This window comes from Hippopotamus amphibius, chromosome 11 (assembly GCF_030028045.1).
Source record: "Hippopotamus amphibius kiboko isolate mHipAmp2 chromosome 11, mHipAmp2.hap2, whole genome shotgun sequence".
Classification (NCBI taxonomy): domain Eukaryota; kingdom Metazoa; phylum Chordata; class Mammalia; order Artiodactyla; family Hippopotamidae; genus Hippopotamus; species Hippopotamus amphibius.
The window spans coordinates 64,799,825-65,310,586 of NC_080196.1; the positions used below are offsets into that span (position 1 = coordinate 64,799,825).

The 510,762-nt window shown below is 36.2% G+C and overlaps 1 protein-coding gene across 6 annotated transcripts; it reads left to right on the forward strand.

Annotated features, from left to right (window-relative positions):
* The first annotated feature begins 17,683 nt into the window (after window positions 1–17,683).
* NOL4 (nucleolar protein 4) lies at window positions 17,684–418,334 on the forward strand. 6 transcript variants are annotated; one of them, XM_057699285.1, is made up of 14 exons: window positions 17,717–17,980; window positions 111,777–111,930; window positions 119,297–119,312; window positions 133,343–133,359; window positions 133,676–133,713; window positions 134,193–134,304; window positions 135,431–135,543; window positions 140,071–140,203; window positions 234,277–234,560; window positions 302,805–302,984; window positions 303,711–303,902; window positions 319,917–320,030; window positions 355,159–355,339; window positions 417,745–417,938. In XM_057699285.1, the coding sequence occupies exons 1-14, from the start codon at window positions 17,717–17,719 to the stop codon at window positions 417,936–417,938; spliced, it is 1,992 nt and encodes a 663-aa protein (XP_057555268.1). The 6 variants fall into 6 exon arrangements, with proteins under 6 accessions (XP_057555267.1, XP_057555270.1, XP_057555268.1 ...); XM_057699288.1 differs by lacking the exon at window positions 303,711–303,902; XM_057699284.1 differs by lacking the exons at window positions 119,297–119,312; window positions 133,343–133,359; window positions 133,676–133,713 and having other exon boundaries at window positions 17,684–17,980; window positions 111,777–111,926; window positions 417,745–418,334.
* Window positions 418,335–510,762: the final 92,428 nt, after the last annotated feature.

A 510,762-nucleotide genomic window follows, 5' to 3' on the forward strand; every position in this document is an offset into this window, starting at 1 on the left:
CGTGACTCCCTCCCACTCTCCCTCTAAGTCATCACCTATCATTGAATTTGTCTCCTTATGTTATGCAGGAACTTCCCATGAGCTACCTATTTTACATTTGGTGCTGTATATATGTCAAAGCTACTCTCTCACAAGAAACCCACTTTAAATATAAAGGCTCAGATAGATTAACAGTAAAGGAATGGAGAAATATACCATTCTAACACTAATCAAAAGAAAGCTAGAGTACCATTATTAATTGTAGACAAAGCACACAAAAATGCAAGAAAATTACCAGGGATAATTATCAGGGATAAAGAGGGGAGTCACATAATGATAATGGGGCAACTCCCCAAGAACACATAGCAATCACTAATGCAGTTCACAACAGAGTCTCCAAATACAGGAGACTAAACCTGAGAGAGTTGAAGAAAAAATAGACAAAAGTACCATTACTGTTTCATAGTTCAGCATCCCCCCCCTCAGTAATGGACAGATAGAGCAGGCATAAATCACTAAGGATACAGATGACCTGCACAGCACCACCAATCATCTGGAATTCTGTGACATTTTTAGAACACTCTATCCAACAGCAGCAGAATGCATGTTCTTCACAAGCTCATGTGGAGCATTTACCAACATGGACCATAAAACACATCTCACAAATTTAAAAATATAGAAATCATACAAAATACATCCTCAGACCACATGGAATTAAATTAGAAATCATGAAAGGAAGATAGCTAGAATGCAAAGATTCATTTTGAGTTAATTTCTGTATAAAGTGTAAGGTCTGTGTCTAGGTTCATATTTATGTATTTGGATATCCAATGACTCCAGCACCATGTCGTGAAAAGACCACCTTTTTCCACTGAATTGCCTTTGCACCTCTGCAAAAATCAGTTGATTATATTTTGTTTGGATCTATTTTCGGGCTCTTTGTTTTGTTTCATTGATCTATGTGTCTATTCTTTCACCAATGGCGTGCATGCTGGCTTGATTGTAGTTTTATAATGTCTTGAAATTAGATAATGTAAGTTCTCCAACTTTGTTCTTCAACATTATATTATTTACTGTAGTCCCCTTCGCACATAAATTTTAGAATCAGTTTGTTAATATCTATAAAACAGCTTGTGGAGATCTTGTTTGAAATTGTATAGAATCTATAGATCAAGTTGAAAATAATCGACATTCCACTATTAAGTCTTCCAATCCATGAACATGGGATATCATTCCATTTTTAAATATCTACTTTGATTACTTTCATCAGAGTTGTGTAGTTTTCCATGTATAGATCTTGTATATATATTGTTAGAGTTATACACCAGGTTTTTTTTTTTTTTTTTTGGTACTATATTTCTTTTTTTTTTAATTTCTGATTTAATACTTCTGCAATTTGTGTAGAAACAGCTCTAAATATCTCATGGATTGTGAGCCACCAAACTATTTAGAAGGCAGGGGACTCCCCCAAATCCAAACTGATGATTCTGTATATCAAGATCCAGAATATGTTCAATGGAGTAATGGTGCAGGACAAGAATGAAAGCAGCAGGGACTGACTGATGTACTACATTTGGATGTGTTTGTTATATGTATCTCTTAGACCATTTGAAAATAACTTTTTTACCTACCTATTCAGTTGGGGAAATTATGCATTAACAATCTCAGGGTACAGACACTGTGGCATATATTTAAAAAGTGCCTTCTGTTGTCATTGTTTTAATAAAATCTTCTTTTAGAGAAGTTTTTCTTTTCCTTTGGGGACTCAAAAATCTCTGCATTAAGTGATTGAGATATAGGCTTTGCCTCTCATTCTGCAAAAGCTTGAAGCAGACCTCAAGTTAAAATACCACATAGCAGCAAGGAGATGGGTATTTTCCAGTGAGAGTCTTAGAAAGGCAAGTTTGATTCTGACTCAGGCATTGACCTTGCATCATGGTGCCTTGGAATGACCTTCCTTTACTCAGAAGAGATCTGTTTTAGGATAGCTCATAGACATAAAAATATTGATTTTCATGTTTACTGTTGCTCAAACTTTCCAGCTTGGGACATCAGGAGCTCTGGCAATTAGCTCCTGTATCCATTTGAAATACCCCATCTTTTGTTGTTGTTGTTTGTTTGTTTATTTTGCACTTTCTGACACTACAAGATATTCAGGGATCATCTTTTTTATTTTCTGCCCTAGTCCAATAATCAGCCATTTCCCTAAGGAGCCCTAGTAACTTCTATTTGTAAAAGGGTATTAAAAACCAAGATGTTTTAGGTATGTTCACTGATACTGGGGTGTAGGCTCTCTCAGATAATGGAACAAAGAAATATATATGTGTATGTACTAACTTATGCATATACATGTCCATAAATGTTTCCATGTGCAAACATCTGTATCTATATTAACTCAAACAGGAGTTCATGCTGATGTTTCCAACCCTAATTCAACTAGTCTTAACTCTCAGTCATTCTAGCCTTCTCCCTTTCCTTCTGTGTAAACTCACACTCCAACAGTGATAGACCTGGCTCCAACCACCTGACATCCATTTGCTTAATTGTTCAGTTCAAGTATACATGTATAGAAGTATCAGAATTGTAAAGCCACACTTTCAGTATGTTTACCACCTGAACAACTTTTCTTTTGCCTTTAGTTTTCATAAGGTTCACTCATTTCCAAGTTTACTTAGGTCAGTAGTTCTTTTCCCTTTAGTGAGATTGTATTCATACATTTGTAACAGATCATTTTGTCATCTTCTGCATTCCATTCTGGGATCTTGTGACCTCCAAAATGATTTAAAATTTGCATATATTAAGTTTCATTCTTTGTATGGTAAATTTCTATGGGTTTCAACAAATGTAGTGTCTTGTATCCACTATTGGACTATCAACAGCGAATAGTTTCACCATTTTGAAAGGTTTTCTGTTCTTCACTTAATCAAACCATTCCCAACCCAAACACCAAGAAACCCCAAACACTCTGTAGTTTTGCCTGTTCTAGAATATCATACAATTGGGAAGAGACAGTGTGCAATCTTTCCAGGCTGACTTTCACTTAGCAATATGCTACATTTAAGTTCAATGTTTATCCGTCTTTTTATTTATTTCTTTTTATTTCAGAACAATATTCCATTGTATGGATGTACTGTGGTTTGTTTACCTGACCACCTATTGATATACTCTTGGTTACTTCCAGTTTTGGGGTGATAAAGCTTATTTAGACAGTCACAGGTAGTGTTTTGTGTGGACATAGGTTTGAAAATTAGTTGGTTATAAACTTAAGATCGCAACTGCTAGATTACACCGCAAGCCTATATTTTGCTGTATAAGAAACTGCCAAACTGTCTTTCAAAGTATTGTACCATTTTGCAACCCCACCAGCAAAGCATGAGAGTTCCTCTTGTTCCTCATCCTTGCTAGCATTTGGTGTTGTCAGGTTTTTGGTTGTTTTTTTGTTTTGTTTTGTTTTTTTCAGTCACTCTAATAGGTATGTAGTGAAATCTTATTGTTTCAGTTTACAATTCACTAATGGAAAATGATGTTGAGCATTTTTTCATATGTGTATTTGCCACATGTTTACCTTCTGGTGAGATATATGTTTAGATTTTTGGTCCATTTTGAAAATTGGATTTTTTTTTTTATTGTTGAGTTTTAAGAATTCTTTGTATACTTTGAATATAAGTCCTTCATCAGATGTATGTTTTGCCAATATTTTCTCCAAGTCTCTGGCTTGTCTTGTCATTCTCTTAACAGTGTTCTTCACAGAAGTTCTTATTTTTAATAAAGTCCAAATTATATATTTTTTCTTGGACTGTGCTTTTGGTGTTGTATTTAAAAATTCACTGCTGGACTTCCCTGCTGGTACAGTGGTTAAAAATCCACCTGCCGATGAAGGGGACATGGGTTTTAGCCCTGGTCCAGGATGATCCCACATGCCATGGAGCACCACGCCCATGCGCCACTGCAACTGAGTCTGTGCTCTACAGCCCATGAGCCACAACTACTGAGCCCATGAGCCACAACTACTGAGCCCATGTGCCACAACTACTGAAGCCCATGCACCTAGAACCCATGCTCTGCAATAAGAGAACCACCACGACAAGCCTGTGCACCACAAGGAGGAGTAGCCCCTGCTCGCCACAACTAGAGAAAAGCTCGTGCACAGCAACAAAGACCCAATGCAGCCAAGAAATTAAATAAATAAATAAGTAAATAAATAGATATTTTAAAAAATTATCATAAGGTCTATGCACCATGCCTTACATAAAAAGTGTACATACGTAAATGTTTAAAAAAAAACTCATTGCTAAACTGAAGGTCATATATATTTTCTCCTATTTTTTTTTCTAGAAGTTTTCTAGTTTTAGATATTACAGACTGTTCTATGATATTTTTTGAGTTAATTTTTATGTGACGTGTAAATTCTGTGGGTTATTTTTTTCTCACATATGAATGTCCAATTTTTCCAGTACCATTTGTTGAAAAGAATATCTTTTCTCTGTTAAATGGCCTTGCTCTATTGTCAGTATTTTTGCTTGGGTGCATTTCTGGGGGTGTCTATTATGCTCAGTTGATCTATATGTTCTGTTCTTTAGTCAATACCAGTGTCTTGATTACTGTAGCTTTATACTAAGTACTGAAATTGAGTCCTGTGTTTCCTACATTTTTGTTCTCCTTCATATACTGTTGGCTAATTAGGTCTTTTGCCTTTCTGTATACATTTTAAAATCAATTTGTTCACTTCTACAAAATAACTCAGAATTATGTCCTTTTCTGCATATTTATGCTGTATATATATTTTAGGCGTATACCTAAGTATTTCCTAGGGTTTTGGTGCTGTTATAAATGCATGTAAAATTTTTCAAATTAGAAGTGTTTATTGCTGCTTTATAGACACAATTGGCTTTTGTATATTGATGTTGATCTTGCTATAATTGATTATTTGTTCCAGGAGTTTTGGTTTACAGATTATTTATGGTTTTCTACAAAGACAATCATGCCATCTCTGAAAAAAAAAGTTGTTTTTTCCCTTCCAAATTTGTGTACCTTATACCTCCTTTTCTTTTTTTTAAAAAATCTTATTGCACTAGCTAGGACTTACAATACAATGTTGAATAGCAGTGCTGAGACGAGACATTCTCGCCAAGCCCTTAGGAGGCTTGTGGATGTTCTTTATCAGATGAGAAAGTTCCATTTATTCCAAGTTAGCTGAGAGTTTTTATAATGAATGGGTGTTGGATTTTTGTCAGATGTTTTATCTGTGTCAATCGATATGGTCATATGACTGTTCTTCAGTCTCTTGATGTGGTGGATAACTCTGATTGACTTTCAAATATCGACCAACCTTCTATATCTGGAGTAAATGCCACTTGGTCTGGGTGCATAATTATTTTATATATTGTATGTGATTTGCTAACATTTTGTTGAGAATATTTATATCCATGTTCATGAGAGATATTTGTCTATAGGTTTTCTTTCCTGAGATCTAGTTTAGGTATTAAGGTAATGATGGCCACATAGAATAAGTTTGGAACTGTTGTCTCTGCTTCTAGTTTTAGAAGAGATCGTAGAGTTGAGATTACTTCTTCTTTAAATGGTAGAATTCAGTAGAATTTACCAGTGAAGCTGTCTGGGCCTGATGCTTCTCTTTCGGAAGGTTGTTAATTATTGATTCAATGTCTTTACTAGGTCTTGTTAGATAATCCATTTTTCCTTGTGTGAGTTTTGGTAGTTTTTGTCTTTCAAGGAATTAGTCCATTTTAACTAAGTTATCAAATGTATGGACATAGGGTTGTTCACAGTATTTCCTTATTATCTTTTTAATGTCCATGTGATAAGTTGTAACGACCTCTCATTTCTGAATTAGGCAATTTGTATTTTTTCTCTATTTGTCTTGGTTAGTCTGTTAGAGGTGTACTGCTTTTATTGCATTGTCTAAAGAAGCATATTTTGATTTTGTTGATTTTTGTTCTATTTTTAATTTCATTGATTTCTACTCTATTTTATTATGTCATTTCTTCTTGTTTTGGCTTAATTGACTCTTCTTTCTTAGTTTTCTAAGGTAAAAGGTAGATGACTCCTTTTAGATTTTTCTTCTTTCCTAAAATATGTGTTTAATGCTGTTATTTCACTCTATGCATTACTTTTCCTGCATCCCACAAATTTTGATAAGATGTATTTTCATTTTCATTTAGTTGAAAATATACATATTTTTCTCCCAAGCATTTTTTCTTTAACTCATGTGTTATTTGTAAGTAATTTGTTTAATCTCCAAAATTTGGGGATTTTTCCAGCTATCTTTCTGTTATTGATTTCTAATTTAACTCCCTGTGGTCTGAGGACATACTTTGTATAATTTCTATGCTTATAAATTTGTAAGTTTTGTTTCTTGGCCCTGAATGTGGTATACTTTGATGTGAACTTCAGAAGAATGTGCATTCCACTGTTGTTGGATGGAATGGTCTATAAATGTCACTTAAGTCAAGGTGATTGATAATGCTGTTCAGGTCATCTGTATCTTCACTGACTTTATGGCTGCTTTATCTATCAATACTGGCAGTGAGATGTTGAAGTCTCAGCTGTAGTAGTGGATTTATTTCTCCTTTTGTCAATTCTATCAGTTTTGGCCTGACAAATTTTGATGTTAGGTGCATACACATTAAGAATTGTTATATGTGATTGGAGAACTGATCACTTTATCATAATATATGCATCTGTTTATCCCTAAAGTGACTCAGTTTATATACATATATAAGAATATATATATATATTCTATTTCAGATTCTTTTCCATTATGACAAGATATTGAATATAGTTCCCTTGCTATACAGTAGGTCCTTGTTGTTCATCTATATCTATATATCTACATATATTCTATTTCAGATTCTTTTCATTATAGGTTATTACAAGATATTGAATATAGTTCCCTGTGCTATACAGTAGGTCCTTGTTGCTTATTTTCTATATATATAGTAGTGTGTATATGTTAATCCCAAACTCCTAATTTATCTCCCCCTGCCCCCCTCTATCCTCTTTGGTAACCATAAGTTTCTTTTCTATGTCTGTATAAACTCAGTTTCTTGTAGACAACATAGAGTTGGGTCTTATTTTGTTATCCACTCTGAGAATCTTTGTCTTTTAATTGGCACATTTAGATCATTCACAAAGTGATTATATTGATATGGTTGAATTAATATCTATCATGTATCTTTTTTATTTGTTGTATTGGTTGTTTCTTTTTCCCCCCATTTCTCTCTCTTTTCTGGTTTTAAGTAAGCATTTTCTATGATTTCATTTTACTTCCTCTCTTAGCATATCAATTATATTTTTAAACATATTGTTAGTGATTGGTCTGAGTTTGCATGTTTATTGCTTTTTAAAAGTAAACTCGGGCTTCCTAGGTGGTGCAGTGGTTAAGAATCTGCCTGCCAATGCGGAGGTCATGGGTTTGATCCCAGCTCCAGGAAGATCCCACATGCCGTGGAGCAGCTAAGCTCGTGTGCCCAAAAAAAAAAAAAAAAAAAAAAAAGTAAACTCATTAATTGAAGATTAACATACACGGGGAAAAGTGTACTAGTAATAAGTATATAACTCAATGGATTTTCCCAAAGTGAACCACCTGTATAAGTAGCACATAGTTTAGGAAACTGTATGTTATTACTGTTTTAGACGACCTCTTAGTGTTGTCTACCAGTCACTACAATCAAAGTAACCACTAACCTGACTTCTACTACCATAGATTAGTTTTGTCTGTTTTTGAATAAAATCTTTGGGGATTTCTTTTGTTCTTGTTACTTATGGTGGTTTTTATAGAGGATAGTTGGTTTTCTCGTTTTCAGACATTTTAAGTTGTATACTTATGTTTGATTGATCTTAATCTAAGACAAATCTTATTACACAAATTGTGGATGTTTTCTTCTACAGAGAATTTGTATTTACTTTTACTGTGAGCCGGGTGTCAAGGCCAACTTCATAAGTATTTTATCACCCTTAAAGTGTCTCTGGCTTCATATAGGATTTTCAGGAACAGCTCCAACACTACGTTGCTGGTCTAATGTTCAGTCTTTCTACCATAATGTTGATATTTATGTTGCTTATAAGATCACCTAGCCCTTTGGGTGTGTTGACTGTTCAATGATCAGTTTTCAATGGACTTTTTTGTGGGAGGAGAGAGCAAGATACTTTCCTCACATCCTATGAGCTCAGTCATGCAATCAAAACTACTTATTATGCATCCTTGAGTTGTTTTCTTGAAAAAGGGCTCTTAGAGTCTCTAGTCAGCCATAGCACTAGAAGCGGAAATCCAAATTAATTTCATTCTTAAAATGTATAAATCAATAATATGCCTTTACCTTGATGGGTATTAGTAAAAATATAAGCTAATATCATCACTCTATATTTCTTAATTAACTGATTGATACTGAAAAATTACATAGTTTTCTGCTATTTTAGAAAGTAGTGGTCATATCAGTATTTGGAAACAATTTTAAAAAGTATAAGTCATGAAATCACTTCATTTTACTTGAGATTAGTAAATTTAATACTCTGAGAAAATGATATGCTCAGATGATTTTGAGTCAGAGAAATCTTGAGATTTCAAGGACTGTTGCTGTTTCCAAATTCAGGTATATTTGTTTTTCTACAAGAAGACATGTACACATCAATATACTCAGAAACATAGCTGTCTTTGTAAACCGTTCTCTACCACTGACCCTCAAGGAGCTGCTCCATCTTCCCCTTATATGGAGGGGTTTATTTCAATCATCACACCCAATAACAAATTAATGGCCAAAATGGCTCAAATGTTTGATTGGCTCACAGCTTCATTGTACCTAGCAAGGTTGTTCTTAATAAATTATGGTGTATGATAATGTTAGGCAGTTTCTATCATAGGCACACATGTAAAACTCTGCCTTAAAGATTATTTCAATCTAAAATTTGCAATCCAGGGACTTCTCTGGTGATCCAGTGGTAAAGAATTCCTCCTGCAATGCAGGGGACGTGGGTGTGATCCCTGGTCGAGTAACTAAGATCCCACATGCCACTGGGCAACTAAGCCTGCCCACCTACCCTGGAGCCCATGCACCACAACTAGAGAAGAGAAAACACGCATGCCGCAACTAGAGAGAAGCCCATGCACTGCAGCAAAGAGCCCACATGCCTCAAGGAAGATCCCGTGTGCTGCAACTAAGACCTGGAGCAGCCAAAGCTAATAAATAAATAAATAAATAAATAAATAAATATTTAAAAAATAAAACTTGCAATTCATTAAGATAAATGGACGTGTGTCACCCCCATAGTGGTGTTCTGCTTTTCCAAGCTATCAAGATCACCAAAGCAGACAGTTTAAAGTTAAATTGCCTAAGAGGTATTTTTGCGTATAAGAGGAGCACTTCATGTTTTAAAAGTTAACTCTCATTTTTAAAACTCAATATAAACTATAAAAAGAATGTAAATTTTTGGAGCTTCTAACTGGTTACTCTGCTTTTTGATCAAGAGGTTTAATTAAAGAGTTCTCTAAAGATTTGGAAGGTACTCATTTTAGAAGAAAAGAGACCAGAGAAATTTAAAACTGATTTTCTGCCTTGCTTTTCAATGCCTGTTAGAATAGTCCCAGGAAAACCAGGGGTAGTTTTCCCTTCAACTTCTCTTTTTTTCCAAAGGACAGTATTTTAGCATTGTTACAGCTGTTTTGCAGATTCTGACATTTGAACCCAGACGTCTTCCCTGTGAAAACTATTTTGAGTCTGTGGTTTCAGCCAAGAAATATCTGTGTCTGTTCTAGTTACTTTTAACCTTCAAGTTAAACAAATGTCCTACAATTATTAAAAAGTATTATAAATAAGATATGAGGGTTAGATGATGATGATGATATTAATTGGTTCATTCAACAGAAATCAGAGTGAAAACTGGAAATGCAGAAAAGTATAAATGGGAGTTGGGCAGAGGTGCACTGCTCCCTCTTTCCTAAAGAGTTGTTATTTTCCATGACAAAATAACTGTTCTAAAAATAATGTAGAAATTCTATAATCATGCTGTCCACTGAGTTGAAGATGATATGTGGATTACTGTTTTAAGACATACATTTTGGAAGAAAAGATAAGCCATATGGCTACTGGAAATAAAGCAATATTTGGGGCCAGAAAAAAATGTATTTTCTTCTCTGTTACAAGGGACACGAACACCAGACTGTCAGCGTTGGACTTTATCATAGTTCTGACAGCTAGATGAAAATGTCAGGTGGGTGAATGTTGAATGAATCCATATGTGGCTGTTAAAATGCAGGGACTGGCTGTGCCTTGGACTTGTTCATACAGAGATGCTATAAAGTTGGGGATGAAAGGGAAATTCAGCAAATTTGCCAGACTTGTCAAATCTAGTTTGTTCTTAGCTAGCACACTTAAGTATATATGGAAATTAACTGCTGACCAATGTACCATATTTAAGGGTGATCACACTAAGCAAACATAAATATCAATCAATTTGGGACCAAGCAATAAAGATTAAATTTCTAATCTTTTTTTCTTTTGGTTAGAAAATGGAATAAAGATATGGATATTATAGCTTACAAATTAAACAAACAAGCAAACAAAAAGCCACTTTTTTGGTGTCTTAGTAATGACAGCCCTAAAGATCAGGACAATATTTAGACTCTCTTAAAAGCATTTCTTTTCTGAACCAAAGGATAGCTATAGCATACTAAAGATAGCTCTTTTCAGAATTATTTGGAAAAGTCAATAGAATGGAAGTCAACTAATAAAATCAGAGTCGTGACATTTTTTATGTAGTCTCAAATTTCCTTATTGGCACACATTGTACATTTCTGCTTTAACTTTATGATGTTTCATTTTGAAAAGTTACCATGCTGTATGGTAATCAAGTTGCTGGTTGAGTTGGCCATTTGCTTCCTTTGCAAATTCCTTTTCCTTGGAAGAGTTATTAATAGATGGTTACACATCTGAATGCATAATGATGTTTAGAATTTCCAGGTTTCAAAGTAGCAAGGACCATCTATCACCCCCTCTGGTTCTGCTAAAGGGCTCAGATTCTCTTACTGACTTAACTCAGTAGACAAAGGCTCTATTCAATCCCTTCAATGACAGATTTGCTTGCAGACCATCTTCAAAATGTAGATTTCTATTTTAGCATGCCTCCAGGTCCTGATCTAATCTAGACTAGGTCTAACCAAAGTTTTCAGTCTTTCTCTTCAAAGTTTATTTATATATTTATTTTGAAGTCAAATTTTATTTTCGCCGTTTTGACTATTTTTTGATTTAATTCACTTTAATTTTTCATTGAATGAAAGATACTTTAAATTCTATAGTGCTGTAAAATTTTCAAGTTTCACACACATGCTTTCATATAGTCCCATAATAACCTTCCCCCCAATCCTATCTTGCCTCACCCCCTTCCCTCTCCCCACTAGTACCCACTAATTAGTTCTCTGTATCTGTGAATCTGCTTCATTTTTTGTTTTATTCTTTAGTTTGTTGTATTTTTTGGATTCCCCATATAAGTGATATCATAGAGTATTTGTCTTTCCTTTTTGAAATTTAAATGATTGGGAATTCCCTGGAGGTCCCGTGGTTAGGACTCTGCACTTCCACTGCAGGGGGCCCGGGTTAGATCCCTGGTTGGGGAACTAAGATCTCACATGCCATGCAGCACTGCCAGAAAATAAAAAATTAAGTAAAAAATAAAAAATTTAGATGATTTTAAGGCTATGTAAATTTTGGAACTCACTAACAGTTTAGGTTCAGCCAAGGACTGATTCAAATGGCTTTGCTATTCTTCTCGGGCTTTCCCACCATCAGGGTTACACCAATGGGAGCTAACTTCTGCTGTTCAGTCAGTAGAGGACATTTCATTTCAGTCCTAGGTTATCAGTTTACACAAAATCAATATTAAAAGATATAGGCTTTCCCTTTGGGGGGATGGAGATATGTGGATAGAGGTGATGTCATTCATTCCCATGGCTTTAAGTTTCCTGTATTTATATCTCCAGCCCAGACTTTTCTCTGTCGTTCAAGCTTCTATATTCAAATTCCTACATGAACAACTCTTTCCATATTTCAAATTTAACTTTTCTGAAATTAAATTTTTCTTCCTGCCTTTCCATCCCAACCTACTTCTGCTCCTACCTCAGCCTCCAACTCCCAATCTGTTCCTCTCTGAAACCCCACCCCTCTAAGTCAATGTCCCCACTAGCCATAACTACTAAAGCCAGAAGCCATCTGGTCATCTTTGACTCAATCTTTTCTCTCACCTGCCACATGCAATCTATCAGCAAGCCTTCTGCTATCTTTAAAACATATCTTTAACCCTTCACTTCTCTCCCTGTACCTCAACCATTTCCTTTCTAGTCCATTACTATAATATTTCACCTAAACCAGTGGTCCCCAACCTTTCTGGCACCAGGGACTGGTTTCATGGAAGACAATTTTTCCATGGATGGGGTTAGTGGGGGATGGTTCAGGTGGTAATGCAAGCAATGGTGGGGATGCTGGGGATGGTTCAGGCGATGGTTCAGGCAGTAATGTGAGCAATGGGGAGCAGCAGATGAAGCTTTGCTCGCTTGCCTGCTCACCTCCTGCTGTGCTGCCCAGTTCCTAACAGGCCACTGACCTGTATCAGTCTGCGGCCCTGAGGGGTTGGGGACCCCAAGACCTAAACTACTACAACTACCACAAATTTCCTGATTGGCCATGCTTGCCTCCCTCTAATCCTTTCTTTTCAAAGTGGCCAGTGAAACTTCTAAAAATGCATCTCATATCACATTAATTCTCTTGTCTTAAATACTTGATTTTTCCACTGGACCAATAATACAATGCAAATTCCTTATCATGGTGAGCAGTGCCCTATAGGATATAGCAGCAAGAGACAACTCAGACCTCATAGCTTACCTCTTTCTTTGAAGCTCAGTGAGCTGCAGTTACACTGGTCTTTTCTAGTCCTCAAACATGTCACAAACTCTTACCTCTGTGCTGTGCCTGTAGTTCCCCTTCCTGGCTCTTCATTATGGTTGACTTCTTTGTGTCCTTCAGGTCTCATGAAAAATGTTATCTAACCAGATAGATCTTCTCTGAGTCGCCAAGTTCCTATAACTCTGCCATTGTTTTCTGTTATAGCACCATTTTTTCCCTTCCTGGTACTTATCTCACATACTGATTATTTATTTCCTTGCTTGTTATCTGTCTTCCTTAGAAAAGTTTAAGTTCCATTAGATGAGGACCATATATATACATCTGTCTTGTTGACTACTTTAATTCTGGAGCCTATCAGAGAAATTGGCACTCAGTAAATAATTGTTGAATAAAAATGTAATTATATGGATGGATGAATGAAGTCTTGTTTATTCTTTGAACCCTTATTTTATGATTACAGATTATATGCTGTTTGCACCGTAACATTTTGCTGATGAATATGTAGTGTTGCCTATTTGTGATGGATGTTAAAATACAAGATTTTCCAGATTTTTTAAAACGTCATATACAAACTGACCATGAGGTTTGAAGAAATTTTACTTTCATAATAAAATCATGTTGATTGTGTTTCAAAATTTGGATTATCCTTCATTAAAATATAACTTTCTGATGTAACAATTTCTGACTTCCTCTCCCTGTAAATGGCATGCAGAATCCTAGGCCAGGGCTTAGGGATTGGTGTTCATATATGGGGATGAAGAGTCACTTTTTGGAGAGAAATGCTCTGTAGAGAAGCAATTCTGAAGAAAGTGTTTTGGAGGAAATGCCAATTAAATTCCAGGCAGCTTGTTCAATGAATAATTTAGCTGAAGGAAAGGCTTAGTATGACCCTTAGGTGGAGCTGGGAAGAACTTCTAGAGGAGTTAAAAGTAAAGGAGGGAAATGAATCCAGAGTGGGTTGCTGAAGCAGAGTTTAGATTTTTCAAGTGCTTATGTTCTTAGGTAGAAAAGATACCGTAAAAGATGTTGACTGAGCCTGCCAATTAATAATAAGTACAGAACAGACCACACTGGAGACCAGAGAATCCACAGGCTCTGAGAAGCTTAGCCCTCAAAAGCCTAGGACTCACTATTCCTTTAGTCCAATGTGAATACTCTTTCAATAGTTAATTTGTTTACCACGTCCTTCGACAAAGAATGTGTCTTATGTGATCGCTTTCAATTTTGTAGGGTTTTTTTTTTTTGCTTATATACCAAATGTAGTTAATATAACTAGGGTTGATGACATATTTTTATTCTGTGAATTCTTTATGTCTCAAGGGTTCTAATTTCCATACATTGGCTGGCATGTCAAGTATAACCATAAATAGAATTAACAGGTATATGTGGTTAGGCCCTGGTATTTCCTTAAGTGGGACCCAACTTTATCCAAATAACACCTAGCAAAAGGTAACAGGAATGGCCAAGGATCATGCCTGCCTGCTTCTATCTTCCTTCCTTTCCTCTCTTTTTCTTTCCTTTATTAATGAACTCAGTATGTATTTATTAAGCACTTACTATGTGCATTGTTCACTGTGCTGGAGTTACTTGGAAAACAAGAAAATGCAAACTCTTAAGAGTCTTCCAATCAAGATTCTATTTGGAAAGTGAAACATACTTGTACGAAAATATAAATATAGTACAAGGAGCAGTACAGTTCTTATGATCTAAAACAATATTTTCCAAACTATAGTTGTCAGTCATCCTTTGCTGGATCATAAAATAAATTTTTGAGTTAGGACAATACTTTACAAAAAAAAAAAAAAGTAGGAGAAAAATGGCAAATAGTGTGTTACATGTAATGAAAAGTGCTTATTTCATAAAATTTTTGGAGGACAGATGTACGTATGCATTCTATGCCAAAGTAAAATGTATGACTTACCATGAGACAAGGTTAAAAATGTTTGAAAGACACTATCCAGAGGAGTTTAGACAGACAGATTATTTTAACTTGAGTAGGTCAAGGAAGGCAGGCTTTCTGGTTCTGAAGGTACTTGAACCAGGCTTAGAGGAGATGGGATGACTTTTCAAATGAAAGAGCTACCAAAAAGAATTGTGAAATTGTGAATTAAGGTATAACCATAAGAGAAAGTAAACTCTATAGAGCCAGCTTAATCTTGAATAAATGACCACCCTATGACCAACTATATTTCCAGAATCTCCTAGGAAACCTGTGACCAACATACCAGAAAATCTAGATCTCCCGACTTGGAATCATCCTCCGTCTCTGATACCACCAGGGAAACTTTCTAAGAGAGTTGTTCCTGTGAGGTACACCACATTGAGAAGGGTGGTTGAAAATATTCTTCTGTCCAACTTCTTGTTCCAAATATTTATGTATTAAGGATACTGAATTTTTTTCTAATGTGAAAAGTCTAAAGATAAATATTCAATTCAATAAACTAAAAGTGAGCCTCCCCTTATACTATATTAGATACACTTGTGACTTCCATCGGCCTGTGGATTCTCCGAGCTCTACTGGTTTGATATTTATTGGGCAAAAAAATTCGAGGACTCAGGACAACTGATTTATTTCTACCTTTTTTTTTTTTTTTGGATACAAAAGAAGGGAATAAAAAGTATAAAAGCAGTCAGGGTAGCCTCTAGAGAAGGGGAGCCGTTGTTGCAGGAATCTTGCAAGTTAATGAGAATTCACCCGGGACTCTAGAGCCACCCAGAGAGGGGAGAGAGGAGGAGATGCGGAGGGGTGGTGGTGGATAAAAACTCTTCCTTTGCAGCTGGCCCTCTCCCTCATTTGTTGCTCCAATAAGCAGTAATTAGGTCCTGAGCTAATGGTGTCAGCTGATCTGCTGTTTTTAGGCTAGACCCAGAGGAATCTCCATGGAAACCCTGCTGGAGTCGTCCCCCCACCTGGATGCTGAGTGCTCCTTTCCGCCACCTGGCTGCCGCCGGGCCCGCTGCTACCTCCTCCAGCCTCTAACCTGCAGCCTGCAGCATGCGCACTGCCCCCGGGATCCCTAAATGGGACAATTCTGCCCGTGACGTCAGCGCCCAGCCGTCTCCACAGAAACTTTTGTCCCATTGGCCAATCAGAGAGCTTGGAAGGGGCCGGGGAAGGGGGGGCGGGAGGAGAGGGGAGTGGGAGGGGTGGGGGTGAGGGGAGAGGCGAGAGGTTTAGTGTGTGGAGCTGCTCGCGCTCCGCCCGGGCTGTCAGTCCCGGCTCCAGCCGCAGCGTAGACCTTCCCGGAGACGCGCGCACACACAGCGCACCCCCTGCACGCCGCACACCCTCGCTCCCTGGCTCACACACACGCACACACTCAGCCTGGCCGAGCAGAAGCCACTGACCATTTTGCAAGTGCCGGGACCAGCTGCGGCGCAGTGGGTACAAACACTTCGCTTTCCCATTCGGGGCTTTCGTCTCGGAGACCACGACGAGGGGCAAAGGTGGGCTAGGACGCACTGGTCGGGCCGCCTTGCTGGCAGAGCCGCCTCCCGGGACGGGCGCGGGCCTCCGCAGAGAGTAGAATAAAGAGGAGCGGCCGCAATCGCAGCGCGAGGAGGATGGGAACTCCCCTATTTCCAGCTCTGTAACAAACGGATGGAAATCCTGAATGGAGGCACCGCTGATTTCATTTGCTTGAGAAATCGTCCAGAGGAACTCATATTTGGCTACTCTGAGCAGTGGAGGGGGTGTCCATGACGTGGCAGGGGGAAAATAGACATCCGAAACCTCCCGTGTGAACTGCAAACTGTAACCAAGCAAGAGGAAAATGATACCTCGCTATATTCTAATTTCATGCCAAGGGTTTTAAGCATCTGTACCATAAACTTACTTCTATGCCTTGTGCCCAGTTCAGCAGAGACCAGAGGAGTCCTGTCTGGGGACCCCATCATTATCCAGGAGACCCACCGCCAGCGGCCTGCCTTCGTTTACCCACATCCCCCTGGAACGGATATCTGTTTGGGGTACCACAGGCTATCCTATAGAACTATGGCCAAATCTCCGTGAATGCTTTCCTAATTCTGGGACTTAACTCTTGGAGCCTACCTACGGGACTGGAATTTAGCCTAAATGCATCTGAAGAAATGACATTTTAAGCCGCTTTAAAAATACCTTAAACATTTTCCTGTGTAGCAGGATTTGATAGGTTTAACAACATGACAGGTAAGAACTTTCTCTCTTTCTAGTCCCTGAACGCCCCACGCAGGGAAGGCCGAAGCGGAACAGGACCCTGGAGGAAGGAGAGCCCCGGGGACCCGGGTGCCCTTCGGGCTCTCAGGCGCTCGGCTGGGCAGCTGCTTTGGAGAGAGGCACAGCCCTCGCTCCTGGACCGTGGGGCCGGAGGCTGGGGAAGCTTCTGGGGCGCGCGCGGGGAGGCGGCGCTGCGCTCCACCTGCCTGCCCCGGACGCAGCCCAGGGCGAGGCGTCGAGGGACCACCCCAAGTCAATAGTGGGATTTTTAACAAACCAAGGAATGGGATTTTAATTATTCAAAACCCAGCTCCTCCGGGCCAGATGCTGTTAGGATGGTCCTTCTCCCACAATATTAAAGAGACCCATCACTAAGAGGACGAGAAAAGCGTCCGAGACATCCGTCGCAATTACGAATGAACTAGAGACTTGGTAGCACAGGGCATTGATCGCTGGTGCCCAACCGGACCCTCCTCCCCTCTCCCCAGTCCTCCGTCCCACCCGAGGCAGGCTCTGGCGGCGGCCGGGACCTCGCGTCCCTACATCGTGGCGGGGGCTGCATTTTTCATGAGCCCGGGGTGAACAGGTGCGAAGTGCGCTGCGAGCATCCGGCCGGCGGCCGGGAGCGGGGAACATGGAGAGCGAGCGCGACATGTACCGCCAGTTCCAGGACTGGTGTCTCAGGACTTACGGGGACTCAGGCAAGACCAAGACGGTGACCCGTAAAAAATACGAGCGGATCGTCCAGCTCCTCAACGGCTGCGAGTCGAGCTCCACGGACAACGCCAAATTTAAATTCTGGGTCAAATCGAAGGGTTTCCAGCTGGGCCAGCCGGACGAGGTCCGCGGGGGTGGCGGCGGCGCCAAGCAAGTGCTCTACGTGCCGGTCAAGACCACGGTGAGTGATTCGCCTTCCTCTGTTATTTGTCTGCCCGAGCAGCCCGGCGGGGAGGGGAGAGAGAGGGGGGAGAAAGGGGGAGCCGTGAGCCACCGTTGGCTCGTTTGCCCCCACCCTTCTCTACCCCCTCCCCAAGTCGTCCCCACTCGCGTGAACCAGGCGCGTTTCCCCCAACGTGGAGTCTTTGTGGTCCTTTATTTTAAAGCGGCAGCGCATCTTCAGAGCGCGCAGCCCTGCTGGCCTCCGGGCTCCCTGACGCGCCGCTGGAGCTTCCATCCCCGGGTCGGGCGGCGTCCCGCGTCCTCGGGCTGGGCCATTGTCCCACGTCCTTCGCTGGGTGCTTGGCGCGTGTCCCGCCTTCGCCACTGCGCATAAAGGCCACGCTGGACCCCCAGCCGCACGTTCTGATAATAGACGATTCTGATCGATAGTCTACAGTGTCTCCTTATTGGCACAAAGCCCGAACGTGGCGTTGGTCGTGGATGTGGGGTTTTCCCCCGGACTCTATCAGCTTTTATTGTTCGACTGCCGCTATTGGGAGACACCGGGCTGTCAGGTCGCCTTGATCACTCCCCGAGATATTGCCATGACTATTTCGATTGTAGATAAGGTCCTGGAGATTCCTCCTCCTGGTCCCCCCATTGCCTTCCTCACGTCCCCTTTTCACAAATAAAGCCGCAGCTACATGATGAACAACAAAGAGAGATGGGTTTGGGAGAATCAAGTGGTATACGTATTTGTTCCTCATTCTGGGATGGCTCTAGTCTCATGGCCACAGAGCCCTAAGCCTAGGCGCTGGCATTGAGAGCTCAGTGTATCTCAGCCTCACTAGGCAGAAGCCCGTGAGGTTGGGGAGCAGCGGCAGCGTCAATTTCCTTTTTAAGGAGATGGGCACTGTAGGCTACAAGTAGGATTGCCTATCAGCTCCATAAGACCTCTTTCTTCATCATGCTAGGTGGGTACTCGTCTGGAGTAGGGATGGGGGAGGGTATCTGGCATCCTGTACATTTTTGCCTCGCTTTCGGGTTTCTTGAGCATTTGCTCCTTTTCCTCCCTCCCTTACTGGCAACTGTTTCTCGTGCAGTATTCCTGGAGGATGCTAGAAACGAGATGCCTTGAAAGCTATTCTTCTATCTCAAACTGAGGTATATTAAATTGGAAATATGTGCATGAAAGGTTTTTCAAAGGGTTATTTGGAGGACTTTTTTATGTTTGTAAAGCAGTTTATGGTTTCTTGATTAATTGGAGGTAGTTGTTTGAAAGAAGTATATTTCTTTTGAAATTTATATGGAAAATGGGACATGGAAATAAAGGCGAAATGAAAACACATAAAAGTTCAGCTGTTTTTTTAAAAAAATGTACTGTTGTTGGAAGGTTTCTAGAAGGTTGATCTATAAATGCAGCCTTCTGCTTTAACATGTGGCATTGCTAAAGACAATGGTGAGATTGCTTTACTAAGTAATGAGCACTAGATGGGCATGGATGAACTGAGGTTTATTTACATCTGGATGAGCCAGAAGTCTGTCATAGAGAATGAAGTGCTTTCATTCATTTGTATTGGGAGTAACATGAAGAACCTGATTTTAAAAAATAACTTACTGTTAGACAAAATAAATTAGAATTCACAGCATGTGAATATATTTTCCTTTTGGGCAATACTGGGCTAATTGATGAATAAAATAATCATTTAAAATATATTCACCTGAATATTATTTAATAAGATTGTGTATGCTTTTTCTTTTCAAATTTCTAGCTTGGGAATTTTTCTTTCTTTCTTTTTTAATATTACACTTAGGCACTTCTGTTCACATGTCAGATAGCTTCACTTGTGTATTGCTCCAGTGAGTTTATACTTGCATGGATTTGGTTACAGCCACTGTAAGTATAAACAGGTGTGCCTCTTTAAAACATTAATTAAAAATTCTGACATAAATTCTGTAATGGTTGTAGAGGCACTAAGATAAACATGGATGCCAGTAATTCAAACCAGCATTCACATGCTCAGATACCATATTTTCAATGAAAAATTAATGCAGAGTTGTTAAAGAATTGCTGCTAAGACATCTAACAGAGTAACAACTCCAGGGTTAATAATAAAGTAACACGTGTTTCTCTTTTCAGTAAAGATTCCATATAGTTAGGGGAGAAAATGTAATCCTTCAGGTGATGTTCTTAGGTAATGGTTTCCCGTGTAGTATTTAAGAGCTCTGATCTTCATTCACGCCTGTTTTGAAATGTTGAAGAGGTTTTTAATTCATGAACTCTTCTATTGCTTTTTATGAAATTTTTATGCTGCTCCTGACATAGAATTATAGGCTCCTCCTTCTCTGAGAGACAGCCAATCGTCATTTCAATGAGTTAAAAAATAAAAGATCCCCCACCTCTTATCGTGTATTTCTCCACATCTCAAAATGTTTTTTCCTTGAAGATATGTTGATTTGTCTTTATGACAGCAGGAGTGCAGACCCAAATGTGTTTTTCTTTTCATTCAAAGGCGTATATTGGTTGAAAGAAAGTACTGTATTTGAATGGTATTTTCAAGTAGCCTAAGAATCATGGTAGCTTTTTGAGGCTTGGAGGTTCACGGCTGGCTTTGCTGTCATTGAGAGAGATTTGCGCCTGGTGTTGCAGTAACCCACTGCTGCTGGTAATTAGACATCATTACTACTGCAAAAAGGGAAAAAGAGAAGCGGAGAGGACAGGCTGGGGCTAATTAACTCCTTGTGTTTAATGAAAGAAAGGGAGACTGATAGCAACTGGGAGGTCAGACTAGAACAGAACAGACACACCACACAGACTTAATTGAAACAGGACTGTTTTTCAGTCTAAACGAAGCTTGGTTCTACCTCTTGTTTTTTCAAAAGAACATATGTAGCTTTGCAGATACTTTCCCTCTTAAGCCTAAATGTAGCTGATGGTAAAATCAAGCAAGTGACAACTGACTTAAAAATGTAGAATATTGGAGAAAATAAACATGCCCTTTAACATTTGTCCTGGCCATGCCTAAAACTGAGGGGACATATCTGTCACTGTTTAGATTACTGTGTGGCTGAGGAGATACTGTTTGGTCACCAAGCAACAACATCCTGCAACTCAGCCATTTTAGGTCTGGGGTGGGACTGTGTGTGCGCACGTGCGCACATGTACACACACATATGTGGTTTGTTGAGCATCACATCGAAGTTCTTTTCCACACTGCCACTATTATCTTTATGTTCTTTCTGAAAAAGATATAGCAAATGCCTGACATTGATTAGGATGAAACTGTTTAATCATTGACCATTTAAATTTAGCATTACTTTGGTTACTCTATTTTACATCTTTGGTAGTTCTAGTTTAGTTTGGTTTTAGAAGCTTTGCATCCTGATTGACATTTAGTTTTCTGGCAACGAGTTGAAACATCACACTTAAAATGTAAACCACCAAAGCACATTCTACCACTTCATATTAGGAAAGGTAAGCTTAGAAAAGAACCAGAAATTTCATTACAACTTTTCGTTAGTAATAATATTGTGTTATCATGTATTTTTTAAAAGTCCACTGTATTGTATAAAACATTAGGAAATTCGGTAAACTCACATTTCTATTTATTTTTTAGTCTTAAGCAAACAAGGTAATGAATATCCAAACTGTAACATCAAATAATGTGAGCAATGTTTTCCTGACCTGTATTTGTAGGAACAGAAATTTTGGCCTGATTTTTTTTTTTTTTAATCATTCACGTGTATTTTTTTCCCTTTATTTATTCCACTAGGAAACCTAAAATGAATTTTTCACCCAGAAAAGAAAATGCATTATCTCTAGTTATGTCATTTAAAAATGATAACTTATTCAGTTCTGCAATCTACAGCCTCAGATTTCATATTTTCTTGCTCTGTATACTACTAATTGATTATTGTACAGTGATTAGAATGAATATTCATGGATTGGTTCATGAAACAGTTACTGTTTTTTTAGTTCTGTATGGTTTTTGGTTATTCTACCCCAGTGAAGGAAATAATATGTAAGGAGTCTCTACACATTTCCACTTGGCCTAATAACCCCCTGGCCTGAGGCACACATATATATTGGGCCTGGATCTGGAATTTGCTATAGAAATTCTAGAAAACAAAGCTGAGGGACATGCCCGCTATACATGATGATACCTGGTAACTCTGACACAGAGTCAAATCATAATAGTAGTCACTGAGATATAAGCAAATTTTTGTTTATCTCTTAATACTTCCATAGTGGGACTTACTATTGATGACCAATGCTTTTTTTGCTTCATTTACGTATTTTGGGACACTATACCATAGGTCTTGGTGGGTGGGGGGTAGTTAAAGAGATCCCAAGTATGATTCTTAGCATTGTGGTTTATATAAGCTGGCTTTAGCAGTTCCTTGTGTGTTGTTGGGAGGAGTCAGTCATCTGTAAGTCCCGCCTCCTTAAGGCTCCCAGGGAATGAGGGTACCTTTACTAGAGCCCAGTTGGCCATGACGATTAAGGGGCAAAGGGCTCGTAGAGATAATCCTCCTGAGTGTTAGGAGGAATTCAGACCCTCTTCATGTATGAGGACTGTCCCACACTTACTTCCTAAGACACCAGTCCTGGACTTTTCCATTGGTTCCTCCTTGTCTTGCTGGTAACTGTAGTGGAGGTGAGGGGTGAGACTTGGCACTCACACGTATTCCCTCTGGAAACCTCCTGAGCCAGCGGAGGTTCTGCCTGTCAAGATTTTAACTCTAGACTTTCTGCGTAGGATGAAGGAAGGGTGAGGAAGGGGGTACAAGCATGTGGCAGCAGAACTTCCAAAAGTTTCCATCTCCATGTCAAGATCACAAAGACCTTTTACTAATAGCTGTTGTATCTGCCAAGACTTTTTGCATCTAGCTGGGAAAGATTAAAGTGGACCTACTGTGTTTTAGGTTATGTTCATTTTCATAACCCTGGAATAACAAGATAAACTTCATGGACAGCATGGATGGCAGGAACTTGGTAGAGTGGGCAGGATATAGATTTTTCAGCAAGGTTTAAATCCTGGATTTGACATTTACTGAACCTGTGAATTAGGACAAGTTTCTTAACCGAAGACACAGTTTCTTCTTTGTAAATGTACATAATATTACTTTCCTAACTAGCTTCGGCTAATAAGTGATGATCATAATTCATACTTCCTAAGCATATCGTATATGTAGCATATGCCCGGCACATAGTAAATACTAAAAAAATAGAAGCTGTTCTAAGTATTGACAATGATGTAATTATAATTGTGTTATGAACCAAAAATCACATGGTAACAAGGAGTTCAAATACAAGATACATATATATGCATGTGTTAATGCATTATTCACATATTCTGCCTTCTCCATTTTTAGAAAATAAAAATGACTTTGTCTTCTTAAAGTGATAATTCTCATTATTTCACAAATCTAAGGAAAAGGGAAAAAATGCTAAAGATTCATGCTCAATCTCCTGCCCAGATATAACCACCATTAGCTAATTCTGAGCACCACTACAGATTGCCTCTAAACATATATGTGGAAAGAAAATTACACATGATGATTGATAGTGATACTGTATATGGACCAGTAGAAGTAATTTTCTGAAACTGGGATGGTAATTATATGCTAATTTGGGTAAGAAGAATAAAATGTAACATTACCAAAATGTAACAAAAGAAAAAGAAATACACAAAATTCAAAAAATTGCTAATAAAGTCTTCTTCACAGAGGTATTTATTCCAGAAATTAATAGAAAAGATTAAGAAAAACACAGAGTGAATTACATTTATTTTTCAACTACAAACTTCAATTTTATACCATATAATTGACTTTCTCTGGTGGTAGCTAAGGAAGAAATATATTTTCACTTCTTACCTCCTTGTTACTTATCTCCATATTTATAATCAATTACATTTATTATATTAGAATTATGTGTTTGTTATATCAATTATATCATATTACCTAATTGCTTTTACTGTCAAGATTTTTTATATTTCTGTTATAGTATGTAATTTGCTTATTATAATTATTGATATTTTTCCTTTGCTATATCGAAATGCTTATCATCCATTCTTTTACCTGGATTTCTTTACTTCTAGATTCTTTGATTTGATTCATCAAAATTGATTAGCTGTAATTTCTGATCATCTTTTTTTTTTTCCCCTAAAGAAGGGTTCCTATGTTCTATTCTTTGAGGTTTATATGCAATTGAAAATATTTGTCCTTTGCCTTTGTACGTAAAGGGCAACTTAGCTAGTTGTAATTTCTTCATTTCACTCTTTCCACCAGATATTGTAAATATTGTGTTAGCTCTGTTAAAATCTAAGGCAAACCTGTTTTTCTAAATTTCATGGATTGTTTACTTAGGTATCCTTGAAATTAAGTAATTTCACTATGATACATTTTGAATTCCTTTTCTCACTCTTTCTTTCCCCTGAGTAATGGTACTCATGTCCATGGCTTCAGCTGTGTCTCTTTTCTGGGGACTTAATGTACATCTTCTGGGGTTCAGGTCTGTGTTTTGGGTTTTCTGTTAGATGTTTCCATCAAGATATCCCTAAGCACCTAAAATTAAACAAGTTCAAAAATGAATTTTTCTTCCCTCCATATCCCCTTCCTAGGTCCTCCAAGCTGACCTCTTTTATTTTTAAGATCTTTATTGGAATATAATTGCTTTACACTATTGTGCCAGTTTCTTCTGTACAACATAGTGAATCAGCTGTATTTATACACATATCCCCACCCTCCCGTGACTCCCTCCCACTCTCCCTATCCCCTCTAAGCCATCACCCATCGTAAAGTTGATCTCCCTGTGTTATGCAGCAGCTTCCCACTAGCTGTCTATTTTACGTTGGTAGTGTATAGGTGTCAATGCTACTCTCTCACTTTGTCCCAGCTTCCCCTACGCTCCGCCTCGTGTCCTCAGGTCAGTTCTTTCTTTTTTAAAAAAAATTCTTTAAAATTTTTCCTTCTCCATGGATGGCAACACAATTTGCTCACCTATCCAAGCCCCAGTCTGTGTGATATGCTGGATTTCTCCCTTTTCTTCCCTTCTTATAGTTGGTACTTGACAGTTCTGTTGATTACACCAATTTAATATCTCTTGAATTGACCAACAATATTCTTACCATACCATACCATGCAGTATGTCCATTGCTTGGTACTTTGGTAATTTTTCCAAAACGTGTTTTGAAGGAGGGGAGTGCATAGTGTGTAATACATCATTGGTACTCAGTATTAATGTAATAAATGAAAATTACTTCCCAGTACGATACCACAGAAGGGACCTTCTTATTTACCACTACACAACAACTAGTTTCATAGCCATATTGGGGACTCTTTTAAAAAACAGTTCCATTTATTGATTTAAATTGTGTTAAAAAACAAAACGTAACATGTACTTTCCTATCTTAAACATGTATAAGTGTATGCTGCAATAGTATTAAGTATACGTACATTGTTGTGCAACAGATCTCCAGAACTTTTGCATCTTGCAAAACTGAAACTCTATACCCAACAATTCTTTTCCCCTCCCCTCTAGCCCTTGGTAACTGCCATTCTACTTTCTGTGAATCTGACTACTTTTGATACCTCATGTAAGTGGAATCACACAGTGTTTGCCTTTTTGTGACTGATTATCTCACTTAGCATAATGTCATCATGATTCATCCATGCTATAGCGTGTGGCATGATTTCCTTCCTTTTAAAGGCTGAATAATGTGCCATTGTATATATTTGCCACATTTTCTTTATTCATCTGTTGATGGACATGTGGGTTGCTTCCACCTTTGGCTATTGTGAAAAGTGCTGCTATAAACATGGATGTGTGAAGGGTGTCCCTTCAAGACCCTGCTTTCAGTGATTTGGATGTATACCCACAAGTGGGATTGCTGGATCACATAGTAGTTCTGTTTTTTAATTTTTTGAAGAACCACCATACTGTTTTCCTTGGCACTTATACCATCTTATACTGCACAAGGGTAGGCTCTTTTTACAGCTGAAAAACTGGTGACTTTGCTTGTCATCTGGAACTCTTTAATGAGCATTTTTTTTAGCAAGTATTGAATGTAACACAATAATAATAATAATGTCTAACATTTATCAAGTTCTTAATATATTTTGATTAAAGATTGGGCTAATAACTTCAGACAAAATGTCCCCTTTAATGTTCACGGTAGTCCTATGGTATAAACATTTTTTATTACATAAGAAAACATTGGTTTAAGTTAACACAGCTTTCTAAAGTCACACAGCTTCTGAGTGTTAGAGTTGGGATGAGAAACCATTTCAGTTGTATGCCAAAGTCCTGACTTTGGTCTCCAGACTTTTTAAATAGTGCACTCCAACGATTCAAAAAAATTGAATATTCCCCCATTATGTGTATTTTTATAAATTATATAGATATAATATGTGTCAATGCATAACACATAAGCAAAAATATAAATATATAGAATTGATATTAAATATATATAAACATAAATTTTAGTATTTTTTCTTCATCTTAGTAGGTCATCTCATGCATTCCCTGGGGTGTGCATATACCAATTTGGAAATAATTTCTCTAACCCATAGTACAATATTGCCTCACAGTAAATCACTGTGGTTAAGATCTTACACTTCAGCTAAAATACACCCCTCTCTTACAGGGGGGTGCCTCTGTACATAATCAACACAACATTAAAATAATTTCTTAGCCATACAAATCCATGACACCCACAAAACAATTATACACTTTTGGTGTTGGTACAGGGTGAGAGTTTATTTCATTAAAGACAAGTTGAGGAGATGGTACACAGTCAAGAATAGCTTAAGTGTAGGGCACAGTGGAAGATGAAGTTGGAAAGTAGGCTGGGGCAAAATTATGGGATGCCTCTACTGCCATGTTAAAAAGTTTGCCCTTCGTTCTGCTGGGAATGGCAGCTACCAAAAGTGATTGAGCAGGGATGTTACAATATAGGTCTCATAGGTAGGGAATTGAGGTCTCTCCTTGGTTTATGCTACAGAATATAAATCAGATGAATAAAGAATAAAAGTTAAATAGTTTCTTTGGCTCGATATATTGTTTGAAATTTTATAGTTATAAATAAGTATTATACAGGTATTGAAATCAAATTACCAAGCAGTAAATCAATATAATACAATAGCTTGATATTGTTGTGTAATTGAATCATGCTGTGCAAATTTCAGACTTTATTAATTTCAATAAAATGTTAAAAGTAGGATTTTGTGAAACATAAGAAAGAATAGCTTTAAAGGCATTTGAAAGGAATATGGATCAAATCATAATAAACTGTTTTGTTTTGTCTTTAGAGTTGAGGAGAAATAATTTTTGACCGCTTAGTTGTTACTACCTCTACAACTACAAAGATTATCCAGAGAAATCCTTCTAAAAACCCAGAGGAGATCTATACAGAATACTTATTTAAGCACGGACCTTTTCAAAGTAAAGTTGCTGTTTCAAATATTGCTTAGAACTTGGAGTTTATACTTTAAGGCAGTATTCTAAATCTTATTCCAAGTTGTTTCTTGCTCAGGCTCTTTTGATTTTAAATCCACAGGCCAGTTTCTGCCACTAAGCGTCTTCCCTGTGATTCTTCAGTGTTTGTATACTGTGGTAGGCAGGAGTCTAAGATAACTCCCAAGTGATCCTCACACTAACTTAGTTCCCTTCCCTTTGAGTGTGGGTGGAAGCTGTGGCTATGATGAGCTATCACTCGCATGGTTATGTTATGTGCCACAGTTGACTTGAAGAAAGGGGGCTCTTTCAGGTTGGTCTGACTTAATCACGTTAACCTTTTAAAAGCAGAGAGTTTTTTCCCTGGCTTATAGCAGAAGTAGAGAGTTGCAAAGCCTGAGATGTTTTCAATGTAAGGGAGGTTCTCTGTTCTGAGATGGAGGGGTCCATGTGGTTAAGAGCTGAGAGGAACCTCTAGGAGCTGAGATCATGCTTTGCCAACAGCTAGCAAAACAATGGGACCTAAATCCTACAAGCACAAGGAATGAATTCTGGCAACACTCAAGGAAGTTTGGAAGTGGGTCTTTCCCTAGTTGGGCTTCCAAGTAAGAATGCATCTGTCTGACACTTGATTTCAGCTCCAAGAGGACCTGAGCAGAAGACCCAGTTAAAATGTGCTGCACTTTGGACCCACAGAAACTGTGAGATAATAAGTTTGTGAGGTTTTAAACCAACTAATTTGTAGTTACACAGCAAAAGAAAAGTAATACGTAGTTTTTTGGCCTATATTTTCCAAAAAGCATTTGCTCAGTTAAAACAACTTTTTAAAAAGCGTATTTGACTAAAATTATTTGTGGTTTAAGATACGACTAGGAATAATTTAAATGTTACTTGGGCCTGATGCTTAATGTGTTGCCATTTTAATAGTTTTTGATTAGATGGTTCATAATTTAGTGAAATATATAATTTCTAATAGATCATTTGAAACTTTTAATGATTGATCACATTAGGAATATATATTCCTAATAATATATATGTATACATATTACACATATATACATATGTATTATTTTGATTTTTCTCAATGTTTTTACTTAAAATTTTTTTATTTCATTATCTCCCATCATATATTCCATTATATTCCTGTCTCCTAAATAGAATAAGAGGTGGCTTACTGTTTTAGGTTTCTCATAGGAGGATGGAGATAGAGGAGTGCACATATAAAAAGAGATTATTATTCACAGAATTATATTAACGTATGTTTAAGTATTTTTGAATACATAGAGAAAAATAACAAAATATAGTATCCATTATCATTTATTAGAAATAACCTATTGTGAGATTGGGATTGCCATATATACATTACTAATAAAAAAAATCAAATTGTACACCTTCAATATATGCAGTTTATTGTATGTCAGTTATATCTCAATAAAAGTTCTTAAAAAGCATTAAAGAAATAATTATTCTATAATTTTATCTTTAAATTATTATTTTATTATAATATTATACATTATAAAGAAGACCTGCCTAATATTTGGGGAATAGAATATAGAAAATAACATTAATATGTACATCTGTTAAGATATTAGCTGGAACTGAAAGTCATTTTCCCCTGCCTATGTTGAAAAGAGAAAATCTTTATTTTGATTTTTTTTTTCCTTTCTCTGTATCTGAGATTTATTCAATAGGCTCTTATGTTCCACTCTTCCTAATTTTAATCAAGTATTCGTTTGTGCTAGTTATTCTCACAGTTACAGATTTTTCAAGTGTTTGGAGCTGTTAGAAAACTGGAAGGTTGAGAAGCAGATTCAAAATATAAGTTCAGGAAGTTGGAAGCTTCATTTTGGTAATAAGAAGGAATAACTTGTCTTACAGGCAGAGAGTGGGTGTTTTTGTTGTTAGTAGTTATTTTTCTTCCTTTGTAAAAGTTACAATGTGTTTTCAGAAAATATTACTTGAATATTTGGGTCTCATCATTATGTATAAAGATAGTAGTCATTGAGATAAGGTTGGCCAATATTTTTGAAATTATTCTCTTTCTTCTCGTGGGATGCCAGGGTGAGGGGGTACAGAGAAGATACTTATAGGTGGACATGACTGCGGTTGCCAGATGGCTAGAGGGCTTTGGGGGTTTAATCTAGGAACACGGGGCAAAGCTAAGTGGCATATATGAAGATGTATGTCTAGCATGGTCATAATAACACCATGCTCTAACCAACAGACCTAATTAGCTGGGATTTTCAAATCAAGACTAGATGGTATTTTGCTTGAAAATAAAATAAAAGACCTCTTAATAGAGCGTCACTAATTAGTGAATTAACCAAAACTCTCTCTTCCCAGGGTGTGGACAGATTCATTCATAGTAGTCTACACTGTAGTTACTTGTACCTTGTGCACATAAAATTGAGTTGTGTGCATATTACCGGTTATGTTTTTCCCACATCCTTTTTTGTGAATTTTAATTATTCCCATAATTATGTGACTTAAATATTTCATAAATTGATGATTTGCATGCATAAACTTAAAAATTCCATGCTTTAGAAAGTCTCAAAATAAATGTTAATTGCTAAAAAAGAAACAATTAGGAAAAATAGAGAAAACAAGAAGAAAACTTAGGTTTCTGCACAGCCAAGATTACTTTACAAGTAATAACTAACTTCTCATTCTACTTTAAAGTAACTGAAACTAGAAGTCATAGACAATGCATTATCAAGCGCTTGTACACTTGGAATGTCAATCAGTAGACCCATACTTAAAAAAAAGATCTTTGTCTTATCACAAGTGTAGCAAATAATTATATATTAGCATGTATTAAATGAAAATTTGATATCAGAGTGTGTATATATCATCTTCTCTGCCTTCCAACTTTAACTTTTTTTATGCTAAGTGAACAGCTACACAAAGGATAACAAGAGCTTTATGCACCGATATAGACAATTAGAATAAGTGGCATTTGGTCAGCTATGGAAATATGCGTTAAAGACACACATACTGGCAATGCTAATAAAATAATACACTGTCATGATGACGAAGAACTCAGTGCTTCCTGCAGGTACATCCCTGTTATGCAAGAAAATGTTTCCATCCAGATGAGGTATGTGCCATAACTTAATCACATGGGATTATTATGCCCTCTTTAAACCCATATTTAACAAGCCACCATTTATTTGGATTCCCACAACTTGACTAAAGAAAGCTTCCTTCTAGGCAATCATTCAGTCTTATTTCCAGTTCCTTTGATATTCTGGTTACTCTCTTTAATTAAACTGTTTTCTAAAATATGGTACTTAGCATACTTTATAGAGTTATAATAATAGTTTAATAAATCTTTGAATTGTGCTTTTTTCATTTAAAATTATTGTTAAGATTTTCCCAACAGTTTTGATAATTATTTTTTTGGTTTCACAAATACCTAATCAAGTATCTATGCCATAACTATCTTTTAAAAAATTTAATTCATTAATTAGCCCATTTTTATTTTATCTTTTATTGAAGTATAGTTAATTTACAATGCTGTGTTAGTTTCTGGTGTACAGCAAAGTGATTCACTTATATCTATATATGTTATTTTTCAGATTTTTTTCCATTATAGGTTATTATGAGATAGTAGGTCTTTGTTGTTACCATAATTTTCTACCATAATTTTCTTTACCATTTCCATATATTTTTTTCTGTTTTAAGTTCCCTTTCCTACTTAATTATGATAATTATCTTTTCATTTAAAAATGTGTGTGTGTGTCTTAGAATTGATTCTTCTGGACCTCATTGAAGAACTTTACATGAATCTCCTTAGGTTCCAAGAGCTTTGAAAATCTTATTCCTATCTTCTGGCTCAAGACAGCTCATATTTTAATGTGTTACCTGTTACCTGAGGATCTTGTTAAAAAAGAGATTCTGGGTAAGGGCAGGGCTCATGATTCTTTGTTTCTAAAAATGATAACCATATGGGCTTCCAGTGCTGGCCAATTATAGACTATCTCTTCCACTAAAAACTTTGGAGAGAATACAAAACGCAACTACCTGAGAAATATGAAAAACAGTAAAGGGCAGAATGGGGATGGGAATCAACTACAAGCATAACAATCCAAGGGTTGAGTTTTCTGTCCCCTCCCCCCCACCCCCCCATCTCCTATGTTTAACTGAAGTGTGGTCTCAGTCATGAAGATGCACTGCTGCCGGTAGGTGGCAGTGCTGGCAGAGAAGGACCTAAAACTAAGTGGAGACCTATCTCATTAGCCGGAGGAAAAGGGCCCCTGTGGTCCAATCAGTGTGTGTGAAATCCCATTACTACTTTCTTGCTCTCATTTTACTGATACATTTTCCAAAAGATGGCCCCAGTCTCATGAAATTTGGCAAAGTGCAGAAGGCTAAAACTAAGAGGAAATGAGATTTTCAGGCTAGAGGAATCAGAAAAAAAGGGGATGTTGGAAACAATAGAGTGTGAGGGAAATACCAGGGAGGAGATCCCCTAAATCTTTGTGTGAACTGAATTCATTGTCAAGCTATGAATGTGAAGAACATATACAAAGTACCACAGCCAAGAACTATTGCACAAGGCCCAGATTAACCCCTGATCTGCTTATATGCAGGGTAGACACAAAGAAGCATAGCAGAATTTGAAAACTTAGCTCATAATGGAATCACTGGTGAGAAGGCAACCAGAGTTCATGGTCTGAATCTAATAGGATTTACTGCATACTATAAATATAATACACTTTCCAGAAGATTTTAATAGGACTCAGAGTCTGACAACATAATCAAAATATTCAGGATTATACAACCTGAAATTGTTTTGCATATAGCAATGAAAACTGGATACATTTTAAGAGGAAAGAAATCAACAGATGCCAACTCTCAGTTGAGTCAGATGTTGAAATTATGAAGAGCTTTAAAGCAGCTACTACAACCAGTGCTCTTTGTAAAAAAAATGTATATACTTTTGAAATGAGTGGAAAAATAGATATTCTCAGCAGAGGAAGAAGAACTATAGTTCTTTTGAAAAGAATAAAATGTGAAGATTTGTACTGAAAAATATAATAAGTGATAAAAATATACTGGGTAGGCTCAAGGGTAGAATGGAGATGGCAGATGAAAGAGTCAGTGAGTTTAAAGATAGATCAATAGGAATTATCCTATCTGAAAAACAGTGGGAAAAAATTAAAAAAAAAACAGCCTCAGGGATATGTTGGACAATGTAAAAAAAGCTGACATTTTGGCCACTGAAATCATAGAAGAAGGGAAAAAAAGGAATTGGTATAGAAAAAAATAGTTGGAAGAAAAATAACTAAAAGTTTCCAAAATTTGGTGACAGACCAACTCAAGATGCTTGGTGAAACCCAAACAAAATAAACTCAAAAATGTTATAAAACACCTAATAATGAACCTGCTGAAACAAAACAATCTTGAAAGCAGCCAGAGATAAACGACACATTATATGTAGGTAAATGATAATTTAAATGACAACAGACTTCTCTCCAGAAACAATGGAAGGCACTAACAATGGTACATTTTTTTTTTTAATGTCCAAAGAATTGTATATCCATTGAAAATATCCTTTCAGGAAAGAAGGTGATGTAAAGATATTCTCAGATGAAGAAAAACTATGAATTATTTTCCAGCAGACCTGCTCTAAAATAAATGCTAAAGGAAAGTCTTCAGGATGAAGAGGAATGATACTAAAAGAAAATTTAGAACTTCGATTAAAAGGAAGAGCAACAGAAAGTATAAATAGGTTATTATTTTTCATCAATATATAGGACCCATAAAAGCAAAAATAATAGCATTGTCTTATGGGGTTTTAAAATCTATGTAGATGTGATACATATAAATATATGCAATATACAAAGGATATTCTTTGACCCAAAGGATTTAAACTATAAATCAATAAGAGAAAATTATGTGGTAATTCCTCAGTTATTTAAAGATTAGACAACACACTTTTAAGTAATCTGTGGGTGAAAGAGGAAATCCCAAAGGAAATTTGTATTTTGAACAGGATGAAAATGGTAGTGTAGCATATCAAAATTTACAGGATGAACCTAAAGCAAGGCTTTGAGGAAAATTTATGGTGGTAAATGCGTATATTACAAAAGACAAAATGTCTCAAATCAATAATCTAAGCTTCCAACAAGGAACTAGTTAAAGAAGAGCAAAGGAAACTCAATGAAAGCAGGAACTTAATTTTAGCTAATTCCTGATGATTTCAGGAAGTCTCAAGTACTGCTTTGCCTAGGGTTCTAAGGGATGAGGATGGTTCATATAGTTTCATGCCTGAGAGTGGGAGGTAGCAGGGCCTTAGTTATCTGATGATGGTACTGGTATCTGCTGAGATGTACATTTCCCCATTCAGTTTGCTCCTATCATGTAGATTGATAATGTGGTTCACCTTACTTCTGAATATAGGGAATAATGCAAATATGGGACTTCCTTAGGTCTTTTTTTGTTTTTAATAGCATAGGGTGAGTTTGCCTACTCTCCTGTGGGAGCCTGTGAGGCAGTCTCACACTAATATGCTCGGGCATTCAGCTGTCTCTATTCTGTTGCTCACAAACTGTCAGATGCAGAAAAAATTAAAAAACAAGCCACCCACCTATTATATTTGGGATTGCAGGAATTGCCAAAGCTTTCTGGGTTAAGCGTCTCAGAGCTCTTAGAGTTAGACTTTAGAGAGGCATGGGCAGCAGGGAACTTCTCAGGAACTCATGAATATGCAGGTTACATTTTCTTCTGTGTCTGTCTTCATCCACTGAGAGAATTGTTATCTCACAGGAAGTGTGAAAACTGTTTATTACTTCCTCAGCATTATTCAGGTTTATTTCTTATGGCATACACATGATGTGATGGGTCTCCAAGCTTTTGGTTTCTAAAGCTCCAAATATCAGGCTCTTGCAAGTCCAAGTAAACTTTGGAAACTTAAAATCCAAGACTTGAACGTTTTTAAATAATGTGTGTCATCATCACAACCTTTCCCAAGGGCAGTGACTGTGGATAGCCCAGTTTGGGGAAAGGAACAGGATACACATAGAAAAAAAAATGAAAGAAATCAGTTAACACTTCAAAAGTTCTCCTAACATATGTGAAGTGAGGAGAGTAAATGATGGGTATTTCACACGGTTATTGTGATGATTAAATGAGGCAATACGTATGATTAATGTGTCAGTTTCTGACAACTGAGAATTTAAATATTAATTTTCCCCCTTTTTGTCATTGTCATCTCCTCCTTTACCCAATAAATACAGTGCTGAAGTATCGTCTGTGTCTAGGGAGAATATAAAGATGTCTTAGAGTTTATTAACATATGAAACAATTCAGGAAAATAACATGCTTGAAGAGAAGCTCATGGCTCTAGAATAGAACACGAATGGCCAAGGGACTGAGTTTTTCCTTCATGCATTCTTTTTCTTGCCTATTATCCAGGATAGATTTTGACCACAATACATTTTAAAAGTCTCCTCATATAAACCAAGTGATTACTTTGAAATATGGAGCATATATTTAAGATTATAAAAATCCAAGCATTTGGGAACCACAGAAAATGGAAATGAAAAGTAATTGTATAAGACAAATATTATAAAGAATGTTATTATAAAGATTGCCGTAGGGACCAGTGGACTAAAAATGCTTATTGCAGACCATAGAAACTAATCACTGGCTGAGATTATTTTCGATAAAGGGTCTAGAACTCACTCTCAGAGGGTATAGATTCTCCTCTTGTTGCTTAGATCCTGGGAGAGAGATCATGTATGGGATTGTGGAGCAATAGGGTGTTATAGACATGTATTACATGTGCACAGATTTAGGTTTTGTTGAGCTATTTTAGTTCTCAACAAATAGCATTTTTATTGAGTCAGAACTCTGCAGGGTAGATGAGGCAGGATGTAAGGAGAAGAGGTATATCCTGTCTGTGCTGTCTTATTAGCACTTGTCACATTATGTGCATTTTTCAAACAAGCAGAAGTTTATGTTTCTCTCATTCAAAAAAAAGAAAAAAAGACTAAAGGGATAGTCAAGGGATGATGTGGCAAAGTCCTAGCGTCATAAGGATCAAGGCTCCTATATTCCTATTTGCCATCTGTAGTATAGCTTTCATCCTCACTTGTTGGAGCAGCTCTAGTTTTGGTAGACATGCTGCTTTCCAGGCAGAAAATTGTGTGTGTGTGTTGGGGGCGGGGGAGAGACAGAGACAGAGAAAGGATACAGAGGCTCCTCCAGCACTCTAATCCCCCGTTTTTTGAATTCAAATTTTTATCAGATAATTGTAAATTTACCTGTACTCACTTCTCACTAATGGTTAACATTTTGCAAAACTGCAGTGTAATGTCACAGCCAAGATAATTATATTGATACAATCTACCAATCTTATTTAGATTTCCTCAGTTTCACTTGCACTTGTGTGTGTGTGTGTGTGTGTGTGTGTGTGTTAAATTCCATACAATTCTGCTATGTGTCTGGGTTTGTGTATCCCCTGTCACACTCAAGATACTGAATAGTTGCAACAACACAAGCTTACTTCAATCTACCCTTTTATAAACATACTCATCTCTCTCCTGTCCCCTTTATCCCCCTGCGACTCCTAACCCTAACCTTTGGCAATCATCAATCTATACTAAATTTCTAAAATTTATAATTTCAGAATGAAACCATACATAAAACATACCTTTGGAGATTGGCTTTTTTCCACTCAGTATAATTCCCTGGAAACTTACAAATTATTGATACATATAAGAATTTGGGTATCTTTTTATTGCTGAGTAGTACTCTATGGTATGGATGTACCACTCTTTCTTTAATCATTAATCTGTTGAAGGATATCTGGTCTTATTTCAGTTTGGTGCTGTTACACATAAAGCTGCTATAAATATTTGTGTATAGGTTTTGTGTGAACATAAGTTTTCATTTCTCTGGGATAAATGCCCAAGTGTGCAACTGATGTGTTGCAGAGTAAGTGCATGTTTGGTTTGCTAAACTGCCAGACTTGTTTCCCAGAATGTCTGTACCATTTTACTTTCCTACCAGCTATGTATACATGACACAGTTTCCTATCCTATCCATTTTTTAATGTAATAGCAAAAAATAACTTATACCAATAACAACATAAAGTCATATTTTCCCTCAAGCAGTTATCCACTTTGTAGTTTATGTTTGAAGGTAACTCTCACGACTGCAAATAAGACCATAAAGAGGTATCATTGTAATATTTTCTCAATATTTTGTGAAAGTCATGGATATTTACTGAGATTATTCATCTCCCGCATTAATATCTATTGCCTAGAAGGTTGGATTTCACTTCCTCTGAAAAGTTTCCTAGTAGTGTTTGCCTATATTGTCAAGATTAGAAAAATCGACATGTGTAACCAGCTAGCAACTATCTTCATAAAATGGGAGCTATAGAAACAAATATGTTAATGTTTGTAGGCAATGAAAGCAAGGATTCAATTTTAACTCTTGGATAAACATACTGAAATGAATAATCTAGTTTACAGTAAATTTTGTAGACCTGTAGATTGTTAACTGCTTCTAGTCTGATGGACTAAATGGACATGCCAAACTTTATCTCTGAGTGGCAGCAACACTTACATTCATCTCAGCATCTCTAGAACTCTGTGTGGTGTCTAACTCAGTAAGTGCTTGATACATATTTAATTAAAATGTAATTGTAAGAAAAGCGGGATTTTTACCTTTTTTTAGGCCAATACAAATTGAAATAAACTTTGTCAGTCCTAAATCTGTTGGTTACTAGACTCAGGAAAATAGAAATTAATAAAATGTTTACTTTAACTTTTTAATGCTCTAAAAAGGTAAAATAACCAGAAAACTTTGTTGATAAGAAAAATATATTTACACAAATCTAGGTAATGAGCAAACTTTCCATGTGGATTAAATGTGGATCTAGATAAGAGGAGAGGTAGTTTATTTCTTGACTAGAACATCAGTGTAGAATTTTGGTATTTTCATAGCACTGAATATAAAATTTGCATTTATGATACAAATATATAGATTTAAATAGAAAGTTTACAAGTATTTTAAAAAATGTAATTAAGGCCTTAAAAGAATTTTGAAAAATTACAAGAGACTATTGGTGAACTGAGAACCCCAGACGAAAGTTTTTGAACTCAGAAATTTATTGGATGTAGCCCAAAGTTCACTTCGGTGGGCTAACAGAGCTGTGAAAGAAACTGTGAGAGTCACAATATTTTATGTCTAATGGAGAAATGATGCTTTGGAAAAGTATCAAATAATTAGGATTAATTTGTCATACTTTATATTATAACCTCTATATAGTCCTTAGATGTGATTATTTTGGTTTTCTGATTCTTGAGATATACAGTGCCTACTATTAATTCATGGTGGCAGCAGTGGTAGTGGTTAAGAACGTGAACTCTAAAGGCAGACAACTGCCTGGGTTTGATTTTCACCTCTATCACATATTGGCTGTGTGACATTTGGCCAATTACTTAACATCTCTGTGCCTTACTTTGTTCATCTATAAACTGAAAATAGTTCTTACCTCATGGGGTTTTTTTTAATGACTTAAATGAGTTAATATTTGTAATACGCTAGAGCAATGCCTAGTGCATAGTGCGTCATAGAAGTAAAATTGCCATGTAAATTTGGGTGTTTGGAAATAATGCAAAAAGCCAATAGAATATCATTTTCTTCTCTCTGTGTGTATGTGTTGTCTGTGTGTCTATATTTTTCTTCTGTGTCTCTATTTCTCTTAATATCTCTCTATCTATAACACAAAGCACCAACCCTATAAATAGGTTGAAACTTAAAAGAAAAATACGTTATGAAGGTTAATTTTTTCAAGACAAAAACGAGCCTTTGGTTTTGATCAGAAGCTGATCATCAGTTTTGAGATGTTCTCTAATCATAAGGAACTGTTCTGTTGCTTGGGACCACAGGACCATTCTGGAGAAAAACAAGAACAAAAAACAAAAAAACAACTAACTCCTTTCCTTAGGGAATTCCTCTTGCCATATAGAACTATTACATTTTTATTGAATTAGCCAATTTACTTATTCCAACAATGTTTTCTATTCCTTTCAACTGATAAGCTCCCTCCTGTTAGCAGCTGACTCTTGGTACCACCGTGGCGTGGCTTCGGTGTCTGACCTGAGTGGATTAGGGTCCTGTGTGCAATATATCAATATATTGCTTTCGTAGAGAGGTTCCTGGAGACTTTTTCATTTCTTGGATTAGTAAATTAAAAAAATTTTAAACGTGAGACCAAAACAAATTTGCAGAATTTTTGTTTTGCCGTATAAGGGGATGAGAACATTAAGACAAGACAAAACAAAAAATGTGTCACCTATTATACCAACATTTTGTAAAATAAAAACATTTTCACCTAACCACAACAAACACCGATAACAAAAGCTAGGAAGGACAATCTAAAGATGAAGAACAGCTCTTTAAATAGAATACATTGAACTTAAGGAAAAACTCAGTTTTTACTTTATTATTTCTCCTCAAATGGTAAGAACCACATCATGGATTGACACCAGAAATGGGACAACCACATCACTTTATAGGCACATATTTTGTTGGTTTGTTTCTGAAGATCTATTGGTTATAAAAGGAAAGGCAATGACATGCTATTAAATCAACATGGCTGGTGGTCCCGTTTATAAAATGGTGAAACCCATGACTGAAAATTGAAATTTCTAAAGCGCTGTTCCTCCCAGTAGTATTTTCTCCTCCTCTAATGAAAAGTAGCACAGTAATTTCCCTGTCAACTCTTATTTGGTTACTGCTGCTGTGATACTCAGTAGATGGTGCCAGGGGCTGAAAACCACCTTAACAGTTACTAGAATGAAAAGTGAAGAAAAAAGTAGAAATTATAAAGGAATGGTAAATATAAATGCTATTTTTTCCCTCAATTTAAGAGGGTGGTGCTTTTATTATTGGTATCTAATTATGTGAATAGGCTGGAAAGAGTTGACACCAGCCACCATTTTTACTGTGTATTTACAGGAATCCTCCCCCTCCCTCTCCAAACTGTACCCGCTTGATGTGAAACAATATTAGAAGATGCACAATTACATAAAAGTTTGGTATGTTTTGTAGGAAGACTTCTTCTCAACTGATATTTGATTTTTTTCTTTACCATATGCTATAATAAAGAAGCTTCCAGAATATTCAAACCCATAATTAATCTGTACCACTTATTTCTACACGTCATGATAACTAGAACTATAAATTTACAGACTTTTGAAGGTTTCATCTTCTGGTGTTATGTAAAAGTTTTATATGGTGTTTATGGTTTTGTCTGGTTGAGAATGTAGTAAAAACTACATTTAATGCTGGGGACACAGAGATAAATAAGTCTAGATTTTTTTTTCCCTCAAGGAGCTCATTTTTTGTGTGCATGCACAGGTCAACCTGAATAGGTCTCAAATCCTTTTTAGGTCGCTCTTGCTCTTCTTTTCGCTTGAAGCTACCATCCTATTTTAACCAGATTCATCTATGTAAAGTATTAATTGTACTGGAGTTTGGCACTTTAACAGCTGTCTGTGAGCCAGGAGATATGGCCCTGGGACCTTATAGGGTAGAAAATTGGAATTAAGACTCCTCACAAAGCTGAAACCATCAAAGAATTTCATTCTCAGTGAATTGTGGACTGAGACATAACAAGGAAACATCTCTACTCAGCCTTGGCTCTGGAAGGAAAGAAAACTTCTTAGGAGAATTTGTAACCATAGACTGCCCCATGGATGTTGATCAGGGGTTCAGATATACAACAGCAGTGTGGTCTTAGAAATCCCTAACTAAGACATTAACATAAGGGAATCAGTGTTGGCAGCAACTAAGGGTGACTGGCAGAAGCTGATGCACCCTTTCTTTAGAATGACCTACTTTAATCTCACGCCTCTCAGGATTCCAATAGATAAAGCTCAACTATTCTTGAATTTGCCAAAAGTATAAATTTTGAAACAAGCACCCGTAACCAAGAGTCAGCAGAAATTGCAAAGAGAAGAATTAGACCTCCAAGAATTCATGATACTAGAATTATTATGTACAGCATATATAGGGAATTTTATATGCCTTTCAAAATATACTCAAAATATAAGAAAGAAATGAGATATTCATCCCCTACAAAAAAAGACAGGAAGATTTTCAAAAGTACCAGATACTTCTAAAAATGAAAAAAATATCAAAATCTGTACTGGTTTTCTAGGGCTACCGTAAAAATATAACAAAAGCTGGGTGGCTTAAAACAACAGAAATGTATTGTCTCACAGCTCTAGAGGCCAGAAGTCCAAAATAAAAGTGTTAGCAGGGTGGATTCCTTCTGAGGGCTGGGAGGGAGAACCACTCTTCTAGCTCCTGCTGGTTTACTGACAGTCTTTGGTGTTTATTGGCTGTGACCGTCTTCATGTGGTTTTCTCTCAGTGTCAGTAGAGAAGTTAAACAGTAGATTACAGTTTTATATTGAATTTGTGAAATGAAAGATAAACCTGGGTAATTTCGTTAGATGTAACAGATGGCCGTGGAGATAGCAAATAAGAGGGATTAGGACATGTGGAAAATAAAATGAGAAGGTTAAAAATTTAATTACAATTCCATAGGTAGAAGACAAAAGATAAAGGAGATGAGCTTTTTGAATATATATGTTCTTAGAATTAGGATCTTTGAAAGAGATGAATCCACAAATTTAGGAAATATAGCAAATATCGAGCAGGACAAATAAAAAGAATATTCCCAACTAGACACATAGTAGTGGAATATCAGAAAACAAGGGACAAGGAGAAAAACGTTAAAAGCACAAAGAAAGAAAAAAATATTAAGAACAGTTAAGTAAACAGCTTACATCTGAAGAGCAATAATGGAAACCAAATGACTTCAAAATGCTGAGAAGAAATAAGGAGATGTAATGAGAGAGTTTACCATTAATAGACCCTCACCAAAGAAATTTTAGAAGATATGTTTTAGGAAGAAGGAATACAGAGATCTTAACAGGAACGATCAGAATGTCAGAATAAATGGTGAACATAAAAATCAGTACACATGAGGGCATACTAAATATTATTGTAAAATAATTATGTCAGTGTGTAATCCTGGGAAATAAAAAAGTGGTAGCAAAGTTCTGAACAAAAATAACGTTTTAAATGAGAGATGACTTATGGAACTTAAAGCAATTTAAGCTTGTACTGAATAAAGGGAGGGCTGAAGTATTGTTTAGGTTTGGACTTTACTAAATATGCATTTTAAAATTACAGATTTAATCATTCAAGAATAGAAAAAAAGTAATGTTCAACTTGTTAGAGAACAAAAGTGAAATATGAAAAATAACTTCAGTATATTTCAAAAGTTGTATAAATGGAGGAAAAAAGAAATGTATGTAATGGAGAAAGAGCACAAAATGAATTCATAGAATTCAATCTAAATATATCATTAAATACATTAAAATAAGAAACTTTTTGATTAAAAAGGACAAATTAGCATATTAGATAAAAATACAAATCCTGCTAATCTGGGCTTTACAAGTGATGTACCAAATTATAAAGTTGCAAGTTAAAATTAGAAGATTTCAGTGAATATTAACATAGGAAGTGAATGTATATTTATGGCAAACTAAATAGAATTTCATTATTAGTAACAATATTATTATGGATCAGAAGAGTCATTACATAAACATAAGAAAACATAATTATTAACTTGTATGCTACTAATAGTGTAAACTTTATTATATATAAAAAAATTGGCCAAATTACATGGGAAAATAGACAAAGCCACTATGATATTTTGAAGTATATCACGTATCTCCCTTTTAATTTTTGTCTGATTTGATTATTCTTTAGTAAAAAAAATAAGATTTAATCCAACAGTAAATACATTTGATCTAATAAATACATATATTTAGCTTGTATCTAGCAGTTACAGTATTCACATTACTATCAAGAATGCACAAATCATTTGTAAAAATTAGATATACATTAGACTATAAGAACAGGTGTTGATGAATTTCTAAGCCTCTGATTCATACATTCAATTTTGACACAAAAATTAAAAGTGAGTTTTTAAAAAATAGAATTGGCAGTTTTAAAAGCACACTTTTAAATAACTTATGCATTGCAGAAAAAATCAATGGAAATTAGAAAGTATTTTAAACTAGAGGGTAAAAATTATATCAGAAATTTGGTGATGCAGTCACATTGGTATTTATCACTTTTAGTGCTTCTGTTTATAGAGAATAAGGAGGACTGAAAATCAATGAGATATCTTATTAAATTTGAGAAGTTAAAGTAATCCAAAGAAAGTAAATAATAAAAGAGTAGAAGGTAATAAAACCTTTCAGAACTTTCAGATATTTTCCCACTCACTTCTGATTTGCATGCTTTCATGAGAAATCCACAATAATTTACTTTATTATTATTCTATATGCAATAATGGTTTTTACTTTTTTTTAAGAACTTTTATTGAGATACAGTTAACATACAATAAACTGCATATATTTAGAGTGTACAATTTGGTATCCCAATCTCTCAATTCATTCCCCCTCAACCCTCCCCGCTTTCCCCACTTGGGGTCCATATGTTTGTTCTCTACATCTGTGTCTCTATTTCTGCCTTGCAAATGGGTTGATTTGTACCATTTTTCTATATTCTGCATATATGTGTTAATATACAATATTTGTTTTCCTCTTTCTCACTCACTTCACTTTGTATGACAGTCTCTAGGTCCATCCATGTCTCTAGAAATGTCCCAGTTTCATTGCTTTTTACAGCTGAGTAATATTCCATTGTATATATGTACCACGTCTTTTGTATCCATTCATCTGTTGATGGACATTTAGGTTGCTTCCATGTCCTGGCTATTGTAAATAGTGCTACAATGAACGTTAGAGTGCATGTGTCTTTTTGAATGATGCTGTTCTCTGGGTATATGCTCAGCAGTGGGATTGCTGGGTCATATGGTAACTCTATATTTAGTTTTTCAAGGAACATCCATACTGTTCTCCATAGTGGCTGTATCAATTTACATTCCCACCAACAGTGCAAGAGGATTCTCTTTTCTCCACAACCTCTCCAGCATTTACTGTTTGTAGATTTTCTGATGATGCCCATTCTAACTGGTGTGAGGTGATACCTCATTGTAGTTTTCATTTGCAGTTCTCTAACAATTAGTGATGTTGAGCGGCTTTTCATGTGCCTCTTGGCCATCTGTATGTCTTCTTTGGAGAAATGCCTATTTAGGTCTTCTGCCCATTTTTGGATTGGGTTGTTTGTTTTTCTAATATTGAGCTGGATGAACTGTTTATATATTTTTGGAGATTAATCCTTTGTTGATTCGTTAGCAAATATTTTCTGCCATTCTGAGGGTTGTCTTTTCGTCTTGCTTCTAGTTTCCTTTGCTGTGCAGAAGCTTTGAAGTTTCATTAGGTCCCACTTATTTATTTTTGTTTTTATTTCCATTATTCTAGGGGGTGGATCCAAAAAGATCTTGCTGTTATTTACGTCGAAGAGTGTTTTTCCTATGTTTTCCCCTAGGAGTTTTATAGTGTCTGGCCTTACATGTAGGTCTCTAATCCATTTGGAGTTTATTTTTGTGTATGGTGTTAAGGAGTGTTCTAATTTCATTCTTTTGCATGTAGCTGTCCAGTTTTCCCAGCACCACTTATTGAAGAGGCTGCCTTTTCTCCATTGTATATCCTTGGCTCCTTTGTCATAGATTAGTTGGCCGTAGTTTATCTCTGGGCTTTCTATCCTGTTCCATTGATCTATATTTCTGTTTTTGTTCCAGTACCATACAATCTTGATCACTATAGCCTTGTAGTACAGCCTGAAGTCGGGAAGCCTGATTCCACCAACTCCATCTTTCCTTTTCAAGATTGCTTTGGCTATTCAGGGTCTTCTGCATTTCCATACAAATCGTAGAATTTCTCGTTCTAGTTCTGTGAGAAATGCCATTGGTAATTTGATAGGGATTGCTTCGAATCTGTAAATTGCTTTCAGTAATATAGTCATTTTCACAATGTTGATTCTTCCAGTCCAAGAACATGGTATGTCCTTCCCTCTGTTGGTATCTTCTTTGATTTTTTTCATTAGTATCTTATAGTTTTCTGAGTACAGCTCTTTTACTTCCTTGGTTAGGTTTATTCTTGGTGTTTTATTCTTTTTGTTGCAATGGTAAATGGGATTGTTTCCTTCATTTTTCTTTCTGATCTTTCATTGTTAGTGTATAGAAATGCAAGAGATTTCTGTGTGTTAATTTTGTATCCTGCAACTTTACCAATTTCATTGATCAGCTCAAGTAGTTTTCTGGTGGCATCTTTAGGATTTTCTATGTATAGTATCATGTCATCTGTGAATAGTGACAGTTTTACTTCTTCTTTTCCAATTTGGATTCATTTTATTTCTCTTTCTTCTCTGATTGCTGTGGCAGGGATTTACAAAACTGTGTTGAATAGTAGTGGTGAGAGTGGACATCTTTGTCTTGTTCCTGATCTTAGAGGGAATGCTTGCAGTTTTTCACCATTGAGAATGATGTTTGCTGTGGGTTTGTCATATATGGCCTTTAATATGTTGCGGTAGTTTCCCTCTGTGCCCACCTTCTGGAGAGTTTTTATCATAAATGGGTGTTGAATTTTGTCAAAAGCTTTTTCTGCATCAATGGAGATGATCATGTGGTTTTTATCCTTCAAGTTGTTAATATGACATTGATTTGCGTGTATTGAAGAATCCTTGCATTCCAGGGATAAATCCCACTTGATCATGGTGTGTGATCCTTTAATGTGTTGTTGGATTCTGTTGGCTAGTATTTTGTTGAGGATTTTTGCATCTAAATCCATCCATGATATTGGTCTGTAATTTTCTTTTTTTGTAGTATCTTTGTCTGCTTTTGGTATCAAGGTGATGGTGACCTCATAAAATGAGTTTGGGATTGTTCCTTCCTCTGCAATTTTTTGGAAGAGCTTGAGAAGGGTGGGTGTTAGCTCTTCTCTAAATGTTTGATAAAATTCACCTGTGAATCCATCTGGTCGTGGACTTTTGTTTGTTGGAAGATTTTTAATCACAGTTTCAATTTCATTACTTGTGATTGGTCTGTTCATATTTTCTGTGTCTTCCTGATTCAGTCTTTGAAGGTTATACTTTTCTAAGAATCTGTCCATTTCATCCAGTTTGTCCAGTTTTTTTGGCATATAGTTGCTTGTAATAGTCTCTTATGGTGCTTTTTATTTCTGCAGTGTCCATTGTAACTTCACCTGTTTCCTTTCTAATTTTATTGATTTGAGTCCTCTCCCTCTTTTTCCTGATAACTCTTGCTAGAGGTTTATCAATTTTATTTATCTTCTCAAAGAACCAGCTTTTAGTTTTATTGATTTTTGCTTCTGTTTTCTTTGTTTCTATTTCATTTATTTCTGCTCTGATCTTTATGATTTCTGTCTGTCTACTAACTTTGGGTTTTGTTTTTTCTTCTTTCTCTAGTTTCTTTAGGTGTAAGGTTAGATTGTTTATTTGAGATTTTTCTTGTTTCTTGAGGTAAGAATGTATTGCTATAAACTTCCCTCTTAGAACTGCCTTTGCTGTATCCGATAGGTTTTGGATCATTGTGTTTTCATTGTCATTTGTCTCTAGGTATTTTTGGATTTCCTCTTTGATTTCTTCAGTGATATGTTGGTTATTTAGTAGTGTATTGTTTAGCCTCCATGTGTTTGTGTTTTTTACAGTTTTTTTCCTGTAATTGATTTCTAATCTCATAGCATTGTGGTCAGAAAAGATGCTTGATACGATTTCAATTTTCTTAAATTTACTGAGGCTTGATTTATGACCCAAAATGTGATCTGTCCTGGAGAATGTTCCATGTGCACTTGAGAAGAACTTGTAATCTGTCTTTTTGGATGTGATGTCCTATAGATACCTATTAAATCAAGCTGATTTATTGTGTCATTTAAAGCTTGTATTTCCTTATTGATTTTCTGTGTATGTTCTGTCCATTGGTGTAAGTAGGGTGTTAAAGTCCCCCACTATTATTGTGTTCCTGTCGATTTCCTCTTTCATAGTTGTTAGCATTTGCCTTATGCATTGAGGTTCTCCTATATTGGGTGCATATATATTTGGAATTGTTATCTCTTCTTCTTGAATTGATCCCTTGATCTTTATTTAGTGTCCTTTCTTGTCTCTTGTAACCTTTTTTATTTTAAAGTCTATTTTATCTGATATGAGTATCACTACTCCAGCTTTCTTTTGATTTCCATTTGCATGGTATATCTTTTTCCATCCTCTTACTTTCAGTCTGTATGTGTCCCTAGGTCTGAAGTGGGTCTCTTTTAGAGAGCATAGATATGGGTCTTGTTTTTGTATCCATTCAGCCAGTCTGTGTCTTCTGGTTGGTGCATTTAGTCCATTTACATTCAAGGTAATTATCGATATGTATGTTCCTATTACCATTTTCTTAATTATTCTGTTTATGTTTTTGTAGGTCCTTTTCTTCTCTTATGTTTCCCACTTAGAGAAGTTCCTTTAGCATTTGTTGTAGGACTGGTTTGGTGGTGCTGAATTCTCTTAGCTGTTGCTTGTCTGTAAAGCTTTTGATTTCTCCATCGAATCTGAATGAGTTCCTTGCTGGGTAGAGTATTCTTGGTTGTAGGTTCTTCCCTTTCATCACTTGAAATATATCATGCCATTCCCTTCTGGCTTGCAGAGTTTCTGCTGAGAAATTAGGTGTTAAACTTATGGGAGTTCCCTTGCATGTTGTCATTTTTCCCTTGTTGCTTTTAATAAATTTTCTCTGCCTTTCATTTTTGTCAGTGTGACTACTCTATGTCTTGGCATGTTCCTCCTTGGATTTATCCTGCCTGGGCCTCTCTGTGCTTCCTGGACTTGGGTAGCTGTTTGCTTTCCCATGTTAGGGAAGTTTTCAACTAGAATCTCTTCCAATATTTTCTTGGTTCCTTTCTCTCTCTCTTCTCCTTCTCAGACCTCTATAATGTGAATGTTGTTGTGTTCAACATTGTCCCAGAGATCTCTTAGGCTGTCTTCAGTTCTTTTCATTCTTATTTCTTTATTCTTTTCTGCATCAGTGATTATCACCATTCTGTCTTCCAGGTCACTTATTCGCCCTTCTGCCTCAGTTAATCTGCTATTGGTTCCTTCTAGTGTCTTTTTCATTTCAGTTATTGCATTGCATATCTCTGTTTGTTCTTTAATTCTTCTAGGTCTTTGGTAAACTTTTCTTGCAACTTTTTGATCTTTGCATCCAGGTTTTTTCCAAAGTCCTGGATCATCTTCACCATTATGATTCTGAATTTTTTTTCTGGAAGGGTGCCTATCTCCTCTTCATTTAGTTGTTTTTCTGGGGTTTTATCTTGTCCCTTCATCTGGTACAAAGCCTTCTGCCTTTTCATTTTCTCTATGTTTCTGTGGCTGTGGTTTTCAGTTCCACAAGACAAAATACTGGTGATACTGTTTGATACTGCTATCTGCCCTCTTGTGGGGGAAGCTATCTAGGAGCCTTGTGGGTGCTTCCTGATGGGAGGGACTGATGGTGGGTTGGGCTGGGAGGGTGGAGGCCAGTAAACTTTAATCTGCTTGTCTGTCAATGGGTGGGGCTGTGTTCCCACCCTGTTGGCTGTTTGGCCTGAGGCTACCCAGCACCAGAGCTTGCAGGCCCTTTGGTGGAACTAATTGTGGACTCTGGAGGGGATCATGCCAATGAGCACTTCCCAGAACCCCTGCTGCCTGTGCCCCTGTCTCCTTGGTGAGCTACAGCTGCCCCCACCTCTTCAGGCAACCCTCCAACACCATCAGGTAGGTCTGATTCAGTCTCCTGTGGCGTCACTGCTCCTTCCCCCTGAGTCCTGGTGAGCACACTATTTTTTGTGTGCCTTCCAAGAGTGGAGGCTCTGTTTCCCCCAGTCATGTGGAGGTCCTCCAATCAAATCCCACTGGCTTTCAAAGTCTGGTTCTCTGGGGATTCCTCTTTCTGTTGCTGGACCCCCAGGTTGGAAAGCCTGATGTGGGGCTCAGAACTCTCACTTTAGTGGGTGGACTTCTGCTGTATAACTGTTCTCCAGCTTGTGAGTCACCCACCCAGCATTTATGGGATTTGATTTTAACAGGATTGTGCCCCTCCTACCATCTCATTGCAGCTTCTCCTTTGTCTCTGGATATCAGTTGTCTTTTTGGTGAGTTCCAGTGTCTTTCTGTCATTGATTACTCAGTGGTTAGTTTTAATTCTGGTGCTGTTGCAAGAGGGAGTGAGTGCATGTTCTCCTACTCTGCCATCTTGATTTGTGTTCTCCTTATTTGTTTTGAAGATGATCCTTTTATATTTGGTTTCAGCCATTTTACTATGATATGATTACCTGGGTTTTTTTTTTTTTGCATTCTCTTTGGAGTCTAATGAGCATATTGAGTCTTGTAAAATTTTGTGTAACTTTATGTCTTCACTAAGTTTGAGAAGTTTTTGCCCACTGTTCCTTCAAATATTTTCTTTGTCCCATTCTCTATCTCCCTGTCTTCTGGGACTTCAGTTATTATTAGGATAGAACATTTGATATTTTCCCATAAAGCTTTGAAGCTGTGTTCATTTTTTAAATCCATTTCCTCTCTCTCTTCAGATTAGGTGATTTCTGTATGTATTCATGTCCTTAAACTGATGATGCTCTTACCCCAACAAGGGCCTTTGCATATGTTGTTCCCTGTGTCTGGAAACCGAGCCACCCTCCCATAACCTCTTTCCACTAATTAACTGCTATACATTCTTCAGGTATCATCTCGGGCAATGTCTTTTTCACAACTAAGATAGGTTTCTGTCTCATTAACATTTCTTCTTAACACTTACCTCACTTTATGATAATGCATGTGCTAGTATGATTAAGTAATTAAAGCTTGTCATTTCCATGAGATAAGTTTCATGGAACAGGCAGAATCTTTCTCCACTATTGTGGGCAGAAAGGAATCATACAGTAAATGTTGAGTAAAAACATGTGGCTTTGCTCTTTTAGAGTATTATCAGCCCTCATGCATGTGTTTAATATAGACAAGTCAAATATTAGTTTGTCTCTCTCTTTTTTTTAAACCTCACCTCGCTGAACTATGAAATGAAGGGATTAGATTAGATTTTACCTGTGTGTCTGTTCAACTCTGAAATGCCATCTGTCATCTATCCTTCGTTTAAAAGAATGAACTTAGGAGAAAAAGGATAAAGATGATAGTATTCAGGTTTCTTTACATTTTCTTAATTATACAGGCATAATTAAATGAAATAACATTTTGACTATTACTGAGACTTGCTTAATTCTTGTATATGAGTTAATGCTGTTTTGTATTGTTTTCTCCTTCTGAGCCGTGGATCTGTGCAAATTATCATTCTCCTCCCAAGCTTCCACCAAAAAATCCCCCAGAACTTATATATCTGTTTAGCTATATCTACCATTTAAGTACTTTTGAGAGACTGTGAGGGTAGCAGAAATCCATCTCCAAAAGCTCTAAAAAATCTGTCTAGAATTTTAGCAAAACCTTCTCAAAAGTGCTATTGAAAATATCTAAAAAGTTATAAAATTGTGATTTTTTTACTATAAATAATTAAACAACTGTTCAATTTAGAGGAAATACTCGTTGCATATTATTTAGTTTCTTGAACTTTTCAGTGTGTCTTATCTACATGGAGAAAGGCAAAAGTTCATGGAAAATAAGTTAAACTGTTGCAAGGAATAACTCTCTTCTTGCTGGATTCTTTACATGCCAAATAATCTTTCCATTGTGTGGAAATTTGCTGCAGATTCATCTGTTTTGCAGTTAACAGAGTGTGAATAAACCTCCACAGAAAGCTTTGCTTGAGGGCCTCCCTGCTGTCAACATCTAATCAAAATTCATGTTCTACCAACAATATTCAGTAACATCAAGTTCACTTTTAGGACAGGACGTTTACTTTATTATTTGCTCAGTTATGGTGTCAGCTAAAATCACTTTGTGATCATGACTTTATACAGTTTAAAATGCTGTGAGTATATGTGGTTTCCAGTCTCAAATGGCTCTGATCAGCAATTTCCATATGATGTGAGATTTTGATACTTTGATTAAAACAAGAAGATATAGAGTCTTTGTAATCTAGTTGACTAAGGATTTCTATGAGGGAAAGTATGTGTGCATATTTAAGCAGCTATTTCCATGTAGCTTTAATAAGCAGCTATTTCCATGTCGCTTTAAGAGTTCCTGAACCCTATACAGTAGTACAAATATGTTGCTTTGTGTCCTCAGGGATATTGAGGGAAACAATGTCTTCAGCATAGACATCCTGGAAGGGAATCTGTTATTTGAAAGTTAATGCATTTTTCAAATATAAGACAAAAGAGAAAGCTCACTCACATAATGATCCTTTTCATTTTGTCAGAAAATGAGATTTTTTTACCTTTTGGGGATCTTTATGAATATATCTATTTCCTGCAGTTATCTAACTATTTTTAAGTGAGGAAGTTGGGTAGAGATTAGCTTGGGGAGTCGAAAAATAAATTCTTTATATTACTGGAAGGGATTGTTTTTTTAAGTGGGTGATTGATCCACTTTTGTACTTTCTTCCAATATTATGCTACTTCACCTTACTGAAGCAATGCTAGTAAAGAATTCCAGACAAGGTGACTCTTTTTACGGTCTCAGGTCTCAGTCATTTTGACCATTGCTAATGGAAAATAAAGTGCATTCAGCCACTTGTAAAACAGGCATAATTGGCCTCAATGCAATGGCGACATAAAAGCTATTTTGGCACACACAGGTACATATGAAGTTGAATAGCATTCTTTTTGGAAAAAAAAAAAAAGGAAACTAAAATTTCTTTTACAAACACTGAGACTTCAAATAAAGGAAAACATAGCAGTATGATTTTAAAAGGTCACTGTGTATCAATATACACATAAAATTTATAAAAACTAAGTTTGGCCTTTTCATTATTTTGCATTAATAGACTCCTCAAGATTTGCAACTTATTATTTTACTTAGTTCTTGGGTTTCTATGTTGAGAGATATTAATTTTGCTATTTGTGACACATCCTTGGGTTTTCCTTTTTATTAATTTTATCTTTGAGAATACACTTAGAAAGAGTATATACAGGTGATACCAATTGTCAGTAATAAAATCATAAAATGTAGATTTGAGAAAAATGATGCAGTCGTGCTTTAGTGTTTCATGAAAACTATCTTAATTTCTGATGTGTCATTTTCAATTTTATTTATAAATGGTTTAACAAAAGGCTGTTATTACAAGATTTGGTAAATCATTTGAAAATCCCTTTTCACTGTGCACTTTCCATTACTTTGGATCAATCACATTCGAGTCAGTTAAACATCTGTATGTTATATATTAGCTCTTTAAAAGATATTTGCATTTAGGTGAGTAGTTTATTAATTTCATGCAAAAATGCTAAAGATGAGAGAGCTGACACAGTAGCTCTTGGAAAATGAATAAGGTGAAGCAAAATATGTAATATCTTTTAATATTTGAATTTGGATAAAGGCATTTAGCAATGCTGGGAATGGTACATTTTTCTCCAACTGTTGCAACACAGCTAACTTATGAGAGAAATACGTGAGTCCAACACACATTTTTATTGCTTTTCTTTTCCTCTTCCTTTTTTTTTTTTTTTTTTTAAAGAGCTACAAACCTGTGACAACTCTTTGTTTTTACAGATGCCAAGAAAGGCTTCTGAATCCTTGCAGGTGAAAATCCAGCCAAGATTTAATTACACAGCTAATACTCTCAGGAGAATAGTGCACACATGGGTGCATGTATGTGTGTGTATGTGTGTCTCTGTGAGGTGGGGAGAGGGAGAAAAAGAGAAAAAAAAACGGGGGATATGTAGGAAGATAGACGACGTTTGAACAATGTTGGGTAAATTAGACAAATCTAGAGATGTGGTAGACTTACAGATAATTCTCCCAACCCCTATTCCTCTCTTGGTCCTTCTCTGCTGGAAGAACCTGCTTCCCCTTGTATGCTTAGATACTTGCTTTCCCAGCTTCCCTTGCAGCTAGGGCATTGGAATATAAACTTGATCTGGCCAATGGAAATGGAAAGGGAAAGTCTTTTGTAAGGTGTCAGGAAAGTTAATTCTCCATAAATAAAAAGAGATGAAAAGTGTAAAACACTCTGCTTTGCTGGATGTGGCAGTGAGTACACATGAAGCCTGGGGTTTCTGAAGCCTTCTTGCAGTCATGAGAGTGATAGAGCTGATGTGTGGAGAATAACAGAGGAGACCAATGAAAGAATTTGCTTGGGTCATGGTAAGACCTTCTTGACTTAGAACCAAAACGGAAGCAACACTGCATCTGGAAATTTTTGTGTACAAAATATTAGATGGATAAGTAATTTTAAGGTGATTATTCTGTTAATTGCAGCAAAATCATCTTAACTGACACAAGTAATCAATTCTCAACATATATATGCATGCATATAAATGTGTGTAGGTATAAAAATGTGCACAGAAGTATGCGTGTATATATATATATACCTACAGACTTTTATGTAGGTATGTATATATGCATATGTGTATATATGTGTATATGTATATATGTGTGTGGGTATGTATATGTGTGTGTGTATATGTGTGTATGCTTTTTCCTTCAGTATTATGTAACTCTTTTTTCCAAACATTTAGGCAAATCAGAATGAAGAGACTGCAACTTAACTACTATTTTTCAATTGACAATGCATTCTAAAATGATTAAGTAATTACAATTGAGTGGCGATACACTCACGTATTATGGCATTTTCCTACTTTGTTATATATGTCCAGGACCTTCTGAAACCGTGTGCCATCTTTACACAGCCATATCTTTAGCAAAACACAGCTAAAGTTGGGTTCTTGTTTCTGTGCTATGTTTCTGTGCTGTGATTTCAAGCTAAAGTATATTAGCTTATTTGAGGATTTTAAATAACATGGGATATTTATGACTCAAGGGCCCCAAAGGACTTCTTTGGTTTTGTTAACATATTTGTGTGATTGTATGTGAAACAGTTTTGCATTGTGTATCAGACCTATGTATAATATACCATTTACACTTGTTTTAAAACCCAAAGTAATTCCTATAATGTCCTAATCTGAATATATCATAGTACTTCTTTAGAGTAGAAAATAATCATACAACTGTAATAAAATGCAAAATGACTTTAAGATCATTGTCAGAGCATAGTTATATGTGTATTCAAATGAAAATGTTATTTAAATTTTAAACTATCAAGACCTAAAATTCCATTATATATTTTTGTCTATTAATATTATCTATGAACTCTTTCCTTGACCCATTCTACCCAGTTTATGAGTATATACCATAAAGAGGACTAAAAGACTGTGACTCACTATAGACTGATAAATCCTACCAACAATTCTCATTTTACTCATAGGGACTGGATAATTTTACTTTTATATATAAAGGACAGCACATTCATTCATACAAATCTTAAATATATATGTGTAATAGAATTTTACTGAATTTATAATTATTTGGCAATTATTTATAGATGAGCACTACATCACTTTCCAGTTACATTGTATTTTAAGAGATTATTTTAATTTACATTCCAAGCTTTTATTTGCATGTGATCTGTTACAGATGGCCTCCAGCCATCCTTGTCAAGAGAGAAGCATTCTCAGCTCTTGTAAATTATGGTGAATGAATATCAATCAATCTGTTTTGCCACTTTATATAGAGTGTAATTCCAGATGGAAGCCTGCTGTTTATAAATCTGAATTTCTGCCAAAACAGAGATGTTGAAATTCGTTTGGATACTGTCTGTATGCAGTGGAGTGTGTGTGTGCATATATATAATTTCTTTTACCTTAAAGAAAAATCCAGCGTATAATTTGGAAGGGAAACCTGATGAGGTCATAGCAAAAAGCAAAAAGATGGTTAAAAATGCATCTTCAAGTCAAAATGTCAAAAATGAGTCTTCCAGCTTCAAATATCTCACAGCCATATGGGAATTAAAAATATATATTTATTTTGCAAATGAAGAATAGAAATCAATATTTTGAACTTGATTTAAAGGGTTTTAGCCTTATTGTTTTCAGATTGATTTATTTCTAAACTAAAATAACATTAACCTAAAATATACTGAATGGCATATGATCTTGAAATATTTTATTAGATATAAGGGGAAAAGCTGAAATGTATACCTTTACATTTACATTATCATTAACTTTATCATTAATAGAAACTGGTTTTGCTCACAACATGTTACTTGTTCTAGAATAGTGCACAATATATATAAATAATAAATCTTTGCTGTATGAATTAATTTTGAACATTAGATTGCTATTACTCAAGGTTTTGGGAGGTCCTGGATAGGAGTTAACATATTGGAAGTATAGCTCATTTCCCCTTTAATCTCTCTCAGTCTATGCAGACAAATTACCACTAGTGGTACATTAAGGCCATGTGTCTTGGACCTACAAATCTGTTTCATTACAAGAAAGAATATCATCTGTGGACAAATAATATACACATGAATATTTGCAAATAAACAAAATTACTACAATTGCAGCAATGACTAACTCTGGCCTTATATCTTAGACACCTGGGCGACGGCATTCATCCTTCTAATCAACTGAGACAATCCTTTAAAATTTTTTTTATTCTTCACCACAATTCTAGCATTTTTTCATTAATTATTTCAAGGCATTATGTTACATTCAGTGGATGACAAAAAGATAAATAACTTTGGCTACGCTTAAGAAGTCATAATTAAAATGGAGATATAATGTGTACAAAAATAGTTACAATACTCAACATCATCTGTTATTAAGGAATTGCAAATGAGAACAATAATGAGATACTACTACATAGTCCTAGAATGGACTAAATCCAAAATGCTGACAATACCAAATACTGACAAGTGTGTGGAGCAACAGAAACTCTCGTTCATTGCTGGTGGGAATGTGAAACGCTATGGCCACTTTGGAAGACAGTTCAGCAGTTTCTTATAAAACTAAACATTCTCTTACCCTACAACCCAGCAATTGTAAACTTTGGTATTTACCTAAATTAGTTGAAAATCTACGTCCAGAAAAAAACCTGCACATGGATGTTTACAGCAGTTTATACATAATTTCCAAACTTGGAAGCCATCAAGCTGTACTTCAGTAGATGAATGGTAAATAAACTGTTGTACGCCCTGACGATGGAATATTACTCATCACTGTAAAGAAATGAGCTGTCAAGCTATGAAATGACCTGGAGGAACCTTAAATACACAATCCTAAGTGAAAGAAGCCAAACTGAAAAAACTAAATAAAGTATGATTCCAAGAATATAGCATTCGGAAAATGCAAAACTATGGAGACAGTAAATGATGAGTGGTTTCTAGGGGTTATAGAGGAGGGAGGGATGAATAGGTGGAGCACAGAAGATTTTTAGGACATTGAAATTATTTTGCATTATACTGTAACGATAAATACATGTCACTATACATTTGTCTAAACCCGTAGAGTGTACAGCATCAAGAGTGAACCCTGATGTAAACCATGAACTTTGAGCAACATAGTTTCATGGACTGTAGGAAATGTCTGACTCTGGTGGGGGATGTGGATAGTGGGTGAAGCTGTGCACGTGTGTGGGCAGGGATTATATGGGAAATCTCTGTATCTTCCACACATTTTACTGTGAACCTAAAACTGTTCTAAAGTATAAGGCATTTTAAAAAGTCTATATTACAAAGTTTGCAGTGTTAAAAACAAAATTCATGTGCTTTGGGGATTTATAGAAGATAGTTGTTCTGGTTAAGGAAAAATTTTCTGAAAAATGTTACCATGTTGTATAGATAATATTTTATTAAGGGTAAGAGTTCAGTATTGCTTGCAGAGAGGAATGGCAAGGGCAAAAACTTTGGCAGTTGTAGTTCTAGCAGATGGCATGTGTAGTTGACCCTCAAACAATGCAGGGACTTGGGGCACTTGACCCCATGCAGTTGAAAATCTTTTACTCCTCTGAAACTTAGCTACTAATTGCCTACTGTTGACTGGAGGTCTTACTGATAACATATACAGTTGATCAAGGCATATTTTGTGTGTTATATGTATTATATACTGTATTCTTAGAAGAAAGTAAGCTAGAGAAAAGAAAATGTTAAGAAAATCATAAGAGAAAATACACTTACAGTACTCTATCATATTTATCAGTAACCTAGGTTTATGTCCTCTGTTTACAAGATGAATCATCTTTCAGTACCTACATCAGTATTATGCACGATACAAAACACTAGATGTTATACATAATGCTAACAGTAGACATCAAAAATTAAAGGATAATGTGGAAAAGAAATTGATATTCATTTCTATGTATAACGATTCATGCCTTGTAATGAAGGAGCAGCAATATGACTGGTTTATGGTAGCCTAGTGTAATCAATATGATTGTTTCACAGTAGCCTCGCCTGTACACTAATGAATGAACCATTATCAACGTTTATGGCATATAGTATCCCAGTCATATTCATAATACAGTATTAGAAACATCGTTACATTAAAAAAATCCCTTACCTGTGATGATAGGCTGATATGAAGTTTCTCCAATTACAAGAGAGAGAAGCATACCATATGGTAATGTAATTCTTTGAAAGCAAAGTTATAAAATGGAAAACTAACATATTATTAACTTTATATCAACTGTCACCTTATGTTTATGTAAGGATAGGCTATCTGCTTCAATAAAATTCTTGCACACTGTTGTACATGTACATTTTTGCACATTTATTGAACAAAATCCACCTACAAGTGGACCCACACAGTTCAAACCTGTGTTGCTCAAGGGTCAATTGTAGTTTCATAGGACTGAAAAGTAGAGAACACCTAGTGGAATAATGAAAAGATTTGATAGATAGACTTGTATAATTTTATAATTAGCTAGAATGTTTGATTTACTCATTTCTCATTCTATAGAGAAAGAAGGAGGCTTAGAGGCAGGATAACACAATTAGTAGTGGAGAAGTTTGTTCACCTAATTCCTAGTCCAAATTTTTGTTATTTTATGCCTTGGCAACTATAGAAGATCCTTGAATGTTGAAATAAGGAGTTTAGACTTTATTCAACTGGCTGTTTTATTGTTGTTTTGTTTCTTTATGTTGGAGCGTGGCAAAACAGAACATGATCTTAAGATGAATATGGTGGATGTGAGCAGAATGGATTATGGACGAAGTGGAGAGACTCAAACATGACAAAATTGTCATTTTGATAGGGCGGATGTGAGCTTCGGTAGTTGCAGTAGAACTGGAAAGAGACTTGGCATGAATTTGGGTGTCAGTTGGGTATCAGTAGTCATTGTGCCACACCAGTCTTGAAACCCTGATTGTGTAGAAGGAGCAGGACGTGGAAATGGGGTTGAACAATCAACTATTTTATTATGCAGCTTTGGATCATATTAGCTCTTCAAATCAGTCCATATCACAGTTGTGATTTAAACATAACTATAAATAAATGTGTTTTAAAAGGATAGTAAGGCTTTAATATTGACAGTAGATGTGGGAGAAAGAGGAACTAAAAGGCTGAGAAGGTAAGCCTGGATCACTCATGCAATAATGTGACAAGTGGCAGGGGAAATGTGAGGCATTTCTTATGTTAGGTAGTACATAGTGATGAGTTTGTTTTGGAAATATTAAACTTGATGATTTTTACCACGTAAGTGAAAATTTTCTAGCAGGGAAGTAGCAGTAAGGGTTAGAAGTTCAGACAGGCCAAACTGGATTGAAAAGTCATGCTTACAAAAGTTGTCTCCTTGGAGTCAAAAGGATGTTAAGGCAAAGGAAAGGAAAGGACAAAATGTGAAATATACACATTTAAGGACTGTGAACTTTTATTGGGCGTATATAAGTTCTTGTCTGGTCTAGGTGTGTGATAGTGAAAGGAATGGGTGAAAATCTTTGCCTTCAGGTAGCGAATAGACGAGTTAGTGTTTCTCAAAGCAACATCTTTGACCTACTTTTTCACCTGGCTGAGTATCAAATGGTCCACAGGCAGTTTAGCTGTGCCGGAGGAGAAAAAGGATGAAACATTGGTTGAAATACCTTTAATAAGTATGAAATGCAGGATTAATTATGATATCATTATCAGATTACATTCTCAATACCTTCTCAATTACATTTTCCGTAATGTTTCATGACTGTTATATCCTTGGTTTCTCAGGTACTATGAGGGAAATATTGCTTACTTGGTCTTGGTAAACATTCAGTTAGCAAGGAGAAGGTCAGGTGCTTTCATGCTATTGTTTATATTTGTGAAATTTGCATGTATGTTATTGAATTATATCCTGAATTCACCGAAGTGGACCAGGGAAATAAAATGATTTGTCAAAGGATGAGATTAATGTAATTCACAATAAAGTAAACAGAATAGAGAAGACAGGTGTATATATATGTCAGGATAAATGGATTTGCAAATGTAGTATTTCTGCCAAGCAGCCCAAAAAGGAGAATTACGTAGAAAATATGATGCTGAACATCTGAAAATTGGATTTTGACTGTGTATCTACTTATCCTCTTTCCCTGGCACATTGGCAATAATGAAACTATCAACAGTGCTTGACATTATGCAAATTTTTGCTTACATTTCCAAAAAAGAAAGCATAGTGATCTCTTTGTAAAGCAGTCAAAACTGTCTTTCAGGGAAAGAGTAAAATAATACTTTTCATAATAAAAAGGATCATTTTTTGTCATGAAAGGCCAAAAAGATTCTAAAAGTAAAGTGACATTTTTCAGAGCTGAAGATATCTTTGCCAAAACAAGCATGCTTGTTTCTGATAATGTTTGTAAAGCTAGTTATAAGCCTAATAACTAACATAAAGTAAGGGAAAAATATTTCCCTTCATCAGAGGACTTCTGGTTGTCACATCATATTGGGCATACAGTGTAAAGTAAACTTTTCTATCACGTGTATGTTCTAGATAGATGGATGATATTATAGGTCTTTTGACGTAAAATAAGAGGAGCTCATGACAATTGCTTTTAGTGAAGAAGGAGATTGGACCATGATTTGAGTGGCTTGATGATGTTATTAGGAAGGGAAATTGTATTTAAGGGTTATTCAAGAATTGATTGGTGCAGACTATAAACCTACATGAAAAAGTGAAAGAAAATGTAAAACCACTTGCGGATACTGTAGGGAACTTCATGGGAAACAAGAAATTCTCATGGAACACAGTTGAAGAGAATAGAGTTGAGCCTCACTGGAGCAAGAAAGCTTGTTTTTCTTCCCCTTTGTGGGATTGCATGGTGGCTTGGAAGTGCGTCCCTCTGCATGACTGTTCCATTTTGCTCTCTAAAGATACCTTTTTTTCAAAAAAAAAGTAAGGCTTTGCTAGTTATCTTCTGTGTCTTCAGTTTACACATGGCACTGTCTTGCCAAGGCACCAATTCTTGGCTGCCTCAGTCTTGTCTCAAGGTCAGTTTCTTTGGTTAGGGGCAGTTATGTGGCAAGTGTTTAGAGGACATCCTTTGCAGATTATCAGTGCTTCTCTGTGAATTGGAGGTGAACAATCAGATATATCTAATATAGAGAAAAGATGAAAATAGTAAAGGTGTCTGTGAGGACCACCTGAAATTATTTTGCATAAAGGTTGCTGTAAGGTGTGATTTAATAATTTTCTAGAGTAATTATAAGACCCCAAAACCAAGAGAGAAAATTTGGGGAGTGTTGGAAGGTTGCTAGCATTTCTGCATGTCTTGTGAGCATAGGCAACAACTGCCTTTGTTGGGAACTGTGTTCAAAGGATATTTGTAGAGTGAACAGTCTTGGCCAAAAGATATAATGTCCCCCCATGGGGCAAAGGGTGGGTTTGCACACTGTTTGGTATAATAAAGATGGTATCTCCCTCCAGGGCAAGGTCTAGGCAGGATTACTACCCATTATAAAAGATTCCGGTACCCTGAGCTCGGGATTTCTTTCCTGTAATACATCCCACTACATGTGCAGGTGACAGCTGGCCTTTTTCTTGTTGCTCTGTGAGTATTACAACTTGGGGGAATGGATACAATTGGTGATACTCTGACTACTACTATTCCTATAATGGCCAATGTCCCTTTGTCACTAATGCAGATGTCTTGTATCTTCTGCCACCATCCATGAAACTGTGGCAGGCTGAATTAGCTTGCAAGTAGGGAAAAATCTCAGATCCTTGACAGTTCTTGACAGAATTATCCAGATTTTAAGATAGACATTGTGTTTTAATGGTTGCCTATGGGGACCCGGGGTAAGGAAGCAAGTGAAACTGATAATTGGAAAGATAGGAGGGTTTGAGGTAACCGAAAGTCTTAACTAGGTACAAAACAGAGAGTGAGTGTAGTGAGAGAGTGGATGACAAAGAGAGTAAGAAAAATTTGAACCCCTAATCTGGGGAAACGTTTAGCCTTCACAAAAGTTTCTACTTACGACCTTTGAATTCTAACTTCTAGTTTCTCCAATTTCAGTTTCGCCAATTTACTGCTTATATGTCTTCTTCACTTCTTGCTTTATACAAATACTTGGTTTCTAGCAGTTTATTTTTGTAAATTATTTGTCAGTGAACAATTTGATGGCTCCCAAATATCCAGTATGTAACCCATATATAAGCTAGAGATTCCCTTCTCCTAAGAGATTGGTTTGAACCTCCATTCCAAAATTTGAAAAGTCAAATGCTCTCCCCCAAATTTCTGTGAATTAATGAGGGGATTTTTATTTCCATGTCACCTTTGGATCTGAATCTCTGTCTCCTCAGAATTCTTGCTGTTTACTCTGTCCGTAGTGGCTCTTCCTGTATCATCAGACTAATATCACTCAATCGTGGAACTCGGTCCCTTCCTTGAGTTCCTTACTGGCACCTGCCCCACTCCACGTGCTCTGTCTTTGTTGTAGAATTTACTATTATTTTGGGGAAATGTCATAGTAATTCAAGCAATTCATAAGTGTCAGTTATCCTCTTATAAATGCTCTTCGATTCCTCTTTCAGTTACGTGCCCACCTTCCATCTTTTTTATTGACATCTTTCTCAGAGACATAACTATAATGTTCTATTATATAATGTTTATGTATATACTGTATATGCTTAATATATGATTTGTATGTTATAACATTGTTATGGTAACAATAATAGTAATGATATAAATCATTTTCTTATTCCTAACAATTCAGCACTTATTCAAATTAGCTCTGAATTTCTCTTTGCAGTTACAGAAACTCAGTTGAAGCTTTAAATTACTTGGCAGGGCAAATATGTTCAATATTTAGACAAAAACCACTCTTCTCTCCAGGCCTAGGATGTATATATGTTTATGTTCTCGTATATGAATTGGGATTCCTTTGCGTGATTACAATTATTTAATACTTTTCATCTCTTACCAATTGCTTATTTTTTTTCTTCTAAAATATTATTTATTCATTTTTATTTGTAAATTTTACTTACATAGAGTAACATTCTCTTTATGTCATGCCATTCTTTGGGTTTTGACAAATGCATAGAGTCATGTAACCACCACCACAACAGTAAGATAGAATTGTTCCATTATACCTGAAATTCCCTCATTCTTTCCCTTTTTAGACAACTACTTTCCCCACCCCCTACACCTGGCAACCATTGGCCCATTCTCTGTCCCTACAGTTTTGCCTTTTACAGGATATCATATGAGTGGCATCACAGGACATATAGACTTTTGGCTCTGGTTCTTTCATTTAGCAAAATGAAATTGAGACTTATCTTTGGTATGTGAATCAATACCTTGTTCCTTTAAATCTCTGAGTACTATTCCTTTGAGTGAATATGCCATAATTTATCCATTTACTTTATTGAAGGACATCTGAGTGGCTTCCACTTTGGGAGATTATGAAGTGTTGCTATAAATGTTTGCATGTAGGTTTTAGTGTGAATATGTTTTTATTTCTTGGATAAGTATCTAGGAATGGGAATGCAATGTTATATGATAGATATGTGTTTAATTTTATAAGAAATTACCAAACTGTTTTCCAAAGTTACAGTATCATTTGCATTCCTGCCAGCAAAGTATAGAGTTCCAGTTGCTCTACTCTTCACTAATACTTGACATTTTCAGGATCTTTTTTCCATTCTAATAGCTATGTAGTAGTATCTCATAGTAGTTTTAGTTTCCTTTTTCCTAATGAGTAGTGATATTGAGCCTCTTTCCCTATGTTTCCTTGCATTCACATATATTCTTTGATGAAGTGTTTGTTTAGATCATTACTCATTTATTAATTTGGGATATTTGTTTGCTTATTGAGTTTTGAGAGTTGGTTGTATATCCTAGATATAAATATTTTGTCAAAAATGTGGTTTGCAAATATTTTCTCCTGGTCAGTGTCTTGTCTTTATACATTTTTAAACAGTGTCTTTTACAGAGCAGGTATTTTCTATGTTGGTATATCTCATTTATCAGTTTTCCTTCCATGGATTATATTTTGGTGTCATACTGAAGGACTCTGCTTAAACCAAGGTTAAACAGATATTCTCTTTTTTAAGACTTATTCTCTTCCTCAATATATGCATAGCCTCCCACATTATCATTATCACTCACCAGTTTGGTACTTAAAACATATTTACCAAGGATGAACCTACATTGACACCTCATAATCACCCAAGATCCATGATATACCTTAGGAGTTGTACAATCTGTGGGTTTGGACCAATGTATAAAGACAAATATCCATCATTATAATATCATGCAGAGTATTTACACTGCTCTATTCATCTCTCGCCCCCAACCCTTGACATCCACTGATCTTTTTATTGTTTACATAGTTTTGCCTTTTCCAGAAAGTCATATAGGTGGAATCATATAGTATGTAGCCTTTTCAGATTGGCTTCATTCACTTAGTAATATGTATTTAAGCCCCCCTAACCCCTGCTGATGTCTTTCCATGGCTTGATAACTCATTTATTTTTATTGCTGAATATATTCCATTATCTGGTATACTACAGTCTATTGATTCATTCACCTACTGACGGACAGCTTGCTTGCTTCCAAGTCTTGGCAATTATGGACAAATCTACCATTAACATCCATGCACAGTGTTTTTGTGTGGGCCTAAGTTTTCAATCTGTTGGATCAACATCAAGGAGTGCTACTGCTGGATCATATAGTAAGAGTACGTTTTAGTTTTGTGAGAAAGAGCCAAACTGTCTTCCAAGATGGCTGTACCATTTTGCATTCCTATAGGCAATGAGTGAGGGTTTCTGTTATTCCATATCCTTGCCAGCATTTGGTGTTGTCGGTGTTCTGCTCTTGGCCATTCTAATAGGTGTATAGTTGTATCTCATTGTTTCAGTTTGCATTTCTCTGATAACATACGATACACAGCATCTTTTTATATGCTTATTTGGCATCAGTATATCTTCTTAGGTGAGGTGTCTGTTAAGGTATCGGCTCATGATTTAATTGAATTGTTGGTTTTCTTATTGTTGAGTTTTAAGAGTTCTTTGTGTATTTTGGATAACAGTCCTGTATCAGATGTGTCTTTTGCAAATCTTTTCTCTCAGTCTGTGGCTTGTCTTATAATTCTCTTGATACTTTCTTTTGCAGAGCAGAAGTTTTAAATCTTAATCTGCCCAGTTTATAAAGTATTTTCTTCATGGATTGTGCTGATGGTGTTGTACCTAAAATGGCATCATCATACCAAAGGCAATCTAGGTTTTCTCCTATGTTTTTCTTCTAGGAGTTTGACAGTTTTTCATTTTACATTTAGGTCTATGATCCATTTTGAGTTAATTTTTGTAAAGAGTGTATGATCTGTGTCTAGATTCATCATGTGAATGTCCAGTTTTTCCAGCACCATTTGTTAAAAAGACCGTCTATTCTCCATTGTAGTGCTTTTGCCCTTTTGCCAAAGATCACTTAGGTATATTTATGGGGATGTATTTCTGGGATCTATATTATGTTCCATTGTTCTGTTCGTCTATTCTTTCACCAGTAGCACAATGTTTTGATTACTTCAGCTTTATAATAAGTCTTGAAATCATGTAGTGTCATTCCTCTAACTTTGTTTTTCTCCTTCAACATTATGTTGGCTATTCTTGGTGTTTTGCCCCTTCTGACAACAGTTTATCACTATCCATAAAATAATTTGCTGGGATTTTGCCTGGGTTTGCCTTGAATCCATAGATCAAGTTGGGAAGAACTGACATCTTGACAATATTGAGTCTTCCTTTCTGGGAACATAGAATGTCTCTCCATTTATACAGTTCTTTTTTGATTTTATTCACCAGAGTATTGTAGTTTTCCTCAGATCTTGTACATATTGTGTTAGATTTATATCTAAGTATTTTATTTTTTGGTGCTACTGTAAATGATATTTTTTTCATTTCAGATCGGCTTGTTGATTTCCAGTATATGGAAAATCAGTTGACTTTTGCATATTTAGCCTTTTATCCTGCATCCTTGTTATAATTGCTTAAAAGTCCCAGGAGTTGTTTGTTGTTGTTGTTGTTGTTGTTGACTCTTTTAGATTTTCTACATAGATGATCATGTCATCTGTGAGCAAAGACAGTTTTATGTCTGCCTTCCCAATTTGTATATCATTGCCTTATAACGTTAGCAAGGGATTCCGGTACAGTGTTTAAAGGATTGGTGGGGGGAGAAAATCCTTGCCTTGTACTTGTTCTTAGTGGGAAAGTCTTGGGTTTCTCACCATTAAATATGACACTGGCTGTAGTTTTTTTGTAAATAGGCTTTGTCAGGTTGAGAGAAGTCCTCTCTATTCCTAGTTTGCTGAGAGATTTTACCATTAATTAATGTGTATTGGTTTTTGTCAGAAGCCTTTTCTGCAGCTATTGATATAATCATGTGATTTTTTTTCTTTTATAGTTTGTTGACATGATGGATTACATTAGTTGATTAACCAACCTTGCATACCTGGGTCAAATCCTGCCTAGTCACAGTGGGATTCTCCTATGTTTTCTAGTAAAATATTTCATAGTTTTACATTTTATATTTATTGTATGATCCATTTTGAGTTAATAAAATATGAGGAGTGGGTCATATTTTATGTGCTTTTCAGCAAATGGATGTCTATTCTTTTCTATCAGATTCATTTTATTATGATTACAAATTGAATTATTTAAAAATTTGAGGAGGAAGTTAATTGAAAAAAAAAAGAAAACCCTTAATCCCACCACCTCAAAATTGTCAGTGTTCAACATTTTGGTGTGTTGCTTTGCACAGTTTATTCTTTCTGCACTTAGTTTACTATAAATTGGTGAAGATATGAAACCATTCACAAATGTATTTTTGTATTGCTATTTTACTGATATAATTTATATACCATAAAATTCACCCTTTTAACATGAACAATTTAGTGGTTTTAAGTATAGTCACCAGGCTGGGCAACCATCACCACTACTTAATTGCAGCATATAGTCATCATCCCGAAAAGAAGTGCTCACATCCATTAGCATCACTCTTCATTTCTCCCTCCTCCTAGCCCCTGAAAACTAATCAACTTAATTATCTCAATGGATTTGCCTATTCTGGAAATTTTATATAAATGGACTGATACAATATGTGCCCTTTATGTCAGGCTTCTTTCACTTAGCATAATGTTTTCAAAGTTCACCCATGTTGTAGCATGCCTTCATACATCATTTCTTTTTATATATGAGTAACATTCCATTGTATGGATATGCCAGATTTTGTTTATACATTCATTAGTTGATCAACACTTTGAGTAGTTTCTACTTTTGGCTATCATGAATAATGCTGCTGTGAACATTTGTGTACAAATTTTTGTGTGGACATATTATTCAGTTCTCTTGGTTTTATACCCAGGAGGGGAATTGCTGGGTCTTATGGTAACTCTATTTTAGGAACCGCCAAGCTGTTTTCAAAATAGCTTTACCATTTAAATTCACACAGCAATGGATGAGGTTTCCAGATTCTCCACATGTTTACCATTACTTGCTATTTACCATTTTTTTAAATTATAGCTATCCTAGTGGACATGGAATAGTATCATTTTGTGGTTTGCTTTTCCCTTAATGACTTATCATGTTGAGCATCATTTCATGTGCTTATTGACCATTTGTACAATATATCTTGTTTAGGGAAATATCTATTTGGGTTCTTTGCCCATTTTAAAAATTGGGTTTGTCTGTTTATTGTAGAGCTATAAGACTTCTTTATGTATTCTGAAACTATATTCTTGTCCAATATACCATGAGCAAATATTTTCTTCCACTCTGTGCTTTGGATTTTCACTTATTTGATAGTGTTCTTTACCATGTAAAATTTTTAGTTTTGATACGGTCTAAATTATCTCTTTTTTCTTTGGTTGATTGTGCTATAGGTGTCATATTAATACAGTGTCACCTAAAGTAGGGTGATGAAGATTTGCACCTATGTTTTCTTATAAGAATATTATAACCTTAGCTCTAACATTTAGGTTATTGATCCATTTTGTGTTACTTTTGGATATGGTATGAGCGAGGCATCCAGTTCATTCTTTTGCATGTGCATATCCAGCTGTCCTAGCACTATTTGTCAAAAACTATTCTTTACTGAATTGTCTTGGCACCCTTGTCTAAAATCATGTGACTATGGATGTATGATTTACTTAGGAGTGCTCAGTTCTACTCCATTGATCTATATGTCTGTTTTTATGCTAGTACCATGCTGTCTTGATAATTGCACTTTTGTAGTATGTTTTAACATCAAGAAGAGTGACTTCTTTAACTTTCTATATGTAGATTGGTTTAGTTTTTCTGAGTCTTGCATTTCCAATGAATTTTAGAATCAACTTGCCAATTTCTTTTTTTTTTTACTTTTATTTTTTTGTTGAAGTATAGTTAATGTTCAATACTATATAAGTTACAGGTGTACAATATAGTGATTAACAATTTTTAAAGGTTTTAATCCACTTATAGTTATTATGGAGTCAGCTATATTCCCCGTGTTGTACAATATATCCTTGTAGCATATTTTATACATAATAGTTTATACCTCTTAAAAAAAGCAGTTGGAATTTTGATATAGATTGTGTTGAATCTGTAGATTAATTTGGGGAGTATTGCAACCTTAACAGTGTTAAATCTTCTATCATACAGAGTGAAGTAAGTCAGAAAGAGAAAAACAGATATCGTATAGTAATGCATATATGTGGAATCTAGAAAAATAGTACAGATCAACCAGTTTGCAAGACAGAAATTGAGACACCGTTGTAGAGAACAAACATATGGACATCAAGGGGGGAAAATGGGGGAGGTTGGGGTGGGATGAATTGGGAGGTTGGGGTTGCCATATATACATTACTGATAAGAAAAAAATATCAAATTGTACACTTTAAATATATGCAGTTTATTGTATGTCAATTATATCTGAATAAAAGTTCTTAAAAACAAACAAACAAACAAACAATATTAAGTCTTCTAATCTAGGAACTTGTGATGTCTTTCTATTTATTTGTATTTTTAAAAATCAGCCTTATGAGGTAAATAGACATATAAAATTGTAAGATGTTTAGAGTGTGCATTGTGGTGATTTGATATACATGGTGAGAGGATTCCTCCCATCTTGATAATTAACACATACATCAGCTTTTTTTTTTTTTTTTTGGTGAAAAAATATGTCCTGTTTTCTTAGCGAATTTCAATGATATGATACAGTGTTATCAACTATAGTCACCATGTTTGGAATTAGATCTTCAGATCTTATTCATATTATAGCTGAAAGTTTGTAGGCTTTAAGCAGCCTCCCTGGCAACCACTTTTCTACTCTGTTTCTTTGATTTTTGACTTTCTCAAGATTCCACATATGATACCATGCAGTTTTTATCTTTTTCTGCATGACTTATTTCACTTAGTCTAATGCCCTCAAGGTCCATCCATGCTGTTGCAAATTGTAGTATTTCTTCCTTTCTCATGGCTGAATAGTATTGCTTTATGTGTGTGTGTGTGTGTGTGTGTGTGTGTACCACGTCTTCTTTATCTGTTTATATGTTGATGGACACAGGTTGTTTGCATATCTTGGCTATTGTGAATAATACAGTGAACATGGGAGTACAGATATTACTTCAATGCTGTGTTTTCATTTCCCTTGGATATATATCTAGGAAAGGTATTGCTGGATCATATGGTAATTCTAGTTTTAATTTTTTCAAAAATACCACATTGTTTTCCATAGTGGTTGCACCCATTTATGTTTCTTTTTTCTTCATGTCCATGTCAGGTTATCTCCTGTCTTTTTTTTTTAAATTAATTAATTAATTTTATTGGCTGTGTTGGGTCTTTTTTGCTGTGTGCAGGCCTTCTTTTTAGTTGCGATGAGCGGGGGCTACTCTTTGTTGTGGTGTGCAGGCTCCTCATTGCCGTGGCTTCTCTTGTTGCAGAGCACAGGCTCTAGGTGCGTGGGCTTCAGTAGTTGCAGCACATGGGCTCAATAGTTGTGGCTCACGGGCTCTAAAGCGCAGGCTCAGTAGTTGTGGTGCAAGGGCTTAGTTGTTCCGCGGCATGTGGGATCTTCCTGGAGCAGGGATCAAACCCGTGTCCCCTGCATTGGCAGGCGGATTCTCAACCACTGCACCACCTAGGAAGCCCTCTCTTGTCTTTTTGATGATAGCCATTCTTATAGGTGTGAGGCAATTATCTCATTGTGGTTCTCACTTGCATTTCCCTGATGATTAGTGATGTTGAGCACCTTTACATGTACTTGTTCGCCATTTGGATGTTTTCTTTGGAAAAATGTCTATTCAGATCCTCTGCTCATTTTTTTTTAATTAATTATTTTTATTTATTGGCTGTGTTGGGTCTTCATTGCTGCATGTGGGCTTTCTGTAGTTGTGGAGAGCAGGGGCTGCTCTTCATTGTGGTGCGTGGGCTTCTTATCATGGTGGCTTCTCTTGTTGTGGAGCACAGGCTCTAGGCACACGAGCTTCAGTAGTTGCAGTATGTGGGCTCAGTAGTGAAGGCTCGTGGACTCTAGAGTACAAGCTCAGCAGTAGTGGCATGTGGATTTAGTTGCTCTGGGGCATGTGGGATCTTCCTGGATCAGGGCTCAAACCCATGTCCCCTGCATTGGCAGGTGGATTCTAAACCACTGTGCTACCAGGGAAGCCCTGCTCATTTTTTAATTGAATTTTTTTCCTGCTAAGTTTGTAAGTTCTTTGTTTTGTATATTAACCCCTTATCGGATGTATGGTTTGCAAATATTTTTTACTATTCCAGTAGGTTGCCCTTTCATTTCATTGGTGGTTTTCTTTGCGGTGCAAAAGCTTTTTATTTGATATAGTCCTGGTTGTTTACTTTTGCTTTTGTTGCCTTTGTTTTTGGTGTCAAATCCAAAATATCATTACAAAAACCATTGTCAAGGAGCTTATCTCCTATGGTTTCTTTTAGGAGCCTTTATGGTTTCAGGTCTTACATTCAGGTTTTTAATCCATTTAGAGTTGATTTTGGGGTATCATGTAAAATAGGGGTGTAAATTGCCTTTATTTCAACAACATTTGACATTTTCATTGTACAAGTGATTTCTTCTGGTAAATTTGTTCCTAAGTATTTTTTATGGTGTTGTAAAGGGAATTGTTTTATTAATTTCATTTTCAGATTTTTCATTGCTAGTGTGTAAAACACAACTTTTATATATTGATCATATATCCTTCAGCCTTGCTAAATAAACTCATTTACTAATCCCATCAGTTTTTCAGTGTTAGGATATTCTCTATACATTAATTTTTATAGATGGAATCAGCTTTATATACATAAATATAAATATATATATTTATGTATATAAGTTTTTATATGCTGCTGAAATTAGCTTGCTGTTGTTTTGCTGGAGATTTTTGTATCTGTATTTGTAAGGGATACTGATCTGTAATTTTGTTTTCTTGTGATGTCATTGCATGGTTTTGGTATCAGGGTGATACCTTAGAGAAACAGTTGGGAAGTATTTCCTCTTCTGTCTTTTTTTGGAGGAGTATATATGAAGTGATGGTATTAATTCTTCTTTAAACATTTGGTGGAATTCATCAGGGAGGCCATAGGGTCCTGGGATCATATTTGTTGTAATTTTTTTAAAATTGATATTCAATCTCTTTTTTTATGTGTTTATTCAAATTTTCTTTTTCTTGAATCAGTTTTCATAGTTTCTGTTTTTCTAGTAATTTGTCCACTATCATCTATATTATCTATTTTTTTGTAAACAGCTGTTCATAGTATCCCCTTGTAATCCTTTTTATGTAGATTGGTAGCAATGTTCCCTTTTTAATTCCTTATTTTAGTAATTTGAGTCTTCTCTTTTTTTGTAATTGGTTAGTCCAGCTGAAGATTTATCAGTGTTTTTGATATTTTCCATGCATCAATTTTTGGTTTCATTGATTTGCTCTCTTGCTTTTCTATGCTCTATTTTATTTCTGCTTATCTTGCATTTAACTTTCTTTTGTTTTTCTGATTTCTTATGATGGAAGATTAGGTTATTTGAGATCTTTGTTTTTTAAAATGTAGGCATTTACCACTATAAATTTTCCTCAAAGCACTTCTTTTGCTGTATCACATACATTTTGATATGGTTTTGTTTTCGTTGATCTCAAAGTATTTACTCATTGGTTATTGAAGAGTGTGTTGTTCCATTTCCAACATATTTGTGAGTTTTCCAAATTTCTTTGTTATTGATTTCTAATTGCTTTATATTGTGGTTGTAGAAACATATCTTGTATGATTTCAATCCTTTCGATTTATTGAGACATTTTTTGGCTTAGGATATGGCCTATAGTGGAGAATGTGGCATGTACACTTGAGAAGAATACGTATTTCTGCTGTTGTTGGGCAGAATGCTCTAAAGATGTCTGTTAGGTTTAGTTGGTGTATAATGCTGTTCAAATTGTCTATTTCTTTGCTGATCTTCTGTCTAGTTGTTTGATTCATTATTGAAAGTTGAATATTGAAGGCTCCAACTATTATTTTTGAACTGTTACACCCTCTAATTCTGTCAGTTTTTTCTTCTTGTATTTTGTGGCTCTGTTTTTCAACGTGTATATGTTAATGATTGATAGGTATTCTTGAAGAATTGTCAATTTTATCATTATAAAGTGTCATCCTATGCCTCCAGTAATAATTTTTATCTTAAAGTATATTTGGTCTAACATTGATATAGCCTCTCCACCTCTCTTTTGGTTTCTGTTTCATGGTATATCTTTTACCAGCCTTTCACCTTCAACATGTTTGTGTCGGAATACAAAGCATGTCTATTGCAGATGTATTTTTGAATGATTCTTTTAATCTATTCTGCTAATATCTGTCTTTTAATTTTTGTATTTAATCCATTTACATGTAATGTAATTATTGACAAGGAAGGACTTATTTCTTCAGTTTTGCTACTTGTTTTCTATATGTCATGTCTTTTTGTTTCTTAATTCCTTCTTTATTATCTTCATTTGTATTCAATACTTATTTACTTGTGTACCATTTTAATTTTCTTTTTGTTTCTTTTACTATACATTTTTGAGTTATTTTCTTAGTGGTTGCTGTGAGGATTACCATCAAGTAATTTCTTTTTTTTTTTTTTTTAATTTCTTAACATATAGCAGTCTAGTTAGGATTTTTATCAACATAATTTCAATGGCATACAAAATTTTGCTCCTAAATTCCTGGAACCAGCAGATCTCCCAGTATTTGCTAAGGGGCTGTGTGTATTAGGACACACCTTTGACACTCAGCTGGGTAGCCAACAGCTTTTTTACTATCCTAACTTCCTGTGTGTGCAGAGCCTCAAAGTCAGCTACAGGTGAGACCCTAGGTCTTTCTTAGACCTTCTCTGAGCAAGCAAACAATTCTATACATGTGTATATGTTCTTCAGGATTTCTAGGGAATATATTGGAGCCTTTCAAAAACTTAAGGACATCACATTCCATAGTTTTTATTTTTAAGCTTTTGTTTAGTCTGTTGTTTGACTCAAATGTTATTCACCATCTTAGGCAGGTATGAAAATAAAACATTTTCCACATATGCTCCTGAGCAGAGGGCTTTTCACATTAGGTGAATTCCAAGTCATTCAACTTCACACAGTCTGTTAAGTGGGGTCCCCCAGGGAACTACTAGACAAATAAAATAATGTGAATATTCTTTGGAACTAAAGCTTTGAAAAAGTTTCAATTCCATTCTCTTTCCTCTGGTGGCTGCAAGGTTGCACTAATAAGGTGGGCTGTTACTTATCAAAGCTTCTGTGAAGCAACATAGATGGAATTAGAGGAAGTTAAAATACTAAGTTTCCCTGTTCTTTCCAAGATTCAGCTCTTTTTCTTTAACAAATGCTTGCTGGGTTGTTGTTAAGCCTTTGCTGAGTTTCCAGTATTTTGGAAAAGTTGAATCTGAAAATTTATGGAAGATCTTTCATTGCTTTTGGGAAGAGCAGATTTTCAGAGGTATTTACTTTGCCATTTTTGCTGACATCACTTCCATACACTGAACTTGAATAGTACAGTTTAAGCTTTGTGCCAAAATTTTTGGGTGTTAGGCTAGAACTTTTGTTCACTCTGAAGGGGCCAGCGAACTGGTAGGACACTCACTGAATAATGAAAGACAATTTGCTGACCATTATCTGCTTTCCTAATTGTTACATGGTGTTGTACTGTTCAGCAGCTCTGATTTCACTCTATGAGACCGTAACTTTCCCAAGGGATTTTTTTAAACTTTAATTGAAGTAGTTAATAAAAAAAGATAAGTTGACATTAAAGGGAGGTTCCAAAATGAGGAAATAATGAACACATTATGATTGAGAGTAAAATAAATATTATCCTTCATATTGAAAAAGATGAAAATATCACCCATGTTGAGAGGATGCTTTTCCTCAGTAAAAGCACTTTCAGGCACCACATGGCACTGACAAGATTTGATTTTGGTACGTCTGTAACATCTGTGACTGTGGCAAAGATTTGCCAGTCAAGAATTCATATAATACTCTGGAGACAGATCAAGATTTGTGGATCCCCAGAGCAGGCTAATAATTTGGTGCCCCTTAAGCATATATTCTTTAAATGTTTCTTCAACATTTATTTGGTGGATACAGGGAGAAACTGATTTTTTGTTTACAAATGTTTAACTTTTTATTTTTATTTTTAATTTTTTAATTAATTAATTTATTGGCTGCATTGAGTCTTTGTTGCTGCACACGAGCTTTCTCTAGTTGCCGTGAGCAGGGGCTACACTTCATTGTGGTGCGTGGGCTCCTCATTGTGGTGGCTTCTGTTGTTGAGGAGCATGGGCTCTAGGTGCATGGGCTTCAGTAGTTGTGGCACATGGACTCAATAGTTGTGGCTCACAAGCTCTAAAGCACAGGCTCAACAGTTGTGGTGTGTGGGCTTAGTTGCTCCATGGCATGTGGGATTTTCCCAGAGCAGGGTTCAAACCTGTGTCCCCTGCATTGGCAGGCGGATTCTTAACCACTGAGCCACTTAGGAAGTCCTACCTTTTTATTTTTATTAAAAAAATGTTAAAATAACATTTTAACTGATTTGGAAGTATGACTGTTTTAATCAGCACATAAAACTGGATGATTCAAAATTATATTAGTCAATACATTAATATTAATTATTAATATGTTGATATTGATGTAATTATCCAAAAATATTTAGCTCATTTGCTATTGTAGTGCTGGGTGCTGACATAGAAGAGATATATTTTGGTAATTTCATATTTGTAACAGAAATTCACTTAGGCTGTCAAAAGCACACATTGTAATAATTTGCTGATTGTATATGTATATATGTGTGTATACATATACACACACATGTATATACACATACATGTAAAATCCTAGGTTAGAAATTATTGGAGTTTTAAATAAAATATTTATTTTCTGTCTCAAGGAGTACCGTATCCAGATTCAAAGAGAAAATATTTGCGTTTGAAGTAACATGGGAACAATAATACAGTAATATATTAATCAAAGAAATGATAGGTGATATTAAGATTGTATATTCTTACACTCATCATCAAACTGAGGCCTTTGATTCTGGAAGAAGTTAAGGGTTGAAGGTAACATGATAAAATGCAGTTTGGATGCTTAATAATGAGTATTTTCTATATTGTAAATGCTGTAAAGCTCCATTCTTTTTGTAAATCCTTTCTAAGTCACATTGATTGCATAATGCCTGACAGAGAAAACATATATGGTTTTGATATATGATATGTTTATGATACTTAATTTTCTCTCTGGCTTTGACATTTACCATCAATGGCTTAGTCAGTGCCTGAATTAGTAACTTGTTCAGAGGTTTCAAACTAATAAATAGGAGAGGACACTAGCTGGAAATGTAGCAAGAGTAATATCCATTTTAGTTGCCATAGAGATGGCAGGCTTTATCATCAGTGCTATTAACCGTGGGCTACCATATTAGGCTGTAGATTAACAATCTTGGAAATTTTCTTTTAATTCTTGTTTGGTACGTATACCATACATTTCCCGACAAATTTGTAATTGACAATGGTTAATTTTACTTCGATATTTTCCTAGTGAGATTATTTTATTTTTCTTATATAGAGTACTTCAAGATAGCTTGAAAAGTTAAACAATACAAAACCTAACTTCCTATATTCAGCAAAAAAATTTGAGCACAGTGGCAGATACAATAATGGTCTCCAAAAGATGTCCTTGTCCTAATTTCCAGACCCTGTGAATATGTTACCTTAGTGGCAAAATGTACTTTGAAGGTGTGGTTAAGTTTACAATCTTGAGATAGGAAGGTTATCCTAGAATGTCCGGGTGGGCCCAATGTAATCTCAGGGGTCCGTATAAGAGGGAGACAGAAAGGCTAGAAGGAGGTGTGAGGACAGAAGCAGAGGTTGGAGGTGGTGCACTTTGAAGCTGAAAGAAGAGGCCATGAGCCAAGGCATGCAGGTGGCCTATTGCAAGTGGAAAAGGCAAGGAAATGATTCTCAGAACCTCCAGAAGGATCTGTAGAGAGTTGGGGGTGGGGGTGAAGTGGAAGACACAGCATGTGAAAAGGCTATGAAGCAGGAGTGAAAATAGATTAAGAATTTAAAAAAGAATTGCGTAGCTGGAAAGTAGAATCAAACAGGGAGACTTGTGAGAGACAAGGTTAAAAAATTCACAGGGCCAAGCCATGAGTGGTTTGGCAGTTCATATTGAGGTGTATATATTTTACTGAGATGTATTTTTAAGTGTAAACTGTAGTAAATATTGAGAATGTTCCCTTCAATTCCTGCTTTCCTATGAGTTTTTAGCAGGAATAAATGTTCAGTTTTGTCAAATACCTTTTCTGTGTTATGGAACTGAGCATATTGTTTTTCATTACTGGTTTGTTAATATGGAGAATGACATTAATTTTTGAATGTTAAACTAACTTTGCATTCCAGTGATAACCCACCCCCGTCAGACAGTGTTGGCATGATATATATTTTTTTGTGACTTTAAATATACAATTGACCCTTGAGCAGCACGGGTTTGAACTTCACAGGTCCACTTATATTCAGATTTTTTTTCAATAAATACATACTACAGTACTACATGATCTGCAGTTGCAGAACCACAGATATGGAGCGCCAACTATGAAGTTATAGGTAGATTTTCGAATGTGCAGGGGTTAGTGCCCCTAACCCCTAAGTTGTTCAAGGATCCACTATAAAACACATTTCTTGTAAGTAGCTTATATTTGGGTCTTACTTTTTTAATACAATGTCTGCCTTTCTCTTGGGTGTTCACAAGAACATTTATATTTAATGTGGTTTGGGTTAAGTCCATCATCTTGCTGTTTGTTTTCTATATGTCCAGTCTGTTCTTTGCTCTTTTCCCCTTCTTTCTCTGAATTTTTTGAATTAAATATTAGTGGTTGCTAGAGTTTATAGTATACATCTTTAACTAATGAAAGTCTACCTTCAAGAATTATACAACTTGTATAGTTCAGGAAGCCTATAATAGTATACTTTCATTTCCCCCCCGTCTGCTATTATTAATATATGTTTTTCCTACAGATATGTGATAAATCCCATAATACATTATTTTGTTCAGATAGCAATGATCTTTAAATATATTTACATTACAAGAATAGTATTTGAATATATTTACCCTTGTGGTTACCATTCTAGTGCCTTTCATTCCTTTTCAGAGACCCATATTTCCATCTGGTATCATTTCCTTCTGCTTGAGAGACATTTCTGCATGAAGGATATTAGCATTTCTTATAGTATAGGTCTGTTAGTCATGAATTCTTTTGGCTTTGTATGTCTGACAATGTATCTTTTCCTCCTTTTTAAAAGATGTTGTGATTATTTATATGTCTGTGTATTTTAACATCTCATTGTTTTCTATTTACCTTGCTTTTCTTAATGTTCCCTTTTCCATTACCTTGACATTTTAAATTATTTTTTAATTCACATGTCCCATTTACTAATCTGGAATTTATGTACTAGCTTTGTCTTAATGATTGCCATTTACGTTTAGGACCATGCATATATTAAATTCTACATTTTAACCTTCCTGCTAATCATTTGACTCCTACCATATTTTCATGGATTGCAATTGTTTTGATTTAGTCTTTTTTCTTTTGAACTCCAGAATGTAGATAATATTATTGTTCTTTTACGTAATTATTTCTTCTAAATATGTATTATATGTAACATATAAATATTATTTCTCTTTATTTCATAAATCTAGTTGTTTTTAGGCTCATATCCAAATTCACTAGTTTATTTTCATATTTCTTTTTTTAGTCTGTTGGTCTTTTCCTCGGAAGGTATTTTTCCCTCTAAAATTAGTGCTTTAGAAGTTCCTTTAGTTAAAGTCAGTGGGTGTTGTTTCTTAATTTTCTAGCAGAAAATATTTTTATTTAGACCTATTATTTTAACTTTTAAACCCTTTTTAAAAAGGTCATTTTATTTTCTATATTCTATCATACCTCCTGTAGAGAAACATGCTGTCAGCCCTATTGTCCTCTCTGATTCTTTTTCTTGAAGGTCTTCACATTTTTTTTCTTTATCATTCTGTGGTGTTCTACAGATTCACTACAGTGTGTCTAGGTGGAGCTTTCAAAATAGTTATGCTTTTTGATATATATTTCTTAAAATTCTGAATTCATGACTTTTATCAGTTGTGGAGAATGATTATCTTTTTAAATTAAAGGGAAAGAAATTATGTAAAAATTAGCAGGAAGATTTAGAAAATAATAAAAGGGGAAAAAGACAAATTTAGAAAGTAGGAACTCAAAGGTTTCAATAGAAATTTAAATAACATTGGAAAGGGAACTGGTGAAGCGAAATCTGGATGTGCAGATATTTCCCCAAATGCAGTCATTTTTTTCATTCATTCCTTTCCCTCTGATTACTTGCACTTAGAAATCTGCTTCATTTTCCTTACTTTGCCAGAATCCAAGGTTTAGTCTTTTCTTCCCATTCCCTCCAATCCCCAGAAGCTCTAGCTTCAGGGTGTGGGCAGTTGCTCCCAGAGAAAATTAAGCTTTAGTTTTCTGTTATAGCTTACTCCTCTGGTTTCATTTTGCCATCTCTTTTAAATTTTAATTTTTGGGTCCTTGAAGATTTCCTGTACTTATGAGTGAGCTCAATAATACATTTAAAATGCTTGTGTTCTCTCTCTCTCTCCCCATCTATCTCAGTAGTCTCAGATTTTCATTTTAGAAAGATACTTTCAACTACTCTGAGAAGAATCAATTGTAAGAATCAGAAATAAAACAAGTAAAACAAGTAGTAAATTGAGTGCATAATCCAAGCTGGAGATACAGGCAAGTATCAGCAGATCCAAGAACAGTTTAATATGGATTATGTGGGAGTGTAAAAAGTCAAAGATGACTCTTTTAAAGCTTAACAGAACTTTGTATATCAGTTACTACATATCTTTTGGAGTAACAGCTTAATTGTTATAAACTTATAAGCTTTAGTTAATATTCTATTTCTTTAGTGGACATTACTGCGTTGGTAGATATTATCAGCTCAAGTTCAAATGTTCTCTCTCTGATAATGGAACTCTGGGGAAATGGATATAGACAAATGTTTGTGTAATCTCTTTTCTGTAAAAGACAAACATCTTTCCCTCCCTGCTCAACTATGACAGTATCTGTTTATTTACTTCAAATTCAGGTGGCATGCCCTGTTGAAGTGAGAATTGCAAGATGGCTTTTTTTATGTTGTGTCCTTTTATTGTTTTTATTAATGCCTATCAAACTTTATCTCCAACTTATAAATTAGTTGGTATCTACTGACTCAGATGAGCTATGATGTGATTATATTCTGATAGAGTTGTGGATAAAAACTGCCAGTTTTCCATTATATGATGCTTTGGGGGCTTGACAGTTTTATAATAATGTTAATGAACATTTTAAATGTAACAATTTCTTGTAACATTTTATTGTTTAGTGAGTAAGCTGGACATTTACATACAAGTTTCTCTTGTTCTGTATTTGATTTTAAGAACCTGGGAAATATTCCCAACTCTTGGAAAGACATATTTTATAAATTTTCATTCAGTTGGCTTTTTTTCTAGTACATAGTACAACCTAAAGTTTTTAAATATTGAAAAAAGGTAACACTGTTAGTCATAACTAATAAACATATGATATGCTTATGAAAGTACAGACATTTATCAATATTAAATATATATTATATTTATTATTATTAAATTATTATCTGCTTATTATAGGTTTCTTGAAAAGTAAAGAAAAACAAAATAAAAAACCCCTTTTGTTCTGCTACCTAGAGACATCTATTAACACAAATTACATATTGAGTATATATGTTTCTTTAAAATCATTTCTTAATATACTTTGCTTTTACCAGCCTCCTCAGTTCTAGTGCACGCTAATATTAAATGATCAGATAATTATTCATTTTGAAAGCTTCAGTTGGCAGCTCCGTGTCAAGTTTTGTATTTTAATGCCCCAGTATATATTGTACCTTGAGGAAATGGAACAGTACTTGAATATGCAAACATTGACACCTAACTGAAGGCATGCCAGACCTGCTGAGAGCTTCTAATACCCTGTGAAATAACAGTGGTGAGAAGCTAGATAGACTAACCTTTCCAAATGCCAAAAGAAGCAGTCTAGAAAGCTAAAACCTTTTTTTCTCACTTGTCATTCACCTAAACTTCACATTGTAACGTGGAGTGCTCTGATCCTGAGCCTTCTTCTCTGGGATCCTGATAACATAAACTGAGGTATTAAACCTCACTTTATATACATTCTATGACTTATAGACAGATCTGTATCCCAAGTGAAATATGAATTTGCTTTTAATCAATGTAGGCAAAAAAATTTTTTTTAAAGGAACAAGTCTGGCATTAACAGCATGGATAATATCCTTAGGGAGATAGTAGAAACATTTCTGCCAGTAATATTGAAATAGTTTGGCAGTTTGGAAGGTGATTAAAGAAAGATTGTCTTTATTAATTGTTAATTATTAAATCATCTTTCAAAATAAGTGCATATAAAGTTGAATATTTCAGTGCAAAAAACAGTAGGACATATTTAAGCTAACAATCAGATAATACTTCAGTTTGCATTTTAAGGCATATATCTAATCTCTTTAACTCAAAGATCCTTTATGTTTTGGTAGCCAAATTTATTTAATATTCAAATATATATGTATTTATTTATAACAAATTATATATATAACAAATCAATTTCAAATTTTGTAAGCAAACTGTTAAACTTAATTCTATTTGATAAATGCTTTTTGTTTTCCTTCATATTTTCTCCAAAGATAATCTTTGCTGTTAAGTGTTAGGTAACAAATAATTATTTAGCAATAAGCTGATTCATCAAGCATCTCCATAAATATTTGGAATAATCAATGATACAGTGTATTCTCAGAAACACAGGTATTGCTTATGAATTAATTTTCAAATTTTGTACATCTTATTAAAAAGATAATCAAAGCTTTATGAAAATGCTTGGTTTTAGCAATAAAATATTAATTACTGCTCAAGAAGAGGACAGATCCACATTGTAAACTATAGAAAAACAGTCCTCAAAATTTCAACTAGAGAATGCAATCTAGTTTGGCATTTTCTTTGTCTACATCTAAACAATAATGTTTATTTCTTTCAAAATCATGGTGTTTTCTGATTCATTAGAAAGCAGGGCAACAACGTCTGTTGACTTAGCTGCCAGAAGAGATGCCCTCCTCCACCTGTGCTTGTTTTGCTCCAGTAAATAAAAACACACTTCAGTTCTTTTAGGCTCTGAGCAAAATCACTTTCTGTTTCCAATACTGAACCATCCGTCAAGGGTGCCTCTCCTGGACACCTCTCCTGCTGACAACCCCCCTCCCGGGTCCCTCTCCCATGGGAGATTTGGGCAGAGCAGAGCCACTGACCCTGTGGGAAGCCTGGGGTCTTGCTGCCTTCTGCAGGGCTCCAAGGGCCTTTACCCTTCCCTCCCCAAAGGCCAGGGAAGAGCAGAAAAAAGGAAGAGGACTCGGTCTCACAGTCCTTGGAGATAAGCCTAAGTGGATGGACGGGACTGTCAGAGGGTATCGCTGAGCTTGCTGGGACTGGAGGGAATTCCTCTAAGAGAGCTGGTGGCCAGCAGGGACTCCTCCACTTCACTGGGAAGGCAGCCTCCTCTCTGCTTCCATGTGGGGAATGTGAGGACGAACTGGGGTGGGGCAAGCTTTTTTCTGGTCCTTGAACCTTTGGAAGGTGACATACACAACCCCAGCATGACTGTGCCTCTGTCTCCGAGGATTGAGGAGAGAGATGCCTTTCCAGGGCAAGGAGGTTGAGCCACTATCCTGGCTGCTGCCGAGTCGGAGCTGGGGTCTCCAGCCTGCGTCCCCTTGTCCTCTAAATACTGAGTGCCCTGCGTGGCTCATCCCCGCTAGGGAGGACTCAGATCTCCTCCGTGCCCTCACACTCTGGGCACGGGGGCGGGGAACGACAGAGGAGAAAGGGCCTTGGCCTTCTTCCCTCAACCGTTGCCAAGGCAACCGTGCAGTTGGCGATGGACGCCAGGGAGGCTGGAGCTCGGCTCCCCTTCGCGGAGCAGAGCTTGCGAGTGGTTGGAGGACCAGCCGAGAGCCAGCGCGAGGTCGGGGGAGGCAAGGTGGAGGTTTGCCGGCTGGAGGGCGCCTTTCTCACCTCCATCCTCCAGTGTTGCCATGGAGACTGTGAGGGCACCCTCACCTGTACCCGCTGCTACAGCCGCTGCTGCCTAAGTAAACAAAACAGAAACCAGACCCCTCTCTTGCCCAGAGTTTCTCTACCAGGAACTCTAACCCAGCAGCTGCCACGGCTTGCCTCCCACAAACAGGAAACAAGGGCAGACATCCAAAATTCACCCTGGGTTCCTCCACCATGTCTTTCTTTATTCAGCTTTCCACCCAGAATTTTATATCTCAGTGTCTTACACAATAACCCGTCTGGAAGGATGAAAAAGCAACTCCCTTGAAACTTACTGTGTCTGCCCCACACCTCTTCTTAACAGCTTATCTACTTCCACAGAACATTGTCCTGGACCAAATCTAATTATCAACAAAAAGGGACTTTAAATTGTTTTTATTTTAAATTACAGTGGAAATGTGAACATTCTAGTTTTCATTTATAGAATATGGGTAATATTTACAGGAATGTCCTTTTACTGAAATTAACCACTTTCAGACAAATGAGTGGAATAATTATGTGTTGGAATATCTGTCATAATAGAGAAAGAATGGACTGTTCAGAAGCCCCTTCCTTGTTTTTTTTCCAGTTCTTTATGCCAATCCAGTGCTAAAATCTCTCTTTCTGGGCTCTATTCCATCCACATTTGAGATCAATTTTTGGCTTTGCAATGGGAGTTATTTTAGTATGGGTCTGCCTTTAAAGTAGGGGGACGGAGGTAGATTAAATACCCTAGAATACTTATTATACTCTGCTCAGGTTTAAAATTTAGTGCATGGTTGCATCTCTGACTACCAGCATGAATGCACTTAGCAAGAAGGACTCTCCCTGATTAGAGCAAGTTGAGGCATATGTGATCTTGAATTGCCAGCCATACCCTGGCAGGCTCTGTGCATTATTGTTGGTCACAACCTCTTGCCTTTCAAATTTCTTTCCTGTTTAATGTGTATATCGTGCAGCTTTCATTCTCTGAAAGCACCCTAGTAGCTTTTGCCACTGATAATCATGAGTTTCCTTACATAGTTCTGCAGTTTTGAATAGACCAGCCTTTTCAACCGACTTTAATGGTACCTCTTTAGAAAATCCCAGCAATGCAGGGTAACTATTTCTTTCATAAAGCTGATAGGTGAGATACTTAATAATTTCATTTTGTCACACTTCCTGTGTCATAGGGTTTTCAAAGCCACTGGAAGAGATTTTAATAGAGTCCAAGCCCTACCTACAGCTGTGAATTGGAAACACTTTTGTCTTTGGTGTCCAAATCTGCATGGTTGCAACCTCTTTCAAAGGTCACCAGGGTTTCCTAAACCGTAAATCTGATTCTCACCTTTAATTTGTCATCCTACTTACCTTCTCCCAGGAATTTTACCATCTTGATCGAACCTCTCATTTTCCTTGAAAATCTCTCCTGTCTTCTCCTGGCACGTCTCTGACCTCTTAGAAGGCTCTTTCTTAATCTTTTCCTTTTTGCTTTCCTTTTTTTAATACCACTTGTTGGTTTTCTGCTTTATCCATCCTGTATATTTTCCTGGGCCTTCCTGTTCACGTCCATAGCTTCATCTTCCCTGTTATTCTCTTGTCTTCTAAATCTGTGTTGTCTTGTGCAGACTTTTCTCTGAACCCTAGGCCACTATTTCTAGCTACTTCATAGGCATTTCTACTTGTTTTCCCTGTGGGGATCTCAAACTCAACCTGTCTCTCACTGACTACATTCCTCTCCAAAACTTGCTTTTCCTACTGTATTTCATATCTCAGTGAGTGACCCTACTCTCCCCCCAGTTACCCGGGAAAAGAAGCATGAGAGCCACTTATATTGATTCTTACATTTATCTAATCGGATTTCTCATTGGTATCTAGCATGTGCCAGGCCAACACTGTTATAAAGCTTAATTCTAGTGGGAAAGACAGAGGGCTACACTTACAATTGGGTAACCAAATGACAGCTTTTGAGGTCTACTCCATAAGTAAGTGGAGGTGCTGTATGACAAAGAATAAGGTGGGAGGAGCACTTCAGATGGGATGATCAAAGCAAAATTCTGTGTATTAAGTTGCGATGGAGGATGAGAAGAAGCTGAACACTGACATTGCTGGAGAAAGTACAGACCAGGCAGAGAACAGAGCCTCACAACAATCTGGAGGTGGAGAAGTGCTTCTTGTGTTCAAGGAATTGGCATAAAAGCCAATGTGCGTGGTGGGAAGGGAAAAGTGGGGCATGTGAGAGTGGAAAGGGAGGCAGGGGACAGAATTTACAGGGCTTTGTGGGCCATGCCGAAGAGTTAGGATTTTATCTTAAGTGTAGTGGGAATCTGTTCAATGTTTTTAGGAAAAGTGGCCTGAACTGTTTTATAATTTCAAAAGATTATTCTGGCCATGGGGTGGAGAATGAATTGGAGGAGGTGACAGTTTGGAGGTGGAGAGGAAATTAAAGACTATGGATGTGATCCAGATTAGTGACAGTGAGAGTGCAGACATGGAAAGGGAGATAAGGGAACAAATATGAGGTATTTTCAGTGGTCTTTTTTATCACTCAGATTGGGTCTCAATCTCATTTCTGTCCTTAGAGTCTGCTGTGCCATGTGGGGCTTTCCCCACCCAGGTACTGGCTACTACTGCCTAAAAGAATAAGGCCTTATTCTTTGAAGGCCTTAACTGTCTAATGATCATTACATGATAGCTAACAGGGAGAATTTAGATAGTTAAGAAAGAAGGGTAATAGGTAAGAAAGCGGGTTCTAGAGTTAAGTGGCCCTGGCTCACGTCCAAGCTCCATGACTTACTAGCTGTGTCACTTTGGACAAATTGCTTAACCTTCCTGTTTCATCTTTTCCAGCTATATGATAGGAATCATAGTAGTAGTAGTTATTTACAAGATTTTAGAGAGCTCAAATAATACATATATATATATAATTTACATATATAAATAAAATACACAGTATGTAGTAAGTGCTCAATAAATGTTAGATGATGAAGTTGGTGCTGATGATAATGATAGATTACTTGAGATCTCACTCTGATGAGCATTTGAATGTAACCATTTGAGGGAAGTTCTACACCCTTTACTTTAAACTCACTAAGAACCAGAAGAGGAAGGGCAGTACAGGTAAACTTTCTGGGGGAAGGAAATGGGACATATTTTGACAGACAGGCGTCCTAGGGTTGCTGCCCCTCAAATATCTCTTCTTGGAAAAACTGACCTTGAGAAAAGAGTTTTCTCTTATGTTCTGATTTTTAAGCCTGTGTTTTGCTATTTTATCTTTTCTTATTTGGGTGATCTGCAAGAAAAGGAATATGGATTTTAACCATGGCAAGGATGATAGAATGTCTTTAAGCTGGGAAAAATTGGGCCTTGCTGCTATTTGGTGATTTTTTTTTTCTCTTGCTGATTCCATATTAAAGGCTCCTCAGTAATTCCAAACTTTGATTTTCCCAAGTTCTCATCTGCCAATATTGATTGCCTTGTTTTATGAAGTAATCACTCTTTCATGAATGACCTATATTCCATGATTTTCCAAATCAGTTATCAAGGCTTCTCACTATTGAATAAATAAGTGGATGAATTAATCCTTTATAGAGTATCTTTGTTGTCATTGTCCTTTCTTTTCTATTACTGCTGCCTGCTGTCTAAATTAGGCCCCCATTCCCTTTCTCCAGGAATATATACGTTATCTTTTTAAAATCTCTCTGCTTGACTTTTACATATTCATAGCAGATAAATTTTCTCAAAGTATGCAGCTATTCCTGTCACTCTTTCATTCAAAAAATTCAAAAACTGTTCACTGAGATGAAAATTACAAACTGGCAAAGGGTTCATATTCAGACTGTATATAGAACTATAAATTAAAAAGACAGACCACCCAATAAAAAATTGAGCAAGACACTGGGAGAGATGCCCAACAAAAGTGACTCTCCAATTGATTAATAAATGAAAGGAGGGTCTTTGGTCTCATTAGTCATGAGAGAATGAGAAAATCACTAGAAAGTCATTAGAGAAAATGAAAGTCATATGCACAGAATGATGCAATGAAAAAGAATAACCTTCCCAAAGTGTTGGTAAGATTGTAGAGCAAGAGGAATGCTCAGATACTCTAGAGGGACAATAAATTAATACAGCTGCTTGGCATAATCTACAGAAGTTGAACATATGAATATTCTATGACTAAATTCTACTCCTTGGGTATATACCAAAAAGAAATGAGTGATGGGTGAACCAAAAAAAAAAGTGAAGGAAACTGCTATACCAGTATTATTTTTTAATAGCAGAAAACTGGAAATGACACAAATGTTTATCTTGAGGACAATGGTTAAGTAAATTATGGCATATTTTATAATGGAATAAATACTGTGCAGCAGTAATAGAGAAAAAATACTGCTATGCACTACAACATGTATGAATCCCACAAACATAGTGGCATAACAAGATAGGCAGCCTTAATCTGTATTGAGAAGTTAAGGTAGTGGCTATCTTTGGGGAGGTGAGCAAAGCTAGTGATTGGGAAGAGGCATGAAGGAGCTTGTGGTTATGCCGCTACTCTTATATTTCTTAATCTGAGTGATCTTTACATGGGTGTGTTTAATTTGTGTAAATTCATCAGGATATATATTTATGTTTGGTGCATTTTTTGCCTTATATTTCAATTAAAATATTTATTTTCATTAACTGTTTTATTAGGTTTCCTCAATTTGGTGTTCAAGACTCCCCCAACTGGATTGTAACTTTCTTTTCCAGGCCATCCCTCTTACATCTCTGCACACAAGTCCTGTGTTTCCATTTGAACTGATTAGTAAATCAGGCAGAAATTTCCATCTGTCTTTCATATGTATCATTTTCTCCCTTTTAGAAATAGAACCCTCTGAATTTCAGCTGGACACCTAACTGCTTTTGACCAATCTCCTGACTACATTTTGTAGATTTCCTTGCCACTAGGTGTGGCCACGTGATTAATTTTGGACCAATGATATGTAAGCAGCCATGCTGAATGCAACTTATTTCCTATACTTTCTCTCTTATTTCTGGGTGGTAAATAGCGATGTCTGGAGAACCCTCAGAAGTCACATGCTTCTGATGGCAGAGCTACTAAGCTGGCCCTGACCCACTAGACTTTAGATGAGAGATGAATATGTTTCTATGCCACTTAAGCTATCGAGGTCTCTTTATTACAATATAGTCTCTGTACTTAACACAGTATTTCATAAACATTGTGAATCATTATGTGCCACTGCCCATTAAGTGAGGCTAATCCCTCTTTCCAGAGGTTTCCTAGGTTCCTACTGAAATGACTTCCAGGCTGTGCCACATTCATTATTTTATCTGCTGCAGTGCTTTCCATGTCCTGTATATGCGACCATGAGCATCAGCTTCCTTATCTGTGAAATGGGAATAACAAATAATTATTATCAAGATTAAAATATATAACACATGTAAAGTGTTAAGCACAGCCTGGGGTACATAGTAAGCTCCCAACAGATGTAAGCTTATTTGCACATAATAGTTTGAATTTACTTTCATGACATTATAGAATTAAGCAAAGACACACACAGAGGATCAGTGTGTGTTGGAGGGAGATATGTAAATTAAGGGGATTTAAAAGATTAGCTCATCTCATTTTGTGACTGTAGGCCTTCTAGAAATTTGTGATTGTTTCATAAATATTGAAAATAGTGCAATGCGTACATATACTCACGACAAAGCAACTCTGCTGTTAGTTATATATCCAAAAGAAGTAAGTGCGTGAGTATTCCAAAACTATGAACAGAAAATTCACAGCAGCATTCTTTTTAATAGACAAATGGAAACAACTCAGTTGTTTCCTAGCTATAGGAGCAAAACTAGCTCTTAATGTTAGCATATTCTTTTTAACTGTCCCATGCTTCTCTTTCCCATTAAATACAGGGGATAATAATTCCTGACTGTTGACTCCTTAAGAATGTGATTTATGTATTGAAAAGTGCTTTGAGGGACTTCCCTGGTGGCACAGTGGTTAAGAATCTGCCTGACAATGCAGGGGATACAGGTTCGATCCCTGGTCCGGGAAGATCCCACATGCCGCGGAGCAATTAAGCCCGTGTGCCACAACTACTGAAGCCCACTTGCCACAACTACTGAAGCCCACGCACTTAGAGCCAGTGCTCTGCAACAAGAGAAGCCACTGCACTGTGAAGCCCATGCAATGCAATGAAGAGTAGCCCCCCCAACCCCACCACAACTAGAGAAAGCCCACATGCAGCAACAAAGACCCAACGTAGCCAAATTAAATAAATAAAATTTTTTTAAAAAAGCACTTTGGGAAAAATCGCAAAAAACATGTTACAAATAAATTATACTTCTAACTTGAGTATTTCTTTCCTAGAATCATCTAGCAATTTTCTTGTATCTAAAGTACTTTAAGTTCTCTGAATAAGGGTAGTGAATGCTTTGGTTTATGTTTACCTGAAAATTCTTATTCTTGAGTGATAATTTACCTGATTATACAATTCTAAATTAATATGTATGTGCCCATAGAATCATGAAGCTATTATTCTACTGTCTACAGACTTTGTGACTATTGAGAAATTTGCAGTCAGATGCAGAGTTGGTCCTTGAGAGTGATCTCTCCTAGCTTTCTGGCTGCTTGTTGATATGGTCAGTCTGTTGTTATCTACAATTTTATTATGACGTATTTAAGAGTGGCTTTTTTAAAACAAAATTATCCTGTTTGGGATTCCCTGTATTTCTTAAATCTGAAGACTAATAGCTCTAACAATTTTCCCTCAATGTTTTCCCCTGGTTTTTCCCCCAACCAAGAGACAAATGCAAGCAAAACAAGTCACCTTGTCACATCTATTTACAGATGGTCAAATTTTTTTCAACCGCATCCTTTCACTGTATGTGTTGACGTTTTTTTGAGGGTCCTGTCTTTAGGTGGGTTTCTGTTCACATGACCCTAGAAATTTGCCTTACTTGGTGGAAAGTTTCTTTAAAAAAAATATATAATGGAAGTGAATGTTTTATATCCTTGGCAGATTTTTATTTTTCAATATGAATTGTTCTAAAAATATGAAGTATTTTTAGAAATATATGTAATTAAAAAGATATAATAGATTTTTATGTTACATTTTTAACTTTCTATGAATTTTCAATTGAGTTTTTTTTTCAATTGACCAAGGTTGCTTTACAAAAAATGTCTTGAACTGGTTTTTGGTCCCCTTGAATAACTTCCCACTGTGTCACATAGAAAAAGACAGCTTTCACTCTCAAAAGGAGTCTATGGTCTTTTACTTTTTTTCTTTTAAAATATATTTTTAAAATTATTTATAATTTTTTCTAAGTTTAAATTTTATATGCTTAATAAAATTTAAAATAATTAAAATTATTAAAAGCAATTATATTTTAAATTCTTTGAGATCAATTTTAGGTTCATGGCAATATTGAGCAAAAACTACTGTGATTTCCCATATACCCTCTGCCCTCTACATGTACAACCTCCCCCATTATCAACATTCCATACCACAGTGGTGCATTTGTTATAACTGACATTGACATTGAACCTACATTGACACATCGTTATTATCCAAAGTTTAAGTTTACATTAGGATTCGCTCTTGGTATGCATTCTATGGGTTTCAACAAATATATCCATTATTACAATGCTATAAAGAATGGTTTCTCTGCCCTAAAAATTCTCTTTGCGTATTTGTCCCTTCCTCCCTTCTATCCCCTGGTGACCACTGATCCTTCTCCTATCTCCATAGTTTTGCCTTTTCCAGGACGTTATGTAGTTTGAATAGTATAGTGTCTGGCCTTTTTAGATTGGCTTCTTTCATTAGTAGTATGCATTTAAGATTCCTTCATGTCTTTTCACAGTTTGCTAGCTCATTCATTTTAGCACTGGGTATACCACAATTTTTTATTATCCATCCACCTGCTGAAAATTATTGTTTGTTTCCAAGTTTTCGCAATTATGAGTAAAGCTTGTATAAGCATCCATGTGCAGGTTTTTATATGGACATAAAATTTCAACTCCTTTGAGTAAATACAAAGGAGCATAATTACTGGATCATAGGTAAGAGTTTGCTTAGTTTTGTAAGAAACTGCCAAAGTGTTTTCCAAAGTGGCTTACCATTTTGCATTCCCACCAGCAATAAATGAGAGCTCCTGTTGCTCCACAATCTGACCAGCACTTGGTGTTGTCAGTGTTCTGGATTTTGGCCATTCAAAGAAGTGTGTAGGGGTGTTTATTTATTTATTTATTATTTTTGGCTGTGTTTGGGTCTTCTTTGCTGTGTGCGGGCTTTTCTCTAGTTGTGGTGAGCAGGGGCTACTCTTCGTTGTGGTGCCTGGGCTTCTCAGTGCAGTGGCTTCTCTTACTGTGGAGCATAGGCTTTAGCCGCACGGGCTTGGGCTTCAGTAGTTGCAGCACACGGGCTCAGTAGTTGTGGCTCACGGGCTCTAGAGTGCAGGCTCAAGAGTTGTGGCACGTGGGCTTAGTTGCTCCATGGCATGTGGGATCTTCCCAGCCTAGGGATCAAAATTGTGTCCCCTGCATTGGCAGGTGGATTCTTAACTACTGCGCCACCAGGGAAGTCCTGGTATCCTATTGTTTTAATTTGCATTTTTCCTGATGGCATATAATGTTTACTTTTCATCTGTATGTCTTCTTCAGTGAGCTATCTGTTCACATCTGTTGCCCATTTTAAAATCAGGTTGTGAATTCGGAGATTGGGATTGTCATATATACATTACTAATAAAAAAAGGTCAAATTGTATACTTTAAAAAATCAGGTTGTATTGGTTTTCTTATTGTATTTTAAGAGTTCTTTGTATATTTTGGATTGCAATCTTTTATCAGGTATTTTTTGCAAATATTTTCTTCCCATCTATGACTTGTCTTCTCCATCTCTTGATAGTCTCTTGATAGTGTCTTTCACAGAGCAGAAGTTTTTGCTTTTAGTGAAGTCCAGCTTATCAATTATTCCTTATCCTTACTTAGTATTGTATCAAAAAACCATTGCCATGCCTAGGGTCATCTAGTTTTTTCCTATATTATCTTCTAGAAGTTTTAATAGTTTTGAGTTTTACACTTAGGTCTGTGGTTCATTTTGAATTAATTTTTGTGAAGAATATAAGGTCTGTGTCAAGATTTTTTCTTTTTTGGCATGTAGATGTCCAGTTATTCCAACACCATTAGTTGAAAACACTCTCTTTCTCCATTGTATTACCTTTGCCTCTTTGTGAAAGACTAGCTGACTATATGTGGGTTTATTTCTCTACTTTATATTCTGGTCCATTGTTTGATTTGTCTATCCTTTCAACAGTATGACACTGTCTTGATCACTGTTGCTTTATACCTGAAGTCAGGTAGTGTCAGTCCTCTAACTTTGTTCTTCTCCTTTAATACTGTATTGGCTCTTCTGGGTACCTTTTACTTTTCCCCATATTTTTTAGGGCACTATCCCTCAAACTGTCTATTTATGTAAAAGGCCTAGTGAGATATTTGAAGGATACATATTATCTATAATAAACAACTAACCTTTGTTGAGTGCTTATTAAATTCCATGTAAAATTCTACTAATTCTCAAATTAAGCCAAACATGTAAATGCTATGATTATCTTCATGTTTCCGATGAGGTAACCAAATCCCAGAGAAATAGAAGGGAATTTCCCAAGGAAACTGAGGAATCAAAGAAGCAAAACATGGTATCACTTCCCAATACCTACAGCATGAGCCAGCTGTTTGACAAAGAGATTCTACAGATTATGCAGGCTATAGAAATACAATTTATACTCTCATTGCACCTTTACTGATCAAGTACTATATGCCATGGACTACGCTAAGTATTAAAATTTCAAAATAATTATCACCAAGCATCTTCTCTGGATGAACTCATTGTGCAGATCAAGGACCTTACAGTGAAGAAACCATTTAAAATACAATATAGCAGCTTTTTTTTTTTTCATAATAGTGCCAAACTGGTATCAACCTAGATGCCATCAACTGGAAAATGGAAAAATTGTGACTTAGCCATGCAATGGAATACTATTCAGAAATAAAAATAACTATTCATGCACACAGAACATGAATAGATCTCTAAATCATTATGCTAAATGAAAGAAATAAGACACAAACAAGTACACAAGTACATACTGTATAATCCCACTTACACAAACATGCGGAATAGGCAAATACTAGCCTCTGGTGATTGAAATCATTAGTCATTGCTTTGAAGGAATTGACTAAGAAGGATTATGAAAGAACTCTCTAGGATGATTGAAATGTTTGTTGTTCCATGCCCTTTTCTTTCTTTCTTTTTTTTTTTTCCGTGCCTTTTTCTAAACTGGCTGAACAGTATACTTAAGATTTGAGCATCTCACTGTATATAAATTATAAGAAAAATTTAAAAACCCAAGTAGCATCCTAAATGCTAAAAACAGGAATGAACAAAGAGAGGTAGAAACAACAGGGGAATAAGTAACTTAACTTTAAGGAATCAGGGAAAGCTTCATGGAATGCTGGCCATGTGAGTTGGATTTTGAAGGGTGAACAGGAATTTGCCAGTTGAAGAGAGACATTGTAGGGAGAAAGCAGATAATGTTCATTTGCTAATTCCTTAATTTCTTCATATATCTGCTCAAAAATTGTAGTGCATTTATTCTCTGCTTGGTACAATTCTAGGTCTTGTGATAGAGCAGTAAAAATACAAAGTCAGTCTTTGCCAGCAGAGAGCTTAGATTCTAATGGGAAAGTCATGAGTCATGAATTTTATGGCATTTTCAGGGAAAGTTGAGAAGTTCATTGTGATTGAATGTGTTGGATGGTGACAGATAAGGTGGGATCATGGTGAGTAAATTGGAATTAAGAAGATTTAAATGTATAATAAAGTAAGGAGTTTGAATTTTATGGACATGAGTAGTAGAAATTTATAAATCATAAGTTAATGTGGTTATAGTTTTTTAAGGAAGACTTTTAGTAATTTGAGGACAGGATCGAGTAGAGAGAAATAAATGATGAAAATGCTGTTTCCACAGTCTAAGCCAGGATTGGCAGAAACTCAGTACACGTGCCATCTCATATTTTGGGGTACCTAGGAGACAGTGCTAACTCAGAAAAGTGCACTTCCTCGTCAAATCCAAGCTTTACATTCTAGATAGCCACCATCAAAAGTAGATTTGGCAATGTAATTAAACCTATCTGCAGTTCCTGGTCTAGACTCCAAAAGTCATTTCCTGGGCTAGTAAATCAGGAGCCCAGTAGAAAAGGGGGTAGAAGTGGATTGGAGAGCCAGTCCAGAGGTAGAATTATTTGATACCAGATAAAAGAAAGATTCAGAATTCTAGATTACCAATCTAGGTGTCAATACCATTAACTAAAATATAATAATAATAATAGTAGTAGTAATAATAAAAACACAGTGCATAGAATATATTGGGGAAGTGTGATAACAAAGTTTTGCTAGAGATCTCGCTTACACACCTCACCAGCTAAATCTTCACGTTTCCTTCCCAATGAAACTCTGTTGTAGCTCTTCTGATCAATCTAAAAGTGAAGATTTCTTCTTTGTAGGCTTTCTTTGCCTTGTAATGAAGTCAAAAATTCTTGTTTTGTGGCCATTTGTACCTAACTCACTTACTACTCAAGTTTTTCTAAAATAAAGCCTGTCTTTCCGCAACGCCCCCCCCCCACCCCGCCCTGGGATCCTGACTCAAAAGATAGGCTTCTTATCTCCAAAGGCTTTAAATGATTTTTTTTTCCGTTATGATTTTCTTCCAAATGTACTCATGCATTATAGGTTATTGGCCATGGGTACATCTTTTGATCTATTAATTTTTTATAGTTAAATTTGCTATGAGTTTCAATATCTCTAAAACTCATTTTTTTATTTACCTTGCTCTAGTTTCTAGTACCAAAATATAGAGGGAACTTTACCACTCTTCTAGGTAAGTTAAGGGAAAACACAGGAAGATGCATTTGAACTTGTCAAATCAGAGCCAAATACTGACATCCTCAGTGGTGACTAAAAGAGATAGCTCAGATGATTAAATCTCCAGATGAATGCTCAGTTTATATTAAACAAATCAGTTAAGGAGAAAAATTTAGTTTTTACCTTTTTGTGGGTTGCTACGTAGACTGTTTGATAGATGCTAATGCAGTGAAATAAGGAACAAAAGCAGGAAACATACAGCCTAAATGATAATTGGTTAAGTAGAACCTCAAAAATGAAAGTTATTTGTACTTCAAGGGCAGCAACAAAGTCTATCAGGGATGTGGTGAAAAGTCCCTCCTGTAAGCCAGTATCTGACAAGGACAGCTCCTTTCGCCACTGTCTGACCATATGGCAAAGCAATGTTTTTCCAGACTTCTTTGTGCTGGCAGGGGTTGGCCTCCTAGTAACGTGGACTTTTGTTTGTACTGCAGAGAAGATGAATATTCCACATAAATAATTATAATTATCTTCTCATTGAAGAAACATAAGCTTGGGATTCAGTGCTGTTTTCTTGGGTAAATCATCAGTTTTGGAAAGAAGTAGAATTAAATTTTCTCTGTTTTTTGCAAATAAATTGCTGCCACAACATTAATCCATTTTGTAGAGGTTTGCCTTTCATAAAAATATATTTGTTTAGGTTGAAGTACTTTAGGTTGAAATACTTTATTTTTTCTTTATGCTACTTTGCACTGTTTTTTCCCCAAAATATTATTTGTTTAGAATTCTACATGTTGTTATTTTCCTTTTTAAAACACAGTAACTCAAACCCTTTAGAAGGTGTTAGCTAAAGAATGCCATCGATTCAAAGCTTTTAATTTCGTTTATAAACACAGTAGTGTTACACAGATAAATAGGGTGAATTCCTTCAATAATCAATACATAAAATCAAAGATTTTTTTCTAACTGAGAGCTTCTTGTGAATTATTTTATCAGATGTTTTGTGGTTGTTTGTTTTTAAATATACGAGTGAACTGAAGCACTGCGGGCCAAGTGGCAGGGTGCAGATGACCTCTTTGAAAATGAGCACATTGTGCTTGAATAAGAGTGGAGATGGGTATTTTCATGTCACTTTCCTCTTCATAGGGGTAACTGCTTGAGCTCTGGAGCCCTGGCTTTGTGACCTAGCACTATCTAGTGATTTGAGAAAGTTACTTATATTCTGTGTGCCTGGTGTCCTGTCTGTAAACAGGGAATAGCGGCATTGTCAGACCCGAAGAGCAGCTACAAGGGTAAAGGACCACGTGGGCACCACACTAGCTCTTGTGCTGCTCGTTTCCTCTAACCTCAGCCCCGTGGCTTCTACTTCATCTACCAGCTGCTCCCTTTCATTCTACTCTTTACTTCACCCCCATCCCCAACCCCCACCTTTTTTGGGGGGGAGGGAGGGGTCTCATTCACTTCTCTGCCTCCTTTTTTTTTTAAGAACTTTTATTGAGATACAGTTAACAGACAATAAACTGCATATATTTAGAGTGTACAATCTGGTATCCCAATCTCCCAATTCATTCCCCCCCAACCCTCCCTGCTTTCCCCACTTGGTGTCCACATGTTTGTTCTCTACATCTGTGTCTCTATTTCTGCCTTACAAACAGGTTGATCTGTACCATTTTCCTATAGTCCACATATATGTGTTAATATACGATATTTGTTTTCCTCTTTCTGACTCACTTTACTCTGTATGACAATCTCCAGGTCCATCCATGTCTCTACAGATTTCCAGTTTCATTGCTTCTTACAGCTGAGTAATATTCCATTGTATATATGTACCACATCTTTTGTATCCATTCATCTGTTGATGGACACTTAGGTTGCTTCCATGTCCTGGCTATTGTAAATAGGGCTGCAATGAACGTTGGAGTGCATTTGTCTTTTTGAATGATGGTGTTCTCTGGGTATATGCCCAGCAGTGGGAATTCTGGGTCATATGGTAGTTCTATTTTTAGTTTTGCAAGGAGCCTCCATACTGTTCTCCATAGTGGCTGTATCAATTTACATTCCCACCGACAGTGCAGGAGTGTTCCCTTTTCTCCACACCCTCTCCAGCATTTACTGTTTGTAGATTTTCTGATGATGCCATTCTAACTGGTGTGAGGTGATACCTCATTGTGGTTTTGATTTGCATTTCTCTAAGAATTAGTGATGTTGAGAGGCTTTTCATATGCCTCTTGGCCATCCGTAGGTCTTCTTTGGAGAAATGCCTATTTAGGTCTTCTGCCCATTTTTGGATTGGGTTGTTTGTTTTTCTGATACTGAGCTGGATGAACCATTTATATATTTTGGAGATTAATTCTTTGTTGATTTATTTGCAAATATTTTCTCCCATTCTAAGCGGTGTCTTTTCATCTTGCTTCTAGTTTCTTTTGCTGTGCAGAAGCTTTGAAGTTTCATTAGGTCCCACTTATTTATTTTTGTTTTTATTTCCATTATTCTAGGGGGTGGATCCAAAAAGATCTTGCTGTTATTTATGTCGAAGAGTGTTTTTCCTATGTTTTCTTCTAGGAGTTTTATAGTGTCTGGCCTTACATTTAGGTCTTTAATCCATTCTGAGTTTGTTGTTGTGTATGGTGTTAAAGAGTCTTCTAATTTCATTCTTTTACATGTAGCTGACCAATTTTCCAAGCACCACTTATTGAAGATGGTGCCTTTTCTCCATTGTATATCCTTAGCTCCTTTGTTGTAGATTAGTTGACCATAGTTCATCTCTGGGCTTTCTATCCTGTTCCATTGATCTATATTCCTGCTTCTGTGCCAGTACCATACTGTCTTGATCACTATAGCCTTGTAGTATAGCCTGAAGTCAGGAAGCCTTATTCCACCAACTCCGTCTTTCCTTTCCAATATTGCTTTGGCTATTCGGGGTCTTTTGTGTTTCCATACAAATCGTAAAATTTCTTGTTCTAGTTCTGTGAAAAATGCCATTGGTAATTTGATAGGGATGGAATTGAATCTGTAAATTGCTTTGGGTAGTATAGTCATTTTCACAATGTTGATTCTTCCAATTCAAGAACATGGTATGTCCCTCCCTCTGTGTCATCTTTGATTTCTTTCCTTAGTGTCTTAGAGATTTCTGAGTACAGGTCTTTTACCTCCTTGGTTAGGTTTATTCCAAAGTATTTTATTCTTTTTGTAGCAATGGTAAATGGGATTGTTTCCTTAATTTCTCTTTCTGATCTTTCATCGTTAGTGTATAGAAGTGCAAGAGATTTCTGTGTGTTCATTTTGTATCCTGCAACTTTACCAAATTCATTGATGAGCTCAAGTAGTTTTCTGGTGGCATCTTGAGGATGTTCTATGTATAGTATCATGTCATCTACGAACAGTGACAGTTTTACTTCTTCTTTTCCAATTTAGTTTCATTTTATTTCTTTTTTTCTCTGATTGCTGTGGCAAGGACTTCCAAAACTATGTTGAATAGTAGTAGCAAGAGTGGACATCCTTGTCTTGTTCCTGATCTTGGAATGCTTCCAGTTTTTCACCATTGAGGATAATGTTTGCTGTGGGTTTGTCATATATGGCCTTTATTATGTGGAGGTAGGTTCCCTCTATGCCCACCTTCTGGAGAGTTTTTATCATCAGTGGGTGTTGAATTTTGTCAAAAGCTTTTTCTGCATCAATGGAGATGATCATGTGGTTTTTATCCTTCAAGTTGTTAATATGGTGTTCACATTGATTGATTTGTGTATATCGAAGAATCCTTGCATTCCAGGTATAAACCCCACTTGATCATGGTGTATGATCCTTTTAATGTGTTGTTGGATTCTGTTGGCTAGTATTTTGTTGAGGATTTTTACATCTAAATTCATCAGTGATATTGGCCTGTAATTTTCTTCTTCTGTAGTATCTTTGCCTGGTTTTGTTATCAGGGTGATGGTGGCCTCATAAAATGAGTTTGGGAGTGTTCCTTCCTCTACAATTTTTTGCAAGAGCTTGAGAAGGATGGGTGTTATCTCTTCTCTAAATGTTTGATAAAATTCACCTGTGAATCCATCTGGTCCTGGACTTTGTTGGGAGATTTTTAATCACAGTTTCAATTTCATTACTTGTGATTGATCTGTTCATATATTTTATTTCTTCCTGATTCAGTCTTGGAAGGTGATACCTTTCTAAGAATCTGTCCATTTCCTCCAGGTTGTCCATTTTATTGGCATATAGTTGCTTGTAATAGTCTCTTATGGTGCTTTTTATTTCTGTGGTGTGCATTGTAACTTCTCCTGTTTCATTTGTAATTTAATGATTTGAGTCCTCTCCCTCTTTTTCTTGCTGAGTCTTGCTAGAGTTTTATCAATTTTATTTATCTTCCCAAAGAATCACCTTTTAGTTTTATTGATTTTTGCTATTGTTTTCTTTGTTTCTATTTCATTTATTTCTGCTCTGATCTTTATGACTTCTCTCCTGCTACAAACTTTGGGTTTTGTTTTTTCTTCTTTCTCTAGTTTCTTTAGGTGTAAGCTTAGATTGTTTACTTGGGATTTTTCTTGTTTCCTGAGGTAGAATTGTATTGCTATAAACTTCCCTCTTAGAACTGCCTTTGCTGCATCCCATAGGTTTTGGATTGTTGTGTTTTCATTGTCATTTGTCTCTAGATATTTTTTGATTTCCTCTTTGATTTCTTCAGTGATCTCTTGGTTGTTTAGTAGTGTATTGTTTAGCCTCCATGTGTTTGTGTTTTTTACAGTTTTTTTCCTGTAATTGATTTCTAACCTCATAGCATTGTGGTCAGAAAAGATGCTTGATATGATTTCAATTTTCTTGAATTTACCGAGGCTTGATTTATGACCCAAAATGTGATCTGTCCTGGAGAATGTTCCATGTGCACTTGAGAAGAATGTATAATCTGCTGTTTTTGGGTGTGATGTCCTATAGATATCTGTGAAATCAAGCTGATTTATTGTGTCATTTAAAGCTTGTATTTCCTTATTGATTTTCTGTGTATGTTCTGTCCATTGGTGTAAGTAGGGTGTTAAAGTCCCCCACTATGATTATGTTCCTCTTGATTTCCTCTTTCATAGTTGTTAGCATTTGCCTTATGTATTGAGGTGCTCCTATATTGGGTGCATATATATTTATAATTGTTATTTCTTCTTCTTGGATTGATCCCTCAATCTTTATGTAGTGTCCTTTCTTGTCTCTGGTAACCTTTTTTATTTCAAAGTCTATGTTATCTCATATGAGTATTGCAACTCCAGCTTTCCTTTGATTTCCATTTGCATGGAATATCTTTTTCCATCCCCTCACTTGCAGTCTGTATGTGTCCCTAGGTCTGAAGTGGGTCTCTTGGAGACAGCATATATATACAGATCCTGTTTTTGTATACATTCAGCCAGTCTATGTCTTTTGATTGGTGCATTTAGTCCATTTACATTCAAGATAATTATTGATATGTATGTTCCTATTAGCATTTTCTTAATTGTTTTGTTTATGTTTTTGTAGGTCCTTTTCTTCTCTTAAGTTTCCTGCTTATAGAAGTTCCTTTAGCATTTGTTGTAGGGCTGGTTTGGTGGTGCTGAATTCTGTTAGCTGTTGCTTGTCTGTAAAGCTTGTGATTTCTCCATCAAACCTGAATGAGATCCTTGCTGGGTAGAGTATTCTTGGTTGTAGGTTCTTCCCATTCATCACTTTAAATATATCATGCCTCTTCCTTCTGGCTTGCAGAGTTTCTGCTGAGAAATCAGCTGTTAACCTGATGGGAGTTCCCTTGTATGTTATTTGTCATTTTTCCCTTGTTGCTTTTAATAACTTTTCTCTGCCTTTCATTTTTGTCAGTGTGACTACTATATGTCTTGGCGTGTTTCTCCTTGGGTTTATCCTGCCTGGGACTCTCTGCGCTTCCTGGACTTGGGTAGCTATTTCCTTTCCCATGTTAGGGAAGTTTTCAACTAGAATCTCTTCCAATATTTTCTCAGATCCTTTCTCTCTTCTTCTCCTTCTGGGACCCCTATAATGCGAATGTTGGTGCATTTAACATTGTCCCAGAGGTCTCTAAGGCTGTCTTCAGTTCTTTTCATTCTTTTTTCTTTATCCTTTTCTGCATCAGTGATGATCACCATTTTGTCTTCCAGGTCACTTATTCACCCTTCTGCCTCACTTAATGTGCTATTGGTTCCTTCTAGTGTATTTTTCATTTCAGTTATTGTGTTACATATCTCTGTTTGTTTGCTCTTTAATTCTTCTAGGTCTTTGGTAAACTTTTCTTGCAACTTTTTGATCTTTGCATGCAGTCTTTTTTCAAAGTCCTGGATCATCTTCGCCATCATGATTCTGAATTTTTTTTCTGGAAGGGTGCCTATCTCCTCTTCATTTAGTTGTTTTTCTGTCTTGTCCCTTCATCTGGCACAAAGTCCTCTGCCTTTTCATTTTCTCTTTCTGTGGCTATGGTTTTCAGTTCCACAAGATGAAATACTTCTGTTACTGCTTGATTCTGCTGTCTGCCCTCTTGTGGAGGAAGCTATCTAGGAGGCTCGTGGGTGGTTCTTGATGGGAGGGCCTGATGGTCAGTTGGGCTGGGTGGGCGGAGCTCAGTAAGACTTTAATCCAATTTGGTGGGTGGAGCTCAGTGACACTTTAATCTGCTTGTCTGCCAATGGGTGGGGCTGTGTTCCCATCCTGTTGGTTGTTTGGCCTGAAGCGACCCAGCTCTGGAGCTTACAGGCTCTTTGGTGGGGCTAATGGTGGACTCTGGGAGGGCTCATGCCAATGAGCACTTCCCAAAACCCCTTCCACCATTGCCCCTGTCTCCTCAGTAAGCCACAGCTGCTCCCACCTCTGCAGGCAACCCTTCAACACCAGCTGGTAGGCCTGGTTCAGTCTCCTCTGGGGTCACTGCTCCTTCCCCCTGGGTCCTGGTGAGCACACTTTTTTATGTGCCCTCCGAGAGTGGAGTCCCTGTTTCCCCCAGTCCTGTGGAGATCCTGCCATCAAATCCCACTGGCTTTCAAAGTCTGATTCTCTGGGGATTCCATTTCCTGTTGCTGGACCCCCAGGTTAGGAAGCCTGAAGTGGGACTCAGAACCCTCACTTTAGTGGATGGACTTCTGAGGTATAACTGTTCTCCAGCTTGTGAGTCACCCACCCAGCATTTATGGGATTTGATTTTAATGTATTTGCGCCCCTACTGCCGTCTCATTGTGGCTTCTCCTTTGTCTCTGGATGTGATTTTTTTTTGTGTGAGTTCCAGTGTCCTTCTGTCAATCATTGTTCAGCAGTTAGGTATAATTCCTGTGCTCTTGCAAGAGGAAGTGAGCCCACGTCCTCCTACTCTGCCATCTTGATTGTTGTTACCTAATATTTTTTATTTATTTACTTATTTATGGCTGCATTGAGTCTTGGTTGCTGCGCTCGGGTTCTAGGTGTGCTGGCATCAGTAGTCTTGGCTCCCAGGCTCAGTTGTTATAGCACACAGGCTCTAGAGCACAGGCTCAGTAGTTGTTGTGCACGTGCTTAGTTGCCCCATGGCATTTGGGACTTTCCCAGACCAAGGATCCAACCCTGTCCCCAATATCTAAAATTGTCTCTACCTGAGAGTACTTTTTTTTTAAACTTGTTTACTTAGCATCCATCTACTCCACTGGAATGAAAGCTCCAAGAGTTACAGGCACATCCCCAGTACCCTTTTGCTTTGCCTTGCCGCCCACCTCCAACCCAAAGCCCAAGCCGTCCATCAGGAAGCCAGCAGACCACCCCTGAGCCCTTCGGGTGCCTGGCCCCCAGCCTCTGCCTCCTTTTAAATCTATTCATTCACTCATTTCTTCAACTCACCCTTACATTTAAGCATTCACCAGCAAGGGCTGAATTTTACCTTCTCCAGTTTTCTCTCAACTTTCCCTTCCTTTTCCCTCTTGTCACTATCTCCCTTATTTAATCTGGTTATACTTTGCCTTTTACTATTACAGGAATTGCTTTAGGGCACTGATCTATTTTGGATTCTTGTGGTAAAACACTCTTGAATAGTTTCCCACTGCGTGTAAAGTAATAAATGACTACAGAGTCAGGATGTCCATGAGCTGAGCATTCTCTTCCATTCTTATCTCTCACTCACCCCTCTCTTGATTTCTCAATTTTGGCTGTACATCAGAATCACCCAGGGAGTTATTTAAAAAAAAACAAGCAAACCCATACCCAGGTGTACCACCTGACCTATTCAATCACCTTCTCTGTGAAGGGAATCTATGCATCTGTCTATTCTTTAAAGTTCACCAGGAGATTGCAGTGTGTAGCCAAGATTGGGAACCCATCTTTGAGCACATTGTCTTTACTAATTAAGGTCTCTTTTGGCATACCTTATCAAAATTTCTAGTAGTAGATCACAAGCACTTTCAGGAAGGGATATTTCTTACAAGTTGTTTTTTGTTGTTTTTGTTTCTGTTTAAATCAGCTAAAAAAATCAGCTAAAGATTTACTGTAGTGTCTTGCATATAGTAGAGGTAAATTCCTAAGCCTTGCCAATAACTGTATTCATACTGCCCCACTCCTGAGCTTCCTGATTGTATCTCTCCTGCAGAACTATATTTCACAGCATCTGGGTGTCCTTATGCAGTTGCAGTAAGTTATGTTTTGCATACTTTTCAGTCTTCACAGACTGAAACCTCCTCCTCTTTCATATTTTATTGCTGTATCTCAGCCTGGGACAACGCATTTGCCAGAAGAGAGTGAGCTTGTGGAGTCAACAGAATAGGATAAGAGCAAGGCTTACTCTCAGTTTAGATGGAGACTCAAAGGTATTGGTAAAAATTAGGTTAGATTATTTATAGATGTTCTCTGTGAATTCTTGAGTTTAGGACTCTTGAAAATTGAATGCTGGGGATATTTATTTCACTAAGTGTTCATTTTCCTTCATTATGTTGTTTTCTTTGTTGCTTATGATTTGGCAGCCCTTCATGCTGCTTTTATTTCTAGATATTTCACTAAAGTTGTTATCTATAACATCAATTAGTTTCTGGTAATGATTTTGCTATTTAGGGTATCTGTTTGATAAGAGTTGGACTGAGGGAGAGAAGGTGATAATCATTTTCATTTGTTGATTTCTAGGCAGTAATGTGCTTCATTGACCTTAGTTTGAATTCTCTATTATAATTTAACAGAAAATTATTTCCGTAGATGTATATTTGATGTATCAAAAATTGGACTTTTAATTATAATTTTTAATTGAATGAAAACTCTCATAAATGCTCTTGTTTTGATCTGAATAGTATGCCTGAGGGACATACTAGTGTCTGTGTGTATCCATGTCTTGCCATATTACCTCCCAAGCAGATACAGTCTCCTGTGAGAATGGGAGTCAGGAAGCATTGCAGGACAGAGATCTACCCCACAGTGGTTCTTTTTTCATCAGTCATTCTTCTCTGGCTTTATAATATAGTTGGAAATGAGGAATTTCAACAGAAGTTGAATTTTTTAAAAAATTTTATTTATTTTTGGCTGCGTTGGGTCTTCGTTGCTGCGTGCAGGCTTTCTCTAGTTGTGGCGAGCAGGGGCTACTCTTTGTTGTGGTGCATGGGCTTCTCAGTGTGGTGGCTTCTCTTGTCGCAGAGCATGGGCTCTAAGCACACGGGCTTCAGTAGTTGTGACACATGGGCTCAGTAGCTGTGGCTCTCGGGCTCTAGAGTGCAGACTCAGTATTTGTGGCTCAGGGACTTAATTTGCTCCATGGAATGTGGGATCTTCTGGACCAGGGCTGGAACCCGTGTTCCCTGCATTGGCAGGTGGATTCTTAACCACTGTGCTACCAGGGATGCCCTAGAAGTTGAATTTGTAATTCAGGAATATCTTTACAACACATCCTGTAAGGCCAAGAAGAGATATGTAGAGCTACATGGTAGTCTTTTAACATGAATGACATTTTGATTTCATCATAATAATGTTAGCATAATAATGTTAGCTTTGTGTCTCTCATTTATCAATTTCATATGATTGCCTTAAATTTTTATGTGTATGTGTATCATCTCACCAATTGGCAGGCAATAAGCTAGCAGAAAGTTAAGTGAGGGTGACTAATTTTTGAGCTTAACCATTGTTTTCCTTCAATATAATTTTAGTATGTTAATGTAATACGATAAGGGCATTAAAAAGCCAATCTTTTTTTGAGCACAGACTTGCCATCACAGACTCAACTTATAAACCTGATTAGTTTTGCTATTATGTTAGCTTAGATATAGTTTATCCAAAAGTAGCTGTATTTTTTATAACACCCTGAAGTGTCACATTAGATCAGTTAATTTTTTGTTTTTGTTATCAGAGTCTTTTTCAGTCAGTGGTTGACCACAGGAACTATACTATAAGTTATTCACTTAATTCATTAAATATGTCATTCACTCATTTTGAATGACATACAAGCAGTGGAATCCTGGAGCTAGGCTTAACTCATGAGAGCTAATTGTCTATATGGAGTTTACAATAAAAAGTATCATATATTTTATTATTTTTATAAATTACATGCTACGCAGCTTTTATATCATTAAAATTTACAATAACTGTATGTATTTATTTTTTATGAGACAGTTGTTAAACACTTACCAAAAACCACCATAAGCCCTGGTGATTGAACAGCTTTTATTTGCACTGGACAGTCGTATATTTGCAGACTGTTTAAATTTGTATTGTATGCACTCCTCTTCCTGTTTCTTTGCATCTTTAAACTCAAATCCAAAACTATTGGAGACCACATACTTTAACAGCTTTATTGAGATATAACTTACACACCACACAATCCAGGCATTTAAAGTGTACATTTCAGTGTTTTTAGCATATATACAGGGTATAAAAATATCACCATCACCTAATTTTAGAACATTTTTGTCCCTTCTGAAAGACACTTGCACCCATTAGCAGTCAATTCTCATTCTCTCCTCCTCCCAAGTCCTAAGCAACCAAAAATATACTTTATATCTATGTAAATTTTCCTCATCTGGATATTTCGTATGAAAGGAATCATATAATATGTGTTTTTTTTGTGTCTGGCAATTTTACTTATCTTGATATCTTCCAGGTTCTTCCATGGCATAGCATGAATCAATATTTCATCTCTTTTTATTTCTTTGTATAGTTATTTTATTGTATCAACACACTGTTTATATATATATATATATATATATATATATATATATTTATCAGTTCAGGGACATCTGAATTGTTTCCACTTTCTTGGCTGTTATGAATATGTTGCTTTGTTATGTATAATATATTTTATGTGTGTATGTTTTCAGTTCTCTTGAATATATACAAAGGTGTGGGCTTGATGAGTTGTTTGGTAAGTCTATATTTGATCTTCCAAGTTACTGCCAAACTTTCCAAAGCAATGGCATTATTTTGCATTCCTATCAGCAATGCATGAGGGTTCTAATTTCTCCATATCCTCACCAGTACTTATTATTTTCGATTATAACAATCTTAGTGAATCTGAAGTAGTATCTTACTGAGGTTTTGATTTACATTTCCCTAATTACTTATGATGTCGAGCATATTTTCTTGTGCTTTTTTGCCATTTAAACATCGCCTGTAGAGAAATGTCTGTTCACCTCTTTCACCAACTTTTAATTGGGTTATTTTTCTTTCTATCATTGAGTTGCAAGTGTTTTCATGTATTGCAGATGAAAGTCTCTTCTTAGATACATGATTTTCAAATATTTTCTCCCATTTTTATGGGCTGTCTTCACTTTTTTTGATTGTATCATATGCAGTATGATTAAGACATTTTTTGGTAGAGTTCAATTTATTAGTTTTTCTCCTGTTGCTTTTGCTGTCATAACTAAGACCATACCTTCAAAAATATTTACTCCTGTTTTCTTGTAAGTTTTAGCTCTTATGTTTAGATCTATGACCCATTGTGGTTTAATTTTCACGGTGTGATATAGGGATTCTACTTCATTATTTTGCACTGAGTATCCAATTGTCTTACCACCACTTGCTGAAAACACTATTCTTCCTCTGTTCCTTTATCTTGACATTCCTGTTGGAAATGAATTGAAAATAAGTGTAAGGGTTTATCTCTGGAATTTCAGTTCTATCCCATTGATCTATGTATCTGTTCTCATGCCAGTATCATGCTATGTTTACTACTTTAGACTTATAGTAAGTTTCAAAACCAAGAAGTGTGAGACCTCTGAACTTCTTTTAAAAGATTATTTTGGGGAAGCTGAGACAAAGCGAGAGAGTAGCACAGACATATATATAGTACCAACTGTTAAATAGATAGCCAGTGGGAAGTTGTATAACAAAGGGAGTCCAACTAGAGGATGGAAGATGCCTTAGAGGACTGGGACGGGGAGGGTGGGGGGGGAGTTGAGGGAGGGAGGGAATACAGGGATATGTGTATAAAAACAGATAATTGAACTTGGTGTACCCCCAAAAAAATAATAAATAAAAAATAAATTTAAAAAAAAGATTATTTTGGTTTTCTTAATACTTGGCAGTTACATGTAAATTGTAACTTGTCAATTTCTGCAAAACTAGTTAACATTTTAATAGCAATTGCGTTGAATCTGTAAATTATTTTTTGGGGTATTGCCATTTTAACAATCTTAATAGTATTAAACCTTCTGATCCATGAGCATAGAATGTCTTTACATTTATTTAGATAATTTTAAATTTCTTATAAACATTGTTTTGAAGCTGTCAGTGTAGAAGTTTTGCACTCTTTTGTTAACTTTAACTTTGTTAAATCTAAATTTATATCTAGTATTCAGTTCTTTTAGATGCTAGTATAAATAAAATTATTTTTCCTAATTTATTTTTGGGTTTTGTTCATTTTTAAATAAGCAGAAATACAATTGATTTTTGTACATTGATTTTAAAAACTTAACTTTACAAAATTTGTTTATTCTAACAGTTTTTTAGTGGATTCCTTAGGATATTTTTATATACAAGATTATGTCATCTGCAAATAGAGATTGTTTTTTTCCCTCTTTTCCAATCTGGGTGACTTTTCTTTCATTTTCTTACCTAATTGCCCTGACAAGAAGCTCCAATACAGTGTTAAATGGAAGTGTCTTGAGCAGACATTCTTGTCTTGCCCCTGTTCTTAGAAGGAAAATATTCAGTCTTTCACCATAAGATATTCATTGTGGGTTTTTTTTTTTTTAAGAACTTTTATTGAGATACAACTGACATACAACACATTGCATATATTTAGTGTACAATTTGATATTTTTTTTCTTATTAGTAATGTATGTATGGCAATCCCAGTCTCCCAATTCATCCCATTATGGGGTTTTTAAAGATGTCCCCAACCCCCATTGTGGGGTTTTTAAAGATGTCCTTTATCAGATTGAGGATTCCTTTCTATTTCTAGTTTACTGAGATTTTGCCAGAGAAATATGTTGCTTTTGTCAAATATTGTTCTGCATCTGTTGAGGTAATCATATGCTTTTTACCATCTGTTCTGTTAATATGGTATATTACATTAATTCGTTTTCTTCTGTTAAACTAACCTGGGATTATCCTATTTGGTTGTGGTACATCATGATTTATATATATGCTTGGATTTTATGTTTTAGTATTTTGTTGACGATTTTTACATCTATATTCACAAAATATACTGGTCTGTAGGTTTTTCCCTTGTGATATATTTAGTTTTGATATAAAGGTAATCCTGACCTCATGGAGTGATTTCAGAAGTATTTTTTCATCTATCTTTCTAGGAGAGTTTGTGATGAATTGGCCTAATTCATTGAATGTCTTGCCTCGTAAAACCTTCTGAACCTGGGCTTTTCTTTGCAAAAAGATTTTTCATTGTTAATTTTGTCTCGTTACGTGTGACCAACCTGTTCAAAATTTCTCTTTTTTTAGTCAATTTCAGTAATTTGTATCTTTCTAGGATTTGTTCACTTTGTGTGGTTATTTGATTTGTTAGCATAGAGTTGTTTATAATATTTTTAAATCCTTTATTAACAGGTCAGTCGGGATATTCCTTTTATTCATGATTTTAGTAATTTGAGTCTTCTCCCTCTTTATCTTGGTCAGTAAAGCTAAAGTTTTATTATTTAAAAAACTTTTTCAAGGACTACTCTTTGATTTTGCTGATCTTGTTCATTGTTTTCTATTCTCTTTAATTTGTTTCTCCTCTTTTTAAATATTTCCCCCTTCTGCTTGATTTTACTTTACTCTTTTTCTAGTTACTTAAGATGGAAATATAGATTTCTGATTTGAGATCTTTATTTTTTTGGTCATCCAGTTTTATTGAGATATAATTGAAATACAACACTATAAGTTTAAGGTGTGCAGCAAAATAATTTGACTTACATACATCATGAAATGATTGCCACAATAAGTTTACTGAGTATCAATCACCTCATATAGATACAAAGTAAAAGAAAGAGAAAAGCATTTTTTCCTTATGATGAAAACTCAACAACTTTCATGTATTACGTACAGCAGTGTTAATTATATTAATCATATTGTATGTTATATCCCTAGGACTTATCTTATAACTGGAAGTTTGTACCTTTTGACCACTTCAATCCAATTCCCCCTACTTCTATCCTTCTCCTCAAGTAACTACAAATCTGATTTCTTTGACTTTGCTTTTTGAAGTATAATTGACCTGTAACATTGTTAGTTCCTGGTGCATACCTAGTGATTCAGTGTTTCTATGCATTACAAAATGATTGCCACAATAAGACTAGTTAATATACAAAGATATTACATTGTTATTAACTGTATTTCCCATGCTGTGCATTTCATCCCTGTGACTCATTTATCTTGTAACTGTAAATTTATATCTGTTAATTTATCTCAGTTCTCTCATTCCCTATGCCCTGTCCCTCTGGCAATCATCTCTTTGTTCTCTGTGTCTGTGACTCTATTCTGTTTTCTTATGTTTGTTCCCTTGCTTTGCTTTTTAGATTCTACATGTAAGTGAAATCATACAGTATTTGTCTTTCTCTGAACCATTTCACTCAGCATAATTCCCTCTGGGTCCATCCATATTGTTGCAAATGGCAAGATCTCATTCTTTTTTATGACTGAGTAATATTCCATTATATATTTTTTCTGTTTTTCTGCCAATACCATGCTGTTTTAATCACTGTAGCTTTGTAGTATAGTGTGAAGTCAGGGAGCTTGATACCTCCAGATCTGTTTTTGTTTCTTGAGATTGTTTTGGCTATTCAGGGTCTTTTGTGTTTCCATACAAGTTTTAAAATTAATTTTTCTAGTTCTGTGGAAAATGCCATTGGTATTTTGATAAGGATTGTATTGAATCTGTAGATTGCCTTGGTGGTATGGTCATTTTAACAATATTAATTGCTCTAGTCCAAGAACATGGTATCTTTTTTCCTCTTTGTCATCTTCAGTTTCTTTCATCAGTATCTTACAGTTTTTAGAGTACAGGTCTTTTGTCTCTTTAGGTAAGTTTATTCCTAGGTATTTTATTCTTTTTGATGCAACAGTAAATGAGATTGTATATGGTGTTAAAAATGTTCTAATTTCATTCTTATACATGTAGCTGTCCAGTTTTCCCAGCACCACTTATTAAAGAGACTGTCTTTTCTCCATCATATATTTTTGCCTCCTTTGAGGTAGATTAATTGACCATAAGTTTGTGGGTATATTTTTGGGCTCTCTGTCCTGTTCCATTGATCTATGTGTCTGTTTTTGTACCAGTTCCATACTCTTTTGATTACCGTAGATTTGTAGTATAGTCTGAAATCAGGGTTTGTTGACTGTTAACCAGTAATTGTAAGCATTTCCAATATATGCTCCCATAGCACAACTTGTACCTTCTGTACTCTAACACATATTACCTGTAGTCAGTTGAATAATGCCCACCCAAAGATTTCAAGTCTCAACTCCAGGAATTTGTGAATGTTACTTTGTTTTAGAAAAGAGTCTTTGTAGATGCACTTAAGTTAAGGAACTTGATATGAGGGGATTACCTTGGATTATCTGGTTGGGTGCAACATTCCATCATATAAGATGGGTCCTTATAAGTGAGAGACACAGAGGTGAGACACATCAAAGAGAAGTCAGTGTGATATGGCCTAAAGCCGTGAATGCTGGCAACCTGCAGAACCTGGAATAGACAAAGAATGAATTCGCCTCTGGACCTTTTAAAGGAAGCACAGTTCTGTCAACATCTTGAGTTTGAGCTTCTGGCTTCCAGAATTATGGGAGAATAAATTTACTTTGTTTTCAGCTACCCATTTTATGGTAATTTGTTACAGAAGCCATAGGAAATTAATCTATAGCTCTAGCAATGATTTGTTCAATATTTATTTTGTCTACTAGACCGGAAACTCCACAAAGACCTAGATTTTCTATCTCATACACTTTGATAACTTCAGCACCTAGCAGAAGAGGATTTGGCAGTAGTCGGTACTTGCAGGATACTTGTTGGAGTGAATTTATAGGCTGTGATCCTTACATCACTCATAGTTTACTAACTGTACAAAATTACTCTATTTATAGTTATCTAGCAAGAGAACTGAGAGGAAACTCTACAGATTTTATTTCCAGGAGAAAAGAAGACAAAGTCTTGAGGGTGGTTTTGCTAGTCGGTCAACTTAGAATTTGAATTTCCAGCGTAGGAAGAGTGGATGTTCTCTGAGGAGTAGGGGTTAGGCCAGGAGAGCTGGTGGGCAGACATCTGAAATGGTGCTTCCCTGACATTAACCTCTAAGTCGCAACAAATTTCCAGGCTGGTTGCTGCTGTGTTTCATGCAGCTTCCCTGTCCTCTCACTGCAGACTGGTCTTGCATCACAAGGCAATGAAGGAGTATCCATGGAGCCCAGTACAGGAGAAGAGATACTGCAAGATGTTAAAGGAGAGAAGTCAGAAAGGTCTGAAACCTAGTGAAGAACCACATGCATCACAGATTATTTGAGAGGGAGAGCTTCAAATTTAACAAAGGTGGAACACCTGGTTGTTTGGCCTTATATAAAACTTCATATATATAGTTATTTGAATATCCTGCTTTAGGCACTGCTGCTTCTGAGACCTATTATAAACCAGAAGGAAAAAAACCAAACAAAATAAAAACCAAAGTAGCAGAAAGCATCAAGTGGTTTGCTTTCAGTTTTGCAGTAAGCTCAGTCTGCTGGCACTGCTGTTCAGAGAGACTTTTGCCATTTGATTCATTGACTGCATAATGATTTTGCTCAGGTTAATCACCTTCTTGTGTTGTGTGCCCCCATTTATGGAGATGTCATGTCACTTCAGGTTATGCCTCAAGGTCTGAATAAGAATATTAAGAGAGAGAGTGTTTGCAAGTAGGAAACCCTTTCATTTCAGAAATTAAAATGTGTCTACTATGTTATCAGTATTAGACTAAGGGAAAGATGGGTTAAAGGTTAAAAATGGGGGCCTAGAGAATATCTAGGTGGTAACTTTGGATCCTCCACTCGGAAGTAGTGAATTCATTCATGTGGCCACCATGTAAGATTAAATTTATTTCTTATCATTACAAACTTATTATTTATTCTTCTCAATCATGTATGGGAACCTTTGGCTCTGTCTTTCCCACTGCAATGGCTTATCCGCTGCTTCAGCTCCCACCCATGTGAAATTCTATTTCTTCCATGAAGCTGCTTCAGTAAGAGTTGACATCTTTATTCTCTGAACTCTCCTAGTACTTGACTTATATTTTTATCAGGGTCATCAAAATGGCAAAAGCCAACATTTACTGACTGTTCACTATATGCCAAACATTGGGCTATATCCTTTCCATACATTATTTCATTTAATGATTACAGTTCTGTGAAGTAAGCTCTACTATCCCTATTTTACAGGTGAGAAAAGAAATTTAGAGAGGTTTAAAAGATTTGCACAAAATACACAGCTTCTGAGTAGGTGATCCAAAGTTCACACCTAAATCATCTCCAGGGCTCACATTTTTAACCTTTAACCCATATTCTCCCTTAGTCTAATACGGATAGCAAAGCAGATGAACTTTCTTTCCAAGATTGTATGATATTAAGGGTAGCAGTTTCATATTATTTCTTTCATTTCTCTAATAATAATGTCCAGTACCCAGGGACACAATAGATATTGATTAGATAAGGAATCAATATCTAGAAGAAATTATTGCAATAAAAAATTGCTGGGCCTTAATAATATATTTTAGAGTAATTTAAGATAGTTATACTGATGGTTACAAGTAAGTCATTATAAAATTTAAAAGATGGCATTATTGGGTAAGCATGATTAACTGTGCCAAATATCTTTTTTCATGTTTCTTAAGGTTTTGTATGTAAATAATATATAAAATGATGAGATATTCAATTGTAATTTTTTGAACTTTACTATCTAGATAATTTGGTTCAGTTTATCAAAATGTTTTTGTCTAATGAACTTTATATGTCAATCTTCTATATTAAATACATATTTCCATGTTTCTTTATTAATATTTTGCTTTTTTAACGTTTTTTTTGTTTTTGGTCTTGTTTCCAGGATGGCGTAGGGGTAGATGAGAAGCTATCTTTGCGGCGGGTAGCCGTGGTTGAAGATTTCTTTGACATTATCTATTCAATGCATGTGGAAACAGGGCCAAATGGAGAACAAATTCGGAAACATGCTGGACAAAAGAGAACTTACAAAGCAGTAAGTTATGAAACAAAAAAAGAAAAGAAAAAGGCATGCATTTTGAAATTTGATATTATATGCTTATTAAAGATGGGTTAAATAGTTATGGATATTTTATCTTCAGCATAAATTAGACTGTATCCATGGTCACACCCAACATTTAAACTGTTATTATTACTGATTTTGTTTTGGTTGTATCTTCACTAAGTCTGTTGCATATAGTTTAGACCTGTTTCTAGCTTTATCATTTTCTTTTCTTTAAATATGCATAAAATGTGGTAGTCGCAGTCAAATGCCCACAAATGGGAACATTATTTGTGTTATATATTCAATATATATTATGAGTTCAAATCATAATATATAAATTATTTACTGGAACATATGAACTTTTGTACAACCACTATTGTCTTAATAGTCCTCCCCCCTTCAAATCATATTAATATGTTCAGGTATTTCTTATTTAATACTTCTAGTCAAATGGGTAAGGAAATTTTATGTGCTTTTCTTATGTTACCTTATATTAAATACATTTACCCTAAAGGGTATGCATTTCTTAATTTTCCAGTATAAATTATTTAAAAATGTGTTATTTTCATAGACCTAGTGCCCTTGAACATGTTAAGTGAAAATATATAATGTTTTATTGTAAATTATAGAGAGAACAGAGTTAATTAATTGTTGGCTAATGAAATATATATTGTCAAAATGGAGTTATATATTATTTCTAAAGTCTTTAATTATACCTACTGTTCGATCTAGACACTTTAATCTAGTTTTTTATTTAATTAAACATTTTATGAAATCATCTTACTATAGATAGTTCATCCTTTCCAGGAAAATTGAACAGTAAATTATTCTTTTCCAATATGAGCAAAGTGTACATCAGGAATACTTTATCAGCAATCAGAATAATATCCTTTTTTAGAATTCTTATTGAACTTTGCTTTTGGCTACCTTTATATTAACTGTTTTCAGCTATATTTATACACAATATCAGTCTGGATCCATTTTTTTTTCAGATACAGAAAAATGTGTGAAATGCTCAAAGTTTCAAATACAGGTACATATGTTTGAAAATTAGCTACTGAGCATAAGAAATAGCTTCTTTTCCATAACTATTTTTTGCTATATTTCCAGGGTCATATTGAATCTTTATAGTTGCATAATAACCCCTAATACATGTTGTATTTATCTCTCCTTCTCTATGGTTTTGTTTCTTGGCTGTTTCAAAATTGCATGGTTTGTGGGCAGGCACTATTGTAAGTTTCCTTACATAATTCTGCCACATAAACTTTCTTTTGACTTACATCTCCTAGGAGACATTTTTATCCTGACTAATGACAATGACCTAGCTTCTTAAGATATTTTTGTGTAGACTAATGTTACTGAACATACTCATTTTGCCTGTCTCCTAAGACAGGGTTTTATCTCTGGATACTAATAGGAGAAAAAACGTATATTGATCTACTAATATCACTAACTGTGTACTCTGATGATAATTTATTTTCACAAAATAGCTACCTGAACTTGATAGGACTTTGTAAGGTAGAAATACATAAGTTCAGTTGTATTAAATGAAAACAAACCAAGAAAAAACAAATGGCTTCATTGTAGTAATAATGTGGCAGCCAAATCTGTTTAGGTGCCAAAAGCAATTTAAAGTGATTTACTCTTTGAAGTCCACTTATTAGAGACCTTTAATTAAAATAGAATTATGACATAACCCCAAGTCTCTCACCCTGTGTTTTCCTAAATGAAATGTAGAGAATCTGATCCACTGCTGTAATGCATGCTAAACACTTCCAATAAACTGATAAACACATTTCCAACGTATATCATTTTGCATTAACATTTTGAAGATGTTTTCTGCATTTTTGGGTAGGGATGGATACCAACTTTGAACGTATAAATAGTATCTGAAACATCATCCAATCCCTCTTGAGAATATCCTATGTGAAGATTCTTTTCTTTCCCAAGTTTATTTTTTGTTTCTGCATCTAAAGTAGTCTCACCTTTTCCTAATATCATGAAGGTTTCTTCTGACCTCACATTTTGCCTTCTGGTATTTCTCAGTTGAATCCTAATTAGAATACATTTCCATTTTATAGAGTAACAATACACACAGGAAAAAAAAACAAACATTGCTGCATTGCTAGCACAACTGTACAGGCACGTGACTCCACAATGAATTTAAGTCTAATGTTAAAAATTAATATAAATGTTCAACTAATGGGGCATAAAACTAAGTGCAATTTGAAATGAAATCGTTTACTGCTATTAGGGCCCTAGACTGTTGGGTCAGAGCTTAGTTCTCAATACTAATGCTGAAATTGGCTAGTCATTGGTAGAGTTAGCGAGATACCTATCGCAATTATAATGGTGCCCATTAAGATTAAGATTTTTTTCCTACTTCTAACACATTAGCTCATAGAGCATGCGTGATTATGTTTATTGACTTTCTTTTTCTCCCTTATCCTACATGGCCAAGAAACCATACTTATACAACTAATCATTAAAACGTGTCATATTGTCTTAATAATATTACCAATAGATTTAGTGGTCATTTTATTTACTTTGCCTTTTTTGCAAATCTTTCTATGTTTTCACTCTGCAGGAAATGGTGGTCCTTTAATATTGGATTAACTTTTGAATGCTATTTGTTTTTACCTATCAGCAGTATATCATTCCTTGAAATATCTAGTCGTTTTACAACTTAAATTTTATTGCAGTCTGATCTGACTAGAGATAAAATTGGAGGGTGTATATTTTATTACTTATGAGCTCTTTTTAAAAATCCACATAAAATGACACATTTTAGGAATATGTAAAGGCTATCGTAGTTAATTTTTTTAGCCATTGTTGAATTCTAGTGTCTTTTAGGTCTTTTTTTCTCCCCCTTCATTTGTCCCTGTGTATATATTAACCTTTACTTTGCATTGAAGGTGTTTACCTCAATATTTTTGAATTGAATATCTACATTAACAGAGTGGAGAAGAAGTGTGAATCATTCAGATATCACTTATATTTGAACTTAAATATTATCTTTCTACTGAAAATTGAATGCAAGTGTGCTTAGCAGTTTGGGAAGTGACTTCAAAATTAATGTTGTAACATCATTAAAAAAAATCACAAATGCAGGAAGTTGTCTTCCAGTCCTTGACTTTTCTCAACTATTGTCTGAATTGCACCTTAATGGAACATAAGACTCTTCTCTAGCTGTCTTTTATCTCTTTCATTTCGTCAGGCTAAAGCACAGCTGCCTTTCCAGAAAGGTTTCTTCAGTTTTGGTCTGATTAAAGAATAAAGTTTCAAAACTCTATTTGGCTACATGTAAAATAAAAGTAACTGGTGAAAATCCAGAATCTAGCAGGGAAAGTCAGTGTTTTCAGTGGAGAGAACAGTCTGCATATATATGTGTATATGCACACAGACACACACGCACACACACACAGAGCACGGAACTTGTGGTGTGATACAGTAAGTTTACATGTATTACTCACATACATAGCTGCCAATAATTACACTCATTTAATTCCGAGTGGAGAGCATATGCTGTAGCTAAAAGAAAACAGGCTAGAAGCCAGACAAACTCAGTTTCAGATTTCAAATCTAGTACTTCCTATCTGTGTCACTTTTGGCCAATTATTTACCTTTTTTCTCCTCCTATTTAGAGGGAGATAATGATTTGCATGGTATGCGTGGTAAAATGAGTTAATATGCATAAAGTGCTCGCCTTATGGTCAACTTCTGAATAATATTATTTCTCCTTTGTCCAGTCACTAGTCATGTTCCAGGTAGAAGGACAAGCAGGGCAATCAACATAGCTCCATTGTTGCCCTGATTGTGATTATGGATGTAATTTCCTCCACTTGGCCCAATGCCTCTGCGTTGGGAGAGAGAGGAATAATAACAACTTAGGCATTCTTTTATGTACATCTTATAAATGTCACCATCTCTGGCAGTCCACAGTGTAACTGTTATCCAAGGTTTGACCAGGCAGAAAGGAAGCATGGAAGGAAATCAGGGTACCTGTGTCTAGGACCTCTCCTGCTAGATGAAGTATATGAGAATTTCAGTTATTTCATTTGCTTTTTCCCAAGTTTCAGTCTTAATGTTAATTTTAAATTACTTTTCTGAAAAATTTAAAAACTGGTTCCCTTTAAAGAATTTGTTTTCAGCATGAATAGAATATTCCTTTCCAGGGACATACTGTAGAAAAATAATATATTAGGCAGAATGTCTATATCCTTACTCTGAATGTTAAAAAGGAAAAGTCTTTATTCTATCAGGTCTACAACACTTAATGTTAAAACTTCAGTCAGCATCATTTCATTCTGTTCCTTTTTATTAATATCTATTGGTTCGATGTCTCTACTGCTAAATGGGATATTTTAACTTGCACCATTTATGCTAGTTTTTTATGTCAAAATTCCCAGAATTCTTGTCAACTTAGAATGAGATGAATGACCAAAATTTGCAGCGATTGTGGTATGAAAAAATAACACTAGATGAAAATTCGAGAGTTCCTAGCAATTAATTTACCCTTTTTTTGACTTAGGCCAAAGTTTTTGTACATATAAAATGAGGTGGGCTATATTTCTGGGTTTTTTTCCCAACTCTTAAGGAATTACAGCAGTTTTCATGGTGTGTGTGGAGCCATTGCTCTGCAAGAGGCACAAGGAAAATAGTAACCAAAGTGAGCAAACAGGTTGGCACAAGAAATGTTCAAACATAGGAAAATGCTTCCTGCTCTTGAAAAAGCAGGTTGGCTGATCAGCATAGCAGAGAGAAAGGAGATGTTGGCTTCATTACCATCTAGAGAGCTCTCCTATAAATAATAATAATTGTGGTAGTCATGAAAAGGATCTGTAGTCATTAGACTTCCTACTTCCAGGATTTTAAAATAGCGATCAAAGAAGAAAGGCCATAAAAATGACTCTCAAGTGTCAGCAGACTTTCACTGCTCTCCATTTTTGTTAAAAATTTTGCAGTAATCTGAACCATGTTGTCAACAGGTGGCTACTTAAGTTATAATGTGATTTTAAGCTGTAGTGCAACAGATGTGACCACACCTCAAATTTTGTTGTAAATATAAATGATCCTGTGAACCTCAGTGTTGCTTGCCTTATAGTCCTGTAGTCTAAGACACTGTTGAAATAGGGGGTTATATCTATTTCCATGATTAGTACCAGGAAGGGCTTACTCTCCGAATATATTCCCCTTCCCTATCACAATGCCTCAAGTTTTGCAATTAGAATTTAATTTCTTTGGATCAAAGCATTGGCCTATGTATCTTTACATGGACTTCAAATATCCTTGGGCAAGAGAAGATAGAGAATAAATTAGGCTGATGGCAGTCATTGACATTTAGTATGATCATTTTGTAAATATGTTTGTTTCTCATATCTAGCTGGGGTTTAACTCAAGAATAGATAGGAAAGAAATGTGTAACATGGCATACATAAACCTACTAATGTCCCACTTAAGTAGCATAAGATCGTCCTGATTTTTGTGTGAATCCTAGTGTGGCATCTTGAGTAATAGCTTTTGTCATGTATCTTAAAGCAGTTGAGAACTCATGTTATCAAGGTGAGGGTGAAAAGCTTCTACAAAGCTCATCTGTTTCTTTTTACAAAATATTTCTAAAAGATGAGAGCATTGTTTTGAAACAGAAAGTGTCAGATTAAAGACTATGAAAATTAGATTTCTCAGTAAAGGTACTATCTAGCTGTGATTCAGATAGAATATAAACATGCTGTGTTTTTGTGTCCGTCCTCACTTCCTTTTACTATTGTGAATGCTTCCTTTTCCTGTCACACATCCAAGTGCATGGGTAGGGTGTTTCTGAAGCAAAGAGTTGAAGAAAATATGGATCTTGGAATTAATTTTATGTCTGTAAACCATCTTTTTGGACCTAATGTTTTTTAAAGAAAGCAAAATAATATAGCAATTAAACAAATGTAAGTCCCTGTCTTTTTTATGCAGATAACTGTTTATTTTGCTTTATTATTACAAACTAGAGTGACTTAAACAGGTATTCTGGATATCAAATAGAGAAAAAAAGCTTAAAATTATTCCAATTTCAAATATTTTCCAGACATTCTTTAATATTGAACTCAGTCATACCGTTATACAGTAAGTCAGTGATCTGAAAGTATGTGTTATAACTAGCTCATCTTGCAGAATTTATGAGTACAAAACATTACTTAATTATAGCTATTTTATGATACTTTTGTGAAGCTCCTTTTGTCTGTTTTTTCCTATTTATTTATATATTAATGCAATTTTAAAAGTTACTTTCCATTTACAGTTATTAAAAAATATTGGCTAGATTCCCCAAATTGTACAATATATCCTTGAACCTATCTTACACCCAGTAGTTTGTATCTCCCACTCCCCCACTCCTATCTTGCCCCTCCCTCCCACTGGTAACCTCTAGTTCTCTATATCTGTGAATCTGCTTCTTTTTGTTGTATTCACTAGTTTGTCATATTTTTTAGACTCCACACATAAGTGATATCATACAGTATTTGTCTTTTTCTGTCCGACTTATTTCACTTAGCATAATGCCCTCCAAGTTCATCCCTGTTGCTGCAAATGGCAAAATTTCATTTTTTTTTCTTTATTTGTAGCTAGGGTCAAAGTTAAAAAAATCATGTAGTCCCTAATGGTGGGGGACCATGTCTGTTTCTCATATCGCTGTGTGATCACAGCTTAGTAAAAGAACTGTCTCGTGGTAGCGTATTCCATAAATACTTGTGGAAGGAAAAAATTCACCTTGTCTCTGTGAAGTCCTTGCTTTTTTGATACCAACTAAGTAGTATAAAGATGTTACTATAAATAGAGATAATGAAACAAGATCAGAGCTGTAGCCCATGGCTGTAAAGACCCTGCACTACACAACTCATGTTTACCTTGAACAGCACCCTGGATGTCTGCAATTTTGCCGGCTCTGAACAACGTAACAAAATTATTTAACACGTGTGTCCCCTTTGCTTTTCAGGGAAAACTTTGATGCTCCATTAAATCATGCACTCATCTTTGAGGCAGGATGTAAACACATCACTTATATTTCCACACACTGGTTTGTTTCTTATCAGATGCACACCCACATCCATGTATCCACCCCCCCACACACACACAGATATACGTTTTACAAAAGTGATTACTGCTAAATATTGAAAACAGCTATTAAATTTAAACACGGTACACATAATATTTTTTAAGCTCTTTATTGGAATATAATTGCTTTACACGCTTGTACCAGCTTTTGAGGTACACCAAAGTCAATCAGCTGTATTTATACACATATCCCCATATTCCCTCCCTCCTGCGACTCCCCCCCACCCTCCCCGTCCCAGCCCTCTAAGGCATCACCCATCATCGAGTTGATCTCCCTTTGTTGTACGGTACACATAATATGAAACCTGCATTTATGTAAGAACAGTCTCGTTTTTGATAACTAAAAATAATATTATTCAGATTAAGAAGTCAGATGTGTAAAACCGTCTCGGGAGAAAAAATAAATTAGTGGCATGACAGTGGTAGTAGAGACCATCAAAAGATATAAGAACTCACCCAAACCAGTTTATCATCAACTAATGTCACAAACCCTATCATTAATAATTTTTGCATTGTGAGTAGATATATTCCTTGAAAGGGAATTAACCTTTTGTTAACTTTGTGTTAACTCTTTATGTTCAGCCTGATAAATTGCTACTTCAGTGCACCCTTGTGGTCAAAATGTGCTAATGCAGCTTTTAAAACTACTGAGGACAATTAATACCTGCTAGTGGGTGATTCTTCTTCAGATCCAGAGGTTTAGGTATTCCTGAGTACTGTGATGATGTAATAAATAAAATCTCCTGAGTTTCTTACAGTATATGCACCTGTATAAATACCTATGTATGTATTTAATTGGGATAAAATATAGGAAAGAGGAACAGGACATGGGCTATTGATGTGAAGTAGTAGAAAGAAAATGGTGCCAGCTTTGATGTCAGCTACATTGAGGTTTAAATCCTGATTAGGTAAGTTCTATATGTGTGATTTGGGCATGTATTATTTTTAGGGTTGCTTTGAGGCTCATAAATAATAGATGTAAAGGTTTTAACCTAATAATTGCATCAAACATGGTATTATAGTGAGGTAAATAGAAATGTGATTCTTTAAAAAAATATGGGGTTGTTTGTGGGGCGACAGATGCTGTAAACAGATTTTTTCTATTAACTAGATATTGAGAGGTCTGTTTCTTTCTTGGAATCATCTGTGCTACCCAGTGGCCCATGGATGACATGCACCCATGTCTTCATTCATGACTTTTCCAGAATTGGCAGTATTATTCACGAACGTCATCTGCCGCGGTTTTAGTCAATTTGTGATGAGTAACAAGTGACCAGCCTTTACCTGTTTCTAATCTGTTTATCTGCTCTACTCATCCTCTCCTCCACCTTCATTTTTCTGGGAATGTCGTCTCCCACACCACAGCCGTATTTGAGTATTGCTCTGCTCCTTGACCCTAGCAATCAGAAAGGAGGTGAATCACGAAAGAAACAGATTCTGAGAATTCTGAATTTGGACCCAGAAATTTCTCTCTTGGTGTGTTTTAATTCTTCCGTGGGGAATATATGAATGTGATATCTTTTGTTATATGTATCCATTAGTTTGCATAGTTATTTGTGTAGTCTAAAGCGATATTTCTCCATAGGGCACTATAGACTTTGGGGGCAGACAGGTGGCATTGCCCAAGCTTTATCCTTAGCCTCTCGTGCTAATTTCCAGCAACACAAGTCCCAGTTATTCCCTGTTTTCAACAGTCACCTTGTTACTGAACACAAGTTCCTGTGCCCAACACATGATGAGGCCAAAAACACCAAAACGTGGAAGTTTAGAGCAGAGACAGGTTGATTGCAGGGCCATGCAAAAAGACAGGTGGCTCGTGCCCCTAAACCCACAAACTCCTGGAAGGGTTTAAGCAAAGCACTTTTAAAGGCAAGGTGAGGGAGGGGCATGGTTAGTTGTTGCAGACTTCTTGGTGTCAGATTCCTTTGTTCTTGTAGCTGTCCACTTAGGTCAGGTCACGATGTTCCTGTAAGCCTCCAACAAGACAAATGCTATTCTCTGTTCTGCAACTTTTTCTCTCTGTGTGAATGGACTCTTAAAGGTCAGAGCCTTGAGAACAGGCTATCCTGTATATTTCAGGCTATAGGCAACATTCTCTTACTAAAGGTGCAGGGCCAGCGTGACTAAGCACAGGCAAACAGAGCACAAAGGTTAACCTACAAGGAACAGATTTAATCTGGAGTTGGATTTGTTCTTCCCTATTACAACCTCTAGAGCACAGTAAACACAGCAGGTTGAGAGACCTTTTCTAAAGGAGACCATGTGGCCAGTTCTTTCCTTGGCATCTCAGAAAAATGTTTTCATTATTTGCCAGTTGTGGAGCTGTAAGAATCCAGACAACGAATTCTGCAGCCGTGTCTCATTATTACCATCTCACAGACTCTGCACTTTGCACAAACAAACGAGGGTTGTGCGACTCACTGCACTCCCTAGTAAAGTGAAGCCTAACCTTCTCCGTTCGTCTTCCGTTTCCCCTAAAATGGCTAAATCTTGCTTGCTTTGAGCGACTGTGGCAGCAGTATTCTTGGCTATCTGTTTTAAAAGAAGTGCTGCCTTCCCACTGCCTACCAGGGCTTAGTGAGGGTAAACTTTAACCAAGGAAGCAGCAACAGAAGCCCAGGAGAGCTTGACTGTGCCGTTGAATTCTAGACCAGAAAGCTTGGCTTCAACTTGCTCTCGCTTAAGCCCCAGCAAAAACACTAATATGTCACAGGATATACACCCTTCAAAACACATCAGGAGAGGAAGTCGATCTCCCCACTCGTCCATGTGTGTAATTGTATATTTTAATGTAGCTATTCATGCTGCAAGTAATTGTATAAACATTTGCTTTGCAGAGTCATTTTATTTACATGCAACTTTTAAAGTCTATTATTAGGAAACATGTATGAAGAAGAACTTTTTTTCAGTGCCCACATGCTCATTTTTTTCATCTAATGTAAGAATTCTCTGTTATGACAATCTGTTCCTTAACAGCCAGAAGAAACACATAAGAAGAAAAAGAAACACAATAACATAAGAAGAAACAGAAAAACATTACCCACAACTCTGGAGATACACCTGGACTGTCTCTCTTTTTGATATTGTCACATTTGCTCAGTTGATGACTATTATTGCAGAATACAGCTCCAAATTAAAGATGTTCATCATTATAGTAAAGATAAAACAATAGAAAATAAAGTAATTTTCTGCAAAGCAAAATAGCTAAATTTGAAGTGTTATCAGTGGAGCAAAAACGATTTCTAATCAAAATTAACTTAAATCACATTCTATTTCTTGTTTGCCTACACCTTGATCTACTGATGTATAGTGATGTTGTGCCCAATTCATCTGATGTTGCCCTGGAATGCTGTTACCTCCCTCTGTTTTCCTCCTCTAGTCTCTTTTCATCATATAGCAGATTTCTGTGCTTTGGCCCAAGTTCTCTGTCTTTGCTTCTTGCCTTGCACTTGTACCATTTCCCCGTCTCTGGAGGATTCAGACTGCACCTTGTTCACTTTTTATTCCTCTCACCCTTCATTTGTTGCATTTGCCTCAGATTTCCAACTTGCTTTTAGCTGTCGTAAATTTGACCTGAACTGTCTAAAAATAGTCCTGCCTGCTTTAGACCTCCTTTGAATTTGCAGCCTTCATTTTAAACTTGACCACATAACTACCATCTTTTCTCAGCACCACAGCAAATATCTTTGGGCTGACAGGCTGCATTCCTCTGCTTTAGACCAGTATTTTTCACATTATGTATCACAACGCATTAGTGAGTTCTCAAGCCAATTTAGTGGGTTGTGATAACTTTTAAAAAAATGAAATAGAAGAAAATAAAAAGGATCTGTTTTATTATAGAAATGTGTATATGTTGTGGCTTATGATGTAAATTATATTTCTACCTGTGCTGTTGGTCTGAAAAGTTGGAAAATATTGCTTTCAAGGGGCACTGTGATTTCAGATTGCTTGCAGACGCCCACTAACCAATTCCACCTACCCTGCTTCTCACTTCTGCTCTTGGTATATTCTTAGATCTTCCTGATATAACAATTTGTTCCAAATTTAAAATTATCTTTGGGCTCTAACCCATATTTTCATTCATCTTAGATAAATGTACCCTATAAGTTTGCCAGATTTAACAAATACAGGGTGCTCAGTTATATTTGAATTTCAGATAAACAATAATTTTTAATGTTATTCCCAATATCGCATTTTATCTGTACTTCACATTTAATTGTATGTGCTGTATTTTATCTAGGAACCTTAATTCTATTTAAAAATCAACCCAAGATATTCCTGACTTGGCTAGGTTACCCCCTCACCCCTTAACTAAATGAAAAAGACGAGAGGAGCTGATGAATGGGTGTGATGATTGAAAACAGAAAGTGCTCAGAGAAGAATGAAGGGAAAGAGTAGACAGTGATATTACTGAAAATAGCATGTTGGAGTAAGTGATAAGAGTACCAGAGTGTAGCAAAACAAGCAATACTGAGGGATTGATAGGAACCCATCCAAAACGTGGGAATCCGCCACCAGTGGGGTAGTGGTGAGTTTGGGGCTGAAGTGCAAACCTGACAGCATCCTAGTTTTGGTTTTGGAGATGTTAAGGTACAGAAATTCAGTTGGTTATTTAGCAGATGTTTAGAGGTCACACAGGTACAGTGCTAACAGGAAGTCTTTCTGAAATAGTAGTTAGGGTTTGGAAGCAAAAATTGTTGAGGGCCAGAGTAAATGCAAATTTGATTAGGCAAGCCAAATGTATGGCTTTTTGTTTAATTGATTATTGCTATTAATAAATTTTTTAACCTAGAAGTAGTTATGTTGAGTCCTGATCAAAGCATTTTTTGCAATCACTTTAAAATTAGCCAAGCAGAGATACCTTCCTCCACAAGAGAGCAGACAGCAGTTTCAAGCAGTATCAGCAGTATTTTGTCTTGTGGAACTGAAAACCACAGCCACAGAAAGATAGAGAAAATGAAAAAGCAGAGGACTTTGTACCAGATGAAGGGACAGGATAAAAACCCAGAAAAACAACTAAATGAAGAAAAGATAGGCACACTTCCAGAAAAAGAATTCAGAATAATGATGGTGAAGATGATCCAGGACTTTGAAAAAAAGACTGGATGCAAAGATCAAAAAGTTTACCAAAGACCTAGAAGAATTAAAGAACAAACAAACAGAGATATGCAACACAATAACAGAAATGAAAAATACGCTAGAAGGAACCAACAGCAGATTAACTGAGGCAGAAGGGCGAATAAGTGACCTGGAAGACAGGATGGTGATTATCACTGATGCGGAAAAGAGTAAGGAAAAAAGAATGAAAAGAACTGAAGACAGCCTAAGAGACCTCTGGGACAATGTTAAACATGCCAACATTGCATTATAGGGGTCCCAGAAGGAGAAGAGAGAAAGAAAGGACCTGAGAAAATATTGGAAGAGATTATAGTTGAAAACTTCCGTAACATGGGAAAGGAAATAGCTACCCAAGTCCAGGAAACACAGAGTCCCAGGCAGGATAAACCCAAGGAGAAACACTCCAAGACATATAGTAGTCAAACTGACAAAAACTAAAGACAGAGAAATGTTATTAAAAGCAACAAGGGAAAAACGACAAATGACATACAAGGGAACTCCCATCAGGTTAACAGCTGATTTCTCAGCAGAAACTCTGCAAGCCAGAAGGGAGTGGCATGATATACTTCAAGTGATGAAAGGGAAGAACCTACAACCAAGAATACTCTACCCAGCAAGGATCTCATTCAGATTCGGTGGAGAAATCAAAAGCTTTACAGACAAGCAATAGCTAAGAGAATTCAGCACCACCAAACCAGGCCTACAACAAATGCTAAAGGAACTTCTCTAAGCGGGAAACATAAGAGAAGAAAAGGACCTACAAAAACAAAACAATTAAGAAAATGCCAATAGGAACATACATATCGATAATTACCTTGAATGTAAATGGACTAAATGCACCAACCAAAAGACACAGACTGGCTGAATGGATACAAAAACAAGACCCATATATATGCTGTCTCCAAGAGACCCACTTCAGACCTAGGGACACATACAGACTGCAAATGAGGGGATGGAAAAAGATATTCCATGCAAATGAAAATCAAAAGAAAGCTGGAGTAGCAATAGTCACATCAGATAAAATAGACTTTAAAATAAAAAATGTTACAAGAGACAAGAAAGGACATTACATAAAGATCAAGGGATCCATCCAAGAAGAGGAGATAACAATTATAAATATATATGTACCCAATATAGGGGCAGCTCAATACATAAGGTAAATGCTAACAACTATGAAAGAGGACATGCAAGGCAGAAATAGACACACAGATGTAGAGAACAAACACATGGACACCAAGTGGGGAAAGTGGGGAGGGTCGGGGGGGATGATTTGGGAGATTGGGACACCAAATTTTACGCTCTAAATATATACTGTTTGTTGTCTGTTAACTGTATCTCAATAAAAGAAAGTTCTTAAAAAAAAAAAAAAAAGAAAAGCCAAGCAATTACCAACAGGTGATTCCAATAATTTGAAATAGCCAGGCATATTAGTGGTGTAGAACCATACCTAGCAGTATTCAGGGGTAATTACAGTGCCTATGCATTTAGTAGATATTTGTCCAGTAAGTAAAAGTTTAGGTGAAAAATCTCTTCATCTTTGTAAGGCTGTTTCCATATGCAACGCCACATGCAGGTTAATAAGTGCCTCTGTAGAGGTATAATGATGTTCACTGCTTACCTTTTCTCACACATGAAATGGGTAAAAGAGAACCCATATAAATATGAGAAAACCGTTGGCTGGACTTTTCAATTTTGTAACATATATAAAAATATCTGGGCCAAATGTTATAGTGTTTGTAAGCTTTATATGTATATGATGTGCATCTGTGAGTGTGTGTGTGTGTATTTCCCCTAATTTCCTCTCTTTAGATGTATAAAAAAATGTACAGTGTGTAAACCAGGTAAAGACAAAGTGGCCCTTGTTGAACTAGAGATAATGCCCATAGACAAGACTTCTCTTCCTCAGATAGGGGTCTCTGTGGACTGTGGTGTCTGTGAATCAGGACATGTGAGGTCTTTAATAGCATTCGGATTTATAGGTTCTGTTCAATTACATTTTAATTTTATTCGTTTTTAAAAGTAAATTTTCTACAGCTTCATTATCCAGTCATGTACATTGCAAGTGGTTTGTGATAGACTATCACAATATTGAATATTAAATATCACAATAGGGATAGAAGAAACAAATTTCCTTAGGAGACTATTTGTACATAATCTCAAGAGTTTCACAAGAGAAAATGTTAAAAATTTGGCCCCAAAGGCAAATTCTTCCATGAGTATACTGCATGATATTTGGCAAAAAAAAGTTTTAATGTTATTATTCCAGTGAAATAAAGGTGTTATTTCTATTCTCTAAATTCATTTTGTAAAGCAAAGGTGGAGAAGGTAATTTAAAAAATAATGTGATTAGACCAACTTTATTTTGCTTTGAAGCTCCGTGTCTGAAATGGAGCACGCTATATACAAAGGCATCAGGCAGTGGAGTAATGTTACTTATAATGAAATTCAGCACTTGCCTACTACTTTTCCAAATTACTAATATTTAGTAACATTAATTCTGATTTTTCCTTTTGCTAAGACCTTAGTGAACTTAGGACAAAATGGTGTGATTTTGGTTGATAAATCTTTTGATTTTAGCTTTTTTTGTTTTGCTAATGCTCATGATTTACCCATGTCATGTGATATCTCTATTTCAGCTCCTGCATTAGGTTCAGATCTTAAACCAACAATAACCCTCTACTGGTGAATTTCTTTGAACAATTGAGAATTCTTATTCCTTTACATATAGGCTACTTACACTCCTTCCTGTACAGTGTATTAAAAGTGGAAGTCCTCTGCATTTAGTTCCTGGCTGTTACAATATTATATCATTAGCACAAAGCCATTACTTTAGCCATCAGTTCTCCTGGAACTGAACAGATGGCCAGTTAATTTCCTCCAGGTGGAGCTCTGTATTGTTACTGCATAGTCTGATGTGTTTCTCCTGGAACTCTGTAACCTGAGACAAGGTACAGAGACCTTGACTGGCCTTCTTATTCAAAAGGATCACCTCAAACCAGTCAGAGCATTTTATATTTATAAAGAACGTCACACCAGGGAACATTATAAACGTTTTAGTATAAGAGACATTTTAGAAAGAGACCGTCTCTGGCTTTCATTTTTAATACTGATGACCAGGAGAGGCTATAAAATATGGTGATTAAAAGTGAATAAAAGATAGGCTCTGAAACCAGATTATTACATGAGTTCTGTCTCTTCTCCTTGCTTGACAAATTATGCAGCCTCTCTGAAGCTTAGTTTCCTCATCTGTTAAAACAGAGATGATAATGGTGGTGATACTAATCTATTCCTGGGACCTTTTGTGAGGATTAAATGATAAACTCCATATAAAATTCTTATGTAGCATAATTATTATTAAGCACTCAATTAATGGGAAACAAACACATATACACTGTCTTAGGAAGCATTTCCTGTTGTTAAAACAGCCAAAGCAGGTAATAGTTGTCATATAGTTAATGAGAATCCTACTTTAGAGAACTGCCAATTTTCTACCATTTCAGAAGCCAGAGACTTGCAGGTTTATGGACAAGCTGAGTCAATTTTGAGGGCCTTTCTATTGAAAACGCTCAGAAATTAAACACAGGTAAAATTAGAGACGAAGAAAGCTTGGGACTGAGGAAGCAGGACAGGACAAACAGTCCTGTTTTAAAATTTTTGTCTGTTATCAATTTTGCTCTTAATTTGTAAAACCTAATGGCTTGAGTTAATGAGATACACTTGCACCATGTAATTGTGACACAGTCTGAAAAAGCACAGCAAAGCAACAATTTGTTATTAAATTAATTTGATTAATTAATTTTTAAATATTTTTCTAGTTTTATATTACTTCATATGTTCAGATCCAATTAAGAAAAGAGACTTGGGAATGTAAGTTGGTACAGCCACTATGGAAAACAATTTGGAGGTTCCTTAAAAAACTACAAATAGAACTACCATATGATCCAGTAATCCCACTACTGGGCGTATACCCAAAGAAAACCATAATCCCAAAAGAAACTTGTACCATAAGGTTTATTGCAGCACTATTTACAATAGCCAGGACATGGAAGCAACCGAAATGCCCATCAACAAATGAATGGATAGAGAAGATATGGCATATATATACAATGGAATATGACTCAGCTATAAAAAGGGATGAGATGGAGCTATATGTAATGAGGTAGATAGAACTACAGTCTGTCATACAGAGTGAAGTAAGTCAGAAAAAGAAAGACAAATATTGTATGCTAACTCACATATACAGAATCTAAAAATGGTACTGATGAACTCAGTGACAAGAACAAGGATGCAGATACAGAGAATGGACTGGAGAACTCGAGGTTTGGGAGGGGGCGGGGGGTGAAGGGGAAGCTGAGACGAAGCGAGAGAGTAGCACAGACATATATATAGTAGCAACTGTAAAATAGATAGCCAGTGGGAAGTTGTTGTATAACAAAGGGAGTTCAACTCGAGGATGGAAGATGCCTTAGAGGACTGGGGCGGAGCGGGTGGGGGGGACTTGGGGGGGAGGAGTCAAGGAAGGGAGGGAATATGGGGATATGTGTATAAAAACAGTTGATTGAACTTGGTGTACCCCCCCAAAATAATAAATAAATAAAATTTAAAAAAAAGAGACTTATTTCTGAAGATAAAACTGTGCTATTCAAAAGTAAATGTAAGAAAACTTTAGCAATAATATGTGTTATCAAATTTATAAGATGAGACTTGCAAACGTAACTGAGATAGATTTTTTAAATTTCGGTTCTATTGGGTAAGTTACAGTTTTACCTTAACCGAGCTATTGACGGAAGGTGAGTGGCACTTGAGAACTGCCAGAATTTGGTTTTATAATTGTAGGATTTAAAAAGGTACTGTTTCTTCTTCCTTCAAAAAGACAGGGACATTGGCAAGGTAAAAATGTTTATCATTCTTTCAACTATAGTATTTGTCAGTAAAATTTTCATAAATGTGTTCCCAAGAGTTTTTTACATTTTTTATTTTAACCCACAAGTGCAAGGTCAATAGCAGTGCCCCTTATGGGACTTAATCATTAGACACTCTTCAGGTGGATGGGTTTATCATTAGATGGATAATATCATACTATCTTTGCTCTAGATGCTGATTTTGTTTAGTCCATCAAAAGATGCTGCAGTTCAGTTATTCTTATGTAGAAGTATTACCATATTTTTTTAATTGGAGAGGTGATTTCTACTTCTAATTTAGGATGATAATGCAATTTATTATTTTCTGCGTTACTGACAAATTCCAGGCTTAACGAACTTCGAATGTAATATTTTCATGGAAAACAATATCAACGTTGTCTACTACACAGATGGATTAAGGTCTTTAGAAGTCATAAGCAATGAAAAAATTGTGCTGTGCCACATTTCCACCGCTCAACTGTATTTAATTCAGAGTTAAAAAATAGCAACAACAACAACAAATCTGCAGCCACAACTCAAGTTTAAGGAATATTTGAAATAGATCACCAACAAGGGCCTACTGTAGAGCACAAGGAACTCTGCTCAATATTCTGTAATAACCTAAATGGGAAAACAATTTCAAAAAGAATAGAAAAATAAGTTAATTTAAAAACTTAATATATATATCATATAGAGCTTTGTAGATATAATAATACATATGATAATAAAAAATAGAGCAGTGATAGCAGAAAAAAAAAGTTTCCAAGTCCTGACTTTGGTAACACTTTGATACTTTTTTTTTTTTTAATAGCCTATTTATTTATTTATTTATTGGCTACAGTGGGCTTTGTTTCTGCCTGCAGGCTTTCTCTAGTTGTGGACAGTGGAGGCTACTCCTTGTTGTGGTGTGCGGGCTTCTCATTGTGGAGGATTCTCTTGTTGTGGAGCTCAGGCTCTAGGTGTGCGGGCTTCAGTAGTTGCAGCATGTGGGCTCAGTAGTTGCGTCTCGTGGGGTCTGGAGCACAGGCTCAGTAGTGTGGCTCATGGGCTCAGTTGCTCTGCAGCATGTGGGATCTTCCTGGACCAGGGGTCAAACCCGTGTCCCCTGCATTGGCAGGCAGACTCTTAACCACTGTACCAGCAGGGAAGTCCCTGGGGCTTTTTTTGAAATATCAAATTTTTAAAAATCTATTTTGATGTTCCTGCTTTCCTTGCATTTGTCTAATCTGTCTGTTAAATGAGCCCACCATGGTCCCTTCAATGTATAGAAATAGACCAGGATTTGAGAGATCCAGGTTCAAGTTTCAGCTCTTTGCTTTGCCCTCTATTTGTGTAACAATGGCAATTCATTTAACGTCTTTATACCGTGGATTCCCTTATTTGAAAATTTCTATAAAATCTATTTTAACCACCAGCTAAAATAGTGGATGCAAACCCCAATAAAAAGTATTGTATAAATCTAAGAAAACAAGTCTGGATTCATAGAAAATAACATTTCTAAGAAAGAGATGCCTCACAGTTATTTACAAGCTAAATAGTATGAGGTCATTAGTTTATAAGATTCAGTATGGCTATGTTCTACTTCTTCCTTTGGATGTTTATTTCTGTTACAGGCAATATATGTGGCTTGTCCCATGGCATTTGTTTTTTGTGTTTGCTTGTTTGTTTGCTTGGTTTTCTTATTTGTTTTTTCAGTGTTTAATTCAGAAAATACAAGGCTAATATCCATTCATGTGATGGTTTGCTTCTTATTACTAACAAGATGGAGTATTTCTGTGTTGATAAACCAATTCTAAGGGTATTCTATCTTTCCTAAATATAAAGATATTTCTAAGAATGCATTTTCAACTGACTACTATCCTCACTATTATCCTAGAAATGCTCCGTACTGTATATTCAAAGTCTGATTTCTGTCTTAGAAACAGAGACATGATTAGAGTTGAAAATTGGGTCAAAGAAATGAACATTTATGAATGACTAAAGCAGTTTATATTATTAATTATAGTGTTGGTAGAGTGGTATTTCAACTATCTGAGTCAAAATATTTTGCAATTTCTATCCCTTCTAGATTTTATTTGCACCTTCTTTTACATATTATATGAAGAATGTTAGGACTTTATTAAATAGACAGCCTAGAAGAACATGTCCCTGAGTTTTTCACCATTTATGAACATCTATTTAAAGCTGATAGAGCATTTCAAACATTCACAGAAACAGGTCCTTTCATTAGGGCAAGGGCCATTGGAGCATTTAGCTCAGGCCTCAAGTTCAAGAGTCTTCATGTAGGCTTTTCGTGTAATCGCTGAATGGGGTTTTGAAAGGAAATTGACAGGACCAACCACAGTATTTCATTATGGGCTTTAGTTGTGAAATGTAATTATTCAAATGCACCATAACCTTAGAACTTTTAAAGGACATCTCCTCATTGTTTAAAAATGTTCTGAGAACCTCAGCAGTTAAGGTTGCCTAGGACCCTTAATTTCAAAATCTGAAGAGGAAAGAGTCTAGATAAAGAAAAAGGAATCATTTTCCCTCCTCACCGCCATGGCAGGAGAAATATTGTTGCGGAAATGAGTGTGAGACTTGAAGAGCCTGTTCTGAGGGTCTGTTCTCCTTGTGCCTAAGAGGACTCTGAGATCCTTGAGCTCCAGTGAACACGAGGTGGGGTAGAAAAGATCTGAGGAGAGTGGGCTGTCTCAGCAGGTCTCCCTATAAAATGGGTTCTGAATACCAAGAGAAGTACCCCCAAATAAGTGATTCTGTCCACTTATATAACATATAGTGACATGCCCAGAATAACACCAGAGAGAGCAACGTGGTACAATACTTACTAAAAAATCTTTTCTAAGATACGAGGTGGGACTTCATATTATCTCTTTCACACATGTACACGTAACATATTTATCCAGTTATATAACATATTTGTGGTCATTACAGGTACTTGTTTTTCAGAGTAAAAGTATAAAAGAAATATGTTTAGAGATTCCAAGAAAAAATTGATTTGGAGCTAAGTAGTGCTAGGACAAATAATACAATTGAGTCAGGTCAATGATAAAGCTCTCTAGAAGGGATTTCTCCATAAGTGCTTTATGAGCACTGAGAAAAGGGCAGATTGTGAAGAGCATCAGGACCATCGAAGCAAATACAGCATCCCTTCAACTCCACCAGTTGGCTATTTTTTTCAATTGAAGGTTTCTCTTTTAAGGAGAGAAAAGCCTTATAGACATCCTCTATGAGAATCAACGGAGCATTCTTCTCAAATCCTGTTTGTTAACAAACTTACTAGTCAGTTCCACTCGTTCCCATGGATTATAACTCCATGTGAGTTAAATGATGAAGTATCAGACTAGGCATGCATCAGAGACTTAACTTCTGAATTATTGTAAAATAGGTTTTCAGAGATTCAGAAAAAATGATCTCCAGTCAGATAAGAAAATCAGGCTAAAGTGTTAGTTCCCTCTGTAGAAATCGATGAATAGGAATCAAATTTGTATGTGCGTGTGTGTGTGTATGTATGTGTGTGTGTGTGTGTGTGTGTGTATGTGTAGAGAGAGACAGTGAGTGAGAATGAACGAACATTTAAATTGCATATATGTACTTATTTATTCAATAACTAATATGAAATATTTTGATGAAATACTTTCACGTCGCTCTGCTTTTCTCCCACATTTCCTTGTAGAGTACAAGGAGGGTTTTTTTTTAATAAATTTATTTTTATTTATTTTTTAAACTGGACAGCATCTTGATTTACAAATGATAGTTATATTAAAAATCAGGGTTTCGTATTGGACTCCCGGTAGAGTTGAACGTGAATTACCTGTGTGTGGGTCATCTGTGGCAGAGTTTTACTTGTAGCGTTGTTCCTTCTCTTTGACATTCTTATGGCTTCTTTTTCCCAAGAGTCAAAGAGACAGGCTAAGTGATGTGAACTGATTTTCATATGCAACTCAGGGAAAAATATGCTTTACAATTTTGGATTTTAGTATGTGAGGTTTCCTCAATGCTGTGCTCCTTCTACAGCATGGATAAGCAAAAAGGTGACCCCATCACTATTAACTTAATGGAATTGGTGCAGATTTGTACTCAATCATATACAAGGTGCATATTTTCCTTCCTTTCTACACACTTAAAGTACACCAGTGTTCGTAACAGCTCTGCATGCGCCTGAGGAATCGTCTGTGGCAGTTCTGTCTAATTTACAACCCATTTATTCCCCTTGCTTATCTCGTGTCTCATGGACCAGTGTCAGTGCTAGTATGCTGGAAAACTAATGCCCTGCGTCACACTTCTTAGCAGCACTGTCAGCTTTTATTTAGAGATGTTTAACAATCTATCAGATTCACTTCAGAAATCTTTGCTTTGATGAGAGAAATACCTTGGTTTTTGAAAAGTTAATATTTAAAGAATCACTGACAAGAATATTGATTTCTAACTTGACTCTAGATCATGGTTCTGAAAAGAGAAACTCTGTATAGGGCACTGGGAGAGCTAGCTGTGACCATCACTGTTAACCATTGTGGACATAAATTATGAAAAACTGACATAGCAGATGAAATAGGTGGCCAGAATGCATTCCAGGTGTGTCATTTTCTGTGGAAGGGATGATTCACTGCAGTAAATAGATACATGAGTTCTGTTTGGATTACTTTTTATTTTTACTAAAAGTATTTTGAAAAGCAATAATGAAGAAATGCTTATTACTGCAAAATCCCAAGTTTATTGTTTCTCCTTGGGGCTAAATTTTTTAAAAATATATGTAAAATTGGATAAAATTTTAATGGTGCTAGCAATAAGTTTAATTGCCAAAACAATATGGGCAAATTTTCATAAGGAAAATTCACTAGAGTATCTGTACACTGTGATTATTTTTCCTAAAAGAAATGCAGAAATATAAACAGATCTCCATCCAGATGTGGTTGATTTTTTTTTCCTTCCACATCGCATTATTAGCAATTATTAAGAAACATGCAATCAAGCTGGATAGATATTTCTTGAAATGATGCATGGGATGCAGTGCATGCTTTCATTGTGCTTTCTGCCATTATGGAATAATGCGTCTTATTTGGAAATACAATGATCACTTCTGTTGAATCATGCCCAGTCAGCTTATATAATAACACCTCTATTTTGTGAATCATTTCAGATTTCAGAGAGCTATGCCTTCCTACCAAGAGAAGCGGTGACACGATTTCTAATGAGCTGCTCAGAGTGCCAGAAAAGAATGCATTTAAACCCAGATGGAACAGATCATAAAGGTAGCCACAGTGTCAAATAGTGAGATTTCAAGTAATTTTATTCACAATGGCAATTTATATCCACATTTTTATAAGAATGTGGTCGACTGAAACAGTTCAGCAAGTCAAATGGTCTCATTTATTCAAGCAGGAGGCAGGGAATGTTGAAGATTCACTGTGGAGCAACTCAGTGCCCTTTCTCAGAAGAAAGTTTTGACGGTGGCAAATAAGTTTTTTCCTATAATAATGTTTTAATTTTCATTTATTGTGTGTGTTTCATGGTGTTTTAGATATATTCAGCAAGGAAATTGATGTTCCATCTGTGTTCTTTTAAATCTGCCGATTTCTTATTTCTAAGAGTAGTGAAGAGTATGGGGTTCTTTCACTGAAAATTTTTACAGAGAAGTTACAGTTGGCTTTGGCTTTCATTAAAAATTATTTGGATTATTTTCCTAATATATGAGTCTATCTTAGAGATTTAGGCTAGCCTATTCCCATGTGTTGGAGGATGAGTAGAATAGCAAAAAATAAAAAGCAAATTTCCTTTTGTGCTCAAGTAGTCCATGTAGAAAGCAAGTGTGGGGACTTCCCTAGTAGTCCAGTGGCTAAGACTCCACACTCCCAGGGGGTGGGGGGGGGTGGGGATGAATTGGGAGATTGGAATTGACATATATATACTAATATGTATAAAATAGATAAGTGGAAAAAAAAAGAAAAACACTCCTAGCTTCCACTACAGGGGGCATGGGTTTGATCCCTCGTCAGGGAGCTAAGATCCCACATGCCATACGCATGGCAACCCCCCCCCCCCCAAAAAAAAGTAAGTGTGCAACAAAGCAGAAAAATACAAAAATGCCAATAATTTTGTTTAATGGCTATATTAGCTTCACTCATTGTTATGCAGGATATTAACAAGCTCCGCTTGTAGTTAGAAATAACCAATTTATCCATAGTGCTAATTTGTCCCAAAACACCTTTATTGAATCTTACCAGTTATTTTTTTTCCTGCGATCCATCTCTGATGCTACCAGTCTCCTAAACACTTGGTATCTAGACTCTTATTTCATTTTGAACAAGTTGGATCATTCTGAAATTACAGGTAGAATGCAGTATCACTTTCATTACCCATTAAAATGTTTTATTACAGATAATGGAAAACCTCCCACTTTGGTGACCAGCATGATTGACTACAACATGCCAATTACCATGGCCTATATGAAGCACATGAAACTGCAGCTGCTAAACTCACAGCAAGACGAGGTAAAATGGAAATTTCTACACTTACGTCATAAGCCAGAATGAAGTTTGTTAACCATGACTACCGTATTAAGCATGACGGCATTTTGAAGATGGTAATTTATTTTTTTTAAATGAAAGGAGTGTCACTAGGACGGCACAGATGGAGAAACAGGCAGAAGTTTCTAGTCCTCAGCAGAGAGACCCTGTGTTACCACATCTGCCTTAATGCTACGTGGGAATTTGCTCACTCCCCAGAAAGATTCATTTTCCTTACTAGCCCACCGTAGAGATAACCTTGGTAAGGTGCTAGAAAGTTCAGGGGAAAGTATTCCAAATAAGTGTGTATCCAGGGACGTTTTAGTGCTAAGACTATTTTACCTGGAAATCAGAAAGTTCAATTTCATAGGTATTTCAAATATAATCATTTCCCCACCATCCAAATCTTGTGTGTATTTTAAAGTTGTTTTTTCAGTTAACCGTTATCTTATGTTTTTGTCTGTCTGCTTCTCTGCATTTTCTACAATTTGTGGTGATTCTTCTTAACTAGAGATGTTTTGATGTTTCAAATTATTTTATTCAATTTGTACAGTAAGATTCTAGCAATGTGCTTGTTGGTGTATATTAGACACTAAATGTGTATTTATTAAATATTATTCTCTAGGATACTAATTAGCTCACCAGTTTGGTTAAAGTATTTCAAAGGCAGAGACTAAATTATATGCATACCCTGTGTATATTCCCCCAAATACTTACAACAAAATGGGCTTAGTAAATCCTTGTTAACTAGTCAGTAGCCATTAGTTAATATACACACTCAGAGTATCTATATAGGAAGATAGGAATAGTTTCTCAGGCTAATACATTGTCTCCTTTTTGAAATTTCTCTAGAACAGGAAATATGGTTAAATATTTATTTTTAAATGTAGCATTATTTAGTAAGGTATTATTAAATTATTTTACAATTACTTTATTAACTTAGTTTCATAAAACTCAAATTTGGTTTTCCTCTTTATGTGAGCAGGTTTAATCTCAAAACTATATTTGTAAAATTGTTTTATCTCAAAAGACTTTATGAAAAGTACAGTCTGTAAGAATATCTGTATTAGTGCAGTGGCTGTATCAGATTCTATATTATCAGATAGCTGTATATAAATGATTGGATAGCTAGTAATAAAATCATTCAAGAACAGGAAAGACAATTAAGAAAATATTACTGTTTATTCATCCCTGAGAATGAAAATATTGTTCCCATGATTCATTACATAATTGAAAATCTTTTTAAAAAACCCATAAACTAGTTAGAGCTGTCAAATTATTTGTAGGAAACTCATTTAGATATTGATATGTTTATTTCTAGGCCAAAGAGTAAGATCAACTTTGTGCCAACAGTAAGTCTGCATATGCTAAATCCTTTTGGCTTCTAAAAAATCATGTGTTTCACATAAGAGAAATAGATCTTTCTAAATGATAGTTGAATTAAGAAAATAACTCTTATCCTTACATTTCAAAAATGCTAAATTGGGTGTACACTGTCTTAAAACTATTCCGATAAACGATGAGTTAGATTGTTTACAAAATTTTGGAAATTGTGATTATTGAAAGATAGGAAGGTGGTTAAATAAGATAGGTCATGTTAAAATGGAAATCAAGTGAGATATTCCTTTGTGATAAATTATATTTAAATTTTAATGAATTTATTCAATTACTTCAGCCAATATTTATTGAGTACCTTCTCTGTAACTGTCACTCTTGTAGGTAATGCAGATAAACAGTGAATAAATTGCCACAATTCTTGCCTTTATTAAGCTTATCTTCTAGCGGTAGAGGAGGAACAGACAATAAAGGAAGAAATAATGAAAGTATGTATATAAGATGATACTAAATGCTATTCAGAGAATTAAAGAAGACCTGGAATGGGAATTCCTTTAAAATTACAAAATACTGTATCCAAAGGTTAATTGACCTTCTTATAAACTGTTGATGACAGTTTGAACCATAACAGACTTTCTGGGGAAGAATCTGGCAATAATTATTTTAAAACTTTAAAAAGTTATTCATATGCTTTGACTAGAAATTTATCCTAAGGAATTTGATGTGCAAAACAGTTTGTGTATTAGGATGTTTATTGCGTTGCTAATAGTGATGGTGGGAAGTATCCAGCAATGAGGAATTGTTGAATCTGCGCTGTCCAACATGGTAGCTGCTAGCCGTACAGGGGTATTTAAATTTAATAAAAATTAGTTGAAATTAACTCAAATTAAATTTTCAGTTCTCTAAGTTATACTAGCTATGTTGATTAGCCATTATGTACAGTTTATATAAACCATTCTGTGGAACAGACTGCAGCCTCACTCTTTCTGTCTAGCTTTTCTTTAAACATACACACACATAGCCTCACACAATACTTTTTCCACAGACACACGTGTATATACATGTATCTCAAATGGTTGTGTGTATGCATATATACACACATACATATACCATGGAAACAATATTTTACTAGATTACATCTAGTTAGCTCTTTGTATTGTATATAATAAATGCTTTTACAAAGACTATGTTCATATAGTATCCACAGCTACTTTATAAAGACATATTGATCATCTTTAGCATTATATTTAACTTTATTTTTTGTGTATGTCATATAATAAAGATGAATCTTCTATACTCTAGAATTTATTATATATTCTCTATAACAATATCAAAGTTTTGTGTTTATTATGTATCTGACATTGTTTTAACCACTTTAAATATATTATAGCCCCTCAATCATTATACAGCCCTATGAGATTGATACTATTATTATTCCTGTTTTATAGGCGAGGAAACTGAGGCACAGAATGTTAGGTAACTTGCTTAAGGTAACACATCTACTAGGTGGCAGAGCACAAATCAGAATCCAGGCAGTCTGGCTCCAGAGAATATGCTTTAAAATACTATAATATTACAAACACTATATATAGAGTGTATATAGTGGGTATCTGTCTATATCATCAAGCTTTGTGTGCGTATGTATATATGTACGTAAATGTGTGTGGTACACTTGATAACATGGATGTGTGCAATGAATTCTATTATTTTTTGTCTTTTGAACATATATATTTATTTCATATGCTTTGGATTTTCTTAGAATTTAGAATTGGAGAAAACATAACATATTTAGAGAGAGGGCGTGCGGCCGGGAGAAGTCTGTGTGGCTGATTGCCCAGAGGCCTCCCAGGGTGGCATTTCCTTGCTGAATTAGTGAAGAGCTAGTATTGCTCAGTAGACCTAGACATGATCACACCTTTGGTAAAGGAAGAACACCCAAATCACCTGGGCTGAAACTAGGGATCAGAATACCCATTACCCGTCTGCCAGAATGCTCCTGTCCCCTAACCATAGCAACTTCTTTGCTGCTACCAAGATGTCATTTATGAAGCCAAGGGAACTTTTCCTATTCAAAGAAGGTCTTTTTTTTAAGCCTGGGTGACATCATAATGAATCCCATGTGATAAATTACTTAACTGCTCTGTGCCTCAAGTTCTCAATCTGTAAAACTGGGTAAATGCTGGTACCTAACTCACAGGTTCTGATGAAGATGAAGTGAGTAAACAAACGTAAGTAACAGTGTCTGCAGTATAAGTAGCAGCACTGCTACTGCTGCTACTGGTGATCATTACATTAACATTAAATGTTCAGATCAAATATTTACAAATTGAAGTTAAGCCTGGTGGTTTCAATTAAACATTTATGATATTTTACACATGTTTCTGAGGACGTACTGCCTACATAAGCACAGCATTTGTCCAAAAATCAGTTCTCCAAAAGGAGTTTGCTTCAAGGAAATGACTATAGCAACATAGTATAGATTTGGTTTAAGTTAATACTTGACAGAGTTTGATAAAATGACCATTCGGCAAACTTGCCTTTTGATAGTTTAGCCATTTGCTGATCTGCTTTTGGTAAATGAATCTTGCACACTTTGACCTAGAACTTTTTGTGGTTGCAATGCCGTCAGTATGTTCTCTTGTAAGAAAAAAAAGGATGTGCTAAGATTAACTTGTTTTCCAACAAATATAGATTTTGAATCTAGCCACATATGTTTGTCTATTAGTAGCTTCCATTCTGTTTAGCAATGAAAAAATTTTATTTACAATTATTTTTATTGCAGTGTCAGGTTTTTGCTTGTAATATTTTATTGTCATTTATTTAAAAAATCAAAACGTATTTCTTTTTATGCTATGTTTTGTGATTGACTCTTTTAGGAAGTATTTTATAAATTTAAAAAATCCATCCTTTCACTATTCAGTAATAGTAATAATTCAACAACTATATCCTTCTTAAATACATTATTTTATGTTTTACATCTTTTACATAGACACATTGAATCTTCACTAGTCTTCACATTTCTTACTTATTTCAAGAATCTATTCATGTGTAACATTTTACGGAGTTCTGTAAAAGCTTACTTAGTGGCTAAACTTTAATTGACCCTATAGATAAAATGGTCATTATCTGAATGTATTATATTTTATGATACTTAATGATTTTTAAAACCATTTTCAGGATGAAAGTTCAATAGAAAGTGATGAATTTGATATGAGTGATTCAACACGGATGTCAGCTGTGAATTCTGACCTTAGCTCCAATCTCGAGGAAAGGATGCAAAGTCCCCAGGCTCTACATGGCCAGCAAGATGGTAAGCCTTTCAAATTGAGCAAACAAACAAATAAACAAAATAATAACAAGAACCCTGATCAGAATTTATTAAAACAACAACCATTTCTTGTGTTAATTTTTTATCTTTTTCTATGGAGACTTTTTTTTTCTGTGCACTCAGGTTATATTAACTACTTCATTATTTTTAAATTTAAGTACTTGGTTTAAAACTGCAAATACTAGTTATAAAATCCAAGCTTGCCCATATTTTCCTCTCTGAGCTTAAAATGAGTTCTGGCAATGGAGTTTGGGTTTCTGTGATGTTTTCTAGCTTTGATTTCTTCGGCCGTTATTCTCCTGACTGAATGAAGAGTTTAAAAATGGTCAAAAGATTAATTTGGAGGTTTTAATTTTACTGAAAGACAAAGTTGTAGCCAAAAAACAATTGCTATAAAAGGATAGTTTTAACATAGTGATTTTGCTGGGTAAGAAGATTTTTGCTGCGATTTTGAGCTATTTTATTCAGCTGTAAAGGAAAGAAAGATCATGATCTCTTATTCCTGGATCCATTGACGATTCCGGGGCCATCCCACTGTTCTTGATAGAACAGATAACGTCAAGAAAACTGTACATGTAGAGAAAGTAGACTTAGCAGTTAACACTTTAAGTCTAATATATTCAGAGATCTTTTAAAACTATCTTTGTAGATTTTTGTCTTTGTAAATATAAAATTATATATGGAAGTAAATTTACCTTACTTGGGTAATTGTGGATGAAAATTCAGGGTTACAAATAGAAGGAAATTGTCCAGTTCTCTTAGTTTATGATTCCTGTAATTAACAAGTTTACATGAGCTTTTTGACTGTGTATTTTTGTGCCTGCATCTGTTGATAGCGAAAAAAGATCTTTCCTTGCTTTCTCTGACACTTGCTGTTAAAAACTTGTTGCAAAAGATTGCTGCATTTCTAGCTGCTGTTAGTGTTCTTATATTGTCAAGTGAGAAATCCCTAGTTTTAAGCATACAGAAAGTCTTTAAAAAGGTGAGGGGGCTTTTGTTCCCACTTCAGATGAGTCTAAAAGATCTTGGTGTGCTTATTGGCATGAGTTATGAGGAAGAAGCAGTAAATTGATATCAGTGGTTTTAAAAATCATATATTACTCACTGCATAGTCAAATAGCTGTCGCAATAAAAATGATATTTATTTGGGAAATTTCTAAGAATGTACTTCTTCTGGTGTGGATATAAATTACTTTTTTTCTTCTAAAATATTAGTAGATCTGATTTTGATTTTTAATGGAAAATGTGTAGCAACAGGATGTTGGAATAACTATGTATACACATACATATAAATATAAAACTATATATATAATTATATATATAACTATACAACTGTAACTGTATAACTATATATAAGTATATAACTAGTAACTATATATATATATAGCACTCTATCAATATTTATCCATGTATTTTGCCTGTTTATACCATCATCTTTTTTAGTCCTTAATTTTGGGGACCATAAATAATGAGAGGATGTCTCTCATGATACAAATTCTTTGCTTTCTTGATTAAAGTTGTCTACTGTGACTCTTTGGCTAGAGGACAGCTGATGTGATATAAATTTATATCAATTTTAATAAAATGCAGTGGAATAATGTCAAATATTACTTCCTCCTTAGGAGAAGGCACTTTCTCATCATACACTGATGTATGTCTCAAGGATAACGACTTATACCTAGTTGTTCTTTCTCCAACCTAAGCCTAACCCTTCCCTTACATGTTCAGTGTCTCCTCACATTTCTCCTTGAGTTTTCTCTTGCAATTACCTTTTCTTTCTCCTGCATCATATGTTTTCCCCAGAATCAACAAGCGCATATGATGTAATAAATACCCTCTTTAGGAGGCCTCCACCGATCCCATTGTGCCCTTGCAGTCATTGCCCCATTACCCTGCCCCGTCCCCGCAATATGCTATACAGCAGAGCTCATTGAAAGACCTGTCTCATCATCCACTTCCTCACTCTACTCTTCCTGGCTCATCTCAGGTAGGCTTTCATCCTTACCACTCCACTCCACTTGCTCTTGTGGATCTCACCAGCAGTCTGCACAGTGCCTGATTCATTGGTGAGACCTTAGTCCTCATCTCCCTCATCACTAACATCCAAGGACAACACACTGTTTGCTTCCTGGCGGGCCTCCTTCTTGGTCATGTTTGTGTGTTCCTTTTCCATATCCTAGTCTATAGATGGTGGAGTGTGCTGGGGTGCAGCCCTTCGCTCTCTCCTCCTCTGTGCTCACTGTCTAGATGATCACATCAAGTCATGTGGCTTTCAATACCATCTGTACCCTGGTGAGTCCCATATTTACCTCTCCAAGCCCTGATATCTTTCCTGAGCTCAGGACTCAATCCTTGTCTCTATTACCTAAATTTTAACGTTCTTCAGAGGATTTATCTGTGTATGAAATGGTATTTTTCTTATTTTTCAGCTGTTTCTCTTCTATAATGTAAATACCATATTAATTAATGGATCTTCTTGTGCTTTTGATTTTCCTTTCAGTTACTCCATTTGACATAGTTCTTAAGTGCTGTATTATGTAAATGATTATGCTCTATTTTGTAAATCTAACTTTTCACCATAATCATAATTTGTCACATAAATTTTACATATTTTTTGTGCTAATTTCTCCTTCACCCTGACAGTGGCACTCTCATAGGTAACCCATATTGACAGACAATCCTTCCTTATTTTCCTCTGTACGCACACACACACACACACATATACACACACATATTCATACACAGATGTACACACTCAGATTTGGTAATCGTGGTTTTATAAAAATAGTTTTATATCATTTACACTGGTCTGTTTCTTCCTTTTCTCATCCAACATTACCTTCCTTTTAGACCTTCTTGAATACTGAGATGTATATACAATGTTCAGCAAAAAAAGACACGTCCCTATACCTTCAATTAACACACAATCTAAGGGAATAAAGGTATACATGACACCATTTATTTTTGGTTACAGTTCATCTAACCAATTTGGGAAAAGTCCTGCCTCTGTAAAAATAAGAATTCATACTAGTAAAACTTTTAGTTTGTGTCTTTCTCAGATCAGTGGGGACTCTGAGTACTAGGGACTACCTTGGGTCTGGGAGTATCTTGCTTTCCTGTGGATGATGTGCATTAATCTTTAGGAGTGGTCAGTAGGTAAAGACTTCAGATGCAACATATCCAGTTGTGGGTGGGCAGTCCGAACGCAGCTTCAATCGAGAGTAGTCTAGTCCAGGATTTTCAAGCTGGGCGCTACTGACACATCTTTCTTTGATGTTGAAGGGATCTCCTGTGCATGTTGGGGTGTTTAGCAGCATCACTGGCCTCCACCCACTACATGCTAGTATTACCTACCCCCCAACCATGACAACCAGAAATGTCTACAGACATTGCAAATATCCTGTAAGTCCCCAAGTTGAGAACAACTGGTATAGGCACAGAAGGACCATCTTGGTAAGAAGCCAGTAAGATGAAGATTGAAAGGCCAATGGAGAGAAGTTTAATGGAAATTGAAGGAAAGTCTAGGAAGCACTGCTCAGTGGGCTTTCTGAGATTGTGGAAATGTTCTATATTTGCACTGTCCAATACGATAGTCACTAATCATTGCAGCTGTTGAGTACTTGAAATCTGACTAGTGCATAGAGAGATTAATTTTAATTTTATTTGACTTAATTTTAATTAATGTTAATTTATATTTCAATAGCCATGTGTGCCTGGTGGCTACTTTATTGGACAGTGTAGTCTAGAGCATTATTTTATTTTGACTCGGCAGTTGAATTCCTTTCTCTGCAGCCTTCGATTAGATGTGTCTTTGGAGAAACTGTAAAAGAGATTCATATTTTAACAGCTGAAACTCCAGTTTAATATTCATAAAATATGAACAATGCAAACTTTTAAAGGTTAAAGTTGTGTTCTATTTTCTTTAACACTAAGCAGTTACTTTTAAGATATTGTAAACAAATTGAAATAGCTTATTGTGATTTTTTTAAGGAATCCTTCCCATTAATTATAACACAAGTAAGTGTAACAATGTGTTATTGGATACATAATTCTATAAAATAGAAAACAAAAACTTTTTCAGTTTCCATCTCACTGTGGTTATAAAAGATTTGCAATCTATTTAATACCAAGGGAAAGAAAGAAAGAATATAAAATATAGATCATTTTGGAAAAATAACTATATTATGCATACTGGAGAAAGGGAGGAAAAGAATGAAAATATCTTGCCACCAGGCTAGATAATTAGGTAAAGGTGAAGAAGACACAACCCAGAACGAGGAATTTGGTAGAGGAAAATTGCAAAGATTGATGTATAATATTCAGCTTCTTTTGCTTATTTTAAATTTATAATGCTCCCCTAACTCAATGAAAGTATAAAGATAAAAAATGAAGAGAAACTCTGAATCTTTTCATAAGAAACATTTTACCCTCATTTTAATAAATTGAGATATAACTTACATAAAACATCATATTAGTTTCAGATGTACAATATAACGGTTTGAAATTATCACCACAGTAAATCTATTTAACATCCATCACCACATATAGTTAGAATTTTTTTTTCTTGGAATGAGAACTTTTAAGAGATCTCTCAGCAACTTTCAAATATGCAATACAGTACTATTAACTCCATGCTGTACATTACAGTCCTAGGATTTATTTATTTTATAAATGAAAGTTTGTTCCTTTTGACCACCTTCACCATTTTTTGAGTAAAATATATTAAGCTATTTAAAATTTTTTGCAGTCTTAAAATAATGCCTTTAGTTTAAGTCATTTAAAGATTGTATAATCATTTGAGTTACTCATGAAAGTATGAGGTCCTTTAAGCTGCAGTGGAATATAAGGGGCTTACTGTGAAAGAGCTTCTGCTCTGCGGGGGCAGTGGTTGATGCAATTCCAAAAAGCATTCCTGGATCAAAAAGCTTAAAGGTGCTCTGTACTCAAATGTTCATCAATTTGTAAGTGTTCTTGTTCTACCATCCATATCAGTGGATTATAAGTAGAAATGTTGTCACTTAAGGCTTCTGTCTTCCAATCTCAAATCTTAGAAATTTTGGGGAACATGGATTAGCTCAAAATAGTAGTCTTTTTTCTTAATCAATTATTCTGAATATGTACATTCTAAAAACAGCTGATTTATTTTTTGCTGTTGTCATCTTACGTTTTTTATTAAAGGATGTCTGGCAAAAGTGTCAGATTTAGAAACAAACTTAAAGATTCAGTGCAAAATAAATATTCAACTTCTGATAGAGAAATACTTTTCTAAGAACCATTTTAATTGCTTTTCTGAGTTAATAGCATATGGTATACTATTGATATTTTTATAATGGAATATTTGTGCTTTTTTGGAACTGAAAAAATATTAGGTCATTACCAGCAAAGGATTTCTGTATTTTTAAGTCACAACAAATTGTTATTTTCCCTTTTGCCATTTTTTAAAGATTACAGGAATACAAAAGGAAATTGAAACCTTCAACTCTTTGCATATCAGCTAAATCAGCTTTAAAAGTAAGGGATTGCAGTAGAAAAAAAAAAGTATACATTTCTCTTTGGCTCTCATTTGGTTTTATTTTGGTGGTGACATTACAGAATATATTGCCCTTAGGAGAATGTGTTGAATTTGCCTTGTCTCTCGACTCAATGGAGTTATGTAGAGATATTTCTTAACATAATATTTTTTGCAATATTTGGTACTTTATTAATATAGCAAACAATGACATGTTTATACATTGAAAATTAACAATGTTCCATGTGTCAGAGTATTGTAATGTGTAGAAACAACAAAAGAGGGAGAAAGACTTGAGAGTTAAGAATTCTCTTAAAGCATTCATCGACATTTACTTCAACTTCTACCATGACGGGCTTGTAAATAATATATTCAAGGCAACTTTTTCATTCAAAGATGTATTTGATAATTATGATATCATTTAGAAATACATAGTTCATTTGCCAGACTTTGAAAATCTCCCTCTTTCTGTATAATATTTGTATTCTAGAAATGTTTTGATATGCTTCAATTGGCCAGGCTGTTTTTGATAAACAGGAAGCAAATTAATTGGAATTTAGTGGCTAATATGCATACAGATATTAGAATATTGTGTGTGTATATATATATGTCTTGCAATAATGCTTAATTATATAGACTTTGAAGAACTTTATGTCTTACTTCACTGCTAAGAGCAGGTAGATTTTCTTACATAAATATCAGTTTAGTGAAAATTAAGTAATGATTTATATAAGCTATTAATATATTATAGGTGATTAAATACAGCCACACTTCAGTTTATTGCTCTTCAGTTTATTGCACTTTGCAGATATTTTGTTCTTTACAAATTGAAGGTTTGTGGCAACCTGGTGTCGAGCAAGTCAAGTCTATCAGTGCCAGTTTTCCCAAGAATTTGCTCACTTTTGTCTCTGTGTCACATTTTGGTAATTCTTACATATTTCAGAGCTTTTTATTATTGTATTTTTATAGTGGTCTGCGATCAGTGATCTTTGATGCAAAAGCTCATTGATCAGTGATATTATTATTGCAAAAAGATTGACTAACTAAAGTCTCAGATGATAGTTAACATTTTTTAGTGATGAATTGTTTTTAAGTTAAGGTATGTACATTGTTTTTTTTATAAATTTATTATTTATTGATTTATTTTATTGGCTGTGTTGGGTCTTCATTGCTGCACACGGGCTTTCTCTAGTTGCGGCGAGTGGGGTCTACTCTTCCTTGTGGAGCACGGGCTTCTCATTGCGGTGGCCTCTCTTGTTGCAGACCATGGGCTCTAGGTGCATGCGCTTCAGTAGTTGCGGCACATAGGCTCAATAGTTGTGGCTCACAGGCTCTAGAGCGCAGGCTCAATAGTTGTGGCACATGGGCTTAGTTGCTCCACGGCATGTGGTATCTTCCTGGGGCAGGGATTGAACCTGTGTGCCCTGCATTGGCAGGCAGATTCTTACCCACTGCGCCACCCAGGAAGTCCTGTACATTGTTTTTTGAGATGTAATGCTATTGCACATTTAATTGACTACAGTATCGTGTAAATGTAAGTTTTATATGCACTGGGAAACCAAAAAGTTTATATGAGTTGCTTTATTACAGTATTCATTTTTATTGAATGAACCCACATTATCTCCAAGTAACAGGTAAATATTTTGCATTCTAATATCCAGACATGAACATGATCTATTAGGTTGAACCGTATGAACTTGCCATATTGACTCAACCTAATAGTTCAAGTTCTAGGATAACTTAAAATAAAATAGAACATCAAAATTATGAAAGCAAATATTTTTGAAATTGGCATATATTTCAAAATATATTGTTTCAGAACAATAATGCACACACATGTACAGCAGGCATGTGTATCTTGTACACTTATAAGATGACCATACTGTTGTTTTGAGTATAAACATGAAAGGGTGTAAATTTAAAAATAGCAGTTTAGTTGTGAGGTAAATAAGTGGGTAAAGCGATATTGTAGTGGCTGTTGTACTTTTTCTTCTGTCCTTATTTAGATTATATGCTGAGCTGACAGCATAGACTCCTACCTGGGGAACTTATTTTAAAAATACAAATTTAGGGGACCCACCTGAGATGGGATAACTAAGGCAGTTGTGTGGGAAAAAGGGTGGTGCTCGTGTTTCAGACTATACTTTTGAAGATGCACCTCACATTTCTAGCTGGCAGTTTTGAAATATGAAGATGGCAACAGAATTGAGTCACGCGGGTGTAGTTCATGCTCAGATGCTGTTTTTGGTCAGTAGTACCTTCTGGGTCACTTTCTAAGTGAGGATTGTACAAGTTTCTGTGGTTTTCAGTTAACATTGTTTTCTTCATTATGAAAATTACTGCATTCTTTATTACTCTTGGAAACACCCCCTCTCTTAGTCTATTATGTTTTATAGTCTGATCTATCTTAATATTGCACACATTGGGTTTAATTTAAGAAAACACACACAGTCCTTTTTTACTGCTCTGTGTACATGTGAATACAATTTTAGTAAAAATATGCTTGTGACTAAAATTGCATCTAATTTAACTGAATAGAATAGTTTCAGGTAAATTATTAAAGCATACAAACCAGCAGTAAAACAACTACTATTTGCCATTTAATTTAGTTGGAAAATCTAATAAAACCTGTTTTTAATAAAAATGATGTAAAACAGTACACTTAACAGGAAATTATATTTAGTTGTTAATTTTTAATGCTGGTGAATTTTAAGTAGAAAAGCTATTAAAATTTGTTTAGAATGAACACCAAATTCTCTACTGAGGTTGTGTTGTCTTGTGTAAGTCATTTTTTTGTTCTACAAATTTGTTTTCTTTTAACTGTTTCTAAGTGTTTAGGAAATTTGCATAAAACAAAATGGATACAGGAATGTTGATTTATTTTCCTTTTACATAAGTGTAATAAAGTTTTTTACTTCCAAAAGTGAATCTATTCTTAGCACTGTTATTGTTCTCAATTTTTAAGCTGAATACACTTATGGACTTAAAATACATGCAAATGATACAGTGCTGCTGTTCTTCCTTAGAACAAGTTGTTCTAATGCCTGATTAAAAAATAATTCTCATGGTAAATTTATTGAATTAATTATTCTGTGTTGAGGTGGTTAAGCTGGTGAAGCTTTTAGAGAGCTTTCTCTTCATTGTAGTTGCTCTATAAGTAATTATATTATAATTTGCAAGAACAAAGTATTATAAGCTATTTAAAGAAAATCAATAATTATAAGGAATGTTACTATGAATTAGAGGAAATTTTGATTACTAGATTTTTTTTGTAATATTATGTATGCTTGTGTGTGCATGTGTCTTCGTGTGTCTATATTTAATCATTTGAAATTACTTTTAAGTAGTAATTCTCTATTTCCAAAAGCAGAAGAAGAAATAGCAACTTGACACATATAAAACATAAGTATGGAAAATAGATGTTGAGTTATGCATTTATTTAATATGCTTTTATGGAGAATATTATTTTCTTCTTGCATTTAGCATCATATTATTTGAAAGTTTACTTTTCTCTTAAGTTAAAATTCTACTTGTTGATTCTTTATCTTACATAAGTAATTTTTCATATAAGTGAGTTCTTGATAGAAATTTAGCTTATTGATTTTCTGAAGTTTGCATACCCCAGAGACCAGTCCAATCTTAGCCAGGTCCTGAGCCTCTGGAAAGTCAGAGGAAATTGGCTTGGTTACAGGCTTGCTTTGAAGAGTCTAATCTGATCAGTAAAGGATGTCAAATTAATTTGGAATTTTACCTTTACTTATGGCTTAGTTCTTTGTTTTCAAGCATTTCTCTTGTGGTTTGTCATTTTCTTCATGGTAGTGATTGCTGGTTCATGAATGATTACATGTGTTGGCCTAAAACAAATAGACTGCCAGATATTTCTCCAGCAAACATGGGTTTTTTCCAGATTAGCAGAGAATAGCAGTTTGGGGTCTGCAGTCATGGTGAGACACACGCAAGTCCCCAAGTGGCAAGGGAGGAAGAATGTTTTCATAGAGGGGAAAAAGGAAGTTGGGAGGGTTATAATAAGCAAAGAGTCTATGGCTTTTCATTGGCTGAGTCCTTCCAAGGAAAGAAGTGAAGTATTTCTTCTTCCAGTTGGGCTCTGTTGTCATTGCAGGGCACGAAAGTTCCCCCTTCTGGTCTCCAAACTCTATTTAATTGAGGTTTCTATTTATTAATTTTTTTCATTTCCCCCTTTTGAGCAAGTTCTTTCTCTGAAAGCATCGCTGATCAAGAGCAAGGTTTTGTAGTTTCAGTGGCTTTTTGTCCCTCAATTTCAGGGTGGATCTTTCTTAGGAGTAATGTTTCATGTCAGAGGGAAAGTGCACAGATTAGAAGACTATTGAAGTCACATTTGAATAATGAAGAGTGGTAGTAGAGAGAACTCAGGCACATTTTATCTAAGGTCCATATGTTATCAAGATCATAGACATCAGATATCATCTGAAGTGTTAGGTCATCATCATAAGATTTGGTTTGGTCTGGATATCTTCCAACAGGCCTGGTCTAGATATCTTGAGAAAGTTATTTTATCAAATGTCACTTGCTTCAATTCCAGGAAATCTTTACTTTCATGTCTCCAGATGATGTGCAGGTCCGTTCAGGGTTTGGTGCTTACTGTAGGTGTGCCATTTGAATCGAAGAATCTATTTCTTGGCGTTTGGTGGGACAAGAGTTAGTTAGAAGTACCTGATGGGACATCTCTATTGAGTTTGAGAAGTTCTTCTGGAGGTGTTTTTTTCCAATAGATGAAATCTCCAGGCTACAAGGTGTGATGCATAAGGTCTTCATCTCCTGATAGCACATTGTGAAAAGGTTGCTACAGGAGTTTCCTGTAGGTCATCAAAAGGAGTCAGGAGGTGATTCATCAGTGCTAAGCAGTTGTGAGGAACTTTGTCAGTGATAGAGGGAGGCAAGTAGTAGGGTTAAGGTTGCTACAGTGTAAAAGAGTTACGTGAGAAGCAGTTAATAAAAGGACTTCATAGGAGGTGAGGTGGCTGAATAAGAAATGATGAGTGTGATGAGAATTCAGAAGCGGTGCACAAATGGTACAAAAATGCATGACATACAAAAATGGTTAAAAGAAATCCCACAACAATTTTCTCGGTGGTCTTAACCAGATGAACAGTGGTGGTAATGGCTCTAAGACAAGGGGAATAGCCCTATGCTGCAGGGTCCAGTTGCTGATTGTAATACCCTATGGGTGAGTGGTGGTCTCTATGTTTTTGGGTAAGTGCCCCAAGGGCATTTTCTTCCTTTTCATGTACAAAATGAAGAAAGGTGATGTGATAATTGGGATGCCCAAGGGCAGAGGGGTTCATCAAACTCTCAGTTATTCCAGTAGAATTGGATCAGGGTTGTTGTTCTTCAGTAAAACATGGAATTTGGCTGTAAGAGAGAAATTTGGAATCCAATTTCAGAAATAACTAGCCCGAAAAAGCCTTTCAGCTGGTACTTAGTTTGGGGTTTTGGTAAATTTAGGACAGTTTGAGGCCTGTCTGGACCAAGCTGTAGGACCTTGTTCTGATGTGAAATACTATAAACATTGAACCTAGGTTTGAACAAACTGCAGTTTTTTTTGCAACTTATGTCCCTTTAAGGCTAAAAGCCTTAGCACATGGAAGTGGTCTTCCTTTGAGGAAGCTTGAGAACTGGAGCAAAGAAGCAAATCGTACACATATTGCAACCAAATAGAACCTCTAGGGAACTTTATATCATCCAGATCAGCCTTCAGGATTTGCAAGAAATAAGAAGGACCCTCAGTAAAACCCTGAGGCATTACTGTACAGGTGAATTGTTTTTCTTTGCAAGTGAAGGCAAAAAAGTATTGACCAACTTCATCAACTGGAATACTAAAGAATGCACTGTATAAATCAATTACAGTAAAGAATTTACTTCCAGTAGGAATGGATACATATTAGTAACCTATGAGGGTTAGAAACAAGAGTGTAGAGGGATAACAGTGTTGTTTGTTGCTTAGAGGTCCTAGATACACCTCCACCCTCAGCCCTTAGGTTTTCTCACTAGTAAAATAGGAATGTTACAGGGACTACTACAAGGGGATAATGAGGCCTTCAGCCTTGTAATCGTCTGTTATGGGTTTTATGCCTTGCAGGACTGCTTTACTTATACGGTATTGATTGCTTCTAGGAAGAGGTTTTGAGGGATCTATTTGAATTTTGATGGGAGGTGTGCTGTGAATTTTGCCAATATCAGTTGGAGGTTTTGCCCGTAAGGGATATGGTAACTAATTCAATAGGAATAAAGAGTGTTTCCAGAATCAGCTGTAGTACCATCAGAGATGGAACAAATCAAAGATGCCAAAGGGTTATTTAATTCACGTGGTTGGTTACTTCAATGACTACCGTGAAATTCTAGAATGGTTTACTCCTTTTGGGAGAAAAAAATCCTAGCATGATACTTCTCTAAGAATTCCCAGCCTAATAAATGTATGGAGACTGAGGAACTAAAGAGGAAAAAAAGGGTGTGTATTTCTCAAAGGGCCTAAACAAAAGGGAGTTGGTTCAGAGACAGGTTCATTAGAGATGCCCCCTAGATGTGTTGTAGTACTCTGAGACAGGGGCTGCTTTATAGCAGTGTGTTTGAGCACCAAGCATGTGGCTCCAGTGTCAGTACTGGAAGAGATTCATCCTGAATCTGGAAAAATGTTTCTCCAAGCCAGTAAGAGGGAGGATTAGGAAGAACCCTATAGTTCTTTGGAGGCTTATCATTGAGAGTTGGGTGGACATTGGAAAGACTAGTTAGAAAGCACCTATGTGAAGTGTCTAAATTTGTAACAATCTCTTTTCTAATGTCCTGGCTCTTTGAAATAATAGCAGAAACTAAGAGGGTTTTGGTTTCATTTAGGAGTCTTCACTTGCCAGATGTGAAGAAGAAGAATTTTGATAATCTTCCTTTTTAGGTGACTCATCTAGAGTATGAGAGAGCTAGTTTTCCAGATTAACTAAATCTGGAGTGGATGTAGTTTCCTATTCCATCCTGTCCTTTTTACTAGAAGGGAAAAGTCCTGGTTCAGCCATTTAATAAGCATAGAGTTAAAATCTACCCGGGAGGAACCAACATCTGAAGGAAGACCAGAGTTTTCTTTAAAAATAATCTAAAGTCAGTTATAGAGTCATGAACAGGTTCGTTGGATTTTTTTGTTTGCAGACCTGAATCTCCTTCTAGTCAACAAGCTTTGGAAAAGCTCTGGGAATTGCCCAGTGAAGTTGCCTAGCAATTGCTCAAGCCTGATCATATATATGCAAGTTAGCAGGCTGGATCCCAATTTTAATTTCACAGACTTTTCAGAATTTTCCCAATTAGTGGTTTTCATCCAGTGCTGGGCCTGGTCTTTATCAGTTTGCTTATGAGCTACTGATATGAATCTGAGAAACTAGACTAAGTTTAAATGACTATATTAAATTCCTCAGCAGGTCCGTGAAGATCTTTGGTTACTTTAGGAAGTATTTTTGGCTATGCCTCACAGTTCAGCTTTAGTCCAAGGAATATAAGAAATAAAGAGTTTAACCTTTGGATCCTCAGAGGATTTAATTTTAAAGGGGCAGATCCCAGTAAGTTTAGAGACAAAGGGAGAGGGAAGAGCTTCAGAGAAAGGGGGAAGTTTGTAAAGAGAATTAGTATGGGGGAATGAGGGCATGGAGGAGGCATAGTTGTCCTAGGAGGGAAGGAGGAAGATAGTACTGGAGTCTGACCACGAGCAGCTGGAGGAGAGAGAGACAAGATGGCACCAGAGGCCAAATCTGAGACAAACAATTGAAGGAAGAAGAGCCTGAGGCTTTGGAAGCCATTTTTCTTTCTTTAATCATTTGTTTGCCTCAGTTAATCTTAAAATCTTAATTTGCAGAGAGGCAATTTTAGACTCCTCATAATGTTAAAAAGCCTGAAAATGCCAATCAAAATAAGTATTCCACTCCATTCTGGAAATTTTTGAGTTACGTATTCCAATTCCATTATCAGGAAATTAAGTTTGATAATTTCTGAAGTTCTCCATAGTGGCCTTTGGTACTATAAATTGCTTTTGATCAAGTTAGTTCATTTAGTTAGAAATGTACGTGAGGAAAGACCATGGTTTTTAAACATAAATTTGGCCAGAGTCTTGTGGGGGCACCCTCAACAGGTTTAGATAACTGGGATCCTATTTCTCAGAAGTTTTTCTCTAGAGTAAAAGCATAACTTTCAAAAACTTAACCTACAGCTTAAACAGCTCAATTCAGACAGCTTCCGACTCAAACAGCTTCCAAATTGAATAGCCTTTAAGGCCTGATACCAGCTAGTCTAAGGGAATAGCATGGTCCTGGAGGAGCCAGGCCAAAGGCTTTCCAGCCAGTTGCCAGAGAACAGCCTCTATTCCAAAAGAATGGGCCAGCGGCATGGCTGACCTTGCACCGTTTTAGTGAAGCAGCCCCTGTCGCCGAAGGTACGGACAGATGGCTTCTCAGCCAGCTTTGGTTGAAACACTCTGATCTCAGAATCAGACCATAGCACTGAGTGAGTACTCACATACAGAACAAGGCCCTAACCAGATAGACAAAACCTTAAAATAGATCCTAGATAAAGCCTGGAGAGCTTCAAACACAAAGAGGGTGTGAACACAGATCTAGGAGAAAGGTATACCTTGAGACCCCAGGGTTGGCAAGAAAGCAGTGAGCAACAGTTGTCTCAATTGTGGTATCACACTTGCTTGCCCACCAGCCCAGGAACCTTCAGGGGTCTTCTCTGCTCTCTGTATGGCCACCAAAATATTGACATAAAACAAATAGACTGCCAGATATTTCTCCAGGAAAGATGGGTTTATTCAGATCAGCAGAGGATTATAATTCAGGGTCTTTAACCATGAGGAGCCTCATACAAGTCCTGACATGCAAGAGAAGGAGCACTCTTTTATAGAGGGGACAAGGGAGTTTGGAGGACTATAGTAAACAAAGAGTCATGGGTTTTTGTTGGCTGAGTTCGTGCCAAGAAAGAAGCGGTGTCTTTCTCCTTCCTATTGAGCGCGGCTATCATTGCAGGGTACGAGAGCTCCCCTTTCTGGTCTCCCAACTCGGTTTAATCAAAGTTTCTGCTTATTACTTTTTCTTATACAGGGATCCAATGGTCAATGTTTCCGTGCCCCTGGGAGATGCCAAAATTCTACTGGAATCAAGTAGAAGATGCTAGAACCTTTAGTCCTTGAATACTGATTTTTGTCTGTCTGATAATGCATAAATGAGATCAAGAATTCACATGACAGTGGGAAGACCTTAGAAAGTACACATCCTTTGTGAATTCATTCCAATAAAATTTGAAGCTGTAAATCCATGAATCTTAGCCATATGATAGGATCAGAACTACTTGAACTTTCCCAATTTGAAAATCTTGAGCAACAAACTTTTTTTTTCTAATGTTTTTGGTTTCTTTTTACTGCCACTTGGCTAGCCTTTATAAAGTCTCACTGTAAAGCCAACATCATGCTGTGTTTCTTTACAAATTTCTTGTTGGTAATGCGGGTCAGCTAGCTATTATTTTTTTATAAAACAGTTTGAGGCTTTAGGCAAAAATAATCTCAATGTTCAGTGTTGAGTAGGGCTTTGAAGCTTCTGTTGCATGAGAGTTGTATAAAAAGATAAAGCAGTTACAAAATTGGGCTAAATTGACCATAAAATATCTTTATTTACTAATTTTACAAAGATCATAATTAGATGATGGGTTGATAAAAGGAAAGAACAGTTGGAGGGTATTAAAGAAAGCAGTTGAAAGGATATTTCATTATATTCATTTTGAATCTGTAGTATAATTGTTTTCTTACCAGTCTCACTTTATTTTATGGGGAGCGCCTTGGGGGCAGGAAACAGAGTGTATCTTGTGCATCCTTGAGTACTGCCTTTGCAGCCCAGCAGTGTTTGACCTATAGTAGAATGTAGTTTTTGAATTGAAATGATGTTTTGAAATTTCTTCATTTGCTTACTTCTGTAGTGAAAGTGTACTCAACTCTTAGACTCAGGCTTTGTTGAGAAATATTAGATAGGTAGTTGATTTCCTCGCCCATGAGTGAGTGGTTAGCTATCTTTTCTACATCTTGCTTTGGAGTTCCTGATGCCTGTGCTGTCTCCCTTGTCTACCTCCCAAATCCTGTCAGAAGCAATGGAAAAATAAAGTGACTTTGAGATCTTAAAGTGAATTCATTCACAAGGTAATGCAAAGCAACTCTTAATTTTAAATCTTGAGATCTGGTTTCTTGTCCCAGCTCTGCCTGTAACTAATTATGTGGCCTTATTTAAGAATTGTTAACGTATGTGGGCAACCATTTCTACATCTGAAAATGAGAAGCTTAGATAAACCCTCTGTAAGATTCATTCTAGCCCCAGAACACTCTGAGTGTTCACCCTTTTAGGATTCTCTCTTTCATTTGTAACATTTTCTGTGGTTGTATTCATCCTGACAAGACATTTTCCTTTAAAAAATAAACAGGACTCCATTATTTTCTATGTATCTCTAAACTGGTTTAAGTGTTTTCTCATACTAGAGAAAATGGATTAAAGAACGATGGAGACACCTGCATCCTTCTGCCGGCTGCCTTTCCCATCTTTAAAGAGCCTTCTTAATTCCAAAATACACATATGATGAGTACTTAGAAAACCAGGGTGATTTCTGAAGTAACAGCACTCTCCCAGTTTTTCCCTCTGGCCTGGACTGCAAGAGCCACCCAGAATCATTCTCTGTCTTCTTTTTACTGCCAATCTTCTGTGCCTTTGGTAAGAAACTGTATTCAACACAAAGACTCATGGGTAGTGCCAAAGTGTGAAATTAACATTCCCTTCTTTTTCCTATTCTTTATGAACATCATTCATAAGAACCCTTATTTCTGTTCCTTCCCAAATGTGTGTGTGTACATAAGCATGTGTGTTTATATGTATTGTGTACACAGAGAGGGAGGGAGGGGGAGAGAGAGAGAGAGAATGAGAGTTTTAGTGCTTTCAACAATAATGATTATTTTCCTTCAAGTGTTTTTCATAAAATTTATCCTGAGGTCCTGAGGTACTAGAGGGTCTTGGAATTTCCTTCAACAGTAACATCATTAAAGCTTTGAGAACTTCAGATGTCTATATACATTTCAGAAATTTTGTGTGTTTTGACAGTCAGATATCATCTATCGGCCTATCTATCTTTCAGCAGATTTATTTCACTGACATATCCACTAACATCTCATTATTCCTATGGTATAACAATGTCTTGGAGAATAGATTCTAACATCATAAAAGTAAAAAATACAACTCATCACTGCTTAACTCTGTCTTTATTCAAGTCTATGATAAGGCAATCAGAAAAAATCAGATTATCATTATTGGTACGGGGAATTTAGTGCACTGGACACTGAAACCAGTGTTCTAAATTGGTGTCAGTAAGGACATGCTTTTTCTCTTTTTTTCTTTTCTTTCTTTTCTTTCTTTCTTTCTTTTATTTATTTATTGGCTGCACTGGGTCTTCGTTGCTGCACACGGGCTTTCTCTAGTTGCGGCGAGTGGGGGCTGCTCTTCGTTGTGGTGTGCGGGCTCCTCATTGTAGTGGCTTCTCTTGTTGTGGAGCATGGGCTCTAGGCGTGTGGGCTTCAGTAGTTGTGGTGCATGGGCTCAGTAGTTGTGGCTCGCGGGCTCTAGAGTGCAGTTGTGGTACATGGGCTTTGTTGCCCTGCGGCACGTGGGATTTTCCTGGAGCAAGGATCAAACCTGTGTCCCCTGCATTGGCAGGTGGATTCTTAACCACTGTGCCACCTAGAAAGCCCCATGCTTACTCTCTTAATACATGTCCACAGCATCAGTGGTTTCTCTATCTAAAATGTCATATGCATAATTCTATTTTAGAGTTGATGAAAAACACCTGAACTCTCATCTGAATCCAACCATCTAAAAATCAGATTATTGTTTTACATATTTCCAAATGAAAGTGAAGATAGAGGATGAGGAGAAATAAAATGTCTTGACTGCTTAGTGTATGCCAGGCACTGTCCCAAGAATTAACTTTGTAGGTTTTCACAGCAGTCCTATGAAGTGGGGGTTTGTTATTTTCATAGCATAGATGAAGAAATGGAGGCTAAGTAACTATCATTACCTAATTGCTAAGGGGTAGAATCAGAATTGGAACACAGGCATTCTGGATCTGGAGCCAGAATGAAACTCATCTTTAAAAATGAGTGTCCAAGTTTCCCCAAGCCCAGGTCTGTAATCATTGCATTTATTATATTCTGTAACTATGCTTACTTACATGCATTATTTTATGCCATGCATGCTCAACCATCCCATCAAGTTCTTATTTCCTGGACGGAGTATTAATATTCTGACTAATATTTTACTATTGCCTGTGCTTTTTAATGTGTCTGTAATAGCTACTTGTAGATGTGTCCTCATACTTTCCTATTTTCATGCATGTATCTTTGTTTCTGCATTGTTATGAAGAAATTAAAATATTATTTCTACCCATTGAAATCCGTTGGTTTTGCTTAGCTTTCTAAAATAGAAGTAGCAAACAATTTCTCTTTATTTCAGTAATCTCTTGACGATAATTTCCCTGTGTTTAAAATTCATATTTCCTTTTATCTGTCCAATATGTAATTGACTTTTGACAATTTCTTTCATTTCCCCTATTCTTCCCTTGTATGGAAAGGACAATGAGAATTTGTGATTTACCTCTTCTACTGCATTCCTTATTTTGAATCTCCTCATTTTATTTTACTGTGCTTTATTCTAAATAAGAAGACTAAGGTTTGGAAGAAGGTGAGAAAAAAAAGACCCCACTTGTCATCCATGACCTTCCATCCACTCATGCCAATAATGATTTATTTTATCTTATAAGCTTTTTTGGGTAACATTTCAGCTTTGCTGTGTGTGGAATAATAAAGTGTACACCTTTTTGGATAAAGAGTACCATTTTCCTGCATAAAGCTTCCAGATGAATAGGCTATTTTGAAATATCAGTCAAACAAGTCATATGTCTTAAAATAGCATACTTTATATAACAATAATAGTCATGTTAATGTAATGAAAACATTAAAAGAGAATGTTAAAGGGTAGAGAAAGTGGAAATTATCCAAATTAAGTGAAGTAGACTTATGTGATAATGAGATATTAAGTCCTACCCAAATGTAAGCAAACTTTCAAAATAAAACAAAACATCAAACTTCAAAAGAAACCATTTAATATTATACATTAAAATTACTTGCATTTGCAAAAAGAACAAAAGTAGACCAGTAGAATTTATGAGATGATTGTAAGAGCTTGTGGTTTTGAGAACCTATATTTGGTAAATTGAGTGGTTAATAATAGAACCATTTACCACTTGGGCATATTTTTTGTCTAACAATTGTCAATATCCCTACATGTGTTGTAGGACTTGTCAGCCAGCCAATCTGTAAATAGGCCAGCTTCTGCATTTACATTTATAGATAAGGGCCTATTCCTGCTTTCTTTAAAAAGAAGACTACAAAATGTTATTCTGGGTATGAACAGTTTATAAATAAGTTGCAAATAGACAAGGTGTTTTCAATATCTTTCAAAAAAACGTTTCTTACCCTATCAAGGTGATATTATAATAATACTATCATGCTGTTTAGTAGTCAGAATAGTTTCTTGGGTTACATATTATTCTCATTGCAAAATTAAACCATGTCTTTTGTTTTCTTTCCGTTGCTGTTTAGTTTAGCTGCTGTTTGCTACTAAAAATAATATTTTACCTTGTTAAGCAAGCATTTGCTAAGAATTCTTTATATGCCTGATTCCAAACTATTATAAAAGATGACAGTGACAATGGACGAGGGTGTGGTATGATGGACAGCAGTGGACCAGGGTTCACAGGACCGAAGTTTAGATCCCAGTTGTATGACGTGACCTGTGTGTGTCCCAATACATGCCATTTTACATACAGTTATCCTAAGAGCCCTCCATTTTCAAGTACGGGTAATAACTTTCTTTACAGAATCACAGAATCTATGATAGGAACCAATAAGATAATACAGTCATTTACAGCAAAAAGTTATTGACCATCTACTATGTGTGAGAACTACTATATGAAGTGTTAGAAATTCGGCAGTGTGCAAAATGTACAAGGGGTTTACACTATTACAGTTGATGTAGAATCTAAGGCGGTGGTGATATGTGACTAAGTTTATTATTACAAATTATAACAACCACTGTGAGGGGAAAGAGTATATTCCGTCATGAGAGCATATGGCAGTGGCATGGATTTAACCTGACCATGGAGGAGCGGGAAGTACCACTCAGAAGTGATCTAGGTCCAGAAGATGAACAGCAGTTCACAGGCAAAAAAAGACACAAGATCAGGGGCTTCCTAGGTGGCGCAGTGGTTAAGAATCTGCCTGCCAATGCAGAGGACACGGGTTCGATCCCTGCTCTAGGAAGATCCCACATGCCACGAAGCAACTAAGCCTGTGTGCCAAAAAAAAAAAAAAGACACAAGAGCACTTCAGGCAGAAGCAATAGTATGTGCAAAGGCCATGTGCTTTGTAATCTGTTAAGGTGTGATGGGGCAATATTTTGATGTAAAATTGTGTGTGCTTGGTTTTTCAAATCCTTCTACTACTTCTAGCCACAAATGCTCTCAAGCAGAATCCAGGACTTTGCAAATGAGCTGCCCTCAGGCTAAGCGTGGCATGGAGAGAATAACAAATAAATTGCTCGATGGCACAGTGGTTAAGAATCCACCTGCCAATGCAGGGGACACGGATTCGATCCCTAGTCTGGGAGCATCCCACATGCTACGGAGCAACTAAGCGCGTGCACCACAACTACTGAGCCTGTGCTCTAGACCCCATGAGCCACAACTGTTGAGCCTGCATGCCACAACTACTGAAGCCTGCATGCCTAGAGCCTGTGCTCTGCAAGAAAGAGAAGCTACTACAGTGAGAAGCCCACACACTACATCAAAGAGTAGCCCCCTGATCGCCATGACTAGGAAAAGCCCACACAAAGCAACAAAGACCCAATAAATAAATAAATTTAAAAATAAATAAATTGCTTGGCTTTTGAGTACTTCAGCAAGCATTTTAAAATTAATAGCATAGATATATAGCTTTAAAGCCGTGGCTTTCACTGGCAAGATCCAAACACAGAATTCTGAGAAATTGGCTTAAAATAGGAGCAAAAGCTTAGGGGTCTGAATGAATAAATTACAGAATGAATGAGAATGCATAATTACCTAAGAACTTTTTTCCCCTCCCCAAAGAAGTTGATGGTCCAACTATATATGGAAAAGAGCAATTGAGAGGGATGAGATGCAAGGTTCTCTGGGAAAAGTCTAATGGCCATGGACAGGGTGGCAGGAATATGCTTGGAATATGCTTGAAGGATAAAAGAACAGAGTGAGTGTGGGTCTCATCACCCAGGGGTATTCAGAAAGACTGCAAATCTCACGGAGAGATGCTGGGGGTCCAACACACAGCATCGGAAGAGTGCATTAGCAGTAGCATGAGATACTAAGACGATAGATTAAAGGACAGTCTCACAGGCACATGCCAACCTGGGATGGATTGTCAGGAAGAAGCAACTGAGAGGTGTGATGAGCTGGAATAATCTTCGTAGTTGTGATAAAAAAAAGTCCCAAATTTCTCATTGGAAGCCCTGGCAGGGTCATGGTCATTATCAGCAGATCCAATAAGGATAGACACCTGCTGAGAATGCTACTGTTCCATGGGGAACAGTGAGGAGAGAATAAACTGGTCTCTTTCCTTCTCGTCTACCCTTCCCAAGCTTCATACAGCACTGTGTCACCGAGGCTGCAGGGATTAGGGGAAGAGGTGCTGGTGGAGGTTAGAATCCTGATTAGTTTGCCAGAGAGACTGAGTAGTTACACAAAAAAGACTGAGTTGTTACACAAAAAAGACTGAGTTTTCGCTAAAAATGACTGAACTAGCTTCATTTGGTGTAAATTTCCCTCCCTGACCAGAAATGGGGCAAATAAACTGAAAACAGTTAAAAAGGAAAATGTTCTTTTTTGTATACTTGAGCTGATGGCCCATGTCAGTAGTAACCGTCATTAAGTCTGGGACAAAGCCCAAGTTAACATCTCTAAGGGACCTTCACAGTTACCTTCAATTTATCGTCTTGATCAATTTCCCCCCTAAACATATACTTTGTAGGGAATTGGATGCCAGGTTCATTTTATACCTGTGTTCTTTTATAAGTGATACTAGGCATTTTGTTGATAGAAATCCTCCCCCAGATCAAAACAGGTGTTTTAAAACCATATATTTTGATCCCATATGAGTAATTATTGAATTACTGCTTTTCATTTTGGCTTGTCATCATGTACACATAATTATCTTGAATGTGGCTTATTAAATGTTTTGTCTTCTCCTCCACTTACCTTTTTAAAATGAATTATTTGATAATATGTAGCAAAGGAACACATTCTTACTTGTGGGAGGTAATTGGGTTGTTAAAGTGCGGCATTGTGACTGTGTGGCATTGTCTCCCAGGACTTATTCTGTCTCTAGAACATCTGGTGTCACCTGAAGGGTGCTGCTGCCTCAAAATATCTTTTGCATTTTGCCAATTGTCTGTATTAATAAAGGGCAAAAACCATCATTAATAACAATGACTTAAATTTAGAGGAAGGAAATTAACTTCACCTGAGGCGTTTTACCTTCAATTAGAATCCGATTTATGTCTACCTAATGTGAATTTCTGTGACCCGACCAATGCTGAGAGGTTCATCACCATCATCCTCCAAAAGTGACATGTATTTCATTCTAATATAAAGAGAAAATATGTTTGTCTCTCTTGCAAGTAGAATCATGCATTCATTGTTCACATATTTAACAGTAGACTAAAATATCTTCGCTTTAAGACAATGCTAGTGGATTTCAACTGAGGTGGAAATAAAACACAAATATACAGTAGATTCATCTTTTCATGGAAGTTATTTTGGGATGGGAAAGATAAGTATCTGGATTTTAAAGCCTATAAAGGCATTTTTCAAGTGTAGCAAGAATAGAATGTTTTTATTTGGTAGTTTGTAGCCAACCTACTTTGGAAGTTAGTTTTATTTTTTTATACTGTTTTTCCAAATACATGAATAGATATTTGCTACTATTTGCACTATTGCCATGGAAGATAATCTCCTGGAACACTTGAACACTTTTTGTTTTATGCTGAGAGAGGCAGTATGGAAAATAGTAAAATTTTCAGTTACTCTAATAACCACTAGAGGTCTACTGATATCAAATTTCTACCAACATTCCTCATTTCCATGAATATTTAAAATTAAGTATGTCATGAATTAAAGTGATTTTCCTCTTCTTTGTTACATATCTTTTATTCTGTGGACTTTAATGCCACTTAAAATTAAGGGTACTTGGCAGTTTTTTTGGTTTTTCTTTTTGTTTGAATTGTGTTTTGTTTTTCTCTTGTGTTTAAATAAAATATAATGACTATTAATGTTTAGGAAAGCTTAAAGTTTTAAGTGATTGATGGGTATTGGGTGCTTTAATTATGCACACACATATATGCATTTGTGTATATATATGTTATAACATTAGTTAAAGAGAAATATGTCTTGCTTTTTATTCAGTAGACTGTATGAATTCTATTTGATTCTAAAGCAAACACTTACTGTCTGGTATAACACAATTTCACCCTGACTTGGGAATACAGCTCCAGGGAATAAGCAATGTACATCCCAATCAAGCATATGTAGAGTTCACCATTCAAGGACTCATGTTGTAGTTAGTCACATTGCTAAAAATAGATGCTTTCTGTTTCGTTAGAAATAATAAATTGACTGGCCACCATTTGGTAGGAAATTTATGTCTGAGAACAGTGTAAGTATGAAATGTTACTGTCCTATTCAGTGGGATTTGCCATTTACATTATTTTATATGAAAGAAGGTAGCAATTCAAATCTGCATGAAAGAATTAAGGAGCCCCAATTTGAACTCTTGTGCTTAGGAGAAGCTCAGTTAATGCTGTTCAGGTGACTGTTCTTTCTTCCTGTAGTTGAGCACAGGGGAATATTTGAAATAAGAGCCTCTAGTTCGAGGGTCCCCTGCTCCTTCAGTACTTTGAAGAGTCCCAGCTAGCAAAGTTTAGTAGAAATGTCATTGTCATTATTCTCCCATTCGAGTCCAGCCACATACTCCCACAAAGGTGAAAAGTGAAATTAGAAATATGGTGTCGCCACTATGGAAAACAATTTGGAGGTTCCTTAAAAAACTACAAATAGAATTACCATATGATCCAGTAATCCCACTACTGGGCATATACCCAAAGAAAACCATAATCCCCAAAGAAACATGTACCATAATGTTTATTACAGCACTCTTTGCAATAGCCAGGACATGGAAGCAACCGAAATGCCCATCAACAAACGAATGGATAAAGAAGATGTGGCATATATATACAATGGAATATGACTCAGCTATAAAAAGGGATGAGATGGAGCTATATGTAATGAGGTGGATAGACCTAGAGTCTGTCATACAGAGTGAAGTAAGTCAGAAAGAGAAGGACAAATATTGTATGCTAACTCACATATACGGAATCTAAAAATGGTACTGATGAACTCAGTGACAAGAACAAGGATGCAGGTGCAGAGAATGGACTGGAGAACTCGAGGTTTGGGAGGGGGCGGGGGGTGAAGGGGAAGCTGAGACGAAGCGAGAGAATAGCACAGACATATATATAGTAGCAACTGTAAAATAGATAGCCAGTGGGAAGTTGTTGTATAACAAAGGGAGTTCAACTCGAGGATGGAAGATGCCTTAGAGGAGTGGGACGGGGAGGGTGGGGGGGACTGGAGAGAGGGTGGGGGGGGAGTCAAGGGAGGGAGGGAATACGGGGATATGTATATAAAAACAGATGATTGAACTTGGTGTACCCCCAAAAAAATAATAAATAAATAAATAAAATTAAAAAAAAAAGAAATATGGCGTCATCTTATTGGAAAAAGGAGGAGGGTAAAATGTGTAAGTTCTGCACCTCCTTTTCCCACTAGCCAAAATAATGACTACCATCTGCAATAAAGAGAAAACAATCTGAATTTAAGGACACACCACATCTACATTTTGGGGGCCACTTAGGGAACTGAACTTATTTTCAGACATCACTCCACCTAAGAGGCAGGGCAACATTATAAATGCAGCAAAAGGGTGACTTTCATTCAGTGCAGTTAGCTAGCACCAATTTATGTTTTACCACGTGTTACTGGATAATCGTATTTTGTACTATCCAGGAGGATCTTTTGATTAAGCAGAATATGCTACTGTTGATGTTAGGGATTTGGAGGATGCCAGACATGTCTCCCCTGGGCTGCTGTGTTTGGATATGAAGTGATGACCTTTGTGCAGTCTACAAAGGCTGCTGGCCACGGGGTAAGTGAAGGCTGATTCTAGGTCGTGTTCTGCTCTGCCAAGCCAAAAGTGCTCGTGCAGGGCTGCATCTGCCCAGATGAATGGGCATCTTTTTATAATTCACCTGTCAAGAGGAGGAAGCACCTTTTGCAAGTAGCAGCCTTTCTGTAGTTTGCTCAGGGCACCCCATGTACATGCCACTGTCTGCCTCTACTAAAGTATCATCCTCATTCACTTGTCATGGTGTATATAATTTTACCATTATACTTTTGGTGTCTGAAGCTTCTTATATTTTCGCCTTTATCAAAATTATACACCCTTCAAAATGAAACCTTTGCAAATATGAATGAATACCCAAATTTAAATTACCAACTTCTAACTGGGAATGCTCTATGGGAACTTAAAAGTTTTTTTGCATTTATGGAAAAAGTATGTAGGTCTGTGTATACATATATAATATATATAAACAAAATGCATAAAATATATACGAAAATTTCAAACTATGCAGATAGAGAAAATAGTACTGTGTGTATGTATTCGTATTAGGATGTACTCATCCCCTGGCTTCAAAAATTATTCATTTGTAAAGCATTTAATTTGGAGGAAGAAGAGTACTGAAAGAAATTATTCTTTTGACTTTTCAGAATTTTGCTTCACTTCAGCCATGCCTCTTGTGCCAAGATCATGGTGGAAACTACATAGAGATTAGTCCTTTCTCTCCTTTTGTTCAATTCTGAGCAACATGACTTAATGAATGAAAAAATTTTCTTCACTTACTACTTCTGGAAGCATTTAATAAATATGACTGAAAAGACTTACAGTTGTTAATAGAATGGCCTTAAAATAATTTACCTGTTCCTTAGCTTTTAAGCCGTTACTATGAACCAGGTACTTTTTACCACTAGGAACATAGCAATGAACAAGGCAGACAGCATACCTGTTATCTTGGAATTTATATTCTAACAAAAGAAAACCTAATTATATGATATAAAATAAAACACTAAATCCTATACATGAGAGGAAGTACAGACCATTAAAACTACTTTTTTAAAGAAAACCAGAAATACAAGTTTTTCTTTTAAGAAAGGAAAATGTTTTATTAAAATTGTTTAAAAACTAAGAGGAAAAGTCTGAAAACGTATCTATATGTTTGTTATGCTATGCTTTTTAAAATTAAAAAAATAATAATAATAATAATAAAAAAATTTTTGGTACCTGAGAAAAATCAATCTTTCCTGAGCTGTGAAACTTGTACTCCTCCATCCTCTATTATAAAATATACTTTAATGACTCTACATGCTTGAGTTACTTTCATAATTTATAAAATATTGCTTATAAAATTAGGTAAGCCATAAAGGGACAACTATTGTAAAAACATGGTAATTAAAAGTTTTATCAGCTGAGGTAAGTAAAACTATGTAAGAACTTGAATTTCTTAGGTTTCATCGAGTACATTCTTTTCAGAGCTCTAAAAAACACCATACACAGGACTGTAAGTAAGAACAACATGACTACTTGCTATTTTCTTGCTGCAGAAATTTAAAGATAAAATTATTTTGCCAGGCTTTTTCCTCTGAAAACTAAATACAAAACTTTATGTTTTGTTTCTTATTTTTAAAATATTTTTAGAGCGGTTTTGGGTTTACAGCAAACTTAAGAGGGAGGTACAGTGATTTGTTACACACCTTCTGCCCCCACACATACACAGCCTCTACATTATCAAAATCATTCACCAGAATGGTACTTTTTTTTAACCAAAGATGAGCCTACACTGACTCATCATAATTACCCAAAGTTTATAATTTACCTTAGGGTTCACTCTTGATGCTCTACATTTTACAGGTTGGGATAATGTATATCCACCATTATAAAATTAAGGTTTCTCCATGTCTTTTTATGGCTTGATAGCTCATTTATTTTTACACCGAATAATATTCCATTGTCTGAATATACCACAGTCTATTTATCCATCTACCCATTGAAGGGCATCTGGTTACTTCCAAATTTTGACAAATATGAACAAAGCTGCTATAAACACCTATATGTAGGTTTTTGTGTGGACAAAATCCTCATCTTCTTTGGATAAGTATTAGGTAGCAAGATTTCTGGATTGTGTGGTAAGATAGGTTCAGTTTTTAAGAAACAGTCAAACTGTTTTCTGAAATGCCTCTACCATTTTGCATTCCCACGAGGGATGAAGGAGAGCTCTTATTGCTGCATATCATTAGCATTTGATAAAGTTGGTGTTCTGGATTTTGGCCATTCTCATAGATATGTGATGGTATCTTGTTATTAATTTGTATTTCACTAATGACATAGATTTGCATCTTTTCATGTGCTTATTTGCCATTCGTGTATCTTCTTTGCTGAGGTCTCAGTTAATTTGGCCCATTTTTTAACTGAGTTGCTTTCTTAATTTTGAGAGTTCTTTGTATATTTTTTAAGAAATTTTATTGAGATATAATTGATATACAATAAACTGCATATATTTAAAGGGTACAATTTGATATTCTTTTTTTCTAATTAGTAATGTAGATATGGCAACCCCAATCTCCCAATTCATCCCACCCCAGCCCCCCCACTTTCCCCGCATGGTATCCATATGTTTGTTCTCTACATCTTTATATTTCTGCCTTGCAAACCAGTTGATCTGTAACATTTTTCTAGATTCTACATATATGCATTACTATACGATATTTGTTTTCCTCTAACTTGGTTCACTCTGTATGACAGTCTCTAGGTCCATCCATGTCTCTACAAATGTCCCAATTTTGTTCCTTTTTATGGCTCAGTAATATTCCATTGTATATATGTACTACATCTTCTGTATCCATTCATCTGTTGAAGGACATTTAGATTGCTTCCATGACCTGGCTATTGTAAATTGTGCTGCAATGAACATTGGAGTGCATGTGTCTTTTTGAATTATGGTTTTCTCTGGGTATATGCCCAGCAGTGGGATTGCTAGGTCACATGGTAATTCCATTTTTAGTTTTTTAAGGAACTTCCATACTGTTCTCCATAGTGGCTGTATCAATTTACATTCCCGCCAACAGTGCAAGAGCATTCCCTTTTCTCCACACCCTCTTCAGCAATTATCGTTTGTAGATTTTCTGATGATGCCCATTCTAAAAGGTATGAGGTGACCTCATTGTAGTTTTGATTTACATTTCTCTAATAATTAGTGATGTTGAGCAGCTTTTCATATACCTCTTGGATGCTTAGTTAGGTTTCTTCCTAGGTATTTTTTTCTTTTCGTTGCAATAGTGAATGGATTGTTTCCTTAGTTTCTCTTTCTGAACCTTCATTTTTAGGGATAAGAATGCAAGAGGTTTCTGTATGTTAGTTTTGTATCCTGCATCTTTACCAAATTCATTGATTAGCTCAAGTAGTTTTCTTGTGTTATCTTTAGGATTTTCTATGTATAGTATCATGTCATCTACAAATAGTGACAGTTTTAATTCTTCTTTTCCAATTTGGATTCTTTTTATTTTTCTTCTCTGATTGCTGTGGCAAGGATTTCCAAAACTGTGCTTAATAGTAGTGGGGAGAGAGGGCATCCTCGTCTTGTTCCTGATCTTAGAGTCAATGATTTCAGTTATTCCTCATTGTGAATGATGTTTGCTGTGGGTTTGTCATATATGGCCTTTATTATGTTGAGGTAGGTTCCCTCTATGCCCATCTTCTGGAGAGTTTTTACCATAAATGGGTGTTGAATTTTGTCAAAAGCTTTTACTGCATCTATTGAGATGATCATGTGGTTTTTATTCTTCAATTTGTTAATATGGTATATCACATTGATTGATTTGCATATATTGAAGAATCCTTGTATTCCTGGGATAAACCCTACTTGATCATGGTGTATGATCCTTTTAATGTGGTGTTGGATTCTGTTGGCTCATTTTTGGTTGAGGATTTTTGCATCTAAATCCATCCATGATATTGGTCTGTAATTTTCTTTTTTTGTAGTATCTTTGTCTGATTTTGGTATCAAGGTGATGGTGACCTCATAAAATGAGTTTGGGATTGTTCCTTCCTCTGCAATTTTTTGGAAGAGCTTGAGAAGGGTGGGTGTTAGCTCTTCTCTAAATGTTTGATAAAATTCACCTGTGAATCCATCTGGTCCTGGACTTTTGTTTGTTGGAAGATTTTTAATCACAGTTTCAATTTCATTACTTGTGATTGGTCTGTGCATATTTTCTATGTCCTCCTGATTCAGTCTTGGAAGGTTATACCTTTCTAAGAATCTGTCCATTTCCTCCAGGTTGTCCATTTTATTGGCATATAGTTGCTTGTAATAGTCTCTTATGGTGCTTTTTATTTCTGTGGTGTCCATTGTAACTTCTCATGTTTCATTTCTAATTTTACTGATTTGAGTCCTCTCCATCTTTTTCTTAATGGGTCTTGCTAGAGGTTTATCAATTTTATTTATCTTCCCAAAGAACCAGCTTTTAGTTTTATTGATCTTTGCTATCATTTCCTTTGTTTCTATTTCATTTATTTCTGCTCTGATCTTTATGATTTCTCTCCTTCAACTAACTTTGGGATGTTTTGCTCTTCCTTCTCTAGTTTGTTATGTGTAAGATTATTTAGGATTTTTATTGTTTTTTGAGGTAGAATTGTATTGCTATAACTTCCCTCTCAGAACTGCTTTTGCTGCATCCCATGGGTTTTGGATCATTGTGTTTTCATTGTCATTTGTCTCTAGGAATTTTTTATTTCCTGTTTGATTTCTTCAGTGATCTCTTGGTTATTTAGTAGCGTATTGCTTAGCCTCCATGTGTTTGTGTTTTTTACCATTTTTTTGCAGTAATTGATTTCTAATCTTATAGCATTGTGGTCGGAAAAGATGCTTGATACGATTTCAATTTTCTAAAGTTTACCAAGGCTTGATTTATGACCCAAAATGTGATCTATCCTGGAGAAGGTTCCTTGTGCACTTGAGAAGAAAGTAGTCTGCTGTTTTGGGATGGAATATCCTATAAATATAAGTTAAATCTATGTGGTCTATTGTGTCATTTATAGCTTGTGTTTTCTTATTAATTTTCTCTGTGGATGATCTGTCCATTGGTATAAGTGGAGTGTTATTATTGTGTTACTGTCGATCTCTATTATAATTGTTAGCATTTGCTTTATGTATTGAGTTCCTCCTATATTTGGTGCATATATATTTATAATTTTTATCTCCTCTTCTTGGATTGATCCCTTGATCATTATATAGTGTCCTTTCTTGTCTCTTGTAATATTTTTTATTTTAAAGTCTGTTTTATCTGATGTGAGTATCACTACTCCAGCTTTCTTTTGATTTCCCTGTGCATGGAATATCTTTTTCAGTCGCCTCACTTTGTCTGTACGTGTCCCTAGGTCTGAAGTAGGTCTCTTGTAGACAGCATATGTATGGGTCTTGTTTTTGTATTCATTCAGCCAGTCTGTGTCTTTTGGTTGGAGCATTTAGTCCACTTATATTCAAGATAATTATCAATATGTATGTTCCTATTACCATTTTCTTAATTGATTTGCTTTTGTTTTTGTAGGCCGTTTTCTTCTCTTATGTTTCCCGCTTAGCAAAGTTCTTTTAGCATTTGTTGTAGGGCTGGTTTCATGGTGCTGAATTCTCTTAGCTGTTGCTTGTCTGTAAAGCTTTTGATTTCTCCATTGAATCTGAATGAGATCCTTGCTGGGTAGAGTATTCTTGGTTGTAGATTCTTCCCTTTCATCACTTTAAATATATCATGCCACTCCCTTCTGGCTTGCAGAGTTTTTGCTGTTATCCTTGTGGGAGTTCCCTTGTATGTTGTTGTTTTTCCCTTGTTTCTAATAATTTTTCTTTGCTTTAATTTTTGTCAATGTGACTACTATGTGTCTTGGTGTGTTTCTCCTTGGGTTTATCCTGCCTGGGACTCTCTCCACTTCCTGGACTTGGGTGGCTATTTCCTTTCCCATGTTAGGGCAGTTTTCAACTATAATCTCTTCCAATATTTTCGCAGGTCCTTTCTCTCTCTCTCTTCTCCTTCTGGGACACCTACAATGTGATTATTGGTGTATTTAACATTGTACCAGAGGTCTCTTAGTCTGTCTTCATTTCTTTTCATTATTTTTTCTTTATTCTTTTCTGCATCAGTGATTGTCACCATTCTGTCTTCCAGGTTACTTATTCACCCTTCTGCCTCAGTTAATCTGCTCTTGGTTCCTTCTAGTTTATTTTTCATTTCAGTTATTGTGTTACATATCTCTGTTTGTTTGTTCTTTAATTCTTCTAGGTCTTTGGTAAACTTTTCTTGCACCTTTTTGATTTTTGCACCCAGTCTTTTTTCAAAGTCCTGGATCATCTTCACCATCATGATTCTGAATTTTTTTTCTGGAAGGGTGCCTATCTCCACTTCATTTAGTTGTTTTTCTGGGGTTTTATCTTGTCCCTTCATCTGGTACAAAGTCCTCTGCTTTTTCGTTTTCTCTATCTTTCTGTGGCTATGGTTTTCAGTTCCAGAGAACAAAATACTGCTAATACTGCTTGATACTGCTGTCTGCCCTCTTGTGGAGGAAGCTCTCTAAGAGGCTTGTGGGTGCTTCCTGATGGGAGGGCCTGATGGTTGGTTGGGCTGGGTGGGTGGAGCTCAGTAAAACTTTAATCCTCTTGTCTGCCAATGGGTGGTGCTGTGTTCCCACCCTGTTTGTTGTTTGGCCTGAAGCAACCGAGCACTGGAACTTACAAGCTGTTTGGCAGGGCTAATGGTGGACTCTGGGAGGGCTCATGCCAATGAGCACTTCCCAGAACCCCTGCCACCAGTGTCCCTGCCCCGTGGTGAGCCACAGCTGCCCCCCACCTCTATGGGCAACCCTCCAACACCAGCAGGTAGTTCTGGTTCAGTCTCCTGTGGGGTTACTGTTCCTTCCCACTGGGTCCTAGTGCACACACTACTTTTTGTGTGCCCTCTGAGAGTGGAGTCTCTGTTTCCCTCAGTCCTGAGGATGTCCTGGAATCAAATCCTGCTGGCTTTCAAAATCTGATTCTCTAGAGATTCCTCCTCCCATTGCTGGACCCCAGGTTGGGAAACCTGACTTGGGACTTTAGTTGGTGTACTTCTGTAGTATAACTGTTCTCCAGTTTGCGAGTCGCCCACCCAGCGGTTATGGGATTTGATTTTATCATGATTGCACTTCTCCTACTATCTCATTGCGGCTTCTCCTTTGTCTCTGGATGTGGGGTGTTTTTTCTGGTGAGTTCCAGTGTCTTTCTGTCAATGATTGTTCAGCAGTTAGTTGTAATTCAGGTGCTCTTGCAAAAGAGAGTGAGGACACGTCCTTCTACTCTGCCATCTTGATCTGTCTTCCAACTTTGGAATTTAGACCTGGCTTTGCACCAGGGATAAATTTCACTTGGTCATGATGTATAATTCTTTTTATAGTTTTTTGGATTTGATTTTTTAACATCTTGTGTCTGTCTACATGAGAGATATTGAACAGTAGTTTTCTTTTCATTTAATGCCTTTGTATGGTTTGGGTATGAGAATAATGCTGACCTCATAGAGTGAATTAAGAAATGTTAGCACTATTTCTATCATCTGAAAGAGATTATAAAGAATTGGTATAATTTCTTTTTTTCCAAAGACTTGTATTTTTTCTTTTCTTTTCTACCAGTTTTATTGAGATATGATTGAGATATAACAGTGTATAAGTTTAAGGTGTACAACATAATGATTTGACTTACCTACATCACAAAAGGATTATCACAATAAGTTTAGCGAACATCCATTATCTCATGTAAATACAAAATTAAAGCAATAGAGAAATAATTTCCTTGTGATTAGAACTCTTAGGATTTACTCTTTACAACTTCCATTTATAACATACCTAAGTGTTAATTATATTTACAATATTTTACATTACCTCCTTAGTACTTATTTATCTTATAACTGGAGGTTTGTACCTTTTGACTGCCTTCATCCAATTCCCCCTTCCCCCATACCCTATCTCAGGGAACCACAGATCTGATCTCTTTTTCTGTGAGTTTGTATCTTTGTTTATTTTGAAGTATAATTGACTTACAACACTATGTTAGTTACTGTTATACCACATAGTGATTGCATATATCTATGCATTTCAAAATGATCACCATGGTAAGTCTAGCTATGACATGTCCCCAAAGATATTATTACATGGTTATTGACTATGTTCTCCACACTATACATTTCATACCTGTGATTTGTTTCTTTTGCAACTGGAAGGTTGTATCTCTTTGTCTCTTCCACCTATTTCTTTCCTCCTTCCACCTCTCTCCCCTCTGGCCACCACCCATTTGCTCTTTGTGTCTCTAACTCTGTTTCTGTTTTGTTCTTTTTTTTTTTTTTTAAGATTCCACATGGAAATGAAATCATACAGTATTTGTCTTTCTGTGTCTGACTCGTTTCACTTAGCATAATACCCTGTAGGTCCATTAATGTTGTCACAAGTGGCAAGATTTTATTCACACACGCACACACAAACACACACCATATCTTCTTTATATATTCATCTATCAGCAGGCACTTAGGTTACTTCCATATCTTTCTTGGCTGTTGGAAACAATGCTGCAAAGAATGTAGGGGTGCATTTATTTTTTTGAATTAGTGTTTTCATTTTCTTTGGGTAAGTATGTGGGAATAGAATTGCTGGATCATATGATAGTTCTACTTTTAATTTTTTGAGGAATCACCTTACTGTTTTCCATAGTGTCTGCACCAGTTTACATTCCCAGCAACAGTGCACTAGGGTTGCCTTTTCTCCACATCCTCACCAACACTTGTCGGTTTTCTTTTTTATAATAACCATTCTGATTGGTAGTAAGGTGACATCTCATTGTGGTTTTCATTTGCATTTTCCTGATGATTAGTGATGTGAGGGTCTTTTCATATGCTTGTTGCCCATCTGTATGTCTTATTTGAAAAAATATCTATTCAGATCCGCTGGCCATTTTTAAATCTGGTTTTTTGTTTTTTTCATGTTCAGTTGCATGACTTCTTTGTGTATTTTGTATACTAATCCCTGATCAGCTGTATATTTTGCAAATGTCTTCTCCCATTCAGTTCATGGCCTTTTTGTTTTGCTGGTAGTTTCTTTTTCTGTGCAAAAGTTTTTTGGTTTGACGGAGTCCCATTTGTTTATTTTTGGGTTTTTTCCCTTGCCAAAAATTATTATTAAGACTGATGCCAAAAAGCTTATTGCCTATGTTTTCTTCTAGAAGTTTTATGGTTTCAGGTGTTACGTTTAAGTCTTTAATCCATTTTGAATTTACTTTTGTCCATGGTATGATAGAGTAGTCCAGTCTGATTCTTTTGCATCACATTGTTGTCCAGTTTTCCCAACACCATTACAATTTCTTCATTAAGTGTTTGGTAGAATTCACCATTAAACACATTTGGTCCTAGTGCTTTCTGTTTTAGAATGTTATTAATTATTGGTTAAATTTCATTAATCAATGCAAGCTATTTAGTCATTTTCTGCTTGTTGAGTTTTGGCAGTTTGTGTCTATCAAGGAATCACTCCATCTACATTGTCAAATTTGTGGGCATAAAGCTGTTCATAATATTCTTTTTTATCCTTTTAATGTCCATGGGACCTGTAGTGATACCCTATCTTCATTTCTGATGTTAGTAGACTATGCCTTTTTCTTTTTTCTTTTTTTCCTTAGCCTAGTTAGAGATTTATTTATTTACTAATCTTTACGAGGAATCATCTTTTGGTTTCATTTTTTATTGATTTATTTCCAAATTCATTGATTTCTGCTGTAGTTCTTATTTTTTCCTTTTCTTCCTTTAGATTTAATTTTCTCTTCTTTTTCTAGTTTCCTAAGGTGGAAACTTAGATTATTGACTTTAGATCTTTCTTCTTTCCCAATATATTCATTTAATACTATAAATTTCACTCTAAGCAGTCTTTTCATTGCATCCCCTAAATTTGGCTAAGTTGTGTCTTTACTTTCATTTAGTTCAGATTATTTTAAAATTTCTCTTGAGGTATCTACTTTGACCCACATGCTATTTAGAAGTACGTTGTTTAATCTCCACATGTTTAAGTATCTTCCTGTTATCTTTCTGCTATTGATTTCTAGTTTAATTCCATTGTGGTCTGAGAGCATACATTGTATAACTTATCTTCTTTGAAAAATCTCAAGGTGTGTTTTATGATCCAGAATGTGGTCTGTCTTGGTGTATCTTCCATGTGAGGTTGAGAAGAATGTATGTTCTACTGCTGTTGGATGAAATAATATCTAGATGTCAGTTATATATAATTAATTGAATGGTGTTGAGTTCAACAGTATCCTTACCAATGTTCTGGCTACTGGATCTGTCCATTTCTAAGAGAGGAACGTTGAAATCTTCAACTATAATAGAGTATTCATCTACTTCTCCTTGCATTTCTATCACTTTTTGCCTCACATAATTGGATACTCTTTTGTTAAGAGCACACATTTTAAGCCTTGTTATGTCTTACTGGAGAAGTGACTTCATCATTATGTAATGCCCTTCTTTATCCCTGATAACTTTCCTTACCTTGAAGTCTGTACTTCTTGAAATTAATATAGCTACTCTGATTAATTTTGATTCTTAGTAGCATGGTAATTTTCTCCACCTATTTACTTTTAATCTATATGTGTCTTTATATTTAAAGTAAATTTCTTATAGGAAATATACTGTTGAGTTCTGTGTTTTTTTTAATTAAAGTATAGTTGACTTGCAGTATTATGTTAGTTTCAGGTGACCTACATAGCGATTTTACATTTGCATAAGTAACAAAATGATTGCCAGGATAAATCTAATAATTATCTGTTTCAAACACAGTTATTACAATATTATGGACCATATTTCTTATGCTATATATCAAGGCTTATTTTATAACTGGAGCTTTGCACCTTTTATTTCCCTTCATCTATTTCACCCAACACCCCAATCTCCCCCCTGCCAGTAAACACAAATTTGTTTTTTGTATCTATGAGTCTGTTAACACTTCGTTTTGTTTGGTTCCTTTGTTTTAGACATTCCACATACAACTAAGATCTTATAGTATTTGCCTTTCTCTGTGTGACTTATTTCACTTAGCAAGATCCACCCTGTAGATACATCCATGTTGTTGTACTTCTCATTTCTGATATTGGTAATTCATGTATTTTTGTTATTTTCATTAACATTTATTCTAAGGGATTATGAATTTTATTAATATTGGCAAAGAACCAACTTCAGCTGTGTTGCTTAGACTCTATATTTTGTATGCTTTCCATTTAAATTATGACCCTTTTTAATTTTTAATGATTTACTTCATTCTGCTTAGTTTGCATTTGTTTTCCTTTTTCTAGCTTTTTTTTTTTAAGCTTTTTATTGGAATATAATTGCTTTACACTTTTGTGTCAGTTTTTGTTGTACAACAAATTGAATCAGCTATATTTATTCATATATCCCCATATCCCCTCCTTCCTGGGACTCCTTCCCACCCTCCCTATCCCAGCTTCATTGCTAATGTGAACATTGAAAACTATATATTTCCATCTAAGTGCAGCTTTAGCTTCTTCACATATGTTTTGGTATGTTTTGTTGCATATTAATTAAAATTTAAATACTTAAAAAATTTCCTTGTGATTTCTTATTTGACTCATGTTTTAGGTAGAAGTGAGTATTCAATTTCCTAATCTTTGAGGGTTTTTTTTTTAGAGTTTTAAAAGTGTTTTTATATGATGTTAATACTTTTGAATTTATTGAGACTTGTTCCACTGTTCAGTATATGATTTAATGTGATGAAAGGTTCACATGCACCTGGAAATAAGAGTATTCTGTAGTTGTTTTTGTGATTATCTGTATACATCAATTGTCATCTTAGTTAATAGTGTCATTCAAATCTAAATCCTAACTGATTTTTATCTACTTGTTTTCCTGTCATTTTCCTTTTTACCTCTCTTTTTCTTTATATTTAAAATACAGCTCTGTATGACACCATACTGTTGAATGTCCCCTGCTGCCTCTTTATCTATAGATAGATAAATAAATAGGTAGATAGATCCATCCATCCCTCCATCCATCCATCTAGGTATATATCTTCAGCCTGACAATATCTTTTAATTGGAGGATTTTTAGTTCTATTTTTAACTTTTTAAAATGTGGTTGTCTAGAAACTTCAATATGTATCTACCTTACTATAGCACAACTTGAATTCATACTATTCTGTTTTGTTTTCAATGTAAAGATTTTAAAATTATATATTTCCAATTATTCCCTTTCTTTGTGCTAGTGTTTTCATGTTTCACTTCATAATTTATAAACTCCATGTTTATATTACTATTTTTTTGCTTTTAATAACCTTTTATAGAAAGTAAGAAATATTAAAAAATAGTCATTTCTATTTCCGATATATTTATAACTTCTTTCACTTTTCTTTTAGGCTGAGTTTCCATCTGGAATTATTTACCTTCATACTGAAGGATTTACTGTGTTATTTGTGTTGTGTAAATGCTGCTAGTGACAAATTCTCTCAGCTGTTGTATGTTATATATATCTGCATTTTGCATTCATTTTTCAAGGACAGTTTTACTGATGGTAGAATTCTAGATTATGAGTATTTTTCCCTCCAATACTTTAAAGATTGTGTCTCTTGTGTTCTGCGTTGAATTGTCTATTACGTGTAGTCGGCAATCACTCCTGTCCTGTGCATTAGGTGGAAATAAATGAAGACCAACTAAACAAGAACAAGCAATGGCTATTTATTCAGAGCTTGTTATAGCAAGAGTCAGCCACCATCACTTATGTTTGACAGAGACTCAGAGGCAGACAGAGGAGTGGGAAAGCTTTCTAATAAAAAAAAAAGAAAGGCTTCAGATATGCCCTGTTTGGAAGCTATTGGCATGTGGAAACTGGAGGTGGGCTAACTAAAAGTGGAACGTCCTGTGAAAGTAGTTAGGAGTGAATAGGGATTTCTCTGGTTGGTCCTAATTTGGGCATGGGGACAAAATTTAGGGAAGCTGTCAGGAATTAATCAAGTTCTGGCCATTTTAAAGCAATTGTTACAGGGGTTATCCTCTGACATCTTAGACTGATTGCTAGAGATAGTTGTCTGACTTTCTCCAAGTCTGACTTATAGAAAGTAGGCTGACTTCCTGGTTTAGTTACCATAGAAAATAGGTTGGTTTGGCTGGTTGCTGCAGATGTGGGTCAGAGTTCTAGTTTTTGTATTTAGCCAGGCCATGGCCCATATAAATATTAATTCACTCAGTTATGTGTATTTTTTCTCTGTCTTCTCTTAAGACTTTCTTTTTGTTTTTCCTACATTAAAATATTTTTTATTGACGTATACTTGGCATACAGTGTTATATTGGTTTCAGGTGTACAACATAGTGATTCAACATTTGTGTGCATTGCAAAAAAATGATCATCACAATAAGTCACTATCATTGGTCACCATACAAAGTTAATTTTAAAAAAAGACAAAGTGAATACAATATTATTAATTGTATTATTCATGTTGTACATCCCTTGGCTTATTTATTTCATAACTGGAGGTTTGTACCTCTTGATCTCCTTCACCGATTTGTCCCCTCTTAACTCCCCTCTGCTCTAGCAGCCACCAATCTGTGTTCTGTATCTATGAGTCTGGATTATGTATTGCTTTCTTTATTGTGTTTTTTACATTACACGTATAAATGAAATAATTTGGTATTTGACTTTTTCCATCTGACTGTTCACCTAGCATGATACCCACGAGATTCATTCATGTTGCTGTAAATGGCAAGATTTCTTTCTTTTTTAATGGCTAAGTAGTATTTCTCTCTCTCTTTCTATCTCCTTCTCTCTGTTATATTTTCCTTCTTTTTTTTAAAGCTCTTTATTGAAATATAATTGCTTTACACTCTTGTGCCAGTTTTTGAGGTAGACCAAAGTGAATCAGCTGTATTTATACATATATATCCTCCCTCCCACAACTCCCTCCTACCCTCCCTATCCTGGCCCTCTAAGTCATCACCCATCATTGAGTTTATCTCCCTATGTTATGCAGCAACTTCCCTCTAGCTATCTATTTTACATTTGGTAGTGTATATATGTCAGTGCTACTCTCTCACTTCGTCCCAGCTTAACCTTCACCTCATGTACCACATATTCTCAAGTCTGTTCTCTATATCTGCATCTTTATTCTTGCCTTGTCACTGGGTTCATCAGTACTTTTTTTTTTTTTTAATTCCATATATATGAGTTAGCATACTGTATTTGTTTTTCTCTTTCTGGCTTACTTCGCTCTGTATGACAGACTGTAAGGTCCATCCAACACACCGCAGATAATTCAATTTCATTATGTCTTATGGCTGAGTAATATTTCATTGTATATATGTGCCACATCTTCTTTATCCATTCATCTGTTGATGGGCATTTAGGTTGCTTCCATGTCCTGGCTATTGTAAATAGTGCTGCAGTGAATATTGTGGTACATGTTTCTTTTTGTTTGTTTGGTTTTTTGTGTGTGTGTGATCTTTTTATTTATTTATTTATTTATTTATTTATTTTTTTAATTTTTTTTGGGGGGGTACACCAGGTTCAATCATCTGTTTTTATACACATATCCCCGTATTCCCTCCCTTCCTTGACTCCCCCCGCCTCGAGTCCCCCCCACCCTCCCCGCCCCAGTCCTCTAAGGCATCTTCCATCCTCGAGTTGGACTCCCTTTGTTATACAATAACTTCCCACTGACTATTTTACAGTTGGTAGTATATATATGTCTGTGCTACTCTCTCGCTTTCGTGGGTGTTTCCGTAGTGTAGTGGTTATCACGTTCGCCTCACACATGTTTCTTTTTGAATTATGGTTTTCTCTGGGTATATGCCCAGCAGTGTGATTGCTGGGTCATATGGTAGTTCTATTTCTAGTTTTTTAAGGAGCCTCCAAACTGGTTTCCATAGTGGCTGTACCAACTTAAATTCCCACCAACAGTGCACGAGGGTTCCCTTTTCCCCACACCTTCTCCAGCGTTTATTGTTTCTAAATTTGTTGATGATGGCCATTCTAACCAGCGAGAGGTGATATTGCATTGTGCCTTTGACTTACATTTCTCTAATGATTAGTAATGTTGAGCATCTTTTCATGTGTTTGTTAGCCATCTGCATGTCTTCTTTGGAGAAATGTCTATTTAGGTCTTCCGCCCATTTGTGGATTGGGTTTTTTGCTTTTTTGATATTGAGCTGCATGAGCTGCTTGTATATTTTGGCTTGTCAGTTGCTTCATTGGCAAATCTTTTCTCCCATTCTGAGGGTTGTCTTTGTCTTGTTCATGGCTTCTTTTGCTGTGAAAAAGCTTTGAAGTTTGATTAGGTCCCATTTGCTTGTATTTTATTTTATTCCCAGTCTAGCTGGTGGGTCAAAAAGGATCTTGCTTTGGTATATGTAATAGAGCATTCTGCCTATGTTTTCTTCTAAGAGTTTTATACTGTCTGGTCTTACAATTGGGTTTTAAATCCATTTTGAGTTTATTTTTGTGTATGGTGTTAGGAAGTGCTCTAATTTCATTTTTTACATGTAGCTGTCCAATTTTCCCAGCACCATTTATTAAAGAGGTTGTCTTTTTTCCATTCTATATTCTTGCCTCTTTTATGAAACATAAGGTGCCCATATGTGCGTGGGTTTATCTCTGGTCTCTCTATTGTGTTCCATTGATCTATATATATATTTTTGGGGGCCAGTACCATACTGTCTTGATCACTGTAGCCTTGTGGTATAGTTTGAAGTCAGGAAGCCTGATTCCACCAACTCCGTCTTTCCTTCTCAAGATTGCTTTGGCTATTCGGGGTCTTTTGCATTTCCATACAAATCGTGAGATTTCTTGTTCTAGTTCTGTGAAAAATGCCATTGGTAATTTAATAGGGATTGCAATGAATCTGTACATTGCATTTGGTAGTATAGTCATTTTCACAATGTTGATTCTTCCAATCCAAGAACACGATATGTTCCTCCATCTGTTTGTATAGTCTTTGATTTCTGCAATCAGTGTCTTATAGTTTTCTGTGTACAGGTCTTTTGCCTCCTTAGGCAGGTTTATTCCTAGGTATTTTATTCTTTTTGTTGCAATGGTAAATGGGAGTGTTTCCTTAATTTCTCTTTCTGCTCTTTCGTTGTTAGTGTATAGGAATGCAAGAGATTCCTGTGCATTAATTTTGTATCCTGCTACTTTACTAAATTCATCAATTAGTGCTAGCAGTTTTCTGGTAGCATCTTTAGGGTTTTCTATGTATAATATCATGTCATCTGCAAAGAGTGACAATTTTACTTCTTTTCCAATTTGGATTCCTTTTATTTCATTTTCTTCTCTGATTGCTGTGGCTAAAACTTCCAAAACTATGTTGAATAACAGTGGTGAGAGTGGGCACCCTTGTCTTGTTCCTGCTCTTGGAGGGAATGCTTTCAGTTTTTCACCATTTAGAATGATGTTGGCTGTTGATTTGTTATATATGGCTTTTATTATGTTGAGGAAACTTCCTTCTATGTCCACTTTCTGGAGAGTTTTTATCATAAATGCATGTCGAATTTTATCAAAAGCTTCTTCTGCATCTTATGGTTTTTATCTTTCAGTTTGTTAATTTGATGTATCACATTGATTGATTTGCGTATATTGAAGAATACTTGCATCCCAGGGAAAAACCCCACTTGATCATGATGTATGATCTTTTTATTTTTTATTTTATTTTATTTTATTTTTCATCATAGGAAGTAGTTTATTTTGCGTATCCATTTTTTAAGAACTTTTATTGAGATACAGTTAACTGACAATAAACTGCATATATTTAGAGTGTACAATTTGGTATCCCAATCTCCCAATTCATTGCCCTTCAACCCTCCCTGCTTTCCCCATTGGTGTCCATATATTTGTCCTGTACATCTGTGTCTCTATTTCTGCCTTGCAAATGGGTTGATTTGTACTGTTTTTCTATAGTCTGCATATATGTGTTAATATACAATATTTGTTTTTCTCTTTCTGACTCACTTCACTCTGTATGACAGTCTCTAGGTCCATCCATGTCTCTACAAATATCCCAGTTTCAGTGCTTTTTACAGCTGAGTAATATTCCATTGTATATATGTACCACATCTTTTTAATCCATTTATCTGTTGATGAACGTTTAGATTACTTCCATGACCTGGCTAATGTAAATAGTGCTGCAATGAATATTGGAGTGCATGTGTCTTTTTGAATTATGGTGTTCTCTGGGTAAATGCCCAGCAGTGGGATTGCTGGGTCATATGGTAACTCTATTTTTAGTTTTTCAAGGAACATCCATACTCTTCTCCATAGTGGCTGTATCAATTTACATTCCCACCAACAGTGCAAGAGTGGTCCCTTTTCTCCAGACCCTCTCCAGCATTCACTGTTTCTAGATTTTCTGATGATGCCCATTCTGACTGGTGTGAGGTGATTTGTGGTTTTGATTTGCATTTCTCTAATAATTAGTGATGTTGAGAAGCTTTTCGTGTGCCTCTTGGCCATCCGTATGTCTTCCTTGGAGAAATGCCTATTTAGGTCTTCTGCTCATTTCTTGATTGGGTTGTTTGTTTTTCTGATATTGAGCTGGATGAACTGTTTATATATTTTGGAGAATAATCCTTTGTCTGTTGATTCATTTGCAAATATTTTCTCCCATTCTGAGGGTTGTCTTTTCATCTTGCTTCTGGTTTCCTTTGCTGTGCAGAAGCTTTGAAGTTTCATTAGGTCCCACTTATATTTTTGTCTTTATTTCCATTACTCTAGGGGTTGGATCCAAAAAGATCTTGCTGTTATTTACGTCAAAGAGTGTTCTTCATATGTTTTCCTCTAGGAGTTTTACAGTGTCTGGCCTTACATTTGGGTCTTTAATCCATTTGGAGTTTATTTTTGGGTATGGTGTTAGGGAGTGTTCTAATTTCATTATTTTACATGTAGCTGACCAGTTTGCCCAGCACCACTTATTGAAGAGGCTGCCTTTTCTCCGTTGTATATCCTTGCCTCCTCTGTCATAGATGAGTTGACCATAGTTTATCTCTGGGCTTTCTGTTGTGTTCCATTGATCTATATTTCTGTTTTTGTGCCAGTACCATACTGTCTTGATCAATGTAACCTTGTAGTATAGCCTGAAGTCAGGAAGCCTGATTCCACCAACTCCGTCATTCCTTCTCAAGATTGCGTTGGCTATTCGGGGTCTTTTGCATTTCCATACAAATCGTAAAATTTCTTGTTCTAGTTCTGTGAAAAATGCCATTGGTAACTTGATAGGGATTACATTGAACCTGTAAGTTGCTTTCAGTAGTACAGTCATTTTCACAATGTTGATTCTTCCAATCCAAGAACATGGTATGTCCCTCCATGTGGTTGTGTTGTCTTTGATTTCTTTCATTAGTGTCTTATAGTTTTCTGAGTACAGGTCTTTTACCTCCTTGGTTAGGTTTATTCCTAGTTATTTTATTCTTTTTGTTGCAGTGGTGAATGGGATTGTTTCCTTAATTTCTCTTTCTGATCTTTCTTTGTTAGTGTATAGAAATGCAAGAGATTTCTGTGTGTTAATTGTGTATCCTGCAACTTTACTATATTCATTGATTAGCTCAAGTAGTTTTCTGGTGGCATCTTTAGGATTTTCTATGTATAATATCATGTCATCTGCTATCCTTTTAATGTGCTGTTGGATTCTGTTTGCTAGTATTTTGTTGACGATTTTTGCATCTGTATTCATCAGTGATATTTGCCTGTAATTTTCTTTCTTTGTGACATCTTTCTCTGGTTTTGGTATCATGGTGATGGTGGCCTCGTAGAATGAGTTTGGGAGTGTTCCTCCTACTGCTATATTTTGGATGAGTTTGAGAAGAACAGATATTAGCTCTTCTCTAAATGTTTGATAGAATTCGCCTGTGAAGCCATCTGGCCCTGGGCTTTTATTTGTTGTGAGATTTTTAATCACTGTCTCAATTTCTGTGCTTGTGATTGTTCTGTTCATATTTTCTGTTTCTTCTGGTTCAGCCTTGTTAGGTTGTACTTTTCTAAGAATTTATCAATTTCTTCCAGGTTATCCAGTTTATTGGCATATACTTACCTGTAGTCTCTCATGATCTTTTGTATTTCTGTGGTGTTGGTTGTTACTTCTCCTTTTTCATTTCTTATTCTGTTGACTTGCATCTTCTCCATTTTTTTCCTGATGCATCTGGCTATCGGTTTATCAATTTTGTTTATCTTCTTAAAGAACTGGCTTTTAGTTTTATTGATCTTTGGTATTGTTTCTTTCATGTCTTTTTCATTTTTTTCTGATCTGATCTTTATGATTTCTTTCCTTCTGCTCACTTTGGGGTTTTTTTATTCTTCTTTTTCTAATTGTTTTAGGTGTAAGGTTAGGTTGTTTATTCAAAACTTTTCTTGTTTCTCAAGGTAGGATTGTATTGCTGTAAACTTCTCTCTTAGAACTGCTTTTGCTGCATCCCATAGGTTTTGGGTCATTGTGTTTTCATTGTCATTTGTTTTTAGGTATTTTTTGATTTCCTCTTTGATTTCTGCAGTGACTTCTTGGTTATTTAATAGTGTATTGTTTAGCCTCCATGTGTTTGTATTTTTTTACAGTTTTTTTCCTGTAATTGATATCTAATCTCATGGCATTGTGGTCAGAGAAGATGCTTGATACAGTTTCAATTTTCTTGAATTTACCAAGGCTTGATTTGTGCCCCAAGATGTGATCTATCCTGGAGAATGTTCCATGTGCACTTGAGAAGAATGTGTGTTCTGTAGTTTTTGGATAGAATGCCTATAAATATCAATCAAGTCAAGATGGTGTAATGTCTCAATTAAAGCTTATGTTTCCTTATTTATTTTCTGTTTGTATGTTCTGTTCATTGGTGTTAGTGGGGTGTTAAAGTCTCCTACTATTATTGTTTTACTGTCAATTTCCCCTTTTATGGCTGTTAGCATTTGCCTTATGTATTGAGGTGCTCCTCTGTTGGGTGCATAGATATTTACAATTGTTATATCTTCTTCTTGGATTGATCCCCTGATCATTATGTAGTGTCCTTCCTTGTCTTTTGTCATAGTCTTTACTTTAAGGTCTAATTTGTCTGATGTGAGTATTGTTCTTCAAGCATTACTTTGACTTCCATTTTCATGGAATATCTTTTTCCATCCCTTTACTTTCAGTCTGTATGTGTCCCTAGGTCTGAAGTAGGTTTCTTATAGGCAGCATATATAAGGGTCTTGTTTTTGTATGAATTCAGCCAGTCTGTGTCTTTTGGTTGGAGCATTTAATTCATTTACATTTAAGGTGATTATTGACATGTATGTCCCTATTACCATTTTCTTATTTTGGAGGGCTTTGTTTTTGTAGGTCTTTTCCTTCTCTTGTGTTTTTATTGCCTAGAGGAGTTCCTTTAGCAGTTGTTGTAAGGCTGATTTGGTGGTTGTGAATTCTCTTAACTTTTGGTTGTCTGTAAAGCTTTTGATTTCTCTGTCAAATGGGATTCTTGCTGAATATAGTATTCTTGACTGTAGATTTTTCTCTTTGAATACTTATCTCTTGCCACTCCCTCCTGGCCTGCACAGTTTCTACAGAGTGATCTGCTGTCCTCCTTATGGGTTTTCCCTTATATGTTATTTGTTCCTTTTCTTTTGCTGCTTTTAATATTTTTTCTTTGTGTTTAATTTTCGTTAGTTTGATTAATGTGTGCCTCGGTGTGTTTCTCCTTGGGTTTATTCTGTATGGGACTGTCTGCACTTCTTGGACTTGGTTTACTATTTCCTTTCCCATGTGGAAAATGTTGTCTCCTCAAATATTTTCTCAGACCCTTTCTTTTTTCTTTTTCTGGGGTGCCTATGATTTGAATGTTGGTACACTTAATGTTGCCACTGAGGTCTCTGAGATTGACCTCCATTCTTTTTATTATTTTTTCTTTTTCCTGCTCTGTGGCAGTTATTTCCCCCATTCTATCTTCCAACTCACTTACTCATTCTTCTGCCTCATTTATTCTGCTCTTTATACCATCTTGAGTATTTTTAATTTCAGTTACTGTGTCATTCATTTCTATTTGTTTGCTCTTTAGTTCTTCTAGGTCCTTTTTAAATGTTTCTTGTATTTCCTCTATTATTTTTTTGGAGATTTTGGATCATCTTTACTATCATTACTCTGAATTCTTTTTCAGGCAATTTGCCAATTTCTTCTTCATTTATTTGGTCTTGTGGATTTTTATCTTGCTCCTTTGCCTGCATGGTGTTTCTTTGTTTTCTCATTTTGTCTAATATATAGTATTTGCTTTCTCCTTTCCCTATGCTGCCTAGTAGTAATTCCTCTTGTCTCTGTTCTGTTTGGCTTGAGGTGTCAAGCACTGGAGCTTGCTGGCCTTTGGTTGGATTTGGAGTTTGGTGTTGAGAATGAGAACTCTGGGGAAGCACTTGCTGATTAATATTCCACTGGGTCAGGAGTTCTCTTGTGGTCCAATGTCATGGACTCCACCCTGTTGTCTCAGAGGTCCAGGTTTGACCCCCTGCTGGGGCAGAAGAGCCTGGAAGCTGCACAGCTTGGAGGAAAAGGAGTTCGAAGGAGAGCAAAGAAAAAAAAGGGAGAAAAAAGGGAAGAAGGGGAAAGGACAGACAGATCCCCAGGACTGATGGTAAAAGCAACTCTAATCAGTCAAAATCACACAAAGAGATGTGCACGCTTGCACTTGGAAGAAGAGAAGAAGAAAAGAAACCAAGGAGAAGAGAAAAAGATCAAAGAAAAGAAAGAAGAGAGTACTCTTACCAATTATAAGCAAATCTGCATACAAATATATACAGTAAAGATTTAGCTAAAAAATACCTAAAACCAGAAACAAGACAAACACAACAAGAAGTCCTCCAATATTTCTAGGTAGAGCTTTGCACCCACTGTGGAGAGCTCAGATTGTGACCTGGTATTTGTCCTTTGTGTTTTTGTCCCCACAGTCCCCAGTTGCCCCCTATGTCTACAGTCTCTGTTGTACAAACACTCGTCTATTCAGGTGATTCACAGATATAGGGTCTATCAAGCCTATTGTGGGCATTAAGCCTGCTCCTGCTATGGCTGTTTCTCTTTCTCATCTTTGATCCTGCAATCCTTGGGGATCAGTTTTGGTTTTGGTCCCTACTTTGCATGTGGGTTGCTCTCAGAAGTCAGTTCCCCACCCAGGCAAGAGGGGGCAAAAGAGGGTGATTGAGGTTCATGTGCAACTTCAGGTCAGGGGGAGGGAGGGTATGTCAGTCTAACTGAAATCTGCGGGAGTGCTTGTAGCAGCAGAGGTCAGTGTGAGCCTGAGATGTGCAGTACATTTTCCCAGGGAAGTTGGTCCTGATCACGGGACCCTTGGTGTTGGTGGGCTTTACCTACTGCTGGGAAGCTGTGGCCATTGTCTTGCCTTACACGAAGGACTCCTGGTGGCTGCAGGTGGGTGGTCTGTGGGGCCTGGCAGCGTGGCACCGGGTCGGTGGGCAGGAGGGCGGGCGTTCACTGGGACCTCGCGGCTTGTGGGGCGTGTGGGGGCGGTGGGTGGGGTTTTGGATCCAGCAGTCACCAGTTGGGGGCGCAGTACAGCAGATGGGCTTTTTGATCCAGCCGCCTCAGGTTGTGCCGTTTCGCAGCCTGTGAGTTCTCAGAGAGGGAGGCTTCTTCCAAGCACTCCGAAACAAAGGTCCCATGCCTCTCCATCTGGCCCAGGATTTTCCCCAAACTCCCTCCAAGATTGCTGGCTCACCTGCCCCCCAGGCTGTTCTCATGCAGCCAGCCCCAGCTCTCTCCCTGGTGTCTGTTCTCTGAAGCCCAAGCCTCAATGCCCAGCCCCCACCTCTGCCCTGGGTGAGCAGATGAGCTTCTCTGGCTGGGGAGTGCTGCCTGAATCCTCCGAACAGGCATTTCTCTGCTCTACCCTCTACACACCTGCCGTTGCTGTCTCTTCTGGGGGCTCCAAGGCTCCCCCTATCCTTCCCCGCCAGTGAGGGGATTCCCCAGTGTGTGGGAGCCTTCCCCCCCTCACAGCTCCTTCCCAGAGGGACCGGTCTCCTCAGGATTCCTTTGTCTCTTTTTTTACCTTCTTTCCTTTGCGCTACCCAGTTACTTGGAAATTCTCCTGTCTTGTTGGAGGTCTGAGGTCTCCTGCCAGCATTTGGAAAGTGTTCTGCAGGAGCCACTCCACAAGTAGACGTATTTTGATGTATTTGTGGAGAGAAACATGATCTCCATGTCGTATTCCTCTGCCATCTTTTTCGAGGTCCCCCAGGATTTTCTTTTATATTTGGTTTTTGGCAGTTTGTCTATGATAATGCCCAGGAGTGTGTGTGTGTATGTGTGTGTGTGTGTGTAAGTTCTCATTAGGATTTGTTGAGCTTCTTAGATATGTGATTTTTCATCAATTTCTTCAATTTTTCATACTTCTGTTTTCGAAAAAAATTTTAGTCGCATTTTCTTTCTTTTCTCCTTTTGATATTCAGGTTGTAAAATTGCATGTTAAACTCATCCAAAGACACTGTATTCTCCAATTCCATAATTTACATTTGATGCTTTTTTAGAGTGTCCAATTTTGTACTGAAATATACTATCACTTTACCCAATATATCAATATTTTGCTGTAAATTTTTTAACATATTAATAATGATTATTTTAAACTCCAGATATGCTAATGTCAATAACTGAATTATCTGTGAATCTTCTGTTTATTTTGCTTTCCCTTTATTATGTATAAAATTTTCCTTCATATATCTTGTAAAGTTTTATTCTATTCTGGACATTGTTCTAAAGGAGTGGTTGAAATATACCATTTTTTTGTTTTATTTCCCAGGTAATTATGTCTCTTCTTCTGTCTGGTGGTTAGGGTAAGGGGCTAACCATTCCAAATTCCTCTTATGGCTAGGGCATAGTTTTAATTATATTGAGTTCATCTTTGATTTGTCCAACCCCTCACTTCTCAGGATTTTTTCATCTTGTCAGTGTTTGGACTGAGAGGAGAGTGTATTGTAGTCACAGGTATGTTTGTTTACTATTGGAGTCCAGTTGCAAATGGCTTTGGAATACAAATACTGCAAGAATGCTCAGGAATAAGCAGTTTCTCTTTGCATTGTTTCCCTTCCAAGACTGCTGCTCTTGGTAAAATTTGGGGAGAGGAGGAAGGAGAATTGACATATTAAGGTTTTGTTTTTTTTTAAATATATATTTGGGGCTGTTTTCAGATGACCAAACTGTCATCCTGTCTTGGCTGGTTTCTCCTCATCCCTGCCAACCCTCTCCATCTGCAGCAGGTTTGCTCCTCTACTGTCCGTCCACATTCATGTCCACTATCAGGTATGGATGCTGTGGCAGCTCTTTGCTCATCTTGTTTTCCTCCTTTCTCACTGGCATTTTATTCTCAGTTTGTTTCTTAATTTTTGCCAGTTCCCCTGTGTCTTAAATTTGCAATGCATTGTGGCTCAGTTTTCAAATATTATCTTTTCTATGTATGATCACTGCTATGGTGATATCATCTAGACGTGTATTATCTTGAAATAATTATTATTATTTCCATATTATCGATGCAGTGATGACTCAGAGTTAAATTTCCAAATCAGATTTCTCTCCTTAACCCCAGACTTCTATTCTGAATAGCCTATTTGACATTTCCGACTGGATACAAAATAAATGTCTCAATACATCCAAAATTGAACTTCTGTCCACAAAATAACAAACACATAAAACCCACTCCACTTGCAGTCTTTTCCACCTCAATGGTAATTCCATCCTCTAGGTTGCTCAGACCAAAATACTTAGAGTCATCTATGGCTTCCTTCTTTCTGTAATATTCAGCATACTGTCAATCAGAAAATTTGCTGGTTCTTCCTTTCATCTTTAGATCATATCCAGAATCTGAACACTTAACTCCACTCCTGAGTCTACCATCCTAGTCCAAATCATCAACATCATTTGCCTGGCTTATTAAAGTGACCTCAGACCTATTCACCCTGCCTGCATTCTTGTCTCCTTTCCTTTTCTACATTATGTCCTCAACCTGGGTGATCTTTTTGAAACTTGAGTCAGATCATATCACTCTTGCTCAAAACCTTTCAGAGGTTTCCCCATCTCTCAGAGTAAATTTTAAATTCCTTTGTATGGCCTATCTATATTGACCTCTCTGCTGTAGCTCAAACTTACCAGGTAGACAAGGGCCTCGGGGTTCTCTGTGATTGTTGTTAACTTTATCTGAGAATCTCTGATCTGCATTGCTTCCTGCATTGCCTCTTTTGAGGATTTGCTCAAATATCTTCCCAGTGAGGTCTTAAACAACCAGTTTATTTAAATTGAAAATCCTATACACCTCCTCCACTTTATTTTGCCCTATAGCACTATTTTCTTCAACTATCTGTGTAACTTAACTTTAGTATTTTATTTTCTTTCCTCCCCCATTGGGATATAAGTGGGGTAAAAGAGATTTTTTTTTCCTGTTTTGTTCATGCTGTATGCATAGAATAATGCCTGACACATAGAAGGTGTTTTAAAATGTATCTATGTATTGCTAGATTTTTTTTTCTAGCTTGGCTATTGATTCATATTGCCAGCCTGAGTCTTTACAATGTGACAATCTAAAGATGAAGAGGTTTCCTTTCTTTACAGTGACCCCTTGTCCCCTTCATATTATTCTGTTATATTAATTGTGCTAGAGTTTGGTTATTATTATTACATTTAGAATAGAAAAAGTAAACACAATTTTCTTGAACAAAGGTTAAGTGTTATCCTAGGAAAAGGAACATGTATTTGTATTCCATCATTCAAAAAACTGCTTTGTAAATGTTAAAGAACTTTTTTAAATATAAGTAATTAAAATATTTTGCATAGTAGACAGCTTTGGAATACTTTAGTACTGATTTGACATATCAGCTGTCTGCTGGCAACTGCACGCTGCTTTTAAATGCTGTGGGGCCTACAATGTAAGTTTGAACATTCAAATTCCATGTAAACGATTTAATAACAATGTTCCAAAATAATTTTCCCTTTATAGCAAATTCAAGGATGTTTAAATTCATCGTGATACCCATAACCATATTTTAAATCAGGTGCATAGACTCTTAAATAATTGGGGGAAAAGCAGAAATTGTACAACAACAACAAAAAGAGTATCATGTTTAAGAATAGCTGTAAAGAATTTTGCATTTTAATGTAATGAAATGATAAAAATCTCTTGATAGGTACTTTGATCATTCTCAAGAATGAATGAATCATTTAGAATAAAGAAATTTTAATTTTTTAGTAAATAAAAAGGTATATCCCAAATTTGCCTTCTTTTTTAGGGTAATTATTCATAGCCATTATTTTAAAAATTTACACTGGCATTACTTTGTTTTTATTTATTTATATATTTATTGGCTGCATTGGGTCTTCATTGCTGCACACGGGCTTTCTCTAGTTGCAGCGAGTGGGGGCTACTCTTCATTGTGGTGCACAGGTTTCTCATTGCAGTGGCTTCTCTTGTTGTGGAGCACGGGCTCTAGGTTCGTGGGCTTCAGTAGTTGTGGCACACGGGCTCAATAGTTGTGGCTCATGGGCTCTAGAGCGCAGGCTCAGTAGTTGTGGTGCATGGGCTTAGTTGCTCCACGGCATGTGAGATCTTCCTGAAGCAGGGATTGAACCTGTGTGCCCTGCATTGGCAGGCAGGTTCTTAACCTCTGTGCCACCTAGGCAGTCCCATACACTGGCATTACTTTGAATCTCTGTGTAAATATTCTAAAGTAGATTTCAAAATTGTTATTTTTATTATTAAAATATATAGTTGAAATCAATTCATCTGAAGAATCTGCTTCTATTTTTAGAGATTAACAATTCCCAAGTCAAACTCCTCTTAGAGTTGTATTTTGAAAATCTATATAGATATTTAAAACCTTTGAAAGTGTTATAACTATATATCATTTAGTGGCAAAAAAAAGGAAGTTTCTGCATGGAAATTTCCTCAAATATTCAAGCAAAGTCCTCCATTAAATCAAATAAGCAAATGTTCTGATAATTACTAAAAATTAATTACCTAGTGCTTCTTATAATCTCCTATCAGAAGTCCTTAGCCTCTATTTCCTATCATCAGATTTATGTAGGTAACAGGTTATTCAGAGTTTTAAAATAGTTATTGCAGTATATATTAGAGGAGATATAGATGTGTATGAACCTTCAAATTAAAAAATAGAACAAAGAATCATAGTTTCAGTGTGTTTCATGGTGTAGCAATACATCGTAGAATACTTTTTTGAGGGTGAACTCATTTGCATGCTGAAAGCTTTCTTAGTATTATAGATGATAAAAGTCATGCATTTTAGCCTTTTTTTTTAAAAAAAAAAGAAAAACTTAATTTCTTTTGATGAAACTTTTAGCATGTCTAATATTCAATTTTTTTGATCTCTGGATTTTAGAACACACTGTTATATCATTGTAACTTCAATGGGCATATAAGGAGAATGCACTGAAAGCATGATAGAAGGCAGTTTATGTGAGGATTAATAAACTGTTATTGGCTGTTAGTTACTTTAATGTTTTAACTTCCAAATGAAATTAATAAATATCAAGTGTCATAGATATACAATCAAATGAAATTATGAGCTGATTGGTGATATTAGAGACAATAAACTAAATTCTATGTGTGTATTCTCTTTCAAACATTTGATTTGCCTTCTGACACCTCTAAAAACTTCATTAAGCTAGAATTCTGTGCAAACTTACAGTAAGATTGTATTCCTTTCTCTTCTAAAGAATACAGTGATATGCCTATTTGAATAACTCTAAGTTAATTGCTTATTTTGTTGAGTTGGTTTAATAAAACCAAAGAACTAACTACCTAGATGGTGTTATCTACTATATAAGTAAATATTGTGTGCTCATAATATTTTTGGCATTAAAATAAGACATGTTACATATATGCTAAAACACCATGGGGAATAGAAGTCATGATTTTGGAAATTTTTATGTGTTAGAATGATCATAGTAAGATACTTCGGGTAGACAATCTGAAATATGCTTGGAACATTTGTAAGATGAATCAGTTTTTTCAATTTTGGAGAAATCAGTGATGCATAAAGACAAACTGCAGAAATTTATGTAACAATGGATTTATATCATAATTAATAATACTTGAATTATATGTCACAATTCACAAGTAAAGCATACATATTACATCTACTACTGTTAATAATATTTGTTTCACATTTTAAAATTTCAAAGGGCAACTTTCATAGCAGTAATGATCTAGGAGCATGAATTGGACATTTCATAATTTGGAATGCATGCAAATCTTCCAGGGTAAAATGTACTTTAACATGTGGCCCTCAAAAACAATTTCTCTTTATGAATGATTAGGTGTCAGACTCTGTATTTCCTGACACCACTTCAGAGGAACTTCTGAATGGAGGTTATATGTTACAAGGCTTTTATGACATCATAATATATGTGGAGGGAGACAAAAGACGTACCTTGAGTCTGTATATAGTCTATACAATACTATCCATTTAGTATAAACACAATAATATTATTTGCATAAGATGTTGATGATAATTCTGTGTTGTAGCCTTTATTTTTCTTTATTCTTTGACCTGCTTCATTAAAATTTCAACAAGTAATTGGTTGGCTAAGGAAAGACTGTTTAGTCCAGTGGTCTCTGCTTCACCTTCCTTGGACTCATTTGATCCTTCAGTAAGGCTCATATTGCACCAATAAAAGAGTAAATATATTTTGTGCTTCACAGACCAGTGTGCTGATTGTGTTCTATAGGTGATACTTGAAGTTATAATTGCTAATTCTTTCTAAACATAAGAACCATTCAATCATACCACTCAATATATGGCAAGAAAGAAAAAGTGTCAGTTTCCAATACATACATAGAATTAAATGTTTACCATGCATTATTGTAACCCTAATAAAAGCTCTTCTGTGCAGTTGCTAGAATGTATTGATTTTAAGTAGCAAGGCAATCTCAACTTAAGAGAAAATACTTGAGCTTTAGTGTGTTTCAGTGATACATTATTGATATGATTAGTTTATATATTTATTAACCATCATCATATAATAATAAAGCAGTACATAGTATCTGGAAGCAATGATGTTTGTTTATATTTTGTCGCACATAATGGTTTATAAAGTGCATTTATGGATATTATTTTCTTTGGGCAAAGTGTAGACAGAGAGCTGTGCCCCCTTAAGAGGTATGAAAACTCAGAGTTGAAGAGATGCCTTGTGTCCAATAATATACTAAAAGTGCAAGAGAAAAGGCCTAAATCTATTTCTTCAATTTAATATCCAATCTTTCTTCTTCTGAAGCATAGTTTCTATTGTCAGTTACAGATTGCCAAATTTTGATATAAATAATTCCACATATGATATCTTAAATATATATTCCAGGAGTGAAGTGGGGTGCCAGTGGTAGGAAAAGATATATAATAGTTAATGGGTAAAGTCTAGGACATTGAGTAACAGGATAAGAAAGACTGAAAGTGCCTCAGCTTATTTTGGAAAAGGAACTATTTGCCCATTGCTTACCCTGTAAGGGAATCATTGCCCTAAACCTTTGGCTGGTGGTTTTACATGCTGCTGCCAATGTCAAGGTTTTTCTATATTCCAGCTTTATTTCCCACAGTCTGGTCACTACTGTTGGGTCAAATTAAGATATGACTGTGATTTCCTTTCGCTATTCATTTCATTTGGGTTCAGTTGTTTGTCTTTTCTCTATGCCTTATCCAGGGATGCAAGTGATTGAGGAATGAGTGAGAAGGTAAACGTTATCTTCTGCACCTATTGAGGAGCAGAGATTTAGTACTGATAGAAAAGGCAGTATAGCGCCAGTAAGTAACTTCTATTTATAATTCAAGGATGTATAGGTGATTGAATGATGAATGGCATTTTACATGACAAATTTAATGATGACTACTAGCTAGTTCTGTAAACTGACAATCTCTTTGATTTGTGATTTGCATTTACTTCAAATATTCCAAACGTTTTATTCTGGATATAGTTTATTTTGTGAATATGCACTATTGCTTTGTACTTGCTAGTTTCAAAGTCCAATGACTTCTTTTTTTAATTAATTAATTAATCTATTGGCTGTGTTGGGTATTCACTGCTGCATATGGGATTTCTCTACTTGTGGCGAGCAGAGGCTACTCTTTTTTATTTTTTATTTTTTAATTTTATTTATTTATTTATTATTTTTTGGGGGGTACACCAAGTTAAATCATCTGTTTTTATACACATATCCCCGTATTCCCTCCCTCCCTTGACTCCCCCCCCACCCTCCCTCGAGTCGCCCCCACCCTCCCCGTCCCAGTCCTCTAAGGCATCTTCCATCCTTGCAGTGCGCAGGCTTCTCATTGCGGTGCCTTCTCTTGTTGCGGAGCACAGGCTCTAGGCACGTGGGCTTCAGTAGTTGTGGCACATGGGCTCAGTAGTTGTGGCACATGGGCTCAATATTTGTGGCTCATGGGCTCTAGAGCACAGGCTCAGTAGTTGTGGCACAGAGGCTTAGTTGCTCTGCGGCATGTGGGATCTTCTCAAACCAGGGCTTGAACCTGTGTCCCCTGCATTGGCAGGCAGATTCTTAACCACTGCACCACCAGAGAGGCCCCCAATGACTTCTTTCTATGATATAATATTGATATATTTCCATCCATTTTCCTATTTTAATTTTGGTATGTAAATATGTATATATATGTAAAATGGATATTTGAGTGAAATTGAATATATTATTACTATTTTTTAAAAATCAGATAGTCAGATGATCTTTCTTTTGACACATTCTACTTACAAACTAGATCAAAATTATCTCTGAGAAATTTTGAACACTTCAAATGAGAAATGGGATACAAATAGGAGGTATTACTATTCCAGAATATTACGTATTTATGAAGAGAGGGTCGTGCTGTATATCTTTAGCTAATTTATAATATTCTAGCAGAGGCTTCTTTAGGAAGGATTCACGCTTCTGAGGTTCTGCCACTGCCCCTCCTTGGCCCTCAGGTGAGGCTCATATATTTGAGATTTAAGGTCCGTCACCCAGTGCTGTATTTCTGTACTTCTCTGAAGTATTTAACTATTATTTTTCATTCTCTCTCTTCTTTGAGACTTCTACAGAGTTTTTCCTTCATTTGTTCCTTGGAAAGAATCTCTGTGTTACTCATTAATATTTCAGGTTTTGATAATTTGCTATTTCATATTTTAATTCCTCACTTTCTTCTTTTGCTCATTTCCCTTACCTCACCCAGTCTTGCCCTTATTTCACTTTTTTCCATGTCCCTGCTTTACTTTTTTCCTATCATAATAGACTTACTGTCTTTTATGGCATATATCATTCTAAATAATACACAGTTTCTTTAGTACTTGAAGCAAGAGTTAGTTCCTAATAACATATCTAGAAAGTATGTTAAACAGTGATAAACAATGGTAACTATTTACTTACTGTTCACTCTTTTTAATTGCTGTAGGATACAGCAGGTGTTTAAGATGTGGTTTCTTTACCTTAATGAATTTATAATATTGCTAGTTAAAAAATATTATATAGCAAATAAATAAAATAAACTTTGGATGTTATAATGAACTGTCTATACTTTCTTTCTCTTCTTTTCTTCACGTTTCTTATGAGTTATTATTCTACTAATGGAGAGTTGATGAAAACAAAAAATGTATTTTTCCCTAAGTCAAGTTTATAATCAACCCAAAAGTATAACTCCAGCAATGCTGGACATGTGTCTTGAAAGAATGTGTTTAGTGAGACTACTGGTCGACCTTCTTGTGGGAACATTTTAATTTAATGCCCTGCCCACCATCCTATAAGGTCATCTTATGCACATGGTATTTTTCCAAAGAGCTCTTGAGCTTTCTCCACTTAGAACTACTCATGTAAACAGTATAAGAGACTAATAGTGTTCTTCTCTCCCCATAAAGCTAGGGCTCTAGGATTAGAATGTTGGTAATAACACCTCATTCAGTTTTTCTTATTCACCATATCTTGGAGAACACTGTTAAGATAATGTTTAATAATATAATCTTAATAATAAATGCTATTATTAAACTTACTATATGTAAGATTATTTATGCAACACTAATTCAGCAAACATCTTCCAAATATCTGTTATGAAGTAGTGATTAAGCTGAATACATATATATACTCCTAGTCCTTAATTATATTCTCTTTGACGTTTTTATATCATATTATATATTTAAGTGCTTGCTACATGATAACATAAAGCTGTTTTTGTTTTATAAGACATCTTAGAGTTTCTTTCCGTGTGAAACTCAGGTGACTTAGGGCATGTCAGCCTTGTATATTACTCTAAGTTAATTTGAAGTTCTGTTTTCTGAAGAAAGAAAAATACTGAATATCTAGAAATAACTTTGCAACTTGAAATAAGTCACACAGCAAGACAATGTGATATCTTTCTGCATCTACATAGCACCTTTATTACAAGGAGGTCAGGGTGTTCTATATACATTTATCTCTTTTCCACCCAGATTTTCCTTATGCAGTAATTGTCAAAACACAGAGAAGTAAAATTTCTTGTCTCAGGTCATGAAGTCCTCCTCCTTAGATGCCAACTGTACACCTTCTCTAAGTCCTGGCTTTCTCTACAGGGTGGCTCACAAATATGTCCATTTCATCCTAAAACGATGAATTAATTCAACCAACAAGTATGTGCATCTGCTGATACAAGGCATTGTTGTAGGTACTTGGGATAAATCAGTTAAGCCACGCAGGATAAACTTGTTCCCCTGGTCCTCCTGACACTTATATTTTAATGAGAGAAAGCAGGTGGTATAGGGGAGACTGACAGTAAACACCATGAATTGGTAACACAGAATCTTTTGATGAGAGATAAATGCAAAGGAAAAATCAAGTAGTGAGGGATAAGTTAGGCCATCGGGTGGCGACGCAAATAGGTTAATCCATTTGGTACAGAAACCAAGTATATAAAGCAATATTACTAAAAACTGCTCAAAATGAAAATTTAAAACCAGAATTGTGTGGAGTGTTTTGCATATTCAAATTGAGGAGAAATGAATTTATTAATTCAACTTAATAAGCATGTGTTGTAAAGGATTCTGACTAAAGTGCTGTTCCAGTGATTGTGAGTACAAGGGTAGATACAGTACAGATTCTACTCTCAAGGTGCTCAAGTGACTGGGGGACAAGATATTCTGGTTATCTATATTTGCGTAAAAATACCACCTCAAAGCATAATTGTTTAAAACAATACCGTTTTATGATCTCACGATTCTGTGTGTTGACAGCTTAGCTGGTAGTGCTTCTGCTCTTCCTGATGTTGGCTAAGACTGCAGTGGTCTGAGAGCTTGGTTGGCCTGGACCGTCAGAAGTGGCTCACTCACATGCTTGATGCCTTGGAGGGGAAAGGCTCAATGCTCATATCAGCTGGGACATTGGGTCATTAGGACAGCTGGGCCTGCTTTACTCCATGTGTCAGGACCTCTTCTCTTTGTGGCCTCCATGTAGTTAGTTCTACCCTTGGTATTTCCTCGCGGTTCTTCTGACAGATAGTAAGACTTCTTACTTGATGGTCTAGGGGCTCACAAAGTCCAAAAATAGAAACAAAGACCTTCTTAAGAGATAGGTCTTGAATTTCCACAGGGTTACTTTCTCTACATTCTACTGGTTAAAGTGAGTCCCAGACCAGTCCAGATTCAGGGAGGGTATTTCATTTGGGGCCATTTTTGGAGAATAACAATTTCAAGAGACAGTGCTTACAGTATGCACAGGGTATTGTAGAAACACTGAAGAAGGGAATCTGGCAATCTGGAGGTATTGGGTTGGCCAAAAAGCTCATTTGGGTTTTTCCATAACATCTTACAGAGAAACCCAAACGAACTTTTTGGCCAACCCAATACTTGGGCAAGGCTTCCAAGAACAAGAAGATGCTGAGCTAGACCTTAAAGGAAAAATCAGAATTAGCCAGTGAAGGAGGAACAGAGTGTACACCAGGCAGAGAGAGAGAGCATTAGACATACACAAGACATGGTGTCAGAGGATTATGTAAAGTGTTCCAAGAACTTCCAACAATTACTTAATGTGAGATTAGAGTCTAGCCTCTTGCTAAATGATAAGAAAGAAGGCTGAAGAGGAAGACAGGACTTTGTTACAGGGGTATTTTATAAAATGAAAATAGGTCTATCTCAGAAAGTTGCTGTGAGGGTTAAATTACATCAAGTCTCTGGCATATGTATACACCACACACACACACACACACACACACACACACACAAACTAAGTGTCTATACTTGTATGTTGTAAATATACTAGGTGATTTCTAACACTAGTTTTACCATGATAAGGGGTTTGAATTTCTTTCAGATATTGATAGGAAGCCAAGTATTCTGAGAGAACCACTTTGCTATATGGAATTTATGATAGAAAATAATGTACATGTTATTTTTATTATTTATGAATTATGTTAGACATTTTTATATCTGTGAAATTTATAATATAAAGTATGCAGTACTTTTTTGGAGAACTTGTTAAACATTTTCCAGAACGTCAAAGATATTGTCATTTTCCTGTTTCCTATATGTCCTTAATTCTCTTTTCTCTACTTGTCATGCGCTAAACTCAATGTTTCAACCTAGATATTCTCTACTGATCTGTATTCCAATTCACTAATCCTCTCTACTTTTCTCTCGAACTATTATCAACTGTAAAGCCTATCCTAATAATAATAATAAGCTTCTTTCTGCTTCTGTGTTTCTTCCACTCATACGGTCTAACCTTCCAGAGGCGTGAACAGATAGCCTGGATTGTTTACAAAAGCCCTTCCTCCATTACAAGTCCTTGTCTTTTCAGCCCAGAACTGGGACTGCAGTAAACATTGCTCTGTTTTGTAGCAATTTTCTGCTTATCTTTTTTACCTTTTGCTCTGTGCAACTTAAGAATAGGCAAAAGTCTTAAGGGCAAAACCATGAGTTGTGGTCTCACTTAAATGCTACCACCCTCTCTATGTGATCTTAACTCCTCGAATCCTGGCTCCCTTTTTCAATATGAAATCCTTTTCTTTTTTGTATTATGAGATTTCTAAAAGTTCTACTCCTTTGTCTGCCTCTTAGCAATGTATACTCAGATTTCAGTCTCTTTTCACAAAAAAATCAGCATTTGCCCTAAGGGGAAAAGTTGTTTAGAGAATGTTGGTTCACAGTTCTCTGATTTCCTTTTCTCAGGGATCTTGGGCTCTCAAATCCTGGTTTTCTGCAAGCTGTTTAATGCCTTAAAACATATTTCAAGTATACATTTTTAAAAATTAACTTTCCTGGTTATTTTCAGTGGTAGCGTTGGCCTGTTCCAATCTATTCTATTATTGATGTGTCTACTGCCCCTTTGATGATTTCATAATTCTACCTCCTTGTACCAGGACAAAGTTCTCTCCTAGATCCTCTGATAGAATCCTAAGTATAATTTTATCATAAAAATGATCACTCTTAATGGTAAAGGCTTATGTACTCATCTTCTTCTACTGCTAGATCAAAAACTTGTAGAAGGCAGACAGTCTTATCTTTCTGAGTATTCCTAATACCTGGCACATGATTGCTGCTGAATAAATGTTTAACAAATCATCATGGGTGTGGGTATATATCTGTAGGTTTCTGGATCAAACATGATGTCGTTTATCTGACAGATATTTCAGAGTTTGTTTTCCTCTATGTTTATTGTTTTTAACATCAGTGTCTTCCCATACTTTTTTTTTAATTTTATTTATTTATTTATTATTTTTTGGGGGGTACACCAAGTTCAACCATAATGTTTATTGCAGCACTCTTTACAATAGCCAGGACATGGAAGCAACCTAAACGCCCATCAACAAATGAATGGATAAAGATGTGGCATATATATACAATGGAATATTACTCAGCTATAAAAAGGGATGAGATGGAGCTATATGTAATGAGGTGGATAGAACTACAGTCTGTCATACAGAGTGAAGTAAGTCAGAAAGTGAAAGACAAATATTGTATTCTAACTCACATATATGGAATCTTCCCATACTTCTACTTTATTGTTTTTAAAAATTTAAATCTTTGACCCATCTGGAATTTATTTTGTTGTACAAAGTAAAATAGATTTATAATTCTATTTCTTAAGTTATTTTTCATCTTAGGAAAATAAGACAATAGTTTTCAAAATAAGGGGAAGTTACTTTTATGGATCAAATATATATTATTTCACTTGCTAGAATAATGTATATTTTAATTGACAGCAATATTTTCGAACATTGTAAACCCATAATAATTAGTTAATGGAAAAATTTACATTTAGCTTCTGACATATTTTAGTATTTTTAGATACTCTTTAATTCCTTTTGTTGTATTGGGTATTAAAATCATATAGATGATGGGAAAAAATACTATTTGATACACAAACAAGAGCTTTCCTCTATTTGTTTTTAAATATCCTAGTGGAATTCAACCATTGCCTCTATGAAGCCTTCCCAGATTCTTTGGGGAAGAGTTAGTCCATCCCTTTCCTAGCCTCCATAGTCCTTTGTTTGTCTCTCTTTTACGGCCCTTATCAACTTGCATGATGCACATATGATTAAAATTAAAATATTGTCCCTGTCTCCACTGCACTTCCTATTTCCCAACCTGGCCTTATTTTCCTCTCCAGTAGTAGCACTGTACTTACATACCCACATTCCCTGCCCCCAACATATAGGTAGGCGCACGCACACGTGCGCGCACACGCAGAGCAAGGGTAGACATTTTGAGAGTAAGCACTTCTCTCTGTTTGAGTTGTTGTTCTATCTGCAGCACCTAGAACTGTGCCTGGCACATAGAGTATGTGTTGAATAAATGTCTGCTTCCTACATTGGATTGAACTCAGTGAAACAGGGCCAGTGATCTAAGTCTTAGTATCCAGGCCCCTAGCATCATATCTATTAAAGCATGCGCTGAGTATTATTTTTCTAAGTGAAAACTCACTATCTTGTAAAACCAAAAGAGATTATGTTGTTCATATTGAAAGGTGAATCCTACACATCGTAATCGGTAGCCATTGTTTAGCAAATAGTTCTTAAAATAGAATTAGTACCCAAGAGTGCTACATATTTAAAACTTCATTCCTTAGATACGTATGTTTTATTAAACTTTAAAAACTTATCATAATTAGTTATATAGAGAGATTTATATTTCTCTCCTGATCTATTTCAGAATCCCTAGTTATTATATAGTCACTTTGCTTTATTATATATTAAAGTCATGTAAATGATATGCAAAAATACTTTTGTACACTGATTGAGTACATATCCTATAGCAGATATTATGTTAGTAATGGGGGAACAAAGATGAATAATGTTTAGTGCCTGGCTTCTAAATCCTAAATAATACCTAACATTTAAGTACCATTTTCTCTATGCTGGTCATTATTATGAGAAATTTCCATACATTTACTCCTTGAATTTTTATAAGAATTCCATGAGACAAGTACTGTTGTGCTACTGTTTTCCCCATTTTGAAAGGAGAAAACTGAGGCACAAAGAGATTAGTCATATAGTTTGTCATTGAAATCTGTTCTCAGTGTCCAGCTAAAGTATAGGGTCTATATCTAAACCTTTCTACAAAAGGAGGTTGCTTAGAAGAAAATGGATTTTGACCCACTGTTTGCCCCCCTTGCCGTGGGCTCCAGTGTCTTAGCCTCTTTGCTCAGAACTGCCTTGGGGTCCATTTTCAAAATGAGTTTTCAGAAAAATGCTCTCTCCCATACTCTTCCTATTGGCTTCCCCTAAGAGATTGTTATAGTTTAACAGATATGCTGATTATTATGTGGAAAAACAGGGGCTCAAAAAATAATACAGTGGAGAAAATGATAAACAAATTTCTAACCATTGTGGTTGCTGGCATTCATGTAGCCTTGGTTGGTTATAACTCACTCACAAAATTCAAATCTAAGTTGGGGCACTTTCAGCATGACTTACTTTAAAAAAAAGCTTTTAAAAAATAAGTAATATTGTCTTTTGGGGGCAGGGGAGCTGAAAAATACATAGCGTGATTGATTTCCAGGTAGTTAGTCTTAAAGGAATAGTAGGTGGTAAACATTAGCTATTAGAGCAGGAAGTTATTTCTTCAACGTATTTTTTGAGCTAAGAGATTCTTTAGAAGTAAGCGATTCTGGTTGGTTGATTTTGAAAGTAAACCATATGTTGTTTACATGTTTTGGCATTTATCCAGTTTCCTTGAAGATGGGAGTGAAAATGAAAAAAAAAAATAGCCTCTTACTAATTAGAAAATAATGAACATAATGGAAACAGGTGCCACAAGGTTTTGGATTATGAGAATGTATCTTCTGAACAAGCTCTGGGAGTAGGATCCTGGTGGGGGGAAAGTTCTGCGTATACCTGTGAGGTGAGTATATATGTGTCCTGGAGATATATCCCAAGGCACACATTAAACAAAGTTAGCTGTTGTTTCTTACTATGATAGAAATTAAAAACACACATCAAAATGAGTTTTCAAATGGCCTGTGCATTTGATGTGAATTACTAAATGTAAATATGTGCATTATTTGCAATATTGATGTTCTTGTTAATATCTTATTCATAGGTATTTGGGTGATAAGCAAGAAATAATTAAAGACAGCCTGATGCTTTTCCTAGAAGGCCAATAGGACCTTGAATTCATCTAACCTACAGATTCCCTCACCTCTGAGTGGCAGCAGCATGCATAGGTCCTGTTGCGCGTCTTCACTGGAAAGAGTAGAGGTAGATGATGCAGATTCTGTTGCTTCAGCCATGAAGGGGAGTAATCACAGCTTCCTGTGGGGGAAGGGTGGTGCTTAGTAAAAGCTGCTCCTGACAGAAAGGACTGGGAAATAGAAAGGATAATGGGGAAATCAAGGAGTAAAAAGGACAGTGTGGACGACTCCTTGGGAGAAATCCTCTTTCCCGGTGGTAGTAAACTGAACCATGGCTGCAGAGAGGGGAAAACTTTTCTGACCCTGTGTCCTTTCCTTCCAAGGGAAGAAATGGACGTGCTTGAATGCACAGGAATGTTTCTGAAGAAAAATGAATATTCAAAATAGGACACAATTAGGGCAATTCAAATGCATTAACGACTATTTAAAATGTGTAATAATGTATATGTTAATTATTTTCCAAAAATAAAACTGCTGTATTTAAAAGTAATACATAAAATCTGCCCTCATCCAGTATGACCTGATCATAGATCTTTTCTACTGTTGCAAAGACACTTAAACTCCGCCGATGATTATTTTTCTAAATGATTAACGCTTATTGTGATTATTCTCTGACTGGTATATGTATGCAAAATGTGGCTGCGAGGATTTGCTTATGTTAGCATATCCCCTCCCCCACCCTGAAACCTCAAGGCTCCAGACAGTTATACTGGAGAGAGAAAATGGATGTGTGTGTGTGTGTGTGTGTGTGTGTGTGTGTGTATCTAACCTTCAAATTGATACAATGGTGATGATATACAAACAATAAAAAAAAGATAAAGCTTTCCCCTTGACAGTGCCGCTTGCAACATATTAATATCATTTTAGAAAAACTTAAAAGTAAGGAGAATGATTTAAATTTAAGAGAGGGTAGTGTTTTAAAAGAGCTATACAGAGCATTTAAAATTGGAAATTTAATATAACGGAGAAAGGCACTTTTATTAAAGAATGCTGTGATCTTCCAGCCATGTTCTTAACCAGTGATCTCCCTGTAGCAAAATGCATAGATAATCAACAACCCAGCCTGACAGTAAACTTGTTGGGGGATTAAATCCTAAAGGAAGGAGCCCATAGCCCTGGAGGAAAACTGAGTGCATGTTTCCCTGAGTCTTTGAAGGCTCATCTCGTAGTCCCACTGCTAGAATGTGCTCTGTTGTCATAGCAACACCATCTCCTGCTTCATACAGGAGAAAGATTAGCTCTTACTGTGCAGAGGAGAGAATTTAGGGGAAGTCAGACTAATCCCTGGGTGCACTTGGAGAGAAAGGTTGGACCTCGCCTGAGGGATGCTGTCTCTGCCATGATAGAATTGGCCTGCCACAGACACTGGTATTTAAGTTGAAGAGCAGAATTCACAGTAAGTGTCAGCTCCTCCAGAGTAGAATATTGATGAATGAGGTTTGTCTAAGTCTTGTTGAAGACTGTCCCATGCAGCAGTAGAATGGCAGCAGGATACTCTGATGAGACTGCCAATGTTTTCCTGGTTTAGGTGGTGTTTAAAGGGTTGGCCACATCAGGAACTTGAGGAAAAATTTTAGATACTTTTGAAACGTCCATCTAAAATCCTGAGAGCATGTCAAAATTAGCTAGGCAAAACAATATGTATTTTATGCTTTGGGCACCTAATTTATTTACCATAGGTTTTTGTGCATTTAAATTTAAAATTTCATAGAGAGAAAGAAAAAAAACTCATGAAAAAATCTGTATGTCTAAGCAGGTGTGTTTCTTCAACACTCAAAGTAATGAGAATTCATTTTAGGATTGTAAATGTTCTTTTTCTATCATGCATACATTTTTTGAAAATCTTTTTAGAAGCATACAAGTGGTAGACTTCTTTTAAGGGAGTTATAAAATTATAAAAAGGTATTCTTTGGGTAAGATTAATTTATTTAGCTCTTCAATTTGAGCTGCTACTTCAACTTCTCAGCATAAAGCATGTACAATGTGTAAATCTTTCAGGGTTTTCTGTTGCTCGCCTCAAATGGATTTTGTTCTGGGGGGCTGTCTATGTGGATTTATTTAGATTTTTTCCCCCTTGGTTTGTATTTGTACATTTTTTATGCAATTAGTAAGGATTGCATGTATTTTAGCTAAAATGCTGGGAAACCTTGTTATAGATTTGATATGTTTGATTTTGATAGCTATTGTGGAGATGTCTAGTCTTTCAAAAACTTAATCACTTCAAAGTACACTTTAATCCACATCTGAAAATTTAAAAATTTTTTTCAAAAATATATAGATTTTTACATATGATATTACTGAAATGTAAACTGAGTGGTTTTGACTATCAGTGTGTATTACCCTGAACGTATATAGTTTTTATGTAAAGTATTCATGGTAAAAATTGTATCATGCTGTGTTCATCATGTTTTTCAGTTGTTTTGATTGTGACCATATATGTATAGTGTGTATTTAGAAACTGAGTTTTGTTTCCCATGGACCAAATCTTAACCTACTAATGTACTAGCAGACTACAACTACCATCACAGTCTGTGCTAAATATAGCCATTATCATAAAAAATATTTAATTGCCATTTGATTTGTGCTGCTTTATCAAAATGAGAGAGATTTGGGTGTTGCTGGAAAAGCAGAGCACAGATCACACACTGACTGCTTTTCTCTTAAACTTAATGCTAGAATAGACCACACGTCTTAGATTTGAAGGAACAGTTATATTAAAAGGCTACGTAAAATTATTCTCTTCATATGTCAGGAAAAACACACAAAACAATAAAGGTGGTACTTGGCTTAATAGCATTCAACTTGTAACCATGCAGAAGCCTGGTGCTCTTAAGAAAATGGAGACAAAGCAGAAAATCAGGAGCCCCTTTCAGTAAATGATTGCAAATTATTCTAACAACCTCTTTTCTATGCTTTCTATCACTAGTTCAGGGTAGGACCCTTAGAAATCACAAAGAGGAAAAGCAAATCTGCTGTTCTCCACCCCCGCTCCATCCTCCACCTCCACCCCTGCAGAAAACAAACTAGAGTTCCTTATCTCTCTTCATAGACTCTGGGCAAAAGTGAGCAAACCAATGAATGACCTTATGCTAAAAAGGGAGAAACTTCGGGTCTACTCTGTGATGCTAAGCTCCGAATGAATAGAAAAGCACTGGGAAAAAAAGGACAGCTAATAAAAAATGGGCACTATTTACTGAGATAGAGTGAAATGTACAAATATAGAATAGAATAATAATTGAAAAGTAAGTCAAGGATTTAGTCCAGTCACTACCTTAACCAGTGTTTTCTGAAACGTATTCTTAACCAGCGTAAAGAAAAAAACAACAGAACTTGTTATATCACTTAGCACTTTCCATTTCCTTCTGTGGTTGTTATAATTATTCGTAATGTCATCATCACCATTATTTTAGAAATACGATAGTGATTGAACTGGAGCCAGATGCTGTAGGTGGAAGACTGGTGGGGATTTGTCACATTCCCGAGGCAGGATTTGGTTTGGGCTTCTAGTCTGTGGAGGTCTTGCTTGGAGAGGGAACAGGCACCCTCCAAAGCCTAATTAGTCCTTGAAAGGCATTGCTTCAGGAGTTTTTGAAAGAGCGAGTTGCTCATCCTTGAACAGGTTTCAGAGGTTTGAAATGTCACTTGGAAAGTCCACAAGTCAGTTTTAAGGATAAATATCCTCAGGACCTAAAGGTCTTCTGAAAGCTCTGGGGTTAGTAGGTGATCTGGAAACGGTCTGTGCTTTTGCATGGGAAACCAGAATACAGAAAAGAGAAAGAGGAAACAAGGGTGCAGGAAAAATCGCATCATAAACTTCTGCTGGAAAACTCAACCAAAAACAAACCCACATGGGAGGCATTAATACATGATTTCATAACGGTCAGTGACGATGTAAACTGAAGATAGGTTCCGAGACTACCCAGTATGCTTGATGATTGGCATGTGTATTGTAGTAAACATTAAAATAAAAATCTTCAGCACAAACGGTAATACTGTGATATGAACACTTTTTGCATTTGCTTTTAAAAGTCAAATTAAGGTTCAATTTGACTATGTAAGATTTGATTCTATGACATTGTTGGGTGAAAGACCACATGAGAACTGAAATAGAGCAACAATGCTTCTTTTTAAAATGTTGGGATTAACGCTCATGTAAAAACCTTCTCTTCATATTCTTTAAATTTTACTTTGTGTGTCTCAGGACAAATATGCAAGATGCTAAATTTATGTTTTCTTAGGGTTGCATGTAAGCAAATGGATGGCATGGTACATGGTGTACAGGAAAGATGGCTGGGGCAGTTGTTGAAATCAGGTTATAGAAAGACCACAGCGTCAGTCTGGGCTTTGTGCTTTTGATGATAGATATTTTTGAGGGCAGATGGGGGCCAGTGAGCGTTTGTGAATCAGAAGTGAAAAATAGGAGCAGTTCTCTGTGAAGATGTATCCTACCCACGTGGGGTAGGATGAATAGATGGTCTGAGCAGTAGTTAGGGAAATGAATAGGATGGAGAGCCTAAGCTAACATAGAAGCGCTGAGAATTCAACGTAGGGAAGAGATGAGAAAGAGATTATAGACGTGTAGTCTATGGAATTTCATGTGTTAATTTATACAACCAAGGTTTACCTGACCTCTGCCAAGTGACAGGCAACAGGACAGATGGTAAGAATTACAGAGCAAAATGCTAAAGTTCAGGCATTCATAAAAACAGTCTGGTGAGAATGACTGAAAGATACAAACTCAGAATATCTCGTGGTAAGCAGTGGGATGAGAACAAGCAGAGGATAGACTTGGCCAGGGATTGGATGGCCTTAAAGAGTCTTCAAACTCAAAACCCATGGGTGCCATTATTAGACATAAGGAAAGCCAATAGGAAGAAGAGGTTTGTGAGGAGAGTGGTGGTGGTAACGGAGGCAGCTGTGAGTTTGATTTTGGACATCTTGTTTGATAGATAAGCCTTAAAAACAAATACTACATTTAATTATACTAGCTCTCTTACTCATAATGTAGTTTATTTTAGAAGGTCACATTACTACATGAAATTTCATAGCACCTTGGCATTTATTTTACTACTCTCTGTATTTTGTTTTGTCTTTAATATCTGCGTATAGCAATTTAGAGTATGTGAGAACTTGACAAGTAATTTCCTTTTGAAGTACAACTTTTTAGTGTGATCAAAAAGAAGTTTAGCTTTCATTACTGGAGTATGACAATTCTAAAATTTAATAGTTTTTAACTAGGGAACTTTTGTACTCTGCTCTTGGCATTAATATATGATAAAAATAAATTCAGTATAAAGGAAGAAAGTATATATTCAGCTGAATTTTAGAGAAAACCACTATTGTAGCTTACCCAATTAGCTAGGGATGGAAGTACTTTATATTGCCCTTTTAATCTAGATAACTGGCAGGATTTTCTATTACTGTAGTCCTGAAATGATAATAATTGTAATAATTACAATAACAGCCTCAGCAATGAACATTTTTGGTACTTTAGGTTTATAATTGTTTTGGAAATAAAAACAATCCTGCCCCCTAAAAGACCCCTCTATATCTCTATAGAACCAAGAGAGGAAATATAATTTATTATAGAGTAAGGATGTAAGGTGCCATGAAAGCACCTACAGAGTCTGGACAGAATTTCACACATATTTATACAGTAAAGTAGAATAAAAAAACAATTCCAACTTCTTTATCTCGTTGAGAAATAAATAGATGCATCTGTGATTATCTCCTGTTTGTCTTGTGAAAGAAAGCCCTGAGCTAATTCTGGAGGCATGCATTTACAGTTTGAAAGGTCAGAAGTCTCAGTCTTACATTGAAAAGTCAAGAGGTGAGTCCTCTAATCACACCTGTATATTTTCAAGAAGATGCCCTAGGAGGGGATGGTGGGTGGCAGCCACCTCTCTCCTCAAAGAAAATGCATTCTTTTGTCCTTATACAGTGCACCTTTTTGCACACATTATCTCATTTAATTATCAAAATACTGCCAAACACATATAATTACTGTGATGTCCCAGTTTTATGAATGAGGAAAGTTAGGCTTAGAGAAGTCAAGACATGTTTTTAAAGTCGTATAACAACTAATAGCAGAGGATTATTCCGGTTCACTCTTTATCTCACATTTTATTTCTAAAATGAGGTATTGTAGAAACTTGTTTTTGGTTGCTCCATGGAGGGGTAATGATGAGGAAGCGATTATTTTTATTGTCTTGCCTTGGATTTCTATGTACACATAAGCCTTGTGTTGTAAGTAAGCAGGCTGTTGGATACAGTCTGGTCCAATTGTGTGTAATAACTATTTCATGGAATTGTTTGGGGATTTGAGGGAGATAACTAGTATAAAGACACCTGCACCATGCTGGTGTTTAATAAATGATAGTAGTCACTTAAGATTACAGAAACTTATTCTATTCCAGGAAAAGGTAAATGAGGAAGACCATGGAGGTGTTTTTGTGTGTGTGAAAATCATTTATTAAACAATTACATGAAGTAAGTTCTTAGTTAAACTAAATTGTCTAATATTTTGACAATTGGGGTTTTCATAGAAAGAACACCGGCATGAGATTCAGAAGGTTACTCATCCATCCATCCATTGATTCATTCATTCGACAAGCATTTAAAACCCTTACCCGGGCCGTCTTTCTGCCTGGGCGCACTGCAGGAAAATGAAGATAACCAGAGGCTGCCTCTCCCCTCAGAGAGGATACCAAGGCCTTCCTTGATGGAGATCAGAGGGGGGCTAGATGCTCTGCAAACATTAACTCGTTAAATCGTGTCAGTTGTCCTGTAATGTAAATACTACACCTGTCCGTGTTGTTCCTATGAGAACACTAAGGCTTGGAGAGATTATGTCCAAACCACCCAACTTGTAAGTGACAGACCTGCATTTGAATCTGTGTTTTTCTGACTGCAAAACCCAGTCTCTTCACCACAACATTATTCTGCCTGTTGCCCAAGTGTGAAAAGTGCTGTGATGAAGGTTAGTACAAGTGCTAACAGAAAGGAGTATGTGGTGATAAGGTGGGGGTGGTCATCTAGGAAAGCCTTAGCAGATACACTTTTTATTTAGCAGATAGAATTTTTCTCTGTAATCACTATTTCGAGGAATTGTTTGGGGAATTAAAGGAGATTAACTAATACAAAGAAACATGCACTGCATTAGGTGCTTAATATATGATAACAATCACTCACAACCCCTCATCTACCAATTTAAGTGTCAGTACTGCTCTGGATTTTCCTTCCTTTCCTTTTTCATTCTTACTTCTTTGATTGTTTCATAAACAGTATGTGAATATACATGCTACCTCTCCTTTCACTTTGCTTAAAACTTTGGGAGATTAAGATCCACAGACAGTTTTTCCAACATCTGATCTTCAGTGTGAAAGCACTGGGGTTTGTAACAATTGGGGTGGGAAATGGTGGAGCTATGCCTTTAAACTTTAGAAAACATGCTTTCTGGCAGTTTTCTTTTTAACACTTCCAGAGAGAAAGGGGCTTGGTGGGAGGGAGGTCTTGAGAGCTTTTCATTTTTAAAAGTGAGGGTATCATTTGTAGCTAGGGAATTTGCTTCTTTCTCTATACAGACTTCGTTCATAGGTTTCATTGAATGTGTTGTAGAGAAGAGTAAGAAAATGAGAGCCAGAGAAAGAAGAGGACACAGTTTACAATCAGGTCTTCAGTGGAGTCTGTGAGTCAATAGTTGAGTCAAAACCATCAAAATATACTAAAGATGTTCACACTTTGTGACCTGTAGAAAAAGGTTTTCACTTTCTGGTCTTCAGTGCATGCTTATGTATGATTTCATCCTGCAGCATGATTCTATTCTATACTCTTAAATCATATGCAAAACTTCATGCAACGAAGCCTCTTTGTTTCAAAGCTTCTTTGAAAACTATTACTTTATCTATGACAGAATCACTGATATCACATACCTTTTAGTAAAAGCTAACTATAGGATTATAAAGTCTAGCCCTGTATAATAAATATTAAGAACAGTAATCCACATTGTACTATAGCTAATATAATGACTTGTGGAACAAACCTAAGGTAGATTTTAAAAGGAAGATAAGAAATTAGCTTTGATTGATGCTGTGTCATCCAGCTTTGTCTAATAATGGTCACCCCTATTAAGAAAACAAGAAAAAGAATGAAAAATTACATATAATGCTTTTCTAATAGTTGGAAAGAAGTTTCAAAATTTAGGAAATCCCAGAAGCCATGATTTTATTAGAGAATGCTGCACATGTATATCCTCTCTCTAGAAATTGCTTTAAGCAAGTAGGAAATTTAAAGGTGATAACTGTTTTTTTCCGTAGCTAATAAGGTCCTAAGGGATGACTATTACCCATACCAGGAAGGAGACATGTGCTTCTCTTACCACCTGCAAAATAGAGAATATTAGGAATCTTCTTTGCCTCTAGTTCTTTCCTCTGCTTGCCATTCTTCACAATGGGGAGCTGAGGAAAAAAGTCTCAAAAATGTGATTTTTTTTTTTCTGTTTATTTTTTATGACAAATGCTCACGATATCATTCCCAAGTTCTTCTCTTAATGCTTCCTTAGAGCTTAGAATTTTAACCTGTTAATTTAGCATTATTTCTTCTTGACCCCAAGACTTAGTTTTCTTAGTGAACCATCCTCTCTTAAAATTTATATCGTAGTTTCCAGCTGGTCAAGAGAAATAGCAGTGATGGGACTAACATGATATTATTAGTAAAGCTCTTATTTTAAATATATTTTAAATATTTGAGTTTTAGGGAATTATCAGTTAGAAGCAAATTATGCGTTACTGGACCTGTGGTAGGAAATTAGATTTATAATCTGGCAAATATTTGCATTATGCTTTCTCCATCCTAGAATAGTTTTTGTTATCAGATGAAATTATCCACAGTGCAGTACATGAACCTTGCCAACTCAGCATGGTCTCTGCACCCATCTCTAACCTTTTAGAAACTAGATGCATCTCTTACTAATTTTACAATAATAGAGGAAAAATTCTGTGGAGTAGTTAAAATATAAAATATACTTCTGACCAAACTTATATGAATTCTGGTAGAGAATTCTGGGTTATGTCACTGTCGCTGGTGCAGGTCAGATATGTTTTTTGTGGTTGTTTATCCACTCCATGTTACCCAAGTTAGAAACAAAAGGAGATTCTGTTAAATGATACAATATACTCATTTTTTTATTGCCTGGCAGCACAGGGAAGTGGGAAACATACAGACTTTGGCTTTGCACAGATTTCCCTTCTCAGGTCTGTACCTTCACTGTAGTTTCCTCATCTGTCTACTGAAGGGCTAAGAACCTGCCTTGCGTGTTGTTTTATTTCAAAGTTCGGTGGATAGAGTAACAAAAGATGTTATTAAAATAGTACAATTTGTCTTAAAATGCATATTCATGAATAAAACATTTAGACTTTCTAGAATCGCTTGTATCACCAATATAATATTAAGAAAATATATATTCATTTAAATATATATTCATAAGAAAAATTTCCAAAAGTACAAAAATTATAAAGAAAAACAAAGGGTCCCACTATTTTCCACTCCCAACCCACTGTACTCCTAATAGATAATTTTTGTTAACAGTTATGTACTTTTCCAGCAAGATAGATAGATGAATGAGAGATCGATAGGTATATCTGTTTTTAAAAACTGGTTACTAAGATTTTGAATGTGTAGGTGTTTTTCATTTTTATCATTATGTTGAATCAATGGTTGGAAAGAACATTTTGCCAGTGATTTGCTGAAACTGTCATTGTTTTCATATTGTTTTTATATGAGTTGGGATGGGATTGCCCACACATATCTTTTGGGAATCATTGATTAATTGTGGCAAGGTCTCTGCTGGAATAACAATGAAATACACGTCTTAACAGTACAGATACCAAAAGGCAGGCTAAGCCAAATTAAAGACTAGCCCTTAAAATATTGGTCTGCAAATGTGTACAGAGCTGAAATGTGTAAATTAGAGAGTCACTACAGTCTGCTGGCCAAAAGTGAAAACGGAAGTACTTACAGCTCGCTAATTAATGCCACATGTCCAATTTCATGGCAGAAAAAAAGGTCCCACCTAGGCCTATGGGAGAAAGCAGTGACCTGGGAGTCAAGAGAACTGAGTCCCCTTCTGTTCTGCTGCTCAGTGTGGGACCATCAGTAAACGAGCCTGTCCTTTGTCATCAATGTAACCATTTAAAATGGGGGTCATGGTCACCACCCTGTTTTCTTCCCAGAATTGTGGTGGTGATAAAATGAGGAAAATAAATAGATCAAATTCCACAAAAAACATGATATAACTGTAATTTATTGCTAAACTGCTAATGTTCCGGTATCTATAATGTTTACATATCTTACTAAATTTTAATGAGTTTCTACCAGGTCAAGCTCTTCAAGGAGCTGTCAGTGGACCAGTGTTGGTCTGCAAACTATTACTGGTCCATCGCGAGTAATTGATTTGGAACAGAGCACTTTTATGTCTGTAGAATTTAATCACAAGTAAATGGGTTTGTATTTTGTAAGTTTCTAAGTTTTTTATTTTTACAAATTATTTGGAAATAAATGGACCCAATTCCTTATCACAGATAAAGAATTCTTTATCACAGAGAAGCATGACACTCGGGGCACAGAAGCTGTGGTAGACACAACAGAGAGTGAAAGTGACCTGCTCTCTCAGAGCTTGGGGTCCTGGGGAAGACCCACATATTAATCAGATAACCTGATCTAAGTGATTATGTTATTCATACTGAAATAAGTGTTTCTTCTCAACCACTCTGCTCTTCTCTCCTCCCCTCCCCTTTATCTCCCTGCTCTCCCCTCTGCTGTCTTTCCCTCCCTGCCCTCTCTACACTCATTCATCTCTCCTCTCCCCTGTCCCCACTCCTGCCATGACTTGCTCTCCCTACTGTCCCCATTCATCTTTCATTTGTTTTTCACCTTCTCTGAATCTTATATCTGAGAAACTTTACCCATCTAGTCAATAGAATCAATTAGTATCTTATTATCAATCATAGCAAAACCAGAACTATTCCAATATCCTGATTTTTGAAGAGTGTTACATTCTCTTTCTGATTGCCAAGGAACATGTGCCTACCTTCCTTTCTTTCCCCCTCCTTTCCTTCTTTCCTTTCATCCATCTGCGAGGATATTTATTTAAAACTTGTGGAGCCGCTGCTTTGTGGCAAGCACTGCGCCTTGCACCCCACTGTATTCCTACTTCCTATTCCCTCTTCCCACCCCTAAAAGGAAAAATTAGCAAAAGTAATAAGAGAATTGCAGTCCAGGACCCTGTGGATATTTAACTTGGGCATGCGCTGTCTTAGGATGTGTTGTTCTTGCATGTATCCTTTTAAAAAAGAGATAATATTAAGATGAAGCATGTAGAAGATGAAATTCAAATTTTTTTTATTAGGAATATAAATACAATTATCCTGATACATTTTTCTTAATTCCAGAAAATGTGAGCAAACTAGAATTTTACGTTACCCATTACTTTCTTTTGCCTTTAAGATAGTATTCTTGTTAGAAAAAAAGGAGAATACAATCTGTTTTTTGAGGCATGAAAACATTCACTAATAATACATTTTGCCCTACTTAATAACAGTTGTGAATAATAGCTGAAGTGATTTGCATGTTGAATAAATGTGAAGTGTTGTCCTAATTTTAATTCATTAATTTATTTTAGGTAGTTATGTCTTTATATTTGCTATTACAGATTGGTTATTATACTTTGATGCCTGTTAAGAAAAAGGCACATCTTTTTGGAAAAAAATATTCAAATAGAGTAAAATTAAAAAAATCTATGTCTTGATTTTGTTTAGTCCAAAAATAATGCTCAATTCATATCTACAAAGCACTCAAGCATTTTGTCAGAAAAATAGAGAGATAGGGGATAGTATCCTTTAAACAGAAAGTGTTTCTATGCCTTCAGAGACAGTCATGCCTAGCATGGTTTCTTTTTTAAAAATATTTATTTATTTATCTATTTATTTATTTATTTAGGCTGTGAAGGGTCCTAGTTGTGGCATGCAGGCTTCTTAGTTGCGGCTTTGAGACTCTTAGCTGCAGCATGCATGTGGGATCTAGTTCCCCGACCAGGAATCGAATCTGGGCCCCCTACATAGGGAACTCGGAGTCTTACCCACTGAACCACCAGGGAAGTGCCAGCATGCTTTCTTTTCATGGCTGGGGTTTGCAGCATCACCAGAAGAATTAGGTGACATGAGATCGTCTCCTGGAGAGGTATGGGGTGGAGAGAGAAGACAAGGGCCGTGGACCCAGCTGCCCTCAGTGTGAATCAGGCCTTGGCACTTATGAGACCTTGAGGAAGTCATTTAATCAAGATCCCAGAATATGCCCCAGTGCCTGCTTTGAGGAATAGATATGATGGAGTAAGTACCCAGCACATAATTTTTAATTATTTTTCATGGTACATAGCAGGCACTAATTAAACAGTAAATATATTTGCATCAGTTGCTTCAAATAATGAGGGCAAAAGGGAGATATCAATGTTTGTAAGAATGATGTGTCACAATAAGGGAGACAGTGATTTAAGGTCCAAGAACAGAAAGTGTGCAACAGCCAGGTTGTGAATTAACTTTGACCTTACTGAATTATATATAGAATTATCGTATAATCTGTTGCCCAAACAGGAACACATTTGAGAGTCAAATGGGGCACAGTTAATGATTATGCTGACACCATCTGAGGCCACCTTGCCACATGGTCCCTCTATTACGTACCTTTTCTCTGTGTCCCTCTGTCCTAACTTTCTGGCTTCTTATGCTGGCTTTGGCTTGAACATAAACGCAGGTAACCTCTTCAAAGTCCTTGTGACTTTGCTTCATCTGTGACTGCTAACCCAGTTAGGAGTTTGGCCTTCTGAGATTTTGTTATGCACATGGATAGACTGGGCATCTTGTTAAAATGTAGATTCTGAACCAGTAGGTTTGGGGTAAGACCTGAGATTCAGTGTTTCTGACAAGTTCACAGATAACTTTGATGCTACCCCTCACTAGCCCACACATTGAGGAGAGAGGCGTTAGTGCAAATTCTAAGAAATGGAACCTTCTTGACCTAAATCACCTTTATGGTTTGATCACATTGGTTGTGGTTTTGACCTTTTATGGTTTGATGGTTCCTTGGTCAGGTGCCTGCTTGGCAGTATTGACCTGGGAAGTCATGGGGCTACCAAGGCAGTAAGCTGTTGGCAGGTTTATTTGTTCTAGAAGGGAGTATGGAGAGGACATCCAAACACTAAAATGATATATTCATTGTAATTAATTGTCCTGTTAATTTCTTTGAATGGCGAGCCACTGAGAAAGGATCATGAAAAAGCACATCAGCAATGAACATCCCACTAAACTAGCCGTTCAGAGCTCAGTAAATGTTTCTGCTCTGGCTTAAGTGAAGAAACTAGGGCTTTCAAACCAGAATCCACTGCACTTTATCTAAAGGACAGTGTTATAGATGGCCATGGTTGTGTAATGTTGCTATAGTAGCATGGAGGTGGGGGGAGGGGAGTGTATTTTGAGCAGCTCTTGGCTAATTAGAAATAATTGCTTTGTAAAGAGCTCTTATTTTGATATAATTCAGAGAGTTTAAGTGGATACAATCAGCACAGAAACTTAAAGATATTATTTTTTAATGGTCAACCAAGACAGATTTTTAAAAATTTTTTATTTGAGGAGAATTCAATGATTTATCATGATAGAAACAGTATTAATAAAAATGAACATATATAAATGCTATAAAAAGAATATATATTACCTGAGAATCCTTTTAAATCTTAGTCATTTTTATTTTTCTCAAACTCACTCTGACATTACTTTTTGCCAATCCTTTTACTATAATAAATAAAACTTCAGCTAAACCCCAAATGTTTTCTCTTTTTCCATTGACTTTTAAAAAATATTATATTTCTGCTTGGTGACTTGCTATGTATACTACTTTATGCAAAGGAATATTAAAGCAAGGTCCACAAACATTTGGGGAAAAATGACTTACATGTGTGAAAAATTAGTGTATAATATAAAATTTTTGAACTAGGAAAAGCAAGAGTTGAGAAAGTAGAATCAATGTGGTTTGGAATCGGTGTAATTCTTGAGGCATTTGCTGAATGTCCACTCCACACAAGTCATAATGCTAGCCTCAGGGCACACAGCAAAGAAAAAAGCTTAGCCTTTCATCATTTGTGATTTAGTAGATTTGGGCATCAGAGCAAGAGGAAGAGGAAATGTTCTTGGAGGGTGTTTTCCAACTTCAGTACCCGCTACACAACACTAATAATGATTGCTTGATCACTTTATTTCACCAGATTTCTGACACCTCCCAGGTATTTCGTCCTAATCCCTTGGTCCCTGGCCTCATTGCCCTTCACCGCATACCTCTTCTCCTGCCTACTGGATGTCACCCTGTTTTAGAGCTTGTTCAAAGTTGCCTTCATCTTGTCTTCCTCCTCCTTCCCCTCCTTCTCCTCTTCCTCTTTAGTTTGCTTTCTTTATATTCTACTATCCCCATATTCAAACCCCTAAAGTCTGCCTTCCTTGAGAGCTAATGGAGCATAGCGGTTTCCAAGGGCTGGCTGTGACATCTGCCATTAACTGCCAGCTTTGTGATTCATTATCTGTGCTACCTTTAGAGAATCACAGGATCTTTTCAAGACTCAGCTATTTTACTTTGGTAAAATGGGGCAAACAATGCCTATGAATTTTATGTCACTGGGTCCCATAAAGTATAAATTAGGTCAGTTATGAAACGTACCTTTTTTTTCTGATCTGGACGACATCTTCCAAAATAAAGCAGTTGACCTCAGCAGAGAAAAAGAACATGACCCTGGCTGGTGGTTGGTTCCCCAAGAGTTTGGTCTGGAATGCTAGTTCCGGCTTTTGGTTTGAGAGATGAATCTGTTAGGCTCCACCCCAGACAGAGAGCATGACCTCTGTTTCTTTAAACCATGTCTTTAACCAGTTGACCTTGTTTCAAACATTGTTCCGTGGTTGCTGGGTGGGGTGGGCCTGGGAAAGCCTTGCTCTAGAGGAGGACTTAGGGCAGGATGGCTGCCCCCACACTGCCCAGGCTGCTCGATAGAGGCAGCCCCTCAGCCACCTACAACTTGGAAGAGTTCATTGGTTTCAAACTCAATGCGTTGAGGGCTTTCATGGTTCCCTTGAACCATGATCCTCCTTTTTCCCAAAATCGGTGCTAAGACTAACCTTTGGTTATTTAATCCAGGATTAACAAAATTAAAGGTTTAAATTGACTCAACTATACTGCGTTTGAGTGTAAAGTACAAATGTAAAATGTGGAAACAACTCTTCTGTCTTTACTGTTTGTTAAGTTGCTGCAGTTAATACAACCAAAGCAAGTACTATGTCTGTTGTTGAAAATGTCTCACCATTTTATCCTGGGTAGTGACAAATGTCTGAATGCTTTATGGGCTCAGGATGAACACTTTAAGATTCTGCTGTTATTAAAGGTGAACACTGTATTATTTATAAACATCCCTGACTTACAGTTTATTCTCTACATTGCAAGCACAATGTTGCTATTTTTGCAGAGAAGTCTATTTTAGAGTTGGGCAGGTAGGTCTTTCTCCCCCTCTTCCCATTTCTTTTATATTTATTCACAGTACTATTCAACCTGGCACTTGGTAGCGTATGCACACCTTATGTGCTTACTGAATACTCATTCATAGAAATAAAGCCATTCATTCATGGTCATCCAGGTTTCGTACTCTTTCCAATGAGTGTGACCATTGGCCCTTGTCTATCCTTCACCCAAACTCTGGTGATCTGGGGTGATGGGCGTGATGGTAGGAATATAAGTGGTACCAGAGCTTTACCCTGTTGAGGTGTCTGCAGGGCCTCTAGCTTCATGGTGTTTTGCGTAGCTCTTAACTGTGGTCTGAGTGTAATTCCTTTATTTTTTTTTAATTGAGATATAATTGACATACAACCTTATATTAGTTTTAGGTGTACAACATAATGATTTGATAGATGTATAGGTTGTGAAATGCTAACCACAGTAAATCTAGTTAATATCCATCACCACACATAGTTAGAAATTTCAGTTTTCTTATGATGAGATGAAAATCACTTTTTAAATAGAGAAGTAACAGATGTTACTGTTCTTCTTCAATAAGAGGACTTTAATTTTCTATACCCATTAAATAGTGATGTTAATGTCAGTTTTCTTTGATCTCATATAATTGTAAATTCTTTGATTTTTTTTCTACTTACTCAGAATTTTAGCAAGTTTTCTAAAATAATATCATTTGATATCATTCAGCTCTGAATGTCAAATAGAATTGTCTTTGGTTATAAATATCATGTCATTGGTCAGCCTGTACTCTTATAATCATGGTGATATTGAAAGTTCATCTGCATTTATAAAATCATCATGGCTGTTCAGTGTATGCTAATTACAAGAAGGGTAGGCAGAAGGCCTTTGTTAAGCTAGGGGAAGGTGGTAGCAGGCTATTCACTGTGATTCCTGATGTTATGAAGTACTGCAAAGTGGGTAACCTTAGATGACACCCACCTTTCGATCTGGTAGTGTCTCTAAGAGCCACCTAAATCGAAAGTTAACTTTTTTATTTCCCCCACACAGCAAACCATCTGTCTTTTTCAGGCACTTCTCCTCACAATACTTAAACATGTGTTTCCTGCTGAGGTGTAGCAGTACAATGTGGATAGAAATTTGGTCTGGAATTAGGAAATTAGTTTCTAATGCTGTTTGTCACTGTCAAGGTGACTTGAGCAAATACGTTCTTTATCTTTATCATTATTATTCTTTATCTTTATAGGAAAACTGATAGTCTTACACCCAGGTCTGTTTTGAATATTGTAAAGGAAATGACTACCAAAATGATTTGTGTAATTAAGATATTTAATGATTGAAAGCAATTGGCATTATTCAGATGAATCTATTTAAGTCAATGAGAATAATTTGTCTTTATTAGAAAGATACCAGTACTTTGACAAGTGTCTAAATAATAATGCTTTATAATTGCCACCAAAACTCTTAATGACCTTGATTCCTTCATGATGGCCAATAAGTTCAATAATACCACTGTTATGAATGGTGATGGATTTCAACCCCAGAAATAGTAAAGAAAGCTTTGTGAAGACTTCTTGGATATCAAATAATGAATTAACACTATGAAGGAAAAAAAGTCACAAAATATTGACTATGAGAACATCACAGGTGCTAGAAAACAGATGTCTTGAGGCCAAAGTAAAGCAAATTATATCAGTTGCAATCCAATCTGGAAAATGTTATCCATTCCATGTCATTCATTAGAAAAATTTAATACAAGGCACTCTTTGCAATGTGTAAAGCAGTGCAGGAGTTAATAACAGAAGGAAGCCTCTGCTAGAGCTAGTGGTGGAAAAACTGGGAAGGAGTTGGCATTACTAGAGTCCAAGAGCCAGAGCTACATGCTGGGGAACAGACACACAAAAGAAGCTTCCTGGCAGGGAGGTGCTTCCTGGCAGGAGCTGGGACGTGGAGAAGATGCTCCCTGAGTTGGAGACAGAGAGGTCTCCTGAATCAGAGTGTGTGTATGTGTGGGGTGGCGAGTGGGGATGCCCAGGCATTTTCTCTTTTCCCTTCCTGTCTCTGCCAGTGTGTCTCATTGTTTGAACCAAGTTGTAAGAGAATAGTCAAGGAAACCTGGGAAATGGTTTATAAAGAAAGGGAGAAGAATGGATCTGAGAACAAACCAGCAAATGACCAGTGTATAAGAGGAAGGAGTGCATGGGCAACCTTTCAGAATTCTTAGTGTAGGATTTGCTTATTAAGTCCAAGAAATGCTTGGTGGCTCAAATCTTTCAAAGTTTCAGGATGTTGACATGAGAGTTTCAGCTTCCTCACTGAGTGGTCCTGGCTCAGCCACTACAGGAGGGAAAGGGATTTTTCTGAGAGCAGAAGGATTAAGAGAAAACAGCAGAGATCATGCACTCTAATCATTTGCCTCTAAATTCCTCTGAAAATCTGGGAATGGATTCAATCTAGATGATGGCAGGATTTCTTCCTCTACACACACTCCCCAAACACAGTACACTTCTTCACCTGCTTGTTAATGGCTGAAAATACCAAGAGAAAAGCCTTTCATTCCACAATTAGAGATAAAAGGTTTAAATTACAAGTGCCTAGCTGAAGTAGCATTTTCCCGGGGTGGGGGTGGGGAGAGTAGGGATTTCAGTCAAGGGATGGTCAATTAGTCAGTCAATCTATTTCTCAGTAAAATGACTTACAGAGAGCCAGTGTGCACACAGATAGCTTGTGGAATTGCCATGAACACGGGAGAAAGAACATGAGGGACCCTGAGAACAAATTTGGAAGATTCTGACAATTTTTCTTAAAATGGTACTCTTTACCCTCTATGCAAGCAAAAACAGACAATGATTTCAGCATATGTGAACACATGGTTGGTACACAGTTCTGCTCTATGGGTAAAGATTCTTGGTTTTATAAACATACACTTCACCTCGGTTAAGACCTTCTTGCCTAGGAGTTTGTTAATCGAGGTAATCAAAGTGGTCCTTTTTCCCAAAATAACATCTTTAGTTCTTCAGTACATATTGAAATAAGCTCTTTGGGCAAAATCATATCCTTTTAGGAGTCTTAAAAAGTGGGCCCAGACTAGCTCTTGTTTATTAGTTTTGATCAAAGGAGAGAATATTTGACTGGCCTCTTTTTCTGAAAATTTCCTAGAGATTTGTTAAATGACATTAAAATATACTTAGAGTCTGTCTTACAGAGCTCAGATTTGAGGGCTGTCAGTCATATACAGTTCTCTTAGTATTGACAATTACCTCCCACAAATGCATATTCAACCAGTTAGTTGTTGGAGATGATCTACATTAATTTCTCACGTGTGGCCACAAAACCCTTGTAAGAGAATTGCTTCCAAATTTCCTGCTCTTGACCAAGATAAGTGAAACCAAGATTTCTGATTTTCATTGAGTCAGAAGTTTATAGCGCCCAAGTGAATCTGTATTGTTAACAATCTATCCAGCAAATTCTGAAGCAGTTAAAGTTTGAGAATCACCGATACACACAAATCATTGAAATATACTTGAATAATTTTGACTGGTATTACCTACCCTAATACACCATAAACATTCCTTTATGTTTGTCACTGTATTCATTTTTTATGGCTGTGTAATAAGTTACCACACACTTAACAGCTCTATAGGTCAAGAGTTGAGGCAAAGTCTACTAGGTTTTAAGCTCAGGGTATCACAAAGGCTAAAATTAAGGTGTCCGCCTGTCTAACCTCTTATCTGAAGACTCTGATAAAGAATCCACTTCAGAGCTTATTCACGTTGTAGTCAGAGGTTCGTTCCTTGTGGTTGTAGGACTGAGGTCCCTGTTTCCTCAAGAGTTGTCAGCCCTGCTCCTTAACACATCTTGCACTCTCTCTTACATGACCTCCTCCATCTTCAAACCATCAGTAGCACAGTGAAAAACCTTTTGTGCTTTGGATCTCTTTAACCTCCTCTTCTGCCACAAACTGGAGAGAACTCTGTGCTTTTCACTGTTCATGTGATTAGATCAGGCCCACTCAGGTAGTCTCCCTATTGAACATCCTCTGAACCATATGACATACCATAATCACAGGAGTAATATCTCATCATATTTATAGGTTCCAGGAATTAGGATGTGGAATCTTGTGGGGAGGGGCACTTTTAGATTCTTCCTACCAGTGTCTAATATAGTAACACAATATTTATTAATACAATAAATAGTTCACGAACATATAAAGAGAAGTAAAAAGACTCACAGTTTATTTCTTAAACAAACATTAAATAGATATGTGATTGTGATCTCCTGTGATTGTTCAGTTCAACAAATAGTTATTGAATAATTACCACGTGCTAATCACAGATTGATGAAGGAATAAGAACTAGAACTTGCCCTCCAATAGCTTACATTTCATAATTAAACACCTCTAGAGAGAAACTTATGTCATCTTTTGATAGTTTTGTCAGAATGACTTCTCATATACTTCACAAAAAAAGTGATCTGTATGATTTCTAGTCTTTAATCTTCTGACAGATAATAAAAACACTTTAAAATCTTCAAATATTGGATTAAATTATATCTCCCCCAACAGTCCTTGAAAGTGCTCTCTTTTCAAGTTTAGCATCCTGTAGTTCTATGACTATATTTTATTACATGACTTCAAGTCCTTTTAACACGTAGTTTGAAGTTTTAACTGAACCTAGTCGAGTCACTTAATATTTCTGTTCCTCAGTTTTTTCAGAAGTAAAACAAATATTATGCATTAAAGCTTTCTTTTTTCAAGTTAAAAATTGTCTTTGGCTAAATTAAGCAAAAACAATACAAAAAATGGAAATCTATGGAAGAGGCACTGGAATTTCTCACAAAACTTCATAAAGGAGTTGGTTGCCTAATAATCTGGAAAGGCAAGAACTAAAGGCAGCTCTGTTGTTTTGTTAAATGATGGGAACTCCCTCGACCATAATTTTCATACTTTCCTTCTAATGATTAACATAAAAAGACCTAGTTTCAATGATTCCCATTTTCTCTGTCTCAAAACTCCAAATTTTTCCAAGGTGGCAAGTGATCAAGCTTCCTGGAGCCTACACTCCTGTATTAGGAGGGGACTCTATGAACCAGGTTTCTATTCCTGTGGGTGCCTAGTACCTATCATTTCACTGCTGACACACGTGCACACACACATATCATACCGTCACACATCACGCAACTTTCTTATACAGACAAAGATAATTCTACTGAAAACTTACCACTTAGTTCACTTAAACCACAAACAACCTCATTTTCTCCAAATATAACTAATCTCAGTCCTGTCCAGCTATTGTGCCGAGAAGGAGTTGATGTTGAGAAGCCCCACTTTTCTGAGGCCAGGTCGCCAAATAATATTCTTACCTCTTTCAGTTCCATAATAATTGAATTATACCATTAATGGACTAATTACTATATTTGAATACCACAACTACCCCCTATATACAACCGTGGAAATAAAACTTAAGAAAATGAGGAATCTGTTTTTAATCCTCAAACACTTGATAGCAAACAAAGAAATCTAGGGAAATATTGCATTAGTTGCAAAATTTCTGTACCTGATTCCAAAGCCATAGCTAGTATTTATGATGAACCAGCTCCACTAATCCTTCCATATTTTTTCTTTCACTAGCAATTAAGTGACTCAGGGTGTTTGCCAGTTGGGATGTCATGTCAGGAAATTAGATTTGTCTCTGCCTACAAGGATTGCTTTGACAGTATTTTTCTTTCTGCCAAGTGGAATGAGAAATGCTTCAGGTGTTCCTGTGGGCCCTCATTCGAGCCCATTTTGGTTTTTGGACATCTTTTATTCCCTTGGTACTCAGAATCAATGATGGCAGGCAATACATAGCTCTTCTGTCTCTCTCTTTATGTAGTGGCCTGCGTAGTGAGAAATGGTCAGTTGTCTAGCTCATTTCTTGGAAGTATCCATCCTACAGGCCAACAGAATCTACAGCTGTAGAAAAGAATTGTGAGAAATGTCACTTCTATCTCTGGAAAGCCTGTTTTTCCAGACTGATATTGTGGCTAAGAGAGAGGTAGCCCCAAGTATCTGTAGCTGGTTTAGAACATAACCACATGCTGAAAGGCAGCCCCTTAGGCTCAGGTAATATCTCTCAGGGCACCACAGCTGCTTTTAAAAGTTTCTAATAGTTCATTCCATTATTTTATAAGGCTTGTAATTTGTTAGAGATGGAGTAGGTAAAAAGAGCAGTGACTCACAGGGAAATCTTCCAGTTGCTTCATTTCTTGTACTGTGATGTGACTTCATTGATTAAAGTGATGTGTGGAAGGGAAAAGGGTAGTATATAAAGCATTCCGAGGTTCATCTATGGTGGTGTTAGAGGAAGAATGGTAAGAAATACAGGACAAAGTCAAAAATAAGTGTCCATCTCCTGAGTGCAAGTAACTATCTCCTCTAATTAAAGACACCAAATACAAGTGCTCTGCCACAGAGAAGTTGGCAAGCAACTTTATTAAGATCTTAAGATTGGGTATTTTGTTGGCAAACTGGGTACTTAGATCAACATGGTGGCTTAAGCCCCCAGTTCCTGCTCATGTGTATCCTCTACCCCCACTTTAATTGCCACTCTATTCATAATCCCACTGAGAAAAGCTAGGTTTGGCAGGTAGGGTGATTGATCACTACCTGCCAAACCTGCCAAATCACTGTGTACACTTGATTATTAAGTTCAACTCCTATACTAGTGGGTTTTTGTTGGAAATTAACATGGATATGAACATTTTAAGCCCTTAGCCTATTGCGAAACATCTATCAAATATCATCCTTCCTCTAACTTCTCTTTAAAAATACTCCAAACTGTTCTTTTTCAAGTGTCTATATCTGTGCCATTTGGCTGCTGTCAAAGAAATGGTGTAAAAAATGACTGTAGACTATCTTTGCTCTAAGAAGAATATACAACTAGACTTACTGCTCAAAGTCTTGTCCATTTAGTGGATTTTCTTCTGAATTTGGGCCTTTCCATGAAAGCACTGTACCTTTGCAGTGTTTTACAGAATTCTGGAAACCAAGCTGACATTTTTCATTCTCAATCAGTTTTTATAAAGAATTTCTTTTAAGACAGTAGCAGAGATGAAAGAAGCAACTGTTGTGTGACAGTTTTCAGCAACCTGCTCGTACCACTGGGGCTGGACAGACTCATTCCTATGCACTGTACTTCCACTCTATGAGGAAGGACTACTGAGCATCCCTAAATACAAGGTTTGGTGTACTCAGTTCATGATGGCCAGCTGGAAAAGAATTAGGAGCTCTTATCAAAAGGCAGAGTTGCTCAAGGAAGAATACATTGCCTTACAGCAAAACCTTGGTTGTCCTGACAAAAATTCTCCTCTTAGGGATTGCCCCCCGGGCTCCATATACAATCCTGGTCTGCTATAGATACCTGATTCACTTTGTCTCCATGAAGGTCAAGTGGAAAATCCCCTTTCACTGTAATCTACACCAGATGAAACCTACTAGATGATGTGCCTTCTTCTTATTGGTAAAGAGGTCAAGTTTTAAGAACATATCCTTCAGTTTGGAGTGGGTGTGTAGTATATAGATATGCTCCAGGACACTAGACTCCCCCTCATCGAGAATGCAGTCCCTGATATTTTAGAGGTATCATCCATCCCTTATCATCATGTCTTACCAAGGCAGACATGATAATACCATTTATGCTCCCCAGAAATTTTAGTGTGGTTTCATCATATGTAGAACTGTGGTGGTTTTTAGTAGGATTTGGTTTGACAGGTAAAGTCCCCTGTGAACTAGATTGTGATACAGAACCAGAGAATTAATATGATCCTGGGACATGGCAGTGAGTGAAAGCAAATGGCTTGTTGTGACCTGGTGGACAGGAGCTCAGAAAAATGCATGGGCAGAATAATGGCTGATTTGTTCAAGTTAGTGAAGGAATAAGGATCCAAAGAGGTTAACAGATAAAATAGAAATATGATTGCTTGGTGTCTTATCTTGGCTGCTGGAAGAGCCAAGGGCACTTCCCAGAGAGGGGAGCTTCTGTGATGTGGAAAGACTCAACAGTGCTTGCTGTAAGGATAAATTTGCAGATAGCCGACGTCCTATCCAGCTCCATGACACTTGCTTCAAATAGTAAGCTTGTTATATAGTTGGTCATCATCTTTTTTTTTTTTTTCCCCATTGCTTTTCAGCTTTTCAGGATAAAGTATTTCCTGACTTCTTATTGGCAAGGCAAAAAAACAAAACAAAACAAAAAAACCCTTGAGTTGTTTGGGTAAATGCCAAATTAGGGAAACTCCTTTTGGATCACACTAATTTTAGCTTTAATTAGAATACTTTCTTTCAGAATCACTTACCCCAAATCTGTGACCTTTTTTTTTCATTTCACTTAGTTTTCAGTTTAAGATAATTCATGGTAAATCCCTGAGTCACTTCTTCCATACATTTTCAAATCACTTTCCAATAGAAGGGCTTTATTATAATACTACATGACCTTGTTTCTTGTTTCTGTTGCCCATTTAGTGTGTTTTCTTTCATTTCTCTCCACTGGTTAGTTGTCTGTTGTCATGGAAAACACAGAACTTCTGTATAATAATTGTCTTAGATTTACTTTAAATTTAATGAGATTTTATTATCATATATACTACTTGTTGTATGAGACTGAACATAAAAAACCTACAGTATTAATTGTTTTGGTTTTAAGTTGTAGTAGTAAATAAACTCTTGAGTGAGTTGCTAGGACTACATAAATGTCTTATTCAGCTGTGTTAGTACATTATGCTATCTAAGACATCATTTGTCTTATGATCAAATTAATTTATATGTGACATCAACTTTGTATAAAGCACTATATATACAAATGTATATAAGTATACATATATATCCATACATATGTAATTTTCACTTACCTCTAACTGAAATTTAACATTTTATTGTATTATGAATGTCATCAGTAAAACACAGTGTTCACAGTAACGGTGACTTCATCAGCAAAATAAATCAGAGTATTTTCAAATCACATTGTGATTATCAAAAATGTTAATGTCGGGGGGGAGTCAAGGAAGGGAGGGAATACGGGGATATGTATATAAAAACAGATGACTGAACCTGGTGTACCCCCAAAAAAATAAAAAAAAAAAGTTAATGTCTATCATTTTCTATAAAATGTCTAGTTCTTTGAAACCCTAAACAAGCTGAGTAAGCATGGAAATAGTAGTTTATACCTTATTTAGATAATTAAGAAACCACTGATAAGTTAGCACATTCACGGCCATTTCAAAAAATAGGTCCTCTTAGAATTGGGAGAATGTTTTGTTATTGTTCAGTTGACAATGGCTCTGAGCTAGGAACAGAGAGAGAGTTTTAACAGACTAGACTCACATAGTCAGTGAGTCTCCAAGCACCTACCCTGGGAGAACTGCCAGTGATTTTATGGGATCCAGAAAAAGGAATATACAGTAAAAGATTCACAACTTGCTGAAATATGCAGTTTCCTGTCTTAGTATGTAGAAATGTAGAATGTTTTCAATTCCCTGTCCTCTTCTGGCTCTTTCTGCCTGTGGTTCTTTTTCTTATATACTCTCTGCAGTAATGGATTGGCCCAAGAGTTCATTAGGGTTTTCTACAACCCGAACAAACTTTTTGGCCAACCCAATAGAATAAACTCCACTATCGCCATCATATATCTATACATATTTCACCTCCTTCAAATTGCACCTCTTGTAACCTGCCTTCTCTGATATCATCCTCATCCCTAGTGTTGTACAGATGACTTTTCTCTCTCTGAAGAAGCCTGTTTATTCATTGTGCCTTATATGAAACTCATGTGGGATAGATACTGTTTTCTGCCTTGCACTGTAATTGTTTTGCTATAGTCTTAAGTTAAAAACAAATTCCATATGGAGTCTCTATGGACTTACAGTCTCAAGAAGAGTGTCTAGCACACAATAGGTATTTGGTTAAAATTTGTAAACAACTAATATAAAGAATATACATTATTTTATTATTGGTAGCTCAGAATTAGTTTAATTTAATTATTGTGCTGAGCTTTAGTTATATGCTTTGGAACACATGCAGTGCCTTCACCATCCTGCTCCTTTAAGTGGAGCCCATTCTTCCAATGGCAAGGGCCGAATTAGGAGCTTCCAAACAAAGATAACATCCTTCCGTAGAATAAATTTACTGGAAAACTGCATCTCCTTGTTACTTTTTTACTCTCAATATCGGTTTGATCATTTTAAAATCAGTGTCCTTTAGCCTTTCAGCAGTAGTCATGCATGCATATGTAACACACATATGACCTTATCTGCATCAGTAAACTTCTCCTTAGTCTGAATGCTTTGACTTCAAAATGTCAAAGGACTAGCGATGGGAGACTGTTTTGCGTTTTGGGACAAACAATAAAAAGAGTTATGGACCCCTTAGACATCTGACCTGCATTTTAGGATTAAATTTCCAAGTATTAATCTTAAAATGAGGATGATATATATTTTTTCCTATTCATTTTGCCCAAGGCACTTGGCCTAAAGGCCATAATGAAGAGCTACTGAAAGTAAGAAAGTAGGTCAGGTGCTTTGGGAGATTTCAAATATATATATATATATATCATATTTATATAGAGAGAGATATACATATATATGTATACATATATAGAGAAAATAGATATGCATATATATGTGTATATATAAAGACAGACATATGTATATTAATATATATACTTAAATATACACACACACATACACCACACACTGTTACAGGTTAATTCTCTTTACATAGGGAGAACAAACTATTGACTCTGGTGCTGATGAAACAACTTCACACAAAATCCTGATGGGGATGTTAGAAATAATTTAAACCAAGGGTATTCCTGGGGTCTGTACCAGTTGGTTGAGGGAATGGGGAGTAGGGAAGGAGAAAGAAGAAAACAAATAGGCTGCCACTGATGGTTAGTGTTATAGACAAGAGCCAAGCTCACTTGGACAGCCCCCTTGGCAACACTAAATTCATCCCATCAAAACTAACCTCAGCACAAATGCAACCCAAATATCCAACTGATGTCCCTTGTGATGTCAGTAGATTCCACACTACCTGTCATCGTATTCCGGATTCTCCTCTGTTGCTAGGTACCCTGGCACTCTTCATTTCCAAAGCTCCAGGTGCTGTTTTTCCTTGGGACTCAAATACAGAGTTTTTGGTTCCAATGCTATGGTACCCAGGCTGAAACTTGAGAGAAGCACCATCGTTTAAGGCCTGTGAACCTAAAGGTCATATCTACAGATCTAAACACTACACTCTCTGTGTAGCAGCCAGGCACCCACACGCCAGCAGCCAGTCAGGATGGAGCAAAAGCAAACTCTGTTGGGTAAGGAAGCAGATTTCCTCTGTAAAGCAGTAAACTGATGTGAATTGTTATAATAAACAGGAGTCTGAGATTTGTGATCTATAATTCTGAAAAAGTATCTTTAAGGAAGAAAGAATAAAAACCATTAACGTGGCTTTACGAAACTAAGACAATAAAAAATGATTCATGTATCCTCAGTTTAATGTCTGCTCACCTGTTTATATTAAATTTTTCTAATATAGACATCAACAACTTTGTTTTAAATTTTGACTTATGAAACTGGCACAAGAGATTATCGGTTCTTTCACCATTTAGAAGCTAAAATACATGAATATGTATTTGATACAAATGAGTAAATAATTTGTTCTTCATGAAACATACTGATTTTCTCAGGAATGAAATATGTAAAGCTGTTGAATTTAGTTACCTTGGTAACATCTGGAGTGAACCACTCTGTCTAAAAATATTTTCTCCTTTACTGTTTATGCTTGATACCAAAATTATAAATGCATGACTTTTATTAAAGACTCTCCTGATAAATGATAATGTTTCTTTTACCTAAAAAATGAATGGATGGTATGCTATTTATTAATATGTATGATGATATCATATTAAAGAAACAGATCTAGTATGTTTAAGTTTTAACTGTAATTGACATTGGATTTGTTTTATGCTAACACAGATTTATTTTTTAAACGTATCTTTATGATGGTATTTTTTAACATATGGATAAAAATTTCTTACATGAAATTTTTATTATTTTTTAAAGGATTCTAGTACACAAATGTTAAATCACAGTTTTCTTCATGAATTAAATAATTGGACTTGAATATGTCCATTATACTCCTCTTTGGATTTTCTTGAAAAAATAACTTATTCAGAAATGACCTTTCATGCTTTAGCATAACCATGTGACTTAGCATAAAAGAACGTCCCTAAAATTCCAAATTACTCATATGTTATTCCCCTAATTTTGTTTTCCAAACCTTCGATATTTCATTGTTAAAAGAATGTTATCAATTTCTCAAATTAATAGCTGTGGAAACTGCTCTGTTTTATTACTTATGGCCAGTTTCCTAAATTCCCTTGTTTTCTCTCCAAATGAGGTCTTTTCTTGAATGGGTACATAAACAGAGTAATTTAAAAATAGAATCTTGCGCTATGAACACATTTTAATTTTCTCACAAAATAGGTTCAGAAAATTGTTTAAAAATACAAGTTTGCTGAAAATTTAACTGAATGCCCTTTGTTTTCATTTTTACTAGAGTAAGAAGCCTGGGCTTTGTCCTGGACCCTTGTCTATCCATTAGCAAATTCTGTTGTTTTTTTAAATTTTTATTGGCATGGAGTTGATTTCCAAGGTTGTGTTAGTTTCAGGAGTACAGCAGGGTGATTCAGTTATACATATGCATCTATTCATTTTTTTCAGATTCTTTTTCCCATTTAGGTTATTACAGAATATTGAATAGAGTTCCCTGTGTTCTACGCTAGCCAACTCTCCTTGTTGGTTATCTATTTTATACATAGCAGTGTGTGTATGTCAATCCCAACTCTTGATTTATCCTTCCTCCATGTTTCCCCTTTGGTAACCATGTTTGTTTTCAGAATCTTTTCTTCAGATATTTTAGTTGTCCCCTCTTATTCTGCACTGTTGCTGTTTTAGTTTGCGCTTTTTCAGCAGTGCTGACCTAGATGGCTTCTACACCTCCTAACTGGTCTCCCCAACTTCCATTTTGTTACCTTCATACTATTCTCCTCATCTAAGACAGAGTAATCTCTTCAAAAAAATTTTTTTTCACATCACTTCCCACAGTAAAATTAAAATTACTTCTATCTGCTCTCAAGGTAAAATCCAAGCTCTTTAATACACAAAACACTTCTCTTCCTCCCTTTTTAGATTTTCCTTTCTTCAATCTCTCTTTTGCACTCAGCTCTCTACTCTTATTCCTCATGTGCACTGCATATTCTTGCCTCTGTGACTTTGCACCTACCAATCTTTAGGTGGGGAATGCTTTTCCCCAGCTTCTTCACCTGGTTAACACTTTGGAATTCATCCCCTCTGCCACCTTCTTTAGAAAACCTTCTGTGATGTCTTTATCCCTCCCTTGTTCTGGATTCCTTGTTCTTTTTTTTTTTTTTTTTACTTTGTATTTTGGTTGCATGTTTATTTTTCTGTCTCTTTAAATTATCTGTGAATTCATTGAAACTGCCAGAGTCTCTATTGGCCAAATATTTAACCCCCTTTTGGCCAAAACTAGGCACTCAGTAAATGTTTGTTGAATAAAAGAATGAACAAGTGAGCTATACTACTACTTCAGAATGTAAACATTATTTCCATGAATTTATTAGAAGGCATCAAATATTTCCTTGCACCTTACATGAGGAAAGCATATTTGCAAATATCAGAAATCAAACCAAAAAATTCACAAAAAAATCAGAGTATTATTACTCTTGCTCACTGATATTTACATGGTTTCATCAATAGCCCTGCCCTAAAGGAAACAATTTAATACCTTTATCCATCATAATCCTTTAAAATTAATGGCAAATTCTTATCATAAATGTAAAGAGGAAATTAAGAGAAACAATTTTATTATGTAAGGAAACTTTATTTCTCATTCTCAGTACACTGTCGTTGATATATTTTCTTCTAAACAAGCTTATTATGTATTTTAAAGCCAGAAAAGTTTTCTCAATTCTGTTTCTTCTCCTTCTTCCCCTATTTCTGTATTCTGCAGTTATTCCATTTTTGTTATAGAAAAATTATATATCTTTAATTACATACTATAAATGATACATGTTATAATACAGTATAAATATACATAGAGTAGATAATAAAGAATATTAGAAAAGCCAGTGCTGCACTGTTAAGAGGACATCAGTATTAACGTTCTCCACTACAACTTTTCAGTCTTTTTGTTCTTGTGTTTATGTTTTCTTTTTACAAAATCAGGATCTTATTGCTCACACTCTTATGTAGCTAGCTTTTTCCATTTAGTGCCTCATGACTCACATTTTTCTGTATATTTAAAATGGAGTATTGACTAATTCCATGATATTCTAATGTTCCAACATATGTTAAGCTAAATTTCTATTTTTGATAATTTATATAATTTCGAAACCTTATGTTATAAACAGCACTGATTTAACTTTTTACCTGCACAAAGATGCATGCAGTGATTAAACTCCTTAGGCTTAATAGTCTTCGTAATGACTGGAGCAAAATTTGCAAGCACTTTCAATGCTTCAGATGCATATTAAACACCCATAAAGCTTATACCAATATATACCCCACTAGCAAGGTGGACGATGCTTTCATCAGAGGATTTTCACCAAATCTGGATATTTTCCCTGGAAAAACAAAAACTACTTGCAAAATAATTGGCAAATATCTTGTTCTCTCTTTTTTAAAAAAATTTCTCTTTGAGATTGCATTTGAGATTGAACTGTTTTCTTTATTTCATGTTATTATTATATCTTCTAATTATTTTACTTCACTTCTTGTATCTAAACGTGCCTACTAGATTAAAAATAACAATGGCCGCTTCAGAAGTTTATTACTAAGGATAAACTACACATTATATGTAAAATTAGCACAATGCCAAGCATGCAATTGGAGCGCAATAAATGCTAGTTGAAGTAGAAACTGATAAGCATATCAATTAAAATCAAAATATAAATTTTTCTTTCCAACAGATGATTCTGCTGCAGAGAGCTGTAATGGCAATGAGACTCTGGGGCACAGTTCAGTTGCTTCAGGGGGAACACACAGCAGGGAGATGGGTGACTCTAATGGTGATGGCAAAACTGGGCTGGAGCAGGACGAGCAGCCACTGAACCTGAGTGACAGTCCCCTCTCAGCACAGCTGACTTCGGAGTACAGAATAGATGACCACAGCAGTAATGGAAAAAACAAATATAAGAACCTGCTAATTTCGGACCTCAAGATGGAACAAGAGGCGAGAGAAAATGGAAGCAAGGTAAGCTCATGTTACGATTTTCAAAGAACTTTTAAGTTGGTCACAAAGGTCACAAAGAAATATTTATACAAGAGATGAAGATTATCGTCACTAAAAATATTTTAAACAAATCCCACCAATGGGTTACCAAGAAATTTATAATCATAGACACTGTGTTCACGTTATATAAACAAATTTCAGGAATAGCAGTGAGTGAAATGCATCCTTTCTCAGGCAAAGTGGTGGGTTTTTATACATGGAGTCACTTGACCTAATGTATCTCACATATAATCTTATGGAGCTGTGTTTGGGAGTTTGTTGAGCTCAGATGTGAAAGTTTAGCTCTCAGAACACAATTTTGGACTATAAAAGGGTCACTATCTAGTTTCTCTTAGATTGGATAGGCATATGCAGCAATAAAATTTCAATTAAATTCTGAAGTTTGCTTTAGAGACCTAGGGACTTTGGTCAGTAACTTACTTCATGTACATAGGAGAAATGTGTCAGTTTTCTGGATAAAACATACATATTAAATAATTTCTTGAAGAAACAATTTATCATAAACTGTATTATACAAAAGACAGAAATGCATTTCAGACATATTATCTAAATTTCTAGATTCTTTATATTAGAATAAATTATAATCTTCCCCATTCCCAGTGGATTAGTCTTAAGAAACTTAAGCTATATTTCTATCATTTTGAAATAATTCATGCTGATGACTTTGCTCTATAATTCTTGAAGGTATACTTTTAAACACATGAGGATTTTTATAGCATATACATTTTGACTCCCTCCCCTGCTCCCACTTCTAAGTTAGAGCTGTAGAATTGGTCTTTTGAAATAGATCCTGAAAGCAAAATGTCTTAATCTGGATTAATTTCTGAATTTGCTAAAGCACTATGCTTCCTGAATTGGCTCTATTTAAATCTTCTTGCTTGCCTGAGGGTGTGTTGTTTTATCCTCTTTTCAGCAAGTCACTAGACATTATCAGACACTTAAGCACTTTTGCCTGAGGGAGGCTGTTACAACTTTGGCGGTGGTAAATGCTCAGTACTTTTTTTGGTGGTTTAAAGCCAGATCATACAAACACAGATGATTTTATATTCACTAACATGATCTGAATGACCGTGTTATACTTTACAGAACAAAATAACCCTTAAGTTTCTCTGCCCTCCACATAACCCTATCTTTATAAAACTTAATCGTAAAATGTCTTTTTAATGCTATGTATCTGCTGAATTTTTTTTCTAAATTCATCCAGTGGTTTGCTCTTCTCCTGTTTCCCCCGTTGTTCAATATTGCTATAGGAGCTATGCTCATTAAAACACAGTCTTCCATACATTGGACAGAATGAAGTTACTTTCCTACCTCTATTTAAATGGGGTTATGAAAAGCACAGATTGATTGAGCTGCAAAGAGTAAGATGGGAAATGGACCTGGGGGAGAAGGAGACACCTCTGAGGAAGAAGGTTTAATGGTTTGGTAAAAGAATAGCTTCTGCAGCTGACTGAGAAATAGCCAGAGAGACAAGTAAAATCAGAAGGGCATAGTGTAGGGAAGCTAAGCAAAGTCCACCTTTCAAGGAGAGCCATCAGCTCTGACGGATACTGCTGAGAAATCAAATCAGATGAAATAGAAAATAACTGAATTTGTTAGAACAGTTGTGGCAGCATGTTGGGACCAGAATCCAGAGGGAATTTCTTCAAAAAGGATATATAAAATGCCTGTCACACTTGCAGCAATGGTAGATAGTAGAGACAACTCAAAGAGTGAAGAGTCTTTATTCTTATGGCTCTTGTTACAGTCATGGTAAAGAGAGTACACATGTTACCAAGTCTAAGCTCATCCTGCTCACCACACGACAGTCCAGTAAATTGAGGTGTTGGGGTAAGGAATAGCAACTTTATTCAAAAAGCTAGCAGACAGAGAAGATGGTGGACTAGTGTCCCAAAGAACCATCTTACCCAAGTTAGAATTCAGGCTTCTTTTATACTAAAAGGCGAGAGGGTGTAGTTGGTTAGTGCAGACTTCTTGGTGTGAGAATCCTTTGTTCTTGCAGCTCTCCAGGTAGGTCCAGTCACAAATGTTATTCTCTGTTCTGCAACTTTTTATCTCTATGTGAATGGAAAAGTGTTATACCTTTAAAGGTCAGAATCTTGAGAATGGGCTATCCTGTATATTTCAGGCTATAGGCAACATTTTTAACTTGTAGCAAAAGCAATAGAATACAAAGGTTAAAGTAAAATAAACAGATCCAGTATGGAGTCAGATTCTTTCTTCCCTATTACATGTATACATAGAAAAGTTTCTTCGTGAAAATAGAGGCAAATATCTATTCTTGTGTTAAAACATGGAGAGTTTATGAATAAGAATATAGTATTTCTATTGAAGTAATGAAGAAGGCTTCCTTCAGGAAGTGAGTCATACTTTGGAGGAAATGTAAGATTGCCATTTTTCAGAAGGAGTCTCTTTTTAGACACTGTGAAGGACCTGGAATGCAGACAGGGAGGCTAAGTTGGCGCCCTTGGCTAGGGAACCACTGTCCATTCCAAGCCAGATATGATTTCATAACGTGGTATTTGAGGAACAACCCAATATCATTATGCAAGATACACTGTTTGCTACCAATCAATTTATTCACCAAATATTTATTCAGGAACTCCTACATGCAAGGCACTGTTAGAGGAAGCAAAAATATGAAAATGAGAAAGGCAGGGTTCCTGTCTCTCAAAAGCTTACAGTCTAGCAGGAAGGAGATGCACACTTGGAATTACAGTCTGATTCCATAAGTAGTATGATGGGCATTTGGCAGGGTGACACGAGAGAGCAGAGGTGGGACACCCGTAGGACCGTGATGAATTTTAAGGAAGACTTTATAGAGATTGATGCCAGGGATGAATGTGAAGGGCAAGTGGGAGTGATTCAGATGGGGAGGATTATTGATGGTGGAGCATGTTTTGAGGCCTGGAGCCGTGAGAGAGGACTCCAGGCATGGAGGTTGGCAAGGAGCTCAGCATGGAGCCATGGAGGACGTGAAGAGGAGTGGAGGATAAAGAGGCTCTATCATGAAGGCTTTGTAAGGCAGTTTAAGGACTTCGGATTGTATCCTGTAGGTAGTGATTAGCATGATAAGGTTGTGGTCTGCTTGGAATTTTATTTTATTTTATTTTTGGCTTATAAATAATGGAAATTTATTTCTCACAGTTCTGGAGGCTAAAAGGCCCAAGATCAGGGTGCCAGAGTAGTCACGTGAGGGCCCTTGTCAGGGTTGCCCACTTCGCGTTGTGTCCTCACATGACAGAAGGGAGCTCTTTAGGGCCTCTTTTATAAGAAAACTAATCCTATTCCTTTTTTTTTTTTTTAAAGAACAGCTTGGAATTTTAGAAAGATTATTCTGGCAACTTTGTAGTGGATGAATAGAATAAGGACTAGGAAAAAAAGAAAGTGGTTAGAGAATTATTGTGGCAGTCCAGGAAAATAATAATGCAGAGACATAGTGAACAAAGAATTAATAATGAACATGATACTTTTGTTCTTTTTGACATTGTGTTTGCAGGACTACCATATACAGCTCCGTAGGTTGCATATTGCCAAACTCCTGAGAATGTCTTTCACATAGACTACCACATGAATGGCCTCTTTACCTCTATACATTCCATTAGGATGTAAATTCTATGAGTATAAGAATGATGCCTACCTTGCTTAGTGTGGTATATCTAGCACCTGGCTTAATATCTGGTTCATAGTAGTTTCTCAAATATTTTGAAGAAATAAAGTTTTACTGAATGTGGGAAGTGAAGCAGAGAACATTTTAGTATGACTCCAGGATTTAGGGCCTGGTTGCCTGAGTGATGGTGATTATATTTACTAAGATTCAAAATGAGAAACATTTGAAGGAAGCTGGTCTGACATATAAAGTTTATGGTACTTACGCGGAATCCATTAGAGATGTTTAATAGGTATTGGGGACATATGTTTCAGCTTAGAGGAAACATCCAGGTTGGAGAGAGACATTTGAAAGATTTCGGAGAAGTGCTGCTTGAAGCTTTGTGATTGATAAGATGCCATCAGAATTACATAGACTGAGGAGAGACGAGCTCAAAATACATCATTCTGCAGGATGTAAACCCGTCAGGAACAAGTGTCATAGAAGGAGTTTGTGGGGGAAAGAGAACCCCAAAAGAAAATGAAGGCAACCAGATAGGAAAAGGGGACATTTTATTTTATTTTTTAAACTTTAAAATTTTTTTTACATCTTTATTGAATTATAATTGCTTTACCATGTTGTGTTAGTTTCTGCTGTACAACAAAGTGAATTAGCTATATGTAAACATATATCGCCTCCCTCCAGAGCCTCCCTCCCACCCATTTTAGAAGCCAAAAGACAGGGCATTTCGAAATTGATGTAAATGGTTAAATGGAGTAATCCTTAGGTGAAGTGACATAGGTCTAAACTTGGAAGATGTTTAGGAGAGTTAAGGTTGGAGTAGGGTTCAAAACCATGGCAGAAGAAGAATTAGCAGAATTAGTGGGAAATTGGATTGATGTTCGTTGTAGAGGCTGGAAAGCTGAATCGTTTTAATTGTGAAGGAGACCGTGTCTGGAATTTTGCTTCAAGAATTCTTCTTGCAATTCAAATCCAAATGCAGAGGGCTGCAAGGCTGTCAGGTGACCTTCATATAAAGGTTTAACAGACTCTTCTGTTCAGTGCTACCTTTTCAAGTCCTTAGGAAAGTTCCATCAATTCTGTGCAAATTTACAAAGAGACACTATTACCAATTCCTTCTTCCAATATTTTTGAGGCTAGCCTCTGTTTTACCTTGGAGGAATATAAAAGCCTAATTATATAGTATCTCTGAGAACCTTAGATTCCACTGAGTTTGATATTGACCTATTTCACAATTTTATTATGAAAAACATCAAGCAAAAATGATTATAAAGCATTTTAAAAACTTAAGAATGAATAGAAATGCTTAAAAAGAATAGCTGAACTGGACTAGGCCATTTACAAGTTGCCTATTATTATGCAAATTCACTTACTGTACTAGTTGGGAATCGTATTAACCAATCTAAAGAAGAAATCTATTGCATGAAAAGGGTTTAGGAGTTATTTATTTTCTACTTGCAGATGGCCACATTTTAAAAGGACAACTGGTAACTTTAGAGCCCAGAAGAAAATAGAAATGTTGATTAAGAGCTTGGGAAAAAAGACTCAGGAGGAAGCATTAAGGGACTAGTTATATAAAAAAAGAAAGGCCAAGAAAACCCAAATCTAGGTATAGATATGTTCAAAATCATTAATAGATGAGAACAGAAACAAAACTAGAACTCTAATGGAGGAAAATACATATCGTTAAAAACACGTATCATTGATTTTTTTTCCTTTTCGTTTTCTCTTTTTCTCTTAGTATCTGTGACCCAGCTGCCTTTTACTTAATATGGTAAAATATTCTGAATCAATCCCCAAAAGAATAATGTTTCAAGTAATAACTGTGGTGGGAAGGTAATGATTGTTTGAGGGTTAATGTGTCACTGTAGTTTCTACATATTTAGTTTTTGGCTTAGTTCCCAGGACCCTTCAATCTTCACTTTGCTTAAAAGTATGTTTTTCCTCAATGTGGCCAATGTGACAGTATTTTCAATCTGTCCTTTAAATTTTTAGCAAAGTGAATATTACCATTAAAGTTTATAAAATATTTCTCACAATTACCATAGATAATTGCTATGTGATTTTACTTAGATATGATGAGTGGAAGCAGTTGATTTTTTTCAAAATATCTCTGAAATATTTAGGTGTAACAAGATTGCCTTTTGAAACATAGAAACGATGGATTAACTTTTGGAACAGTATTATTTTGGTCTTTGGCATGTGGCTGTTCCAGCTTATTATTGTTTTAATTTGAGAATTTTCAATTTCTGGCTTCTTGGTGTTATGTAGAGATTTTTGGCCCAGGTGTGGTTCAAAGTAGAAACACTATATACTTAACAAATGTACCTAATATGTGCTAGGCATAGGCCTGGGTGCCAGAAGGACAAAGGGAAAAAAAGGTCTCTGTCATTAAGAACTCACATTTTAGCCAGAAAGGTAGACACATAAAGAGGTGTATTATAACATGGAAATTAGTTTGTATGTGAGAGTGCCTTCTTATTAACCATGCCTTGGAAAGTTCCTAAGTTAATTCTTAACAGTTAAGTAGGAGATAGCCACCTGGTGAAGGGGAGAAGGGAATTCTTAATGACAAAGCATTGAGTTAGTGTCTAGAAATGTCAAGGGTGAAAGTGGTGAGAGATGAGTCCGGAGAAGTTCAGATTGAGATTAGGGTAGGCTATGAATGCCCTTTTAGCCCTTGAACTTCACTTTATAGTTGACAAAAAATCACTTTAGGATGTTGGATAGGAAAATAGCATGATCAGATTGTGTTTTGGGACCCATCACTGTAGCATCTCTATTACAAGTTGGCTTAAAAGAATGGCATAAAAAGGGAGGAGCCTATAAACAAAGGATGAGGTCCTGCCTTCGCGAGGTGGTAGTAGGGAAAGCAGAGATTTAAGAAATATTTAGAATGTTAAATGGACAGAATTGGGTGTGAAAAAACCTAACAGCCACAGGATAAAGGAATGATGTTGAGGTGCCATATCAAGTGTAATAATGATGAACACTTGTGTAATGCCTTCATATTCATAACCTAAACCAACTCATTTTATCTGATAAGGAGAGCACGTGTAATCACCAGTCTCACTGAAACATAAGGACATAAAATCTAGTGGATGTTAAACTATCTCACTGAAATTAAGTATATAGTTACTTAAGCCATAGAGCCTAGTATTGAACCCAGATCATCTGAAACCCATGTGCTTTTTACTGCACCTACACTGGCTGATGCTGAGTGAGACCAGTTCTGTTTATGGACCATTTGGTGACTATGATGGGCAAACAATTCAGAGAGGCAGAGACCTAGTACAGTTAGCAGGTAGTTACTTGATAAATGGCACATACTTGCAGTGACATTTCTTATACGAATATACTTTTTTTATTATTTTACAAATTATTTTACAAAATTATTTTACAAAATGAAAATAGTATGCCAGATGCCTCTGTTGAAAACCTAAGCAAGTCTGCAAAATACCCATTTATTGTTTTAGTGCATGAATGAAAAAACAAATGGGTAGCTGGGTTACAGTGGGTCTTTAAAAAGCCCCGAGGTAAATTTTAAGCTTATGTTTTATTAAGCTACCAATTTAAAATAGCATTCGTGTAATATTTATGTATATGTGCACATACATATATACATATATATTTACATATGTATTATATAGATAGAGAGTGTATATAAAACACACACATATAGTGTATTTTATTCTTACAAATTACATGGACTTCAGTTCTGTTCCTTATTGGACATATTTTTCCTTCTGTTCCTAATACATTTTTTAAATTAAAAGATGTACAAGAATGATAGTGTGATGTAACTGGTTTTATAGTATCTATCCTATTTGCAATCTAAATTTAAAAGTGTATAATGCTTTTATGAAAGAAATCCTTGCCTTGCTCAGGGACTATAAAATTAATTACACTATAGAAAAATATAATCTTTAAAATCAGAAACCACTTCATTTTGCATATGAAAAAATTGGGACAAAACCAACTGACTCCTACTACCCGAATCAGTGTCCTTTTGAATCCTTATGTTGTCATTTACCATTACATATGCTTGTATTCTTCATAAGTTATTATAGGAAGAGGGACAGTAGAACTACCATTTTTGAGCACCTGCTATGCATGTTCCAGTCCATGTTAGTTCATTTCATGTTTGTTATCTCAGGAGAATGGAGAGGGGCTTTTATAATTTACACCCTGAAATGTGGAAAGTGAAGTTGATTTTAATTCCCCATACAAAGCAAAATATCAATTTTGAGTTCCTTTTTAAACATTTTAGAGTTCAGTTGGGTCAATACAAAATCTCAACTGATCCTTCAGCCTTCAGTACCATACATTCATAAGTAATCTGGTTAGAATGAGAGGTTGTATCTTTGACCAAAATACAAAAAAAAAAGAAAATGGACCAATTGTTACCTTTGTGTTTATTTGGTGGTTCATCAATAGATCAAAAAGAAATAGGAGTTTTATTATGTATGTTTTTGTGTTCAGTGTTTTTTGAGGTTTCTGGAGGATATATGTTTTGTTTTATCAGAGTATGTGTGTTTGTTTTACTTATGTTCTATCATTTGGAATAATATCAAACGGTTAAAAATGTAATTTGGTCTGTAGGTGTGTTGAGAGAATGGCAGAGGAAGAGAAAGAAATGTAGTTGAAATACCCTGAAGTGATTTATACATGTCTCAAAATAATGGATATTAACAGCATTCCTTGAAACATTTGATGTTGACCCAAATTTGGGGAAAGAAGAAAAGAAGAAAAATTAATGCCAGAGACAGAGAGCAGTAGATTCTAATTTGTCTCAATATAATAGCTTATGATTTTCATTAATATTAAATATTTTATGGGGCTTAAAGTATACCCCTAAGAGCAACTATCTGTAGCCTTATTATTAGTATTTTTACAATATTTTTGAAATAGAGATCCTGGAGTTAGCTGGGGTCAAGAGGGTAACTCAGAGAACAGTTAAAAAGAACACAATTAAGTCATTAACTTGGTCCCAAAGAATAATAATGACAGGTAACATTCATTGAGTTCCCTCTATTTCCAGGCACTCATCTGAGAACTAACTCATGTGATCCTTATAACAACACAATGGAAGTAGGCTCTGTTGTTATTCCCATTTTTCACATATGGAAAAAATAAGACGCAAAGAATTGATATATATGGCTATACTAAGAATTTCTATAATTTGGATTTAAATCCCAAAACCATTTGGCTCACATTTCAACCACTACAGTGTAAGTTGAGATCATGGGATAAGGTCTGAAAATGAGCAAAAGCAAATCTGACTTAATGCTGAGACCCCTAGCTGCTATTTCATGGTTCACAGTTGTTCCCTGATCAGGAAGCAATACTGCAGCTCTGTGACTTTGAGCAAATCTATACTTTTTTAAGCCTGGAGACTTCATTAGTAAAATGGGGATAATAATACTTAACCTGTAGGCAGTTGTGAAGATTAAATAAGGCTGTGTGCATTTTTCACATAAATGCACAGTAAACAGAATTGCTGTGGTGGTTGTTTTTGACTCTAGAATTTGGGGCTTAGCTAAATCTTGCAAAAATGTTCTCAATTCATAAATATTTATTTGGGAAGTTGAATATCCATTTTTAATAGTCTACTAATTACTTAACTCAGATTGACAATTTGAAGTAGCATATTTATTTCAACACATGTATGCTACTTTCTTTTTCTTCCTCTTTTTGTCCTCTTTCCCTTCCTTATTTTGCTTTAGTTACACTTATTTTCCAGGAATCTAGAATATATAATACATTCCCAGAGGCACTTTATAGGTATTTATTCTAGGACCCATTTCTGTGAATTTATAACATGTACTCATAGAAATAGATCCTAGGATATCTTGCAATTTCTGCTTGTTAAAATCTTTCCTGTCCCTGTTGGAATCTGTCCAATTCAAATGTCACCTTCCTTCATAACACTTATCGTGATTACCTCAACCAGGAAAAAAAACTCTTCTTTTTTCAACTTTTAGAAGGAATGATCCATGAAGAATGAGGACGAGGTGGTGGGTGATGGATTGTGGATTATGTGGTCACACACTGAAGTGATTTACAGGCATGAGGCTTGCGCCCTACAAAATGTTTGTTGAAGGGAAAAGATGCAGTGATGTGGGAATATATTGTAAAAATCTTATCCTACCCATTTTCTCACAATAGCAGTTTCCCCACATTGTCTCTTGGCCTCCTTGAACTCCCCACTATGCAGCTGACTCTGGCCTTAATATGAATTTATGGAATATGAATATGTCCTATTCCAGGTAATATGTAGACCATCTTACCTCTCTGGGCCAGTGATTCTCATCTGAATATTTCACAATAAACTGTGACTCACATGGATGTGACACCAAAAGCACAAACAACAAAAGCAAAAATTAATAAATGGGACTACGTCAAACTTAAAAGCTTCTGCACAGCAAAAGAAACAATCAACAAAATGAAAAGGCATCCTACAGAATGGGAGAATAATTTTGCAAATCATGTATCAGAAAGGGTTGATATCCAAAATAAGTGAAGAGTTCATACAATTCAATAGCAAGAAAGGAAGGAAGGATTGCGGTTGCCATATATACATAACTAATAAGGAAAAAAAATGCCAAATTGTATACTCTAAATATATGCAGTTTATTGTCTGTTAACTGTATCTCAATAAAAGTTCTTAAAAAAAAAAAGAAAGGAAGGAGGGAAGGAGGGAGGGAGGAAGGAAACCAATTTGATTAAAAAATGGACAGAGGCACCAGATAGATATTTTTCCAATAAGTTATCCAAATGGCCAACAGGTATATGAAAAGACGTTCAACATCACTAATCATCAGCGAAATGCAAATCAAACAACAATGAAATATCTCACACCTAGTAGAATGCCCATCACCAAAAAGGCAGAAGATAACAAATGTTGGCAAGGATGTGGGGAAAAGGGGATCCTTATGTACTATTGGCAGAATGTAAATCAGTTCAGCCACTATGGAAAGCAATATGTAAATTTTTTTAAATCAAAAAATTAAAAAATAGACCTACTCTATAATCCAGCAATTCTACCTCTGGGTATATACCTGAAGGAAATTAAAACAGAATATCAAAGAGATATATGAACTCCCATGTTTATTTATAGTAGCCAAGATATGGAAGCAACCTAAGTGCCCATCAATGGATGAATGGATAAATAGGATGTGGGGATACACACACACACACACACACACACACACACACACACACACCTTCCCCATTATTGACATCCCCCACCAGAGTAGTACATTTGTTACAATTGATAATCCTATATTGATACATCATGATCACCTAAGTCCACAGTTTACCTCAGGCTTCACCCTTGGTGTTGTATATTCTTTGGATTTGGACAAACATATAATGGCAGGCATCCATCATTATGGTATCATGCAGAGTGTTTTCACTTTTCCTTAAAAATTCCCTGTGCTTTTTCCTTTTCTCCGCCACTCAAGACAGGCTTTTTTAAAAATTAATTAATTTATTGGTTGCATTGGGTCTTCATTGCTGCTCCTGGGCTTTCCCCGGATCAGGGCTCAAACCTGTGTCCCCTGCACTGGCAGGCGGATTCTTAACCACTGCACCACCAGGGAAGTCCCAAGATAGGCTTTTAAAAACTAAAATGAACCTGTGATATTTATTTCTACATTTTATTTTTTTTACATTTTAATTAAAATATTATTCCTGGTGTTAGCCTTCTCATCAGAGATGTCACTATAATGCTGAAATGATTCAACAAAACTATTATTATTCAGGGAAATTGTCTTTAGGTCAGAATTGTCTGAGTCATCAAATATTCCTCAGTTCCTGTATGGGCAGGCTACCCTACCAGGGACTGTGGGGGCTATAGGATTGGTTCTGAAGGAGCTGTTACATAAGTAAAAATAAAAGGTGAAGATAGAGGAATGTCAGTCCTTATGTCACAAAAACTATTCTGTGAAAACACAAAGTAGGAAATTGAAGAAGGTTTCATGGAGGAAAGCATTTGTATGAACCCAAAGAGTAAAGATGGTTATGATGAAAGGAGGTTAAGGAGGTGAATGGAAAGAAGAGAATAAAGTCACAAAAACAAGAATACACCAAAGCGATCTGGGAGCAAATAACCCTGAGTTCGGATGGACTAAGTAGTGCATGAAAGCTAGTCAGGGCAGGTATTTTCCAGGGCCAGTCCTGATGTGCTCCTTGGTTGGTGTCCTTGAGCTTGGGGAACCATGGAAGGATGCGAGCAGGGAGTGATGCAGTGACCATGAGCCTTGGGCAGGAGGATGGATGTGTCAGTCCTACAAGGAGTGGTTTGAGGATGCTGGAGACAGGAGTTGGAGGGAACCTTTCCAGGGGAGAGATGCAAGGGCCTTTACCGGGGGAGGAGCCATGCCAGCCTGTTCTGAGCTTAAGGAGTTTTAGGTTCTAGAGGGTCAGTTAGGCATGAGTGGCTGGCAGATGAGAATGTGAGGCCAACCTTGAGGGGAAGTACTGGAGAGGAAATTAGGGGTCATCCACTCAGTATCAGCAGATCAAACAGGAGATCAGCAGCCAGCACACCCGAGCCTTTCTCTATCGGGTGAAACAAGAGAGAACAGGGAGGAGGGGTAGAAATGAAGCTAAAAGAGAGCCAGAAAGCACAGAGAACCTGGCATGTCCAGTCCCAGGGACAAGAGAGGGAGGTCATGGATCATTTTCAAGATGGATGATTTAGGGAGTTGGAGAAGGGAAGGGGCCTTTGACTTGGATGTCCCTGGAGGCCTTCCAGAGGAGAGTTTCAGCTGAGTGGTGAGAACAAAGGCAGATCTCAGAGAACTGAGGTGTGAGTCAATATACGGTTTCCTTATAAAAAGAGTTCAGCGAATTTGTATGATTTTAAACTTGTATTTGGTTAAAGTAATAGTGTGATTATGAAAATGAAGTATAAGTTAATATTTTAACACACTGCCTTAACACTGACTTTTCAACTGAATTCAGCAAATTCAGGTTTGAGCACCAATTATGTACTAAGCACTAAGATTGCTGAAATGAAAAAGACATAGGTCCTCACTCCAGGAGCATCAAGAAAAGAGGGGAGACAAACACATTACTATATGATAAATACAGTATATTAGCTATATACTATTTAGTATATTTGCTAAATAGTCATTTAAGAAAATAAGTGGATAAGTCATTTATTGAAAATAAGTCACATGTGTAAGTGGATGATTCATTTTATTGAGAGGAGTGGTCTTGGGGTGGTCAGGAAAGATTTTCCTGGGCACATCCTATTTTGCCTGAGTTTTAAAAGGAAAAGAGTTTCCATCCAGAAAAGGAAAGAAAAGCGAATCAGATTTTTAGCAATTGACTAAACTGTGAGGCCTTGGACAAATTATTTAATCTTGTTTAATTCAATTTACAGACTCATAAAATGAGAGAATAATCCTTATTGCTTAGAATTCTTCATTTAGTCATACATATTTACTGTTTTCTATGGGCTAAACTTTGAGTTAAATGCTAAGGATATGGGAAATGTGATGAACACTAAATGAAAAAAAAATTGGAAAATGTTTAGTGCCAACTTAAGATAAAATAAAAAGGAACTATCGTTGTGTTATGACTGTAAATGAATAAAACCATGCAGTAGGTTAAGCAGATAAAGTAACAAGGATTTTTCAGCAAGGAAGAAAATGTGATCCCATTTGCATTTTAGAAAGCCAAATAAATAGTATGTTCTTCTGATTCACTGAGGAATTTTAAATGGTCAAAGTGCTAGTTTTGCAAAAGGGATGAAGTGAATAAACACTACTTTATCCATTAAACAAACATATCTTGAGGGTCTGCTATGAGTCAGGTATCACGCTGGACTCTGAAGGTGCAGAGATGAATAAAATGTGGCCTCTCTTCTGAAAAGCTTAGACCATGAATGAGACAGTTATATCAACAGATAATTACCTAGAAAAAAACACATGCAACAATATGGATATGCACTGGGCAGCATACTCGCATGAAGGAGTTTCAGAACACTGGGAAGCATCAAAAAGAGTCAAAAGACAATCATATACTTTAACACTTGTCCTTAAGAAGTTCCTCAAAAGAGTGGATTCAGAACTAAATTGTTGAGTAAATACCAAAGGCAAAATGTAAAGTTAAAATTATGTCTGTACCTCTTGCAAAGTTATTATTATGCAAAGATACAGAGAGTGAGCATGAATGAGTTTTCCTGGGGATATTTACTTCCAAAATATTTCATACAAGTACAATAAACACAATTAAATGATGTCTACGTTAGGAAGGAATGATCCCAGCTCAAGGTTTTACCTTAAGTACGCAGCATGATTATTTTAGATGTTAACTTTAGTAAATTAACAGTGACTTCTTCATGGAAATTTCATTAATCTACAGTGATCCCAAGTCATGTTGTGACTTTCCTTAATGAGTGAGAAAGTAAAGGGGGTCTTAATTTTTATGTGTTGTAAATTTTTATTTTACACTTATATTGGAGGCTTGTATTTAATAATGCATTTTTGGTTCTGTTTTACATTTTATCCATTATTTAACAAATATTTATTGAGCCCTTCCTGTGAGCCATGTATTGTGTTGGCAGTTAGAAATATAAGGGTGAAGAGGACAGAGGGGGTGCCACTTTCTCAGAAGCTGTTTGTTCATTAGAGAGGAGTTAGAGGCAGAATAGGAAGACATGGCATAGTGGAGAACTAGGAGATGCAGTAATTTGAATTTGAGGAGTAATTTGGACTTGAGGAGTAGGACCTCCTTTGCAGAGGAAATGTGTCTAAGTAGAAAACTTAAGAATAAGTAGGAGCTAAACAAGAGAGAAGCCTTGCAGTTTTTGCTAAAGAACTGGTTCTAGGCAGGGGCAAGATTTGGAGGCAAGACAGAGCATGGCATTTTTGAGGAATTAAAAGAACTTCAGTCTGGCAGGAGCTTGGCATATGGGGGACATACTGGCAGAGATGAGTCTGGAAAAGTAAACAAAGCCATGTTCCAAAAGTCTTAGTTTGTGAATTTGGATGTTGTCACTACAAGGGTCATTAATCAGAGTGGTGACATAACATGATTTTCATTTTTAGCCTATGTTAAACTGTTGGGTCTGGAACTGGATGAACCAAAGGTGGGATCAAGATCATCTTGAATACCTTTGAAATAATCCAAGCAAGGTATTTTGGTTATCTGGTTTGTAGCATGGGGACCTAGGTAGATGGTAGGACAGGTCCCTGAAGGAGGCCTCTGTGTAGACGTCACTGTGCCCACAAAGCTGTTCTGACACCCGGTTTGGGGAAATTTGCCTCTCCTAATTCATGCCTGCATAGCCCTCTGCTCCTCTTCCTCCATTACTTAAATATTGTGTTTGATTTCAACCTTAGCGCTTAGGATTCTCTATGATGAAACCTGAGTTCCAGCCTTTTAGAAATATCATCTTTGAATATCTTCTTTCTCTGCCTGGAATATTTGCTATGCCTGCTTTCTTCATCCTACCCCAGTCACCCACGCACACGTGCGCATGCACACACATACTCACCTTTGACCTGGTGTGCTTCTATCCATTTCTTACAACTTGGTTCAGAGCTGTGAAGTCTTCCACAATGCAATGAATGCTACCCCCTTCTCACCTCTAAGAACTGGCATGTAGTTGTATTATATCATTTGCAAGGTTGGGTTCTGAATATTCCTTTGTATGTTTTTCTCCTGTTTTGGAACAGAGAAGAAACACATTATCCATCTCTGAGGCATTAGCGTTTCTCACAGCTTCTAACAAGTGTACTGAATCAGCTAGACCAGCTGGAAGATGGTGAAGGGCATGTTGTTCTTAGCTAATGCTGTGGGTATATAAAGAAAAAAGGATGAGGGCAGTTAGGTACTTTGGGTTTACCTTGTGGAAAGAATCTACAGTCAGTTATTAGAGAATTTAGTTAGCATCGTTTGTAGTGTTAAAGATGTAGTACTCGGAGATGCTAATCTTCTCAGATTTATTGAGGAAGAATTCAATTAAAGAACAGTTGTATTGAATTATACCCTGCTATATAAAAATGAGCTGGAGTAGCAATACTCATATCAGATAAAATAGACTTAAAAATAAAAAATGTTATAAGAGACAAGAAAGGACATTACATAAAGATCAAGGGATCCATCCAAGAAGAGGAGATAACAATTATAAATATATATGCACCCAGTATAGGAGCACCTCAATACATAAGGCAAATGCTAACAACTATGAAAGAGGAAATGCAAGGCAGAAATAGAGACACAGGTGTAGAGAACAAACACATGGACACCAAGTGGGGAAAGCGGGGCGGGTTGTGGGGGAATGAATTGGGAGATTGGGATACCAAATTGTACACTCTAAATATATGCTGTTTATTGTCTGCTAACTGTATCTCAATAAAAGTTCTTAAAAAAAAAGATGTAGCACTCAGAGATGCTAATCTTCTCAGATTTATTGACGAAGAATTCAATTACCGAACAGTTGTATTGAATTATACCCTGCTATATAAAAAATGATTGTTTTCTGAACCATTTGGCTTATAGTTACTAGGAATAACTGAATTAAAATAATTTTTATTTGTGCTGAGATTCTTGGTGTATGCAAGATAATATTGTCCTGATTTATAAAACAGAGGAATATGTTTTTCCTTATGATTTAGATTATCATTTTTCTGTGAGGAACTCACATTTCAGATTTTAAACTTTGACATAGTATTTTAGCTATACTTTCTACATTCGGGTTTATAGTTCCTTACTTTTAGGAAATAAATTCAGTCAAATCACCCTCTCTCTCAAAGTCATTGTTGGATTTTAAGAACGTCTTTGTTATGACAGCATTGTCACTATTCCTAAGTAGAGAAAATAGAAATTAGCATTTGATGATGTCTACAGAGGAGTTTCCAGGCACTGAGAACAGATACAGACATTATCCTTCCCCTGAGAAAGAGCACACATTGTCAAGTGCTCACACTGTCTTGAGTTTTACCACCTTGGGATTCTTTGATTTAATTTGGATACCATCATCAGATCTCAAGAGTGTGCTGGGGACTTTGAGATCTTGATCTAATTATGGTGACACATCTCCCCCTATTTTATCTTATCAAGACTGAGACAGATATGTTCAACAAGAATTTTGCCAAAGTTTAATGGAAATTAAATTATTATGGGAAAAAAAGGACTAGTGAAAAACCTACATAGACTTAAATCCTTTTACTCCATGATAATTATAATGTAAATATCTAGAGCGCGAGAAGAATATTTTGTTCATATTTAAATTCTAAGTTCCCAAGAGTGTTGAGATCATGGTAAAACATTTTACACGACTGAAACAAATTCTGAATTAAACCAATCTACAGTAGTTACCAAAGAGCAAGTTGTGGTCTGTAGGCACTTTTGCCTGGCTTTTTGCCCTTTCAGCAGTTAACCCGGTCTTGAACAGGTCGACTATCAGGGCCACCTTTGTATTTTTGAAATTGCTTTGTTTGTGGACAGTCAGAATAAATACTAAGTGCCTGATCATGTCCCTAGATGATTTCTTATCTATCTAATCCTGATTTCTTGGCTTAGAGATATTCCAAGTTGATAACGGCAATTGAATAATCTTTATTCTAGGCCTGGCAAATAGGTTTCATCTTTTGTTTCAGTTTCAAATACTTGGTAGTGACTGCCTGGTCTTGAGATGTATCTTGCCCAGTCTTGGAAAGAAAAATGATCAATTGAGAGGTGTATCCTGAGCATGGGTTATGAGAATAGTGGCACCTTCACCAAACCTGAGATAACCCTCTTCAGCTCAGAATTATCAGCATCACTCGTCTCTGAAACATTTGGTCTCAATTCACACAGGCACATCACTCTTCCCACACCCCACTCAAGATAATTATCAATAATCATTTACCTGTAATAATAAGTCCATAATAACACTAGTCAATAAACATGTAAATTCAGAATTCCTTTAGACAATTCTTAGATATTATGTTGTTTTATAATATATTTCTTAGTGTGTCATATTCAAATTAAGGTGTAAAGATGCTTGTGATTTTATGGATATACTACAATTAGAAAAGAATTAGCATTTTCTGAATATGTTTCTAAAAATTGATGAGGAAATGTGTCCCTATTTGAATTCTCTGTATCTAAATAGACTAAAAACGATGGCATTGCACTAGGGGTTCTCTTTAACTCAAAAATCCAACTACACAGAATCCACTTTATGGTTTCTGAAGGAATATTAGCACACATTTCAAGAAAACTGTAATTGTCTTCTCCGTATTCTTTTACATTCCACTTAGGAACTATAAGTCTACTGTGATGAAAAATGTAAGTGAAGCACGTGGAAGGGGAAGAAAGGGTGAGGAGGAAAATAAATACTTGGCAAGGGCCAACTATGTGCTAGACATAGAACGGTGCGTTCTAGTAAACTCTGGAAGTTTTCTCTCTCAGACCCTCTGCACCGCATCTCCATCCATCCATTCATTCACTCATTCAATTGACAAGCAAGCAGACATTTCTTCAACTCGTATCATATGGAGGTACTGAGCCTCCTGCAATTTTAGATGATTCTCATCGATAAAACATGAGTTCTTTTGATGTATTTGAAAAGTGATGTACAAAATTATAGCATCCATATGCTCATTAGTTTTTTGCATAATATTTTTCTCTCTTCCATTTATCCAGGATTTTTTGATATAAAACTAGCTTTTTCCCTACAAATTACGAAATGGATGTCATAAATATAAAAAAAACATGAAATTTTTTCTTTCCCTACTGGTGTTATTCCTCTGTCTGATAAGCCACACTTGATCTTTCGTTACTCCTGACCTCAAAAGACATGTAATGCTGAGAAGGGTTCATGGGGGGGAAAACGCTTTCATACAGATTGGAAAAGGGTCAGCTAACTAACTATACTATTTTTTATGTTGTGAGGAGGATCAGCTCACCTATCCCATCAACACTTTCATTTTTAACTATTTTATTACTATATAGTTATAGAGCCTACAATTCACCAGTATAATATGCTCAACTCAATTGTTTTTATTTTTGAAATATAATTGACAACATTATATTAGTTTCTTATGTATACCGTAACATACAAGACAGTATTATTATCTATGGTCACCATGCTGTATATTACATCCCCAAAATGTATTTATTTTATAACTGGAAGCTCATACTTTTTGGCCACCTTCACCCCCATTTCACTTATCTCCTATCCCCCACCTCGGGAAATCACCAACCTATTCTTTGTATCTATGAGTTTGATGTTTATTATTATTGTTATTCCAGTGTAAGTGAAATAATATGGTATTTTTCTTGCCTGTTGTCTGTCTGACTTATATCATTTAATATAATGCCTTCAAGGTCTACCCATATTGTCCCAAATAGCAATAGTTCCTTCTTTTTCATAGCCAAATAATAATCCATTTAAAATATATACCACATTTTAAAAATTTATTCATCCATCGATAGACACCTAGGTTGCTTCCATGTCTTGGCTATGGTAAATTATGCTGCAGTGTACGTGAGGGCACATATATCTTTTTTTTTTAAGCTCTTTATTGGAATATAATTGCTTTACACTGTTGTGCCAATTTTTGCTGTACAACAAAGTGAATCAGCTATATTTTTACATATATCTCCGTATCCCCTCCCTCCCGTGACTCCCTCCCACCCTCCCTATCCCACCCCTCTAAGTCATCACCCATCATCCCATTGTTCTCCCTGTGTTATGCAGCAGCTTCCCACTAGCCATCTACTTTACATTTGGTAGTGTATATATGTCAATGCTACTCTCTTGCTTTGTCCTGGCTTCTCCTTCGCCCCCCACCGCCCCACCCCATGTCCTCAGTCCAGTCTCTACATCTGCATCTTTAAAAACAGTGCAGATGAACCCAGTGACAGCACATATATCTTTTTGAATTAATGTTTTAGTTTCCTTCAGGTAAATACCCAGAACTGGAATTGGTGGATCATCTGGTAGTTCTATTTTGAATTTTTTGAGGAAGCTACGTACTGTTTTCCATAGTAACTATACCAACTTACATTCCCACCAATAGAGCACAAGCGTTCTCTTTTCTCCATATCACCACCAGCATTTATCACTTGTCTTTTTAATAATTGCCATTTTAACAGGTATGAGTTTCATTGTGGTTTTGATTTGCATTTCCTGATAATTAGTGATGTTGAGCAGCTATAATGTACCTGGTGGCTATCTGTATGTCTTCTTTGGAAAAATGTCTATTCAGATCCTCTCCCCGATTTGTTAATCAAATTGCGTGTGTGTGTTGTTTGGTTTTGTTTTGTTTTTTTGATATTTAGTTGTATGAATTCTTTAAATGTTTGGTATTTAACTCCTTATCAGATATATGATTTGCAGATGAGATGATATGATGTTAGATACAGGAAATCCTAAGCACTCCACCAGAAAACAAACAAAAACCTGTTAAAACTAATCAATAAATCTAGTAAAAATGCAGGTACAAAATCAACATACCAACATCAGTTGTGCTTCCATGCACTAAGAATGAAATAGCTGAAAAAAGAAATAAAGAAAACAATCTCATTTACAATGACATCAGAAACAAGGAAATACTTAGGAATAAATTTAATCATGGAGGTGAAAGATCTTTACATTGAGAACTTTAAGACTTTGATGAAAGAAGCTGAAGAAAACAAATAAATGGAAAGATATCTTGTGATCATAGATTAGAAACATTAGTATTGTTAAAATGACCATAGTAACTAAAGCTATTTATAGATTCAGTGCCATTCCTATCAAAATTCCAATAGCTTTTTTTTTTAGGAAAAACAATTCTAAAATTGTATTTAACTGTGAAAGACCCTAAATAGCCAAGCAATGCTGACAAAGAACAAAGCTGGAGGCATCACACTTCCTGATTTCAAAGTATACTGCAAAGATGTAGTAATCAAATAGTATGGTACTGGCATAAAAATAGACACATAGATCAATGGAACAGAATCAAGAGCCCAGAAATAAATCCACACATACATTATCAAATAATATTTGACAAGGGAGCCAAGAGTACTCAAGGGGGAAAGGATAGTTTCATTAATAAATGATGCTAGGAAAACTTGATAATCACATTCAGAAGAATGAAATTGGACCATTATCTTAACACCACTTACAAAAATTAACTCCAACCAACCAAAGGCTTAAACATAAGACTCCAAAACCATGAAACTCCTAGAAGAAAAAATAGGGAATAATCTCCTAGACTTTGGTCTTGGCAATGATTTTTTTGGCTATGACAAAAGTATAAGTAATAAAAGCAAAAATCAATAAATTGGACTATACCAGACTAAAATGTTTCTTCACAGCAAAAGAAACAGCCAATAAAATGAAAAGGCAAACTATTTAATGGGAGAAATCATTTGCCAATCATATATCTGATAGGGAATTCATATCCAAAATATGTAACAAAAACATATAATTCAACAACCAAAAAATACCCAAACAATATGATTATTACATGGGCAGAGGAACCGAATAGACTTTTTTCCAAAAAGACATACAAATGGTCAATGGGTACATGAAATGATGTTCAGCTAATTGGGGAAATGCAATTCAAAACCACAGTGGAATCCCACCTCACACCTATTAGAATGCCTATTTTTATTTGATGGTAATCAAAAAGACAGGATAAATGATGTGGAGGGTGTGGAGGAAAGGGAACCCTTATGCAGTACTGGTGGGAATATAAATTGGGGCAGCCACTATGGAAAACAGTATGTAGATTTCACAAAAAATTAAAAATAGAACTACCGTATGATCCAACAATCCCACTTCTGGGCATATATGCAAAGGAAATGAAATCAGATCTTGAAGAGATATCTGCACTCATGTTCACTGCAGCTATTGCTATTCATAATAGCAAAGATATGGAAACGAACTAAGAACAGTCTAAGTATCCATCTATAGATGAATGGATAAAGATGTTTATTTATGGATATATAATTATAATACTATATGCAGTTATATAATGTCATGATTATATATTATATTATGAAATACTGTATATTAGTATATTATATACATACCAATAATATAAATAATACATACATATGAATATTATTCATCCATGAGAAAGAGGGGAATCCTGCAACTTGCAGCAATATGGATGGACTTTGAAGGCAGACAAAGACAAATACTGTATGATATCACTTGAATGTGGAATCTAAAAAACTGAACTCACAGAAATAGAGAATAGAATTTAGAATAGAGGCTGGAGGTGGACAGAAATGGAGAGATGCTGGTCAAAAGGAACAGACTTTCAGTTATGAGTAAGTTCTGGGGATCTAATGTATGGAATGGTGATTATAGTTAACCATCCTGTATTATATACTTGAAAGCTGTTAAGGAGTGAAGCTTAAATGGTCTCACGGCAGAAATGAATGGTAATTAATTGAGTTAATGGAAGTGTTAACTAATCCTACTGCATCGTTTCAATGTATATGTATCAAATCATCACATTACAAGCATAAACTTACACGGTGTTATATTTCAGTTGTATCTTAAAGCTGGAAAAAAAGAAACCGCATATTCCTCAGCCCTCAACCACCACTGAACTATTTTCTGACTCCTCTGAATTTTTTCTTCTGGACATTTCATATAAATGGAATCATATAATATGTGGTCTTTTGTGGTTGGCTTCTTTCACTTACAGTATTCATCCATGTTCTAGCATATATGAGTACTTCATTCTTTCTTATGACCAAATAATCTTCCATTGTAGGTACATACAGTACCACATTTTGCTTATCTATTCATCACCTGATGGACATTTGGGTTTTTTTCCTTTTGTCTATTATTTGTAATAGACAAATATTTGTGTGCAAATTTTTTTGTGGACATATGCTTTCATTTCTTTTGGGTATATACTTGGGAGTGGAATTGCCAGTTCATATGGTAACTCTATGATTAACAATTTGAGGTACTGCCAGGTTTTTCCTAAAGTACACAGCATTTTACATTTCCAGCATGTGTGTGTGAGGGTTCTGATTGCTCCACATGCTCGCAAACACTTGTTATCTGACTTTTTTATTCTAGCCATCTTGTTAGGTATAAAATGGTTTCGGTTTGCATTTCTCTGATGACTAATAACATCAAGCATCTTTTCATTGGCTATTTGTATCTTTTGTAGAGAAATGTCTATTCAGATCTTTTGCTCTATTTTTAATGGGGTTATCTTTGTGTTATTCAGCTGTGTAAATTCTTTGAATATTCTAGATACAAGTCCTTTATCATATATATGACTTGCAAATATTTTCTCCCATTCTGTAGGTGATCTTTCTTCTTTCTTGATCGTGTCCTTTGAATCACAACAGATTTAATTTTGATGAAATCCGATTTATCTACTTTTGTTGCTCATGCTTCTTATGCTATATCTATGAATCCATTGCCAAATTAAAGGTCACAAAAATTGAGTCTTATGTTTTCTTCTGAGTTTTATAGTTTTAAAACTTACCTCCAGTTGTCTCAGCACCATTTGTTGAAAAACTGTTCTTTTCTCACTGAATGGTTTTGGCATCTTTGTTGAAAATCAATTGACAGTAGACGGATTTATTTCAGGACTCTCAATTTTATTCCATTCATCTCTTTGTCTACCCTATGCCATTACTACTTTGTATTGATTACCACAGCTTTGTAGTAAGTTTTGAAACTGGGAAGCATGTATCGTCCTATTTTGTTCTTTTTATTCAAAGTTGGTTTGACTATTCTGGGTTCCTTGCAATTCCGTACAAATTTTAGAATTAGCTTGTTCATTTCTAACAAAAAAAAACAGAGAGAAGGAATGAAATAAGAAAAGTTAGCAGGGATTCTGATAATAATTTCCCTGAACCTGGAGATCGATACGTGTATTGCCATCTTAACAGTATTGTCTTCTGATCCATGAATAGGGTATATTTTTCCACTTACTTAGATCTTCAAAAATATCTCATAGATTTGAGTTTAAGTTTTGCACTCTTTTGTTTAAATGTATTCCCAAGTACTTTTTCATGCTATCATAAATGAAAAAGACTAAATTTCGTATTTGAAATGTTCATTGCAGCTGTACAAAAATAATATTGATTTTTTATATGGATCTTGTATTCTGCAAATTTGCTGAACTCATTATTTCTAGTAGAGTTTCAGAAGATTCCTTAGGAATTTCTACATACAGGATCATTTCAACTGTGAATAGAGATACTTCCACTTCTTCCTTTCTAATCTGAATGCCATTATTTCTTTTTCTTAAAAAATTGCTGTGGCTAGATCCTCCAGTACAATTTTGAATAGAAGTGGCAAGAATATACATCCTTCCTTGTGTCCTGACCTTTGGTGAAAGCATCCAGTCTTTTACCATTAAGTAAGGAGAGGGAGTCCTGTGGCTTTGGTTGCATCAATCTGGAATGGGATTTCTGTCTCACTGAGCTGGAAAAGGACAGTGTGGGACTGGTTGGTTTAAATTTACATATGCTCACTGTTTATACCAAATTTTAATAGACTTTTTTGATTAGATGTTTATTCATTTACTGTGTTCCCTTAAGACCATTTCCAGAGATTTTAATTTTTTTTTTTTGCTTTTGTTGTTTTGGTTTTTGTTTTATCATTGTCACCAATTTCCATCTATCTTGCTGGGGTGTGGGTTCGCAGAGCTCCCAACATTGTCAGGCCAGATGTTTCTCTGGCCTGTCAACTCTTGAGAAGTGAATTCAATTAATTTTGAAAGATTTCCTGGTGTAATAGAAGCAAGCCTAGTATGAGAAATATAAATGATCCCTCTTCTACTTTCATGGAAGCCAACCCACCTTTGAAAGTTTCATTACAGAAATAATAAAAAGGGATCTGAAATTTAGAAATAAGAGGTTGAAATGTGAAAAAAGGAACATGAGTTTAATTTTATTACTATTTTGTTGCATAAAATACTTTATAGCTAATATTGCATTTTTTTTAACTTCAACACCTCCTTTTCCTGAAAAAATTCACACAATATTGAGCTTATCTTTCCATTCTTCTCATTTTTTCTTTATAATTTTGTTTTCTATTCATTTTGAAATTAATTATTTTTTATTCCTGTGACCTCTCATCACGTAACTTAGGTTAAGTCTGTGTATGACAGGGATGCAATACAGATGGGATGGGAGAACTAGGTTAAAACTGAACTTCAGAGAAAAATATTTCTCCTCATCACCTATGTGGATCCCATTATGTAGTGAAAGATCATTGCTTTCTATTAGAAATACTTTGGGTAATCATTTGTAAGGAACAAAAACCAGAAAACTGACTAAATAAATGTTTAAATGGAATTAATAGTTTAAGTTGAATATATTTTGGGGGGAATATCTCAAGTTATCCTATACCACCCCAAATTTTGGAATACAAAACAAATAGATTTGGGGGTTAAGACATTAAAAAGGAGGTTTTATTTAATTTTGAATCAGAATTTAGAATTATGCAAATGCTAAGCACAATTTCAGGTAGATTTGAATGGAGAGAAAGTAGATTTACATAATACAGAAACTATTCTCATGTTGATCTTGGAGTATCTGTCATTAACATTCTCCTGTTAACACTTATGGAAGATTTATGCATGCACTGATGGGAGAATTAACCTCTGAATCTGTAATGTCAAGTGGTTTTCATTAAAAGCTTACAGAGATACCTGCTTGACAAATTTGGCTGTTTACAGCTGGAGATGACACCACTAATTTTACAAACATGATTTTATTAATTTCACTTGCAGATGTATCAATTATGCAAAAACCGATGACTTAATTTTGCCTCAGTTTATATCTCTATAGATACCCATCCATGTACAGTATAGAATTCAGTTGCTATAGCAACACTGTCCAGTAGCCATGAGAGAAATGTTCTGCACTGTCCACTATGGCAGCCACTGGCCACATGTGGCTTCTGAGCATAGGAAATATGGCTCGTCTGATGAACTAAATTTTTTTATCAAGAAGAACTAAATATTTGACTTAAAGTAAAATAGATATAGATACTGTTCAGCAGCTGTTGTTTTATTTTAGCACCACAGAGTTAAAATAATTTGTTAATGGAAATACTGCTCCATTCTTTCATTTATCCTGTCCCTACCCTCCTCACCTTCTTACTTCCACAAACGCACAGACACACTCACCATCACCTGTCAATGTAAAAAATAGACAAATGCTGTGCTATTATTTCAGCTTAAAAATAAGATAGGATTAATAGCTGTATCCCAGAGAAATCAAGTGCACTAGATAATTTAGTAACTGGCGAAAGAGTGGTTGTTAAAGAGTAGATATAAAACCACTTAGTGAGTACTTGTTATTTTCACCAGCATCTTTTGAAGCAAACCGCAATTTGAAATGGAAATATGCATTAATTTTTAAATAAGATTTTACTCAGATGGGCTTTTACATGAAGAGTCCAAGAAATGTGGACCAATATAAGATAGTAGGTCACCACACAGTTTATGTAAATAAACAGGTGAACCTTTTGCTCATGTAAAAATTATCACCGTTAGCTGTTAAATAAACACTGTGTTTCAAACTGCGGTAGGTCCTGTGGATGAAAAGATGAGACTGGCTTTGCTCATAAGGCACTCCACTGTAGAGGGGAGGCAGAGAATAGAGATCATTAAGAGAAAATGCATTAATGTTTGTGATATGGGAACATACAGGAGAAATGCCTAGTGAATTTGAGTAGGGCAGATGGGGATTGGTAAGGACTTCCTTGTGGAGAATTTTGCAAGATGAATCGGAGTTCACCAGTTGGCAAAGCTGAAGGAGTTGTTAGAGTGGATAAGGAAGAGAAGAGCAAGAGGACATGTAAGAACAGAATGCAACCATGTCAGTACAGCGGGACCACACGTCGCTTGGACTGGGGCAGGGGGAGGTGAGCATGAAGGCAAAACATGACACTTGACCGGAAGACAGTTGCATCCTTGTAGGAATATTGGACCTGATCCTGTGGGTAATTGAAGGATTCAAATCAGGGGAATCAGATTTGGGTTTTTGGTGTTTTTTGTTTTTTTTTTAATTTGGTTGTAGTCTTACAGTTGTATGGAAATTGGGTTCAAATTGGGCAAATCTAGGGTGATAAATCATTAAAGAGAGTTAAAGGTCTATAGGAAATCCTAAACTGCAATAAGAGGAGAATGGGTACAGAGGAAATAAGTTTTCTATGTATGTAGGGAACATGATGTTCACGGATTTTTAACTGTGAAGGATGGGGGAAATGAAAGTAGGTGGTAGGACTGGAGACTTGAAGAGGCTGGGACAGTTTTGACCCTGATGATAAGGAATTGGAACCAGTAGATGAGTAGGGATATGTACAGGCATGGCCGGGCAATGTGAGGCTTAGCTGACAACCACAATTTCGAGGGGACACCACACCTTACAACTGTGTAACTTTCTCAGGTTGTGTGGTAGGCTCCATGAGTGATGTGTTTTTTACATTGAATTCAGCTAACAATCAAGGGATAAGTTATTTGTGGATGTCGGTGAGAGAATGCTTAAAGTTATGATTAACTTTTTAGGTTGACAAGGTAATGGAAGTGGGCAGGGACTGGTAAATTGGGAGACAGTTTTGTTAAAGGATTGCCATACTTCATGAAGACAGGTAACATAGTAGATGTAAGAAAATGAAAATGCCGTCATCAGGGAATTGAAAATTGAGGTTTTATATTTCCAAAGAAGAATAATTTGTTTTGATAACAGGCTCAAGGATATGATGTTATATGTATGTGGCTGAAGTGGCAGAAAAACAAATGTCATTTGAATCCAGGAGTACATAGAATCATGAGGCTGGGGTGATGAATGTAAAATCTTCAAGGACATTGAAGCCACTTAGAGAAATGGGGCCATTTGGGGTGGAAAGGAAGACTAGGGGCCAGGTGGTAAATACATCTTCAAATACAGGGAAGTGAACAAGTAAAAGATAACAAATGAGGAGAGATCGGGGCCTGTATAATTGGATAAGATGGTCTTCAAAGTAAGTGTTGTTTTCACAAAAGAGTGGAAAAATAAATGGTTAGAAAAGGTACTGTGGATCTGGGAGTACAGCAGCCTGTTCTGTGTTTTTTAGGTAGCAGTCAGTCATACAAGGTCACCAGAAGAGGCTCAGGAAAACAAGTTCATTATAGTCACAGATCCTAGAAACCAGAGGTGTGGTGAACCAGGCAGGGCCACATGAGGAAGCACCAGCATCAGTCAAGGACAAAGAAGGGACAGGTGTGAGGGGAGAACCTAGGCAGCCACATCCTTTATTGGAGTTTCTGTGTGAATGGCAAGGCAGGGAAGAGTAAACAATTTAGGACTGGCTAATTTGAATAATTTCAGCAGACTCTATACTATAGTAATAGTTCTCAGTTGCCTGGTACCTGGCTCTGGGATGATTAGAGCAGAGGAAAATTGCCTCCTTGAGTACATGAGCCATAGAGGGTGTGTGACTGTGGGTTCGTTAGTCTGAAGGTCAAAGGCATGATCCAGGCTGAGCCAGATCTAAGGATTGGCTACTCCTGGGAGGGACAGTGTCTCCCCAGGCAGAAAGATTTTTTAGATATGAAAACATAATATATAGAAAATAAAATACATAAACCATGCATAGGGCAATGTCTGGAACTAGGTCAAATGCAGGGGTTGGACAAGTGTGAGGTGGAAATTGACAAACTCCACAAACAAGGCAGAGATCTCAGGGAGGGGTGTATTTAACATATGATGAGGAGAGGGGGGAGGCGTGTTCCCCTCTGCAAAGCTACAAGTGACACAGGGTATGCTTGCTGTGGAGAGATGGGGGAGTGTAAAGTATGTGAAAGATGCATAGCAGATGTTTGAGAGAATGGATGTTTACATTCTGGGTAGGGACCAAGACTGATTAGAAGTGAGATATGAAAAATTAGCTGACTTCTGTTTTACAAAAGGGATTATTTGATTAAATTATTTTGATATTATTGAACTGATAACTTCAACCTTCCATCAGTATTATGATAGCTTATTGGATTTTTTTCAAAATACATATCACTGTCTGAAGTTATCCTGTTAATTATCTCCTTGTTAGATTCCTTCTGTAGTAGAAAATAGTCTCCCATGAGAGCAGGGCCTTGTGTTTTACTTGGTTACTACATCTCCAGTCTTCAGAACAGTGCCTGGTATATAATAAGTACCCAATAAATATTTGGTAAACAAAATAATTAACTCACTACATTCTTCTATGTTATCGTAAGTGGGAGTAAAAAAGAAGCTAAAAAGATTATACCTGACTTATTGGACATTGTACATGGCATATTGTACATCAAAATCATGCCACAGCTATAGTGAGGTGTCATTAAAGAAGTACCTCTAACATAGCTACTGTACTTATTTGTGTTTTATCAAACACATAGTGCTTCTGTATGCCAGGAACTGTTCTAATAGCATCACTAATATTAACCTATTAATTATTAGTGATGAATTGTTATACTACCTTAGTATTGTAGTTCCCTAAGGAATTTGCTTTGGATTTTACAAAGATCTGGCTTCATTGAAATATGCTCAGTGTAAGAATGTTGTTTACCATCTATGTCTCTGCAAAAAATAAATATTATAATAAGATTAAGTGAATACCTGTAGTATTCTTTGTTAGGCCAGGCACTATTTGTGATGCCATACAATAATTATTTAAAACACTACTAATAGATGCTGTATTAGAAGTTATTTATCTATTGGTTTGGCTTCTGGCAAACTATCTTCATTATCTTGTTTAAAGATATTGTGTTATAAATTTCCAGTATTTTTTCTGATCCAGCTGGTTCATAATTATTAACAGATGCTATCATTCATCTCACTAAGATGCAATGGTGAATTGCTGCAAATCCTTTTAATACCACTAATCACGCTATATTTTCGGCTTTGATTCAGAATGACTTTTGCCATTGATTTTAAATATCTATCTTAAATCATTCTGATGGACTTTTCCAAATTGTAATTGATGTCATTGTCTGCAGAAAGCGATGATGCTATATATAGTATGGGGGTTTTCAAAGTAGTTTTTTTCTTTAGCCTTTTGACAGAATTCCAATATATAAAATATATGTACCATGTGTTGTAGGTGTCTTCTTTTCCTTTCCCGTAGGATGCATGTGTAGCTACCTTGGTTTGAGATAGTGTGTGAATCTGAGTCTTACCCACTCTGCAGCTAAGTCATCATCTGCGTCATCCACCCTGCTGATTCCTCATGGTCCCGAAGCCTGTAGCTATGCATGGGTGGGTGCCTCTTCTATTTCAGTAGTTCACAGTGTCTGATATCAGGGATCACGATGTCTATAAAAGAGAGATGTCCCATGTCAGTTCCCAATACCACCTATCTTGCCTTTTCTTAAGTGAGCAGGGCTTCACTGTCTGGGCCATTTTATGGGATGAGTTATCTTTCTCTAAAGAAATGATCAAGACTCAAGTACATTCTTATCCTTAAATATTTCATACTTCTGTCATCCTCTGAATCTCTGATGCTCTCCACCTCTATATGGTTTCTCGGATGCTCCAAGGAAGAAGAGCCCTCCAGAGGAGGAGAGAGGTGAGGTCTACTGGTATCCAGTGTGGGATAGGGAAGGTTGGAAGAATAATACTGACAATATCCATTTTACTTATGTGGATGCGGTTTTATTTTCCTCAAAAATCAGTCAGAACTTGCTCCACGACAGTTTTTTTTTTACAAAACCCATGTTAAGATCTGCATGAGAATCTTATATTTTATTAATAGCATTTGAACCTTATTTTCTGACCTGGAAACCCATCTTAAATGCTAGGTGAGCATTTCCACCACCCTGTGTTGCATGACCTCCTCAGGAAAGGGGCAAGAAAGTAAGCGTTTCTTCTTATTTCTTGAGGGAGAGCACTGGAACTGCACTCTGCTTCACTGAAAAAAGCAGACATCTGGTTTTAACATGCCTTGGGGCAGTGAGGTCACTCCGGTGCTGCCCACTCACTTTAATACCTTTCCCTCTAGGTGGCCCCTTGGTACATAGGTAGCTGGACAGAGGTCACTAATATGCTGGGTAAAGCACAGTATTTGGATTCAGAAAACCTGGGAATGAGTCTTGCTTTTGCTAGATGTGTCACTTTGGGTTAATTATTAAAAGTCTCTTAGCCTAATATGACTCATTTTACAAATGGGAATAATGATTCTTTCCTCCAGGTATTTCTGGGGTTTGGTGTTTTTTGCTTTTTTTTTTTTTTCTTTTTCTTTATTTTTGGTTTGTTTTTGTAGGAGGATCATGGAGATGATGTTAAAGCCAAACATACTTTATGCTTGGGATCATAGCTGCAAAGGATCATAATATGTAATAAATATGTTCTTTTCCAGCTGAAGCAAACAAAATCAGGTTATGCCTCCTTATTGCTCAAACCATAAGCACTCTGAGCTCCTATTTGGCCAGATTTACAAGGAATGCAGTTTTTTTCTTCTGCTGTTCTCCTTTCCAGAGAGTTTCTAGAAACTCTGAGGAATATTTTCCAGTCATCCTGGTTATCATTTGTCATTTTCCTGTGACATGCTTCTCGGAAACTTTCATGGTCACTTCCAACTATGGGATGGCTTACTTCTTTATGCTGAAATCATGGTCATGGTCATTTCAACTCCCCCAAAGCTAAAATGAGGCCCTAGTATTATTTTTCAGTCTTGTTTTATACTATATTTTACATAAAGTAAAATTCACCCTTCTTAGTGTAGAGTTCTGTGAGTTTTGACATATATACCTTTATAAGTATCGAAAAGATTCATTGACAAAAAAAATTCCCCCAGAGTTCCCTTTTTCCTCTTTGTAGTAAATGCCTACCCCACTGGCAATCACTAATCTGATTTTTGTCTCTGTGGTTCTGCCTTTTTCAGAATGTCCTATCAAGTGAGTCACACAGTGGATAGCCTTGAATCTGGCCTCTCTCACTCAGCAAAATGCATTTGTAGTTTATAATGTAGTTTCATGTCTTAAAGGTTATTCTTTTTTATTGCTCATTAATGTTGCATTGTAGAGATAAACGGTAATTTGTTTATGCACCAGGTGAAGGGCATTTGTGTTTTCCCTAGTTTTTGGCAATATGAATAAAGTCACTTATAAACATGACAGAACAGGGTTTTTACATAAATATGTTTTCATTGTGTGTGTGTGGGGTGGTGGTGGTGGTAAATGACTAGTATAATAAGCACGTTTACATTTCAAAGAAACTACCGAACTGATTACTAAAGTGGCTGTACCATTTTTCATTCTTTCCAATAAAGTATCAGTGTTCCAGTGGCTCTCTATCCTCACTAGTTCTCAGTCAGTTTTGTTTTTCTCATTCTAATATATGTGATTGTATCTTTTGTTGTTTATCCATAAAATAACTTTTTGGCATTTTAATTGGGATTGCATTAAATTTATAACTCTCAAGTTGGGAGAACTGATAGCTTAACAATATGGAATCTTCCTGTCTATGAACATGGAATGTCTCTCCACTTATTTAGTTCCTCCTTGATTTCATTCATTATAGATTTCTAGTTTTACTCACCTGGGTCTTATGCACATTTTGTTGGATTTTACCTACTTCATTTATTTAGGTGCTAATATAAACAATATTATGTTTTTAATTTGAAATTCCACATGTTCGTTGTTGATATATACTAAAGCAATTGACTTTTGTATATTAATCTTACAACTAGCAACCTTGTTATAATTGCTTATTAGTTTCAGGGCGGTTTTTTGTGTGTTTTTTTGTCAGTTCTTTCAGATTTTCTGCATAGATGATCAGGTCATTTGCAAACAGTGATAGTTTTATATCTTCCTTCCCAATGTGTATGCCTTTTGTTTGCTTTTCTTGACTTACTGGATTAGCAAGGACTTCCAGTATAATGTTGAAAAAGGGGTGGTGAGAGGTGCCATCTTTGCCTTATATCTGATCTTCCTGGGGAAGTTTCAAGTTTCTCACTATTTAGTAAGATGTCACCTGTAGGATTTTTGTGGATTGTTTTTTCAAGTTGAGAAAATTCCCTTCTATTCCTAGTTTACTGAGAATTTTTATTATGCATAGGTGTTAGATTTTCTCAAATGCTTTTTCTGCATCTATTGATATGATCACATGGCTTTCTTGTTTAGTCTGTTAACATGGTGGATTATGTTCATTGATTTCTGAATGTTGAGCCTGACTTGCAACCTGGGATAACTTTCACTTTGTCGTGGTGGATAATTCTGTTCAGACTTTTTTTTGGACTCTATTTATTCATATTTTAATGAAGGTTTTGTTCTCTTCATGAGAGATAGTGGTTTATAGTTTTATTTTTTTGTAATATCTTTGTCTGGTTTTCATATTAGGGTAATGGGAATCTCATAGAATGAGTTAGGAAGAGTTCTCTCTGCTCCTATCTCAAAAAGTTAGTATAAATAATTGGTATAAATTCTTCCTTAAATGTTTGGTAGAATTCACCATTGAACCTATCTGGGCATCATGCTTTATGTTTGGCAAGTTATTAATTATTGATTCAATTTATTTAACAGATACAGGTCTATTCAGATCACCTATTTATTCTTGTGTGAATTTGTCAAATTGTGTCTTTCAAGGAATTGGTCTGCTTCATCTAGGTTATCAAATTATTAGGCATAGAGTTATTTACAGTATTCCTTTATTATCCTTTTAACATGCATGAGATCTGTAATGGTGTCCTCTCTTTCATTTTTAGTAACTTCTGTCCTCTCTCTTTTTTACTTCATTATCCCAAAGAGAGGTTTATCACTTTTATTGATCTTTTAAAAGAACCAGCTTTTGGCCTTGTTGATTTTCTCTTTTGTTTTCCTGTGTCAACTTAATGGATTTCTGCTCTAATTTTTATTATTTCTTTTCTTCTAATTACCTTGGATTTAATATTCACTTTTATTTCTAGTTTCCTGAGGTTGGAAAATTATGTTGACTTTGAATTTTTTTTCTTTCTAGTATGTACATTGAATGCTGGAAATTTCCCTCTGAGCACTGCTTTTGCTGCATCTCACAAATTTTGACAAGTATATTTTCATTTTTTAAATATTTTTCAACTTTTCTTGAGATATCTTCTTTGACCATGTGTTATTTGGAAGGGTGTGGTTTAATATCCATGTATTCTGGAATTTTCTAGGTATCTTTGTGTTACTGATTTCCAGTTTAATTTCATTGTGGTCTGAGAGCAGACATTGTATGATTTCTGTTCTTTTAAGTGTGTTAAGGTGTGTTTTGTGGCCCAGAATGTGGTCTATATTGGTAAATATTCCATTTGAGCTTGAGAAAAATATATAGTCTGCTTTTGTTGCATGAGGTACTGTATAGGTGTCAATTATATCCAGTTAATTGAAAATGTTGTTGAGTTCAATTATGTCGTTACTGATTTTCTGACTTCTGGATCTGTCTTTTTCTGAGAGAGTGGTGTTGAAATCTTCAATTATGATAGTGAATTAATCTGTTTCTCCTGCAAGTCTATCAGTTGTTTCCTTATGTAGTTTGATGGTCTGCTGTTAGGTGCATACACGTTAGGAATTGTTATGTCTTCTTGGAGAATTGACCTCTTATCATTTGTAATGTCCTTTTTTTTTTTAAGCTCTTTATTGGAATATAATTGCTTTACAATCTTGTACCAGCTTTTGAGGTACACCAAAGTGAATCAGCTGTATTTATACATATATCCCCATATCCCCTCCTTCCCGTGACTCCCTCCCACTCTCCCTGTCCTGGCGCTCTAAGTCATCACCCATCATCTAGTTGATCTCCCTTTGTTACACAGCAACTTCCCACTAGCTATCTATTTTACAGTTGGTAGTGTATCTATGTCAATGCTACTCTCTCACTTCATCCCAGCTTCCCCTTAGCCCCCTGCCCCCCCCAACCCTGTGTCCTCCAGTCCATTCTCTGCATCTGCATCTTTATTCTTGCCCTGTCACTGGGTTCATCAGTACCATTTTTTTTCTTTAGATTCCATATATATATGAGTTAGTATACAGTATTTGTTTTTCTCTTTCTGGTTTACTTCACTCTGTATGACAGACTCTAGGTCTATCCACCTCATTACATATAGCTCCATTTCATTCCTTTTTATGGCTGAGTAATATTCCGTTGTATATATGTGCCACATCTTCTTTATCCATTCATCTGTTGATGGGCATTTAGGTTGCTTCCATGTCCTGGCTATTGTAAATAGTGCTGCAATGAACATTATGGTACATGTTTCTTTTTGGATTATGGTTTCCTCTGGGTATATGCCCAGTAGTGGGATTATTGGATCATATGGTAGTTCCATTTTTAGTTTTTTAAAGAACCTCCAAACTGTTTTCCATAGTGGCTGTACCAGCTTACATTCCCACAAATAGTGCAGGAGAGTTCCCTTTTCTCCACACCCTCTCCAACATTTATTGTTTCTAGATGTTTTGATGATGGTCATTCTGACCAGTGTCAGGTGATACCTCACTGTGGCTTTGACTTGCATTTCTCTAATGATTGGTGATGTTGAGCATCTTTTCATGTGTTTGTTGGCCATCTGTATGTCTCCTTTGGAGAAATGTCTATTTAGTTCTTCCACCCATTAGTGGATTGGGTTATTTGCTTTTTTGGTATTAAGCTGCATGAGCTGCTTGTATATTTTGATGTCCTTTTTTTTTTTTTTATGAACTTTTATTGAGATACAGTTAACAGAAAATAAACAGCATATATTTAGAGTGTACAATTTGGTATCCCAATCTCCCAATTCATTCCCCCACAACCCTCCCCGCTTTCCCCACTTGGTGTCCATGTGTTTGTTCTCTACACCTGTGTCTCTATTTCTGCCTTGCATGTCCTCTTTCATAGTTGTTAGCATTTGCCTTATGTATTGAGGTGCTCCTATATTGGGTGCATATATATTTATAATTGTTATCTCCTCTTCTTGGACGGATCCCTTGATCTTTATGTAATGTCCTTTCTTGTCTCTTGTAACATTTTTTATGTTAAAGTCTATTTTATCTGATATGAATATTGCTACTCCAGCTTTCTTTTGGTTTTCATTTGCATGGAATATCTTTTTCCATCCCCTCACTTGCAGTCTGTATGTGTCCCTAGGTCTGAAGTGGGTCTCTTGTAGACAGCATATATATGGGTCTTGTTTTTATATCCATTCAGCCAGTCTGTGTCTTCTGGTTGGTGCATTTAGTCCATTTACATTCAAGGTAATTATCGATATGTACGTTCCTATTACCATTTTCTTAATTGTTCTGTTTATGTTTTTGTAGGTCCTTTTCTTCTCTTATGTTTCCCACTTAGAGAAGTTCCTTTAGCATTTGTTGTAGGACTGGTTTGGTGGTGCTGAATTCTCTTAGCTGTTGCTTGTCTGGAAAGCTTTTGATTTCTCCATCGAATCTGAATGAGATCCTTGCTGGGTAGAGTATTCTTGGTTGTAGGTTCTTCCCTTTCATCACTTGAAATATATCATGCTAGTCCCTTCTGGCTTGCAGAGTTTCTGCTGAGAAATCAGCTGTTAACCTGATGGGAGTTCCCTTGTATGTTATTTGTTGTTTTTCCCTTGTTGCTTTTAATAACATTTCTCTGTCTTTAATTTTTGTCAGTTTGACTGCTATATGTCTTGGTGTGTTTCTCCTTGGATTTATCCTGCCTGGGACTCTCTGTGCTTCCTGGACTTGGGTAGCTATTTCCTTTCCCATGTTAGGGAAGTTTTCAACTAGAATCTCTTCCAATATTTTCTCAGGTCCTCTGTCTCTCTCGTCTCCTTCTGGGACCCCTATAAATCGAATGTTGGTGCTTTTAACATTGTCCCAGAGGTCTCTTAGGCTGTCTTCAGTTCTTTTCATTCTTTTTTCTTTATTCTTTTCTGCATCAGTGATTATCACCATTCTGTCTTCCAGGTCACTTATTTGCCCTTCTGCCTCAGTTAATCTGCTATTGGTTCCTTCTAGTGTATTTTTCATTTCAGTTATTGTGTTACATATCTCTGTTTGTTTGTTCTTTAATTCTTCTAGGTCTTTGGTAAACTTTTCGATCTTTGCATGCAGTCTTTTTTCAAAGTCCTGGATCATCTTCACTATCATTATTCGGAATTCTTTTTCTGTAAGGGTGCCTATCTCCTCTTCATTTAGTTGTTTCTCTGGGGCTTTATCCTGTCCCTTCATCTGGTACAAAGTCCTCTGCTTTTTCATTATCTTTCTGTGGCTGTGGTTTTCAGTTCCACGAGATGAAATACTGCTGATACTGCTTGATACTGCTGTCTGCCCTCTTGTGCTTGGTGTCCTTCTTTATTCCTGATTAGTTTCCTTACTTTGAACTCTGCTTGGTCTGAAGTTAATGTATCTACTTCTGCTTTCTTTTGATAATTACTAGCATGTTATATTTTTCACCATCCATTTCCTTTTTTTTTAATATTTATTTACTTGGCTGCACCAGGTGTTAGTTGCAGCATACAGGATCTTTAGTTGTGGCATGTGACATCTAGTTCCCTGACCAGGGATTGAACCCCAGCTCCCTGCATTGGGAGCATGGAGTCTTAACCTCTGGACCACCAGGGAAGTCCCTCCATTTAGTTTTTTTTTTTATAAATTTATTTATTTATTTTATTTATTTATTGGCTGCGTTGGGTCTTCATTGCTGCACACGGGCTTTCTCTAATTGCTGCGAGCGGGGGCTACTCTTCATTTTGGTGCGCAGGCTCCTCATTGTAGTGGCTTCTCTTGTTGTGGAGCACAGGCCCTAGATGCGTGGGCTTCAATAGTTGCGGCACATGGGCTCAGTAGTTGTGGCTTACAGGCTCTAGAGCACAGGCTCAATAGTTGTGGCGCACAGGCTTAGTTGCTCCGTGGCATGTGGAATCTTCCCAGGGCAGGGCTCGAACCTGTGTCCCCTGCATTGGCAGGCAGATTCTTTACCACTGCGCCACCTAGGAAGTCCCCTCCATTTACTTTTTTTTTTTTGGGGGGGGATTACACCAAGTTCAATCATCTGTCTTTATACACATATCTCCATATTCCCTCCCTCCCTCGACTCCCTCCCCACCCTCCCTTGAGTCCCCCCCATCCTCCCCATCCCAGTCCTCTAAGGCATCTTCCATCCTCGAGTTGAACTCCCTTTGTTATACAACAACTTCCCACTGGCTATCTATTTTACAGTTGGTAGTATATATATGTCTGTGCTACTCTCTCACTTCGTCCATTTACTTTTAATGTCTATTTGTTTTTATATTTAAAATGAATCTCTTGTAAACAAGACATTGTTGGGTTATGTTTTTTGATCCACTCTGACAGTCTCCATCTTTCAATTGGTATATTTAGACCATTGACGGTCAATATCATTACTGATATAGTTAGATTAATGTCTGCCATATTTGTTACTGTTTTCTATTTGTTGCCCTTGTTCTTTGTTTCTATTTCTGTCTTCCATCTTTTTTTGCCTTTTATGGGTTCTTTTGTTTTGTTTTTTTTGTTTTTGGCCATGTGGGGCATGTGGCACCTTAGTTCCCAATGAGGAATCAAACAGTCATCCCCTGCATTGGAAGCATGGAACCCTAACCACTGGACAACCATGGGAATCCCCTTGCCTTTAATGGTTTTAATTGAGCATTTTATGGTTCGTTTTTCTCTCCTTTCTTAGTATATAAATTATACTTTTAAATACTTTTTTTAGTGGTTACCCTAGAGTTTGCAATATACATTTACAGCTAATCCCAGGCCATTTTTAAATAATGCTATACCACTTCACAAATATTGTGTGTACCTAATAATAATATATCCTAATTCCTTCTTATATTATTGCTGTCATTCATTTCACCCACATATAAGCATACATAAACATATGTATATATATATGATATAAATATAAGCATACATAATTGAATACATTGTTGCTATTATTATTTTGAACAAGCTGGTATAGGTTACATCAAATTAGAATAAGAAAAAGAAAAGATTTTATTTTGCTTTCACTTATCCCTTCCTCAATGTTCTTACTTTACACAGATCCAAGTTTCTGACCTCAATCATTTTCCTTTTCTCTAAACAATTTCTTTTAACATTTATTGTGAAGCAATTTTACTGACAAGAAACTCCCTCAATTTTTGTTTGTCTGAGAAAATCTTTATTTTTTTCTTCACTTTTAAGGGATAATTTTGCAAGGTACAAAATTTAGGTTGGTGGGCTTTTTCTCTCAACACTTTAAATATTTCACTCTGTTCTCTTCTTGCTTCCATGGTTTCTGAGAAGTTTGATGTAATACTTACCTTTTTTCCTGTGTAGGTAAGTGTTTTTTTGCCTCTGACTTCTTTCAAAATTTTTTCTTTATCTTTGATTTTTCTGTAATTTGAAAATAATGTGCCTGCATGTATTTTTGGTGGGGAGAGGGCCTTTATCTTGCTTGTTGTTGTGTGAGTTTCCTGAATCTGTGGTTTGGTGCCTGATGTTTATTTGGGTAAATTATTGAGAAAATTAGTTTTTCAAATATTTCTTCTATTCCTTTGTCTCTGTTATTTTTATTATGTTTATGTTACACCTTTTGGCAGTTTTCTCGTGGTCTCTGGATATTCTGTTCTGTTTCTTTTAAGTTGTTGTTCCTTTTGCTTTTCTGTTTTTGAGGATTCTATAGATATATCCTTTAGCTCAGATATTTTTTTCCTCAGCTATGTCCAATCTATTCATAAGCCTATCAGGGACATTCTTTATTTCTGTTACAAATTTTTTATCTCTAGCATTTTTTTCCTTTAGGATTTCTGTCTCTCTGCTTCATTTCCCATGTCTTCTTGCATGCCATTGTCAAAAGTTCAGAAAAAGAAGAAGCAAAACCAATTAATCACCAAAGTACATAATTAGTGAAAGTTTATTGTGCACACGGCAAAAAGACAGGTCATGAACTGGGAGCATTCAAACCAACATGAAATGAGACTCAGGGGCATTTTGTCATAAAGCAGCTTATACAGTGAGAAGGCAGAGACTGTTCTTCACAGGGATTGGTTAAATTAGAATTTTCTTGAATGATAATAAGAAATTGGTTAGTGATTACTTCATTTCAATGGTGGGAAACAGTTTAAGTTTTTCTTATGATTTCCAGAGGCATAAGCAAGAAATGACCTAGGTCAAGTTAGCCTTGCAAAATAAACTAAATTAAGCTTTGTTTGTATGACTAAACTGGTTTTGTATGCGCAGGGAATTTTCAAAGCTTATCTCTACTTTTTATTCTAACACTGTTTGCTTTATCCCTTAGAGGGATTAATATGCCCTTAGCATATTAATCATATATGTTTAAAATTTTTCGGTCTATAATTCCAACGTATCTGCTATGTCTGATTCTGATGCTGTTCTGTCTCTTCAAATTGTGTTTTTGGCTTTTTGGTATGCCTTATAATTTTTTCTTAATAGGTGGACTCAATGTACTATGTATAAGGAACTTTTGTAAATAGGCCTTTGGTGATGTGGCTTTGAAGTCTGGGGGGTGGGGAAGCCTTCCAAAATCCTAAGGTTGGGTCTAGTCTTTTAGTGAGCCTGTGCCTTTGGATTGGGAGCTTCACAAGTGTTTCTCAGTTTTTTCCTCCCCCTAAGGAGGGACAAGGGAACAGGTTAGCTTGAGTGGACTAGAGTTGGGTATTTCCTTTCCCAGTTCAGTTAGGCTGTGATAAAACCCCAGCAGGTTAGGCTGTGGTTAATTAGTTTCTCCTGATGGGAGGCTATTTAAGAAGAACAGAGTGCTCTGGTTTATTTCAAAATGGTTCCTTTCCCCCTCCCTTTGCCAGAGCAAGAGGGGATTATTCTCTAGTATTTAGTGTAGGAATCTTGGTTGAGTTCCTGAAGGTAATTTTTACAATATGGGGGGGGCACAGGGAAAGTGGGCTATAACTGATTCCCTGTAGAATTTTTAACTTACAGAGTTATCAACACTGAGATTCCAGTAATTCATCAGTTATAGTTCAGGTTTTCTGGGCACTGATTCCCTTAGGGGTTTTTACTCGTGCTCCCCTAAGCTATGAGTCCCTGTATTCACCTGTCTTTCTCTCCAGTCTTGGGGGCAACATTTGCTGTGTGTCCTACCATCTCTTAAAGGATCAAGAAGAGTTGTTGAGATATAGATATGGATATGGATATAGATATGGATATAGATATGGCTATAGATATATCTCAAGTATATGGACTTACAGCTGAGACCATCATAATGATTTCCTAAAACATAAAGCATATTTACTTCATCCAAAAAACATCACATAATCCCACATTATGCTTTTTTGTTTGTTTTCCCTAGTCAAGAAACAAAAGTATTGGGTTGGTCAAAAAGTTTCTTTGATTTTTAAGTAAAAATAAAAGACACATTTTTCATTTTCACCAAGAACTTTGTTGAATGACATATTCACTGTTTTATGCCACTACCTTCTGCCATTTTTCAGGCAACTTCATAATTCCATCTTCCGAAAACTTTTTATCTTTTTGAGCAAAGAACTGTTCCAGGTGCCTTTTACAGTTTTTTAGGGAATTGAAGTTTTTTCCAGTAAGAGAATTGTGTAAAGATCAAAATAAATGGCAACGTGAAGGTGCAATTTCTGGTGAATTTAGCAGATGAATCAGAACTTCCCTGCCAAGCTGTAACAGTTTTTGCCTGGTCATCAAAGAAATGTGGTCTTGCATTATCCTAATGGAAGATTATGCATTTTCTGTTGACTGATTTGGGATGCTTTTCATCCAGTGCTGCTTTCAGTTGGCCTAATTGGGAGCAGTACTTGTTGGAATTAATCACTTGGTTTTCTGGAAGGAACTCATAATAGAGGACTCCCTTCCAATCCTACCGTATACCCAACACTACCATTTTTGGACAAAGACCGACCTTTGGTGGTGTTGTTGGTGGTGGTGATTCATTGCCTCATAATCTCTTCCATTCCACATTATTGTACAGTATCCACTTTTCATTGCTCGTCACAATTTATTTTAAAAACAAAACGTTTTCCTTATATTTAAATAGAGAATCGCATGTGGAAATATGGTCAAGAAGGTGTTTATTGCTTAACTTATGTGGAACCCAGACATCAAAGCAATTCACATAACCAAACTGGTGCAAATGATTTTCAGTTCTTGATTTAGATATTGTGAGTATGTCAGCTATCTCCCACATGGTATAACGTTGATTGTTCTCAGTGAATCTCTTGATTTGATCACTGTCAACTTCAGCTGGTCTCCCCACCTGTGGAGCGTCATCCAGTAAGAAATCTCCAGCATAAAACTTCGCAAACCAGTTTTTACACTTCGACCAGTCACAACAGCTTCTCCATACACTGCAGAAATCTTTTTTTGGCATTTCAGTTGCGTTTTTACCTTTCTTGAAATAATAAAGCATAATATGCCAAAAATGTTGCTTTTCTCCCCCATCTTCAGTATTAAAATCGTTACACAAAAATTTACCACTTTTGATTAGTTTTTTAAAAATGCACGCTGATATGACAGCTGTCACAATAGACTCTAACAAAGCTGTTTCAGATGAAGTTAGACAACTAAGCACTACTAGAGCCATCTTACGGAAAAAAACAAATGAACATTTTGGCCAACCCCCAAAAATTGTGCAATTATTTCTTACTTCTTTAAGACATTTAGTAGATTGGGTGTGAATACTATGCTAAAATCCTTTGAGTGGGCCAGAATGTTTTACAACATTTTATCTATAATATGACCAAGGATGGGGAATAATTTGAAGAGTTATACTAGGTTTTTATGACTTAGGGATTGACTACTCTGTAGAATGTTAAGTAACAGGCAACAAGTTATAGATATTGCAATTCTTATTAAGCTCATTGTACAACAGAATATTCCACATCAGCCTAAAAAACAGCTTAGCTTTTACTTTCTAAATAAAAATGCTGTGTCTTTTTACAAGTCATGAAACATAAAGTACTCTTATTTGTGGACTTGGAACTTTGGGGGAAAAACAATAACTATTTCAGACCAATAAGGTGTATTTTAATCACTAACTCCCACAAGACAATAATTATGCCAAGACTTTCCTTTTAAACTTCTTTCTTATAACAGGAAGAGTCAAAGAGGAGAAAATGGGTCCAGTGCTGGTTCTGTTGCAGGAAGATTATATCCTTATTTAAATCTATAAGGAATCTATGCAATGGAAATAATAGAAACTTGGTGGTCAATTCTGCATTTCAAACTCAGTTTTCCTTCAACTATTTTAGTTGTTCTCATAAAAAATTAAGTACATGATTTAGTTCTTTATTTAAGAGAATGCTGTTTGGACTGACCTGTTTCATGTAAATTGACAACACTATATTATACATTGGTTTACAGCTCCTGCCAGTTGTAAAATGAAATAATATTGTTTTGTCTTGTCCCAAAGTTATTAAAAGAGTAGTGATAGAGTTTAAAGCAATATTGATTAGCTAAAATTACTATTTTAACATACATACCTTTCAAACTGATAAACATAAGGGAATATAGCATAGTTTGTACTATAAAGTACTTGTAGCCCAACATAAGTAGAAAGATATTTCATATCAAGCACACTTGTTTTTCTTTTTTTTTTTATAAAGTTATTTATTTATTTATTGGCTGTGTTGGGTCTTCGTTGCTGCTCGCAGGTTTTCTGTAGTTGCAGTGAGCAGGGACTCCTCTTCATTGTGGTGTGTGGACTCCTCATTGCCGTGGCTTCTCTTGTTGTGGAGCATGGGCTGTAGGCACGTGGGCTTCAGTATTTGTGGTACATGGGCTCACTAGTTGTAGCGCATGGGTTTAATTGCTCCACTGCATATGGAATCTTCCTGGAGCACGGATCTAACCTATGTCCCCTGCATTGGCAGGCAGATTCTTAACTACTGCGCCACCTAGGAAGCTCCCACACTTATTTTTCTGTTTTATTTTATTTTATTTTGGCATAAGAATAAAGTAATGAAATGTGGTTGATCTGTTCAAAGACATAACCAATTCCAGTTATTATTTATTCATCAATACATCTATATTCCAATTTCTTTATCTGTAAAATAAATATGGGTAGTAACCATTGGCTGATTATCTGATCAAATCTATGATGATGTGGCAGTCAGTTTACAGAGATTAAGGGTGTCAGAACTTCATCTTCATTTGAAATATCTTTCTGTATATTTCATACCTCCCCCAGCACACACCAAAGATAGACAATGGTTAGAATTTGACCTAGAATTTATCAAACATACAATCTATACTGCAAAACTAAAATAGCTGATTGCATTTTATTTCCTCCAGTATTGTTTCCTTTAGTGTGTTTCTCTATAATAAAAATACTAAAGAATACTAGGACATGAAGGTTTTTAAATATTGGTCTAGATAAAAACAAATTAGAGTGCCTAAAATATTTTTGAGGATCAGGAATCACTGTGAGTAATAAACCATTGGTAAACTATAATGGTGGCCATGAAAGCTTTTTTCTCAATAAAAGACATAAAATAAATGTTATAACGTTTTAAAATACACAAAATACTAAAACTCAAGTAACCAAAGTGTTGAACGTTACAATATTTAGCCGCTCACAACTAAGTGCCTTGAGGGTTTTATTTTCCCCATCCATCAGGGGGTATATATTGCTTCAGTAAACATTTTAAGATGGATGAATTCCCCAACTGTTAAAAACATCAGTCTCAAAAATTATCTCATGTGAAGTTTTATAACAGGTGTAACCAGTTAGGGTTGATTCTTTTAAAATAATTTTAAATTAGTCTTTAAATATTTAATCATATTGTAGCCTATACTTTAGTTCACTAGTTTGATGCACTATAGAATTTCAAATTATTGAAATAATTTTCAATCCATTTTTGTTTTTAAACATCATCTCATTTATTCCTCATTGCAGTCCTGTGAGGTACTATTATTATCCTCAGTATTTAATGAGGAACCCGAGACTTAGAGTAAGGTCACACAGACAGCAAAAGCTGGGGGGAGAATTAAATTGCTTGAGTTCAAGATAGTTTTTGAATAAATTCTGTCTATTTGTAAAAACTTGAGGCCACATTACATTTCTGCAGAGTTGATAAAGAAATAGAAATTTGTAGGTTTTGTGTTGTCATTTTATTCTGTTTTTGCTTTTTAATGACAAAACTGAGTAGCATTGGGAACCTTCCAAATTCACGTCAACCCAGAAGAATATTTCTATATAAGTCTAATGTGTCTATCTGGAGGTATATTTCCCTGTATATTTGAGCCTAGGGTAGGGTAAGAGTGAAAATTGGCTTAAAATTAAACTTGTATTACGTTTCTTCAAAATTTCTCGCTTATTATGAATTTCCTGTGATTTAATTTGTTGGTTAAAAGATAATATACCCTTTGTTTCCTGTTGTCGAACAGATATGGCCCTATGGCAAGAAAAAAAAATTAATCCATCTCATATATAAGGTATGAGGACCCTTCATTAATGCCAGACTGAAATCATGTACAAGCAATAAAGAAATAATCTTCAATAAACTTTTTTTACAAGTTAGACACTAGCTTTTTACTATAGTTGATTTCCTTCTATTGTTAATTATTAATTTGAGCTAGTTGAAATTGCCAATATTTGACATTTTTTGATCATAAGAAATGGCAAGTTCATATGATTCACTTTAATTTAAATAGAATGGGTAACAAACAGCTCAGCTTAGCTGAGTGCTAAAGGGCATTGAAAGAAAGGAAGTGAAAAATAAAGCCAAGGATCTGGTGAGTAGTTTGAAAGCAACAATGGTTTTATATTTAAAAATAAAAAAAAGATCTTTTGGGGTTTTCATATGTGTTTTTAATATACTTTATTTTTAGAACAGCTTTAGGTTCACAGCAGAATTGAGTGAAAAGTACAGAAAATTCCCATATACTCCCCAACACTTCCTGTCTCCACACAGCTTACAACCTCCCCCATAATCAGTATTCCTCAGCAGAATGGTGCATTTGTTACAACTGATGGACCTACAGTGACACATCTTTATCACCCCCAAATCCATAGTTCACATTAGGGTTAAATCTTAGTGTTGTACATTCTATGGGTTTGGACGAATGTATGAGAAGCATCCACCATTATAGTATCATACAGAATAATTTTATTGTCCCAAAGTCCTCTGTGCTCTGCCTATTTGTCCCTCCCTCTCCTTGACCTCTGACAACCATTGTTCTTTTTTACTGTCTTTGTAGTTTGCCCTTTTCCAGAATGTTCTATAGTTGGAATCATACAATATAACTTTTTCATACTGTCTTCTTTCACTTTGTAATATGTGTTTAAGGTTCCTCCATGTCTTTTTGTGGCTTTTATTTAGCTCATTTGTTTTAGCGATAACTAATATTCCATTGTCTGGATGCACCATAATTTATCTGTTCACCTACTGAAGGACATGATGGTTGCTTCCAAGTTTTGACAATTATACATAACTCTGCTATAGTAATCGGTGTTCAGGTTTTTTTGTGGACATAAGTTTTTAACTCATTTGGGTAAATATCAAGGAGTGTGATTGCTGAATCAGATAGTAAGAGTATGTTTAGTTTTGTAAGAAACTGCAAACTGTTTTCTAAAGTGACTGTACCATTTTTTAAAATTTATTTTATTCAAGTATAGTTGATTTACAATATTGTGTTAATTTCTGCTGTGAAACAAAGTGATTCAGTTATATGTATGTGTGTGTGTGGGTGTGTGTATATATATATTCTTTTTTATATTCTTGTCCATTATGGTTTATCACAGGATATTGAAGATATTTCCATGTGCTTTACAGTAGGACCTTGATAAATGATAATTTGAACAGGCCAATCACTGGAAGTGAAATAGAATCTGTAAAAAAAAAAAAAAAACGCAACTCCCTGCAAACAAAAGTCCAAAACTACATGGCTTCACAAGCAAATTCTACCCAACATACAGAGAAGAACTCATTCCCACCAACAGTGAATAAGAGTTTCTCTTGCTCCATGTCCTTGCCAGCATTTGGTGTTATTAATGTTTTGGATTTTCACTGTCCTAATAGGTGTGTAGTGGTGTCTAATTTTTGTTTTAATTTGCACTTCTCTAATGACATACAATGTTGAACATCTTTTCATATGCTTATTTGCTCTTTGTATATCTTCTTATGTGAGATGCCTGTTCAGGTCTTTTGACCATTTTTTAGTTGGGTGGTTAGGTTGAGTTTTAAGAGATCTTTGTATGTTTCGGACAGCAGTCATTATCAGGTGTGTCTTTGCAAATATTTCTTCCCAGTCTGTGGTTTGTCTTACTTTCTTGGCAATGTCTTTCACAAAGCACACATTTTAAATTTTATTGAAGTCCTATTTTTTTCTGCATAGATTGTATCTTTGTTATTGTATGTAGAAAGTCATGGTCATGCACAAGGTCATCTAGATTTTTCTCCTGTGTTATTTTCTGGGAGTTTCTTAGTTTTGCATTTTATATTTAGATCTATGATCTATGCTGAGTTACATTTCTTGAAGTGTATAAGGTCTGTGTCTAAATTTTTTACATGTGGATGTCTAGTTTCAGCACCATTTATTGAAAAGACTGTCTTTTCTTCATTGTATTGTCTTTACTTCTTTGTCAAAAATCAGTTGACTATATTTATGTGAGTCGATTTCTGGACTCTCTATGTGTTCATTGATCTATTTATTCTTTTATCAGTACCACACTGTCCTGACTACTGTAGCCTTAGAGTAAATACTGAAGTCAGGAACTGTCAGTCCTCTGACTTAGTTCTTCTTCAGTACTGAATTGTCTTCACTGAGTCATTTGTCTTTCAATGTAAACTTTAGAGTAAGTTTGTTGATAATCAAAAAGTAACTTCTTAGGATTTTGATTGGGATTGCATTGAATCTCAAGATCAAGTTGAGGAGAATTGACTCTTTGACCATATTGAATCTTATCAATGAAGATGTAATATTTCTCAATTTTAATTAATTTTTCTTTAATTTCTTTCATTAGTAGTTTTCCTCAATAGGTTTTATGTATATTGTTACATTTGTAACTAAGTATTTCATTTATTTGGGTGCTAATGAAAATGATATTGTGTTTTTATTTTATTTCATTTTTTAAAGCACTTTTATTGAGATAAATTGACATACAATAAACTGCATATATTTAAAGTGTACAATTTCATATTTTTTTATTATACGTAATGTATATGTGGCAATCCCAATCTCCCAATTCACCCCACCCCAACTCCCCCCACTTTCTGTCCATATGTTTGTTTTGTACATCTGTGTCTCTATTTCTGCCTTGCAAACAGGTTGATTTGTACCATTTTTCTATAGTCCACATATATGTGTTAATATACGATATTTGTTTTACTCTTTCTAAATCACTTCACTCTGCATGAGTCTCTAGGTCCATCCATCTCTCTACAGATGTCCCAGTTTCATTCTATTTATGGCTGAATAATATTCCATTGTATATAGGTACCAAATCTTCTTTATCCATTCATCTGTTGATGAACATTTAGGTTGCTTCCATGGCCTGCCTATTGTAAATAGTGCTGCAGTGAACATTGGGGTGCATATGTCTTTTTGAATTATGGTGTTCTCTGGGTATGTGCCCAGCAGTGGTATTGCTGGGTCATATGGTAACTCTATTTTTAGTTTTGCAAGGAACCTCCATACTGTTCTCCATAGTGGCTGTATCAATTTACATTCCCACCAACAGTGCACGAGGGTTCCCTTCTCTCCACACCCTCTCCAGCATTTACTGTTTGTAGATTTTCTGATGATGCCCATTCTAACCAGTGTGAGGTGATATCACATTGTAGTTTTGATTTGCATTTCTCTAATAATTAGCGATGTTGAGCAGCTTTTCATGTGCCTCTTGGCCATCCATATGTCTTCCTTGGAGAAATGCCTATTTAGGTCTTCTGCCCATTTCTTGATTGGGTTGTTTGTTTTTTTGATATTGAGCTGGATGAACTGTTTATATATTTTGGAGATTAATCCTTTGTCTGTTGATTCATTTGCAAATATTTTCTCCCATTCTGAGTGTTGTCTTTTCGTCTTGCTTCTAGTTTCCTTTGCTGTGCAGAAGCTTTGAAGTTTCATTAGGTCCACTTATTTATTTTTGTTTTTATTTCCATTACTTTAGGAAGTGGGTCAAAAAAGATTTTGCTGTGATTTATGTCAAAGAGTGTTCTTCCTATGTTTTCCTCTAGGAGTTTTACAGTGCCTGGCCTTACATTTAGGTCTTTAATCCATTTTGAGTTTATGTTTGTGTATGGTGTTAGGGAGTGTTCTAATTTCATTCTTTTACATGTAGCTGTCCAGTTTTCCCAGCACCACTTATTGAAGAGGCTGCCTTTTCTCCATTGTAAATCCTTGCTTTCTTTGTCATAGATTAGTTGACCATAGGTTATCTCTGGGCTTTCTATCCTGTTCCATTGATTTATATTTCTGGTTTTGTGTGAGTACCATATTGTCTTGATTACTTTGTAGTATAGTCTGAAGTCACAGAATCTGATTCCTCCAGCTCCATTTTTTTTTCCCTCAAGATTGCTTTAGCTATTCAGGGTCTTTTGTGTCCCCATACAAATTTCAGGACTTTTTGTTCTGGTTCTGTAAAAATGCCATTCATAATTTGATAGGGATTGCATTGAATCTGTAGATTGCTTTGGGTAGTGAAGTCATTTTCACAATGTTGATTCTTCCAGTCCAAGAACATGGTATATCTCTCCACCTGCTTGTGCTGTCTTTGATTTCTTTCATCAGTGTCTTATACTTTTTTGAGTATAGGTCTTTTACCTCCTTAGTTGGGTTTATTCCTAGCTATTTTATTCTTTTTGTTGCAATGGTAAATGGGATTGTTTCATTAATTTCTCTTTCTGATCTTTCATTGTTAGTGTATAGACATGCAAGAGATTTCTGTGTATTCATTTTGTATCCTGCAACTTTACAAAATTCATTGATTAGTTCAAATAGTTTTCTGCTGGCATCTTTAGGATTTTCTATGTGTAGTATCATGTCATCTGCGAACAGTGACAGTTTTACTAATTCTTTTCCAATTTGGATTCCGCTTATTTCTTTTTTTTCTCTGATTGCTATGGCAAGGACTTCCAAAACTATGTTGAATAGTAGTGGCAAGAGTGGACATCCTTGTCTTGTTCCTGATCTTAGAGGGAATGATTTCAGTTATTCACCACTGAGAATGATGTTTGCTGTGGGTTTGTTGTATATGGCGTTTATTATGTTGAGGTAGGTTTCCTCCATGCCCACCTTCTGGAGAGTTTTTATCATAAATGGGTGTTGAATTTTGTCAAAAGCTTTTTCTGCATCTACTGAGATGATCATGTGGTTTTTATCCTTCAATTTGTTAATATGGTGTATCACATTGATTGATTGATTTGCGTGTATTGAAGAATCCTTGCATCCTGGGGATAAAGCCCACTTGATCATGGTGATGATCCTTTTAATGTGTTGTTGGATTCTGTTGGCTAGTATTTTGTTGAGGATTTTTGCATCTAAATTCATCAGTGATATTGGTCTGTAATTTTCTTTTTTTTGTAGTATCTGTGTCTGGTTTTGGTATCAGGGTGATGATAGCCTCATAGAATGAGTTTGGGAGGGTTCCATCCTCTGAAATTTCTTGGAAGAGTTTGAAAGGGATGGGTGTTAGCTGTTCCCTAAATGTTTGATAAAATTCACCTGTGAATCCATCTGGTCCTGGACTTTTGTTTCTTGAAAGAGTTTTAATCACAGTTTCAATTTCATTACTTATGATTGGTCTGTTCATATTTTCTATTTTTTTCCTGATTCAGTCTTGGAAGGTTATACCTTTCTAAGAATCTGTCCATTTCATCCAGGTTGTCCATGTCATTGGCATATAGTTGCTTATAGTAGTCTCTTATGGTCCTTTTTATTTCTTCAGTGTCTGTTGTAATGTCTCCTGTTTCATTTGTAATTTTATTGATTTGAGTCCTCCTCCTCTTTTTCTTGATGAGTCTTGCTAGAGTTTTGTCAATTTTATTTATCTTCTCAAGGAACCAGCTTTTAGTTTTATTGATTTTTGCTATTGTTTTCTTTGTTTTTATTTCATTTATTTCTGCTCTGATCTTTGTGATTTCTCTCCTACTAACTTTGGGTTTTGTTTGCTCTTCTTTCTCTAGTTTCCTTAGGTGTAAGCTTAGATTGTTTATTTGGGATTTTTATTCTTTCTTGAGGTAGGATTTTATTGCTATAAACTTCCCTCTTAGAACTGCTTTTGCTGCATCCCATAGGTTTTGGATCATTGTGTTTTCATTGTCATTTGTGTCTAGGAATTTTTTGGTTTCCTCTTTGATTTCTTCAGTGACCTCTTGGTTATTTAGTAGCGTATTGTTTAGCCTCCATGTGTTTATGTTTTCTACTGTTTTTTTCCTGTAATTGATTTCTAATCTCATAGCATTGTGGTCAGAAAAGATGCTTGATATGATTTCAATTTTCTTGAATTTACCAAGGCTTGATTTATGACCCAAAATGTGATCTATCCTGGAGAATGTTCCTTGTGCACTTGAGAAGATAGTGTAATCTACTGTATTTGGATGTAATGTCCTATAGATATCTATTAAATCTAGCTGGTTTATTGTGTCATTTATAGCTTGTGTGTCCTTATTAATTTTCTGTGTGGATGATCTGTCCATTGGTGTAAGTGGGGTGTTAAAGTCCCCCACTATTATTGTGTCACTGTTGATTTCCTCTCTTTTTTTTAATAAATTTATTTATTTTATTTATGTACTGGCTGCGTTGGGCCTTCATTGCTGCATAAGGGCTTTCTCTAGTTGCAAGAGCAGGGGCTACTCTTCATTGTGGTGCACAGGCTCCTCATTGTAGTGGCTTCTCTTGTTGTGGAGCACGGGCCCTAGGCACATGGGCTTCAATGGGCACATGGGCTCAGTAGTTGTGGCTCACGGGCTCTAGAGCACAGGTTCAATAGTTTTTGCACACGGGCTTGTGGAATCTTCCCACGGCAGGGCTCAAACCTGTGTCCCCTGCATTGTCAGGCAGATTCTTTACCACTGCGCCACCTAGGAAGTCCTGATTTCCTCTTTTATAGTTGTTAGCATTTGTCTTATGTATTGAGGTGCTCCTATATTGGGTGTATATATATTTATAATTGTTTCTTCTTGGATTGATCCCTTGATCATTATGTAGTGTCCTTTCTTGTCTCTTGTAATATTTTTTATTTTAAAGTCTATTTTATTTGATATGAGTTTTGCTACTCCAGCTTTCTTTTGATTTCCATTTGCATGGAATATCTTTTTCCATCCCCTCACTTTCAGTCTGTATATGTCCCTAGGTCTGAAGTGGGTCTCTTGTAGGCAGCATATATATGGGTCTTGTGTTTGTGTCCATTCAGCCAGTCTATGTCTTTTGGTTGGAGCATTTAGTGCATTTACAATCAAGGTGATTATCGATATGTATGTTCCTATTACCATTTTCTTAATTGTCTTGTTTTTGTTTTTATAAGTCCTCTTCTTCTCTTATGTTTCCCAATTAGCAAAGTTCCTTTAACTCTTGTAGGGCTGGTTTGGTGGTGCTGAATTCTCTTAGCTGTTGCTTGTCTGTAAAGCTTTTGATTTCCTCATTGAATCTGAATGACATCCTTGCTGGTTAGAGTAAACTTGGTTGTAGGTTCTACCCTTTCATCACTTTAAATATATTGTGCCACTCCTGGTTTCTGTTGAGAAATCAGCTGTGAACCTTATGGGAGTTCCCTTATATGTTATTTGTCATTTTTCCCTTGTTGCCTTTAATAATTTTTTTTTTTTTTTTTGCTTTAATTTTCCTGAATTTGACTACTGTGTGTCTTGGCGTGTTTCTCTGTGAGTTTATCCTGCCTGGGACTCTCTGTGCTTCCTGGATTTTGGTGCCTATTTCCTTTCCCATGTAAGGGAAGTTTTTGACTATAATCTCTTCCAATATTTTCTCAGGTCCTTTCTCTCTCTCTTCTCCTTCTGGGACCCCTATGATGCGAATGTAAATGCCTTTAATGTTGTCCCAGAGATCTCTTAGCCTGTCTTCATTTCTTTTCATTCTTTTTTCTTTATTCTTTTCCGCATCAGTGATTTTCACCATTCTGTCTTCCAGGTCACTTATTCGACCTTCTGCTCTTGGTTCCTTCTGGTGTATTTTTCATTTCAGTTATTGTATTGCTTATCTCTGTTTGTTCTTTAATTCTTCTAGGTCTTTGTGAAACTTTTCTTGCATCTTTTTGATCTTTGCATTCAGTCTTTTCTCAAAGTCCTGGATCATCTTCACTGTAATTTTTCTGAATTCTTTTCCTGGAAGGGTGCCTATCTCCACTTCATTTAGTTGTTTTTCTGGGGTTTTATCTTGTACCTTCACCTGGTATAGAGTTCTCTGCCTATTCATTTTCTCTATCTTTTTGTGGCTGTGGTTTTCAGTTCCAGGGAAGAAAATACTGCTGATACTGCTTGATACTGCTATCTGCCCTCTTGTGGAGGAAGCTCTCTAAGAGGCTTGTGGGTGCTTCCTGATGGGAGGGACTGGTGTTGGGTAGGGTTGGGTGTTGCTTTGGTGGGTGGAGCTCAGTAAACCTTTAATCCGCTTGTCTGCCAATGGGTGGTGCTGTGTTCCCACCCTGTTGGTTGTTTGGCCTGAGGCGACCCAGCACTGGAGCTTACAGGCTCTTTGGTGGGCCTAATGGCAGACTCTGGGAGGGCTCATGCCAATGAGTACTTCCCAGAACCCCTGCTGCTGGTGTCCCTGTCCCTGCAGTGGGCCATAGCTGCCCCCCACCTCTGCAGGGAACCCTCCAACACCAGCAGGTAGGTCTGATTCAGTCTCCTATGATGTCACTGCTCCTTCCCCCTGGGTCCTGGTGTGCACATTACTTTTTGTGTGCCCTCCAAGAGTGGAGTCTCTGTTTCCCCCAGTCCTGTGGAGGTCCTGAAATCAAATCCCACTGGCCTTCAAAGTCTGTTTCTCTGGGAATTCCTCCTCCTGTTGCTGGACTGCCAGGTTGGGAAGCCTGACAGGGGGCTCAGAACCTTCACTCCAGTGGGTGGACTTCTGTGGTATAACTCTTCTCCAGTTTGTGAGTCGCCCACCCAGCAGTTACGAGATTTGATTTTATCACAGTTGCGCCCCTCCTACCATTTCATTGTGGCTTCTCCTTTGTCTCTGGATGTGGGGTTTCTTTTTTGGTGAGTTCCAGTGTCTTTCTGTTGATGACTGTTCATCAGTTAGGTGTAATTCTGGTGCTCTTGCAAGAGAGAGTGAGCTCATGTCCTTCTACTCTGCCATCTTGAATCGTCTCTCCTGTGTTTTTAATTTTGAATTCCATTTGTTCATTGCTTGTATGTAGGAAATAATTGACTTTTATATGTTAATCTTGTATCCTTGCAACCTTACTATAATCTATTATTAGTGCCAGAAGGTTTTTTTCTTGTCAATTATTTTAGTTTTTCTACTAGACAACTGTGTCATCTGTGAACAAGGGTAGTTTTATAAGTGTGATATTGAAAAGGAGTGGTGGTAGAGAGTATCTTAGCCTTATTCCTGATCTTATCAGGAAAGTTTCTAGTTTCTCACTGTAAGTGTGATAATGTTAACTGTAGGTTTTTTGTAGATTTTTTTTTCATCCAATTGAGGAAGTTTTCCTCTACTGCTCGTTTGCTGAAAGTTTATATCAAAAATAGCTATTAGATATTGTCCTATGATTTTCTCCATCTATTTATATGATCATTTAATTTTTCTTTTCATGTAATTGATCTTTTCATGTGATGGATTACCTTAAATGATTTGCAAATGTTGAACCCACCTTGCATATCTAAGATAAATACAACTTGATCATGGTGTATAATTCCTTTTATACATTGTTGGATTCAATTTGCAATATTTTGTTGGGGATTTTAGCACCTAAGTTCATAAGAGACATTGGTTTGTAGTTTCCTCGTCATTTGTTTACCTAGTTTGGTGTTAGGGAAATGGTTTCATTGAATAAGTTAGGAAATACTTCCTCTGCTTCTGTCTTCTCAAAATGATTATAGAAAGTTGGTATTTCTTCCTTAAATGTTTGGTAGAATTCACCAGTGAACCCATCTGGGTATCATGGTTTCTGTTTTGGAAAGTTAATTGTTGATTCAATTTTTAATAGATATAAGCCATTTCCGATTGTCTATTTCTTCTCATGTCAGTTTTTGAAGATTGTGTCTTTCAAGGAATTAGTTCATTTCATCTAGGTTACCAAAACTGTGGGCATAGCGTTGTTCATAGTATTTCCTTATTATCTTTTTGATGTCTGTGGGATCTATAGGGATGTTCCCTGTCTTATTTGTGAAATTAATAATTTGTGCCTTTCTTTCTCCTATTTTCTTTATTAGCTTGACTAGACGCTTATAAATTTTACTGATCTTTTCAAGGAACCAGCTTTTAGTTTCATTGATTTTTTTCTGTATTATCTACCTGTTTTCAATTTCATTGATTTCTGCTCTAATTTTTAAATTTTTTTTCTTCTGGTTACTTTGGATATCATTTTCCTTGTATTTCAAGTTTCCTCAGATCGAAACTTAGATGATTTATTTTAGAACTTTTCTATTATATACATTCTATGCAACAAAATTCCCTCTAAACACTGCTTTAGCTGCATACCACAAATTTTGATAAGTTGTATTTTCATTTTCATTAAGTTCAACGTATTTTTAAATTTCTTCTGAAAATTGACTCACTTATTTGACTCATTTATTATTTAGTAGTATGTTGTTTAATCTCCAAGTATTTGGGTATTTTTCAGGTATCTCTGTTATCCATTTCTAGTTTAATTCCTTTGTGGTCTGAGTGCTAAGGTATTTTTATGGTCTAAAATGTAGTCTAATAGTTTTGTTTTTTATTCTTTCTTGGAAATCACCTCTCTGCTTAAGTTGTTAATCTCTTCTTGTATGTTATCTACTTTTTCCATTAGAGTCCTTAGCATATTAAGCATAGTTTTTTAAATTACTGGTCTGATAATGCCAACATCCCTGCCATATTTGGGTCTGATTTTCGAGGTATTTAAATAATTGTAATTTATTAAAACTGCTTTATAAACAGGCATCTTAGAAATAATATCTAATTTAAACACTTAAGATTTTACTGTATTACAAACCCACAGTTCCTTTTCCATAATTCAAAAACCAAACAGCTCTCAGAAATAAATTTTTTTAACATGAATTTGTGGCAAACTCATGTTTGGCAAAACCTGACCTGAATTGCCATGAAGCTGTTTATGGTCTTTATTTATCTGTTTTAGTGTACATAGTCATATGATTTTATAGAGAAAACTTAATATATTTTATAGAGTGCTTCTGAGATATTTCAAACTGTTTAGTTTATGCTCTGCATGCTCTATCTAAATCCAAAAAATTTCTAAGTTCCAAACATATCTAGGACCAAGGGTTTAAAATATTACAAACATAATAATATTTTTCATCTTATAATTCAAGACTTTTGTAATAGGTAGTATGTTACTGTATAATTAACCAGTCATGGAGTCAGATAATATGGTTAGGGCATTTAATAAATGGGTAAAATAGGTGTACAGATAATTTCATTTACAACTATAAAGGATAAGATTGTGTCAGGTATGTTATTTAAGCATGAATAAACCTGAAATGTTGATGAGATAACTGATAAATAGTACTCTCATTTACTAGTTATCATGGTCTTCTTACCCTCTTCTTCTAATGATTTTACATTCAAAAGGGAATGCAGCGTTGATTTTGTTTTTAATTTTCTCCCAGAGACCTAAGAACAAGCATGCTATGATGTCTATTCGAGTCTCACTTTTCAGATTTTACATTTATAATGTAAAAGTTTATGTGCATTACATGTTGTTGTTCTACAGTTGGCCATTTCCCAGACACCTCCCTTTAGAAGTAAATATCAAAGGAAAATGGTCTCATATTTCTGTAAGATCTGAAAATTATATATATAATTGAAATATATGTGTAATTAATATACATATATATATTTGGATTTGGATAATGTTCAGTGAAGTCTACTGCTGTGAACAGATCTAAAGCTGACATATAATTCCAAGAACTCAAATGAAATTTGTCCTTAATGCCAAGATTTCTGGGATGCTTTTACAGAATTATATCTTATTTAGAGCTTCTGCCCTAGACAAAGACTCACATTTCTCTTAATGTCAAGGTCATCAGTAAAGGTTTGTGCTATCTAATATAGCAGCTACTAACCCACACATAGTTATTATTATCATTGCTATTATTGATGATGATATTGCTGTTATTTACTACTAATACTCATTTTAAAAGTAAGACAAATGAAACAAGATTAAATATTTAATATGCAAGTTAAAAGGATTCTAAAATTGACATCAGGCTTGGCAATTTTGTCACATACCAATTGTTTTTCATTGTCTAAAGCCTAGGATGGTAGAATTATTACCAAATATTGTGAAAATATTTATATAACCCCACTGGCTTGTAAATAAAAATAGTAATAGTGCCTTCAAACCACTACAGTATTGTAACCATTTGAATTGTCAGTGATGGAATTAATGATTAGGAGTTCAGTTCACTTCCAAAGATCACTTTCAACTAAATTTGAATTCTGAGAAGAGAAAGAAAATTGTTTTTCTAAAAGCATATGGGATAGTATTAAAGTCAATTTAAGGTTTGGGGGAACATACATTAATAGTATGTATAACATTTTTCATTTTTTTAGAAGTACCTAGCAAAATCTAATTGTTATTTAAAGTAGATGTTCTGTGATCTGATACTTACATTTATCTTTTATTATTTTAATTGTAGGACTAAAGTGAGATATTGGAAGAGGAATTTTGCCCTTTGGGGATTTCTCCTTTAGGGTGATAGGTTAATAACTTAAATAGTTGTGTTTGAAACTTTGAAAGAAGAGTTAAACCAAGGATTCACATCTTTACTTATCAGATCAAAAGACTTCTATAATATCATTATATTCTCACCTTGTAATAAAACATAAAATCAGTATCCCTGACATCTATCTCTAGAAGCTTCAAGAACATACACTTTGTTGGATTCTTTCTCTCAAAAACGGTATAAGCATTTCAGCTTGGGGTTGAAAGAAACCTGAAATGTCATCCCTAGCACATATTTCTGTCATCATTTGTAAGTAATAATAAAACCTTAAGAAATTGGTTAAGAAACATATAAGATTCTCTCAGGAACAATTCCTCCACATAGAAGTATATAGTAACTTCAAATAAAATGTGCTGCTTTTGACTTATGGGTTCTATTTCTAAGTGGAATAAGCAGAATGATGGCACAATTATTTTCTTAGGTACAGAAACTTCAGTAACCATTGGCATCCTAGGCATGTGTTCCAGGAGAAAGTTATGAGAATCAATTGTTCCAAACCATTTTAGAATGATGGCTTATACTCTCCTTCCTATCCCCACTCCATCAGATTTTGTGCAGTCTGACCAATATTTCTTGTCTTTTTTGCTTGGAAATGTGTGTTAATATCTAAGATACTTTGTTATCTGTTTAGTGTTGAATCCCTCAGTATGATTTCATTTCATGTTTCTAAGACCCTCCATCCTCATAAAAACTGCTTCTTATAGATGACTGTCTATCACTACTAAGTTAAATTATATTCATCAGAATATTTTTTAGGTTTAAAATAGCAAGGGAGATATCTGTCTTTTCTACTTCTGACTCACCATTTAACAGTGGTACTTAGTAATTAAAATTTATAATCAATGTGTAAAATAAAACTACTAGTAATAATAAGGGTAGAAGAAAACAACTGTATATGAAAAGGAAGTAAAGAAGATAGAATGTGTTTTTTGGATAAGGAAAGATATGAAGGACAATTTTGGTTGGTTGGTTTTGGGTTTTGGTGGGGTTTCAGGGGTTTTGTTTGTTTGTTTTTTGGTAAGGGAGAAAAAGTAACTTTTTCCTAAATAAAATGATTGTCTCAGCATAAGAAAGAAGGAAGGAAGGGAGGGAGGAAGGAAGGAAGGGAGGTAGGAAGGAAGGAAGGAAGGAAACCCAGTGGAAACCAACCTTGAAAATTTCCTGAGCAGATAAAACCAGTTTACTCATATAAGCAAAGCTTTAATTTAGCTTATTTTGTGAGACTAACTTGACCTGGGTCATTTCTTGCTTATGTCTCTGAAAAATCATAAGCAAAATTTAAACTGTTCCCCCAAATTGAAATGAGGTAACAATTTACAGGTTCCCTATCATTATCATTTAAGAAAATTCTAGGGACTTCCTTGGTGATCCAGTGGTTAGGACTCTGCACTTCCACTGCAGGGGGCATGGGTTCAATCCCTGGTTGGGGAACTAAGATCCCACATGGCATGTGGCACAGCCCAAAAAAAAATTAAAAAAAAAGAAAATTCTAATATTATAACCAAATACCGTGAAGAATAAACTATCACCGCCTCCTCTCCTTGTAAGTTGCTTTATAACAATATATCCCTTATCCTCATTCCATGTTTTGGTTTGAGTGTTCCCAGTTCAGGAACTGTCTTTTTGGTGTGTGTACTATAAGCTTTTTACTGTTGGTAATCTTTACTTTCCAGTGAAAACTAGGTAGTAGCAATTGTGAACTATCATATATTAGCATTGCATTTTAGGTTAAAAATTTTATTAGTACATAATTATAAAAACTTACAGTTTTTATTTATTTTTTAAATTTTTTAAGCTCTTTATTGGAATATAATTGCTTTACAATCTTGTACCAGTTTTTGAGGTACACCTAAGTGACTCAGCTGTATTTATACATATATCCCCATATCCTCTCCCTCCCACGACTCCCTCCCACCCTCCCTGTCCTGGCCCTCTAAAGCATCACCCATCATTGAGTTGATCTCCCTTTGTTATACAGCAACTTCCCACTAGCTATCTATTTTACAGTTAGTAGTGTATCTATGTCAATGCTACTGTCTCACTTCATCCCAGCTTCCCTTTCGCCCCCCCACCCCAGCCCTGTGTCCTCAAGTCCATTCTCTACATCTGCATCTCCACTCTTGCCCTGTCACTGGGTTCATCAGTACCATTTCTTCAGATTCCATATATATGAGTTAGCATACAGTATTTGTTTTTCTCTTTCTGGTTTACTTCACTCTGTATGACAGACTCTAGGTCTATCCGCCTCAGTACATATAGCTCCATCTCATTCCTTTTTATGGCTGAGTAATATTCCATTGTATATATGTGCCACATCTTCTTTATCCATTCATCTGTTGATGGGCATTTAGGTTGCTTCCATGTCCTGGCTATTGTAAATAGTGCTGCAGTGAACATTATGGTACATGTTTCTTTTTGGATTATGGTTTTCTCTGGGTATATGCCCAGTAGTGGGATTACTGGATCATATGGTAGTTCTATTTTTAGTTTTTTAAGGAACCTCCAAACTGTTTTCCATAGTGGCTGTACCAGCTTACATTCCCACCAACAGTGCAGGAAAGCTCCCTTTTCTCCATACCTTCTCCAACATTTATTGTTTCTAGATGTTTTGATGATGGTCATTCTGACCAGTGTCAGGTGATACCTCACTGTGGCTTTGACTTGCATTTCTCTAATGATCGGTGATGTTGAGCATCTTTTCATGTGTTTGTTGGTCATTTGTATATCTTCTTTGGAGAAATGTCTATTTGGGTCTTCCACCCATTTGTGGATTGGGTTATTTGCTCTTTTGGTATTAAGCTGCATGAGCTGCTTATATATTTTGGAGAGTAATCCTTTGTCAGTTGCTTCATTGGCAAGTATTTTCTCCCATTCTGAGGGTTGTCTTCTTGTCTTGTTTATGGTTTCTTTCGCTGTGCAAAAGCTTTTAAGTTTCATGAGGTCCCATTTGTTCATTCTTGATTTTATTTCCGTGATTCTAGGAGGTGGGTCAGAAAGGATCTTGCTTTGATGTATGTCATAGTGTTCTGCCTATGTTTTCCTCTAGGAGTTTTATAGTGTCTGGCCTTACATTTAGGTCTTTAATCCATTTGGAGTTTATTTTTGTGTATGGTGTTAGGAAGTGTTCTCATTTCATTCTTTTACATGTTGCTGTCCAATTTTCCCAGCACCACTTATTGAAGAGGCTATCTTTTTTCCATTGTATATCCTTGCTGCCTTTGTCAAAGATAAGGTGCCCATATGTGTTTGGGTTTATCTCTGGGTTCTCTATTCTGTTTCATTGATCTTCCTTTCTATTTTTGTGTCAGTACCATACTGTCTTGATCACTGTGGCCTTGTAATATAGTTTGAAGTCAGGAAGCCTAATTCCACCAACTCTGTCTTTCTGTCTCAAGATTGCTTTGGCTATTTGGGGTCTTTTGCGGAAAAACTTATATTTTTTAGAAATATGTATTTGTAGTATAATTTTTAATGTGACAAAGCCATTTTGTTAATAAACCCAAGCATTTTTTGTCTCTCTGTAAAAATTTAAAAACCAAATGTAGGTAAACTTATTTTAAGCAGTTCATGTTTCAGTACGTTATCTTAATTGGAAACGATATAATGCATATCCATTATTTAGTTTAATAGTATAATCTTTGATCTTATTTACATTTATTTAAAAATTTTTAGCAGTTATGCTTGGATTAGACATTAAACAGTTAACCATCATCTTAAGTTATTTTTCTTGTTGACAAATTTTATAACCTTTGAACCAAGAAGCAGGTTCTCATCAGACATCATATCTGATGGCTGCTTGATCTTGGACTTCCCAGCCTCTGGAACTGTGAGAAATAAATGTTTTTGTATAAGCCATGCAATCTATAGTATTTTTGTTACAGCAGCTCAAATGGATGAAGACGAGCAGCATTTGCATCATCTGGCACTTGTTAGAAATCAAAATTCTTGGTCCCCACTCCAGACCTACTGAATGGGGTCCAGTGCTCTCTGTTTTAACAGATCCTTTCGGTGATTCTGATGCATGCCAAAATGAAAGCACCGCCATGCTAGCCAACTAATACCTTAAAGAACAAGCTTGAAAAAAACATTTAATATCATTTTGAAGTGCCAAAAAAGTAGCTCTGGTTTTTAAAATGAAGTGAGAGTGATTTCCTTTCAGTGGTTATGAAATGGAGTGATTTTCACATAACTAAAATTTCATGGGAATCTTCAAAGTAATTATTAATTTTTGCACAAACACTTGGCAAATGTCAAAATGAAGTGTCAAATGTGACATCATCCAAAACTGCTTATTAGAATTAATCTCAACCTTAGGACAGCATATACGCAATGGTAAATCAGTAAACAAAATAACAAATACCAATTCCTGGTTATTCAAATGTGTAATTGCAAATTCACATGCAATCGTAAGTAATAATACAGAGGTATCTTATGTACCCTTCATGCAGTTGAATATGACATTTCAGTTGCCGTTTGGAAAGATGTTTTAGACATTTTGAATAAAATAAGTGAGAGATTACAGACTCTTAATTTGAAATATAAAGGCTTTGTTTTTATATTTAGTTGGTAAATAATTGAGAGAAAACAGAGAAAATATTAATGGAATATAAAAAAATCGACAAAAATGAGAAGTGAAATTGATAGACATTTTGACACTGAGAAGTAAGTGACTTGTAATAAAAGCATTCAGGCCTTACTAAAGACAGCAGTTCCTTGGGAATAAGAAAAATAGTTAATGAAGAGAAATGAATTATATTAACACATTGGAAGAAGACTAATTTCACAATGGATTTGAAGAAAACATAAAACTCATAAATGTCACTTTAATGAAGACACCAGTCACTTATCAAGAAAACTTAAGATGCCCTAAATATGAAAGGAACTAGATTAAGGATTTCCTCACCTGAAAGCAGTGTAACAATTTGCATGATATTAGCGACATTTAATTTGAAGAGCAAAGGAAAGTTTCTAAACTATCAACAATAGAAGACACATTTACATCAGATATGCTAAAGTAAAGACTGAAATATTTTTCTCTTCTCGGTATTGAATATGATAGTACAAAATCACTGTCATGTGAAGAAGCAATCAAAGAGCATGCAGCCAAGAAATGTGGAAAGGAAACAGTAGCATAGAGATGGGCTTATTTAATTTTTAAAATATTATTTTTCTACATTTTGTGATGGTTGTAGCATTTATAAGCTATTTAGTATGTTGTAATTTATTGTGGTTTTTCTCATTTTAATTAAATACTTTTATATCTTTGTTTTCAAATGCACCCCCTCTCCAAACTTCATAACGTTCAGACCTCAAAAAATTTGGATCCATTCAATCCTATGAGCCTAGAACAGTGCTCTAGGTATTAAGTAATGCTTCTTTAAATTTTTTTGAATAAATGACTGTCATGTAAAAATATTCAGAATGGAGGAGATATAAAACTAATTACAAAATTTATACATTTAAAAATTCATTTTGAAAGTTTAAAATCATTTAAAAATAGAGAATATAATACATAGAACTACTGATACCCATCACCCAAATTCAACAGTGATTGACTTTCCACGTTTTCCTTTTTCACTTTTTTCCTTTTTTTTCTGCAGTATTTAAAAGCAAATCCCAGATATCCACATCATTTCATCCCTTCATTCCTCAATTTCTGCCTCAAATAAATGTGGACATTTTCGTATATAAATATTTACTTAACCAATTGTTAGGTCATTACATCTAATCTAATACATTAAAAAGTATTCAGTGTTATCATCTAATAACCTCTTCATAGTCAAATATTCCCAACTTTCTCAAAATTGCCTTTTGGCATTGAGTTTATTTGAATCATGATACAAAAAATTCAACACATTTCCTTTTATTAAACTTTTTAAATCTCTTTTCTTTTATTAATTAATTTATTTATTGGCTGCGTTGGGTCTTCATTGCTGCTCATGGCCGTTCTCTAGTTGCTGTGAGTGGGAACTGCTCTTCATTGTGATGCGAGGGCTTCTCAATGCGGTGGCTACTCTTGTTGCAGAGCACGGGCTCTAGGCATGCGGGCTTCAGTAGTTGTGGCACGTGGGCTCAATAGTTGTGGCTTGCGGGCTCTAGAGCACAGGCTCAATAGTTGTGGCACACGGGCTCAGTTGCTCCTCGGCATGTGGGATCTTCCCGGCCCAGGGCTTGAACCTGTGTCCCCTGCATTGGCAGGTGGATTCTTAACAACTGCACCACCAAGGAAGTCCCCAAATCTCTTCTAATATGTCACTTTTTTTCCTGTGTCACTTACATATTGCTGAACCAAAGTCAATTGTCCTGCACAATGTCTCATATTTTGGATTTGTCTGTCTACTTTCTCTTGTGTCTTTTACATATTATTTTATCTGCCTCATTTCCTATAAATGGAAGTTAGCTTCAGACTAGTGATTCTCAAACTTGAGCTGCATCAGAATCCCACTGGAAGGTATGTTAAAACACAGATTATGGGTCTGGCCCCAAAATGTCTGATTCGGGTGATCTGGGGTGGAGGTCAATAATTTCCACTTCTAATAAGTTCCCAGAGATGCAGTTACTGCTGATCTAACAGGGACACGTTGAGAACCACTATTTCTAGACTGAGGTTTGATTTGATTCAAATTCTTTTTTTTTTCATAAGCTTGCTTCCTAAGTTGTGCTGTATGCTTCATTTTGTATCACATTAGAAGGCACGCAGTGTCTGGTAATCACACTTTTAATGATGCCAAGAGTGCCCAGTAGATTCAGTAATGAATAACTGATATTTTAAAAATAACTTGCTGAATTCAGTGAAGTTTCAGGATACAAAATCATCATACAGACATCTCTTGCATTTCTGTGCATGAATAATGAACTATCAGAAAGAGAAATTAAGAAAACAATCCCATTTACAATTGCATCAAAAAGAATAAAATAATTATGAATAAATTTAACCAAAGAGGTGAAATTCTCTGACCACAGAGTAAGCAGACTTTCTTTAAATGTAAAGTTAAGCTTCCTCTCTGTGGGAATTTTTCTAGGTCCAGAGTTGACAGTTCTATTTGGGTGGGAAATGTGAAAAAAGAAAAGTGCAAATGTATTTTCTTTGCTGAGAATGGTCACATGTTATCTCAAGAGGAATGAATGGAATATATAACTAAGCAGAAATCTAATCTTGTCCCCATATACCAGCACCTGTGTTTTGAGGATAAGCAGGTATATATCTTCCACAGGGCATAAGTTATAATTCTTTATATCTTTGTGTTTTTTAAGGTCTAATTTGGATTTTTTGGATTTACACATGGAATATGAAAATAACTGTTCTTGAAATGCAGGCTTGTTGAGGGTATGATCATCCAAAGTTTTATTGACGTGACATAGGTTTATGAGGCAGTGACTGCCATATGTGGGTTACTAGGAGGCCACTAGTAACTTTTATTGCTTGATTATATATTATCACCCCAATACCCATAATTCCCCATTTGTTAAAGAGGACTATATTTAGAGCAGTTTTAGATTCACAGCAAAATTGAGAGAAAAGTACAGAGATTTCCCATATGCCCACCTCCCTCTACACATGCATAGTTTCTCTGTTATCAGCATTACTTACCAGAGTGGTACATGTGTTACAATTGATGAACCTACACTGATGAATTATAATTACCAAAAGTCCATAGTTTATATTAAGGTTCACTCCTGGTATTATACATTTATGGATTTGTACAAATGTATAATGACATATATCCACCACTGTAGTATCATACAGAGTAATTTCATCACCCTAAAAATCTTCTGTGCTCTATCTCTTCATCGCTCGCCACCCCCTAAACCCTGGCAACCACTGATCTTTTTACTGTTCCTAGTTTTGCCTTTTCTAGAATGTCATATAGTTGAAAATATGCAATATGGTCTTTTCCATTGGCTTCTTTCACTTAATAACGTGTATTTAAGGTTCTTCTATGTCTTTTCATGGCTTGATACCTCATTTCTTTTACTATTAAATATTATTCCATTAACTGGATCAACCACCGTTTATTTATCCATTACCTACTGAAGCATATCTTGGTTGTTTCCAGGTTTGGGCAATTATGAATAAAGCTGCTGGAAACATTAATGTGCTGGTTTTGTGTAGACATGATTTTTAACTCATTGTGTAAATACCAAGGAGCACAATTGCTGGATCATATGATAAATATGTTTAGTTTTGGAAGACAAGCAAAACTGTCTTCCAAAGTGGCAGTACCATTTTGCGTCCTACTAGCAATACGTGCATTTCTGTTGCTCCACATCCTCTCCAGCATTTAGTGTTGTCTGTGTTGTTCCAGATTTTGACCATTTTCATAGGCGTGTAGTGATATCTCATTGTTGCTTTAATTTGCATTTCCCCAATGACATATGATGTGGAGCAGCTTTTTCATATGCCTATTTGCCGTCTGTATATCTCCTTAGGTGAGGTGTCTCTTAAGGTCGCTGGCCACGTTTTAATCGGTTTGTTTGTTTTCTTACTGCGTTTCTAGTTTCTTTGCATATTTTTGGATAACTGTCCTTTTACAGATGTGTCTTTTGCAAATATTTTCTTTCAGTCTGTGGCTTAGCTTCACTCCCCCGTATTTAAAGACCAAAGACTTTTGTAGTAAAAGGAAAACTACAGTCTAAAGTGCCAGCTCTGTAGAGAGCCTTTCTTAGATGCTGTGAAGGAAAAGGTGGAAGGCTATATTTTGACTCCTATCTCAGTCTAACTTGCATATTAACAGTGAAAAGTATAGAGCAATGGTGGTGTTTAATTCTGTGTCAAATGCCATTGGATATTAATAGTTCACAGTGGAGGGAAAGATCGAAGTTGACTCAGGTAGAAGTGGGAATCTTTGTGGAAATTGAGCTTAATCTGATTGGCCTTGAAAGCTAGTTATTTCTTCAACAGTGAGACAGGTGAGAAATGACACTCCATCTGAGAAACAGAATTCATAGTTACAATAATTTCAGTTTATATCGTAGAAGAAAAAAACATTGATTTTGCTCTAAATTTAGATTCTGAAAATTCTCAGATCTATGATAGGTTTTCTTTACCCTGAGTGACTAGGGCTATAAATCCTTCATGGTTCCAAGTGGTGCTGTTAGTAGCAGACGGTTGGCTTCTATGTCTCACATTGTATCTAAAAAGAATAGATTAGCCCAGCATATTTCCCAAGGAAGGGAGGGAATACGGGGATATGTGTATAAAAACAGTTGACTGAACTTGGTGTACCCCTAAAAAAATAATAAATAAATAAATAAAATTTAAAAAAAAAAGAATAGATTAGCCCAGCATATTTGCGTTCAGATAAGTATATCACAATACTTTTTAAATATTGCACATTGTCATTTAAAAAGCATATATACTATATTTTTCAAACCCACAGAATATCTGCCTTATATTTGATTAGGTAATTCCATCTTGTTAATGATCTGAACTATAAAAATATGCTGGTTTTTCACTTTTAATGTCAGTGACCTATTCTAGTTTTGTTATTCCTCATCTGATTATGCAGTAATAATATGTTAGTGCAATCCTCAAAGCATCCAACACATATGTTATCATTGCACAGAGGCATTTTTGAATGCTGATGATTTAAAATTTCCCATTGTAAAGGTCTTTCAAAAGCAGTTGACTATGTTGATAGATTTGAGAATAGCTGCTATTGTTTACAGAAATGTTATTATCTATTTAGCTGGGGCCACCTAGGTATCTAAGTCATCATATGTGAAATCTGGGTCAGCAATTTGACCTTGTAATGATTGATTTCTGTACTAGTCCAAGCTCCATTGCAAATGGTCGAAACACAAAGATTTAAGCAAAAAATATAAAGGAGGGCGGGGACGAAGAGGATATAGTATCACACAGCTGAAAGGTCCATGGGTTAATTTAATTTCAGACAGTTGAATCTAGATACTCAAATGACGTGATCAGGACTGTTTCTATTCTGCTTAGCTCTGCTGGATTCAACTTGATTGTAGTTACAGGCACACTTTCTTCACTTAGAGGTGAAGTTGAAGCGCTCCTGCCTAGGGAGGGTGGTACCCATAGGATTGGCACTTTGACCTGGCAAAGCAGGGGCTGATTCTGAAAGGAACAGGTGCTGGGCTAACAAAGAAGTAAAAGATACCACAGCAGGACCCATGGTTGGTCTTGGACACCATTACCAACATTTGTGAAAATTGTCTTGGTTGGCATTTGGCTTTTGTACATTTAGCATTGGCTTTTGTACATTATGAAGCACTAAGCTTAAATGGTTAGGAGGAAACCTAGTTCTTTTTTTCTAAACCAAAATTAGATGCCATCTCTAGACTCACAGACAAATTATAAACTGATTTTCAAGCATCTTGTCCTAGCAATCCTAGTATCAATATTTTGTATAGTTCTTGCTGGGCAAATCAATTAAATATACCTACCCCTCAATTTTCCTTATCTGTTTCAAGAATACTAATGCAATTAGACTGACTAAGCTCTGAGGTCATTTCTATATCCAAGAATATGTGATTCAGTGATTCTTTTACAAAACTGATTACAGATTTGATTTTTTGGTTGTTTATTTTGTTTGGTTTGGTTTGGAATACGTATATTGAATGAAAACAGTAATTGCTCTCGAAAAGCTAAATTCAGTAAATCTTTCTGCAGTTATGAAAATGTTCTATATGGCTATTGAGCACTTGAAATGTGACTGGTGTGACTGAGGAAATGAATTTTTAATTTGATTTCATTTAACTTAATTTTGATTTAAATTAAAATAGCCATAGCTCTGGAATCATCAACTTATTTAAACTGGATTTTTGAGAAACGGTTGACATTAAAAGTAAAACAAAATTTATAAGTGTGTGCAAGGAATTTCAAAGCAGTAATTTCCCTTTTTCTTTTCAGTCCCCCGCACATAGCTATTCAAGCTATGACTCGGGCAAAAATGAGAGTGTAGACCGAGGTGCTGAGGACCTGTCCCTAAACAGGGGAGATGAGGATGAAGATGACCACGATGACCACGAAGATGCTGAGAAAGTTAACGAGACAGATGGTGTGGAGGCTGAGCGGCTGAAAGCTTTTAATGTGAGTCCTGCCACCCTCCCAGTGTGGCTGAATTTTTACCACTTCACTTTCATGTTGTTGCTTGTTGGTAAATGTGGATATTTTAGAGACATGTTTGTTTAATTTACAGAAGGATTTAAAAAGTACATGAAACACTCTTTGCCAACCAGACACCAGAATTGCTGTGTTTTGTTTAGAATTTTAAAGCCAAATGTGAGCTGAAAACTGCAGTTGTGTTGTGTGAGTATGCATGTTTACCTAGCGGATGAAGGGGGCCTCAGCTTATCCCTCGGAAGAGTCTGCCCATCATCCGTTATTTTTTTTGCTTTCCCAGCTTATCTAATTATGCATGACAAAAGAGTCAATTGTTTGTTTTCTGAGATTAGTATACTGTGCAGTGTAGCAATGTAACAGTCCTATTTATTATTGATAGAGAATTTTATGGGGTGCTTAATCGTCACAGTCTACTGTTATTTCTTGATTTTTTTCTACGCAATAGTCTATACTTTTCTGTCTGTCTGTCTGTCTGTCTGCCTTACTCTCTCTCTTTCTCTCTATATATTTTAATCCAACCATTTAGAAAGTCTTTAAAAGGTGTTTGCTTAAGATTTCTGGCTTTCCATTGCAAAGTTCTCCAGTGCATAAACCAGAAAAGAGTATTTTCCTATCAGTAATCAAGACAGGAAGCTAGGAACAGCAGAGAGCAGCCCTCCAAACCCTTCTCCTCTGTCTCCCTCTTGCCAACAGATGTTTGTCAGGCTGTTTGTAGATGAAAACTTGGACCGAATGGTCCCAATCTCTAAGCAGCCCAAAGAAAAGATCCAGGCTATCATTGACTCATGCAGGCGACAATTCCCTGAGTATCAAGAGCGTGCCCGAAAACGCATACGTACTTACCTCAAGTCCTGCAGGCGGATGAAAAGAAGTGGTTTTGAGATGGTGAGTTTTGAATTAAAACACAGCCCTAGATTCCATCCAAATCCCACATGTAAACCATGACACGATTTTTTTTTTCATCTTAGTGTCTTTTTAATTTTTTCCATAACGTCAGGTCCAAGGGGTTTTTGTTTGCTTGTTTGTTTTTTCTCCTTTCCATCTTCCTGAAGTATTTCTCCCCTTTGTTGATTCGATAAGGAATACCTTGTAAGACCAGTGCTCACAGGCCCACATGGTACCATGTCCTAGGAAATGAGGGTCATCTGAGTGAACACCAGTGAGAACCAGCATCTCATTCTTGTGTTTCTTTCTGTTACTGCGAAAGCAGATCTAAGCTTAATCAAGTCTTGAACGGAAGCACCAGCGGGTGCTTTAGGTGGCATGTGAGCACGGCTTTCTCTGGAACAAAAGGAAATGGATGGCTCCATCTAAGTAAAACCGTTTTCACAGCAACATTTAACAAATAGCAGGCCTTGAAAGCAAAGGTCAGGGAATGAAAATCCTTATGTGAAAAATACGGCTTTTGTGTACTCTGTATATTTGTGTGCTTGTCTTGTGGATGGTGAACGTGAGCTTTGCGATTCAGCTGGCTTTATAGATGGATGATATGATGCCAGTGTTAGATATTATGGGTGGAAATTCAATATCAGTGTTCTTTTGAACTTTATTCTGTCTCACCTTGATTGAGTTGTTATACCTCGAAGTAGTTTTTACAATGTAGTTTTCAAATTTCTTTGTATTTTTTGTGTGTTTGTATGGTCATGTATTAGAAATTTTCTGAAACTCTTTTGTTTGTACTTTTGAGAAGGCTCTGTACAGCCAAGACTTTTCGTGTTTGTGATCAGTGCCCCAGCGTACTAGGTGTGACGGAGCAGGAGCTGGTATAGTTGATATAGATATAGGAGAGGTTTCAGAGTATTTTGTATATGAGAAATCATTTTTCAGATATAAATGAAATGAATGACAAGTCATAAATCCCATATTATCTATTTTTATACAATGGCTTATAAAAATATCTTTGATTTTTTAAAAGAAAAACAGCTGTTTCTAATAGAGAGGCAGTCAGCCGAGATGGTCACTAACACAAGCCTCGGTCCCCAGAGAGCTGGTCTGGAGTTCTGGAACCATCACTTTGTAGCTGTGTGACCCAGGCAAGTTACTTCAGCTTCCTGAGCTCCGGTCCCTTCTCTGGAACTGAGAATAATCCCTAATTTATAGTGCAGACAGGATTATATAAATTGTCATGTAAAGCTCAACAAGTCATTTTTGGCACATAGTAGCCACTATGTATTGCGTAACCACTCAATAAATCTGAACTCGGAAAGTATAATCAACCAAATATTATTTAATCCATCATCTGATAAAAGCTGTCCAAAATATTTGTATTATAAAGTCACAGAACACTGCATTTAAGAATTTACTTCCCAGAATAATCATATTGAAGTTAGAGTTTGTTGTGCCTAAATTATTTTAACACAAAATAGCATAGCTGTGCCTGATCTAATTAAATTATGAGAGTCGAGGTGGTATGGTGTAAGAGAGGAGAAATTGCTTGAAGAAAATACAGCTATTTCCCCCATTATTGAATTATTTGAAAATTATTATCACCCAATAGGAGAAAGATGACAGATGAAAAGGATATCTAACCGGGTATAAAAGCCCAGAATCCTGGCTTTGACACCTGGTTCATCATCACATTGGCAATTGATATAAAATTCCAGTAGAAACCAAATATGTCTCATTCAGTGCACAAATGCACAATATATACTTTCCTCTTTCAGTAACAGTGAAGGTAATAATGTCACATGTCAAGATTTTATTTACCAGCATCTGGCACTACTATTTCTTCTTAATCTTTTAATGTTATTTAGAGATTTCTTTCTTTGGTAAAATTTATCTTATTTTCCATTTATTAATCATTCTTTAAGAGAAAAAAATAATTGTCATGTAGAACTAAGTTTCTCAGAGGTGTATTTGAGATAATCACAGGTTTTCTGTTAGTTGTATTTATTTGCCAAATATGAAAATCTGTTTGTTGTAAGCTTTGTGCTATGCATAGAGAAAGACAAAAAGTTCATATGAAATCAAGTAGGTTTACAAACTAACCTTGAAGGCAATAATGCTGTAAAGAAATGCTGTTGATAATAATTTTCACTTGTTCATTTTTTGTTCACTTATTCAACACATGTATAATGTGTATAACATCATACAAAATAATGAGAAATGCCAGAGATGCCCAACTTGTTAGTTAAAATTTAACATATTCCCTGATCATCATGATTCTTTGAAGTTACAAGTTGTGGGAAGTGAAATGCATAAGTGATAATATAAGGCCTAATATAAATAAATGTTAAGTGACAAACACAGATGAAAATTGGTATTGCAGTTTAGCTCACTTTTAAAAAATCCATTACTCAGTGAGGTACTACTGGCATAAAAATTAAATTTGGCATCTAGTTAACACTTGGAATTACGGTTTGCTTTGTGTATTGCTTCATTGTCATGGAGCGGGTCACCATTTTGAACACTCATCCTTACCTAGAACAAATATGAAAAGGCATGACTAGGGCAGATAGTAATTACAACTAAATATTGTACCTTAATATTTTTGCCTTCATAATTCTAAAGTTTAATATAAGATAATATCAACGGTTTTTAATAATTGAAAGAACATTAAAAATATGCTTTCTTTTATCGTTTTTGCTGTAGGTAGACATGAGGAAAACGTATCATTTTTAAGATAGGATTATTTCTACAAGCAAACTATTTTGTAGTACTTCAGAAGTCAAAAAAGCAACCTAAAGAAGTTTTTAATATATTTGTAAAATGGAACTCGAAAATGTAAGATTATTTGATAGGGGACTCCGTTATTATAAAATGAAAGTGGTATTCAGCAAGCTTAGCTGATCCAATTACTTAGGGTCTCTAAGCCAAAACTCTTTGAGAGAAGCACAAAATACTGAATTATATCTTTCCTACTGACTTTGATTAAGAAATTCAGAGATATTCCCATAGAAGTGGTTTATCACAATTTATGTTAGTACTATACTTGAGAATCTTGGCGTTCACTCTAATTTTTGCTATCATTAATACAAAATCTATTCATGTTTAATTAGTCTACACTATCCCTTAAGAATTTACAACACAAATACTTTTCATTGACTTCACTGAATGCATACAAATATTAGAGTATATATTCATGCATTCTTATTTCACTGAAATTATTAAGACCCCCAAAGGTCTTAGTCGCTTAAGTAGCCAAAATTTTTATGTCGCTGCTTCAACAGTCTCTATAATGCATGAAGTTAAATCACCATATTATGATGCTTTGCTACACATTTTCACTAATTCACTGTTTCCAATCATCTCAAATTGTAAATTAGTCAGTGTTGAATATAAAAGGATATGTCTTATGAAAAATAAATCCAATGTTTTATACAGAGTACTGTCTTAGTTTTCATTAGATTTTAAGAACCAGAGTTAAGCAGCCATTATATTAACCCTTAGACAAATATATCAAATCATTATGGATTCTATTATGCAGCTTTGACTGTCAAATTACTTCAGCTAATTTTCTGAAGAATATTTGTTGAATGTTCCAGAAAATAAATGTATTTCTCCAAGGTGTCCTGATCTTAAATTCAAGAGCATAACAGATAAAATCATAAAAGGAAAGCTTTAGGATCAAGGTGAGGTTGGCCCATACCTGAGTATTATTTGTGTTATGTGACATGATTTCTCTTTTTATTTTCTGAGTTTGCATTGTTTAGAGACTCTTTCACCATGCTGCATATGTTTAGATGTATTTTTATAAAACTCAAATGAAAATATTTGGGAGAGATAGTCTAAGAGACTTTCAGTCCATCCTTCCTCCTATGTCTTATATTTTGACACTGTACCAAGTTAGATCAAGTAGCCTAGATACTTGAATTCAGTAAACTCAGCCTCTTGAAAAATTATCTATTTACTTTTTAATATTATGTAGTTGACTATGTTTGAAGAATTAAGTCTCGTGCTATTTTTTGTAAAATTTTGCCAGGGACGTTGTCCACTAGGCTATTTAATATCCACTATAAATGTTATCATTTTGGAACTCTCTTTTAGCATGTAATGAAAAACAATGTGTTTCTGCTGCAGAAATAGAGTGCTGTTATGTTTTCTCATCATTAACTTATCTATGTTCACTTTTGTGCCTGTGAGGACGTTCAGAGGCAAAAATCTTTCTAAGGTCTCAATTATCTGTTTGTTGAATTTGTTTTAGCTTACATATTTCCTTGGTAGCTCTAATATCTATTTGGAGGAAAAAGAGATATAAATTTAAAAACAAATGTGTAAATAATCTAATTATGGAAACATCATACTTTCAGGCCATCTTCTAAGTTCTTTATTCATAGTATTTTTTTAAATTACCCTCAGTAATTTTGATATCTGACCTTCTGATTTCACAGTTCTTTCACTGGAAAATAAATATTTAATGTTTAGGAAATAGTACATTTTTGAGGGAACTGAACTAATTACATCCTTTGTCTCTACTTGTCTGATGCAGACTAAAGTAGAGAGATTAGAATTGTCTTCAATTCACAGCTTTCACAGATGTTATAGGCATTGCAAAAGCTACAGTGACACTATTCTTTAGCAAATAGAGCCATTATAAAAAATGAGTTAAAATTCTTCTTTATACTAAAAATTTGATCAGAAATATACTGAGCCCTTCATACAAGATCTTGATTAAAAACTTTATACCTGTGCAACCATTATTATTCACAATATTCTTCGTGCATCTTGAGCACAACTGTGCAGGTTTCTCTCTTTGTGACCAATTAACTTAATTGATGCTAATTAGCAAACACATTTTGTTTGAATTCCCCACCTGCTATTTGTACCAATTTTTGCCCTCTCTTTTATAGATGTCATCTACCATCCCCCAGGATACTTTCATACCATCCTCTAAGTTCTCTATTCATAGTATTTCTTTTTAATTACATCCTATAATGGCTTTGTTAATAATATTGATAGCTAATCTTCTACATTCACAGTTCTTTAGCTTTCTCAGTTTCAGTGATCTGTGTCATTTTAGCCATTATTAGTATGGATATACCTTACTTTCACTCAAAGAGCCTGCACAAGCTATATTAAAATTTTTCACAATCATCTAAAGGTTTTCAAGTATTCCCTGCTGTCTTTACAGAGGAAGTGTCCTGGTCTTGTTTGCTCTGGATAACGCTGCTGCTTCTGCTCCTGTCATTTGACCTCCTTCAGAACGTTGTCTTCAACCATCCCAGTGGTCGAATAGTTTCAGTTTTCCCTTTTCACTGAGTTTTCCCTTTTCTTCTCTTCTGCCTTAAAAAAAGGCCCCAGATTTCAAAAAAAAAAATATATATTGAATTTTATAACTTCTATAATCTTTCATTGAAGACTTAATGAGTCTTTCTTTGCCATGTTTCCTGAAATATTGTTTTATCCTCAGAGGTTATGCCTGTTACCACCAACTCCCTTGGTAGTCCCTTAAATTCAGTCTCTGATTCTCACCGCTATGTTGAATTAGTTCTTATGACGATCACATGACTACCTTTGCACCAAATACAAAAATTACATCCTCAACTATGTCACCCTATTTTCTTTTTCTTTTTTTTTAATTTAATTTTATTTACTTTATGGCTGTGTTGGGTCTTTGTTGTTGCATGCGAGCTTTCTCTAGTTGCAAAGAGCAGGGGCTACCCTTCATTGTGGTGCACAGACTTCTCAGGGACGTGGCTTCTCTTGTTGTGGAGCACAGCCTCTAGGCTTGCGGGTTTCAGTAGTTGCAGCACATGGGTTCAATAGTTGTGGCTCATGGGCTCTAGAGCGCAGGCTCAGTAGTTGTGGAGCACGGGCTTAGTTGCTCCTAGGCATGTGGGATCTTCCTGGACCAGGGATCGAACCCATATCCCCTGCATTGGCAGGCAGATTCTTAACCATTATGCCACCAGGGAAGTCCACTTCATTTTCTTAAGACTCTTTTTTTTTTTTTTTTCTATTTCTATTTCTATTAATGTACCTTTTTCTTGATTTGGGGCACTTAAGATTCTGTGCTTGGCCATGTACTGCATATTACCCTCTCCACAGCTGCAGAGATCTGCCCCTGTGTACAGTACTCTACTCTCAAAGTAGATCCCAGTCATATTTAAAGCCCTGGTATTTCATTCCACATATCAGTCAGATGTTAGACAAATTGTTATATCGTCACCAGCTTCTCTGTACTCTCTGGCACCCAATCTCTCCACTGATCTTCTACCTCATCTACCAGATCACCAGTAAATTCCTCTTGACTTATCTGTTTCCAGCAATCACACCACTATTGTCATTTACACCAGTGTTCATAAGCTTGGAATGAGATTTGACTCTCTTCATACTTATGACTTGCACCCTACCACTGGCTATATGCTGTTTATTTTTCCTTTGCTGTCTTTCCCAAATCAGTCCCATAAATTTGAATTTTATCAGCTATCATTTCAATTCTAACCTTTCATATCTCATACCTACACTCTTGCATAATCCTTCTAACTCAACTATCTACTTCCATCTTATACTCCCTCCCTATCCTCTAAATTCATAAGCAGAGACAAAACTAGGATTTGCACCTGAAAATTATGAAATTTGGGACCTTTTTTTGAAAGAAAAGTAATAGAAAATTATGAGCAAAAATTAGGTAGAGGGATAAATATTTATCTACAATTAGAGAAAAAGCACACACAAATTTTTTAAAAGAGAGAAATCTTGAAGATTCAAATCTCTTTCTTCAGACATATCTTTAGACAATTTTCAGACACACTTATATTAAATACTTCTTGGTTTTAACTTGGCTTCCCCTCCCTACCTAGAATATTTACAACATCCAGAAACTCCAGTAATCCCATCCAGTTGAAGAACCCTGGTGCCTGAACTTTATTGGCTTTATGATAAATCTGCCTTTGTTCCTGGAGTAATCTTCCTCAATTCTGGCTTCGATACTGTAATCCTTTTGTCATCTCAGGACAAATTCTGTTTCTTAGTATAGTATGTTAGAGTATGACCTTCTGAAACTGAGACACCTAGATTCAATTCCTGCACAATTTTATACGATGTTTCTGAGTCTCCATTTTTCTAAAGGAGAGGGCTCTTGATGTATTACATGTGATAATGTAAATAAAATATTTAGCATGTAATCTGGCCCTTTTCTACCCTTTCTTCTAATATACTCAATTATTTCCTTTAATGTCTAGGTTATCAGAGGGAACTGCTACTCTTTCTCTCAGTGTGTGTTCTCTTGTTTCACTGATTTTTCCAGACTCAGGGTTCATGGGTACTATTCTCTCTTTATTTACTGAATGTATTTTATTTACTAAAATTGAGGAGTAACTAAAGTGTAAAGAATACAGCTATCATAGCTTTCAGAGTTACTCAAAAATGGATCTTTTAGTTTAAGCAAAAAGTTGACTTGAGTCTCATGGAATACCCCCTCACACACCCCACTCACCTTCCCTCTGCAAATACATACAAATGCTGAGTAAAATATAACAATTTTTAAATACACATATAAGCTAAAAAGAAAGAAAAGGAAATTCTCAGGCCTTGAAATTAGTAGAAAACTCATAGCCAGTTTTGTAAGCCCTTAATTTGATAGGGTAACAGAGTAGGAAGATAGAAAAAGTGAATTTAAGCCCAAACAGATTAGGGCTGGGATTTGAATACCAACTCAAGTTCAGGAGATGTGGATTTTGGTTTGTGACTAGGCAGGAACCTGAACTGGGAACTATATAAAAAGCTGGGACCCTGGAAGGACTACTCTTCCATGAAAGGGAAAGTAGAAACATCAAATCACAACTTCAAAAAATGAAATGACAGGCTTTATAAACATTGACAGTTTAGTGTCAATGTTTAGGTTTTAACCTTACTAGATGGGTTAAATAGCACATAAAATGATTCAACCAAAGAGAAAATTGATATGCTAGAACTATGGAAATTACTCACAGAAAGAAAAAAGAGAAGGGGAATTTGAAACAGAAGTTAACTTGGGGACTAGAATGATACAGATTGAATAGACATTCCAAAGGAGAAATTAGAGAGAGCGAGGACAGCATTCAAGGAAAAAAGGAGGAAGAATTTTTCAGAGTTGACTAGACCATGAATACTAAGAACAGAGAAACAGACCATTTCTGAGCAGCAGAAAGTACATCAAGGCAAAACTGCAGCAGACCCAAGCAGTTCTTAAATGTCACCAGGAAGAAACAAGAAATCATCTAAGACAGGAAAGCAGACTAAACATCATACTCGTCTTCAAAATAGATGTCAGAAGACAGTCTTCAAAATACTAAGAAAAAAGTCTTTAAATTTTTTAGAGAAACTACTTTTAATCTACAAATCCATGCCCAGCTAAACTCTACTTTCAGAGTGAGGAAGAAAGATATTTTAGACAACTACTGAAATTACCACTCACAAGCTGTCTCTGGAAGAACTAAAATGTGCTCTAAGGAAAAAGGAAAGAACCCGGAAGAAGACACTGAAAAATTAGCCTCATTGGTGAGCGAATCTGAAGAAAACACTCTGATTTGAACCAGTGGATGTTGGTTCATAGCTATGTTTTATCAGCTGTTACTTGTGGATCTTGTACTGTATCTCTTGTAGTTCAGATTCCTCATGGGAAAGTGGAAACAAATAGCACTTATACATGAAAATGAACAACACTTGAAATAACAAATATAAAAAACTCCTGGATAACATAGTACCTGGTCTTTGAGGAACAGGATAAAAATGCAATCGAATCTGAAATTGTGTTCTACTGCTCCCTTTATTGGGAAGCCCTTGTTGTGTCAATCTGTTGAACTCCTTGGAGGACTAAATCCGATGTGCCTTTATCTATGTAATCCTCACTTCTAGGTCAGAACAGCCTTAAATCTCTCTTTCTTCCATGTGCAAGTTGTACTTTGTGGTACTTTTGTAGTTTTATTTTATCCTGTGTTATATTACTGTTATTTATATATGGGCCTTAGCTCCCTAATAAGAGCTTACGTTCTTTGACTACTCTGCTTCTTAGCTTGTTCATTTCTGTATCACGCACTATGTCTTATACAGTATAATTAGTTGCTCGTGAAAGCTGCTCAGTCCATGTTCAATTCAATGGAATTAAAATGGTTGAATTAAGGATGAATGAATGAGTGGACCTTCATACTGATGTGCTACTTTGTGGTAGAAATTACTTGGGAGGTAAGCTAGTGTTTATTGTGTGCTCTGTCTTTCACAGTATCCTGCAGTTGGCATTTCCATTTTAAAAGCGACTAATAACTGAAAATTGAGCCTAATGTATTTTAAATGTTTAGGGAGATTTTTTTTCCTAAAGAAGGCAGTCATATAACGTTGAATTTTAATTCTCTTGAAACACTATTTAAAAATTATTTTTCTCTATTTGGCAATTAGTATGAACATTAATTGTATGAATGGAATTTATATATAGTTTTAGGTTTCATAAGAAAACTATTAAAAGATGCCATGATCCAAAATAATCATAAGTAAATAGAATCACTTATTTTCAGAATGAAAAGATGTTTCCTAGTGGAGATTTGAATAAGCTGTCAGTTATAATGAAAACATGTCACTTTAGCTGAAAATTTAGTTTATCTCATCCTGATCAGATGTAAGTGTCAGGTGACATTAGCTAAATTGGGCTTTAGTATCAACTATAAAACTTAACAATTCCCCATGTACTTGTGAAAGATCATTATTAAAGGCCAGTAATGTTCTAAAATTAAGGCCAAAGCATAGACTGTTAATTCATAATGAAATACTTATAATCAAAGCCTAGATGAGGGTTAATTAGCATTTTTTAAAATACATTTTTTAACTCGTTTTAAATTAGTCAAGGAATTTTTCTCAAGAAACTGGGAAGTCCAAGGATTATCACATAGCTGGATCCAGAGGCTCAAATATCAGGGATTGGCCACTCTCCCAGTGCTTCTCTGTGTATTGTTTTACCTCTCGGACGGAGTCTTGCTACCTGTTGGGAAATGTTACCATCAGCAGCTCTAAACTTCTGTTCTTAAAACTGCCAATCGAAGAGCAGTCTTCCAGCCCTGGGTCCCCATTTCCATGAAATGAAGGAATGGGCTCCCATGATCGTCCCCCAGGACTAAGTCATGTGTCCAGAGTCAGGTCAGTAAGGGACTTTGCTTATCACATCCACCAGAACCATACAGGGTGAGGTCAGGCAGTTGATTTGCTATTTTAGTCCGCATCCACCACCCTTGTCTAAAATCTTGAATCATCAGTGGTCCAGAATTCAGAACTTGTCTGATCTGGGGACACGATAAAGTGCATATTCTGTGTATTACATGACACTCACATTGGGGTCTGGAAAAACAAATGTTAGTCTTGCTGCTGTAAAATATAGGAATATTCACAGAAAGATAACAGAGACAGTATTTATTTTGTTTATCTCCGTATCTCTGGACTTGGCACAGTTCCTGACATATAAAAAGTGCTCAGTAAGTATATGTGTTGAATAAACTAGTAAAGGTATCACAGACTTTATGTCACTACTTCATGGAATTCTAACAGCTGCCCCGATATAGAGATTATTTTTCCTATTCATAATTTACTGATTAAACTTCAGTCTTGCCATTCATAAAAATAGAATAATGATTCTTGGCCGAATGAGTGAGGCTCAGAGAGATTAAACAGCGAAAGGGGTCTGGCAGATTGCAAGGAGCTGATTACATAATAATATCCAGGTCTGCCTGACTTAGTTGCTAAACTTACTTTAGTCCACTGATACCTGCAAATGAAGCTACCTGGTCAAAAGAAGGGATTCCTTAGGAGCTACAGCTTTTTACCCTGTAACAGTTATGTGGTTAGGCACGGCTATGCCATTTTGGGGTGACAGGATATCATCCAAGCTGCAGAATTTTCAAATTATGTATTTTAGAAAGTAGCAAGATTAGGAGAAATCACCTTAATGTAAAACCCTACCTAAACTCGTTGATAGTTCAAATCGTTTGCTTTAATTATCTTAAAAAAAGCTCATTCTACTTACAATCTCAGATTGATGTCACAGTTGCTGCCAGTCTGCCTTGTCTAATACTTGATTAAGCTGTACTTAAACACCAAGTCGAGAGCATTGCCACAGTAACCCATGAACAGAAGCTTACAGTCTTGATTTCTTTGACTCTTTTATAATTGCAGAAACAAAAAGAAAACCTACATCATCCTAAGTGTACAGCAAAAGTTCAGAGGACTCTAATATTGCTTAGTTTTAAGACCAAAAAATGGAATAGTTTGTTGGTGTGGTGGTAAGTTTTACAAGCATATATAGGGAAAGACACATTTAGATTGTGCCAACAGCAATCACATCTTAAGCCCCAATTAAAATGTGACTTTTTAAACTCCAAAAGCCCCATGTGACTGTTCAGCCATCTGTTTAATGAAACAACCACCACTGAGTTGGGCATAGATAATTATTACAGTGAGAACAGTGCTGGGGAAAGATCAACTCATCCCAGTTGAGTATGACAGTTAATTATGAAGAGATAATTAGTGAGGGCTGGTTAGCACTATGTCATATCCAGGAAAGAAATAAGGTAACAAATCTCAATCTAGGTATAGATCATGTAGAATGTGTAGTTATGTACATTTTTGAATTATTATTTTTAATTCTTCTAAGATATATACTAAATAGTAGATTTACTCAGCTATATTCAGCCAGGAGAAGTGTTCTTTTCCATAAATTATCTATTGAACTCTTTGCATTTGATTTTTTTTGTTGAAATATCATTTGAAGTTATTACAATGGAAGCTTTTGTGTTTTAAGGCCACTCTTACTAGTGTAAGAAGGAATCTTTAGCATTTATCCCTGGTGGAACTCATGACTACAGCCCGTAACACACTGCCAGGAAAACACTAAAGAGATGATTTTAGAATAAGCTCTTCACTATTAAATGTAGCGAAGGAAAGGAGAGCCCCCTTGAAGATGGTTCTGAGAACTCATACTAAATAATAGTTTTAAATTTCTCTACGATAACACTGCTTTTATGAGGAGTATAACTGATTAGTTTCCTTCTTGCTATCTTGGTCTGAGTACTTTTGAGTTGTGAAATAGATAATGGCCGCATTATGGAGGAAAAATAAGCAAAAGACTTTCCTATGTAGTATCGTATAACCAGGCATAGCCTAATTGAGCTCTGTGTGTATTGACGAGCATTGGCATTTATTACTGGTTCATCAGTGTTAGAACCAAGGGGATTGTTACCAGGATTGCCTCACAGCAGAGAAAGAACTTCTCTGCCTGCCTCCTTGTTCTCATTTTGGGCATGAAACTAAGCTTTATTATGTTTCATGTACAGTATTTTCTTGGTGCTTCTGGTTGCTTCAGCATGAAACTCTTTTGAATTTAGATTGCATCAGTTTAGAACATGCGATGGTATTTAGATAAGTTCCATTTTATCATGCTATTAATGAAGAAGGGTTTTAAAGAGTTAGTAGGAAAATGTTTTAGGAGGATTTTGATAACTTTACAAGAAGAATTTTAGGAAGATCCTAATATATTCTTTGTTTCAATGCATGATAGAATTCGCTGTACGTGGATTCCTCTGTTGGAATGTGCAGTGTTTCAGAGCTCTAGCTTTCTTTCAACTCACTGAGGCCTTCTTTGTAAAATGAGAATAAACTTTACTAGGGATTATTATTCTCAGTTTACCATCAGACTTAAATATGAATTCAGGTGTTTCCACATCATAGCTGTGTGATCTTGGGAAAGTTATATAGGACTTTAATTTGGTTTTCTTTAAAATGGGTGATATAAGTACTTTTTCTCAAGGGTTGTTTGGAAGAAATTAGATAATGAATCTTAAGATTTTTGTATTAATGCCTCCACATCTAAGCAATCAAGATGAATTAGGCATTATTAATATTTATCTTAAAATTAACTTAGAATGAACAGTACTGGTTTTCTCCTTGGAGGTACATATTTTATCATGTATTTAGGATATTGTAAATTCCTTGAAAAACACATACATGTGTATTAAACTGTAATATGGACTTCATTCATTCATTCTGCCCTTCTCTCCAATGAGCTTGAATCAGTTATGATTGTAATACAAACATGTCTGCTTATTTTTAGTTGAGTCAACAGTTTATATGTAAAGATTTTTCCCTAAAATATTTTATTTTATAAATAATGAATTATGTAAAAGTACTAAGAATACAACAGAATTTAGGAGAGGGAAGAGTTGAGAATTGGGGGACATAAAACCTGGCTTCTGTTTCTAGCTCGGTTTGTCCTTAAGCAAAAATGTTTCTTCAAACTTTAAGGAAGAAACTTGTACTGAATGATTTCTATGGCCATTTACAGTTCTCAGATTATGATCCTACAGTAAACTCAGAACAACTCTATTTTCAAAATTATATTATTTGACTTCTGGCCGTGTCTAATCACGTATCTTTGCTTCTGTTCATTTTTTTCCCACGTAATAGGAAAGAGTACTTAATTGCTTTATCTTGAAGTTGATTTTTTTCCCCAAAATCTTGAAATAATTAGGTTATCCACTGACCTTAAAAAATATCTAGTTCCATTCATTCAGGACATTATTCTAGTTTCTGAGAAGACCAATTAATTATATCTGGGAAAAACCCAACTCTCTCTATCACTTTCTCCAAAAAAAATTGTATGAATTATTATGCACGGTAACTTATACTGTTCTAATAAAAGTCATTTCCCATTTTGTTTTTAAATATTAAAAAAAGAATTTGAAAGGAAATGCTACCAACTAATTTTAATTAAAAAGATAATTTACCTTGTATTCTCTCTGTTAACAAACTACCAGGTGTGTGAGGAATGTATGTGTTTATTACTACCATTTAATCAGCTTAATGAAGCTCCATGGCCTTATATATTCCTAATTTTGAATAGAGATACCAGGTAAAGAGAAAAAATAAAAGGAATGAAGAACAGAAATAGGTCTCTGAATTTTATGTGCCTATCAATAATTGGATCAGGAAAATAGAGACTACTGATATGTTATTTAGCTTCTGTTAATTCAGTCCCTAAAACCAAATGAAGTGTCAAAAAATGTAGTTTATAGAGGTATGAACTCTCACTTCTATCTGAATAATGCTAGCTACAATCAAATAAATGATTATTTTTATAAGGGAATGTTCTTATTCCTGTTTTTCCTGTAACACCGTTGCCTTTGAGGCAACAGAATTCAATTCAGAACAAGAACATTGTGTATCCAATTCCCACGGGGTTTAAAGTATAATTTTGAGCCATGCTATGGCCACCTTTTAATGAAACACTGATTTTTGTAGCTTAGTATATTTTCAATTCTGAGCTAGACTCTCTTCTCCATATTCAACAAAGTACAGAATGAAATGAAGCAATATGCATTTTGAAATGATATATACATCTTTATGACAATTTAAAATTTTTTAAATGTTTACATCATTTGACCCTCTCTGTTCCCAGCCCACAGTCCTGGCTTTGTAATTTTCTTCTCCAAACTATTCTTCCTGCTACCTCAGGGGGGCCTGTTTTCTTTCTTTTGCAAAAATCACATTCAAAATATCCTAATGCTTTATCGTCAAAGTTGTCTAGCCATCACTTCTGGCATCTCATAGGGTTAGCAGGTGGAGACTGCACCCTATACCTTTCCTACCTCTTGCCTACAGAGGCTACTTTGGAGGTGGAAACATGGGGGAGTCAGCTGAGGCAGCAGCAGAATTGCTTCCTAGTTCACGAAAGGTCAAAGCCTGGTCTCTTCTGCACTGAACAGATTCTACTGAGGAGTATCTAGTAAACCACTGTGGTCTGAATTTAGCTGTTCTAGAGTATTGTTTGAGATAGAGAGGTTGTGGTTCAGCTTGCTAAAGCACATCATACATGCCAGAGTTAGCAAAATGAATCAAGTGCAATAAAGGCATGTTCACATTCATTTACAAAACTTAATTAAAAGATCTCTATTAGTTGGGAGACCTCTAATAAATATGTATGGCATCCGTGCATATTTTGGACTTAGGCTTTGAAAAGTCTGAGATGGCATACCATTATATGTGTTAGATTGCTGAAAAACGCTTATTTTATAATTTCATATTTTGCTATCTCATCTGGTTTAATTTTTGTGTTACTTCTTATCTGTCATTCGCTTATCATAATTTTTTTAAAAACCTGTTTAGTATCATTAAGTACTTCATCTTTCAGTTAGATAATTTTGCATGTAATTATGGGGAAAAATGGAAACCTTTTCTGATTATCACAAATGATATGGAGAATCACAAACAATTTGTAGTTAATTAGGAGCTTAGTCGGGGGGTGAATGAATTTCTATGTGGGCTACATAGAATATGGATTTCTAACATGTACCTGTTAGATTAATAATAGTAACATATATTTTATAAATAAAACAAATCATGTAGGCACACACAGCACATCTCACATCCAGAACATCAAATTTTTATTATAACAAAATTGTTCTGACTGAATTTTTAGTTTGTTTTTAAGCTAAAGTAAAGTTTTTGGGTTTTTTTTAAGGATTGTAATCACATCAATTGTGTCACAACTTAGACTGTAAATAGTCATGATATTTCATATTAAGATTGTTTGATATGGTCTGAGTGTCTGTCAGTTTTTCCAGCTGTTTCAGCCCTGTCACTTGTTTTTGTTTTGTTTTGTCGTGCATTGTCATATAAGAGAATTAAAGGACTTGTTTTACTTGCAAAACCCAGTCAGCAATTGTACCACTGCCTGTTCAAATGCCAGCTTAATGTCTCAGTTTAAACACTTGTGACAAAGGAGCTGTGGGGATGAATGATGGATGTGTAGCGAGTCTAGCTTTAACCTCTAACTAGCTTTCATTATTCATCTTTGCAATTTCCATTTCCTCTTTCTATTGAAATCAGTTCAGTTGAAATACATGGAGACTCCTGCCTGTCCTATGAGATCTTCTGAGCATAGCATTGGTCTGTTAATGATACTGTTAATAATTTTTTCATGTTTTTCTCTCTCTTTTCTTTTAGTCTCGACCTATTCCTTCCCACCTTACTTCAGCAGTTGCAGAGAGTATCTTGGCTTCAGCCTGTGAGAGTGAGAGTAGAAATGCCGCCAAGAGGATGCGTCTGGATAGACCACAGGTACTGAAGAGTGTTGGGGTCTGGTGATCACCAGCTATAGCAAATACGGTTACGTTAATCTGATTTATGGAGAACAGAATCTCTGGAATGGATTTGAAGTCCACAGAGATATAATTTTTCTGTCTTTGTGATATGAATTTAAACTTGAAATGCATGTCCATGACATCAGTGGAGATGCAATGACAGAAATTTTCTGCGATGAAAAATGGACAACTGTAAAATTAATGTTATAATTCTATTTAGTAACCTATTTGAAGGCCACTGACTTCTTTAAATAAGAGGCTCTAACTGATCATTTACAATAGTTTTGTAAATTGACCTGATCGTTTATGATAGTGACCTGATTGTGTTCTTTTTGAATGAAAATGAACCTCTCTTTAATTTCCTCTGGTCCACTGCTAAATGTTAATACATTATGCTGGGTGTGGGGAAAACACAACATGATCTTGAAGACTAGAAAGCCATAAAATGGGGTATAAAATAATGAAAGTTTATGTCCTGGGCTTCCCTTCACATTAACAAATCATTTACTATATAAACATTAAGTATCACCTGTCTATGTCTCTTTTCTAAGGCTGTATATCCATGTGATGTAGATGTGTATATTTTTTGTGCATTGTTCACTGATGTTTCACTCAGTTTTTCCCTTGGTTTATCTGCTTCTATCTGTCTCTCCCCTTCTCATGTCTGGAATGTTTTTTCTCGGTTTCCTTTTTCTGTTAGCCCTCTTTCTTAATTACCCATGATAAATAACTAAATTGTAATATATAATTTTAAATATTATACATAAAGTATGCCATATTCTGATTTTTAAATTATTTTTACAACAAATGATCTGGGTGCTTCATATTTCTGATTGAAGCTGGGTTAAGGAGACTAAATTGTCCGCCCAATTTTGTTGTTCCTGTGAGCCAGTGAGTTTCAAAGAAAATGGAAAAAAAAGTCTTTCTATTCCAGGCTTAGAATATTTTAAAATGTTTTAGAATGGCATTATTTTTTAATTGCTATGTTTTTACTTGATATAACGTGCCAATAATTCTAAACAATGCAAAAGATGAAGCCTTGAATTAAATAAAAAATATGGTATTAGCCTCAGATAAAATATATACGAAAATGCTGATTTGGAATTTGCCAAACATATTTATTCACATACACATGTCCTCAGTTGAGACGTTTGTCATTATTATATCTCTAAAATATATCTTGCTTAAAATAAATTACAGGCTATTATACAGTACCCTATTTAGCATAATGATTAAGACTGCCCATTCTGGAGTTAAATACAACTGATTTTGATTATCAGCTCTACCCTTACTAAGTATGTGACCTTCAGCAAATTATTCCAGTTCTTTGTGCTTCAGTTTTCTCATATGTAAAATTACAATAATAATAGTACTAATCTTATAGGGGTGTGTGAGAACTCGAAATGATAGATTTATGTTAGGTACTTAGAAATTTGCCTGTCACATGGTAAGTATCAAAAAGTGCAGCCTAGAAGAGGTTATTTTAATTGATGTTCTAGCTTTTCTGTCATTGCATTGGTATCAGTAAGACTATAAAGGAGCATTAATAGTACTATCTCAGACATAGGAGTTTTGAATTCAGACTAAGTCCATTTGAGAAAAGATCATTATTCTAGAAATCGGTATGGTACAATTCTGGGATTGAAAGGACTCTCCTGGTTGTCAGTTCGCCACATACCTCACCCAGTCTACACCTAGACTATCCTTGAATCATAGTATCAATCATCTGCCACTGTTGTTATGAAAATTAAATGACTGATTCATGTTATGTACTGCCTACAATCTCCTTCTACAAGATCCCCAAAGCTTCTCATCCACCAATATCTGGTCCAATCACTTAACCTCTGTTGGCCTAATCTGTAAAGTGAAGGATACAAATATAAACTTATTTCTTCTTACTACGAATTCTATAGATTTCCCTTGGCATGCAGCACAAAGGTTTCTACCATGTGGATTTTGCATTTTCATCAAAGCATGGAGATGGGGGCGAGGAGAGCTCCCCTAATTGCATCTAAACACTCTGCCTGAGTAGAGACAACCAGGCTTCTTTTGGGTGTTGGCAATGACATCATCCTTTTCTAGGCACATTCTTAACTCAACTCATACTTCTTAGAATTTGCTAGTGACTCAAAGATTCTTCATTGTGTCCCTGCCTTTCTGTTGGTGCATGAAGGTTCAACAACGAGACAGTTAAAATCTAAATTCTGTTCAGCTGCACATATAACTGCCTGCTGCCCCTGGTCAGCCACACGTAGGGCTGCAATTATATGTGTCCTTCAGAATTTATGAGACTTGATAAATTAATTGGGCTTTATAAAGCTCTCTGAGCTATGAACATGAAAGGTACTATGGATGTGTTAAATACTTTATTTCATATGTCCACCTTGCCCCAGGATCCAGAGGAGGCAGCCTCAGCCCTAAAGCAAGCCAGTGGCAAGGGCAGGAACCTCCTGCCTCATCAGGAACCAGAGGACACCTGACTGAGGTCAATCCCCAGTGCATTATAGAATATATGCAGCATTTCCTTTCTTTTAACATGAAAATCTGGAATTTTTGTGTTACCTAGGAAATCCTTTCTCACTTTGACAATTCAAAAGATGCACAGAGCCAGACTTCACATTTATAATTCTATGACATAACTCAAATTGTCTTTATATTTGTTATCTAGCTATTATTTCACTACTATTTCCTTAAAAGCAAATCTGTCTCAGTGTTTGATTACAATTCATCTCATCAGAGAGACAGGCAGAAAGTGAGAGAGATTAGAACCATCCAATTGCTGGTCATTTATCTCCCATCGGTGTAAAGTTGCTGCTCTTTTGGAGGGATATATATTTTATTCCTAGGCTTGCTGAAATTTTTGATTAATGTGAGGGTTCCTTTGGTTTCTTTTCTCTATTTAGTTCTTTCAGTTAAATTAGCTTGTAGTTTTATGGAAGGAATCACGTGAAACCAATGGTCAAGGGCTTCTTCGGCAGATCCAGCCCTCATGAAGGAGACTGCAGAATGAGTGCTGGGTGACAGATTTTGTGGTGACTGGGACAGGTGGGAAATCAATGGTCAGCTGTAATGTGGCACCTTTGACTTTGTTGAAAAGAACACCGTAGGGGGAAAGGGGAAATGGCATGTTAGTTGCTTATGACATAATAAAAGGTGAGAAAGCAGGGGAAAAGATACTGAAAACTGATATATCACTACAATGAAAAAGCAAATCACTGTTAGTAAACCAGCAGGAAACCATTGGCCCAAGACCTAAAAATATTTAATAAGCCCATAGTTCCTGCTACGCTGTTTTCCACAGTACTGGTGAATTCTCTGCGACCTGTATCTTTTTATGATTTTTCCCTTGTTCTGTTAGGGTGCTAATGAGTGAGCATGTTATTAAAAGAAATGTAATTGTAGTTATTGAGGTTGAAAATACAGCCACATAAGCACAGTGTCATTTTAATGCAGACGTTTCATTTTGTCATGGATGTATTTGAAGACGATCTAAAATACCACTGTCAAGACAGCTTTTGAAACAGGCAGCTCTCCTTTCTTATTTCCTTCTGTATTTGCAAGTCGTTTTCACAGTGCATAATTGAAAGAAATATTTTTTCAATAGGATTTTATGCATAAATGTAAACATTGTGATAGTAACTGAGATAGGGTTTGAAACCTATTTCTGTGGCCTTTCAGCCTACACTCGCATACCCCTACCCTCAGTCATCCTCGGCTTTCATTCTACTTCTAGCATTTGTTTTTCTTATATACAATATTTTGGAGAAAGAAAACTGTATCTTTGAGTGTTCCAACGTGTGTTTCAGCGTGGCCCTTTCATCCAGAGGAGAAAATATACTATATAAGAGAAATAAAGTACCACCTAGAGTGGTTCCTTGAATATATTGTATTTCCTCTGAACATGCATAATTTTAAACAATTGAGATAGAATGTACTTCCCGAGTCATCTAACTGTAATAGGCCTTATTTTCCTCGTTAGTAATAATAATAACAGCAACAGCAGGAACATGCATGGATGCAGCACTGCGTGAGGGGCTTGGGGGTGGGGGGTTGCAAGCCTATTTGGGGTAACTGTCATGGCTTTTCAGGAAGTGGAGACGCTGAGGCTTAGAGCTCTTAGGTCAGAGCTGCTCAGAGCGGATCCCCACTTGGATCCAGTCCTTGTGCTTTGTAAAATCATGCTTATAGTAACATTTTTTAAAAAATCTTTTCAGACATGCAGGCTTATTTTTGATAATTTAGGAAATAGAGTAATGCATAGAGAAGAAATACAGTTGACTAGTAAAGCCACTATTCAGTTTTATAGTATAATTCTTTCTACTACTCATATTTCTATGCAAAACTTCCTGTTTTAAAAAGCAAAATAGCATCACATTGTATCCTTCCATTTAGCTTGATGGTGTGAATATTTATAGTATCGCTATGTAAGTTTATCATTTATTTTTAAAAGCCACTTAATAATCCATCATGTGTTTTCTAAATTATTAAATGCTGATTTTATTTTTTAGGATAAATTATGAGAACTGGGTCAAAAACCAGCAAGGATCTTAAAACTCTTAATATATATAAGGTCCATGCCCTTAATTTCTACCATATTCCTATAAAAATAAGCATTTTTGTTGGTTTTATAAAAGTATGCCCATTAAAAGCTTGATTTAACAAGCTTTAATTTCTGAGAATCCTTGATTTTTAACCAGTGGTTCCTAAACCTTTCAAACATCGCATGTCTTTTTTATAATAATCACCTTGAAATGGCCCACTTCTAGATTCTGAAATGCAATTTATAGTTAACACAGATTATCTCTGCTCACAATTTATGTAAGTATAATGTCTTGATTTCAATATAAATAATACATTATTTATTTAAAAAGTAATATATAATCAAATAACATGTATTTTGGTGTGGCAATGTTGGGATTCCACATCACTAGAAGATACAATGAAGTCATCAACTGCTTCTACCTGTCCCTCAAGTCAGTGAAGAAGCAGCAGCTACAACTGTTCTCTGATACATGTGTGTTTTGGCAACTCACAGCATTCGGTGACATGAACTTTGCAAATGGTGAAAAACTGTTGATACAGTTCCAAACTAAACATAGCACAATACTCTCTCAATTTACATGGTAGTATATTCCTGAGACAATACAACATATATTTTAAAGCATGCACAAAAAGTTTGTTCTTATACCTAAAATGAAATTAAACTTGAGGCTCATAAAATCCTATTCAGGCTTTCACCTAACAGAAATATCCAGCAGGACTTTTTAAAGTTCACATGGGAACAGGGACAATTCTTGGTTGAATTGGTACATCCTGGAGCATGTCTGAGCTTCCCCATAAGCTGGTCTTCCCACTTCATGCCTATTTCACCTGCTGTATATTTTCCAAACGTCCCCTAGGAGTGGTAATACTCTTTCTGAGAAGCACTGCTATGGACAGACTAGTTTAGGATTTGAATACAGGAATGAGAATAATAAATTGTCAGATCTATTCCTTGATAATGAACGCTTAACTCAGTTCCTCCCATTTTGAGGAGACTGGCCTTGAGGTTCAAAACCCACAATTTTCCATAAGATTTGCACTCATTACGTCAAATTAATTCTCCCTCCATCCTTTTTTCTATCTTCTATTTACTTTTTTCTTTTTAAATTTGCCAGAGCTTAAAAGTAAAAATTACATGCTGTAAGATAAAAATAACTTAACCAGGCCCTTTGGTTTAATTTTATTTCTTTGCAGGAAGGTGGTAAATGTCAGTGGCCATAACAATTATGCCCCCAGTCAAAAAAACTAAGCCACATATGATTACTAATTCCAGTTGTATTCTTAAAGTATAATTCCATTTTGTATTCATCATTCAACTATTTTCAATATCTCCTGAGATTATAGTTACATTCTTTTCTAATTTGGAAGTCACCATCAATTAAATTACCATGTTTAACATTTACAGTAGGGATGCCACAACATCCAGCAGTTTGCTACAAATATAATGCCACACAAGACAAGACTCAGTAATCTTCAAAAATGCATGCTTCCATCAGCTTCAATCATTCATAAATATGCTGTTTGCACACTCACTATTGGAGGGTGTGACTAGGTGTACACTGAACCTTCTATTCACTCACGTGGTCTCTGAAATACCTGGCAGGGTTTAGTAAGTAATCATATTCCAAAGGAAGATAGGTTTTCTCACATAGGAAATAGCTAACACAAGTAGGTAGTGAACCATGACTTTAAGTTCATGAGCACCAAGGGGTGAACAAATTAGTAAACTGATCCAGAGAGACTTAAATACATTCTCACTACTGCATACCAACCATCTTACCTCTATTGTACCAGAACAGACTCTCGGAACGGTTATAATCACATTTTTAAATAATAAAAGTAGGGAAATATTATACGTTCCATTATATTTTTGTAAACATAGCAATTTTATAAACATAAAAACTAAGGAAAAGTAAATATATGTACCAAATGAAAATGTTTTACAGATACATAAAATATCACTTATGGATAACAGCATTAAATATTTAATATTCTAATTTAAAATTTTTAGTTCATTGTGCATGTTATATAATAATTGAGAAACATGGTTAAATAGTTTTACTGGAATTTTTATTTGCTCTGTAGGGAAGAATATTTGACCTGTATTCTGTTGGTATTTTGTGAGCAAGATAATTGCTTTACGAATCTGTTTTCTTTCAGCATTAGCTTAATAATGTGGCTGGACTTCAAATAGGTATTATTTCCAACTTGAGTTCTTGCAGGATAAGTTTTTAATGACAAGAGTTTTAAATTCTTGTTTTCCCAAGGTTTTTGAACTGCTCTAGGTGGTTCCTTAAATATTTCATTGTATCTGTATCAGCAAGGAATAAATATGATTAAAGGAGAAAATTAGTTCTAAGTAGCCCTAAAGTAGTTTATTTAGCAAATATTCATTATATGGAAGACATTTTGCTTGGTACAGAGGCTACAAAACAAGGATGGGGTACCTTTACTGAGGATTTACCTGGTACTAGATTTACTTAATATCACTTGCTACTGAGCAGGTGTTTTTATTCTCTCTTTGCAGATGAATGAAACATAACACGTTTTTTCTAGAAACTCACATTCTATTAAAAACAAGCAAAATTAGTATGGTAAATGAAAGTATAAGGGTGTGATCAGATTGTTGTGAATGCCAGAGGAGTGTTCTTCTAATTCTGCCTGGAAAACCCAGGAGGGCTTCCCAGAGGAGACACTATTTGAGCTGGACCTTGAGAAATGAAGGCGATTATGAGAGACAAAAAAGCTAGCGGTTGATATTCCAGACACATGGAGCCTTTCCAAGCATGAAAATTTCTTGAGTATTAAAAACCATAATCTCTGTAAGTGAAACTTGAGATTCCTGGGAAGAAATAAAAGGAGAGGGGATTGAACATGAAGGTTTAAATTAGATTGTGGGCATTTTATATGCTCTGTTACGTTACTTGGACTTTAAGTACATGCCAGAGATGAGTGGGAAGGAGAGTGACATGTCCAGTTTTTAGGAAGCTTCAGAACACTAGGGACAACAAAATGTAGATATGTACTAGGGGCAAAGGTGAGGTCCCAATTCAGCAAGAATTCCTTTCTCTACTGCCTACATTTCAGATTTTCTATTTAAATGTGACAATATTTAAATTCGAGCTAATGCCAAAAAATAATTATGAAGATTAATCTGCTATAGGATATTTCGAAGTTACAAATGAGTGATTTGGGAATACCTGCTCTTCCATGCTGCAATGTTAGCTCAGCTAATGAGGAATCAAAGTTTAATATTCTCCTATAGTGTCTACTAATATATAACTGTATGCATAGATTGTTATTCTTTCTATCATAAATGTTTTTCATCTTTTTCTCTTTTTATGATGTCTCAAAAAACTGACATTATGGTTTTCCTCAAAAGTGACTTTTTATCTTTTTTTTTCCCTTAACTTGAGAGTAAGGTTACTTCTGTGTAATATTTCCTTAGTGTGTGTATTTTCACTATATAATGTATATCTAAGTAGTGATGTACGAGGTATGATTCTCTTGGTCTCTCAATAGTACTATGTAGCATGTAGATCAAATGGTTTCCCTTTTTTATGGATGAGGAATCTGAATCCGAGAAACTTTCTTTTGGATACATCTATGTAGTTTCGGGTGGGGGGAAACTGGGAACAGCCTCAATTTCTGATTTAATTTTTTGTCTTTCTGTTACTCATTTTGCTTTACTATTTGATTTTTTGGCTTCATTGAGAACGCTCCCATGTTTGTATAGAAATGATTCTTTTTTAATTTTAGGTGAATCTTTGGCTTAGGATGTTATTAATTTCAAGTGGATCAATGTCAGGATATGAGTGGGTGGTTTGAATTTCTCTCTTCAGAGAGAGAAATTCATCATAATATGTTGATTCACTTTTCGTTGCCAAAGTCAGGGGAACATATGGTTTACTGGGTTCTCTATGAAGACTGCATTTTTGTTAATATTATTTCTTTTAAAACCAGTTATTTTAGGCTTAGCAGACAAATGAAGAGTCTGACATATTTTGTTTGTGCCAAATATATTCATTTTTATAATTTATTTCTCATAATCTGTTCATTCCTTGTCGTCTTTTCTCTTTAATCTAGCCACTTTAAAATCCATTAGTTACTCTGAAACAATAATTTTATGTGTATTGGGGAAATTCAAGTTTATAATGAAATTAGATAATATAATAGCTTGACAAATTGGGCTGTGCTTCCTAATGAAATTTATGATGTTTAACATGACTCAGGTGGTAAATACCACGATCCCAGTGGCCTCGAGAAATACACATTGTTCTCTTAGTTACTCAGCATTTTGGGAAAGCACGGTTTCTGCAGAGCTAGGTATTCTACATAGCTGTGGCTTAGCCTTTATTACGAATGATTTTACTTTCATGTGTAGTGGAAATATTCCTAAAATCTCAACGCATCTTCCTTTCATGCCATAAGTCTTCCGATCATAACTTTTGAAGATGGATTTAGTTATTAATATTAATCTTTACTAAGGATTGTGTGGTGCTGACATCAGAGCTTTAGCTACAGACATAGGTACTGCAGAGCAGGTGATATAACAAGTGATCTTGTAAAGTCTGTCCTAGAGAAAGCTCCCTAAGGCAGGTCAACTCGCTTTATTGGTAATTTACCTCTTTCTCGTAATAGGTGAAGGGAGCCTGAGTTTCTGATAGGCTTGGCAGCAAAATTGATCTTCACCTATTAGCTTTGCTGAAATGGATCAATGTCTCATATAATCTCTCTTCCTCAGGAGGAAACCCCATCTTTCCTATGCTATCAGTGTTCTTTGCCTGTCAACAATATTAATTTTTTTTTGCTTCAACAATCCAGTGGCTTTTCAATGTCCAAGACAGTCTGTATTTGTACTTATTTATACCCTGTTAAAAGAATATAAGGAAAACTACCTCTCACTGTTTTAGGAGTTTATGCAAAGCTATTTTCTAAGAGCTCTTACTGCATTCACTCATCAAGGGGAAAGTGATGTTTATATAGGTCAAAAACCAAGTCACATTTATTTTTAAGCTCCCTTAATATTTTGCCTTGAATGCAAGTAAGATCAAGATAGCATTTTCAATGAAACAATTAAGTTGAAAGACCAGTGAGATTCCTACATTAAGATTAAACTTCTCATTAAATCATTTCTCTGGTAACATTCCATGTTCTTATTTTTCTTGGTTTTGGTGCTAGTTCTGTTTTTCAGAAAACAATAGTGTACTCTGGGCCTGATATTCAAGGACCCTGAAGGAACTTTCAGTGCCCGGCAGGAACCTTCGCTTTTTTCATCCCTGAGGTTTGAGACTAGCCACCTATTCCCAAATCATTTGTGAAAATCTCAGTGAGATTTAATCGAGGTCGGGGTTCTGAGTTCTAGAAAGAGGGCAGAAAGCAACAGTACAAAAAGAAGTCATACTTGTAACTGTAAATGTAAGTTATAAAATTGGTAGATGTAAGTGAAAAGTTTATCTGAATCCTGTAGGCATTATGATTTCCACCAATAAATGGCAATTAAAGTAAAGCTTTCTACTATATGCCAATGCCTTTCCTATACGTTATTTATTTTTGCTACATGATTGCTTTTGGGTGGGGAGACCTGACAAGTTTAGAGAAAGAACTTAGCCTTTGATTCAGGCCTTTGGAATATAGAGTCTGGAAACTCAGAAGCAGTGGGATGTTTTAACTATAATACATATGTGGGCATTTACTTGAAGTTGCTAACACATACATAACTTTTCAAAGAAGAGCCTCTTTTCCAAGTTTTTAAACTATCATTTTTATTATAGGACATACTGGACTCAAAAAACGTTAGAGCTTCCGAGAACCTCACAGACCACTTAGTTCAATAAGTTTATTTTATAAAAGAAACAGGTCTGGAAAGGTTTATTTTTAGTTTAGATTTTCCTCCCTTCCTCCCTCCCTCCTTTCCATTCTCTTTCCTTCTTTTTCTTTCTTCCTTTCTTTCTTTCTTTCTTTCTTTCTTTCTGTCTTTCTTTCTGTCTTTCTTTCTGTCTTTCTTTCTGTCTTTCTTTCTGTCTTTCTGTCTTTCTTTCTGTCTTTCTTTCTGTCTTTCTTTCTGTCTTTCTTTCTGTCTTTCTTTCTTTCTTTCTTTCTTTCTTTTTCTCTCTTTCTTTCTTTCTTTCTCTTTCTTTCTTTTTCTTTCTTTCTTTCTTCACTGATTTTTTTCATATTTCACTAGAAACAGAATTTCTCTTTAAAAAGAAGGAAAACAGACCAACACAGTACAAAGAATTTAGCTCCCTTTGATTTCAAAGTAATGTTCTGAGTAATGAAAATCAGAATGCTTCATAAATTTCAAATCTTAAGGCCATCATACATTCACAGCATGCAAGAATTTGAATACTCTTTTGAATGCAGAGCTCAGAAGGTCACATTAGTTTAATTCAATTGCATTTTTCTGTCATTTATTACTGCCTGTGAAGCAAGTTTGAGAAGTCCAATGAAGCTGTCAAGCTTTGTATGTCTCCATAAGTGTGAGGAAAATTTCCTTTCCAGGGAACTGCTCAGCTATCTGTGTATCTTCTTTAATTCTTTACATAAGATCCTACATTTGAGGACATTTTAAAAAATACAGAATCCTTTCTGCAGTTTTTTATTATTTTATTTTATTTTATTTATTTATTGGCTGCGTTGGGTCTTCGTTGCTGCACACAGGCTTTCTCTAGTTGCTGCGAGCGGGGGCTACTCTTCATTGTGGTGTGCGGGCTCCTCATTGTAGTGGCTTCTCTTGTTGTGGAGCATGGGCTCTAGGCACGTGGGCTTCAATAGTTGCGGCACATGGGCTCAATAGTTGTGGCACACAGGCTTAGTTGCTCCGTGGCATGTGGAATCTTCCCAGAGCAGGGCTCGAACCCGTGTCCCCTGCATTGGCAGGCAGATTCTTTACCACTGCGCCACCTAGGAAGTCCTCTGCAGTTTTTTATGTTAAATGAACTTCTTGAATTACCATGCATTTGATCATTCGTATTCTAAGAACAAAATTTGTTGAAACTGTTTCAGATACCAAGATTCAGGATTAAATGCCAAGCTCTTCATCATTCAAAGTATCATCTCTACTATATTGGAGAAATAAATCAGGTCATGTATGGGTAACATAACATACATAATTATACTAATGTTTGTGTGTTCTCTTACACCTTAATTTGAATGCACGTAATTTTTCTCATTTAATTTTTTCCCCAAAACTCGGTGATGTATACGTCATTATTATTCTTACTCATGACTAAAAATTACACAAAGAGGAAATGCAGTGCCTCGTTGTTGCTCCTGTTTTCTGTCTATAGAAAGGACATTTGGGGGCCTCAGAGATGTGCGATTGTGGAGCAGAATCTTTAATGCTCCAAGCATACCGTCTTTCCACAAGTACGTCTTTGCTCTGGCAGTCTGCCAGCTCCAGTTGCACTCCTGTATTTATTTGTACACCCATCTCAAAGTGCACCTGCTTTAAGAAGCATCTCCTGGACCAACTCTCAGCCCACAAAGCTAAGTCCCTTTTCTCCTTCTCTATGTAGCAACGACTATTGGCATAGCATATTTTAGGACTTGATTATATTCCCAGGTAACATTGTAATGGCCTCCAGGTGTCTTTTGGAATATTGCCTCTATAATTTTTTATCACTCTGTGGGATTAAAACAGCTTTGGCTTTCATCACTCTGAGCCCCAAAGATACCTAGTTATGTACTGGGATGAGGATAAGCACTAAATAAACATCCATGTTTGATGTTTACTGATGTAGCATGGCAAAAAGTTCAGTTTTAAGGAAGGAAAGAGCCTTTTAATGAGGTGCCTGCCAACACAATAGGAAATGTTCAAGCCTGAGAATGGTAATATGTAGCCAAATAGAGCAGGAATCATTGCAATTAATATTGCAATTTAAAATGTTGTCTGACAGCTTGGTAAACACAGTTTTAACACCAAATGGGGAAAATCACAAATACAATATGATAGGAAGGAAGGGTATAGGCTGGGGAGAGGATGTCTCACCATTTAGTTCTTTGAGCACTATTGCTTTCCACTGTTCAGTGAGAAAAAGAAGGCAGCTATTAGGTTCCTGACAAAGCAATTATAGCGAGACACAGACACTGGGAGCTGACCTGACATTTGCCCTTGGGTAGTTGTCATAGCAGCAGGCTGAATGGAGCAGTTTAGTACAATTGCTGCTGCAGGCTCCAGACGGAAGAAGTTCCGCCCTAAATGCAGCACATTTGAACATTAATATATAAGTATATGTATTAATTGTTCCTTAGTGGTGGCTGTCTCTCTTTCTCCTTTACTCGGCACTTATCTAATTTTAAGGATTCTTTTCATGAGAAGTCCATATTCAAAGGCAACGACAACTATGTGCCTTGGGAGGATTTGCAGTGATGTGTCCAGGGTATCAGTCCTTGGGGAGAAGTTATTTGAAACAGCGTTGCTAACAAAAGAAAGATTTAGATGCTGTAAACTGGATGTAGCTTTTTTTTTTTATATAGCTATGTATGTTGTGTCCATTCTTATCAAATAAATAATTTTTGTCCATGTTACTCTTTGCTTATTCCCAAATATATGCTTGCACCTCTAGAGCTGTGTATCATACACAAGAGATAGATGTTTAAAGTTATCTATAGAAAGATGAATATGTAGGTAAATACATTATGTCCACATAAAGGAGAGGGTATCTGTCAGTATGTTAAAAAAAAAAAGGCTTTGGGATCGTTACTGGGGTACTCATTTGAGTTTTTAAAATACTGCTTTTAGTTTAGTAGCCTAAATTTGGTGTTAATGTGGACATGTTCTCCAAAAACTGAAGTCTTAATAGCAACATTTAAGTTAAATATCATTATATAGTCATATTTTATAAATATTTATTAATGCATGCATAATCTCTAAACACTCAAACTGTTAACTGCATAATTTTTTAGCAAAAATATGATTTCTATTGCAGTGATAAATAAAATATATGATAATCTTCTGCCTAAAACAAACAAAAAGAATAAAAATCCTAATATTCTACATGATCAGCAGACCTGTATATTCTAAATCATGACCTTAAAAAATTTCTAATGGATACATGTATATGTATGGCTGGGTCACTGCTGTGTACCCGAAACTATTACAACGTTAATTGGCTATACCCCAATATAAAATAAAAAGTTAAAAAAATGTTTCTAAATATTTTCTAAATCATGATCTTATAGAATTATGGAGTAAGCATCAGGAAAGGATCATAAAAGATTAGTAGACTCACATCCAGGAGGATGTATTGGTTCTCTTCCACAATCAATATATATATTCCTAACTTTAGAGTAAACTGAAAAATGACATTTTTTCACTCAGTTTTTTTGAGCTGATGAATATATAAATAATGCTACTGACAAAGGAAAAACAGAAATATAATCTGAATAGTAATAATTTATTTTTGCTTAAAGCTTGAGGAAAATTAATATGATATATTAACTCTGTAGTAATTTCAAACAAGCATTTCAGAAATTACTAAAGGAAACATAGAATAATCTGAATACATAATAACCTAAATTTAAGATATCAAATTAAAATTGAATTTTGTCTCTGTTATGACTCAGGTTGGAAATTAGGGGACTTTTCCAAAAAGCCTGGAAGCACAATTTGTTTGGACATGAGAATATGCAAATGTTAAAATTTAGTGTATTGTTATGAACTTACTTTTAAGAATGTATTTAAAAATATAAAATATATTCACTTCAATCGCACAAAAATTGAAGGTATATCCCATCCAATCTAAATCCATATATTATATATGAAGAGAGATACTCACCTGTATTATTCCCCTGGTAAAACCTTAAGCAACATTTGTCTGCTGCCTCAGGCCATTGAGATACAGCTGACTAACCATCTCTATATTATCGCAGTCTACAGGAAAGTATTCAATGAATACACATTTAGAGATGAGGAAAACTGGCTTACTTTTCTCCTCAGAGATAACTTGAATTAGGAATTTTCAAGTCATTTCATTCATTAAGTAATCAGTGAAACACCATACCAAAATCTTTATTTTTTATGTTAAGTTTAGAAGTGACCCAGGAGAGTGTGATCTGACATTCAGTGACTATTGAAAACAACTGCAGGAGAACAGTGCCAAGAATTGGGATATCTAACACATAGAAACCTCTTACTTGAAAGTGTTAGAAAAGTTAGTAAAAAATGATTTAAACAAAAGGGAAATTATAAGCCCAGGTAACTAAAAATTCTATAAGTAGGCCAGCTTTATACGTATGTGGGTTGATTGTCTTATAGATAAATAGGATCTCTCTGAGAGGTCTCTTGGCTCTATACCATCTTTGTTGTTTCTATTCTCAGTTTCTCCCTCATGGTAACAATGTGGCTGCAGCAGCTCCAGTTTTTCATCTTCACAATTGACTATGATTGGGTTACACATTCAACCCTGAAGCAACTGATGAGGCCAGGAGAACAGAATAAGTTGCATGCTCAGTTTTGGATTCATGGATGTAGTCAACTATGCACAGCACATGGAATAAGTGGGAGAGGAAAATCAGATATAGTTACTAAGAGAGGGAGGGGAGGAGATGAATGCTGAAAGGTCAAAATAAAATAATGTTTGCTCTAGTGGGCTATTTTAGTTTCCTAGGGATCCCATGACAAAGTACCACTAACTCAGTGGCTTGAAACAACAGAAATTTATTATCTCACAATTCTGGAGTCTAGAAGTCCAAAATCAAAGCCCTAGAAGGGCCATGCTCCCTCCAAAGCTTCCATGGGAGGATCCTTCCTTGCCTCTTCCAGCTTTTCTCATACCCTTAGGCATCCCTTGGCTTGTAGCAGTCATCACTGCCTCCATCTTCACATGACCATCTTCCCTCTGTGTCTACATCTCTTCTATTCTTATAAGGATACCAGTCACATTGGATTAGGGCCCACCCTATTCAATGCGGTCTCATCTTAACTAGATCACATCTGCAAAGACCCAATTTCTAAATAAGGTCATATTTGTAGGTATTAGGGCTTAGGACTTCAGCATATTTTTTTTAAAAGTACTCATTAAATCTTTTTTTAAAGACTTATTTTATTATTTTTTTATTTATTTTTATTTATTGGCTGTGTTGGGTCTTCGTTGCTGCACACAGGCTTTCTGTCGTTGCGGAGAGCGGGGGCTGCTCTTCATTGCAGTGCATGGGTTTCTCATTGCGGTGGCCTCCCTTGTTGCAGAGCACAGGCTCCAGGCTCGTGGGCTTCAGTAGTTGCAGCATGTGGGCTCAGTAGTTGTGGCTCATGGGCTCCAGAGAGTAGGCTCAGTTGTGGCGCAACTCAGTTGTGGCGCAGCTGGGGCTTAGTTGCTCCGCGGCATGTGAGATCTTCCTGGACCAGAGTTCGAACCCATGTTCCCTGCATTGGCAGGCAGATTCTTAACCACTGCATCACCAGGGAAGCACAGAATATGTTTTTGATGACACAATTCAACCTGTAATGTCTACACTCTCCCATCCTTGCCAAATTCATGTCTTCCCCACTTGCAAAGTACATTCACCCACCCCAACTTCATCAGAATTCTTAACCCATTGCAGCATCAATTCTAAATCTCAAATCACACCTAAATATAATTAATGTAAAAAGTCTCAAATCTTATCTTCTAAGTCATCTAAATCCAGTATGGGTGAGACTCTGAGTATGGGCCATCCTGGGGCAAAATTCCTATCTACCTGTGGAACTATGAAACCTAGAAAACAAGGCATATGCTTCCAAAATACAATGATGGGAGGGGCATAGGATAGACATTTCCTTTCCAAAAGGGAGAAATGGGAAGGAAAAGAAGGGGTCACAGGTCCCAAGCAAATTCCATTAGATTTCAAGGCCTGAGAATAATTGTTGGTATCTCCATGCTCTGTCCTCCCAGCACAGCTGGGTGGTAGCCCCACCCTCCTGGCCCACTTGGACGGTGGTCCTACCCTCTCAGCCCAAGACATCTGGTTGGCTAGTCTTGGTCAGCTCTGCCCTCTCTGATCTCTGCACCTTCGACTTTGCCCTTGGAGCCATTCTTTGTTCATTCCATCCTACTTCTGTTCCTTTCAGTTAAGGCTTGCAGTTTTTCTGTAGGTATGAAATTCTCAAAACCTTTATCTGTCTTCTATGGATGTCAAGGTGATCCACACTGTTTGACACATCCTTCCTGGATGACTTCGTCTGTATCCCTAGCCTTTGCTGAGATTGTTGATTTGACCCATAAGTCACACACCTGATCTCTTTGGAACAGAGTTGCCCAGCCACACTGTTTCCAAAGCACGCTATCCGGAAAATTTTCGAAGTCACCGAGTTCTGGTTCCTTTGTGTTAGTAAGTTCAACCCATGACATAGGCTAATTCCGATTTTTACATTCCGTTTTTTAAAGGATGTAACACATAGCTCTATGCCCATGTGTCACACCTAATGAGAGTTTACCAACAGAAGGCATAGAATTTAAAGTGTGTCTATAAATGCAAAATATATAACTACTTCCAATGCTATTTAAATGGAAAAAAATTATAAACTGAGTTTTATTTATTTAAAGACTTCAGGTAGAGCTAATATATGTATTCATTTATTTGTTTTTAAAAATCACATGAGTTTTATCATCAGGTGTCAGGTATATGTAATCTTTCTCTTTCTCTCCTGTACATAGTGTAGATAAACTCTTTTACAAAATGAAATTTGATAGCAAAATGTGAAGAAATGCTAGTCATCTGAAATCAGTGATAGCTATGGAGAGTACAAGCACTGGAAACACAATTTTTAGAGAAGAAGGTAAATATTAGCCCTATTGCCTATTGACAAATGTAACAAATATATATACTCCATTATGTTGTTACTGTCAAAAATAGCAAGTACTTTACACACCTCCACACCCCCACCCCCACAAAATTTATTTTTTTAAACATCTTAATATTTTATTTTTCCCTAAATAAATATTACATATAAAATAGCAATATTACGTAGATTTTAAATGGCTTGTTTTCTGCCTTAGAGACAAAGCTCTTACAGAACCCAGTGATTCATGCACACAAACCCTGTATATATATCCCCTGATCAAGATCATCTTTAATTAGCAGGCTACTAATAAATGCTTCTTAATGATGAGGAGGAAACCAATTGTTAATTAGTTGCTTCTTAAAAGTACTGTCCATTCATTAGCTCTACACTGCTGACCGAGCTTTAAATGTGTATATTCTGTTCTAAAACCAAACTAAAATTAACTTCTCTCTATATATTGCTGTCTTTTGTTTCTTTGTTTACCTTATTGCTTTGCTCTGAATATGAAAGCACTGTAGAAAATTTGACAGTGATTTTTTAATCATGCAGACACACACTCAAGACAGGTTCTGAAAAATTGTGTGTATCTTAGCATGAAGGCAAGCACATTAAGGGCCCGGATGCACCCCTGTGCAAGGCTGAGGGGATGAAAGTCAGGGCTGCTTGGCTGCAAATTCCTGCCCTTAATCCCTTCCTGAGCAACCCAGTCAAGGGGAGGAAAGGGCATGCGTGTCTGTCTTTATAACATGACAGGGCCCCGTGTTCTTTGAACCTCAGATATGATGTCAATGTAGTAGATGCTTTTGTATCAAGTAACTCAGGAGCCCTTGTTCATGAGACACAGATGAGGAACCCTGGGCTGGGCCATATCTGTGGCCACAGGGTTCAATCATACCATTAGGCCTTACAAGTATTTCCAGGAATAATTCAGTTTCCATGCATTGTATTAGGTTGGCCAAAAAGTTTGTTCTGTTAATGAATACATTGTTCAATAAAGTTCTTGGTGAAAATGAAAAATCTATCTTTTGTTTTTACTTAAAACCAAATGAAACTTTTGGCCAACCCAATAACATGTGACTTGCCTCAACAGTCAGAAAAGCGCTGCTCCAGTATTTCGAAGATAAATAAATAAATAATGAATCATTAATTTCTCAGTACATTAAACCAATATGTTTCAAAAGTATATAGGAGGGGTGGCAGAAGGCAGACGTGTTTTATTTGGCCTGAACATTGCTGTAAAATGTTTACATTTGAAGGCTTTTCAATGTGGTCTTGAATTTTCCACTCTCCCCACATCGTCCCATAGTCCCTTAACCAGACCTCTTCACTCACACATGTACCTTGCCTGGTCCCTAGAGGCAGTTGAGTTTGATGCCTCGTAGTATATCAAGACTTTTGATTTACCTAGTGTTAGCTGAGTCTTTTATCATCCAAACCTATGTGCCAACATTTTTGCTTTAAAAATTAAAGCTTTACTAATCCTTTGAAAAAAATAATTAAGATGAGAAATGAGATAGTCTTTAGATGCTTTATCCACTCCAACTGATATGAATGCAAAGATACTATCTCCTCTACACATTTCTATGGCAGTATAGAAACTTATGTTTAAAGAATAGGAAATAGGAATAAGAAGCTATTTAAATTTGACTCTTCTCTATAGTTTAGCATGGATGAATATGTGCTTTTGCCCTTGAGAGGATACTTGCTATTTTAGAAGTAATACATGTATCAGTCAGATTTTATGAGAATATGAATATACATCAGTCAGAATATAGGAATATAAATCAAACTCAAGCTGAATTGCGAATTTGGTCCATAACCAACCACTGAATGAAGGTTTAGTTTCTTCTTAAAGTCCTAATTTTTTTTGCGTGACTTCCGTGAGCTACTTGAAACCAGCAACCTTCCTTGGCACAAAACATGAAAGGGAAACAATTGGGCAGATTTTTTTTTACCCCCTTGGCATGAGTCTATCAGTTTTGGTTTTAAACTGAGTTTTCTGTTACTTCCGGTAAGTTCGGAGGGAAGATAAGCCTCTGGGTCCCCAAATAGGTAAATATATTATTTATGTTTGGTCATAGCAAAGATGTTTAGTTTAAAAATGAGACCAGAGTCTCTAAGCTAGAATTAGAAGTCGTTTATAAAGCAAACAAAAAAATAAATTAAAAAGTCATTTAAAATGAAGGATGCCTGGCATTAAGCATCCTGAAAGCCCACAGCTCATAAAACACTTTAAAGGAGTGGAAGGAATGAGTGAGCCCAGTAAGGAAAATGCAGCCTCCTAAGCAATCCCGAAAAGGCATACGTCTTAGAATGAGGTCCTCATTTTTAAATTAGCCTCCTATAGAATTGAAGATAATCATATTGGCTTTTTTTGTTGGTGGTATTGCTAAGTACCCAACTTATACAGCATTTTACTGTATAGTACTCACAAAGCTTTACAAAGATTAATATAACCTTACTTAGATGGACTCTGCAGGGCGATAGAACGGTACCCCTTTGTCCACCTAAACACACCAGGACCGAAAGGGTGGAGGGCAGGACTTAGCATTTTACTGCAACTCTGGATGAGCTGCTGATGGTCACTGGAGTGTTCTTACATGCTGCTCACTGGTTTACACACAGGACTGTATCCCATCATTGCCTTTGCAAGGGCATGTGAAAGGTTGAGGAGGAAAGAAAGTTGCAGTTCATTTGCATAATTTAGGCTCCTGGAAATTAAAAACTATTCATCACCTTGTTGATTTTGTACTGAAATAAAAAAAAAAAACTGCTTATCAGCAAATCCAGCCTCCTGCACAGTGCCTGGGTTAAAACAAAAGGAGCAAATCCCATCAAAGAGAAGTTTTGAAGTGAAGATAAGGCCGAATTCATGGAGAAATATCCTGTGTGGTTCCATTATTTTTCACTTTGCGTAATTTTACTTTTAAAGACTATTTTAGAATAAAAACAATCCTTCCTTAATAACTGAATGATGTTTGTACTTGAAGGTATAGTTGAGGGCAGTTGGCAAATTTTAAATGATTAAAAAACAAGCTTGAATTTTCACCTATAAACATCTGAAAATATACCTAAAAATAGACATATTTAGTACTAGGCATGCCAAAAAAACTTAATATTTAGCATTCATTATAGTAAGTATTATTTATTAGGTAAACAGATAGAAAATAGAATATTTTTTGTTTGGAAAATTTCTCAATTCTGTTGTCACATTCTTTCCCATTAAAATAAATAAGCATTGGCTATTGAAATGATATAACTATCCATCTTTCTTTTCTGCCTTTTGTGTCTTAACTGCCTAATAAAATTAACTTGTACTCTGGAACACTGAGTGAGTAAGATCTGCTTTGGCTGCCAGTTTCCCTCTACCTGTTCTAGACATCTGTAAAAGAGTTCCCAGCAGTATTTGACAGAGTAAGCCTGATAATGATAATTCCCTGATAAACGAACAAATAAATATTACTTTTGGTCTTCTCTAGTTAAATACCGCCAGTTCTTTAACTTCATTATAAAGTGTTGAGATCTTCCAGCAACCTGATTTTTCCCACCTGAATGGTATTCGGCTTATGACGCCTGATGTGCCGGGCTTATGACTTGCTCAGCCCAGCACATCAGTTAAGCCTACAAACTACACAGAGTTCCCATGTTTTTGTTTTTGTTTTTTTAATTTTTGTTTTGTTTGTTTTTAATTTTATTTTATTTGGCTGCGTTGGGTCTTGGTTGTGCATGAAGGCTTTCTCTAGCTGCAGCGAGCGGGGGCTGCTCTTCCTTGCAGTACTCAGGCTTCTCATTGTGGTGGCTTCTCTTGTGGCAGAGCACAGGCTCTAGGCACACGGGCTTCAGTAGTTGCGGCATGTGGGCTCAGTAGTTGTGGCTTGCAGGCTCTAGAGCACAGGCTCAGTAGTTGTGGTGCATGGGCTTAGTTGATCCACGGCATGTGGGATCTTCCCGGACCAGGGATCGAACCTGTGACCCCTGAATTGTCAGGCAGATTCTTAACCACTGCACCACCAGGGAAGTCTGAGTTCCCACGTTCAGATCTCAGTTCCTGTACTTACCACTATATGACCTTGGATAAGTCCCTTGGCAACCTTTGTGCCTCTGTCTTTTCAATCTATAAAATGAGAGTTTAATAACTTCTCATTCATTGGGATGGTGGATCAAGATAATACAATGGCCAGTTAGCACACTTCCTGGCATATAGTAGATTCCCAATAGATATTACCTGGTAATATAATATTTCTCTCTTTATTTGAGCTAGCATCATTCTTTATTCAAGGAATAACTAATTGCTGGCAGCTCAGCATTCTGGGCATTATTTACTTTTATTAATGCAGCCTAAGATGGCATTATTTTTTTTTAATTTAAATTTTTTTTTCTTCGTATTGGAGCATAGTTGGTTAACAATGTTGTGTTAGTTTCAGGTGTACAGCAAAGTTATTCAGTTATACATATACATGTATCTATTCTTTATCAGATGGCATTGGATATTTTTGGTCTAATTCATCTGTACGTTAGGTCTCCTATTATGCTTTCCTAATATTAAACATTCTCTATTGTTAGACTTAAATCAATTATAATTAAATCTGAAGTATTACCTGTTTCCCATGCTAACTTATAAGTTCACTGGAAGCAAACATCCTGTCTGTATCATTCACTATAACTGCAGTGTCTTGCACATTGTATGTGCTCAATAAATATTTCAATAAATGTTTTACTTAATTATAACTGTACATTTTTACAGAGGTGCTACTGTTACATTTCTTCCTCACTTTGTGTGTATAGGTCATGTTTTAAATTTAAGGGTAAGGCTGTACTTTTAGCCCTGTTAAATTTGTCTTATAAAATATTAGCCCGTAATGAAGTTGTTCATATCCTCTTGCTGTTGACTTTGCCCGTTGTTTAGTGCACCCCCTCCTTCTTCACATCCTGTTTCTTGTTATCACCCAAATTGTTCAGTATCTCATCAATGTACTTACGTGTCTCAGTTTCAATATTGAATAGCGTAGGGCTAAGGGCAAGACCCTGTGGCATGCCTTCTAAAGACCTTTCTTCTAGTTGTACCAGTTTGTTCCTCAGTCTTTGGATGTGGTCATTCTATCAGATGTGAACCATCTTCATGGTGCTGTCTTTCAGCAACTCTGCTTTATTTTGCCATATGCCTTGTTTTATGTACAGAAAATCACAGTGATCTGCCTTTTTATTAAGAGTTCTTTCACAAAGAAAATGAAATAAGTTTAATATGCATTGTCTCTTACCACTATTAACAGAGTTTTAAAATATTTACTTTATAAACTTTAATGACTTAGACTGCCATTATAATAGAAACCGTGATTTTTCTGCTTACATATCTTAAATTTTCTTTTTCTATTGAAGAGAACTTCAGATGGAGTTTTCCATCTCATATATTAAAACCATTTTGAAGGACAAGAATCTGAAATAAAAAGATACACTTAATGTAACTCTCCAAATCCTAAACATATTGCATTGCTTCACAAACTTTTCCTACCAATCATCTAATGCATACATTAAAGTTTTAAAGTGTACATGTCTTTTGACATGGAAAATTGAATCTTTGCCTTTATCTCAGCCCCACTAAAACCCCACTAAAATGATTGTAAGTGAATATAAAAGTTAGATCTACATGGAGGTAGAGAATAAGGGCGGACTCAGGAAATGCTAAGAGATTCACCTCGTTTTTGGAAATGGAAATCTGACCTCCAGTGACTATAGGGAGATATTAAGAAACCATTCAATCCCTGTGGACCCTGGAATGTCTAAGAACTGAAGGCACCAGGTATTTCAGAAAGTGGAGTTACGTGAATATGAAAATAAAAGAATTGGTTCAGTGTATCCCAGAAGCTATTAGACCCCCTAGGTCCCCTCCTCATTTCTGTATTACCAGGAGACCTCTTTTTCTTCCCACCCATGTAGGAAATGAGAGGCTTATTCTGTGGAGAAAGAGAAGCAAAAAGCTCTAAACCCAGGGATACTGGTTATAGCAGCAAGAAAAATATACTGAAAATGGGCAAAATAAATTCTTCAACCTGAAGATTACATATCTTTGCTGCAGGTCTTTTTCACTTTTTAGCTCCAAAAATAGACAGCCTAGTTATTCCCCCCACTAAGGAGACTAGAATTCTCTCAAAAATTGCAGAGCCAGAAAGGGAAAGACCTATAGATCCTGGCACTCAAATACCAGAAGCACAGCAAAGAATAGAAGAAAATTCTGAAGCAACACAGTTCATATCCTCAGACAGATTTAAAAACAATACAAGGTATTTCCTTGAAATGAGAAATGATTGCATGAAAAAGAACAATAAACAAAATCAAACTCTTAGAATATAAAAAATATACATGATAGTAAAAACATGTTTTAAGAATTGGAAAGCCATTTGGAAAATTACCCAGAAACTTAAAAAAATAGACAAATAATGGAAAATGAAATCGAAAGGTTTTTTTTGAAACATCAATTTAGGAGAACCAACATCTGGATAATTAGAGTTATAGAGAAAATAGGAAGAAATTATCAAAAATATTTTTTTCTCAAAACTGAAATTACCAGGATGAAAAAGCCCATATAGTTATTAGGACACTAAATGCAAAAAAAGACCTATGTCAATCACATCATCATGAAAGTTCCAGAACACATGAGATAAAGAGAAAAATTTGAACACTCCAAGGAGGGGGGAAAAAGTCACTTATAAAGAATCATAAAGCCAAAGGGTGTTAACCAGCAAAACCATTCTCAACACTAAAAAATGTGGGAGCAAAACCCACAAAATTCTGAAGAAAATTTTATATCCAGCCAAATTATCAATCAAGCATGAGGGTAAAAATAATTTAATTTTCTACAGTATATCTTATGTATAGCCTTTCTCAGCAGGTTATTGGAAAATATTGTCCATTGGAACAAGAACAAAGCCCAAGGAGAAGTTATTGAATCCAAGAAGAGAAAATACAAAACGGGAGAGAGAGAGAAAGATAGAGGAATGACGCTATGTTACAGGCTTAAGAATCCTCTTTCCAGATGGGGATAAAAGGATGAAGAGTCCCAGGACAGGGGCAATACGGAACAAATGGAGCCTCTGAAGGATTTGATGATACAGAAAATATTCCAAGAGGTTTTATATTTATGTTAGAAAATTTGGAGAAAATTAGTAATAATATCTTAGAATACTAGCCAATTAGAAATGATGTTTTGGAATACATACACCACATAAAAAGAAATTTTAATACTGAGGGAATAAAATTTTAGATAAGAAAGTGTACTTGTTCACTGATTGGCTCAATAGTGAACAGAACTGTGTCATTCTGGGTTCCATCAGGTGAGAAATAACCTGTTCAAAAGAGTAATTGGAGACTTTAATAAAGGGACTATGGACATAGGTGTGAGATGGGCCAAGGAAATCAAGAGATGGTGAAGTACTCTAGGGCTAGCAAGTGAGAGAAGGCTGGAGGAGCAAGGAAAAGGAGCTATTAGCAGAACCAGATGGGAACCAAAGCCCTGGAAGAGCGACTGTCTGATAGGATCCAGGAGCACAGTTGCTCCCAGACCATGGCACAGCAGGAAAGGGTACTGGGGGATAAATTCCCCCACGCTCTCCTCTCTAAACAGGAAGCAGGGCTTCCTATTGATGAAACCCTAGCAGGCAGAAAGCAGGTGAGCCCAGCTGTTAAGTTCATGGTGATTATACACCCAGGAAGCAGTGTTAGAGAATGCATCTAGAGGGGAATATTGAGAATATTCAGTGTACCAGCAAAAACATGTGTTGTTACAATTTCTTGTTGTAAGGCAAATTCTAGTCTAAGCCATATGATGCTTACATGACCTAATTTAACCAAACCCCGGGGATCATAGTCAGAGATCTTTGAATATGAGGAATGTTTCATATCACGTGTAGAATGGATTTCAGTGCAATGTACACACACACACACACACACACACACTTCCCCTGTCTCATCACATGACTGCCTGTTCTTTATCATTCCATTTGTTGGCTGATTGGCTTATTTATTTTTCTCAGAAAGACCCTCCTGAACACCCACCTCCAATTATTCTTTTACATAACTTTCATTTTTAATGGTTACCACTATCTGAACTTAGTATTATACCTTATATTTTTTATTTCTTCTTCTTGTCTAGTCTGTCCCCTACCTCATACCTCTATAGGTCCCTTGAGGGCAGGGATCTCATGATCTATCTCCACTACCTTGCTGAATAGGTAGCCCAGTAAATAGAAGGGATTCAATAGAACATTGTTTAAATAACTCCCTAAGGAATAAAATGGCTGTATGAGATTTTGTCCTGGACTGTATATATGAGATAATAAAAAAGTGGCCTGTTGAATATGGCACAAGTCTCTAGCTCAGGAGACTAGAGAGATAGATGAAGGTGTCGTTCATCGAAGTCAAGAATTCAGGAGGCAGAGCGAATTATGGCTGGAGAATTAAGAGTGGGAGAAGATAAAGCACATAATTTTGACATCCACGCTCAGTGGGATGCACCTGTGGGGCATGCAGTTATTTATGTGCAGTAGGTAGTTGAAAATGTGGACCTGGGAAAAGATCTTAATTACAGATTTAGATTTAGAGGTCTTTGGTGTAAAGGGGTAGATGAAGTCATAAACAGGATGATATCTTGCAGGGAAATTATGCAGAGAAATTAGCAGACTCTAGGAGAATAAAAATGGAAGGGAAAAAGAAGCTGAGTTATACAGTTTCTACCAAAATTTATTATGGAGTGGGGCAAAGTAGTGTCTTAAGGAGGATATTACCACTACTCTTCAAATACAAGTATGTTCAAGAACACTAATGGGTTTACTTGTGTATATTTTTGAGAAGTTAGAGAACTCCTAAAAGTTACTGACTTGTTAAATAATTAGCTTTTCATTGTAGATGGAAATAAAATGATAAACTTTATATCTGATATTTGAAGCATATGTCAACAATGATATATCTCTTCTTACTACATGTCCTCCACCCACAGTCAGCATGGTAAATCAGAACACTACACGTAACTAAGTTATAAACAGAAGCAGTGTTAAGGAGAGGAAAGTTAACAAAAAACAGGTTTTACTTAAGTGTACATATAACACCAACAAGTAGTAAGACTTGAGTGATGTGGTTTAAATTTATCAGTAGATTATTTTTAGATCATTTCATGTTGTCTCGTACACATTCCCTTTAAAATTTAATTTCGCATTAATATAAAATCATCACTCAGTGATTCAGGCATCACCCATTTTGATGGCTTTCCTAATTACCCTCATTTGACTGTTTCATAATGAATATACTTGAAATATCAAAATGGATGGGTAGTTTTTACACCCAGTTTAAATTAAATTATAATAACCTGTAAGCTTTTATTCTAACTTGTGTACGAATTAAGATCTCAATTATATGGCTCCTTCAAGATATACAATTCAGATGGAATTATGTTTCCTCTCTGACTGAACATAATGTTTATCAAAAGTAGCTGTGAAGGAATCTATTATGTGGAGTAACGTTGGGAAGGGATTGTTCTTTGTTCTGCTCATTCAGCCATGCTGGCACACCTGCTTCTAATTTTGAAACCACCTATGATTACCTCCCAGCATCAGTGTTGAAACAGCATCGTTAGTCAAGTTTTTCTACTTACTCAAAAAGAAATATGAAAAGATGAAAATTGTCTGCCCTGGCTGAGTTTTTGTAAAAACTTTCATTGTAGTTTTCAAATCCCCCTTTCCCAGTTGAGTCTAATTTTCTTAAGCCAGGAGTAAAAACTCCCAGAACCATACTTAGAAGATTTTGGGTAACTAACATCTGGGATAAATAAGTCAAATATGAGAGGTCACTTTTAAAGTACTTGGCCTGAGTTTTGTTGGTCTATGTTTATGTAGCCATTTGTGACAATGTATTCAACCATAGTTTTAACGTAAAATTGTAGCCTAATCTTGGGAAAACTGATATTCACAGAAAAGAAAGTCAGTTTGTTTCTCTTAATTTATCTTTTAAAGTGGCATATATTATTTTTATTTGATCTAAAATGTTACAGTCAAAAACAACATTAAAACTTATGAGTTAATTTTAGCATTAAATAATAATATATACATACTATTATATGTGAACAAAATAAAATAAAAAATGTAGTCTTATTATCAGATTAAAATTAACTACCAGAAACTAATTAAATCCCTGTAAAAATCTGCTTTATATATCAAATTTGATCACATTGTTGATAAAATTATTCCCCTCTGTGGGCTGCCGAGCATCATACTCTGGTTAGCCTTTAGGCAGGTATTAGCCTTAATCTTCTGACATCTTATATAGTAGCTAATGGTTAACTTCTCTAAAAAAAATCTTATTGATCTCCATTGCGCTTCTCAAAGTTTAACTGCTAAAAATATTCTGAATTCATATTACAACTGTAATACTTCTTTGTTCTGAATTTTGATTTCATCTGTAATATTTTTATAGCTAAAGATTCTAACCTAGCTATGATGTTTCAAATCTTGCCTTGGAGAAACTTCTAATTGTTAGAACAACTGTGTTGGCATTTTTTTAGACCTCATCTTCAGTAGGATTTTTGGTTCAAGCTCTTTGATCTCTAGCAATCTGAGAACTAAAGAACTAATTTATGTATACAATTGAAGTCTTCTCTTTTTAGGACAACTTTTACTTTTTATTTGCTTTTCTTACATTTTTTCATAAAGATAATTGTATACAGTAGAGGCAATACAAGAATTTCAAGTAAATAGGTCCTACTTCTTTTGTTTGAGAGTGTCTGGGGGATAGATTCAAGATTTAGGGAGAAAAATACTTTGTTAATCTGGAATTTAGATTAGTAAGGAAAATTATCATCCTTTTTCCTCCTTACTTTTGATGAAAGGTATACATAAGTCTGTTTTACCTACAGAACACTTTTTGATATCACACACAAAGTTTTTTAAAAAGTACTTAAAAACTTTTAAGCAAATTAGATACATATGTGAAATTTTTAGAAAAAAGATTAAAAATTAGATGACAAACCATCATCAGAGGCTATAACACGTACAGTAATTATTGGTGAGAAACTTTCTACATGTCGGTGCACATATGGGGCAGTTTAGGTGACTCAGAATATGACACTGGTAAGATTTATTGTCTCAGTTTAAGCTATGACCAGAGCATAGAGTGCATGAGAGGAATCGACAGAAGATGTGGCTGGAAAGATTGTTCTCAAAACCCTGAAGGGCTTTGGGTGCCTGGAGCTTTGGGTTCTGTTCTCTAGGAAACAAGACATCTCAGGAGCTTTTGAAGAGAAATCAACATGATAAGTGATTTTTAAAAGCTACATTTGAGATGTGGACAAGATGCAAGGGGGCAAACACTGGTCAGAGGTGATTGTGAGAGCCCAAAGGAGGGATTATGGGCTCTGGCTTATGTATTAGCAATGAGTGTTTCTCAGATATATGCCAGTGAGGGTCGTTTCCAAGACGGAGCTGAGAAGACTTGGATATTGTTTGACTGAGGGAAGTCTGTATAAGAGAAGAAAAAAATCTTGGTGTGATGCAGTAACTAGGAAAAGAAACACTGGTAACATAACGTATTGTTTTGATTTTTATTTAAATTCTTTTGCAGGGGGTGTCTGGAGGAAAGAGAAAATAAATTTAGTTTCAAAGTGTTACATGGGCATAACTGAATAATAGGAAATTCAGGCATGAACCTCAGAGGAAAGGCAGAACTGGAAGTGAGAGTTTGAGAGTAACAGTTACATAGGTAATATCAGAAACCATGTCTACCATAGAATCACCAGGTAGAGTATTGCAACTATCTTACCAACTGGGAATATTGTATTAAAGGGGATTAAGAAAAAAATGATGTAAGGAGGTTTTGTTTTTTTTTTTTTTATCAAAAGAGCCCAATTACAAATAAAGAGATTTTGTCAAAGATGTTTTGAGTTGTTCTAAAGGTAGATTTTTTAAAAAAATAACTAAAAGATGAAAACTCAGGAGAAACAAAGATATTATTATTAGAAGAAAATATTTATTCATAAAATTGATTACAATTTAATGTGAAAATGCCAAGTTGGTACTGCTTTGTTAAAATTGAAAGAGTTTTCTGAGGTGAAAAATATTAGGCTACACATATTATGCTTTTAAATTTTCATTCTGGTCATATTAACAACCGAACTCAAAATTAAGTGCCAGAAACCTATAGAAAAAGACATATATTTTTTAAATTGGATTTTTTTTAATCAATAAATAGTGTAGTGTTGCGTTTAAGACTGTAATTTAAAGGTGCTAAGTCTCTACTTTTGTTTTTAATAATAAAACTTTATGGCCATCAGGAAGAATTTTAGAGTAGGTGGCTTTGCAGATTAGGGGTTACTTCTTACCAACCAGGTACCCTTACATATCAGATTGAGGACTATATTTATTTTGTATTTTTCTTTAAATTCATAGTTCTCAAACATTGTTCATAAAATTGTGTGTGTGTAAATATTGCTACAAAGAGAGTTTATTAACATAACCTGTTCTGAGAATTCTTTGATTCAACTCTAGGTAAAAGCTATCCTGCTATGATTTTAGTTTCTCAGGTCAGAAACAAAATCTATCTTCTCTGTTATTTCAGATCTTATCATTAGTCACTAGATCATTAGATCTAGTCAAAACATGTCTTCCCTTATTATCTTTCATAGTGGGTTTGGGAGCATCTTGGCAAAGAACAATCTTCTGTGTTGCCATCTTAATCATTTGTGTGGCCAACAAGTTGAGACAGTATGGATGCTCTTAACCATATGAAAGAAGGTACTCCCTGAGTGTTATTATATATGTGAGTGTATGTGTGTTTTGATGGCATCATAAATCACTTCTCAGCATCCCAAGTAATAAGCACATTTACTTTAAGTGTAGATTCTTTTTTTTTTTTTTTTTTTTTCTCTTAGCAGGAAAGCAGTTTAAATTAGAGCTCCGGTTCTCTCAGATCTTTTATGAATTTCCCTGGAAACTCTTAGCCACACGTATTTAGTTCTGGACCACTTGCTATCAAGTGGAAGAAGAGACACTTTTAGAAGGTAGAGATGTTTTCCAGCAGTTTATATGCAAAGTAAATTGCATTCCCTCACCTCATCCATACTTAAAGAGCAAAGAGGACATTTAGAGCAGTAACTTAAAGTAAAAATGCTTCTATAGACAAACTACAGAGAACATGTAAAGATAGGAAAAGTCTAGTAACAATAGAAAGTTCAGGCAAATTGATGGCTGAACTATCCATATGTTTAATATTTTGCAGTGATAAGTTTGTCTGAGGTCTGTGCAATTTTTTTTTAACCTTAAAATGGTGCATCCCTAGTACCCTGACCATCTCAGTGATGAACTAAAAATGTAATTCCACATCGATGCAGAAATGCCTTGCAAACTCCAGTTGCTATAACAATGTAAGGTACAAGGCAGTCAAGCAGGAAATTTTATTGTCTTCTGATAACCTTTATAGGCAGAGAAAAGTTAATGAAAATATACAGCATATTTCACAAATGGTAGAGAATATAAAATCTAAGAAAAAGTGGAATTCTGGGGAGATATGGTGGCAATTTTTTTTTTAAACCTATTGTCAAAAAGTTGAGTGGAATCAGTCAAATTTAATTTTACAAGACATGTCTGTGTAAAGTACCTGAGTAAAGGATTCCTTAGGCACGTGAATTGAGTTAGGAATTCAGTCTGTGTGGTCCAAGTACCAGATCAGGTTCAGCAAACTCAAATATGTCCTGTCCAGTTTCTGTGGATAGAGTACAAAGGAGAACAAACCAAGCTTCCCAAATAGTGTGTGGATGAGAGGGTCGTAAGTAGACAATGCCTACTCTTCTAAATCATTCCCAATCTTGCCCTCCGTCTATAAGTAATCCCCATCCTATTCTAAGCCCAATTTCTTTTTCTAAATTTGAAATGCATACTTATATGTAAAGGAAATATCTATTGATAAGGTCAGAGTCTATTTATAAAAGTCACCATAACTGTTTCTTTCATCTGTTGTATATTTTTAATCAAAGAAATCCGAATCAAAACAACTCTGTATTATCTAGTGCAATGCTGGTGGTCATTCCGTCATTATTGATGCTGTCTTTCTTGATGGAATTTTTTAAAGAAAATTTGAAACATGTCTCATAAAATCTGGGATAGGATTTTTTCTAGTTTTTGATGAATAAAAAGTATTCCATTGCCTAGATATGCAGTCTTGTAGCATATTAATATTATCCTCTTTTGAAAATAATCTTCACAGCAAGCTAACGGGCAAGCGTCAGCTTTGAGAACTGTAGGAACTAATGATTTTGAAAAGTTGCTTACAGAGATAAAATGTGACTCCAGGGGATATTTATTTTTTATGTTATTAAAATCTATGCTTCTTTGAAACCAATAATAATAATCACTCACAAGAAAAAACATGAATTAACTGTATATTAAACTTTTGCCCAAAATATACTGCAGAATAGATTTTATTGGGATTTTCATACGTTGTATTTCTCAACATATAGTGGACTGCCAAAACATTAATAGTGCAAATCTGTGTTTGAATACAAATGACTCCCTACAAGGCCTGTTTTGATTATTAATGAAATTAATTATCTGCCTGCTCAGTGCAGTTACTGTGGTTTGGAATAACAGTTAATAATGAAAAGACTGAGGCACATTTAAAAAATAGCACATTTAATAATACAAGTTAATTCTATCATACAAAGAATCAGAAAATATTGTGGAGACAATGCCTTCTCCCTTTTTATTCATCACCATAAACTCTTCTCCTGTGGGTGTGTCCTATTGTCATTTTCTAAACACAGAAAAATAAACTGGGTATGTATCATAATAGCCACTAATTTTCTCAAACTAGAAACTCAAATTTTATCATGCTGCCCAAGTTGTTTTCTATCAGGAAACTGGGAGTTAACTAGTGGTGGAATTGTTTGAGGCTAGTGCCTTCTCAGGAACCTCAAAATTGCTTTGAAGTATAGCATATTTTGCCTTCTTTCAGAGTTGCAATGGCCACATGTCTCTATAGAAGGAATACTGCACAGCCCAGCGGTTTTCGTAATGCTTTAGATGCATTTTATGAGTGTAGAATAGAGCAAGCAGAGCTGCTCATCTGGGTAAAGAAGAAAGACATAATGTGAACGCATATCTCTATGCCCTTGTCCCATAATCTTGGGAAGACTCTGAGGCATTTCCCCAGAAGCCTTACAATTCCATGGAGAATAGTTTGAAATGTACTACTTTATAGGAAATAGAAGTTATATGTATGAAAAAAACTCACCCATGTAAACATCAGACTCATCTATCAATCTTCTGATGAGCTTTACTAATTTCATAAGCTTAAACTGAAAAAACATATAAAACGTCTGTATTCTATATATTATAATACACACATTAATCTTTCCCCAGGCAGGGAGGAGACGAGTGCTTACAGATGAGAGACCACTTCACTAAACCTTTATGAAAGACTTTCTCGGATGGTGCATGAGGTGGTAATCATCATTGGTTAGACCATTTCCCACTCACCCGGTCATTGTAACATACCATTTAAAAGACAGCTGGTGACAGATTCTAAAATTTCAATCGTTGCTATGTTTCTGTACCACTCATGTTGCTTTGTTAATAGTCCCTTTTCACAGTAGCACTATAATTATTGTGATTATTTACCTTAGACCTACTTATTATGACACATGCTTCCAGTGACAAAAGATTCCTGGAAATATCATCTTCAACATCTTAGCGTATTTAAGCTCTCTTACTGTTTGTAATATAAAATTGCATCATAGTATTTAAAAAAAAACCCAAACACATATATTGTTATGTCTTTAGAAAAAGTCCCTATTACCGATGGTAAATTTGGTGAAGGCCCCCTATCTTCTTTGGTAGAGAATCACCGTCTAAAATGCAACATCTTTGGGTATTTAGCAGAGAGCAACTTTCAGCATTTAAAGAAAAAAAAAAAATCTGGAACTTGCTGTCTTCCCAGTCTAAGTAGTAGAGCCAGTGATACCAAGAAAATCAAATTCTATCTGGGCCCCTTCTTTAATGTAGTTTCTCCCAGGAAAAAGTGTCATTCTAAAGTAATTTACCTTAACGGGGATTTCTAAGGTTTAAATGCAAGGAACTACAATTAGGCATTCTAGTTCACATACCAATTTATGTCAGCTTATGGGGTTTCTTTAAAAAGGCAATGCTGGGAAAATTCTTGTTTTCAGTTTAACTTACACTGAGGATTCTGCTGTTTATTTCATAATCTTACTTACCTAGAAATGAAAAGATGAAAAGCTTATAGATCACGTGTCTAAGATCTACAGCTGAGTGTAATAGTGTTGACTAGATCAGTTATAGTTGAAAAGATCAAAAGAATAAAAGCAAAGTCATAACTGCATAATTCTGATAGTAATGGCAATGCTTTCACTACATGAAAGATTGAAATATCTCTAGCTATAACAGTACTACTGGGTCCACAGAGCAAACATATTCCACGTTTTCTCTTTTTCCAGTACTTGATGCCACAAAAAAAAAAAAAAAAAGTATTTGAAAGTTTGTTTCCATAAACATGCACTCTAAATTTATAAGCTGAAAAATACTTCTGATTATGAAAAAAATTCCTAAGAGTTTACTAGAAATCTGTTTGTAATTCCTTCTTATTGAAAAAAGAGGAAACAATGAAGAATGCAGTAGACAAGTGAAGTCATATATAGTGTATATATCTGAGACTTTATAAAACTCACAGCTGAAGGGAAATTCATTCAATCTGCTTTGCTATGAACATATTTATAATTTATAGCCAATTGTAATTTCAGTGTCCTTACAGCTTTCCATGGTTAGAAGTTTTGAAGCACAGTTTGTAGAAGCTAGTGCAAATTAAGAAAAGAAAAACAAGTCGAAAACGTCTTGGTTTACTTAAGTCTTTCTCAGACTATTATGATGCATCTAATGAGCTTAGTGTGGAATCAGCACACGGTAAATTTTCCTAAAGCCATAAAATAAAAGAGAGAGAGAGTGTGTGCACATATGAGAGAGCAGACTACCAAAAAAAAAGAAAGGAATTTCAAGAAAGCCAATTTTTTGCAAAAATTTTTTTTTTTGCAAATTGTCATTTCTCATGTATTTTTTTAAACCTAACTAGTTCTTTTCTAAATTTTTTAATATAAAGCTCATCTTCCCAACAATTTCCAATATGGTCAACCACATGCACATTTTTGTGCAGCGGACTCCCCTCCTCGTAACCACCCCCCCCCATCCTGCATGACTGAATCACACAGTGAACAACTCCCCTCCTCCCCCTCCCCCAAACCCTTGCAACCAACATTCTACTTTCTGTTTCTATGTGCTTGACTAATTTATCTAAAATAAGTGAAATTATGCAATATGTATCTTTTTATGATTGGCTAATTTCACTTAGCATTGTCCTCAAGGTTCATCCATGTTGTAGGAGAGGACAGAATTTTCTTCTTTTCTTGAGGCTGAATAATATTGCATTGTATTTATTTACCATATTTTCTTTATTCATTTGTCAATGGACATTTACGTTACTTCCTTCTCTCAGCTATTGTGAACAACTCTCTTCATGTAATTTTAAATTCAGTTGGAAATTGTAAATTGCTCCATCTCCAATCTGTCTCACATTGTTACTTCAGTTTCCTTTTTTTAGTTTTCAGCAACATTGTTGAAAATGTGCATATGTACTGACTTAAGGTTGACTGTATTTTTCTTCTTGTTCAACAGAGACATGTAGATAACAATGAGTCCTGTTCAAGGTGAAATAGCATGGCAATGTGATAAATAATGAAATGCTATTGTCATTGCAGGATGAGTCTGCTCCAGCGGACAAACAGTGTAAACCAGAGGCGGCCCAGGGCACTTACTCAACCTCAGCTGTTTCAGCCTCCCAGGAGGTGTTGTACATCAACGGAAATGGGACCTACAGTTACCATAGTTACAGAGGGCTCGGAGGGGGACTGCTAAATCTGAATGATGCTTCTAGTAGTGGTGAGTCTTTATCACATATTATGTTTCTGTATCTATTTGGGGGCATTAAATTCCCTAAACCTGAGAGAAAAACTTGAATGAAATGTTATAAGCAATCTGTGCCAATCTGCTAAAAACAAGACCATTTAACACATAATGTCCATCTCTCTACAAGGACATCTCCGTATTCAGTTGCTGTTTCTAAAAGTAGCAGCACTATTATGCAACTGAATGATTGCTGTTGTATGCTCAAAAAATCTCAACTAGAGAAATAGCACATTTTTTAATCAAATAGTTATACATTCTTTCATTGAAGCTATAATGTACTATTCGTCAAAAACAATGACACAGTTTCTCAACGTTTGAAGAGGTTTTTAATTTGGAAAATTTGAGGCACCAGGAACTTTATTGATGTGATGAAACATACACAGTCATTTTACCTAAGAGGATACAAACTGAAACAACACACAGAAACAATCCATTGATCTCCAGCCAACAGTTTGTGAATGACAATGGTGTGTTCCACCAGCAGTGAGTGCTGTACTGGAACCAGCTTGTACGGGCTCATGCTTGGTAAGTTTTTAGGAATATCTCGAGCCCATATGCCAGAATAAATTCCAAATGTGTAATATAAGGCCATGCATATATTAGGAATGAAATACATGGGTGAATTTCTTATAACTGTGTTGTAGAAAAAACTTTCCTAAACTATATTTAAAATCCGGGGAAAAGTAAGTTTCATTTCACACACACACACACAACTTTTGCATGACAAACAAACAAAAAAAGTAAAAATTAAGTGCTAAACTGAAAACTTATTAGCTACCTATACTACAAAGAGTTGGAAGTCCAATATGTGAAGATCTTCTAAAAAGAAATACTCTAAACTACATATTTTAAATATAAGTCTAGAAATATGAACACACAATTCTCATAGAAAGCAATGCAAATGTCCCTTAAATACAGGTAAAGCTACTGAAACCCAAGTAAGAGAAATGCAGCTTCTGTCACATTGACAAAAGTCTGAAAATTTACAGAATATTCCTTTGACAAAGCAGTGGGGGAATGAGTAGTCTCATGCATTGCTTGTAGAAATACAAAACTTTAGAGTAAACTGGACAATATCTAGCAAAATTAAATATGCATTTGCCATTTGACCCAGCAGTCTCTTTAGGAATCTCTTGTTAGCAGTTTATCTCAAAGATACAATGGCAAAAATAAAAGAAGACATACGCAGAAGGCTATTTGTTGCAGTGTTATTTACAAGTGCACAAGAAAGGGTTACCGATAAAAATGTCCATCAAGAGATGGCTAATGGATTCAGTTCCAGTGCATCCAAATAAGAGAATAACATGAAGCTATAAAAAGACAAGAGAAGGATCTTGAGATACTTCCCACCAGGGAAGTCCCCTAATTTCAATATCTCCAGAGAGTCCAAAGTACTTATAGGATGCTAACATTCATTAAAGAAGGATAGATATATATATTTTAATTTACATACAGACAGGAATTGGGGAGGAACAGTAGGAAGAAAGGAATTTAAGCCAGAATTCTCTGAATAGACTTGGTTTTTATACTTTGTTTTGTAAATTTAACTTTGAAACAATTTACATATTTACATAATTATTAAACAATCTGATGTTAAGGATCCCTAATAGTGAAAGAAAAATTATGCAAATGAATGTTGTCTGTTTAATGAAGGGTTGGCATAGCCCCCATAGGGAGGAACTTTTCCAAGCCATCTCAAAAGTCATCATTTGAGACCCCAGCGTGAAAACGTATGATAAAACAAACTATTTTCAGTAATCGTATTATTATTTTGGAACTGTTGTCTGTGTATTATAGTTTAAAGCAAACGTATAGTTGTGTTGGTGACAGGGAAAGCTGGGATTTTCAGCAGGGGGCAAAGTAGATACAGATGTGAAATCAATACATTTAAGCCAAAACTCCATAATCTTGTATTTGAATCGGTAGTGTCATTGAAAGCGCAGTATAGTTTTGTTTTAAAAGAAAAACATTCTTCCTATCTTTTTCCACTGAAACTGCCTGGAAACAAAGACCAATTTGAATTAGGCTTTGTGAGTTTTTAATATATTTGGGAGGGAATTGCATTATTAGTATCAAATGAGTATGTACTCTAGAAAATGTATGTACTTACATTTACAGTACTAGAAATGTGCTCGTAGTATATTCAGGAGTGATTCTGCAGGAAGGCTGGGGCTCTTTGGTCTGCCTTAAAATTAAAGGTCCTCTTAAGGACAGGATCACTGAGATTTAGTCTATATCAATTGCCCACCATAAGAATGGTGCCTGAAGTGGAAGAGAAAAAGAAAGTCGCTTATTTCAGAAAAAAAAGAAAAAATTAAGTTTCAAGTGTATATTCAGTTTTTCAAAAGCCAACTAGTGAGGCTTCTCAGCTGTCTTCAACTCTTATTCTTATTTGAACAGCAAATCAGCAGCAAAGAGCAAGTCCAAGACCAGAAAAAGAAAACATAAACAAAAGCTGTCTTCATTTAGCCTAGAAAGCTGGAAACGCTAACACTTCTTTTTAAATATTTTATGTAAGAAGTAAGAACTGATAGGTAGCTCAGAACTTAACCACCAAGTCAAAAAAATTTAGGGAAAAAAAGGTGTAGTCACTAAAGATTTTATTGACACAAACTTTTTAGATTAAAAAAATTGTTTATGAAATTAATTTATTGAACATTAATAACAATAACTACCACCTATTGAGTAATTATGGTGTTTCAGTGTAGTTTCCATTCAATCCTTATACAGTCCTATGAAATATATTCTGCACTTTGGGGGAAATTTTTTTTTTTTTTTTTTCTTTTGGTGGGATCTTCCTGGGGCAGGGATTGAACCTGTGTCCCCTGCATTGGCAGGCAGATTCTTAACCACTGCACCACCTAGGAAGTCCCAGGGGGAAATTTTTATAAAATTGAACTTGCTCCCACTTGAAAAAATCATGCCTAGGTACCACTTTCTTTTTTTCTAACATGATTGAAACCTATTTTGTGAAGCCCAGAGAGTTAAATGACTTGCCAAAAATCCCTCCTTAATAAATGGAGGGACCAGGATTTGGACACAAGCATTCTGACATAAGAGGCCACATTGTAAACGACTGAGCTGATACTCTGTGTAATGGAATATAATGAAAGCAAGTACTAGAGTAAGTGATAGCTCCTGGTAAGCACTAGTCTACTGTCTCCAGAAACTCTCCCATTCTGAACATTTCATATAAATGAATGAATCATTCAATGTGTGGTCTTTTGTGTCTGGCTTCTTTCACTTAGATGATATCTTCAAGGTTCATCTATCTTATAACATGTATCGATGCTTCATTTTTTTAATTGCCAAATGATGTTCCATTCTATGGAGATGTCATACTTTGCTTAGCAATTCATCAATTGTTTAGCTCAATTGATGGGCATGTGGTTTTTTCTACTTTGGGATTTCTATAAATAATGCTGCTACAAACATGTATGTAAAAGTTAGTGTATATATGTTATCAATTCTTTGGGGTCTGTACCTGGGAGTGAAATTGCTAGCTCATATATGTGGTAGTTTAACATTTTGAGGAAATAACAGACTGAACATGGGCTGTCTTTCAACCTTTCAAAAATTTCTCTCAAGTCTTATAGTATTTACAATATAAGTTTTGCACTTCTTTTGTTAGTTTTATTGCTAGGTATTTCCCTTTGTGGTGCTGTTGTAGATGGAATGTTTTCCTTAAAACATTATTCTGTATTTTTTCTATTTTTTGAATAGTTTGTGACTTCGTGATATTCTTTCTGTTTGGTACAATTCAAGACTGACGTTATCTGTGCCTGGGCTTTTCTGGGAGGTTTTTGATTCCTAATTCAATCTCTACTTACTTGTAGGAGGTCTATTTGTATTGCCTCTTTCTTCTTGAGTTAGGTAGGTAGTTTGTATATTTTTAGGAGGTTTGTCCATTCAGCTGAATTATCTAATTTATTGATGCAAGTGTTCATAGTGCTCTTTCATAATCTTTGTTATTTTTGTAAGATCAGTAGTGATGCTCCTACTGTCATTTCTGATTCTAGTTTTTTGAGTGTTCTCCCCTTTCTTTGGTGATTCTAGGTAAAGGTTTGTCAGTTTTCTTGATCTCTTCAAAGAACAAGCATTTGGTTTCATTGATTTTCTTTTTGGCTTTTCTATTCTCTATTTCATTGATTTCTACTCCTGTATTTATTATATCCTTCATTTTGCTTACATTAAGTTTAGTTTTCTCTCATTTTCCAGTGTCTTAACCCAAAATGTTAATACATTTATTTGAAGTTTTTTTTTTCTCTTTATATACAGACATTTACATCTATAAATTTCCTTCTAAGCACTGCTTTAACTGCATTACATTTTTGGTATATTGTGGTTTTGCTTTCATTTACCTCAACGTATTTTCCAGTTTCCTGTGTCATTTCTTCTTTGAGCCACTGGTTATTTAGGAGAATGTTGTTTAATTGCCATATATTTGTAAATTGCCCAAATTTCTTCTGTCAATTGCTTTGTATAATTCCAATCCTTTCGTGTTTATTGAAACTGGTTTAATGACCCAGATTATGGTCTATCCTGGAGAATGTCCCATGTGTACCTGAGAAGTATGTATATTCTGCCATTGGTAGTGGGGTATTTTGTAAATGTGCATTAGGCCTAGTTGGTTTACAGTGTTGTTCAACTCTTCTATATTCTTGTCGATCACCTGCCTAGTTTTTATATCCATTATTGAAAGAAGGGTATTGGGATCTCCAATTACTGTTGTTGAGTTATTTTTGCCTTTAATTCTGGCAGTGCTGTCTCATTTATTTTGGCACTCTGTCATTGGGTACATATATTGTTTATATTGTTATATCCTCCTGACAGATTGATGCTTTTATAATTGTAAAAATATCCCTGTTTATCTCTACAAACTGTTTTAAAGTCTATGTTGCCTACTATTAATTATGTAATATCAGGAAAAGACAATGGTAACTTAGGTTATCATGTTGATACTAGAAGTGAAGAGAACTGGGCAAAGCTTTGGACATGGAAGTGACATATAGAAGAATATAGAACAAATGTCTACCTCTATTCAAACACAACCAAAATAACTTCTCTCTACTCCATAAATGGCTAAGTAATTGTGGGAGCCCAAGGTCAAATGACAATGTGGGGCCTCTTTTTTAAGACTTAAAAATTTCAAGATGGTGACAACAGAGCATTAAACAAAGCACGGGACATTTCTGAGCAGAATCCTGTGGGACTACACATTTCATGGCCCACTTTGCTCCTTGGATTTATTCAGCAAGTTGGAGGAAGTGTTGTGTTTTCATGAAAAAGGCAGGGAGCTACTGGTGAGGAGAAAGATAATATGTACAATGAGGGGAAAAGGTTGAAGACACAGTGAGAATATTTTTAGAGAGTTTTTTTGAGACAAGAGGAGAGAACTTAGGAGCAACTGCCAATCAAGAGTAAAAATTGAGAGGGAAATTAAAGGGAAAATGTTGCTATGAATTATTAATGAATGGGACTCCAAAAGTTTTCTTGCCCTTCTACTCATTCTCCACAGAGAAACCAAAGTAATCTTTAAGAAAAGGAAAACCTGATCACATCACTTCGTTATCTAAAACCCTTTTATGGGCTCTCATTGTTCTTAGAAAAATGACATTATCCAGCTCTTCATGCCTCAAGGTCCTCCCTCCTGAAGTTTTCTTTGATCATTTTTTACCCCCACATCCCTCATTTATTGCTCATTTTAAAATCCTGAACTCCAAATCTAGAGCAGGTATAGTCATAACTCTAATAGCATCCTGTATTTGGCCCTTGAAGCATGTACCACAGTGCACCCACACACACGTACACATGTAATCACATACACTGGTATTCAGTCCCCAATTTTATTGTTTAGTGATGGTCAAAAGCCACATAGGAAATCTGACATAGGTTCTAGGTATGTAGCCATATAAGTGACCCGTTTTTATAGAAAGCAGTTTTATTAGAAAACAGTTTTTATAAATTTGCCGTTTGAATGTAGATACTGTGGAGCTATGATGAGGTCTATCTCGTTGATAATTCTCCCCGCAAAAAAACCTTACCACCATAGAATGATAGAATCTACATGGACTTGAAAAATAATTCGATAGAAGCTCTTTATTATTTAAAGGCTATTAAGAAAGAAACAGGCCAGGAAATTTAGGTGACTTGCTCCAGGTCACACAGGTTGACTTTTTTGGGTGTTTAGTTAATGCATCTTTTGACCTTTCGCATGATGAGATAAAGATCTCTTAAGGACATAGCAAAGAACAACTTTGAACAATTCAGGCTGTGTATTGCTGAGAAGAAACAGGAGTAGCAGAATAACCAGAATGGCATGCAGCAAATTAGAAATGCGATAGCTTCCTTTGAGCAATGATCTTGGCTTGAGTGTAATTGAGTGGGAAAAAAAAAAAGTCGAAGATTAGTCTTAAGCAAATAGCAGCTTTAAACTTAAACCAAAGATCTTCTCTAGCTCATATCTGAGAAGAGACTCTAGCTCTAGTAATGGTAGCATGGCAATTGGTTAATTTCATGTTGTGAAGGAGCTTTAAACAACATTTCTTCTCAAAACCACATTCTACCTTAACACTGGTATTGGCTGCTGCTGTTTTAATTGTGTTTAGTTTTTACTCGTTTTAACCACAGCAGGGCACCTAAATTGATCAGACCTGCAAATTCCTTTATTTGCGGACTTTCTTCATAAATTCTGGGAACCCCAAACATTCTGACTTTTAAAAATGGTACTATCTTTAGCTTACATTTTTCATTTGTAAGACATCAGAATAGTCAATCCCTGTAACAGATTTGGAGCTGTAGAGAAAGAAACTACATACATATACATAAATCTTGAGAGCTAAAAAGGCACAGCGGAAGATTAGCATCACATGCGATGCCAACATCATATCTGATGGCTGACAACTCCAGTTAATCTAAGTTTGAGAATACTTAATTTTAGAATTTGTAGAGATCTTCTGAAAAGTGTGGAACGGAGCGGCAGCAACTTTCAAGAGACCAAGTTGAATTCGTTTTACATCTGACAACTTATAAAGCAGATGAAGGCAATCAGGATTCAAACTATTAATGGAGAAGTGGGGAGGTAATATGAGTTGGTCGCTTAAACAGGAGGGCAAAGATTGAAGGAGGTACAATATTTGCGGAACCTTTAAACTAATGTAATAAGAACATGAACCCTGCAGATTATGTTATATTCAAGAAGAACGTGAAGGCAGAGAATGAAAAAGGATACCTTAACAACATTTGCATTTAATTTAACAAATATTTTGGGGTTCTCATATTCAATTCACTGTAATCGTACTTTCTTAGTCTCTTCTGCCTGCTATAACAAAAACACCATAGACTGGGTGGCTTAAACAACAGACATTTGTTTCTCACAGTCCTAGAGGCTGGGAAGTCCAAGATCAAGGTGCTGGCAGATTTGCTGTTTGTTGAGAGCCTGCTCCCTGTTGCATAGAGGACCATCTTTTCACTGTGCCCCTTTCACATAGTGAAGGAATGAGGGAGCTCTCTGAGGTCTCTTTCTTATAAGGGCACCAATCCCATTCATGAGGGCTCTACCCTCGTGACCTAATCACCTCCCAAAGGCCCTACCATCTAATACCATCACATTGAAGATTAGATTTCAGCAAATGAATTTGATGGAGGGAGGGGGATGCAGACATTCCCTCTATAGCAAGTGCATGAACAGAAAAAAAGAATCGCTGACATTAAGAAACTAACAAATCAAAAAGATAAAACATCCCTCCTCCTCTTGTCTAAACATTCTTTAAGACTGATTTAAATTGTACTTCCTCTCTGAAACCTTACTCTACCTTGCCACTCTTCCACCTTTTGGAAGATTAATCACTCTCCTGCATGTGCCTTTATTCTAGCACTTATCTCATTGAATAAGACATATGTTTTCAAATGTTTTTCCCTAAATAGATGTGCACTCCTTGAAAGCAGGAACTCCATCTTATTCATCCCCTGATAAGGCCAGAAATATAAGAACTTCTCAACCGTATAGGCTTAATGAATGCATAAATTTTAAAAAATAGAACACTTAATGCCAAAGTCAAAAAAAAAATACAAAGAGAATTATTTATGTATATTGGATGGCAGGGTGAAGGGTTTATCTTAGATATAGCAAAGGGCTCAGTGGCTGAAATTGAGAATCCTGTGGGCGAAAAAGGAAGGCTCCAAAGAGTTCTATAAACTCCTGCTTAAGTTTGAATATGGTAGCAATAGGAAAAGCTTGCCCATGTCAGAGACTTTGTAGCGTGGAAAGGGTGCACTTCATATCCTTTGTTAGCCAACCTCCATTTGTTTAGAGCTGGCAAGGGTCTGCACCCAACAATCCAGATTTTTAAGTTGGAGTGTTATCAAAATGACAGCAGTTACAATTTTTATAAAGAACTTATTCAAATCATCCCACTGAAATGAGAAGCAAGCGGCCAATCCTCCCGTTATTGTCACATCCAATTACATAGGACTTTGGAATGCTTTCTTTCTATCAGGAAGTTCACACTGAGATGTCGAAAGAGGGCAATTGTTCGCTGCAGTCATCCACTGGATCTATTGAGTCTAAATTATATGCATAATGCATAAGTTAACTACTAATGTTTCCTCTCCACAAACTCCACTGGGCAGACTTTTCAATTTGTTTTTCAACTCTCATATAAACTGGGCTGATATAGAGACCGCAATCTAGCAAGACCAAATTGTAGTAATAATGACCATAATAACTAACATTTGTATGGCAATTTCTAATTTGCCCAAATCTCTATATCTGTGATCTTCTTTGCTCCTCACTAATATTGAGGATTGTCAGCTGTAAAGATGTTTTGAATCAGAGCCTGTAATTATGAGTCTATGGGAGCTTGGCGGTAAGATTTGCTACCACACTAGGGCTGGTTCACAGTAGTGTGACTGGCTTGGTATGTGAATATTGCTGTCCCTTGGCATCGACATTCTGAAACATCACTTCTCATCTGAAATTTTCAAAGGAGTGCTTCTATTCATTTACTGTCTTCACTCCTCATCTGCCATTTACTCTTCAGTCCACTGTAACTTGCTTATGCTGAACGTTTTGCTGAAACTGGTCAGGTTAAGTCTATCAGTGATTCCATTTATTGCCAAACTAAAAATTCTTTTTGCCTTTGATCTTACCAGATGTCTTGGGTATATCTGAATCTGTTGATGACTAGAGCCTTGAAACATCTGCTCTCTTGGCTTCCATGTCACCTTATCACCAAATAATTCTCCTGCTGCCTTGATCCTTTTCCTTCCACCCACACCCTTCCTCCTGGGATTATCCTAGCATCCTGCCCTCGTCCATTTAATCCTCTTGATCTGCATACCGCTCACAGCAGAGCCCACCAGCTCTCATGGTTTCAACTTCAGAATGGGCCAAAAGCTGCGTAATCTTCTCCATGCTTCAGATTTTATATCCAGTTGTCTACCAGGCATCCCAAGAAACCTCATATCTAATTATTAAAGAGTGAATTCTTCACCCCTACAGATGTCATTGTCTGTTTCTGGGGTTATCTCACACTACACCTGATCTGTATCAGCTATTGCCTTCTCTGTGATTATTTTCTGGTTGCCTCACCCACTAACTTTACTTCCTTTATGTCCCCCTGATACTGTAGACATACGTCTTTTTTTAGCCTATTATCTGCTCTTTTTTATACTAAATCATGTAGTTTGAGGGCAAGCAAGGTGACTCTTTTGGACTAACATATCAGCAGCATCAGTTGGTAACCAGCTTATATTATTGCTCAGTGAATCATAAATGGATAAATGCATGACTCAGTGAAAGACATCATTTCAATAAAATATTGTGCCTTTTTATAGAACTTAATTGAATCCGAGCATGGGAGAAATCAGTTGAAGTTGAGGATATCTTCCTAGTGTTCATTCTCTTTTCCTCTTAATACTCTAAAGAGCACAATATTGGAAGTAAAGTATTTTATATCAAACATCTGAGACAAATATTTTGAGATACTCACGTAGATTCTGTTTTAAAATGTATTCAATTTAAGTCCCCTGATTCAGGAAAGAAATGGTTACCATAGTTAGCTAGGGAACTGGGAAGGTATGCTTTTTGCTTTGACCTTACCTCTTAATAACTTGTTCTGGCTTACTAGCTTCATGGAAACAAGTCGTGCAAATGCCTGGAGAGAAAACCATCCTGCACCAGGAGACCAGCTGGGTGTTTCTGGTGTGAAAAATACATAAGATCTATTATGTAACAGTACATGGATAATGATTTTATAGAGTAGAGCCTAAAGTTATTCACAGAAGTTAAGCAATCCGCTCTGGGTAATTTATATGTCCTTTACACAATGGGAAGATCCACATGATGACAACATAGTATGTGAAGGAAGGCAACCAGATGATCTAATTGAAGTCAATGTAATTGGGATTATGCAGTTATTATATCTCAGTAGAGTTCCAGTAAATCTCACTGAGTTGTCAAAGCGTATTCTACAGCACATAGTGGGAACTTCATTTGTATCTAGAGATTTTTCCATCACTGTATCCAACTTATTGTGACTGTTCTTAATAAGTCCATTTCTCTCATGTGTGTTCCTTTGAAGCCCTGACTTAGAGTATTTTTGTACTTTAAATACTACTGATTTGTATCCTCATTTTGATTATTTTCCATTTCTTTCAAATATAAGTTTGTCAACATCTGTGCTATCCGATACAATAGCCACTAGCCACATGTCATGATTGACTTCAAAATAATTAAAATGAAATAAAATTTAAAATTCAGTTCCTCAGTCATACTGGGACACATTTCAAGTGTTCACTTCCAAAGTGGTGAGTGGCTACTATATTGAACAGCACAGAACATTTCAATCATTACAGAAATTTCTATTGAATAGCACTGATTCTAGGCTCTGTCTCACCTACACCATTATATTGACCCTTGGTTGGTTTTATTATTGCAGAAAACCTTTTCTATATTTATTTCACTGGCTCCTTGCATTTAATATCATTCAGTCCTTAATGAAATATGGGGTCAATGAATAGCCTTTTGAGAACTTAAATGGTGATTCTTAAATAGTAATGCTTTTAATTCAAACTACTCAGCTTTTAAATAACTTTAAGTTATTTTAGCAGGCTGAGAAGTAATAACTTGTAACATAGGTGTTGAAATCCTTTTGGCATAGGCTGGGATTACTTCAAAACCAGAAACAAATTTTAAGAGAATTTCATTGTAACAGAATTTGTAATTATGCATTTAGAGAAAGCAAGCCTAAATTTCACATATTTGAAATGTGACCACAATTTTGACACTGAGTTCATTCTGTTTTTCCAGCTTTTCTACATACTGTAATAATAACCTAGAATTCAACTGATACTGAATTTTTTGCACACATATATATTGAAATAGAGTTTTTGGGAGACAATGCTTATTTGTAAATTTTAATAATTGGAAATTATGTTAACCATTTGCTGAAAAATGATATGAATTATCTGCAAAATAAAATGAAGCATCTTGCATTTTATCTGAGCCCACATATCTTCCAGCTGGTTTCTATAGGTCAGGGAGCCTCAGAGAAAGGGCTCTGAAAAGAGAGGTGAGTGACCCTTTGTTTTCCCTGGACTGCCTACCAAATGTAATTGGTTTTACAGCTCAACATTGATCAGGCTTTTCTGGCAGAAAGCCTGTTCTTTACAGTAAAATGGATCTTATGTACTCTTAAGATCCTCTTGAGAATTTTGTGTTTGTGCCTACTCACTGAAGAGATGAAAAGAAAAGAAGACTTCATTAGTATTCTCAGACCTTTCTTCTTGAGCCTGCTGGTATACCATTCAGGGGCTTTCCAGGTGACATGAGTTCATTATGGTTGCCTTGGGTTGCTTTTCTTAACAACCTCCTTTGAACTTTGACATGTCCTCTGGGAATCTATCTAAACGAACCAGTTAAAATTTCCTGGCCTTGCCAGCCCTCAGCTCCAGGAAGGAGCTCTCTGGGGGAATTCAGAATGTTCTACTTTTCTAGAAAGTCAGAAATATCATTGTCTATATGGAAATTGAATTAGCTACTTTCTATAGCCCTTTATCCTGGGTAAGGATATTGATGCACCTTTCTGAAACAGGCTACAGGCTGCTCCCTTAGCCACCCTAGAGATCTTGAGTCTACCTAAGAGGGTAGTATGGCCAGAGTTGCCTTATTTTTTCTCTTTCATGTTAAGAAATTCAAATTCCAAGTATGATTATAATTAGAATGCTAATATTTCCTTCTGTGATTTCAAGGCACACAGTCATATAAAATGACATTTGGCTCTTGACTAATATACAAAGGTTTTTTCTGCAACCCTTTCTCCCATCCATGTACAATTGCTGGAACTTGCGGAAGTAGATGTGTTTGAATGTGCATTCACACAGTGCAACTTTGCCTCCTGGTCCACTCACTCAAATCCAGAATTAAAAAAAGATTATGAAATTAAATGTGTGATGACTAACATTCTGACTAGCATCTCTATGGTCACAGGGAGAAACAAATTTATTTCTGGTAATTTAAACCCGTTAGGGAAGATAATCCTCTTGGGTTGTCTGAATATATCTAAAGGTATCTTGTACTATAAATTTAGGGATTTTTTTCTGGTTCCTATTTCTGGCAATATAAATTTCTCTTCATTGTTCTTTGAAGCGGTATTGTAGGGACAATCATGTTTTCTTAACACAGTTCCTGAAAACATTTATAAACACAGTGTGTCTATAATTATGAGAAAAGTCATACTATGTTTATTTTTGGTGTGATCTTTCCAAGCAGACACATTCTCGTGTGTTTATAATCATCACCTCTTTCATATCCTCATCTTCCGTGGGCTATTCTCCCACCACTTTGTCCAACTTTGGTCTGTTCCCATGATTTCTTCTGTTCCCTGTAAAATATTAATTTGCTTGCATTGCAACTTTTTTTTTAAGAACTTTTATTAAGATACAGTTAACAGACAATAAACAGCATATATTTAGAGTGTACAATTTGGTGTCCCAATCTCCCAATTCTTTCCCCCCAACCCTCCCTGCTTTCCCCACTTGGTGTCCATGTGTTTGTTCTCTACACCTGTGTCTCTATTTCTGCCTTGCATGTCCTCTTTCATAGTTGTTAGCATTTGCCTTATGTATTGAGGGGCTCCTATATTGGGTGCATATATATATTTATAATTGTTATCTCCTCTTCTTGGATGGATCCCTTGATCTTTATGTAATGTCCTTTCTTGTCTCTTGTAACATTTTTTATTTTAAAGTCTATTTTATCTGATATGAATATTGCTACTCCAGCTTTCTTTTGATTTTCATTTGCATGGAATATCTTTTTCCATCCCCTCACTTGCAGTCTGTATGTGTCCCTAGGTCTGAAGTGGGTCTCTTGTAGACAGCATATATATGGGTCTTGTTTTTGTATCCATTCAGCCAGTCTGTGTCTTCTGGTTGGTGCATTTAGTCCATTTACATTCAAGGTAATTGTTGATATGTATGTTCCTATTACCATTTTCTTAATTGTTTTGTTTTTGTTTTTGTAGGTCCTTTTCTTCTCTTATGTTTCCCTCTTAGAGAAGTTCCTTTAGCATTTGTTGTAGGGCTGGTTTGGTGGTGCTGAATTCTCTTAGCTGTTGCTTGTCTGGAAAGCTTTTGATTTCTCCATCGAATCTGAATGAGATCCTTGCTGGGTAGAGTATTCTTGGTTGTAGGTTCTTCCCTTTCATCACTTGAAATATATCATGCCACTCCCTTCTGGCTTGCAGAGTTTCTGCTGAGAAATCAGCTGTTAACCTGATGGGAGTTCCCTTGTGTGTTATTTGTTGTTTTTCCCTTGTTGCTTTTAATAACATTTCTCTGTCTTTAATTTTTGTCAACTTGACTATTATATGTCTTGGCGTGTTTCTCCTTGGATTTATCCTGCCTGGGACTCTCTGCACTTCCTGGACTTGGGTAGCTATTTCCTTTCCCATGTTAGGGAAGTTTTCAACTAGAATCTCTTGCAATATTTTCTCAGGTCTTTCCTCTCTCTCGTCTCCTTCTGGGACCCCTATAATACTAATGTTGGTGCGTTTAACATTGTCCCAGAGGTCTCTTAGGCTGTCTTCAGTTCTTTTCATTCTTTTTTCTTTATTCTTTTCTGCATCAGTGATGATCACCATTCTGTCTTCAAGCTCACTTATTCGCCCTTCTGCCTCAGTTAATCTGCTATTGGTTCCTTCTAGTATATTTTTCATTTCCGTTATTGTGTTGCATATCTCTGTTTGTTTGCTCTTTAATTCTTCTAGGTCTTTGGTAAACTTTTCGATCTTTGCATGCAGTCTTTTTTCAAAGTCCTGGATCATCTTCACTATCATTATTCTGAATTCTTTTTCTGTAAGGGTGCCTATCTCCTCTTCATTTAGTTGTTTCTCTGGGGCTTTATCCTGTCCCTTCATCTGGTACAAAGTCCTCTGCTTTTTCATTTTCTCTATCTTTCTGTGGCTGTGGTTTTCAGTTCCACAATGTGAAATACTGCTGATACTGCTTGATACTGCTGTCTGCCCTCTTGTGGAGGAAGCTGTCTAGGAGTCTCCTGTGTGCTTCCTGATGGGAGGGACTGATGGTGGGTAGGGCTGGGTGGGTGGAGCTCAGTATAGCTTTAATCCGATTTGGTGGGCGGAGCTCAGTAAAACTTTAATCTGCTTGTCTGCTAATGGGTGGGGCTGTGTTCACACCTTGTTGGCTGTTTGGCCTGAGGCCACCTAGTGCTGGAGCCCACAGGCTCTTTGGTGGGGCTAATGGCAGACTCTGGGAGGGCTCACACCAATGAGCACTTCCCAAAACCCCTGCTGCCAGTGCCCCTGCCTCCTCGGTGAGCCACGGCTGCCCCCCCACCTCTGCAGGCAACCCTCCAACACCAGCAAGTAGGTCTGGTTCAGTCTCCTATGGGGTCACTGCTCCTTCCCCCTGGGTCCTGGTGAACACATTTTTTTGTGTGCCCTCCAAGAGTGGAGTCTCTGTTTCCACAAGTCCTGTGGAGGTCCTGCAATCAAATCCCACTGGCTTTCAGAGTCTGATTCTCTGGGGATTCCTCCTCCCATTGCTGGACTCCCAGGTTGGGAAGCCTGCTGTGGGGCTCAGATCCCTCACTTTAGTGGGTGGACTTCTGCAGTATAACTGTTCTCCAGTTTGTGAGTCACCCACCCAACATTTATGGGATTTGATTTTAATGTGATTGCGCCCCCCCCACAATCTCATTGCAGCTTCTCCTTTGTCTCTGGATGTGGGGTGTCTTTTTTGGTGAGTTCCAGTGTCTTTCTGTCAATGATTGTTCAGTAGTTAGTTGTAATTCTGGTGCTCTTGCAAGAGGAGTGAGCGCACGTCCTCCTACTCTGCCATCTTAATCCTATCTCCTTGCATTGCAACTTTTAAACAAAGATGAGAAATTGGGATGAGGACTGATTTCATCAAGCCCATCTCTCTTCACATACAAAATATATATATATACATGTATATTTTGTCTAGATTCATAAGAATGGTCCTGTTTAACATTTAAATCTCTAGACTGTTGACAAAGCAAATATTTGATAAGAAATTACTGAGGGAAGGCAGGCATGATCACTGTATCTCCAAACACTGCTGCTTAAAATTCTATATTCAATGAATCTATATTTTTACCTCCAAGGTTTATTGACTAAAAGGATAATAAGAATAATCTTTTGGTATAAATACTTTGTCTTTCACGAGTCATTGTTTTTTTCATATTTTTGGATAATTATAAGTTAAATGTGGACGTTTATTTTTATTGAGATATAATGACATATAACATTGGTAAGTGTAAGGTGTACAATTTATTGATTTGCTACATTGATATATTGCAATATGATTACCATGATAGTGTTAGCTAACATCTCTATCACGTCAAATAATTATCTCTTTTTGGGGGTGGAAAGAATTAAGCTGTAGTCGCTTAGCATCTTTGAAGTTTAAAATACAGTATTGTTGTCTATAACCCTGTGCTGTGCATTAGATCTTTAGAACCTATTTGCTACTCGTTTCAAGTATGTAACATTAAACACAATATCCCCAATTCCACTACCCTCCAGACCCTGGTAACCACCATTCTGCAATATGTTTTTATGAATTTGGCTTTTTAGGTTTTACATATAAGTGATATCATACAGTATTTGTCTTTCTCAGTCTGACATCTCATTTAGTATAACGCCCTCAAGGTCCATCAGTGTTGTTGCAAATAGGATTTCCTTCTTTCTCATGGCTGAATGATATTCTATTGTGTGTGTGTAGATATATATATTTTGTATATATGTATATATACACAAATACATAAACATATACATATATATATACATATATATATAAACAAGTAGTCTATATGTATATGCCACTACTTGTTTATCCATTCATTCATTAATAGACACCACTTAGGTTGTTTCCACATCTGGCTAGTGTGAATAATGCCACAGTAAACATGGGAGTGGTTATATCTCTTCAGTATCCTGTTTTCATTTCCTTTGGATATACACCCAGAACTGTAATTACTGGATGATATGATAGTTCTAATTTTTTGAGGAACCTCCATGCTGTTTTCCATAGTGACTGAACAAGTTTACATTACCACCAACAATGTACTGGGATTCCCTTATCTCTATATCCTTACCAATGACTCTTTTCTCTTGTTTTCTTGATAGCCATTTCGACAAATGTGAGGTGGTTTTGATTTGCCTTTCCCTGATGATAAGTGACATTCAGCATCTGAATGTACCTGTTAGCCATTTTGATGTCTTCTTTGGAAAAATGTCTAGTTAGTTCCCCTGCCCTTTTTTAAACTTTTTATTTTATATAGGACTATAGTTGATTAACAATGTTGTGTTAGTTTCAGGTGTACAGCAGTGATTCATTTGTACATTTACATTTATACATCTATTCTTTTTCAAATTCTTTTCCCATTTAGGTTGTTACATAATATTGAACAGAGTTCTCTGTGCTATACAATAGGACCTTGTTGATTATCCATTTTAAATATAGCAGTGTGTACATGTCAATCCCAAACACCCTAACTATCCCTCCCCCTTCACCCTTCCCCCCCACCCCCACCCACTGGCAACCATAAGTTCATTCTCTAAGTCTGCAAGTCTGTTTTTGTTTTGTAAATAAGTTTATTTGTAAACATTTTAAGATTCTGCATACAAGCGATATCATATGATATTTTTCTTTGTCTGACTAACTTCACTCAGTATGACCATCTCTAGGTCCATCCATGTTGCTACAAATGGCATTTTTTCATTCTTTTTAATGGCTAAGTAATGTTCCATTGTATATATGTATCACATGTTCTTTATCCATTCATCTGTCAGACATTTAGGTTGCTTCCACGTCTTAGCTATTTTAAACAGTGCTTCAATGAACACTGGGGTACATGTATCCTTTCAGACCATGTTTTTCTCTGGATATATGCCCAGGAGTGGGATTGCTGGATCATATGGTAGCCCTATTTTTAGTTTTTTAAGGAACCTCCATACCATTCTCCACAGTGTCTGTACCAATTTACATTCCTACCAGCAGTGTAGGAGGGTTCCCTCTTCTCTACACCCTCTCCAGCATTTATTTGTTTGTGGATTTTTTTGATGATAGCCATTCTGACTGGTGTGAGGTGAGATCTCATTGTTGTTTTGATTTGCATTTCTCTAATAATTAGTGATGTTGAACATTTTTTCATGTGCCTCTAGGCCATCTGTATGTATTCTTTGGAGAAATGTCTATTTAGGTCTTCAGCCCATTTTTTTATTGGGTTGCTTGTTTTGATGATATTAAGCCACACAAGATGTTTGTCTATTTTGGAGACTAATACCTTGTTGGTTGCATCATTTGTAAATATTTTCTTGCATTCTGTGGGTTGTCTTTTCATTTTGTTTATGGTTTCCTTTGCTATGCAAAGACTTTTGAGTTTAAGTCCCATTTTTAAATTTTTGTTTTTATTTCAATTACACTGAGAAATGGATCACAAAAGATACTGTTGCGATTTGTGTCAGGGAGTGTTCTGCCTATGTTTTCCTCTAAGAGTTTTATAGTATCTGGTCTCACTCTTGGGTCTTTATTCCATTTTGAGTTTATTTTTGTGTATGATGTTAAAGTGTTCTAATTTCATTTTTTACATACAGCTGTCCAGTTTTTCTAGCACCATTTATTGAAGAGTTTGTCTTTCCTCCGTTGTATAGTTTTCCCTCCTTTGTCATAGATTAATTGACTGTAGGTCTATTTTGGGGCTTTCTATCCTGTTCCTTTAATCTCTATTTCTATTTTTGTGCCAGTACCATACTATCTTGAAGACTATATCTTTGTAGTATAGTCTGAAGTCAGGGTGCCATTTTTTAATTTGATTGTATTTTTTTGTTATTGATTTGAAAGAGTTTTTCTATTATGGATATTAACCACTTATTGGATATGTAGTTTGCCTTTTCATTTTGTTGCTGGTTTCTTTTGCTGTGCAGAAGCTTTTTAGTTTGATGTTGTCCCACTTGTTGATTTTTGCCTTTGTTGCTTGTGCTTTTGGTGTTATGTCTAACAAATAATTGCCCAAGCCAATGTCAAGGAGATTCTTCTATTTTCTTCTAGGAATTTTATGATATCAGGTATTCTTATTTGTCTTTAATCCATTTCAAGCTAATTTTTGTGAGCAGTGTAAGATATGGTGCCAATGTCAATTTTTCCAACATCATTTCTTTCAATTTTCCCAACACTCTCCGCATTCAGTGGTCTTGGCTCCCTTGTCAAATATTAGTTGACTGTATATGCAGAGGTTTATTTCTAGACTCTTGATTCTGTTCTGTTTGTCTGTGTGTCTATTTTTATGCCAGTACCATACTGTTTTATTTACTCTAGCTTTATAGTGTAGTTTGAAGTCAGGAAATGTGATGCCTTCAACTTTATTCTTCTTTTCTTGTGATTGCTTTGGCTATTAGGATTATTTTTCTATTTATGTAAAAAAGGTATTGCAATTTTGATCAGCATTGTATTGGATCTGTAGATGGCTTTGGATAGTATGGACATTTCAACAATTCTTCTGATCCATCAACATGGCATATATTTCCATTTGTGTCTTCAGTTTTTTTCATCAGGGTCTTATAGTTTTCATTATATAGATCTTTAACTTGGTTAAATTTATTGATAAGTAACAATATTACTTTATTCTATTGAAAATAGATCATTTTCTTTCTTTTTCAAATGTTTCATAGTTATATACACACTTTCTTTAGTTTAAATAAATTGAATTTAAAAAAGAAAAAACATCAATGGTTTCACGTGTCTTACAGAATAAAATTCAAATTACCATAAAACCACACATAACTGATTTCTGGGTGTTGATTCTATATTCTGCAACTTTATTGAATTTGTTGATTCAACAGTTTTTTTGGTTGAGTCTTTAGAAATTTATATATATAACCTAGTAGTATCTCCAAATAATGACAATTTTATCTCTTTCTTTCTGATTTAGATGCTTTTTATTTCTTTGTTTTGCCTAATAGCTCTAGTTAGGACTTCCAGTACCATGTTTAAGAATGGTGGTTAGAGTGGGCACTCTTGTCTTGTTCCTGAGCTTAGATGAAAAACTTTAAATTTTTTGCCATTGAGTAAAATGTTAGCTCTGGTTTTGTCCAGTATGGCCTTTATTGTGTTGAGGTATGTTCTTTATGTACCCAATTTGCTGAGGGTTTTTTTTTTTTTTTCCTTTACCGTGAAAAGACATTTTATCTAATGCTTTTTCTGTATCTATTGCAATAATCATATGATATTTTCCTACCATTCTATTAATATGAGGTATCACATTTATTGATTGACATATATTGAACCATCCTTGCATCCCAGGGATAAATCCCACTTGGTCATGGTGTATAATTCTGTTAATATGCTGCTGAATTAAGTTTACTAATATTTTCTTGTGAATTTTTACATCTATATTCTTCAGAGATATAGAGCTATAGTTTTCTTTTCTTCTGGTATCCTCATCTGGCTTTGTATCAGGACAGTTCTTCCACCATGAAATGAGTTTGAAGTGTCCCCATGTCTTCAAATTTTTGGAAGGGTTTAAGATGGATTGGCATTCTTTTTTCTTTAAATGTGTGCTAGAATACACCTATCACGTCTACCATACTATTTTAATTACTGTAGCCTTGTGGTATAGTCTGAAGTCAGTGAGTATGATGCCTCTAGCTTTGTTCCTTTTTTGCTCAAGGTTGTTTTGGCTATTCAGGGTCTTTTGTGGTTCTGTATAAATTTTAGGATTATTGTTCTAGTTCAGTGAAAAAATTCATGGGCATTTCTATAGGGATTGCATTAAATCTGTAGATTGCTTTGGGTTGTATGGACATTTTATCAATATTAATACTTCCAATCCATGAATATGTGATATCTTTCTTATTTGCATAATCATTAATTTCCTTCATCACTGTCTTATTGTTTTCAGAGTGTAGGTCATTCACCTCCTTGGTTAAGTTTATTCCTAGTTGTTTTATACTTTTTGATGCTGTTTTAAATTGTTTTCTTGCTTTTTCTTTCTGATAGTTCATTACAGTGTATAAAAAAGCAAAAAATTTCTGCATATTAATCTTGTATCCTGCAGCTTTACTGAATCCACTTTATTAGTTCCAATAGTTTTTGGTGGAAACATTAGAGTTTTCTATACGTAGTATTATGTCATCGTCAAATAATGACAGTTTCACTTTTCCCATCCAGTATGGATGCCATTTCTTTTTCTTGTCTTATTGCTGTGGCTTGGACTTCCAATACTGTATTAAATTCAAGTGGCAAAAGTGGGCATCCGTGTCTTGTTCATGATTTTAGAGAAAAGACTTTCAACTTTTTTCTGTTGAGTGTGATATTAGCTGTGAGTTTGTCATAAATGGCTTTTATTATGTTGAGATATGTTCCCCCTATACCAACTTTGATGAGAGTGTCTATCATGAATACATACTGAATTTTGTCAAACACTATTTCTTTATCTAGTGAGGTGATCATGTGATTTTTTTTCTTTCTTTACCTAATGTGATGTATCACATTGATTGATTTGGGAATACTGAAGCATCCTTGCATCCCTGGAATAAATCCCACTTGATCCTGGTGTATGGCCCTTTATATATGTTGTTGCCTTTTGTTTGCCAGTGTTTTTGTTGAGAATTTTTACATCTATATTCAACACTGATATTGGCCTGTAATTTTCATTTTTATGGTATCTTTGTCTGGCTTTGGACTAGGATATTAGGGCCTTATAGAATGAGGTTGGGAAATTTCCTCCCTCTTCAATTTTTTATAATAGTTTGAGAAGGATAGATACTAACTCTTCCTTAAATATTTGGTAGAATTCACCTGTGAGGTGGACTGGTCCTGGACTTTTATTAATCGGGAATTTTTTGATTGTTTATTTAATTACATTACTAGTCATTGGTCTATTCAGAATTTTTATTTCTTTATTTTTTTTAATTTTTTTTGGGGGGGGTACACCAGGTTCAATCATCTGTTTTTATACACATATCCCCATATTCCCTCCCTTTCTTGACTCCCCCTTCAGTCCCCCCCACCCTCCCAGCCCCAGTCCTCTAAGGCATCTTCCATCCTTGAGTTGGACTCCCTTTGTTATACAACAACTTCCCACTGACTATTTTACAGTTGGTAGTATATATATGTCTGTGCTACTCTCTCTCTTCGTCTCAGTTTCCCCTTCACCCCCCCGCCCCCTCCCATACCTTGAGTTCTCCAGTCCATTCTCTGTATCTGCATCCTTGTTCTTGTCACTGAGTTCATCAGTACCATTTTTAGATTCCATATATGTGAGTTAGCATACAATATTTGTCCTTCTCTTTCTGACTTACTTCACTCTGTATGACAGATTGTAGTTCTATCCACCTCATTGCATATAGCTCCATCTCATCCCTTTTTATAGCTGAGTAATATTCCATTGTATATATATGCCACATCTTCTGTATCCATTCATTTGTTGATGGGCATTTAGGTTGCTTCTATGTCCTGGCTATTGTAAAGAGTGCTGCAATAAACATGATGGTACAAGTTTCTTTTGGGATTATGGTTTTCTTTGGGTATATGCCCAGTAGTGGGATGACTGGATCATATGGTAGTTCTATTTGTAGTTTTTTAAGGAACCTCCAAATTGTATTCCATAGTGGCTGTACCAACTTACAGTCCCACCAACAGTGCAGGAGAGTTCCCTTTTCTCCACACCCTCTCCAATATTTGTGGTTTCCAGATTTTGTGATGATGGCCATTCTGACTGGTGTGAGGTGATACCTCATTGTGGCTTTGACTTGCATTTCTCTGATAATTAGTGATGTTGAGCATCTTTTCATGTGTGTGTTGGCCATCTGTATGTCTTCTTTGGAGAAATGTCTATTTAGGTCTTCTGCCCATTTGTGGATTGGGTTATTTGCTTTTTTGGTATTAAGCTTCATGAGCTGCTTGTATATTTTGGAGGTTAATCCTTTGTCCATTGTTTCATAGGCAATTATTTTTTCCCATTCTGAAGGTTGCCTTTTAGTCTTGTTTATGGTTTCTTTCACTGTGCAAAAGCTTTGAAGTTTCATGAGGTCCCATTTGTTTATTCTTGATTTGATTTCCATGATTCTAGGAAGTGGGTCAAAAAGGATGTTGCTTTGATTTATGTCATAGAGTGTTCTGCCTATGTTTTTCTCTAGGAGTTTTATACTGTCTGGCCTTCCATGTAGGTCTTTAATCCATTTGGAGTTTATTTTTGTGTATGGTGTTAGGAAGTGTTCTAATTTCATTCTTTTACATGTTGCTGTCCAATTTTGCCAGCACCACTTCTTGAAGAGGCTGTCTTTTTTCCATTGTATATTCTTGCCTCCTTTGTCAAAGATAAGGTGCCCATATGTGTTTGGATTTACTTCTGAGTTCTCTATTCTATTGCACTGATCTTCCTTTCTATTTTTGTGCCAGTACCATACTGTCTTGATCACTATGGCCTTGTAGTATAGTTTGAAGTCAGGAAGCCTGATTCCACCAACTCCATTTTTCCTTCTCAAGATTGCTTTGGCTATTTGAGGTCTTTTGCGTTTCCATACAAATCGTAAGATTTCTTGCTCTAGTTCTGTGAAAAATGCCATTGGTAATTTGATCGGGATTGCATTGAATCTGTAAATTGCTTTGGGTAGTACAGACATTTTCACGATGTTGATTCTTCCAATCCAGGAACATGGTATGTCCCTCTGTTTGTGTCATCTTTGATTTCTTTCATCAATGTCTTAAAGTGTTCTGCATACAGATCTTTTGCCTCCTTAGGCAGGTTTATTCCTAGGTATTTTATTCTTTTTGTTGCAATGGTGAATGGGAGAGTTTCCTTAATTTCTCTTTCTGCTCTTCCGTTGTTAGTGTATAGGAATGCAAGAGATTTCTGTGCATTAATTTTGTATCCTGCTACTTTACTAAACTCATCAATTAGTGCTAGTAGTTTTCTGGTAGAGTCTTTAGGGTTTTCTATATATAATATCATGTCATCTGCAAAGAGTGACAATTTTACTTCTTTTCCAATTTGTATTCCTTTGATTTCTTTTTCTTCTCTGATTGCTGTGGCTAAAACTTCCAAAACTATGTTGAATAATAGTGGTGAGAGTGGACACCCTTGTCTTGTTCCTGTTCTTAGAGGGAATTCTTCCACTTTTTCCCCATTGAGAATGATGTTAGCTTTTGGTTTTTCATATATGGCTTTTATTATGTTGAGATAATTTCCTTCTATGCCCATTTTCTGTAGAGCTTTTATCATAAATGGATGTTGAACTTTGTCAAAAGCTTTTTCTGCATCTATTGAAATGATCATATGGTTTTTATCCTTCAAGTTGTTGATAAGATGTATCACATTGATTGATTTGCGTATATTGAAGAATCCTTGCATCCCAGGGATAAACCCCACTTGATCATGGTGTATGATTTTTTTAGTGTGCTGTTGGAGTCTGTTAGCTAGTATTTTGTTGAGGATTTTTGCATCTATGTTCATCAGTGATATTGGTCTGTAGTTTTCTTTTTTTGTGACATCTTTGCCTGGTTTTGGTATCAGGGTGATGGTAGCCTCGTAGAATGAGTTTGGGAGTGCTCCGCCTTCTGCAATATTTTGGAAGAGTGTGAGAAGGATAGGTGTTAACTCTTCTCGAAATGTTTGATAGAATTCACCCGTGAACCCATCTGGTCCTGGGCTTTTGCGTGTTGGGAGATTTTTAATCAGTGCCTCAATTTCCGTACTTGTGATTGGTCTGTTCATGGTTTCTATTTCTTCCTGGTTCAGTCTTGGAAGATTGTATTTTTCTAAGAATGTATCCATTTCTTCCAGGTTATCCAATTGATTGGCATATAGTTGCTTGTAGTAGTCTCTCACGATGTTTTGTATGTCTGAGGTGTCCGTTGTGACTTCTCCTTTTTCATTTCTAATTCTGTTGATTTGCATCTTCTCCCTTTTTTTCTTGATGAGCCTGGCTAATGGTTTATCAATTTTGTTAATCTTCTCAAAGAACCAGCTTTTAGTTTTATTTATTTTTCTTATGGTTTCTTTCCTTTCTTTTTCATTTATTTCTGCTCTGATCTTTATGATGTCTTTCCTTCTGCTCCCTTTGGGGTTTCTTTGTTCTTCTTTCTCTAGTTGTTTTAGGTGTAAGGTTAGGTTGTTTATTCGATCATTTTCTTGTTTCTTAAGGTAGGACTGTATTGCTATAAACTTCCCTCTTAGAACTGCTTTTGCTGCATCCCATAGGTTTTGGGTTGTTGTGTTTTCGTTGTCATTTGTTTCTAGATATTTTTTGATTTCCTCTTTGATTTCTTTAGTGATTCCTTGGTTGTTTAAGAGTGAATTGTTTAGCCTCCATGTGTTTGTATTTTTTGCAGTTTTTTTCCTGTAATTGATATCTAGTCTCATGGTGTTGTGGTCTGAGAAGATGCTTGATATGATTTCAATTTTCTTGAATTTGCTGAGGTTTGATTTGTGACCCAAGATGTGATCTATCCTGGAAAATGTTCCGTGTGCACTTGAGAAGAAAGTGTAGTCTGTCGTTTTTGGATGGAATGTCCTATAAATATCAATGAAGTCGAGATGGTCTAATGTGTCATTTAAAGCTTGTGTGTCTTTATTTATTTTCTGTTTGGATGATCTGTCCATTGATGTAAGTGGGGTGTTCAAGTCTCCCACTATTATTGTGTTACTGTCGATGTCCCCTTTTATAGCTGTTAGCATTTGCCTTATGTATTGAGGTGCTCCTATATTGGGGGCATAGATATTTACCATTGTGATATTTTCTTCTTGAATGGATCCCTTGATCATTATGTAGTGTCCTTCCTTGTCTCTTTTAATAGTCTTTACTTTCAAGTCTAATTTGTCTGATATGAGTATTGCTACTCCAGCTTTCTTTTGACTTCCATTTGCATGGAATATCTTTTTCCATCCCTTTCCTTTCAGTCTATATCCCTTCAGTCTATGTATCCCTTGGTCTGAAGTGGGTTTCTTGTAGGCACCATATAGAAGCGTCTTGTTTTTGTATCCATTGAGCCAGTCTGTGTCTTTTGGTTGGAGCATTGAATCCATTTCCATTTAAAGTGATTATTGACATGTGTGTTCCAATTACCATTTTCTTAATTGTTTTGGGTTTGTATTTGTAGGTGTTTTCCTTTTCTTGTGTTTCCTACTTAGAGAAGTTCCTTTAGCACTTGTTGTAAGGCTGGTTTGGTGGTGCTGAATTCTCTTAACTTTTGCTTGTCTGGAAAGCTTTTGATTTCTCCCTCAAATCTGAATGAGATTCTTGCTGGGTAGAGTATTCTTGGCTATAGGTTTCACTCTTTCAGGACTTTCAGTATATCCTGCCATTCCCTTCTGGCCTGCAGAGCTTCTGTAGAAAGGTCAGCTGTTATCCTGATGGGTTTTCCCTTATATGTTGTTTGTTGCTTTTCTCTTGCTGCTTTTCATATTTTTTCTTTGTGTTTAATTGTCATTAGTTTGATTAATATGTGTCTTGGTGTATTTCTCCTTGGGTTTATTCTGTATGGGACTCTCTGTGCTTCTTGGACCTGGTTAATTATTTCCTTTCCCATGTTGGGGAAGTTTTCCACTAGAACCTCTTCAAATATTTTCTCAGACTCTTTCTTGTTTTCTTCTTCTTCTGGGATGCCTATGAGTCGAATGTTGGTACACTTAATGTTATCACTGAGGTCTCTGAGACTGTCTTCTAATCTTTTTATTCTTTTTTCTTTTTCCTGCTCTGTGACATTTATTTCCCCCATTCTATCTTCCAACTCACTTATTCGTTCTTCTGCCTCAATCATTCTGCTGGTTATAGCATCTAGAGTATTTTTAATTTCAGTTATTTTGTTATCCATTGCTGTTTGTTTTTCTGAGTTCTTATGAACTGTTTCTTGTACTTTCTCTAGTTTGTTATTGAGATTTTGTATCATTTTTACTATCATGACTCTAAATTCTTTTTCAGGCATTTTTCCTATTTCCTCCTCATTGATTTGGTCTTGTGGGTTTTTTTCCTGTCCTTTGCCTGCATGGTGTTTCTTTGTTTCCTCATGGTTGTGCAAACTTTTGGGGTTGCTTGTCCTGGCGATAGAGGTGTTTATAGAAGACTGTCCAAGCCTCAGACTAATGTCCAAGTATTGGATTAAACAAATACTAAGTCTAGGAAACACATACATGTATAAGACACACAATTACTGAATCCGTTAGGACATAAGGCTCTAGAAAAACCTGACAGAACCCCAGTGTGCTATCAGATATTCAAAGAGAAACCCAACAGAAATTGACAACTGAAACAGAACAAATCAGAGACAAAAGCAAAAGCAAACAAACAAATAACACCTTACACATACAACATTAATCCAGGGAGATTTTGTAAGCTAGGATCAAATATAGAAAAGAGCCAGAGTACCACCAGAGAGAATGAAGATTCTCAGAATGTAATTAGACAACTGTACTAAGAACTAAGATAAAGACAAAAGCCTTATATTAAATACCAAGGCAGTGCATCATCTGGAGAACAGAGCAAGGAGTCTGAGCAGACCAATAGTGTTGCTTATAAGTACGTTAAGATAAAATAAACTTAAAATGGCTGGAAGAAAAGGGAACAGAAGAGCGTAATGTGGTTGGAAATATGCAAAGAAAAAGAAAGGAATAGAAATGTATAAAAAATAGGGATGAAAGGAAAGTATGAGAGATATATTGTCCGTACTACCAAAAACTTAGCTAGATATAGAAGTATATAAAAAGGCAAAAAAAAAAAGAAAAGAAAAAGAATAAAAGATATCATTAAAAAATTATGTTATAAAACTTGTAGATCCCTTAGGGCTAAGATCGTATTTAATAATGAAAAAAAAAAAAAAAAAGAGAGAGAGAGAGAAAAAGAAAAAGAAAACAAAAAAATCCAGAACTGATCCCAGAATGGACCAGTTCAATAGGTATTGATACCACTATTTCTGTTTCCTTAGCGTCTCAGCTGTAAGTGTCCTTCTCCTTCCCTTGGGTTTTTTTGCATTATTCTGTGACCAGCAGAGGTTCCTTTATTGTTCGTCTGTAAGCGTCGGTGTGTGGGGAGCAAGAGGGTACAATAGTGGCTCCTTCTCCTGGGAGTGAGTGAGCCATGGCGCACTGTTGTTTCATTCAGGCTTGGAGGTGCCTGATGCAGAGGGACGCAGGTGGCTCAGGGGTAAACAGAAAGTCTTAGAGTTGGGCCTCTCTCGGGTTTTTTTTTGTTGTTTTTGCTGTTGTTGTTTTTTTTTTTTTTTTTTTCTCTTGGCAGCCTCCCTGCTGCTGGTGTTACAAGGGGTTTTAATCTAGCCCCGCCCGAGCACCTGAGGGTGCTTGTTATCCCTGAGCACCTTAATTGGCCCGCGGGCGTCTCTCCACTGCCTGTTGCAGAGGCAGCGAACGAGAGAGAGAGGCTACACGTGCGGCTCCTCCCCCCTGCCCGTGAGCCTGCAGCCTCCAGCCGCCATCATGGCCGGGCAGCTCTCAGGGACCGGCACTCCTCTCCGCGGACCTCCTCCCTCCTGTCCTCTCGGTCCGTCACCCTACCGGCAACAATGTTTCTCGCCCTGAACCAGCTCTCCGGTTCCCACGCTCCCGCTCCTGGACCCTCCGTTCAGCCGCGGATCAATGTCTCGGTCCAGGAATGCTGAGCTGCGCTGCGGACCCTCCGTATGTTTCTCACTCCCTCCCGTCTGCCACAGCTCCGCCACTTCACCCTCTTAGAGCCGTTGTAGATGCCTCCCTACCGGCTATGTCGGGCTCCCCGCGGTCCTTTCTGGTGTCCGAGGCCGTCTGCTGGTGTTCAGCTGGTTCTCTGTGGGAATGACTGCGTCCTTCCGTGCATTCCCAATGCATCTGTGGAGAGGGATGCACTCCACGTCTCTCTACTTCGCCGCCATCTTTTTGAATTGTACACTTTAAATGGATGAATTGTATGATCTTAGCAGATGTAACTGTCATCAGATCATCAAGTGCATACTCTCCAACACTGGTCAAGTCTAGCAGACGATTTCAAAAGTAACCATGGGGCTTCAGTACATATCATTTACTTCCTCCCAGTTGCAGGTGCGAGCACTATGGGGTGGTGCAGGGTCACGAACTGTGGCCGTGGACTTAGGCAGCAGGTAAGGAATGGTGTGCCTTCTTTTTCCTTTCACAAGGCGTCATGACAGACCAGCCTGAGTACATTCATCTCCTAGAGTACGAATCCAGCAACCCAGGTCTCTTTCCCCTTGTTTACCCCAAACCAAGGTTCCAAATTTCCCTTTCCGGGTTTGGAGGCAGTCTCTTGGTACCCCTGTCCTTCTCGCGCTGTCTCAGCCTCGTGCCCTTTACTACTTGTTCCTCCCTCCTGCCCTGTTCCGGGCTTCTTTTCCCCAGCTGAGTATCCACCTGATTTCCATTCTCTTTGCTTTCAGGGATTCCCTCTATTTCTTTATGATTGAGTCATGGAAGATTGTACATTTCTTGGAATTTATTCATTTCTTCTAGGTTGTCCATTTGTTGGCATATAGTTGTGGTAATCTCTTATGATCTTTTGTATTTCTGTATTGTTGGTTATAATTACTAATCTTTTAATTCTGATATTATTTATTAGGGCCCTGTCTCTTTCTTTTCTTGATGAGCCTGGCTAAAGGTTTATCAATTTTATCTTTTCAGAGAAATAGCTCTTAGTTTCATTGATCTTTTCTAATTTTTTATATCTTTATTTCATTTATTTTTGCTCTGATCTTTATTATTTTCTTCTTTTTACTAACTTTGGATTTTTCTTTTTCTTCTTTTTCTAGTTGCTATAGATGTAAGGTTGGGTCATTTATATGAGGTTTTCCTTGTTTCCTGAGGTAGGCCTGAATCACTATAATCATCTGTCTTAGAACTGCTTTTATTGCATCCCATAGATTTAGGAATGTTATGTTTACACTTTCATTTGTCTCTGGGTATTTTTTAAATTTCATATTGATTTCTTCATTGACTCATTGATTGTTTAGTAGCATGTTGTTTATATTCCACGTTTGTTTTTTCCAGTTTTTTTCTTGTGGTTAATGTCTTCTACTTTTGTAGTTGGAAGAGGTGTTTGATATGATTTCTCTGTCTTTGTAAATTTTTTGAGGCTTCTATTCTGGCTGAGTATGTGATCTAACCTGGAAAATGTTCTATGTGCCTTGAAAAGAATGTGCATTCTGCTGTTTTGGGGTAAAATGTTTCATATAAATCTATAAAGCACAACTGGTAGAATGAGGCATTTAAGGCCAGTGTTTCCTTGTTGATTTTCTATCTGGATGATATGTCCATGTTATTGTCAATTTCTCCCTTAATGTCTTTCAATATTTGCTTTATGTATTTATGTGTGCCTATGTTGGGTACATATATATTTACAAGTGTTATATCTTCTTGTTGGATTGACTTCTTTATAGTAATGTAATGTGCTTCTTTGTCTCTTGTTACAGTCTTCATTTTAAAGTCTATTTTCTCTGATATAAGTATTGCTACCCCATTTTTCTCTATTTCCATTTGCATAACATACCTGTTTCCATCCCCTTTCAGTCTGTTTGTCTTTAGATATGAAATGAGTCTCTTGCAGGCCACATATATATGGATCTTTCTTTTTTATTCATTCTACATTTGATGTCTTTTGGCTGTAGCATTTAGTCCATTTACATTTAATTATTGATAATTACATACTTACTGAAATTTTGTTGTCTTCTGCTTGTTTTTCTCTGGTCCTTTCTTCTCTTGTCCCTGTGTGATTTGAAGACTAATTTTTAGTGTTAAGTTTGGATTCCTTTCTCTTTATTTTTTGTGCACCTATCATAGGTTTTTGGTTTGTGGTTATCATTAGGTTTATTTATAACAAACTGTATAGACAGAGGTATCTGTTTTAAGGTGATGATGCCTTAAACTCAAACACAATCTAACAGCCCTACATTTTTACTCCTCTCCCCCAATGTTTTATGTTTTTGATATATTTTACATCTTTTTGTTTCCCTTATCTTTCTATTTTAGATATAGGTGATTTTACTACTTTTGTATTTTAACCTTTCTACCTGCTTTATAAGTATGTGATCTATTACCTTTAGTGTATGTTTTCCTTTGCCAATAAGTACTTTCTTTCATAATTTTCTTATTTATAATTGTGGCCTTTTCTGCTCAGGGAAGTCGCTTTAACATTTCTTTTAAGATTGGTTTAGTGGTAATGAAATTTGCTTTTCTCTTGCTGCTTTAAAGATTCTTTATCTTTAATTTTTGCTATTTTTTATTTTCATGTGTCTTGGTGTGAACCTCTTTGAATCATCTTGATTGGGACTCTCTGTGATTCCTGGATGTTTATTTCTTCACCACGGTTAGGGAAGTTTTCACCTATTATTTTTTCCAATATATTTTCTGCCCATTTCTCCCTTTTCCTTCTGGGATGCCTATAATGTGAATGCTGGTATGGTTAAACTGTGTTTAAAAATTCTTTTCTTTTTTCTGTTCGGCTTGGGTAATATCAACTATTCTGTCTTCCAGATCACTGATCCATTCTTCTGTATTATCTAGACTTCTGTTTATTCTCGCTATTTTGTTTTTTTAATTTCAGTTAATTGTATTCTTCAGCTCTGATTGATCCTTTTGTCTTCTGTTTATTGATGTTTTCACTGTTTATCCATCCTTCTCACAAGATTAGTGAGCATATTTATGATTATCACTTTGAACTCTATATCAGGGATATTACTTATCTCCATTTCATTTACCTCTTTTTCTGGAGCTTTGTCTTATTCCTTTATTTGGAACATATTCCTCTGCTTCCTCATTTTGCCTAATTTTCTGTGTTTATTTCTTTGTATTTATGTAGGTCCATATGTCCTCCAATCTTAGAGAAGTTGCCTTATTTTAGGACATATAATTCTATGGGGCACAGCAGCATTCTCTCTCTGGTCACCAGAGCTAGATGCTCCAGGTGTCTCACCTATGTGAGCTGCGTGCACCCTTTTTTTGTAGTCAGACTGCATACTGTGGGTGTGCTGGTAGGCATGCCTGGCCCACAGCTTGGCCAGCTGTGAGACCCTGCCTCATGGAGGGCAGAGCTGGCTCCCCCCATGCAGCCAGATGTGCAGGCCTGCTGGTGGAAGGGGTAGGCCCCCAATGCTAGTAGGCTTGAGGGAGAAATTCAAAATGTTGATTGCCAGCATCAGTGTCAAGGTGGCAAAAAATGGCTGCCATCATCATCTCAGTTCCCAGGAGGAGTCCTTGATGCCCCCTGTCCTTCTGAGAGGCTCTTCAAGATCAGAAAGTGGGTCTGACTCAGGTGCCTTTCAAATTACTGCCTCTGTACTGGAAGTCAGAGCAGTGAGTTTTATGTGCACCCTTTAATAGTGGAGTCTCTGTTTCCTCTAGCCTGTTGGCTCTCCTGAATGTAAGTCTCACTTGTTTTCAAACCCTAACTTCTTGAGAGTTCATCTTCCTAGTGCAGGGCTTCTGAGCTTGGGATCCTTGTACGGGGCTTGGACCCCTTTCTTCCTGGGTTAGAAACTATGTGCCTGTGATGACCTTCCAATTTGTGAGTTACCCACTTGTGTGTGGGGGGTCCTTCGTTAGTTGTGGAAAGTCTTTTCTGCTAGTTTTTAGGTCATTTTCAGGGATAGTTGCTCTGTAAGTAGTTGTAATTTTGGTGTTCATATGAGAGGAAGTGAGCTAAGTGTCTTCTTACTCCATTATCGTGATCTCTTCTCTCACGTTTAGAGTTGTTATGGATATGTAAGGACTTATTAATACTATCTTATTTTCTGGTTCTTAAGTATTTCAATCATTTCTTTTTTCGGTTTCTGCCTATCTTTGTAAATTGGAGAGTTTTCACAGTAATATGCTGTTTCCCCTTGCTTTATATTTTGTAAATCTCCTCTAGGTTTCTGCTTTGTGGTTACCATGAGGCTTACATAAAACATCTCATAGATAATATAGCCCATTTTTAGCTGATAGCAAATTAATTTCAATTGCCTACCAAAGCTTCACCTGTTTACTATCCCTTTTATATTTTTAATGTCATTATTTATTCTTTTGTATTTATTGAGCTATAGTAACTACATTTTTAATACAGCTTTATTTACCTTTGTGTTACCAATGTATTGTGTACTTTCATATATTTTCAAGTCACTGATTTGCCTCTTTTCTTTTCTGTTTGAAGACCTGACTTCAGCATTTCTTGTATGGCAGGCCCACTAGTGATGAACTCTCTTGAGTTTCGTGGATTTTTTCCTGAAAAAGTCTTTATTATTCCTTGATGTCTCAAGGATAACTTTACCAGATAGAGTATCCTTTGCTGGAAGTTTCTTCTGTGAACACTTTGAATGTGTCATTCCACTCCCTTCTGGCCTGAGAAATCTGCTGATAACCTGGACAGGGTCCCTTTGTAGGTTACGATCTTTTTTCCCCTGGCTGCTTTTTAGGATACTCTCCTTATCTTTGATTTTTTTTTTATTACAGTGTGTCTCAGATAAGATCTTTTAGCATTGAGGTATTAGGGTGAGCTGTTATCTTCACAAACTTGGATGCCCAAATCTCTCCCCAGATTTGGAAAATCCTCAGCTATTATTTCTTTAAATAAGCTTTCCACCCTCCTTCTTCCTCCCTTCTGCTTCTGGAATCTTAATTATTCCAATATTTGTTCTTTTGATGGAATCTTATAGATCACATTGGCTTTCTTCACTGTTTATTCTTTTTCCTTTGTTTTGCTCTAATTGGGTTATTTCAAAATTCTTGTCCTCTAATTCATTTGTTCTATGTTCTGTTTGCTCTACTAGCTACAGATTGTTCTCTATTGCAATTTTCATTTCATTCATTGAATTCTTCACATCCAGAATTTGTTTGGTTCTTTATGATTCTTATCTCCTTGGTAAATATGTTGGTTTGTTCATTTCTTTCCTGATTTCATTGAATTGTCTTTCTGGGTTTTCTTGCTGATTCTCTGAGTTACTTCAAAACAGCTATTTGAATTATCAGCTAGATCACAAAATTCCCTGCCTCAGAGCTTGGTTATTGGAGAATATTTTCTGGTGATGCCAGGTTTCCCTAATTGTTCTGTTTCTTGTAGTTTTTTGCATTGCTGCTCTCACATTTGAAGTAGCAGAAACCTCCTTAAAATGTTACTAGTTGCCTTCAGGTGGGGTATACTTGTTGGTGCTATTATCTCTGGGGTTTTATCCACCTTTGAAGGTGGTACTATAGTTCAAGTTTGTGGTTTCTCCCTTGTCCACAGATCCTGATCCATGTATCAGACTTGCACCCACCACTGCACTTAAGAGCATGTACTAGGAGCAGGCTGCAGAGTATGGGGAGGTGTGGTTTTAGCACTTGGGGTGTTGGTGATACTCAGACTCAAGGGGGAGATCTTTGGGTGAGGTACTCCCAGAGGTTCAGGGGTGGACATCTTGTTGAAGTTTTGAATGCAGTTAGCAAGGACCACATCCCTATAATGCCTTTTGATATTCTTATCTGTCTCTTTCTTGAAATCCTTTCTCCCCACAATTATGAAGGTCCTGTCTCAGTACTCTGAGTGATGCTGGAGAGAAATGTGTTCCCACACAACTGGTGTAGCCAGGTACTTGCCATTCTCCATTAATAGAGGTTTCTACTGCCCAATAATTTAGTTTCATGCAGTGTTGCTTTGGGGCCAGGAGTGGGAGGGCAGGGGGCAATAGTGCCAGGAAAATTCTTCTTACTATCTCCACTACAAGTAAACTCATGTTTGTTGTTGTTGTTCCAATGGTGCGCTGCATGCTACCCTTAGGAAGACTGGAATTCTGCAAATTCTTTTTCGTCTGGATATCTCCCCAGGTCAGCACTTTTCAGGTTTTTTCCCAGCCTAAGTGAAAGGAGTTGGGGCAGATTTGTTGGCTCTGCTATTACCAGATGCACAGGTGGATGAGGCACCCCCCAGGGTACCCTGGAGTGTACTGCTGGATCCTGCACTTCCCATAAAGATGTTTCTAATGAATGTCTAATATACTGTTCAAAAATGGGGACAAAAAGGAGGAACATCATAAGTCACCATGATGCTGGCATCATTTCTGGACATCCTTTTAAAACATGCAGAATAGCCATGCTTGCTGACCTTTAGCATCAATTTAATGATTCAATAGACTTTATTTAATTATAATTACTATAATAGACTTCATTACTTTTATTCTTTCTCAAAGTTAGTGATTTTTCTCTTCTTTTTAACCTTTCATTATTAGAATCTAAAAGCAAAATGGATACCTCAGAGGTAGCAGTATCTACCGATCTCATTTTCACCCTTACTTCCAAGGCAAAAGTATAAAAATTACCTGGATATATACCATTTAAACGTCTCCCTAAAATAAATGTTGATAAAATTTTTTGAGACTCTTTGCACAAAAAAGTTAAGCATAGAAAGATCTCTGAGAGTTTTGAAAACAAATTTCTCAGACTAAAGCATCTCATTTGTACTTTTCTATGCAAATATAACTTATAAACTCATATATATATAGGATCCTACAAATATGTTTTACACTGTGAGTTCTGTAACTAATATTTATTTACAGTAAACTTTGAGGGGCTTAAAATACATGAATTGAACTAACATATTGATAATGATGAGAATATTAGAAAATTTATTTTTTTTTAAATTCTCTCATTTTGTCCGTTAAAACAGTGAGACAAGTTAACTATTATACTTTTAGGAATTTTTACTAAAATTATTCTTTAACATAATTGCCAAGCTGAGAGTCAATATTAGATTCTCATGTATTGTTGTAATACTACACTATTACAGTTATTAACTGTCAATCTGATTGGTGATTATTAGTAATCCCAAATCCAGAGGAGTTATTACTTCGCTAATTCATGTAAGTGTTACCTCATAAGCCATCAGTATTTCTGATATGGTTGATGTTATCCTAATTTTGTTTTTTATTTTGGGTTTTTAAATTTTTATTTTATATTGGAATATAGTTGATTAACAATGTTGTGTTACTTTCCGGTGTACAGCAAAGTGATTCAGTTATTCATGTATCTATTCTTTTTCAAATTCTTTTCCCACTTAGGTTATTACAGGGTACTGAGCAGAGTTCCCAGTACTATACAATAGGTCTTTGTTGGTTATCTGTTTTAAATACAGTAGTGTGTACATGTCAATCCCAAACTTCCAATCTATCCCTCCTCCCTCCCTTATCCCCTGGTAACTATAAGTTATCCTCTAAGTATGTTGAGTCTGTTTTTGTTTTGTAAATAAGTTCATTTGTATCACTTTTTTAGGTTCTGCATATAAGTGATATCATATGATATTTGTCTTTCTCTGTCTGACTTACTTCACTTAATATGATAATCTCCAGGTCCATCCACATTGCTGTAAATGACATTATTTCATTCTTTTTAATGGCTTAGTAATATTCTATTGTATATAGGTACCACATCTTCTTTATCCATTCACCTGTTGATGGACAGTTAGGTTGCTTCCATGTCTTAGCTATTGAAAACATCACTGCAAAGAACATTGGGATACAGGTATCCTTTCAAACCATGTTTCTCTCTGGATATATGCCCAGGAGTGGGATTGCTGGATCATACAGTAGCTCTATTTTTAGTTTCTTGAGGAACCTCCATGTTGTCCTCCATAGTGGCTGTACCAATTTACATTCCCACCAACAGTGTAGGAGGGTTGCCTTTTCTCCACACTCTCTCCAGCATATACTGTTTGTAGACATTTTGATGATGGCCATTCTGACTGATGTGAGGTGATATCTCATTGTAGTTTTGATTAGCATTACTCTAATAATTAGCAATGTTGAGCATCTTTTCATGTGCTTCCTGGCTATCTGTATGTCTTCTTTGGAGAAATATCTATTTAGGTCTTCTGCACATTTTTTAATTGGGTTCTTCGTGCTTTTGATATTGAGCTGCCTGAGCTGTTTGTAAACTTGGAGACTAATTGCTTGTTGGTCATATTGTTTGCAAATATTTTCTCCCATTCTGTGGGTTGACTTTTTGTTTTGTTTATGATTTCCTTTGTTGTGCAAAGCGTTGGGTTTTTTGGGTTTTTTTAATTTGTTTTTATTGGCTGCATTCATTGGGTCTTCATTGCTACATCCAGGCTTTCTGTAGTTGCAGAGAGTGGGGACTACTCTTCATTGCTGTGCACAGGCTTCTTATTGTGGTGGCTTCTCTTGTTGCAGGCACAGCTCTAGGCACACGGGCTTCAGTAGTTGTGGTGCATGGGTTCAATAGTTGTGACTCACAGGCTCTACAGTGCAGGCTCAGTAGTTGTGGTGTACAGGCTTAGTTGCTCCGCTACATGTGCGATCTTCCCAGACCAGGGCTTGAACCCATGTCCCCTGCATTGGCAGGCAGATTCTTAACCACTGCACCACCAGGGAAGCCCTAAAGCATTTTGAGTTTAATTAGGTTCCATTTGTTTATTTTTGTTTTTCTATTACTCTAGGAGATGGATTGAAAAAGATATTACTGCAATTTATGTAAAAGAGTGTTCTGCCAATGTTTTCCTCTAAGAGTTTTAAGTATCTGGTCTTACATTTAGGTCTTTAATCCATTTTGAGTTTATTTTTCTTTATGGTACTAAAGAATGTTCCAATTTCATTTTTTTGCATGTAGTCACCCAGTTTTCCCAGCACCATTTGTTGAAGAGACTGACTTTCCTCCATGGTATAGTCTTGCCTCCTTTGTCATAGAATAATTGATCATAAGTGCATGTGTCCATCTCTGGACTTTCTATCCTTTTCCATTAAGCTATATTTCTGTTTTTGTGCCAGTACCATACTGTTTTGATGACTGTAGCTTTGTAGTATAGCCTGAAGCCAGGGTGCCTGATTCTTCCAGTCCCGTTTTCTTTCTCAATATTGCTTTGGCTATTCAGGGTCTTCTGTTTCTCCATAGAAACTTTAAGATTTTTTGTTCTAGTTCTGTGAAAAATGCCATTGATAATTTGATACAGATTGCATTGAATCTGTAGATTACCTTGGGTAGTAAAGTCATTTTGACAATATTAATTCTTTCAATACAAGAACATGGTATATCTTTCCATCTGTGTCATCTTTGATTTCTGTGTCTTATAGTTTTCAGAGCTCAGGTCTTTTGCCTCCTTAGGTAGGTTTATTCCTAGGTAGTTATTCTTTTTGATGTGAAGGTAACGGGATTGTTTAATTTCTCTTTCTGATCTTTTGTTGTTAGTGTTTAGAAATGCAACAGATTTCTGTGTATTAATTCTTTATCCTGCAAATTTACTAAATTCATTACTGAGCTCTAGTAGTTCTCTGGTATCATCTTTAGGATTTTCTATGTATAGTATCATATCATCTGAAAATAGTGACAGTTTTATTTCTTCTTTTCCAATTTGGATTCCTTTTCTTCTTTTTCCTGACTTCCATGGCTAGGACTTCCAAAACTATGTTGAATAATAGTGGTGAGAGTGGACATCCTTGTCTTGTTCCTAATCTTAGAGGAAAGGCTTTCAACTTTTCACTGTTGAATATGATGTTAGCTGTAGGTTTGTCAGATGTGGGCTTTATTATGTTGGGTTATGTTCTCTCTGTGCCCACTTTCTACAGAATTTTTTTAAATGGGTGTTGAATTTTCTCAAATTTTTTTCTGCATCTACTGAGATCATTGCATGATTTTTATTCTTCAATTTGTTGATATGGTGTATCACACTGATTGATCTACAGATACTGAAAAATCCTGGCATCCCTGGGATAAATCCCACTTCATGGTGGTATGTGATCCTTTTAATATATTGCTGGATTTGGGTTGCTAGTATTTTGTTGAAGATTTTTGCATCCATGTTCATCAATGATATTGACCTGTAATGTGTGTGTGTGTGGTATCTTTGTCTGGTCTTAGTATCAGGATGATGGTGGCCTCATAGAATGAGTATTCGAGTGTTCCTTCTTCTGAAATTTTTGGAATAGTTTCAGAAGGATAGATGTTAACTCTCCTCTAAATGTTTGATAGAATTCAACTGTGAAGCCATCTGGTCCTAGACTTTTGTTTGTTGGGAGTTTTTTAATCACAGTTTCAATTTCAGTACTCGTAATTAGTTGGTTCATATTTTCTATTTCTTTCTGGTTCAGTCTTGGGAGATTGTACATTTCTAGGAATCTGTCCAGTTCTTGGTTGTCCATTTTATTGGCACATAGTTACTTGAAGAAGTCTCTTATGATCTTTTGTATTTCTGTGGTTTCAATTGTAATTACTCCTTTTTCATTTCTTTTTATTATAAATTTATTTTTTTATTGGCTGTGTTGGGTCTTAGTTGCTGAGCATGGGTTTTCTCTAGATGTGGTGAGCAGGGGCTACTCTTCATTGGGGTGTGTGGGCTTTGCATTGTGGTGGCTTCTCTTGTTGCAGACCATAGGCTCTAGGTGCACAGGCTTCAGTAGTTGCAGAACACGGGCTCAATAGTTGTGACTCACAGGCTCTAGAGCACAGGCTCAATAGTTGTGGCACATGGGCTTAGTTGCTCTTTGGCATGTGGGATCTTCCTGGAGCAGGGACCAATCCCGTGTCCTCTACATTGGCAGGTGGACTCCCAACCACTGCGCCACCTAGGAAGTCCCTTCATTTCTGATTGTATTGCTTTGAGCCCTCTCCCTCATTCCCTTGGTAATTCTGGCTAAAGGTTTATCAATTTTTTTTTATCCTTTCAAAACACCAGCTTTTAATATCATTGATCTTTTCTAATTTTTTTATCTCTATGTCACTTATTTCTACTCTGATCTTTATCATTTATCATTTCTTATACTAACTTTGGGTTTTGTTTGTTCTGTCTCTAGTTGCTTTAGGTGTAAGATTAGGTTGTTCAAGATCCTTCTTGTTTCTTGAGGTGGAATTGTATTGCTATCAACTTCCCACTTGGAACTTCTCTTGCTGCATCCCATAGGTTTTGGATTGCTGTGATTTTATTTTCAATTGTCTCTAGGTATTTTTTATTTCTCCTTTGATTTCTTCAGTGATCCATTGCTTATTTAGTAGCATATTGCTTAGCCTCCACGTTTTTGTATTTTTTTTAAGTTTTTTTCTTGTAATTGATTTCTAATCTTATAGCATTGTGTTCAGAAAAGGTGCTTTCTATAATTTCAATTTTCCTAAATTTATTGAGGCTTGCTTTGTGGCCCAGCATGTGATCAATCCTGGAGAATGTTTCATGTGCACTTGAGAAAAATGTGTATTCTGCTGCTTTTGGATGAACTACTCTATAAATAAAATCCATCTGGTCTAATGTGTCATTTAAGGTCTGTGTTTCCTTACTGACTTTCTGTCCAGGTGATCTGTCCTTTAATGAAAGTGGAATGTTAAAGTCCCCCACTATTGCTATGTTACTGTTGATTTCTCCTTTTATGGCTGTTAGCATTTGCCCTATATATTGAGGTGCTCCTATGTTGGGTGCATATATATTTACAACTGTTATATCTTATTTTTTTATTAATCCCTTAATTATTATGTAGTGTCCTTCTTTATCTATTATAACAGTCTTTATTTTAAAGTCTATGTTTTCTGATATGAGTTTTGCTACTCCAGCTTTCTTTTGACTTCCATTTGCGTGGAATACCTTCTTCCATCCCCTCACTTTCAGTTTGTATGTGTCCCTAGATCTTAAATGGGTTTCTTGTAGACAGCATATATACTGGTCTTGTTTTTGTATCCTTTCAGCCCATCTGTATCTTTTGGTTGGAGCATTTAATCCATTTACACTTAAGGTAATTATCAATATGTACATTCTAATTGCCTTTTTTAAAATTTTTTTGGGTTTGTTTTTCTGTGTTTTTTCTTCCCTGCCTCTTCTCTTCACTTGTGATTTGATGACTAACATTAGTGTTGTGTTTGGATTCCTTTTTTCTTGTGTGTGTGTGTGTGTGTATTGTAGATTTTTGGTTTGTGGTTACCGTGAGGTTTTGATGCAGCAGTCTACATATAAACAAGATTGTTTTAAGTTGCTGGCCTTTTAATTTCAAATGCATTTCCAATATCTTGCATTTGTGCTCTCCTCTTCTCACAGTTGCTGCTTCTGATATCGTATTTGTGTGCAGATAATTTCCTGCCTTTACTGTATGTTTGCCTTTATCAGTGAGCTTTTCCAGTCATAATTTTCTTGTTTCTAGTTATGGCCTTTTCTTTTCACCTAGAAAAGTTCCTTTAGCATTTGTTGCAAAGTTGATCTAGTGGTGCTGAATTTTCTTAGTTTTTGCTTGTCTGTAAAGCTTTTGATTTCTCTGTCAAATCTGAATGAGAGCCTTTCTGGATAGTGTATGCTTGGTTATAGGTTCTTCCCTTTCATAACTTTAAATATATCATGCTGCTCCCTTCTGGTCTGCAGAGTTTCTGCTGAGGAATCAACTGATAACCTTATGGAAATTCCCTTGTGTTTTATTTGTTGCTTTTCCCTTGTTGCTTTTAATATTTTTTCTTTGTCTTTAATTTTTGACAATTTGATTAATGTTTGTCTCAGCATGTTCCTCCTTGGGTTTATCCTGCCTGTGACTCTTTGCATTTCCTGGATTGGGTGACTGTTTTCTTCCCCCATGTTAGGTAAGTTTTCAGCTATTATCTCTTCAAATATTTTCTGAGATCCTTTCTCTCTTCTTCTTCTGGGACCCCTATAGGGCAAATACTGGTGCATTTAATGTTGTCCCAGAGGTCTCTTAGACTGTCCTTGTTTCTTTTCACTCTTTTTTCTTTATTCTGTTCTGCAGCAGTTATTTCCAGCATTCTGTCTTCCAGCTCACTTATCTACTCTTCTACCTCCATTTTTCTGCTATTGATTCCTTCTAGTGTTTTTTTCGTTTCAGTCATTGTATTGTTCATGTCCATTTGCTTGTCCTTTAGTTTGTCTAGGTCTTTGTTAAACATTTCTTGTATCTTCTCAATCTGTGCCTCCATTCCTTTTCTGAGACCTTGGATCATCTACTGTCATTATTTTGAATACTTTTTCAGGTAGATTGCCTATCTCTACTTCACTGAGTTGTTCTATGGGGTTTTATCTTGTTCCTTTATCTAGGACATATTCCTCTGCCATCTCATTTTGTTTAACTTTCTGTAATAGCAGTTTCTACTCCACAAGCTGCAGGGTTGTATTTCTTCTTGCTTCTGCTGTCTGATCCCCATTGGATGAGGCTATCTAAGAGGCTTGTGCAGGCTTCCTGGGAAAAGGGACTGGTTCCTGCCTACTGGTGGTAGGCTGGGCCCTGTCAAGGCATTGTGTCTGTCAGGCAGCTGTTTGCTCAGGAAGACTTGAAACAAGCTCCCTGCTAATGGGTGGGGCTGTGTTCCCACCCCATTGGTTGTTTAGCCTGAGATGTTGCAGCACTGGAACCTGCAGGCTATTGAGTGGGGCAAGGTCTTGGGAAAATGGCGGCTTCCAGAAGAGCTCACACCAGTGAGTACTCCCCAGAACTACTGCTGCCAGTGCCTATGTCCCCATAGTGAACCACAGCCACCCCCACCTCCACCAGAGACCCTTCAGTGCTTGCAGGTAGGTTGCCCCATTCTCTTATGAGGTCACTGCTTTTTTTCCCTGGGTGCTGGTGTGCACAAGACCTTGTATGTGCCCTCCAAGAGTTGAGTTTCTGTTTCTCCAAGTCCTATGGAATCCTTTGATCAATCCCTGCTGATCTTCAAAGCCAGATTCTCTGGGAGCTCCTCCTCTCATTGTCAGACCCCAGTCTGGGGAGCTTGATGTGGGGCTTAGAACTTTCACTTCCATGGGAGAATTTCTGTGGTATAATTATTTTTGAGTTTGTGGGTTGCCCGCCCAGCAGATATGGGATTTGATTTTATCACAGTTGTGCCTCACCCCCTCACCATCTTGTTGAGGCTTCTTCTTTGTTTTAGAATGCAGGGTATCTTTTTTAGTAGGTTCCAGGTTTGTTGTTTGTTTTTTTGTTTTTGTCAAGGGTTGTTCAGCAGCTGTAATTTTGGTGTTTTTGTCAGAAGACATGAGCTCACATCCTTCTACTCAACCATCTTGTCTATGTCCACCCTAAGCTTTTTAATCATTGTGGTATGAACTAGTGTGGATGTGTGTTCAGTATTCAAGAATTTAAAGTAATTCGTATTCCTACTGAGCACATAGAACAAAAGGCAATTCTTATTTGTTAAACTTGTCCTGAATAACTATCTCAGTACATTAAAAGTAATTTAGAATGCCTGCCATTTGGAATCAGAGGGAAATTTATAATAAGATATATTAATGTGATGTTATTTTTATATGTCAACTTGACTGGCCACAGGATGCCTGAACTTTTAGTCAAACATTCTGGGTGTATGGGGGAGGGTATTTCTTAATGAAATTAGCATTTGAATTGGTAGATTAGGTAAAGGAGATTGCCCTCTCTAATGTGGGTGGGCCTTATCCAATCAAGTTAAGACATGAATAGGACAAAAAGACTACGGGAAGAGCAAACTCATTTTGCTTAAGGGGTTGAACTGAGACTTTGATCTTTTCCTGCTTCTAGACTCAAAATGAAGTGTCAGCAATCTTTTGGTAAGGAGTCTGCCAACTTTTGGACTGGAATTTACCATCAGCTTTCCTGGTTCTTAGGCCTTAGGACTTGGCCTATATCCACACCATCAGCTTTCCTGGGTCTTTAGCTTGCCCACTGCAAGCAGCCTGGTCTTCCCAGCCTCCACAATCAAGTGGGCCAGTTCCTTATTGTGTATTTCTCTCTCTCTCTCTCACTCACACACACACCCTGTTGGTTCAGTTTCTCTGGAGAACATTGACTACTAAAATAAGTCACATCAACTGAATAAATCCTTAAAATTTAACACAAATAATCCCTGAATCCTTTATTATCACTGAGGAGTTAAGGCTAGGGTAGAGTCCCAGTTAAGAAAAAAACATCTTATTAGACTGTTTAACACTCATAATTTAATTTAATTTTCCTTGCTCCAATTATCTGACAGATGAAAGTAGTCTTATTTTTCATTAGCACTGGCAGAAGGTAAATGGTTTGCTCAAATTCACATGGCTAGAAGTTTTCTTCATTAGGATTTGAACACAGGTTTTTCACTTGCTAGTTTTATGATCTTATCACTATGTGCTGTGTCTTTTTTATGTGTATAATCAGTGAGATTTTATCATTTGGAGAAGAAACCTGTGTCCAAGTCCAAATTTATTAGTTTTGTTTGTTTTTTACTATTTACTTGAGTTATCAGTACTTTAATAAAGGTAGAATTTCATCTAATTTACTCCTTTCAAAGGTCTTCAAATATTTCTTGAAATTTGAATAAATACACATAAACAGATACATTTTATAACTTACACTTAAAGTTGAAACTTATTGGTTTTTTGTTCCCTTAAAAATGGAACAAAATAAAAGCGTAGAGTAATAAAATAAACGTCTAGTCTTTCTTGAAGCCATTCTGGAGGTTTTCATCTTATCATGCCCCTTGTTTACTACACTTCTTACTAATTCTTGGAAATTCCTAGAAATTTAAGACTAGCAGTGGCCAGAAAAAGCAGAAGCCAATAGTTCAAGCAATTGTGATATTACTGGCCCCTTGGGGTCTCTGAAAAATAATAAACGGACCTTTGGTTTTGTCTGATTTTAGGAATTTATTCCTGTTACTAAAATATATCAATATATCTACATGTATATATAAATTACATATAAATTCATAAACTCCTAAATAATATAATTCATTATGCCCTCATATAGTATGTTTGAGCCAGCTGAAGTTAAAAAGTAACTCTCCTCTTGCCCTACTGCAATATTTCTGTATTTTTTCCAAAATATAGGCAGAAAACAGAAACACGCTGAGTCTTTCCCCTCACAAATTTCTCAGACTCTAAGACAGTGTTTCATACTTTTAGATCATCCCACAGTTTATAAAAATGATTAGTCAGGTATCTACAAAATATTGAATTTGATGCTCAAATAGAAAGACCACACAGTAGATAAACTCGGGCATTTTATAGAGCTGAGTACCAGCAATTAGCTAATGTTAAGTAGAGGAAAGATTAGAAAGGCCAAGGGGGGGAAAATGACTCTTTTTCAAATTGAGTGTGTAGAAAATTGTATTCTCATCTCATTGACATGAGAATAAAAATGCTGAGATGTTGGACTTCCAGGGTGGTGCAGTGAGTAAGAATCCACCTGCCAATGCAGGGGACACGGGTTCGATCCCTGCCCCAGGAAGATATCACATTCCGTGGAGCAACTAAACCCATGAACCACAACTATTGAGCCTGTGCTCTAGAGCCCATGAGCCACAACTATTGAGCCCATGTGCCGCAACTACTGAAGCCCATGCGCCTAGAGCCAGTGCTCTACAACAAGAGATGCCACCGCAATGAGAAGCCCGCACACCACAATGAAGAGTAGCCCCTGCTCGCCACAGCTAGAGAAAGCCCATGTGCAGCAACGAAGACCCAACACAGCCAATAAAATAAATAAATAAATTTATTTAAAAAATGCTGAGGTGTTTAACAGTGATTTTTCATCTTCAAAAGAAAGGTACATTTAGGTGATAAAAATGAAGTAAAACAAATGGATTAAGACAGTGGGGGAAAAATGAAATATAGGAAGACTTGGTAAAGGGGAAATTTAATAGGTGAATTTTTAAAGGCAGGTCCAAGATATTTGTACTTTGAACCATATAAAAACTCAGCTAAATCTGTCTCATGACAATCAATCATGTATAATTTTTTAAATGTATAGAACACTGAGAATTAGCTTAAAGTAAACAATCAAAATTGCCTTCAAGTTAGATATCCATCATAATATATTCCCATACTAATTCAACATGTAATTGCTGTCAGCGTTTGATCCTTAGTTTTGCTAGAAAGAATATTTATAATCTGGGGGAAGGAGAGGAGCTATCCTCTTTTCTCTCTTACATGGCCTTAAACAACTACCTGGCCTTGACAGTGACATATGTCTTGCTTCTTATGTTTTCCTAGATATCTGTAGAATATGTATCTCAGTAACCTATTACATGCTTTATAGACAAACACCCTGTTCTTTGGGAGCTTAATATTGATATCAGTGTTTCTTAAGTTGAGAACAGTAAATGTGATGAGATCAAGAAGAGTTAAGTGCTTGAAAACATGATCATATTAGGCCTACAGTTATACCCAAATGGGTTGACTATATCTTCAGTTTGACATAGACCTCAGAGGAGACAGATGGTTCCCACTTAACTATAGTATCAGATCTTCTCTCAAACAAAGGGTAAGTCCCCTGAAGATGGAGTGATCTGAGTCCATTTATTAACACGTCAGGTCTTATTCTGTTACAGTCTATTTTTCTTAAATGATAGGTTCTTAGGCAGATGTATAAATAAAATGTAGTTCTATATTGATATAAAAGACCCATACAAAACATAATCTTGGAGAAGTATTTAAAGGAAATTTTTGTAATATATGTGAGAGAGAGTATGTGTGTGTGTGTGTGGATACACTAAGAAGTCAAAATTTGGCTTTAAGACAAAGGCTTTGGAACAAACAATTTACAACCTAATGATAAGGGAACATTTCATCAGGAAATCACAACTGTCTATAAACTATGAACCCCAATATCATAACTTCAAAATTAATAAATAAAAGGACAGCAAAATTATAAGAAGAAATTGACATATCCACAATCATAGCCTTAGACCTTTAACACACTTCTTTCAGAAACTGATGGAAAAATCTTTTCGAAAAATCCTTTGGATTTGAAAAGGTAATTAAAATTTAATCTGGTTATGTCTAAAACCTGCCACAGCTATCTGATAATACACATTCTCTCAGACATATTGACCATCTAAACAAGCGGTGACAAATAATGATTAATATACTGATAGCATTTTGTTCAAAAATATTTATAATTAATGAGAATGAAAATTCTACACATTAAATTTGTGTGATGGAACTAGATGGTATTTTGACACACATGCTAGAAAAAATAGAAAATTAATGAGGCACTCATTTAACTCAATAAGTTAGAAACAGATCGGAGAAAGTGTGGCATATAGAAGAAAATAAATAGAGAAATTAAATAGAAAACATAGGCACGATTAGGAAGATCAACAAAATCAAAAGCAGAATCTTTGAAAGGACTTCAGAAATATCTGGCAAGATGAAGTAAGAGAAAGGAAGCATAAAAATAATGGAAAAGATTAAATTATAAAATACTTGTAACTTTATGCAAGTATACTTGAAAATTTAGAGATATGACTCTTTTACAAAAGTATAATTGACCAATACTGACTCAGAAAAGAATAGATATTTTTAATGATTACATTGAATCAGTCTTATAAAAATCTGTGCATTAAAAAAATAAGATCCAGATGGTTTTACAAACGAGTACCAAAACTTCAAGGACTAGAAAATCTTCATTTTAGACTAACAGATCTAAAAGAGAGACAAAGAAAAAGAAGTGGAAAGCACCCCAACCCAGGATGCTACTGTAATCCTATCATCAAGAATAGTATTAGAAAATCAAATTTTATTGCAATCACTTGTGAATATAAATGTAACTCATTAGCACATTGAATCTAGTTGTGTACATCTGCTATAACCCAGGCCCTATGCTGGATGTTTTATATACATTAGCTAATTTAGCCAGGATGCTGAAGAATAATGGCTATTTTTTTTCACCATTTGACAGAAAAGTATGAAAATATTATCAATAAATTACCTCTATTAAACACCTGATCAAAATATAAAATGAAAATGAACCTGCAACCAAGTAAGTTTACAAGTGGCTCATATATTAAGCAAGCCAGAAAAATCACTTCACTTACTGATGATGAATTTATTAAATTGTGTTGGACTGCAGCAGCTGAAGAAATGTGTCCAGAGAAAATTAACTTCCCTATTAGTAATATAGCAAAAACAGTGCTTTAGTGGTTCAAGAAATTGAGATATTGACAATATCAATAGTCAATTAAAAACAAGGCAACTGATTTTAAGTTGTTTCCTCTGTCTTTCAATAAGTTGAGATGTTTCTGCTACTGTTCTGTTGTTTATTTGAGGAATCAGTGATGAATTTGAAGTGGCAGAATTAGTATCTGTGAACAGTATGAGTGGAGCAACTTTAGCTAAGTATACTTTCAAAGTTAAGAAAAAAACTAATTCAGCATGACCTGAAATAGCATGTTCTAAAATGTATGAAGCAAAAGGATGCTTATTTGGATAAAATTACAAAGTTTGCTTTTAAGTAAGGCATATGGTTATTCCTTAAACTATTTATCAGCAGATATGTGGAAAACATTTGAATCAAGTGTTACTGAAACAGTAATATCAGCTTTAAAAACTTCATTTGTGTTAATCTATTTAATTGTTATCAGTTCTGTGAAATTTTGTCAGAAACAGAATCTAATATCCTAATTTCTCCACCACACAACAGTTTGATGGCTTAGCAGTACAAGTTTTATTGCATTTTTATTTTCAGGTCAGGGCTAAGATTGAAGTTTTCCTGAACAAGAAGAACTGTTCTCAAGCTTTACTATCAAGCAATGAATGGCTTTGGAACTTAGCATTTGCTGCAGAATTGACAATGTTTCTTGATGAATTCAATCTAAATACAAGGCAGAACAGTGGTTATATGTGAAGTCTATGCTATGGTAAAGCCATTTTGTTGATGACCAATATTGTTTGAATCACAATTAATTAATGGTTAGCTGCTTTATAAACATCCCATACTGTCAAAATTTTAAAAAGAAATTAAAATTCCATTCCCACACAATTTTCTAGTGGATATATTTACTGAACACATACTGCAGGCTTAGCAATGTTTCTATGGACCTCGATGCAAGTACAGAGTAACTTGCCATATTTCAAAATCTTTTTCCTTGTTCAGTTGAAGAGCTTCCAGCTTAACCTGCAATTGGAAGTAATTAATCTGCATGCAGTGACATGCTAAAAGGCAAATATCAAGAGAATAATCTAATAGAATACTATAAATTATTCTCAAGTAATGAATATGCTCAATTAAAATCATATTCTTGTGGACTGATATCAGTATTTGGAAAAATCTATCTTCCACTAAGCCATTTTCATAGGTGAAATAGAGACAGTCTCTGTATAGGTCCAAATTAACAAAAGAACACTTAAAATTGATTTTGATGATAAGGAACACTAAATTAGAACTCCATTTAAGCAACATGTTATCTCCCCCTAAGAAACAATTTATTCTCATTAGTAGACCCGTACTACAAAATATGTTTTATTCTCTTTGATACAATTGTAAATGTGATTGCTTTCTTACTTTCTATTTCTTACAGTTAATTATTAGTATATAGAAAAACAGTAGATTTTTTAATATTAATTTTTTTATCCTGCAACTTTACTGAATTTGTTTTTTAGTTCTAACAGGTTTAGTGAGTCTTTAGGGTTTTCTATACATAATATTATGTCATCTTCATATAGTGACAGTTTTTAATTCTTCCTTTTCAATTTGAATGTTTTTCTTTTTCTTGCCTAATTGCTCTGGTTAGGAACTCCAATACCATGGTGAATAAAAGTGGTGAGAGTGTGCATCCTTGTCTTACTCCTGATCTTAGAGGAAAAGTTTTCAGCTTTTCACCATTGATGTTAGTTTGGGCTTGTCATATATGGCCTTTATTATGTTGAGGTACATTCCCTCCATACCCTTGAGAATTTTTTCATAAATCAATTTTGAATTTTTTAAATGCTTTTTCTTCATCTGTTAATATGACCATATGATTTTTATCCTTTATTTTGTTAATGTGGTATATCACACTGATTGATTTGCAGATGTTGAAACATCCTTGCATTGCTAGAATAATTCAAACTTAATTATAATGTGTTATCCTCTTAATGTATTATTGAATTCAGCTTGCTAATATTTTGTCGAGGATTTTTTTCATCTATGTTCATCAGGAATATTAGCCTGTAATTTTCTTTTCTTGTGATGTCTTTGTCTGGAAAAATCATCAAATCACAAATGAAGAGAGAAATAGAAGAAGAAAGGACAGAGGAATTACAAAACAGCCAGAAAACAATAAAATGGCCATAGGCACATACAGATCAATAATTCTGTTAAATACAAGTGGACTAAATTGTCTCATCAAAAGACAGAGTGGCTGAATGGATTAAAAACACAAGACCCATCTAGATACTGCCTACAAGAGATTCACTTCAGATGTAAGGACACACACAGACTGAAAGTGAAGGAATTGAAAAAGATATTCCATGTGAATACAAACCAAAAGAAAGCAGGAGTCATTATATTTACATCAGACAAAATAGGCATTAAGACAAAGACTGTAATAAGAGACAAAGAAGGCCTTTAATTATAAATGTCAATACAACAAGATGATATAACATTTGTAAATATGTATGCACCCAACATAAGAACTCTGACTTATTTAAAGTATTAATATACCTAAAAGGAGAAATAGGCAGCAGTACAATAACAGTAGGAGACTTTAATATGCCACTCACAACAATGGATAGGTCATCCGGACAAAATCAGTAAGGAAACATCAGCCTTAAATGACGTTAGATCATTGACTTAATGGACATGTATGGAATAGTCCATCTCAAGTGCACATGGAACATTCTTTAGAATAGATAACATATTAGGCCATGAAACAAGTCTTAATAAATTTAAGATGTTTGAAATCATACCAAGCATCTTTTCTGACCACAAAGTTATGAAACTAGAAATCAATTACAAGAAAAACACTAGAAAATTGATAAATATGTACAAATTGACCCATTGGTTGTTAAGTAGCTTGTGGCTTAAAGATTTAATTAGAAGGGATATCAGAAAATACTCCAAGACTAGTGAAAATGGAAAAATAACATACCAAAACTAGTGAGATACAGCAAAAGCAATTGTAATAGGGAACCCCATAGTAATATATGCCTACATCAAGAAACAAGAAATATCTCAAATAAACTACTTTACACCTCAAGGAACTAGAAAAGAACAAACTAAGCCCAAAGTTAGCAGAAGGAAGGAAATAAAGATCAGAGTGGAAATAAATGAAATAGAGATGAAAAAGACAATAGAAAGATGAAAATAAGAGCTATTCTTTTGAAAAGATAAACAATATTGACAAACTTTTAGCTATACTCATTAAAAAAAAAAAGAGGGGACTCAAATAAATGAAGCCAGAAATGAAAGAAGAAACCACAGAAATAGAGGATGATAAGATACTATGAACAATTACATGCTAACAAACTGGACATCTGAGAATAAATGGATAACTTTCTATAAATAAAACCTACCAAGACTGAATCATGAAGAGCTAGAAAATCTGAGTAGACCAATTACTGGTAAGGCAATCACATCAGTAATCAAAAATCTAGGAGCAGACAATTTCACTGATGAATTCTACCATTCAATGAAGAACTAATACCAGTCCTTCTCAAACTCTTCCAAAAAACATAAGAGAAAGTAACACTTCCAAACTCCTTTTTCCAAACCAGCATTACTCCAATAGCAGATAAGACTCACCATGATCTCAGCTATGCAAGCTGCTAAGGAGAGGACCTGGTTTCAAAGAATAATGCAAGAAGTATGTTGAGAAGAAACTGCAAACATTTCACCAGTGTTTCTGGTATTGCTTTTGTGTGGTTCATAGACTGATGGCCACTTATGAAAGTTGCCAGGAGTCTGTGGAAATCACCACTAGCCAACTAGAAGAATTATCAGCACATGTGATTAACCAAATTGAAGCTCTAGCAAAGGAGGAACAAAGAGACACCACTTCAGTATAATCTTGTATTAAACCCAGACATCTTTGGGACACTGGGCCTTTTTAAAGTCTCCTGAATATTTTAAAATAGAAATAAATTCTGGCTTTAAAGAAAAGTACCCCTGAATTATATCCCCACTTGGCTCCAGCCAGCACTTTACACAGCACACTCCTGCTTGTCTCCACACCTTTGTTTGCTATTCCTTTGGGGGAATTTGTCTTCCCCTGCTCAACTACTAATATTTCTCCTGAGCTGGACCACAGTGGTGCAAGAAGAAAAACCAGTAACTGTGTGTGGCTTTGGGCAAGCCAGTGAACTTATCTGTAACTCAGTTTCTCCAACTATAAAATGGGGCAAGTTATCCTGCTCGGCTGTCCCATCAGACTGCAGAGAGGCTCCAAGAAGGGACGTGTGAATTTCTAGCAAGGAGACAAGTGCTGGGAGGCTGTGTCCTGCTCATCATCCCACCATTGCAGTCCTCGTTGCCCCTCTTTCTCTGAGCCCCCACAGCTTTCACCTTTGTTACTACCAACTTCGTTTTTCATTAAACAAGGTCCCCATTAAACATTAAATGTATTTTAAATTGGGGTATAGTTGCTTTACAATGTTGTTAGTTTCTGCTGTATAATGAAGTGAATCAGCTATATGTATACATATATTCCCTCCTTCTTGGACCTGCATCTCACCCCCCCCCCCCACCCCACCCATCTAGGTCACCACAGAGCACTGAGTTGAGCTCCTTGTGCTATATAGCAGGTTCCCACCAGCTATCCATTTTGCAAAAATTTACAAATTTTTTATACTAACAATGAAATATCAGAAAGGGAATGTAAATAAACAATCCCTTTTAAAAATCACATAAAAAATACTTAGGAATAAACCTCATCAAGTAGGTGAAAACTTGTATGCTGAGAACTACAAAACATTAATAAAGGTAATTAAAGATGATTCAAAGAAGTGGAAAGATATTCCATACACCTGGATTGGAAGAATATTGTTAAAATGGTCATACTACCCAAAGCAATCTACAGATTTAATGTGATTCTGATCAAATTACCCATGACATTTTTCTCAGAACTAGAGTACATAATGCTAAAATGTATATGGAACCATAAAAGACCCAGAATCGCCAAAGCAATCCTGAGGAAAAAGAAAGCATAACCCTCCCAGACTTCAGACAATACTACAAAGCTACAGTAATCAAAGTGGTGTGATATTGGCACAAAAACAGACATACAGATCAATGGAGCAGAATAGAGAGCCCAGAAAAAACCCACACACCTATGGTCAATTGATCTTTGACAAAGGAGGCAAAAATATAAAATGGGGAAAAGACAATTTCTTCAGCAAGTGGTACTGGGAAAGTTGGACAGCTACATGTAAATCAATGAAATTAGAACACAACCTTATGCCATGCACAAAAATAAACTCAAAATGGCTTAAAGACTTAAACATAAGATATGACACTATAAAACTCCTAGAAGAGATCATGGGCAACACATTCTTTTCCATAAATTGTACCAGTGTTTTCTTATGTCAGTCTCCCAAGGCAACAGAAATAAGAACGATAATAAACAAATGGAACCTAATTAAACTTACAAGCTTTTGCACAGCAAAGGAAACCATAAACAAAATGAAAAGACAACCTATGGAATGGAGGAAAATATCTTCAAACAACGTGATCAACAAGGGCTTTATCTCCAAAATATACAAATAGCTTATGCAGTTCAATATCAAAAAAACAAACAACCCAATCAAAAAATGGGCAGATGACCTAAATAGACATTTCTCCAAAGAAAACATACAGATGGCCAATAGGCACATGAAAAGATGCTCAAAGTTGCTAATTATTAGAGAAATGCAAATCAGAACTACAGTGAGATACCACCTCACACTAGTCTGAATGGCCATCATTAAAATGTCTACAAATAACAAATGATGGAGAGGATGTGGAGAAAGGGGAACCCTCCTACATGTTGGTGGGAATGTAAATTGGTACTGCCACTATAGAGAACAGCATGGAGGTTTCTCAGAAAACTAAACAGAGTTGTATGATTTAGCAGTCCCACTCCTGGGCATATACCCAGACAAAACTGTAATTCAAAAAGATACGTGCAACTCTGTGGTCATAGAAGCACTATTTACATTAGCCAAACAACCTAAATGTCCATCTACAAATGAATAAAGAAGATGTGGTATATGTGTACACACACACACACACACACACACTGGAATATTACTCAGCCATCAAAAATAATGAGATAATGTCATTTTTCAGCAACAGGGATGGACCTAGAGATTATTGTACTAAATGAAGTAAGGCAGAAAGAGAAAGGTGAATACCATATATCACTTATATGTGGAATCTAAAATATACAAATCAACATATCTATGAAACAAAAACAGCTCACAGATATAGAGAACAGATTAGTGGTTGCCAAGTGAGGGTGGGGGAGGGAAGGAATGGGAGTTTGGGATTAGCAGAGGCAAATTATTATATATAGAATGGATAAACAACAAGGTCCTACTGTATAGCACAGGGAATTATATTCGATATTCTATGACAAACCATAGTGGAAAATATGAAAATATATATATATATATATATATGTATATGTATATATATATATATAACTGAGTCACTTTGCTGTACAGAAGAAATTAACAGACTCAAAGGTACACAGGGATTTCCAACCATGGCAAAGGGTGGGTGCCCCTAACCCTCACATGTTCAAGGGTCAGCTGTACTTATATAAAATTGGCCTTGTCAAATTTCCTGGATATATGCCCTAACATTTGATATTCAAATCATTTTCTCATGAAGCATCTAGTGGGTCAGTTTTCTTATTAACTGGTCCTGCTCTTCCCAGAACCATAGTTTTCAGTGGCCTTGTCTGTGATTTGATCAGGTCTATAAGAATACTTTCTGACTTCTTTAAATTCAGCATCTTGATAAAATTTGAAATTTTGCTTTATATGCATTTACATGCATTCTAATTGTATTATATTGTTTGCATTAAGCCAAACCAGTCAGATATGACATCGACTCAATGAGGCAGAAATGAAAACTAGTGATGAACAGGAAAGGGCTGTTTGACTAGTTGCTAGTTAAATAATTTATTCATCTGTGAATATTTTAAATTTTTTGCTTTACTGTCCAACCTCATAACTTTGATGATGTGAATAATCAAAATTCAGCAAAAAGAATTCTTTGTACCTTTGATTTATATCCTCAATCCTAATCCTGTAGATCCAAAAGAAGCCAAGATAATGAAATCAACTTTCTTCCAAAACGAAAAGTAACAGAGCTATGAATGGCTTCTCAATTACTGAGCTATCTAAAGTTTGCCTATGTTAATAAAAATCTGAAAGTGAAAGCCATGTCTTAGTTTGGAAGTGTAGACTTTTGAGCCAGAGGTAAAAAGTTATCCATAAACTGCAGTATTAGAATAAAATAACCACCTCTCTCACCCCAAAAAGAACTGGAGCTCCTGCCTCACCCTTTCTCAATTCCAGTTCAAGATGCCATCAGCAACTTGGCAGGGCAGCAAAATCATCACAAAATGTTACACTTTCTAATAAAATTGTGATAGCCAACCAGACACTAGGTATCTACATAATTGAGAGGGAAATTCTTTCAATTTTCTTTCATAAAGATTTGTACTAGGTAGAGAACAGACTTGTGGTTGCCACTGGAGGAGGGGGGTTGGGGGAGGGATGGGTTGGGAGTTTGGGATTAGCAGATGCGAAGTATTACGTATAGAATGGATAAATAACAAGGTCCTACTGTATAGCACAGGGAACTATATTCAATATCCTGTGATGAACTATAATGGAAAGAATATGAGAAAGAATGTGTATGTGTATACATAAAATTGAATCATTTTGCTATACAGCAGAAATGATCAATTATACTTCAATTAAATAAATAAATAAATAAGATTCATGCTAGAATTCTTGAATGTAAGGGAAAGTATAAAGTTGGTTCATTCAGAGACCTAAACTCCTGTTACATCTTGATGCTTTCTTAATCCACTCAGAATTTTCCAAACAGTTGCTGTTAATGATTTGCTTGTTCAGTATTCTTAGTTGCAAGTGTAGCATCCCTGCATCTCTCCCTTTATATCTGTGTCATGATTTTGTGAACAGGAGAACAAATGGCAGCCACCTCCTGATAGAAAATCAAAGCTCTGAAAGGCCATGGCAGAAGCGGAGATAAGTTTCTCTCAGATGTCAGAGTTCTTGAGCGCTACTCTTGTCTCTGTCCTAATTAAATTCCAAGTGAAGCTATTCCCCTCTTATGGGACATCTGCCCGCCAGCTGACAGAAGTCCTTTTCTCCCTTTGGGAGAGGGTGGAGGGGAATGGATCTTGATCTGTCTCCATTACGCTTCAAGGAGAACTAGAAGGATAAAATAACATCACTCATTTTAGTTATGAAATGAATACTACTATATGAAAAATTATTATAGGAAAAAAATCTGTTAAAATACTTTCAAGTTATAGAATCACTACAGTTTTGGAGCATGCCTTTAGTTATGTGCTTAGTAATATTTTCAAGGATTTTAAATTTATTACTGCAAATTTAATAATTATACCAATTGCTTAATGAAAGTTAAGAACTATAAAAATGAATGCTTAGGTATATAATAAAAACCTATTAATAATCTAAGAATAATCATACAAAGAATCTTAACACAAATACTTGAAGAGTTTTGCCACTTTATGAATTATTTCAATAAATACTTATAAAAATGTCATCAAAAAGCAGACCTATATGATTTAGTTAAACATATGTAAGGAAAAAAGTGTTGACACATGAATGTTTTGGGCAAATAAATATTGTTAAGTAAGTATGTAATAATACCTAAAGTAGTATTCCAAGTCTAGTTTCTTTGTGGTATCATTTATACTAATCATATACTTACAACACACTTCTAAAGCAAACTTCAGTCTAATATATTAACGTTTAAATACTAATCAAATGGGTGGAAAAAGCATTGGTCTGAAATAAAAAAAAAAAAATACACAGCTCATGTCCCTAAAAGTTATTGACTTCTACATGTGCCATTGAACTCCTGCAGTCCTCAGTTTCCTCTGTTCTAAACTGAGAAGTCTGAAGAGAGGAGAAAGATGGTGGCAGAAAAGAAGGATATGGAGTTCATCTCCCTCCACAGATGTATCAGGAATACATCAATAGATGCAACAATTCTCACAGAAAATCAGCTGAACACTAGTAGAAAACCTTGGGCAGAGGAAAATACTATAAAGATCCCTGCAGAACTGGGACAAGTGACCTGTGGGGTCTTGATTCCTCGACCAGAAGTCAGGCCTGAGGCTCTGGGGAGGGAGCACTGAGTCCAGGATGCGAGACCACTAGAGAATCCCCAGCTACAGGGAATATTAATTGCAGAGAGCTCACACAGAGGCCTCTATCGGAGTCTGAGACCCAGCTTCGCCCAACTGCTTGCAACTGCCAGTGCTGGATGCCCAATGTGAAACTACAAACAAAACAGGAACACAAACCTACCCATCAGCACACAGACTACCTGAAGTCACACTAAGCTCACAGATACCCCAAAACACACCACCTGACACATCCCTGCTTGTCAGAGGGAAAAGACCCAGATCCACCCACCAAAACACAGGCACCAGTACCTCCCATTAGGAAGCCTACTGAAGACACTGGACCAACCCCACCACAGGGGGCAGAGAACAGAAGCAAGAGGCATTATGACTAGGCAGCCTAAGGAAAGGAGACCTCAAATATGTAAATTAGACAAAATGAGAAAACAAGGAAACATCTTGCAGGCAAAGGAGCAAGATAAAAACCCATAAGACCTAATAAATGAAGAAGAAATAAGCAAATTGCCTGCAAAAGAATTCAGAGTAATGATAGTAAAGATGATACAAAATCTTGAAAACAAAAAAGAGAAAATACAAGAAACATTTAGCAAGGACCTAAAAGAACTAAAGAGCCAACAAACAGTAATGAACAACACAATAACTGAAATTAAAAGTACTCTAGATGGAATCAACAGCAGAATAACTGAGGCAGAAGAACAAGTGAGCTGGAAGTTAGAATGGTGGAAATAACTTCTACAGAGCAGAAAAAAAGAAAAAAGAATTAAAAGAACGGAAGACAGTCTCAGAGACCTCAGGGACAACATTAAGTGCACCAACATTGAATCATAGGCGTCCCAGAAGAAGAAGAAAAAAAGAAAGGGTCTGAGAAAATATTTGAAGTGATTATAGTCAAAAACTTCCCCAACATGGGAAAGGAAATAGTCAACCAAGTCCAAGAAGCACAGAGTCCCATTCAGAATAAACCCATGGAGAAACACACCAAGGCACATATTAATCAAACTAACAAAAATTAAACACAAAGAAAAAATATTAAAAGCAACAAGAGAAAAGCAGTAAATAACATATAAGGTTAACCCCATAAGGATAACAGCTGATCTTTCCACAGAAACTCTGCAGGCCAGAAGGGGGTGGCAGGATATATTTAAAATCTTGAAAGAGGAAAACCTACAGCCAGTAATACTCTACCCAGCAAGACTCTCATTCAGATTTGATGGAGAAATCAAAAGCTTTACAGACAACCAAAATTTAAGAGAATTCAACACAACCAAACCAGCTTTACAACAATTGCTAAAGGAACTTCTCTAGGCAGGAAACACAAGAGAAGGAAAGGACCTACAAAAACAAACCCCAACAATTAAGAAAATGGTAACAGGAACATACACATCAATAATTACCTTCAATGTTGGATTAAATGCTCCAACCAAAAGACACACACTGCCTGAATGGATACAAAAACAAGACCCCTACATATGCTATCTGAAAGAGACCCACTTCAGACCTAGAGACACATACAGACAAAGTAAAGGGATAGAAAAAGATATTTCATGCAAATGGAAGTCATAAGAATGCTGGAATAGCAATACTTACATCAGACAAATTAGACTTTAAAATAAAGACTATTACAAGAGAAAAGGAAGGACACTACATAATGATCAAGGGATCAATCCAAGAAGAAGATACAGCGATTGTAAATATCTATGCATCCAACAGAGGAGCACCTCAACACATAAGGCAAATGCTAACAGCCATAAAAGGGGAAATCAACAGTAACACAATAATATTAGGAGACTTTAACACCCCATTTACACCAATGAACAGATCATACAAACAGAAAATAAATAAGGACACACAAGCTTTAAATGAAACATTACGCCATCTCAACTTAATTGATATTTATAGGACATTCCATCCAAAAACTACAGAATACACTTTCTTCTGGTGCACACAGAACATTCTCCAGGATATATCACATCTTGTGTCACAAAGTAAGCCTCGGTAAATTTAAGAAAGCTGAAATCATATCAAGCATCTTTGCCAACCACGATGCCATGAGATAAGATATTAATTACAGGAAAAAAATGTAAAACATACAAACAAATGGAGGCTAAACAATACACTATTAAACAACCAAAAGATCATTGAAGAAATCAAAGAGGAAATCAAAAAATACCTAGAAACAGATGACAATTAAAACACAACAACCCAAAACCTATGGGATGCAGCAAAAGCACTTCTAAGAGGGAAGTTTATAGCAATACAATCCTACCTTAAGAAACAAGAAAAATATTGAACAACCTATCCTTACACCTAAAGCAATTAGAGAAGGAAGAACAAAATAAGTTAGCATGAGGAAAGAAATCATAAAGATCAGATCAGAAATAAATAAAAAAGAAATGAAGGAAACAATAGCAAAGATCAATAAAACTAAAAGCTGGTTCTTTGAGAAGATAAACAAAATTGATAACCATTAGCCAGACTCATCAGGAAAAAAGGGGAGAAGACACAAATCAACAGAATTAGAAATTAAAAAGGAGAAGTAACAGTTGACACCATAGAAATACAAAGGATCATCAGAGACTACTACAAGCAACTGTATGCCAATAAATTGGACAACCTGGAAGAAATACATAAATTATTAGACAAGTACCATCTTACAAGACTGAACCAGGAAGAAATAGAAAATATGAACAGACCAATTACAAGCACTGAAATTGAAACTGATTAAAAATCTTCCAACAAACAAAAGCCCAGGGCCAGATGGCTTCACAGGCAAATTCTCTAAAACATTTAGAGAAGAGCTAATACATACCCTTCTCAAAGTCTTCCAAAATATAGCAGAAGAAGGAACATTGCCAGACTCATTCTATGAGGCCACAATCGTCCTGATACCAAAACCAGGCAAAGATGTTATGAAAAAAAATTACAGGCCAGTATCACTGGTGAATAATAGATGCAAAAATCCTCAACAAAATACTAGCAAACAGAATTCAAGAGCACATTAAAAAGATCATACACCATGATCAAGTGGGGTTTATCCCTGGAATACCAGCATTCTTCAATATATGCAAATCAATCAATGTGATACACCATGTTAAATTGAAGGATAAAAACCATATGATAATCTCAATAGATGCAGAAAAAGCTTTTGACAGAATTCAACATCTATTTATAATAAAAACTCTCCAGAAAGTGAGCATAGAAGGAAATTACCTCAACATAATAAAAGCCATATATGACAAACCACAGCCAACATCATTCTAAATGGGGAAAAACTGGAAGAATTTCCTCTAAGAACAGGAACAAGACGAGGATGCCCACTGTCACCATTATTATTTAACATAGCTTTAGAAGTTTTAGCCACAGCAATCAGAGAAGCAAAAGAAATAAATAGAATCCAAACTGGAAAAGAACAAGTAAAATTGTCACTCTTGACAGATAACATGATATTATACATAGCAAATCGTAAAGATGCAACCAGAAAATTACTAGCGCTAATCAATGAATTTAGTAAAGTAGCGGGATACCAAATTAATGCACAGAAATCACTTGCGTTCCTATACACTAACAATGAAAAATCAGAAAGAAATTAAGGACACAATCCCATTCACCATTGCAACAAAAAGAATAAAATATCTAGGAATAAACCTACCTAAGGAGGCAAAAGACCTGTGTGCAGAAAATTATAAGACACTGATGAAAGAAATCAAAGACGATAAAAAAACAGATGGAGAGACATACCATGTTCTTGGATTGGAAGAATCAACATTGTGAAAATGACCATCCTACCCAAAGCAATCTACAGATTCAACACAATCCCTATCAAATTACCAATGGCATTTTTCACAGAACAAGAAATTTTATGATTTGTATGGAAATGCAAAAGACCACGAATAGCCAAAGCAATCTTGAGAAGGAAAGATGGAGCTGGAAGAATCAGGCTCCCTGACTTCAGACTATACTATAGGGCTACAGTGATCAAGACAGTATAGTACTGGCCCAAAAACAGATATATAGATCAATGGAACAGAATAGAGAGCCCAGAGATAAACCCACACACATATGGTCACCTTACCTTTGACAAAGGAGGCAAGAATATACAATGGAGAAAAGACAGCCTCTATGACATAAATCAAAGCAAGATCCTTTTTGGCCCACCTCCTAGAATAATGGAAATAAAAACAAAAATAAACAAATAGGACCTAATAAAACTTAAAAGCATTTGCACAGCAAAAGAAACCATAAACAAGACAAGATGACAACCCTCAGAGTGGGAGAAAATATTTGCTAATGAAGCAACTAACAAAGGATTAATCCCCAAAATATACAGGCAGCTCATGCAGCTCACAACAGCAAACAACCCCATCCAAAAATGGGCAGAAAACCTAAATAGACATTTCCCCAAAGAAGATATACAATTCGCTAACAAACACATGAAAAGATGCTCAATATCACTAATCATTAGAAAAATGCAAATCAAAGCCACAGTGAGGTATCACCTCACCACCTGTCAGAATGGCCATCATCAAAAATTCTAGAAACAATAAATGCTGGAGAGGGTGTGGAGAAAAGGGAACCTTCCTGCACTGTTGGTGGGAATGTAAATTGGTACAGCCACTATGGAAAACAGTATCAAGGCTCCTTAAAAAACTAAAAATAGAACTATCATATGACCCAACAATCCCACTCCTGGGTATATACCCTGAGAAAACCATAATTCAAAAAGATACATGTACCACAATGTTCATTGCAGCACTATTTACGATAGCCAGTATATGGAAGCAAGCTAAATTCCCATCAACAGAAGAATGGATAAAGAAGATGTGACACATATTTACAGTGGAATATTACACAGCCATAAAAAGGAATGAAATTATTTGTATTGAGGTGGATAGACCTAGAGTCTCATACAGAGTGAAGTAAGCCAGAAAGAGAAAAACAAATACCATATGCTAATGCATATATATAGAATCTAAAAAAATGGTACCGGTGAATCCAGTGGCAGGGCAAGAATAAAGACACAGATGTAGAGAATGGACTTGAGAACACAGGGTCGGGGTTGAAGGGGAAGCTGGGACGAAGTGAGAGAGTAGCAACATATATACACTACCAAATGTAAAATAGCTAGTGGGAAACTGCTGCATAACACAGGGAGATCAATTCAATGATCGGTGATGACCTAGAGGGGTGGGATAGGGAGGGTGGAAGGAAGGCTCAAGAGGGAGGGGATATGAGGATATATGTAGAAGTATAGCTGATTCACTTTGTTGTACAGCAGAAACTGGAACAATAGTGTAAGGCAATTATACTCCAATAAAGAGCAGAAAAAAATAGTAATGAAGCAAAATCTTAAAAATGGCAAAAATAAATAAATACATACATAGGTAAATAAATTGAGAAGTGTGTAATCTAGGGTCGTTAGTCTCACCATGTAGGCTCCTTTCACTTCTGAATTGGTGGGATCTAAATTATTTTTTAAGAAATATAGCAAATAAAACAATGTGATTCCCATCATTTTCTGCTACTGCAGAGAAGCTTATACTTGTGGAAGGTGGACTTAACATTGAATTTTCTAAAAAGCACATGTTAAGAGAAGGTGTTCACTGTCTTTCTACAATAAGAGGTGAACACCAGAGGCTAGACCAGGGGTCTAAGAAAATCCAGCTGCTCTTTTCTCATCCTGTTGCTTTTCTGTCTTTCAGAGAACAGATGTATTTGATTAAGGGTATCAGTAGCTTCTCACGAAAGAATAGGTCAATTAAATCAACAATAATTTATTTAATGCTCATGTTCAAGATACTAGAAGAAAAATTGTTCCTGTCTAATTTGTGCTGATTTTTTCTAGGACCCACTGATCTCAGCATGAAGAGGCAGTTGGCGACCAGCTCAGGATCCTCCAGCAGTTCAAGCTCCAGACCCCAGCTGAGTCCAACTGAAATCAATGCAGTGAGACAGCTGGTTGCAGGATATCGAGAATCCGCTGCATTTTTACTGCGTTCTGCAGATGAACTGGAAAATCTTATTTTACAACAGAACTGAGTCCAATGACGATCCTCTTCACTGAGGTCTCAATTTGCAGTTTCCACTAATGACATTTTGATTTCCCAGCAGAGATGCATCTGGTCTTACTGCACAGTCTTAAGAGAAATACTTCCATTATGCCACATTGTCCTTGATCCATAAAGTGGTGTGTTTAGGTGCTTCAAAGGAACTCTGGCCTCTGAAGTACTTGAGATACTTTAATGTGTCCAGCCTACTGCTTTTTGTTTCGGTGTGCCAGCATAAATATCTGGGGCAAAAATTTTTAAAGGCTGTGTATTCCTAAATCAAGGATAAAACAGAAGAAGCTTGTGGTATAAAAAGTAGTTCAAGATCCAACTGAAATATTAGTGGAATTTGCTACTGACTTACTGGACGGAAAGCTGCGGTATCTGGCAAAAAAAAAAAAAAGCCAAAATTTCTTGTTGCTACAGGATATAACAATGAAAAGGATCTTGTATTTTAAAAAAAAAATGTAATTTTTATAAAAAGAAAACTTGTTTTTCATTCAGAATTGTCATTTTTACTTTGGTAACTTTTTCATAGGTCCTAAAAGAAAACTGTTTTGAGAAACTACTGTAAGTACCTTTTCCACATCCCTTTGCCTTCTCCTCTTTCCAAATTCTTTCTACAAAAATAACACGGGGGACAAAAAAACAAACACCTTGCCTACGTTCTTTAAATCGTTACATCAGGAACTACTTCCAAGAGAAGCCTGCATTTCTGCACTCATGCTGGTCTCAAGCATCCCACGCAGCACTGCAGCTTTACCATAGCGGTTTTCACCACAGAATTTTTTAATATTAAAAAAGACATATCACTGAAAAAAAAATGACATCTTGGTTTCTTACAGCTGCTCTCCCAGGATTGCCGCTGCTATCTTACAGGCATCCCTATAGCAGCCATTGGATGTCGATGACTGAATGTTAAGAGGTTGCAAGTGACAATCTGAAAATTTGCACTCGTGTGTAGTTTTCTTTTCTCTCTTTCAGAAATAGTTTCCAAAAAGACCGTTACCTCTCCTGATATGATTTGTATAATTTACAGTTGTAGGTAAAAATGATGTAAAGAACTCTCAGTGGATGCAGCTACAATTTACAATGAACTGTCCCCTCCTCTTCCCCATACTTTGTCCTTTTCTCTTATTTTATAGTGTTGGATACACATAGTGTTTTCTTTGTGCACTGAGGCAAGCCTATTTTTAAAATATTTAGGGAGGAGTACATCAGTTTATGCTTCTTGTACAATTTTTTTCTGTTTAGCTTTGGTTGGATTACAGATTCTTTGTGCATTCCTGAATTTGCCTTATTTCATGTAAAATTTGTCATTTGGTTTTTGATAATAAGTTTAAGGCATCAGTGATATTTCTTAACTACTTGTTACATATAGTTTTCAAGTAATGACTGTGATTGTGACCAAGTAATGTGCACTTTTTCTTGTAACTGTGGACATTGCTATGCTTTTTTCTTCTAGTGTTTCTAGAATTACTGTTCCTTACAGTTACGTAAACAAAAAACAAACAAACAAAAAACAAACAAAAAAAACTTTTGTGATACTGTTGGTGAATATAATGTGAAAATCTTATTGAAATATGAGTATTTTGGAAATACATAGATGCACAAACATCTTTTAAGGTGTGGATTTAGAGTTTGCTTATTTAAATGAAAATTCAAAAGCTGAGGGCTGGTATAATTTTCTCTGTTTTGTTGGGTTTAATAAACAGATTTCTGTGTTAAAACAGTGATTGTGAAACCTTATAAACTTTCTTAATGATATGAAATGTTATTTTGTACTTACATTTAGCACAAAATTGACAATTCAAACATATTTCAAGAACATCCCAAGGTTCCCCAGAATCTCCACATTCAGTCTAATAAAAAAATTTATTCCAAGAAGGGGTAAAGCAGATAGAATGAAATACCCATGGTTTGCCTATTTTTAAAATCTGATTTAAGAATTTGTTATCTTTTATTCCCCATTTTTACATGAGTAATCTGGCTCTTTTAATCACTCCTGATTTAACATTTTGGGGGAGACATACCTGTTTTAAGTGCCTATTTATGCTTTGGATTTTGTTGTAATAATATTTGAGGCTTTGGCATGGTTACTCTTTCACAGAGTAACACCCAGGTTTGAGTTCAGCCTATACGTAAAAAATCGTTGATGGTGATAGTAAAGCAATTGGATTAGACAAGGAGAGTTCCAGCAAGGTGCTCTTGTTTTTCATTTCATTTTCATCTTCAGTTATAACTCCCACATCCATCCACCAAGGACTAAATCCCCCCACGTCTTCTGCTTTTTGCACATTTATCTGAAAGAATGAGGATACCAGGACTCCCATCATTTTCCTGGGAGACCTCAGAAGCCAAAATGAAGTATCATTTTGTTTTCCTTTTCTTTTGTAACTTGTACCTGAAAACACCCTGGTCCTTTTTAACTCTCTGTCACAAGAGAATAGAGATCACATTCCCTTTACCAAGCATTTTGGAGACACTGGGTACAGGTTCATATTCTCATTAAAATGAGGTGATAGAAAACTATCATAAACACGGGACTCAAATAGAATTTTCTGTCACTTCTGACACCTTTTCATACAGCAGCAGTTTCTGGTGACATACATATTACTTTATCACACCTAAGAAAACATGCCTTGAAGTAACCACAGAGCATGCAAACACAAGCAGTCACTGAATGTCCTTAAATCATGTAAAGTAGCAACACTTGGTAAAAGGACATTATGATAATGATAGCCACCATTTACTGATTATTTACACATGGAAAAGGCATTTTATTTCCATTACTTCTCACAACACCAGGCGAGTGGGATAGTCACTTTATATTTTACAAGGGAGGCTCAAGAAGATGAAGTAACTTTTGCCAGGAGCACGGAGGTAGTGAGAACTGAAGCCATGATTGGACCCAGGCAGGCCTGATGCTGGAGCACCCACTATCTGTTGCTACAACCTATTGCCTCCCAGGTACTAAATCCTTACATTCTGCACTGACTTGGAACCAGGCCTGTTGATACTAAAGTTTAGCAGTTTTGTTTGTATAGTTGAATAATAGTTATTAAAAATGCACGTGACATCAAATAAAGGATTTGACTAAACACGGAGCGTTTTATCCCACTTACAGAAGTTTAATTTCCATTAAGTTATGTTCTCTACAAATAGAAAGAGCGACAATAAAACCTACCACTAATGAAAATCAAACACATAAAGCATAAAGAAAAGGCAGTGACCTTTTTTTTTTCCCTAAACAAGGATGGGCGCCAGTGATGAATCCAGTATGGAAAGAGAAAAGGGAATGTGTAACTGAACTCACAAAGGTAAGTTGCTTCACCTGAGGTTTTAGTCTTAGGCACCGTGTGGGTACTCTCTGGTTAGTAAATTAATCCTGGTACTATTAACACAATTAACTATGTCAAAAATATTTTCTAATTTCACATGGCCCAGGTTTCAAACTTTAGTTTGTAGAGAAAAAATTCCAAAAATAAAGCAGGTAGATATTACATTCACATGCTGTTTATCTTTTAAGTTGTGTTTAAGATGCAGAAATTTGGTAAAGGACTGAGCACAAGCTAGCCTACAGGAGTTTACCATTTAAATATAATTTAAATCTTTCTTAAAAATATTTTGAAAGGAGATAAAATGCAACTAGTAGAGTAACCTATCTCTGGTTTTAAGGTCAATCATTTTCAACACTTCATTTTATTTTCTGATTGCAAAAGAAACGAAGAAATACAAGAAAAGAAGGAAGAAAAATCCCAGCATCCATAGAGAACCATGAATAACATTTTATAGTCTGTCTCTCAGAGTTTATCTAAACAGGTATAGAAATATTTTCCTGTTTGACTTTCCTGTACATGGTGTTTCCTCAACTGCTTTTCTGTCCTAACAATATACCATGAATACTTTCTGCATCATTAGATATTTTTCTTAAGTATTTCTGATGACTGCATAGTATCATATTGTATGAATGTGCTTGTATTACTTTTCTATTGCAGCTGTAACAAATTACCACAAACATGATAAATGTATTACTCTCTGGTAAGTTGGAAGCCTCACTGGACTAAAATCTAGGTGTCAGCAGGACTGTGTTCCTTTCTGGTGCCTCTTGGGGAGAGTCTGTTCCCGGGCCTACTTTAGCTTGGAGGCTGCCTGCATTCCTTGCCCTGGGGTCCCTTCCTCCACCACCCATGCCAGGAGCTTAGCATCTTCCAAACTCTCTGTAACTCTGACCTCCTCTTCTGCCCCCTCTTTCACCTTAAGGACCCTTGTGAGTACATTGGGTCCATATGGATAAAACAGGACAATCTCTTTAAGTCAGATAATTAGCAAACTTAATTTCATCTATAAACTTAATTCCTTAATTTGACATATAACAAAACATTGACAGGTCTGATGATTAAGATGTGGACATCTCTCTGGAGGGCATTAGTCTGCCTACTCTAGTATCTTAATTTCCTTTTTTTTTTTTTCTTTAAAACGCCTCTCTGTACCCATTTCATCCATTCACCTGTAGTAAAGATCCTAAGTCAGCAGCACAAATATTTTACAAATAATTGTCAGCTGCTGTATCTGTACTTTTTCTTCTGTATAAAGGGTATAGCCTTTTGGAAATTATTTTAATGGCACTTTAATGTCACATTCAAATCAAACGTAATAAATACATATGGTAAATGTGCAGCTAAATCTTTCAAGTGAAATGAAACAAAAATATCCCTGAACTCTTTCCTTACTCTGCTTTCTTAGAAAGTGATTCTTCCCAAGAAATTCCCTGAGAAATGTATAAGGAGATCTTATTAGACCCAAATAGGTACCTAAGGATCCAAAGCTTAATTAAATTCTGTAAGCAATCCAACCACATTCATAAAACTTCTGGTGGTAATTACCAGTGGTGTCTTATTTACTGTGAACACATAAAAGATATATTAACATCAGAGGTTATTAGAAGACATGTCTTCTAAAAGGGAGGGTTTGGCAGTAACATACCTATTGAATTTAGGGTTATCAAATGAGTTTAAAAATTAAACTTCTTTACCTCCATTTCTTTGTGAGAAAACTTTTATTGACATATTAAAAATTTTATTTCCCCTCATTTACTGTGCTTTTCCCCCCTTTTCAATTGCTATCCACTGAAAGAAGATGAGAGATAATTCAAGAACATTTTTAATGTTGTGAGAGAAAAAAAATACAGTAAAAGCATAGACCACAGAGAGCAAATACTATTACTCCAAGTGTGGAATTGGCACCAGTTTTTTCCCTCAAACGTGTTGACGTCTCATATTCTTTTTTATTAGGGAGTGGATTAGCTCAGCCTGCCCATGAGAAGTGCCTCTACTCATTTAAAGCACTACATTGCAGTGACGGACCAAGTGGCCAGAGATTCCACAATAGATTATTTAGTCTTAGTTCCTTTGCTGGTAGAAGGATTCCAAGGTCTGCCTTGAACTAAACCCACAGAGCAGGAAGCCTCTTAGCTTGTTTTAATTTTCACTTATTGGAATAGTGTATTCTTTGACCTATTACGTGTGAGGCATCAGGCTCTGATACAGAAAAACTATTCCTGCTTCAAAGGGGTCACATCTAGTGGAGGAGAGCCACAGAGGTACAGACTAACGCAAAAAGATAAAGAGAAACACTGTGACATGTCAGACAGGTCAAAGGAGGGCATGGATCTCTATAGGAATGGGAGGGGTACCACACTACGGAGCCTGGCTGTGTCTTGCAGAGGACAGAGAGACCCTGGCGAGTTTGCACAGTGCTAAGTGTGTGTTGGTACCTCTGTTGACTATTTGTGGGGACTTCAGTGAAAGATGATGATGTAATGCTAGATCACAGGACCTTCCTCCATTCCCAAAAGTAAATTAAACTCCTAATAGTGAAAAAGAAAAAGTATTACATAAGTAGCATACAAGCAAGGAAGGAATGGGGTTTGTTCTATAACCACTGACAGGTAGGAGCCACCAAAATTCAGTACATGTCACAAATTAATGTGACTTCATCCTTTGGAAACAGACCTGAGGAAAGACAGACTGAGTGGAAAGGAATGTTGAAAACCCACTATTAAAGTTCTAGTTGGAAGAAAGGAGAATGAGGAGTGAGTGGACCAGCCTGGAAAAGTATGTACACACCCTTCGAGAACACAAGAGCCTCCCTGCCCTCAAGACAAGTTTCCAGAAGTAGAAACACCATCAGGACTTGCCATTTCATGTGTTCTCAAGTGGAAAAGATAAGCTGAAGAGCAAAGAGAGGAAGACAGTGATATCAGGGTATGTTTTATACAAAAAGAAATGGAGATTCAATGGGCATCTCCCCTGCTCACTTCCTGCCTGTCCTTTTTCTCCTCTCCTCCTCCCCACCCCTGACTATTAAGTCAACGGCCAAAACTTGTGAGGTTTGCTTGTCTTGCTTGATTTTCTCTTCTGAGAGGGAAATAGGCAAAGGTGCTGGAGGAAAGGTAAGCCGTTAGGAGAAGTGAGTTATTGGGTCTCACTGCCTCTGTCAATAGTGAAATTTCAGAGGGTCCACCGCCAAACTGGGGAATTTAGCAATCTTAAATTTCCAGTCCCCAAATATGGATAGCACACAGTCCTGCCTGAGTGGAGTGAGTTATGAAACTGGACTACAAATGACATTGCAAAAAACAATGATCACAGACTGGTCGCCCCAATCTCAAGAGCCAGCATCACCTCCCAGAACCCTGCTCTCCATGTTCTCAGCAAAACAAAAGCAGGTAGAACTCAAATACCCCACCCTCAGGCTGCAGGTCAAAGAGAAGAAGTGTGAGTTTATGTAGAAAAAGAAAAAGGGGGAAAGAGACGTCAGGGAGAATCTTATCACACCGTATTAGGAGAAACAGTAAGTAAAACAGTGAACATATGCCATCAATATGAACAAAACGTAAAAAAAACAGCATGGCACCTGTATATCCAGCCAAGAGCAAAGAATGGAAGGCAGGCAGGAAGACAGGGAAGAAATGTTTAAACAAGTTTTTTAAAAAATACATTTGAAACAAAATATCTCCCAATAAAACATTTTTTATCTATTGGGTTGGCCAAAACGTTCGTTCGAAATTTTTTTGTAAGATACTACAGAAACACCCAAACGAACGTTTTGGCCAACGCAGTACAATAAATGCTTTGCTTGCAATAAACTGTGAAACCAGAGAAACCATTTCTCACTTCATTTGACAACCCTAAATTACAACAATGTCACCTATGACAAAGCTTTCATTATAAGCAATCTTTCTTCAAGAGCGCACACACACACAAAAACAGAAAAATCTATTGCTGCATATATTTTCTATCCACTATAGAAACAGATGGGAAGGATGCCTCATATACCACGCCAGGCCAAGGAGAGCAAGCAGCGCTTCCAAAGATTGGAAAAAAGAACATCAGAGTGTCCCTAGTGGGCCTGGCACTGGACTGGGACTTGTTTGGCACAAAAACGGCAACCTCCTAACATGGTATACGTGTTGGGTTTTTGTTTTCTGTTTGTGCTGGTGAAGTGAAAATTTCTCATGAGTGGTGTGTCTCTTTTGGAAGATGGGACGATCTGACATGTGATATGTCACGTGTGCTGCACATGTGCTGTGCAGAGCGGAGCAGAGCTGATCCGAGACCAGCAGGCATGCGATAACATGCCTCTTCCATCCCTGAATCCATTATTCCTCTTCTCTTCACTTTTATGCAGCTTGGCTACAGAGACCGCCAACGCCAAAGGTCGAATTCAGATTTCTACATAAGATCTTTGAATTAAATAGGAAGCCATACTCCTCATTGGTGGCTTCGATGTCCTGTTCGGAGAGGATTTCTTTTTTGCTGAATTTTCCTCCCATAGGACTTGATCGGTGTGTCTTCTCCCCCAGAGCCGCATAGCGTCTGGGCCTCTTCCCTCTCAGCCTACACTTACGGGCAGGCTGGGTTGGGTGTGCTTTTGCTGAGCCCTCAAGCTGAGGGCTCTTAGCAGCCCATCCCTCGCCTGCTCTTGGGCCCCAGGGGAATGGTGGCAGAAGTTTCAACCCCAGCGACTCCATGTCAAGACTGGGTGAGGCTAGAGCCTGGGGAGTAAGAAGATTCAGCTGGAAAATGAAAAAGACCTTTTCGAATCGGGGATCTGCCCACACATAAAGCAACACCTGTGTACAGGGGCATCGGTCCTTTGGGACAACATCTCATTAATCGAAACTGCTGCTGGTGTCGTAACAGGAAAGGCCACCTCTGCTGACACTGGAAATGAATCCTTAATATACAGACAGATAGGGATGCTCAGAAATGAAAGCCCAGCTGAACTTGGCAAACTCACATTACACAATCTTTTATTTCCCTCATACCACCTCAAACTCCTTTCAGTACCTCACTGAATATTAAGCAGAACATAAGAAACTATGCAGGTATTCTTAATATAGTACAAAAGTACCAGCACGTGATATTTATCTTTAAAAATATAATTATTAGTGGGCCATTTTGAGAGCTTTATAGCTTAGAAGGCACTGTCATATGCATTGATTTGTTTGATCCATATCTCAGGAAAGACAGAAGGTTTTATAATCATTTTCTAAAACCGAAGCTCAGAGTTTGGGGATCTCTCGTAATTGTTACAACCAAGGCAAGAAGCCAGATCTTCTAATTCTGAATCCTGTTTTTACTTGTCCCATTCCCTCCCATTATATCACATTGCATTTCAGAGTTGTTTCTTTGATATGTTACAAACATACATTATATCAATGTTTTTCTACTCAATTACCCATCCTTTGACACATTTATAACCTTGGAGACATGTGTTTTGATTTTCTCTCCTCCTTTGCCTGTAGGTTTGGTTTTTTCCTAATAAAAATTCATTAGGAAAGTCGTTCAACCAGAATGTGTGAAATGCCTCTAACCTGCAGAACCCCATGCTGCTCTGGCATCAGAGGTGGGGGATTTCAACAGAAAAGAAATACATGCTTGTGAAGGACCTGCAGGTCACCAGCGAGGATTTTGGCACCAGGGGCTGTGCTGACAACCACTGGGCTATATCCGTCTGTCCATGCATAAAATGAGAATAAGCTCCTTCACAAATATAAGCATGGCAATACATATGAAAATAGAATAGCTTTTAAGGTACATGCCAAATAAAATTTAGAATTCAAGAGCACTACTCTTTTTTTTTTTTTTTTTGCATTTCTATTCAAAGTCCTCGGCGGTGTTGTTTAATTTTAGAAAATAAGAACAATTCTTGCCAGACCAACATAACCAAATGAAAGCTAAAAACATAAGAGCTTGTCTCAGTATTTGACGGGAAGCATGCTTCTCAGCCCTGCTCTGCAGACCCAGGCAGCAGAGTACTATCCGCAGACGTGCTGCCTCCACCAGGCCCGCTTTGGGTGTCCATGCACATGAAAACCACACTGACTCAGAGAGGAACACACACGAGCCGTAACGAATTTTCTGTTTGCTCACTCTGTTTTGGACACAGTTATTTGGCAATTGGACAATTGAGAAAACAATATCATACCGTAAGTTTCAATTTACATTTAAATTCCATGTGGATTATTTTTTTCTAATTCTTTAAGACTATGATCGAGACCCAAACCTACATCATTTATTCATAAAAGGCACCAAAATGGCCTGGGGGACCCCCTCCCTCTCCCTGCCGTGCCACACGATTCCCTCCACCTCCCACCTCCACCCTTATGTTGGAATAATGCCAATGACTAATACTTTCTGAGCTCTGACTAGGAGCCAGAAACTTTCCATACATTAGTTCTCAGTCTTACTATGAACTGAATGACGCATGTATTATTTTTAATGCCCATGATTTTGGCCACTCTGCTGAAATACCTGAGCCACACACTCCATATTTCCCTAAGAAGCTCCCACTAAAGACAATAAAAACTTTGCACTTGCTAATTTTTTAACCAAGAAAGTACAATCAGTGCAGGAGGGACTCCATTTTCTGCAGGACCAGGTCAAGACTATCATTCCCTAGCTCATAAGAGCCCGCATGCCTTGAGCAACCGTACATGATGTACTGTTCCAGCAGGTACGACTTCTTATCCCTTTAGCCTATATAGGAGGGAGGTGTTATCTCCTTTTACAGATGAGACACCTAAAGCAGAGAAAGGTAAAATTAGCTTTCCCAATGCCATTCAGCTAAAAAGGGGCTGAGTCTTAACTACCACTTTCTCCTGTCTCTTTAGCCATTTATTTCACAACAGTGACACATTCTAAGATTCACATAAAGCCTTGACTTATGATGGGAAAATAAAATGAGCTCACTACAAACACACATGCACATGGCAAAATGCTAGCCCCCGAATCCTCTAATTCCAAAAACTATGCCACTTTTTATGCCCTAAATGCCATCTTTACGCCATCCTAGATCTCTGACCCCAAACACTTCCTTACCACAGAAAACAACAGTTGAATTAGTTGTAACTGATCTTTTAATTACCTTTTTTTGTGGGCAGAGGACAGAGGGAACGTGTGCAAGATACGTGTGTTTTCATTGTGAAAATGTCTTAGCTTTCTCTCAAAATTGGTATTCGACAGCCACTGTTTCTCCAACCACAAAGAACGGGTAACATCTAAAGCTGGCCTCTCCCTGTGGGCTGGGCCAAGTCTCAAGGCCAAGTTAAGGGAACACAGCTCCCCAGGCCACGTATGTTTTATGCATGCTTCCTCTTTTCTTTCTTCCCAAACTCCTCGTCATCCCCCTGGATGACAAATTTACTAAGTAGGGCAAACAGTATCTCTATGGTCACACAATTGCCTGATGAGGAGAGAGAAAGAGGACGAAGGGAAGAGCCCTTTTGTTCTCCTTCAGGAACAGGAATCCATCTTTATGCCAGTCCACCTCTCTCAGATGCCAAATGAGTCCTTCCCCAAGGGCAGTATTTCTCAAAGGGTCAGCTGAATGAGCTGGGGGCGTCACGTTAATACACAGGAGACTGGCAGACCTAGGAGGCTCTAAAGCCATCCCTGCCTTCTACACAAGCAAACCCAAATCTAAGCCTGGAAACACCTCACTGCGGCAAAATCCAAACTCTAAGGACAACTCATCACAAACAGCCAGCTAGGCTTTAAGCTGTAGCCAACCAATAATTTCCTTTCTTTGCTTCCGCAGTTTCTTTGTAAACGCCGTTCCTCCTGGCTCCTGTTGGCAGAGCGATTTTAATCATTTCTGGTTTGGTGCTGCCCTACGAAATCGATTTTTGATCAAACTCAACATTTTTAATATGCCTCTGTCTTTTAACAGTTTGCACATGTTAACAATCTAGATGGCAGAGCCTCACCACAGCTGTATCTAAACCAGAAAGGGGGCGTGAAGGGTAGGGTTACAGAGTAGTTGGCGCACAGCAATCTGCCATTGCTGTAAACTCTCCTAGGTCATCCGCAGGCAACTTCCTGCCTAGACCAGAGAAAGGGAAGAGATGGGCCAGTAAATGGCCATGTTTGAAGGAAAATAAAGTGAAAATAAAGCCTGAGACCAAGGTTGCAAAATGTTCCTAGAAAATTCTGCGAAAGAGAAGCTCTGAATCCCATGGCCCCTACTTTCCCACCAAATAAAACATCCATCTCTCACCCAAGAGACTCCACTCCATCTATTAGCAGCTCTGCTCTGAGAGAAGGATGGCCCCAGGCCATGGACTTCTGATTTATAACAATTAGGGACACAGCTAACCACCCAAACTTTTCTTTCTCTCCAACAGGGAGAGAAGTTTCTGGCACACGGAGAAAGATCACTAAATGCTTTTTATCACAAAATTAGTGCTACATTTGTCAACTGAGTTCAGTGATAATATATTCCAATTACTGATAGTTTTATAAATACAGTTGAGGCCATACATGTTTTCCAGAACAGGGGGGTGTCATAAAATCACGGCCAGTGGGCCAAATGCAGCCAAATCCATTGCTTTTGTAAATAAAGTTTTATTGGACCACGATCACATTCATTCACTTTCATGTTGTGTGTGGCTGTTTTCACACTATAATAGTAAAGTAGTTGCAATGGAGACTCTGTGGCCCACACAGCCAAAAATATTTACTATCTGACCCTTTATAGAAAATATTACCTCCTGGTCGAGAAGACTATATGATAGACTATTGATATCTACTATTTCTACTGTATGCCAAGCACTCTACTAGGCCCCTTTTATAAATGATCCTTAATGCCCTTAATAACCTTGCTAGTTATATTATGATCATGACATTGCAGCTGAGGAAAGAGTCCTAGAGAGTTCAGATGTGTCTAAAGCAGACTGCTGGTATCACAGCCGGAATTCAAACACTGCTTTGTTGTGTTTTCTGTTTTGGGGGTTTGTTTCTTTGTTTTCTTCTGACTCCAAGTCTTTGATGAGCTGTTTTAAGGATATAATCACTATGTTTTATATTTAGTGGGAAAAGCAGTTCTCAGTGGCAAACCACGGACCTAAAAATGAGCTACTAGAAAGCAGCCTATATAGAATCTGGGGACTGCCTCTCAGTTCCCAGAGCAGCCTTCCTGACCACCACGCTACCCTTCCACTCTCTAACCGATTTCATTTTCTTTCCAACAATTATGAGTGCCTACGGTCATTTTATTTAGTTGGTAACTCCTGTTGGATCTTCTGTCTCCTTTCAGTAGAAGGTAAACTTCTTGCATGCAGAGTTTTATTCCATGTATTTCTGCAGGGCATGCCTGAAAGAGGGCCAGGCACAAGTATCACTGCAAAGTATTTGATAAGTGATTCCCTCTTAGTTAATAACAAATGTCTACACTGTCGTCTTGTCCTAAAATAGAAAATCTGGATAGAAACTGGAGTATATAGTGAATTTGCATCCTTTGCTTTTTTACCAATAATGGAAAATATTTTCTTGTAATCCGTGAAAGCATATAGGTACTCTGGAGGAGAGCTGGGACAGCTATTGATTTGTTACAATATTTTTCAAATGATCACAATCTCTATTTTGGGGACTTAATAGAATGTATATCAGGAAAAAAAAAAACAGCTGTTTAATTAGGTAAACGGTAGTTCCAAATGAATGTGATACTGCTCTTCATTAAACTAACCCCTTAGAAGTTTGTGAGTTCACAGATTGCAACATCCTGCCCCCTACTGGAAGAGAAAGTAACAACAAACAGTAACCAGCCAAAAAGTACCTCAAGATTTTCTACCTGGAAACAAACAGAATACTCTAGCAAAGAGAAAATTTATGTGCTCAATCTTTCCCACCCACCTATATTACTTTCTTCTTCCAAAATAAACAGTGTAAGGGGAATATAAGTTGGCTATCAGTGAAATAGAAAAAGGAAGCCTATATGTAGGACATGTTTTAAAAACAAAAATAATCTTTCGGTTTTCTGTAGAATTTATTTTAAAATGTGAGCTGTTTAATAATTATCTCTATATAAACTCTCACCATCTGGTGTTCTCTTGAGGAATGTAATTGTAAAGGCTACCTAAGTCAAACTTCTAAAAATCCTTTTTTGAATATTAGAGGCAGCACATGTACATATTTACTTATATTAACCCATATTTATTAGTTTCTCTTTAACTCTTAATAGAGTAAATCTCATATGTATTATAAATATAAGGATATAACATAAATATAGTCCCTGGTTTTTAAAAATGTATATTATTTTATAGACAAGACTGATTAATTGCACCTGCCTTTTTTTTTCTCATCAAATTTGTGCCTTCCAGTTCCACAGGTCACCCCACCAAACCCCTCATCCACGTGGAGATAAAGGAACCATCCCCAACCCATAATCCTGTTCATCCCACAAACCAGCATTCTGATTCCTAGAGACAGGGGACTTTTATCAATAATCTGCACTATATATATACACATAATTTTTCTATTTAGTTTTTAATTTTTTATTTTTGGCTGCATTGGGTCTTTGTTGCTGTGCACAGGCTTTCTCTAGTTGTGGTGGTGAGCGGGGACTACCTCTCATTGTGGGGCACAGGCTCCCCAGTGCGGTGGCTTCTCTTGTTGCAGAGCATGGGCTCTAGCAGTGTGGGTTTCAGTAGTTGTGGCACATAGGCTCAATAGTTGTAGCTCATGGGCTCAGTAGTTGTGGTGCGTGGGCTTAGTTGCTCCGCGGCACGTGAGATCTTTCCAGATCAGGGATCGAACTCGTGTCTCCTGCATTGGCAGGTGGATTCTCAACCACTGTGCCACCAGGGAAGTTCCTGCCCTATATATTTTTAAGCATTGGCTAAATAAGCCAACTCTATACTGATTTCAAGCAGCCACTTTCAAAATCTTACTTAAAACATCTGCTATATGTGTAAGACAGTCAAAGAAACAAATTCACTAAGGTATCTACTAGTACCTTTAAAACCTAATCTGTGCTTGGTTACAACATTATAAAGTGGCATTTGCCTCTAAGTACTAGGTGAATGCTGTTCCCCTAACCTTAAGACAGTGAAACAAGAAGTTGCCTCATGGAGAATATATTCTCTCTTTTGATTTTCATTTTTCTATTACATTATCTAGACTAAGGTTACCATAAGTACATTTTTTTCTTAAAATTGGGGCAAGGGGAAGCTTTTACCTCTTGATGGATTTTTATTGGAGAATGAGAAGAACTGCTGTGGTTAAGAGCATAAACTCTGGAGTCAGGTGGCCTGAGTTCAGATTTCAACTCTCATATACTAGCTATGTTAACTTGGGCAAGTTATTTTAACCTTCCTTTGCCTCAGTTTACTCATCTGTAAAATATGGGCGTCAATAATACGTGCCTCATAGGTTATCTGTGGAAGTAAAAGAAATTCACACATAAAAAGAACTCGATGCTTGGTGATGACGTAGAGGTGGGATAGGGTGGAGGGAGGGAGGTTTAAGAGGGAGGGGATATGGGGATATATGTGTAAATACAGCTGATTCACTGTGTTGTACAGCGGAAACTGCACAACATTGTAAAACAATTATACGCCAATAAAGATCTGGGGGGTGGGAAATAAAAGCCCTCAGAACTGGGAGGAACACATAGTAAGCTTTCAAGAGATGATAGTAACAGCAAATTTGTTTCTGCAGCTGATCCTGTTGACAGGAGGCTCAGAGCTAAATGTAACCACTCTTGCTCTAACTGATTCATCCCAGACACCTGCTTCTCCTGCCGCCCTCTTCTTTGATTTACTTATTATAGTTACTCTGTTTTGTGTCATTTATTAATATAAACTGACTTTAAATATGTTAAGGAAATGAACAAAATTCAAATTATAAATAAGGTAGACTAAATTGAACTTGGTTTCTTTGGCCAATTATTTCAGACCAGGTTACTTAATCTTCTGCTTTGTAAAATACTTCTAAATTAGGTCACATCAATTTCAGAAAGCACATTTTAGACTATGATTATCTTCCATGGGTAGGAAAATTCAGAATTTAAAAATCTTATTTTCAAATAAGGATACTTTGATGGCACACAGTCCTGTTAATGGTTTAATAAATCCATACAAAGAGATACCTCTTAAAATGTCAAATGTGCTGAAGGGTTTCCATGCCCACTGACATTCACATGGATAAGGAAAAGAGTGCAGAGCCGCTATCATCCACCAGCCCTGAGCTTGGATTAAAATCAAATCAACTTTTAGCAGAGTCCACTTCCAGTAAAGAGTGTGAGAGGGGACACAGTATAGAGTGCAAGTTTATCAGAACAGATTGACCTGGTGTGCAGGAGACTTTTTGAGTACTCCTGAGAGAAGTGCAGATAAAATTTGTTGAAATGGATAGGTGCCCTTTGGACGTAAGCTCTCAAACGCAAATGAGGAACAAAGCGGTCTTTACATCCCAGGGAAGTGTCACTCCAGATAAATGAGAGTCATTCCTCAAGAGCTCTACTCTGGGTGTGTAATTGCTGGGGATGGAGTTTTGGGGGCTGCCGAATAAGAAGCTTCTGTTTTATTGCTCTCTAATCAGTCTTGAGGAGGTGTGCTGAGTGTCAAAAGGAAAGTGCCTGAAAATGAAAAAGGCGAAAAAGAGTTGAAATACAAGAGGTGTTATCGGAAACTGATGGAACAAGGCTATCCTACTGGAAGACACTGGGAGCTGTAACGGCAAAGTGTTACTACTAATAAAAGAAGAAAATAGCAAGAAACACATGTTATCATCGTTGACTATCAGCCAACTGAGTGTGGCTAATGGAACCATTTAGCAGTACCCACAGGTGATGATTAAGAAATTTTTTTAGGCGGGGAAAGAAAGAAAAAGTGTAGGGATTCAAGTAGTATTACTTTGGGGAGTTCAGAAACAAATACTAGTATCCTTGCTGCCCTTGTTATTTCTCTCTCTTAGGCAGTGAAAGCTGGAGAGTAAATGCTGTTTACAGTATAAATAAGATGTGGGTACTTATCTCCAGGATTCATTGTTAGAAGACACAGACTTGTAATTTGAAGTCAGCTTTCCCCACACAAAATGGTATTTTTACCCCATGCTACACTGTAATAGATCTCAGTGTCACTTCTCACAACCCAGAAGGAATATTGTAGAACCAAAAGTGTTATTTGTAAATTACACTTCATGATCTCATACAGAAGATGGGGAGAGGGAAAGGTTACATCCCAGAAAAAAATATTTAAAATTCTAACCAGATGGGTTTGTTTTCTAAAATTCATTCTTCCTACGGTACCAACAGTGTGCTCCTTCTGTGCCCAGCCTCATTAACCTTTGTCTTTTCCCTACTGAGTTCTCCCCACTCCTTCACTCACCAAACTCAAATGTCTCCATCACTTATTAGAGCAATTCAGTGGCTCCAATTCTGCATCTCATCATCACAACCATCATGATCCTCATGGTCATGAACAGAGCAAACCTTATGTGAACTTATGTGTCCAACACGCTTCTAAGGTTTGACTCATTTAATCCTCACAAGGACACAAAGGGCTAGGTTTTATTATTATCACTTACATTTTTATAATTGAGGAAACCAAGGCATAATGGTGAGGTAACTTGACAAAAATTACGTAGATGGTATAGTTTGAGATGGAGCAGGACTTTCGGATGTAGGCAGCTGAAACTCTAGTCCGTGCTCTTAGCCACAGACATTGCTTCTCACGCCACACCTTCCACAGTACTAAGCAAACAAAGGCTCTTAACAGGATACAGCTGCCTACAGGAAGCAATAAAAATCTATAAATTCCTTTTTCCACTACAACATGTTAAATAATAAAACGATGCAAAGAGAAACTGAACCTGCCAAAAGGAGGGACTCTTCAGTAATGTCTTGACACAGTAAGTGAGCTGAGTTTTAAGAGAGGCATAGAAGTTCAATGAGCAAAATACAGTGTTGTAGCTACAGGAAATGTGGATGGTTGATGTCGGAACTGATGATATTTTTGACTGGAGTGGACACATTTGAGAGATAACTAAAAATGCAGCTAGGAAAAAAGAAGATTTACAGAAAGATAATCAATTGGCTTAGAATGCCAAGATTAAGTTATGAATTTTAGGTGGTAGGAATTTGGAGATTTTTAACAGGGAAATTATAAAATCAAATTTATATTCTGGAAAATTCTCAATGTACAGAGAACAAATTGGAAGGGGGTCAAAAAGGGGGGGTGTAGGGACAGGACTGGGAGCAAAGAACCCAAGTTAGGCTGCTATGTTTGTTAAAGCCACAGCATTAGTTTCATTCTCAGTTCCAAATGCCCCGAGATATCTGCATTCCTTGTATTTTATTTTACTTTTTGTAAAAGCAAGTGATTGCTACAATTCTGCATCTCATCATCATCACCATCCTTTACTTAGATGTTTTTTTTTTAATCCACTTTTCCCTCTTGTGTCTGGAAGAGCAAGATCATCAGAAAGCATTCAAAACCAACTTATTAAGTTACCTCAAATCTACCTTCCTCTGCTTCAAATTCCTAGACAACATTTCATTCATTCATTGATTTAAAAAAACACTTGCTGGGTATCTACTATTCAGTAGGCATATACATCTATTCCTTCCTAATTTTCCTCTGCTTCATGACAGACTGTTACCTTTTGGGGAGGGTTAGCCTGTTGAGACCTTGAGACAAGTTTATAGCAGAAGGGGGTGGGTGAATCACCTACTGAAGGGAGCCCTCACGTGAAAAGGCCAGATCTTTAGCTAGAACACGCTTGGTACGATTTCTCTCCTCTCTCTCTCAATATCTTTGATGAATGTAGAAATATTTGAGAAGGCTCCAGGAGGTTAGAGATAATATGACCTTTCCATAGAGAAGCAGAGTAGAAGCTTGGCACCTGTGGGTAACCCTAAACTTCAAGGAAGCAACCTGTATCCTACAAACCAGATAATGTTTCCGTGATGACTTCTCTGTGTGAGCCTCGAGTCTTTTGAAAAATCTTGTTTCAAAATTCTAGCAGTCTCTATTAAAGAAGGATGCAAGCAGTCTATTTCCACACCTAGGCCCCACCACTGAAGAGGAGGAGTGCCCGCTTTGGGCCAGTGGGGTCAAGACAGAATTGCTTTAAAAAGTGAATCTTACAGAACAACAAAAACAAAAAATCAAGAACAGGGGACTTCCAGGTTTAGCACTAACATGTATAAAGCTTGGAAACCATCTCTTCTATACTAATAACAAGAAAAAGTTGAACATCAATGACCCATCAGAGAATTGAGGACTCAGGGTAAACAACCACCTAGTAGTGTAGAAAGACAGACAGAAATAGAGCCGCAACTGAGATCTGCTTTCTGGAATAGCAGCCACTGGCATAAAGTGGTAGAAATACTTAAATAATCATTTTGACAAATTTCCCAAGGCTGAGTGTGGATTAGCATGACAGTGAGAAACTTTGAGGATTGCGTTCTTAGTAGAGGGCCTACAATCAGGGACTTTATCTCCAGGAACCCCATCTGGATGTCGTGGTAAAGAGCCAAGCAAGATTCCTTTGTGGCTTAGAAAGAGAAAAGTCCTCACTGTGAAACAAGGAGCATTCTCCATAGCAATGGTCTCCTCTTCATGGGAAAAGACTTTACTAGAGCCTTATCCCAACTGGGGGACAAGCATTTCTCCCACTCTGCGCCCCCATTTCTTCCTGTCTCAACTAAGGGATGGTGGGAAGCTACAGTACTGGAGAAATAAGTTCTTGTGATGGTCAAAGCCCAGAGATAAAGGCCCACTGAAAGACAGATTTAATCATAACATGATAGAATGCTACCCCTCCCATATACCTTACTACACCACCAACCAGGGTTTCAGTATAACAACAGTGGACAAACTACAGGATGCATGCTCACCCTGAGAAGAACGACTTAAAGCCAAAATCTAGAGGAAAGGAAAACAAAACGAGACAAAGAATTAAAACAAAAGCATTAGAGGAATTTGAAGCCTCTGACACCCACAGCTACAGCAAATGTTAAACACAGCCCAATACCTTGACACATGAACATAAATCCTCACACTAAAAGCCTATTTGCTTCAGTTCCCATGACCCAATAAAACATGTCTGGCTTTCAACAAAAAATTACAAGGCATGCAAAACATCAAGAAAAAATAGAAGAGACAAAGGAGGCATAAGAACCAGACTCATACAGTACAGACATTAAAATAATCAGCGAGGGAATGTTAAATAACTGTGATCAATATGGTAAGGTATCTAATGGACAAAAAACAAAACAAGAAAGAACAGATAGGTAATGTCAACAGAGAGATGGAAATGCTAAGATAGAATAAAAATTAACGCTAGAAATCAAAAACACTAGCAAAAATGGAACAGGTTTTGCTGGGCTCATCAGTAGACTGGATAAAGATGAGAAAAAAAAATTACAGTGAGCTTAAACATAGTAACTTCTCAAACTGAAATGCAAAGAGAAAACCAGAATTTTTAAAACACAAAATAAGAAATGTGGGACAATTTTAAAAGGTATAACATATGCATAATTGGAATATCAGAAGGAGAAGAAAAGAGAATGAAGATGAAATATTTGTATTAATAATGACTCAGAACTTTCCCGAAACAAAACCACAAATACAGGTAACTCACGTATAGGAATATAGAAACTGTAGAAAAACATTAAAAAAAAAAAAACCTGCAAGGGACTTCTGGTTCATAAGAAGCTTAGAAGTTGCAACTTCGTACTAACAATAAGTAAAAAGATGAACTGAAAAATCAAGTTTTAGATCCTTAAGAGAACTGAGGTCATAGGGCAAACCACTGCCCCCACATTTGCAGAGACCAACAATGAAGACAGAGCATCACAACTTACTGCAGTAGAACCTCACAAGCAGAAAACTCAGCAGGAACTAGTGACAGGGTTCGAAAACCTGAACTGCAATTGCTAGAGGCTCACTGTAGACAAGTCTGAGAGTTACAAACTCCAAGGGGATCCAGTCATAAGGAGATATCTCATGCCCTGGTGAATTATATCTCCAGAGGATCTACCAGGTCCTCAAATGAATTTCAGAGAAAATTCCCCTTGTGCTTCCAGCAAGTGGGGAGAGGAAAAAGGAACTATTTTGAAATATACCAGAGCATTCTGTTCTTATTAAGAAGATCTCCCCTCAGGAAAAACTATTTTACCAGATCCTGGCCTGCTGGGGTTTTATCAGAGCCTGAACAACTCCTGCCTGCTCCAACAATCCTGTCCCAACCTAAGAGGGGAGAAATATATGAAGTTTCCAGTCCAGAGACACAGGCTCACTAAAGACTAAGACCTAATCATAGGGCTATGGAAGCCTTCCCCTCCCCCGACACCTCACACCCCCTCACCAAAGGTCTGTTTATAACAGTTCCTTTTACCTAGTAAATCAGGTTTAGCTATTAAGAAAAAAAAGTAACAATAAATTCTAAAAGGCAAAAAACACAGTTGAAAAGGCAGAACAGCATCATACCAGACATGTCAGGGATGTTGGAATTATCAGACAGCATTTAAAACAACCATGATTAATATGCTTAGGATTTTTACTGATAAAGTAGACAGCATATAAGAACAGATGGGCAATGCAAACAGAGAGAAAAAAAACCTAAGAAAGCACCAAAAAGAAATGCTAGAAATAAAAAGAAAATACTTGAACAGAAATGAAGAATACCTTTGATAGGTTTATTAGTAGACTGGACATGACTGAGGAAAGACTCTCTGAGCTAAATGATATATCGATAGAATACTTGAAAACTAAAAAGCAAAGAGGACATAGACTGAAGAACAGAATATCCAAGGGTTGTGAGACAAACTACAAAGTTGTAACATACATATACCAGAGAAGAAGAAAGAGAAGGACCAGAAGGAATATGTGAAACAAGAATGACTGAGAATTTACCCCAAATCAATGTCAGATACCAAACCACAGAACTGGGAAGCTCAGAGATCAAGCAGGGTAAATGTTTGAAAAAGCTATATCTAGGCATATTATTTTTAGACTACAGAAACAAGTCAAAGATTATTTTAAAAATGCTAAAAGAAGACAGAAGGGGAAAAAACCTTATCTACAGAGGAGGAAATATAATAATTACATCCAACTTCTCAGAAATCATGCAAGGAAGAAGAAGAGAATGGATTGAAATATTTAAAGTGATCAGAGAAAAATAAAGCCACCAACCTATAATTCTGTACCCCAAAAAATTATTCTTCAAGATGAAGCAGAAATAGACACTTTCTTAAACAAAAATTGAGGGAATTTGTTGCCAGCAGACATGCCTTGCAAGAATTGTTAAAAGAAATTCTTTAGAGAGAAGGAAAATGATATAGGTGAGAACTCAGATCTACATAAAGAAAGAAAGAGCAGCGGAGAAAGAATAAATGAAAGAAAAATTAAAATCATTTATTTTTCTTATTCCTAATAATCTGACAACAGTTTGCGCTAATATTATAGCAACAATGTATTTGATTGTGTATGCTTATGTGTAAGTGAAATGAATGACAATACAAAGGATGAGAGGGAGGAATTAGGGTTATGTTGTTACTACAAGGTATTCAGATTACTTTTAAAGTGGTGTAGTGTTACGTGAAAATAGAGTTGGATCAGTTATACACATATATTGCAAACTCTGAGGCAAACACTAAAAATATTTTTTTAAATGAAAAAGTATAACTGGTATGCTAAGAAAGGAAAAAAAATGGAATTATAAAATGTTTAGTTAAAACCACCAAAGGCAGAAGCAGAGTGGAAGACAAAAATAGAAACACAGAACAAAGGAAACAAATAGAAAACAGTAACAAATACGGTAGCTATTAATTCAACTCTATCAATAATCACTGTCTAATGGTCTAAATGCACCAATTCAAAAACAGAGATTGCCAGAGTGGACCGAAAAACACAACCCAAACTATCTGTTGTCTACAAGAACCTCCTCTAAACATAAAGGCATAGATTAATTAAAAGTAAAGGGATGGGGTAGAGGGCAAACATATGGACACCAAGGGGGGAAGCAGGGGAGGGGGAAGTGGGGGTGTCGGGGTGGGATGAATTGGGAGATTGGGATTGCCATATATACATTACTAATAAGAAAAAAATATCAAGTTGTACACTTTTAAAAAAAAGTAGAGATATGGGGAACCAATGCTAAACTAATCAAAAGAGGGCAAGAGTAGCTATATTAATTTCAAGCAGAGCAGATTCAGAACAAAGATGTAGTGATAAAGTGATCAATTTTCTAAGAAGAGAGGACAATCCTTAATGTGGATGTTGCCTAACAACAGAACGTCAAACTATCTGAGGCAAAAACTGATAGAACTGCAAGGAGAAATAGATGAATCCACTATTATAGCTGGAAATCTCAATACCTCTCTCTCAGAAATGCACAGATTCAGCAGGCAGAAAATCAGCAGGACAAGCTGAACTCTATAGCACCAATAATCACCTGCATTGATATAATCGACATCTATAGACTACTTCATCCAACAGGAGTAGAATACACATTTCTCTCAGCCTCACATGAAACATCACCATAGTAGACCACATTCTGGGCCATAAAACATACCATAACAAATTTAAAAGAATAGAAATCATAATATATATGCTCTTATACCACAGTGGAATTAAACTAGAAACCAGTAACAGAAAGATAGCTAGAAAGTTCCCAAATACCTGGAGAGTTAACAATGCAGTTTTAAATAATGCATATGTCAAATAAGAAATAAAGATATTAAAAATACTTTGAACTCAATAAAAATTTCAAAAATTTATCAAATTTCTCAAAATTTGTGGGATGCAGTGAAAGCAGTGTCTATAAGAGTTATAGCATTGAATGTATATATTAGAAAAAGAGATTGACCCCAAATCAATAATCTAGGATTGCATCTGAGAAAACTAGAAAAAGACCAACTTAAATCCAAAGCAAGTAGCAGAACATAAAAATGAGTACAGAAATCAAATTAAAAATAAAAAATCAATATAGAAAAAAATTTATAAAACCAAAAGATGGTGCTTGGAAAAGTCAGTAAAATTGATAAGCCTCTAGCCAAGGTAACTAAAAAAAAGAGATAAGATGCAAATTACTAATATCACAAAAGAAACAAGGGACACCACTACAGATCTTATAAACATCAAAAGGATAACAAAGCAATACTATTAAAGACTCTACACCCACAAATTTTGATAACCAATTAAAGAGACCAATTCTTTCAAAGACAAAATCTGCATAGATTCACACAAGAAGAAATAAATGATCTGAATAGGCCCATATTTATCAAGGAAACAGAATTGATATTTAAAAACCTTCCATAACAGAAAGCATAAGGCACATAGGGGTACCTTGGTGAATTTTACCACATTTAAGAAAGGAATTATAACAATTCTCTACAATCTCTTCCATAAGATAGAAGCAAAGGGAACTCATCTGTGAGGCCAGCATCATCCTAATACTAAAACCAGAAAAAGATATTACAAGAAAAGTAAACTACAAACCAGTATCTCTCATGAGTATAGATGCAAAACACAACAAAATATTAGCAAATCAAATCCACAAAGCATATACAGAATTATTCACCACCATTAAGAGTGATTTAGTCCAGGTATGCAAGGCAGTTTCAACATTCAAAAGTCAATTAATGTAATTCATCACATCAACAAGCTAAAGAATAAAAATTAAATGATCATATAAATAGAAGACAAAATTCAAAACCTATTTATAATACTCTGAGTAAATTAAGAACATAGGGGAACTCTCTCAACATGATAAAGAGTAATCACAAAAAGCCTACAGCTAACATCATACTTAACGATCGGAACCTTGAAGATTTTCCATAAGATTAGGTTGAAGGCAAGCATGTCCCCTCTCACCACTCCTTTTCAACACTATATTGGAATTATTTGCTAATGAAATAATCCAAGAAAAGGAAATAAAAAGTATACAAATTTGGAAGGAAGAGAAAACTACTTATAGATGACATCTATAGAAAATCTGAAAGAATTAACAAAAGTACTACAGAACTATTAAATGATTACAGCAAGGTTTCAGAATATATGATAAGTTAATATACAAAAGTCAATGAATAAATAGAATTTGAAAATAAAAACAACTTCAAAATGAAATTCAAAATGAAAAATTTTTTTCATTTCAAAATTTTCTTCAACATGAAATATTTAGGCATAAATCTAACAAAATATGTTCAAGTTCTATATGAGGAAACCTCTGATGGAAGAAATTGAAGAAGAAATAAATAAATGGAGAGATATCCCATGTTCATGGAAAAGAAGATAATGTAGGTGGCATATCAGCATATGAAAAGATGATCCATGTCATGTCAATAGAAAAATGTAAATTAAAACAATGAGATACCACTACACACTTTTAGAAGGGCCAAAGTCTAGAACACTTACAACAAGTCTTGACCAGGATGAGGAACAATAAGAACTCTCATTCATTGCTGGTGGGAATGCAAAATAGTTCAGCCACTTTGGAAGACAGTTTGGGAGTCTATTACCAAAGTAAACACATCCTACCATACAATTCAGCAATCAGGCTCCTTGGTATTTACCCAAAGGAACTGAAAACTTAACACCATGCAAAACCTGCACACAGATGTTTATAACAGCACTATTCATACCTGTCAAAACTTAGAAGCAACCAAGACGTTCTTCAGTAGGTGAGTGGATAAATTGTGGTGCATCCAGACAAAGCCATATTATTTAGCACTGAAAGGAAATGAGCCTTCAAGCCATGAAAAGACATGAAGAAATACACATGCATATTACCAAGTGATAAAAGCTAGGACTTCCCTGGTGGCGCAGTGGTTAAGAACCCACCTGCCAATGCAGAGGACACGGGTTCGAGCCCTTGTCCAGGAAGATCCCACATGCTGCGGAGCAACGAAGCCCATGCGCCACAACTACTGAGTCTGTGCTTTAGAGCCCATGAGTCATAACTATTGAGCTCACATGCCCTAACTACTGAAGCCCACGTGCCTAGAGGCCATGCTCTGCAACAAGAGAAGCCACTGCAATGAGAAGCCTGCACACCACAACAAAGAGTAGCCCCTACTCACTGCAGCTAGAGAAAGACCGTGTGTAGCAATGAAGACCCAATGCAGCCAATTTAAAAGAAAAAAAAAAAAGCCAATCTGAAAAGGCTCCATACTGTATGATTCCAACTATATGACATTCTTGAAAAGGCAAAACTATCGAGACAGTAAAAAGATCAGTGGTTGCCAGATATTAGGGGGAAGAGGGGGATTAATAGGTGGAGCACAGAGGATTTTCAGGGATTTTTAGTAGGGAAACTACTCTGTGTGATACTGCAATGGTGGAGACATACATTATAAATTTGTCCAAACCCATAGAATGTACCACACCAAGTGTGAACTCTAATGGAAATTATGGACTCTGGGTGATAAGATGTGTCATTGGAGGCGCATTAGTTGTAACAAATGCATCACTACCTGGGGAATGTTGATACGGAAGAGGTTATATATGTTTTTGGACTGGGGATAAATAGGAAATCTCTGTATCTTCTGCTTAAAATTGCTATGATCCTAAAACTACTGTAAAAAGTAAACTCTAATAAAAACAAACAAAACTACAGGTAGGCATACATTTTCAAAATGAAGAAAACCAAAGACAAATTCTTCAAATAAACCAGGGAGGTATAGAAGTACCTTACCTATAGAGGAACAAGAAAAAGAATTAAAGCAGACCTTTCATCAGAAGCTAAGCAAACAAGACAATAGTCGGTGAAATCTTTAATGTTTTCAAGAAAACAAACCCAATCTCTAAATTTATATCCAGAAAGATTTTTCTTCAACAATGGAGGAGAAATAAAGACTTTCTCAGAAAAAAATAAAAAAGAAAAACCAAAAACGGATGCAAGTCATCACCAGCTGATCAGTGTTTAAGACATGTTAAACGAAGTTCTTCAAGGAAAGGAAAATTACATAGGTCAGAAATTTGGATCTAGATCAAGAAAGGAAGAGCACTAGAAAAGGAATACTTGAAAGTAAAGTAATCTTTTCTTCTTAGTCTAAAAGATAACAGCTTAAAATTGTAGCAATAATGTATCAAGTCATCACAACATACCGTAAGTGAAATGAATGACAACAATGTTATAAGATCTGGAGGGTGGAATTAAATACTCTATTATACAATTCCTGCACTGCACAAAAAATGATAGTTATTTGAATGTGGTCTTAGATTAGTTTAAAATGTCACAGTTTCGCATAGTCCTATGAAATTCTTTACTGTATTTACTCTAATGATACCATCTAGTACCCTATTCTTTACAATAAAAAGTGCCCTCTCTATGAGCACCAATGGGCATCAGCTCTCAGTTTCAGAATTTTGCTTCCCATAGGAACTGATTGATATAAATTTTGGATCCTCTAAATCATGCACTTTTTGGTGTTTTCTCTGCATCATCCCCTGAAAGCCCTTCCTGGCATGTCTTTTGGCCACTAAACCACATTATGCTGAAATCATCTTACATAAATTCCTTTTGCCTCATTCTTTCTTTGTTTTCTTTTTCCATTTACTTTTACCATGCCATAGTCTGTAGATCTTTGTAAGCTACCTTAAAACCTTTTAAAATGAGATAAAGTAAAACAAATAAATGAATCAGTATTGTTCAAAGTATAATCCTGAGGAATACTAGAACAAATTATAGCTGCCACAGAGTAAACCAAATGGCATTTATTCTTTTAATCACTGATGAAGTTATTTATTTTCATAGTCTGTCTTTGAATCACACTAAGGGAGCAATAATGTCATGATGGCTTTGTCATCTTTTGATATAGTTTTCTTATGTCACATAGTCATTATAGGACTTGTCACTTTGAAAAGCATTAATTAATTGCCAGCAAAATAACACGGGTTATTATTGTGATGTGGTTTACACTCATCAGTTCACAGAAACATATAATCCTAGAGCTGGAATCTATTGCAAAGTATCATTTGTTCTAGTCTTTGCTATGAGTTGATGATTATTTGCAAAGCTCCCAGTTACAAAAACCCTGCAGGTTCTCCTAGAGCTTTTGAAAGATCTTTACACTTTCTTCTGCCAATAAACTCAGATTGAATATCAAATATTTTAACTAAAAAAACTTTCCTTATCTATAGTACATATTTTAGTGTTCCTCAAAAACATTCAATAGCATGATTAATAAACATTTTCTATTTCTCGAAAATGACTATTAGAACTCTTAGTTGAAGGCAAAGAGAAAAAAAGCCATCAAATTTTAGAAGATATAAAAATTGAGGTCATACTACCCTCAGCCCATGGATTTATTAAGAGACAACCTCAGAAGGCTATGGTACCACTGTAGCATTGTGCCAGGTCCCCCTCATCTTCCTTTAGGCTCTATAAGAGGAAGAATAGGGCTTGCACAGAAAGAGACAAATCTTTGGTCCTGCATCATTGGCCTGTGGCAAAGTGTTGTGCTGCCTGCATGGTTTGCCTGTGCTCCCTCCCACAAACCATGGGAGAGGTGCTGTCTGAAATAATCCTTCATGCAGACTGAGGATGCCTGCAAGAAGAGGAAGATGAAATCACATTCCCCACTTGGAAGTGTGCTTAAAGAATCATCAATTGTGTCATCTCCAAGTGACAGGGACTCCTGATTTGTCCTGATGAGCTCATCCTAGCCTGCCTTGAGAACAATGCCAGCTCACTCTTGTGTCCAGCTCTTACCACCAAAAAAGTTTAAAACTGCATGAAATCAAGTACAATATCATTTACTAGTAATTATATGTTTTATAGAAGATTTTTGAGGAGATAGAAGAGGGCAAATTGCTTGTCTCAAGGAGAGGCAATAGAGTGAAGAGTGTTTCCCCAATTATGAAATCCTTGGATTTAATTTTCAGAGATCATCTTGTGGGACTATTGTTCCATGGGGAGCATATTGGGAATTATAGCTTATTAATTTAACTTATTAAAATCAGTCATAAGGATGTCCACCCACAGCTCACCATTACTATTTAATACTTTTACATTTTAATCAGTGAAATAAGACCAATGAAACCAAAATTTAAAAGTATAATTATTGGAAAGGAGATTAAATTACCTGCAAACGATGTGATCATATAGCTAGAGAATTCATGATAATAAATTACAAAACTCTTAGAATTAAGAAGAGAGCAAAGTAAACTATACAGGTACAAGAAAAATGCTCAACTATTAATAACTTTTTACATACAAGCAATGAAGAACTAAAAACTATAGAGATAATATTTAACAATAGAAAAATATGAAAAATAACAGAATATCTCAAAGAGAAATGTAAAGATCCCTATAAAGAAGACTGTGCAATCTTGCTAAGTGATTTTTTTCAGTGTTTGAAACAAAAGGAAAAATAGTCCACATCATTGCATAGAAAGATAATATGATAAAATCTTATGAATATGATTAAATCTTTCCAAAGTAATTTATGAGTTTAATGCAATTAAGATAAAAATGTTCTGGCAATTTTTTGGTAACCTGAAATTAATTTAAAGTTTCTGTAGCTGATCAAACAAGTAAGAAAAATTAAATTTGGGGGAAAAAATATACCTTCCAATATCAAATACGAATACAAATCACAATCCTTCACTAATTATAGTGTGGTATTGACAAAAAAAAAGTCAACAGGTAGATTAATGTGATAAAATGTACAAGGCTCTAAAGTAGTAATAAATACAACTTCATAAATAACAAAGGAATCATCAAAAATAAGTGGAGAAATAATTAGTATTCAATAGATGATGTTGAAAGAATTGACTAAATATATGGAACAATCAAGCAGAGATTTTTCCTTATATGATGCAACAAAACAAATTCCAGAGTTTAAAGAAAGTATTTTTATTTTTATTTTATTTTATTTTATTTTTTTTGGCACACGGGCTTAGTTGCTCCGTGGCATGTGGGATCTTCCTGGAGCTGGGATCAAACCCGTGACTTCTGCGTTGTCAGGCAGATTCTTAACCACTGCGCCACCTAGGAAGCCCCAAGGAAAGTATTTTTAAAAGTAAAAAATAAGTATACAAATTTTAGAAGAACATAGCTAATGCTGGAGTGAGTACTTTTCTACTTAAGACTCATACAAATGAAAAATCCAATCTGCCTATATATAAAAGCAGCATTATGGTCTGGTATACTATGGAAATCTGCATCTAGATCCATGAACAGGAAATGGGCTATAGCTGGTCCTCACAAGGAAAATCATTGGGAACAAAGTGTCAGGTCCTGTGTCTTGCTTCTCTCCTTCTAAGGGTAACACAAATTTTTACCCTGGTGCTCTGCATGTATCTTTTGTTTTTCTCTCTTTCCAGTCCTTTCCTTGTAGCTCTAATCCCAATTAACTTTAGTGGGCTTCCTCCATATGCAACGTAACTATTAGCTCAAGTTCCTGCAAATGACCTGCAAAAATTCTGAGTTTCTGTTTTATATTTCTAGAAAGTTCATAAAACAGGGGTTAATATCTCCAGATCTTCCTCTCCTCAACCAGCCTGTTGTTTTCCCTGTCCAACGTCTTGTCTGCCACAGAAGTTTTAATTAGCAGAACTACAGTGCTTGTATTTACAAACCCGCTTAGACTAAAAAGGGCTGTTTGAAAAAAAAATAGAAATTTAAAAATGCTTCAGTTGTTTAATTCATTTTCAACTCCTGACCCTGAGGAGAATTACAATCAGTGCTTCTAACTACAATCATAATTGTAATTTAAAGGTAATCATTTTAAGGGATACATTTGTTCCTCATTATTTATAAGTTATTCCACATAAACTTATTCAGAAGTAAAAGAGGATTTGGTAGACACCAATTCTATAAGTGTTCATTTTAGAACAGCTAGAATTTCAGAGTTAGAATTAAAGAAAGAAGCAAACAAACAAACACAAGTTTCTACTCGGATCTTTTATCCCTCTCTCACTTCTTTTGTGATCATCTACCAATGTTCCGGTGAGTCTGTCATTTATTTTAGATGAAGGTTCCTGTTTTTACATCTTCCTCTACACCCTCACATTCACATTTTGTCATCCTTGTGATATTAACATCAATATGGACCACCCACTCAGCATCCAATTCTTTCCCCTCCACCTAAACCTCCAACATCATGGTCACAGCCTGGCTCTTATCATGCGTCAGTGCCCTACCTCTAAAATCACAAATTCAAGTATCCCACTCCCTCACCCAATCTCCTGTCTTTCTGACAAGTCACCACCCACTCTATTCACCCCGCATAACATTCCTATCCCGAAGTGCAGCCATGACTTGAACTCATTAGGACTTTCAGGTCCTTGACCTCTTTCCTTTCTTCCAAACCTCCATACTTTCCCTTTTACATTATGTAGCTGAGATGTCTTCAGTAATCATATGAATAAATTTTTGCCAATAGCTTAATAACTTAATTCACTGGTCCATCATCTTTCTTGTCATAGCCATGGGGCAAAACCCCAACCCTAGGTGAATATACCTATATAATTTCTTTGTGGCTGTATCAATGAGGCCAGGAGCTGGTGGTGAAAGTCACATTTAATGAAAGAGTAGCTCCACAACAAATTCAGGAATGCTGGCTTCGAATGGTGCTCAAAACTACAAAGAAGAACATTTGTATTATGAGTTCACTCTCTTATTCCCCACAATGACTTTTCATAATTAAAAAAATTCAGCTCTCACGTTTATATATTCATTCTCATATCCTCTCTACACTCATCCCCATCTCTCACTTTGCAGTCTTTCAATTCTATCTCTAATGCTCTAATGGAATGCAAACACTTTTTTCATTGCCCTTGTTATCGTTATAAATTATAGAAACATAAATTACATTAATTAATGAATATTCATATAATTTATAATGAATTATAAGAAGAGATCAAGATAGAGTAGGAGGATGTGGAATGTACCTCCCCCCATGAACACACCAAAAATACATCTACATGTGAAACAATCCTCACTGAAAACTATAGACTAGCAGGAAGACTCCTGTACAACCAAGGGTATAAGAAAGATCCACACAGAACTGGGCAGGAAGAAAAGAGAAGCGATTAGGTCAGGACCTGCACCCTAGGAGGGGACTCAGAGGAAAAGGGAGATGACATGGTTGGAGATCTCCTCTAGCCAGTGAGCAGTTCAAGCCAAATAATTGGGTGCCCCAGCCCTGAGATTCAACACGGGGAAGACAAGTACCCTTAGCTGGTTACAGGGCCAGTGAGACTAACAGGATAGCTGTGAGAAGCCTAGATTCTGCTTGTGAGGAGTGCACGCACGCTTGCTTGCTTCCAAAGCAGGGCACAGAAAGCAGATTGAAAACTTCACAACTGGCTGGCTGGTTTCCCATGACTGTCCCAGTACATGCCCCAGCCGGAGCCCAGTGAATGCTCCAGTCCTGCTGGCTTCACGATGCAGCTCCACACTGGGACTAGGGCTGCCAAGACCAAGGAGAGACCTCAGCTGTGAGACACAGAGGCGGCTCAAACCCAAAGTGGTGTCTGAGCAGGGCAGGGACAACCATTACTGGTGCTTACACAGGCAGAGCATCAGAAGAAGTCCAGGTCTTGGACCCTAACAAGATTGCCATAGCCCACACCCCAACCCATGCCAAGAGCCCACACAGGCCCCACCTGCCCCGTGGTGCAGCGCCTCACCAGTGCGAGGGTGTCAGTGCTGGGAGGGGGGAGAACACCCACTTAGAGGGAACTTAGCCAGCTCAGACCCTACTCCCAGGGCTTCTGCTCCTGCAACTTGGGACCTGACCCTACTCTCGATAGGTACAGCCACTAAGCAGAAGGGAATCCTTAGCTCGCACCTGGCTCTGGCCCTAGCCCCTCTGTCTCCAGTCCCATGTCCTACCAAGGTGATAGCTGCCAGTACACCCTGAGGAAAGACGTGACTTGTGTTTGCATCAAATTCAGCTTCGTCACCAAAGCCATTGGGCACACACAAGCTATATATGGTTGCTGTCACATATGGACACCCCTTCAAGACTGCAGTAGTTACCTGTTTCACCTATTTTCATTATTTTTCCATTTCTTACCTTGTATTGAAAAAAATATCTGAATGTGTATTTTTTTACCTTGACTAAATTCTACAAATATTATTTTAAAATATTTTTTGGCAACTGGTATGTGTCATGCACTATGCTAACTGCTGGGAAGTGAATTCAGATGGACGCAAACTAAGACATAAGACCTACCACCTAGGTATCACAATCTCATAGGAGAGTTCTACTTTTACAAAGGTCTAATTGTTAAGATTAGCTTTCCATTCAAATTACATAAAACCCAAAATAACAGAGGCTCAAATAAGACAGAAATGCATTGTCTTCTCATTAAATATAAGTAGTGCAATATAACTATGGGAGTTCCATGATAATTAAGATCACAGGCTCTTTTCTCCTCAAAGCCCAGTGTGGTGACTACTGTTCTGGCCATTGCATCTACATTCTGAACAACAAAAGGAAAGTGAAGAAAAAGGGCACACTTCCCTCCTTTTGTGACATTATATGGATCTTTGACACACCAATTCCACTTGTTTTCCTTTGAAAAAACTTAGCCACAAAGCTGCTCTGGCTGCAATGGTGGTTGGGAAATGGGCCTCTGAAAAATTACAAGTTTTAAGATTGAGGAAGAAGGTGGGAATGGATGCTGGGAAGCATTCTTTATCACAGTCAGAACCCCCTCAAAAATACGGTCAATAATAAACTACATGCATAAACAAATGTAGTGAGTGAACGTAGGAGGAAGAAAGCAATTCTTACTGACTTGGAGAATATTTCACCACCATGAAAAATGGCTCTTAATATATGATAAAGATTGAAACAAACAGATAAAAAGAGAAAGACAAGGAGGGGGCAAATCAAGGTACAAAATCCAAAAAAATATTGAGTAGTGAGGGGGACTATGAGTACTCCAGAGTGGCCAGAAGCCTGGAGGTGGAATATATAGCAGAGGGAAGAGAAAATGATGGGAAGATAAGGATGAAAAGGTAGATGGAGTTTAGGATACTGAGAGCTGTAAATGACAGACTGAATACGTGTTTGGCATCGATTAACATTCAAGAAACTTTAAACATTGCTGCTATTTTTATTCCTGTTTAGCTATTAAAATTTTTCCATTTTTTTAATCATTCTTCCATTTAATCTGGAAACCTGTAACCACTACTTTAGATGTTAAATCTTGCAGACAGTGGAGATTTTGGCTTTGCTAATGTCCCAGGTATGGTACCCCAAATCATCATTGCTACTTTATAACAGAAAGGAATTCACAGAATAGAAACACATATCACTAGCAGAGCCACTAATTTCCCCACGTCCAGTCAGCATTCAGACCCAAGAGCCTTCAGCTTCTCCAGGCAGATGAGGAACATGTCCCCTTTTTTCTGGGTATTGGTAGTAGGAGAGGGTAGAACGGGGAGGTGGGGTGGTAAGGAAAGATCAAGAGCTGCTTCTTGTCAACCTAGAAGATCAGCTTGTGAAGCAGCCATATGAGCAAGGGCTCCAGTTAAACTGCAATCGCTGACTACTGACACGTGTTATTAGGAAAGCAGCAGGGAAGGGCTTTTCTTCCTGATGCACGAATATTTGGATCCTGGGTTTTTGTTGTAGCTTTTTCACTGGGACGAGCTCAGATTGGAAAAGTGAAAACAAAACGTTCATGCCTCTGATATTTATGCTGTCATTTTTCCATTCCCTGTAATTACACAAAACATGACTAATGCCAGCTTTACTTTCTGCCTCATTCTGCAATGAAGACCTTTGATCATATTTTGTCCTGATCTATTGGAATGGTGTGAGGTCATGTGACCTCCAGAACAACTTTACTATGTTATCCTAGAGAGAAAGATGATGCTGTAATAGGAACAGCAAAAAGCTTTGTTTATAAGGAACAGAGGTACAGAGACATAACCACTACAGAAAATGGAAGGCTATTGAGATGTGCATCAAGTAAAAGAGGCCCATTAATGAGGAAGTTGGATATTTTTCATTTTTCATATTAGTTTTTATATAAGGAGTGAAACACACTTTCAATGTGTTCTTCAGTAAAGTCCTGAGCCTGGCTTTTTAAATTCATTTACACACACACACATTTCTAACCAAGCTCCCTGATGAGAAGGTAATTCTCTACCAGTAGAGAGTGATTCAGGTGTAACTCAGCTTTCCCCAGGCTGCATCAGCCTGTGGGTGTGAGAGGTCATATTAGGATAACGCTGAGCCAACAGCTGCCTCGCCACTGGACCTTGCTGACAACCCTAGGCGCCTTATTTGTTTCTGGGAGCCCCAGGACGTGTCCCATGTGTTCGTGGAGTGAATAGTTCCCATTGTACATCTCAAGTCACATGCTGGCTGGCGCTCATTCTCTGGAGCGATAGGACTTTCACGCTCCATGACAAGTTCTGCCGGCCCAAACATGCAGAGTATTCGACGTGTGGACCGCTTTGCTTCCACTCTTCACTCTCCCAGATCCATGCTACATTCCACACAGAGTTAGGAGTTTGGGCTTCTCCCCAACTCCTGTTGCATTAATGTTTACTAGAATCTGAAGCAGCATTATCTATACCAAAATGTCCTTATTAAAAATAGTCTAAGATTTTTGGTATCAGTGGTTGATTGGTTTGTTGATTTTTATAGCCTTTTCCTTTCTAGGGTTCAGGCCTAGTCCCTGTGGGCTCAGCTAGGAGACAGGAATCATAGAGGTCTCTGATTCCCCAACTTTCCCATTTCTGACTCCAGGCACTGAGTATAACTGTCATTAGATCCAGCGTGCCCATACTTACTGGGAGGGGTTAGGGAGCTGCAGTTTAGGGTCAGTGTAGATCACACTTCCCAAACTAATTCAGTATTTCCAGAAGCACTCACAGTCTTAGAAAACAAATATTTTAAAAATGTAATGCATTTCTCAGTCGTTAAATATAAATTTACCTTTTATAATTCTTCTCCCATTCAGTAGGTGGCCTTTTCACTTTATTGATAGTTTCCTTCACTGTGCAAAAGCTTTATAGTTTGATGTAGTCTCATTGTATGTTGTTTCCTTTGTTGTAGCTCAATTGCTCATATAAGTGTGGGTTCATTTTGGGGCTCTCTATTCTGTTCCATTGATCTATGTGTCTGTTTTTATGCCAATACTATACTGTTTTGATTACGGTTGCTTCGTAGTATAGTTTGAAATGAAAGCAATGGTATATCCAATATGGGGTTAATATCCAAAACATACAAATAACTCATTAAACTCAACATCAAAAACAAATAATTTAAAAAATAATGGGCAGAGGATCTGAATAGACATTTTCTAAAAAGACATACAGATGGCCAACAGGCACATGAAAAGATGCACAACATCACTAAAATCATCAGGGAAATGCAAATCAAAACCACAATGAGATATCACCTCACAATTGTCAGAATGGCTATTATCGAAAAGACAACCAATAATAAATGTTGGCAAGGATGTGAAGGGAACCCTCATGCACTATTGGTGGGAATAGAAATTGGTGCAGCCACTATGAAAAGCAGTATGGAGGTTCTTCAAAAAATTAAAAATAAAACTACTCTATGATCCAGCAATTCTGCTCCTGAGTATTTATCCAAAGAAAATGAAAACAAAAATTTGAAAAGATTCATGCACTCCTCTGTTCATTGCCACATTATTTACAATAGCTAAGTTATGAAAGTAACCTAAGTGCTCATCAATAGATAAAGAAGGTATGGTATATATGTGTGTGTGTATATATATATATACACACACACACACATATATATACATACATACAATGAAATATTGCTCAGCCATAAAAAAGAATGAAATCTTGCCATTTGTGATCATATGAAAGGACCTAGAGGGTATTATGCTAAGTGAAATAAGACAAAGACAAATACTGCATGATTTCATTTATATGTGGAATCTAAAAAACAAATGATGAAACATAACAAAACAGAAGCAGAGTTATAGAAAACAAAGAAGTGGTTGTCAGAGGGGGAGGGAATGTAGGGAAGAAATAGGTGAGGGAGATTAAGAAGTTTCTAGTTGAAAAATAAATGTCACATGAAATAAAGTGTGGGAAATATAGTCAATAACTGTAATATCCTTCATATGGTAACTTACTCTATGTTGTGTAACAGGAACTAACATGGTGCTGTAGGTCAATTATACTTTAAAACAAACACACTCACTGAAAAAAGAGATCAGATTTGTGGGTACCAGAGCTGGGAGGGGGAATCACATGAAGGCATTCAAAGACACAAACTTCCAGTTACAAGATAAATAAGTACTAGGGATGTAATGTCCAATATGATATTAATCCTGCTGTATATTATATATGTAAGTTGTTAAGAGAGTAAATCCTAAGTGCTCACATTACAAGGAAAATTTTTTTCTATTTCTTTAATTTTATATCTATATCAGACGACGGATTTTCACTAAACTTACGGTGATAATCATTTCATGATGGAAGTCAAATCATTATACTGTACACTATAAACTTATGCAGTGCTGTATGTCAATTAAATGTCAACAAAACTGGAAAAAATAAATTTGCCTTTCCCAATTTTACTATCAGAAAATATAAAGAGTGACAGTCACCCAGGGTTATTCCCCTGGGGCCCCAGCAACCACTGGAGGACTTGTACTGTAGCCTATATGGACTGCTCATGATAGAGTTATTTCCTATGTCTTGGGTGCAGCTTTCCAATGATCTCAGTATTTCTACCTATTGCATGACATCAGAATTGTGTCTGGTTCTGCACAGGGGAAGGGGAAAAATCTACACAATTATCTGGGTTGCAACTATTATAGCTTACATCTAGTATTTCATGTCTTTTCACCACACACAAGCAAAAAAATCCCTCAGCTTCTCCTCTCCATGCCCCAGCTCTTGGCAAAGAACCCTCAAACTCTCCCCGCACCTACCAACGAGCTAAAAATGATTTAAGAAAAATTCACACAACTCAATATCATTAGTCATTAGGGTAATACAAATTAAAACCACAATGGGATATCACTACATGCCAATTCTAATTGCAAAATGGCTAAAACTATAGGGGAAAAAAAGCTAAAATACCAAGTTCTGGTGACGGTGCAAAGCAGCTAGAACTCTCATACACAGCTGGTGGGAAAGTAGAATAGTACAGCTACTCTGGAAACAGTTTGGTGGCTTCAAATAACGTTAAACAGACATTTACCATGTGACTCAGCAACCCCATTCCCGGGTATCTGGCCAAAGAGAATAAAAACTTATGTTCACTCCAAAATCCACATGTGAATATTTGTTGCAGCTTTATTCATAATTGCCAAAATCAGGAAATAATCCGGATGCCCTTAAACCCAAGAATGGATATACTACCAGCCATATGTCATACCAACAACATACTACTCAGCAATAAACAGGAGTGAATTTCTGGTTCCCACAACATGGGTGACCCTTCAACGCATTTTGCCAAGTAGAAGGCTGCATATTGTATGATTCCCTTTTATATAACTGGGAGAATTTTAAGGGTGAAAACTAATTGTAAGGGATGGGGGTTGGTTCACATTGACTCTACAAAGAGGCAGCACATAGAATTTTGGGGAGGATGATGAACTGTTCTGTATATTTGTCAAACCCACAGAACTGCTCCACAAAGTGTGACTTTACCTGTATATACAGGTTTTTTCGAAATCAGGCTTTGTTTTAGTTCCTCACGTGGCCAGCTTGGAAATTGCCACTCTGACCTAACAACAAGTAAAAATCTGAACATACTGAAAAATCAACAATTCTTCTTGGATTCCTAAGAGACGGGAGCACACAGGGCAAAACGCTTGACACAAGACTGGAGAGACAGACAGTGGGATACAGAGAATAACAGCTTACCAGGGCAGAGACTGATGAGCAGAAGCCGCTGTAGGAGCCAGGGCTGGGGTAGGAAAACCAGGACTGAAACTGACAAATTGCTGGAGGCTCAGTGTGGAGGAGTCTGAGAGTTACAAAATCCAGGGGGACCCAGTCAGAGGTGCCCCCGCAACAGGTGAGGTTTACCCCCAGGGGCTCAACCAGATTCCCACAGCAAGTATCAGAGAAAAGTCTCCTTGGGCATCAGAGAAGGGGGAAGTAAAGGAACCATTTTGAAATGATCCAGAACGTGCTGCTTCTCTTAAATAGCTTCCCATCAGGAGGAACTAATTAACTACAGCCTAACCTGCTGAGGTTTTAATCACAGCTTAACCCACCTGGGAAAGCAAATACCCAACTCCAGCCCACTCAAGACAACCTATCCCCCATTCCGCCTAAGGGGAATGAAAAAACTGAGAAACACTTGTGAAGCTCCCAATCCAGAGCACAGGCTCACTAAAAGACTGAGACGGAATCATAGGACTTTGGAAGGCTTCCCCTCCCTCCACACCTCAAAACCACATCATTAAAGGCCTATTTACGACCAATCCTTATACATAGTACATTGAGTCTGGCTACTAAGAAAAATTACAAGGCATACCAAAAGGTCAAAAACACAATTTGGAGAGACAGAGCAGCTTCAGAATCAGACATGGCAGGGATGTTGGAATAATCAGACTGGAAAATTTTTTTCAAACTATGATTAGTATTCTAAGGGCCCTAATGGATAAAATAGCGTGCAAAAACAGATGGGCAATGTAAGCAGAGTTATAGAAATCCTAAAGAAAAACCAAAAACAAGAAGCCTAGAGATTAAAAAAAAAAACAGCTGTAACAGAAATAAAGAATGCCTCTGATAAGCTTATTAATAGACTGGACACAGCTGAGGAAAGAATCTCTGAGCTAGAGGATATACAACAGAATTTTCCAAAATAGAAAAGCAAAAAGAATGATGACTAAGAAAAAGAATGAATGCAAAATTAATGAAGTTGAAAATAGGAAATCGACAGAGAAAATTAGCAATATCAGAAGCTGTTTCTTTGCACAGATCAGTAAAGTTAATGAGCCTCTAGAAAGGCTGAGAAAAAAAAAGCAGACACAAATTACTAATATTAAAAATACTAATACCAAAAAGAGGGGATATCACTTCAGATCCCATGGAAATTCAAAGAATAATGAAGGAATATTATGATCAACTCTACAACCACAAATTTGATAACGTGGATGAAACAGATCAACTCCTTGGAAGACACAAGCTGCCAGAAATTACACAAGAGGAAATAAACAATCTGAAGAGTTCTATATCTATTAAAGAAATTAAAGTCATATTTAATAACAACATGGCTGCATTAAGGGGATGGTGAAGAAAAGAACTAACCTGCTAATGCAGGAAAACAATAGTTTGACCAGATGCAGAAAGGCTAAAAAGATTTGTATACAACTATTGTATTTTAGGTAGCAAGTGTGTTTCTCACCTCAATATGGGTTAGAAATTCTGAAGATACTTTATGTATATACTAGAGTTGAACAAGTAAATACATTGTTAGATAAGGAGAGTCGGGTTTCTTACTCTTGTAGAAGGAAGTTACAAATAATAAAAAGGGATTAAAAAGAAAAAAGGAGAGCCTAGAATGAAATTTGTGGTATTAAGACTAGAATCAAAGGTATCAATATACATGTGTTTACATGCATAGGTTAGTATACATACATACATTCCAACATCTGACGACAGGTTTAGAAGTTTTGACATTCTACTAGCAACGAGCACACCTAGGAGGCCAGACCTTGGTTTATAAATATTGTTCTCCAAAAAAAATAGAACTGGGATGTTTGGAGAAGCAGCTGATTCCAGGGATGGGGCAGGGAAAATAAGATGAAGCTGGGGCATTGTGTAGTGCCTGAAAGTAAATAACTTCTCAAATAAGGTATGCACATGATGAACAAGCACAGAAGCCAACCCAAAGGAGCTCCCAGTGGCCAAAGCTGGACTGATTTAAGCAAATAATAAATAACTATAATGTTGGATTATAACACATAGAATAAAATAAATACCTATACATCTATACTGACAAATTTAAATCAGTGAATAAATTATGAATGTATGGAGGAGAATTCTTCCTTCCAGAATTTCAATTAATAAGTGTTGAAGAAACAAGAGAGAATCTCTGTTAGGATGCCCCAGTAATAATTATTATAGGCAAGATCCACCAGTGGGGCAAAAGTTTGAAAAGAAAGAATATCTGGATAGTGTCAAACTGGGAAGTGTGAAACATGACACAGTAGTGTAAATCAGATAAGACGTATCAAACACATATGCCCTGTGATGTGATGAAGCGTGATAAAGTCATATCACTTGTGATATTCTTGTCAAAAATCCAAAACCTCAATCCAATCATCAGATATCATCAAACTTAAACTGAGATACATAATATTAAAAACTGACCAATATTCTTTAAAGATATCCAGGAAATATTGAGAATTGGTCACCGATTAGAGAAAACTACTCATAACAACTAAATGCAATGTGGGATCCTGGATTGGATACTGGAAGAGAAAAAGGATGTTATTAACGAGACTGGTAAATCCAAATTAAGATTTAGTGTAGTTAACAGTTTTATACCAATGTTTATTTCTTAGTTTTGATAACTGTGCTACAGTTATACAAGATTTTAACATTAAGAAAAAGTGGCTGAAAAGTAAACAGGAACTCTGTATTACTTTGTAACTTTTCTCTAAGTCTAGAATTATTTCAAAATATAAAGTTTTTAAAACTCTTTTTAGAAACATGAGTACTCAGGGGAAATATGGGCTCAATTAATAAACTCCAAAAACATTTTATCCCCCAGCTCAAGCTCAAAGACACACTAATATAATATTACCAAAATAAACATATTGCAACTGTATTAAAGTTGGGCAGGAAATGACATTCTGCCTCTCAGCATGCAGATGTATGTTTTATATTTGTGTAACTGAAGGCTAATTCCTGGAGTTTCCTTAACATAGAAGAAAAATCTGCCGCAAATGTGTGTTGAAGGAGCTTTTTCTAGAAAAGTGACGAACCGCTGGCAACTTGTAAATGACAGTTTTCTCCCCGTGTCTTCTCATCAAGGTTCCCAATCTTCCTGTCTGGATTCCTCCAGGGCAACCTATTAACAATAACATTATCTGAAACTTCACTATATGCTATATGTTGTGTCAAAAAAAAAGTGTTTTCTGTGTGGGTAATTATAGAGCCTTATGATATCTCTGCAATGAAAATGAGATTTTATAAGTGCCAAAGCCTCGATTTCAAAAATTGAATAGGATGATCCTTAACAAAATTCAACTCGCTAAATTTAGGGCAATAAAATAAGAGTCCAATCAAGAATATTCTCTGGCTTGGGGCCCACCTCATTTCATTTGATTGTGATTAGAGTACATTTCCTTTCTCAATAATCACTTGCCTTCTAGTACTCGGTTATTCTTAGAGAACCAACAAGTGTCAATAACCATATTTGGTCCATGAGAGCTGCTTTTTTACATGAAGAATCTATTTATGTCTGTTATTGCCAGTTCAAGTTGGCCACATGCTTACCAACAGTTTACTAGAACAGTCAATCAAGACGAGTTTCTCTTCCTTGGTTTGCCTGGTGTGCAATTTATACCCAGGCAGTCCCACCCCTCCTCCTATTTGAAATCACGTGTCTTCTGGTCCCAGTGCAGTACTGGAGACTGAATCAGAGATTCAAAGCACATCATACATTTGGTGCAAGTAGAATATAAGAATGTGAATGTGTTTTATTATCCTCAGTTTTCCACCCTTCTTGAACAATTTCCCCCCTTTTCTGCCTTATTCTGGGCAGACTGGAGTTTCCTACTTTCTAGCTTTCATGTGGGTTTGGCTAATGTGGGTCACAGGAAGAGACCAAGAGGTGGGAAGAGATAGGTCATGGTATTTTCCCTTGTCTTTCTACCTGCCTTACAACACTTCGGACAGTAATTGCATCCCCTGTATTCTAGACATGGATCTGCCTTCCCTTTCTAATATGCTACTGCCAAACCATCATACTTGGAATGGCTGAATGCATTATTTTCTGCCATGGTATCCCACACGACATCACCTTTGACCTTGGGACATTTCATGGCAAAAGAAATTTAACAGTATAATCATCCTGAATTTTACTTGTCATACCATGGACTCCACCATCCAGAAGTACCTAGTGTGTGGGGGGGGTGGGGAGGGGGGTTGGTAGATGCTCTTTAAGTTGACGAAGTTCCCATCTAGTCCCAGTTTGCTCAGAATTCTCAACATAAGGGGTGTTGAATGTTGTCTTTTTTTCCCCTATATCTGTTATGATCACATGATTTTTTTCTTTAGCCTGTTGGTGTGCTAGGTTACATTAATTGATTTTCACATGTTGAACCAACCTTGTATATTGGACTAAATCCCACTTGGTAGTGGTGTATAACCTTTTTATACACTGCTAGTTGATTTGCTAATATTCTGCTGAGCAATTTTGCAACTAAGTTCATAAGAGATACTAGTCTGTGATTTTCCTTTCTAGCAACAGCTTTGTCTGTTTAGGGTATTATAATATTTCTGTCCTCACAGAATGAGTTAGGAAGTTCCATTTGTTTCTATCTTCTGGAAGAGAATGCACACAATTGTTATAATTTCTTCCTTAGATGTGGTAAAATTCGTGAGGGTACGCATATGGGCCTCGTGCTTTCTGTTTGGGTAAGTTATTAATTACAGATTGAATGTTTTCACTGGTGTAGATCTACTCATATTATCTATTTCTCCTTGTGTGAATTTTGCTAGATTGTCTCTTTCAAAGAATTGGTTCATGTCATTTAGGTTATCAAATCTGTGGGCATAGAGTGGTTCATGGTATTTTAACGTCTATGGAATCAGTAATGACAGTCCCTCTATCATTATTGATATTAAGAATTTATGTCTTCTCTTTCTTTCTTAGTAAACCTGAGTAGAAGTTTATCAATTTTATAAATCTTTTCAAATAACCTGTTCTTGACTTCAGTGATTTTCTCCATTGATTGTCTATTTTCAAATCATTGATTTCTGCTTTGATTTTTATTACCTATTTTCTTATGCCTACTTTGGATTTAATTTGGTCTTTTTCTGGTTTCCTATGATGGAAATTTAGATATTTGATTTTAGATTTTTGTTCTTTTCTAATATATGTATTTAAACTTATAAATTTCCTCAATGTACTGTTTTTGCTACATATCACAACTTTTGATAATTTGTTTTCATCTTCATTTAGTTCAAAATATTTAAAAATTTCTCGACTTCTTTTTGACTCATGCATTATTTAGAAATATATTGTTAATCTCTAAATATTTGAGAGTTTCTCAGCTATCTTTTAACAATCTGGTTTGATTGTAATGTTGTAGGAGAGCATACTTTGAATGATTTACATATTTTAGATGTGCTAAGATGTGTTTTCTGGCCCAGAATGTGGTCTTGGCAAATGTTCTGTGTGAGCTTCAGAAGGATTTGTATTCTGTTGTGGAAGGAAGTATTATATAGATGTCAAGGATTGTTACGTCTTGCTGAAGAACTGGCTGCTTTATCATTATGTGATGCTCTTCTTTATTCCTGATAATTTCACTTGCTCTGAAATCTGCTTTGCCTAAAATTGAGTTCCTCTAGCTTTCTTTTAATAAGTGTTAGCATGGTATATCGTTTTCTACCTCTTTACTTATAATCTGTGTCTTTATATTTACAGTGGGCTTCTTGTAGATAACATATAGTTAAGTCATTTATTTATCCACTCTGTCTCTGTCTTTTAATTGGTTTATTTAAACCATTTACATTTAAAGTGATTATTGATATAGTTGGATTAATAGCTACCATATTTATTACTATTTTCCATTTATTGCCCTTTCTCTTTCTTTTAACTTTTGCTGTCTTTAATACTATTTTTCTTCTCTGGTGTTAAATTTGTCATTTTATATAATTCCATTTTTTTCTCCTCTCTTAGCATATCAATTATACTATTTTTTTCTTTATACACAGTTTCTTTCAAGATTTTTCTTTGTCTTTGATTTTCTGCAGTTTGAATATGATATTCCTGCCTGCATGTAGTTTTTGGTATTTATTCTACTTGTTGTTCTTTGAGCTTCCTGAATCTGTGAGTTAGTGTATATCATTAATTTTTGAAAATATTCAGACATTACTGCTTCAAATATTTATCTTCCTTTTTCTCTTTCTTCTCCGGATAATTCCATTGTGTGTATTACACTCTGTAATTGTCCCATATTCTTGAATATTCTGTTCTGGTTTTTTTTTTCCCTCCGCATTTCAGTTTCGGAAGTTTCTGTTGACATTTCTTCAAACTCAGAGAACTTTTTCTTGGCATATTAAGTCTATTAATTAATCGAAGGCATTTTTCATTTCTGTTACAGTGTTGTTGCTTTTATTTCTATTATTGTTGCTTTTATTTCTAGCATTTCCTTCTGAGTCTTTCTTAGAGTCTCCATTTCTCTGCTTTCATCACCCATATGTTCTTGCATTTTGTCCACTCCTCTATTAGGGTCCTCATAATGTTAATAGTTTTAACTTTCTGATCTGATAATTCCATCATCTCTACCATATCTGAGTCTGGTTCTGGTGCTTGCTGCATCTCTTCAAGCAGTGTTTTTTTGCCTTTTACTATGCCTCTTTTTGTTAAAAGCCAGATCTGACGTGCTTAGTTAAAGGATCAGAGTGAAATAGTTTTTAGTGTGAGGTTTTATGTTTATTTGACTAGTAGTTAGTCTGTGTTTATGGTTTGCTATAACTGTGAGTGTCAGTGGCTAAAATTTCCTTGGTGTCCTTGTTTTCAACTCTGTGCTGTCTTTGGTTTTTCCTAGAGACTTTTTAAATAAAGCCTAATTCATGCAGTTCTTTATGTTGTATTTTCCTGTTATTACATAGGAGTCCTGTTGATGTAATGTAAAATGTGGGGAGAGGATAGCATAGTCTTAGAATTAGGTCTCACTCTCTTAATGAACTGTACCCCTGGTTTGTGACCTTTACCAGTGTTTCACTTGTTTTCCCCTTAGGTAGGACAGAAAGGCCAGAGGGGTCTCGGATTAGATGTTTCCCTTGTCCATTAGGCTCTGGTAAAACATCAGTTGGTTAGGTTCTGGTAAGAGTTTTCCTTGTTAAGAAGAACAGAATACCCCATATCTCAGTATGGCTACTTTCCCCTCTCTCTGCCATAAACAAAGGGAATTTTTTTCTGATCTTTACTGTGAGAACCTGGTATAAGACACACAAAATTATCAGACCTCTTGAGGCTGGGCACCCTGCATTTGCCTATCCTGACCTCTAGCAATTTGTTAATTGCAGTTTAGGTTTTTGTACCCCGGTCCTTATTTCTGAGGATGTTTTCGCTCCTGGGCTTCTGTTCTAGTATCTGTGATACGCTGTATCCACCTGTCTGTCTCTTCAGTTTTAGTGTCAGCAGTTTGTCTTGTGACTTCAATGCTCTGATAAATCTAAGAAGAGTTACTGATTTTCAACATGTTCCACTTCTGTGAGGATGGGAGTGATGACTTCCAAGTTTCTTACATGCTGGATCAGAAACCAGTTCTCAACATGCAATTTTTAGTTCTGAAAAACTGAAACACATAAATGTCCATTACCTGGAGAGTGAATAAATACATTATGTTACAGTTATATAATAAATCATCTTACATCATTAAAAATTAAAAACTAATGAACTAGAAATTTCTATGTCAACACTGATAAACATCATGAACATTTTGCTGAGGGAAGCTATCAAATTTATTTTGATACAATTTATATAAAGTTTAGAAACTTGCAGAAAAATACTATGTAGTGTTTAGGCATACAAAAATAATGTAATAAAAAGTAGAAACAAAGTACAAAGAAATAGACAGGAATAGTAAATTCTAAATTCAAGTTTGGAGTTATTGGATGAGGGGAGGGGGCAGGGAGGGACTGGGGTTGGTTCATGGAGTGTTTCATAGAGAGTATCCACAATATGGGTAAAAGGTCATTTCTTAAACTGGACAGTGATTTCATGAGCAGTCATCCTTATACCTTTTACCTTAAATATTGCAAAATAAATGAACAGCCATACTTTGTAATACTATACTGCTATTAAAATGAATGAAATAGAATTATGTATACAGACTTGGAAAGATCACGAAAACATCTTTTTTAAAAAGCAAATCATACAACCATATGAATGAAAGGAGCATGTTTGAATATGAGTATATGTGGATATAACACACATGAAAGTTTACATATCAAATGTGCAGTGATGGTTACCTCGAAGGAGACAACTTCAATTTGGAGGAAAAGAAACAAAGAAAAAAATTAATGTTAGACTTTGCATATTTATGTATTGTTTGAGTACTTTACCCCCAAAATGTATTTACTACTTATGTAATAGAATAAAATGACATTGTTTCTCTCTCCTAAAATGTTTAAACTCTATATATGTTAATAATACAAGTAAGAGGAAGAAACTAATGAGGAGGAATGATAAGAAGAGAACGTGAGAATATACAGGGTAGCAAAAAGACTCAAAGTTCCAAACTGAAACACTGAAGTTTTGAAGTGAGGAATACCCTCTCCTTTAAAATTCATTACAGTAGACTTGTCGAGGTAGAGAAGACTCAAGAATCTGTGGGCACCACTTATTGAAGAGGCTTTTTTCCATTGTATATTCTTGCCTCCTTTGTCAAAGATGAGGTGCCCAAATGTGCGTGGGTTTATCTCTGGGCTCTCAATTCTGTTCAATTGATCTATATTTCTGTTTTTGTGCCAGTACCATATTGTCTTGATCACTGTAGACTTATAGCATAGTTTCAAGTCAGGGAGCCTGATTCCTCCAGCTCCATCTTTCCTTCTCAAGTGGTGCTGGGAAAATTGGAGAGCTACATGTAAAAGAATGAAATTAGAACACTTCCTAACACCATACACAAAAATAAACTCAAAATAGATTAGAGACCTAAATGTAAGGCCAGACACTATAAGACTCTTAGAGGAAAACATAGGCAGAACACTCTATGACATAAATCAGAGCAAGATCCTTTTGGACCCACCCCTAGAGTAATGGAAATAAAATCAAGAATAAACAAATGGGACCTGATAAAACTTAAAAGCTATTGCACAGTGAGAGAAACCATGAACAAGACAAGAAGGCAAACTTCAGAATGGGAGAAAATACTTGCCAACGAAGCAACAGACAAAGGATTAATCTCCAAAATATACAAGCAGCTCAAGCAGCTTAATACCAAAAAAGCAAATAACCCAATCCACACATGGGCGGACAACCTAAATAGACATTTCTCCAAAGAAGACATACAGGTGGCCAACAAACACATGAAGAGATGCTCAACATCACTAATCATTAGAAAAATGCAAGTCAAAGCCACAATGAGGCATCACCTCATGCCAGTCAGAATGACCATCATCAAAAAAGCTAGAAACAATACATGCTGGAGAGGGTGTGGAGAAAAGGGAACCCTCCTGCACTGTTGGTGGGAATATAAGTTGGTACAACCACTATGGAAAACAGTATGGAGTTTCTGTAAGAAACTAAAAATAGGATTACTATATGACCCAACAATCCAACTCCTGGGCATATACCCTGAGAAAACCATAATCCAAATAGAAACATGTACCACAATATTCACTGCAGCACTATTTACAATAGCCAGGACATGGAAGCAACCTAAATGCCCATCAACAGATGAATGGATAAGGAAGATGTAGCACATATATACAATGGAATATTACACAGCCATAAAAAGGAATGAAATTGAATTATTTGTACTGAGGTGGATGGACCTAGAGTCTGTCATACAGAGTGAAGTAAGCCAGAAAGAGAAAAACGAATACCATATGCTAACGCATATATATGCAATGTAAAAAAAAATGGTACTGATGAACCCAGTGACAGGGCAAGAATAAAGATGCAGATACAGAAAACGGACTTGAGGACACGGGGGTGTCGGGGGTGAAGGGGAAGCAGGGACGAAGTGAGAGAGTGGCATTGACATCTATACACTACCAAATGTAAAATAGATAGCTAGTGGGAAGCTGCCGCATAACACAGCAGCAGCTTGATGATGGGCGATGACTTACAGGGCTGGGATAGGGAGGGTGGGAGGGAGCTGTGGGAGGGAGGGGATATGGGGATATATGTATAAATACAGCTGATTCACTTTGTTGTACAGCAAAAACTGACACAAAAGTGTAAAGCAATTATATTCCAATAAAGAGCTTTGAAAAAAAAAAAAGAATCTGTGGGCAGTAAAGAGAGTAAGGGATGAGATAATGGTTCACCAACCCAGGGACCTGAATTCTTTGGAAAAGAAATTCCTAGAATAGCTTTATAACACCTTTATGAAAAGCCTAGAGGTTTTGTTTTCTATGTATGTTTACAGGATATAATCATGAATACGACCCAATGAACACCTCATTCAAAGAGCCTCCCAAAGGAAGGGATCTGCCATCTGAAAAATGTGTGCCTCTGTAGTTAGCCAATAAATCTCAAAGAGGCATTTATTCCATATTTTGGATTTGTCTCCCTAGACAAACGACAGAGATTGCCTAAGACAGCTGGTTATGCTGTTGAGTGGTTGCTTAACATTTAAAGTTTTACAAGAGTTTCATATTCACATTTTGGAGATAGAAAAATTATAACCATAAAATTTTGATCGAGTGTTGTTAAAATTGAAATAAACTATAGGTCAAAAAATATTTTATAAATTCAGTGGAAGAATATTATTGGTTACTACGTTGACATTTCAAAGTTATGATGGCAGGGTTAGAATATTTATAATAAGTGGTCCTAGACTCAAAGTGAACTAAGTGCAAGCTAAGAGACAGGTCAGAAGGGGGCAAATTTTCTATTTACATTTGTGAACGCTCTGTCTCTTGCTCTGCATTAGTTATAATACTGAAAAAGCAGTGAGACATTTAATGGGAATTGCAAGTTAGTTTGGTGTTTGTTTCTGCTGGGGCACTAAATAGTTCTTGTTTCATTTCCCCAAAACAGAACACAAACTTCATGAGGCATGTGAAACACTGTATTTTTAATTGTCTGTGGAATATGTTTATTACAGAAAGTGGAATATTATCATCAAAATTGAAAATAAACTGACCAGGCTTGTGTATCAAGACATAAGTTATATGGGATATTCTGTTAGAAAAACACTCAGATCTCTAGGTTTCTCCTACAGATTACAAATAAAATATGAGTGCTTCTAGCAGATCACAATTATATTTCAGTGAAAAGTTCTCTGAGAATCATACACAAAATCACCCTCTGTGTGTGCTGGCATAATTTAAATTATTTCTTTCTTCTGGAAATCGAAACTATTCAAGCTAACCTGGGTGGTGATTTCTTTATGATGAGGAAATGTCTCTTCTAATTAGCTATTCTTCTCCACCCATGCCAACAAGTCCTTGATCATTAATATCACTCTTTTAACAATGATAATCACTTTTCTTAGCATCTGTTTCCTTTTTTTATTGACTATCTGACATGGAAAGTCCATAAATATTAAGACATTAACAGCCTAATATAAATTCAGATTTCATCTTCCTTGATTATTACGTTAGGAAAACCTAATTATGAGATTCTACATTTGCAATATGAAGTTTTTACATTTTTACCTAAGAAGGAGATAAAATTTACTTTCTGGAGGTCAGAAGGTAAACAAGAAAAAAAAAGATTGTGTGTTGAGGTTTTGTAGAAATTATTTCTTCAAAAAAAATTACCTGTTAAAAGAAAATGAGTTAAAATCTAATTTTAATAACTAATAACAAGAGTTAGCAATTATTTACTGAAAGCCAGGCTCTAACACACTTTCCTTGCATTGTCTACTGAATCCTTTCAGTAACCTTATGAGATGTAAAATTTCATCTCATTTTACTAAAGATGAAACTGATAAACAGGGAGCACAACTTGCCCAAAACACACAGCTGGAATTGAAAGAAATCAGAGCCAGTCAGTTTGGCTCAAGGTTGCCCTTGTAATCTTATCATCATTTCTTCTAACATGCTACTCACATCAAGGGTGCTGTGGTGTAATATCTAGTCCACATCCAGTATCCTTATTTATCTGTAGCTGTGGCCAGTAAAACAACAATGAAACAACCTAAAATTGTAAATATGTACATCAGAAACAAACACATTCAGGGACTTCCCTGGAGGTCCACTGGTTAGGACTCCACACGTCCATTGAAGGGGGACAGGTTTCATCCTTGGACGGGGAACTAGGATCCTGCATGCTACGTGGCATGGCCAAAAAAAATGAAAAAAAAAAACAAAACAAAAAAAACATGCCAAATCTACAGTACTGAGTCTTTCTAAAACCTAAAGTGAACAAAGAGCAATGTCCCCTTTATTTCTAGTATGTGTAAATATAACCGTAGGCATTTTATATATTTTTATATTTTTTCCGACATACATGTTCTGTATTTTCTTTACAATCATTTTGTTCTCCATATCATTATTCTTCTTCTTCCTGTCTCCCTACCAAGAAAATGACTTTTACTCTTTTATAATGTTTCCTATTAAACATGGTCCTGCATTCCCATGAGATCCACTGCCCCATATCTCTACCTGATCATGTTAACCTCTTATAGGAGCCACGATGGGGCATGTCGACTTAAAAAAAGATGCACAACGTGAGAGTTACAAGTTTTATTTGGGGCAAAATGAGGACTGCAGCCTGGGAGACAGCATCCCAGATAGCTCTGAGAAACTCTTTCAAAGGGGTAGGGGGGAAGATCTGTATGTATGTGATTTCAGTGAAAGGGGAAAACATGGAATTCAGCACAAATTGTTTACAGAAGGTTTCTGCTCGTCTTGTGCTGGCTAGTCACAAGGAGCCGTCGTCACCAGGAAGGATTTTAGTGTTTTTCTAGATATGAGGAGATATAAGAATTGGGCTTATAAAGTAGACTCCTGAAAATATCTGACTAGCTAGAGACCTTTCCTGCCAGTGTTTCGCAGAGCACAGAGGGCCTCACTTCAGCTCTCCACCCTGAACTCCTTCCAGCGGGGCATTGGCAGCAGCAGCTGTAGCAGCACATGACAGTCTTTGTAGAGGTAGGTGGCAGGTGCCAATGGCGAGTGCCAAGTGTAGTTGACAGGCATATCTTCGGATTGTCTCAAGAGAGAATTTTCATTCCTGTGTGAATTCTGTTTGGCTCTACTCCACATTGTTTTAGTCTTTTCTTCCTATGTTTAACAATGGCAGAAGGTCAGGTCTATGTTATAGAAAATGTATATTTGCCACCTGGTGTTTTCCTGATTTAAAAAATTAGCTTCTCCACATGGTTTAAAAGAATTTTTAAGGGAGGCAACATAGACTCTTAGCAGAAACTTGGAAGTGGAGGCATATTTTTCCTCAGGATAATAACCTCTAGATTATCCTGTGACAGTTTTAAAATGTTACCTTAGTCACGATGGTGAACATCAATGTAGGTTCAGGCCAGATGAAATGGGAAGTTGAAGGTCATATGAAACTTGATATATTTAATAAAACTAACTTTGCATTTCACAATTAAATCAGATGGTTATGAAATATTTCCTTGAGACATGGGGAGGAGAGTATCAAAGATTCACATTTCGTCTAAAAGCCTTTTTCACAGAAAGTAACAAATCATTACTGAGTGATTCTCTACAACAATAAACGCTAATAAGATGTGGTCGGTCTCCACCTTGGTAAATATGAACCAGCAAGGGTGCTCTCAGAATGACCTTCATCCCCTGACGAAATTTCAACTAGATTTGGATTAAAGAAAAGAAAGAAAAATCACAATTTCTCCACTGCTCCACTTGTGTCTAGTATAATCCTAGGTGCTTACATATGTTGCCATTTAACTGAAATTCCCTCAATAGTTTTTAGCTGAAAGTGTTGATATTCTCTCCATTTTCACAGTTGAGGGAACAGAGCTTTAAGATGCTAGACTTAGTTGGCAAATAGCCAAACAGGGGTTCCAATCACTTCTCTAGCCAACATTCGGCCTCTCTTAAGGAAACACATGTTAGCATCATTAAGGATCAACATGAAAGAGCCAGTCATGAAGCCTGTGCATGCTAACCAGAAACGCCTTTGCTTCCTAAATACCCCTTCTCTGTTGATCCTCCACATTTCAGAATCAGGGCTTTGTTTGCTTTTTGTTTGTTTGTTTCCCTTGACCTAATATTTATGATTTGCTCCTAAAATGCAAATATTCTAGGGACAAGTAACAGAATATTCCAAATTAATCATTTATGCTTTAGCATGAATACGTTCTTAAGCTTCTTTCTGGAAAGGCAACTTTTTTGACATTTTATTTTTATTTTTAAATTTCTTTAAAGCAAACAACTTTTTATTGAAGTAAAGTTGATTTACAATGTTGTATTAGTTTCAGGTGTACAGCAAAGTGATTCAGTTACACCTAGAGATTATCATACTAAGTCAGACAGAGAAAGGCTAATATCATATGTTATCACTCACATGTGGAATCTAAAAAAAATGATACAAGTGAACTTATTTACAAAACAGAAAGAGACTCATAGACATAGGAAACAAACTTATGGTTACCAAAGAGGGAAGGGGGAGGGATACACTAGGAGTTTGGGATTAACAGATACACACTACTGTATATCAAATAGATAACCTACAAGGACCTACTGTATAGCACAGGGAACTATATTTGATACCTTGTAATAAGCTATAATGGAAAGGGAACTTTTATTGGAAGAAAGGAAATGAAAGGCAGGTGTGTATGAGGGGTAGGTAGATACACTTCAAATACCACAAACTGTGAGCTCTGTATATAGCTACCTTGTCTGTGGGTGGAATATCAGGCACTTTTTCAATGGAAAATTAGAAACACGAAAAATATAGTCCTAAGAGAACATCATCAGGCTTCTTTATTGACTTCCCACGGCTCTAAAATTGATGGAAGAATTTTTTCCTGGTAGAAAGCTAAGACTTGTCAAGCATGTTTTTAAAGGAAGGCTATATGTATCTCCTGAGTTCATCTGAGGAGATTTTATTTACCAAAAAGGAAATAGTTGTGATCTGACCTTTGGAAAATCTCTAGATTTCTGTTTCTTCCAGAAGGAAGAAATTGTTTGTTTAATGAAAACTAAAGACTTAAGTCACATATGTATTCCAAAAAAAAAAAATCTAAAAGCTGTAGTAATTCTTTTCATTTATTTATTTCTAGAATGAGTATTAGGTGCTTTTCTTATGTAGACTATTCTAAGGAGAAACAAACTATGACTAAAAGGAAAGACAGTAAGAAGCTTTTTGGCAATGGGAGAAAGAGTATTTATGGTTTCATAAATCAGTTTGGTAATGATAATCATTAACGTGTGATGTCTCTAGATAACACTTTTTTTTTCTACTTGGGATGTTTTCCATGTTCTCCAAACACAACTGATATGTGTAAAGTCATAAAATCTTCATAATATCCAAAATATACTTGTCTGCAATGGCAAGCAAGAAAGTGCTTACATATCATATCTCTTCAGCCCTTGGTGGAGGGCATTGTAGCTATGTTTCCTGCTTTGTCAGCTAAACCCACAAAAGATTAAATGCTGTGTACATAATAGCCAGTTAGCACGGGTCTGTCTTGGAGGCTGGCAGGTGTTCCACGAAATTCTGCCCCACCTGTCACAGCACATAGGGAAGCCAGCACCTGGCAACCTTATAAACAGCACCCTCTTTAATTGCTTTGAAACAGCACAAGCAGCAGCAGCTGTTGCCAGCATTGTTAAGTAAACAACAGGTTCTGCACCTGCTGAAGCAAAACTCTGACCTTACTATCGGCCAATCAGGGGACACCCAGGTAACTCAGGCAGCCAGTCCTAATGCGAGTGGCCGAGGAGATTAGTAGCTGTCCATCAAGATAGATTCTTTCCCTCAGATGTGTAATATTTGCTCCCTGGTTGCCTCTGGAGGGCATTGAATTCAGCCCCTACCTACGAAATTTTGGATAAAGTTGCCTTATAGACAGTTCATTTTTGTTCTCCTTCCTTCCCTCCTCTGCCTTCTTTTGAGCATGATAACAAGAACAGATAACTTAGGTCCACCTTTCCATCTTCTGTGTGATCAACAATACCTATTAGAGATCCAGAAGGGAAGATGGGGGGTGGACATATGAACATGCTACCTCTGGCCACTCAAAGATCTAAGCTTTCAGCTTCCAGGATCAGAAAAAGGAGGCTGCACAACATATATTTGTATACAAATAGTCCAGTTGGATTTTTCAAAAAGACACTTTTCTATGTTTTGTGGCTTGGTATAGGTGTGCTTTTATTATGAAGTGAGAGCAGGCAGCTCAGTTTTTCTCTGAGCAAGAGTGAAGTCACATTTCACTTTGTCTCCCACTTGATAGCCGTCCCCTCTGGCCCCACATACACACCTACATGATTCTGAGATTTGTAGCAAGATGTATTCCAATGCTCGGTAAGAAACACAGTTCAGGCTTCAGGGAATAAAGGCTGGAGAAATGGAATGCAAAGGGACAATGGAGAAATACAACCCCCGAGTGTTTGTGAGAATGTACATCATGCTGTTCACATCTTCTACAAGCTGGTGAAGTCTCTCGGCGTTGGATTTGACTGAGACGCACATGCACATCACTACTTCTAAGTGGGAAAAGGCAAACTACACAAGGCTGATTCATAAAGAAAATTATTTGATACTCTTAAAGGTAGCAGATGATCATGAACTGGGCTTTGATATGTGTTTATTTGTGCACAGTTGAATCCCCAGAACAAGTCTCCTTGAGATTTGATTATTTCTAAAAGTGGTAAAGGAAAGGGCTTTGGTTTATCAGAGCTAGTATATTTTCAACAAGAAAAACACATAAGAATATAAGCTGAGCCCTGATAGAAGAAAAGAGTATTGTGAGTCATGGGTGGAAATGTACTAGAACACGCAATGTTTTAGATTCTTTCATTTTCATCACAAACATAGAAAATTCAACCAAGTAGAACAAAGATTAGATAGGCCTAAAGGCAAATGATCAAAAGTCTGTTTCAGATCCTAAAGCCAACAGAGTATTTTGCCTATGACTTGTTTATGCCATATTGATCAAAAAGAATAATGCAATTGTGAACTAGGACAAGGTTAAAGAATATTTCCAATGAGGTAAGTTAATTATTTATTACTATTGATTTGGGAGCACATTTCTGCAAAATCGAAGTATATTTCTTTTTCTACTTTAACATTTCTAAGAGTAATATAACAACTCCCCAAAGTTGTTATTAAAGCATATAACAATTTTTATAACATGAAGCAGCTGGTCAATGGGCTATATCAAACACATGCATTCATATCTTTTAAATAAAATAACATATAAGTTACATGCCTCACACATAATAAATGAAGCATATAAGAATGTAAATTTTCACTTTTGGACTTTCTCTTGGGTCATGCTAACCACCAAAAGACTAGCAGTGTACAAATGGAGAGAAACACAATCAGAAATTTATGAAGAGAGCTCTATGGTTTATTGAATCCGATTGGTTGAAGTTCCAAAGAACAATTAGAGAATTTTAGCCCAGATCTATATGTTATATAAATGGAGTGTAAAGAAAATAGTGAAAAAAATCACTCCAACTTTTATTCTATCCTTTCTTTTTACATCTGTAGCAACACCAAAAGGAAAACATATTTAAGATGCAAAGGAGCAAGTTTCATGATCTGGATTATGGTAGGACAGGAGTAGCTGTATTTATTCCCCCAAATTATAGAGGAGTATTTGAGATATATAAACGGAATTGTACAATGAAAACAATTTTTTCATAAATATGAAATGGGGCATGAGGACACCTGAATCTCAGAGTTTTGGGGTCTTGATATGCGAATCTGAGAACATTCTTTGGCCTGAGCGTCAGAGTCTTCGTCTGTATAAAGGCAATAACAAACTGATATTCACAGATTTATTGTATGAAATAACTGATAGGGATGCCAACGAAAGTTGGATGCTTATCTGGTCATCTCTACAGTGTGCCTACTTTTGAAAACATAGATGTGGCTATATCTTCTCAAAACGAACAAAACAAGCAAATAAAACTTAAGATCATTATTCTTACTTAAATCGAACCAGTCTCAAGAATAAAAAACAAGATAACTGATACTGCACGTGGATGAGAAAGGTGGAGGGCAGGAAGGAGGGATCAACAAACAGTTTTAGGGGAGGCTACCATCTACAAAGAAGAGAATGACCATCTTTTATAAGTAAAGCAAAATGGTGCTAAGATTTCATACCCAGAATTTTGCCTACACACAGTAGAAACTAAATAATTATTCAACTAAAGATTTTATCAGTTTCTATGAGTTATAATTTACCTACAAAATGCACAAGTTTTAAATATACAGTTACATGAGTTTTAACAAATGTACACACTTCTCTAACCAGCAACTTAAACAAGATATAGAATACATCTATCAGCCGAAAAGGTTCTCTCATGTCAATAATTCCTGTCTCTCCTCTCACTGCCAACAGGCAACCATACCTAAATTCTACAACTACACTTATTTTCATCTTTTATAGAAGTTCATATAAATGGAAGCATATAGTATATATTCATTCATCAGGCTGCTTTGCCCAACATGGTTGTGATATATTTGTCCATGTGACTGTGTGTATCACTAGTTCATTCACTGTCACTGCTGCCTAGCAACCCACTATATTAATATGTCATAAATTGTTTACTCAACTGTTAACAGATATTTGGATTGCTCCCAATTTTTGGCTACTATGAATAGAATGCTATAAATATTTAAATACAGATACGTATGGACTGCATTTTCATTTAAGGTATTAAGTTTATTAGTATAAAGTTATTTATAGTATTCATTATATTCCCTATTTTCTATTTTCCTTCTTTGTTTCCATTAAGCAGTATGATTTCATTTCCTCTCTCTCTCTCTGTTCATTAGCTGCACGTCGGTTGGTTTGTGTGCTTGTTTGTTTTTTTATGGATGAACTAGGGTTTACATTTCCAAAGCATCTACTCCAGTGGAATAAGTCACACGAAATCTTTTTACCTCTCTCTTGTCCATCCCTCATTACTTCAATCCCATTAACGGTGATAATTCTGTACGTTAAATTTTCCCTGTTCAAATTTCTCTGTGGTTTATGTCTTCTGCTTGAACCTTGATTGATAGAGAATTGTCTTCTGAAAGATACTCTAGGTAAGGTAGCCAGAAATCTGACTTGGTTTACTGTTCTGCTGAGTTCAGTGTCTAGACCTGAGTTCAGCTTGATTCAATCAAAGGCTGAGCTGGTTTGATGTGAGATCGTGTTGTGGCTTTAATTCCTCTAACGGATCACTGGAATTAGAACACCAGGAGTTTATTAAGTCTCTCTTGCTCTTCAGCCCCATTTCTTATATGGCCGCAGCACTGATACACATAATCTCGTCAGAAGTTGAATTGAGTGGGAGTTCAGTTATGACTTTGATTAGACTCAGTTCATCTCTGGGTTCAACTGCTTTGACTTTGAGTTACCCATCTCCCTACAGTAGGGCCCTGGGACCAAATCACGAAACAGGAGAATCTCAAGACTGCACATCTGTGAAACCATGAGATCGTGAGAATATAACACTTAAAGACTTAGGATTGCAGAGCAGAAACCTGCAGAGATCTCTTTGTGTTCTCCAGTCCCACCCCCAGGTTCTCCTTACTTATTAAAATTCCTATGTAAGAGAATTTATTGATAGAAAAAAATTTGTTTTCTGCTTTTAAGGCTCCTACAGTTTCCAATCTGGCATCCAACATGCCAGTGCACAGGCTTGTTTGAAAGGTAGCTGGTTTCTCCTTGTCTAAACAAAACACCGCGGGCTGGAACCTCTACGAGCCCCGCTACCACCTCCAGCAATTGGTCTCAGAGGGCTTGTTTTTGGATTGTTAGTTATTTTCGTATCCATATATCTTCATTAACTTTAAAGAAATGTATGATTTTTTTGTTGTTGTCTGTTGATTTCTTTTAGTTTCAGTGGGAGTAAAGATTCCATATGAAGATTATTTATGGCCTATAGATATATAGAATGTCCATGCCTAAACACAGAAGAATACCTTTATAAGGTAAAGGTCAGATACTAACATTAATAAAAATTAATTTTTAAAGACCAAAAGCTACACAATTCACCTTTAAAATCACCCACTTCTTTTTAAGTATTTATACTGAGAAGTAAAATTTTCACTGATTTCAGACCTCAAAGGCAATCATTATTAACATTATGGTGAATACAGTTTAAGATATATTCCCACTGGAAATTTTTTTTGCTACCCTTATACAGACATTGCCATATGCACATATAATCACATCTATATTTTTATAAAAATTGCTTATTACAACATGTATTATCCTATAACTTGCTTCTGTCACCCTTCCAGATCAAAATATATAGGTTTTTGTTTTTTTAACTGATACAGAGAACATCACTGCACAAAGCACAATTTCTATTAACAGGCCTCTATCGATAGCCATTCATGTTCTTTTCATTTTCACTACACTTACTATTCTTATAATTATATCTTTTATATATTCTGAAAAAAGGATTTCTAGAACATAAAATATACATTTTAAGAAATTAAAAAGGCATTTTTATAAGTGCAAGAAAAAAGATGAAGCTATTGCCTCTGATTGAATGGTTTACCTTCATGTTTCCTACTAGCAGTTATTCGTATGGACGCATTAATCTGTGTTTATATGCCTGCTGTTAAGCTTTCTTTTTGGCCAAGATGTTTGGTTTCTGAAATATTTAATCCATGATCATAAGTGCTTGAAATGTTTCAGTGAAGTGCAATGGAAAGAACGGGAGCTTTCTCAGCCATATGTGGCCATGAATCCCAGAGGCTGCATGTAATTCTCTGAGGGTATAAGGTGGGCATGATGACAATTCTGTGCTTTTTAGTTGTTAGGGGGATTAAATGGGAATGTTTGCGAGGCACTTAGACACTTTATAGGTAATAGGCTCAGTCATTTGTAGCAACAATCGTCATTCTGGAAATGTTGACCACAATGGAAAGGGGATGAGGACTCGAACAAAATTAAATTAAAAAAAAAATCAATGATTAACAACTAAAATATGACTGGAGATAAAAATCAGTGTCATAATACATTAAAAGGAATACATCTTCGGGTAATGAAATGCCAGTTTTACATTTCTGAGGAGGTTAAAATCAATACCAAGGAAATTGAATTGAAATAGTATGTAATCAGTTCCCTTCTTGATGGGGAAAACCATTAAGAAAAAACTCTTAGATAAGGAAAAGAAGTTTGCAGGGTGGGGGTGGGGGTGGGAGAGAACGTTCAAAAGAGGAGAGTAAAGCTTTTTGTCTCATAGGTAGAAAAAGCTGATGACTGGCAAAATAGTAGGTCCTTTAAAAGTAAATGATGATGTCCTTATCTGCAGGGGTAATTTTGTTCTCTTAAATGCCCAAAAAAAGGGAATATCTCAGTTTCATATTCTACGGGTCAATTAAGCCACCAAAAACAAAACCAAGCAAACAAATTACATTTTCCCCTTTTTATGACATAGTATGAACCCATCTCTAAATCCATTCAGAGAAATTTTCTGCCAAAATCACTACTGCTCAGTGATTGCACTGTAACTATCTTCCTATACAGAGCAGAGTTAAATGACTAGAGACATACAATTTCCTAAAATAAGGCCATGTTTGTAACACTCCCCCGGATACCATATGACAAGGAGAGACAGACAGGAGGAAGCCTAAGTAACCTATCTCAGGTAAAACATCTCCTTAGACTTTCAGCTCTCCACGGCTGCCCCTTGGAGCCTGTGCTCCTCAAGTGTCCCCACCAAGCCTCAAGGGACAGAAATCCACTGAGTCCTGAGCAAGGACTGACAGGCCCCTTCCACCATCCTCTGTGTCACACACAGAGTGTCAGCCACGATTTGCATTTCATGAACAGGCTAATTAATTGCACACCAAGCTGACAAACTGAGCTGTGGAGAAAAAAAAATACACTCAGCTGCCTTTAGTGGGAGCGGAAGAAGTGTTCAGAATGCAGAGTTCACGTTTCAGAGTTCCACTTGCATGTCCACATAGAGAGCAACAGAGACCAGCAAATGAAGAACCCACTAGCGAGCCAGCAGTGTGGACACAGCCACTGCAAGCAAATGTCATGATGCCTCCCACCTGGTCTTTTTGTCTTGCACCAAACCCACGCAGTAGGTTTGTGAGCTGTGTGCATTTAATAAATGAGGACACCGAGGCTCGGAGATGTGAAGTGATTTACCCTAGGATATTCAGCTTCCAAAACAGAAAGAGTAAGATGCAACCCTGGCTCTGCAGCTCCAAAGCTCGGGTTCTTCCCACTCTACCACACTGCCTCTAGTGGGAAAGACAGGAAGGCAAACATGGCACGGCCCAACATAACCCAGAGGGTGATGGACAAAAGGAGCTCTCCAGCATTGTGTGATTTTTTTTTCTTCCTCTCTCTAAAGTGGTACCGGCAGGTTAATCAGAAGGAAAGTCAATATTATGACTGCTTGTTTTTATACTTCTGCCTGACAGTCCAGATAAAAGGCTTTATTTCTGAGTATCTTTGAGAACACAAAGCCTCGGAGCTCTGAAGCATTGAGTCAATAAGCACTTCTAATTAAATGGTTTAATAGGCAATCCTTACCTAGTTAGATTCATGAAAAATTTACATATGCAATCCATGCCCAGCCCCCACTATGCTCAGCACATCATGTTTTCTCCAGGAGTGAATGGACTGGACTTCTCCCTAGCACAGCATTCTGTCTATATTTGTAGCCACCCTAACGTCTTCCTCTCTAATCGCATCCCTCCAAAGTCCAGTATCTTCAACTGGCTTCCACACCGCTTTCTCCAGTTCTTTGTCCCCCCAATACTTCCTCACTTCCCTGTAGGTTCAACGTCTCTCTCCCCTGACAGAAGGAAACTCAACCCATAAACATGCTAATGTCTCTTCTATTTAAAAATAAGAAAGAAAGCAAACAGAAACAAAATAAAACCCTCTTGACTTTGCATCACTCTTTTTCTATCGGTTCTGTCTTCCCATTTTCCTCAGTTTTCTGGCAGGTTTTGTCTTTATTTGTTGTATTCAATTTCTCACTTTTAATTCACTCCACAGCTGCTATGTTGTGACCTATGGCTCTTCAAAAAAATACCTTGATTTATCGTAGGACTTTGTTTTGTACTCATTCAGTCATTTTATATATATATACATATATATGTATATATCACAAAATGCAAAATTCGTTGGCAAATCTTAAATCCACGATTCCAAATGCACAGGATATCTTTAGATCCTGACTTTTGCTGGTACTTTTAGCTGCACGCGATACTGCTGACACTTGCCTTCTATGACACTTTTGCTTGCTCCTTCTTTATTGGAGTATAATTGCTTTACGATGTTGTGCCAGTTTCTGCTGCACAACAAAGTGAATCAGCTGTATTTATACATATATCCCTGTATCCGCCTTCCTCTTGAGCCTTGCTGCCACCCTCCCTATCTCACCCCTCTAGGTCATCACCAAGCATCAAGTTGATCTCCCCATGCTATTCTTGTTCCTTTTTTTCACTCAAACCGTCACTTCCCGGTCACCTTTGGGAGTGCTGTGCATCCTGCCTCATTTATATATGGGTTTCCCAGAGTGATGTCTTCAGGCCAATAGTTTCTTCTCTACACACTATCCTGGAACAGTCTCCTTAGTCCTAATGATATGAACAATTACTTGTAGGCTGATGACATGCTAACATTTAGCTTTGGCCTACATCTTTTTCCAAAGCTTCAGAATCATTTAGTCAATCACCTACTACAATTACAACGTTGATGCCTCACAAACACATCCAAGTCAATACGTATCAAATTGAGTTTTACACCATCCCCCTGCATGGATTCTCCTCCTTCGTCGGATACACAGATTTCAGTGTGTATTGTACTCAACACTAAAAACTAAAGGGTATCCCAGTCTCATCCCATCCCTCATCCATGTATTCACTCCCTGCCCACTACACACATGTTAAGGCAGTTCCAGCATCCTGTTTGTTCCAGCTCCTGCACATCTTCCAGATCTCTATCTACCCTGTTACTGCTGCTGGTAGAGACCAGATTCTCATTCTCAAACAAGAGTTCGTGAGTGCCTCTGTCTGTTGTCTCACTCTTTTTCACCACAGTGACATCAGTGCTGTTCATCCAAAACATAAAACCAACCATGAATCAGCCCTGCTGAAAATCCCTCACTGGCTGACTGTCACCCATGGGGTAAAGCCCTCACGGCTTCGTGTGGCACAGGGGCCTCCACAACTTGACTCCTGTATCCCCCTCCAGCCTCTGTCCCCCACTATTCCCTACATATACTTTATGCTCCAAGAAAAATAAATTGCTTAAAATTGCCTGTCTATGCCAAAGTTTCATATGTCTTCCTATTCTTCCTTTGCTTGAAATATTTATCTCCATTTTCTTTGCCTGGATAAGCCCTACTCAATAGTCCAGATTCAGATTTAGTATTGTTTCTTCCAAAAGCCACTTTCCAATCCCAAATCTAACTTAAGCGATGATTCTCTGTAGGTCCACAGGTATCTGTCACATTATTTTGAAATTTCTGTTTAGATGCCATCTTCCCATCTAGATCTTGAGTATTCTGACCATTCTCATCTGTGTTTATCTCCATTGCCTATCTCCGGGCCTTGCTTATGATAAGAACATGGTAACATTTTGCTGAAATGTCCATTATTGCTTTGGTCCTGAGGAATCTGTTCTTTTGTGTGTTTGTTGTTTAAAACCAAGTCTAATTCTGCAGTCTAACAGAACCAGATGGAAGAGTCACAACATTCCCCAAACTGCTTACCATTCATTTGATTACTTTTTTTTAGTATTTCATTTTTTTATTTTTATTTATTCATTTTTTAAAAATTTATTTATTTATTTATTTTATTGGCTGTGTTGGGTCTTTTTTGCTGTGCGCGGGCTTTCTTTTTAGTTGCGGTGAGTGGGGGCAACTCTTCGTTGTGGTGCACAGGCTCCTCATTGCCATGGCTTCTCTTGTTGCGGAGCACGAGCTCTAGGCAAGTGGGCTTCAGTAGTTGTAGCACGTGGGCTCAATAGTTGTGGTTCATGGGCTCTAAAGCGCTGGCTAAATAGTTGTGGCGCACGGGCTTAGTTGCTCCGCAGCATGTGGGATCTTCCTGGAGCAAGGATCGAACCCGTGTCCCCTGCATTGGCAGGGGGATTCTTAACCACTGTGCCACCTAGGAAGCCCTTGATTAATTTTAGAGTCATCAAACAAACCATGGATAGTTTGCTATGAGTTTCCTGTTTGGAATCTCTATTCTCTCTCTTCTTTAGGATTATTTTGAGATCCCCACAAAGATGCCTAAGGCATACTTCTCCAAAAGAAAACAAAACAACCACCGAACTCATCTATTATTAATGCTTTGAGAGAAAACAATGAACTTTATGGTGAGTAATAGGCTAAAATATTACAGAATGCTCTAATATTTGCTACTCTCCTTTTTCTTCATAGTTAAAGTAGCCAGTTTAGGAATCTCTAAAAATCCACATGGTGGCTACTTCTTTGTTGAAAGGTTCCCATTCAATGCCCAAACACATATAATATATACCCCTGAATTATTGTCTTAGTATTATTTTATACTAAATGATCAGTGATTATCTTTAGAGTATCAAATAATGAAAACTCACATTTGTATAATGACTAGAATTTTCCAAATAGTTTGCAAATACATTATCCCATTCTTTAAGAGAGTCCTTAAATAGATATCAATATACCTATTTTATAGCTGTAAAGATGTGAATCAATTGAGAATATTAAGCAAATGTGTTTTATTCCCTCCATTTAGTCATGTTTCTATGTGGTGTTTCTGCCATTATAATTTCTGAAAAAGTAATGGAATAAATGACACACTGGGAAGAAAGAGGCCAAGTTGTAGAATGGAGTCATGCAAAAGAGAAAGAACAAATGGAGAATGAGGCCATTCTTCTTGGCCCTAAGTGGTTCCTGAGATGAAAATTGAGATAAAGTCCAGAGGCTGATGGAGAGATGAGGTTGTCACAAGGTTGTTTAGCTCCATTTGAGATAAAATTCTAGTTACATATGTTGAGAGCAAAGTCAAAGGCAGAGAGGCTTTTAACATTGACTGTTTGGGACTCAGAGAGAGACTTGTCTCTCAGATTGTTCCCTAACCTATCGAGGAGCTACATGAAGGATGCTCAGATGCAGATTAAATAGGCTTCAATGCCATAACTGCAGAGGTCTGCAGTTTCAGCCAGGTTAAGGTGGGGCTGGGCTGGCAGAGAAGACTATCAGAGCCAAGAAAGAAAATGTTGTGGACTCACTAGCCACAGACCTCAGCTGCTGACACCTGCTGAGCAAGTCGTAACCAGGCATGCAAGCAACACCTCTGGGAAGATCCAAGAAGTCACCAAGCAGAACAAGAACATAGGAATATGTGGAAGGGCTCCCTTCTACCCTCCACTATAAGATCACCTCTATCCCTTCTCCCAGATGCCTAGAAGCTGTCCTAGAGAAGAACAGGGCAAGGACAAGGGAAATCTGAAATGGAGACAGTTACTTAAAAGAGGGTACTATTGGACTTCTGGATTCAGTTCTGACATGAAAAGAACTGGGAAGAAGTTATTCCCATCCCTACAACAACAACAATAACAACAAGATGCTGAGCAAACTAAAAATCAATGATTTTTCTTGGCTCCAAGAGAGAGCTGACATCACAGGGCAAATCACTACCCTGAAATGAGAGGCAGGTAAATACAGGGAAACACAATCAAGATCTGCTTCTCTGAAGCAGAAGCTGCTGGAGCCATAACTGTAGAAATACTTAAATGGTAATTTAAACAAATTACTGGAGGCTGATTGTAGGCTAGTTTGAAAATGATAAACTTCTGGCACCACAGTTGTGGAGGGTACCCACACTTGTGTGAGGTTTATACTGACAAACTGGATGCTTATGGTGAATAGCCAAGAAAAATCACCTCTTGTATCTTGAAGGGGGAGGTAAAAGTAGTCACTTTTAAATAATCTCAATGAATCTTCATAATTAAGATCTACTTTTCAGGTAAAAAGATCTTATCAGAGACTTACTTCTCCTAGGAAACATAAGGACAATTACACAATTCTAGCCATCTCTAGGCTTTCTGTCTCACCCAAGGATTCTTAGCTTTCTTACAGCTAAGAAACACTGTGAAAGTTATATTCCAGGGACTCAGGTCCACTAAAAGAATGAGATTTAATTATAATATTAGAGAAGGCTTCCTCTCCCTGACTCCTTACCCCTAGGTCAACAAGGCTTTAGTATAACAACAGTGGAAGAGTGCTGAAGTATTTAAGGCATACATTTTATTTAAGAAGGAGTTCTAGGGAAACCCAAAAATAACAGGGAAGAAGAAGACAAGGATACTAGAGGAATCTTAAGCCTGTAGTACCTACAGATATAGAAAACACTAAACACAGCCTCACTCCTAGCCAGATTAACACAAACCGTCACACTAAATGCCTTTTTCTCTTTTTTTTAAATCATATTTCCTAATACCTGAAACTGAATCAACAATTTAGAACCTTCTGAAAAGTAAAGTACCAAGCCCACAAGATTTCAATGGTAAATTTTACCAGTCATTTAAGGGAGATATGATTCCAAATCTCTATGATATCTTTCAGAAAATAGAAGCAGAGGGAATACTTCATAACTCATTTCAAGATTCCAGCATCATCCTAAAACCAAAATCAGTTAAATAGAATATAAGAAAAAGCTACAGACCAATATCTCTCATGAATACAGATGAAAAATTCCTTAACAAAATGTTAGTGAGCTTAATCCAACAATATAAAAAACTATATGTAATAGTCAAATGAGGTTTATTCTAGGCATACAAGTCTGATTCATCATTCAAAAATCACACATCATTCAAAAATCCACAAAAGCATACACTCATATCAATTGATGCAGAAAAAGCATCTGTCAAAATTCAGCAACCATTCATGAGAAAAACTCTCAGCAAACTAGGAATAGGGTAGAACTTACCCAAAATGATAAAGAACTACAAAAAAAAAAAAAAAAAAAACCCTACAACTAACATCATACTTAGGACACAAGGTTGCCACTAAAAGATATCTGCTTCTTTATATACATTCAATAAACAACCAGAATTTAGAATTTAAAACACAGTACCATTCAAAATAGAATGAAAAAAAACCACAATACTTAGGTACAAATCTAACAAAACATGAATAGGAGTTATGTGCAGAAAATGATGAAACTGATTTTAAAAATCAAATAATATTTGAATAAATGGAGAGAGATCCCATGTTCATCGACTGGCAGTTTTAATCATATTGTCAGTTCTTCTCAACCTGATTTATAGATTTAACACAAGCTCAATCATGATCCTAGATTGCTATTTTGTAGCTATTTATAAACTAGTTCTAAAGTTTATATGGAAAGGCAAAAGATCCAGAAGAGCCAATGCATCACTGAGGGAAAAGAACTAAGTCATAGACCAATACTAAAACTGCAGTAATCAAGTCAGCATGGGGTTCATGAAAGAATAGACATATTGATCAATGGAACATAATAAAGAGCCCAGAAACAGACTTACACAAACATAGTCAACTGATCTTTAGCAAAGGAGCAAGAGAATGTAGAGAAAGGAGACTTTTTTCAACAAATGATGCTGGAATCATATGTTCATGTGCAAAAAGTAAAACTAGACATAGACCTTATACCTTTCACAGAAAAAAAATAAAATCAATCAAATACCTAAGTGCAAAAGGCAAAACTATGAAAGATCTTAAAGAAACATAGAAGAATATCTACATGACCTTTAGTTTGCAGATGAATTTTCATGTACAGCACTAAAGCAATGATTAATGAAAGGAAAAAAGTTAGGTTGATTAAAATTAAAAACTTCTACTCCACAGAAAACATTGTAAGAGAATTAAAGCAGCCATGGTTTTTGAGAAAATATCTTCAAAACAGATTTGATAATGTACATGTACTAAAAATATACAAACAACTCTTCAACCTCAATAATAAACAACTCAGTTAACAAATGGACAAATGATCTGAACATATACATAAGAGAAATTACTACAGAGGAAGATTCTATAAAATACCTTACCCGTACTTCTCAAACTAGAAAGGTCCAGGAAACTGTCACAGCCAACAGGAGCCTAAGATGACATATTGACTAAATGTAATGTTTTATCCTAGATGGGATCCTGGAACAGAAAAAGACATTAGGTAAAACTAAAAAAATATGAATAAACTAGGGACTTTAGTTAATAATCACATATTGATATTGTTTTATTAATTGTAATAAATACACCATAGTAATGTAAGAAGTTAATATTAGGCAAAACTGAACACAGGTATATGCAAACTCTACTGTCTCCTCAATTTTTATGTAAAACTATTCTAAAAAATCAAGTCAATTATTTTTTTTAAAAAAACAGGGCATTACTTAAATAAATAAATAATTGGATCAGACCGAGGTTACCAGATTTGATTAAATTTAATTTCTAAATTTCCCTCATGCTGTCCTCAGCTAGAATGTAAAGATGATAAATTTTCTTTGCACTCCTGAATGTACTGTGTGTAAATTAGGCAAAGAAATTAACAGTCAGAGAATAAAAATCACATAGCTGCTGATGGCAGAACTGCGATTCAAATCCCAGATTTCAGACCCTAGAGTCCAAGTTATTTCCCCTTTACATATAAAAAGCGATCTGGGAAATAGTCAGTGGGAAGTTGTTGTATAACAAAGGGAGTCCAACTCAAGGATGGAAGATGCCTTAGAGGACTGGGGCGTGGAGGGTGGGGGGGACTCGAGGCGGGGGGGAGTCAAGGAAGGGAGGGAATACGGGGATATGTGTATAAAAACAGATTATTGAACCTGGTGTACCCCCCCCCCCAAAAAAAAAAAAAGCGATCTGGGAAGTAAACCAAACATAAAACATACGCTTTTCTTTCAAACAAACTACATTATGCTTATGAAAAAAAAAATAGTAAAATTCAGATAGTCTGAGAAAGCCAGGAGGATGGTGCAGAGAGCCAGAGTATAGACACAGAACATGTAAGATATATACTGAAGATAAAAAGTCAAATTCATGTCTGTATGGTTCAAAGAACCATACTTAGGAATGAAACAAGAACAAAGTGAATTCAATCATTCACATCAAAAGAATCTTCCTTGCTGTGTTTTTATGAGCTTTGTCTGAGGTCTTCTGGTTTCTGTGGATCAAAATCTTAAAAGCCTCACCTGTAATCTAATTTGTTACGGTTTTTTACTATTTTATAATCTAAAGGATGAGAAAAATGTAATTAGTTCACTTTACAACATTCCAGATTTTAGCACTGCAGCAGTTAATTACCCAATATCTGAAATATCCTCTTCTTTTCAAATTCTGACCATCAGCACTTACTTCCACAGCATGATTTGGAAAAGCAGAGAAGACAAAATTTTAATTGTTAAACTGTGTATTATTATTTATTAAGGCAAGTGTTACACAAATAGCCAAAATCTCGTTTAGTGATGTTCTGAGCAAATTCAAAAGACAGCTGGAGAATATTATGAATATAACAATAATTCTATGAACAAAGTTCAGTAAAGTTAACTCCATGTTAAACTTGTAATATATGAGTCCATGTATATTTAAACAAAGATGATACAAGATATTTAGAATAGCACATACTTGTTCAATGATGGAAATTTCTTTTCAAGAAATATATACTTCTGGTTTCTACAAGAAAAGATAAATGACATAACTCTAGTTGACTCAGCATAAGACCTGATTACAAGTTGGAAAATAAAATAAAGCTAAGAAACTTCACTTTTAACCAGCAGGGCACATTTACTTTTCAAGTGAGTTGTTCTTCAATGAAAAGGCTAATAAAAATAATATTAAGTACATGAAAACTCATGGAGTGGATTTTAATTTATCAGAAACTTACTTTTCTCCCTGTACTCAAACAGGCTATGTGGTGAACAGCCAAATAAATTAAAAAGGGAAAATGGAAGAGACAGAGCCCTGGAGCTGAAACTAAATTGAAAAAGGAAAGGAAAGGAAAAAAATCATCTGCCAATGGGTAAAATTGTGAAATGAGCTCATTTCATATGTTTGGAAAGTCTCAGCCTGTGTATTTTCCCCAAAAATCCAACAAACCATCCTCCTCAATGTAAGCTTACCTGTCAGAGGTATTGCTATTATGGCTTTCCCTGTCTACTTTTCTCCAGGAATTACTAACTTCTAAAGGGATTATTAGAATCACACTACATGTCTGGATATAATAAAAGCAGATGACAATCACATACTCTAAGTCTCTAGACTGTGTATCAGAATCACCTGAGTTGTCTATTGCATATACAAATGCTTGAGTTCTATTGCTGATATACCAGTTCTGATGGCTGAGACCCAGAATCTACCCTTTCAACGAGCATCCAAATTGATTGTTGCCACATTAACACTTAAGGACTTTGCTTCAAGCTAATATAATTGATAACAGTATAAGATATATAACTACCAAATAGGAACTAAAAGTGGAAACAAATAAGATATAAAGTTTTAATGAGCTAACACTTGGATTTGTTTGTTTACAAAGTTAGATGAGAATACGTCTAAGAATATCACAATATAAATTAAGTAATAGTAATATGGATCAAATCCTAGATGGATTTCAGTACTGGTTGAAAACAGTTTGTGGTTGAAAATAGTCCTTTTATCCGCTTCTTTCTTATCTTTCTTAAGAAAAAGTGAGCCAATCTCACATTTGAGCTAACTTTGAGATCAGAAAAATATAAAAGCTCCATATCTATGTTATAGAACTGATTGCTGAGCTTTTATTCTTATCCCAAGTCACTCTTCAAGCTTTCTCTTTCGGAATGATAATTATACAGAGGAGAATAGAGCAGGTAAGGAGAAGAGAGAGAGGTGATTGGGCAAGGCTACTGTCTGCAGGTTGTCAGCAAGTAATCAATCTTATAAAGATAAAGAAACAAACACTTTAATTGGTCTTTATTTCCTGTGTTGTTTACTCAACATTGGTAGTTTCATCAGTAATATAAATGTATATCAACTGTTACTGTCCTGAAACTGATAAATTTTGAGTAATTGGTTTTCAAATAGTTCAGAAACATAAGTTAAACAAAAATGCTATCACTTTACATATCCTTAATTTAATAATATAAATCATTTATGTGTCTAAATTGGTCATAAGAAGGCAATCAAAAGCTTACCACTTTTAGGTTTGTAAGGAGCTAATTCTCCAAGAAGACAGAAATTAAAAAAACAAAAAAGCAAAAAAACACAGGTCTTCATATGTCTTTGCGGCTGCAGCTATTTGAAGTCAAAAATCTGTCAGGAATAAGCCAAACCAAAAGGGTGCTTTAAAGACAAGAATCCTGGGATGTGCACAGGAGCGCACGCATGCACACGCACGCACACACACACACACACACTTGAGTGAAAATCATGCCTATCCCCCTAAGCTTAAAAAGACAGCCTGGACCAAAAAAGATCTGTGCAGAAATGAAAGACTCTGTAATGCAAATCTTTACAACTGACCAATCCACGCTCTACCCTCCAAAACTTCCAAAGCCACTTCCCTATTTTAGAATTAATGACCCATAGGCATCAGTCACAAGTATGATTTTCACAATTACTGAACGGCTTTTCAGTCTGCCCTGTTCAGAGCAACCATTGTCAGACATCGTGGTTCAATTAGAATTTGAAATGTGCCATTATTCCTTACAAATGCTTTTCTACTCATTTTCCTTTAGCTCCTAAATTACTTTTTGACATTGCCCTTTTTATAAGCTTGATTTAGTACTGGCTTCAACTTTGTGAGTTAACTTTCACTCAAAAGATGGCTCTATTTTATTTTTGTTGACCTGGTTCTATCTGGACCCCAAATTGCCTGGCTTTGTGTGGAGGCATCTCAGCCTTCCTCCTTTCTTACATTCATGTATTTTTGGGGAAAATCAACTCTTTCACAGCCCTGAAGACAGCTTAAAGTTTCTTTTCTCTCTTCCTACCAAAAGAAATATAAGAAGGGGTCATTAGACAAACACTTATTATATTTTCCTTCATTTCATAATAAATATTTTATAGGGTTTTTCCCAAAATTACATTTATTGAGGGAGACCTCGAAAAAGATGGTGGAGGAGTAGGATGTGGAGATCACGTTCCTCCCCATGAATACATCAAAAATACATCTACTTGTGGACTGGCTCCTGCAGAACACCTTCTGAATGCTGGCAGGAGACCTCAGACCGCCAAAAAGGTAAGAGAATTTCCACATAATTGGGCAGCACAAAGGAAAGAAGGGAAAAAGAGAGACAAAGGAATCCTGAGGAGACCGGCCCCTCTGGGAGGGACCTATGAGGGGGGAAGGCTCCCACACACTGGGGAGCCCCCTTACTGCAGGGAAGGAGGGGGGAGCCTCAGAGCCCCCAGAAGAGAGAGCAACAGCAGGTCTGCGGAGGGCAGAGCAGAGAGATCTCCGCACAGAGGATTCAGGCAGCACTCCCCAGCCAGAGAAGCTAATCTGCTCACCCACGGTGGTGGTGGGGGCTGGGCACTGAGGCTTGGGCTTTGGAGAACAGACACCAGGGAGAGAGCTGGGGCTGGCTGCATGAGAACAGTGTGGGTGGCAGATGCACCAGCAAGCTAGGAGGGAATTTGGGGAAAATCCTGAACCAGATGGAGAGGCAGGGGACTTTTGTTTCAGAGTGCCTGGGAGGAACTTCCCTCTCCGTGAACTCACAGGCTGTGAAGCTGCACAACCCGTGGCTGCTGAATCAAAAACCCCACAGGCCGCCCCGTGCCCCTACCCGGCTGTGCTGCCGGGCCCCGCTGACCACCTGCCTGCATGCTGCTCCACTCCTGTGTCCCGCCATGTGCTGCTGGGCCCTGCTGCCTGCCCATCCACTGCTGCCAAGGGTCCTGTGTGTAAGGCAAGTCATTGGCCACCCCCTTCTGGCAGCAGGTGAAGCCCACCAACACCAAGGGCCCCATGTTCAGGACCAGTTTCCCTGGGAGAATGCACTGCACACCTCAGGCTCACGCTGATCTCTTCTGCTACAAGCACTCCCACAGATTTCAATTAGACTGCTATATCCCTCCCTTCCCTCACCTGAAGTTGCAAGTGAGCCCCCAATCACCCTCTTTCGCCCCCTCTTGCCTGGGCAGGGAACTGACTCCTGAGAACAACCCACATGCAAAGAAGCAACCAAAACCAAAACTGATCCCTGAGGACTGCAGGACCAAAGAGGAGAAAGGGAAACACCTGCAGGAGAAGCAGATTTAATACCCATGATAGGCTTGATAGACCCTGCATATGTGGATCACCTGAGTAGATGAGTATTTCTGCAATAGAGACTGTAGACATAGGGGGCAACTGGGGACTGTGGGGACAAATATACAGAGGACTAATACCAGATCACAATCTGAGTTGTTTACAGTCCTTTCCATAGCAGGTGCATAGCCCTACCTAAAAGTATTGGAGGACTTCTTGGTATGTTTGTCTTGTTTCTGGTCTTAGGTATTTGTTAGTTTAATCTTTATGGTATATATTTGTATGTGGATTGGCTTGTAACTGGTGTGAATACTCCCTTCTTTCTTTTCTTTGCTCTCTCTTTCTCTCTTCTCTTTGGTTTCTTTTCCTCTTCTCTTTTTGCAAGTGAAAGTGTGCACATCTCCTTGTGTGATTTTGACTGATTAGAGTTGCTTTTACTACCAGTCTTGGGGATCTGTGTATCCTTTCCCCTTCATCCCTTTTTTCTCCCTTTTTTTTCTTTGCTCTCCTTCTACCTCCTTTTTCTCTGTGCTGTGCATCTTCCAGGGTGTTGGTGCCCAAGCCGGGGGTCAAACCTGGACCTCTGAGACAGCAGAGCAGAGTCCAGGACATTGGACCACCAGAGGACTCCTGATCCCATGGAATATTAATTAGCAAGTGTTCCCCCAGAGTTCTCATTCTCAACATCAAGCTCCAGATCCAACCAAAGGCCAGCAAGCTCCAGTGCTTGATACCTCAGGCCAAACAGAACAGAGACAAGAGGAATTACTACAAGGCAGCATAGGGAAAGGAGAAAGCAAATACTATAAATCAGACAAAATGAGAAAAGAAAGAAACACCTTGCAGGCAAAGGAGCAAGATAAAAACCCACAAGACCAAATAAATGAAGAGGAAACTGGCAAATTGCCTGAAAAAGAATTCAGAGTAATGATAGTAAAGATGATCCAAAATCTCAAAAACAAAATAGAGAAAATACAAGAAACATTTCATAAGGACCTGGAAGGACTAAAGAGCAAACAAGCAGTAATGAACAACACAGTAACTGAAATTAAAAATACTCTAGATGGTATAAATAGCAGAATAACTGATGCAGAAGAACGAGTAAGTGAGTTGGAAGATAGAATGGGGGAAATAACTGCCACAGAGCAGGAAAAAGAAAAAAGAATAAAAAGAATGGAAGACAGTCTCAGAGACCTCAGGGATAACATCAAGTGTACTAACATTCTAATTGTAGGCATCCCAGAAGAAGAAGAGAGAAAGAAAGGGTCTGAGAAAATATTTGAGGAGATTATGGTGGAAAACTTACCCCGCATAGGAAAGGAAATAGTAAACCAAGTCCAAGAAGTAGGGAGAGTCCCACACAGAATAAATCCAAGGAGAAACACCCTGAGGCACATATTAATCAAACTAACAAAAATTAAACACGAAGAAAAAATATTAAAAGCAGCAAGAGAAAACAACAAATAACATATAAGGGAAAACCCATAAGGATAACAGCTGATCTCTCTGCAGAAACTCTGCAGGCCAGAAGTGAGTAGCAGGAGATTAAAGTCTTGAAAGAGAAAAACCTAGAGCCAAGAATACTCTACGCAACAAGAATCTCATTCAGATTCAATGGAGAAATCAAAAGTTTACAGACAAGCAAAAGTTAAGAGAATTTAACATCACCAAATCAGCCTTACAACAACTGCTAAAGGATCTCCTGTAGGCAGTAAACACAAGAGAAGGAAAAGACCTACAAATCACAGCCAAAAAAAATAAGAAAATGGTAACAGGAACATACATGTCAATAATTACCTGAAATGTAAATGGATTAAATGCTCCAACCAAAAAATACAGACTGGCTGAATTCATACAAAAACAAGACCCTTATATATGCTCTCTACAAGAAACCCACTTCAGACCTAGGGACACATACAGACTGAAAGTAAAGGGATGGAAAAAGATATTCCATGCAAGTGGAAGTCATAAGAATGCTGGAATAGCAATACTCACATCAGACAAATCAGACCTTAAAGTAAAGACTATTACAAAAGACAAGGAAGGACACTACATAATGATCAAGGGATCAATCCAAGAAGAAGATATAACAATTGTAAATATCTATGCACCCAACAGAGGAGCACCTCAATACATAAGGCAAATGCTAACAGCCATAAAAGGGGAAATTGAGAGTAACACAATAATAGTAGGAGACTTTAACACCCCACTTACACCAATGAACAGATCATACAAACAGAAAATAAATAAGGAAACATAAGCTTTAATTGAGACATTACACCATCTTGACTTAATTGATACTTATAGGACATTCTATCCCAAAACTACAGAATACACATTCTTCTCAAGTGCACATGGAACATTCTCCAGGGTAGATCACATCTTGGGGCACAAATCAAGCCTTAGTAAATTCAAGAAAATTGAAATTGTATCAAGCATCTTCTCTGACCACAATGCCATGAGATTAGATATCAATTACAGGAAAAAAAAACTGTAAAAAAATACAAACACATGGAGGCTAAACAATACGCTATTAAACAACCAAGAAGTCACTGCAGAAATCAAAGAGGAAATCCAAAAATACCTAGAAACAAATGACAATGAAAACACAATGACCCAAAACCTATGGGATGCAACAAAAGCAGTTCTAAGAGAGACGTTTACAGCAATACAATCCTACCTCGAGGAACAAGAAAAATTTCGAATAAACAACTTAACCTTACACCTAAAACAATTAGAAAAAGAAGAACAGAAAAACCCCAAAGTGAAAAGAAGGAAAGAAATCATAAAGATCAAATCAGGAATAAATGAAAAAGAAATAAAGGAAACAATAGCAAAGATCAATGAAACTAAAAGCTGGTTCTTTGAGAAGATAAATAAAATTGATAAATCATTAGCCAGACTCATCAGGAAAAAAATGGAGGAGATGCAAATCAACAGAATAAGAAAGGAAAAAGGAGAAGCGACAACCAACACTGCAGAAATACAAAAGCAACTATATGCCAATAAATTGGATAACCTGGACAAAATGGATAAATTCTTAGAAAAGTACAATCTTCCAAGACTGAACCAGGAAGAAATAGAAAATATGAACAGATCAATCACAAGCACTGAAACTGAGACAGTGCTTAAAAATCTCCCAACAAACAAAAGCCCAGGGCCAGATGGATTCACAGGTGAATTCTATCAAACATTTAGAGAAGAGCTAACACCTATCCTTCTCAAACTCTTCCAAAATATAGCAGAAGTAGGAACACTCCCAAACTCATTCTATGAGGCCACCATCACCCTGATACCAAAACCAGACAAAGATGCCACAAAAAAGAGAATTACAGGCCAATATCACTGATGAATATAGTGCAAAAATCCTCAATAAAATATGAGCAAAGAAAATCAAACAGCACATTAAAAAGATCATACACCATGATCAAGTGGGGTTTATCCCTGGAATGCAAGGATTCTTCAATATATGCAAATCAATCAATGTGATACATCATATCAACAAGTTGAAGGATAAAAACCATATGACCATCTCAACAGATGCAGAAAAAGCTTTTGACAAAATTCAACATCCATTTATGGTAAAAACTCTCCAGAAAGTGGGCATAGAGGGAAACTACCTCAACATGATAAAAGCCATATATGACAAACCAACAGCCAAGGTCATTTTCAATGGTGAAAAACTGAAAGCATTCCCTCTAAGGACAGGAATAAGACAAAGGTGCCCACTCTCACAACTATTATTCAACATATTTTAGAAGTGTTAGCCACAACAATCAGAGAAAAAAAAACAAATAAAAGGAACCAAATTGGAAAAGATGTAAAATTGTCACTCTTTGCAGATGACATGGTATTATACACAGAAAACCGTAAAGATGTTTCCATAAAACTGTTAGCACTAATCAATGAATTTAGTAGGGTAGCAGGATACAAAGTTAATGCACAGAAATCTCTAGCATTCTTATACAACAACGAAAGACCAGAAAGTGAAATTAAGGAAACAATCCAATTTAGCATTGCAGCAAAAAGAATAAAATACCTAGGAATAAACCTGCCTAAGGAGGCAAAAGACCTGTATGCAGAAAACTATAAGACACTGATGAAAGAAATCAAAGACAACACAAACAGATGGAGGGACATACCATGTTCTTGGATTAGAAGAATAAACATTGTGAAGATGACTATACTACCCAAAGCAATTTACAGATTCAATGCAACCCCTATCAAATTACCAATGGCATTTCTCACAGAACGAGAATAAGAAATTTTACGATTTCTGTGGAAACACAAAAGAACTCAAATAGCTAAAGCAATCTTGAGAATGAAAGACAGAGCTGGTGGAATCAGGCTTCCTGACTTCAGGCTATACTACAAGGCTACAGTGACCAACACAGTATGGTAATGGCACAAAAAAAAGAAATATAGATCAATGGAACAGAATAGAAAGCCCAGAGATAAACCCACGCACATATGGGCACTTTATCTTTGACAAAGGAGGCAAGAATATACAATGGAGAAAAAATAGCCTCTTCAATAAGTGAAGCTGGGAAAAATGAACAGCCTCATGTAAAAGAATGAAATTAGAACACTTTGTAACACCATACACAAAAATGCACTCAAAAGAGATTAAAGAGCTAAATGTAAGGTCAGACACTATAAAACTCTTTGAGGAAAACATAGAGAGAACACTCTATGACATAAATCAAAGCAAGATGCTTTTTGATCCACCTCCTAGAATAATGGAAATAAACTAAAAAATAAACAAACGGGACCTAATGAAACTTAAAAGCTTTTACATAGCAAAAGAAACCATAAACAAGACAAGAAGACAACCCCCAGAATGGGAGAAAATACTTGCCAACAAAGCAACTGACAAAGGATTAATCTCCAAAATACACAAGCAGCTCACATAGCTCAATATCGAAAAAGCAAGCAACCCAATCCAAAAATGGCCAGAAGACGTAAATAGACATTTCTCCAAAGAAGACATACAGATGGCTAACAAACACATGAAAAGATGCTCAACATCACTAATCATTAGAGAAATGCAAATCAAAGCCACAATGAGGTATCACCTCTCACTGGTCAGAATGGCCATCATCAAAAAATCTAGAAACAATACATGCTGGAGAGGGTGTGGAGAAAAGGGAACCATCCTGCACTGTTGGTGGGAATGTAAGTTGGTACAACCACTATGGAAAACAGTACGGAGGTTCCTTAAAAAACTAACAATAGAACTACCATATGACCCAACAATCCCACTAGTGGGCATATACCCTGAGAAAACCATAATTCAAAAAGAAACATGTACCACAATGTTCATTGCAGCACTATTTACAATAGCTAGGACATGGAAGCAACCTAAATGTCCATCAACAGATGAATGGATAAAGAAGATGTAGCACATATATACAATGGAATATTACACAGCCATAAAAAGGAATGAAATTGAATTATCTGTAGTGAGGTGGATGGACCTAGAGTCTGTCATACAGAGTGAAGTAAGCCAGAAAGAGAAAAACAAATACCATATGCTAACACATGTATATGCAATGTAAAAAAAAATGGTACTGATGAACCCAGTGACAGGGCAAGAATAAAGATGCAGATATAAAGAACGGACTGGAGGACATGGTGGTGTTGGGGGTGAAGGGGAAGCTGGGATGAAGTGAGAGAGTAGCATTGACATCTATACACTACCAAATGTAAAATAGATAGCTAGTGGGAAGCTGCTGTATAACACAACAGCAGCATGATGATGGGCGATGACTTAGAGGGGTGGGATAGGGAGGGTGGGAGGGAGCTGTTGGAGGGAGGGGATATGGGGATATATGTATAAATACAGCTGATTCACTTTGTTGTACAGCAAAAACTGGCACAACAGTGTAAAGCAATCATATTCCAGTAAAGAGCGTTAGAAGGGAAAAAAATTACATTTATTGTGATGTACATTCACTGTAACAATTTAAAAGTAGAGAGGGGAGAAAGTCGTTCTCTCCTTTTATCCACCCACATCATGTAAGCAATGATATTTTGGTGTTTATCTCTCCATTCTTCTCCCAAGGCTTTTGCAAATCTATGTAAACACTGATTTACACATTTGACCTTTATACTTCTCATTTGGTTTTCTACATATGGCTTGTTTTCTAAAATTTCTTTGTACTGAAACTGGAACTTGTTCAGGTATTGTTTTCTTATTTTTCCTTCATGCTTTTTTACATCTTTTCATTTACATCACGCTCTGGGGACCTTGCTTCAGCTCTTGGCAGGCCTGCCAGTCCCTGTTTTGTCTTGCTATGCCTTTATTGAACTGCAGATGGCTGCCCTCTGGAGATGTCCAAGTGTAATTTAGCCTCATTCTCAGCTTTTCTCTTCTCTGAGAGTTAAAAGTGACTGGATCCAATTCAGCGAGCAGGTGTTAATTGTGTCTGTGTGGCAACTGTCCCTTGCATGGAACTCATGGGATATTAGCTAAAGAAGGACTCTATCATAGCAAGAAAGAGATTCTGTAGTTTGTGGAACAAACAGGTTTCTTGGCATGTTACTTATGCGGATCCAAAACATCTTAGTGCTGATCTATTAAAAAAAAATTTTTATTACTTGATACGGTTTAATTAGTCACTTTCAGAGCAAGAAAATCACTGCTTCTTCCAGGTAGTCTGATTTTACCTACAAATGTTAGAGTAACTCTACTGGTCAATTAGCTAGGTGAATAAAATATGTAAAACAGAGTGGGTGGCCACTGGGTGGCAGCAGAAATTTGATAAATATACTGCATGAATACATTTTCCTATTATTTGATCTCTTACTGTTTAGCATACCAAAAGACATTTTTTCAACAAAATATCTTTTGATAGATAATATTGATTTAACTTATCTCTGTAATGTAAACTAGCATATTCAACTATGAGAAAAGAAAAATTCAAAACATTAAACCTTATGACCCATAATTCTGTGAACATAATGTGAAATTTTAACATTACTCAGGATAACTTTTTAGATAGACATAAGTTGTTTTCCTAATAATTAAGTTTCCATTACTTTTAATAGCTTTAAAAATCTACTAACAGAAGTTTTACACTTTCAAAGAAAAAATGTTGAAGAATTCAGACAAGAGAAAGAATAAAATTACTCAGAATCTCCAAACCTAAATTAACCGTTGATAGTCACTTACTATTATTCATTCTTTTCTTTTTCAACATATAGTTGGCTTTTTTCAGTAATAATAATGTCTTTTCTTACATAACACTTTAAACTGCTCTTTTTTTCATTTAGTATAATGTGAACCATTTCCCCATGTCATTCAATACCCTTTTGCAATATTATATTCAGTTATTCAATAATATTCCCTCATATGGCTAGAACAACTTATAACTAATTCCTTCTTGTTAAGCATTTGCCAATTATTTACCATTTTTTCTAATATTTACTCTTACAGACAACTGTTGCTAATTTCGAAGGATAGATAACTGATGGTTTTCACCTTCCAATGTGAAGTGGTAAATTAGTATTTCATACAGTGAGTGCTCCTGGTGCAATGCGTTTTTAGCTTTCTGATCAGAACTTTTGAACAAGATTACTTGGATTGGTTCTAAATCACAACTCCAGAGTTGAGGTCCAGACTTCTGCAGTCTTTAACAAGCTACCAGAGCTATTTAAATGCATACTGAAGTTTCAGAACCATTCACACTCTAAATAAAACTATATGATCAGAAGGCCTCAATAATACTGTTAAAGGAAATGCACAAACTTGGAAAAACATTTGCATTTCACTTGTTTCCATTTCTTCCTGTATTAAAGGGAAATAATGATAAATCCTAAGGTTAGGGTAATGTCCATAGAATACTAGTATTTATCAAGAATCTATGTCCAAGTAAAATGCAGTCTTTGGAGACACGTGGGGAAGAATATGCCTCTTTGAATACCAGAGGTCATGTATCTTGAGTGTAGCATGCAAAAAACATCACGCTAAGCAGTTTACATGTACTGTTCTCTCTCATAACAAACTTTCCAGGTTACATGGTTAAGCTCAGAGGTTCAGAAGGATTAGGCAAGTTAACCCAGGTTATACTGTTTGTCCACATCAAAATCTGAATTCAAAGAAGCCTTTCTGGCACTATGACCTATATTTATTCATCTCTAGGACCCTGTCAGGCTATACACAGAAAGGTGCACGTGTAGGTAGTTATATGAAGTGTCTTGCTGGGTGAGAAAGGGTCACTGCATGGTTATTGCCCTATCTCCTCTCCATGCTCTTTACAAATGGCAAAGGAATACTTCAGAGCTGATGACTGAGAGGCAAAAATTGTTAATTTGATTTTTTGTAAGCTTTTGCATTTTAGATGGTGCAGTCATCAATCACAGGTCAGAAAGTGGTGTATATATTGTTCAGAGGTTTTGAATAAAAAGTGTAATAAAATGCTCTACCAGACAAAAACATATCTATGCTGACAGTTTCTTTAAAATTTACATCTACTCTTAACCAGAATGGCGTTGCAACAGAGCAGCTAATTCTGGAGTAGTTCACGGACATTGACACATACCCAGGACTTCATGCTTTAAAAACGGCATGGCCTTTGGAGACAGAGGTCCTCTCCAGGTGACTTAATATGTTTGACTCTTACTTTCCTTCCTTGAAAATGGGGATCATACACTTTCTTAGCTCTTAGAGGTGGCTTTAGACCTAGCAAGGCACTAGATGATGTATGCTGTCCTTTTAATATCTTTCTTGGTGAAGAAATAAATAATCCAACCTTCTACTGGGAGTCTAATAACATGGGCAAAGGGAAAATAATTGATTTTAATTATTTACTGAGAAAGTTACACTTTCTTCTCAAGTTGGGGCTTTTGAAAGAGCTGACCCCATCAGTCATGCAAGAGCCTTGGTATGTGGAAGGCCTAGAAGTTCATTATTTTGCCTTGTGTGAGAGCTTCTCCTTCTTTGAAGGCTATTCAGAGAATTAGGATAATTATTTGTAAATTATCTACCACAGCACAGAGACCCAGGGCATGACATTTGCTTTTGCCTACACCCTGCAGGCTCTTCATCAGATACATGCCCACTTGGCACACTCCTGTACCCTCATGTTTTCTTCAGTTCTCTACTCAAATGTGGCCTTTATGTTAGCTCCGGAAACCACAACAATAGACCTTGGAATGGGTGGCTTAAATGACAAAAATTAATTTCTCACAGTTTGGGAGGCTGAGAAGTCCAAAATCAAGGTGTTGACTGATTTGGTTTCTGGGGAGACCTCTCTTCTTGTCCTGTGGATGCCTTCTTCTTGCTGTGTTCCTACATGGCAGAGAGAGAGAGAGAGAGAGAGAGAGAGAGGGGGAGAGAGAATGCCGTAATCTTCTCTCTTTTCTTTATTTATTTTTATTTATTTTATTTTTATTTATTGGCTGCCTTGGGTCTTTGTTGCTGCGATGAGTGGGGGGCTATTCTTCATTGTGATGCACAGGCTTCTCATTGCAGTGGCATCTCTTGTTGTGAAGCATGGGCTTTAGGCATGCAGGCTTCAGTAGTTGTGGCACTTGGGCTCAATAGTTGTGGCTCGCAGGCTCTAGAGCGCAGGGTCAGTGGTTGTGGCACACAGGCTTAGCTGCTCCTTGGCATGTGGGATCTTCCCGGACCAGGACTTGAACCCATGTCCCCTGCATTGGCAGGTGGACTCCTAACCACTGTGCCACCAGGGTATTCCTGCAATCTTTTCTTACAAGAACACTAATCCTATAGTATTGGGTCCCACCTTTATGATCTGATTAAACCCTTATGATCTCTTTATAGGCCCTGTCTCCAACTACAGTCACAATCAGGATTAGGGCTTCAACATATGAATCTGGGGGGACACAATTCAGTCCAAAGCACTTTCTCAGTGAGGCCTTCCTTGAGAACCCATCTATGTTTACCATAATACTCTTTATGCCCTAACTAGGCTTTATTTTCCTTCATAGCACTTTCCATTTTCAAACATACTCTATGTACTTTATGTTCAACTCTTTGCAACCTGTCTCCCCATACAAAAATAAAAGCTCAGGGATTTGGGGCTGTTTGTTCATTTTCGTACAACGGAGCCTGGCACAGAGGGAGCCAACAATATAAACACTGCTGTGCCCATGGATGGACTATTCTCTCTGATGCACGATGGAGCATGCTAGAGATATCAAAATGAAGGAAATACTACAACCTGCTCTTCAGTAGGTTTCAGCCCAGTGACATATATGGGGCTCGCTATAGATACATGAAGCTCTCAAACTATAAACTGTAATGCAGGAAATGACCAGAAGGAAAGTAGAAATCTGTATCGTGCCTGGTCCAGGGAGACATCTGCTTCTCACGCAGGAGCTGACCTCTTCGGATTTGCATAAATCTATTTGCTGAACTAGGGGTTAGGAAATCGGATTTCCCATTATTAAAGTTATCATTCATTCTTGGTAATATTTATATTTATATCAAATCTATGTGCTGAAGTATATTTTAAATATCCATCCTCACAGGCAAATTATACACAGAAATAGCCCCTGTGACAATATTTTAAGAAATGACCATGTGTAAGAACAGCCAACCGCACAGCCCAGTGTTTCCTTCCTGATAAATTAGTTTGATATTCGCTTAAAAAAAGAGGAATGATTTACTCAGTCTCAGCCAGAGAGCTTTTTAGTCAAGTCATCCTGAGTTTTATTAAGCTTGCAAAGGTATTTTTTAAAGCATCGCCTCATTCATTTGAATGTAAAACTATAGGAAAGATAATCTCTAATTTCATTTTCCTGCTAAAGTCTAAAGAATGTTATTGACATTGCTCTCTATTATTACAACAGTGAACCCAAAATGAAATGAGATGCTGATTTACCTTGTCTGGTGAATCATGCAGGGCACGAAACCACAATCCTGAAGCAAACCAGACCATCTGTGCTGTTTTCTCCAGATGAGCTGAATTTGGTGACAAATCATTCTCCACACAAAGGAGATCTGGTTTCTTTTCATTTTTCTATTTTAAGCGAGAAAGTGTAATTCTTCCAGTAGAAGACGCAGAAGAGTATTTTGCTTCTCATACTATATTGCCTAAATATTTTGACTCTGAACCTAGACAAAGTAGTCAATAAATGAAATTATGATTTCAAAGGGGATTTCTCTCTCTGAAACTTCGATTCTCTCATTATTCCTCCCATCCACACCCACGCTGTTCTGGGAAATAGGATGTTTCCTGGAAAGGTACATTTGAATGACATTTTATAAGAAAATTCCTTCTATCTTATGACAATGTTTCGAGGTACAATGCTGAAGCACAGAACACTAAAGAAAAAAAAAGAACTTTGGTAACTTTATATTTCTTGAAGAATCAAGTCATCAGTAAGAGCTTTTGTCTCCTATAATTCAATGCCCAGCATCACAATGTGGATCGATCAAATATTTGCTTACTGAATGCCAGATGAATCTTGGCACCAAAAGTGCCCCAGTTGTTAGAATCCACTTTCAAGTGTTGTGGGTCAGGGAGGAAGCTCTGCTTACCTTCGGTGAGATGACACACTCTCAAGTAAAAAGGGAAGTTAGTGCATCTCTTTTTGGAAACAGCAAAATGCAATTTTTCACACAATCTAACCTTACAAATTGTTACTTTGTCATGTCTTCAAATAATTGCTTATTAAATACTTAAGATATTAGCTTGCCAGAGGGCTTTAAGAAACATATTTATAAGTAAGAGGTGATAAAAGATGGCTTCCTCCTGGGGGAAGATGGTGAGTCAGACACTGAATAGGAGTGTGAATAATTCGAAGTCATGTCCTTACCGTGGTGGCATCACACCCAGGGGGGCAGAGGCCACTGTGGCTCCCAAATATTTTTCTCTGTATGGTGATGGCTTCTCACTGATGTTCCCAGTTCCCCAGCCTGGAGTGAATGGAGCAGCAGGACTCACTTAACCAGTCAAGATTTGCTTGGAAAAATATCGATACTAGTGATGTTTATCTCTAGCACTGTATGTCCTGGGGATACCTGTTGACTGCCTCTTCTGAGCTTTTTCATTTCCTCCAACGATCATTTTCATTTCCTCCAATGTTTCCGTCTTGTGATCACCTGCAAATCGGGCGCTTTTATTTCTCAGAAGCACTAGACGACACTCTGTGAGTTCCCTGACTTCAATCCAAACCTGCAACTTGCACGTGCAGGACATGCTCTTTGTTTTCTTATCAGAACCCTATTGAATAAAATGAATAGTCAGAAGCCATGTCATCTCCCTAAGGGAAAAAACAAACAAACAAACAAACAAACAAAAACAGCCCACATTGCAGTGAATCTCAGGGCACTGATTTTTTTTTTTTTTTGCTATAGTCTCTGTAATACAACCTAACCTTGTAATATAGGGATATGTATTACATTGATTTTTAGAAAGCATTAAAGAGTATCACCAACATTGGGTACCACAAACATTGTTTTAATATGCTGTTAACTTGTACAAAATCAATTGTGAATATTACCGATATCTAAACAAATTCCTTGAGTCATATGAGAAGGATCTGGGGACAGGGCTCTGAAATGTGTGAAGGACTGTACACCCTGCAGAGATCCTTAGTAGGGGGACTGATACTGATGAGCCTGTTCAAGGGAAACTCCTGGGATGCTGACAGGGAAGAGTGTGCCCTCCCTCCCTGTGGGACTGCCCTGAAGCTGTGTCAGATGTGGGCAGCGTAAGCCCGGCTGGAGGTTTCATTCTCCTCCAGCTGCAATCTTAAATGGCTTCGCCCACTCAAGTTACTTTCCCCACTGCACCTTGTACGTGTCTTGTTCACACTTTTGTCCTGATAAAATTACTGATCGTCTTTCCCACCAGCCTATAATTTTTTTAAAATTTTGGGACCCTCTGATTTTTCTCAGCATTCCCAGTACTTAGCAGTATGTTTAGCAGCCATTGTGTCTCACAGCAAATAAGAGGATGGGCTTCGGCCTCTGAGAAACCTTCTTTCATACTCCAGATCTTAGCTGTGTATTCCTTTCTTTAAACTCTCTAAGCCTCAGTTTGCTTGTTTGTTCCATGGATATAATAGCAGTGCTTCCCGTATAGGATTTTTCTCAGGATAAATGTGATAATTAACACCTACGAAATGCTTTGCGGCACTTGGTACATAGCATTTCACAAGTATTATGTATTATTATTTTTTAATAAAGACAATCTGCATCTTGGGAACCACTCTGGGAAACTGCCATATTTGGTGTGGTATATAGCTAAATCTCTAAAATTTGATTTATATGAAGAGAATTTATAAAATCTCCTTCGTTCAAATCATGAAGGCTAAAGACTTGGAAAGGATGTGTTTATTCCTGAGAGAATCACAAGTAGAAAACTGAGACTGCAGAGTGTGGTGTCTTTGATTACTCTCAGTTTTTTCCAAGGAGAGCTTTTTGGACAAAAGACAATTCCACAGAAGAACATTTCCAAGCTCATAAGTACAGAGAACATATTGTCAGGTGGTTGTCAGAGGTCGGGAGAGGGAGGTAGGTGAAGGGAGACAGATGGCACAAACTTCCAGTTATAAAATAAATGTCTTGGGCATGTAATGTGCAGCATGTGACCGTAGTTAAAACACTGAATTGCATAGTTTGAAGTTGCTAAAAGAGTAGATCTTCACAGTCCTCACCACAAGAAAAAAAAAAAATTGTAACTGTGTGTTATGATGTATATTAACTACACTAACTGTGATGATCATTTAAAAATATATTCAAATATCAAATCATTATGTTGTACAGCTGAAACTAATATAACATTACATACCAATTATTCCTCAAAAACAAAAACAAGAGAACCATTTCAATGTCAAAATATGAAAAAAAAAAGAAACTGCTACCAATCTCACAGTGTCCTTCTCTTGGTCAAAAGGCACCTGGTATGCGCTGGACTGGCCCTCTAACAGTAAGGAAATTACATATTTGAAGATTAGAGATAATGAATTATCCATAAAGTCCTACTCTAAATGTAGTTTTAAAAATGTTTTTGAATTACTGAATTTTTTCAAGATGCCAACTCATTTCCCATAGCTCTTTTCTCCCTGAAAATATAAAGATTATTTTACCAAAAAATAAAAATAAAATCAGACGAACCTATGTGGTACCAAAAAAAAAAAAAAAAGTCTACATAGAGCCCACATGTTAAAGGAAGAAGAGGTATAAAATGTGTCAGTGGCTTCCACTTAGAAGCCATCATGGAGAACTGTCCCCACTCAAGCCTTTCAATTCCTCATTATGAGATTTAAACTGACTGGCAAATGACTTTTATATTACAGTAAGAAATCATGTCTTTTTAAAACTTCTATATAAATGTACATGCATAAATGTTGCCACTTCTATATAGGAAAAGAATATCCAGGAGAAACACCTGTGGTTCCTACAGTCATTGAGGCCAACCACACTCTCCCATCTCTCTGGATCTGGAAGATGTTCCAGCATTCCAGAATTGTATGCTGAAAGCCAAATGAATCAAGGGAAATAGAACCATCATTCTGCACTCCTCTGAAATCCCTCCACGTTCCCTCATCTTTAAAGGAATGAGGATTTGGAATACAGTGTTTTCCTAATATAAAACCATAATTTGAAACTATAGATATAAGTTTGGAGCAAAGGTGAAGCCTAGTTTCTATTTACCAGCTTACGATAGATAAAGACGTGATGAATAACCAGAAGATGAGATGAATCTTACTTGATCTCAAGTGTCCAGGATCTTCTGTTGAAGCAGCTGGTGTTTCCACCCTTTAGCCAAGTTGCTATTTATGGGGAGCGTCCACCGAACAAGGTACTTGGAAACAACAAAAGGGGGAAATGCCTGAACATTTCATTGTGTTTGGGTTAAAACTCACCTTTGAACCACCTCTAAATGATTTCCTTAAAAAAAGAGAGATTGTAGATGGAAATTTTAGCTTAAGAAAATTACCCTAGAAATAAACTTTCCCCTAAATGCAACAGATATATCAATACTAAGTATAAACCCTAACTATTGATAAAAGCAGATTCAGGGAGCTCCTTTGTCCACAGAACTGAGATTCAGCCAATCTTCACTGATTTGTTTTAACAGGGGCATCTCTCGATTTGTTTGGCATGTGTTTGGATTGGTCTATGCTTTGCAGGGTTGCTAAATATGACAGTCAGGTATCACAATGGGGTATTATTTAATATAACTGAAAAAAATAAAACTATTATAAATAAAATGGCAAAGAAATCAGCCCTTGCTTTGTAAATCAGGGGACCTCCCTCTAGTTAGGGAGAATGCAATAATTTATTGCACTGGCAACTGGAGAAAAGTTTCTGAGGTAAAAAGACTGGGTTCATTGCCCAATTGAGACTTCCAGATTAAGTATGACATTGGAGGACTCCAACTTCTGATTTCTGTATATCACTGTGGATAACTGTGTGTGCGCTGAACTTGAAATATTAAGTCCAGGCAAGCTACAACCAAAGTCTTCAAATAAGACTTTTAAAGACACACTTTCTAGGATTTATGTTCAACTGTCTCTTGCAGAAAGAAGTCCAAAACTGTTGCTATCAGCTACTCTCCTGGCTAGGTTCTTCCTGAACAATATACATGAGATTGTTGAATCACTGGGTAAATCATTTGTTCTCAGATAAGATCTATGATAGATACAAATACATATTTTAGATCCTAAGAACAATTGTTACTCAAATTAGGTCACATCAATGCATTAAGAATAATGAAATATTTATATAAAAGTTGTTTAATATTGTACCTATTGAGACTAAATGAATTAAAACATATAAAGCATTCAGATAAATTTCAAGAAATGTCAGCTTAAAGACTACTTGACTGTTCAATTTTCTGCAACGAATTCTGAAATAGATGATGCCTGGGGAGTAATGCAATGAAAACAATAAAAAAAAAAGTCCACAATGCTAAAGAAAATTAAGAAAGCATTCTGTAAATATTTTAATGGAAAAAATAGGACAAAAAAGGAATGCCAGTATTATAGTGAAAATAACTTAATGAAACTTAGAAGTACCTATCTTCCATTGCCTTGCCTGAATAAACTGTACTTTCACTATTATAATCATTTAATTTATGAGGAGGATGAAGCATGTTTAGTTCTTTTTTTTCTCCAAAAGTAAACATCCTCTTTCGCCATCTGGTGGCTAAAAACAGTATTTTCCATGTAGATAAGAACAGTTGAACTCAGATTTAACAGCCAATTATGTTTTACACTTTCAGATTCATCTTACTGTAAAGATATGCATATTTTATTAATCAATGTAAACATAATTGAGGCAATTTATTCTAATGGTTCACAGCATTTATTCAAAGCACTTTAAAATTTAACGCAAGATAAGAAAAACTAACCAGAGCAATTCATTTTAAAAAGAATTTTGAGAGGTAATTTATTTTGAAAGTTAAAATTAAATACAGTAGTAACAATTTGCTTGACTTACCTGTCTTTTGGTATAAAGAATTAACACCTTTACGAAAATAAGAAGGTTCAAACATGTTTTTAAATAAGCATAGAATATATGGTTAATTTCAAAGACGTTTCAACATAAAATAATTATATGTTGACAATTCGCTGTACCCAGAAGGGCAGAAAATTGAAGAGTGTATGGTTTGTTTTCCTTACAAATTTTTAAAGTGAAAATTTCAATGCATTTATTAGTACTTTTTTTTTAAGAACTTTTATTGAGATATAGTTAACAGACAATAAACAGCATATATTTAGAGTGTACAATTTGGTGTCCCAATTTGCCAGTTCATTCCCCCCCAGCCCTCCCCACTTTCCCCACTTGGTGTCCATGTGTTTGTTCTCTACACCTGTGTCTCTATTTCTGCCTTGAATTATTAGTACTTTTTATGTGTATATGTTAACCACCTCATTTCATTAAAAATTAAAAATGACAATAATTTAAGGTTTAATTTCTTTATTTTCTCCCAGAATATTTTAATATTGAAACCCAAATTGTTACTTTAGAGAAAGGGAAAAACAGAGAAACATGAAGAGACAAACATTTCATTTCATTTAACTTATGGTACCGTGAGCAGTCACTTTTGTAGGCAACACTTTTTTTTCTTTGTAGAAAAGAAATAAAAAAACAAACAGCACCATTAAAGAATGCATGATCCCTGAATTCTAAACAAAACACTGTCTAAAAATCGTTTCAATGCTTGTTGCACTCCGTCACATTTAGTCAGGTATCAAAGCAAGCACAACAGTATTAAATCATAGCAGTCTCGCTGATTCAACTGCTCCCCCTTCTGAGGATTTTACACACCTTTTCTGAGTTTTTCCTGTGGGAATAATATATTCTTTGGTAGAGGACTGAAGGAGGGTTTGACTCTTCTGTATGCTGATGTCAAATGTCTATGTACGTTCAGGGCCTTTGCCCCCCAATCTGTGTTTGTCATGCATGTTCTGTTTGGGTTGATTCACATTTTGCTGTTACACTGTAAGAGTAATACCGCCTTTTTAAAAAGGCTTTAAATGGCTAATGTCAAACAGATGTAAACATTCAGAATACTGACCAAAGGGAAAAAAAAATACATACAAACACACATTTAAAAAAAAAAAAAACTGTACCGAAAATATGAATCAGATTAAGTTTCCATGAAGCCGGGGGGGGGGGGGGGGGGGGGGGGAATACAGCAGTACAGGAAAAATTATGGCAACCAAGTAAAGCACTTTCTTTGAAACATTCATGAACAGTACAAATACAACAAAGTTTTTCTACAGTCTAAATTATTCTGCAACTATCAAATAGAGTACAAAGCGAAATAGTATGTTGCTATAAAAAAGCAGCTCTTTTAAATTATAGTAAAAATGATTTTTGTTCGCTTTACAGTGACAAAGCATGAGGACTGAAGACAAGATTTTTATATTCAGTGACATTTTGGCTACATAGGCCCCTGACAGTCTGAGTTCCTTTTCTAGGACTCTTCACATTGTTCTCTAGTAAAATGGACAGTGACTCTGTGCTCTGTGTGTTCAGCGGGCTCCCTCCCTCCAGGCGGCTGGCGCCATGCTGCCCTCCGCACCGCAGAGAGGATGCGACCCTTAACTTGGCTTCAACTTCTGTCACCTGGGATTAGACCAGACCCAGGAGGAACTGGGAAACCAAGGCCACAGTAACTTCCTCTTTTGAAATTGTGTGAGTGTTTGTAAAGGATGTGGGGCTGTAGCATCCTGTATTCTTACTCTTGGCTGCCTTATGAAGCACTGTACGCACTAGCTTGTTTGTGTCTGTTTATTTTGAACCAGTAAGAACATCCACGCTCTAGAAGTCAACTAAACCTTCCATAGCTCATCCCAGAAACACACACCACCACAAAGTCTTTATAGCAACCAGGCTCAACCTCACAGGTTTGTTTTCAAGCTTTTTCTCCAAACTAGAGCTTAGCAGGGAAATGGCATATATAACTATGGTGCTCAGGTCACCAACATTTCTGCTATTCTCACTTTGGGGAAGGAAAAATATTTTCATTCTGAAAACGAACTTGCATCAGAATGTTTGTATTAACATGCCCATTAACTACCTAAATGTCTTTATACAACCTCAGGCATATGCATATCGTATAAGAGGGGGATCAGGGAATAGCAGTTTTCTTCCTTCCCCTGTTCCAAAAGTGCTACTTAGGGAAATACATCCTTTGTGAAAATAATAAGAAAAAATGACATGTTAGATGTGCAAGCTCTATTCCTGATAGGGATAGCATAGTGTCCAATCATCAGGATAACATGCACACTAAAATTTGCACATTACACCACAATAACCATGTAGTAAATAACAATCTCCATTTGCACATAGGCAGATATATGTGGAAATCAGGACACTAAGAACCTGCTTGCCTAATCAAAACATATGGGCTTTTGTATATATATTAAATGGGCACTTGTAACATATCTGACCCACATTTTACTTCTGAATTTTTCATTCCATTTTCTAGCCCAAAGATATTAATTTTTCAGTAATATAAACCATATGTGAACACTGAGAACTTAAACTGGAGCAAAAAAAGAGCACAGGCAGAGAAATATTATGCTCTTTGGACCAGGATGATAGAATCCACATGTAATCAGCAATTGATTCTGCAAACTTATGTGAAAAATCAGAACATAGAGAAGGACACTTTTCTTTATTCCGAGTAACTGGCAGGCAGTATTCCACAATGATGGAACTTGTAATGTGCTCGATATCACATCAGCCTCAATTGTACCAAATATGCAGAGTGCAAAGGTTTTGTAGACCGGAGTTTCAACATGGTGTCAGTTACTGATGTGGTAGTGTTGAATCTGCTGGTGTAGACAGTATCTGACACTGGTAGAGCGGCAACTGAATTTGGAAGAAGGAGTAGGCATGCAAGTGTCTATATTTTAGGGGTGCCCCTCTGTGAGACTAGAGCATGCCCTTCTGAACCAAGATGACGTTAGAACCAAGCAGACGATAGAGACACCACTGACGAGGATGCCACCCAAACCACCTGGTGCAGAGTGAACTAGGGATCCGCTGGAACTAATGCTGCCTTTCTTGGGAAGGGCTGGTTAAGTGCATTGCTAATATTCTCAGTCATTAACTCTGTTAACTTTAATGGGAAAAACAGAAGTGACAGCAACTGAAGCACCAAATCGCGGCCATGGAGGTAGGCCTTCTTTGCTTTGCTTACTTTCTAAGGTAAAGTATCTTTCACAATCAGCAATTTGTTAGTAAAAATGACATCTCTATCACCTAATGAAATTTGGCAACATCACAATAATAAATATGGAGGAAAAAAATTATACCATGGTTGACTTATAAAAAAAAAAAACAACCCACAAGTATTTTTCCCCCAGTAATGTAATTTCTGCTCATTCCAGTTAATTTTTAAGACGTATTGTAAGGGAATGTCAAAAGTCACCATTGATTAGGATGATCCCTTGTGAAAATATCTGTCAAATTCTTACCCTGGATACAGAAGATTTCCCCCCCCACGTTTTTTTAATCCTACAGCCACAATCAACCAATGGGTTAATGGTACTCCACATTTTGTGCTCTGTAATCTGAAGTTAAATGGATGTAGTTTTTGTTCTTTCATCTTCCCACAATGTGCATGTGCTTTTGAACGTGCTTTAGGGAACAGAGCCTGCTGAACTACAGCTGTTCTTGGCATGTGGGCGGCCAAAGTATATGGAATGTAGCGCAAATACTCAACACCCAGACTATTGGATAAACACTGACAATAGTCGTAAGATGCAGTATCCCTTTTTCAAAAGCAGTTCCACACCCCCAAATATGAAGAATGCACTGGATTCACCTGAGGGGGGAAACAACCAAAACATGCAACACTCAGAACAATTTTTAAAATAAGGGCTAGTTCAGAGTCAAATAGAATTACACAAATCATGAC

What these genes read in the sequence shown, in the direction of transcription:
- NOL4 (XM_057699285.1), top strand. Translation starts at nt 17,717, where the DNA reads ATGGAGAGCGAGCGCGACATGTACCGCCAGTTCCAGGACTGGTGTCTC. An exon ending in TCTACATGGCCAGCAAGATG is followed by an intron (nt 140,204 to 234,276) that starts GTAAGCCTTTCA and finishes TCTTTCCAACAG; the next exon opens with ATGATTCTGCTGCAGAGAGC. An exon ending in TGCGTCTGGATAGACCACAG is followed by an intron (nt 320,031 to 355,158) that starts GTACTGAAGAGT and finishes TTGTCATTGCAG; the next exon opens with GATGAGTCTGCTCCAGCGGA.